This window comes from Balaenoptera acutorostrata, chromosome 1 (assembly GCF_949987535.1).
Source record: "Balaenoptera acutorostrata chromosome 1, mBalAcu1.1, whole genome shotgun sequence".
NCBI lineage: Eukaryota > Metazoa > Chordata > Mammalia > Artiodactyla > Balaenopteridae > Balaenoptera > Balaenoptera acutorostrata.
In genome coordinates, this window is record NC_080064.1 from 98,885,681 (window position 1) to 99,462,396 (window position 576,716).

At 44.8% G+C, this 576,716-nt stretch overlaps 4 protein-coding genes and 1 long non-coding RNA gene across 11 annotated transcripts; 3 read left to right on the plus strand and 2 right to left on the minus strand.

Moving 5' to 3' along the window:
* The first annotated feature begins 105,173 nt into the window (after nt 1-105,173).
* RAP1A (RAP1A, member of RAS oncogene family) lies at nt 105,174-183,058 on the plus strand. 4 transcript variants are annotated; one of them, XM_057547873.1, is made up of 8 exons: nt 105,174-105,308; nt 159,837-159,920; nt 163,174-163,242; nt 165,308-165,364; nt 168,399-168,539; nt 170,004-170,147; nt 175,842-175,957; nt 182,365-183,058. In XM_057547873.1, the coding sequence occupies exons 2-7, from the start codon at nt 159,864-159,866 to the stop codon at nt 175,926-175,928; spliced, it is 555 nt and encodes a 184-aa protein (XP_057403856.1). In that variant the 5' UTR covers nt 105,174-105,308; nt 159,837-159,863; the 3' UTR covers nt 175,929-175,957; nt 182,365-183,058. The 4 variants fall into 4 exon arrangements, with proteins under 4 accessions (XP_057403856.1, XP_057403876.1, XP_057403870.1 ...); XM_057547893.1 differs by having other exon boundaries at nt 105,237-105,308; nt 159,837-159,867; XM_057547887.1 differs by lacking the exon at nt 105,174-105,308 and adding an exon at nt 113,126-113,154 and having other exon boundaries at nt 159,837-159,867.
* Nucleotides 183,059-195,759: 12,701 nt separating this feature from the next.
* INKA2 (inka box actin regulator 2) lies at nt 195,760-207,985 on the minus strand. Its single transcript, XM_007169403.2, has 2 exons — nt 207,829-207,985; nt 195,760-197,012 (listed from the first exon to the last, which is right to left on the minus strand). Exons 1-2 carry the CDS (start codon nt 207,862-207,864, stop codon nt 196,182-196,184), a joined length of 867 nt encoding a protein of 288 aa, XP_007169465.1. The 5' UTR covers nt 207,865-207,985; the 3' UTR covers nt 195,760-196,181.
* A 13,255-nt stretch (nt 207,986-221,240) lies between these two features.
* Nucleotides 221,241-231,461, plus strand: DDX20 (DEAD-box helicase 20). 2 transcript variants are annotated; one of them, XM_007169402.3, is made up of 11 exons: nt 221,241-221,599; nt 222,341-222,435; nt 223,519-223,687; nt 224,284-224,398; nt 224,523-224,665; nt 224,796-224,934; nt 225,035-225,093; nt 226,001-226,083; nt 226,436-226,541; nt 226,681-226,782; nt 229,606-231,461. In XM_007169402.3, the coding sequence occupies exons 1-11, from the start codon at nt 221,299-221,301 to the stop codon at nt 230,766-230,768; spliced, it is 2,475 nt and encodes an 824-aa protein (XP_007169464.1). In that variant the 5' UTR covers nt 221,241-221,298; the 3' UTR covers nt 230,769-231,461. The 2 variants fall into 2 exon arrangements, with proteins under 2 accessions (XP_007169464.1, XP_057408216.1); XM_057552233.1 differs by lacking the exon at nt 221,241-221,599 and adding an exon at nt 221,861-221,879.
* An 8,453-nt stretch (nt 231,462-239,914) lies between these two features.
* KCND3 (potassium voltage-gated channel subfamily D member 3) lies at nt 239,915-469,123 on the minus strand. 3 transcript variants are annotated; one of them, XM_007169399.2, is made up of 8 exons: nt 468,320-469,121; nt 460,410-461,587; nt 257,511-257,673; nt 244,485-244,586; nt 244,080-244,169; nt 242,544-242,600; nt 241,093-241,340; nt 239,915-240,351 (listed from the first exon to the last, which is right to left on the minus strand). In XM_007169399.2, the coding sequence occupies exons 2-8, from the start codon at nt 461,513-461,515 to the stop codon at nt 240,150-240,152; spliced, it is 1,968 nt and encodes a 655-aa protein (XP_007169461.1). In that variant the 5' UTR covers nt 461,516-461,587; nt 468,320-469,121; the 3' UTR covers nt 239,915-240,149. The 3 variants fall into 3 exon arrangements, with proteins under 3 accessions (XP_007169461.1, XP_007169462.1, XP_007169463.1); XM_007169400.2 differs by lacking the exon at nt 468,320-469,121 and adding an exon at nt 467,486-467,924; XM_007169401.2 differs by lacking the exon at nt 242,544-242,600 and having other exon boundaries at nt 468,320-469,123.
* On the plus strand, nt 336,704-344,183 carry LOC130708233 (uncharacterized). The gene is made up of 3 exons (XR_009008343.1): nt 336,704-336,927; nt 338,258-338,404; nt 339,463-344,183. It is a non-coding gene; the product is annotated as an uncharacterized LOC130708233 (long non-coding RNA).
* Nucleotides 469,124-576,716: the final 107,593 nt, after the last annotated feature.

Here is a 576,716-nt window from a genome sequence, read left to right on the forward strand (position 1 = left end):
CCTGGGGCATTTCCTCTCTATGAATAAAGGAAGCCCTTCCTTTATATTTTCTGAGTAGACAGACCCCATCGATACTCAGGGGGCTGATCTGAGGGGTGAGGAGGAAGGCTTTCACAGCCACTTAGCATTTTGGCGTAAGATGGGGCCCTGAGTGTCCTTTTCATTCTAGACCGAACACCAAAGGGCAGCCAGGGAAAGAGGACAGAGAAACCAAGAGGAATGGTCCCCTTTCCCCATCCCCCAACCCCAGTCAACAGCCACTCTTAGTCAGGGAACTGCCCTCATCACCTCTGAGCCTCCTAACCCAGCCCCAGGTGCAAGTCCCTCTACAGCCTCCATGTTGCCCCCGCGATTAAGTCCAGACTCCTCGGAATGGCGTTGGAGACTCTCTGTGATGGGGTCTCCCAGCCCCTGCAGTCTCCTGTTGCCTGGTTCATCAGGAAACCATAAGTGCCCCTGGGCCACGTGTCCCGGGGCTCAGAGCGAGCTCTTTCACTTCCTCTCCCCTAAGCACATGCTCCTTTCTGGCTAGGAAAGCCCTTCTCCTGTGCATCCACCCAGAAAACAGGCACTTTTCCTTCCAGACACTTCTCAAACAGAACCTTGAAGAAAAATTTGCAGACCCCACCCGCCCCTGTCCCATGCTGGGTTTATATAATCCCTCCCCTGTTATTCTTTGAGCTCCTGGAAGGCAGGGATCTCCCCTTTTCATTCTGCATTTCTATCTCCTACCACAATGCCTGGCAGCTACTAGGTGCTCAGGATATTGACAAATGAATGAGTAGGAACCTCAGTGAACCAGGGGCATAAACTTAGCACTGGGAATAGAATACCAATCAGCTAGGACCTGTGAAGCACTTTCCATTATACCAGCTGCTGTGTTGAGCATTTTATACATCTGATCTCCTTCGATTCTCTCTGATGAAATAGATACTGTCATTACTGTTGAGGCTCAGAAGGGTTAAGTAACTTGCCCCCCGGGGTGCAGAGCTAGGAAGTGGCAGAGCTGGCATTCAAACCCAGGCTCCTGGCTTCGGTAAATGCATAAGCAAGTGAACAAGTTTTCACAAGTACAAGGTGTCCCTGGATTTGATGTTGCCACATTATCAACTAGAGGTTCTAAACCCAAGTCTGGAAAAGAAAGCGGCGACCAAGACTATGGGAACAAAACACAATTATAACCTAGGTCCAGCACCAACTCTGAGCGAGGAAGAGATGCAGGCACCAGAGAGACACTTGCACGAGCAGACCGCAAGAAGGGCTTGGGCCGCAAGGGGAGCTCTGTGCCAGAAAGAAAACCTTTTGTTGGACCAAGGTGCCCCCCACACAAAAAATTTAATAATAAAATAAATTATAAGTGAAACATGGCTCAGCAGATTTTCCCATCTAAAAGAAAGCCCATGTCTGTTTAGGTTCTACTGAAAAAACCTGAAAATCTGGAGGAGGGAAGGGTCTGGGAGGAACCATGAGCCTGAATCAGAGAAAAAGCAACTGGAGTCCTAGGGAAAGGCCTCTCGCGTCCCAAACCCTGGCCTGGAGCCACCGTGGGCTGAGGCAACTGGACTCAGATCAACCGCAAGGCCGCAACCTGGCCCTTGGGTTTCTGCTTAGTAGCCTAAGAGCCTGGCCAGAGATGGTTCATCTGATCCTTTGCAGCTTCTCAGAAAAGCCTGGGAAATCCCAGCACCCAGCCTGCAGTAACAACAAGAGGCAGTGTTAGCAGGGGCCCAAGGAAAGGACTCTGCAGCCCCAGAACCAGTGCAGGTGGCTGCTGAGACAGGATGTCAGGCAGGCGGAAGGTGCTGGCTTCTGCCAGGGGGCTGGCTCTCACTGACTCGACTGCTGCCTGCAGAGTTGCACAAAATCATTTTGCTCACTTCCTCTTGGCCCCATCGCCACTTCCCCAAAGATTTATATTTTTATAGAACTTGATGCTTGCTAGCCAGCAGCAGAGGCTTAGAAAGAACAAGTGATCAGAGTCACTCCAGGACCGTGGTCTGCTCTCACTCCCCCTCTGCCAGCCCCCCTTCCTTCTCTGCCTCTCAGTCAAGCCAGAGGGAGGAGGCTGGGCTGATCTGGAGCCACTGTCCCCAGGGGGCTTCCTACTAGGACTTCAGCTGTGACCAAGGAGCCAGGGACTCCCTATAGCCTGAGTTCAGGAGAGACTCATTAGAGCCAGTGTGATGGGGGAGGAGAGAGGTCAAGGTTCCTTCACTCTGAGCAACAGGAAATCCTGCCCAGCCAAGGGGAACTGTTCGTGGCACCTACGCCCCACCCACCAGACCCTCCACCCACACTGAGTGTGTCAGAAGGCCTCTGAGCTCTAGTGGAGAATCCAGAGAAGGGTTCAGCTAACTCTATTTGTTCCAGGTTCTAGGCACTTAGGAAGTGAGGAGGTGCTCCAACCACCGGAGTCGTAGCGGGTAAGAGGCTTTTATTCCTGTGTCCCTGGGGGGGCGCTATGTGCAGCAGTGACCACCAGGTGGCAGCACATTTCCACTGCCACTCAGGGTGCAGGCTGAGCAAGAAAATCCCTGAGAATTTAGCAGCACAGCCTCGGGGCACCACCTAGCCAGCCCCCTCAGATTGCGCAGAAAAGGAAAGAGAGAACTAAGGGGAAGGGAGACACAGAGAGATTGCCATCTGCCTAAATTCAATCCAATCCCAAAGAATATTCCTGGGTAGTACCAAATTCCATCCTCTTGACTCAAGGGGCTGAGAAGCAGTTTCTCCTTTCAAACCCGTGAGTGTTCCAGTAAAAACAATATTTGGTGTTCTTCATAGCGTGCAAAACTCCTCACACGGTCCACGTCAGTAAGTGAACACAACAACCCCGCAAGGTAGGTATCATTCGTCTCATGTCCCAGCAGAAGAAACTGAGGCAGAGAGACAGAGGGATCTACTCAAGGTGGCCCATCTGGTCAAAGGCAGTGTGAAGATGGAGCCATCCCTGGCCTCCTTGACTCGGGGGGCGGGGGGGGACAGAAACCCCCCGCGGAGGTCCCACCGGGATGTTTCGCTCCCTATGCCTATGTCACCAGGCCCTCCCTCGGCGCCTGCCAATCTCTGACCTGTCCTCTCCCTTCTATGGGCACAGGTCCCACTGGTCCATTTTCCCGGCCTTTGCTGGAGTGCTTCCTGTCTTTTGGTGCACATGAGTTCTCAAACCACCATGGGTCTCTTCGCAGTCCAGCCTCCTCTTCATCACAGCCCCAGGCTTCTGACCACCCATGCCGGGTAACTCCACAGTCCCCAGGGTGGCCAACTGTACACCCTGCTCTCAATCCCCACGCCCTTTGTCTATAAACACCAGAAGGTGTAGGAATGAACTCCGGATAGAGCAACTGCTGATCCTAAATGTTGCCAGCAGGACCATGGCCCGGGCCCTGCTTTTTACCTTCTACCTAACAAATGTGATGACACTCCCGCAGGGATTGGGTGGGAACGCCCCTGTTTTGAGGACATATGTGTCTTCCCTTCCTACTCCACAAGGTCTCTCATATTTATGATCATGAGAGCTGCATGATTGGATGCCAAGCAACCTGTGCCAGGCACTCTGCCAGGGGTTGTACACACATCATTCACAAGTCTACAGCAACCCTGCAAGTGAGTATTATTAGATCCATTTCACAGATGAGGAAACTAAGGCGTGGTAGCCAGTGAATGACTTGCTCTGGACAACACAGCCAGTAAATGGCAGAACTGGGCCCAAACCCCCATCTGTCTTGCCTTCAAAGCCCTGGCTCTTCTCAATGAACCCCATGAGGACAGTTACACATCAATTATGCCAAAACCCAAATTGTCATTTGGGCAGAAATTCTTCAGTGTCCTAATTGATAAGACTTGCTTCGGAGGTCAGGCCGGCTACTAGGGGCAGTGTGTTATTGGGCCAATTGTCTGCGTTCCAGCACCTGTCAAAGCTCAGCTCAGCAGGGGGTATCCTGGGCCTCGAGATCAGCCAGTCCCCTCCCCCTCCCCACTCTCTGCGTGCAACTCCTGCAGTGGGCCATATGAGACAATGGCGTCCTGGAACCATATTACTTTAGTTCCCTGCTGAGACGCGTTCCCAGATAACCTCAGCCTCTCTGCGTTTTATTAAAGGTAAATACAGAAAGCTGTCAGAGGAAGTATGTACTGCATTTCATCATGACCAAAGATACTATCTGCTGCTACGTTCCCTATAGAAAGTTTCTCAGGATACATTTCTCCGAGGAGTTTAGTGCCAGAAAAAAAAGAAAAAATAAAGTTGCTTTTCTCAATAAACTAGCCTGCTTTGTTGAACTGCTTAGTGGTAGAGCTTTGTATAATTTGGTTTCGTGTGGGCAGCCAAGAGGCTCCGCACTGGTGTTCTGTCTCAGTAACCACACTCTGCTGAGGTATCCCACGGCATCTATAGGCCCTGCGTCAGCCCTTGGCACCTGTTGTGTCAGGGATTCCATCGTGCCTTGTTCTTTTATGATGAACGGCTCCCATCCTTTTCTGGAAGTAGGCAAGGTGTAAATAATGAACACACAGAACTAACATTAGAAGGCCCGTTAGCGTTTATTCTGAAGGCAGGTCTGCTGGTTGATTATCCCATGTTCTTAAACAAAGATTCTTGTCACTCCCCCCATGACTTGGAGGTGAGGATTTTTCCCCGGACAAGTGATCCACAATCATATTTTAGATGATCAGTTTGGGCAAAAGAAAAAATATGTTGACACTGGAAATGTGCTCTGGGGTTCAGTGAGTCCTCTGAGGAAAGCTTTCAATACAATACTTGAAGCATCAGTATCCGGCAGGATCTAGTAAATGCTCCCTTAGGAATGATGCTGTATAGAGTAGGATATAATGATTCTCCAGGTGGAACTTATTTTTATTTATGTAACCCCACCCACTTCCACAAAGGATTGAAGTTACTACCAGGCTGAGTCAACAGCTTCCCCCTCTGTACTCCCACGTCATCTCACACATTCCTCTGTTTGAGCACTTATTACACCACTTTGTAGTTATTTATTTACATGACTGCTCCTCTCACTAGCTAGCAAACCCCAGTAGCTAGTAAACTCCTTAAGTAAACTCCATAAGAAATTATACCTTATTCATCTTTATATCTCCCTCCCTCTCCCCTTCTCCCAAAAGTACCAAGAGCCTGAAATAGTACCTGGCACATAAGAGACCTACAATAAATTCTCACTGAATGTGTGGTGTATTATTCTCAGGTCTCTCTGCTCCTCACCTTGCAAGAATGCTGACCATATGTCTCTACGTCCACCGAGGAGTCAGGAGGGATCTAGGAAGACCTCTTCCTCACCAAAAATAGCTTTTTGCATCTAACTTCAATTGCAAACCAGTACAGATAGAGAGCAACATTTTTCTGGTCAAAGTTTGGGTCTGGTCAAAGGCACCCTCAGGGAGAATGTCTGCTATTTACATTACAGTTTGTGGTTTCAGCATTTTTATATACAATAGCCTATTTCATTCTCTCATCTCTGTGATTTATCTAAAATGGAGCCCTTTACACATACACACACACATACACACACACACACACACGCACTCTCCATCATCTCACCCTGTTTATTTCCTGTGTTACCCCTTTCACAACCAGAGCTCTTCATCAGAGTTTATTCCTTTCCTCACTTGGCTTGTCACTGCTCTATCTGCAGGACCCAGAACCACCTCTGGTCCTGGCTAGCCCATTTAGTGTGACACATGATGTAATGGGGCTAAGAAGCCCCAGATCACTGGGTTTGGTATGGGGTTTCCAGAATATGAGGATTTGGGGTGGGAGGGAGCACCAGAGGAATCTGATGCCCAGAGTGGCTAGTTCAAGGTCAAACCTGGAGCAAGCAGCCAGGGTTCTTCGCTAGCAGAAAGGCTGGGAATCCACATGGCTGGGAATCCATAACGATGCGCTCCCCAGTTCCTGCATTTTCTTAGGATTGATTCTCTCAGTCTCTTGCTGGAGGGGCTCTATCCATGTTCTGCTTCTCTGGCTCCTTTGTCATTCTGGTCCCCCCTCTCTCTGAATCCCCAGTCAAAGCGCCTAGGACCCTCCCACCAAGTCTGTGGTTGATTTTTTCTTCTTTCATGGCTGCACTTGATCCTTGACCAGTCTGCCTGTCAACCCATGCGGATGGGTGCAGTGGTGGGTGCTAACGAGTTACACCTGGAGCACCCCGGCTGTGCCTAATGGATGTTCAGCTACAGTGAGATGCTTGACAGCGCGCACGTCCGTGCCTCTTCATCCAGGTGCCAGGCCCGCCCCGCTCCGCCCTCACCGACATGCCGCAGGGGAGAGATTACTGTCAGGCCCAGTCCTGTGCTGCAAGACACGCTCCTCTGTCTTCTTTAGACTCCGTTTCTAAATGGATGATGGTGGACAAATTGTTCATTCTGTGTCTTCATTTCCCCCTTGATAAATGACAAAGATAGCTGACCGAGGGCTGAGGGAAGCAACGTGGGCCCGGCAGCTGGCCCACGAACTTGCTCACCTCCCCCTCTGCCAGTGTGTGAGTGCCACAGGGGAGGGTCCTTGTTGCACGGTCAGGGCCACTCCAGCGCCCAGCCCACGGCTCCACCTAAGAGGTGCTTGATAAATATTGACTTAAAGGAAAATCATTTCACACCTACCACCCTCCCCAAAGCGTGAGATACAGGCTTTTTGGGAATCCAAGAGGAAGGACTCCCGAGATGCTGGTCTCTTCGGCACTGACTCTCCCAGTTTCTCAGTGGAGCGGCTCTACTCCTGTCCAAATCCCCCAGCAGGGCTCCCGGCTTCTGAAACAGGAAGTGTCCAAAGGAGATTTGGAGGAGGCAGTATCATCTTCCTCTCCCTTCTCCGCAGTTGCCAGGGGAACTTGCTTACCCCGTTCTGAGTGGTTTGTCAGCATTGGAGATGGCGCCCGCCTCCCCGGGGAAGCAGAAGCAGGTGACCTCGGTGGGTTCCCAACAGTCCCACCCATGACTCCTCTGTGAGCCTGGGGAAAGGCAGCTCGGATCTGAAGATGCTCAGTTCCAGACATGCCGCCTGCCAGGTCACTGGCCCCTAAGAGCCACTCTGGCCCCCGACGTGCCGCAGGTGACACTCTCCCAGCACCGGTCTCAAGAGCCACATTATCCCAAGCAATAATCCTAGTTTCCGTTTCTCATGTGTCATTCATTCTGGAGGGCCTGGCATATCACTCGACACTACTCACCACTGGGAAGGGCCCCCTCCTGCGCAGGGTGTAAAGGTTGCTGAATATTACAGCCAACTCCTGCCAAAACAGCTGCATGGCAAACCTGGGGGCACATGAGGCCCACAATGTAACTTGAATTACATCCATTTGTATTTGCTCTCAACCCTTAACACCAAACATCATCCAATCTTTCATTAACCCTGGAATCTTTCCTGATTTCAAAGCAACAAAGAAATAAGTTTGTTTTAGGTCAAGGGTTTAGGCTCAGAGGCGGGCTGTGGAGCCCGCTCCAGTCACTCCCGGCTTCCAAAATAGCATCTCATCCTGTCCTTGTCCCTCCAAGATGAGTCAACTGGCCTGCTCTGGCCAGTCCCAGTGGAAGGCTAGACCTCGCTTTAATGACCATGACTTCAGCTGGGGCAACAGAACTCTAGGTCACTGCAAGACAGTCCAACCCACGCCCCTTTGTCCCCCACCCCCGTGCCCCGCCCAGTGCCCATGACTAGAGTTTTTGATGTGATTCTGGAGTTGGCACACTCTCCCTTTCCTGCCAATAATGCTGGCTGTTGTTTCTGAGCAAATGGAACAAATGACCAACGTGAACTCCACGCAATCTATGAACTGGAAACATCTGCAGGGAGGCAAGGGCAGCTGCTGCCTAGGGTGGGACTGGGGGAGATGGAGGAGGGGTTTGCGAAGGAAGATGAAAGAACCTCAGGGAAGAGGGCAAAGGGCAAAGCCTCAGCAGAGAACCACAGAGAGGCACAGGGGCCTTGGTGTAATGGCCCAAGACTGCTGCAGGCCTCACAACTCCTCCCCGATTTTGCTTCCAAAGATGAACTCGGCTGCGTCTTGACCAAATGAACGGAGTATATGCATAGCCTTTTATAAATGCCATTTTAAATGTTAAATTCTATGTTAAAGCTGAAATGGATCTGAGAAAACAATAGGTCAAACTCCCCATTTCACAGGTGTTAAGAAAGCTTCAAAGACAGAATAGATGTGTAAGTTAGAGGCCAAGTCTAAACTAGTACCCAGCAGCACCACTGCCCCGCTGCAAGTGTGTGTGCAGTGTGGGCACACACGCACCCACACACACACACCCTATACCACACCACCTCCAAGTCAGGTGGATGAGGAAGGAAAAGAAAAAATAGCAAGTGGAGATCGCCTACTATGTGTCAGAAGCCACAGTAATACAGTGACAGCCACTAACCCTCCTGTGGGCGCCCTCCGGGCCTGGCACAATGCTTAGTGCTCTGTCACACGCTCTCCCTTGATCCCTGCCATGGCTCTATCGCAGAACACATCCTTTTCATCACATCTGCTCTTTGCAGTAGGGAAGTTGCGTTTAGAAAGGTTATGTAACTCAACAAGGTAGCACTGCTTGTAGACAGTAGAGCCAACATCCACCTGGGTCAGTCATCTGCCCAACCCCTGCCCCGGGCTGCTCGTTCAGTCCCGTTGCAACCTTGAGAGGCGGGTTTTGCCAGTCTCTGCAGATGAGAGACGGAGGTGAGCGGCTCGAATCTGGAATTCAACAGTAAGACAGCCCCAGGATCTGCTTTTCCCCTAAAGTGGGAACCTCTAGAGGGAAGGGCTAGTTCTTGACCCCAGACTCTAACCTGAAAAGGCCTTTCTGAGCATCGCAAGGGCTGGCTACTGGCACAGCTGGTGGGACACAGACTAGGTCACAGAGGCTGCCCAGCCAGGACTCCCACCGAGTAAGCCTGAGCCTCATTCCCTGGGTCTGGAAGAGGAAACACCAGTTTCCTAAACTGCCCCCTGCGGGTCCGCAGCCCTGCTTATTTGATGAAGGAAACACCAGCGGAGAGGAGTTTTCAGCCCCTGGATGTTGTGCGAGGAAGGGGCTGTGTGCTTCCTCATGGGAGCGGGTGACGCTGTCAGTCTCCCCCGCAGCAGATGACAAGGAAGGAGGTCCCTGCGAGGAACTAAAGGTGCCCTGCGCTGAGGCGATGGGCCGGGTCCTCACAGGCAGCTGAGCCCAACCGCAGGTCTGAGAACTGGAGGGAAGCAGGGACGAGGAGGTGGAGCTCTCGGGGGGGGGGCCTTGGTGGGGGGCAGTATTGGTTCCCAGGCACCCCCAGGGGGTCACTGCGCCGTCAGCTCAGCTCCGCTGCTCTAACGCGGGGGTGGAGGGAGTGGAACTCTGGCGCTGATTCATCCGCCACACAATTTGAGGATGCCGGTGGTACACCCGGCCGGACGTGCTCCTCTGGAAGTCTGCGAGCAAGGGACCCGCGAGGGGGTGTTCCCCGCACACCGCAGACCTGAGCCGCTCTCGTCAGCACAGCCCGGCCCAGAGAGGGACGCCCCCATTAGGATCAGGTCCAGCCGTGATACCCATGCTCTGCGGCGGGCGTGGGTACCCACCCACTTACACGCCCCAAGAGTCCCGGACCTGCAGCTTCCGCGATTCCCCCGAGGTGACTGATCTGGGGGCTGTGTCTCCCTCCCCAGCTCCCGTCAGCGGAGCCTGAGGCTGGGATTCCTCTGTCCTGTTGTAAGACGAGCCGGGCTTGGGCTCTGCCTGCCAGGACAGCGCCCTTGGCACGCGCCTTGGCACACAGCCCACCCTCACCTTCCGCGACCCTGCACACATCACCTGGGCTCGAGCTGGCCTAAGCAGGAAGGTGCACTCAGGGCCTCGGCGAGAGGAGAGCGAGAACCAGGGCCAAGAGGAAGTCACAAAGATCAGCTGAAAAACAACCCTCCTTGCCATGTCAGTCGTGAACATGAAGCCAAGTTCTGACAGCGGTGGCTCAGGGCAGTGTCAGAAAGGCCCAAAGCAAATCAGCAGACGCCCATCTGGGAGCACACCCTGTGTCCTTATCAGCCTTAGCAAGCCCCCGCCAAAACCCTGTCTCCTCAGAAACTTCCGCCCAGCCAGCAGCTGTTTCCTCTCCTATATTTAAACAGCCAGGCTAGCGAACTTGAGAGAGCATTGCTGCGGGGGGGAGGAACACAGCCTCCCATGGAACCCGCGGGCGAAGGATGACCCTGAGGCCTAGTGGCCTCTGCTTGGCTCCTCCCCTGCTTCTGCTGGGGGAGTGCGGCCCAGAGTTCCCAACAAGGCCTCGAGCAGCATGGTCTGTGCAGTGAAGCAGGGGGCCTGGAGGTCTGCCCAGACTGTTTTCTGGGTGCAAGCAGCTTGTGATGCCTTCCAATAGCGACGGGGTGAAGGGGACCCGCAGGAGAGCCAGAGATCCATGAAACACCTATTTCACAGCCCCAGCCCTGAGCAACGGTGGGTGCGACTCTTTAACACCGTTAGTCCTGGGGTACATTCAGGCCTCTTGGCTATTTTTAGGTGCCATTTCCACCCTTATCTAAACAGAGCTGTTTGTTTAGAGGAAGGCCACCGTTTTACCAGAGACCTTTTCCTGGTTCTGCCGGCTCCCCAGGCCCAGGCTATTGTGGTCTCATCTCACTAGACACACACACGCACACACACACACACACACACACACTGCACTAGCTTCATGAAACATTTAGTGAGAGGAGGGGCATTTCAGGAATCCTCTAGAAAATATCTCCTTGTGGCAGAAACTACCAACAGGGAGTAACCTATCGGCCCACATCCCTTCTTTCAGGCTGCCAAGCCTCGGCCATTACCAAGAAATGTTCTCCATGAGCAGCTTTACGCTGCTCTGCAAGGCAAGGAGGCGTTCCTGGACTTAGTAGTTGTCACTGGACAAGAGCAAGGACTGCTCCTGTCACTTGTGTCCTGCTCCCCTTGCCTCATCCCCCTATACCGCAAGCCCCTTGTCCCAGCTGGTACTAGAGACAGGGGTTTGGCTTTACCTTTTTCCTCCCTTCCTTAAACACAGAACACACCAACCAGCTGAATATTTTATATCCTGGAATCTACCCTGAGGTGGGCATTTCTGAATTTCAGCCCACAAAAGCATAGGCTAGAGTCCTACCTGGATTCAGAACCCTAGCTCTACCCCTTACGGCTGTGTGAGTCTGGGCAAGTTACTTTGTTTGGAGCCTCTTTCCACATCTGTAAAATAAGCCTGAAATAGGTTAATGAAAGCCATTTCAAAGAATTGTCAAGGGGATTCAATGAGATGATATTTATAAAGATCTGGCAACTTGCCCAGCAACACATACTGGGTCCTTAGCGGGTTGATGAACTTTCTATTGCTGTGTGAATTATCCATTTCTGTTTGGTTTGTGTTCCTCTTCATAGTTCATATAAAAAAAGTTCAGAGCTTCTGATTAAAATCAGTGCCCCTCTCAGCACTGGCTCCGTAACTACTCCCCTTGTAATAATAGAAAGTATGAATTGAGCAGCTGCTAAGCTGTGCAGACCCATCCTTTGTGTGTCTTAACACGTCTCTGTGAGGCAGGTATCACTGTTGTCCCCATTTTATAGATAAGTAGACTGAGGTTAAATGACTTGAGCAAGAATACACATGTAGTAAGTGGTAAAGCCAGGATTTGGATCCAAGCAGACTGGCTCCAGAGCCCCCACTTGGAACCTCTTTGCTACACCTGCATTAGCTGTTGAGTGGACTGCAGGTAGCACTGTTGGGGACTTTTCCAGAACCTAAGGCACACTTGCACAGTCCTTGCGTCCCCAGAATCTGGTTTTCAATTAACCACACTGAATTGATCGTTTGGTAACGATAGTACCACCGATTCAGCACCTGTTTTATGCCAGACACTTGCATACATTATCTCTCAACAAGGATTTCCCAACCTCAGCTCTATCGACATAATTCTTTACTGTGAGGAGCTCTCTGTGCATTGTAGGATGTTTAGCAGCATCCATGGCCTCTACCCACCAAGTGCCAATAGCACCCCCTCACCCCCAAGCCGTGAGTCGTGATGATCAAAAATGTCTCTAGATGTTATGAAATGTTCCCTGGGCGGGGGATGCTAAATCACTCCCAGTTGAGAGCTACTGCTCTAAATGGGAAGTCTGAAGTTCAGAGAGGTTAAGCAATTTTCCCAAGGCCACAAGACTGGCAGGTAGCAGAGATAGAATCTGAATCAAGGTGTGCCTGACACCAAAACCAGGTATTTGTCACTCTGTCATGCTCTCTCCTCATTCTAAATAAGGAAGGTGTGAACTCGATACTGAAATCTATTTGCCCAGAGGCAATAGCATCAATAAACTGATTCCCCACCCCGGAGAGTGTTCAGATTCTGAACTTACAACTTCTGGCTACTGCTTATCTGAGCAGACTCTAGATCTAGACTTTGGGAGCTAAATCAACTGAGACCTAGGCCACTCTGTCAAACCTGGAAATTTAAGCTCTTCTTTACAATCCTGTCTCTGCTATGTGTGCCATGAGCTTAGTTTGGACATCTACTGCACTGGTTCTTCTGGAACCATGGAAAGGCTGCGGTCTTGGGAAATAATAGCAACTCTTCCAGTAGCTTGTCCACAGCCACTTTCTAGAAACATGCTGAGGCCAGAATCACAACCCAAACTTCTGCCTGAGTTCCATCTTCTTTTGATTCCGAGTTCATTGATTAAAAGCTTCATGGACATATTGTCATACTGAGTGAAGTAAGTCAGACAGAGAAAGACAAATATCATATGATATCACTTATATGTGGAATCTAAAAATTATGGTACAAATGAACTTATTTACAAAACAGAAATAGTCACAGATGTAGAAAAAAAAAAACTTATGGTTACCTGGGGGGAAAGCGGGGGGGATAAATTGGGAGAATGGGATTGACATATACACACCACTATATATAAAATAGATAACTAATAAGGACCTACTGTATAGCACAGGGAACTCTACTCAATACTCTGTAATGACCTATATGGGAAAAGAAAAAAGAGAGGATATATGTATATGTACAACTGATTCACTTTCCTGTACACGTGAAACTAACACAACATTGTAAATCAACTATACTCCAATAAAAAATAAAATAAAATCTTCATGGCCATAAAATGGACTGAATTTGCACATTATACCACTTCCTGTGACATAAAACTGTGCGTAATTGAAGAGAGACTGCCAGGCACATGAATATAAAGTTGCATACGGGAACCTAAGTCACAGCAGGAATTGAACTACCCCAAGCTTAGATTTCTTTCATCACTTTTTATTCTCTGCTCCCCTCTCCTAGGTTTTTCTCTTCTTTGCTAAACCCTGTTGTGCACAGACAGCTACCGCTGTTAACGTACTAGATGTTAGGAAACAAGGAACCACTTTCCATATGGCCTTCTTCATGCACGGGCAAAAACAAAAACTAAAAGTGAATTCTGCAGGAAACTAAATAAGTTATCACAAAGAGTAGGTTCACTGCCAGAGCCTGCTAGCTTTCTTTTATGAGAGAAATGATAACTAATAGCAGCTGCTACCCATGTTGGTAAAGTCCAAAAGCCTTGGCAACCACAGTAACTGTGTGGTCGGTAGCTGCCATCTCACGGTTCCTCAAAAGCCCCCCATAGTGTTCCTTTTGCCTACAGTCATCACAGAAGAATTTTCATTATGAGCTCATAAGATCAACAATCTCCCGAACAAGTCAGTGGCAGATCATGGCAAAAGGGGGAGTGTAAGTCTCAGTTTCCAATGCAAGAATTTGAAAGATTAGGACTTCTACTTTAAGGTTCTATAATTTCTCAACCACATTAACAGAAAGGGAGATGAAAGTTAGTGGTCAAGACATAGAAACTGACTCAGAGAGGCTTGTCAGTGTAAGAGACTGTTTTGGACTCAAGCCATTCATTTTTCAAACATATTTTAAAGCCGTGTTTTTCAAACTACAGATCTCAATCCACTATAGAAGTATGAAATCAACTTTGTAGATCATGATCAGAGTATATTTTCAATTAAATGGAATGGAATGAAATGTATATATCAGATTACATTGAACATTGTAATTTCGTTTCAGTTATGTTTGAGTGTAAAGTGGATAGCAGTCAAAAATGAATTCCTTTGGTTTTACACCCTTACTGAAGTATAAGTAACATGCAAAAAACTTCACATACTTAATGTATGTAATTTGATAAATTTTTACACATATATACACCTGTGAAACCATCACCACAATCAAGGTAACATACCCATTGCTCCCCAAACTTTCCTCATGCCCTTTGGTAATCCCTCCTTCCACTTAACTACTGATCTGCTTTCTGTTACTATAGTTTGTACTTTGTGCAATAGAAAATTATATAAACTGGGTCATACAGTAAGTACGCACTCTTTTTTATCTGGCTTTTTTCAATCCGAGTAATTACTTTGAGATTTATGCATGTTGCTGTGTGCATCAGTGGTTCATTCATTGTCATTGCTGAGTAGGATTCCGTTGTGTAGCTCTATCACAATTTGCTTATGCATTCACCTGTTGGTGGACATCTGGATTGTTCCCAGTTTGGGACTATTACAAATAAAAGTGCCATGAACATTTACATACAAGTTTTTATGTGGACATAGTTTTTCTTGGGTAAATACCTGGTTATGGAATGAGTGAATCATATGGGAGATGTATATTTAGCCTCCTCAGAAACTTCCAAACCATTTTGTAAAATGATTTTACCATTTTACACTCCCACCAGTAATGAATGACAGTTCCAGTTCCACTACATGGATCTTTGCCAGGGCTTAGAAAGGTCAGTTGATTTAATTTTAGTCATTCTAGTGGTTATACAATAGTATCTCATTTAATTTGTGTATAGTGAAGTGACTATTAAATATTTTGCCCATTTTTAATTTGATTACTCATCTTCTTATGGAATTGTTAGAGTTCTTTGTATATTTTAGTTACAAGTCCTGTGTCAGATATATATTCTGCAAATATTTTCTCCCAGTCTCTAAAGACTAACTAACCATTCCATTGTTTTAACAGTGCCTTTTGAAGGACAAAAGATTTAATTTTGATTATTTATTTTTACTTGTATATCTAGTTTACTTATTTTGGGTTGTATAGTTTGTGCCTTTTTCATCATATTTAAGAAATCTTTGCCAAGCCCAAGGCCACTAAGACTTTCCCCTAGGTTTTCTCTTAGAAATTTTATAATTTTAGCCTCATATTCAAGTCTATGGTCTACTTCTTCTTTTTTAAGATTTTTTTTTTGATGTGGAACATTTTTAAGGTTTTTATTGAATTTGTTACAAAATCACTTCCATTTTATGTTTTGGTTTTTTTGTCCGTGAGGCATGTGGGATCTTAGCCCCCCAAGCGCACCCCCTGCATTAGAACGCAAAGTCTTAGCCACTGGACCATCAGGGAAGTCCCTATGATCCATTGCAAGTCGGTTTTTGTATAAGGTGTTAATAAGTGTTGAGGGTCATTTATTGCATATGGCTATCCAATTGTTACAGCACCATTTGCTGAAAAGCTTGTCCTTTTCCCATTCAGTTGCTTTGGCATCTTTCTTGAAAATCAATTGACCATTACGTGTGGGTCTATTTCTGGGCTCTATATTCTGTTCCATCAATCAATTCATCTATTCGTACACAAATACCATACCATCTTGATTGCTGTGGTTTTATAGTCAGTCTTGAAATTAAGTAGTGTTAGTACTCCAAATTTGTTCTTCTTTTTCAAAGTCGTTTTGACTAGTCTGGGTCTTTTGAATTTTCATATACATTTTAAAATCAGCTTTTCAATTTCTTCAAAAAAATCTCCAGGAATTTGATTAAGGTGGTGTAAAATTTGAGAGATCAGTTTGGGAGAGAATTGCCATCTCAACAACACAGAACCTTACAATGTATGAAGACAATGTATCTCTTCATTTCATTAGGTCTTCTTTAATTTCTTTCAGCAATGTTCTGTATCTTTCAGTGTTCAGATTTTACATAGTTTTCATCAAATTTATCCTCAAGTATTGTTTGTTGCTATTGCTGTTGCAAATGGTATTGTTTTTAAATTCAAATTTCTGATTGTTCATTACCAGAATAAAGAAGTACAATTAATTTTTGCATATTGAACTTATATAAGATTTTCTACATAGACAGTCATGTCATCTGCAAATAAAGACAATTTACTTCTTCTTTTCCAATCAGAATGTCTTTCATTTCTTTTCCTTGCCTTATTCCACTGGCTGGAAACTCCAATACAATGTTGTATAGAAATAGTGGGAGTGGCCATCCTTGCCTTGTTTCTGATCTTAGGAGAAAGACTTTAGTCTTCCAATATCATATTTGTTGTAGATTTTTCATAGTTGCCTTATATCAGATCGAGGAAGTTCCCTTCTATTCCTATCTTACTAAGAATTTATATCAGGGATAGTAGATTTTTGTCAAATATTTTTTATGCATCTATTGACATAATGATAAGATTTTTATTTTTTTAGTCTGTTAACCTATGAATTACAGATTGGGTTTTGAATTATAGATTGGGTTCTGGGATAAATCCCACTGGACATATATGTTATCTTTTTCATGTATTGTTCAATGCACTTTACTAAAATTATTAAGAATTTTTTTAATTAATTTCATGAAGGCTATTGGTCTATAGTTTCTTGTAGTGCATGTCTGATTTCAGTATCAAAACAGCACCAGTTTTGCAGACTCAGTTAGGAACTATTCTCTTCATTTTGCTGGAAAAGTTTTGATGAAATTGATGATATTTCATCCTTAAATATTTGATAAAATTTTCTCATGAAGTCATCTGGCCCAGTTTTCTTTATGGGAAGATTTTTTAAGTAGAAATAAAATTTATTTAGCTTTGGTAGTTTGTCTTTCAAAAATTTTTTTAAATTTCATCTAAATTGTTGAATATATCAGCAAAGTTATAAATAATTTCATGTATTCTTTTAATGTGTGTGGGACCTGTGGCAATGTCCCCTGTAACTCTGTCTTCTTTTTTCTTGATTAGTCGAACTAGAGGTTTGTCAATTTTATTGATATGTTTAAAGAACCAGCTTTTGTTTGATTGATTTTCTTGATTATTTTTCTGTTTTCTATTTCATCAATTTCTGCTGTTATTTTTATTATTTTCTTTCTTCTGCTTGCTTTGGGTTTAATTTAGTCTTCTTTTTCTAGTTTCTTAAGGTAGAAGCTGAGGTCATTGATTTGAGACCTTTCTTCTTTTCTAATAGAGGTGTTTCATTCTATAAATTTCCTTTTGAACACTGCTTTAGCTGTGTCTACAAATTTTGATGTTATATTTTTATTCTTATTTATTTCAATATACCTTCTAATTTACCTTTTGATTTCTTCTATTACATACATTATTTAGAAGTATGTTAATTTCTAAATATTTGGGGATTTTCCTAATATCTTTCTATTATTTATTTCTAATTTAATTCCATGTGGGCAGAAAACAGTTTGCATGATTTAAATTCTTTTGAGTTTATTGGGATTTGTTTTATGTTTTATTGGTAAATGTTCTATGTGTACTTGGAAAGAGTATGTATTCTATTGTTGTTGCATGGATAGTTCTATAAATGCCAATTAGGCCTACTTAATTAATGGTTGTTATTCAGTTTTTCTATATACTGGCTGACTTTCTATTTATTCTAGTAACTATTGAGTGAGGGGTGTTAAAAATTCCAACTATAATTGTAGATTTGTCTATTTCCTCTTTCAGTTCTATCAGTTTTGTTTCACGTATTTTGAAGTTCTATTATTAAGTGCATAAATGTTTAGGATTACTGTGTCCTCTTGATGAATTGACCCTTTTATCACTATGAAATAATTCTCTTTATCTCTAATAATATTCTCTGTTCTGAAATCTACTTTGTTTGATATTAATGGAGTCTCTTCAGCTTTCCTTTGATTAGTGTTTCCATGTTGTATTATTTTCCATCTTTTTACTTTTATCCGTTTTATCTTTATATTTAAAGTGGATTTCTTTGGAGGCAATATATAGTTCATTCTTGCTTTTGTATATAATCTGACAATCTCTGCCTTTTAATGAACATTTAATGTAATTATTGGTAAGGTTGGATTTAAATCTGCTATTTTGCTATATGTTTTCTATTTGTTCCATTGTTCTTGATTCCCTTTTTTCCTCTTTTTATGCCTTCTTTTGGACTATTTTTTAGAAAGTTCTTAAAAATAGGCTTTACTTTTTAGAACAGTTTTTAGTTCACAGCAAAATTGAGCAGGAAGTACAAACAGTTCACATATATCCCCTGCCCCACATATATACAGCCTCCACCATTATCAACAACCACAGTGTGGGGTGTTTTTGTAGTTGTTATTGTTACAATTTGTTATAATTGAAGAACCTACATTGACACATAATCATCACCCAAGTTCATACTTTACAATAGGGTTCACTCTTGGTGTTGTACATTCAGTGGGTTTTAACAAATGTATAACAATATGTATCTACCATTATAGTATCATACAAAATAGTTTCACTGCCTTAAAAATCCTTTGTGTTCTACCTATTAAGCTCCCCTCCCAACCCCTGGCAACCACTGATCTTTTTACTGTCTCCATAGCTTTGCCTTTTCCAGAATGTCATATGGTTGGAATTATAGTAGTCTTTTCAGATTTGCTTCTTTCACTTAGTAATATGCATTTTAGGTTCCTCCTTATCTTTTCATGGCTTGATAGCTCATTTATTTTTAGTGCTGAATAATATTCCATTATCTGGATGTACCAGAGTTTATTTATCCATTCATCTACTGAAATTCATCTTGGTTGCTTCCATGTTTTGGCAAATCTGAATAATGCTGCCATAAAAATCCATGTGTAGGTTATTGTGTAGACATAAGTTTTTCAACTCATCTGGGTAAACACCAAGGAACACAATAGCTGGATCATAGGGTAAGAGTATGTTTAGTTTTACAAGAAACTGCCAAACTGCATTTCAAAGGGACTGTACCATTTTACATTCCCACCAGCAATGAATGAGAATTTCTATTGCTCTACATCCTTCCCAGCATTTGGTGTTGTCAGTGTTTTAGATTTTGGCCATTCTGTTAGGTATGTAGTGGTACCTCATTGTTGTTTTAATTTGCATTTCCCTGATGACATATGATGTAGAACATATTTTCATATACTTATTTGAAAATCTGCATATTTTCTTTAGTGAGGTGTTTTTGCCCATTTTTAATCTCATTCTTACTGCTGAGTTTTGAGTTCTTTGTATATTTTTGTTAATAGTTCTTTAACAGAACTTTATCAGAATAGTTCTTTCTCCCAGTCTGTGGTTTGTCTTCTCATTCTCTTGACAGTGTCTTTTGCAGAGCAGAACCTTTTCAATTTAACAAGTCCAGCTTATGAATTATTTCTTTCATGGATTGTGCCTTTGTTATTGATTCTAAAAAGCTATCCACCACACCGAATGTCATCTAGATTTCCTCCTATGTTATCTTCTGGAAGTTTTATAATTTTGCATTTTACATTTAGGTCTATGAGCCACTTTGAGTTAATTTTTGCAAAGGGTATATGATCTATGTTTAGATTTACTTTTTGCGTGTGCGTGTCCAGTTGTTCTAGCACCATTTGTTGAAAAGACTGTCCTCTATTGTATTGCGTTTGCTCCTTTGTCAAAGATCAGTTGACTATATTTATGTAGGTCTTTTTCTGGTCTCTCTACCCTGTTCCATTGATCTATTCATCTGCTCTTTTGCTAATACCATGCTATCTATCTCAATTACTGTAGCTTTACAGTAAGTTAGGTAGTATGTCTTCCAACTTTGCTCTTCTTTTTCAATGTCATGTTGTCTATTCTGGGTTTTTGCATTTCCATATAAACTTTGGAATTAGAATGTTGACAAAAAACTTGCTGGGATTTTGATTGGAATTATGTTGAATCTACAGTCCTAAGTAGGAAGAACTGATATCTTGACAATACTGAGTCTTCCTATTCATGAACATGAAATATCTTTCCACTAATTTAGTTCTTTTTTTTATTTCTTTCATCAGAGTTTTTGTAGTTTTCCTCACATAAATCTTGCATATATTTTGTTAGATTTACTCTCAAGTATTTAATATTTTTAAGGTGCTAATGTAAATGATATTATGTTTTTAATTGCAAATTCTGTTTATTACTAATATATAGGAAAGCAATTGAGTTTTGTATATTGACCTTGTATCTTGCAACCTTCCTATAATTGTATATTAATTCCAGGAGCTTTTTGTTGATTCTTTGGAATTTTTTACATAGATAATCATTTCATCTTCAAAAATTGACAATTTTATTTCTTCCTTCCCAATCTGTATACCTTTTATTTCCTTTTGTCTTATTGCGTTAGCTAGGACTTCCAGTACAAGGTGGAAATGGAATAATGAAAGGGGGCATCATTGTCCTCTTTAATTATTAAAATTATAATTCTAATGATTCCATTTTATATCCTTTGTTAGCTCATTAGCTGTAACTCTTTGTTTTATTATTTTATAAAAAAGGTTTGCAATATACAGTCTGCCTTCAAATAATATGCAATTTAACACATACTATAAGGACCTTGAAACAATATATATCCAGTTAACCCCTTCCCGGACTTTGTGCTATTGCCATACATTTTACTTTTACATATGTCATAAACCTTTCAATACATTGTTATTATTTTTGCTTTGCAAAGTCAATTATTTTAAAGAGTTTTTTAATAATAAAAAAGTCTTGTATATTTACTTACATATTTACCATTTCTAGTGCTCATTGTCCCTTTGATTTCCATCTCATATCATTCTCCTTCTCCCTGTAGAAATCCCTTTAACATTTCTTGTGCAGGTCTGCTGGTAATGAATTCCTTCAGTTTTTGTATGCCTGGAAAAGCTATTTTTGAATTATCTGCAAAAGTTATTTTTGAAATTTTTTTTTGCTGGGTTTTGACAGATTTTCTTTTCTTTCCACATTATGAAGATGTTGCTCTATGGTCTTGTGTCTCACACTGTTCTTGACATGATGTCTTCTTTCATTCTTTGTTCCTCAATATGTAATGTGTCTTCTTTTTTTCCCTTTCTGGCAGCTTTTAAGATTTTATCTTTATCTCTGGTTTTGAGAAATTTGATTGTCTCTTAGTGTAATTATTCATGGTTTTTTTTTTTTTTTTAAATTTTATAGCTACTTTATTTATTTATTTATTTATTTTTGGCTGTGTTGGGTCTTCGGTTCGTGCGAGGGCTTTCTCTGGTTACGGCAAGTGGGGGCCACTCTTCATCGCGGTGCGGGGACCGCTCTTCATCGCGGTGCGCGGGCCTTTCACTATCGCGGCCCCTCCCGTTGCGGGGCACAGGCTCCAGATGCGCAGGCTCAGTAGCTGTGGCTCACGGGCCCAGTTGCTCCGTGGCATGTGGGATCTTCCCAGACCAGGGCTCGAACCCGTGTCCCCTGCATTAGCAGGCAGATTCTCAACCACTGCGCCACCAGGGAAGCCCATTCATGGTTTTTTTACATGGGATTCATTAAGCTTCTTGGGCCTATGGCATTATAGTAGTCATCAAATTTGGAAATTTTCAACCATTACTTCTTCAAACATTTTCACTCTTCATTCCTCTTTCCTCTCTCCTTCAGGGTCTCTATTTACGTGTACGTTGGGCTGCTTGAGGTTTTACCACAGCTTACTGATGTTCTTAGATTTTTTTAAATTCCTTTCTCTCAGTTTCATTTGGCATCATTTCTATTGCTAAGCCTTCAGATTTACTAATCTTTTATAGTGCAGTGTCTAATTTGTTAATCTCATCCAGTGTATTTTTCATATCAGATATTTTCATTTTCCTCACTAGAATTCTATTTGGGTCTTTTTAATATTTTCCACATCTCTACTTAACATTCTCAATCTTCGCCTTCTTGAACATATAGAATGTACTATAACTACTATTTTAAACTTTGTCTACTAATTCTATCATATGTGTTATTTCTGGGTCTGTTTCTTTTGACTTTATACCTCATTACTGGTCATGTTCCTGTTTCTTTACATACTAGGTAATTTTTTGATTGTGTACCAGGCCTTGTTAATTTTACCTTGTTAGTGCTAGATATTTTTGTCCTCCTCGAGCTTTGTTCTGGAGCACAGTTAAGTTACTTGGAAACAGTTTTATCCTCTCCAGGCTTGCTTTTAAACTTTGTTCAGTAAAACCAGAGATGCTTTTAGTCTAGGACTAGTTTTGTCCTATGCCGAGGCAGTATCTTTATAAGAATTCTAACCAAAACCCCATTAATTTGAAGATTTCCTCTCTGGCTAGAAGAAACATGAACTATTCTGGTCCTGTCCTCTCTCCTTTTGGGTGGTTTTCTCCAGCTTTAGGCAGTTTCCTCATATGCATGTGCTGACCAATATTCAGCCAAAGACTAGAGGGAGACCCTCTGCAGATCTCCAGAGCTTTCTCTCTGTGAAGCTCTCTCCTGTTCCATGCTCTCTTCTGCAGACTCTAGCCACCTTGCCCTCCCTAGGCTCCCACCTCTATCTCCTCAGTCACCACGCTCTGCCTGGCTTTCTCCTCCCTGCTTTGCAACTCAGACACTCTCCCAGAAATAAGCTGGGAGTAATTGTGGGGCTAACTTCATTTGTTTTCCCTCTCTTGGGAGCTTGATATTCAGTGTTCAAATATTGTTGTTTCATATATTTTGTTCAGTTTATTACTTATTTCTGGCAGAAAACTAAATCTGGTTCCTTTTACTTCATCTTGCCTGTAATTAAAAGTCTAACATGTATTTTTTTTTGTATGGGTTGTGGGGTGGGGAGAAGTGTAAAAAATGCTGTCTTTGAAGATACATTTCCATGAATAATGAAAATTCCATCCATTGCAGAGTTCAGTCATGCAAAGGTCAACCAGCTTTAGAAAATCACCTCTCTAACAGAATGCTCCCAAGTTGCCTTTGTAAAGGCACTCAGTAACTTGTATAAAGATTGAGAACTTAAATTCAAATAGTGTAAATAATCATTCAGATCATGTACAGGAGACAATGGGAAATCAACGCCAGCCCTAACAAACCACCCAGAACAACTTCACCATGAGGAGATACCATGAGCAGAGAAGCAACTCTCAGATGCCAGTTAGCCCTGAAAGATAATCAATGATTCTTCCTTGGAGACCTAGCCAAAAGTACTGGGACAGTAGTTCCTACCTCCCCTGTGGGCAGTGATGTGCTCAGAGAGCCAGCCATTGGCCTTGGAATGGGAGAGGGATGCACCAGCTTGGCTTATTCTACAGGCCTCTGAACACAATCAGAGCAAATCCTCCTTAGTGATAGAGTTATATCCTCATCAGAAATGAGGAACTTTGGGGATACAGTAACCCTCTTCTAGGACCTCATGGTATTTAGTAGCTGAGTAAATGTAGCTTCCAAAGATTCCATATGCAAGTGCCAGTCATACCTAGTAAGTTAGAGGAGAATCTGAGGTGTCAGGCAAGGTACAACTCTGCGTTTATGCTGCAGCTCTGTCAACCTGTTTATTAAGGAGCTACTTGATTAAAAAATAGTTTCTATTTGCACTTGAAAGAGCAATCTAGCATAATGCATAATGTACACATTTAATGTATAAATTTACCAGCTTTGGAGTTGAACAGACCTGGGTTCAAATCCCACCTCTGCCACAAATGAGTGGCCCTGGATAAGACTCTTAACTTCTCTGATGATCAGTTTCATCCACTTGTAAAATGGTGATAATATTCCCTATTGCAGCATTTTGTTGCGAGAAGTGTACAAGTATGATTCCTGGCATATAATATTCATTCAGTAAATATGGCTATAATTACAGTTATGGTAGCTATCTGGGGATGAAACAGGAAGAAAATAGGAAGGTGGGACCTCTTTATACTAGTCAAGATGAAAATATGCCATGCTCTAAGTAGAAGTCCATCTAAGCCTAGGGAAAAAAACTAAGAAAATCTCTTTTGTACTCCCCAAACTCTAAATTGTCAGAATTATCTCAAGTGAGGATGATTTTTCTTGGCCCTGACTGACAGTCCTTTAGAGGCTACCTTTTCCAGAGGCTCAGTCTTTCTAATGACAGTGCCCAACTCATGAGACCCTGGGAGCCACTCAGGGCTGAGCACTGCCTGTCCACTGTGCATCAGGAAGGCCCTGATATGAAAGGCAATAGCACGCTCCTTCCTCCAGAGACCTTGGCTCTAGCTCAAGGGTAAAGGTGGTGGAGCTGATAGCAGACCTGGCAAAGGAGCTGCTGGGGTCTGCTGGAACAGGGCCACCTCACAGAGGCCTGTCACCAGGCCAGCAAGGTGTCCCAGCAGCTGAAACCTGATCCCTTCCCTCTCACACTGGTGTGGTCTTGGGTGGCCCCGTTTACGTGAACTGCTCTGTAGAGGGGAGGATCAATCTGCATTTGCATTTTTCAGAGACTGGGAGCCCACTCCTGCTTTAAAACAGCAAACTTTCCTCTAAACCGGGACACTAGATCTCAGGATGGAGACAACTGCACTATGCTTGGAATTCTTCCCGGGACCCTCCGGACCATCCCCCAAAAGGACAGTTATTGGTTAACTTATAAAGTGTGTAAAATAGTTCATTTCTGTACATGGAGAAAACAGGTTTTTCCCTCTGCTGAGACCTTATATTTAGTGTGGATCATTAAAGTCGGCAGGGCTAGATGCCCAAGTTCCTTGTCACACTTCCATGCACTGATTTCCACTCCTTTCCCTTCTTTGTTGCTTCTACTGGCTCCTCAGTCACCTTTCTCCCTCTTCTCTCTTTTTTTCTCTTCAGTTTTTGTGTTTTTTTTTTAATTATTTATTTTTGGCTGTGTTGGGTCTTCGTTTCTGTGCGAGGGCTTTCTCTAGTTGCGGCGTGCGGGGGCCTCTCACTATCGCGGCCTCTCTTGTTGCGGAGCACAGGCTCCAGACGCGCAGGCTCAGTAGTTGTGGCTCACGGGCCCAGTTGCTCCGTGGCATGTGGGCTCTTCCCAGACCAGGGCTTGAACCCATATCCCCTGCATTGACAGGCAGATTCTCAACCACTGCGCCACCAGGGAAGCCCCCAGGTTTTTTTTTTTAATTGTAGTAAAATACACAACATAAAATTTACCGTCTTAAGTGCATTACCATTTTCAAGTGCGCAGGTCAACGGTGTTAAATACATTCACGTAGCTGTGCAACCACGACCACCATCCAATTCCAGAGCTCTTCATCTGGTAAAACAGAAACTCTATACCCATTAAAAAACAACTCCCGATTTCCTCTCCTGCCAGCCCCTGGCAGCCACCATTACACTTTCTGTCTCTATGAATTCGACTGCTCTAGGTACTTCATCTCTCCCCCTTCTCTTTAAGCCATATCCATACTCTTTCCTTTTTACTTATAAACCCAACCCAGTTCCCATTCTCTCCTCCTAAAAACAGAATTTTCTTAAATCTCTTCTCTTGACTAGGCTACTTCAAATTCAATGGTTGCCTGCAGCCCTTAAAGGATTTTTTAAACTTGTAAACAAATAATCAGATAGTTTAAGAATAATGCCCCAAAGTACAGCAGTGCGTATTATAAAAATAAAATGTCCTTTCTTGTCCCTCATCCAACCCCAAATTTCCACATGTCTTTGCTAACCATTGTTAACAGTTTGCTGTGTATTTGTCTAGAATTGTTCTCTGCTTCCATGGCATTTAAAGTACAGCATACTGGTTAATAGTAGACACTCTGGGGCCAGGATGCCTGGGTTTGAATCCTGACTTTGCCACTTAGCTGGGTGACCTTGCAAGTTACTTAACTTCTCCATACTTTGATTTCTTCATATAAAATTGAGCTAATATTAGTATCCATTTTATAGGATTGTTCTGAAGATTAAGTTAATAAATGTAGAGCACTTTGAATAATGCCTTGTGTATAATAAGCATTTTTATTATTGTTATTATGCATGTGTTTTTATCTTGGTTACGCAAATGGGAGTATACCATGCATATTGTTCTGCAAGCTTATTTCACCTAATGAACACACCAAGGGTAACTTTCAATGTTAATGCACCCTCATTCATTGTAATGACAGCACACCGTTCCACACTATGGTTGTAAGAGTTGGACTTGTTTTTAAATCCAGAGTACAAGAAACTATAGAGTACATGATAGCATGCCACAGAATATGTCCCAAGATGACAGTCTTGGGGTGTGGGGGATGACACATCAGAACTGGGGTTTGCTTTTGTCGGTGCTGAGCTCCTCAAGGGCAGGACTGATTTCCTTCTATGCTCAGAGAGCTGGTGTTTGCACCGTCTCACTCATAAAGGTTTGTCCTTCACAGTTGCTATTCTTTTTTTTTTTTTTAATATTTATTTATTTATTTTATTATTTTTTAAAATAAATTTATTTATTTATTTTTTGGCTGCATTGGGTCTTCGTTGCTGTGCACGGGCTTTTTCTAGTTGCAGTGAGCGGGGGCTACTCTTCGTTGCGGTGCACGGGCTTCTCATTGTCGTGACTTCTCTTGTTGCAGAGCATGGGCTCTAGGCACGCAGGCTTCAGTAGTTGTGGCATGTGGGCTCAGTAGTTGTGGCTTGCAGGCTCTAGAGCACAGGCTCAGTAGTTGCAGCACACGGGCTTAGTTGCTCTGCGGCATGTGGGATCTTCCCGGGCCAGGGCTAGAACCTGTGTCCCTTGCATTGGCAGGCAGATTCTTAACCACTGCGCCACCAGGGAAGCCCACAGTTGCTATTCTTATTGATCAAATCTTACAAGCGTGCCTCTCCAAACATGGTTTTCCAGCAGGCCCTTGGAAAGGAAGTCATCTCCTTCCCGCCCCTTCCCATGACCTGGAGTGGAAAGGACTGAGCCCTCAGGGAAACACTATGTATAACCTGGCAGGAAAGGAGCCTCTGAGAGTACATGAGTGATGTGAGTATAAAATAAATAAATTTTATTGTGAGTGTGTGTGCATGTGTGTGTGTGTGTGTGTGTGTGGTCTTGATGCCATGACTTCTTCCCTTCCTCTCCACCCCTATTGACTCTCCCATGACTTTCTGCTCATCTTATGTTGCAGAACCAGAGTATAAAGAAAATGAATAGTCAAAACTTGTATCTAGAATGAAAATACAACATAGCTGTCAGGAAACCAAGAGGCATGAGAGTTAGGGAAACACCCTGCTCACAGGAAATTAGTAAAATGTCCCACTCTAAGGACCACATTTGGGAGCCTGGCTCAGCTACCTATCAGCTTCATGATTTAACCTCTCTATGCCATGGCTTCCTCATTTTTTAAAGTGACAAAGACAATAATATCTATTCTATAGAGTCACTTTGAGGATTAAATGAATTAAATTCCTAAAATACCCCCACCAGGGTAAGCTCTGAATTTCAACTATTATTATCATTGTATCTAAATGTATTCTACTACCCCCATCTCTAAACCCCAGTTTCCTTTTGTGTCATCTCCTTAGGCTTCATCTGTTTAAAGAGAAATCACAGAAAAACTATCACAGAGGTTTAGCAGAAGAAATAATTTATCATTTTAGAAATGTTTCCCAAAGAGAGGGTCAGAGCCATTTCAAGGACCATCTGATTAGATCCCGTAAAGCAGTAGGCACAGAAATCCCTCCAGACTTTTTAAATCAGATGGGCATTTATGTAACACATTCCTGTACAGGGTAGTTTACAAAATTAAGCTAACACAGCAAAAGGACCCAGCACTGCAGGAACTTACCCACCTAAAATGGTCATCAGAGGCAGGGCAAATGTTCAGGTGAGTGGAAAGTGTTTAACGTTCCTTGCTTTACTGAAAGTCATTATTCACATATTCACTGAGGCCTCACGCTAATGAGAGCTGATAACTCCTGCTCATGATGTGCTTCTTGTTTTCTAGACTTTACAACATGGGACTGACTAGAATTTTATTCTCCAGACTAATGTGTCCTGTGGGGTATCTCCAAAAGAGGAGCATCAAAGGGGAATAAAAAAGATGCTGGCTGTTGAACTCTAGAAATCCAGCTGCCTTCTCCCAGCTTCTGGACACACAACAGCTTCATTGTGTATGGAGAAAAAAAATTGAACTGAAGCTTTCCTGCAAGCATTTTTGAACTTGGACCTTCAGTGCATAGATTAGCAGCCAGCTCCCAGCGAAGGCCCCCTCCTCTTCTCCCCTCTCCTTTCCATCTTTGTAAGAGAATTTAGTTCCATTTAAGTCCAGGGGACATGGCAAAAACAACACTCCAAACACCACTTCCATTTTTGGCAATGGGATCCTTCAAACAGTGAGAAATAGCCCTTCAGTTCGCAGGCCCTTTAGATTCTGTACCTCGTACACTAGTTTCCTCTGCTCACTTCAGAGGGAAGGGATGGATCTGAAGAGTTGAGGCTCATTTTCTGAGTTGTTTTTTAAGGAAAAAGATACCAGCAAAAAGAACAGTCCCTGATTCTTAGCACTGGAAGGATGTTAGCTAGCCACCAATCAACTCCTCATTTTGCAGATGAGGAAACTTAAGCCAAAGAGGTTAACAACCAGAGCAGCACTTTGAGAGGAAGCCCCAGGACAAGCCATCTTAGGACACCAGAGACACTGAAAGCCATGCCCTCATTTCCCCATTTACTTGCATTATTAACGTCCTATTAACACTTACTGATAAATTGTTATATACTGAGTCCTGTGCTCAGGAGAAGGAAGCAAAACTCTACCCTGCAGGAGTTTATAGTGATTAGTTCATTTTCTTTTCTTTGAATTCACTTCATCTCTCATATTTCTCATTCCTGTCAATGAAATAATAAACTATTCTTTTTGTCCCTTTGGTTCAAATTTTTAGAGTCATAGACATGTCTCGTGTTCACTCCTTTTTGATACACCAAGTGCTATTAATTATTCATGTAAATATTCCATCTTTCTCTCAACAGACATTCATCATCCCCTACCATGAGCCAACCACTGTCCCTGTCCACTGGGGTACATTCTTTTTCTCTCTGTTCCTTCTGCTATCACCTCAATCCCAGGCTTTATCAACTTCCAATTGACCGGTATTTACAAGAACTACCTGGCTGCCTCCAGGCCAACCTCTCTGTCTGCAACAGGTCAAGTCTGATGAATTTTCCTTGAATAGTCACTGGTCACATCGTGCTTCTGCTCCTCAGCCTACAATTGCTTGCTTCCTATTACCAATCAATTTGGGTCCAAATTCTTCCCCCTGGTTTTCAAATTTTCCTGCAATCACTTTATCTACCCAAATTTATTTCCCCTTTATTCTCACCTAACTATTCTTTACTTTAACTGGTGAGATTTCACTCATCCTTCAAGGCCTGGGGTCAGGTTTCATCTACTCTCTGAAAAGTTCCTCTTCCCCAGCATCATGGTATTCACTCCCTCTTAGACCTCCCTGGGCACTCACCTCTAGTACAAGACTGCTCAGATTGCTGTACAGTTATTTGTTCATCAGCTATCTCCTTACCTGGACTCTGAGCTCTTGGAACACAGAGACCATCCTTTTGATGTCCTATTCCAATGTCCAGCAGAGCATAGGTGCTCAATAAATGTCCTGCATGGAGTGAATGAATAGCTCCTAGCACAGCACTGAGTTCTCTGCAGGTGCTCAATGAAGACTTGCTGAGCACCTGAAGGTAACCTGACATCAGAGCTCAACATCCAGTGATGCAGGCAAGGATGTAAATAGCAATTGTGACACAAAACTATGCTCATAAAAGCATTGTTGCTAAAGGGAAACTTCCCTTTTTGGGTAACCTAGGCCAAAGAGACTCAAAGTCCAAGCAGCACTTTGAAAGTTATCCTCAGGGCAAACTGTCCTAGAACACCAGAGAGTTCTCCTTTCAAAGGGAAGCTTCTCTTTTGACACACGATTTTAAAGAATTAGAAAGAAGGGAGTCTGAACTCACTCGTAAATGCTAAGGAATAGAAATATTATATTTCCGAGGGAAACAATCTCCCTTCACCAAGCCTAAGGAAGACATATCTAATCTGGAATTAATACATTTTAAGAAAAAATTAAAACAGTATAGTTAGCAACATGAGACACATGGGAGCTATGATAACCAGGATGAAAATAGATGTGATCTTTTTTATTGAACCACTTTAATTACCATTTATTTATTCAAGAGGATGTTTATTCAAGAGGATGTTATCCCCATGCCTTTACTACCAGAACGGCCCTCTTACTATTTTCTTTAAATACTTTCCTTAAATACCTAAGCATTTAAAATTGTCAATGACTTGTTTGCTATTTATCAGCTCATATAGCATTTTCACAAATTTTAGAAGAATGATTGCGTCAGAAAATTGAACGTATTAGGATGATATCATAGATGATACCAGCCATTAAAAATACACTTCTCATGATATGCAGAAAACTGGAGCAATTTCACTGGAAAATATAATTTGTGCTTCTGGAATTAGCTCTTGTTACAGACATTATCAAATACATATTATGGACAAGATGCTGTGCAGAAAACCAAGCTGTACCTGAGCAACTCCTTGCTCTCAAGTTTACCAAATACAGGAGGAGGATTTGAGTTGGGAAGTTCATCACTCAACACCCTTCATGTGTCTACAGAAATTGCAAGGTCTTTCCATTACCAGGCTCATTGTTTAGACGCACCACATGTCTGTGTGTAACTAATGACTCTGAGAAGGCTGTGAGAAGGAGGCTCTCAGTGAGGATGTCTCTGTTTCATTGGGGCTGCTGAATCAATCTGCTCCCAGCATCTGACCCTGCATACTGGGCAGCACCTACTACTACTTCACATTTTGTCCTAAATGCACTGGCCCATTTTTGATCCCAGGAACCAAGTTCACTGGGTCTCGTTTGGGTTTAGAACCATATTGTCTACAAAATAATTGCAACATCTACAGTCAATGAAATGCATATTGAGAAACATTCTCAAGAATTAAAGAACTGAAGTTTCACAAAAACATTTTTCATTCTAAATGCACTGGAGAATAAAAAAGCTTCCCAGGACCTCTGGCATTCCTCCAGGAAAGGACTACCACACCACAGAGGAATTGGACTTGTGCCTAGTGGCCTTTGGACAGCCTGAAATTTATATATTTTTTCAAATAGATGCCCTGCATGGTGACCTGGCAGCAGGAGCATTTTCCCAGTCTATGATTCAGAAGCCATGTGATACTCATATTCCTCTGCAAGGGTCCATATATTCTACACCCTAGTGAGCCTGATCCTGAAGACCAACGCTTGAGGACTTCTCCCACTTGAGCCTCTCTTTGCCAATGGCAGAGCTAGCCCACTCTTAGCAGCAGGCCCTTGCCCTGAAGATACAAAATTCCCTTTGGTTCTGTTAAATTAATTTTAACAGATGTTATCTATGTGCCAAAAATTGTGTTTAGCCACTGGAAGTTAAACAAAAGAAGAAGATCTGGTCCCTGATCTTGAAGAGCTTATAGACAATTACTATACAATATAATGTCTTAACCAAACAACACAGACCAGATGGGGGTGGGGGACATTGGAATTCAGAAGAGAGAATCTTAGCCCAACATGGGGGCTTGGGAAATGCTTCTTGGAGAAGATGACATATAAGATGATATTCTTAAAGGAAGAATTAGGGGGTGTCAATCATAAAAAGGGAAGGGTGTTCTTGGCAGAAGAAACAGTATAAGCAGAAGTACAGAAGCATAAAGAGAATGGGCTGTACACGTAGTTAGGCACTAGTTAAGTAGTTATAAAAGAACTACAAGGTGGGGACAGAGGTGATACAAGGGAGAGTAGATTTATAGAAGATAGATAGGATACAGAGAACCTTGGGCAACATGCTAAAGAGTTTGGACTTTATTCAGTACATAAGGGATACCCATTGGTGAGTTTTGTTTTGCTTATGTAGGGAGTTGTTTGGGTGGATAGTATTTTTTAAATTTACCTTTTAATGTTTTATTATCAATAAAATTAGCATTCATTTTATTAAAAAAAAAAAACTAGGAACAACAAGCCCAAATAGCCAAAGCAATCTTGAAAAAAAAATTAAAATGTTGGAGATTTCACACTTCTTGATTTCAAAACTTAATACAAAGCTACAGTAATCAAAACAGTGTGGTACTGGCATAAAAACAGACATATAGATCAATGGGATGGAATGGAGAGCCAGCAATAAACCCTCACATACATGGTCAAATGAAAAGCTATAGAGACCATTCAATGAGGAAAGGACAGTATTTTCAGCAAATGGTGATGGGAAAAACTAGATAGTCACATACAAAAGAATTAAGTTGGACACTTACCCTACCCTATAAAACAAAAATTAACTCAAAATGAACCAAAGATTTAAACATAAGAACTAAAACTATAAAACTCTTAGAAGAAAACATAGGGGAAAGTTTCATGACATTGGATTTGGCAATGATTTCTTGAATATGACACAAAAGCATAGGCAATAAAAGAAAAAATGGCTAAATTGTACTACATCAAAATTTAAAACTTTTGTGCATCAAAGGACACTGTCAACAGAGTAAAAAGGCAACCCATGGAACTGGAGAAATTTTTGCAAATTATATAGCTGATAAGAGGTTTATATATAAATATATAAAGAAATCCTACAATTCAACAACATAAAAACAAACAACCAAATTAAAAAATGGGTAAACTGAGTTGAATAGACATTTCTCCAAAAAGATATACAAATGGTCAATAAACACATAAAAGGAGGCTCAACATCACTAATCATTAGGGAAATGCAAATCAAAACCACAGTGAGATACAACTTCATACCCAGTAGGATGGCTACTACCAAAACAAAACAAAACAAGCAAACAAATGAAGAGATCAGAAAATGACAAGTGTTGGTGAGGATACAGAGAAGTTAGAATCCTTGTGCACTGCTGCTGGGAATGTGAAAAACAGTATGGCAGTTCCTCAAAAGATTAAAAACAGAATTACCGTATCATCCAGCAGTTCCACTTCTGGGTATATCTCCAAAGGAATTGAAAGCAGAGACTCAAACAAATTTGTACCCTCATGTTCATAGCAGCATTGCTTACAACAGCCAGAAGATAGAAGCAACCCAAATGTCCATCAACAAATAAATGGATTAAAAAAATGCTGCATACGCAATATAATGGAATATTATTTAGCCTTTAAAAAAGGAAATTCTGATACATGCTACAACATGGCTGAAACTTGAGGATATTATGCTGAGTGAACTAAGCCATTCACAAAAGGACAAATACTGTATGATTTCACTGATGTGAAATATTGAGAGTAGTCAGTCAAATTCATAGAGATGGAAAGTAGAATGGTGGTTGCCAGGAGGTGGGCAGAGGGAGAAATGGGGAGTTAGTGTTGAAAGGATATGGAGTCTCAGTTTGGGAAGATGAAAAAAATTTGGAGATGGATGAGGGTAACAGTATGACAACAATGTAAATGTATTTAATGCTACTGAACTGCTACTTAAAATGGTTAATATAGTAAATTTTATGTTATTTAAATTTTACCACAGAAAAACCCCTAAGAACCCAGAAAGCAAGAAAGTTACTCATAAGCTTACACAATATTCCCAATCTCCAGTACCAATTATATATAACACTCTGGAGTAGTGAATGGGAGAATACATGATGTGGTTCGATTTGTGTTTGAGGTAGTTTCCTCCAACTGTAGAAAGAAGGATGGCTTTAAACAGGACAAAATGAAAGGCAGAGAGATTGGTTAGGTAGTGATAGAAATAAGGCAAAAGATAAGGAAGGCCTGAACTGGGGAAGTGATAGATCACTGCTATAGAGGAACAGACATTATTAGAAATATATTTAAGACCTGAAATGAGCAAGATTTGATGAGTGACCAATGATGAGGATGGAGAGGAAGACATCCAATTTCAGAAATTTCAGAAATTTAGTGAATAGGGCACCATTACTTAAGACTACATACACAGTAAAAAACAGAAAGTATAATTTAATTAATTTAAATTAAATTTAAATAACTTAACTAAAATGCAATATAATTTAATTAAATAATTTAAGTAATTTAACTAAAATGTAATATAATGTAAAATTTTTAATAATTTAACTAAAATGTAATATAATTTAATTAGAACTTTAAAAATTTAATTAAAAATTTAATAATTGGGAATGTGATTGTAGTGTTTGTATTTTGTTAACTTGGTTAAAATAACTATTTCCCAGAACTCTCTTCCCTGCATGTTTCTATTTAGGGTGGACCATAGGGACATTTTGCGTGAGCTTTGGAAGGTGGAAGGGAAGCAGAAGCCATAATGTTTGGATGCGCAAAAGGTTGGTGCAGGAGCAGGAGGCACTGATGGAGCTCATGCACTTTGTCTCTTATCTGGGGGCTCAGGAGGAGCTGGCACACTTTGTAACGGTGTTAAATATTTACCTGAATGAGGAGTCAAAAAAGTTGAAGGAAGATCCAGGAGGAGGTAGAGCAGCTGCAGGACTGGATGCTGCCCTGAGCCGAGGAGATGAGGGGCCCATAAAAAAGCCTGAGATGCGTAAGACCCCAGGAAAAGAGGCTGAGGAAATGCAGAGTCTCAAGACACTGGGAATGACTGCAATAAAACTGGGTCTGGCTGAGCCGGAGAAATTTGGTAAGTCAGAATTGAAAGAGACAGGAACATGGCCAGTGCCTTCAAAAGAAACATTTAAAGAGGAGAAGCAAGATGTGAATTTTTACGAGGTCTGTGTCACCAGAGCACAGTCATTCTACTAGCATTTCCTTCTTTTTTATTTTTTAATCTATTTTATTGAAGTATAGTTGATTTATAATGTGTTAATTTCTGCTGTACAGCAAAGTGATTCAGTTATACATATGTGTGTGTATATATAGGTATATATATATACATTCTTTTTCATATTCTTTGCCATTATGGTTTATCACAGGATATTGAATATAGTTCCCTGTGCTATACAGTAGGACCTTGTTGTTATCCATTCTACATATAATAGTTTGCATCTGCTGATCCTAAACTACCACTCCATCCCTCCCCCGGCCCTTTGCAACCACAAGATTGTTTTCTGTGTCTGAGTCTGTTTCTCTTTCATAGATAAGCTCATTTGTGTCATATTTTAGAGTCCACATATAAGTGATATGATATGGTATTTGTCTTTCTCTTTCTGACTTACTTCACTTAAGATAATCTCTAGGTCCATCCATGTTTCTGCAAATGGCATTATTTCATTCTTTTATGGCTGAGTAGTATTCCGTTGTGTGTGTGTGTGTGTGTGTGTGTGTGTGTGTGTGTGTGTGTGTATACCACCACTTCTTTATCCATTCATCTGTCAGTGGACATTTAGGTTGTTTCCATGTCTTGGCTATTGTAAATAGTGCTGCAATGAACATTGTAGGTTAGATACAGGAGAAATGGCTGTGAGGCTCCTTCCTTCCACAGGAGTGGAAAGGACCGTACTGGATGAGAGGTAGGAGCCCCAGGAAGCTGCCTGGTGTCTTCCATTTATCTGATGAAGTACTAGGCACAGTCATTGAGAAAGGAAGTTGAGGGCTGTGTAGAGAGTTTGAAGGGAGAAGTAAAGTTTGGGAACAGTCCCCCGAGGGTGGGAAAATTTTTTTTAAAGAAGTGCAATCTTCATGCAGCACCGTTATATGAATGCCCTTTCATATGTGATTTACAATGTGAAGGGAGCATTTCTCTTATGATCAGCTTAACAATATTGGGCATGTTTGACCACATCCAGACCAGTTCCTGGATCCAAAATTTATCATGAGTGGTTTTCTTTTCCAGTAACCATGGATAATGAAAGAACAAGAAAGAATTTCCCTGATCTCTAGCAGCTCTGAGAGCATACTTTTAAATTCCTAATTCTCTGAACACTCACACAGAAGAGCTAAACAGACCTGCATTGATTCACAGTATTGACTCCCACCATATTTTACCAAAGTATTACTTGCAGATTTCTGTTTATTTCACTCATTCCAGGAGACCTGCAACCATCCCTGCTGAAGTGCCAGATGAGTAACTTCGTATGTCTACTCCTTCACAAACTCAGTTTCCTCTTGATAAAAGAAAACATAAAAAATATAATTTGGGGGGCTTCCCTGGTGGCGCAGTGGTTGAGAATCTGCCTGCCAATGCAGGGGACACGGGTTCGAGCCCTCGTCTGGGAAGATCCCACATGCCACGGAGCAACTAAGCCCGTGCGCCACAACTACTGAGCCTGCGCGTCTGGAGCCTGTGCTCCGCAACAAGAGAGGCCGCGATAGTGAGAGGCCCGCGCACAGCGATGAAGAGTGGCCCCCGCTCGCCGCAACTAGAGAAAGCCCTCGCACAGAAACGAAGACGAAACAGAGCCAAAATTAAATAAATAAATAAATAAATTTATTTAAAAAAAAAAATATATATATATATATATAATTTGGAATGTGATGGGAAACTGAAATCAAAAGTCTATTTGCAGATTCCCCCTGTTGGGTTATAATATCTAGAACAATTCTAAAGAACTTATTTCTGCTAAATACACACACACAGCACAGGTTAAGAGTTCTTTGGTAACCCAACTGTGAAATGGAGTTTTTATGGGTATTTTCACTGTTGAACCAAAAAAGATCAAACTAAGTTTATTCTGTGTGAACTCAGGTGTACATATATTTTGAAGCGTACAATCAGAGAAGAACTTGATTTTGAAAGAAAAATCGACGAATTTCATTTCTGAGGAGATTCACTGCCCAGAGGGAAAAACTATATGTCTGGTCTCCCTGAATACTGTCTCCCATCCATTCAACACACGGCAACCAAAGTGACCTGAGAAATATAATTGGATAACATCACTCTTCTGCTTAAAACTCACAATGGAGAGTGTTCCCCAAAATGTTAGCACAATCACTTCTTGATGTGTCAATGCTTTGAGGAAATGAAAAGTGAATTTCCCTCTTTGAAAGACCAATCCCTACCTTGAAGAGGAGGAGGGAAAGAACCCTACTGCAAATTGGAAAGCTTCATATAAAAATAGAATTACCCTATTCTTATATTTGTTTTGCCAAACCAGAGTGAGCCATTTTTGAAGTTGGTGGGGGTTTGCTTGTTTTAGAGCACCAGGCCTTCTCAGAAAGAGATGGCAGATCATAGGCTATGATCTGCAAGGACAGGGTCCTTTTCTTGGAGAGGGCTTCATTCTCCCAATAGCTACTATATCCTATGCTGAAGATTCCCAAAGATTCCTAATTTCTGTTTTTTTTTTGTTTTAGTTTACGTTAGTTTTCTTTTTTGCCAGTAGTCATACTAATGGGTTTGAAGTGGAATAATGTCATCTTAACAATAATTTATTCCTAAGTATTTTATTCTTTTTGATGGTATCGTAAATGAATTTTTTTTTAATTTAATTTTTGGATTGCTTATTGCTAATGCATAGAAATTTTATCTTTCAACTTTGCTGAACTCATTTTCTAGTTCTAATAGTGTGTGTTTGCATGTGTATGTATTCTAAAGAAAACCTAAAGGGTTTTTTTATATTTAAATTGTACCCAAATCATGTCATCTGTAAATAAAGATACTTTTACTTCTTTCTTTCCAAATTCAACACCTTCTATTTCTTTTCTTTCCTAATTGCCCTGGCTAGAACTTCCAATAGAGTGTTGAGTAGGAGTAGTGAAAGTGGTCATTTTTGTCTTTTTCCTGATTTTAGGGGGAAAGATTTCAGTCTTTCACCATTAAGTCTGATGTTACCTGTGGATTTTTCATAGGTACCTTTTACCCAACTGAGGAATTTCCCTTCTATTTCTGATTTTGTTGACTGCTTTTTTTGTGAAAGAACGTTCGATTTTGTCAAACATTTTTTCTATGTCTATTAAAATGATCATTTTTGTTTACTTCATTGATTTTTGTATATCAAACCAATCTTTCATTTCTGGGATAATTTCTACTTGGTCATGATGTACAATATTTCTTTATGTGCTGCTGAGTTCAGTTTGCTAGTATTTTATTGAGGATTTTCACACCTATGTTTATAAGGGATATTGACCTGTAGTTTTCTTTTCTTTTGATGTCTTTGTCTGGTTTTGGTATCATGGTAATACTGTCCTCTTGAACAAGTTAGGAAGTCTCTGCTGCTTTTTATTTTTTGGAAGTGTTTGTATAGGATTGGTGCTAATTCTTTGAGCACTTGGTAGAAATAACCAGTGAAGCCATCTAGTACCAGGTTTTTCTTTATTGGAAGTTTTTTGATTGTTGACTCAATTTCTTTACTTTTTATAGGTCTGTTCAGATTTTCCATTTCTTCTTCAGTCAGTTTTGGTAGTTCACATGTTTCTAGAAATTTGTCCATTTCATCTGGGTTTTCTGATTTGTTGGCATATAATTGTTCATAGTATTCTCTTATAATTCTTTTCATTTTTCTCTAAGGTCAGTGGTAGACTGCCCACTTTCATTCCTGATTTTAGTAATTTGAGCCTTCTCTCCATTTTTCTGGTCAGTCTAGATCAGGGGTCCCCAGCCCCTGGGCCACATAGCAGGAGGTGAGCAGCAGGCGAGTGAGCAAAGCTTCATCTGCTGCTCCCATAGCTCCCCATTTCTCGCATTACCGCCTGAACCATCCCTCCCATCACTTGCATTACTGCTTGAAACATCTCCCACTCCCCCCAGTCCATGGAAAAATTGTCTTCCAAGAAACCGGTCCCTGGTGCCAAAAATGTTGGGGACCACTGGTCTAGATAAAGGTTTGCAATTTTGTTGCTCTTTTTAAAATACCAACTTTTGTTTTATTGATTTCCTCTATCATTTTTCTATTCTCTATTTCATTTATTTCCATTTTGATCTTTATTATTTCCTTCCTTGTTGATTTGGGCTTAGTTTGCCCTTCTCTAGTTTCTTCGTATGGAAGATTATGTTATTGACTTGAGATCTTTCTTCTTTTTTAATGAAGGTGTTTACAGCTATAAATTTCCCTCTGAGTATTTTTCCAACACTCTCTGTATCCCATAAGTTTTACTATGTTGTGTTTTCATTTTATCGCAAAGTATTTTCTAATCTCCCTTTTGATTTCTTCTTTCACCCATTGATTATTTGAGTGTATTTTCACATATTTGTGAATTTTCTAGATTTACTTCTGTTATTGATTTCTAATTTCACTTTATCATGGTACGAAAACATACTTTGTCTGATTTCAATCTTTTAAAATCTATTGAAATTTGCTTGTGGCCTAGCATATACTCTAACCTAGAGAATGTTCCATGTACACTTGAGAAGAATGTTTATTCTGCTGTTATTAGGTAGAGGGTTCTAGAGGTATCTACTAGGTATAGTTGGTTTATAGTGTTGTAAAGTCTTTTGCATCCTTAATGGACTTCAGTCTATTTGTTTTATACATTGTTGAAAGTGGGATATTAAAGTTTCCAGCTATTACTATAGAATTGTCTATTTCTCCCATCAGTCCTGTCAGCTTTGGTCAGTTCTGTTGTAAGATGCATACATGTTTGTAACCGTCATATCTTATTGAGGGGTTGATCCCTTTATCGTTATAAAATACCCTTCTTTGTTTCTGGTGACAATTTTTGTCTTAAAGTCTGATATATTTCTCTGATGTTAGAATAGCTATGCCAGCGCTCTTTTCATTACTGTTTATATGGAATGTCTTTTCCCATTCTTTTTTTTTACCCTACTTATGTTTTTAAATCTAAAGTGAGTCCCTTGTAGACAGCATGTACTTGGATCACGTTTTTTAAAAGTCCATTCTGCCAATCTCTCTGTTAATTGAGAGTTTAATCCATTAATTAATTAATTATATTTAATGTAATTTCCAGTGGAAATGACTCACTTCTGCCATTTTGTTATTATCTATGTCGTCTATATTTTTCTCAATTCCTCCATTACAACTTTCTTTTATGTTAAATAGTTACTTTCTAGGGTACCATTTTAATTCCCTATCATTTCTATTACTATATATTTTTCAGTTATTTTCTTAGTGGTTTGCCTGAGAATTACAATTAACATCTTAATTTATAGCAATCTAGTTCATATTAATACCAACTTAATTTTAATAATATACAGAATTTTGCTGCTATATAGCTCAGTTTCTCCCTCCCTTTATTCTGTAATTGTCACAAATTATACCTTTAAACATTGCTTGCCCATCAACATAGATTTATAATTATTGTTTTAGCTGTCTTTTAAATCATAGGAAAAAAGAGGAGTTACAAACAAATATCCATTAATACTATCTTTTATATTTATCTATGCAGTTACCATTACCAATGGATTTGAGTTACTGTCTAGTATCCTTTCATTTTAGCCTAAAGGATTCCCTTCAGCATCTCTTGTAGGGCAGGTTTGCTAGAAACAAACTCTCTCAGTTTTTGTTTATCTGAGAATATCTTAGTTTCTCCTTCATTTCTGAAGGATATTTTTGCTGAATATAGAATTTTTGGTTGACATGTTTTTTTCTTCAGCACTTAAATATATCTCCCCACCACCATCTGGCCTCTATGGTTTCTGATGAGAAGTTAGCTGTATGTGATGAATTGCTTCTTGTCCCTTTCAAGACTCTGTCTTGAGCTTTCAACAGTTTGATTATGATGTATCTTGGTGTGGATCTCTTTGAGTTTTTCCTTCTTGGAGTTTATTGAGCTCCATGGAGGTGTAGATTCATATTTTTCAGAAAATCTGGGAATTTTGGGACGTTATTTCCTCAATCATTTTTTTCTGCCCTTTTCTCGTTTCCTACAGGAACTTTCATTATGCATGTTTTAGTTCACTTAATGGTGTCACACAAATTTCCTAGGCTCTGCCATTTTTCTTCATTCTCTCCTCTTTCTGTTCCCGACATGATATAATTTCAATTAACCTATCTTCAAGTTGCTGATTCTTTCTTCTACTTCCTCAGACCTGTTGTTAAGTTCCTCTAGTGACTTTTTCATTTAAGTTATTGTACTCTTCAACTCCAGAATTTCTGTTTGGTTTATTTGTATAATCTCTACCTCCTTATTGATATTCTCTACTTGGTGAGGCATTGTTTTCATGCTCTTCTTTAGTATTTTACATATGGTTTCCTTTAAGTCTTTAAGCATGTTAAAATGGCTAATGTTAAGTCTTTGTCTAGGAAGACTAATACCTGGGCTTCCTCAGAAACACTTTCTATTGATTGCTTTTTTTCCTGTAATGGGCCATAATTTCTTGTTTTGGTTCATGCCTCATAATTTTTTATTGAAAACTCAACATTTTGGATATTACAATTTGGCAACTCTGAAATCAGATTCTACTCCCTCCACAGGCTTTGTTGTTGCTGCTTGCTGTAACTGTTGTTTGTTAATTGAATTCTCTGAACAAATTGTGTAAAGGCTGTATTCTTCGTCATGTGCAACCATTGAAATTTCTGATTTGTTAACTTAGTGGATAACTAATGATTGTACAGAGATTTCCTTAAGCACCTGGAACAACAACAACAACAACAACAAAACCTCCCAGTCTTTGCAGAGAGATTCTGTGTGTTTATTGTAGCATGCTTTCAACACTCAGCCAGGCAATTTACAACTCTGCCTTGACCTTCGCTTCCTGCTTGTTCAGGACAACTAGAGGTCAGAGCTTAGGAACTTCTTGGCCATTCTTGAGCATGGGAACAGCCCTGGGCCTTCTAGATTTCCAGAAATATGTCAGAACTTTGCAAAGCCCTTATTCCCTAGCCTTTCTTTCAAGGTATTTGATTAATCTATTGTTTACCCCAACTGTTATCCATTGCCTTAGCAGCAAAGGCTAAAACATTTGCCTCCAAGTGTTTTCAACAAATGACCCCAGGTAATGGCTTTAAGGCTAGGCAACTTCTGCATTAAGTGAGATAAGATATGCCTTTTGAGCTGGTCTTCTAGGGAGTCACCAGACAAATCAATCAAAGACAAATATTTCCAAGTGAGATTTATTCTACTCCCTCTGGCACTGGTACTAGAATACAGGTTGTTATTTTCAAGGCCACCACTGACCTGGGGGGCTGAGATGGGACAAGGGCAAGTTACAATGCCACAAAGCTTGTTGTTCTTACCAAGATCCAGCTTTTTTCCTGGAATACATGATCCATGAATTGCTGCAAGCATCTGGTTGGTTTCCAGAGTTCTGATAAAAAGTTTATTCTGACAGTTTTGCCAGGTTTTTGGTTGCTTTTATGAAGGGGTGGACTTTTGAAGTATCCCACTCCACCCTTGTCACTAAGATCAAAGCTCATCCCTTTTTATTCATCCTCTATATCCAGGAAATCAGCAAAGCCATTCCACTCTTCCTTTAAAACTCCCTTTTTTCTGTTTGTCCCAGTTACCACCACCACCAGGCAAGCATTGAAAGACAGTTTATCATAATAACTAAAAGCACAGATTCTGGAATCACATGTTGATGTTTGAATCCCATCTCTACCACTTCATACATGTATGACCTGAAGTAAGTTAATTAAAACTTTCTGTGCCTCAAGTTTACCATCTGTAAAATGGGGTAATAAAAGAACCTATTGTTAGGAAGATTAAATGAGTTAACACTTGTCAAGTGATTAGTTCTGGGCCTGGGATGTGATAAACACTAAAAAATTGTTACACACTAAATGCATTCAGCAAATATTTATTGACGGCCTGTTATATACTTATCTGTAGGACTATTACAGTGAACAAGACTAACAACAGTCAGTGTCTTATCCTGGGTTGCTATAACAAATTACCATAGATTGGGTGGCTTAAATAATAAACATTTATTTCTCACAGTGCTGGAGACTGGGAAGCCCAAGATCAAGGTGTCAGCAGATTCAGTGTCTGTCAAGGGCCTTCTTCCTGGTTTTCAGATGGCCTCCTTCTTGCTGTATCCTCACATGGCAGAGAGAGAGATCATCTTTCTGGTGTCTTTTCTTATAAGGGCACTAATCCATGCACGAGTGCTCTACTCTCATGACCTAATTACCTCCCAAATGTCCCACCTCTAAATATCATCACATGGGGATTAGAACTTCAACATATGAATTTGACGTGGACACAAACATTCAGTCCATAGCAACAGGTAAAATCCCTGCTCTCATGGAGAGCTTATATAAAATGCTGCAAATACTTCACACTCAGGTTGCTATTTTTCAGATTCCTTCTGATGGGAAACAATTTTTTGTGGGTTTCTCATGTTGTTTCCCATCTTGCAAGCAGAGGCACCGGTGGCCTTACTTTTGGACTATATCTCCCTCTAGAGCAGAGAACAGGTTTGTTTATTGTCTAGTATAATAAAGATGATGTCTCCCTCCAGGCAGAAATCAGGTAGATGTTCTTGTAGTCCATTATAAAAGATTTAGTTCATTAGGCTTGAGGTTATTCAGCTGTGATACAAACCCCTGGCACATAGAGCATTCATTCTACATCACTTCTGTGGGACTCTAGGAACAAAGAGGGTGGATGTGAAACTGAAACTCATGCTGCTTGCTATGCCGCGAATAATAAAGTCCTTTGTCTCTGCTCAGGAGCCTTGTGTCTTCTGCCAGCATCTATGCAACAGGCTAACTTTTTTTGCTTTCAGGTAGAGTAAAATGTCAGACCCATCATGGTTTTTGATAACTTCCATCTAGTATGCTATTACAAAGGTGCCTTCCTTAAACCTGAGTTCTACCTATTACACCTAAATTTTTTTATCTGACTTCCAGGCTCCTTATACCTATCCAACTGAATTGCCCATTTCTTCTTTAAGATCTTCTTCTTCATGGGCCAGGGTTTTCAGACATATATTATCATGCTCATTTCTACTTCTGACATTGGGTGCATATCTCCACCCCCCCCCCCACCCCGTCCCTTTTGGAATTTCTTCCTCATTCCCTTTTCTCCTACTTTGTTGATACGTATCCATTTCTCAAGACCTATTTCAAGTCCAAAAACTGGAAGAAAACTTCCCCATTGATTACTCTTTCTGAAAACATGTACAGTGATTAAGAACCCATACACATAACATTATCTTATATTGTTTTTTAATAGTTCCATATGGGGATGCATTGCTTCCTCATTCTGATTGTAAGCAGGAAGGAAGAGTGCTGGGCACAAAGAATAGTCTGAATATGATTGATTGGAGTGGTTAAGTGCATGTGCACTGAAGCCAGAGTTCCCAGATTCAAATATCTACCACTTATTGGCTGTGTGACCTTGGGCATATTACTTAACTTTCCTATGTCTCAGTTTCTTCATCTTTAAAATGGCAATGATGATGATAATAATAATACTTATCTCACAAACCTGTTGTAAGAATTAAAATAATACACCATACACCAAAGATAATAAAAACATAAGAAAGCATATACCAAAGATCAAGTTAAAAACATCACAGAATTTAGAGCTATGAGAACCTATGGATGTGTGTAGTATAAATACTGTAGAGGATTTCATATCTGAAAAGACTTGCTATGAATCTCTCAAAACCACCAGATAAAATATAACAAAAATCTTCTGTTTGGCAAGAAAATAAAGGAAATATTCAAAGGTCAAAGATGAAACCATTGCACAAATCTAGAGAAGAGGGTGAATGCTGAAGCTGGGGACTGTTCTAGAGCATTTGCTGATCCAAGATAATCTAGAGCATTTGTTTTAATGGCCACTTGGAGGCAGCACAGTAAGTCTCAAGTCCACATAAGTTCAAGAGTAACAGGAGAGACCCAAACATTTATTCAAGAGTTGCAAAGGACTATACACAAAGTAAATAATTAAAAGAGACACACACATACCCCTCAAAGGAATATAGTAAAACAAACAAACAAACAAACAAAAAACAATTAATATATCAGTCATGGCATTTGGTATAGGGTCAAAGGCAGCTTTGTGAATTTTTAAGCACATGTGAGATCTCAGATAAGTTGGGGCCTGAATTCAGATTTCCTTCATGTTCCAAAAAAACCCAAATCAAAAATTTAGTTCAAAGTAGTCCCAGATTGGTAGCACCCTAGCCTCTGGTAAAAGCAAACACAAATTGTCTCCACTCAGGTCTCTAAGAGTTCCCACAAAGCTCCAAAGAATGTTAGCTCACAATCAAAAATCACAAAATACATGAGTACACAAAATTCCCTGCATAAGAGACAGCAGAAACATGCAGGGAAAAAGTCACAAGCCAAGATTTTAAATATAAGTATTAATGGTTACAGAATATTAAATAAGTATGTATAGTATGTTTATAAGGTATGAGTATTAATTGAAAATATGAGCAAAGAATAAGAGACTATCAAAAATGACGAGACATATTTGGAAAAGAACAAAATAGAACTTCTAGAAAAAATTTTTTAAATGTAATAATTGAATTTAAAACTCAGTAGACAGGTTAAATAGTAGACTAACCCAGAAGAAGAATTAGTAAGTTGAAAAACAAAGCTGAAGAAATTAAACAGAATTAATATTACAAAGATAAAGGAAACTAAGATTAAGCATGAGTGTGTTTTGTGTTTGGTAATTGCAATCATTGTTGCTTTTGTTGTGGTCATCCACTTACAATGCTTGGTGTCAGTCTATTTATCTCTTGTAAAAATAAAATGCAGTGTGTGTGTGTGTGAAAAAAAAGAAAAAAAAAGAAGTAAATAAAGTGAATTGTGAACTCTCAAAAAAAAAAAAAAAAGAAATAAGAAACATGGAGGATGAGATGAGAAATCTGTCTATTTAGCTTTCCAAAAGAGAGACTAGAAATGAAAAAAGCAGAGGCAATATTTAAAGAGACAATGGTCTTTTCAACAAATAGTGTTTGGAAAACTGGATATTCACATGTAAAAAAAAAAAATGAAGTTTTATACCATATACAAAAATTTATTTAAAATGGATAAAAACCTAAATGGAAGCACTAAAAGTATAAAAATCTTAGGAGAAAATATAAGGAAAAACTTTCATGCCATTGGATTGGGCAATGATTTCTTAGATATGACAGCAAAACCATAGGTAACAGGGAATTCCCTGGCAGTCCAGTGGTTAGGACTCCAGGGTTAGGCTTCCATTGCAGGGGGCAAGGGTTTGATCCCTGGTTGGGGAACTAAGATCCCACAAGCTGCAGCCAAAAAAAAAAAAAAAAAAGACATAGGTAACAAAAGAAACAAAAATTGCACTATATCAAAACTTAAAACTTTTTGTGCATCAAAGGATACTACTAACAGAGTAAAAAGGCAACTCATGGAATGGGAGAAAATATTTGCAAGTCATATATTTAATAAGGAATTAATATCTAGAATAGATAAGGAACCTACAACTCAACAACAACAAAAAACCCAATTAGAAAATGGGCAAAGGGCTCAAATAGACATTTCTCCAAAGAAGATATACAAATGATCAAAAAGCACATGAGAAGATGCTCAATATCATTAATCATTAGGGAAATGCAAATCAAAACCACAATAAGAAACTATTTCACACCCACTAAGACGGCTATTATCAAAAAAAGAAAACCAAAACCAAACCAAACCAGGCAGAAAATAACAAGTATCGATGAGGATGTGGAGAAATTGGAACTTTTGTACACTGCTGGTAGGAATGTAATATGATACAGTCACTATGGAAAATAGTATGGTGGTTCCAAAAGATTAAAAATGGAATTATTATATGATACTTCTGGTTATATAGCCAAAAGAATTGAAAGCAGGGACTCAGATATTGGTATACCCATGTTCATAGCAGCATTATTCACAATAGCCCAAAGATGGAAATACAAGCTAACCTGGATGAATGGATAAACAGAATGTGGTATATTCATACCATGAAATATTATTCAGTCTTAGAAAGGAAAGACACGTACTATAATACCAACGAACCTTGAGGAAATTATGTTTAGTGAAATAACACAGTCATGAAAGGACAAATACTGTTTGATTCCAGTTACATAAGGTACCTAGAATACCGTAGTCAAATTCACAGAGACAGAAAGTAAAATGGTGATTGCCAGGGACTGGGTAAGGGAGAGTTAGTGTTTAATGAGTACAGAATTAAAGTTTTAGAAGATAAAAAAATGTTCCGGAGACAAATGGTGGTGATGGTGGTACAACAATATGAATGTACCTAATGCTGCTGAATTGTACACTTAAAAATGGTTAAAACAGTAAATTTTGTTATGTATATTTTACCACAATTTTTTAAAAACTTAAAAAAAGTTTAATGGCTGATAATTTTCCAGAAAGATAAAGGACAGAAGTGTTCAGCTTAAGAAATCACAGTGAATCCCTAGTAAAATAAATACATGTCTAGACACATTTGAGTAAAACCACAGATTAACAAAGAGAACATGTTAAGACCTGTCAAAGCGAAAAGATATCACCTACGGAGGAATGATATTGAGACTGACAACTGATTTCTCAACACCACAATGGAAGCCAGAATAGAGAAGTATAATGTCTTCCAAAAACTGAGATGAAAAATAATTCTACATAAAAATGTATACCTTATTTTTTTAATTTACAGAAATAAGTGGAAAATATACCCCATGTAATTTTGTACAGCATTTTAATTCCATGGGTTATGTGTCTGTCTCCTGCACCAGAATATGAGGTTAAAATCTGTGCCTTGTCTTTGATTCCTAAAACCTAGTACAGAGCTCATTAGTTTAAAAACTCTTCATTGTGTGGATAAATTAAACAAATAGCCAAACAAACAAACACAATGCTAATCATTTTTTGGTGATGTATAATAACACATCTACATTTGTGTCCATCAAAATTTCTGAACAAAAATCAAGATGCACGGTCTGGAAATAGAGCAGATGATTTGCAATTGGAAAATATCCTCGAAAATATGCTGCCTCATACGTATATCCCACAACCATTCCATCAACATCTCAGTACTAATGTTGCCAATATCCCTTCCTCGACCCAAACCCACTGTCATATTTCAAGTGAGATTTATCAGTTGTCAACCCAAGAAAATAAATTGCCTTAATATTACTGTTTAAGTCTCTGCCTGGGTCAGGAAGCCATAACCCTTTCAGTTTCTGTTGATAGACTGGCAGATTAAAACCAAAACTGGCCTTGAATTATTGTTTGCTTTCTTTGCTTCACTTCCAGTTCTCAGTTAAGTATTTTGAGAAAACCCAGTATTAGTATGTGCCAAGTGTTGTGCTGGTAACTATTGTTCAGAATATTGATTAGGCTCTTACTAGGTACTAGGTATCGCGTTTAGAACTTTAGATGCATTATCTCTTTCAATTCTCACAAAAACACTTTACAAATGATATTATTATAATGTCAATATTGTGGATGAGAAGACTAATGCTTTAACAGATTAAGCAACCCTACGCAAAGTCCTACACAGCAAGTAAGTAGCAAGGCCAAGATTTAAACCCAAGAGTAAATGACTCTGAAGTCTGTGTTGTCAGCACCAAGCAGCTTACAGTCTATCTGGGGATATAAGAAATTCACATATGAAATCAATGGAAAACAGTATTTGGTGAAATGCCACAGTATAGCTCCTTAAGTCACAAACTATGGTGGTTCTCCAAGCCAGACTGATATTTGTTTTTCTAAACCCTGAGGGACATTCAAGAGGAAAGGGCTGAATTTTATAACAAAATAAAAGTTTACAAGAGCCCTGAGTTATACACAATCAGGAAATTCAATGATTGAATGTGTAGTGTGGGCAGACAAGAAAACTCATGGGAAAATACCTACAGCGCTAAAAACTTGTATTTCTCAGCTTACAGAGCACTTTCATATATATCATGTCATGTCACCTTCACAACAACCCTGTGAAATACAAATTATCTCTCTTTCACAAGTGAGGACAAAGCATTGATTGAGTGGCTTGCCCCACGTCACTGAGTCGTGTTCCAAAGTGGTCAGTATGCAGACTCAGACCGAGATCTTTGCCTCCGGCTCTTATTTCTGTTCTGACTCGCTGCCACTCAGGACTCCGGCAGCCCAGCGTCGGTCTGACTGCTTTTCCCAGGATCTTTCCTACCTGGTCCCTTTCTGTCCCAAGCAACCTGCTGGAGTCCCTGCATCAGTCCAACTGATGGTGTCCCTTACCAACTGCCGTGGAGGCTTCCAACAGCTACATTCCACCCCTCCAACCCCTCTGCCTTTAGAGGATCAGGGGCCCCTTGTTCTGGGGACAGAGAACTGGACTTACTCATGAAGATTTTACCTCCTAAAACTCACAATTATCCTTTTTTCTCCTGCAGCAACTTTTGCACCATAAGTCAAAGAAAAGCTGAAATTTGGGTAACTTTCAAGCCATTTGGATATTTTAAAATTTGAAGTGGGAGAAATACTGAAATTTCTGGAACTCTGCTTCTGAGTGCTTACTACCTTTTCCATTTCCCTAAGCTCTCCTATGATAGATGGTCTAACCTTCTTGCAGTCAATAAATACTTAATGAGCACCTATTAGGTGCCAGGGACAGTTCTAGGTTCTGGAAAGACAGCATTGGACATCACAGAAAAGTGCCTACTCTCATGAAACTTGTCTTCTAGTAGTAATTAATAATCATAAGTAAATTATATAAGTAAATATAAGGTAAACAATTATAAGTAAATAATAATTAATTCTAGTATGGAGAGTCAGGTGGTGATGGGCGCCATGATGAAAAATAAAGTTAAGTGGTAGAAAATGACTGGCAGAATGGGGCTTATTTTCAAAAGGTTGGCCAGGGAAGGCAGCTGTAAAGAGGTACCTAAATGCAATGAGGGAGCAAGCAAAGTCGACAGGCTCTCCAGGGGAAGGGCTTTCCAGGCACAGAGAACATTTTGCTGAGGGCCTGAGGTTAGCACATAACACAGAGCATTCAAAGAATGATAAGGAGCTGGTGTGGCTACCACAGGGTGAACGAGGGGAGGGTGGTAAGAGACAAAGTCGAGCGCAAGTCAGGGACTAGATTTTGTAGTGCCTTGAAAGCCCAGAGGAGATTGCTGCTGTTCAGGTATTCAATCACCTTCAAACAAACTGAGCAACTATCTTAGCCAGGATTGTCCTGATGCTGAAAATACAAAGATGTGTAAGACAAAGTCCTAACTGTCAAGAAGGTTAGAGTCTAATGAAAAACAGAGACAAGTAAGCAGACAACTCTATCACAGTGTGATAAGCTCTATGATCCGGTTAACCACAAAATACTGTAGAAGCATGTGGGAGGGCACACAGTGCAGACTGGGCATGTCCAAGAAAGTGACGACAAAACCTGTGATGTCCATACGGTGGTCACCAGCCACGAGGGGTGATTAAGCACTTGAAATGTGACTAGTATGACTGAGGAACAGAACTTGTAATTTTCATGAGTTTAAAACTGAAGCAGTGTGAAATATTTTTCCATTAAACACAACTTTGTGGTTTTGGTAGGATTACATTCCTCTGCCATGGCATCACGTAAGATATTGTTGTGCTGTTGTGCTCATGTGCTTCTTACTTTTAAAAACATGGCTCCTAGAAATTTTATAATTAAATAAATAGGTGGCTCATGAAATATCTCGGTGGATAATACTAATCTAAACCGAAAGTGGAGGAGATGAGTCAGGGCAAAGTAGGAGGGAAGCCTCTAGGCAGAGCAGGCTGTGTGTGCCAAAGCCCAGACGGTGGAGCGAGCTCGGCACCTTCCAGGAATTACAAATAACTCAACGTGATGAGCCCTGAAATGCCAGCCAGGTGTGGGGAGACAGGAGGGAAAGGTAAACAGCAGCCAGGTCCTGAGGGCTTTGCATATAACACCACGGAATCTGAGCTTTATCTTGAGTAGAACAGGGAGCCATCAAGGGATTCGAGCATGCGAGCTGTGATCAGCCTGGAATTGCTGAAAAGTTCTCTCTGGCTGTCGTATGAAGGATGAATTGAAGAGGGCAAGAGCAGGAGGAAGACCAGTTAGTGCAATAACCAGGCGAGAGAGCACGGCAGTGACGCTGGAGGCAAAGAGAGAAGTGGGCCAACGTGAGACAGTAATGAGAGGTCAGGTTGGCTAGACTTTCCACTGAGTGGGTGTGAGGACTCCTGCCCTCTGAAGCCAGGCAGACAACTAAGCTCCTAAACGAACTCAGGGTGCGAGGGCTGCCCCACACGGCTGTGCTTCCCCTTTCTGTAAAGGCTCTGAGTAATAGTTGGTGGGAAGAAAACTCTCCTGGAATCATGCTTGGGCATATTATTCTGTCTTTAATTAATGATTTTTGGAAGTCAGTGTATTCCATGATGCCAGGCACACAGCTCCACTATTTTCGTTTCCTTTGATCAAAAGATGGCTTAGTAGACACAGATATAGAGAACAAACTGGTGGTTACCAGTGGGGAGGGGGAGGGGAGGGGAAATACAGAGGTAGGGGAGTGGGAGGTACAAACTATTGGGTGTAAGATAGGCTACAAGGATACAATATGGGGAATGTAGCCAATCTTTTGTAATAACTGTAAATGGAGTGTAACTTTTAAAAATTGCATTAAAATAAAAATTTAAATAATAATAATAAAAAGATGGCTTAGTGAAAAGATTATATCTCTCAAAAATAGCCTCAGGAAAGAGAAATGTATTTGAGGTGCATCCCTCCCCTCCAGGGGCAAACAGGGTAGGGAAGAAATGTTAAATATAGTAGAGAGCCAAACCCTACCTCAGCAACCCAGGGCCATACCCAGGTTTTATGGAGCCAGAATTTATACAGTTTCTGTTTTGTTTTGTTTTTGGAGGGAGGGTGGGATTAACAATCTCTTTAAGGAAAAGAATACCAAATTGTGACTTTGAAATTGCTTAGATAGGTCCTCATGCAAATGAGGGGCCCTGATGCTTAAGCTTCATTAGCTTCTCTGTATGTCTGCCTTGGTACCAACAGTTTTAGGAGACCATTTTGCTCATCCCGCAAACATTTATCAAATGTCTAAAGGTTAAGGGCACTGAGCAGGGTGCTGGGGACAGACATATGAATGGGATAAGATGTAGGCTGTCTCCGCAGGTGCTGTGGGTGCAGGGAAGAGGAGCCCCTGGCTCCCTGGAGGGCAGGCTGGCTGGGGTGGCTTCCTGACGGGGGGTGCATAATATTTTGTGTCCCGTGAAGCTGAAAAATCTGTCCACTGAAAGTAGAAGTGCCTGGAATGGCAAATCCGGTTCTTGCAAAAGTCTCATCACGGCCAAGATGAATGGCTTACTAATACCTTGAGATCCTCCCCAGGGTAAAATGACAACCCTGCTGGGGACTGAACTGTGTCCTCTCAAAATTCGTATGTTGAAGCCCTACCTCTCCTTTTGACTGTATTTGGAGACAGGGCCTTTAAGGAGGTAATTAACGTTAAATGAGGTCAAAAGAGTGGGGCCCTGAGCCAATAGGACTGTTATCCTTATAAGAAAAGGAAGAGATAGGTAGATCTCTCTCTCCTCTTTCCCTCTCTCCCTTCCTTTTTCCCCTCCCTCTCTCCTTCTCTTCCTTCCTTTCTCCCTGCCTCTGTCCCTGGCAAACCAGGAAGACAGGCCTCACTAGAAACCACATTTTCTGACACCTTGTTCTTGGACTTGTAGTCTCCAGAACTTGAAGAAAATATGTTTCTGTGGTTTAAGGCACTCAGCCTGTGGTATTTTGTTATGGCAGCTGTGCAGACAAGACAAACCTCCAGCGCAATGCGGTCAGTTTCTCACTACACCTGCCCCTGGGCAGAAGAGCCAGGAGCAGTGGGGCAGTTCGTGGCCTCCCTCCATATTTCCAGGGGAGACGCAAGAACTGTGGCTGGTGTCCCCTTATCTTCTTGGGCCCTCCTTCTTCCTGACACCTTAGTCCCACCAGCCTACTCTCCCTTGGAGTCATCGTCCCAAAGGTCACGTTCATAGTTAGCAAATGATTCTCTGCTCGTGGGTGAAGCAGCTAGCCTGATATGGCTGAATGAGTCCTGGTAATATTTAGAAAGAGCCTGGCTTGGCCACTGTCCTGAGTACAAGGCCCCAGAAAAATCAAGTCCTGTCTCTGAACTGTGAAATGAGGGGGATGGGCTAAATCATCCCTAAGCTCCCTTCTACCTCAGGGATTCTAGGATTCTAAACTTCTATCACTTTCAAGGGCCTCTGAGTACAGAAATGCTTCCAGGTCCCACAAGAAGGAATCTTTTTCTGAGATGGGGAGGTACTTCTGGCCAGGGAGCCTTCCCAGTGGTCTTCAAATCACCCTTGGGTGCACAGGTAACTGTACTACCTATTCAGAAGTCTTAGAGTCTCCTGCTTTTTAGCACTTTTGAAGCCACAAATGTATTGGAATTCAGAGGTTTCCCTGGCAGGTTCTGACTAGCAAGAAATATAAAAAGTTTTTTCCCAGCTACAGGAGGAGCCTCTGTGGTATTCCTTCCACTTGGAAAAAAATAAAAACAAAGCATAAAATGTCAGGGAAGAAACTGCTGAGTGCTGTGTCCTGAGCATGTGGTGCAAGGAAGCTTCTTAATTTCCCAAAGAACATGCAAAAGTTTGCCAACCTAAACTTCATTTTGGCTTGGGGACTCAAATGCTATATGAGCTAGCCATGCCTGGCACCCAGTTCTCACTGCCATGCCAGCGTTTCATCTGGTCAAAGTGGCAGACCCTCCCAGAAGCAGGGTCTGAAACCCAGGGTCTTTGAGGCCATGTGGAGGTGGGAACCACCTCTTGCTTCTTATAAACCTACAGCTTGTGCACCTTAGAATATTTATAAACTGAAATGATATTGAGGTTGAAAGAGACTTCAAGGTCAAATTAAGGAGACACAGCCATTCGCTTGTTGGGCACTTTCCAAAATGACTTTGAATTGTGCATTTTTTTCATGTGCATCCAAACTCCCAGTTGATAGTAAGCTCTGAATGACCATCTACTATTTTTGTGTCTCCTCGTTGGTACTCAGTATGTTCATTGCAAAGTATGTTTTCAGACATCAGAGGTGTGGGAGTTCTTCACATCAATGCTCCAATTCTCCAACACCAACAATTTGATTCAATTCTGACGCTAACTCTTGAAGTTCATGTCCCACACATCTGTCTCCACTTCAGACGCCAGACACAAATGAGGTGCCGGGGCTACTCACACCTCTGCTTGGCTAACTGCAAATTTGAGGGTTCCCACAACCACCCCCCTCAGGTTCCGTAATTGGCTAGAATGACTCATACAATTCAGGAAAACACTCTGCTTACCAATAAGGGATACTCAGAAACAGCCACATGGAAGAAATACATAAGGCAAAGTATGAGGTAGGAGGTGGGGGGTGCATGGAGTGTTTTATGTCCTTTCTGGCTACAGCACCCTCCCAGCTCATCAGTGTGTTCACCAACCTGGAAGCTCCCTGGGTCCCCTTGTTTTTGTAACCCGTCTCCAGGCCCCTCCCCTCCCTGAGGGTCAGAGGGGGAGGCTGAAAGTTTGGTCTTTCTGGTGACCAATCTCCATCTTGAAGCTGTCTAGGCATCCCACCCTGAGTCACTTCATTAGCAAAAACTCAGGTGTAATCAAAAGGGGCTCTTTATAAATAACAAAAGATGCTCCTATCAGGAAATTCCAAGGGTTTTAGCAACTCTGTGTCAGGAATCCGAGACAAAGACTAAACATATATTTTTTATTATACCACAATTGCACACATGTTCTTAGTGACACATGTGTCAGTTAACTCCTTGACTAACTTGGAGTACAAGAAGCATAATTAAGAACTAAATATGGCTAAGGAATCCCCTTTCCCTGAAATCAGAAAGTTTCTGGAGGACCCTTGTTTTTGTGACAGGCCATTCTGCCAGAATGTGTTGTGCCAGTTCCATACATCAACTTGAATTTGGTGAGAGAACAGATAAAACAGCATACGTTTTGGCCACGTTTGTTGTTGTTAAAAAGCTAAATTTTTTATTTAGGAGTTTCCAAAGATTTAACTAATTATGAGGCTCCCTGACTATTCCTTATTCCCTGACCCTTTCATTGAAGCCTTGAGCGCTAACAGGATGACAAAAAGCAAAGGCTGGTGTACAGTGCACTTGGCATCTCTGCCGCTGAGAAGCCTGCCATTTCCACAGGCAGGAGCTTCTCAGAAGCTGCATCTCAGAGACAGTGGGCAGTGGAAATGCCTCAGCACCAGGGAAGTACCAGAGCAGGTCAGCAGGGCTCTGCTGAAGTCATCAATACGCAGTAGGATTTGGCTGCCTTGCTCCTTTCTCCACATTCCAATGGCTCTAGCGTTACAGAGCACGGCAGGCTCCGTGCTCCCCAAGATGGCTGCTTGGTGCCCCCGCGGTTAGAGTCTCTCACCTGCTGTTACCTGAAACTGAGATTATCTAAGGGAGGACAGTTGGATATTTGGAACTCAGGAATCCCTGAATCCTCAGCTGAGGAACATCAAGAGATATCTTGTTCACCCACAGCGTTCATGCTTACTTCAAGAATAGCCGATGCTGGAGATGGTCCATTAACCCCTGATTCAGTTCCCATCTAGGGGGGGCAACAGGCTGACCTACTATTTCTGCCTCAGCAGTAGAGAGAACCCTGGGTGAAGCTGAAGTCTCATCGCCCCATTAGTCCATTTAGATTCTGAAATTGGGCTCGATTTATGTGATGTCTGCTCCTTCCTCATCCTCTGTCCTGTCAAAGCACAAGTGAGGAAACATTAAGGGGACCAACTATGTTGGTTTGCCTGGGACTGAAGTTCCCGGAACACAGGACTTTCAGTGCTAAGACCAGGAGAGCCCAAGTTCTAGGCAAACTGTGATGATGAGTTTGTCACCCTAGGAAATGGCCAGGACTGACCTCAAACAAATATAGTCCCAGAGGCTAGATTCAGAGCCTGGTTTTGTTTGCAAGGTTGTTATACTATTTTCTTGAATGTGGCAATAAATAATGGTGTGGAGTTACACAAAAATGATTCTCTATAGCAGTTGAGAGGGCAAGCATAGAGACTCCAGAATAAAAAATAATCCACAAAAATATAAGGTTTATGAGAGCAAGAGCCATGATTTCTGTATCCTTATCACTTACATAGGACATAGTAGATATCCAATATATATTTGCTAAATAAATGAGTAAACTCATGAGTAAACAAAAAGGTCCAGTTCTGGCTCTATCATTACTAGGTGTGTGGCATTAACCAAGTTAACAGACTTTTTTAAGCCTCTGTTTCTTCATCTATAAAATGGGGATGATAATAATTAGCCACTTTATAGTTGTTATGAGCTCAATTGTATCCCTTCATATATTGAAGTCCTAACTGCCAGTACCTCAGAACATAACGTTGTTTGGAGATAAGGTCTTTAAAGAGGTAATTAAGTTAAAATGAAGCCATTAGGATAGGGCCTAATCTAATCTGATTTATAAGAAGAGGAAGTTTGAATACACGGAGAGAGACACCAGACACGCACACACAGAGGAAAGACCATGTGAGGACACAGTAAGAAGACAGCCAAGGAGAGAGGTCTCAGTAGAAACCAAACCTGCTGGCACCTTGATCTTGGACTTCTAGCCTCCAGTACTGTGGAAAAATTAATTTCTGTTGTTTAAGCCACCCAGTCTATGGTACTTTGTTATAGCAACCCTAGCGACAATAATGATTAAAAGAATAATACACATAAATCACCTAGCACATGAATGCTCAGTAATATTTCTTGTTCTTATTACTATTTACTATTAATAAAAATACCTGGGACTTCCCTGGTGGCGCAGTGTTTAAGAATCTGCCTGCCAATGCAGGAGACACAGGTTCGAGCCTTGGTCCAGGAAGATCCCTCATGCCACGGAGCAACTAAGCCCGTGCGCCACACTACTATGCCTGCACTCTAGAGCCCGCAAGCCACAACTACTGAAGCCCGCAGGCCTAGAGCCCGTGCTCCGCAACAAGAGAAGCCACCGCAACAAGAAGCCCGTGCACCGCAACGAAGAGTAGCCCCCGCTTGCCGCAACTAGAGAGAAAGCCCGAAGATCCAACACAGCCAAAAATAAATAAATTTAAAAAAAAATTAGTTCCTTTAAAAAAAAAATCTTAAAAAAAAATATCTGTGCAGGGCACTGAAAAAATATATAGTATGTAGAAAACCATACAAAAAGGATCAGTAGAATTGTTGTCCACACTGGAGAATCTTGGGGGGGTGGACATAGAAAGCTGCCCCTGCCCTGCATAATGACCACTATGCTGGGATCACAGAAGAGTTTGTGTGTCAGTAAACAACATTCTAGCCCAGAGCTTCTCAGACTTTAAGGTGCATGTGAACCACCTGAGGATCTTGTGGGTCTAGGGTGGGGCCTGCAAGTCTGCATTTCTAATAAGCTTGGAGTGATTCTCAGCCTGCTGGTTGAAGACCACACCAGGCAACACTGAACAAACAGATTGTTTGGTCCCAAGTGAGGCAAGAGATAGATGGGCCCCTGGCCCCTGGGGATCCAGCCCCAAGCTGGAGTTTGTCCCCTGTAGGAGGGACAAGAGCAAGAGAGGAGCTGAGTCCTGCCCAGATAAGAGATAAAGAGACCACATATTTCTCATTCTCAAGGTCAAAGAGACCTTCCTGACTACACATGCACAGAAAGGCTCCTCAGAGGTCGAAAGGGAGGGAGCGTCACCCCATAGTAAGTGATGTCAACCTACCCATAGACCTCTTTGCTAGAATCCATCTTGGCTAAGACATATGCACACACATGGGAGGACTCTGCGATATACCAAATACGGATTCAGAACCAGGCAAAGCAAGATGATTGGCCAAAGGAAACCTGGGAGAAATGCCCCATAAAAGTGATTCAAACTACCACGAGGGCGCATCTCTCTCTCTCTGAGTCCACCCGTGTGAGTCTATTCACATGCACCCTTTTTCCTCGTAATAAACACTTTACTTGTTTCCCTACTTTCCACCTCTTTGTGGGAATTCATTTCTACAAAGCCGACAGGCCAGGGCCTTGTCACTGGCCGCTGGTCTAGTGGCTAGGATTCAGCGTGCTCACTGCTGCGGCCTGACTTCAACCTCTGGCCAGGGAACCGAGATCCTGCTTCAAGCCACTGCAGGCCGAGGCCACCCGAGATCACAAGGGGATATGAACTATTTGGATAGCCAAGACTAAAACCAAAATACATCGAGGGAGTAGGAAATACTTTCTAAACTGCATCCTATATCTACATATAATGATTAGAGTTCTCAGTACCATTTAAGTGAATGTATAACCCAGGGCCAGAGAGTGAAGGTGCTCAGGCAGGTGAGGTTATTTGGAGAATCCTTGGGGGAAGGAAGGAAGGCACTTGATTCCAGGGGAAATGAAAACTTTCTCTGTAGGAGAACCTCTCTGGACTAAAGCCACCTTAAATAGTCCACCTGAGGTCGTATTTGGTTCTTTATTTCCCTATCCAAATAAGGCCCGGAGTGGCATTTTGCTGCTCCTTTGAAGGGGTGAGGGGAGGAAGGCGTGGGTGCATTTCTGGCTCTGTTTGCCACCAGCTAGCTAATGTTTGGTTTCCTTATCTTTGGAGAGTATAATGGGTGCTGGTGCCAGCTTGGAGGCTACCTGATCTCAATCAGACTCTAAAGTCATTAACAAAGCTACCAGGAGGTAGGTCTCCACGTGAGCCTGCAGCCAGAGCTTTAGGAAGAGGGCCTGGGGAGGAGGACAAACAGACTCAACCTTGGGTTACTGGGTAACCTAAGATGAACATCTTTAGTAGAGCCCCCAAATCTGCATCATCAGGGCTTATTCCTCTAACTGTGCCCCAAGAAGCAATCCCTTCCAGGTACCTGACCACACACAGGTCAGATTTTCCTTGTCTTCTGAGTCCCCCTGAGACCCAGGAGTTTCCCTAGGGTAAGGAGATGTGGATCCAGCAACTTGAGGAAGCTTCTGTTTTTAATGTTTCTCTAGAGTTGGAGGTGGGAGGAGGGATTGAGAAGGAGCAGCAGGGATCTCAGCCCCTGGAAACTTGGATTAATCACCTGACATCTGGGTATTCATTTGCAGGAATCCAGGTTTCTTGTAGGGTAAGTGGTCAAAATGACCCCTGATGGCAATTTCCCCCTGAATAGATTTTTGAGGACTTCATTCAAATTGTAGAATCAAGTACATTATTGTGTTTAGATTAGGACCTTGGATTTTGGAAGCTGACCAGCTACTTGGTCAAGTCACTTAACTTCATTAAAGTCTCAATTCTTCATATTTACAAAATAATAGTACTTATTTCCAAGTAAATCACGGATTAAGTGAGAGATAAAGCACCTAAAGTGTTAGCTTTTATTATAATTTCTTCTTTCTTTACCCCGCTTAATCACATTCATTTCCATGATACCATCGCAAGCCCCATAAAGGCGTAGGAGCTGTGGCTTTCTTCCCTTCTCTCCTCCAATCCTAAAGTCTACTACAGTGCTTTTCAGTGAGATAAAATCTAAATAAGCATCTTCTATTAGCCAAACAAAAGACACAGTCCTTGCCCTTAAGGAGTAACACAGTCTCTTAGAGGGAAACAGAGGAGTCAACAAATAAATATAATCAAATATCCTAGGCGCCTTGACAAATGTCTAAATGGGCAAAGAGCAACGAAGCAGAGCATGTTTACTTTCAGCTTGGAGACTTAAGAGATAAGAAAAGGGTTCAGAAGCTTCCGGGTTGGTGAATGCGTGGAGATTTGGGGAGAGTAACACACTTGGAGAGGGTATGGAAGCACCTTGCCCTTTCCCCACACCTTGCCATATGCATCTCTTCCATCTGGCTGTTAATAAACTGGGCTCTCTCTCCTTTATAAGCACCTGATTGGCCCCAGAGTCTTGGCCGTTCATGTGCCTGGGCTCCGGCAGAAGCCACAGACAGTCCGAGTGAGCTGGGGCAAACTAAGGACTTATGCTCACTGCACAAACCGCCACCACCACAACGGTGTTTGTGAACCCATTACACTTTTTATTATCAACCTGCACTGATCAAGAATGAAATCAAGCTGGCCAGGACTTTCAGGGACAAGCTTATGCACCAGTATCTGTTGCAGCCCTGTGGAAAGGAGGGTCTAAGTCCAATCCCCTCTCTTTAACAAAAATAAAGGAAGGTATTGGAGTGTCCAGCCAGCCACATCAGAACTCCTAGAGAGGTTGATTGAGTGGAACTCAACAGACATGTGAACAACTATCAAAAGCAAGAAGGCACAGAACCACTATTGAAAATTAAGAAATGGAACCAATTTTGTCTAGCAGGCAAAATGACTCCAGTACCCAGATAAAATAAAGCTGAGGAGGATGCATGCTAAAAAAAAAAAAAAAAAAGGAGAGAAAAGGAAAGAAAAAAAGGAAAAAGCGTTCAGCAAGGATGTATTTGAACTGAGTTTTGAGAAAAGAGAATAGGTCGGGTGTCCAAGGATATGCTTCTAAGCGTCTAAGTGTGGACTTGTGTATGGATGTGGGATGGAAGGGGTGGGATGGAAGGGAAAGGATAGAGGGCATGGGTCAGCCACCAAGCGGAGGGAGATCCCTATGCAGAAACAGGCGACAGCCTGGCTTGTTCAGGGATCTGGAAGAGGTTTGGAGTTGCCAGAGTGTGTAATGGGGGAAAGGGAGGGTTGGTAGAGCATGAAATAAGGTTACATAACTAGGTCAAGGCCAAATCACAGCTCATCTTGTAAGTCATGCTTAGAGGTTTGGACTTGACCAAGGAGCAATGAACAGCCAATAAAAGCAAGTGGCATAATCAGTTGTCTGTATAAGAGTGTTTGTTTTAGCGAAACTTTTTTCTTTAGTTGCAAAAATAATTTCTTTTCAATGGGAAAAAAATTAGAGAACATGAGAAAAAAAAATCACTTATAATCTGACTACCCATACACAGCTCTTAATGTTCTAGAGAGTGTCTTCCAGAAGAAAATAACAGGGAAAGGGAGCTAACATGTACTGAGTACCTACTGTGTGCCAGGTGCTTTCTGGAAGTTATCTCATGTAATGTAATACTAAGGTTCCCTGCTCCATGCTGGCTAGAGATAGAGGGTTGGAAGAAGGGCCACTGAGGAACTGGCTCAGCCATGCATGACTAGGTTACCTAAGATGAACATCTTTACTGAAGTGCCCACCTAATATCTGCATCACCAGAGCCCAAAGTACACACTGTACTGCATTGGGCAGACGAGATGGGGCATGAGAGGGTAGGAGGAGAAGCAACTTTGGGAAGAGGAGATGAGGAGAATAAGTTCTCTTTGAGATGTCTGTGAGACCCACAGGAGAGAAATCTGGGCGGGAACCAAGCATTTTGGTAATCGATGCTTAAATGGGAACTAAAGCCTTGAGAATAGATGAACATGTGCCAGGGAGAGAGAAGAGAGAAGACCAAGAACAGAGGCCTGGGGAATGACAAAATTTAAGAGGCAGAGCAAACGAGACCCCACTAGGGTTTGTGAAAGAAGGTCAAAGAAGAACAGGAAAGAAAAACGTCCTGGAATTTATAGAGCATCTAATGTCACAGAGGCCAAGCAAGGTGGGCAGTGGAAAGATGACACAGGCTTTAGCCATTTATCAGCAGGAACTTGGCCAGAGCATCTCATGAAGGGGGTGGGGGAGCCTGAGTGCAGCAGGTGGAAGAATGAGTGGAAAGGGACCATGAGTGCAGATTATGCTTTTGGAGAGCTTGACTGTGAAGGGAGAGGACTTTTTGTTGGATTGATTTGTTTTGTTTTGAAAGACTGGAGAATAGAGCATATTTTTATGAGAGAAAGGTGCCAATAGAGGCTGAATACAGATCCTGGAGAGGAGGGATAGCCAAGGAAGCAAAGTTCTAGAGCAGTTTTCCTCAACCAAGAGCAGTCAATGTCTGGAGACATTTGGGGTTGTCACGTCCAGGTTGGGGAGTTGATACCAGCTTCTAGTTCATAGAGGCCAGGGTTGCTGCTCAACATCCCACAATGTACAGGACAACCCCCCATAAAACAAAGAATTATCTGGTCCAAATCTCAATAGTGTCAAAGTTGAGAAACCCTATTCTTTTTTTGTTGTTGTTTATTCATTTATTTATTTATTTATGGCGGCGTTGGGTCTTCGTTGCTGCTCACGGGCTTTCTCTAGTTGTGGCCAGCGGGGACTACTCTTCGTTGCGGTGCACGGGCTTCTCATTGCGGTGGCTTCTCTTGTTGCAGAGCACGGGCTCTAAGCGTAAGGGCTTCAGTAGTTGTGGCTCACAGGCTTAGTTGCTCTGTGGCACGGGGGATCTTCCCTGACCAGGGCTCGAACCCGTGTCGCCTGCATTGGCAGTCAGGTTCTTAACCACTGCACCACCAGGGAAGTCCAAGAAACCCTATTCTAAAAGGAGAAAAAGCATATTAAGAACACAAGCAGTAGGACAAGCTGCCATCTGATATCATCAAATAAATATTTATTGAATAAATAAATGAATTAAAAATTCCATCTGGAAGCCCTATAACTTAAACAGGGCATGAAGAATTTGAATACTATGTATCTCTGTGTACTCAGAGATAAGATACAGGCTCATACTCTAAGTTTTGAGTAAAATGATGCTGCCTAGAGAACCAAGGAAGGCTTAGAAGATGGGCATGGCAGAAGGACATTGACATTTATTGTCTGCTGTATGCCAAGCACTGTATATAGTTTTATGACTTAATATTTACTACACTCCAGTGAGTGAGGTAATAACTCCATTAACTACGGAGGAAACAGACTCACAGAGCTCAAGTTAACTTGTCCAAGGTCACCACTCTAGTAAAAAAGGGTACCAAGATTTAAACCCAGTTATGTCTCACTCTAAAGTCCAAGTTCTCTCCACCACGCTATGCTGTCTTCATGCTATAACCAAATCAAGTGACATCTTAGCCTTCAAGGATGAGCAGGACTTCAACAAAGAGAGGAGAAGAGAAGAATAGGAGCATTCCAGGTGTCGTGGAGCATGTGTAAAGGGCCTGTGGTGTGAAACAGCCTAGATGGTGAGGCCATGTGACTGAAATAAATGGAACACAGCCAGGGCAAGGGTGAAAACTGGCACAAGGGGTAGATGAGTAGTGTGGCCACCACACAGCTAAGTCATTTTCAGAAGTAGGCAGTTCTTAATTTTAGTCTTTCCTGATGCTATTCAACCAGCTAGAGCCTCCTCATTCTCTGTTTTACATGGTTTTCCTTTTTCCCAGTACTAAATTTTCCTTATTCCAAGCACAGGGGTATCTATATATTGGTTTAGTGTTTAGTAAATCTTTTCGTTTTCTGTGACAGCAAAAATGAACTATGCAACTTACAAATCCCTTGACTAGACACTCATTTTACAAGGAAAAATGATTTATAGATTAACTGGGGGAATTTTAGCACCTGTTAAACAGCAGTGGGTACACAATTGCCCAGAACGTAAAACCAAGGCTGTCAGGGAGCACCTCCATCTTGTTAACTGTAATGCCAGATAAATGTCATCCTCTGCTCAGGCTTTTTAATAGTTTCTTAAAAAATAAAAATAAGTACTCAGTTGTACTTCCTAAGGCATTTCCTGTTTACAGGGTGTGTGTTCTAGCAGCTGTGTTAGAAAGTGTGACCTAAGGGCTTTCGGATCAAATTATCCTTTGAAGCTACTAGATGCCAAGCTAGGGGATTACTCCCACCCAGGCCAGAGCCTGGTCTACTGGCCCCGATCCCAGCAGTGCTGGGTTCCTGGCTCCTACAGTCATATAGTCCTGTAATGACGGCAAGGGGATGAAGGGTGCGTGGAGGTCTGGAGTTTACTCTGTCTTCATGGAATGTATTATTTAATTGGAAAGGCAGGAAAAAAATGATATCACAAAGTATTTTTCAGAGATTCCTGTGTTTCCCAGTCACAGAGACGAGGTTTCGAGGCACAGGTCACTGCTGGTCCTCTAAACTCTCCCTCTCTCACCCACCCCCAATGTCTTTCCCTGCTCTGGAAAAGGGCAAAAGGGCAGTTTTTGTCCCAGGCTGCTGAACGCATGCCCAATTATTCTCTGGGACAATGAGTCCACTGGTGATAGGTAAATGTACATGCTTACAAAAAGAAAAAAATGGTGATAGGTAAATGTACATGCTTACAAAAAGAAAAAAAAATCCCTCTTTAAATAGTCAATTTAAACACATTTTTTACTTTTAGGCCACTAATTCACTAATTACCATTTCAGTAAAAAACACCTAGCCAGCCTGAAAGAAGTGAATCTCATTTCACACAGAAAGAGGTGAATTCATAAAGATGTTCATTGCAGCATTATTTACAATTGCAAAAACCTGAAAACACCCTAAATCTATAATCACAGAATAGGTTTAAAAAAAATGTATGATATATTCACAGTGAGATATTATACAACTATTAATAATTATACTTAAGAATGTTCATAACATAAGAAAATGCTTATATAATAATGTTGAAAAAGCAGTTGTTTACACAACTGGTATTTTAACTGAGAAAAACATGCATAGAGAAAGGATCGGGAAGCTTGGTCCAGTGCTTTGGATCCACTTCCATCCGTTCCTTTTTATTTTTTTTTTTTAATTTTTTTGATTTTTATTTATTTATTCATTGGCCTCACGGCATGCAGGATCTTAGTTCCCCAACCAGGGATCAAACCCATACCCCTGCACTGAAAGCATGGAGTCTTAACTACTGGACCTCCAGGGACGTTCCCACTTCCATCAGTTCTTCTAGTTGCTTGTTCAGACCCCAGCAGTCAAAGTGGTGAAGCAGATGGAGAGAAAGTATGCTTTTCAGGAAGCCATCAACATGCAGGAGATAAACTCAGCGTAGTTGACTTCTTAGCCACGTGGTGTGGGCCTTGCAAACTGATCAAGCTTTCCTTTCATTCCCTCTGTAAAAAGTAATCCAATGTCGTGTCCCTTGAACTTGACATAGATGTGGATGACTGTCAGATGTCACTTCAGACTGTGAAGTCAAATGCATGCCCACCTTCCAGTTGTTTAAAAGGGACCAAAGGTGGGTGAATTTTCTGGAGCTAATAAGGAAAAACTTGAAGCCACCATTAATGAATTAATCTAATCCTGTTTTCTAAAAATATAACCAGCCTTTGGCTGCTTACAACTTGTAAGGGTTTTATTTCCAAAAAAAGAAAGATCAGAAGGATGAATAGCAAGATACACTATGGATTGATTTTACTATGAAAAAAGGGCAAATCTTTCCTACATTGGAAAACTCTTAAAGATAAAAGGAGCCTCAAAGAGGGGAGGAGAGAGGAATAGGGTCTCTCCTACTGTCTCTACATCCTCCTAATGCCTTTAGAGCGACTCATTTATAAATAGGGAATAATTTATGACTGACTAGTGTGACTGGTGACCAGAATGCCATTATTTAGTAAGAATAGAAACAGTAGCAGCTATTAGAACCAAAACAAACAAACAAAACATTTTTTTTTGAGAATCTTATTTGGTTAAAGTACTCCAACTGCTGGCCATAAAATTCTCACCATAAGAGTCTGCAGTTGTCCACTGCAAAACTAGAAAGTTAAGTAACTTTCATCTTTATTTTCACACTCTGTACTATATTTTCTTACCCATATTAGGAACTGTGGATGGTAAACAACGAGCTGGCTTCTCTGACAGCATGGAGCTGAAGGAAGGGGAAGGAAGTGATAACTCTCTAGTTACTCCACGGTACTTTCATCAGTTGGGCAGGATGGATACCACCGCTGTTCTTGGTTTAATTGTGCCTTTCAAGTTTGGACACCTGCTTTCCTTAACTACCCCAGCTCCAGGGGAGGACTAACAGTAAGCAACTTAGTTTTTTAGGTACTGAAAACATATGTCACATCAAATAATAGATTGCTATCTAAATCTACTTTAAAACTACATTATATGTCTTGAAATTTTCTTGACAAAAAGAAAAAGGGACACTGAGATTGTGTGCTCTATAAAATAGTTAAACCATAAAACCAACAAGGCCAGTGATTAAGGGGATTAAATTGATACAGATGATGGGCATAAATTAGAAGCGTGTTGTCAAAGATTAGTAGTTATTAAACCTGTTTATCCTCGTTCCAATAGGGAAAAAAAAATAAAGCAATCATAGGGTTTTTAATGGAGATCTGGACCATTAAGCCATTATGTAATTTTTATCTTTTCTTGCTCCTTTGCCAGAAGACTCAGTAATATCCCCTGTAGTAAATAAATTTCCTCTGCCTCTAACAAGCTGTGTGGTGCAATCCCGGGCCAGCTACTTACCTCTTGAGACTCAGTTTCCTCATTTGGAAAGGAGGGAGTCGGTTCTTATAGGTCTGACATTCTATTTCTCTAAAACAAAATGTTTAGATAGTTCTAGGACATCTATTCTAAGACACATTTAATTTAAGACACATCATCATTTTGTGTTTCACTAAGAAAAAAAAAATCTTGCCAGCTAAACTCTGACACAATGCCGTAACCATAACCTTTGACCAGGAATCTGTCACACCAGGCTCTCATGACTTTGAAATATGGAACAATTCTCCCTGCCTTCAATTGTATTGCTTGGCTTATTCTAGGCAATTCTTTTGTGTATATACCAGTAACAAAACATAACACAATTTTATTTGCTTGTGGGTATTTTTTCTTTCATGGGTCCCATAAAACACTTGGTTCTTGTTTTTTGCAATAACATATGGAATTGTGGTAATTTCTCCAATGATAAATATCTGCTTCACTAATGTCAGATTCATGTCCCACTATTTTCATGCCTTCTGCGAATGCAATCACTTTTCATTTCAATGCCAAATGAAAGCGTAATTTTTTGTAATTTAAACGGCAACCAAGCTCAACATGTTATTACCAACAGTGTACTTAACTCAACCGAAGTACTGACAACATGAACAGCTATGAGTAAGTTTGAGCCTGGGCAGACCATGACAACTACATCATGGCTACAGCCCAGCTGACATCAGTGTAAGAAGTATCCCAATTGATTTCAGAGATATTAAAAAATTGGGAGGAGGGCGGGAAAAGTGTTTTTCAGAACTGATGAATTGAGATATGTCCTGTTCACCCCAGTGATGGGGATCTGGAACAGAGTAAATGTTCAATAAATATTGTTTGGTTGTTGAGAGATTGGAATGAAAGGAGGAATGAACAAACAAGTATCTAATTGGGAATGCTGCAAAGGCACCTCACTTACTGCCTTCTCTCAGATTGTTTTTTATTTGGTGGCAAACTACCACCACTGTATTATTCTCTGTACTTAAAATATATTTGCTTGAAATACATCATTAAAAGAGCTATATACTGGGCTTCCCTCGTGGTGCAGTGGTTGAGAATCCACCTGCCAAAGCAGGGGACACGGGTTCGAGCCCTGGTTCGGGAAGATCTCACATGCCATGGAGCAACTAAGCCCATGCGCCACAACTACTGAGCCTGTGCTCTAGAGCCCGTGAGCCACAACTACTGAGCCCATGTGCTACAACTACTGAAGCCCGTGCACCTAGATCCCATGCTCCACAACAAAAGAAGCCACTGCAACGAGAAGCTTGCACACCGCGACAAAGAGTAGCCCCTGCTCGCCACAACTAGAGAAAGCCCACACGCAGCAACGAAGACCCAACGCGGCCAAAAATAAATAAAATAAATAAATTTATTTTTTAAAAAAAGTTATATACTACCTTTAAGGAGTTGAAACCTTGTTACCATGTTAAATAAACAAATACTCAATATCAAGCCAAATATGATAATTTATAGTAATTTTTGCTCTGAATCACCAGAGCTGGCTGGTATCATGAATCTCCCAACCTTCACCTAGGACTTGGAATCTGGTTCACATTCTTTTTTTTTTCCCCTACCACCTCTTACATCTCTATCAAACTGTGAAACTCTAATGTTCACGTGGAAGACTCGTGTCACGTGATCTTACATGCCCTTGACTCCTCAATACCAGTGGCCTTGCCTTCCTATCCTCTCCAGCAGCCTCCTCCCAGCCCTCTTCTTCCTGATCCGTGTATTTCAACCATTCTATAACATTCTACCTATTCTATTCAATCTGTCATTCTTCTCAATAGCTCTTTCACCCTTCCTTTGTTTTTCCCAAACCCTCAAGATCTTCACTTTCAGCAAATCATCTTACTTTCCATCCTATGAGAAAATTAAAAGCCATCAGGTTGGAACTCCCTGAGCTCCCTCCCCAGAACCTAAAAACTAAAAACACTTATTCTACCCTTTCCTCCTTCTCTCCTGTTTCAGGGTGACTCCTTCTCCAGTTCAAGCCTAATCCCTCCATCTGGTCTCTGCCTCCCCCTCAGGAAACTCTTACTCTGTTAATCATCACTTTCATCTCATTTATTCTAAGCTTCCCCTTCACTTCATCTTTCCTGACAGCATATAAATATTTTAATCTCTTCTCTCTTAAAAAACAACTTTTACTCATCCACACACTCCTCTTTCCTAGCTCTAGCCTTTTCTGTTTCCTTCAAAGCCAAGTTTGTAAAGTCTACCTATTATTGTTGTCTGCACTTTCATCTCCTAGTCACTTGAAAGTCTACTGCAATCTGCAATCTGAGAAACATCCTTCCTATACCAATAAAATTGTTCTCTAAGCTTACCAGTGACTGCCATGTGGCCAACGGTATCTCACCTTACCTCTCTGCAGACATTAATACTATGGAATCTCCTTCCTTGACATTTCTTCCCCTTTGGTTTTTATGACACCATTCTCTCCTCCTTTTTCATATTTTCTCTGTTTTATTCTTTGATCAGACAGCAGAAGTCTCTGTCTTCAGCCTCTTGCTCTTCCGATCTACTGACGAAATCTCTTTGGTGGTCTTCTATCAAATACACTGCTTCAGCTTCCACATATGACCCTCAGCCCCAAATCTGTCCCAAATGCGTTCAACTCAAACTTCTCTCCACATTGATGATAACAGGTCTCAATTAAGCTCATCATCTTCTCCCATAAACCTGTTTCTCCTCCTGCCTCAGTGATGAGCGTCACCATCCCCACAGTTGTCAAGCCAGAAGTGGGGCCATCCCCTTGGACTCGTCCCTCCGTCATCTGCACATCTGATCAGTTACTTAGGCTTCTAGAGTCTGCATCCTAGCATCTGTTGATCCATTTCCAATGCATCTACTTTAATGAGGCCTTTGTCATCTGTCATTTGCATCATTATAGTGGTCGGCTAACTGCTTGTTCTCCAATCTACCTGCCACACGACTGCCAGAATAATCTTCCCAAAATGCAAATCAGATCACATTATTTCCCTGCTTAAATTACTTAGATGGCTCCCCAGGAGCTTTCAAGATAAAATTAAAACAGCTTAACAACTAATCCTTCTGGATGTGCCCCTGCCTACATCTCTGGCCCTTATTCAGCTAAATACCCTAATACTTTCTTTTTTCTGATCACACTTAACTATACGCACAGGATGTTTCATGTCCCTGAGCCTCCTCCTCAGATGCTCTCCTATGCTCTCCTCTTTGGTCCAGCTACCTAACTGCTGAACATCCTTCTTGAATATCTCTTCTTCCACTAAGCCTTCCTTAACTCCCTGATTAGCTGCTGCTCCTCTGTTCTACAAGACATCCTGTGCACACCTCTATCACCTCTATTGTCATTGCTGGTTTATATATGTCTTGTCCCAGAATTTATGCTCCAAGAAAATAAGGACCATGTGTTACTTGGCTTAGGCTGTTATAAATATTAGTAGAATGAATGAATGAACAAATGAATCACTGAGCCTTCATGTCTAAAAATAAGTGAATAAAAAGTTGTCTTACAGTATGGAGGTTCCTCAAAAAACTAAAAATAGAGCTGTCATATCATCCAGCAATCCCACTCCTGGGCATATATCCAAACAAAACTATAATTCTAAAATATACATGCACCCCTATGTTCATAGCAGCACTATTCACAATAGCCAAACCATGGAAACAACGTAAATGTCCATTGACAGATGAATGGATAAAGAAGATGTGGTACATATAGACAGTAAAGTACTACTCAGCCATAAAAAAGAATGAAATAATGCCATTTGCAGCAACATGGATGGACCTAGAGATTATCATACTAAGTGAAGTTAAGTCAGAAAGACAAAGACTTGTGGTTGCCTAAAGGGAGGTAGGTGGGAGAGGGATGGAGTGGGAGTTTGGGGTTAGCAGATGCAAACTATTATATGTGGAATGGATAAACAACAAGGTCCCAATGTATAGCACAGAGAACTATATTCAATATTCTATGATAAACCAATGGAAAAGAATATTTTAAAAAAGAAAGCATATATATGTATAACTGAATCACTTTGCTGTACAGCAGAAATTAACACGACATTGTAAATCAACTATATTTCAATTTTAAAAAGTTGTTTTATACTCAAGACAGAGGAGAAATTGTGGATAAGCTAAGTAGTGATAACAGTGAAAGAAGTATGAAAAAAAGCACTTCATGAAATTAGATATCTTTGTTTACTTGCATCTTTCTCTAAATGGTATTATTCTCTTAAATAAGTATATTAATACAGTTATTATTAATATTTTGGTGTCTTGCTGATATTCTAATTTTTAATTGGAAAAAAAAAAACCCAGTTCATTAGGAATATATCTTAAGCTGAACTCCCAAGGGAAATTCAAGTGGAGCCTAAGTACTTGAAACTCAGATCCAGGCACCACAGTATGCCTTAGGCAGTTTGGGTTTACTCAACCAACTCTTTCACTTGGCATTTAAATTTCTCCAAGATTTTATACCAATCCATCTTTCACCATTCTTCTGTACTCATCTTATATTCCAGTCAAAGTGAACTTCCAAACATACCCTGAAAATGCCCCACTTTTCTCCAGTGCTTTATTCCCTCTCTCTGCGCCTTTATTCCCTCCACCAAGAACCTCTTTGCTCCATTTCCAACTATTAAATATTACGTGCAACTTCATACATAAACACTTCTCTGATTTTTTTCTGGAGAGATTAATTCTCCTCTTTCAGGACTCTCATATCACTTTGTACCTCTCACCATATCCAGTCTTATTTTTTTACCTTTTGTGTAGCAAAAATTACTATACAGTTTCATATTTCATTTTATATTGAAGTTTTTGTTTATCCAACATTTTTCAACCCCTTAAAGACAGAGTATAATTCTCTTAATGACATATTTCAAGCAAATATATTTTAAGTACGGAGAAAAATATAAAGTTCTAACCACACTGATACACCTTAGTTCTAAATCACGCATTTTAACTGGTATATATTATTCTATTGCATAAATATTTCACAATCTATCTATTCTCTTACTTCCAATTTGTTGCCATTTTGAAATGATAAACACTTGGACATGATCTCTTGTGCATGTGTAAAAGAGTTTTCGTAGGATACCTTCCTGTGAATCCATTCTTATGAATGGAGAATTAGTTTTTATGCATCTTCAACTTTACCAGTTCCTGCCCTCACCACCCTGCAGTGCAGGCATTCTTTTGGGCACTGGAGATTATGCCTGTGAACAAAAAGAAGTCCCTGCCCTCATGGAACTTACATTCTGGGTGGGGGCAGAAGGTACAAATAGTAAGCTGTATGCATACAAACTCCCACATCCTCACCAACACTCAGACATTTTTTCTTAATTTTACTAATCTGATAGGTATAAAGTGATACCTGATTGTTTTAATAGATCTCCGATTACTAATACACTTGACCTTTTTTTTCTTATGTTTATTCACTACTTTTAGTGTTCCTTTTTGTGAAGCATCTGTTCATATCTCTTGCCCGTTTTCCCCTGTTGAGTTGCCTTATTCTTAATAATTTATGGGGCATATTTTTCATAATGTTAATTTGGGGGGTCTATGCATTATAAGTATATGCTGCTAGCTGCTGGCTTGACTTCTCACTTTGAGTCTTCTTGTTACAAAGAAGTTTCAGTTTTAATATAATGAAATTATCAGTCTGTACCTTTATGATTTGTGCTTTTTGTATCTTATTTTAAAAACAATGTCCTTTCCCAAGGTCATAAAAATATTCTTCCACATTTTCTTAAAATTTTAAGTTTGACTTTGACATTTAGGATTCTAATCCACCTAGAATTAATTTTTGTTCATGGTCTGAGGTAACCGTGTAATTTTATTTTATTTTTCTATGTAGAAACCAATTATCTTAGCTCCCATGCCTTGACTGATTTGTAACACCACACATTGGCCATACAGTAAGCTTCCATGTGTGTTTGGGACAGTTTCTGGGCTCTCCGTTCTGTTTCATTGGTTATTTGCCTATTCCCTGGTCAACCTCACACTATCTTCATTGTTATTGATTTAAATTGACTTGAAATATAGCAGCACAAATTCTCCCAATCTTGTTTTTCTTTGAAAATATGTTGTCTATGTATGGTCTTCTGAATGCTCTACTTTTTGAATTTAGGTTGAGCTTATCAACTGCCACTCAATAAATAAATAAATAAATAAATAAATAAATAAATAAAGCAAAACAACAGAACACTTGGAGATTTTGATTGGAATTGCACTCAACTTAAATTACCTTGTGAAGAATTGACATCTTTATTGAGTCTTCCTTTCACAAGATACAGTACCTCTCAGTAGTTGTTTAGGTATTATTTTATGTGTTCCAATATGGTTATATAACTATTTCCACAACTGTGTTACACATCTTTGGTTATATTCTTTTTTTTTTTTTTCCTAATTTTTTGCTGTTAGGAAACATCATCGTTGTTTTTATTATTACGGTTTCTAATTATTTGTTTCTCTTATATAAGAATACAGCTGATTTTTGCATTTTGATTTTGTATCTATGGGTTTTGCCGAAGTCTTTTATTTTAATAGTTTGTAGATTGCCTTGAATTTTTTTATATAATCACATTAATTGTGAATAACCGTTTGTTTCTTCCTATCAAATCCTTATACATTTAATTTCTTTTGATCTCATGGTTGCTTGCTGGGCCCTTCAGTACTCAGTTTAATAGAAGTAGTGATGATAAGCATCATTGTCTTATTCTTGACTTTAAAAGAAATGTTTCTAGAAAATTAATCATTAAGTATATTAAATGTGTTATTTGCTGTAAATTTTGGGTGGACACCCTTTATCAAGTTAAGGAAGGTCCTTCTATAATGCATTTGCTAAGAATTTTTACCGTGAATTAAATTTTATCAGATATTTTCTCTGCAGACATTGGGATAATTATTTTTTCTCCTTTCATATAGTAATGTAGTAATATATAAATATAATGAATTATATTGATAAATTTTCTAACGTTCTAGTATTGAATTCTGGGATAAACCCTAACAGATCATGAGTCTTAATTCTAATGCATTGCTGGATTTTATTTTTTACTATTTTGTTTAGGATTTTTACTTCTGTATTTATGAGGGATTGGTCTATAATTTCTTTTCCTATCTACCCTTGTCTGGTTTTGATATCAAAATTCTGTCAGCTTCATAAAATGATTTGTAGTCATTATTTCTTTTTGTTGTTGTTCTCTGAAATAGATTGTGCAAGATTATGGTTCTCTTTTTCTTAACTGTTTGTCAGAATTTGCCTGCAAACTCCTCTGGCCCTTGTGTATTTTGTTTTGTTTCTGTAGATAGATTTTAAACTACCAGTTCAACTTTTTTTTAATTAATTCTTTTAATGAAGTATAGTTGATGTACAATATTTTATAAGTTACAGGTGTACAATATAGCAATTCACAATTTTTAAAGGTTATACTCCACTTATAATTATTATAAAATATTGGCTATATTCCTCATGTTGTACAATATATCCTTGTAGCTTATTTTATTTTATTTATTTACTTATTTATTTAGTTGCTCTGGGTCTTAGTTGCAACAGGCAGGCTCCTTAGTTGTGGCAGGCGGACTCTTTAGTTGTGGCTCGCTGGCTCCTTAGTTGTGGCATGCAAACTCTTAGTTGTGGCATGCATGTATGATCTAGCTCCCTGACCAGGGATTGAACCCGGCCCCCTACCTTAGGAGTGTGGAGTCTTAACCACTGTGCCACCAGGGAAGTCCCTTATTTTATATATAATAGTTTGTACCTCCTAATTCCCTACCCATATATTGCCGCTTCCTCCTTCCCTCCCCCAACTGGTAACCACTAGCTTGTTCTCTATATCTGTGAGGCTGCTTCTTTTTTGTTATATTCACTAGTTTTTGTATTTTTTAAATTCCACATATAAGTGATATCATATAGTATTTTTCTTTCTCTATCTGTCTTAGTTCACTTACCATAATACTCTCTAAGTCTACCCATGTTGCTGCAAATGGCAAATTTTCATTTCTTTTATGGCTGAGTAGTATTCCATTGTCTATATATATACACCGCATCTTCTTTATCCATTCATCTGTTGATGGACACTTAGATTGCTTTCATACCTTGGCAATTGTAAATAATGCTTCTATGAACATTGGGGTGCATGTAGATTTTTTGAATTAGTGTTTTTGTTTTTTCCAGATAAATATACCCAGGAGTGGAATTTCTGGGTCATATGGAAGTTCTATTTTTAGTTTTTTAGTTTTTTGAGAAACCTCCAAACCTGTACCAATTTACATTCCGACCAACAGTATAAAAGGGTTCCCTTTTCTCCACATCCTCACCAACATTTGTTATTTGTGTTTTTGTTTTTTGTTTTTTGTTTTTTGTTTTTATTTTTGGCTGCATTGGGTCTTCATTGCTGCACGCAGGCTTTCTCTAGTTTTGACGAGAGGGGGCTACTCTTGGTTGCAGTGCGTGGGCTTCTCATTGTGGGGGCTTCTCTTGTTGTGGAGCATGGGCTCTAGGCATGCGGGCCTCGGTAGTTGTGACACACAGGCTCTAGAGTGCAGGCTCAGCAGTTGTGGCGCATGGGCCTAGTTGCTCCACGGCATGTGGGATCTTCCCGGACCAGGGCTCAAACCCGTGTTGCCTGCATTGGCAGGCAGGTTCTTAACCACTGCACCACCAGGGAAGCCCATATGTATTCTTTTTGATGAGAGCTCTTCTGATAGGTGTATGGTGATATCTCAGTGTGATTCTGATTTGCATTTCCCTGAAGATTAGTGATGCTGAGCATCTTTTCATGTGCCTGTTGGGCATCTGCATTTCCTCTTTGGAAAAATGTCTATTCAGTTCTTCCACCCATTTTTTAAATTAGGTTGTTTGTTTTTTTGATGTTGAGTTGTATGAGCTCTTTATATATGTTGGATATTAACCCCTTATCATTCATATCATTTGCAAATATTTTCTCCCATTCAGTAGGTTGTCTTTTCGTCTTGTCAATGGTTTCCTTTGCTGTGCAAAAGCTTTTAAATTTAATTAGGTCCCATTTGTTTATTTTTGCTTTTATTTCCTTTGCTTTAGGAGACAGATCCAAAAAAATATTGCTACAATTTATGCCAAAAAGTGTTCTGCCTGTGTTTTCCTCTAGAAGGTTTATGGTTTCTGGTCTTACATTTAGATCTTTAATCCATTTTGAGTTTATTTTTGTGTATGATGTTAGAGAATGTTCTAATTTCATTCTTTTACATGTAGCTGTGCAGTTTTCCCAACACCACTTATTGAAGAGACTGTCTTTTCTCCACTGTATATTCTTGCCCCCTTTGTTATAGATTAATTGACCATAAGTTTATGGGTTTATATCTGGGATCTCTATTCTGTTGCATTGATCTATGTGTCCATTTTTGTGCCAGTACCATAATGTTTTGATTACTGTAGCTTTGTAGTATAGTCTGAAGTCAGGGAGCATGAGTCCTCCAGCTCTGTTCTTCTTTCTCAAGACTGTTTTGGCTAGTCAGAGTCTTTTGTATTTCCATACAAATTTTAAAATTATTTGTTCTAGTTCTGTGAAAAATGGCATTTGTATTTTTATAGGGATTGCATTGAATCTGTAGATGGCCTTGGGTAGTATGGTCATTTTAACAATATTAATTCTTCCAATCCAAGAACAAGGTATATCTTTCCATCTCTTTGTGTCGTCTTCAATTTCCTTCATCAGTGTCTCATAGTTTTCTGAGTACAGGTCTTTTACCTCCTTAGGTAGGTTTATTTCTAGGTATTTTATTCTTTTTGATGTCATGGTAAATGGGATTGTTTCCTTAATTTCTCATTCTGATAGTTCATTTTAGTGTATAGAAATGCAAGAGATTTCTATATATTAATTTTGCATCCTGCAACTTTACCGAATTCATTGATGAGCTCTAGTAGTTTTCTGGTGGTGGTGTCTTTAGGATTTTTCTGTGTGTAGTATCATGGCATCTGCAAACGGTTACAGATTTACTTCTTCCTTTGGAAGGAATAAATCCAATTTGGATTCCTTTATTTCTTTTTCTTCTCTCATTGCTGTGGCTAGGATTTCCAATACTATGTTGAATAAAAGTGGCAAGAGTGGGCATCCTTGTCTTGTCCCTAATCTTAGAGGAAATGCTTTCAGCTTTTCACTGTTGAATATGATGTTAGCTGTGGGTTTATCATATATGGCCTTTATGATGTTGAGGCATGTTCCCTTATACCTACTTTCTGGAGAGTTTTTATCAAAAATGAATGTTGAATTTTGTCAAAAGCTTTTTCTACATCTATTGAGATAATCGTATGGTTTTTATTCTTTAGTTTGTTAATGTGGTGTATCACATTGACTGATTTGTGGATATTGAAAAATCCTTGCATCACTGGGATAAATCCCACTTGATCATGTTCTATGATCCTTTAAATATATTTTTGGATTCAGTTTGCTAGTATTTTGTTGAGGATTTTTGCATCTATGTTCGTCAGTGATATTGACCTATAATTTTCTTTTTTTGTGATATCTTTGTCTGATTTTGCTATCAGGGTGATGGTGACCTCATAGAAGGAATTCAGAAGTGTTCCTTCCTCTGCAATTTTTTGGAATAGTTGCAGAAAGATAGGTGTTAACTCTTCTCTAAATGTTTGGTAGAATTCATCTGTGAATCTATCTGGTCCTGAATTTTTGTTTGTTGGAAACTTTTAAATTATTGATCCAGTTTCATTACTGGTAATTGGTCTGTTCATATTTTCTATTTCTTCCTGGTTCAGTATTGGGAGATTGCACCTTTCTAAGAATTTGTCCATTTCTTCTAGGTTGTCCATTTTATTTAGTTGCTTGTAGTAGTCTCTTATGATCCTTTGTATTTCTATGGTGTCGGTTGTAACTTTGCCTCCTTCATTTCTGATTTTATTGATTTGGGCCCTTTCCCTTTTTTTTCTTGATGAGTTTGGCTAAAGGTTTATCAATTTTGTTTATTTTTTCAAAGAACCAGCTTTTAGTTTCATTGATCTTTTCTATTGTTTTCTTCATCTCTATTTCATTTATTTCTGCTCTCATCTTTATGATTTCTTTCCTTCTACTAACTTTGGGGTTTCTTTTTTCTTCTTTCTCTAGTTCCTTTAGGTGTAAGGTTAGGTTATTTATTTGAGATTTGTCTTATTTCCTGAGGTAAGCTTGTATCGCTATAAAATTCTGTCTCAGAACTGCTTTTGTTGTGTCCCATGGGTTTTGGATAGTTGTGTTTTCATTTTCATTTGTAAACTACCAATTCAACTTTTAAAAAATAGCTATAGCTGTCTAATTAGATTTTCTTTTTCTTCTTGAGTCAGTTTTTGTAAGTTCCTTTTCCTAGGGAACTGGCCATTTCATATAAGTTTTCAAATTTAGTTGCATGAAGTTTATAAAATTCTCTTATTTTTTAAAAATTCTATATATATGTAGTGATTTTCTCTATATATGTAGTGATTTTCTTTTTTAATCTGTGAATTTTATTAGTCTTTTCAAACCACTGGCTTTTTGTTTTCTTGATCATTTCTACTGAAACTTTGTTTTCTGTTTAATTAATTTCTCCTCTGCAGTAGTTCTTTTCATCTTTATTCTTTCTGTGTATTCTGTTGTCCCTTTTTCCAGTGTCCTGAGTTGGACACATGGCTCATTAATTTCTAGTTTTTCTTCTTTTCTAAATAAGCATTTTAAAGCTTTTGTGAATTTCTCTGCAGTTCTTACTGTATCACATAAGTTTTGAAATATATTTTATTATTTAGCTCTCTATACTATTTGGTTTTAGTTATGATTTTTTTCCTTTGGCCTATTCAGTTATGATTTATTCCTAGTGTTTTTTAGAAGAATCTTTAGATTTCCTAATTCATGGAAATAAGTAAATTTTTTAAAAAGTGAGTTTTAAAGTTAAGTTTTGTTTTGTTTTATAGATCAGAGAATGTGGTCTATGTGATTACTGATTTGTTGTTGTCTGGGCTAAGATGGTGGCATGGTGCCATTAGAGACCTAGATCCTTCTATCTTTCTGCTCCATCATCCCAATACGTGACTTCCATAATATACCTTTTTAAAATTTCTTACTGTTTCCAGGAAAATGGTTTTCATATAGCAGCTGTTAGGTACAATGATCTCATTTAACATACCATGCTGCATAAGAAGGAATTAACAGCCCAAACTCAATAATCAGGAGATTTGTCATGAGTCAGTCCTCCTTCTATCCTCATCAGCTTCTTTCTCTCAGACAGAGTTCAGAATCCTGTTCTGAAATTGCTCCATCTCATTCCCCGGCTCTGGACCTGAAGAGCTGCCTCCAACGTTAGGCATTTAGGAAATATTTGTCAAATTAAAGAATACATAGTTAGAAAGGAATGAATATCTCCCAGCATGTTAATCTTGCAAGTCCCAAACTAGGAATGGATGGCAAATGTCACAAGCAGTAATTCGATACACTTACTAAAGAGATTGGAACTAGAACAAGGCAGGCTTACAGTGCAAGAAGAAGCATCATGGACTGCACAATCTTGGGGGAACAATTTCAGGAAAATTAATTTTGAAACAACAATTTTCTGGGAGCCTCTGAAATATATATATTCATGAATTTTCTGGCTGACCTATCACATATAATTTTCCCATTGCTCACAACATAAGCAGTGTCTGTCTATTCAGGACAGCAGCAACTCCACACCAAATATTGCCCACAAAGCCAATCTAGATAGTTGAGCCAAAGGCACATGGTTATTGGGGAGTGGGAGACAAAGTTTAGGGCATTGTATTTTGTAGGTGGTGCTTGGCCGTCCTGTAACTGCACCCTTCCACCTTGCTTTGGCCAAGTCAACACAGCTTGGGTGTGGTTGCTCGTAAATATTCCCAAAGAGCAATGACGATTCTTTTGGATTCCTGAACACGCCACCTCCCTGTGGGAGAGCTCTGGGGTGTGTGTCCAGGACTCTCAATGAAGTTTTAATCAAAGCACTGCTTCCTCCCCGTTGTTGCTTTTGGAATGGCCTTGTTCTCTGAGTCCGAGTTTTGACAACAGCACCTCGCTGAATTTTTCCATAGCAGCTCTTGGAGTTTTGCCCGATCTCCTCCCATCTGCACACCCCCATTTCCTCTTTTCTCTGTTTTGGCTCTGTGTGGTTCTTCTCGGTAACGTGGCTGAAGAGTAATGAACCCAAAATACCTAAGCAACAAATGAGTCACCACACTCAACAGCAGAGTTCTGAAGATCAGCGGGTGTGTTGGGGGCTAAATAGCAGAAGAGGTGGCTGCCCAGAGAGAAAGGGAGAGGGAGAAAAACAGAAACAAAATGAACAAGTTGGCTGAGGTGGCTGACAGCAGCTGAGTGGGTGGAGGGGGCAGGGAACTTGGCTGGCTTGCAAAGGTGAGATCGGCACCGTGGCTTGTCACACCCTGGCTGACTCAAGCTAAGTGCAGCCCCCTCTGGACCGGCTAACACTGGACTGTCTAGTAAAACCAGGCTGGACAAGTCATCTGACTGCTGTCCTCCCTGGTTTACAAGTTCTGAGTCCTAGGGCTTGGAACTCTTTGTCCAGGTTGCTGCAAGTCTGCTTAATCAGGAACCCAGTGATATTGCTCCAGGGCCATTCCCTTTCTGGTCATAAGTTATCTGGGAGACAAGAGTCAAGACATAATTTAAATTGCTTCTTTGTACTTTTCAGTTTGTTGGGGTTTTTTAGAATGCATCATTTTCCCAAAATCTTATCTTGAAGCATAATAGTAGAGCTGGATGGCCAACTCAAATCCAAGGCTCCAGGCTGCACTGGGCGTGAACACTATGGGCAACTAAGGCTGTGACTCTGCTGAGAGATCCGGGGACATTGCCCCATCAGGATCAGCTTGGCTTAGAATCCACAGGGCATGTGTCCTGGAAGCTTAGGACAGGACTCCTACTTTTTCTACTTTTCTAAGTAAAAAAGGGAATGGAGTAAGCTGAGCCCTTGGAACATGTCTAATGGTCTGATTTCATGGGGATCTGCCTGGCCAGCCCACAGTCCTTCCCAAAGACTTTTAAACTGTCACAAGGAGCCAGAAGGAAAAGCCACATGTGCAAGGGACAAGGGCTAGGATGCAACTAGGACTGTTAATGTGTCATGGCTGCCAGGAGAATCTTTTTTTTTTTTTTTTTTTTTTTTTGGCTGCGTTGGGTCTTCCTTGATGCACGCAGGCTTTCTCTGGTTACGGTGAGCGGGGGCTACACTTCCCTGTGGTGCGCAGGCTTCTTATTGCGGTGGCTTCTCTTGTTGCGGAGCACAGGCTCTAGGTGCACGGGCTTCTGTAGTTGTGGCTCTCGGGCTCTAGAGCGCAGACTCAGTAGTTGTGGCGCACGGGCTTAGTTACTCCACGGCATGTGGGATCTTCCCGGACCAGGGCTCGCACCGCTGTTCCCTGCATTGGCAGGCGGATTCTTAACCACTGCGCCACCAGGGAAGCCCCAGGAGAATCTTTTGAAGAAAAAAAATATATAAAATGTTCCTTGAGATAGGCTGTCTCAGATCATGAGGATGACGGGGTTTGCTCACAAGCTGTTTGGAAGTTTGAGGACTACCTTAGAAAGAGAGGAAAACAACGTAAGCTGCTTTGGGTTTTTAAGTCTGCAGCCACTTTCCGCTCCACTTGACCCTGCACTGGGGGCTAGACTCAGCCTTTGGTTTCGTCTCCCGCAGACCCCGCCCCGACCCCACCCTGCAGAAGAGCACAAGCAGATGCCATGACTTGGGAAGAGCAAAGCTTGATCTTGAGAGGAAGTGGAGGACTTAACGCTAACAAGGCTGGACAGCTAGAAAGAGAACAATTACAGCCCCTGTGAAGAAAGACCAGAACCCAAGACCTGATCAAGGCAAACTATCTGATCCCTATTAAGTTCCTGAAAAGGGCTACCTCTGCTCAGTTCAACTCACCCTCAGCTGCGCCAACAGGTGAATTACTGAAAATCTTCTTTGGAAGTGATTTGTGAAAATCATCTCAGGGAAGTCCATATCCTTGGCCTCAGAAGTCTTCATTTCAAAATGAACAATATCATTTTCTTAAGATGACATAAGCAATTAAGCTTGTTATAAAAATAAAAGTAGAAACAAAAAAGCCAGCCATAAGTTCCCACTCTCAGAATGTTAACTTTTTAGTGTGTTTCCTTCCAGTCCTTTCATAGGCATTGGTCTGTTCCTTCACACTGTTGTTCTCATTCTGTATATAGAATTTTGTACACTACTTTTTGCTAAACATATCTTTTTCTGGTATCACCTGGAAAATATGTAACCATAATTATTAATGGTTGACATATAATCCATAGATTATGTTTTGGACATTATACGTGCTTCCAGTTTTTTTAAACTATGCCTGTATTTAATTAGTGTACAAAATTTGGAGATTTTCACATTAGCCCCATCACTTAGCCATGTGGTAAATCATAATAATATCCCAGTTGGTAACCCGAGGGCTTTGGGAGGAATCTATAGGACAGATAATCAGAGGGAGCTGCCAGTCAGTCTTCTTCGGGGATCTAGCCCCTCTTCAGCTGTAAGACTCATGGATTTCTGGTACAGGAGTCCTGAAGGACACAGAAATTGCTTAAGGCAATGTCACCGGCATCTAGCTGTGTATTTCCTGCCAAATGTGGCCCACAGTTCCATCTCCAGCCCCACATTTTCAAGCGTCCTGAAGATAACAGATAATATTTTCAGTGAGTGAAAAGAATAGTAAAATGAAGGACAGGGGCTACACTCTGTGTGACAAGGCTGAGGCTCTCCTTTTAAAACATTTATAAAGCATCTTCTTCTTCTTCTGATTTCCTAGTGGAGCATTTTGATTTCTTGTGGGCTTCCCTGGTTGGGTCACTTCCTGGAGAGATATGTTTTGAGCTGTAGAACTAGGGCAGCAGAAGCAGAAAGAGCTGGCACTAGTCAGGATAGGCAGAGTCAGCTATGGGTATAATTTATCATTTACCAAATAGCTCATAGTTGTATGGTTGTCTTTAAACATTTCATGCAAATGCTGTTTTCTTTCAAAGGCAAGTCCTGCATCATATAGAACACAGTTCCTGAGCATAGTGGAGGAGAATGTGCTTCATGCCAAGTACTTTTTAGTGATTATTTCATTTAAGAAACTCAACAATCCAGAGTCAAGTGCTCTTTTCCTTATTTCGTATATGAGGTCATTAGACCATAGAAAAGAAAAATAAGCCACCTAAGGGGACATGGCTAATAAATGTCTGAGTCAGGATTAGAACCCAGGGCTGATTTCAAAGCCTGTGGTCTTTGCCCTACATCATGCTGCCTCTCTTGTTTAGCCTTGCTTATCTTTTTTTTTTTTTTTAATATTTATTTATTTATTTTTGGCTGCGTTGGGTCTTTGTTGCTGTGCGCAGGCTTTCTCCAGTTGCGGCGAGCAGGGGCCACTCTTCGTTGCGTGGGTTTCTCGTTGCGGTGGCTTCTCTTGTTGCGGAGCACGGGCTCTAGGCACACGGGCTTCAGTAGTTGTGGCTCACGGGCTCAGCAATTGTGGCACGTGGGCTGTAGAGCACAGGCTCAGCAGTTGTGGCGCACGGGCGTAGTTGCTCCGTGGCACATGGGATCCTCCCAGACCAAGGCTTGAACCCATGTCCCCTACCTTGGCAGGCGGGTTCTTAACCACTGGGCCACCAGGGAAGCCCAGCCTTGCTTATCTATTGATAAACATGCTTGTAATTAAAAATGAGCTAATACTTATTGATTAAAGGTGGGGCTTTCTCTGAGATCCAGAAGTCATTCACAACATTCTCTTGAGAGACCCTAAGACTAGGGGTCCAACAGTGTATAAGGAGCTCTTTCATGGGGTGGTCTTAGAGACCCCATGGAGGTTCTGACAACAGAAGACCACAGGGAGCTTCCACTTCCCATTTTCTCCAAGGCCAGTCCTTGGGACATATTACAGAATAGAAACTATTGATTTACTGTGCTCTTTAATACCTGTGTAATAGAATGATTTTATCATAAGAAAAGTGCCTGTTTTCCCACTAGACTTGAATTTTGTGAAGTAGGGGACTATACTTATTTTCTTCATTGCTATATTCCCACCCTTAATGCAGTGCTTAGTCAATAATAGATGCTCAACAAAATTTGTTGAATGAATGAATGAAAATAATATCTAATCAAGTGTGGGCCAAAGGTGTAGGCTGGAGTTAAGGATGACTCATGATCAACTCCCCAGATATAGATGTGTTTCTCAGGGTGGTAGTCTAAACTGAGGTGGCCCAAATCAGGATTAGTCAGGAAGCCTGTGCAATCTGTTTCCATTTTTTAATATCCGTAATAAACTCTTGGTCACAAGCATGAGGCCATTTGACATGGGAAATGAAGTGTTTCCTTTTTTCCCCTTCCCTTCCATCGTGGACTGAAGATAAACCTTTTTTCCTTGTCTCCTTGATTCCTCAATCAAGTTGGATTTATACTAGGCTTACAAAGAGAATCCCTCCTACAGAGAGTGCTTACAGCATCTGGCTTGTTCCCTAAAGGGAAAAGTCAGGGTGAAAGTGTACATTAAGCCCACTTAATTAAGTGTGCATTAATACTAAGCAATTAATATTGTGCTCAAGAAACAAAAAGCAAGAGCATTACAAGTGGTTTTTGTCATAATCCTGTATCTCCCAAATGTGTAAACTCCAGGAAAGTCCAGATCCCCAGTAGGAACCCATCTGCTCTATTTCTAGTCTGATACTCTTCTGTTTATATTTGCTCATTTCTCTCACAGAGTGCCAGGAGAGAAAAAGTGATATTTAAAAAATTCATCTGCTAGTATTTATGCAAACACAATCCTCTCCAAGTGTGGGTTGAGCAATATGAGGAAAGCAGATGCAAATGCCTCCAACGGACCTCAATGAAACTGTAATAAAGAGAAGGGAGAAGTACGTATATCTACCTTATAAGATCTGAAAAGCAGAAGACAGAAACTGTCCTCTGACCAGCTGCACTTGACAGGGAGAAGTTCTGGGTCTTGAGCTCCAGATTTGGAGGCTTATTTTCATCTGTCAGTGAATCTGTTGGGCTTCTCCTGTGTACTAGCCAGTTAGGGAATTATAAAAGCTTAAGATTCCTGGTTAAGGATATAACAGTAAACAATTATAAAAGAGCATGTTACTGACCTGAGGAGAAAGGGGAAGAAACATTGGTTGAGCCTCAATTATCCGCTTAATTTTTTGCTGAGTGTTTCACGCACAGTATTTCAGTATTTAATTCTGACAGCTATCCTATGATACTGTCATCCTCGTCCTTCAGACCCAGCCTCACGGTGGCCGTATAACTTGTTCAGCATCATATAACTTAGGCTGTCTATTTTGAAAATCCATGCTTTTCCCCCTATATCATACATAAGGAGCTTCTAAGGCTTAAAATCCAATGTTATATGTGTTCGGAATCTAAATAGCTAACATCAGGGAGTTCCCTGGCAGTCTAGTGGTTAGGACTCGGCGCTTTCACTGCTGGGCCTGGGTTCAATCCCTGGTCGGGGAACTAAGATCCCACAAATCGAGTGGCGTGGCAAAATAATAAAAAAATAAAATATACAAATAGCTAACATTGGTTGAGTGTTTATGAGACGGGCAAAAGTTTAAGTTCTTTATATATGTTAACAGATTTAAACTTTGTAATCACTCTAGGAGGTGGATACTACTCTTATCTCATTTTAAGGATGGAGAAATTGAGTTTACGTATAAAAAAAGTTGTCCAAATCACAAGGAAATAGAAGATCCCAGTCTGGATCCCGAAGCTATGCATCTAAGCGCTACACCACACTGCCTCTCCTCTGAGGAGCGCTTTTAAACACATTCCAGAATCCCACCTCCCCTTCAGCCACCCCAAGCCTACATTGATTTAACAGGGACAATATTCAGTAAACACAGTACAGTAAGTCCTCCATACCCGCAGGTTCCACATTCAGGGATACAACCAACCGTGGATGGAAAATACTGAGGAAGAAACCAAACAAACAGAAAGTTCCAAAAAGCAAAAACGAGTTTGCAGCCCTGGCAACTATTTACATAGCATTTACATTGTACTAGGTATTAAGAAATCTAGAGATGACTTAAAGTATACAGGAGGAGGTGCATAGGTTTTACGCAAACATGACACCGTTTTATATACGGGACTGGAGCATCCCTGGAGTTTGGTATCCGTAGGGGGTCCTGGAACCAATCCCCTGTTGTTATTGAGGAAAGACTGTATTTCAATTCCTCTCAAAATCTCTCTTCTTGCAGCCCACATCCCAGGGTCCTTGCCTGGAGGTGTAATGCCTCAGGCAGGTCAGGACAGTCACTTGCAACAAGCTTGGAAAAAACGAATTGGATAATCTATTCTCTTTAGAAGTTCAAGAACCAAGCAGTTTAGAGTTTCCCCCTTAGTATAAAGAGAATACTCTTCTGCTTGCGATAAAGGTTAGCAGGCCTCCCCGTGCAGCCTGATGCTAGAAGGAGATGCAGTGGATGGCCGCACGCCAGGCCCGGGTCCCCCTGTCCTCTCCTCACCCTCCTCTCCAGGTCTGTGCCTGAAGAGAATGAAATAAATTAAAAGAACATCCAGGGCAGGAGAGCTGTTTCCCTTTCCTGTAAATGCCTTTGTTAAGGCACCATGTTTAAGAAGGCATAGCAATGTGGTGGAGGAGCCAGGGGCCTGGTCTCAGAAGCATGAGTACTACCATTTACAGAGAAGCAAGCAGGAGAGAAGAATCTGAAAGACAGAGCCTTAACCCAAAGACACAGAGTTAAGCCTAAAGAAAGTGTTTAAATAGTTGAATGATGAAGTTTTAAAACTTATGGAACTAAAATTAGTTTTTTTCCCTCTTGCTACCCAGCAAGTGGAGGCTCACAGGGATAGCAGAGTGACTTAGAGAAAAAAAGAGTGTGTTTTCTTTACACATCTGAGTGGAGTGAGTAGTTTTGCAATCCTGGTTTACACGGGAAAGGGGAGGCGGATATGAGTTTCAGGAGCCAGAATCAGAGCTGAGGCCGCTGCAGTCCCCCTCACTCCCTCTCCACAGCAGCAGGGGTGGGATCCCCAAGACCTTTCTTTGAAGACCTGTTCTCTCCGCAGTGAGGTCCACGTACTTATATTTAGACAACATGAGGACACGTTCATGAACCTCACCCACAATGTTCAGTGCAGGTAAACTGCCGACCTCTCTCTGCTGAGTCCCATGATGATGGCGGGATCTTTCATGTCCAAGGAGTGGGATGTCGGCCACTTTTTAATGCCTGTGGGTGTCCAGGACAATGACCACACCAGAGGGTGGTAACCCATAGCTGAGAAAGTAGATCCTCGTCTGCAGTCGCCCCTCATTCCCATCACATCAGGAAGATGCTGAAGACCAGCTGAGGAGAAGAAAAAAGAGCAGCCAAGCTCTGCAATGAAGGATGAGGAGCTGAACTCAGCAGGCTTCTCCAGCAGGTTAACATGAATGTGGGTAAAGGGACCTAGCACTTCATGTGGCAGAAGGTTGCTTTTCCTCTAGAAACAGAAAATGAGAAAAGACTCTTTTCCAAGTACAGAACCGACCCTTATCTATGTGCAATCTTCCCTGATGACAAGCAGCAAAAAGTGTAGTTGATAGCTGCCCAGGTTTGGAAGTTCAAATCCCAGCTGTGCCACTTCTTTCCTGTGTAACCTTGGGCACATTACTTAACCTCTCTGTGCCTTTCATCTGTCAAATGGAGAAAATAATAATACCTTCCTCAAAGGATTGTTGGAGGATTAGATAACATATATAAAGCCTAAAGAACAGTTCCTGGTACATAATAAGCCCTCAATAAATTTGGCTATAATTACTTTTATGACAAGGGTAAGAGCAGTATGATTTTGAAGGTCTTTCTAGGTATCCTTAAATTTACTGACAAGTGATTAAGGGTAAACTCTAATTGAATTTTTCAACAAAGTCATAGAGTCTCTCCCTCCATAGGCCAATCACCTTTTGCAAGGAACTGTACCCCACACCCTGGAAAGAAAGGTATTCATTCAATGAATCAGCCTTCAGCCAAACAGGATTTTGAAACAAGACTGACATCCTGACACTTCCTATCATTAAGGATGTTCTGATAACCATGTTATATAAGAAGACAGTACCCAACTACTGTCCTTTTCCTCCTATAGGCTGAGTTCAGGATCAACTCAGCCTTCATTCAAAATGGGCACTTCAGCATGAAAACAATACTCATGGAAAGAATGTGGAGTTAGGAAGTCCTGGGTCTTCCATTTTGGCCTCCTAGCTTCCTAACTGTGAGAGCCTAAGAGAGTTGTTTCTAAAAATGAAGATAATACCTACAGAGTAGGGTCTTGTGAGGGAGGATTAAATTAAATTAAAGTGACCAGTATAAAGAAGGCACTCAAATGTCAGTTCCTGCTTCCTCTTTCCCCCTTTCCTGCTGAGATACAGAGTTGGACTACTCTGTGGGAAGGGGGCATTCATCAAATGATGTGTCAGTTTATTTTTCTCCCACTTTTTTGAGGCAAGAGATCATGAAGATGGGAAGAAACAATCACCCATCAAGAAAAGATTGGTCTAATCTTTTCTACCCAGTGGAAATTGCCCATTTTTCTCCTCTAGCACTTTAGAACAATGATCAAAGTCCAGCTGATACTGAACGATCTAGCTACTCTAAGACCGCCTCGGTCAACCAAGAAGTAAGTGTCCTGTTGATCGCTGTTGAAGGTGGAAACAAATAAGGCCTCAAGCAAATCCACCCCAATATGGCCCCTTTCCAGAGTCTACAGGATGTATGCAACACCCAAAGGGGCAGGACAAGTGGCCACAGCGTTGAGATGCTTCATTATCAATGGAGGAGGTAGTGCAAGTTCTGCCAGCTTCTTATCAGAGTTCTAAGGACAAAGCTGAGTGTCCAGTCCAATCCCCTCTAGTTATACCAATTCATAGTCACAGAGCCCTTCTCTTCCCTGCTAACATCCATTCAAGCACCCAACCATCAAACTCACCAAGGCCTCGCCGTAATTCCCCACCCACTCTGTTTTCTTCAACTGCCAGAGAACTTTTCTAAGATGAAGCAGAGGCCAAGAATCTGGGGCCCCTTGGACAGGAGTCATCTTAGCTGCTGACACACACAAGTGCTGACATTGGAAAGTACCACTGCCGAACCAAAAAGCCACTTCCTAGAGATGGCGGAAGTCCTCAAGGCTTGGTTCCTGGAACACCACTGATGTGGTCCAGGAACTTGAAGCCTTCCATGCCTCAGTTTTCCAGCATGTGGGAAGGGTAATGACAACAAAGGAAAATTGCTACCTACTGCCCAAGTTGTCATCACTATAAGTTTGAATGACTCAACCGACTTCAGAATGCTGTGAAAAGCAATTATATTTACTGTGTTTTCTGAGATGAAAGGTGCCAGAATTAGGCAGAGCTGAGTCAAGCAGTAGGGTGTCAGCTGGGGTGCAGTGAAGATCTGACAGCATGTTCTCTTGGCTTGTAGGCTGAACTTTAATTTTTGCCATGGTAGAAATTTTTCGGTAACAATTATTTTATTTTTTCCTTTGTAAAATACTTTTACATTTCTCCTTCCAAGTCTGAGGCATGAAGAGTTGTGTTGGAATACAAAACCACTTCTCCCAGTTGAACTGCTCAGGACTGCAATTTAAAAACTAGTTGAACATCTTTTAGATTCTTCTTCATACCATGCCATGCAAAGGGGCTAGTATCTAGCTTTTTTTTTTTTTTTTCTCTTTCCAACTAAACAAGTAAAATTTCTAAGATTGAGAGTCTATGAGATCCTGCTCAGCTTCTGCCCTGACAGCTATCTTTGCCTCCCTCTACATTTTCAGATGAGCTTCATTTCGGACTCATTTTGGAAATGTAGACATTTATTTGCTCCTGGGCCACTTAGTCTTTGCCTCTCTGTTCAAATGTCAAGAGCACAAAAGGAAAAGATTGCAATGATCATGTGCAACTTGCCATCCCAAACCTCTGATGTAAGAGATGCAAAGCAGGCTAGAGTGGGCCTTGGCTTCTCTGACAGAAGAGCAGCCAGAAGAGGAGGAAGTGGAAAGAGGCCCCCGGGGCTGCGGTGGAGACTCTTATCAGCAAAGTCAGCACCTACAGGCTGACAGAGGTAGCAAACAGGTCTGTGCCTGGTGCCCCACCATGCAACTGCCCTATCAGGCCACATCAGGGGCTGTCGAGCCGAGTTTCTGCACACTGTCTGCAATCCTACATGCTGTCGGTAACACAGGCACCCTGTGAAGTCGACAGACAGTTTCTTGTGGAGCTGAACCCTCTGCCTCATTCTCATCTCCTACATGTGCCCCCTTCACCACCACACTTTGATCCAAATTCTTCTCAGGGTCCCTATTACATGCTGGTTCTACTTGAAATCAATCCCTGGTGTCCAGGATGTCCACAGTTTAGCTTATAGCCTTCAAAACAAAAGTGAAAAAAATAATCATCACTAAAATAAATAAAAATGAGTCTCCACTTTCTGACAACTTTGATTTTTTGATTTGTTTACCATGTGACAGTTTCTACCTACTTCCCATCTTACATCGACATTTGCCTTCTTTGGTGCCCTTTTCCTTCTTCCTCCCTTTGGGCCAACCCATTGACAACCATCCCACAAAATGGCTGGACGGTGAATTGCCTGTCTTACAAATTCATCCTCAAAACAATTGTTCAGTTAAAATACTCTTGGACCCTCCATCAAAAAAGATCAGCAATGCTCTTTGAAACGTCTAAGCCTGTCGCATGTCTGAACATACCTAGGGCCACGTTTCTCTCCATTTCTATGAGTCATCAACCTCTCTGACTCTCCGGTTTCCATACTGTTAGATTGCTTTGGGGTTAGTTGTGAGGTGAAGACCTACTGCAAAATTCAAGTTGGTAGTCATAATACTACACTGAACCTCAGACGGAAGATTGACATGGTTTCTTACCTGCCAGGAATAAGCAACCACAGGACTGAAGTGATTTTCAAGATTCAGGATTTGCTGAGTGGTCCTAATTGCTAACAGCCAACAGAGGAAGGGGATGCCCAAAACCAGCCAGCCTACCCTGTGGACTGTTGGGCACAGTCGTTCCACTAAGGATGGTGGTTTGCCCATTTTTGTGTTTTGCCATCATTTCGGCAGGATGAAAACCCCCAAGGGCTAATTTACCCCACTGACCGCCACTTAACAATTAAAAAACAAACAACAAAACTTAGGTTTGTTTATTGAGAAGAAAACCAAAGCTTTGGAGAGAAGACAGGGATAATGTCTTTGGATCCCCAGGGCCTAATGGTCTCAAAAGATATTTACTGAGGTAATTTGATTCCTGTGAGGGTTAATCATACATAATTTTCCAATCATTCCAGTCTTGAAACTACCCTTGGAAGGTAAATCTTTGTCTTAGAGTACAATCAGGTAATGGATTGTGGCCAGACTAATTTCTTAATTTTTATAAAACATGGTAAAGACGAGAGAAGCAGCAGGAGCCTGAGCCTCCCAAATGCTTAGAATTAATTGACTGCTCATTGATAATCTGTAAAAGATGTTTCTCTCTAAAACTTGGTCGGGGGAAGAAGGAGGGTCCGACGTGGTCACCAAGGTGGCCAGAAATCCAAATGCTATGACAGGCAAAATTCTTGGCATAAGAGAAAAGAAAATTGGGCAATAAGATTAGACTGTGTGTTTCTGAGGTCACGTCAGCAGTCTCCTGGGCCACGGCTTTTGCTTGCTCACAATGCAGTTTGCTCAAGCAGTGCAGCTGCGGGCAGCAGGGCTTTGGATACAAAGCCCTGGTGAGAGAAAATCAAAATAATCCCCATTAAGTTCCTATTATCTTAAAACTTAGAAACCCTAATGAGAGGCTTCCAGAGTGAGCAGAGCAGCAGGAGGGCACGTCTGATGCATGCTGTCTTCTTTGAGGATGTCACTGTCGCCATGGGCAAGCTGAGTGCCCACGTGCGTCAGAGCAGTTTCCCTGGAAGCAGCCAAGACTGATGGGGCACCCTAGGACTCAGAAGCCACGAGGAAGAGACAGAGAAGCAGCCCGGGAGTGACACTGGCGTCCCGAAGGAGACCCTGGGCCTGAGGGGTGACTATCTTTAACCCCGCATTTTGTTAGTTGCTCCTCAGAAGCTCTGAGCAGATTTCACTTTGAAGGTCCCAGACTCTTGTAAGTGTGGTGCTGCCTAAAGGCAGGTCAAATGCCCTGTGCAGGACTCCCTCACCTCTACGATTCTCAGACTGTGTTCTCATTACACTTCAGGTAGAGGAATCTCTTATGGTAAGAAGGAGAATGCTTATTCCCCCAGCAATGAGCAATTGTGGAAGCACTCCTCTCTAGACCCGGCAGATGGTTTTCAGTGTTTTCTGTCCAAACACTGCGTCCCCTCACCAGCTCTGCATTACATCTTGGCACTGCGCGGCCCACTAGTACCACATCATCTCTTGGTACTGAGCCAAGAGTGTGCCCGACAGCACTTAGCACCATACAGGGAGTCTATGGGGGCCCTCCAAGCTCCCTCCACCGCACTCCTACCGGAGCAGGGGAGGAGATTATCAGGCAGCAAGTCACAGTGTTGTTAGGTATTGTTATTATTACCCTGATGTGTAATAAATCTGCATGGTGCAATAAATTAAGGCAAGGATCTGTTCTCACTTTACACGCTGCCAATAGTTTTATTGTAACAGCTTGAAGACGTGCGTTTTCCTTTTTAGGCAGAGCAGAGGAAGCTGTGAAATTTGAAGAGAGAACAAAAGGATACTTGAATGTAGTTTGCAAGACAGGTATTGGACAAAAGGCAGCTCATCAGGACAGCCAGCATCTAACATTTCTGTGTTTAATGGTGTTGGGGAACTTTGATGCCTTACAATGCCCCAAGAATTCATTTGAATTCATTTTCATATCAGTAGATCTGCGTTCTGCAAAGCTGATCTCTCTACCAAGACTTACAGTGCTTTCTTTTGGTGATAAACCTGAGCTGATTGTAAGATCACACAAATTGGTTCTGGAACTCATTAAAGTCAGCAAATGAGCATTAGTGAGATAGTTGCATAGGCTGAAATTGTGATAATCTGTCCATTTTGGCAATTATGGCTCAAAGGGAGAAGTGGGGGTGAGAAACCATACGACTCCCAGCAGGAAGATTATAATGCATTTCAGGTGCCTGTCCAGTGATGCATATGCCCTGGCTTTTCTTCCTTTATACCATGCACCTCGGTTCTGCAAGAGACAAGGGAAGGGCTTGAGAAATGCTTCCCCTCTATCCTTTGCCAAGTTCAAAGCCCAGGCTGAGGCCTTTAATCATGTCCCCAGCATACCTGACGCTTAATGAATATTTTTTGTCAAGAGTGCTCCTCTTTGGTAGGAAATCTATTTCTATTCTTTGTTTTAGAATTTAGCCTTTACTTTTGAAATTCAAATTGTTAGTCATTCAAGATTTCTTAACCCTCTGGTTCCAGGGCCTTCCATTTATCTTTTTCTTCTGTTTCACTAGGCTCATAGGCTACTTTCCCCTAAACTAGGCATACTGGGTGCTGATGCTCTGTTTTATGTGCCATTGGATCCCCTGAATGTTTATTAAGCTCTTGAGTACATAGTTGATACTCAATATGTAAATGATAATTAACTGATTTTCAAAAGAGTCATATATGGCTCATTCTACAACTACCAGCTCTATTTCCCTAGTTTACCATCACCTCTGTATTACCCTGCAAAACTGTGCATTCCCCATGACCTTCCAGCCCAAAACAACTGACGCCCTTGGTAATCCCCTTAGCAAAACCCTAATATTCACCCCTTCAGTCCTCCTTAGAAAACACTACACTCCTTCGCTTGAATCTCATTTATTAGCAGCAAGCACTAAGACAGGAAATTTCATTCTCTGAGTTTGAGTAATGTCATGAATTCTATTTTTTTCTCTTATGCTTTCCCCCTAATACATTCTACCTCTGGTTAATCTGTGACAAGCCTAATCAGTATAAACTCTGGAAAAGCTGAGGTCATAATTTCTGAATCTGGTTTGAATTTGGGATTTGCTCCCCCAACTCAAAATTAATATTTTAAATGTACTAGAAGTGTGTTTTCCACTTTCTGGCCTCAAAGTTATGTTTTTTACACACAAAGTTTAGGATCTGGCTCAACTAATTATGAAAATGGAAAGGAAATTTCCAACTCCTTTTCTGGCCTTTCCTCTATCTCACCACTGCCTGCCACCAACACACACACACACACACACACACACACACACAAACATAAAAGTCACTGGAGATGGGAAAGATGGAGTACTTGCTTGAATTCCCCTTAGGTTGTATCACTGTTTGGAAATGATTGGTTCTCATCCAGAAGCAGACAGGGACAGAGTAAGGAGTTACTGTTTTAGCTTAGCCATATAAAGTAGCACATACCCCAGGCTTTAATCTTTCTGTAAGGCTGCTCTGGGATATGGTCTTCTTTCTAGTGAATAAGCAGATTCATGTTAACAAATATTTACCAAGTACTTATTTTGTTCCCAGTACTGTATTGTTCATTATATTATCTCATTTAACTTAATTCTTGCCCTTTAATGATATTTTCATTTCATAAATGAGGAAGCAAATGTTTAAAAATATTAGGTGGCTTTTGCTGAATGGTAGAACCAGAGTTTTGGATTCCAGGTCTACTGTTCTTCACATTTCACCATGTTTTCTCTTGTCTGATTTTTTAACTTTGTGCTAATAAAATCCTATGTGTAAGAAGTGGAACTCTCTGTATAAGGTAGTAGCTCTTAAGTAACATACAGAGCGTGGACATCTGTATGTTACTTAAGAGTATGTACCATTCTGATGAAACCCCATTCTAGAACTGGCATTGGCTTCTGGGTAAATGCCCATCTAGTAAATACTCAAGTAATACTTTATAAAGATTTACACAAATTTCTCACTGGAAATTTGGAGCTTAGGACATCTCCAAGACTGGGTCCAAGCGTTATGCATCAAGGGAAGGAACAGAAAGCCTGATGATACTGTAAGATGCTGGTTGTGTGTTCCTTTATGCCATAGATAATGGGTCTAAAAGTTGTATTAATTTGTTGTAAACAAAATTGAAAGTAGGATGAAAATAGGGGGAAAAAAATCTCTGCCTAAATTTGTTTTTAAAAAGGTACTTGAGGACTTCCCTGGTGGAGCAGTGGTTAGGAATCCGCCTGCCAATGCAGGGGACACAGGTTCGAGCCCTGGTCCAGGAAAATCCCACATGCCGTGGAGCAACAAAGCCCGTGCACCACAACTACTGAGCCCGCAAGCCACAACTACTGAGCCCACATGCCACAACTACTGATGCCTACGCACCTAGAGCCTGTGCTCCACAACAAGAGAAGCCACCACAGTGAGACGCCCGCGCACCGCAACGAAGAGTAGCCCTGCTAGCCGCAACTAGAGAAAGCCTGCGCATAGCAAGAAAGACCCAGCACAGCTATAAATAAATAAATAAATAAATAAATAAATAAATATTAAAAAAGGTACTTGAAATCATAATGTCAGGTTTTTGAAGATGTTTGGTTAGCAAATAACCATTTACCTTTCCTATACAGGCAACTAGTATTTTTTCAGTATTCACTATATGTTAGTTACCATTATAAATTTTGTGTATTATTCAATCTTCACAACAACTCTATGAGGTAAATGCTATCCTCATTTTACATATGCAGAAACTGAGGCTCCAACAGGTTAACTAATATGTCTAAGGTCACACAGTGGCAGGGTCAGAATTTGAAGTCACACTGTGTGACTCCAGAGCCTACATGTTTAATCACACTTAGGATTGCCAGATAAAATACAGGATGCCAAGTGAAATCTGAATTTCAGATAAACCCCAAGTATTGTGTGGAACATATTTATACTAAAAATATATTCATTGTTTATCTGAAATTCAGATTTAACTGGACATCTTGTATTTTTATTTGCTAAACCTAGCAACCCTAACCACACTATTCTGCCTTCTAAAAATGCATACATATGTCTATATCTATGCGGGTTGCTTAATTTGTGGTTTACATATGCTTGAGTTTTGTTACAGAATAGGAAATGATGTTAACTCATATCCACAAAGCTAGAGCAAGCCCTCTTGGATTCCTTTACCCTCCATTTATTGAAGGCTGGGTTGGTCTGGGGCCAGTCTTATCCTTGATAGGGCAGTTAAGTGCAAGCTTTTCTCTTCTGATAAGAGAAGACTTTGCTTACTGTTGGCACATTCTGGCCTCCTGCCTATATTGAGCTTCCTCTTCAGTGGCCAGAAGTTTTCTGCCTTGTGCTCATCCTTATCCAACTTCCTTGCTGCAGAAATCTTTGATTCTTTCTTGGAGTTTCAGAGCTGCATGGTTGACTAGCTGCTTCCTCCCAAATGACAATGTTCACAGAAAGAAATGGAAAAGAATGAGCTGGCTTAGCAGAAAGGGACCTGGCATATAAAGTCTGTTGTATAAAACATATAAATAGGCAATCTACACACCACCAAACAAACACTCATGTTTATCAGTGTGTGTACTCTCCACTCTAATGTACATCATGCAGGGACTTCCCTGTCGGTCCAGTGGTTAAGACTCCAAGCTTCCACTGCAGGGGGCACGGGTTTGATCCCTGGTCAGGGAACTAAGATCCCGCAGGCTGTGCGGCCAAAAAAAAAAAAGTTCTCCTTGGAAATAGAAACTGTTTTTAATGGCCACTTAGAAGACAAATATATTGTCCCTAGATCACACAATGCATTAAAAAAAATAAAGGACTTTTGAATTAGCTTATCTTTATTATCTTTCAATAATGTGGATAATTGAAAAGTGACCACCCATTTACAGGCTTGGATGGTTACAGAATTACTTCTATAGTCAAGATTTTTAAAATCTTTTAAACAGCATGAAATTTTATGAACTTAGAATAAAATAATAATGATAGATAATATTTATCATAACATAAAACCAACATTTTGCCATTATGTGCCAGGTTCTAAAAACAGTATTTTACATGCCTGATTGCTAAAATTTTTACCAAAACCCTATGATATTTTGTACTTTTATTAGTACGATATCACAAAAAAGAACACTGAGGGTGAAAGGAGTTAAGTAGTTTGCCCAAGGTGGCACAGTTGGTAAGTGGCTGAACCTGCATTTAAACCTATATAGAACTTCCCTGGTGACGCAGTGGTTAAGAATCCGCCTGCCAGCGCAGGAGACATGAATTCGAACCCTGGTCCTGGAAGATCCCACATGCCGCGGAGCAACTAAGCCCGTGCGCCGCAACTACTGAGCGTGCGCTCTAGGTCCCGTGAGCCACAACTACTGAGCCCACGTGCCACAACTACTGAAGCACGCACGCCTAGAGCCCATGCTCCGCAACAAGAGAAGCCACGGCAATGAGAAGACCGTGCACCGCAACAGAGTAGCTCCCGCTCGCGGCAACTAGGGAAAGCCCGCACGCAGCAACAAAGACCCAACGCAGCCAAAAAAGTAAAAAATAAAAAAGTAAGTTAGGCATTAAAAACAATAATAATAAAAAATTAAAAAATAAACCCATATAGTCTCACTCCAAAGACCATATGCTTAATTACTGAGCAATAATGCCTCCACAGCATAAGATCGGTAGATATAGCTTCTGTGGTGAAAAAGAAGTTTTAAAAAAATTTCCAATCTGCTGCTGACCCTTTCACTCTAAAGGCATGAAGTGCTTTCTTTCTGAAAAAGTAAAGAATATCCAGGCGGAAAAGAAGGTGGGTGGCAAATAGCCAAAGTGGTTAGTATTAATTTAGATGATTAAATTCCTAGAAACGCAACCTATCAAGACTGAATCATGAAGAAACAGAAAATCTGAACAGACCAATTACCAGTAATGAAATCAAATCAGTAATCAAAAGCCTCCAACAAGGGCTTCCCTGGTGGTGCAGTGGTTGAGAATCTGCCTGCCAATGCAGGGGACACGGGTTCGTGCCCCGGTCCGGGAGGATCCCACATGCCGCGGAGCAACTAGGCCCGTGAGCCACAACTACTGAGCCTGCGCGTCTGGAGCCTGTGCTCCGCAACAAGAGAGGCCGCGATAGTGAGAGGCCCGCGCACCGCGATGAAGAGTGGCCCCCGCTTGCTGCAACTGGAGAAAGCCCTCACACAGAAACGAAGACCCAGCACAGCCAAAAATAAATAAATAAATTAATAATAATAATAAAAAAAAGCCTCCAACAAACAAAAGTCCAGGACCAGATGGCTTCACTGGTGAATTCTACCAAACATTCATAGAAGAACCAATCCTTCAACAAAATAAAAAGGAAACCCATTGAATGGAAGAAAATATTTGCAAATTATATATCTGGTAAGGGGTTAATATCTAAAATATATAAAGAACTCAAACAACTGAATAGCAAAAAACCAACAACCTGAATAAAAAATGAGCAGAAGATCTGAATAGACATTTTTCCAAAGATATAGAGATGGCCAACACAAACATGAAAAGGTGTTCAACATCAGTAATTAAGCAAATCAAAACTACAATGAGCTATCACCTCACACCTGTTAGAATAGTTATTAAAGACAACAAATCACAAGTGTTGTGGAGAAAAGGGAACCCTCGTGCACAGTTGGTAGGGTTATAAATTGGTGAAGCCACTATGGAAAACGGTATGGAGGTTCCTCAAAAAATTAAAAATAGAACTACCATATGATCCAGCAATTCCACTTCTTGATATTTATCCAAAGAAAATGAAAAAACTAACTTGAAAAGATTTATGCACCCCCATGTTTGTTGCAGCATTATTTACAATAGCCAAGACATGGAAACATCCTAAGTGTCCACCAATGGATGAATCAATAAAGAAAATCTGGTGTATGTATATAAAATGGAATATTATTCAGCTATAAAAAGAAGGAAATCTTGCCATTTGTGACACGTGGATGGACCTCGAGGGCATTATGCTATGTGAAATATGTGAGAGAAAGGCAAATACTGTATGATCTCATACTTGGAATCTAAACAAACAAGCTCATAGATATCTAGAACAGATTGGTGATTGCCAGATGTGGGAGGTGGAGGAGGTGAGGGAAATGGGTGAAGGGGGTCAAAAGGTTAAAAAAATTAGATGTTGTCTGACTACTATACAGCTCATACCTCATGTGACTCACTATACAAGCTGGGCAACACCTGCACTGGTCTATGCCCTGCTCAAGTAGACAGGTCTACTGACCACTCACTTGTATGTCACAACAATATAAGTAGCCACAAAAGATTCTAAATGCTTACTCTCATTTTCTGTACTTAAGGTCAACTGGTGCTATAGTCTGAATGTTTGTGTCCACCCCTGCATTCATATGTTGAAATCCTAACTCCCAAAGATGATGGTATCAGGAGGTGGGCACCTGGGAGGTACTTATGTCATGAGGATAGAGCCCTCATGAATGGGATTAGTGCCCTTATAAAACACATGCCAGAGAGACCCCTAGCCCCTCTCACCAGGTGAGGACACAGCAAGAAGGTGCTGCTATGAATCAGAAAGAAGGCCCTAACCAGAACATGAGCATGCTGGCATTGTGATCTCAGTTTCAGCCTCCAGAACTGTGAGAAACATACTTCTGTTGTTTATAAGCTACCCAGTCTGTGATATTTTGTTATAGCAGCCCCAACGAACTACAACAATTGGTATTAAACAATTCTATGGTCCAGAACCCGTCTGTGGACCACACTTTGAACAGCACTAATATAGAAAAGATCAGCTTAGCACATAACTAATATGCAAATATTAGATACAAATATGCTAATGATTTAGATGGTTGGCTATACTCTTCCTCCCTCACCCACTGCCCCCCCTCACTCTCAACAACACGCGCGCACACACACACACACACACACACACTCCTGAAATATTTATTGAGAACCTACTATATGCCTGGTACTTTTCTAGGCTCTGGGAATACAGCAATGAACAAAACAGATCAAGTGCCTGTCCTCAGGGAACTTACGTTCTAATTCAACCAATGTTTTGACACCAAAAGATCTGGGTTCCAGCTCAAGATCTTGCCAGTTAACAGCTCTGTGCTTCTGTACAATTCATGTAATCCCCCTGAACAAGTTTTCCCTAGTGCAAAATAAGCCTGATACCTACCTTAATGACATTGTTGGTAGGATTAAATTAGGTACTGTGGAAACATTCTGAAAACTTTAAAGTTATATGCCAACGTCACGTCAGTTTTACCATGTGTCCTTCTTGAAGCCAGGGACCATATCTTTCCTGTCTTTGTATCCCGGGCAACAAGCATAACTGCTTGGCAAGTAACAAGCACTTGGTTAAGGTTTGCTGAATAAATAGATGTTAAGGTCCTATACATCTGAGTTATGTTTTTTGTGTAAAATGTTATAACTGCTCTTCAAATCCTTAAAACCACTGCACCAACAGGAAAAGTATATTTGGCACTGCAGAGCACGGCACATGTAATTCTATTCTCGGGTTACAGGTTTCTAAGAGTCCGAGGCCTAAAAATACATATTCTGAACATTTATTAGATGGAAACCTCTTTTTATGGATTTGTATCACCATCTGAACGCTTCTTAAACGTCCTTTCCATAAACTGACCCTAGGAGTAGCTATGCTGGTCCTGTCAGTTCTAAGCATGCCCTTGCTTGCTAGGGTTACGAGCTAGAACTGAGTTGTAAAAGTACCCTGCAAAAGTTGGGAAGCATTTGGAAGAAACTCTCAGCAAATGGTAACATGAAAAGAAATATAGTCAGGTTGCTTCTTTTCAAAAATTGGAATCTCATATTAGTTTTGTTTTTGTTTTTCATTTTAAGGTCAGTTTATTAAGTTCAATGATGAAAGCTATCAGAAGAATATTTTCCTGAAAATGATTTTTTCTTAGAAAAAGAGAAAGGAAAATTACCACCCTCTCAGCATAGCCACAGATGCTGCGGCAGTCAGAGCTCTCTGCGGATGGGGGCAGCCCATCAGTTGGTCAAGTCACTCTCAGGGTCGGCAGGATTGTAGTCTGGATCCCCCTCATCCTCCTCCAGATCCTGGAACAAAGAATCATCTAGGGCTTCCCTGGTGGCACAGTGGTTGAGAATCTGCCTGCTAATGCAGGGGACACGGGTTCGAGCCCTGGTCTGGGAAGATCCCACATGCCGCAGAGCGACTGGGCCCCTGAGCCACAACTACTGAGCCTGCGCGTCTGGAGCCTGTGCTCCGCAACAAGAGAGGCCGCGATAGTGAGAGGCCCGCGCACCGCGATGAAGAGTGGCCCCCGCTTGCCGCAACTAGAGAAAGCCCTCGCACAGAAACGAAGACCCAACACAGCCATAAATAAATAAACAAATAAATAAATAAAAATTAAAAAAAAAAGAAAATGTATTAAAAAAATAAATAAATAAAAGAATCATCTACCTCCACATTGTTTCTAGCACCCTCCAAGAACTGGATATCAGATGTGTCAAAATTACGCTGTTTCAAATGGCCGTTTCCCACTTTATTTTTTCCTGCTTGTTCTTCCTCTTTCATTCATTTCTTTTTAATTTCCAAGAATTCTGCATCAAACTTGGCCTTCCAACTTAACAAATTCTCAACTGTTAACAGGAGTACTTTTTGGCTTCTTCTGCTTCTTTTTCTTTTTGTTTCTCCCAGGGTATACAGACATTCTCTTTCAGGGTTAGAGATATTACTCTTAGAGGCAGAGAGAGGCACAAATGCTCTTGTAGAACTCAATTCAGTGGCTAGTTGAGGAGTACCTCATATATATAAGGTGCAAGACTGACACTGCAAGGGGCACTAACACAATTAGAACAGAGTGATCTGCAAGGAGGAATATTTCGTAACGGAAGTGCAATGAATATATAAAATACATGACAAGGCAACATATAAGTGCCACAGGTGAGGTAAAAACAGAAACTGTAGGGAATTCCCTGGCGGTCCAGTGGTTAGGACTCAGTGCTTTCTCTGCTGGGGTCCAGGTTCAATCCCTGGTCAGGGAACTAAGATCTCCACAAGCCGTGCAGTGCAGCCAAAAAAAAAAAAAACAAAACAAAACAAACAAAAAACCCCACAGAAACTGTATTTCAGAGGAGATGAAAAATCAGAAAAGTTTGCAGGGGGAATTCCCTGTCGGTCCAGTGGTTAAGACTCCACACTTCCACGGCAGGGGACGCGGGTGTGACCCCTGGTCCGGGAACCAAGATCCCACATGCCATGTGCGGCACCCACCCCCATCCTGCCAAAAAAGAAAAGTTTCCAGATATAAACTGCTTTGCGAGACAGGCCTTCAAGAATTTCAACAAATTTGGGGTCTAGAGGCAATTGTCTCTGTTCCAAGCAAAAAGACAATTTAGGCAAACGCGTTGACTGCTTTGTAAAAAGTTGGTAGAAATTATAGCAAGCAGTTCAATTTTGCTTGAGAACCAACTCTATATTATGTAAAGGGGCAGTGCAGGGTAAGGCTGGAAAAGGGGAATGGAGACATATAACTGGACAAATGCCAGATTAAGCAGTTTTACCTAATTTGACAGGGAAAATAATTTTTAAAATAGGGTGGAGTTGTGATCTGGCCACTGCTTTAGGGAGATGGTTCTGGAAAGAACACAAAATGTATTGAAGGGAAAGCAACTAAGCAGGAGACCAAATAGGAAACAACAAAAGTCTAGAGAAGAGGTAATCAGTACCTGACCTAGGGCAGTGGCAATGGTGATAGAGAGGAGGGGGCAGACGGAAGAGACGTTAGGTAGGAAAGGTCTATACGTGTCTCTCCAATATGGTAGCCCCCAGCCACATGTGGCTATTTAAATCTAACTTAAATACCCTAAAGTTAAATAAAATTTAAAATCTAGTTCCTCATTCAATGCTTGATAGCCACATGTGACTACTGTATTAAATATACAGCTAAAGAACATTACCATCACAGCAGAATGTTCTGTTGGACGGTGCTGATCGATACACTTTGAGGACCAGTTGGGTACAGGAATGGGGAAGATGGATTAAAGGTGGCCGAGCTTTGGTGGATGAGTAACTGAGAAAGACAGTGCCAAGAGCAGGAAAGGGGAAGTAAGGAGGAAAGATGTCGTTTAGTTTCTGTCAAACACCAGGCAGGACAAAGCATCTACACAAATGTTCAGGTGGGTAAAGCAGGGCATGAGTGGGCTCTCCCAAGCCTTGTAAAGCCACACGATTCCCCGTCCTCCAACTTCCCCTTCCCTGCAGTATTGAGTTGGCTTATCCCCTATTGGGCTCAGTTTCTCCCCAGCTAGGGCGGCTCCCTCAACCTTCCCCAGATCAGCGGCTCACAAGAACTGTGACAAGGCAGGAGCCCGAGAGCCTACTGTTTCCTCAGCTCCTAGGTGCCTGCCTGGATCCTCATTTCTCACAGATACTTTCGCTTCCTCTCTCCCAACCGCCTCACTCACCCTTCCCTATGCTCGATCCTTGGAAAGTCCCCTTGATCCCACTTATTTGCTTCCTCTTGAACTCTTCTCTCCTACAAGAACCACGAAACCATTGACCCCACCGCATTTTTACTTGCCCTCTCTTCTCTCTCAGCTTAGATTCTAAGGTTTATCACTATTACCACTCCCTGGCTTGTACCCCTCCCCCTCTAATGACTTTCATCAGCAAAACCCAGCCCTGGCCAAATCCACCTCTCCTTCAACCCCGCAAGCAAAGGAATGTGGCTGGATAAAAACCACACAACCTTGCTGAGTGGGCTCACTTTAGATACAGGACCACTGACTCAAGAGGGCCCTCAGCCTTGTCCATACTACACTTCTCCAGTAACTCTTCCACTCTGAGGGAATTCCTTCTCACCTTCTTCTATCTCCTTAAATAGCCAACAGCCCCTCCCCACTCACAGCTTTCTATTGCTTAGAATAAAAGAAGGCTTACAGCCCTAATCTACCTCATCAAACCCACTGAGGCAACTGCACAACAAAGAATATTCGGTGCAAACTGGGAAAAGGTGCACACAGACTGTGTGTGTGTGTGCATGCACGCGCGTGTGCGTGTGCGTGATGTGGAGGATTTGTTAAAAGGTACCACCTCTGCAGTTGGAGCAATTAGAAAAGGCGCCCCTTCCTCCAGGTTGATTTGGCCTCAAACTTGGTTGGCAGAATAGGGGCTGGATTTCAGCTCCCACCTGCCTCCCGCACGTCAGTGGCCTGAACAGGGCACCAAATGTACTACCTGACCTACCTGCATTTGCACCCACGGACTTTGCCTTCTCTCCAAAAAGAGTGTGTGAACATACTGTCCTTGCTCCTAACCAAGGCCAACTCCTCCACTTCTACGCTAGGTCTCATTGTTTCTCACCTACTGGAGGACAAGCTTTCTCCAGCTGTCTCCTCTTATCTTCTGCGTCATCACCTTTACCTCTCCAAAGGATCATTCCAGCATACCAACATAAGGAAACATCCCCCATCTTTAAAATACCTTCCCTTAATCCCAAGTACTCCTCTCTCTCTCCCTCGTTCTTTTTATTTTTTTTAGAATTGTTTTTTTTTTTAAATTTTATTTATTTATTTATCTATGGCTGTGTTGGGTCTTCGTTTCTCTGTGAGGGCTTTCTCTAGTTGCGGCGAGTGGGAGCCACCCTTCATCGCGGTGCGCGGGCCTCTCACTATCGCGGCCTCTCTTGTTGCGGAGCACAGGCTCCAGACGCGCAGGCTCAGCAATTGTGGCTCACGGGCCTAGTCGCTCCGTGGTATGTGGGATCTTCCCAGACCAGGGCTCGAACCCGTGTCCCCTGCATTGGCAGGCAGATTCTCAACCACTGCGCCACCCGGGAAGCCCTCTCCCTCGTTCTTTACAGCAAAGCTCCTCAAGAGCTGTTTAGACTTGCTATAAACACTTTCTCTTCCTCACCTCCCATCTCTTGTTCACACACCCTAATCAGACTTTCTGCCCAATGACTCCGTTGAAACTGCTTTCATCAAGGACATCAGCAACCTTCATCGGGTCAAATGCAGTGTTCAAACTCTCAGTCCTCATCTTACTTATTTCAACGGTATTTGATAAGACTGATCACTCCCACCTTCCTGAAACAATTCTCTTATCTTCCAACACTCCACCCTCTCCTGGTGTTCCTCCTACCTGGTAGCTCCTTCTCCTCGTCTACAGAATTTCCAAAGGTTGAAGTTCATCTTCCTCCTCTCCTCTAGCTACTCTCCCTCCTAAGTGATTTTACGTAGACCTAAGGCTTTAAAAAGCATCTATGTGCCGATGACTCCCAAATTCATATCTTCAGACTCATATATCCATCCAACTGTTTTACATCTCCACTTGCATGTAGAAAAAGCACCTTATGTAACATGTGCAAAACAGAATTCCTGATTTCCCCCACCTCAGATTTTTTCCTCTTTAAATCTTCCCCATCTCATTAAATAGTATCACCATTAACCTATCCTTTATGCTCTGAACCTAAGAATCATTCATGATTTTTTGTTCCTTCACACACTCTCTGCCAAATCCATTCCAAATCTAAATGTATCTGAATACATCCCGATACATCCCTTCTCACCCCTTCTCTGCTGCCATCCTAGTCCAAGCTACCATAATCAGCTTCCTTACTGGTCTCCCTGAGGACATCTGTGCTTCCCTGTTGTGTATTTTACACACATTAGCAGGAGTAACTTTTTCAAATGTGAATCAGATGCGGTCATTCCTCTGCTCACCCTCCCATGGCTTTCTCTTGCTCTTATTAACAGCCCATAAGGCTCCATAGTATCTGACCTCTTCCCCACCTCTCTCAGCCTAACTACTACTGCTCTCTGGCTAACTGACTACACTCAGCCATACTGGCCTTTTGTTGGTCCTGCAACATGCCAGGCTATTCCCACTTCTGAGTTTATGGCCGATGTTCTTTCAGCTTGGAAAGACCCCCCTACCCCTCCCCTCCCGAGGTATTTGCTAGGCTCATCCCTTCACATCATACATGTATGTGCTCAAAGGTCTCCTCTGAGGGGCAATACCTGGCCATCTATAAAGTCACCCCATTCCTGGCTTTATATTTCTTCACACCACATCACTTCCCGAAATTTTTGTTGTATCTCCTCTCTCCCACTAGAATGCAAGCTCCACGGGGCCTTTGCTTGCCAACGGCATTATTCCCTGCACCTAGGACAGTGCCTAGCACCTACTAGATGCTCAATTAGTACTTGTCAAATGGTTGCATTCCCTCCAAAATTCTATTCTGCTGAATCTTCGGACCCTTCCTCATTTCCTTTCCAGCCTCCCACACCACCACCCAGCGCAAGGCAAAGCCGCAACTCCGCGCTCCTTCCTCTGCGTTCTTAGCTCTTCCACCGCCTTCCAGCGCTGCCCCTTTAAGCGGGCTCCGGAAAGCCGCGGGGAAGGCGGGGCCGAAACCTCGCCGATACTGACTCGGAGGGGCGGGGCGGAACTAGGGGGCGGGGCCTGCGTGCTGCGTGCGTGCGCGTTCTGGAGGCGCCGCCGCCGCCGCTCTCGAGGCCGCCGCCGCCGCCGTCGCCGCGCAGAGCCGGAGCAGGAGCCACGGCCGAGAGGAGGGAGGAGGAGGAGGAGGAGGTGGAGGAGGCGCCGGACCGTGGGGGTGAGTGAGGGGCGGGGAGCCGGAGCCGGCCCCAGAGGGAGCAGGGGGCGCGGGTCGGCCGAGCCCGGTCTGAGGCGGCTCCTGTCGCCGGTCGGTCCCCTGGCTCCCCCTTCCTTCTCCGCGTTCCCTCGGTGTCCGGGGCGGCGGCCCGGGGGCCTGGCCGGCGGGAGGGGCCAGGGCTCGGGGAGGCCCGGCCGCTGCCGCCCGGGGCCAGAGCCAACCACGCCCGCGGACCGAGCCGGTCGACTGTGGTTGGGCCTGCGGGAGAGGGACGGGAGGGGCCCGGGCCGGGTGTGGGAGAGAAAGAGGACATTGTGTCCCCCACCCTCCAACTCCCCGAGGTGTCATGGCACAAGCCCATTTCCCTCGCCATCTCCCCGGACACAGTGCCCTCGCCCCTCGCTGCCTGAGAGAGGTAGAAGATGAGACATCGCTGCATTTTTCTTCTTGCTTGTCCCCAGACTAGGGTCAGATCTTCTTTCAAACCCAGCTCACCCTTTGGGGGGCACGCGTAGAGGGGGTTGCAGGGTTGGGTGAATTTTCTGTTCTCCCTCGGCTGCTTGGAGAGGTGCGGGTAGACGGGAGGGGTGTCCTTTCTGTGTTCACTTGTTAGGGTTCGGGGTCTCCCGTTCCTTCCTTCATTCCCCCAGTGCACAAGGCTGACATCTCTACACCCCACTCCACCTCTCAGCTCCTTTCCCGCCCTCTCTCCCCCACGTCTTCCGTAGCATGCCATGTGTTCGCCGTTTCAGCGTTGCCTTTCTTGGGTCTCTGTTTCTTCCCTGAATTTTGTTAGGGAAGAGGTCACCGTGTGATTCTTCTTGTCTTCCTTCAAACTGGGACTGGTAGGAGTGTCTTTTGCCCCCTCGTTCAGGAAGTTAAGGACAGTGTCTTCGGATAAATTGTGTAATTTACTGCTATGGGGGAAAGATGAGAGGAAGACATCAACTCACAGGGCTAAGAACCAGTATAGGGGACCTTATGGCCTCTTGGAAAAAGAACTAGCGTTGAGAAGTTAATGTATTCCGTTTTGGGAGGGAAGATCGTTTTGTCACTGCTTTGAAGGGAGGTGGCTATAAGAAGGAAGGGAATAACAGGGCAGGAGGTTATTGGGTCACAGTCGTACAGGTGGCCACAGTTTTTTGCTTCCTGGGTGTGAGATGATGATTTTTTCTGTTTTTATCACAGTAAAAGTGAAGGATCAGCTCTTAGTTTTAACGTGGGGCCCCTACCTTCAAAAGCATGCTGAAAGGGCAGTCTCAGAGGGATGCTGCTGGAAACAGGATTTGGAAACTTTATTTTGGTTTCCTGTCAGAGTGTGTGGGGGTGGGCACACGTGTGTGTAGTTTTTCTTTTCTTTGATGTAACTGATATCTGTGATATTTTGCCATAATAAGCACTAAATCAGGCCCTGAGCCTCTGTCTGTCTTTATTATGATTTCCTATAACACTTTCTGTTTGAAATTATATTTGTGTTGGTTGAAATTCTTTTTAGTCTGGTGTTTCAATGAATCTTGTTTACTCCGCATTTTCAATTATGTACTACAAAATATACTTAGGTGTAAGGTACTGAGGATCACACCGTGCCCACTGGCACATGGTAGGCACTTGGTATTTCTTGAATGAATTGTTTGATTACAAAGATGTGTCTAGGTTTTACATACCATCTATCTTTTTGAGAGGCAGCTCAAATTAGAAGATTACATTTCACTTCCAATATACAAAATAGTAATTATTAACCTTTTCTGGGCCACTGACACCTTTGAGAATATAGTGAAATATACGTATAGACTCTCTCCTCAGGAAAGAAGTAATAGACATTTATGCATAAAATTTCACATTCAGTTTCAGGGACCCTCTGAAACCAACCATGGGTGCTTGTCTTAAATGTAAACTGGAATCCTGAGTATTATTCAGTTCCATATTAAAACTGTTCAAGAGCCTTTGTTCACCTTCTGTGTGACCTCAGGAATGACAGTGTCTGCCCTTACAGACTAAACTTTGGGTCTCTGGGAACAAGATTTAAGAGTGATTGTTATTACAATTTTATGTGGAAAAGTTCTCATTAATAACTTTTACCAATAATTTTAAACTAGTAATTTTAAACAAACAGCTTTGAAGGAAATAAGATTGTTATAGTCACTTTTGACAGCTTAAAATCATAATCACGACTGACTTATGATTTTTATTGTGCAAACTCCTTAGCAATATGATCAGCACTTGAAAATGTTCATAGATCATTTTTCCTGTTCTCTTCCAAGCTTGTTTATATGCATGGTTTTTCACGTAGTTAATAATTACTGTACAACAATTATCAACATTCAGTAATAATCTAACAAGTGCTTTTTAAATGCCTATTGTGTGAATAAAACAAAGTGCTTGTTGTCATAGAGCTTATATACTAATCAGGAGAGATGGGCCATAACCAGATAAATATAGAATAAGTCATGATAAGAGGTATGCAGAAGAGTAAAGTAGGGTAAGAGGATAAAGAGAAACAGTAGCAAGGAAGGGCAGTCAGGGAAGACATGAGTGAGGGATATATGCTCTCTTGGGGAAGAAGGTTACAGGCAGAGAGGACTGTTAAGTGCAGAGATTGCTCAGTCTTTGCCTTGGCCTTTTGGAGAAGGCCAGCAAGCAAGAGGGAAAGTGTGAGAGCCTGAGGTTAGAGAAGTAGCCGAGGCCACTTTAAAGCCTTTTAGGCAATGGTCAGAACTTTGGATTTTACTTTGAATGAGATGGGAAACCACTGGAGGGTTTCGAGTAGAAGAGAGACCTGTTCTGACTTAATGTTTGTGGGAAATGTTCTGGCTGCTGTGTGGAAATCAACTTGGAGAGGGGGCTGGGAGTGGAAGCAGGAAGACCTTAGGAGGTTAATCTTCATTTTAAAACTTTTTCCGTGGTTGCAAAATAGTCCATCTACCTGCTCTTGGGCGTATAGGTAGTTTCCTTTTCCCCCTATTGAAAATAACAATGAAATGAACACTTGTGTATGCAACATTTTCTTTCTTTCTTTTCGAATATTTCCTTGGAATTGATTTCCAGAAGTACTGCTGAATCAAAGTATATAAATATACTTGTCTTCTTGGTGTGTCTATTAATTCCTTCAGAGAGTAGATTGTACTAGTTAAAAGTGACAGTTGTTGATCTTAAGTTTCATGCAGTGTCACTTGCATTGAATATTATTATTTAATACTTAAAAAATAATTTGAGTTATAAAAAAGAGACCTTTTAGATTGTTAGGTTGAATTTTCCAGTAGCTCACTTGAGTTCATTAGTTAGCTCACCTCTTTAACATTCAACAGCAGCGTGCTAACTGTTGGGGATACATAGTTGAATTAGAAAGGATCTCTGCCCTCAGGGAGTTTTACATTCTGTTGTAATTTGTAATCTGATAGTTAAATAACTTCAGATCTTGCCAGTGTTTACTGTTACTCAAGAACTTTGTTAGTATATGGTTGATGATCTTTTATATAGAATGGACATTCCAAACAAGCACCTAATTTTTCATATTGATAATTCTTTTTTTTTTTGCAAAGGGATTTTTAAATGGCATCTGCAATTTGTTTAATTTCTGTTTTATATGTCTTTAGAATCTTACATCTCTGATAGCCCCATGTTTTGTTCTTTGCAGTAAATTACGCAGCTAGTACTTAGTTGAGGACTTTCACAGTTGGAGTTTTAAATTGTTGTAATTCTTTATAAGTTATTCAAAACACAGAGACTGTTGTTTCTGTTAAATAAGGTCAGCACTGCATCTTTGAAATTTTATTTAGATTATAAAGGAGGATGATACCAGTCTGTTTTGATAGAATCATACCACTGGGCATCTACATGGCTTGATTTGGCATGAGCGGAAACTCCAAATCTATGAAGTGAGTGGGTTGAACTAATAGAGTTACCTGCAAGCACCTAGCACTGTGTCTGACACATGCTAGGGACTCAGCAAATGTTCATTGAACCTCGGATAACCTCTAAGCTCCCAGTTCTAAAATTCTCTTATTTTAGAAGGTCAATAAAAATATCTTGTATAAAGCATTTATATCTTAATGTTGTGGTGAGTTTAAAATTGTGAACATAAACTTACTTCCTCCTAATGTTCCTTTCAAATTGAACTCATCAGTTTTAAAAAGAGTTATGGCATATTGCCAAGTATTTTCTCCTCGTTCTGATGTCATATACTGCTGCATGACTTAATGCCAAATTCATATCTTATGGAAATGATTAATGTTAAAAATAAAGATATTTAAGCTTTCTTATGTTACTGAGACAGATGAAACATCCATTTTTTCCCCTTTTTTCTGTGTGTGAAATTTGAATCTATAAACTCACCATGATGTTCTGATCAGTTAAACAGTTCAACAGAGGACTATGCCATTCTGTCATTTTTGCTTGAAAATAGGCCTTTTAGAGGTAGAAGGTACAGGCATGCACCAATAAAAAAAGGAAATTGTGTATGATGATTAAGGTGGAGTTGAAATAAGAAATAGTATACTTTTATAAGTGGAATATATCAGGATTAAATATGTTCTATGAAATTAATTTCAATCATTAGACTAATGGCTTTTTTTTTTAAGTTCTGATGACTTACTTAGGCTATATAAATTTAGGTTAGATAAATCTGGAAAAGATTTCTTTGCATATCCAGTTTTCCCAGAGATAGAGATAAGTTTCCTATCTTCAGCGTATTTATTTAGTTCACATTGATAGAGAGTGGTTCAAAGTGTGGAATGGTAAAACTAACCAAATTTGGAATTAAATATGTAATTCTGTGTTTGGTTTCAGAATATATTTAAATTAGGCTATATCTCATGAGGATAAGAATGTACTAAACACATAACTGATAAAAGACACTGTTGGATTAATATAAACTTGAGTTGATTTACTTTAAATTCACAAGTATACATGTATACCTATAACACGCATGGTTGTTTGCAATGCTGTGTTGTACTCACTCATTTTGGTTGTAAAAAATAACTTTGCTTAGGCTAGAACTGTGGCTTAGTTATCAATGACAAAAGTGTAAAGTTGGAGAGACACAAAGAACTGGGTACAACTGTTTCTTTGGACAAAGCCCAAATGCTGCTTGTAAGATTCTAAGTTAGTAGTAGTAGGAATTCTCTCTTATTGCAGACTGAACATTTCAGATCTGTCAGATGTGTGATCCGGAGAGTAAATTCATTCACTCTGTTTTCAGTGATATTTTTAAATTCATTTATAAATAGGATCATTCTGTTCTAGACAAGTTGGCTGTTTTATAGGACATTAAGCAAGCAACCATAACATAATTATTTTAGCAGCTGACATTTAACACTAATCTTTGGGTTTTATGTAGTTTACAGTATCTATTCCAAATCACTGATGTCTTTTGAACTACCTTATTTATTTATTTATTTGGCTGAACCGGGTCTTAGTTGCAGCATGCGGGCTCTTTTAGTTGCAGCATGCAGGCTCTTAGTTGCGTCATGCGGGATCTAGTTCCCTGACCAGGGATTGAACCCGGACCCCCTGCATTGGGAGCTCACAGTCTTAACTACTGGACCACTAGGGAAGTCCCTGCACTACCTTTCTTTAAATTTATTTTTTAAATTTATTTATTTTTGGCTGCATTGGGTCTTTGTTACTGTGTGCAGGCTTTCTCTAGTTGTGGCGAGTGGGGGCTGCTCTTCATTGCGGTGCGCAGGCTTCCCATTGCGATGGCTTCTCTTGTTGCAGATCACAGGCTCTAGGCACGGGGGCTTCAGTAGCTGTGGCACGCGGGGTCAGTAGTTGTGGCTCGTGGGCTCTAGAACGCAGGCTCAGTAGTTGTGGCGCACGGGCTTAGTTGCTCCGTGGCATGTGGGATCTTCCCGGACCAGGGCTCGAACCTGTGTCCCCTCCATTGGCAAGCGGATTCTTAACCACTGAGCCACCAGGGAAGTCCCTGAACTACCTTTTATTTATTTATTTATTTTTAATACATTTATTTATTTATTTATTTTTGGCTGCGTTAGGTCTTCGTTGCTGTGGGTGAGATTTTTCTAGTTGCGGCGAGCGGGGGCTACTCTTCGTTGCGATGCGCGGGCTTTTCATTGCGGTGGCTTCTCGTTGCGGAGCACGGGCTCTAGGCGCCCGGTCTTCAGTAGTTGTGGCATGCGGGCTCAGTAGTTGTGGCGCATGGGTTTAGTTGCTCCGTGGCATGTGGGATCTTCCCGGACCAGGGTTTGAACCCGTGTCCCCTGCATTGGCAGGCGGATTCTTAACCACTGTGCCACCAGGGAAGCCCCCTGAACTACCTTTTAAATTCTAGCTGTGAAAATATTGCATAACTTGATTATTAGATTTCAGATTCAGTCATTGAACAGAAGTTTGGGTGACCCAGTATTTGGCAGTTTGACAGAAACTGAGATGTGAGTCTGTAGTTTCTACTCTAAGTAATATATAGTCTAGTAATTTATTTTGTTTCCCAGAACCTGACATATGTCTTTTAAATAAATGTTGTATTTTCATGGTTGAGTAAAAATAGAATGATACTCATTTTCTAAGTAAAATCTATGTGATATTTTAATTCTCTCTTAGTTGCTGAACAACTATTTCTGTGATCTTATTTTCTAACAGCTTTTTAGTATTAGAGCAAACCAGTTTCCCATTGGTTAAAGTGTAGTAAAATAAGAATTGCTTGCTCAACTGCCTATTTTACTTCCGTCAAAGGTCTTTTCTTTCCTTTTTTTTTTTTCCAAATTGCTTTTCTGCATATATGCCACATTGTAGGGAAGTTTTTTCCTGGTTCAGCTAACAGTTTTAATTCTATGTTTAATGTGAGAAGTTTTGGATTTTTTTTCTTTTGAAGAACAGCTTAATATTTTTTCTATACTGATTAAAATCAACCTGTGCCACTAAAGTTAACTATCCAATAGAACAGAAACATGCATATAGAGAAAATGCATTTGTGTGCGTTTTTAGTGAATGTTGTTGGTAGCTTGCCAGCTTTATTTTCAAGTTCCTCCCAGACCTGTGATGTGCTTATAAGGCAACAACAGTATATTTAGTTAATTTGCAAAACGAGAATAGTTTTTCTGGTTTTTCCATTTTGCATGTTTTGAGTTAGGATTAATTGGACATTTATTATTCTCAACAGGCATACGGTAAAACAGTTCGTTTAACTGTGGTGCTTTCTGTTGGAGCATTGGCTGACTTTTAGATAGTGAGCCTTGTGCAGTTTCATGAGTACTACTGAGTTTTGGATGACATTCTTTACACAATCTGAAAGTACCCCTGAGCCTAATAGAAGCTGGAAACAAAACAAATTGGATGTTTTCTTTGCAGTAGGAAGTGTAGTTTCTAGTACAAGAAATATGCCCTTGTTAGGTTCAGGACCATTTTCAGGGGTTATAACTGCTTAAACATTTTTTTCTTGTTTAAACTAATTCATGTTCCATTGTGGCAAATTTTGAAAAGAACATAAATGTAAAGAAGAAATTGAAGATTACCCGTAAACCTATCACCCAGAGATAATTTCTACTAACATTTTAATGTACATTTTTCTAGTTCTTTCCTCACGTGTACAGATTCTTTTAATTTTTAAAAAAATTGGAATTATATTTCTATACATACAGTTTCGCTCCTACTTTTTTCTCTGAACAGGGTACTGTTCTCCTAGTGTGGGACTCTTAGGTTGATCTTTATAATACTACTATTTTAAATAACACTGGGGCAAACATTTTTGTACATTTATCTTTGATTGCATCTCTGGTTTTTTTTTTCTTCCTTTAGGGTAGATTCCCAGAAGTGGGATAACTGGATCAGAGGGTGGTTACCCTGTGTATAAGAGTGTGTGTCTCACTGCACCTTCAATGGCATTGAGTAGGTCAGTTTTTACAATCTTTGCCAATTTGATAGATATCTGTTACAGTTCTTGGGTGGTAATCACAAAATCCTCATATTATTAATAATCTGTAAAACCATCAGAGTGTATGATTATTAATTTGCAGTCGTCTTTGAAAAAGTTGGTTGGAATGATTTTCTTTGAAAATATTTTAGGTAAAAGTAATCTTTGTAACAAAAAAGATATTCCTTGACATTACAATTTGAGTATTGTTCTTATATTGGAAAGAAATAGCATTTTAATCTTCTCCCTTTACTAAAATAACAAACATGAGAAAGCTTATTTTATAGTATGTAGTAAGTAGAACTATAATGTAAAACTAAATTATTTCAGATAGATGAGAGGGATAGTCACATGGTTCAGACTTAAAAAAAAAAAAAAAACCATGCAACTTAGTGTTTAGAGCAATGGCTGTAGAGTTAAGCACCCTGTGTTCAAATCCTTGCTTTGCCACTTACTAAGTATATCATTTGAAGCAACTTATTGAGTATACAATTTAAGGTAACCTACTAAATATATAATTTGATGTTTCTGAGCTTTGGGTTTCTCATCTTTAAAAGGAGAATAAATAATAATACCTACTTTATAGGATTGTTGAGAGGATTAGAAGTATTGTTTAAGACTGCTGAGCACATAGTAGGCGTTTAATAAAAGCTGGCAGTTGTTGGGTTTGGAAGTTTTGGGCCAGTTTTGTAGGGTGGGGCAGGACATATCTTTCATGTGTCCTTATTTACATAAATAAATGCAGAGATGCAAAGGGGCCTTGAGCAGTGGCAGCTGGAAGGGAGTGGTAGACATTCTTTGTGGTAGGAATGGCATGAGCCAAGATAGAAAGTTCAGGACAAGTTGGAGGACAGGAGGTTGATTTGACAGAAGCCTAGGCTTGTATAATTAGAAAATAATGGCAATAAGGGCATAGAGATTGATTGGGACTAGACTTTGGAAGTCATTGAATGCTAGGTTGAGAAGTATAGGCTTTATGTGGGAGCACAAGAAGTTTTGATATGAGGAAAATGATCCGATCAGAGCATTCATCTTTTGGAAGATGAATCTAGCTACAGAGTACAGAATGAATTGAGGAAGAAAGAGACTGAAGACAGGGAGACTGGTTTAAACACATAGGTAAGGCAAGATCTGAGGGTTTAACGGAAAACAAGAGGGAAGGTTTTGGGGGGAGTTGCTAGGAGTCACTGTTGTGAAGATCTCTGGATCTTCAAGTATACCCAGTTTGGAGATGAAGTTCAAAAGAAAGAGTCTGAGTCTATTGAATAGGTTACATGGAATTAGGTAACCTCTGAGAGAAGATAAGACTCAGTGTGTACACTTCGGTTGTTGCTACCTTTTTTAAAAAAATTGAAGGGTAAAAGATTCCTGTTTTTCATCAATAAAAATCATATGTTTATGCTATTTCTTTGACAAATGTATAGTCTCCTGTAGAAATTTACTTATCTAACATTTTGAGTTCTTAGTTAACAGGGAATCTCACTTTTAAATTTATTTATTTATTTATTTATTTATTTTTGGCTGTGTTGGGTCTTCGTTTCTGTGCGAGGGCTTTCTCTAGTTGCGGCAAGCCGGGGCCACTCTTCATCGCGGTGCGCGGGCCTCTCACTATCGCGGCCTCTCTTGTTGCGGAGCACAGGCTCCAGACGCGCAGGCTCAGTAGTTGTGGCTCACAGGCCTAGTTGCTCCGCGGCATGTGGGATCTTCCCAGACCAGGGCTCGAACCCGTGTCCCCTGCATTGGCAGGCAGAGTCTCAACCACTGCGCCATCAGGGAAGCCCGGGAATCTCACTTTTAGACATTGTATTTCTGAAGGTATTATCTTAAAATACCTCACTGTAAGGTGAAATTCTTCTCTGTGTGGTTTTTCCAGCTTTTGTGAATGCAACTGGACTTTAAAAACAAAAGTTTTGTGAGCAGAAGTGATGAAAAGTGAAATATAGACTTCTTGTTAACAGCTTAGAATGTTGAAGGCAGTGAGATATGGAGCAATAAAAAATAGGAAACTGAGGATGTGCTCTTTAGAAAAAATATCACTTTCAGTACTTCTCTCTTAATTTCTTAAGTAAAAAAAAAAAAAATGAGTTAGCAAATGCCATTCTTAGTCATTCTGGTACCTGGTTCTAGCTCCATGCTAATTGTACTTTCCACTTGGCTGAATAATATGTAAGCAAGTTAGCCTAAAGATTTATATTAATATTTCTTTTTGACTGATAAGTAAACGCACATGAGCTGTGAATTATCTGTCTTCCTTTTATGTTACCAGTTGAAAAAAGAAGCAACCCCCAATTTTTAAAAAGTAAATACAGGTTTGTGATACGTTCAAGGTGTTTGCATTTTTTAAACCATTGAGTTTTATACCTTTTTAATGTTTCTTTTAGTTTTCAAATATTTTCTAAACTCAGAAATAAAGTCTTTATTATTATTTTTATTCACATCTTTCCCCTTTAAAAGTATCCTTGAAAATATTTTTAAATTAATAAGCAAATGTAGCACATAGTATTGAGGATTGTATATGTGTTATTTTTTTTACAAACACTGTTTTTTTAATGTGAAACTGCAGAAGCCCAGATCTGGTCAACTGAGTGTTATTTCATTTCCTAGAGACCTCAGATATTCAAAACAGGGATTTAATGTCTCAAACTATGAGATTCCAGTTGAGTCTATTTGAATTGATTTGAAGATATTCCTGTTTATCAACAGAAATCAGAACTACAGTTCATTCCCTAGGACTGATCACTCTTACCCTTCCCTCCTTCTCCCCAAGCATAGCTGAGAACAGAATCTTCCCTGATTTGGGCCATGCTGGCACTGTCACTATGATGTCAGCTATAGCCTTCCCAGTCTGTACTTCTTACATTCTTCGAAGCCTACTTGCTTCTTGGCAGGAAAAATAAGTTATTAGATTGAGTGGCTAGCAGCTCATGGTATACTATTATAAGAAAATTCACAATTTTAAATGTCAGTTAGACCTCAATAAAGCTAAAATTAAAAAAAGAAAATTAATTCAATTTTTACATGAGGCGACATATGAGGTATGTGAAACATGAGTAGACTTTCATATTTTTCTATCCCAAAAGATTGAAATAAAAGAAAATAAAGCCCACTGGTTGAATAGATTATTGTGTACATTTTTCTTACTCTTTTTTCATTGAAAGAACATTTTTTCTTACTCCTTTTGAATAAGCAATTTTGAATGCTAAATGTAAGTTCTTGACTAAGAAATCAGAGTCCTCCCCCAAAATAAACTTAAGCAGTTTGGCTAGTTAGCCAACAAATATTTATTGAGTGATTATTGGGTACCTGGTGCTATTTTAGGAACTGAAGATAGGGCAGTGAATAGACTGCTCTCTGGAATTCTTTATACCTGTGGGTTTGGTGATTGTGGAGAGAAACAGTAAACAAACAAACAAGGGAACAGGTAATTTCAGAGGTCACAAATGCTATGAAGAAGCTGTAACAGGAAGAAATGATAGTGATGGAAGGGTTTAGAATGAGTGTTGAGGAAAAATTCCCTGATGATATTTAATCTGACACCTGAATGACAAAAAGCCAGACATGTGACGATCTGCAAGAAGAGTGAACCAGACAAGAGGGCCAGTTGGTGCAAAAGCCCTAAAGTGGGAAGCAGCTAGTCATGATTGAGAAGACCGTTGTGGTAAGCTGAGGGGAGACTGGTAGATGAAGTTGGCAAGGGACAAATCACAGAAGTCTATGGTGAAGGGTTTGGATTTTGTTCTTATAAATACAAAGGGAAGACGCAGGATATCACTACCTACCTTTTTGGATAAATATGTGTAACTTTTGAATTTGAAGATGGTGTTACTGATGATACTGGCTTAAAACAAATCTGTAGGGTAACCAGTAGTTTTCCCAGACATAGAAATCACTAATTTATGGTACATAAATTATGTTTTTCCAGGGGTCTGCAGAAATAGGAGTGAATTCTTTTTAGTGTTGCAAAGAGCCTAATGAAAATTGTGTTTGCTCTCAATAGATTTGTACAGGTGAAATATTATGTATATTTGCTTTGACTAATAATATATTGACTCAAATCTTTGAGGCTAATTACCACATTATCATTATCATACATTGTGGTGATTCGCAGGCTGTTAATGAAATAAAACATTGTGCTTACACCTCCGAAACCCAGCATTGAGTTTCATTAGTTTTTATGTCTGACAGTTTGAGAGTTCTAATTAGCCATTATAACTGATTAATAAAACGTGAGTGCATTTGATAGACAAAAGTCTTTAAAGACATGGAATCTGTGGAGAATAAAGGATTTTTCATAGTTAGGTTGAGAACCACAGATAAATGTCCCAATCTCTAGAGGGACTTATAGGGAAAAGGGAACTAGTATTTTTGGGTTGTAAGGTAAAGCCCTTACATCACATTTCATCTGCACAGCAAATCGGTGAAATAGGTATAGTTCATTTTTTGCAGATGATGAAAACCCATGGTAATTATATAATTTATGAAAATTCACAAACTTTTTTTAAAGTCTTTTTTTTTTTAATTTATTTTTGGCTGTGCCAGGTCTTCATTGCTGCGCACGGGCTTTCTCTAGTTGCGGCGAGCAGGAGCTACTCTTTGTTGCGGTGCGCGGGCTTCTCATTGCGGTGGCTTCTCTTATTGCGGAGCACGGGCTCTAGGCGCGCGGGCTTAAGTAGTTGCAACACGCAGGCTCAGTAGTAGAGGCACGCAGGCCCTAGAGTGCACAGGCTTCAGTAGTTGTGGCGCGCAGGTTCGATAGTTGTGGCGCACAGGCTTAGTTGCTCTGCGGCATGTGGGATCTTCCGGACGAGGGCTTGAACCCGTGTCCCCTGCGTTGGCAGGCGGATTCTTAACCACCGCGCCACCAGGGAGGTCCACAGACTCTTAATTGTAGAGGTTAATGCTGACTGCAAACTTTCAGAGGAAAGGACTACTGCAGTACAAAGCACAAAATAAATGATCAGTAAATATTTGTGTTTTGCTTGCATGCAAACATGAATGAATGAATGAGTGAATGAATGAATGAGTAGGTGATGACGGAAGACTGCCTCTATCCCTCTAATCTTTTCTTCAGTGCAACACACCCTTTTTCTTCTATTAGATGAGTCTCGAAAACTCTTCAGAAATAATTGACTTCACCTATCTTTTTTCTCTGCAAAATTCCTCCCCCCATGTAGCTTAAATTACTTAAAATAAATCACACAGTAAAAATTCTAAGGAGGGAAATAAAGACCAGAAACTCAGAAAGTATAATTTTCACTAAGATTTTAACTACCTGAGTAGTCCATAATGTTTTCAGCTTTAAAAGAAATCTGCTTTAGACCCTTGCATTCACATTCAAGATATCATCTTTTTTTGGTTCTGCTTGTATCTCTTAAATTGTTTATAATTGTTTAAAAATTTACTGTAGTTTTTTGAAATGAGGTGGCGGAACAACAGTAATCAAAATGTTTATGCAGCCAACATTAGTTGTCTACGTAATCTCAAACTGTTTCAGTGGGGGGGGAGTGTTTATTTCTGTCTTCTATTAGTACACCAGAGTGTGTGATTTATTGTTCAGAAATATGAACTGATAATTCTGGGGCATTTAATGGTTAGTAGGGTTAAAAACATACATAATGGGGATTTTTTTCTTTGACTGATGTTAATACTCAGGCAGAGTAGCAGTATGAGATCTCTCTAAACTTCATATTTATAAAGTTTCTAATCCTTCAAATGAATTAATATCTTTTTAAAATAAATATATTAATTTTTTTTTTTGGCTGCGTTGGGTCTTCGTTGCTGCACGTGGGCTTTCTCTAGTTGCGGCGAGCGGGGGCTACTCTTCATTGCAGTGTGCAGGCTTCTCATTGCGGTGGCTTCTCTTGTTGCGGAGCACGGGCTCTAGGCACGCGGGCTTCAGTAGTTGTGGCTCGCGGGCTCTAGAGCGCAGGCTCAGTAGTTGTGGCACACGGGCTTAGTTGCTCTGCGGCATGTGGGATCTTCCCAGACCAGGGCTCGAACCCGTGTTCCCTGCATTGGCAGGCAGATTCTTAACCACTGTGCCACCAGGGAAGGCCCCAAATGAATTAATATCCTAATAAATTAAGTTTAGAGTACTTTTAAATGAATATTTAATAGGAATGGATACCTAAGAGATGAAAGTAGTTGCAGATAATCAAGAGATCGAAAGAAACTATTTTAGTGGAAGGTTGCGAAAGGGAAAGGATTATAATACAGGATTTACCATAAGGAAATGGCTGACACATGGAAGTTGCTATGCTAGACTGTGAAAAGAAATTTATCTTCACCAAAAGAGAAATGAAATTGATGAAATGAGGGCTAAAAGGAGATAAATTAACATTGAAGGGTAGAAAAAACACTTTAGGTTAGATATGGTGGCCTAGAGGGACCTTCAGACAGGATATGATGAATCTCATCATTTGTGGCAGTATCACTACTTCATGAAGGATGGGATCTGTCTTGTTGATTTGTGTTCGAAGTACAATAAACCTAGACAGAATGAAGAGCGTTGTTTTTGTGAAGAAGGAACATATTTTTTAATTTGTCTCTAGTTGTCTGCGACTAAGGTTATAATATGACGGGTCTATAAAAGATAACTTTAGGTTATATTTGGTTCTTGGTATCCTCAAAGTGCTTTTTTTGTTTTTTGGGGTTTTGGGGGCTAGATTTCTGTATGACAGCTTACAACTGCTCAACTGTTTTATCCTGCTACTCTTTATTCTAATCATATAATCAGTTTAGTAATGACATACATAACCCCCTGGCATGAGATTTTCATGCTTCAGAAAATTGTTTTGCATATAAAGTACAAGTATCAATTTGCCCTGTTGATGTGTATATCTAAAAGTTGATGTGACACTTTTATAAATTTAATTATTTAAGAATATTAGATTAATTTAAGAAAAACCATGGGCAAGTCAGTTGGAAGGTGAATCTTATGTCTTCAGACCCACCTTTATTTGTTTAGATCTTCAGATATTAGGTTATTTTGATGTTGTGTCTTTTACATCCAGATGATAAGTCTGGAACTTAAAAAAAAGTTCCTGTGCCTTTTGAATATTGAGTTTCACACTTGGGACAAACTCCATTGTAAGACATTCTTTTGAATTTTAAATAAATGTTTGGTAACTTCTCACTAGTAGTCAAATGTCAATTTTTACTTTAAAATATGACAGCATTATAACTCAAGTACAGTTGAAACTGTGGGTAGGAGGGTTTTAGGTGATGTAGTCATTCTCTTATTTCCATTATGCTTTAGACTTGTACTACTGTCATCAATAGAACAAGCTTGAGATTGTGTCACCACTCAGTGCCATCTGCTTGTGTGTGTATGTAAGCAGTAGGCCTTAACACTGGATATAAAGAATCATTGCTTTGTGGTGTTCCAAACTGGCTCTGCTTAAGTTCAACTGTACTGTGTTGAGCTTGTGTCTATGTCACATTTTTGATCTTTTGCAGCTATAACATTTCCATAACCATGTATTTAATGTCTTCTGTGTGTTGATGTGCTGAAGATGGACATGTGAAGTTTTTTAGTAGTACGAAGAGAATGCCTATTTAATCAGTAAAATTTTTCAATGATTTTTTTTTTTAAAGCATTCAAATACTTGCAAAAGAGAGATGGCTCTATATGAAGGACCAACCATCCTCTCTCCACCTTGTGGTTAATTTTCACAGTATAAGAAACTATTTTTTTTAGTCCTATAAGCCAAAGTGTTTTGTAGAAAATCAATCATATAATTGCTTTTGTCTGCACCATTTAAAGAAATGCTCTATTGTTAAGAGAGAAAAAGTTGATTAACAGTGTTTATATAGTATGATTTCAATTCTTATTTTTTACAAGTTTCTATTCATATGTAGAATATAGGCAAAAAGGAAACATCAGTAGGATCAAAGTTGTTATCGTGAAGTTGGGATTACAGGTGATTTTTATTTTCCTTTTTAAATTTAAACTTTTTTCTGAATTTTATACACTGTTCATATATTTTATATTTAGAAAATGAAGGTTCTAAGATGAGTTCATTATAGAATATGAAATTAAATTTAATAAAGCTTTTAAAGATGAAGATTTTGGGGGGATAAAATGAGTTAAAGGCTTTACAGATGAATTAAACAAATGCATTCCTGAGATGGAATTACATATAATGATAAAATCTGTACTTTAAAGCAAAAACAAGCAAAATTAAGTTCGTTTTCTTGGTGTAGCAAGTGAGAGAAATGGGAAAAGTGTACTATTGATTTGATGACTTGGAAAACTTTTGTTTGATTCTTCTAACTCAGGTTTGCCTCAGTTACATTCATTTGTATACTGTTTTATAGGTAATGGTTTAATTACAAGATATAAATGTATTTATATAAATGATATGCCAAATCTCACATTGAATATTTGGTTATTTGATACTGTATTTGTCGTCAGCAGGCAAAACACTATGGAAGTTTGTATATAGTATCTACCAGCTGTTACTTCACCTCTTTATTTCCCAGTTGTTTTCATCTGTAAAATGGAAAAAGACATGTTTGAGGATTGAATAAGTATGCCTGGCGTACAAAAAGCACTTAAATATCATTGCTGCTGTTATTATTACTACCACCAAAAGTTGGCATCAATGTCTATAAGAAATTGGAGAAGATCACTAGGGACTGAAGCAACGTCTTAATCCTTTGTATCCATTTTGACTAACCCAGTGTATTCTCTTTTAGTTAAGTGGGACTACTACCTGTACACTTAGGTAGATTCATTATTTATGTACACAGTAAATCTTGGCATTTGTGGTTTAACGTTTTAAACCCAGAGTCTTTAACATGGGAGGTTTGTAATTTGGGGTAGGCAGAATTTTGTATCTTGCATATTTCAAGGCTGACATGCCAAACACGTTTATTAACTAGCGAATTGAATGTAGCTGACAGCATCCCAGTTATTATTACCTAACAGTGACTTCTGTTCCCTACTTGTTTAATTTTCATCATGGGATTAAAAACGTGTGTTTCTTTGTGAATGATGCCCTGAGAAGGCCAGTAGTTAATACTGAATTTTGCAGATTTAACTGAAGTGAGTTTATTTTAGTGGCAAAATTTATGAATTTTGCTTATTTCTTTTATATTCTTCACAGTGCCTTGTACCCAGTAGAGATAATGGATAATAGGGTGTGTTTGATAGTTTGTGAAGAAATTTGAATCTCCAGGTTCCTTAAAGGAAAGGGAGGAGGTTAGCAGGAATTCCTAGATTTCCGGGCTTTTAGGTTATTTTTATTTTTATCACTTAAGTACATAATTTAAAAAATTTCTTAGACCAGATTAAAATATATATCTGTCTGGATTTCATATTTCCATGGAGTGGTATGATGATATAAGTGTGCCTCATTTAATAAAAGCTACTAGTCCCATCCATAGATATGTTGATTTTATTATATCTGCAGTAGGGCCAAGGAATCTGTAGTTTACTCTGCCAGTGGATCCCAGATAATTCTGATGCAGTACTTTTTCAATTTTTTTCTCTATATGTTTTCATTTTAGTATTATTATTTTTTAAATCTGTATTGTATTTTTAAAGCCTTAGGACTATAGGAATAAACTTTATATTTAATAATGAAAATTAGGGCTTCCCTGGTGGCGCAGTGGTTGAGAATCTGCCTGCCAATGCAGGGGACACGGGTTTGAGCCCTGGTCTGGGAAGATCCCACATGCCGCGGAGTAACTACGCCCGTGAGCCACAACTACTGAGCCTGTGCGTCTGGAGCCTGTGCTCCGCAACAAGAGAGGCCGCGACAGTGAAAGGCCCGCGCACCGCGATGAAGAGTGGCCTCTGCTTGCCGCAACTAGAGAAAGCCCTCGCACAGAAACGAAGACCCAACACAGCCAAAAATAAATAAGTAAATAAATCCTAACAAAAGAATCAGAAAGAAACTATCATGCATGCATTGACAGCTCCTTATTTAAAAAAAAAAAAATGAAAATTAATGTTATGTCTTAACTTTTCGTTGTATGTCCCCTTTTAAGTAGTTCAATGTGCATATATTACTTATTCAGACCCAAGTAATACCAAGTTCATTGTAGAAAAAATGAGAGTACCAATGAGGCAGTTTCTTAGCCTTTTTATCATTATCACTTGCTCCCCTCACTCCAGTCTTTATATATTTTTCTAATCGTCCCCCTAATGAAATTTTAATACCACAGGTATCATACTGTATATTTGTTTATTTATTGTACATTAATCTGTGCTTTGTACACTAAAAGAGTTAAGATTTTTTTTACCCCCTTAGGAGCAATATTGCCCCGGTTGAGAATGAATACAATAAGCTAAAAGAAAAATCACTCTTAGTTTTACCTCCCAGTCTGTTAACATTTTGGTATACTTCTTGCCCAGTGGTTTTCAATGCATATCTATTTTCCTTCAGAAAATGAGATCGGATGCATAATAGTTCATGCTCCCTTTAAATAAAATATTGTGAAATTGTTGTGAAAATGAATATATTTTAATATTATATCTAATGGATAAATAATATCAATAGGTGTATTCTGTTATATGAATTTGCAATCATTTCAAAAAATTATTCCCTATAGTTTTTAATTTTTTTTTTTTTTGGTTGCACCGGGTCTTAGTTGCAACAGGTGGGCTCCTTAGTTAAGGCTCGAGGGCTCCTTAGTTGTGGCATGTGGGATCTAGTTCCCTGGCCAGGGATTGAACCTGGACCCCCTGCATCCGGAGTGCGGTCTTAACCACTGCGCCACCAGGGAAGTCCCTCAATTTTTTATTATAAAAACTCTGCTATGAATATCATTGTAGTTGAATTTTTCCAGGCATTCTAAATTATTTCCTTAGGATGAATTCCAAGAAGCAGAATTATTTTATTCTGTATATCTTAATATTTTTGATATGTATAATTTATCGAAAGTCCCTTTCCCCAAGGACAACCACTATTAATGTGAATATTTGTCCAGCTTTTTCCTGTGTATATTCTAACATAAGTAGTTTTATAAACTGTATCTATCTCTTTTTTTAATTTATTTTATTTTTAAAAATTTATTTATTTTTGGCTGCACCACACCACATGTGGGGTCCTAGTTCCCCCACCAGGGATTGAACCCGTGACCCCTGCATTGGAAGCACAGAGTCCCAACCACTAGACCACCAGGGAAGTCCCTATCTATCTTTTAAAAAAGAATAATAGACTGAACTTTAACTATGGCAAATTGCTTTTTTGCCCAAGGCATTTTGATCATCTTTTCATATCACTATATGTAATTTATCCCATTTCTTTTTAGCAATGTTCTACTGAACTGATGTACATTTATCCATTCTTTTATTGGAGGGCCTTTTGTTTCCTGGGGTATTTTTCTTTTTGTTTTTGGCATACATCTTTGTTTGCTTGTGTTTTTCTGTATCATAAATTCCCATTTATGGTGGAATTGCTGGTCATTTAAGAATTGGAATTGCATTATATGCTTGAGTCTCTTTTTAGGCTTTCACTTCTTTTTCATTCCTTTACATGCCTACTCTGATGTTGGTACTAGATTTTCATTACTGTACTTAATAGTGTTGTACTTGTATATCTGGAAATATAAAAAGTTCTGTTAAGTAGGCAGTTGTGCTTTTGTATATTTTTCAGATTACAAGTTACAGTTTAAGTTTGGCTAGGTTTTGTTTCTTTGTTTTTTAAAACACAAGTATTGATATATGTATTTTAACTAGATAAGAATAATACAAATTTTTGAGGATTGACATTTTTAGGCTTGAGAACTTTTAGTGCCTGGCAGTAATTCAGAACTCTAAAAGTACCTCTAAGTTGCAAAGTAGACAAACAAGTTGTTGAGCTGTGAGTTCTGTGGAAATACTTGGAACCACAACATTTCTGTCCAGTATGCCTTTTAATCTTTGGTTTTTTGATTGAAGTATCTTGGATATATACTCTCTCTGCTATCTAACTTTTATTCCTTTTAAAAGGAGATATATTCTCTCTCTCTTTGTACATTTTTGGTAATGTACTTATTTTAGATATCTCATAATATGCTGTTTCTGCTTATTTTTACAGAGTTCCTTTATATTATTGTCTTCAGAGTTATTCATACATTTTTCTGAGGCTTAGAGTTCATGAAGTTCAAAATATATGAGAATAGATCTATTAAACATTGCAGAAGAATTATGCTTTGGTTTTCTTTTTTTTTTTTAATAAATTTATTTTATTTATTTATTTTTGGTTGCGTTGGGTCTTTGTTGCTGCGCGTGGGCTTTCTTTAGTTGCAGCAAGTGGGGGCTACTCTTCCTTGTGGCACATGGGCTTCTCATTGCGGTGGCTTCTCTTGTTGCGGAGCATGGGCTCTAGGCATGCAGGCTTCAGTAGTTGTGGCACGCGGGCTCAGTAGTTGTGGCGCACGGGCTTAGTTGCTCCACGGCATGTGAGATCTTTCCGGACCAGGGCTTGAACCCGTGTCCCCTGCATTCGCAGGCAGATTCTTAACCACTGCGCCACCAGGGAAGCCCCTATACTTTGGTTTTCAAAGTAGAAGTGTTTTTAGGCTTTTTTTTTTAAGGCACTAATTTTTTTCTGAGACAGTTTCTCCTTTAAATTTAAATTTAACTGCTCACACCATTACTAAAATCTTTAAATGTTGATTCTGACCCTACTTACTATGATTCTATCTATGACCTAACTTTTTTCTTAAGACACACTTTTGTTTTTTAATTTTATTTATGTATTTATTTATTTGTTTTTGGCTGTACCACATGGCTTGTGAGATCTTAGTTCCCGGACCGGGGATTGAACCCGTGACCTTGGCAGTGAAAGCATGGAGTCCTAACCACTGGATTGCCAGGGAACTCCCTAAGACACACTTTTGAGTGAGACTTTCAAATGCTCTTAGTGTTCTGGAAGACTTAGTTTACCTTTGTAATGAAAAATCTCTCCTGAGAGTACTATGTTCACCCAGGTTAAAAACTAATCATAATAAATAGAATAAATGATAGTCAGTACCTAGGCAGTTCGGACAGGACTGTTTTCTAAGAGTAGTCTCTCTTGGAGTTGAGTCGTTACCACAGCTAGCTTAGGCTCATTGCGGAGGCTCACATTGCTTTGGGTCATGGTTCTTCATCTAGCCAAGTGAAAAACCAACCGTTTTCCCTTGTGGTATGGTCTTTCTTGCGAGTTATGTTTAAAAAATTGACATCGCAAATGTGATTTTTGTCTCTTGAGGCTTACCATTTAACCAGGTTTGAGATTTTATTCTTTGGTGCAAACTTTAACTTAAACACTTTGTGAATGTACACGAAGCTGAATCTTTTACTCAGACTCACAGTAGCAAGCAAATGACAAGCCATGCTTGAGCATTAACTCACTATGACTTTAGATGTTTGGCCGAGCCTGTGTGATTGCTTGGATACTGTCTTAACCACCCCCATTGCCTACTTTCTTTTCTGAAGCCTGAAGCCATATTAAACTTCAGATTCATTTAAGTGAATTGTCCATATAAGGAGGATATTTGATTTTAGCTAAACATAATGTGAGATCATTATAAATGATTATAGAAATTAGAATGTATAATAGACATTTGTGTTTGTACAACTTTGAAATATTTCCATTTTATTTTTTATTATTTAAAATATTTCCCCTCATGTTTAAGTATTCTGATAAATTAGTACCAGTAAAACTTCAGTTAGTAATAGCCATCTGGTGGAAAAGATTCTTTAATAGATTTGTTAGAATATACATCTCTGCTGCACATAAAGGTTGGGGAGAGTTTATGTCTTGTGCTCTGACAAAAAGTAAACTGCTTTCTAGGAAGGTATCAAGTAATTTTTACTAGCTCTTTATGTAATTATTTTGCTATTCAAAGTATAATTAAAGTAATCTTTGAACATCCTTTTAGCCATACTGTTTTTTAAAAATTAATTTTTAATTAAACAAGTAATACATTATAAAAAGAAATACATGTGACAAAAATACAGATTGAGTAAAAAATACAGATAAGGCAAAAATAATAGTTATCAGTTTACTATGTATCTTACAGAAATGTCTTGTGTAAACATATATACATGTATATGTAAAAATATTTAGTTTTGTTTTTATACCTGCTTTTTTTTTTTTTTTTAAAGTTTTTAGATGTAGAGTTGAGACATGAAGACTAGAAATGCACTTTACTAGCATGCTGTGGTACTAAATGAAAATTCCATTCTTGGAAGATAAGTTTGTCAAGTTTCCCCATCTCTACCTTTGCCCCTCCCCTCACCTGTCTTCTTTTCTTCTGATCACCACTCTCCTTGAAAGGAGAGAAATATACTGTGGTAGGTCTCAACCCAGGATTGGCTGTATATTAGAATTAACTGAGGAGTTTTAAGAAATATCCACATCACAGCTCCACCATCCAGATTCTTATTTAATTGATCATGATGAGGCAAGACATGTGGAAGGAGAACATGCTTTATCTTAGCCTTCATATAGAAGCTTGCCTGAGCTTCTGAGTTCAAGTATGGTTTGGGGGAGGCACTGATTGAATCCAGTGGGGCATCTTCCTGAGTTTTCTATCTTCAAGCAGGAAGATAGGCATAGGTCTTTGTCATCCCTCAAGTTCTCTGAGGAATACACTGCCACAAACTTCTTCATTTATTCCATTGTTGGTTCATCTACAAAGTTTGTAATACTTTAAGGAAAACCAACATCATTAATGCTGTGCAGATTAGATAGACAAGAAAATGAGTGATAAAGCAGTGTGATGTTGTGGTTAACCACACAGATGCTAGAGGCAAACAGCCTGGGTTGTAATCCTGGTTCTGTAATTTATGTCTGTTGCACTTGGGCAGGTTTGTTTTAACCTCTCTGCCTCATCTGTAAAATCAATATAATGGTCTCCACCTCATAAGAATGTTGTAAGGATTAAAAATATTAATATATGTAAAGTGTTCCAAACTGTTTTGTACATACATGGTGAGGATTCAAAGAATAATAGCTACAATTAATTTATTCCTTTTCTTGTATCCTCCTTTCTAACGTTTCCTCCCTTTTGTTACCCATTCGTCCTGAAGATAGGTTAATGCTTTTCTTTGATAAACTAGATTGGGGTCAGCAAACTTTTTTCAGTAAAGAGACAGATGATAAATATTTTAGGTTTTTAGGGTCATGTTGTCTGTGTTGCAATATTCAGTTCTACTGTTGTAGGGCAAAAGCAGCCATAGACTATATGTAAACAGATGTGCATGGCTGTGTCCACTTTATTTATGAACACTGATTGAATTTCATATAATTTTCACGTATCACATAGTACTGTTTTTCTTTTGATTTAAAAAAAATTATTTAAGAAAACCATTCTTAGTTTATAGGCCACACAAAAACAGGCAGTGGGCTGGATTTGGCCTATGGGTCATAGTTTGCTGATCCCTGAACTAGAGTAAAGGAACCAGAACATTCTGACAGCTGTTTTAGACACCCTTTCTTTCTTAAGGATGCCATCATTCTTTAATTTCCCTGTACTTTGGAGGAATCTAGAAAATTAGTTTTATTGCCAGTAGGTTTAGAATTTAAAAATTCTACTCACAGCTTTGATCTTAAACTATTAGCACGTGTGTCAAACAGTGAAATCTTTGTGGACTCTCTTTCTCAAACAGTGACATATATAACTGTACTGGGCTTTCTTTGGTTGCAAGCAACAGAAACAGACTTTGTCTTGTTCTCAGCACCAGTATGCAGCAGATGTTTTTATTAGTCAGGGTTCTCCAGAGAAACAGACCAGTAGGATTACAACGTGTGCGTGCGCACACACGTATTATACATATACACATATACATTTTGTGTGTGTGTGTAAAAATAAAGAGGTTTATTTCAAGGAATTGGCTTCTATGGTTGTGGGGGCTGGCAAGTCCAAATCTATAGGGCAGACCAGCTGGAAGCTTTGGCAGAAATTCTCTCGATGGAATTTCTTCTTTAGTGAAACCTCATTTTTGCCCTTACGGGCTTTCAGTTGGTTAAAGGAGGCCTCCTCACATTATTAGTAATCTCCTTTACTTGATGTTAACAACAGTTACATAATACCTTCACAGCAGCACCTAGATTAGTGTTTGTTTGAATAACTGGCTACTATAGCCTAACCAGGTTGACACATACAGCTAACCATCACATAGTTCAATAAATATTTTTCCAATAAAAGGATGAACAAATGGCTGAAATGGTTAATTTAAGCAGAAAAAAAGATATTTATATGATGGATGTTGAATAACAAAATTTACCTAAGAAAAAAGAATGCAGGCCTCAGGAAACCCCAAGAAGAACCAGGACAGTTTGCAGGGGTCAGGACCTAGGTAGCAGCAACGAACAGTGTCTTCAGTAGTGTACCATAGTCAGAATGAATCAACTCTAACCATTTTCCATCTTCACATCATTCTGCTCAAGATTCAGCATCATGAGAAATTCAGCCTAATTGGCTGGCTCAACATCCCTTGGTGTGATATCTCCCTTGCCTAGTGGTGGGTGGAACACTTTGATTGACGTTCCCACCAACACTGCTGTGCGGGAAACAGGTTATTTCCCCACAGAGTGTCAGGATAACCAAAAAGAGGAGGAAGGGATACTAGACATGCAAAAATAACCTTAAATGTGAGGAGGGACAACTTTATCCACTGAGTGGGACTTGAGGGGAAAAGATGATAGTGACTGGACTTGGTAAATTTATCAGTGAGGGGAGGGAATGAGAGAGGAGGTAGAGCAGAGATTGGTAAAAGGATTGATATGCGGTACTAAGGGCCCAGGTGAGATTTCATATCAGAAATTTGTAGTAGTGACATCACTTACATAATGGTATTTTCTCCAGCAATGAAGAGAGATTTTAAGATTCATTCATGGTTGATGTTACGGGCTGATTTGAGGGGAAAGAGGAATACATGACACACAGGGTGCTGGGCAAAGAATAACTCAGACAAAAATGGTGATGATGATAAAGAGCAAACACTTCTAGAGTCCTTACTCTGTGCTAGGCACAGTTATAAGTTTACTTTAAAGATACTAACTCATTTACTCAGAATAACCCTGTGAAGTAGGCACTGTTTTCCCCGTGTGAAACTGAGGCACAGAGAGGTTAAGACATTGCCTGATATGACAGTGCAAGTGTCAGAGCTGGACTTCAAACCCAGGAACTTAGGTTCAAAGTCTGTGCTTAGCTACTATTAGGTTACACTGATGATCACTCTTGGAGTCCAGGCTTAGGAGGGAAGGAAAAATGATAGTCTGTGAGATGACGAATGGGTCACAGTGTCAGAAGTTTCAGTGAAGTGGAAAAACTGCTGTGGGGGTTTCCTCAAAACACACACACACGCACACACGCGTATGATTATACCAGGCCAGGTATTGAAAAATAGGATATTTATTTAGACAGTTACCAATAATTCATAATGATGAGTAGCTTTTTTCATGAGTCATATTTAGACTGCACAATAGTTTTTGCTCCATTTTTGTGTGCTAATAGTAAGATATTCTTGTAAAAGTCAGCCTCTGTTTCCTTTTGTATGCTCTACCACCTAGTTTTGACAGAACCCTAGTAAATGACCAGATTTTTTCTACTCTTTCTCTTTCCTCTCATAACATTAACTTGGCAGACTTTTTCATTTTTGTCTGTTTGTATCCCCTAGTATACTTCTGCCTACTTAGTAGGGGAGCTCTGCCAGTTAGAGCTAGAGGTGTTTTTTTCTAATTTGGAAAGACAGCCTGTGTCTCTCTGTCTTTTAAGTTCTCGATGATATTTCCTTTTCTTTTTTTTTTTTTAGCTTGGTGCCCAATTTGTAAATAAATTTCAGCAAATGTAGACTTAGGGAATTAAAAAATGAATGCATCCCTTAGAGTGGAGCATCTTCTCAACACAGAACCAGTTTGCTTTTTTGAAAAGTGTTTGGCTTTTTCCAACAGTTTTTGTTACCTACAGACTATATAATTGATAAGTTAATCAAACCAAGCTTTGAGAAATGGGATTATAGTATTTTTTTCTTGTTAAATTTGGGTAACTGGTTTTATCTTCCTTTATCTTTCATTGTCTCATTTTTAGTAGATAAACATAATAGGTATTTGTGGCATTATGGACCATTGTAGTATTGTTTTTTTCTGTATCAATCTAGATAGTGAAGTAAGTTTGAGGTTTGCTCTGCTTGGTGTGCCTTACAGATTGATTCAGGCTAATATTTCAATTATTCGCTTCCAGCCAGTAAAAGGCATTGTTAGAAACAGGGCTCTAGATCTAAGATTGTAACTTCTAGAAAATTTAATTATAGATATTTAATTGTAGTGTCTCCCTTTGAACCCTGCCCCTCAAGGCTTTAGTAATACTTAAGGTGTCTCCGTATTCAGGTAGTTTTTGATTTGACTGTAAATACTTTCTCCCAGATAACAAGCTTAGTCCAGAGATAGGCCTCAAAGTTAGCCCTTTATATGCTTGTAGAGAGAATTTCAGTACTTATTTCTTATTGATTGATATCTTTTAGCTAATATGAAGTTATTTAAATTGTTTTTTTATTATACTATAACATAACAACAAAAGATTGTAGTAATTCATTTTTGAAGACCCTTGAGAATCATGTGAGTCCAAAAGTATTAGACTCAAACACAGTGTTAGGAGTTGGTGATTTCGTCGTTTATTTGTAAGTATCATTTTTCAAATTTCACAACTCTTATATGTTCTGACACTTTCATACATGACAAAGGATTAAGATAGGTCTAGATACTGAGAAATTTCTCCTTATCAATGTGAATGTGTACGGATGTTGTAGATAACATTATTAGTCTTTTAGTCTGTACTGTATTGAGAATTCTATTGTTCAGTGAAAATTGCTGGTATACTAAGTGTCGAGAACTAATTCTACATAGAAATTGCTGTATAATCATTATATTTTCAGGTATATGTAGCAAAGTCACTGTTCAGCTGTGATATAATTTCTGTTTACTTGTGGTATTTTGTGTGTGTGGTTGCTTAGAAATTTTATCATATATAATGGGAATATTTCTTTTTTTGACAATTTAAAGATTGTTCCCATACCCCTACATTTTGTTTTTGTAATTTTAGTTATTTTATTAAATGTTATTTCTTTGGCAGCTCTTTTAATATCCTTAAATATTTCCATGTTTGTGACCCTTCATCATTGCCCTTCAACATACTGATGTCAGGTGCAAGATTTGGGGTTTTTTTCCCCCCCCATGCTATGTTTTTTAGATAAAAGAAAAATAAAATTCATTCAGATATGACTTTTTTAAAAGTTTATCAGAATTAATAACTTAAAAAAAATTTGATCAGAATTGCATTTGCAAGGAGACTCTTGTAATGTATTGGTTTCTGCAAACATGCAGCCTCATTGTGTACCAGACCTTACATTGATGTACATAGAAGTAAAAATGGGCTTAGGGAAAGTGGAGGTAAAGTTAGTTGGTTATGCTGAGGGAAAGTGGATGGACCTGGGTTACAAATATTTCCTGGTGATCATTTCTGCCAACAGAATTTCAAATATTTAATGTACTCCTCCTCTGTAGCAAGTAATCTAGCGCATTTTCAACCACAGTGACTACAGATTTAAAGTCATTGGAATTGGGCTTTCTTAAAAGAATTCAGCCATTTTGAGGGAAAAAACTTACAGAAACAAGGCTTAATTTTGAACTTAAAAAAATTAGAAGCCAATGTTAGAATGAGTATGTGTAGGATATGTTATCTCAACCCTTCACCAATCACCTTATTTTGTTATGTGGTCTTTCGGTCATTAACTACTTTTTATCAATTTTGAGTACTTGGATATGGAAAGAAAATGAGTTCAAGTACACATTTGGAAGTTTTGCCTTTTTCTTGGATTTCGTTTTTGGTTTGCTTTTGCTATAGAAAATGAAGTCTGTTAAACACAGTTTATCTTACTTCAGGTTAAGAATGTGAGCGCTAGAGTCAGGTTGTCTGAATTCTAATCCCTGCTATGCAGATTACTGTGAGCTTTAGTAAAATATTTTTCTTAGCCTCACTTTCTTTAGCTATAATATGAGTAATAATAGTAGCCCTACTTTATGGTCATAAAAATCAAATGGTATGGTCTGTATAAAGTACTTAGCATGGAATATTATATATTATCATTGCTTTATTATTCCTTCTTTTCTGCTGATCAAAACTTTACTGCTGATTCTGGCTTCATCTTTGAGGTTACTGTTTGGTTCCCATTGAATTTTTAGCAGGCAGCTTGGTATTTAAAGGAATATTTAGTACATTATTCCTTTTAGCTAGAATAAGCTAAAGATGCAAAAGAATGAATGTTGTCTTAGATTCCTAATACTTGGGGAACTGGTCTGAATGCTTTTACGCACTTGGTTAACCTTTGTGCCACTCAGAATGTAAGACCAGTTTGTGCTGATTTCCATTCTTCTTTTAGAAAGACTTAAAAAAAAGAATCACCATAGTATTCATTGATGTCATTTGGACCGTTAGGAAAAATACTTGTTATACCTCTAAAGACCCAGAGAACTCTTGTTTATACTTATTTTAGTAGTGAAAACTTGGTTTTGGCTTAGAATTCTTCTAACAATATATGAGTCATATTATTTGTAAGGTGCTTTTTATAAAATTTTATAAACTTTGTCTCATTTGATCATCACAATTCTGTGGAAAAGGTAGGACAGATGGAATCACTCCTACTTTTAAAGATGAGAAATCTGGACTTGGAAGAAGTTCAGTGACTTCCAGAGATAAATAGCTAGTTGTCTGCTCTCTGATACATTAGTTTTCATTCTGTGTCCAAGAGTTTCTATGTAGAATCAATTCCTTCTTTGTGATCAACCTACGATTTCCAGAATGTAAAACTCAAATTGTTGAAATTACCAGATTTTCACATTTGCCAGAAGTATATACCTCTTGTTTTGTTTTGGTTTGTTTGCTCATTTGTTTTTTGGCCAGTAATCAAGTTAGAGGAACAGATATCAAGTTCTGCCATAGTATATTAGTATAATTTTAATGTTATTTGTAGCTTTAGGATTTAGAGGTAGTTGAGTCAGAAGTATGCCCTTAAAATACATTTGGTGCTAGAAAGTTAATTGCCTCTAAATATAATTTTGATTCAAAGGGCATTTATAAAAATTTTTTTTCTCTGATTCTTAGGATATTCATAGTCAAGCTGCCCAATTTCAAAAGAAAAATTATGTTTTACTTTTAGTACTCATTTTAAAAACTAGCATGCTTTATTTATATTGTGTAAATACCTATGGGAAGATACATATGTATTTTTTTAATTGGGGACATTCTTTGTGCAGGACGTTCAGTTCAAGTATTTTTAAAACCTCTGCTTTTGTATTTATAGGCTCTGTGCATATCACTGTGAAGGAATATAAAGTAGTCCTTACTTTGCTTTCAACGAAGTTGACATTGATAAGGAAGGCCAGGCTAATTATGAAACAATCTGAGTAGAGGTTGCCAAACTATAGTCTGAGGCCCATTTTTGTTTGGCCCTCAAGCTAAGAATGGCTTTTGCTTTTGTTGTTTAAAAAACAAACAAAAACCAGAGGAGAATATGTAACACAGACCATCCCTGGCCCTCAAAGCATAAAACATTACTGTCTGGCCCTTTACAGAAGAAGCTTGGTGACTATGAATTAGAGGAATATGTCACATAAAATAAAATATAACCAGAGACATTAGGGGATGCAAATCAAAACCACAGTGAGATACCATTTCACACCGACTAGAATAGTTGTAATCAAAAAACGGGCGATAGCAACTGTTGACAAGGATGTGGTGAGAATGTAAAATGGTACAGCCACTGTAGAAAACAGTTGGCAGTTCCTCAGTAAGTTAAACATAGAGTTACCGTATGACCCAAGCAATTCCCTTCTAGGTATACACCCAAGAGAATTGTAAACAGGTTCACAATTAAAACTTGTGCAATATGTTCATAACATTATTGGTCATAATAGCCAAAAAGTGGAAACAACTCAACTATCCATTGAATGGATAAACAAAATGTGGTATAGCCATATAGTGTAATATTCAGCCTTAAAAAGAAATGGAGTACTGGTACATGTTACAACATGGATGAACCTTGAAAAACATTATAAGTGAAAGAAGCCAGACACAAAAGGTCACATATTCTGTTACTTCATTTATAGATATAACTAGAGTAGTCAAATCCATAGAGACAGAAAGTAGATTAGTGGTTGCCCAAAGGCTAGGGGGAGGGGGAAATGGGAAAGTGACTGCTAATGGATATGGGGGTTTCTTTTTAGAGTGGTAAAAATGTTCTGGAAGTAGATAGTGGTGATTGTTGTACAACCTTGTGAATGTAATTTAAACCACTGAATTATATACTTTAAAATGGTAAATTTTATGGTATGTGAATTATATCTCAACAAAAGAAAATGTAACCAGAGACTAAGTAGTTTTTATAAAAGAAGTAATGAGAGGTCAGGTAAAGAAGGCTACAGGCATGAGTTAATGGCTATAACTTTGAAGTTGGGGCTTGAAATGCACCCTGAAGGGCTTGGAGGATTTGGATAGAAAAAGAGGAAGTGGGTATGGCATAACACCGTAAGGGGTATAAACCAAGGTATTTGTGTTACACAGAAGAGGAAGAAGTGGCTAGACTAAGAGGGAAAAAGACAAACTGAGTCTCTTGTTTTCATGGGGCTTCTAAACGTGCATATTTAACTGATTTGGGATCATGCTTTGTGCTGTCATTTTCATGGAATAAATTGTATATTCTTCTAGCCTGAGACAGACTTTTTTTTTTCCAGCCAGAAAGCAAGAGCCTAAGGGCTGTCTCCATGGTACTTTTAACAGGTTACTGTAAGGATTTTAGTTCCCAGTATATGTGTTGAAGAATTTGCCATCATCTTTTTTGTTTTGTTTTATTAAGTCATACAAAGTATCTATCTGATTTTTTTGTTGATATTCAGAACAAAAATCTTTGATAATACTGTTCCTTATGCTTGCCACTTTGCACTATAAAATTCATTCATGTGTATTGCCTCATTTAATCCTCTCACCACACCTATGAGATAAATGGTATCATTCCCATTTTAAAGATGAAAGAGGCCATATAATAGAGTGATTAGGAGCCAGGATGGAGGCACTGGAGTCAGAAAGCCTAGATTCAAATCCTGGTTCTGCCATTTACTAATTGTGTTTGAATTTTGATTAAGTTATTTAACCTCTCTAGGTTATATGTTTTCTCTTGTGTAAAGTGGTAATTATAATATCATAGAGTTGTATTTAAATAAGTGACAAAAGTAAAATTCCTAGAGTCATGCTTGGCACATAGTAAGCTCTCAAAAATACTGTTATTTATAGGTCATGAGAGTTGAATGAGGTTAAGAAGTCCAAAGTCTTCTAGCTGATAAGTGGTAGAGCCAGCACCTAATTACAGGTGTTCTAAATCCAAGTACCATTTTTCTAGTTGCTTTTACCAGATTTTATTATATACTTACTTATGTATTGCTCATACATTTATAAACCTTCATTTAAATGGAGACTAGAGGGCTTCCCTGGTGGCGCAGTGGTTGAGAATCTGCCTGCTAATGCAGGGGACACGGGTTCGAGCCCTGGTCTGGGAAGATCCCACATGCCACGGAGCAGCTGGGCCCGTGAGCCACAATTGCTGAGCCTGCGCGTCTGGAGCCTGTGCCCCGCGACGGGAGGGGCCGCGATAGAGAAAGGCCCGCGCACCGCGATGAAGGGCGGTCCCCGCACCGCGATGAAGAGTGGCCCCCGCTTGCCGCAACTGGAGAAAGCCCTCGCACGAACCGAAGACCCAACACAGCCAAAAATAAATAAATAAATAAATAAATAAATAAATAAGAAAATCCTTTAAAAAAAATAAATAAATAAATGGAGACTAGATAATAAACCAGATATTAATAGCACAAGAAATTTTCTAACTTCCTTACAACAGAACTTTAATCCCTAAACCCAGTCTTTTGCTTCAGTCCGCTGATACCCACTCCTTAGTAGTTATAAACCAAATTATGAAAAGGGAAAATGACAAAGGAAAATACAGATTTAACATAATTAACAACAATTAACTTGAATATGATAAAATAAACAATTAAAAGTAAATAACACCTGCAGGGAAAACTTACAGTAATCAAAAGGGTGACTGTCCTTAATTAATAAACATACTAGACTGATAGATAGGAATAATAACTTTTTTCAAAACAAATGAGAAAAGAATAGGCAGTTCGCAAAAGAAAAAAGATGTGACTGATAAGTATTTGGAAAACAGTTTAACCTCATCAGTTAAAGAAATTTAAACTAAAGCAGGGTAATATACCTTTGATGATACAATTAACAAAATAAGAACATTTAAATTGTAATAAGCAAATTTAAGTTGAAACTCTGTTATTGGGGATGTGGTAAAATGGGACCCACATATTCTTTTTTTTTTTGACCGTGTGGGATCTTAGTTCCCTGACCAGGGATTGAACCCATCCATACCCCCTGCAGTGGAAGCTCCGAGTCCTAACCACTGGACCACCAGGGAATTCCCGAGACCCACATATTCTTGATATGGGAATGTAAATTGATAAAACTATTAATCTCCATGAAGAACCTTCAAAAAGTTCCTAACCTTAAATCTAGTAATGATCCATCTGAAAATGTAACCCAAAGAAAAAATAATAATTCTGGATAAAAATGTATGCATAGATTCATTGCAGGGTTATCTATTATAGCAGAATGTTTGGACATATCCAACAAAAAGATAGTTAAATTATTGTACACTTATTGCAATATTATTTGATAAAGAGTTTTATTAAAAATTTCAATGACCTTGGAAAAAGATGATGAGATATCGTATGTTTGGGAGGTGGAAGGAAGAAGGATTCAAAATTGCAGCCCTGTACCCTCTAGTGTCAAGCAATAAATCTAGTCTTGAGAATACTTCATTGTGGACAAAGATTTACTAAGTAGCTCTTGAATGTTTGATGTACTGAACTTCTACCTACTGTGAAAATAGTATAAACAAAACCCCTTTTGAACCCAAATCCTCTTTCCCTTGTCTTAGTGACCACCCCATTTTTCTGTTCTTTAAGTTAACTCCTCAGAAAAAATCATCTAATACTATTTCCAGTTTGTCATCTCTCAGTCTTTCTTGAACCCGGTCAGTCTTTTGGCCCTAGGTTATTCCACTGAAATGAGTTCATCAAGTCTCCAGTGACCTCCAGTGGTCAGTTCTCAGTCTTCATCTTATTTGGCTTGTCAGCAGCATTAACAGTTGATCACTTCCTTTTCTTTGAAATGTCTTCTTCTCTTTGTTCCAAGAAACCACATATTTGGTTTTACCCTTACCTTGCTGGCTGCTGCGTCTGGTCTTCCTTTGCTGGCACCTCTACCTATGATTTACTTTAAGTTAGTATGGTGAATTACATTATTTTAATATTGTGATAAAATACACATAACAAAATTTACCATTGTAACCATTTTTAAGTGTACAGTTTAGTGGCATTAAGTACATTTACATTTTTGTGAAACTGTTAACACCATCCATCTCCAGAATTTTTTTTCATCTTCCCAAACTGAAACTCCATACCTGTTAAACGCTAACTCCCAATCTCCCCACCCCTGGCAACCACTATTCTACTTTCTGTGTATGAATTTAATTATTAACTACTGTAGGTACTTCATGAATGTGGAATCATACAGTATTTGTCCTTTTGTGACTGGCTTATTTCACTTACTATGTCCTCGAAGTTGATGCTTGTTGTAGCAGGTATCATAATTTCCATTTAAAGCTGAATAGTATTCCATTGTATGTACATACTACACTTTGTTTATCCATTCATCTGTTGATGGACACTTGGGTTGCTTCCACTTTTGGCCTATTGTGAATAATGCTGCTGTGAACATGGGTGTACTACAAATATGTGGTTGAATCCCTGCTTTCAGCTCTCTTGGGTATATACCCAGAAGTGGAATTGCTAGATTATATGGTAATCATATTTTTACTTTTTTGAGGAATTGCCATACGTTTTTCCACGTTCCCACCAGCAATGCACAAAGGTTCTAATTTTTCCACATCCTCACCAACACTTGTTATTTTCTGGTTTCTAAATTTGTTTTGTTTTGTTTTCTTTTGTTAATAGCCATCCTAATGGATGTAAAGTGGTATTTCATTGTGGTTTTGATTTACATTTCCCTAATGATTAGTGATGTTGAGTATCTTTTCATGTGCTTATTGGCCATTCGTGTATCTTCTTTGGAGAAGTGTCTATTCAAGTCCTTTGCTCATTTTGTTTGGGTTTTTTTTGTTGTCGTTGAGGTTTAGCAGTTCTTTATTCTGAATATTAACCCCTTATCAGATATGATTTACAAATATTTTCTCCCATTCCATCTGTTGCCATTTTACACCATTGGTTGTGTCCTTTGATGCACAGACGTTTTAAATTTTGATGTAGTCCAATCATCTATTTTTGCTTTTGTTGCCTGTACTTTTTTTTTTTTACATGAACAGTTTTTTTTTTTTAAGGAATTCCTTTATTTATTTATTTATTTATTTACATTTATTTATTTTTGGCTGTGTTGGGTCTTCGTTTCTGTGCAAGGGCTTTCTCTAATTGCGGCAAGCGGGGGCCACTCTTCATCGCGGTGCGCAGGCCTCTCACTATTGCTGCCTCTCTTGTTGCGGAGCACAGGCTCCAGACGCGCAGGCTCAGTAGTTGTGGCTCACGGGCCCAGCTGCTCCGCGTCATGTGGGATCCTCCCAGACCAGGGCTCGAACCCGTGTCTCCTACATTGGCAGGCAGATTCTCAACCACTGCGCCACCAGGGAAGCCCCCGTTGCCTGTACTTTTTATGTAACATCCAAGAAATCATTGCCAAATCCAATGTCATGAAACTTTTCCCTATGTTTTCTTCTAAGAGTTCTATAGTTTTGCTCTTACGTTTATGTCTTTGATCCATTTTGAATTAATTTTTGTATATAGCATAAGGTCAGGGTCCAACTTAATTCTTTTGCATGTGAATATCCAGTTTTCCCAATACCATATGTTGCAAAGACTGCCCTTTCCTCATTGAATGGTGTTAATACCCTTGTCAGAAATCATTTTACCATTTATGAAAAGGTTTATTTGTGGGCTCTTATTCAACAAATTTTGATATGGTGTGTTTATTTTCATTCTGTTGAAAATACTAATTTCCCTTTTGATTTTTTTCCTTGAATCAAGGATTATTTAGAGATATGTTATTATAGTTTCCAGATACTTGGGGATTTTCTTGATGTCTTTCTATTATTGATTCCAGTGTGATCAGAAAACATACTTGTATGATTTAAATTTCTTTAAATTTACTGAGACTTATTTATAGTCCAGATTATGGTCTATCTTTTTAAATGTTCCGTATGCCCTTAAAAATAATACATATTTTGTTGTTATTCATGAAGTATTGTAAAAGTATCAATTAGATCCAGTTGATTGGTGGTATTGTTCAGTTCAGCTATGTCCTTCCTGATTTTCTGCCTGCTGTCTCTATCAATTACTGATAAAGGGGTGTTGGAGTCTCTGGGTATAATGGTAGATTCATCAGTTTTTCCTTGTTGTTCATCTGTTTTCTTGTTGTTCTAGAGCTGGGCTATAGAGCGCAGGCTCAGTAATTGTAGCGCACTGGCTTAGTTGCTCTGTGGCATGTGGGATCTTCCCGGACCAGGGATCGAACCCGTGTCCCCTTCATTGGCAGGCGGATTCTTAACCACTGCACCACCAGGGAAGTCCCCAAAGTGCGTTTCTTGATCCACTCTGACAGTCTCTTTCTTTTAATTGGTGTATTTAGAGTTGATTTTTGACTAGCGATTTTTAATGTAGTTGGATTAATAGCTCCCATAGGTGTTACAGTTTTCTGTTCATTGCCCTTGTTTCCTTTTTGTCTTCTACGCTTTTTCTGCTACCTTCTGGTTTTAACTGAGCATTTTATATGACTTCATTTTTTCTCTTATTTTACCATATCAAGTATACTTTTTTGTTTTAGTGGTTGCACTTGAATTTGAAATATAAATTTACCACTAATCCAAGCCCAGTGTCATATAACACTATACCACTTCACAGATAATACAAGTACTTTATAACAGTTTCCAATTCCTAAAATCCCTTATAATGTGCTGTCATTCATTTTACTTATCCATAAACTATAATCATCTAATACATTATTGCTATTATTTCAAATTGTTGTCTGTTAGATCAATTAAGAATAAGAAAAATAAAACATTTTATTTTACCTTCATATATTAATATTTAGGTCTAAGTTTCTGACTTAAATCATTTCCCTTCTTTTAAAGAGCTTCTTTTAATATTTCTTGCAGAGCAGATCTATGGCAACAAATTCCACTGAATGTTTGTTTGAGAAAGTCTGTATTTCTCTGTCATTTGAAGGATAACTTTGCTGGATTTGCAGAATTATAGCTTGGTGAGGTTTTTTCTTTCAACAGTTAAATATTTCACTTCATTCTCTTATTTTTGTGTAATTTCTGAAGAGAAGTCTCAGGTAATTCTCATTCTTGCTCCTCTAGCAGTTCGGTGTTTTCTTTCCCCCTCCGGCTTCTTTCAATATTTGTCTTTGATTTTCTGCAGTTTGAATATATTCCTAGGTGTAGATTTTTTGATATTTATCCTGCTCAATGTTCTCTGTTTGGCGTCTGTCTTTATTATTTAGTAGCCTTTTTTCTTCCAACTCTTCACTCCTTTTGGCCCTATCTTTAAATATATCTGGAAGATAACTAGTTCTTACCACTTCCACTGCTACTGCTTTGGTCCATATTGCCATCTTTTGGGTTTCATTTGCCTTCAGATAGTTCTCCCTGCCTCTGCCCTTGACCTCCTCCTTCCTTTCACCACAAAACAGCTAGAGAGATCTGTCTAAAAGTTCAGTGAGAACATATCATCCTTTGATCAGAACTGTCCAGTGAGTTCCCATCTCATACCAAGTAAAAGCCAAAGTCCTTACTATGACCTAAAAGCCATCTTTAAGCTGTCTGTTTCATCACTTACCTTACCTCCTACTAATCATCTCATTACTTCCCTCCAATTAGCGTGCCATCCTTTCTCTTTATAGAAGTGACCAGACATCTCAAGGCTTTTCGATTTCCCTTAGATGTCTGCATGACTCTGTTCTCTTACCATTGCCTTTAGGTCTTTACTTGAATATCACTTTGTTTCAAACTACAAATCTTCCTGCCCTATGAACTCACTATACCCCCTTTCCTGCTTTACTTTTCTCCAGAACACTTTACCAACTGACCTGTGTCTGGCAGGAGAGAGCATGGCACAGTGGAGAAAGTGGAATAAAGCCAGTTTGGCTGGAGCATTGAGAAAGAGAGGGAGAAGAACATTGTGAAAGGAAGCTAGAGTGGGAATTAGGGACCAAACTGTGCAGACTCTTGTAGGCCATGTTAACATTGTTTGGCTTTATCCTTAAGGGTAGTGGCAAATCACTGAAGTATCTTAACTGGAGGGATTTGGGAAGAGGGTCCCTATCATGATTAAATATGTATTTTTATAAAGATTATTCTAGCTTCACTATGGAAAAAAGATTGGGGGGTTGAAGGGAATTAGATGTGAAGGGACCCGATGAGAGGCTATTGCAGTGATCTAGGTATAAACTTATGATAGCTTAGTCTACTGGGGGGGTTGATGGCCATCCAAAAAAGAATGTTTGGAACTGATTCTTACCAAGAAATCCATTTATAACATATGTGGTCAGCAATTCATAACTCTTAATTGCTAAATTAATATCTCCCATTTATAGAATCTCCATTTAGTTCCATTATGAGAAAATAAAAATCTCTCACCCAGTGTTATTCTTCTTGAAAATAAATCCTAGAAATTCTATAAATCAATAGTCACATTTTTTGTGTGTGTATTTCTTAGCATTAGGCACAGAATCCAAGATCCCTGATTAAGTTTAATTCTCATTTAATGGCCAGTTTTTAGACCTGATCAAATTGATTTGTCTCATGAAAGCAAGCTTTAAATAATTTTCTTATTATGTTTTTCTGACCTCCTCTCATCTCAAATATTAAGAACTTGATTAGGACTAAGGTTGTCCTGAACAGGATATTTTAAAGACAAAGGTGTCTGTGCCTGTATTATTTCTTGTCACAAAGCCAGTAATCTCTGGCAACAGGAACCTTCAGAGTTTTTGAGAATCAGAAACTCATGACTATCTGGCCATGCTAAGATAGATTTGAAGTTCGTAAAGCAAACAGGTTAATAAACTAGGGTCCTAGCAGTAGTTTTCTAATGTGGCAGTGTTTTCATCAAACCAAAATGTTGATCCTCTGTTTTCACTTTAGGAGGGGAAAGCATTTAACTTCTCCCATGTTTTAAGCATTTTATAGGTACCTAAAATATGTTATATTGTTTAATTATCAGGAACCAGTGAGGTATCTTAATCCAGCTTTGTTTCATTAATAAGGAAATTACATATTAACAAATAACTTACCCAGGCTCACACAGGGATCCAGATATGCCAGGGGTTCCTTTCGATCAGGGGTTGTTAGTTTGGGTTCCTTGGTCTCCACTTCTCCCTATGTGTTTACGGTTTTTAAAGAACTGATGACCCTTCAATTCAATCAGGTTCAGAATCAATAAATTTTATTATGCTGCCTCCTGATTTGGGGTTCCTAATCTGACAGTACTATCCACTCTTGTCTTACATTACCTTTCCACAATTCTTCTCAAAATATTGATACTAGTAACACTGTAGTTACAGTAGTAAAGCAGTGATAGTAGTAGTAGTTGTTCTTTAGCCAGGCACTGTGCTAAGAGCTATGTATGCATTATCTCACTTGGTGTTCACAACAAAGTTGCTGAACTGTGTCCCTTACTTTAAGACTAACCCTCTCTATGTCTCAAGCCCCAGCCTCATTTCTTGCCCTCCTAACTGGACTTCCTGCTCCAGTTTCTCATTCCCTTTGTTCCTACATCCACAGTTCTCATAAAAGTTTGTGGGGGGTTTTTCTTTTTTTTTCCCTCAGATTATCTATTCAAAAACCTTAGGTGACTTTCCTCCTCTGATAGGAAAGTTTCAAGTTCTTTGGCTATCATACAGGGACTTTGGTAGCTTGCTAGCCTGCTTACTGTTTAAACCACATCTGTACTCATTCCTTTCCCCCAAGCTTTCACTGTAAATGCTCAAGCCACCTAGACTTTTTTTAATAGTTTTTTTTTTTTAAATTAGACTTTTCATTCTCTTGAATCTGTGCGTTTTTTCCATGGAATTCCATGTCTGTAATACTCCTACCCCACTCCCCTTCCTCTGCCTGACCTTCAAGAAATGTATGTAAGGCATATGGTGAAAAATCTCCCTTCTTTCCTTGTCCCCTCATTCCTCAGTTTCCTTCCAAAGGTATTCTATGTGTATTCAAGTTTCTATGCACATATATGAGTAGAGGCAAGTTAGCATGTTAGAGTGTGAACTCAGGAACCAGGCTGCGGAAGTTTGAATTGTGGATTCTCTTCCTAGATGTGTGGTTTGGGCAAATTACTAGTACCTACCTCATAAGATTTTTGTGAGGATTTCTCACAGCAGTGCCTGGCATGTGGTAAGCTCTCAGTAAATGTATGCTATTAATATTGTTGTTATTGTTATATAACAAAGCATAATACATTGAAAGAGAATGGCATTTAATATCAGGATAGGTTTGAGTATAGCCGCCTAGTTACTTTGCCCCTAAGTCATTTAACTCAAGTTAAACCTTGGATGGTTTCCTTATCTTTATAGTGGGGGAAATCATATACAGTTTTGATTTTGGTGAACTAAAAAATATAAAGGAAAGAGCTTTATCAGCTGTACCTGATAAAATGCTATATAGAGGTTAGTTGCTATTGGTCACATCATTTTGCTTTTCCTTCCAGGAAAGATCTCAGCATTTCAGTTGGTTATAAGAAGTGACGTAGTCTTTAAGAATAAAGATTTCAGAAATTTGTGACAGGTATGCTGTTTTGCTTTAGAAATTATTTTAAATTTATACTTTTTCATTAGCTATGGCTTGCTTTAGTGTTAGTCTTAAATTTTAAAATTATGATTATATAATTTATGTGGCAATGCCCTTAAGGGAATAAAGTTAGAGTAAATACCTCTTTTTATGGAAATGTATACATCAGGATTCTAGAATTGATATACTTAGCATAAATTAGTAAACTTAATTTAGTAAGCCTTATCTTTTAAGGAAAAAAAATATTTTTGTCAACATAGAAAGTATTAGTCACAGCCTATAAAATTTTCTTCATGGTTTACAAATGTTTTATTTGCCTGCGATGATAAAGATTGCTAAAGAATATTCATCTTACTAAGTAGATTGTACTACATATAAAAAGCAGTCTGCTTTGATGTAGTTTTTGATGATTTACTCTGTTGCTATAAAAGAATAGGTGTTTTTTTTTTTTACAACTCATGGAGCACATGTCCTGCTCAAAGGCACAGAGTAAGGAATACTTTTGAATAATGTGATAGTCTCCCGTCTTCTATTTAATAGAGGCATTCCCAATATTCAGCGTTTAGGAGGAAAAGTTGTAGACAGAGGTTAGTAAGTGGTAGAGCAGGATTCTAGTCAGGCAGTATGGATCCTAAGTTCAGGCTTTTAAACATTTCACTATAATGCTGTGAGAAAGAGAATGAGACTATGAACAATTACCAATAGCTTTGACAAAAAAATAAAAGAACTTCTGGAAATGAAAAATATAAATAAAAATTTTTTAATTCAATAGATTAGAATTCATGAACTGGAAGATGACCTGAAAAATAAATTAACCAAAATAAAGAGACACAGATGGACAACATGTAAGAGAAGAAATGAGAATTAGAAAATTGGGGCAGAAATTGCTAGATTTCCTTGATTTCTTTCTCCTTTTAAGCAATAACTGTATTAGTTGGATGCTTTGCTGTCCAGCTACAGCTTCCATTTCACTGCCTTTCTGATAGTGAGATTTGACTCTATGTCAAAGTTTCAGCAATTTGGATGCAAGTGGAAGTTATGTGTGCATAGGTTTTAGCCTTACGGTTTATGCCTATAAGAGGAATGAGATACTCCATTTCCCACCTCCTTCTTCCTTCCCATAGACTGGAATGTAGACACAGTGATGAACTATTTTTAGCTAGGTGGAAGAGGGCAATAACTGTAAGGATGACAGAGCAGCAACAAGATGTAAGAGCTTAGCTCTCTCAGACTGCTAAGCTGCCAAACCAGCCCTGGACTGTCCCTTTCTACTGTCATGTGAGAGAGAAAAAAAAACTTGAATTTTGTTCAGGCCATTGTAGAGTCTCTTATTGCATCAGCCTAGTCTTGTATTAGTCTTAACTAATACAAGAAGAGCATGAGAAAATCTAACAGTTATCAAAGCAGAATATGGATGTGAAGAAAAGTCAAGTAGAAATAATATTTGAGGAGTTTATAATTGAGAATTTCTAAAATTGCAAATGGCACAAATTCAAGAAGTCAGATCCTAAACAGGAGAGAAAAAAACTAAACCTAAACACTTCATAGTTAAATTTGCATATAATCAGGGACCTTAAAAATAGCCAGAGGGATGGGCTTCTGGTGGCGCAGTGGTTAAGAATCCGCCTGTCAATGCAGGGGACACGGGTTCAAGCCCTGGTCAGGGAAGATCCCACATGCTGCGGAGCAACTAAGCCCGTGCGCCACAACTACTGAGCCTGTGCTCTAGAGCCCACGAGCCACAACTACGGAAGCCCGTGCTCCTAGAGCCCGTGCTCTGCAACAGGAGAAGCCACCGCAGTGAGAAGCCCGTGCACCGCAATGAGAAGCCCGCGCACCGCAACGAAGAGTAGCCCCCACTCGCCGCAAATAGAGAAAGCCTGCGCACAGCAACAAAGACCCAACACAGCCAAAAATTAAATGAATAAAATAAATAAATAAATAAATAGCCAGAGGGAGAAGACAGATTACCTTCAAAAGATCTATTAGACCGGTTTATTGAAAGGAAAAATTGAAACTTGAAACCAGAAGAAAAGAATAACTACAGTGTGCTGAGAAGAAATAACTATTAAAGCTAAAATACCTTTCAAGAGTGTAGTTACATAAAGTTTTCAGAAAAATTAAAACAGAGATTTTTATCTCCAGTAGAATATCATTAAGACAAATTCAGAAAGATACACTTTAGGTAGAAGGAAAAAGATCCCTGATGGAGGGTCTGAGATATTTGTTGGAAAAGAAGAAAGGCTGAAAATTAACGAGCCAGGAATTCAATCTAAATTAGAAACAGGACAGAATAAAAAAAGGAAGGAAATTATAGACATAAAAGTAGAAATAAAGAAATAAAAAACAAGTGAACAATGAAGGATCAACAAAGCTGAAGTTGATTCTTAGAAAAAGACTAATAGAGTTAACAAACCTGGTAAGATTGATCAAAAGAGAGAGAGAAGCCATAATAAACAATAAGTATGAAAAAGGAGATGTAACTACAGATGCTACAGAGATTATTATAAAAGAAAAATGTACTCACTAATACATTTTTTAAGGAATAATTTCAAATGGTAGATTATTGCATGAGTTATCATAATAGTATAATAAGCCTTTCAAGACCACTTGTCAAATTTGCCAAAAATTTTTACTCCTGAAAAAGTAAGATGGTTGGATTAAATATTTTAATCCTTTACCTGAATTCTTAGAGAATGTCAAGGGTACAATGAATGGGATAACTGCCTCAGTCATAATTTACTGAAGGTTTTAGTAAAAATTTGGGGATAATTGATGGGTCAGTGTCTTCTAAAGCGGTAGAATTTGTGTTCCTTTTTTGATACATAAGAAGTAAGGAAGTGTCATTTAGTAAGGAAATGTAAGAACCTAAGAAACTGTGGAAACCTTGTGCTTTTAAAAGTTTTTTTTTTTTTTTAAGTTTTGGATACTTGTACCAAAAAGTGATGGCACAATACTGAAAATGATCTATAATTTAGTGTTTTCTTTTCTTTCCTTCTCTTTAAGAAAAATATTGTCACCAGCCCAATCGTTTTTTTTTTTGTTTTTGTTTTTGAATTATTTATTTATTTATTTATTTTTAGCTGTGTTGGGTCTTCGTTTCTGTGCGAGGGCTTTCTCTAGTTGCGGCGAGCGGGGGCCACTCTTCATCGCAGTGCGCGGGCCTCTCACTATCGCAGCCTCTCGTTGCGGAGCACAGGCTCCAGACGCGCAGGCTCAGTAGTTGTGGCTCACAGGCCTAGTTGCTCCACGGCATGTGGGATCTTCCCAGACCAGGGCTCGAACCTGTGTCCCCTGCATTGGCAGGCAGATTCTCAACCACTGCGCCACCAGGGAAGCCCCAGCTCAATAGTTCATATTCACACTGTTCTATTGATTTAAACAGTGTGCTTAGAGAAGATGTTGACTTATGGGGACAAGTGCCGTATTTTCTGGAGGAGCAATAGAAATAGTAGTGGTGACCTCTGTGGATAGGCACTCTGAAGCACACCAGTACATAAGAAAGTCCTAGGCTGACAGACATCTGCGGGCCTGGAGAGCAGCTGGTACAGATTACAGCAAGCTCCAGGAAGGAATTTTTTTGCGGGGTGGGGGGTGGGAAGAAGGGAATGAAATTCATAGATTGTCTGGCAGGTTTGGTTGGAAAATATGTTGGTAGACAATTCCAGAATAAACACAAGTTATACGAAAAAGGAAATGTAATCTTAATATATTACTTTGCTATGTGTTATTTAAGAGAGCTAAAATTCTCATCTACCGTAAGAGCAATATGTAAAACTAAAAACCAAGAGATAGGAGTATAAATATCTTATTTAGAAGTATGGCGAACACTCAAAGAAAGAGCTAGAAGTTTGAAGTAGGTTAAGGGGATATAGTTACTGCTCTTTTTTGTTATAAGCCTTTACGTAATGCCTGCTAGTAGTACTAATTAGCATATATTACTTTTAGTTTAAGAGAGTGTAAGACCTAAAGCTTTTGCGTAAGAGACAGAATGATTACAGAATTTGAAACTATCATCTGAAAAATGAAATAGGACTGCTTATTGAAAAAGAAGATATGGCGGGTGGAATAACTGTCTTCAAATATTTGAAGGAGCATAGACTGGAAGAGGAATTCTCTTTTTTCTGTTTGGCATCAGAGACAGAGACCCAGTAAGTGGCCACTACAAAGAAACAGCAATGTAAAGAACGTTCTAACAATTAGGTTATCCAGAAATGGAATGGACTGTTTTGTGAGCATAGAATTCAAAGGGTTAGATGACCATATCTGGAGATGTTTTTAGAGTGAATTGCCACAAAAGAAACACTTACTATGGTTCAGGCATTCTGTTGTTAAATAGTGACTTCAGTATTTAAAACTAGAAAAGACAAAACCAGCTATTCATTTAACATGTTATAAGATTTGCTCATGTAAATTAAATGTATTGTTTTCTAAGTTTGTCATCATAGTCTTCATAGAATAAGCTTTTATCATTTGTGGTTTGCAAAATTAGGATTTAGGAAGATTTCTTTTTATTGGGACTACTGATCTATTTTGTCTTATTCCTATTATCTCCTCTTTACCTTTTCTTTCCTGTTGTTTATTTTTCATATTCTGACTCTGGTTGAATTGGTCAAGTTTTCTTTGCTCGTTTTTCCTCTAGTGATTTTTAAGTTATATGATTAGGTGTTGACATTACATTTTTCACATGTTTAGATTTATATTTTTTTAATGTATAGAAAAAGAGAGATTCAGTATCTTTATCCTTTTCCCAAGAAGAGAAAACCTTTAACATGCCTTTCTTCCTATCTCCTCCCAAACAAAAAGGTGGAGATAATCAGAGTTTTATTTCCAGATTTTTGTACATATTTTACAGTGATAATTAGATAACTATAATTTTTACTGATTTATTTGCTTGGCATATTTCTTGTTCTTACACCTTTCTGTTTCTTGAATCATTTTCCTTTTTTGTGTTGGAGTACCAACTCCAGTAATTTTTTTTTTTAAACATCTTTATTGGAGTATAATTGCTTTACAATGGTGTGTTAGTTTCTGCTGTATCACAAAGTGAATCAGCTATATGTATACATATATCCCCATATCCCCTCCCTCTTGTGTCTCCCTCCCACCCTCCCTATCCCACCCCTCTAGGTGGTCACAGAGCAGAGCTGATCTCCCTGTGCTATGCGGCTGCTTCCCACTAGCTCTCTGTTTTACATTTGGTAGTGTATATATATATGTCCATGCCACTCTCTCACTTTGTCACAGCTTACCCTTCCCCCTCCCCATATCCTCAAGTCCATTCTCTACATCTGCGTCTTTATTCCTGTACTGCCCCTAGGTTCTTCAGAACCTTTTTTTTTTTTTTTTAGAGTCCATATATATGTGTTAGCATATGGTATTTGTTTTTCTCTTTCTAGTAATTTTTGATATGTATTTTTATTATTTAGTTCTAATTGTTTACTTTCCATCTTGATTTCTTCTTTGACCCATGTATTATTTAGAATTATGTTGTTTAACTTACAAACATTTTGAGATTATGTAGTTATATTTTTGTATTGGTTCCGAGTTTAATTGTATTATAGTTAGAATGTACGCTTTATATGATTTTCAGTCCTTTTAAATTTGTTGAGACCTGATTTACGGCCCAGCATTGTCTGTTCTAGTAAATGATCCATGTGCAATTTGGAAAAATGTGTAATTTGCAGTTGTTGGGTGTGGTGTTCTATATATGTCTATTGGAGTAAGTTGATTTGTTATTTGGTCAAATCTTCTATATATCCTTACCGATTTTTATCTTCCTTTTCTATCAGATACTGAGTTATGTTAAAATCTAATCATGATTGTGTATTTGACTAGTTGTTCCTTTAGTTCTGTCAACTTCTGCTATATGTATTTTGTCTTGTATTTTAATTTTTCCTATTGAACATTTACTAACGTAATTAGTGATATTTGGATTATCCATTATTTTCAATTTGTCCATCTGTTCTTTGTTCCTTCCTTTTTTTCCTTTATTCCTTCTGTTTTTAGTTATCAAACCATTCAAAATGTAGTGGCTTAAAACAGTAACCTTGTGTTATCGCCCATAGTTTCTTGAGTATGGAATTAAGGAGTGGCTCAGCTAGGTAGATCTGGCCTAAGGTCTCTCCTCTGGGTGTTGCAGTCAAATGGTGGCTGTCTGGGATCATCTTCATTCACAGGTCCAGGAGGACTCACAACTGGGGTTCCTTCAGCAACTTTGTCCCATCTCTGTGGTCTCTCCAGAGTGGCAGCTTCAGGGCAGCCTTACAGCCTGGGCCCAAAGGCATGGCTGCAAAGAGGAAGATCCAGGAGGAAATTCTGGCAACCTTTCTAGCTTCAGAAGTCAGACAACACCACTTTTGCTGTATTTTATTAAATCTGCCCATATTCAAGGGGAGAGGAATATGTTTTTCTCTAGAAGTTTTTTAGGATGAGATTTATCCTTCTTACCTCTTTCACACTTTCCATCTCCCCATCCTTTTGTTCTGCTCTGTTTGGGTGGGTTCAGTATATTGGTTCACTAACCTGCTTTTTTCAGCTATATCCATTTTTCTCTTCAGCCCATCTACTGAATTTTTTCTGATGCTCATATTTTTATTTTCTAGGTCTCCAAAGTGTCTTTTACGTAGATTTAATAACTTCACAGGTTTCTTTAAGAATATTACATTTATTTTACAGCGTTTTATAGGCCCTCTTAACTCTGTTTTCTTTGGTTTTTGTTCTTCTGTTTGTTGAATTTATTGCCTCTGTCAAGTTGTTTTCCTCAAATCTGTGATTAATTGTCTGCTCTTTTTGAGAATCCCCACTGGCCTCTTCTATTTACAGGAGCTTATTACCTTCTTTCATTTGGGAAAGGGTAGGAAGTGCTGTTGGGCTGAGTATACCTGGTTTTAGAGTGTGAAGACTAATATATAAACTTCATTTATAAGTACATTATGTCTGATCACTTTATCCCCATATACATCCTCTCCCCAAAATACTAATCTTGAGAAGAATAAGAGGAGAAGGTATCAAGGAAGATATTCTCTCAATGAGATAATGTGATTTTCTGTTACAAACACAGTTGATGTTGCGTTATGATGTACTATGAGGAGTGTTGTTCTTTATTTTAGAAACTTAAGTCTTACCATCATTTCCATATTTATTCACCACCATCCCCACCCATCCCCAACATGTTGTGGTCAGTTGTCACATTTAAAATATTCACAGCTTCTATAAATATTTAAATATAACCAACAGTATAACTGCTTGTTAAGCTTCAGTGTTCCTTAATGTAAAAAATTTTTTCTCCAAAATTTCTTGTCACAACTAAATTTCCTTTAATGAATTTTGTTGCATAGGTTCAGTTGTGCAGGAGAAACTATTTCATCTTTTAAATAGTTTAAATATTTAAAAACAGAAACAACAAAGTTGGGGTCTATTTGCATCACAAGGAAATCAAGTTATGTTATTTTATGAAATTTAGAAGTAGTTTTGCTGAAGTTCGAAGAGTGAAAAAAATGTTATAACTTGGGCCATAGTGTTAGGGATTCAAGATTGACTTAAAATGTAAACATAGTGTAATGTTTATTCTTGTCCTCCTTATTTGTCAGGGAATCTTAACCAGAGTGAGAAATTTTCTGGTGCTGTGTTGGGAGTGCACGGCACAAGAGATTTCCATAAAAAGGCATGGGATTTGCTTGGAAGAACATAGTAGTTTTCTAACTTGGCAGTAATGAGTTAGAACTAACCCCCTTTAAAAAGAAAATATTAATCTACATTATTCCTCATTGGGTATTTGTATGTGTTTTCTTATCTGAGTTATATTATTCTTGTATCTGCATTTGTGCATATGTATATACATTTATAATCCATGGTACTTGTTAGGTGTAAAGAAAATAATTTTCTATGCATACAGTATGTATGAAAAATGACTTTGGAAGTCGACTCTCTTACCCCTCGAGTTGAGGAACAGGGGACAAATATTTTGTTCTTACAGAGTACCCAAAATAATTTGGCAATGTCTGAGTGCTTTTCCCCGAATTCTGTTGCCCTAGGAGGCAATTTGGGGAGCATAAATGAGCCTTACTATATTAGGATTCCCTCTCGAAAGGTACACATTTTTGGAGGAGAAAGGTGATGAATTCACATCTCGTTAAAATGACAGCAATCCCCAGACTAAGAATCACTGGGGGCCTCGAAAGGGGGTTACGGATATGGGGATCTGTCTGGTTGAAATACATGCTCTTGTGTTTAACAGCTTTTTTTTCCCCATAGAAATGAAAGAATTATTTGATACAGATAGAGGTATAGGATTACTAGTATCCAGCACAAACCTCTCCTACCTCACTTTTTCCTCAGGTTTCCTGTCCATCTATGTAGCAAAATGTAGTTGTTTCTCAGCGCTCAGTTCTTAGCTTTCTTCTGTTTCCACTGAATAAATACATTCTCTTTGGTTGATCTCATCTGCTACTATGGTTTCAACTACAACCATCTGCTATGATTTCAACTACTACCATCTTTTATAACATCAACTCCTAAGTCGTACCAACCCATTGGTTTCTACTGAGCTTCCAGACTTGGATTTTTAAATATCTATCAGATGTATCTATCAGATATCTACCTGCTTTTGCCATAGGAATCTCACACTTAATTTTTGGCAGAAAGCATTAACTTTCTTTTTAAACCTTCTTTTTATATTTCCAGTCTTAATTGGAGGTATGCCACCAGCCACCTAATTTGCCCAAGGTAGATATCTAAGAGTTATCCTTGACTGTTCTTCATTCCCCTTAATAATAACCTCTAGTCAGCTACGGAGTCTTTTGTCAGTTTTACCTTCAGTAAACCACTGCCCCCTCTTCAGCCCTAGTGCTACTATACAGGCCTGTGTCATTTTCCACCTGAGCTATTACAGTAGCTTCCTAACTGTTCTCCCTGCCCCTCTAGTCTCTCTTTCCTTCAGTCTATTTTATATACTGTTATCAGTTATCTTTCCAGAATATATATATATAACTTTAAAAAAAATCATTGTTCCCAATTCATCACACCACCATCACCCCACTCCCCCTGCCACTTTCCCCCCTTGGTATCCATACGTTTGTTCTCTACATCTGTGATGATGAATTGGGAGATTGGGATTGACATATATACACTAATATGTATAAAATAGATAACTAATAAGAACCTGCTGTTTAAAAAAATAAATAAAATAAAATTCAAATATTAAAAAAAGGAAAGTAATAAAACTTGACTTTTACAAAAAGAAATCATTGTTTACTCCTCATTGCTTACTAGATAAAAAGTAAACTCCTTAATGTGGCAAATGCCTTTGCAAGCATAACCCAGTCTCCATATCCGGCTTCATTTTCCATACCTTACTTTTAAACCCTGTGATTTACCCATGCTGAGCTATGTGGTATTCCCTAAATCTTCTGTATTTAATAATTTGGAGAATTTACTCAAGCTGTTCCTCTGCTTAGCATGCCCTTTCCTACACACCTATAACATTCCTCTTCAGTTTTTCACTTATCTTTTATGTAACTTCCATTAAAAAGCTATCCTGTATTTATTTATAAGTTTATTTCTTATTGGATGCTATTGTAAATGGTATTTTAAAAATTTTATTTCCAGTTCTTTTCCAGTATATGGAAATACAATTGCTTTTTTTGGTATCAGTCTTTTATCCTGAAGCCACTTATTAGTCTGGTAGCTTTTTTGTATATTCCTTAGGATTTTCTACATACAGGATCATGTCATCTATGAAAAAAGTTTCACTTCTTCCTTTTGCATAGGCTAGAACCTACTATACATAGCTTAGTACAGTGTTGAACAGAAGCGGTAAGAGTGGTCATATTGGTAGAAGAAAAAGAAAAACCATGTAATATCAATAGATGCAGGAGAAGTATTTGAAAAAAATCTAACATCCATTCCTGAGAACCTATATAAACAAAAGCTCTTAAGAGTGTAAAGAAGACCTGAAACCAAAAAGTTTGAGAATAGTCTGACTAGAGTAACCTAAAATGCTAACTGCTTAGAATACGTAGGGATTCATAATTTAGGGTCCCCAGCACTTGTATAGCGGGGGGGTGGGGGGTGGAGATACATCTTGATTGATTGATTGATTGGCTTGGCCAAAAAGTTTGTTCGTTGTTTTCCATAAGATGGCTCTAGTAGCGCTTAGTTGTCTTTAACTTCATTTGAAACAATTTTGTTAGATTGTATTGTGACAACTGTCATATCAACGTGCATTTTTAAAAAAGACATCAAAATTGGTGAATTTTTGTGTAGCCATTTTAATATTGAAGATAGAAGGAAAACAACATTTTTGGCATATTATGCTTTATTATTTGAAGAAAGGTAAAAACGCAACTGAAACGCAAAAAAAGATTTGTGCAGTATATGGAGAAGGTGCTGTGATCAAACGTGTCAAAAGTGGTTTGTGACGTTTTGTGCTGGAGATTTCTCGCTGGACGATGCTACACGGTCAGGTAGGCCAGTTGAAGTTGATAGCGATCGAATCAAGACATTAATTGAGAACAGTCAATGTTATAACACGTGAGAGATAGCCAACATACTCAAAATATCCAAATCAAGTGTTAAAAATCATTTGCACCAGCTTGGTTATGTTAATCGCTTTGATGTTTGGGTTCCACATAAGTTGAGCGAAAAAAACCTTCTTGACGGTATTTATTTCCGCATGTGATTCTCTACTTAAACGTAACGAAAACGTTCCGTTATTTAAAACAAATTGTGACGGGCAATGAAAAGTGGATACTGTACAATAATGTGGAACAGAAGAGATTGCGGGGCAAGCGAAATGAACCACCACCAACCACACCAAAGGCTGGTCTTCATCCAAAGAAGGTGATGTTGGGTATATGGTGGGATTGGAAGGGAGTCCTCTATTATGAGCTCCTTCCGGAAAGCCAGAGGATTAATTCCCACAAGAACTGCTCCCAGTTAAATCAAATGAAAGCAGCACTCGACAATAAGCATCCGGAATTAATCAACAGAAAACGCATTATCTTCCATCAGGATAACGCAAGACCGCATGTTTCTTTGATGACCAGGCAAAAACTGTTACAGCTCAGCTGGGAAGTTACGATTCATCCGCTATATTCACCAGACATTGCACCTTCACATTTCCATTTATTTCGGTCTTTACAGAATTCTCTTAATGGAAAAAATTTCAATTCCCTGGAAGACTGTAATAGGTACCTGGAACAGTTCTTTGCTCAAAAAGATAAAAAGTTTTGGGAAGATGGAATTACGAAGTTGCCTGAAAAATGGCAAAAGGTAGTGAAACAAAACAGTGAATACATTCATTGTTCAATAAAGTTCTTGGTGAAAATGAAAAATGTGTCTTTTATTTTTACCTGAAAACCGAAGGAACTTTTTGGCCAACCCTGTATTTATTGGCCCGGCCTCACAGCTTGTGGGATGTGCCCCCTGCACTGGAAGTGCTGAGTCCCAACCCCAGGACCGCCAGGGAATTCCCAAGATACTTTTTTTTTAACTAACCTCTAAATGAAATTGAGTATTTGTTTCTATTTTGAATGCAGGCAACATACCACAGTGGTAATATAAGCACCAACTGTGACTTTGTCATCAATAAATGTTACTTTTAACTTTTCCTGTATTTGTTTGTTTCTTGAGGGCAACATATAATTAGGTCTTGCCTTTGAATTTGAATGTTGGATATTAGAATAGATGATTTAACATTTAATGTAATGATGTGGTTGCCTTTTAATTCTATCCTATTTGTTTTGTATTTCTCCCATCTTTTCTTTGTTCTTTTCTGCTCGTTTGTATTTTTCCTGCTATTTTGTGGATGAGTTGATTTTTGTTTTTTTTTTAGTATTCCACTTTATCTCAGCTACTGGCTTATTAGCTATGCCTCTTCTCCCCCATCCCCCCCCCCACCCCCGTGGTTGCTTTAGGATATACAGTATACATCTTTAACATATAATTATTTACCTTCAAATAATATACTACTCCAGATATAACGTAAGAACCTTGAACATTATACTTCCAGTTCCCTTCCCTTTCTTGTGCTGTTATTGTAATATATTTTACTTCTACATATGTTGTAAACCCGGTGGTACATTGTTATTTTTGCTTTAAGAGGCCAAAAAAGTCTTGTAGATTTACTCTCACCATTTCTGGTACTTTTTATTTCTTTAGTAATGTCATTTCTTTTTGTTTTTCTTTTTTAAAATTTATTTATTTATTTATTTATGGCTGCATTGGGTGTTTGTTGCTGCACACGGGCTTTCTCTAGTTGTGGAACGTGGGGGCTACTCTTCGTTGTGTACTGACTTCTCATTGCGGTGGCTTCTCTTGTTGCAGAGCACAGGCTCTAGGCACGCGGCCTTCAGTAGTTGTGGCACACAGGCTCAGTAGTTGTGGTGCACGGGCTTAGTTGCTTCACGGCATGTGGGATCTTCCTGGACCAGGGCTCGAACCCGTGTCCCCTGCATAGGCAGGTGGATTCTTAACCACTGTGCCACCAGGGAAGCCCCAGTTGTCATTTCTTTATGTAGATCCACATTTCCATTGTTATCATTTTCTTCCACCTGAAGAATTTTTTTGCTTTTTTAAAGTGCAGGCTGGTGAACTTTTTTCTTCCCCCAGCTTTTCTTTCTTTTTTTGGATCTGAAAAAAAAATTATTTCACTTTCATTTTTGAAGGATATATTCATTGTATTTAGCATTCTAGGTTGACCATATTTTTCTTTAAGCATTTGGAAGATGTATTTTCTTCTGTCTTGCATAGCTTCTTGAGAAAGTCTACATATTTTCTTAACTTTGTTTCTCTGTAGCTAAACTTTTTCCTTTGGCTTCTTGTAAGATTTTCTCTCTTTGACAGCTTTTCAGGAATTTGATTATTGTGCCTTGTGCTTTTCTTTGTATTTATACTAAGGAGAGGGCTCATTGAGTTTCTTGGATCTGTGGATTTATAGTTTTTATCAAATTTTGAAAGTATTTTATTATTTATTTTATTATTCAAACCGCCCCCACCCCATTCCAGTTACACACATATACTTGATAGCTGTGGTTTTCCTCTTCTTTCTTCTTTTATTCTTCTTCTTCCTTTTCTTTTCTCTCTCCCTCCCCTTCCATCTCCCCACTCTTTACCCTCCTCCTCATCAACTTTTTTCTATCTTCATCTCAGTTCCTCTGAAATTTCCTTCTGCAATATTTAATATAATGTTAATCCCATCTGGTTATATTTCCATTTCAGATACTGTTTTTGAACACTAGAAGTTCATTTTGGTTCTTTTATGTCTACTGTTTCTCTCCTCATATTTTCCTTAAATCCTTGAGCGTATTTATCATAGTAGTTTTAGAGTCCTCATTGGCTAATTCCATTATCTCACTTCTGGGACTGTTTCAGTTGACTCATTCCACCCTAGTTTCAGGTCATATTTTCTTTCTTTCTCACGTGTCTATTAATTTTTATTGGATGCTGTGGACGTTGAAAATTTTATATTGTTGAATGGTGGAATTTTTTTTTTCTTTAAAAAAATCTTGGACTTGCTCTGACAGGCAGTTGTTATCTGTGGATTGACTCAGTCCTTTTGAGGCTTATTTTTAAGCCTTTTTAGGAAGCATGTAGAGTACTTTTTACTCTAGGGTTTGTTTACTCCTGTACTAAGTATGAATATTCTGGGGTTTCAAGTGAATTGCCTATTTTTCAACAAAGAAGACTCTTCTGGTCAGAATGTCAATATTTCCCAGCACTCTGGGAATTGCTCAGCTTACAGATTCCTATTTATTCTTTGCCTTACCTCATGGAGTTTCATCCTGCGTGCCTGGCTTAGTGTTTGGCCGCAGACTCAGGTGGACCCCTGTGCAAATTTCTGGAGTTTTCTGTGCATAACTCTCACTTCTCTGGTAACTTCTCTGCTTGAGTTTTTTCTCCCTGCATCACAATCTGAAAGAACCTCTAGGCAGAAAGCCAGGGCAGGTGTAGGTCTCACTTCATTTCCTTCCCATCTCTCAGAGATCCCAGTGCTATACTGCTTATTGTCCAATGACGTCTGCAAACAGTTGTTTCACATATTTTGTTTGGTGTTTTAGCTGTTTATTGTGGGATGGAAAGTTCATTCCTATTTACACCATCATGGCCATTGGAAATTCTTTTGTATCTTTTTAAGATAATCATGGAGATAAAAAATAAAGTTTATATTTCTTCCCCCCCATCCCAGCAATTTGGGCGTTATGAAGTAAACCAGCAGTACCTACCTACAGAGTTTTAACAATTTCATCTACATTTTCCCATTTGTATCATAATAATATTTGAGGTAACAGTTTATGTGGTTCACCAATAATACAATAATGAGCAAAACAGTATAGAATTACATATGATATTTTAAGCAGATAAAATAGCATTTTCATTATATTAAAGCTCATGAGTGAACTTTTCAAAAAAGTATGTAAGTTGAAGTGATAGCTTCGTAAAGAGTCGGGCTCGTGATTATAGTTATAACTACTAGTTTTATTCATCTTATTTTCTGATCAAATACAAAGTAACATGAACAGGCTAATGATTGATGACTAGTCAAAGATAATCTGTAATGAATTAAAATGCCTGGCAGTGGTCCTATAAATTTATATTAAAATATACATGGTTTTGTTGTATAGCCTCTGTCTTCCTCTTGATAGTTTTAAGGGAAAAAACAAAAACAAAATCTCATGTTATTTTACGTAACAGTTTTACATTCTTAGGCTATTCTTAGCATGTTTATTAATCTTTGTTTTTTTGTTTTTGTTTTTTTTTCCAGATTGTCAGTGTTTAAAAAGACCACATCATGCGTGAGTACAAGCTAGTGGTCCTTGGTTCAGGAGGCGTGGGGAAGTCTGCTCTGGTAAGTTAGCCACCTAACTATAATTAATTAACATAATACAAGAAGAACGGTGATATTTTCTTGCTTTACAACTTCTAGTCACTCAAGAGAAAAGGTAGCGGTATTTTTTATATGCCTAATATCTGGCCTACCAGGGTACAAGGACTCATTCAGTAACCATGAATGTGTAGTTTTATAATGGTGGCTCATTCATTCTTTGATTTATCAAATATTTATTGGCTACCTGTTTTATGTTAAGCACTAGTGTTTGTGATTCAAAGAGGAATAAAATTGTTTTCACTGTTAAGGAACTTACATTCTAGTGTGGGAGACTGATTATTACAAGTACCAGTGGAGTAAGTCCTACCCTACCCCCATCCCAGACTTAAGTGGAATAAAGGTCATTTTTTTGTACACATGCTGTATTTATTTAGTAAGTGTTCATTGAGCTTCTACAATGTCAGACTCTAAAGTTACAACAGTGAACAAAAACAGTCACAGTCTCCCTCACAGAGCTTACATTATAGTGGGGGAGATGTAATAAATACACAATTAATCAAAGAACTACTTGATTATAATTGTGAGAGAGGTACTTTGAAAGAAAAGTATATATTGTTAAGAGACTCCTATGACAAGGGAACCTAAATTAGCATTTGAACAACTGAGAAGGGTCACAGTTGCTGGGATAGGAGTGAACTGGGAAGAAAGTAGAGGGAAATGAGGTGAGAGATAAGCAGGGGCCAGATCATGACTTGAAGACCATGTAAGAACTTGGAATTTATTCCTAATGACAATGAGAAGCTGTTGAGGGTAGGGTTTTTGGAGGGTGGTGGTGGTGACAGAACTGGATATATGTTTTAAAGAGAGCACTTTGTTCTATAAAGAGTAATTTAGAAGACAGGCAGAGAAGATGTGGGAAACAAGTTGGGAGTTAATGCAATACACCACATTATTTTTTTGGAAGCTTATATTAGCAGTGAAGAAGAGAAAAGTAGATGTTTTGAGAGTTAAATAGGAGGTAGAATTGACAATTAACTTAGTGCTGGATTGATATGGGGACTAGGAGAGAAGGAGCTGTTGAGGGTGACTCCCAAATTTCACAGTTGAGCTACTGATTTTATGAATGGACCATTAAAGAAGTAGAAGGAAAGCACTGGAGAATGAGCAGATTTGAGAGTGAAAATCAAGAGTCATGTCAAATGTCATGTGCTTGTGAGATGTTCGAGTAAATACATCAAATAAAGAATCAGATCCTCAAGATAATAGCTTAAAAGAGAGACTTGTGGTATGATTTGGGTTGCCATGAATATATCTATGGTATTTATTTCATGGGAATTACGTTACTGTTAGGAGTGTAATTTAGTACCTATGTGGTGAATGTTTGCGAGTATCTGTTATTTTATTATTATTATTATTTTTTATTTGTTAACATCTTTATTAAAGTATAATTGCTTTACAATGGTGTGTCAGTTTCTGCTTTATAACAAAGTGAATCAGTTATGCATATACATATATCCCCATATCTCTTCCCTCTTGGTATCTGTTATTTTAAATGCATGTAACTTTCAATTCAGCAAGTCCCTTTCTGGAAATGTATCCCACACATAAGTTCACATATACAAAATGACATGGTCAAGAATGTCTATTACAACATTCTCTACAGTGGCAAGAGTTTGGAAACAACCTAAATGTCTACCAGTAGGGGCTAAATAACTTTTTAATACGTATTTTGAGTAGAATACTATAAACCATTAAAAAGAATGCAGCAGCTCTGTATATACTGATAATTAACGATATCTAAGCTGTATTACTTAGGAGGAAAAAGATACCAAGCAGTGTAGAGTACCATATGTGTTTTATAAGAAAGGAAGAAGGAGGGGGGAGATATTATAAAAGAACAGAGGCTATTTTTGCAAGGTTCAATAAGCTACAGATAACATGTCAATTACTTCCTTGGGAGTGGAATTGGAAAAGGTGGTAAATAGAATTAGTTACCATTACATATGTTTTTGTGTCTTTTGCATTTTGTCCTATGTCCATGAATTACCTTTTAAAAATAAATAAATTAATTAAAAATCCCTAGGAATTAACGAGGTTGTCTAGGGAGAGACTAGAGAGAGAAGAGAACTCAGGACTGGGCTCTGAGTACCTCTCAACCTTTAAAGAGTAGGTAGGATTGGAGGATCCAGCATAGAAGAATGTATCTTGTACTTGAATGTAAATAGTGTACCTTTACTTGACTGCTCAGAAGTCGTAGCAGAGTAGCTGGATGTGATAAAAGCAGCTTCAGTAAGGTGATGATGCCATAACCATCCTAGGGTGGGTTGAAGAGTAAATGAGAGCTGAGGAAATGGAACCACCATTATAGATAGTTGAAGAAGTTTACTATATTCAAATTAATCTATTTAATTCAAGCTAAAATAGTGTATAAAATATTCCTCTGGCTAATTGAAGTGTGAATGACCTCAGTCCACATTCTTACCCTTGCTTTTAGGCAGTGATGTACCAGACCCCGTTCTAAAGCTATCTAGGAAATATTTCACAACCATCTTCTGTACTTCTTTTCATTTACTGAATGGTAAAATACCTAGTTTCCCGTCTTTGCTTATAGAAATTGTAGAGATAAAAGTAGATGATCTGAAAAAGATGAGTAGGTGATGTTTCCTTGTGCAAAGAGTAAGGCTTTGGAATCAGGAAGGCATATGTTTGAATCTCAGCTGGCAAATCAGAAAAATACCTACTTCTGGGGTGAATATGAAATTTGAATGTGATTATAAATTTAATAAACTCGAAAAATTTTAATTCCCTCTTCTGTTTTCCCCCACAATTAGAAAGACTGTTTCAAGACTTTTTAAAATTTACAACCTTTTGTCTCTCTCCTTTGAGGGTATGAGATAAAGCTTGCTATAGATACATGGAGGGATAATAGGAGTTTTAATACTGATGAATTTTCACATTTTAGTAAATTAGAATCCATGTCCTTATTTGTATCTTCATTGTATTTTAAAACTTAATATAATAATTATTTTAACAGTGTAATGTCAGCAGCAGCATTGCTTACAGTTTTTAACATGACCACCTTTCATAAGTGTACTCTTAATTATGAATGTATCCTTATATTGAAAAATAATGACACTTCACATTTGCATGTTTACCCAGAGTTTTCATATAATTACATTTAACCTTTACCACTTTGCTAAGTTAAGTAACATTTAAGAAGGGCTGATTTTTCTTTTAAGTCCTTAACTTTTGTCTGCTTTTTTTAAATTTCTAGACAGTTCAATTTGTTCAGGGAATTTTTGTTGAAAAATATGACCCAACGATAGAAGATTCCTACAGAAAGGTAAAATATGAAACTTTTATACACATGCTTACAGGTAGTTTCTTATGACTTTAAAACTTGATCCATGGAATTGCTTTTTTGAAAATAGTTTTGAGAAATGATACAGATGTTCTGTATTTGTTTTTAAAAGTTTCACCAAGACAAAATACTTTTCGTAGAACACTGCTTATTAGCTATAGAGAACTCCATGTTCTGTTACTGATTAGTAATCTGTTCTTTAATGTACACATTTTCCTGGTGGGAATTCTTTTAATGTAGAAAAATTGCATATAAATAGGTATATTTTTGATTACTCTTTGTGAACTAAAATTAAGAACACTTTATGCTTGAAGTTATACAGTAACTGAAAGTTATTTTTGTTTAGTTGTATAATAACTTTAAAAATATTTCATCTTTAAACTGTAAAAGGTTAAAGAGTTGGATTCTGTATAATACTATAAGGGTGGATACATGACATTGTACATTTGTCCCAACCCATAGAAAGTGTAACACCAAGAGTAAAACTGCTAACTGTGGACTTTGCATGATAATGATGTGTTGATACAGGAAGGTTCATTGATTCTCACAAATGTACCGCTCTGATGCAGGATGCTGATAGTCGGGGAGGCTAGCAGGGAGCAGGAAAAGGGTGTATGGGAACTCCGTACTTTCTGTTCGTGTTGCTGTGAACCAAAAGCTGCTTTCTAAAAAATAAAGCTTATTTAAAAGGAAAAAAAAATTTAATAGTTGGTCTTGACAAAAAATACTATTTTATTTAACTATAAGACTAGCTAGAATTGTGGAGAATTTTCATGATTTTATTTCCCAGGTATGTTATGGGGGGGAAGAGACAGTGTTGTAAGAAAGCCTAGTAACCAACGATATACTCCACTGCCCCCCAAAAAGATTAACCTTCCTTTCAACAAATAAGAAAGGATTGCTTTGGTAGATGTTTTAGAATTTACCTTTAAATAGTGCTATAACTTTTGCTGAATTAAGTTCATCAAGCCTACTGGCAGAGCAGTTTCATTATCTGTAAATTGGAAACAAAATTGTGATATATATTGAGAAACTACAGACCGAATTCATTGTTCATTGAACATGCCCATTCACAGATTGCGCAGGTTATTATCACATTTGCCCCATAAGTGGTAGACAGTGAGTTTGTAGATCCACCTGTGGTGCTCCTCATCAATTCCTGATCTGACACAGAAGCAGAGTTTAAAATAGTCCTTAGGTTAATAGGTTTATTTTTAGAAGACCATGTTGCATTACTGAAATTTCCCCCAAATAAGTTGCTGGTTAAAGCTTTAACTACAAACGGAGATCTGTACCTTGAATGCTGAAGCACTTTTCTTAATCCCTTCTTTATTAAAAATTTTCCTTACAGCTAATAGTTGATACTTTCTTTAGGCCAACCTTCTCTTCTATAAAGCCCTGGGAAAGTAGAATTCAGTATATGAAATTTCACCTTATACACACAGCTTTTCCAAAGAAGTACCTTTTTTTAAAGTCTTGAGAACTATATGGGTTCAGTGTTATTGTGTTCCCTTTATCTCTTAAATTAAAAATTTCCTTTGTATTAAATTTGGGGCATATTTTAGTAAAACTTTGACAACTTGAATCTGGTAAGTTGGCAAAGTTTTCTTTACCCCCAGATATTGGCTGTGTTTTGAGCTGCTTAATACTTTTGTGCTTTGTTTTGAAGATAATATAAATATACATACTTTATACATTTTTTCCCCTGTTAGAACTATACCTGTTTGTTGCAGTTTTTCTTAAATTGCAGAATATGACCATTGGCTTCTAATAATAACAAAAATCATTACTCAAGAGTTCATAGTGGTCAGAAAAATATCTAAACTCAGGATTAACAGTCCCAGCTTCTGTATTATTAATAGAATGTGTTTGAGACCTCCTGTTCTTTACTGTAGTACCAAGTTGGTCTCCACCAATACAGCAAACTGCTAGAGAAAGGCTTTGTAGTTGTTAATAAGGACTTTGAGTGAAGAGGTGGGAGGAAAACAGACTGACATTTTGATGTTACTTTTTCATCCCCCTCCACCCCCCACCCCGACCCTAACAGCAAGTTGAAGTAGACTGCCAACAGTGTATGCTCGAAATCCTGGATACAGCAGGAACAGTAAGGATGTTTTCTCTTTTTTTTCTGGCGGGGGGGACAGATTTTCATTTGTGAACAGTTTTTGGTCACCTGAATGATTCCTGTGAGTAAAAGCATTTGTTCTGATTAAGAACGTTAAGTCTCTAAATGTAGGGCTTCTTAAATTTTCTTATGTGCGTGAAACTATCTATGATGTACTTAATGCCCACATATCACTATTAAATTGTATGTTGCATTCACCTACAGAATCTGTGTATTGAGTTTCTTTTCCCTGTATTGAGGTAAGGATTATGCTCTTAGTGCTTTAAACAAACAAACAAAAGGAAAGTATTTTAAATACAGAATTTTAGTTAAAATAGATATTTCTCTGGGTTTAAATAAGACTCTTTTTTTTTTTTTTTAATTTGTTGTATTTATTTATTTATTTATTTATTTATGGCTGTGTTGGGTCTTCGTTTCTGTGCAAGGGCTTTCTCTAGTTGCGGCAAGCGGGGGCCACTCTTCATCGCGGTGTGCAGGCCTCTCACTGTCGCGGCCTCTCTTGTTGTGGAGCACAGGCTCCAGACGCACAGGCTCAGTAGTTGTGGCTCACGGGCCTAGTTGCTCCGCGGCATGTGGGATCCTCCCAGACCAGGGCTCGAACCCGTGTCCCCTGCATTGGCAGGCAGATTCTCAACCACTGCGCCACCAGGGAAGCCCCAAGACTAACTCTTGACACCATGGTCATTCATTTATTTAAAAAACTTTTTTTGCTTTTTAATAGTATTTTAACATCTCAAGGGACTGGTGACAGATACGTGTGTCCTGACAAAAATCTTTAGGATTATTTTGAGCCTCATTTTTCACATGCTTAAATGAGTATAATGACGTTTAGTACATTATAGGGTGCTGATAATGATCAAATGAGATAGTGATTATAAATCACTTGGCACAAAATGTCTTTTATATAGTATGAGCTCTGTGTATTTGCTTTTATTTTCATTGTCTTCATTTGTCATCACCTTTTTAGTTGTTTAATTAATTAATGATGGTTTTATTCTGCCACAATTATACTACCACAAAAAATGCACACATTAAATGACTTTCTTTTCTTTTTTTTTTCTCCATATACATAGCCTTTACCTATTAGGCAATTCCTAGCTTTAAAATGGAGGGTATTCTTAAATGTTTTAAGTTGTTTTAAAATTCAGCACAAATATTCCCACTATAATTTTATAAATGGTGAGAAAGCTTCAGATCAAAAAAACTTAAGCATACTGGAGCAATTAGAGTACGAATTATACCATATTTTTCTATTCTGTGGGAAAATGGATCTTGATTCCAACAGGAAGCTTTGGATCACTGGAACTCCTTCTTTCTTATATCAGCTGAATTGAGATCTCCCCCTCTTGCCACTTCTCCCAACCCCCAAATTTCCTAGCTTCTGAATCAGCAATAATTCTTTGTTCCCAAAGACCCCAACAGTTAAAAAAAAAAAATACTTTCTATTTCTTCCTTTCACAGACTCCACAAGTGTGAGGGCATTGTTTCTTCCTCCTCTTGTCCAAATTAAGAAAATTTTCCCCTTCTGCAGAGATCTTTCACTTGTGCTCTCAAATATCTTGTATTTCTACCATCCTAGCACTCAGCATGCTGTGTTGTAATTTTCTGTTTACTTGTCTGTCCCCAGTGCCTTGCATAACGTTTGGAAAGTAGTTGATGCTCTTTGATCTTGTTCTAGATCACTCCTTACTCCTTGAGGATTTTTGCTTACTTTCTCCAACACTGCTTTAGTCCGAATTCTTGGTGATTTTAGTATCCAAATAGAATTTTTACGGGTAATATAGATGATCCAGTAGCTTGGCCTCTCAGTTCCTTGACCTCTACCCTGCTTCAGTCATTCATGCCCGTGGTCTTTACCCTAGACTATATGATTACCAGTAACATAATACCATCTTAAATCTCATTTTCAAGTGTCCTACTCTCTACTAACCATCTCTTGTTTCTCCATCTCACTTCCTTTCATACCCTTCAACCTGACTGTAATCTGCAGTCTGTTAAATCTAACATCTTTGATTATCCCTCATATCCTCAACCCCCTCTTTACACAGCTTCAAGTCCATGGTCTCTCATTCATAATCAATCCCTCGGATATATCCTCAACTTCCTTGACTTTTCAGCAACCTTTGACTCAGTAGATCATTATCCTTATCTGTAAAAATTTTATTCATTTGACTTCTAGGAAACAGCACTTGCTTGGTTTTCTCCCTGTATGATTCGTTACTCCTAAATCTCCTTTCCTGATTTGTCTTCATTTCCCCAACCTCTTAATGTTGGAGGGCCTCAGGGTTCAGTACTTGGACTTCTTTTTTCCAAAAACCCTACCTTGGACATCATCTTTTGTAGCACCAAAATAATTAAAATCTGTATATAAAAGGGAACTAGATACAGTTTTTCTAAATCACACACACAGAAACAAATTAAAGTGGTTAAGATTTCCCTTCTAATTCTATAGTTGTTTCTAGTCATGTACGGAGGGGACAGGAACATTCATCTCAAATTTTCCAGAAACCATGTATCACGTCTTATGTTTCCTCTCATGATAACATGTAATAAAGAATTCAGGGCTTCCCTGGTGGCGCAGTGGTTAAGAATCCACCTGCCAATGCAGGGGACACAGGTTCGAGCCCTGGTCCGGGAAGATCCCACATGCCACGGAGCAACTAAGCCTGTGCGCTACAACTACTGAGCCTGCTCTCTAGAGCCCGCGAGCCACAACTACTGAGCCTGCGTGCTGCAACTACTGAAGCCCGCGTGCCTAGAGCCCATGCTCCGCAACAAGAGAAGCCACCGCAATGAGAAGCCTGTGCACCGCAACGAAGAGCAGCCCCCACTCGCAACTAAAGAAAGCCTGCGTGCAACAACAAAGACCCAGTGCAGCCAAAAAAATAAATAAATACATACATACATACATAAAAAAAAAAAATTCAGTAGCTCACTTGTGATTATTCTGATTTAAACTGTTTCAATATACATTTAAGAAGTCATATTTATCATTGCATATTTTTTATTATAGGAGCAATTTACAGCGATGAGGGATTTGTATATGAAGAATGGCCAAGGGTTTGCACTAGTATATTCTATTACAGCTCAGTCCACGTTTAATGACTTACAAGACCTGAGAGAACAGATTTTACGGGTTAAGGACACAGAAGATGTAAGTATTTCTCTCTCTATATAGCATACTGCCATCTCTCTGTGGCCAAATAAAAAGTGTCCATTTTCTCTATCAGTAGAGGATTTAGAGGGTATTTACCATGCGCCTAAGAGCCCTGGTGACCAAAAACATTTTTCAGCTTTCTAAATTTACCTACAGATAATATGCTGAGATGGTTAGAAAAGAAGGACACGTTTGTAAAGTTCTTCTTTCTCTACTGCACTTATGACCTACATGGTGCTATGTGGGTCATAAGTGCAGTGGAGAAAGAAGAATCAAAGAGTACTTGGTAGAAGAAGGGGGACTCCAGTTGGGCTTGGAAAGTTGGTGGCTGTGTCAGAAACAGTGTTCAGAGAACATTATCAAGAACCGTAATGCTATGTTCCTATTTCTAAAATTCTGTTGGTACAGTTTTTACTTAGTTTTTTCCTTTGAATTATGTTAAAGATTTTAATTAACTTGCATTTTTATATTTTTTAATTTTGTTTTTGTTTTAGAATTCTTTTTTTAATGTTAATTTTTTATTGTGATAAAATATACTGTTTTAGAATTCTTGTCTTATTTGATGAATAGCATCGTTGTTGTGCCTTTTTGCAAAGATTAAATGTATATTTTACGTTTGTCTCAGTTTTGAGCTACAGAAAGTTCCTTTTCAAAAGTTGTATAAATTAGGATATAAAATTTCATTTGTACCTTCTTTTCTGTTTTTGTGTGTTCTCTCTCATTATTAATGGGAACATGGGCACCTGCTTAGGACCTCAACTTTGGGTAATACTGTAGGCGGGAGGAATTTGCACCATATGACTCATGACCAACCATAACCTAATGAATAGTTCTCTTTCTTCCCATGACTAATTCATCTAAGAGAGTTCTCTTTTCATAGGCAATTACATGCAAATCACTGAACTCTGGTAATGTTAATCTCTTTATCCCGTGTAATAAACTAAAGATTGAGTTGTAGATGAAGACATAGCTACTCAGTGGCTGTATTTTTATTCTTACTTTTCCTTAATATCTCACTTAAACTAGTCTTCAGATCTAGATGTCAGTTGTAGAAGTAAAACTTATTAACGTGTTGGTCTTGCCACTACTGTTGGCATTTTTTGGTCCTGTGAGATGAGGCACTTAAAACACACCAAGACAATGAGTATTGCAGGAGGTTCCTTTTCCTTCAGATTTTTCTACTTGGAGTTCAGCCATTAGCATTAGTCCACCTGAGAATTTTGGGATTATAGTCTTAAAATAATTTAGCAGATCAATGTTGTAGAATCTCGTCCATATTTTTTCTGTCTCTTCCCCCTCCATTTTCCCCCCAACACACATACATACACCTTTTTTTAAGCACTTGATGAAGATTATAGTCCTAACTAACACATTTCAGTTGGTGGCTGGTAGTTGCTTACTTATAAAAGGCTGAGTAACAAGTATGTTAGGGCTTATTATATGATTTTTTCCTTCCCGCAGGTTCCAATGATTTTGGTTGGTAATAAATGTGACCTGGAAGATGAGCGAGTAGTTGGCAAAGAACAGGGTCAGAATTTAGCAAGACAGTGGTGTAACTGTGCCTTTTTAGAATCTTCTGCAAAGTCGAAGATCAACGTTAATGAGGTAAACTACAGCTGCTAGGCAGCACAAATAAGTGCCTTTTTAGTTTCCTTTCTTTGAAGTTAACAGCCAAAAACATTTTTTTAAAAAGAAAAAATGGTGTTCTTTTAAGTAGTCTTTATCAATTTATGGAAAACACTAAGTAATTCCTAGAAACCACATTCCTTCTCTTATATGAAATCACTTTGATGGCTGTGATGAGGACACTTATATTTACCTTGTTGGCAAAGAGGTAGTTTAAGTTAAAGAATATGTTTTTTAAAGTCCTGCTAAGCCTCTAAATGATAAGCCAGAAAGTGGTGTGTGAAAATTGTCACATCACCCTTGTATTATAACAATTACCTATGCAGATGTGTGTAAAAAGGTTGTAAAGTCAAGGAGAAAAATACAAAAATCAAAGTAGTTACTGTAATGAACTTACGTTGTACAGAAAGATATCATGGAATTTGGTGTTTTGAGTCCTGCTTCCCTTTGGTGCATGACTCAAAGGGAAGAATCTGTGTGAGTGTGGGTGGATACAGAACTATAATTCACTCGGTCTTTTAGGCCTGATACAGCAGGTGCACAAGGCTTTTTTTGTCCGTGACTTAACTACTCCACTGTCCTGAGAACATAGCTGGGGACAGGAATGCTTAACAGGTAAGCTTGCCTGCCTAGATGTAAAGGGCCAATAGTTTACTGGATCCCTAAAAGATTAGTGCAATCCCCAACTGCGACCGCTACATCCAAGCAAAATCTTAAGAGGTTCCTTTGCTTTTGTTAATTTTAACATAAGGCTTTTTTTTTTCCTTAAAAAAAAAAAAAAAAAGCAGAGTAGGCTTCTTTCCTTTCCCAGTAGTACAAAAGTCTTCATTTGCCAGTGTGCTTGCCATTTGTAGCATCACAGGTAATCAGTCAGAGTTCAGCACACTTACAACATAGATGGCAGTTTAAGACTGGTTTAGGTTATCAGAGCCTCTGGTGTGTTTTTGCTTACTATTCCTCTCTGGCCTTTGGTTCTTTTGGTCACCTTTCCTTGACTGATATTATGGTTGTAGACTATTATCTGACTTTTTAAATGACCAAATTACTTTAAAAGTGTGGCACGAGGGGCTTCCCTGGTGGCGCAGTGGTTGAGAATCCGCCTGCCAATGCAGGGGACACGGGTTCGAGCCCTGGTCTGGGAAGATCCCACATGCCACGGAGCACCTAGGCCCGTGAGCCACAACTACTGAGCCTGCGCGTCTGGAGCCTGTGCTCCGCAACGAGAGAGGCCGCGACAGTGAGAGGCCCGCGCACCGCGATGAAGAGTGGTCCCCGCTTGCCACAATTAGAGAAAGCCCTCGCACAGAAATGAAGACCCAACACGGCCATAAATAAATAAATAAATAAATAAAAGAATGTGAATTTCTAAAAAAAAAAAAAAAAAGTGTGGCACGAAAAAAATTTAAGCTTGCGGGACTTCACTGGTGGCGAGGTGGTTAAGAATCCGCCTGCCAATACAGGGGACACGGGTTCATGCCCCAGTCTGGGAAGATCTCACATGCTGCGGAGCAACTGAGCCCACACCCTAGAGCCCGTGCTCCACAGCAAGGAGAGGCCACCGGAATGAGAAGCCTGCGCACCACAACGGAGACCCAACGCAGCCATAAATAAATAAATAAGTTTTACAAATAATAAGTCAAAGCTTGCCTTTCAGGTAAAACCAGTTTTAATAAATACATAAAAATAAGAAATTCATAAATTTTATTTATTCAGCAAATACTCATTGTGTGCCTGTGTGCCTGGCGCTGTGTTAGGCACCAGGGTAACAGTCATTTAGACAGACACTACTCTTGCCCTCAAGAAGTTTACATCCTAATGGGGAACAAAGTCCTGCTGAGATCTTCACCAACGGTTATTTCTAATTCACTGCCAAGTAAATGAAAGGAAGTATGAAATGCTTCCAGTTTCAACTTTCTCTGTTGTGGAATTACAGTTTCATAGATGTTATTCTGAAAAACATGGCTGATCATAAAATGTTAATTTTTGGTTTAGTCTCCCCCCCACCACCACCAAAAAAGAAAAGAGAGAGAGAGAACTTTGAGGTAAAACACATAAACACATGAGGTAAAACAATGAGCTTGGCTAGGGGAGTAGTAGTGCATGGTCACCATCTGCAGGATGATTGGCCTTAGAGATCTAGTTCCTGCTGTCCTGTGATCACCCTCACTGGTACCCGACCACCAAGTCCATAGGGCTCAGCCGAGGTTGAGTTGGGCCAGGGTCCAGTGAGCACAGTGGACAGGAGGTATTCCTTGCCTTTCAAGCATTACCTGTTTGTGGGAACTTACATGCTACTAAATCTCCCTCCTCTGGGTTTCAGTTTCCCATGCAGCAGAGGTACTTTTTCACAGTAGCCTCATTGAAATCAACCATTGACATGAAGGTTTATAAAACAAAAATAGAAAAAAATACAACAAAATGAAATACATTAGCTATTTAAGGTTCTTTACTCTTTTGGAAAACATACAAACTTTATGCTAGAAATTCTTGAAAGTGTAATAATTTCCTTCTTTTAATATTTCTCGGGCTTCCCTGGTGGCGCAGTGGTTGAGAATCTGCCTGCTAATGCAGGGGACACGGGTTCTAGCCCTGGTCTGGGGGGATCCCACATGCCACGGAGCAGCTGGGCCCGTGAGCCACAACTACTGAGCCTGCGCGTCTGGAGCCTGTGCCCCGCAACGGGAGGGGCCGCGATGGTGAGAGGCCCGCGCACCGCGATGAAGAGCGGTCCCTGCACCGCGATGAAGAGTGGCCCCCGCTTGCCGTAACTAGAGAAAGCCCTCGCAGGAACCGAAGACCCAACACAGCCAAAAATAAAGAAATAAATAAATAAAGTAGCTATAAAAAATTAAAAAAAAAAAAAATATTTCTCTCTTGATAGCCTAATAATCCAACTACGGAGTTTTGGGGGTAGTTAATAGTTCCTCAGACAGCTAATGCCTTGAAAATATGTGTGTGGTTTCTGAGTGCCTGAAGATAGAGGGATCATACTTTCACACGATTGAACTCTTGGACTCAAGTTTGAAATCATACAGGGACATCCTGCTTAACTAAATTGCCCTCTAATTCTCTACTATCTATATCAGAGAATATATAATATATAATTTTTTTTTAAAAACTTTTGGGACTTCCCTGGAGGTCCAGTGGGTAAGACTGCATGCTCCCAATGCAGGGGGCCCAGGTTTGGTCCCTGGTCGGGGAACCAGATCCCGCATGCACACCGCAAGTAAGAAGTCCGCATGCCTCAACTAAAAAAAAAAAAAAAAAATCCCACATGCTGCAACAAAGATCCCATGTGCCGCAGCTAAGACCCGGCACAGCCAAAATAAATAAATAAGTAATAAATAAATAAATATTTTTTAAAAAGTAAAAAAACTCATCATTTTTGTTGTGTTTTGAAAGTAGTACATAGTTGTATCAGAATCACATCAGTCTTAATCAAGAATTAATTGTTCTTTGCTGATGCTGGAATAATAATTGGAATCAAAACATCCCAATTAAGGAATGATAGAGGGATTGAGAAATTATTCTGTGTTCCCTTTAGACTTTTCTGTAGTTCAGAAGGATGAGGAAGAACCTAGGCTGAGTGCTTTCAGCATATCTAACCAAATAACTATAGTTCGAACTTGCCCTCATCACTGCTGCTGTGAGGTAGGCACCGTTTGCCAAGGAAATCCTTAAGGGTAATACCACAAAACCAGTTACCATTTTGTTTTGTACCAGAAACCCATGGCTACCATGAAGAAATGTGCTGTTTTGATTAATTTACTATTTTAGTTTATCCTTTTGTTATTTTTCACTTATAGATTATGCACTGAGGCTGGGGAACTAATGAGATTTTGTTTATGGCTTATGAATATTAAGTTCTTGAAGGGCTTTGGAGTTGTGAAACAGAAACTACCATTTTGTTCATAAACTCTTATGTTTTCAACTTTCTTAGAAATAAGATAATAGAATTAAATGGTTTAAAGAAAATGGGAGAGTGGGTAGGATGGACCAGAAAGAAAAGAATATAAATGAATCAATAGCTTTGGGATAAATCATTTGGTAGTGGTCCCCCCTTCAACAATTAATTTAGGCTTATAATCTTAGGAACATTATTTTTTTAATTGAAGTATGGTTTGCTGTACAATATTATATGTTATAGGTGTACAGTGTAGTGATTCATAATTTTTAAAGGTTATATTCCATTTACAGTTATTATAAAATATTGCCTATATTCCCCATGTTGTACAGTATATCTTGTAGCTTATCTTATACCTAATAGTTTGTACCTCTTAACCCCTACCCCTATATTGCCCCTCCCCCCTTCCTCTCCCCACTGGTAACCACTAGTTTGTTCTCTCTATTTGTGAGTCTGCTTCTTTTTTGTTATATTCACTAGTTTGTTGTATTTTTTAGATTGCACATATAAATGATATCACACAATATTTGTCTTTCTCTGTCTGACTTATTTCACTTAGCATAATGCTTTCTAAGTCCATCCGTGTTGCTGCAAATGGGAAAATTTCATTCTTCTTTATAGTTATAGCAGAGTAGTATTCCATTGTATATATACACCCCATCGTCTTTATCCATTCATCTGTTGATGGACACTTCCATATCTTGGCAGTTGCAAATAATGTTGCTATGAACATTGGGGTGCATGTATCTTTTTTTTTAATATTTATTTATTTATTTACTTCTTTACTTACTTACGTACTTGGCTGCGCCAGGTCTTAGTTGTGGCACTCAGGATCTTTTTTTTTAGTTGCGGCATGCAGACCTCTTAGTTGCAGCACACATGTGGGTCTAGTTCCCTGACTAGGGATCGAACCCAGGCCTCCTGAATTGGGAGCATGGAGTGTTACCCACTGGACCACCAGGGAAGTCCCATGGGGTGCATGTATCTTTTTAAATTAGTGTTTTTGGGGTTTTTTTGGATATATACCCAGGAGTGGAATTGCTGGGTCATATGGTAGCTCTATTTTTAGTTTTCTTGAGAAACCTCCATACTGTTTTCCACAGTGGCTGCACCAATTTACATTCCCACTGACAGTGTAGGAGGGTTCCCTTTTCTTCACATCTTCATCAACATTTGTTATTTGTGTTCTTTTTGATAATTGCCATTCTAACAGGTGTGAGGTGATATCTCATTGCGGTTTTGATTTGCATTTCCCTGATGATGAGCGATGTTGAGCATCTTTTTATGTGCCTGTTGGCCACCTGCATTTCTTCTTTGGAAAAATGTACATTTGGGAAAATGTTACTAACTGGTGAATATGGGTGAAGAAAATACATAAGTTCTTGGTACCTGCAACTTTTCTGTAAGTTTGAAGTTTTTAAAAAATAAAGCAAGTATAAAGATATAAGTGAAGCATTAACTATTCTCTTAATAATTAGGTTTTTGAAGCACCGAAGATTCCACTTCACTATCTTATTTTTTTCACTACTAATTCTTTTTATTAATTTGTTATTGAATATCTCTAAGAGCAAGTGTATTTCCCTCATTGTAAGTAGGTAAGTTGTGCTTTACCCTGACTGAAAATCAGCTGAGGCTTCTAAGAAACCTGCTGTTAAAGCAGCAAAATACAGATCCAAGAGCAGAATAATATTTCACAGAATCAAGATTGTTTTGTGGAACAAGGTCTCAAACATTGGTTGAATAAGTACCTTTTTCTTGTTTTTATTTAGATATTTTATGACCTGGTCAGACAGATAAATAGAAAAACACCAGTGGAAAAGAAGAAGCCTAAAAAGAAATCATGTCTGCTGCTTTAGACCCACAATAAGCAGCAGCTCTGAGCCAGGTAAGATGCTAAAAGCAGAGCAAATACCTTTCTCATCCTCTTATTTTGGGCTTTCCCCAACATTAACCACTTCCCATTTCACCTCTTAGGGTATTTCCAGGCTTCTGTAATTTGTAAATGTTTTACATAACTTATAGATATGTTCATCTACTGGGTAATTTTTCTCTTTCTCCATGAGATTCTAAGCTGTCTGAGGGAGGGCAAGGATCATGTGTGTTTTGCTCACCAGTACATCCCCAGTGCCTGGTACAGAATGGGTGATCAAAAAATAGTGGTTGAATGAATAGAAAGCCTTCCACGGTCACACTGAAATTCATGCTGAATTGAAGTGGAACAGTGGTTTATCTGAAAAAAAAAATTTTTTTTGATGAAATATTTCAAAGTGAGCACACTCATATATATCAGTAATAGTCATTCCTCCTCAGATGTAATCCCAGCCCTGATTCCTGACACAATGGATTAGTTTTGCCTCTCTTTGAACTTAACAGAAACAAAAACACTTAATGTGTTATTTTATGTGTGGCTTCTTTCACTCAAAAATGTTTTTGAGGGCTTCCCTGGTGGCACAGTGGTTGAGAATCTGCCTGCCAATGCAGAGGACACAGGTTCGAGCCCTGGTCTGGGAAGATCCCTCATGCTGCGGAGCAACTGGGCCCGTGAGCCACAATTACTGAGCCTGCGCGTCTGGAGCCTGTGCTCCACAACAAGAGAGGCCGCAATAGTGAGAGGCCCGCGCACCGCGATGAAGAGTGGCCCCCGCTTGCCACAACTAGAGAAAGCCCTCGCACAGAAACGAAGACCCAACACAGCCAAAAATAAATAAAATTTTTTAAAAAATTAAAAAAAAAAACAGATAACAGCTGTAACTCACGCTTGTAGCTGTAACAAAATACATTTTAAAAAAATGTTTTTGAGAATAATCCTTTTTGCATACAGCAGTAGTTTATTTTTATTGTATGACTATACTAGCAATATATTTATGTATTCTGCTGTTGATGGACATTTGGGTACTTTTCAGGAACAAGTATGGTGCCTGTGCACTTTCTATTTTTTCTTTTTTTTTTTTTTTTTGAGATGATCATATGGTTTTTATTCTTCAATTTGTTAATATGGTGTATCACATTGATTGATTTGTGTATATTGAAGAATCCTTGCATCCCTGGGATAAATCCTACTTGATCATGGAGTATGATCCTTCTAATGTGTTGTTGGATTCTGTTTGCTAGTATTTTGTTGAGGATTTTTGCATCTGTATTCATCAGTGATATTGGTCTGTAATTTTCTTTTTTTGTAGTATCTTTGTCTGGTTTTGGTATCAGGGTGATGGTGGCCTCATAGAATGAGTTTGGGAGTGTTCCTTCCTCTGCAATTTTTTGGAAGAGTTTGAGAAGGATGGGTGTTAGCTCTTCTCTAAATGTTTGATAGAATTCACCTGTGAAGCCAGCTGGTCCTGGGCTTTTGTTTGTTGGAAGATTTTTAATCACAGTTTCAATTTCATTACTTGTGATTGGTCTGTTCATATTTTCTATTTCTCCCTGGCTCAGTCTTGGAAGGTTATACCTTTCTAAGAATTTGTCCAGTTCTTCCAGGTTGTCCATTTTATTGGCATAGAGTTGCTTGTAGTAGTCTCTTAGGATGCTTTGTATTTCTGTGGTGTCTGTTGTAACTTCTCCTTTTTCATTTCTAATTTTATAGATTTGAGTCCTCTCCCTCTTTTTCTTGAAGAGTCTGGCTAATGGTTTATCAATTTTGTTTAGCTTCTCAAAGAACCAGCTTTTAGTTTTATTGATCTTTGCTATTGTTTTCTTTGTTTCTATTTCATTTATTTCTGCTCTGATCTTTATGATTTCTTTCCTTCTGCTAACTTTGGGTTCTGTTTGTTCTTCTTTCTCTAGTTCCTTTAGGTGTAAGGTTAGATAGGTGTAAGGTTAGATTGTTTATTTAAGAGTTTTCTTGTTTCTTGAGGTAGGCTTGTATAGCTATAAACTTCCCTCTTAGAACTGCTTTTGCTGCATCCCATAGGTTTTGGATCTTCGTGTTTTCATTATCATTCGTCTTTAGGTACTTTTTGATTTCCTCTTTGACTTCTTCAGTGATCTCTTGGTTATTTAGTAACGTATTGTTTAGCCTCCATGTGTTTGTGTTTTTTATGTTTTTTTTCCCTGTAATTCGATTTCTAATCTCATAGCATTGTGGTCAGAAAAGATGCTTGATATGATTTCAATTTTCTTAAATTTACTGAGGCTTGATTTGTGACCCAGGATGTGATCTACCCTGGAGAACGTTCCGTGCGCACTTGAGAAGAAAGTGTAATCTGCTGTTTTCAGATGGAATGTCCTATAAATATCAATTAAATCTCTCTGGTCTATTGTGTCATTTAAAGCTTCTGTTTCCTTATTAATTTTCTGTTTGGATGATCTGTCCATTGGTGTAAGTGAGGTGTTAAAGTCCCCCACTATTATTGTGTTACTGTCAATTTCCTCCTTTATAGCTGTTAGCAGTTGCCTTATTTATTGAGGTGCTCTGTTGGGTGCATATATATTTATAATTGTTATAGATTCTTCTTGGATTGATCCCTTGATCATTATGTAGTGTCCTTCCTTGTCTCTTGTAACATTCTTTATTTTAAAGTCTATTTTATCTGATAATGAGTGTTGCTACTCCAGCTTTCTTTCGATTTCCACTTGCATGGAATATCTTTTCCCATCCCCTCACTTTCAGTCTGTATGTGTCCCTAGGTCTGAAGTGGGTCTCTTGTAGACAGCATATATATGGGTCTTGTTTTTATATCCATTCAGTAAGCGTGTGTCTTTTGGCTGGAGCATTTAATCCATTCACGTTTAAGGTAATTATCAATATGTATGTTCCTATGACCATTTTCTTAATTGTTTTGGGTTTGTTTTTGTAGGTCCTTTTCTTGTGTTTCCCACTTAGAGAAGTTCCTTTAGCATTTGTTGTAGAGCTGGTTTGGTGGTGCTGAATTCTCTTAGCTTTTGCTTCTCTGTAAAGTTTTTCATTTCTCCATCAAATCTGAATGAGATGCTTGCCGGGTAGAGTAATCTTGGTTGTAGGTTCTTCCCTTTCATCACTTTAAGTATATCATGCTACTCCCTTCTGGCTTGTAGAGTTTCTGCTGAGAAGTCAGCTGTTAACCTTATGGGAGTTCCCTTGTACGTTATTTGTCATTTTTCCCTTGCTGCTTTCAATAATTTTTCTTTGTCTTTAATTTTTGCCAATTTGATTACTATGTGTCTCGGCATGTTTCTCCTTGGGTTTATCCTATATGGGAGTCGCTGTGCTTCCTGGACTTGGTTGGCTATTTCCTTTCCCATGTTAGGGAAGTTTTCGACTATAATCTCTTCAAATATTTTCTCTGGTCCTTTCTCTCTCTCTTCTCCTTCTGGGACCCCTATAAAGTGAATGTTGTTGCATTTAATGTTGTCCCAGAGGTCTCTTAGGCTGTCTTCATTTCTTTTCATTCTTTTTTCTTTAGTCTGTTTCTCAGCAGTGAATTCCACCATTCTGTCTTCCAGGTCACTTATCCATTCTTCTGCCTCAGTTATTCTGCTATTGATTCCTTCTAGTGTAGTTGTCATTTCAGTTATTGTATTGTCCATCTGTTTGTTTGTTCTTTAATTCTTCTAGGTCTTTGTTAAACATTTCTTGCATCTTCTCGATCTTTGCCTCCGTTCTTTTTCCGAGGTCCTGGATCATCTTCACTATCATTATTCTGAATTCTTTTTCTGGAAGGTTGCCTATCTCTACTTCATTTAGTTGTTTTTCTGGGGTTTTATCTTATTCCTTCATCTGGTACATAGCCCTCTGCCTATTCATCTTGTCTATCTTTCTGTGAATGTGGTTTTTGTTCCACAGGCTTCAGGATTGTAGTTCTTCTTGCTTCTGCTGTCTGTCCTGTGGTAGATGAAGCTCCTGTGCACCATCTTGTACAAGTCTTTATGCACATGTGCATGCATTTCTGTTCGGTGTGTGTATGTGTGTGTGTAAATGAAATGGCCAGACTGTACACTATATATATGGTAGCTTTGGTGGATACTGCTAAGAAATTTTTCCAAGTAGTTGTACCAGTTTACACATCAACTAGCAGTTTACGAGTTCCACATCCTCCCCAAATTTAGTATTGTCAGTCTTTGTAACTTGAGCCATTCTGCTGGATGTGTGGTGGTATGTCAGTGTAGTTTTAGAAGTCCTTTCCTCTCAGGTGTGGGTTGACTTCTTTCACATGTTTCTTCTGTAGGTCTGTAGGTAGTAGTCGACTTTAAGTACCACTTAAGTTTTCATTAAGTGAACCCATTGGAGAGAAATTAGTGGCCGCATTGAAGCTGCCTATCACGTAAGCAACCAGGCTGTGTGGGACCATTTGTTTGTTTTCCTTTAATTATATATTTAAATCCCCTGAACATTTTCTACTTATGTTCATCAACTCTATAAACATTACCATAAAAGAATACTTTCATGGAGTGGATTTATGATGTAATTTGATGCTAATTATGGGACTGTTACTAAACTGGGTCCCCTTAGAGGAAAGTTGGTTGTGCTAAAACTCTTGTAAGTCTCTTGGGTCTGTTTAGTAGATTACATCTTCTAGAGCACCAAATTAACTAATATGTGCTTCCTTAGAGATATGAATGAATCTCTCTTAGGGGAAACAACTGAGTAATTGTACCCCTTTTTGAAATGAAGTAAAGGGAAAACAGACAGAAAGGAGTAAAGGTCACAGATTGCCTCTGGTAGTGAGATTTCGGAAAAACAACTTCTGGCCAAATGCTTGCTTAGGCTTTTAGTGAAATCTTGAGTCAGTAACTATAAATCATCAGCTCCTTGAAGATGATTATTGTTAAAGTTGATGGTATTTTGTGTTTGTTTAGGTAAGGGTACAAAGGTAGAAAAACTGAGAACTCCAGTTCCTGTTCTGAAATGTATTTAACTCTTCTATAGTTAGTTGTCTGGCTCTTTTTTTTTTATTTTTTTTTATTTTTGGCTGCTTTGGTTCTTTGTTGCTGTGCACGGCTTTCTCTAGTTGCGGCAAGCGGGGACTACTCTTCGTTGCGGTGTGCAGGCTTCTCATTGCGGTGGCTTCTCTCGTTGTGGAGCATGGGCTCTAGGCGCGTGGGCTTCAGTAGTTGTGGCACATGGGCTCAGTAGTTGTGGCTCGCAGGCTCTAGAGTGCGGGCTCAGTAGCTGTGGCTCACGGGCTTAGTTGCTCCGCGGCATGTGGGATCTTCCCGGACCAGGGCTCAAACCCGTGTCCCCTGCATTGGCAGGCGGATTCTCAACCACTGCACCACCAGGGAAGCCCGACTGGCTCATTTTTATCATTATCTTAGCTGACCCTCGTTTAATTTCCAGTTCTCAGAAAATGTCCTTTTAGCTTATGTTTAAAGGAAGAGGTGCCATCTCCTGGCCTATTGGGAAAATTCATTCACGTACACCGTACAGTGTACTGCTGTGAGTTTTACCTTAGAGGAGAGAAATCTTGACCTAAATCTAGAAATAAGACTTTCATCCTGGTTGCATAAATTCTTAGGCTCTGATAGGTAATTCAGCTTACAGTATATTTAATGTTACCTGAGATCTCTGTGCATATTTGATAATACCAAATAATAGGTCACTTAGTAATCAGAATACTTTGCAGAGCATTTTGCTGTGATTATAGACTTGAAGTGCAATGTTGATCCCATTTAAAAAGTACTGAGATATGGAATAAATTTAAGTAGCAACTATAAATGTTTTTAGTAAGAGTATGTGAACCTTAAGGGCAGCTTACCTAGCCTTAGCCGTTAGGCAAAATCATACTGAAACATGTTAGTCTCTTTCTAATATGTCCTACTTTTGAAAACTGAGGAAAGAAATTCATCTTCAGGAAATTATTCCTTTAACCTAATTCTTTTCTGCTGAGCAGTAAACCTAACTTTGAGTCTTCTGCCCTTGAAAATGGGCATCAGCTCTTTCTGTATCATTTCTTCTTGTCCTAGCCTGAATTGGAATAGGTAACTCTATTATAAATAATCATAAAATGGTTGAATAAAGAATTTCCATTGGGAAGTTGATGCAGGCATGAGTTGTTTCCTTAGTGGAAAAGGAACCTCTAAAAATAAGATGATAATAGGGTAGAAATGAAATAATCACTGTTTTCCTCTTTACTGACAGGACTGCCAGATACATATGAAACACTAAGTACAATAAAACTTTTTTAAACATTTTTAAAGGGAGTTTAAAATAGCCTTGTTACTATATGTTTAATATAATTTAGTTATCTAATAATGGTCAGCCAAAATCATTATTTCTCTCTGTATTGTTAGATATCTACTTATTTACTATCATCTTCTGACATAAAGGTTAACCATATATATCAGTATATATATATCTGTATCTATTCAATGTTCTAGATTACAGGAATGAAGAACTGTTGCCTAATTGGAAAGTGCCAGCATTCCAGACTTCAAAAAATAAATCTGAAGAGGCTTCTCCTGTTTTATATATTATGTGAAGAATTTAGATCTTATATTGGTTTGCACAAGTTCCCTGGAGAAAAGAATTGCTCTGTGTATATCTCTTGGAAAATAAGACAATAGTATTTCTCCTTTGCAATAGCAGTTATAACAGATGTGAAAATAAATATACTTGACTCTAATATGATTATACAAAAGAGCATGGATGCATTTCAAATGTTAGATATTGCTACTATAATCAAATGATTTCATATTGACCTTTTTATCATGTTTCCTCCCTGTCAAGCACTAAAAAGTTGAACCATTATACTTTATATCTGTAATGATATAGATTATGAAAATTTGCCCTCAGACTCATTGCAGCAGATAACTTTTTTGAGTCATTGACTTCATTTTATATTTAAAAAATTATGAAATATCATTCTGTCATTATATTCTAATTAAAATTGTTTGTGCATAATGCTTTGGAAAAATGGGTCTTTTATAGAGAAAAAAACTGGGATAACTGATTTCTATGGCTTTCAAAGCTAAAATATATAATATACTAAACCAACTCTAATATTGCTTCTTGTGTTTTACTGTCAGATTAAATTACAGCTTTTATGGATGATTAAATTTTAGTACATTTTCATTTGGTTTGTGTGTTTTTGTTATTGTTTATAGATTTAAGGCCTTTATTTTATAATGATCACGTTGTTTTAAATGCAGCAGTAGCTCCTTCCTGGCTGGTACCTGCAGAACACTTGGCTTTAAATCCCTAAGTAAATGGTGATTTCTCTACAAACAGACCTCGCACTTTCTGTTCTATATATATTTATTCCTATTATACAGTAAAATACATCAGACTACATACAATAGTTTTGTATATTCTCTCTTGATCTTAAAGATTGTATCTTATTGAATAAAATATCCCACTGTGTATTATTTTTATATGTAAAAAGATAAGTTTAATACTGTATCAGGGTTTAACTTTTACTACTTCAAATCTTCCACAGGTTGTAATTTCAAGGGAATCATTTTGCCATTGTTAATTTGTTGAGTATAAGTCCACCAATGAAATGTTATGTAAATATTTTCAAGTTTGCTTTATAATAGATCGAAGAATCTAAGAGAAGTGGGTAAAAGTGAAAAAGCATATAAAGGATGTGTCAGTTGCTTTTTCTTCAACTGTATATGAAGTAGTATAGTGGTAGTCATATGGAAAAGATTGCTAAGTTAAATTTTTAGCTGGCTATATAGTGGTGCTTTTCCTTTCCTTCCCAGTTTTTTTTTTTCTATATTTTACAAAAAGTGGGGCTTAAGTAGGACATGGACCTAGGGTGTGATATGACTTATGTACACCATAGAGGTAGAGCAAAACAGCTTGTTAGCCACTTAAGTGCTAGAGAGGGAAAGAAACAAGCTTAGGAAACCCTGTGCCTTGTCCCTGAATGTTGAGGAGGAGACCAGTCCTAGAAAGTCTAAATCATTGCTCAGGGATCTAGATGCTGTCTCGTTGCAACTAGGTGTGAAGTAGTGTTCATGCCTTGTTGAGACTTCCTAGGAGTGTGGTCAGCCCCATCAGTTACTAAATTGAAATTTAAAGATCAGATTTCAAATGTAAGCTCTGACCAACCTGAGAAAATGTTAAAATATTGTAAAAAAAAAAATTTGGAAATTGTATTCTTTTAAGTTTCTAATAAACTTAGTTACCTAATACTTACCTTCTACTGATTCAGTTATACATATGTCTGGGACTGAGGGGCCAAAAATCTCATAAATGCAATAAATTTTTAAAAATAATAATAAGTGAAGCATTAGGGCCAGTCTGTCCAGGTCAGTGTAGCATATTTTAAGGTCCTCTAAAGTCATTCTGCTTTGAAACTCACCTCTCAAACATTCCTTTGGACTTAAAATCATAGATAAACATCTCATAAGCGAGCAAACATTTCTAAATATTACCTGTTACATAGATTGTGTTGTTATTTTCCAGATTAAGTAGGAATTATTTTAAATAAGAATAACTCCCAAGTTACAGTCTGCTTGACTAGTAGCATAAACTCGATGTCCTCTGTTTTAGGACATGGTAGGAAAAGATGACAGGTACTGGATTTCTTTGTTACGTCTTACACAGTCTACTTGGGATAAAGGTCGAACTGTGAAGAAAAATGCCCTTGTGGCACACAGCAGTGTGCAGAGCAGGACCAGCTGAAATCAGAGACATGCATTGCTATCTCAAAGAAGTCTGCCATTGCTGAGCAAGGTGGAAAGGTATCCTGTCAGAAAGTGAGATAGGTGTGCTTTTATATTGTCCCTATGTGAAGTCCTTAGTCTTGGTTCCAGGGGGGAGGGTGCCTGAAAATACGATGTATTTTTATAGCAGAAAAATCAAAAAATCCTCAAGGTTATTATATGAATCTCATATGGTGAATATTCAAGAACTGACACCATATTAGTATTTATGGCTATTTAAAGTATATTAACTTTGGTTATATGAGTAATATCTAATTTAAAGGAGGCTTGATGTCACAGTCGATAGTTTGCTTTTTTCCACTAGAATACGAACAACTCATTATGGCTTAATAGTGTCCCCAAACAATCTTAGTTCTAGAAACTAAGTTAATACATAATCTATAATTTTACCCTCCACCAGGGGGAGCTTCAGTATCAGTTAACACTTCTACCATTGAATTAAAAGTATATATTCAAGCCATCTATTCTATAAATACTGTGTGCCTCACAAAGAGGTGTGAAGGCCTTCCCTCAAGAGTTTGCAATTTAATTGGGCAGAGAAGATATAAGAAATTCGTCAAAGATATGAATAGCATTGTAATTCATTGAACTGTGGCCACAGGGCACATTCTCTTAGGAATGTTTAGAGAGAGATGGATATTGGTGTTTTTTTTCTCTTCCCCTACAACGTTGAACTAACCAGTATTTGGCAGCTTGTTTTGCCATCATAGCTGGCTGCCTTTTACTCCTTGGTGAAACAGTGTGCGTCTTTGGAGTTAGAATGTACTTGGAAGAAGTTAATCCTTGGGAAGATACTGATCTTTATTACCAACTTTATTAAAATAGGTTACTTGGTCTGATGCTATTTTTCTCCACATATGAACATTCTGCATTTTCTGGACCTGCCCAATTTCAAATATTTTGCCTCATTATCTTCACAGGTACACATATATTTGTCAGTTCATGTATCCGATTTTTGTTTTCAGGACTGAGGGACAGAAAGATACAAAGATTACCTCAGTATTTTCCTTTGTAAGCAATCATAGTAGAATGTTAGAGGGCGTAAAATACACTCATAAATATGTGTGTAGTGAAACCAAAGTGTGAAGAAATTGTCAGGTATTCGGAGGAGGAAAATAACTTGTAAAATTATTTTGTTTTATTTGGGTCTTGTACTTATTTAAGGTGCTACTTCAATGTGTGTTAAAATAGCCCCTCTTGACTCAGCTCCAAACTTAAAAGGGCAGAGTGGCTTGGGTGCTTGTCCAGGATCTGGAAAGAGCCCATCTTGCCTGGAAGGAAATGAATGTGAGCTTTGAGGCAGTCTAACCACCCAGCTTTTAGCATTTCTATTCCCCCAAAATGTAAAAGAATGCAAGTTATTCTTAAAAATGTAGCATAGACATTGCATTGAACATGGATTTTTCTTACTATAACTTCATCTTGGGTTTGTTGAATGTGTTGAATGTGTAGTGCACTTATTTAATGCCATATCTTGCTTAAATATTCTTGTTGAGAACAGCTGGAGACTTTGAACTGGGTGCCTAGTTCTGTTTTCTGGGAGGCAACATGGATTCTGTTTTGCAGACATCAGCAAGAGCTTTAAAAGTGAATTGGGGATGCAAGTTCTTTGGCTTGTTAAGAAGCTTCCTGTGGTTCTGGGCCCAAGGTGTGACATACATTTCCTGCTAATCGCTTCTCTTAAGAAGCATGGGCTTGGCTGTTCATTTTGAGGAAAAACCTTAATAAACCTTCCCATTTTAAGCAGTGATGTGACTCTTATTTTGAGCTCTTGTTTTCAGTGCATTTTTTTAAGCTTAACCAAATGCAAGTTCTTGTGCCTACTTTTAACCATGTAAAAGTTCTTGTAGGGCTTACAAAGCAGAACAAGGCATGATCCTTACAGACCTACCAGCAAATATTTATTGTGCCTCTACTGTATGCCAGGTGCTGATCTGCATGTTGGGGCTATATCAGGGAATAATACAAACCAAAATCCCTTCATCGCTTCCCTCGTGGAGTTTCTGGCAGGTGGCAAAAGCTGTGTGTGTGTGTGTGTGTGTGTGTGTGTGTGTGTGTGTGTGTGTGTGTGTGTGATGAGTACTATGGAGAAGAGTTAAGCAGTGTAAAGGGGCAGGGGTGCTGGGCAGAGGGAATGTGGTGGTAGTGGGTCACAGGTTTAGGTTTCACTGAAGTTGCTCTTGCATAAATATTTGAAATATGTAGCCCATACAGCTGCCTGGGGGAAAGCACAGCCTTCCATGCAGTGGGAAGGATCTGCAGATGCCATAAGGTGGACATATGCCTGGTGCGTTGCAGGATCAGCGAGGAGGCCAATGTGGCTGGAGCAGAGGGAGCAAGGAGGAGAGGAACAGGAGATAACAGAGAGGTAGTGGGATGGGGGAGGACACGTTTCCTTCTGCATTTACTGAGTGGAATCCATGAAAGAGCTTTCGGCAGAGGATAAAACGTGGTCTGACTCGGCCTACCATAAGGAATACTATTTGAGAATAGCCTATAGAGGGCCCAGGATGGAAGCAGAGAGACCAGTTAGGATACTGAATAATCAAGTATGAAAGTGGAGCCAACAGGAAATGCTGACACATGGAGAGAGAGAGAGTGTGTGTGTGTGTGTGTGTGTGTGTGAGAGAGAGAGAGAGAGTCAAAGATGACTCCAAGATTTTTGGCCAGTAAGGTAGTGAAGATTATGAAGGAGCGGGTTTGGAAGGGGAAGAGGGAGGGAGTCAGGAGTTCGATTATGAACATACTAAGTGTGAGAAGTGTGTCACATTCTAGAGTTGTACGATAGGTGGTTGGATATGAGTCTGGAATTCAGAGGAAGAGGTCTGGACAGGAGACTTACATTTAATATTTAAGAGCATGAAGCTGAATAGGATCACTAGGGTCAAGTATAGACAGAAGCGATCCAAGGATCCTGTCATGAGGTTGGGAGATGAAGAAGAATTAGCAAAGGAGAACACGGAGGTCACTGGTGACCTTGATGGGCTGTCGGTGGAGTGGTAGGGGACAGTGTCTGGAGTAGGTGTAGGAGAAAATGGAAAGAAAGACAGTGGCGATGTCAGGCATGGATTCCTGTTGAGCTGGATGAAACAGTGCATGTTTGTGTGCTAATAGGAGTGGTCCACTGAGGAGGCTTGTAAGGCAAGAAGCTGACCCAGATAGGAGCATGGCTGGGTATAGTGGCAGAAGGCAAACAGTATGTGGTATAGAAACTGGTAGGTTACAAAGAACTAATAAAAGGTACCATAAAAAAGTTTTAAGCAGAGTAGCATGAGACAGAAGAGACAGATGCTTTCTGTTCTGGGAGATCTGAAATGCTTCCAGAGAGGGGAGTTGAACCAGGCTTTAAAGGGTGGAATTTTCAACAGGTGTTCCAGGCAGATTGCAGGAAAAAGCAAGTGCAGAAAACAGGAATCAGGAGTGATCTAGTTTCAGTTGGTATTTATGTGGAGAGAAGGAGCTGCAGCCGTATCATGACAGGCCTTGTAACAAGAAGTCAGCAACTAGTAGGTTGAGCTAAGCAAATAACAAGCGCATAGCATCATCTGGGTGAGACTTGGAGAGGACAGGGATGGGGGGATTTCAGAAGTGAAGGGGATTGGCAATTACGAGGTTATAAGGCCTACTCCCCACGGATTCTAGTGGTCTTCCCAGGCTTCATATCACACTTCATTTTCCCTCTTTCTCTAATGACGATGATCTCTGAGGCTTATAGTTGTGATCATTCCCAAACAAAAGCTCCATTTCGAAGGGAACCAGCATTAACACTTTGGCACTCAAAGATGTTAGGGAGGATTGAAGAGAAAAGTCTTTTTTTTTGCTCTGTATTCCTCTGCTTCACTTGACATAATTCTCCCCTCAGACCCTTAGGTACCTACAGGGTGGGTAATTAGTTCCGACCTTCACACCCTCCCAAGTTTTCCTTTCTTTACTGTTACTTCACAGCAGGAGACAGCAGCCCCTCTGGCCCTTCAGACCCTTCCTTTCCCTGGGGATCTACCATTTTGATTAAGAAGGCTCTTTTTCTTAATCCACTCCTGTTGGGTAGGTGCCAACTTTCCCACCAAGACCCCATCATTCAGGCCTTCCCTTGGGGGTGAAAGCAAAGCCACAAGCCACACTTCTGTAGCCCCTGTCTCCCTTGCCCTTTGCATCACTAGTATCTCTCTAGTTGGGTGGGTTGGGGAGTTTGAAGGAGCCACCGGCGTTAAGGGGTGCTAAGCATGCAGTCTTCCCATTATGGAGAGTAGGACTCGGAATTGTGGGACTAGGCACTGGGCCCTGCCTGCCTTCCCTGGGAGGGGATACATTTAATGGAGAAGTTTAAAGAAGATATTTGATCCCTATGTTCCCTGTAGGGTCCCGAAGCCAAGACCAGGAGCTTTGGAATTCTTCGGGCCTTTGAAATCACTGATACAGTCCCTAACCCCTTATTTTCTGGAATATAAATTGACTTATTTGAACAGATGCTTGGAACCTCAGATCAGGGATTCTAACACCTGCTTGAGTCAGTCTGCCCGGTGCTCCCTGTGATAAGGAGCAAGCTCCCTAGGCCCGTCCCTAGGCAGTGCACGTAGGAGGCTTTGAGTGACTACTGGGTGGCCGCCCGGGATGAAGTTACCAGCCTTGGCACTTCTGCTTGAGGAGCAGAGTCTATGCAGGGATTTCAGTTGCTGTACTTAAACACCATCTGGAGGGACCTCTGTTGGCTGCTTCTTGCTTTTAGAAAACTTTTTATGCCTGATACCCTCCCCTTTCCCACCACTTCTACACAAACGACTGATACGCATGCTGCCTTGCTGGGAGACAATGTCTGGAGTGTGGCCAGTAGTGGGGCTGGAGGGAGGGAAGGCGCTGAGCACCCAACTCTCAACTTCCTTCCCCCTTGCCCCACCCTGACCCTCCACAATCACAATGGGGGAAGGAGAATCTAGCAGACTCGATGTCCCCAGCAGGGGCGGGGATCCCTGGCAAAGCAGGTTAAGAAAAACTCCTGCGGTAGGGTAAGTCTGGGGCCAGATGTTGTTGCCAGAAAGGACAAGGAGATGAGCCAGGTCAGGACGACCTGTTGAGAGGGAGCAAGGAGAAGGGGATAAAGCTTGGAGGCTGGGGTAAAAGCGATGTCCTCCAGGATGGAAAGAGGGAGCCACTGGGATTGAGCAGGCATGGAAGAGAAGTGGCTGCGGTCATCTGCAGGAAGGACCTGAGCTCTGGGCAGCAGGATGACAGCGTGCCAGGGGCAGGGAGCTGGGGGGGAGGGGGAGGGCCAGGGCTCCTCAGACAGCCCGTGTTACGGTAGAATTGGCCTGGAAAGCTAGGGTGGAGACGCCAAAGCAACAGGCCAGGGACAGAGGGCACCACACAACAGCTTGGGGAGGGGGCTCAGGACGGGGAGTTTACTCTCTTGAAAGTGATGTTGGCCGCAGCTCCCCTCTCCTGGGGAGTGGACTGAGGAGTGGAGTGAGAAGTGGGCCTGGGGAGGCAGCTGAGGGGCCTTGACTGCCGGTCTTGCCTAAGGCAGGAGATGCAGGAGCTGGGCTCAGCAGAGGGCTCACTCAGGAGCGGAGGTCACGTCGAGAGCCCTGTGCTCCGTGGTGCTGGAGATACAGGAGTGGTGGGAGAGGAGTTGCTAGGGTGACTTACAAAGTAAGTCCTGTGGTTGGGTACAGGCACAGATAAAGCCCCTGGGGAGGGCTTCGCAGAGGAGATGCCCTTTAAACTGCAGAGTGAAAGGTGCGTAACAGGTCAGCCAGTCAGAGGCAGTGGGGAAATAGCAGTGCCAAGACCTAGAGGCATAAAAACCCCAAGCTTGGATCAAAGTGCTCACCTCCCTGGAGCGTCAAGTGGTGGGGAGTGGGAAGTGCCCAGAAATAAGGCTGAGAAAGTCCACTGGGGTCTGTTGGGAAGGACTGGGCCTCCAGACACCCACGGAAGACAGGCCAAATGAGGATGAAGTCACAGGATCTTCAAGACACTTCCTTCGCCTCCTCTGTCCTCCCAGAGCCCAGGCAGCATTTCCTTGCAGCTGCGGGCTCCAGCCTCCGGTCAGCAGGGGGAGGTGAGGAAGGGGCCTGAGGGGGAGGCACAGGAGGAAAGGGAAAGCAGCCAGGGGAGTAACATGTGCAGAGCGGGGGAAACAGGAAAACAAAACCTGATTCTTCCCTTGGATGGGGGCATCTCCCCCGAAAACCAGGTAGCATCTGCTGTGCCTGAACCCTCCTCCCGCCCCCCGGCCAGTGGGAGGAACTAGGGGGCAGGGCGGAGAGCCCAGAGCTGGGTCGCGGTGGTGGGCTTCTGCCGGAGGTGCAGAGCACGCGGGAGGGCGTTTTTGGCAGTGATTCCTATGTCCCCGGAACAGGGCGGCTGTCTTGAGGGATGGGTCCAGAGGGGCGTACAGGGAATGGATTCAGCGGAGTGGGAGCCAGGGAGCGGGAGCGCGGCAGCTGTGGCCTGAGACCTGGTGGAGAGTCAGAGGTCCTGCTCCCTCCCGGACCCAGGGCCCAGCCTGGCCAAGATGCAGGGAAAAGACAGAGTGTGAGGTGCAGTCATGGCTCCCTGCCAGATTATTTTTGCCCCAAGTGCTGTGTTGAGGAATAGGTGCCCGAGAAGGGCTCCCTCCCTCTTTGTTCCTTGGAGGCCTCTCTCTGACCAGTAACACAAAGATGCTTTCAGAGAGCGATGGGGGTGAGAGTGTGGGGTGGGGACACTTAGAGGGGCGAGAAGAAAGAGGAGGGCTCCAGTGGGGGACAAGAATGTAAACTTTGTTTTAGGGACATGGGCAAGACTGACTGAATTGTGCTGCCCTCGCGTGCATGTGTGTGTGTGCGCGCATGCTAGGATTCGGGGCTGTACCTCTGGGGCCGGGAGGTGGTGGGTGGAGGGATGTGTCAGGACTGATAGAAGGGCACAGGGAGAGGAGCAGGAAATAAGTCCTCTGTCAACCTCAGAGGGAACCTGGGAAAGAGGTTTCATCATCCTGTTTGTTTTAAGGGTCGGGTAGAGGAGGCAAAGGGGAAGCAGGGGACATCCTAGTAATAGTACGAAAGAGGTGACTGCAGTCTGAGGGAGGTCCTGTGCGCCTGCTCTGTACCCCCAGGTTCTGCTAGGCCCTTCTAGGCCTTCGCCCTTCCCCTGGGCACCAGCCTGAGCCTCTCATGACGGGCAGGATTCACGAAGCCTCCCTCCCTCCCTGTCCAGAGGGAGTGGATTCTCGGAGGGCAGCCACAAGCACCTTTAGGCCATTAACCCCCCAGGTGGCTGGGGAAGGGAGGGGAGGAGAGCTGGGGGGCCTGGCAGGGACTAGCAACGAAGGCCTTAAAGAGCAGAGACAGCGCAGATGGGGGCCTGACTCCTCAAAACCATCAGAACTTGGCTCGTCCACCTCTCTAGTCCTTGCCAGGAATGCGCTGGCCCTGAGGGTTTACTGTGAGGGAGCGCCAGGGTGCAGGCAGAGGTGGGAGTGCTCCCTAGAGCACATCCTCAGGCAGTGGGGGGTCTTCAGGCACCATTCCTGAGCTCAGCCTATGCTGCTGCCCCTCCGTACCCAGCCCCCTACACACGTGCACACACATATCCTTCCACGGAAAAGTGTAAATTGTTTGCCATTTGGCAAATAGCCCATCCGGGTAATATTTTTACAATGTACAAAAACATGTTCACACTTATTGTCTTCTCTGATCCTTGTTACAATTCTGTGAGGTAATAGGGCCAGAAGAGGAGACCAAGGCTCTGAGAAAGCTGTTTTTGATCTTTCAGTGTTTTTTGCCCTGGGTCACTTGGTCCGCGCCTGAAGTGACGGTCGCTCATCTGATACATGCTGAGCTTCTGCTGGGTTCTAGAGCCCAAGGTGCCTCATGTCCTTCACATCTCACAGCAGCCCTGCGTTTTCGCCGTTTCACACCAAGAACAATGAGGCTCAGGGAGGTTAAGCCACCCACTCAAGCTTACACAGTGACGGGCAAGTGGGTCTCCTATCCCGTTTGACTCCGGAATCCAGTGCCCGTGCCTGGGTACCGGCAGAAGTGCCGTGACTGCCCTGGCTGGGGAAGGCACCTGGCGGGCACTGAAAGCCAGATACCCGCCGAGAGACAAGCTGTGCTTCTGCTTTATGGAGGCCCTGTAGGAAGTGTTGCTGTGACTCGGGAAAGATGGAGGTGCCCCGCTTGCCACAGGGCTCTGCGGAACAGGGGCACGTGGCGGAGACAGGTCTCTGGTCCTCGGGGCAAGTTTGAGTTCGGATCTCCACCTGAGGGGTGGTGCAGCGGAAGTGCATGAGGAAGAGGGGCCCTCTGGGAAAGAGGGGTCCCAGGGCTGAAGGGATGGGAAGAGAAAGGAAGGGGACTAGGCAGTCCCTCCGGCCACAGGGACTCTTCTAGCTCCTGCTTGTGGCCAGGGATCATCTACAGACATACTCTGGTCTCAGGGCCACAGAGAAGCAGGTGGGGTCCTGAGCAGATGCCTGAGCCAATCAGGGAACCCCGGTACCTGCCAGGGAAGTGGGCCAGGTGTGAGGTGGACCCCATGCCAGGGAGGGTATTAAATGAGCTTCCAGCTTATTTGCATGTCCTAATTAACCATAAAATGAGCCCCAGGGGCAGCATTAAGCTGTCAATTTCTCTCCACTTCCTTCCACTACTTCCCCTCACACATGGCTCCCCCCCGCTACATTCCTGTATCACTTAGTCCCCACGCATTCCCATTCACCTCTCCCCTCAGCGTCAGTAAAATACAGTCTCCATCATTTTCCCGGCAGGGTCCCAAAAGGGGACGGAGAAGGAAAAATAATGGGGGTGGGGGGACACAGATGAATCGGCCCTAATCTTTAATCAGCAAAGCACGGGACGGGGCACTACATCAGCCCTGTCAAGACCCGAGCAAAATTCCGCCACTGGCAGCCAGCATTCCATTTACTCTCCATGCGTGGATAATGCGGGGTGGATGGGTTTTGTTGTTGTTCCTCTTGACTTGGCTTTGGAGTAAATATGGACAGTTTGTGGGGCGGTGTGAAAAGCACAAGACTGCAAGTCAGCTGGAACTATTTCAATCCCAGCTCTGGCACTGGGACCCCCGGCAAGTTGCTAAGCTTCTCTGAGCCTCTCCATGTGAAATAGGAGTAGCAGCAGCCATTTCCAGAATGCGGTAAGACGGAAATAAGAGCACGAAGAAGGCAGTGCCCAACACCTGTGAGTTTTGTGGCAGCATATGTCACTAATTGTTTTGTTCTGGCCCAAGTTACAGTGAGTTTTCATTCCCTTGGATCCCTTCTGGCTAACCTTTGGGTTAAGAGTTTCTTCTTTCTTCCTACTGGACCCCTTGAGTCAGGAACTGGGTCCTTGTCATTGCTCTGTTCTTAGTTCCTATCACGATGCCTGGCACTGGGAAGTGTTCAGAAAGGTTTGTTCAGTTGGTCTGAATCGCAGTGACAGGTCCACAAAACTGATGCGTCACAGATGAATGGCCAAGAGGTGACCTGGTTTCCTGTAGGATCATTCCTGACTCGGAGCTGGTGCCTTCTTGAATAACTGCTGGATAGCTTCTCCCCCACCCAGCAGCCCACGGCCCCCTCCTCTCCGGACTCAGCAATTCAGTAGGTGGAATCTTCACACACACACGTTCTACACGTGTGCACACACACACATCACCTCCACCACCCAAGGCAGCCACAGCCAGTGGGCCTTCACCCAGGATGGATTTCAGATTTCTGTGGGGAGACAGGAAGGATGGCCAGGGGCTTCCTCCTCCAGAAAGGGCTAGCTCGGTTGGTAAACTCCAGGGAGACACGAGGAAAGAACAGGCTTTGGAGCCAGACATCCCTCTGTTTCAAATCCTAGTTCTTTCATTTGCTAGTAACCTCATATGGACAGCTTACATGACCCCTAAGAGCCTCCACTGAATTACCAGGTATTAACAATACCTTCTAGGGTCATTTTGAAGTTTGAAAGACATGTGCACTCTGCCTGGCAAATAGCCAGCACGCGCGCGCGCGCGCGCGCACACACACACACACACACACACACACACACACACACAAATTAAGCACCTTTCCTCTTGTAGCTTCTGCCACCAAAAACTACACATCTACCATTTGACTGCGTGGGAATTTGAGCTAGAGCTAGAGCTGTGGGGCTGTTCACTCTAAGCCCCCTCCCTCCATCTCTGCCCCCAGGGGTCCAGGATGCAGGAAGAGCCTTTCTTGTTATTTTTTCCTCTACAATTTGGTATTAAATGCTCTGAGGGCAGGAAGGCGTCTTGCCTCTAATTGCAGCTGTCACTCCCCATCAGGCAGAGGGGAGTTCAGCCAGGAGGAGGCGAGGGATGAGAAAGGGAGTGCCCTCCTGGTCAGGCTCGGCCCAAACAGGGACCCACATTGTCTTTTCCCAGCCAGTGGGCGTTCCCTGCCAGGGTGGGAGGGACAGGCAGGCGGGCTCTGGATCTGGCAGCGTTGCTCTCCAGGCCACGTGCCCAGCACGGCTCTAGGTGTAGCCACGGGTGCCGGAACTGAGCTGCTGCCCCTCCACCCTGGGTCGTCCTGGATGAGGTGGGAAGATGAGGCCAAAGGCATTTTAAAATGAGTGCATATTTCTTCTTGGCTCACCGTGCCTCACTGGTGAATTTACATGTTCTTGTGCCCTGGGTGGAGGTTCTGAGCTGGAGACAGGGTGTTGGGGAAGGCGTGTGTGTGATTCCAGGGCCCGGCGTCTGTTCTTCAGTCAGCCCCTGCCTGCGGCCTGTACTTGGACAGGGAGCACATCCAGGCTCGCTTCCTCATCTGGAAAATGGGGAGAATACCTGCCTTTCTTGCCCATTTACGAAGGAGATAGATAATGGATATGAAAAGGCTGTCAGACGTTTAACGTGCTATACAAATAGTAGCTTTCCTTTCCTGCGCTTCTGGAAAGGCTTGGGGCTTCCCCAAGCACTCCTTATACACCACTCCTTATTCAGCCGTTTCTCAGGGTCCAGGGATGGGCTGAAATCTCAAGGGCAACAGAAGGGGGTGGGAATTTGCCTCTCTGCTCCCACTCCCAGGAGGGCCAGGCTTTACTACCTGTGCCTGGAGCAGCACTTTGCCAAGGAAGCAAACAGTTATGAGGCTGGGGACACGAGAAACAAGGTCTTTATTGGCGGCATCTCTGGGGAACCTGCGGCCCCAGTGCCCAATCTATGCAGAATGTTACACTGAGGTCTTTGGGGGCAGTGAAGGAATGTCAGAAGGATTTCCTGGTCTTCTACCCCTGCCCCTCTCCTGCTGTCACCTCCAGCCCCAAAGCAGCACACACACACATTCTCTCTCTCTCTCTGTCCAGGAACTCTCGCCTCCCCCACCAGCCAGCCCCTAGCACAGCCTCGCCCAACTACAGGCCTGTCAGCTCTGCTCCAGACCCTCTGCTTCTTCTCCCTCCCTTCTCGGTGGAAGGGACTTGGAGTTAGGCTTTTGAAAGCCATACCACCCGGCCTCTTTCCCAGGGGCCCAGCACTGGGACCTGGCCCTTTTGGGTCAGTCAAATTTCTATCTCTAGGATTCAGACCCAAACCGCTGTGTTAACATCAAAGCCAGAGGGTGAGGATTCCAGGGCCTTGGGGCAGCTGGTGGAAGGATTCTCCCCTCGTCTGGGCTCCGAGGCACCTGGGAAGGGGCAATGTCCAGAGCCCTTGGAATGGCCCCGCTTCTTGCCCTTCTGCAAGCGTCCGGCTCTGGGCTCAGAGGCCGTGGGTGTCACCCATCCTGGCTTCTCCTTCAGCAGCCGGTCACGGTCAGGCCGCACACTACGCAAGAACTTCCTAAAGATGTTTGCTGTTAGGGCAAACCTGCGGCCCAGCTCCCGTGGCTGGCCCCTCCCTCCTTTGGGGGCTCCTGCCTCCCGGGTCTCACCCTTCTCCAGTTCCGGCAAGTCCAGCCAGTTGCCCACCAGGTCCGCAAAAACGTTGTCACCTAACACCAGAGGCTGTCGATTCCGGCCCCGGGACATCAGCGTGGAGGTCCAGTCATCCGGTTCCACCAGCTCTGGCCCCCGCTGGGCACAGCTTTGGTGCTCTGGCAGCCGTGTCCTGGGCGGGGGAGCCAGATCCCTCCCACACACACTCCTAGGCGATGGAAGCTTGGCGCTGCTGCCCAGAGAGGGTTGGCTGGAGGGGAAGCAGCCCGCAGGCCTGGCAGGACCGCTGCCACCCTCCCACTGAGGGGGCTCGAGCTGCGTCCGGGGGCTTTCAGGGCAGCCTGGGGCAGGACTCCCTCCAGAGATCTCCAGCTGCTCCAGTGCTGTCTGCACCTGCAGGAGCTTCAGTTCTTGCAGCGCCCCCATCATGCAGTTCATCTGATCCTGCAAGCCATCGCCCACTTCCTTCATGGACATCTGCAGGGGAGAGAGCACAGGGCCTGTGAGCCAGGGGGAAGGGCTGTTCCCCAAACACACACCTCCAGGGTCATTCCAGCCTGCCACTGACCCCACCTCTGTACAGCCTAGTACAGTGCAGGTCAGGGCTGGGAGAGGAGGAATTTTGACACGGATATGGCTGGATAAAGGAAATACTATTAATGGCAGCTGACTTGCTAAGACAAGCACCGTCCTAAGCTACATGTATGTATACATACATGCATATGTATAAATTAATCTATATTTAATCTCCCCAACTACTCTATGAGGTAGTATTATTGTTCCTATTTTACAGATGAGGAAACTGAGGCACGTAAGTAACTTGCTCAAGATTACATAGATAGTAAGAGGTGGCGCTGAGATCAGTCTGACGGTGCGGAAAGTTCCGGTGGCCATGTGTGTCCTTTGTGTCTGTGCCCTCTTCTTCTCCTGAGCCTCCCTGAGATGAGGATGATGAGGACAGTAACAATTTGTGAGCAGTTACCGTGTAACAGGAGTTGAGCTAAGTATTCTGTGCACATCATCTCATTTCATCTTTATGTAAACCCTAGGAGGTTGGTATTATAATTCTCATGTTAACATATGCGTTAACCACGGTGAGGGTGAAGTAACTTGCCTGAGGTCACACAGCTCACGTCACTGGGACTCAAACACAGGACATCTTACTCCAAATGCTAGAGTCCCAACCACCAAGCACTGCCTCAGGATGGCTGGGCAGTGGAGGAGGGTTGAGAGGGACGTTAGGGAAGGGGAGGAGCTCAGATTCCCTAAGAGAAAGGGAGGGTAGGCCTGGGGTTTCCTTTCACTGCTGTTCACATCTGGCAGGTCAGGAGACAGATAAGGAGCCACGAGGCTCCTGTTTGCTGAGACCCCTGCCCAGCTCTGCCCAGCCCTTCTCTCCCTTCCAGACACCTGTCCCCCCTCAGCTGCTCTCAAACTTGGCTCCAGTGCTCTTCCTGCCTTCTTGGCCCAACTGGCTCCGCTGTCCTAGCCAAGAGTGGGGACACTGGGGGCCAGTTCCCCAGCCCCTCTGTGGGTGTCTAAGGCCCGAGTCCCAGGTGCCAGCTGGAAGGGGCTAAGAGATTGACTTGGGTGAGGGCCGAGTTTGGAGGCTGGGCAGGGGATGCTTCGTCTGATAACATTCACGAGGTTCCCGTCCCCGGGCCCAAGCTGCCTTGGTTCCGCCAGCTCCCTCCCCAGATCTGCTCATGTTACAATGGCAAACCTCAGGCAAGGGGACCATCTGTTTCTTAAGCCCCCCAGAGACCCACCGGGATCATCTTACCTCCCAGCCTTGTCCTAACGCACAGAGCTAAGCCCACAGGGTGGAGGGGTGGAGGGCCTGGGAGGGCAGGCGCAGAGGCTCTGCAGCGCTGTGCTGGCAGCTGACCCTCTCAGGCTTTAGGGTCACACCGTGCCCTACCAACTCGGGCTTTGGTGGGGGTTAGGGGCCAGCCCAGGCTCTCCTGAGCCAGCAGTGCTAACAGACAGTGGAGGACTGACTGTCCCTGAGGGCAAGGAAGCCGTTGCTGAGTGTAGGATTGCCCACACTCTTCACCTCCCCCAAGAAAGAGCAAGAAGAAGCGGTGGTTCGGGGCCTGACAGCCTGGGGTTTGCCAGGCTGCTGGGCAAGCACGCTCCATTTGAGTGGCAGCAGCAGCAGCAGGAGACACAGCCTGTGGGGTGGCCACGCTTGCTGACGGCCCCCTGCTCTGGCCTCTTTGGCTTCTACCTTCCTGACCCCTTCCTTTTGGAGGCAGCTCAGCCACAACTGGAAGACCCAGAGCAGAGTCAGGAGACTCTGAGCCCCAGACCAAACTCCTCAAGGTCCCTTCCCGGCAAACTGCTGCACTGACTCTCCTATTTCTGCCCCCTGCCTCATACCACTCACCCCAACCTGGAACCTCAGGGTCATATTTGGCTTTCCCACCCCACTGCCCGTTCCTGTCCCCAGATGCTGCACATCTGCCCTTCTCCCCCCTGCAACGCTGCAGAAGCCTCCTTGCAGGCCACCAAATCAGTCTTCCCGACACACACCTCCGACCCTGTCACTCGCCACTCAGAAGCATAATCTACTCCCATATTACACCCCACGCTCCCATCAGAACCTCTTCTGTGATACTTAAAACGCTCTTCCCTGCCGTCCTGCTACTCACAGCTCCTCTGTGCCTTTAAGTGCTGGGTCACTGATGAAACATTCATTGAGCATCTACTTCTTGGGGGCAGGGACTGAGATTTGCACATCACTGTGTTGCCCCAGAGCCCAGCTAGCACCTCTGCACTTACTACATAGCCATAAAACATACACGGAGTACCGCTGAGCACCCCAAATTGCTTGCTGCCCTCAGTAAGTCACCAGCCAGGGAGAAAGGGTCAGGAACGTTTCTAAAGGTTTCATTTCACCAAGAGGCACAGAGTCGGAGCTTGCCAGCTTCCTTCCAGAAGGCTAAACACAGTCCAGGTCAGAGGCGGTGGGAGGAATGAAATGACCCCATTCAATCCCTTCCAGTATGGAAAAATCCTTAAGAAATAATGCCAACATTTTGTACCTTTTTAAAGTGAGAACGAATGTGTGGGTGTGTATGAATTCAGGGATGCCCATTAAACAGAGGCCCCATTTAAGTAAATAAGAGCTGAAACTGCAGCCCTATGGAAAACGATACTGCACTGGTTAAGATCTTGGGCTCTGGAGACAAACGGAACAGGGTTCAAATCCCAGCTCTGCCATGTAATAGCTGTGTGATCTGAGCAAGCTATTTAAATTGTTTTTTAATTTCTCCATTCTTGCTTTTTTTGGCCGCCCTGCACGGCTTGCGGGGTCTTAGCTCCCCCACCAGGGATTGAATCTGGGCCACTGCAGTGAACGTGCCGCATCCTACGAACCACTAGACCGCCAGGGAACTCCAATTTCTTCATTCTTTCTTTCTTTCTTTCTTTATTTTTTAATATATATTTTTTTAAGACTTTTTTCTTTTTCTTTTTAAACTTTGGGTTTATTTATTTATTTATGGCTGTGTTGGGTCTTTGTTTCCGTGCGAGGGCTTTCTCTAGTTGCGGCAAGCGGCGGCCACTCTTCATCACGGTGCGCGGGCCTCTCATTATCACGGCCTCTCTTGTTGCGGAGCACAGGCTCCAGACGCGCAGGCTCAGTAGTTGTGGCTCACGGGCCTAGTTGCTCCGCGGCACGTGGGAGCTTCCCAGACCAGGGCTCAAACCCGTGTCCCCTGCATTGGCAGGCAGATTCTCAACCACTGCGCCACCAGGGAAAACCTCTCCATTCTTTAAAATGGGAATAAGAGTTCCTGCCTGGTCCAACTTTGGACAGACGAGACGAGGTAATGTGTGTTTACACGTGGCCTACAGGTGAATTTTGGCTGTTATCTTAAGACTTCCTGAGAACTTCCAGAACATTTCTTCCTCAGTGAACCTGAACACGCAGTAGTGATAGGATTCCATTCACCTGTCGGGTCTGACTGAGGAGAAACATCTCGTCTGGTCCCTTTTCCCACCCTGGCCCCGCACAGAGGAAAGAAAGGGAAGCCTCGCATCCTCCTGCCCACGGTCCAGCCAGATTCGGTCAGCCGGCCACAGAGCTCTGACCTTGGAGGGCAAGAAGGCAGCCGTGAGGGGGCTGAGGATGGAAGAAGGAAGCCCGAGTGTGGGAAACAGGGAGGCCAGGGAGTGGGGAGGCAGGAGCATCTGCTGGGGCCTGATGGAGAAGCGAGCTGCCTTTCCCAGCCCCGGGGGAGTGATGTCACCCAAGGAGAAAGAGCCAGAGGGCAGGCTGCTGTCTTCCCCAGAGCGTGGGACCTGCTCAGATCCCAAGGTTTCTCTTGCTGAGAGGGAGAAGAGAGAGCAATGTGGGGTGGGCACAAAGGAGAGGCGCCAAATCTGAGAAAATCCCGAGCTAGAAAGGAACACTAAATCCCATGCTGTAGGTGATGAGTTCCTCTCTGGCCTCCCAGAGCCTCAGGACGGCGCCAAGTCACACCCAACTTGCCCTCAGGGCTCAGGTGGAAAAGTCACAAGAAGGCCTAATTAGTTCTGATTAGTTTGAGTGGGAATGGCTCTAACAGGCACTGCCCTCTTTCTCCACCCCAGCTCACACACACTCACACACGCTTGTACACACGTGCACACACACGCACAGAGCTAGCCTGCTCCACCGCCAAGCACAACACCCGTGATAAGCGTATCCTAGAGACGGCTGTGCGAATCCCTTCTGAGAAAGGGCTCACCACCCTCCTTGCATCCACACCACCCCACAGTCCATCTCCCACGCCCAGCATCTTCTGGGCCTCCAAATGTCTCATTCTAAAAATTTTCTTCCTGGCAAACTTTAGTCTCTCCCACTGCAGTCTAAACCAGCCCCTGGCTTCCTCCCTGTGGTAGCGCTGGACGCCCCACCGGGCACCCTCCTAGGGTTTGTAAAGAGCCCCATGCTGTCCTGTGGAGACCTGGCCCACTCCAGCTGACTAACTCGCCACTCCCCATGGGGCAGATTCACCAACCTTTTGTGCTCCGGATTCTGACTGTGAAATGATAACCCCTCACACGTGTGTAGCACTCGCTCTGTCTTCTACATGACCTTGTCGGATCCCCACAATTGCTCCGGGAGGCTGATGAGGCAGTTGGAGTTAATCCCACTTAATGGATTAGGAAGCTAGGGAGCTGAGAGGTTTGTTTTCTCCCTCAGTGTTTTCTAAACACGCTTCCCTAGACTTTCCTTCATGATTTCACCATATCTATATATCGCCTAGTCTCCTACATAATACTCTACTTAAATCTGTTTATATAAATAAATGGATTTATATGGAAACTTATATGAAATGTATATCACTTGCCATAAACAGATGGTAACGCTTCCTATCTATCTATTGAAAACTAAGTTTTTCACCTGAGTATCACCTGATGTCATGTTGAGCACCTCCAGTGGAAACACGGATCTATTGCCTGAGGTTCCGAGGCGGGTTAGTGGCAGGACTGGGACCCCATGCCTGGCCCTCTTACTCCAGGCCAGTGAGCTTTCCATGTCATCATAATCCCTGACTCTTCAGCCTCATGGGATTGTTGTGAGAAGAAACCAGGATAGTCAGTGGGACGTGCGAGGGCAATTATCATCACATAGGGAGGAAGAACATGAAGTCTTGGAGGGACTCCAAGACCCAATTCAGTTCACTTCCACTGAAGGTGTTTCTTCACTGACTCATCTGAAGGGGGAAGATGCTGCTGGGAAGCCAAACCCCACCATCCTGGCCCTGAGTCCTCCGCTGGGTGGTGAGGGCTCAGCTGCCCATGGACAGCGCCCCTTCATGGCACTCGCTGGGCCCTTTGTGGTTTGGGAGGAGTAAGGATGGGAAAATGTGACACCAGCATCCTCGGCAACCTTCCCAAGCCCTCTCCTAGGCCCCTGACTGATCCCACAGCTGTGCCCTCCATCCATCCATCTCACGCCCTCTCCCAGCTCAGCCAGAATCCTTTGACACAGGCTCCAGTTTTGCCCATGGACCTGGCAGTGTGCCCTGCCTCGCTCCCCCCCACCCCCATTACTCACAAGATCCCCACACAGTTCCTTTCAGCCCCTCTGGAAGCTAGAAGGAGGTTCAGGGCCGGAAATGGGAAAAGCCCAGCTTTTGCCAAGTGGCCCATTCTCCAGCTCCGTGAATAGGGACCTTCACAGCCCCCTGCTCTTGGCTGGAACTCTCAACAGGAAGGTAAGGTAGAAACTGTGCCAAGAGCCGGAGGAGGGAGGAGGGTAAAGAAAGGAGGAAGTGTGAAATGGATGAGCCCACTCTCCCAACTGAACAATCTACTGGGGGCCATGTGCTTGGGCAAGAGGCAGACAGACGGAGAGAGGGGCCCAGTCTCGGCCCTGCAGGGAGCTTGCCTCTCAGCCTCACCTCTCCCCTGTCCAACTTTAGCCCCTCTCCAATGCAGCCAGTCAACCAAGTTCCTTGGGCATCCAAGGGACCTCAAAGAGTTACCTTCTTTTTCTCCTTTGTGATTCAGGCCTTCATACTCTCGTGTGTGGACTCTTGTAATAACCTTCTACCTCATCTTCCTGCCTCAATTCCCTCCCTCCCCCCATCTCCACCCCCTACCACCTCCTAGATCCCAGGGCACGTCTCTAACCACGCTGCTCTGCAATGCATATGGAAAAGGTCAGACTCTTTAGCATGGCATTCAACCCCACCCACACCTTCTGCTCTCAACAGCTCTTTCGGCACTGTTGCCCACTCTTTTTCTGCATATAGCCTATGTTCTAGCCATAATCCAGTGAGTCTTCAAATGTCCCCTCTAGACAGTCTTCAAACACCCCCATTACTTCCATCTCTGCACGTTTTGGTCATGTTGTTTCATCATCTGCCTGAAATGCTCTTTTTCTCCTGTTCCCGTCCTTATTTATCCCTCGAGGTGTGGTTCAAATGCTACCACTTCCATGAAACCTTCCCTGATCCCCTAGCTGGAGGTAATTCCTCCCTCTCAGAGCACTGAAATGTGTGCCTCTCATCTAGTATGTATCCTCCAGTTTCTATACAAGACATTTGCATGCATATACTGGCTAAGAGTGTGAGATCTGCAGTCAGACTGGCTGGGGTTTGAATCGTAGCTCTGCCACTTATCAGCTCTATACCTTGGCCAAGTCACTTAACCTCCCCATGTCTCATTTATAAAATGGGAATAATGGAAGTACAACTTCTTAGTGTTGCTTTGGCAATTGACTTGATACCTGAGATATCTGACATATCAATAACTGTTAACATCAATATATATTGTTATTATTATCACTCCTATTAAACTCTAAGTTCCCTGAAGGCAGGATCAGTGTCTGTTTATATTTGTAACCACAGTGCTAGTGCCTGGCAAAGTGCTTTAAACATAGTATGAACTCACTAAGTGTGTTCTGTGAATGAATGACACATGCACACCAGTCTGATCAGTTCATCACTGTGAGTTTACCAAGAGTAAACATGAGTTTACAACACATCAGGTACTGTGTTATGTGCTAGGGACATACAGCTGGGGAGGCACTTGACATAATCTTCACAGTAGCTGTATAAAGTAGGTATTTTTAAAACCCCATTTTACAGATGAGAAAGCTAAGGCACAGAGACGTCAAATAATCTGCCAGGGTCACACAGAGCCAGGTTTTGAGTTCAAGTTGGCCTGACCCCAAATCCTGTGCTCCATGCTCTTCCCACTGACTACAGCACCCCACATTGTCGAAGCCAAAGTCCTCTTCACTCTAGCTCTAAACATCAAGGGACACCACATTATGAGATCCTTTGCAGAAGCTTTTTTCTGCCTCAGGAAACTTGCTCTTTTGCCCCAAGAGCTGAAGGCTGTTCCTAATGTATCTCCTCTATCACCTTCTTATCTCCTCCTTATTTTGCCTTTATGCTCTGGTCCTCCTCCATGTACCAGAATCTCCTGAACTTGTGGCCACTAGTGGCTAGATAATTGCCTTCTAGGAACACCAAGTTGTTCTAGAAGGACCTTCCCCAGCCTGAGAGATGTCTCTCTGCTGCTTCACCATGCCTCAGCTAGGATCGACATTAAAGGAGCTGGTTCCTTCAACCTCCTCCTCCTCCAGGAAGCCTTCCCACCCCGGCTGTACTTTACTCAGCCTTTATGCACTCTGTTTGCTCTACACTGATCTGAACTCATGAGCAACACCCTGTGAGCATCTTACATCTGCTTCCTCTGTGTGCCTATGTCTACCCCAGTTGTTGGAAGCCCTCAAGGGAGCAGTGTATAAGGAACAGCTGGTCCCAAGGCCTGTGTTCAGGCAGGGACCCTCTTTGGCTGCTGGAGGGGGGAGAGATATATGCCCTACCGAGTAGTTGCAGCCCTGACCCCCTCGTCCTTATGAAGAAGTGTGTCAGCTGCTGCTACTCTCCTGCTACATTTCAGCCCTGAAACCAGATCCCTGTCCTCTTCCAAACAGGGGAGAAGGGCCAGTTCTCCAGACATCAACCTAATTGAGCCAGGATCCCCCAATTCTCAGCCTCCCTTCAGGGCTCACTTGTTACAATGCAAATTTTCTGCTTCAGGAAATTGGGAAATTCTGCTACTTTGGTTTTCAAGATCAGACTCTACTTGTCTAGATTTTCTGGGCCAAGGGCAGGACCAGGAGGCAGGAGAGGAGTGCACAACACCCTCGACAAAGATAATTTCACAACTTCTGAATGTTTCTTTTTCTAGCAGCTTTAACCCACAGTGTCTGTAGGACGTATGCTTCTTGAAGGGAATTTAACGGCATAAATGAATGTAGAACTTGACTAGTATTACATGAGTGCCATTCCCGGGCACACACTAACTTAGGGCAAAGCCAAGCAACACAGTCTTCCTGGGTGGCAGGGAAGATTCTGTCTGGGATGAACACACACACACACACTTTAAGCTCATGACACATACTGACTATAAGCCTTTCCCACCGCATTGCAGACCCAGGGGATAAACAAGCCAACACCTTCCTAACCCAGGCACAACCAAGCTGTGTTGAATTCAAACCCCAAAGTCCTTAGAGGAGCCAAAAGGCTGAGCCTGAGCTAACTCAGCTCCACTTTCTCCTTCCCTCCATTGGGAAAACAGAGTCACTGAGATTTGGCTCGGCTACCTAAGCACTGGGCTGAGGTGTCAGGGAGTGAACAAGACTCTAATAGCTCTGCCTGTCACTCTGCTCTGTCTCCTTTCTGGGCAGACTGGCACTGGGGAGGGGGCGGAACACCATGGGTGGAGGGAGGGTGCAGAGCTCTCCCATCTGAGTGTCATTCTGGGCCCCAGGCCAGGCATTTGGCTTCCTCTCCAAGAGAGTCAAAGGCTGAAGCTGCTCAGACAAAGGGCCAAATGAAAGCTAATGGGGAGCTGGGTGACTTCAGCCTCTCCCCTTCCTCCTTCCGGGGACTGGGGCTCAAGTCCTTGGCAGGAGAGCGTGCAAATCAAGACCTGGAGCTCAGCTCCGTGCAGATTCCTATTGCCTTTTTTATTCTCCTGGCGTCCACAGACTGTCTCCCCCCCCTCACCACCTCCCACCTAAGGTGCTGTAAAAAATGCAAATCAGTAGGATTTTAAAATTCAAGCCCGTGCCAGGAACACCCACAAACCCTCTATTAAGGCAGATCCTGAGGTGGGTGGTGTGGTCCCAGATTCCAAGCAAAAAAAAGAGGATTCTGTTAGATTCTTTTCGCAACATGGCCCTTGGACTTCAGACATTATCTGTGGTAACCTTGACCTTTCTTTCTGGTATTGGACAAGTGAATGGGACAAGTCAGAATCATGTGTGGGCTGGGGCCAGCCATCCCAAACTGACATGGAAAGCATGAGAAAATGAGTATGGGAAAGGACATGATGGAGACTCTTCTGTCCCTCATCTAAGAAGCATTCCTCTGGGTAACGTTCCCATCTGAGTGTCACCACCAAAAGGGCTTGGGGAGGAAGTCCCAGAGAAGTGACCATTGACCTGAGAAGGCAGGCCCCGGAGTGGGACAGACAGAAAGAGTGCCTGGGCCACTTGACCAGGAAGCATCAATGAGAACACCTGCTACTACAAGCTCCCCCTCCCCCCAAGCTGGCCCCTGTTAAGGCTGCCAAGTTCCCTCCCCAGCGGGAAGAGTGGAGAGTTTGCAGGCAGGAGTGGGAGAGGCTGTCACGGAATCTGGAGAGCCATGGGCTGGCACTTTTTAGATCCAGGTCTGCTGTTGTCAGCCTGGGTGCCCCTGGCCCTGAAAAGTAAGAAGAAAGAGGGGAGAAAAGTGAGCCCGAAAAGAGGTCGACTCCAAGAGAAACAAACTAAAAGGGACAAAAAGAGGCAGAGGCAAAGCCCCAGGAGAACCTGGTTGACAGAGACGGCTGTGGCGGCCCAGGTGGGGGACGTGCATAATATCTGTCTGAATTCTGGTGGTGGACAGAACAAGAGAGGTGGCAGGTGGGAGGGGGAGGGATATTAAGTCAGTGAGAAGCAATGCGCCTCCCACAACAGAGTTTCGGCAGGCGCCGCTCTCCCAACTTGGGCGATTTCCACGCCCCACCGCCCACCCCCCCCGACCCCCAGACTGTGCCACTTCTCCTGGCCCCCGCATCCCGGCCTCTGCACGCTCCCTCCTCGTTCCCCCAGCCCAGACCCCTGACATCTGGCTGGGCCTCCGCACTCCCGCTCGCGAGCTGCCAGGCGGCGCCCGTCCTCCCGCGCCGGACCCGCCCCCGCCGGTCCAGCTGCCAGCCCCCTCCCCGCTGGCAGGCAAGTCCGGGCAGACAGCCGGCAGGGCCTGCCCCTGCAGCCGCGCCAGCCCTGCCAAGCCCGGCCGCCACGGCTGGGGGGGTGGGGGGGTGCCCGGAGGTGCCAGTTCCCCTCGAGCGAGCAGTCCCTGGCCGACCTCCTGCCCCGGGCAGGGTTGGGGCCACGCACCCTCCTCCCGGCGCCCCGCGCAGCCCCAGCTGCCCGGCAGCCGCGTCCCGCTCTTTCCGTGCGGGCGCGCGCGTCCCACCGCGTCTCGGGTGCTCCCTCTTTGCTCCCTCGGGTCTCTGGGCACATTTCGTTCTGGGCTTGCTTGGCTCTCTCCGTCTCTCTCACTCGTTCGTGCCTGCCTCCCTCTCATACAAGTCACTGCTCCAAGTTTCCTCGGGGCCCCTTTCCCTCAGGACAGGCCCTGTCCCCCGCCTGCTCGCCGTGTGCCCTCCTCTCCTCTCTGGGTCTCCGCCCCGCGCGCGTCGCGGTCCCGGGGTCCGGGCGGAGGCCAGGTACCCGTCGTGGCGGAGCAGCCCTCCCAGCCCCCGGCGCCCGCTCCGCTCTTACCAGCTCCTGTTTGAGGCGGCGCAAATAGCAGTCCATTTCCCCGGCCGGCTCCCGGCCCCAGCGCTCCGCGCCTCTCGCAGCGCCGAGCCGAGCCTCCGCTCCCAGGTCCGGACTTGGAGCCGCTTCTCTGCTACTCGCGGCGCGCAGTCCGTGCTGGGGGCGGAGGGAAAAGTGGGACAGCCTATGAGAATGCAGGAGGGATGCCTTCAGCCAATGAGAAGAACGCACGGGGGGCGCGGGCTGGGCTGCAGTGGGTGGGCCCTGGAGAGGGTGTGTGCACCAGGCGAGGGCCTCCGCTCCTGGGGGGCTGACATGGGGGACTCCTACCTGGTCCTGTCCGGTGTGGCGGCGGGTATCGTGACGCCAGGCTGTACCGACGTCCCCCAACAAAGCACGTGACCCCCAGAGAGAGCCCCGTCTAACGGATGGGCACTGGGTAGCGGTCTCGGAAGAAGCTGAGTGCCTCAGTGTCAACACTGTTTCCCAAACTCCGATCAGAAAAGGAACACCCTCCACCCCAAATGCCGCTCGGCAGCTCTTTTTAATTCTGAAGTGTTAAAAAAAGTGGACTCTGGAAGTGTGGGTCTACCTCACCTTCCGGTCTACTCCTCACCCCTGGAGCGGAGGAGCCGCCGCTCGGTCCGTTCACGTATTTAACACGAAGCAATGGAGGCTCTGCTGTACTCCCTGCAGGGTTATAGGTCTCCGGTTACTGAACAAGACAGGCTAGGTCTCTGGTCTCAAGAACGTACAAGGGGCGGCGGAAGGGAAGGGGATAAGACAGACAGGTAAGAAAATAAAAATTAGACAGCATAATTTCAGGTAATGATTCTTCATGAAAACATAAAATAGGGTAATGGGATGGGGGCTACCTTCAATAGGGTGGGCAGGGGTGGAGGAGCCGGCCTTTCTCTCTCCCAGTACTCCGGCGGCGTCAGTTATCCTAATTCTTGCTCTGGCCACTTGCGAAGCTCTCTGTAAGGTCGGGGGAGGGAGAGAGGACTCAAAGATGCTAACATTCTATTCAGCAGACGCGGCCCATGCCCCGGAGGTGTGCGAGCTCCAGCCAGGCCCTGGACGATGGACCCGAGAGGGCCCGCAGGCCTGCCCGGGCGCTCCTCCCAGCCGAACCCAGGACCCCCAGCGCCGGCCTCCGCGTGCGTCGGGGCTGCGGTTCCCACCCGGTGCCCAGGCTCCCTGCAACACGGCCTGGCCCGCGGGGGGGCGGTGTTGCGGGGCCCGAGAGTAATTAGCGCAATTAGCGACTTGTTGTTTCAAGGTAATTAACGAGGGAAAGTTTGCCCCAGGCAGAATTTAGAGATCTCCGAATGAGACATCCGTGAAGACGCGAGAGAAGGGGCAAAGAAAGAAGGCAGAAACTTCGGCCATTCCGATCCGTGTCAGCAAAGAGCGCCACCTGTGTTTACCATGGAGAGGTGAGAGCGAAGGAGGGAGGGAGGATGAAAATGAACGTCTTCAGAAATGAAGACTTTGCAGAGTCCAGTCGGATGGCCTCCACTTAGCCCAGGGTTCTCAATTTTAGTGGACCTTGCCTAAGGCTCTCGGCCTAGCCCTGACTGCCCCCTTTGGATGAAGCTGGGCAGCGGTAGCCGCTATAGAGAAAAGGAAAATGCACATAGGTGGGTCAGAACCCAGTCCGAAGCCTGTGACTCGGTGGCCGCTCGCCAACTCAGGTGGCCTCGCTCCCTTCGAGATCGCGTCACAGGATCCCGCGTGGGTCAGAAAAGCCGACGGCCGCGGGATGGAGCTGAGAATCTGCTCCCGCGTTTCCAACGCCCGCTGGGAGAGCCCGAAAATGCATTTCCTGCTGCTCTCCCAGGCCGGCCACCGCCCGTGGCGAGTCCGGCCCTCTGGTCCACTCAGCGTTGCAGAGCCCGGCCCCCGGCTTCCTGGCAGTTGTGAATCGAGATCCCCAAGGGGCCCCTTTGGGTAGGACACGAGGAGAGTTCAGAGTGGGAGCCATTCCCAAGGATGGGGCTGAGGTCTCCAGCCCAGGTGAACCAGTTTTTGAGTTGAATCCTCTGGGACTGCCCGTTAACATATAGTTCACGGAGGAAGCTTGATGCGGGGAGAAACACCACAAAAGAGCTCCTCAACCCGGAGGGCCGGTGCTTTGCTGTCCAGCACCCAACAGCAGTGGCGGGTATAGGAGGCACTGAGTCTGCGGGTGTGTGGTTGAAATAGTATTGGGAGTCAAGTTTCAGGCCTAATTTTCTCCATGCCTGCGAGCTCAAGGACTGGAATCCTCTTGGAAGTTAGTAGGAGAGCAGCTATGGTTAAAACTCCCAGAGATGCAGGCTGATGTCTTCACAAGAATTTAGGACCGGGTGATTAGGCCTTCTAGAGTATTGACAACACGGTATGACCTTGCACAGATGCTTTCCTTTTACTGGCCTCAGTTTCCCTTGCTATAGTTTAAACCTATGTGAATCTTAACACTTTTTTTTTTTTTTAAGTTGTGGCTAGATTTTTTTTTACATTAATTAATTATTAATTAATTTTTGGCTGTGTTGGGTCTTAATTTCTGTGCGAGGGCTTTCTCCAGTTGCGGCGAGCGGGGGCCACTCCTCATCGCGGTGCGTGGGCCTCTCACTATCGCGGCCTCTCTTGTTGCGGAGCACAGGCTCCAGACGCGCAGGCTCAGTAGTTGTGGCTCACGGGCCTAGCCGCTCCGCGGCATGTGGGATCTTCCCAGACCAGGGCTCGAACCCGTGTCCCCTGCACCGGCAGGTGGACTCCCAACCACCACACCACCAGGGAAGCCCTTAACACTTTTATATGCCTTACAAAACTCTATTTAGACAGTGATCTGTGAAGTAGTCAGGACAAGGGGAATCCATCTTAGAGATGAAGAATATATTGTTAGCAAAGCCAAAGACTGCATTCTATCCACTTTTAAGGTCAAGGATATGGCAAGAAAAAAAACTGATGACCATAATCTCAGTGCAGTGCTCGAAAGAGACAGGTCCCAGCCAAGTCAGAAGTGCTATTACCGTGTGGTTCCCACAGGACTTTGGAGGACAATTACTGTCAAACTCTGGAGTGCTTTTATGATGCTGGGCCACTGCAGCTTTCTTGCTCCCCTGCCTCTGAGAAGGCCAACATTACACCAGGGTGTGTGGAGCCCTCCCTCTTACCTGGTTTCTGAAGAGATAGCTCTGTCTTCCACCGTTTCTTTTTCTTAAGTGGTAGAGAATAAAGCCTGTTGCCATGGTTGTATAAACAGGGATAAATATTCTTGGGCTGAGGATGGGGGTGGGGGTTAGGGGATGATTCATTTTTGCTGAAGAGGAGTCAAATGGTTCATCCTCCTCCCTCCTGCCCCGCAACACTCAGCCTGGGGGGAAGATGAGATTACCTCATTTGAAAGTAAAGAATAAATCAAAGGTCTTGAGATTGGATGTGAACTTACTTTCTCAAAGCTGTCTAGAGCTGGAGTGGAACCCTCAGAAGCATCTCAGCTTTGCCCCTTGCTGGTGGGGATAAGTGTATTGTGGGGACTTTTCTTGAGGTGCAGCTCCTGGAAATGGGGCCTAAAGGTGTCAGACTCTTGTGGTTTGCCCAATCTAGTCAGGGAAGGTGGTCCCCTCTGCCCTACTGCCAGATCCTGAAGGTCCTGGCACTGATGACTGAGCTCAAAGGGAGAGGCAGAACCAGTTGTATCCCAACAGAACTCAGATCCTAAACTAAACAATGGAAACACTGCCATTCTCCTGGCTCCAGATCCTATGGTTCCCACCTGGACATCCCAACCCACCAAGTCCTAGCCTGCTCTGGATGAGGCACCCCTGGCTAAGGCAATGACCATCTCATCTCCACTGGCAACAGAAGATCTGAGGAGCTCATCCTGATAACCTGATGTGAGGAGAGAGATACGTGGCCACACACAGTCTGGAAACCTCATCATAACATCACCCTCCCAAGGGTGGGTCAGTGTACCCATTGCCCTCATGCCGCCCCCCCCCCGTGGCTGCCAACAGCCATTATCCCAGTCCCCGTCCCCGCTCCCCCCACACCTCCCGAGCATCAACAGGAAAGGCTGACCCTAGAGATAAACACGTGCTGTTGGAATGTGTTCAGATATCACTGCAGAGCTGCTTCTCTCCAGGCAGAGGACCTCTCCTGGCAGGCAGGCCCAGAGGTGCTGAGCAGAGACTGCGTGTCTGGTGTGAAACACTGGGATGGTGGGGGAGGAATTGGACAGAAGCCTAACTCTTCTTAGAATAATCTAACTCTCAGCTTTCATGATATCTTCCTCTGTCCACCTTAGACGGAGGCCTGGGCTCCTCAATCCCAACACGAGGAGAGACAGCAGAGAGACAAAGTGGTCTACATGTTGGGAGCCCTCTCGGTTCCAAAAGAAAGATTCCCTTTGGTGTTTAAGGGAAAACTCTTCTGACAGGGTGGTGGAATCAAAGACTCAGTCATAGGAAGCTCGTTAGCTTTTGGTGTCCTCATATGTAGAGTATCATTCTCCTCACTTTCAGATAGAGCAACTGAGGTCCAAAGAGATGGGTCTGAAAGGTGATATAATAAAGTCTCCCTGTTTCCAAGGTAACCTCTTTCTACTGCCCTCCTCTGCGGAAAGCAGCAGGCATGTGGATTACTGAGATGATGAGCCATTGAAGGAGAGAGTCCCAGCACTTCCCCATCCGCAGAATGGCCAACACTCTTGCATACTGTGTTAACTTAGACGCCACACTCACAGCCGTCACTTCTTTACAAAGTCCCTGGGCTGCAAGACCAGTTATGCAGGTGCTAAAACTTTTTGGAGAGGGACAGAAGGAAGGTGTTGGAGGAAGCAGTAGCAGGATAGTAGTCTGAGAAAACTTCATGAATGAATGGATTATTTCACCTGAACAATTCAGAGGAATTGTAAGTGCAAAATTAGACTAGTCTGAAGAATGAGCAGTTAGTCTATGGGCTGCTACCAACCCCTATTTGGAATTATTTGCAGCTATGGGCCTGTGCTTATGGTGCCTAAGCGATGGTCTCATTGCTACTGGGAAGTAAACATCTCCATTTTGCAAACATTTGCTGGAAAAGCAAATATTTTTCAACTGCAAAGAACACCTGAAGAATGTCAGGGCACAGCTAGGGGATATACTCATGGAATTTGTGCACATTAATGCTGGTTGATGCAAACTGCACTGAGAAGGAAAGTGACTTGCTCCCTGCACTCCCCTGGGGATATCCTGCCACATCTGCCTCCCTGGAGGCCCAGCACTGACTTCCCTGTAACATCACCATGGCCTGCAACTCAGGGCAAAAGCTGATTTTATTACACACTATTTGGTCATCTCCACCAGCTTCTGGTATCTGTAAGCAAGTACCAGGCATTGGCAGCCTGCCAGGGGGAGACTTGTCAGCAAGAGAGAAAGAAGGCTACCTGCTTCTCCCACTGAGGCCACAGGGTAAGTAGAAAAAGAGGTCAGTTTCAGGTTTGGCTTCCTGTGCATATTTGCTTCCACCAGGCTGGCTCCTAAGCCTCTTCTTGGTCTTTTGCAGGTGCCAGAGAACTGTCCTTACCCTGATCAGACACCGGCCCTCTCTGATCATGACCCTGAGGGGAGCCAGTGCTGAGGGTGACAGCTGCTTCTGTGAGGGCTTCTGCTTGACCAGAGCCCTGGGGTTCTGTGGGGTGTGAGTGGGGTGGGCAGTGACATGCAGCAGCAGCAGTCTGTACCAAGAGACAGCGTCCGGTTCCCAGAGCGGAGAGGCAATGACGCCAAGAAACACCGCCATCATTTAACAAATGATGATGCACATTGCCGAACAGGAGCTGAACACGCAAAGGAGTTTGGGTTTTTTACTGCCCTCCCTCCTCCCTGCATTTGGACAGGTTTTCTCTGCTGAGATTATTCCTCATGAATCATCATCCATAGAAAGTGACTGAGGCAATGGAGAGTGAATAATGAATCCCCCAAATGGTCTTTTGTGTCTCTGCCTGGAGGGTTTTGGAAATAACTTGCATTTTAATCTCTCTGACTTAGAATCATAGAATTTGGGAGCTGTAAAGGACCTTACAGATAATCAGGGAATTGTGACCTCATGGAGAGACTAGAAGTCAAGCTCTGTGGGTCTGAACCTCCAGTCTGTCACTGAAAATAGAGCTAGCTAACATTTATTGAAGGCTTTCCTTGTGTCAGGCACTCATCTGTTCTTCCCAGACCCTCGGAGGCAGGGCTCCTATTGCCTCTGTTCTGCAGATGAGGAAGGGGATGAGGAGCCAGAACTCCCCTCGGTTCACACAGAGGCTCTGGCTTCAGAACCCATGCCTTCTGTCACTCCAAGGCCTCACCATGTGGACTTGAACAAGTAATTTAACCTCGTTGTGTCTCAGTTTTCTCCTCTGTGATCTCTAAGTCTGACAGTCTACATTTCACACCCAAGCGTATGACTTTACAAGTTAGGAGAGTGCAGCCCTGGGTGATTTGCCCTAAGTCACCCAGGTTGCTAATGGCAGAATCAGCAAAGGAACTCAGATCCAGTGATCTTCCCTCCCCTGTCCCTCCCACCCTTCCCCTACTCCCCGCCAAGACCTCTTTCCCCTCCATCACACTTTGGTAGGTGTTTCTAGAGGAATCCAACTCCTTGCCTTAGAGATCTCTTCTATGATTTCAGATCGATGGGTTGGACATGTTGGGTTTGGGTGCAGCCAGTCACAACACCAACGGTGAGTTCAGGAAGCTGGTGATATTTATCCAAGTACCTTCGACCTATCTGCCTGCCTGCTCTTTTTCAGGTCAAGAGTGGTGATGAAAGCCATGAGGGAAGAGCATGGCAATGCCATGTCTGGTGTGGCCCATACATACTCTCCCCTGGTGGGTGCTGTTTCCAGTTGTTTGTCCTCATCAAGCAAATGTTACCACCTTGTGCCGGCTCTCTCTCTCAGCTTCCTTCATGGTGGCAGTGGTTGAAAGTCTGCTCCTCTCTCCCCTTCCCTCTGTCCTTTGTTCTCCCTGTCCCAGGTTCTGATCATTAATTGGCGTGTGATGAGTGTGCCTTGGAGGAGGTAGGGGTCAACAGGGTCTCCAGTAATCACTATGCACCGTCTTTGCCAGCCTCCCCATCCCAGTGTCTTCCCTACGGAAAATAGATTGGAAAAGGGTGGAGGTGTCAATAAACAAATCATTGGAGTGCATGGAAAGTGAGAACAAGGGAATCCTGGGTGAGGCATTACTCTATTCACAACGGCACTGGGTACCCATGCATGTGTGTGAGTGTGTGTGTGGCTCACACACTCTGAAATGAGCTCTCACCCACTGGTGAGTGGAAAATTAGCTTTGGCAGGTGAGGAACTGGGTGACAGGTGAGGAAGCCAGCAGGGTATCGGTGTTATCTGTCTCCTATTGCTGTTTGCTGGTGTTGCTAACAATATCTCACCCACCCCCTTCCCCTCCCCTAACTTGTAATTAGGTGGAGTGGAAATGACTCGGGAGGGCTTGGGCAGGTGGGAGAGTGATATGAGTACATTAGAATGGCCTCGTGACCTTTAGAAGCCAGCCGTGTGCTTTGCAGGTAGGCTGCCCCAAGCCAGGTGGGAACTGGCATTTTCCTGATGGCCCACGAAACAAGCTGTGTGGTTTACATTTCTCTGGTGGGTGGGAGAAGAGATGGCAGTCCAGGGACTAAGTCCTGGGAAATTCCGCCATATGGCATAAGTTGGAGGTGAAGTGAGCCAGGACGGGCAGGTGGGAGACCTGGGGGTCTTAGACTGGCTCTGCTGCCCATCTCTGCCTGCTAGTTGGCCCTGTAATCCCCCTGTGCCAGGTGCACCCTTCCCCGGGCCCCTTTCCTCACTGTAAAGTGAGGAAAATAATCTCACTGCTACCTGCCTGTTGTGAAGGTAAAGTGTAAAGGCCCTTTGAAATGTCAAGAACACTGTCATTGGACAGTGCCAAGGGAATTTGCAGCGCCTACTGAGAGGCGGCAGTCTGCCTCTGCGTCACTTTCATAGCCTGTGCTCAGACAGGTACTTAGGCATCTCACATCCATAAATCTCATCTCCCATCTATAGTCGGCAAATAAGGGAAAGGGCAGGCCGCTGCTCTGCTACCATCTGATCTTCCTCCCAGCCCCAGCTCCTGGCCTCCTCTGCCTCCACTGCAGGTGATGATCCCTCTGTGCTCCCTCATCTGCTCCCGGCCTGTCAGTTTAATTTAACAAGGTTGCGGGAGAGGTTTGATTTAATCAAACCAGTTGCTGTATCCATTCTGCTCAGAGGTCCCTCAGTGTCACCACTGAGGCTCAGATTAGACAGTGACAATTACTTCTTCTTCCCTGGCTTTGCCTCCCCCTCCCTTTCTCTCCCTGCAGGGAACACGGAGGCAGATCAGTCTCCTGGGACCTAAGAATAGATGCGGGAGGATCATAGGAGGGAAGCAGACTGGCCTCAGAAAGCCCCTCTCGTGTGCCTTACATGGCCTTGTTTAAGTCTGAGCAACCGCCTGAGGGATGAGGGGAGCAGCAAATGTGAGCAGAGCTGCCTGGAGAGGCTCAGGGCTGCCTGAGGACGGAGCTGTACCATCATCAGTGCCATCATGGATGGCCTCAGAGAGAAAACCAAGCCCCCTTGCTGTCGGGAAACTGGGTGGAGGGCGGGCCGAGGAGGTAAGGTACGCTATGCTCTGCACGCTCCAGACCACAAGAACTTATTTCCAGTTTCTCAGCCTGGATTCTGGGGTCTCCAGAGCCGGGAGACAACAATAGCAAAAAGGTGAGGCTCCATCCATCTGAGTCTCTGTGGCTCTGTTCTCGGCATGAAAGCAGCAGGGACAGGAGGAGGCTGTGTGGATGTGGGTAACTATGGTGCTGGGGGGAGGCAGGTAACGGTGGTGTGTGTGGGGAGGGGGGGTGTGTATATGAGTGTCTGTGGCTGGGGAGCCAGGCAGGGGGGTCTCTGGTGCAGATAGGTCAGGTTTAGGGACTTTAGAATTCCAGACCAAATCTCTCTTGCCACTTAACTCTTTCCTTTCCCTCCTTCTCCAGGAAGTGGGTGCTCGGCACCTCTTGTTCTCTTGCGCAGCTCACAGGAGAGAAACAAAGTCCTCTTGAAGGGGAGCCCTCTCTTGGGGTGATGGAAATCTTTCCTTTTGCTCATTTGTGTCACATTCTTCCATCAGGCCGGGCAACTGACAGGTGCACCCTTCCCCGGGCCCCTTTCAGAGTCCCCTCCCTGCCATTTGTGTCTCACCCAAATAACCAGCAGACACCACCATCCGCAGGAGCTGCATATGATTAGCAGAAACCCTTCCTGACAGCTCCAAAGAGAAGCCCTCAAATGCGTATTCTATTGAGTGCATCTCATTGCTGCTGACAGCCGCTTTATCAATTAAATTCCACATTCCCAGTCTTCAGAGACGCCACAAACCTCCCTACCTAATAAATCACAGGCCCCCAGTTATTGTTAAATGTCCCATCAGTCTCTAATAAACTCCCTGCCAACAGGGGCAGGTTATTTATTATGCTGCCTGGACAAGAATGAATTGGGCCCCATTCTCAGAAGAAGAGCAAACGTGACGCCTTCCTCCCTAAAGACTGAGGCTGTGGTATTAAATGGGGCAATTAATCAACCGGGGCCTTGGGCAGAGGGGAGTCTGGTCTAGAGAGAGCGAGGATGGCCTGGGGTCCTTTACTGAAAGCCAGCTAAGCAAGTCCCCATGGTGGGAGGTGGCCGCGCAGAGTATAGGAACCTGGGCCTTTGCTGCTTCTTCCCCTCTCCTCATTCCTGTTTGAAAAGGTACTGAAGACATAGTCACCCCATAGGCCAAGGGGCACATATGAAAATAGTTATTCTCCACGTTGAAAGGTAGCTGCATAGGACTGGGCAGGGATGTGAAAAATTCTGTCCAGAAGGCCAGATATTGTTACTTAATAAACTTGATATAACTTAAGTTTATTGATGGCGCTAGTCCACTGAGCAGATGAACTGAAGAATATAGGAGGGAATGTTCCCCTTGCCTGGGAGAGAGAACTAGGAAACATGTGCTCAGTCACTGTTTGCTGGCTAAGCAGCGCACAGGTTAAGCACTGACACTCAGAAAGCAGTGGACAACATCCAAAAGACCCAGGGGTTGTTAGGTGTGAGAAGCAGCGTATAAAGTGGGCCTTGCAGTTACTACCTCATATTAGATCCCAAACTGAGATGATGCTCGATGCTCTGCAAGTTACAATCCAAACTCCTCAGCTTTGTCATTGATCAAGCCCTAGTCTATATTTCCAATTGTATTTCTCTCTATTGCTACATAACACTATCCTCCTTTGGGCGAGCATAACACATTAATTTTATATTCCTTATGGTGGCAGACAAGGTCCTCCATACTATGGGACCAATATATCTCTGCAACCTTGTTTCCTGGTAAGTGCTGCCATACTTACCTCCATTCATGCTAAAGCTCATACCTTACCGTAACTACTATGGTTTCTCACGCTTCCACGCCTTTGCACAAACTGTTCCTTTTGCCCAGAATATCTTTCTAACTTGTCTGCCTGGTGAGCTTTCCTTCCACCCCCGCTGCCTGATGAACTCCACATCTATCCTTCAGGATCAGCTCAGAAAATCACCCCCCAGTGCTTCAAGGGACTTGAGCTTTGTCTCCTGGTGCAGCTATCTTGGCAGAAGTGCTAGACTCCAGGGATTAGGAAAAGAGTGACCTGAGCATGGAGGTTTTCTTATAGTTCCATGCATGCTTTAAACCACTTTGATTTGGGATGGGGAGAGAAGGGCATAGAGAAGAAAGCTATTGGTCTCTGAATACCAAAAGCTGTTTTTCTCAATTTTTCAGATGTTCTCACGCTCTCCCACATGACAGCCACACTTTGAGCAGCTAAGGCCCTGAAAAATGTCAGTACTGCATGTAATTTTACACCACCTTGTGCTACTTGCATATTTCCTCCTTGGTCAGAGCTTTCTGTTTGCATGTATCTTTCTTCTTTAGGGCACGTGCTCTGCTTATTTTGTCCCAGTTTTGTATCTCCAGCATCTGGCTGATGCGTATTAGGCGTTTAGAAGATTTCTGTTGAAAGAATGAATAAAGAGATGTTTGCAGATTGAATGCAAATAATAAGGTTGCCTACCCTTTGTTGCTTTGAGGATCAAACGAGAAAAAGTGACTATAAAAATCTTAGTGCCTTCCCTTCTTTCCATATATTCCCACAGATCCTCACATTCGTTGGGGGGGCACCTTATGTCTATGTTTTTGTTTACATTATTTTCCTTTCCTCTGGGTGCAGAAACTTCCATTGTGAAATCATTGCCTGGGACCATTTGAACCTGAAAATCCATTCCGAGTCTACCTTTTACTCCTACTTCTTCAATTCACAGGAATCCTTCCCCCCTCTAGCTTCCAGGTACATAGGTGAGGAAAGATTTTCCAAGTAGACAGAACAGCATACAAAGAGGCTGGGGTCCCATTGTGATTTTATCCTGAAGGAGGCCAGCAGGCAGACAACAGTCCAACTGGTTTCTGCGTATGTTACTCTCATACCTTACCTGGTTATTAAATGGTCTCTTACCTTTACATCTTATTTTTATGGCACTAAAAATTACGACCAACAGCATTATTACAGTTTGTAACTACTGAGGAAAAAAATTGTATTGATTTGTTTTTAGCTATAGCAATATAATTTATGCCTAGTAACATAACTGCAATATTTGGGCAGGGGAACCATTCAGGAGGTTGTTGTGATAGTTAGGACCTAAAAGGTCCTAAAATAGGACCCTTAAAAGGGACCTAAAATAGGACAGATGCTATGGAGACTGGAGAAGAAATATGGATGAGATATTTGGAAACAAAATTACTTGCCCTCAAGTAATTGTTAGAAAGAGGAGGGACTTTCCTGGCGGTCCAGTGGTTAGGACTCAGTGCTTTCACTGTCTGCCATGGCCCCGGGTTCAATCCCTGGTCAATCCAAATCCCCCCCCCAAAAAAAGAAAGGGGTGAGGGATAATGGAAGGTGGAGTCAAGAATAATTAATTCCCAGGTTTGGGATTTAGGGATTAGGTGGATGAAAGAGGTGGGGTACTAAGAGGAAGTCTGGAACCTTTACTGCCCACTCCCAACAGGCCCCCTTCTTTCATATGAACAGTTGACATTTTCTCAATGTTTTGTAAATTTATAAGAAAAATGCATCTGAGAATCCCTTTCCAGTGGGATTACCTTGCCAAAGTCCTCCTACCTCTTTTGGAATCTGAATCATCACCGTGTGTGTGTGTGTGTGTGTGTGTGTGTGTGTGTGTGTGTAGGGAAGTGTGAGGCTGGTGAGAGATAACGACCAGAATTATGATATAATCTTTAGATTTGTAATTGTGAATAATATTAGGTTCCAAAAATACTTACATTTGGAGTTATGACTCAGAATTTGTTATAGGAGCTCATTTATTCAATAAATATTGAGCACTTACTCTGTGTCAGATTGTTTTTTCCGATTAGGGATACTGCAGAGAACAAAAGAGAATAGGTCCCTGTCCTCATAGAGTGGGGGAGACAGACAATAAACATATGATTTCATCTAGTGATAAGTACCATGAAGAAAAATAAAGCAGAACAAGGGAATAGAGAGCGATGGGAAAGGCGGTGGAGCTGCCAGGATGGGGGAGCTATCTCAGATAGAGTGTTCAGGAAAGTCCTCTTTGGAAAGGTGGTATTTGAGCAGAGACCTAAAATAAAGTGGTAAAGACTGTTGTTATCCATGAGATGGTGGTGGGGAGGGATAGGAGCAACACACAGAAAACGTTAAATTTGAGCTATTAGACATAAAGTGGAGGTGCTGAGAAGGGAGATGGATGTACAAGTCTGGAGTTCAGAGGAAGGTCGGAGGTGTAGATACTAATGTGGGAGTTGTCAGTCCAGTTGCTGGTTCCAATTCGATTTGCTTTTATCAGAGCTCAGCGTGTGCCAGGTACTGTGCTAGGGGCTGGGAACGCAGAGATGAAAGCACACAGATATATACCAGGCAACGTGGTCAATCCTAAATCTCGCTGTACTTCGGGCGCTCTCTGCGAGCACAGGAGGAGGCAGCGAGCTGGGGCGGGACACGGTGGGGAGCCGGAGGAGTTGACCGCCGAGCCGAAGCCAGAAGGCTGGGACCGTGACGCACTGGGCTCTTCACAAAGGCAGCATTGTGAGGTCGGCAACGCGGGCGCAGGGCGGGGCAGTGCTCCCACCGTGAGCGCGCGGCGTCCTCTGCAGGCCGTAGGCGGCGACACACCGGTAGCCTCAGATTTCCTCCCCTCCCTTTTCCCGCCTTCCTCAGGCCACGTTTTTTTGTTGTTATAGCTGTTTCCGAGTCTTTCTTAAGTCTCCGACTTCCGTCCCTTACCCCTCCTCTTCGAGGCCGGGAGTGTCAGTGTCTTCGCAGGAAGACTGCCAATAAAGTTTTTCCTCTTCTTGTTCTCAGGCTCTCCGCCTCGCCCCAAGTACCGCGAGATCCGGCGGCGCGGCTAGCATGGCGGCGGCACTTGAAGCCCCGGCGGCCTTAAAGACTATGGAGAGCACTATGCCTGCGGAGCGCGTGGCCGCGCAGTTCGCGGCCCCGGAGCCAGCGCCCCGGCCAGTGCGGAGTCTGCGGACGGCTCATGACATCAGCGGCCCGCGGACCCGCACCGGGGACGTGCTGCTGGCGGAGCCGGGGGACTTCGAGTCGCTGCTGCTGTCGCGGCCGGTGCTGGAGGGGCTGCAGGCGGTTGGCTTCGAGCGGCCGTCGCCCGTGCAGCTCAAGGCCATACCGCTGGGGCGGTGCGGACTCGGTGAGGGCTGGGGCCCTGGAGGGACCGGAAGGGCCGGAGGAGGGGGCGGCGGCGGCCAAGTCCGTGGCGAGGGCCGGGAAGGGCCCAGAGCGGCCGTCTTGCAGGGCTCGGCCCGGGGCAAGACGCCGCACGCACGCGAGCGTCAGTTTCCTCCTCTGTCAAACGGAGGCGCAGTATTGAATTTGGAGATAGTTGAGGTCCATTCCACGCTGTCAGGTGGTTCTACGTTTGGGAATATAAACGGCAGGAAAGATCTCAGATGAGATCAGCCTGGATTAGGGTAGGCCCTAAATCCAGTGGCAAGAGTCCTTATAAGAGAAGGGAGAAAGGCAGAGAACAAAGCCATGTGAAAATGGAGGCAGAGATTGGAGTTACACAGCTCCAAGCCAAGAAATGTCTCAGCCGTCAGAAGCTGGAAGAGACAGGAAGGATTGTACCATAGAGCCTTAGGAGGGAATGTGGCCCGGCTGATACCTTGATTTCATATTTCTGGCCTCCAAAACTTTGAGAAAATAAATTTCTGCTTTCTAAGCCAAAAAAAGAAAGAGAAATGGTGTAGGTTCAGGGAGGAGGCCTGTTTCTGGATATGGCCACATGTTTGTTTTAGAGTTAACTTAAAAACGAAAGTGGTTAAGGATGTGATCTCTGGAGACCGGTCTAGTTCCGGGATTTCATGTTGGTACCTAAGCTTCTTCAGTCAGTCCTGGCTAATGATAATTTTTTTTTTTTTTTCCTCCTCAGATTTAATTGTTCAAGCTAAGTCTGGCACTGGGAAAACCTGTGTATTCTCCACCATTGCTTTGGACTCTCTTGTTCTTGAAAACCTAAGTACCCAGGTGAGTTTAGCTCAGAGGACCCAAAGGAGGGTATGTTATGTGGATTTACTACAGGTCAGATGAAATACCAGTAGCTCCTCAGAGGTAGAAGTGAATGATTGTGTTAAGACATATGAAAAGTATACAAGTAAAGTAGACCTTAAGGCTGTTGAGTGGTGTTGGTGTGGTTGGTGACCAAATACACATTATTAGTGTTAGAAGTTTAGAGATTTCTATTATTACTGCGTGTTAAATAAAATAAGTCTGCCATGTGTGTCAATTTTGTCATTACTTGAGAATACAGATAGGGATTCTTTATTCTTTTTTTAAAAATTTTATTTATTTATTTATTTATGGCTGTGTTGGGTCTTCGTTTCTGTGCGAGGGCTTTTTCTAGTTGCGGCAAGCGGGGGCCACTCTTCATCGCGGTGCGCGGGCCTCTCACTTATCGCGGCCTCTCTTGTTGCGGAGCACAGGCTCCAGACGCGCAGGCTCAGTAATTGTGGCTTACGGGCCCAGTTGCTCCGCGGCATGTGGGATCTTCCCAGACCAGGGCTCGAACCCGTGTCCCCTGCATTGGCAGGCAGATTCTCAACCACTGTGCCACCAGGGCAGCCCTCTTTATTCATTTATTTGCCCACTAAATTGTGGTGAGGTTTAGCGTTTGACCTGATTCATGGTAATGAGGTGTTTGGCTATTGTAGGTAACTGCATGTGGTACTTACAGTGAATGTATTATACTGATCTCCCATCTTCTGGGTTCTCTCAGAGTAGGTCTAAGAGGGCCTTACCCAAATTAACAGGAGGTTTGGGTTTGGAGATCATTTCTTCAGCAAAGATTTGTTATGTTTAAACAGTATGCCAGGCATTGGGGATATAAAGATGAATCAGGTATGATCCTCATAGTCTTACTTTGTGGTTTAGTAGTTACAGCAGGCTGTATTTCAAGTTCTCAGTCATGTATATCTGATGATGACTCTTCAACAGTGTTTTTTAACCCAGATACTCATATCTGGGTTAAAAAACACTGTAAAGCTTTTTGAGTCCTGCCTTATGTATTTATTCTACCGACTTGTTAAAGGTATATTTTATGTTTCTTTTTAGATTTTGATCTTGGCTCCTACAAGAGAAATTGCTGTACAGATACATTCTGTTATCACAGCCATTGGAATAAAAATGGAAGGCTTAGAGTGTCATGTGTTTATCGGAGGGACTCCATTATCACAAGACAAAACCAGACTTAAAAAGTGTCATATTGCTGTTGGTTCTCCTGGTAAGATATCAATGCCTGTTAATAACTGGGGCTTTTAAGTAACTGAACACTTCTATATAACAATAAGAATATGGCAATCTTTGATAATTATGGTAATTATTTTGAGGATTAAAAATGAAGAGCATTAGATTAGTGAGATATAAACACATGACTGGATTACCAACAGAATTTATGAAATTTCTGTTTATAAGGATGTTTAAGAACAAGTATGGGATAGGCTTCTGAGAAGAAGAGGAATGAAATGATTTCAGAAAGCCCTTCCAAGCCATGGATTGGGATTATTCTTTGCTTCCGTATTAGTCCTTCGGTCATGAATCACTCAGGATCATAATCTAGCATTCAGTGCCTTACAAGTCTTTTGACAGGAAGTGTTTATTTTCCATACGTATTGGTGATGAAATGTGAGGGAAAAAATAATGGACTTAGGGAAGATCAGAACTCAAGATTTCTAATTTGTGGTTTAGTGTGTAAAGAATAATGAGGGTTGGGTCAGGAAAGTCAGCAATTCAACCTGTAAGTAGAATAACAACATTGGCTGAAATTTACACAGATTTGGTGCATATGAATATTTGAATATGTTTTTTTCTGGACTTTAGGCAGAATTAAACAACTGATAGAACTTGACTACTTGAATCCAGGCAGTATACGTCTCTTTATTCTTGATGAAGCAGATAAGCTTTTAGAAGAAGGCAGCTTCCAGGAGCAAATAAAGTAAGAAAAATAACTAACTTGACTATTAAAATGGTGCCCCAAAGTATCTATCTTTTGCTTTTCTAGGTGGTGATTATCATCTGAATAGTTTCCATGGTGTGTGTGTTTTTCTTCTATTTTGCAGTTGGATTTATTCTTCCTTGCCTGCTAGTAAACAGATGTTGGCAGTGTCAGCTACTTACCCTGAATTTTTGGCTAATGCTTTGACAAAGTACATGAGAGAGCCCACTTTTGTAAGACTAAATTCCAGTGATCCGAGTCTCATAGGTGTGTACAGATATTGGATATTTAGTGGGTTTGTTTGTGATATTCTGGAGCTTTCCTTTGCTAAGTTGGCTTTTGCTTTCATATTTGCTATAGAAAATATGTTCATTTTAACAGAGAGTCTTCTTTGTAGGTTTGAAGCAGTACTACAAAGTTGTCAGTTCATACCCTTTGGCCCATAAGATTTTTGAGGAAAAGACTCAGCATTTACAAGAATTGTTCAGCAAAATTCCATTTAATCAAGCCTTAGTCTTTTCTAATTTACACAGCAGGTAATGTACCTTAAAAAGTCATCTGGGGAACTTGTGAAATAAAAGGATAGGTGTGGGGCAGTATTTGTAAAGTTATAACCCTTTGTGTTATTTTTGATAGAGCACAACACTTGGCTGATATCCTTTCTTCTAAAGGCTTTCCTGCAGAGTGCATTTCAGGTAAGTTCATCTCTTAACTTTAATCTTTGTTTAGTATCCTGACTTGAAGCTTCTCCAAGGTCAGGAGGAAGAGATACCATTTCCTGAGTTGTCTTGTGAGTGTGAGGTTACACTGAGTCTTCAGAGTAAAAGGAATTTCAGGTTTATTTTTCACTGGGATTTGTCTTTTTAAGAAGTAACATGGTATATACTAAAAAACTAGAAGACTGGAGTTATATCCACAAAGAACTTAATAACTTTACAAAATAGAGTCTGTCTTTGTTATCTTAAGATAATCATTGTAAAAAATGCAAAGAATTGCTAACTAAATTGACTTTTACAGTCTTGTGGAAGGCAAAACTGATTCATTTTTGACACAAAGCTAAATTATTACTGTTGACCTAGGAATGAAAGATTTAAAGGAATTTTTGATAAGTGAGATCCTTTTTAGAGTTTTGATTGCTATGTCAGCTTAGTTTTTAACCTGTTAGCATAAGCTCATTTAGTCGTGGTATATCATGAGATACTGGGGAGGCCGTTTTCTCATGGACCAGTATTTGGATGATAGATCACACTTCAACACCAAATTGGTAAACAGCTGGTTAAAGCAATTTTATTTTCCTAAGAATTGTTAAACCTCATATGGCACTTTGTAGATATAATGTTATATCTACAGGCATAGCCTAGTCACCATTTAAAATTGAATTTCGAGTTGATTGCCTAACCATATTTTAGAAGATTCTGACTTTAGGTCTTTTTTTTTTTTTTTTTCCCTGACTTGAGTTCTTAACCTAGATTTGCATATAAGGACAGAATTAACTTTGGTTGTTAAAGTGTTAAGACTGGCAATTATGATTTCTGATCTTTGTGGATTTGATAAATGTATGTTCACTTGTTTTTATATGACTTTCTTTCTGGGTCTTTTTAGGCAACATGAATCAGAATCAGCGTCTTGATGCTATGGCTAAACTGAAGCAGTTTCATTGCAGAGTCCTCGTTTCCACAGATTTGGTAAATTTCCTGTTCAGTTTGGGTGACTAATCCATCTGGACATAAGTTCTGTTATCAAATATACAGATTTCATCTATTATTTTAAGTGGGTGTATCTGACAAGAATACCAGAAGATAATTGTCTTTCCAGTGCTGGGGAATATGCTTTCTTCCTAAAATTGTCTTTTATATTTTTATCTTTATTGTTGAAATTAGTCATTAGAAATGAATTTTCTTTTCCTTTGCTCCTGATTATCCTCCTTGCTCTTAAATATCCTCCTATTCTTAATTTGGCTCTTGGTTATACTGAATAATATAGTGCGCCATGCAATGGCTAATGCGAACAAACAATTGTTCTCTTCTTCAATTCAAGACTTCCCGTGGAATTGATGCTGAGAACGTGAATCTGGTTGTAAACCTGGATGTACCATTGGATTGGGAGACATATATGCATCGGATTGGCAGAGCTGGCCGTTTTGGTAAAAAAAAAAAAAAAAAAAGGAAAGAAAAAAGTTTGGGTTCTTTCTTTAAGGGGAGGAAGCTATAACGTGACAGGTGGACTTGAAGTGTCATTTATCTGGAATTGATTTACTACTTAACATTCCTTCTGTGCTTTAGGTACTTTGGGACTGACAGTGACCTACTGCTGTAGGGGAGAAGAAGAAAATATGGTGATGAAAATTGCCCAGAAATGTAAGACCAACCTTCTGCCTTTACCAGGTATATTTTGTCTATTTCATTTTGCTGTCAAAATAATAATGATAGGCCTAATAAAAATAATAGCTAACATAGAGTACTTATGATGTGTTGGATACTGTTCTAAGTATATATGTTAACTCATTTAATTCTCACCACAATTACATGAGGTATGTGCTATTATTATCTACCTTTTGTAGATGAGGATATTGAGGCATAGGTTAAATATTTGCCTAAGGTCTTACAGCTAATAAGTAGTAGGGAGAAGATTGCAAGCTAACTAATGACACATGAAAAATGAAAAATATTTTCCTACTGTATTAACTCCATATTTTACTTTGTAGCCCTGCAATTTGATTTTATTCTTTTATATCAAGGGATGTATTTTACCTCTTATGTTGCTATGAAGGTAATTCTTGCCATATTCTCCTTTGTCACCATGGGGAAGGAATAGTATCTTTAATGTGAACACTATTCTGAAAATGTTGAAGTGTTTTCTTTTGATTTTAATGAATCATTTATCAAGCTGCTTTTTTTTTTTAATTTATTTATTTTTGGCTGTGTTGGGTCTTTGTTGGGTCTTCGTTGCTGCGCGCGGGCTTTCTCTAGTTGCAGCGAGCAGGGGCTACTCTTCGTTGTGGTGCGCGGGCCTCTCATTGCAGTGGCTTCTCTTGTTACGGAACACGGGCTGTAGGCACGCGGGCTTCAGTAGTTGTGACACGTGGGCTCAGTAGTTGTGGCTCCTGGAAGTCCCCACCCAGGAGTCTTTTAGGGTTTCTAAAAAAGTTTTCAAGAGATAATTAATAGTTTCAAACATGCATTGTTTCCAAGACAGCAGTTTTAAAAAGCAGCTTGGGGCTTCCCTGGTGGTGCAGTGGTTAGGAATCCACCTGCCAGTGCAGGGGACACGGGTTCGATCCCTGGTCCCGGAAGATCCCACGTGCCGCAGAGCAACTAAGCCCATGTACCACAACTAATGAGCCTGCGCTCTAGAGCCCATGAGCCACAACTACTGAAGCCCACGAGCCTAGAGCCCATGCTCCACAATAAGAGAAGCCACTGCAATGAGAAGCCCGTGCGCCATAATGAAGAGTAGCCCCCGCTCACCGCAACTAGAGAAAGCCCGCGCGCAGCAACGAAGACCCAATGCAGCCAATCAATCAATCGATCAATCAATAAACAAACTTATTAAAAAAAAAAAAAAACCTCCTGGGTGGAAATATGGTTTATTTGCTATACAACTGACCCTTGAACAACAATGGGGGGGTTAGAGGCGCCGAGCCTCCACGCAGCATAAATCCCTATATAGCTTATAGTCAGCCCTCCATATCTGCCTTTCCGCATCCGCTGATTCAGCCAACAGCAGATTGGTTAGTACTGTTGTACGTATTGGAAAAAATCTGCGTATAACTGGACCTGCACAGTTCATACCCGCAGTTCAAACCCGTGTTATTCAAAGGTCAACTGTATATGTTAATGTATGCATGTTAGTGTGTGTATATATGCGTTGTATAGATACATAAATGTATACTTATATAGTGTATACATGACCTTTTAGAAGATGGACTATGTAGTTATTGAATAAATATAACAATGAATATTTTACCAATTTATATTTAACTCCTTTAGTGATTTTTACAAAGCTAGATGAAGCACAGGTTTGGGAGTACTGTGGATTTTAGTAGTTTTGGCTTTGTGATAACTCATTTTCACAGATTTTTTAAATTGCTCTAAGCTTATGTCCTGATTTACAAAATATTTGTTTTTAGAGTAGATGGTCTTTAGGTTCTCTATCAGTTCTAAGACTATATTTTGTTAATTCTCTCTACGTATAAGTCTATTGGTGATCTTTGTAGTTATAAATAATGGAAAAAATAAATTGAAAAAATGACATTTATAGTGTTAGATCTATACTGGACTAGGCACTTGTGTGACAACAGACTGTTCAGGTGAGTTGCCTGGAGCAGGATTAGGAGAGAAAGTGGCCTGAATGATAGGTCTCCGCAAGCAAGGGATGTTACCTTAGTAGGAATCCAAGTTTAGTTAGAGGGTCTCTTCAGTGAAGGATCAAGAGCCCCAGCTGAAGAATCCAGATCTGAGGGAATGAGTAGTGGGTGCACATACATGGAACACCACTAGCAGCAACAGACAGGTGAGGTCTTTGTAAAGCAGGGCCTCTGTGTACTTAGTCTGCCTAAGATGAAAATTGGTCACACTTTGGAAAGATCTGGGTGCAGGTGGAAGCAAATTGTCACGCCTGGATGGGATAGGAAATTTAGAGAGTTAGAGCCAGCAAATTTTTTTAAACTTACAAGTGCCAGTGGTACCACAGATCTTTTCACAGTCACCTGGCTTTTTTCCCCTTGGAGTTTTTTTTTCTCCACTGTTGAGGGCAGTGATTTCTCCCTGGTAGAATATAGGGTGGCAGATTTACTTCGGTACAGAGTTGCAGTTGTAGTATTTCCCAGTTGGTAAGCTTTGGGGAGCACAATCCATTTTCTAATATCTTGTTTTGCTGTTATCAGTAGTGAGATAATGGGGAGGAGTTGGGGAGAGGGAGACGGGGAAAGATGGGAGAATTGCTGTAGAGGCATACCTCACTCCTAGAATAAGCTCTTTTCGAGTGAGGGGGTATGGGATGGGTCTTTTATATTTTTGGGCAAATTTCCTTACTGCAAGTTTTGCTTAGGTCTTTTAAAATACTAATATATTAAGCTTCTTAGTATAGTGTTAGTATATTTTGTTGCTTACTCTTATTTGACCGTGGAAAGCTTTATTAATCCATTCAGAAAATGCTGGTCTAGAACAGCTCGAGAATTTAATACTTTTTTTATTCCTTTTATGTAGATCCTATTCCTCCTGGTCTGATGGAAGAATGTTTGGATTGGGATGTGGAGGTTGAAGCTGCCATGCATGCATATGGCTTAGCAAGTATACCTACACAGACCCTAAAACAAATTCAAAAAATAGAGAGCACCTTTCAAACTCAGAAAGCTCATGGTAGCCACATGGCTTCATCTAGAAATACTTCTGTATCTGCACTATCAGTCAAATCAAAAAATAATACCAAACAAAAGCTTCCTGTGAAAAGCCACTCAGAGTGTGGAATTGTAGAAAAAGCCATGTCACCAAAAGAACTGGGCTGTGCCGTACAATTGGAAGAGCAAATGAAGAATTCTATTCAGACCTCTGTTGAAAACTCTACTAACAGTCAGCACCAAGTCAAAGAAGCTTCTGTGTCACTCCCCAAAATTCCTTGTCTGTCTTCCTTTAAAACCCATCTGCCATGTACTTTGACTTTTGCAGAATTGGTGGAGGATTATGAACACTATATTAAAGAGGGGTTAGAGAAACCTGTGGAAATCATCAGACACTACACAGGTCCTGGGGATCAGACTGTGAATCCTCAAAATGGTTTTGTGAGAAATAGAATTACTGAAGAGAGAGTGCAGATATTGACAAGTAGTAGCCAATCTGGAGACTCTGAGAGTGACAGTGATTCTTACAGTTCAAGGACTTCTTCACAGAGCAAAGGAAGTAAGTCATACTTGGAAGGTTCTTCTGATACTCAGCTGAAAGACTTGGAATCTATTCCTGTGGGTGGCCATATCTCTTTGGAACAACCTCTGAATGGAAATGACACCCCTCGTCTAGTAGAGTATCAGGAATCACCTGAAATCCAAATAAAGGCAAGGCATAAAGAGGGAGCTAACCATAACCAGAGAGCTAAGCAGAGCCGGAGAAACCTTCCCAGGCGGTCTTCCTATCGATTGCAGACAGAACCCCAGGAAGATTTTTGGTATGACCACCATAGGGAAACACATCCGAGTTTTTCTAATACCTATCAGGACTATGAGGAGTACTGGAAGGCTTACTACAGGGCGTGGCAGGAATACTATGCTGCTGCTTCTCAGCCATATTATTGGAATGCTCAGAGCCATCCAAATTGGATGGCAGCCTATCACATGAATACCATTTATCTACAAGAAATGATGCGTGGCAACCAGTGATTATAGGCTGTACGGCACACCATCTGGGAATATCAACAAGTGATACCTTTGGATTGCCATCCTCCTTGACCTGTAGTAGAGTGGCATATAGTGGCATTTTTGAGGAACTGGAGAAGTTTCGAGGCTTTCCACTGGGACACATCTAGTTTTCAGATTGTTTTGACCTAAATCAACCTGATTCAGGTCAGGTGAATTATCTTCTTTAAAGAAACTTCCTGGATGAGATTCTTGAAAGAAAATTTGGGGGACATAGAGCTAAAGGTCCCAGGGTGCCACTTTCTATAAGCCATTCCAAAAAGAAACACTTAAAAAGACTTATACCACTGCTTACTTAAAAGAAATAAAAACAGTTGAGATTTGAAAAATAATGCAAGTTTATGCTGTGGAGTTCTTTCCAAAAGTCTTGGGCTACATTTCCATAGAGGTGTGTTCTTGCAGAAATTTGTAGCATGGTAGATCAGAAAGCCCCCTCTCCTTTTAGGTTTAGGCAGGAAGGAATAAACATTGCTTCAGACTTTCCCGAAGGTCCTTGATTTGATGCTGTTTGCTTCCAGTAAAAATATTTATTACAAGTAAAAATAGAAACTTAGCCAAGTGTGTTGACATGTTTATTGTTCGTCTTTTGAATATCTTTTGTCTTTAGAATTGTGGAAGCTGTGTTTTTGATGTGCATTAAATAGCTAAGGATCATCAGTGACTGTCTTGTTTTTGTTTCTCAGGAAAAGGAACAGCTCTTAATCTTTGTTGATTTTTGGATCGTTTTATGAATCTGATGAAAGCTATAGATTTGTCCCAGAAAATTTCTCATTCTATAAACAAGAATTGTATATGTAATTTCAAAGGGTTCATAGACCCTTTGAAGCCCATCTGTGGAACCCAGGTTAAGAACTGCCCTACTCTGCTGGTAGGCTAAGGGAAGTTTCTAGCATTTTTCTGAGATGCTGTATCTGTAAATTATGATTTAGATAAATTAATTGGAAGTTACATATTCTTTAATTTCTTCTCTGTAGCAGTTCTTTTATGAATATACGATTGGTTCCCAAACTTCTCTGTGAACGGATTTGTGGTGAGAGAACCGAGTATGAATAGAGATATGTATTTACTTTTTAAAAGGGAAGGGAAGCTCTCCTTTCCTGTGTGCATACTTGTCTAGGCAATATAAACACTTTCTCCCACGGCTGTCAGCAAACATCCACAGCCATTGTCATTTACTGTCTGACACTCACATAACACAGCCCTAAACTGTTTAACTTAGATTCCTGTCATTTGGGTTGGGCAATGATATGCTTTATTTATATGTATCAGTACTGTACATGTATTGCCAAGTTAGAGTGAATTAATTAACACTGTAAATAGCAAATCCATAATTAGGTCCAGAATGTCATTAAAAAGACTTTAATTACATGTTTAAATAAGATCTTGTCACTGCTATATAATTGAACTTCCCTCTTTTTTTTTTCTACCCTTTCCCCCACAATATAGCCAAGTTCACAGTTTGTCATTGCTAGGGGATTTTAATCAGGATACTCCTGCATCTTAATTAGAGGTGAGGGTACCCATTAGTCTTGAAATTAATTGGATTCTCTTGTGATCGCTTTTTTTTTTTAATAGAAAAATAAGCTGGAGGTAAGCATATACAGAACATGAAAATCTGTTTCATTTTTCATAAGCATTTGCTAGGAAAATTTCAGCAGTTACCTTCCCAAATACGGGATGTAGTTATTGTGGCTGTGGAAGGAATCTGCTGGCATTTGTGTGTTACTGTGTTTGTGTGGAATTTTAATTTGGAATTGTCATGCTAGGTGCATATCCCCTTAATCTGTTGGGGACTATAGATAGGTTTTAGGCAAATTCACTTGAGAATGTTTTGTTTTGTAGTAGAAGGAGCAATTGTCTTGGTTGACTCTGTTACTACCTATTTTTTACTTTGTACTAGTCATTTAACCTCTCGGGGTCCAATTTTCTCATCAATAAAAGGAGGCAGTTGGACTAGATCTTTAGGGTCCCTTCTAGTTCTAAGATTTAACTAATACATGATTAGTAAGAGAAGATAATTTCTAGTTAGAGAAAAGAATAATCTTTTCATGAGTATAGAGAGCCTTTATACCTTCACTTAATTTGGATGAGGGCTAGTGTGAATTGGTTTAATGTCTGAATTCTAGAATACTAAATCAATACACATTACAGCTGTTCAAGTTAGGCTTTAACTTAAATTAGGCTAGCAGTATTAACATGTGGAGAAATGTTTGAGAAACCTGTTGCTTTGGATAATTCTGAATTAGAGGATACAAGTTATTTTGGGTAATTAAAAGTAGTATTTTCTAAAGTAGCTTAAGTATTGCAATAATAATTGCTAACCTTTTAAACATAACCTAACCTTAAAAAAAAAAAAGGTTTAAAGGTAAACTTCAGCCCCTGAATACTAAAAATAATTGAACAGAAATTATAGTAGTTACACATCAACTCATGAGACAAGGGAGTAGTTTGAAGTTTTAGGGTTCTTTTTCTCCCCCAAATATAAATAAACCTATGTTAATCTTAAAAGATAAAATTATATTTTTGATAGTCATAGCTGACACTGGAACTCTATGACAAGGTTATTCTCTTATTTTGGCAGAATATATTTATTGTTTTGTGCCTCTGTGAACAAGCACATATATCCCAGTTAACATTTAGTGCTTTTTAATGAAAAAGCACGTATTGCTCACCACGTCTGGTTTCCAGTTACTTTGCTCCAGATTATTTGAGCTGTGAATCTGTAGTGACACCTAGTGGGTGATAAGGATATGAACATTAGTGATTGAAATGAATTTCACAGCCAACTTCTAGGGCCTTCTGGCATCACGCATTGGCCTTAACCTTCCATTTCTATTTCAGTTTTCATCTGTTGGAATCTGGTTGTTGTGGGGAAATCAAAAGAATCCCCGTTGTTCTTGCCACATTACGGTGAAATATGAAAATGCCTTTTGCTCTCACTACCTAAACCAGAATTATTAAGGTTAGAACAGATCTTCAGGATATCTAATCCAATCCTCTCTTTTTTTTTTTTTTTAATTAATTTATTTATTTTTGGCTGTGTTGGGTCTTCGTTTCTGTGCGAGGGCTTTCTCCAGTTGCGGCAAGCGGGGGCCACTCTTCATCGCGGTGCACGGGCCTCTCACCGTCATGGCCTCTCCCGTTGCGGGGCACAGGCTCCAGACGCGCAGGCTCAGTAGTTGTGGCTCACGGGCCTAGCCGCTCTGCGGCATGTGGGATCTTCCGAGACCAGGGCTCGAACCCGTGTCCCCTGCATTAGCAGGCAGATTCTCAACCACTGCGCCGCCAGGGAAGCCTCCAATCCCCTCATTTTTAAGAGGAGGAAACAAACTGAAGCCAAGAGAGAGAAGAGACTGATGTGAAGCCATATAAGTAAGTGATAGAACCTAAGGGCCTCTGTCATCTGATTTCCAAGCTTTCTGCTATACCCTGTATAGCATTTAATTTTGAGTTTTTAGTTTGAGACATTGGTTTAGATGAAGGAGTGTATATTCAGTGTATTCTCAGCAGAACCAGTGCAGATTAAAAACATATTTTCTTTCAGTAATACAGGGCTGTGTCTCAAAATAGAGCTGTTGGCAAATGCAATCAAATGCTTTCCCTGTTAGTGAACATCCATGACTAAAGCATACAAGCAGGCAAGAACCGTCTCAGATGTCATAGAGGAGTTGCTTGCATTGAGGGAGGGCAGGGAAGGGAAGATGAGACTAGACCTTAAGTACCCTTCTGAGATTCTGTAAGTCTTCTGGCAAGGAAGAAAGTCTCTGTTCAAATATATGGAATCTTAAAAAAAAAAAGGTAGTGATAAACCTAGTGGCAGGGCAGGAATAAAGACAGACATAGAGAATGGATTTGAGGACACGGGGAGGGGGAAGGGTAAGCTGGGATGAAGTGAGATAGTGGCATGGACACATATACACTACCAAATGTAAAATAAATAGCTAGTGGGAAGCAGATGCATAGCACAGGGAGATCAGCTCGGTGCTTTGTGACCACCTAGAGGGGTAGGATAGGGAGGGTGGGAGGGAGACGCAAGAGGGAGGAGATACGGGGATACATGTATATGTATAGCTGATTCACCTTGTTATACAGCAGAAACTAACACACCTCGTAAAGCAATTATACTCCAATAAAGATGTTTAAAAAAAAAAAAAACTTCCCCCAAAGCAAAATTACCCTATTTTCTAATGTATAGCAGGAGAACTGGTATTAAAATAAACAATCGTAATCATGTTAGGGTTTGCGGCACATAGTTTGTTTAATCCAGATTGGATACATCAGGTACAGCAGTGGCACATGACTCAATACTGTAAATGATATACATTTTAACATATGCACTACAGTTTCAAAAGAAGACGACAGGAAACTCAAGAGTTTTTTTTTTCCCCATAGAAAGTTTTCACATGTTTATCTTCCTGCAGTTTTGTACAGTATTTCTTCTTTGCCATTGTGATGTTGGTAAGCAAAGCCCATTTATTATATGAAAATAGAAAAGAACACACTTGATGTTTTTCACGATAACATTAATGGGGGAGGGTGACCTCTAAGGAAAACATTACATTGGAATGTCTGATTATCAAAAATATACCATCCCTCCCACCACCCAGGTTTGTAAAATAGTCTGTTGGTCCAAGGAGCCCCCCAGGACTTGGGTCAGTGCCCTACACTGGTTAGTGTGACATCATCCAGTGTAGTTAAGTAACCTGCTAAGATAAATTCATTCCCACACTTGATGAGAAAAACATAGAACATTCTGAGTAGAAAACAAGACTCAAAAGGAACCCCTTTAAAGCTGTTTCTTTTTCTGATCCACTTTCTCTTAGTTCTAATGATGCTCTTCATGATGCTCTTTGGGCTCCAAGGGTGATGGGTCATAACAACGCCTTTCCTTCAATCATTTTAAAGCGTTGCAAATGCTGAGATTTCATAAGGACATCAGAAAGGGAAAATAAAAGTCTTTTTGGTTCCTGTTTGTCATGGTTACCATGCCAACTAGATTAGAAGGGAAACAAATATTGCCTTAGATTAACAGCATTAGGATCTTTCTGCCTTGTAGTTACCTGGTAATTGAAATGAGGGAACCTGGATCACTAGAATTCATTAATAACCTAAACATCTAGGTTTAGATAAATTTCAACCACTACCTCTGCAAAGTTAAAAAAAAAAAGATAAGGAAAAAAATCTAGGTACATCTTTCAATGTACTTTCCCTGCCAATATTCTAACAAGTGACATGATCCCAAACTGCAGGAATCATAGTTTGAAAACTGGGTTAAGTCCTCAACATATCCACAAGTTGACTTTTTTGTTAATTGTCGATCAGCATTAACTATCCACTTTAATTTCTGTTCAAATTATTTTTCTTAATTTCACTTTTCTACTTGCTGACTTTATACTCCTGTATGACTGTAGACTCATGTGTTCAACTATCATTGAGACTATCTAGTCTTTTGAACAGGATTCTATGCAGTTAGTCTTGAGCTTGACACTAGTTATGAAAAGAGGAGATGAAGGAGAAATAGTACAGAGTTTGCTTCTGGAGGTCCTGGTTCAGGGTTTTGAGTATAATGCTTCCTCTCCCTAATCACCAGCCTTGAAATCCAGATATTAAAATATATAAGCAATCCTCAGAGTAATGCAACATGATGTAGAGGAAGAAGTCCCGGGACAAGATGTCTAAGCCCTGGATTGCAAACATAGTTCTGCCACTAACTTGCCATGTGAACTTGAATGTCACTCAGCTTCTTTCTGCCTGTTTTCTTCTCTGTGAATCAAGGATTTAGGTACTTGATCTACTACCACCAGAGGTTGTGGAAAGGATTAAAAGGACTATAGAAGGTATGCTTTAAAATGTTGTCCTAGCCCACTCTTCATCGAGGAGAGACAGCATTTGACTGAAAAAACCTGACTATTCACTTACTCACCTATTTTTGACAGAATTGATAGTCCATAGCTAGTTATATCTAGTGGATGGTGGTTTCCAAAGTATGGTTTGTATTAGTACAGTCAGTGGTTTCCAAGGGCTGTGTCCAAGTAATAATTGACATTCACATAAGACTATGTCTCTAGTTATAGCAAGTAATCTCTGATGGGTCTTCTCTGAAGCATCGTTGCTCTGAGAGGCAGTGGGTGAAGGGAAAAGCATTAGACTAATAGACAAGGGACTTGGGTTCTGGTCCCAGTCCTGTCATTAAATAACTGCGTGACCTTGAGTAGGTCACTTAATTTCTCTGGGCCTCAGCCTTCTATACTGTAAAATGACTTAGATATTCTTTAATCTCTTCTAGTTCTGATTCACTCTATTCCATGTTTTCTAAGTTTCCATTCATTTCAATGTAGCTTATTGGTTGGTTGGTTGGTTGGTTGGTTTTTAACCCTCCCTAATGTTGAGTAGGATTGAATGGGATAGGTAGTTTTGTAAATCTTCTATTATGCTGAAGTGGTTCATGAACTATGAAAGCTCGAGTCATTTCACCAGAAAACCATTGCCCCCTGAAAACCCTGGTAATATCCTGGTTCTTCAGTCACTGGCCAATGAGTTAGACATTCAACTGATTTGGCACACTTTGGATCTTCTTTTTACTTACAAATGCCCTTTAGCAGTGTAGTCTTGCTCTATTCTGTTGTGTAGATGAGCCATTTTCTGGTGTGAACTGGGTCTCTCATCTTTGGCTAAGGCTACATTGGGGGATGGAGATGAAGGGGTTAGTCTAATAATGGTGGTTTAGGAACTGGCGTAATGTGGGATTTGGAAATGAAATTGAAGAAATACAAAACATTCAGTTCATTAGAGTCAAAAAAATGGGAAATTATTTGGGACATGATTTTTTAAATTTCATTAATGTTTGTGGGAACCACTAGTAAGCTCCCCTGGTGCACTACCAAACAGGTCCTGGGCTGGAGCAGTCATTATTCTAACTCTGTGATGACCTGTTCTTAAACACAGGCAGTTCGTATGTGTGTGTAACCATGTTCCTATTTACCTCTTTATCCTTTACCCCCATTCAGTTCCTATGATATATACTTAGAAACTTAAACCTTGTTTAACTTTGTTCCATTACCCATTCTTTCAAAAGAAAAATTCCTTTTCTAGTCCTTTGCCTGCCCTCTAAATGGAGTCCAGCCCGGTCCTCTGCCTTCCCTAATGAGATATGTGGATGACGTGAATGGGATTAAGTATGCAAGTGTGTTTAGGTTGTTGTGTGTTTGTGTGTACACACGTATTCCTCTGTAATTGTAAAGCTTTTCTGCCTACTTTACACCATAAGCTCAGAGGGCCAGACCACCCCATTCTCGGGTTAGGGGGAAATCCTTGAGGCCAGACCCAGAGAAGGGACGCAGTCAGTGGTCAGTGAGGATAGCGTAGAGGAGAAGGCTCTGTCTCCTCTGCGCTTCTGCTCACATTCTGGTTAGGTGCCACCTCACAACCCTTTGACTTTCTCCTTCTACAGGGTCAGTAGAGCTGGGGTCATAGGGAAGCCCATTGAAGGTGTCATTAGGTTCCCAGCTAGTGAAACTCTTCTGGATGGTTGAGGTGGGCAGAAAAATTCTTGGCCTACCATTAAACAGCTAACCACTAAGCTGTTGAATGGATAAAGAGTTCCCAAGGAGCTCCTGTGTCTCAGAGTCCAGGCTAGAGAGACTGCAATAGGGTAGCTGGAGACTGGGCAAGGCGGAAAGGGACTGGTCACTAACCCCGAGGCCCACCTGCTCTGCTTAAAAGCAGTGAAAATTGATTGGATTCCAGAAATGCTGTTCCCAGCCCCATCAGGATGCAAACCACTTGCACAGAAATGTGTCCAGGTTTTCCAAAAATAATATTCACTTCCTCACTTGCAGGGAGGTGATCAGGCTTCTCCCCCATTTCAATTATCTTCAGGGACATCAGGCCTGAAGACTCTTCAGATCTCAAGGCATCATTCAGACCAGATAAGAATCATCTATATTCTCTTACTTGATTTCACGCTTTGGAGCATCCTTCGTGAGGCACACAGCCTTAACCTTCTGCAGCCTCCGTGGGAGTTGCCTCAGGTGTGAGATAAGTTAGAAGCTTGGTCCCCGTACCGCTGCCTTCTCTGCGGGAAACTGCTCATGGGGCCTCTTGTCAGAGCTCTGGATGGGCTTTATGGTGGGTCCTGAAAGAAGGGTACAGAGCAAGGTGCCACAGGGGCTGACTGCAGCTGGGAGCCCTGGGTTCTTCTGTTCTCTCTTCACTGGCACCCAGTGGCATTGCCTGTGCCTCTCAGGTGCTGGCTATTTCCTTTTCCAAGATCCCAGTGAGATAAATCTGGTCATTTCCTTTCTTCCCCAGAAATGGAAACTTCAAACAACACCAGTGGTTCCAACCACAAGGGAAGCACTCTGTTCTTTAAGGTGGACTTCTCTCATCCCTAAATGCCCATTTTTGCTTTATTCTTTTCTCTTCCACCACTGCATTCACGTCCTTGGCACGAGTCTGCAGGTGCTTGGCAGTGGAGAAGGCTTTACTAACATGTCTCAGGATCACTGGGGTCCATGTGGAGACAGATGGCTGGACACAGAGAAAAACAGCCAGGGGGTGAAGCAGAGAGGTACAGAGACAAAGGAGACAGGGGCAGACAGAGGGTGAGTGTTGCTGTGTGGTCACGTGGCAGCTCTGTGCAGGTCAGCTGGGCAGTGGGGCCCAGGCTCAGTCGACCTCACCTACCTGGGGGAACGGAGAGAGAACTCAGCAGTAACTGACTTCTTAGCCTAAAAGCTTTTGCTATAAAAGGAGAAAAAAAAAAAAAAACAAACCCCCTCACAAAATGCATTGTTTTGGTTCAAAGGTATTGGGTCCATGGAGAAAAACATTTCACAAAACTCCGTTGGTGTTTTTGTTTTCCACCTTTTCCCATGAATAAATATTATCCATTAAGAGCCTTGAAAAAGGTGCTTAAATACACAGTGTTATATTTTCTTCCTGTTTTGCATGTGACAACTCGGCCTCTGTGCTGCTCTTGGTCTTGTATTTTCCTCACTGGGGTCTCCAGAAACAATGGTTATTTGGTCTGAGGCTCCCCCCTCCGGGCCCTGTCCTGGCTCACAGCTTATGCCCGCACAGTCCCATCCCTACCCCACCCGCCCTCCCTTTCCTCTGGCCCCCGTGAGATGCAGTGGCACAGGGCTATGTCCACGCTAGCAGCAGTGAACCTCAGGTGCCCCTTTGCTGCCTCTTTCTCCTTCCAGGCACAGGTTTCAGTGTTGGGGGTGCAACAGGGTGGGCAGAAATAGTGGGGGAGGGGGAGGGAGTGGTCACAGTGGCCACCCACCAACATGCCAGCCCCCTTCACTCCCACTACCCGCACTGGCCCTCTGTCCAGTGGTTTTACAAGGCGGAGACCTTGACAACATTGCTGGCTATGGCAGGAATGTTCGTGTTGGAGCCTGGGCTGGCAGGGGGTGGCCGACCTTCCCCCTCTGGGGTTAGCGCTGGGGGAGTAGGAATGCTGATGATGGCTGTGGTGATCTGGGATGTTTTGCAGTTTGGTCTCAGTCCGTCGTCTGCTTTCAAATTAAGGCTGGAACGACTGGGATAAAAAAAAAAGTGAGTTGATGATGGTTCGTCTTGCTAATGTCCCAAAGCTTCCTTGATCCTCTCTCTACCTGTCTAGCTCACAGTAACCGGGAGGTGATTTGGGTGTCCCTCCATCTCTGCTTTTGGTAACTGGCCTGTAATTATCCATTCTGATTATTATTCCTAAACTACCCCGAATTGCAAAAGTCATGTATACTGGGCTTTGGAATTCAGAGTATACGTTTTTCCCTCCAGTGGATTTTTTTCCTATCACTTGTGGCATTTGATTTTGGTTTCCCTGAATTCCTTGCCACTCATTGGAGGTAGTGGGAAGTGGCCTACATATAAGTAGAGAGTCAGTCTGTGATTCAAAATCAGCCTGGGATAAGCCGAAATTTCGTATTATTTCACAATTGTGAAAATTATTGTCTTGAGAAAACAGTCCATTCTTTGCACTAGGGTAAGTCATTTACGGATTTTTGTTGTTGTTGTTGTTCTTATTTTTTCTGGTATCTAACCCCACACTGGGCCTACACCTGCTATAGTATCCTCCAAAGCATATGAGGGGCCTTTGGGTTAACTTGCAAGGATGAGAAGGAAGGTGGGGGGAGGAAGGTGAGGTGAGGGGCTCATGCATTAGATAAGGGGGAGAGAAGGCTGAGGACCCCCAGGGGTCTCCTAATGCTGAGAGCCTTTCACTCTGTGAAGGGAGCGTCTCAGGCCTTAGGGAGTGATGGGGATGGGAGCCACCCACCTGGTAGTGAGGGAGGGCTGCTCGCTGCCCTGGATGTGGATGGTGCTGAGCTCTTGCATGCTGCGCAGGCGGGTGGCCGGCAGGTTGGAATTGGGCAGGTGTGTGGTTTTCTTACTACGACGGGAGCAGCAGGTGGTCGTGAGGCCCGGGTGGCTGGACAGTGAGGGACTCCGGGTGGATGGGTAGTTCTGCATTGAACTCTCCATGCAGTTCTGCTCAAACATCTGTTCATCTATAAACTCGTGGTTCTGTGGGAGGCAGAGGGAGAAGAGGTAGGAGAAGGAGATAGGAAAGAGGAGGAGGGGGATGAGCCCCCGTACTCTGTATAGCTGCCTGTCTCTGTTCTGGGCCTTGGGAGAAGGGCTCCCAGCTGCCTGGAGCACAGATAAGCATTCAGGACATGGGGGATATCCCACAGGCATCAAATGAAGGAAGGAAGAGATTCCCATTGACAGCCCTGGTCATCAGACTGGAGGGCGCAGACTGCGGTTGTGAAATCATGATGTGATATTCACTTCATCTACAGCTTTGGCTGAAGGGATACGGAGGACATGGAGGGACTTAGTGGCATCCTCAGAGCGAGAAGCAAAGACTTAAGTGACTTTGCAGGCTTTGACAGGATCTTCTGGTGGGGGGTGGGGTGCAGGGAGCGGCAGGTAAGGAGTCACTAACTATGGGTAGTGGGTACGCTGGGTTGTCTTTTCTGGATTTATTGGGTGAGATCCTTATGAATCCTGGGCAAGTGTGAGACATAAGTTTTTAAAGGCACTGGATTATTCACAGTACTGGGAGAGCTTTGCTCTTGAAGGCCAATGCGGTCACACACTCAGGGTTATGATTTCTTTTGATTACTCATTTTTTTCCACCTGGTTATGGGGTATGGCTCCTTAATATACCTAAAGGCACAGGATTCCCTAAGTCAAGTGTAAGCATGGGAAGGGGATGGTAACAGACTCCTGATGGAGGCCACCAGGATGGGGTGGAGTGGAGCCCAGGATAACTAAAATATGGCTGTTTAGCCAAGGTGACTAAACATCTATGCCATGAATGGTCTGGCCAAGGCTGCCGGAGTGAGGAGAAAGTCTGAAGAGAAGTAGCATGAGAACAGAGTTGAGAGAGAGACCAGCCCTGACAGCCAATACCAGGAGTCCCCATAGAGCTGGGCGGGTGGCACAGACAGATGTGGCACATGGACACTTACAAGGTACCAACATTGGTGCCATGTTCCACCACCCCTCCAAGCCCCTGGGGAGGTCAAAAAAGGGAATCAGAAAGGCACAAAAAAAACTGGAAGCCTGAGCTGGTACTGGGTGTGACAGCAGAGGTAGGATAAACCCAAGAAGAATCAACAGCACATGCAGAGAGCCAGACCAGGGGGTAAGAAGAGGAGACTCTACAGACTCAGAAGAATCAGAGAGAAAAACATCAATTGAAATTTTAAAAAGTTATACCTTGATGGTGGAGGTTCGTACAGATAACAGGGGATCATCCACAAGATAGGACAACCCCTACAGGACAACATGCCAACAGAAGATAAAAACACCATTGATTGTACATTCCAGCATTCCCAGGCTCAGTTTTGACATTCGATCTCTCAATCCCAGCATTCCACCCTTCCAGTCCGACATTCCATCCCTTACTCCCAGCATTCTTCCTTCTTTGTCCCAACATTCCACCCCTTGAGTCCAACATTCCTCACCTAAAATCCAGCATTCCATCTCTTTAATCCCATTATCCCCACAATCCGACATTCTTTCCTTCAAATTCAGCATTCCACCCCTTCAATGCCAACATTCCATCACTTCAAACCCAAATATTTTCACCCATATCCTTTCAACTTACACATTCCACCCAGCACATGCAACTTGGAAAGGGCAGTTGGGTCCAGGCCTATTTCTTTGGCAAGCTCTGAGTCTTTGAGAGAAATTCTAGATACGCCTATATGGTTCTTGACACTAAGAAACATTGGATAAGTCTTGGAAACTAGGGTTTTCAGAGTACCTTCCCACATTGGAAGCCCTCACTGGGTTCAGCTGCCATCCACAGTGTCCACAGTTGTCCATACTAAGAGTCACCTAACATCTACTTCCCCCACATCTGGGAGGCCAGGACATGGAACACTGAGAATTAGAAAGTTCCTTCCTTAGTGTGCTGAGCCCTGACCATAGGCTTTTTGGGGAAGGAGGTCCTAGAAAAGAACAAGAAGGAGTTTCTCTTTGTCTCTCTTTGGTTGTACAGCCTAACTTCTCCTCCCTCCCTACTATTCCTAACACATTTTGCCAAGGCTCCAGGGTTGACCCCACTGCCCTTCCTTTCAGTCTGTTGGTGAGGCACAAGCATCATTCCACATTCCAGCTGGGGCACCCTAAGCCATGACTCATTTTTAGCAATCAGCCTTTCAGAATCTGAATTCCCTGGGAATTGCAGGGTGACTGAGATGGGGTGGTCCTGGTAAAATCCCTGGCTACAGAAATATATGCACTGCCTCGTTCATTGACTCTCTCCTGTTCCAAGTGGAATGGAAGGAGAAAAGGGACCCACAAATTGCATCAACCTAGCCCCAGGGATAGGACAAAAGCTGACATTCTTCTCTGCTGTCCTGCAGTAATCTAGTATAAATTCAGCCCTAGCTTTGAAGAGGGATGCCCATCAGAACTGAGAAACTGATAGGCAGAGACCTTAGGCCTCAGTAACTTAGAAATGGGCTGTGAGGACAGATGTAGGGTGTGTGTGGAAAGACTGGGGGAATGGCCTCCTCTGTGCTGCGGGCTTCCTGACCCTGGCGACTTTGCCCCACTCCTTGGGGTCTTCCTCCTGAGGGCTGATAGAGACCTCATCGCTACTCTTTGGATCTAAGGGGACAAACTTTGACTTCTGAAGCCTGGGGTGAGGACGTGAGGACAGAGTTCTCACTCTGTAAGTTCTGACCTCAGAAAAGGGTCAGGGGTCAGGGGTGAGAAGGGAGGTGGCGCTGGGCTGGGACTCACAGTGGTTTTTTCCAGGCAGTGCAGCAGGTGATGGTGCTGGCTCTCGATGAGTGAGGTGGTCTTGCCCATGTGCTCTTCTTCCGGGTTGCCCTAGGAGGAAAAGAGGAGACACTGAGTATAAAGCTGGTGGCTCTCCTTCCCTCCATCTCCTTCATTTCTCCACAGAAGGGAGGGGGGACTGGAAAAATCTGGATGAACCAAATTTTAGGGTCACCCTAGACGATGCTAGCCTTTGGCTGGGAGCCCTTGAGATAAAGGGGGTTTAGGGGTGATGATGATAACGCTATGGAAGACGTATGTGGAGAGTGGCTGCTACCTGGGGAAAGTTTGGGGCTTTGGGGTGGGAGCGCTGATGCCCTCCATCCTCCCCTCCATCTCCCCACCCCAAGTCCCCCAGGCACCTACCATCAGCTCCAGCGCCTCGTTGAGGAGTCCATTGCGCTTGCTGTGCAGGTAGGCATTGGAGCTCCCTGTTTTGGCCACACGGATCCTGGCAAGGCGGGCCTTCTGTGATTGGCAGAGAGAATAAAAGAGTGAGGGAGTCTGAGAGACAAAAAGACAGTGAGCCTGGCCAAGCCAGCGACAGTGGGCTGTCCCAGCGAGGTTGGGTTCCCAGGTGATGTCTGATGAAGGGGAGGAAGCTGCTTCTTCCCCCCCGCAGGGATCTCTGTTTATAGACCTGGGACTGGCTCAGAGAGGCTGTGACCCCCCTGTACAGAGTGAGCATGGTCATGGTCAGAGTGCCTAGGGGTTTCCACTTGTCTCTCCAGCCTGGGTGTGATCCTGGCCAGGGGAATATCACTCATCAAATTCCTCCCTCCTTCCTCAAATTTCATGACCTTTATCCATTCTACTGAATGCACTTGGGTATTTCTCATCTCAGACTGCAAGTTCTTTAAAGGAGCCCATATTATAGCTCTCCTGATTCTCTCCTACGGTCCAGTGCAATTCCCTGAATACAGCAGGTGCCCAAATACCAGTTAATTATAAGAAAAGTAAGGAGTGTGTATATGTGCCCCTCAACTCCTTCCCCTCTTTCTATTTTTTCCTTAGCATTCATTACTAAGGTAGTATATGTTTTACATATTTATCTTGCTACTGTCTCTCTTTCCCCACAGGAATGTAAACTCCTTGAGGGCAGTGGTTTTTGTTTTGTTCACTGATATATCCCCAGTGCTTAGTAACCTGTAAATCAACAGAAGAATTTACAATTGCATGTCTGTCTTCGGGATGTGTCTATACATGTATATTTTGCTGTGCATGTCTGTGGGAACGAGTGTAGGTGCACGTGCATGTGACAAGGGGCCCAATGTGGGTGTGAGAGAGGAGAGGATGGAGCACATTTCCATACACCACCCTGGATTTAGCTGCGGCGACTGAGAATCTCCCAGCTCCATCCTTGGAAGCCTTCGGCAGTATCCTGTGCGAGGGTCGCATGGTACCTCAACCACGCGAGCTCATTTCTCTTGCTTGCAGAGGCAGTGGGAGAGGCCGGACACACTGCACAGGCTGACTTCTCTTCTCCTTCCTAATAACCATAATCAGTGTCACCATGACAGCAGCACAGCCACAGTGTGAGGCCTAAGAGGAAAGAGGCTCTGGGAGGGAGGGAGAAGGGATGGGTAGAGGGCTTCCTGCTGGCTTAAAAAAAATGCAGCTTCACGTTTGGGCTCTTGTGGATCTAGACCCAGCTGCAGGAAGAAGAGCCCACAAGTCCTCACAAACCTATTCTGGGGCAGAGGGGTCCTTCCTTCTGCCTCTGGGAAAATCCACATTTAACTTCAGCATGGACTCTGAACAGAGGAGTCCTTGGAAAATTGTGGCAATTTTCATTTCTTGTCACCTTCTCCCCAGCATGGGGAAGTGTCCCCTCCAAGTGTCCTGCTGGGCTGGCTCATCTGCTAAAAGGAGGCCAAGGACTTGGATTTAGGCTGTCAACAGAAGCACAAAGAACACACGATAGCTATTGTTCCCTGGGAAGTCCCCCTGTGACCACTGTGTCCTTGCAGGGACAATTCAACGACCTCCCCTGGTTTCTAAATATGGCAAAGAGGGCAGCACTTGAGCCTAGAAGATCTGCCTGTAAAACTGGGGAAGAACTCTCCTCTAGACGGAGAATAAAAAGAGGAAGCAGGGAGAGAAAGGATGGTAAGTAAGCCCTACCATTCTTCTTCTCTCTGAGCAAAGAACATGCATTCCAGGTGCAAGACAGTTCTCCTTCCTGGGGATCCTGCTCCAGCCCTCCCCTCAGCTCAATGTCTACATTCAAGAAAGTTCGTCATCATTTGAGGATGTGGCTATTATTGCTTTGAGTGAGTACTGGGTGTTGAGAGCTGCATATGGAAATCCAGTTGTGTCAAGCTCATTTTAGCCTTATATAATTTGATTGCACCACTTACAGCCAGACCATTCTTGTATCTGGGGTCTGTCTTCATTACTTTCTAGACATGAAAGATTCTCCTGCTCTCCTTTGTGGCACTCCTTTTAATCTTATCTTACCCTGGGCGCTATTAGAGCAACAGATTGTCATAACAAATGCACTATATTGTTTAATCATTTCCCACATAGGATAAAGAGGTTTGCAATGTATTTATAGAACCATACCCAGCGTATGTAATTTGGTGAGGACTTTTGGCTTGACTTTGAGCTCCTGAGGGCCAGAGCCTGTGACTTATGCATAGTTTTATCTTCAGCACCTAGCACAGAGCTTCGCACTGAGTATTTGCTCAAGCAAGGCTTGTGATGGCACAGGAAAGAAGATGATCCTACACAGTCGGTCAGAAATCCATGTTAATAAAGTCATTGTGATGGGCTCAGTCCTTGTGTGGACTGGCCAGCCTCCTTCTCTTCCTTGAACATGAATACAGTGTAAGAGTTCGAAGAATGTAGGGATCATCTAGGCTATTTTAAAGACAAGGAAATGGAGGATGTGAGAGGAAGTGACTTATCCAGGGCAAGATTTCAGCTCAGGTCTTCCAACCTCCCAATGCTGCTTCCATAACACCCCTCTCCTCCTTCCCTGAATTTCAACTCCACTCAGACAAGTTTTTAACTTGATGAGCAAAGCCCAGGAAGTTGCATTTTCAACAGCTGTAGACATTCCAGGGCTGAAGGAGAGGTTTGGATGGAGGATTCTGCCACCCTGGGCACAGTTCCAGGTTCAGGCTAATAAGCTCAAGAATTTTGTCAGCCCCAAGAAGGGTTTCATGATGAAGCACTTCCTAGCTATCTGGCTGGCAGGTGCCCTTGGACCATGAGTATTGACATCTCTACCCTGGGAGAGGCAGAAGAAGGAAAAAGAGGGAGAAATGGAAAAGCCAAAAGAGAACATGGGCAATTGCACTCTTAGGTATTTATCCCAGAGAAATGAAAACTTATGTTCACACTAAAACCTGCACATGGCTGTTAACAGCAACTTTATTTATAATAACCCGATGTCCCTCAACAGGCAAACTGTTAATCATAACTGGGATGCATCCATACCAGGGAATACTGTTCAGAAAGGAAAAGGAATGGACTATTGATACACATGACTTAGATGAATATCCAGGAATTACATGAAATGGAAAAAGCCAATCTCCAAACGATGCCTACTGTATAAGCCCATTGATATACCATTAAACAACATGAAAACGTTTTATAAAGGGAGGACAGATAAATAGTTGCCAGAGGTTACAGACGGGGTAGAGGTAGAGTGAGGGGGGTGTGGTTATAAAAGATATAGTGGGAGGGACCCTTATGGTGTTGGAACTGTGCAGTACCTTGACTGAGATGGGGGATGTGAACCTGCATAGGTGATAAAACTGTATAAAACTTCACACACACACACACACACACACACACACACACACGTACAAGTAAAACTGGGGGAGTCTGAATAGGATTGGTGGATTGCAGAAATGTCCATACGCTGGATATGAAATTTTGTAACTACATGTGAATCTACAATTATTCCAATAAAGTTTCCATTAAAAATGTTCCCCTCTCTCTGTCCACTGCTAGACCTCCTTACTTGATCTCCAGTTCACTTGGCTTAGAAAACCCAGTCTCTGTAGCAAAGAGCCATGGAATTATTTCAGTAATAATCCCAAGCAAATCAGTCACAATGGGAAAGGATGACAACTTTTGGAGCCTTTCCTTTCCACCTGAGGCACGTGGGCTGGAGTTTACCTTCACAGCTCCTGAGTATGTGGTCTGGGCTGAGAACTGTCATCAGCTCCCCTAACCCCCTTCCTGTCCCATCTCTCCATTCCCCACTAAGTTCCCCAACCTGCCTTCCTTGCCTCGCTGTGACAGACCCAGTGCTGGAAGCAGGCAGTATTCCTGTGTTCTTTTTCTTTTCCTCTCACAAGAAGCCTAAGGTGAAAGAGGCAGAGCTGAGCCTACCGTGAGGAGAGACAGTATCCAGAGGAGGTGAAAACACTGCAAATATTTACTCTGATTTCAAGGGAGAGCAAAGAGGGAGAGGGAGGAGGGTGAGAAGGGAGGCAGAAGGGAGGGAGTCTCATCCTGAGGGGCTAGAGGGAGGAAGAAGCCTAAGCTGATTCTTTCTGGATCTTAATCACACAGGATGAGCTTTGTAAAGTTCTGCAGAGAAATGGTCCCTGTCGTATTCTTTGCGGGGGCAAAACGACAGCAGATGAGATGCTCTAAGAAGTAGGTAAGGGTGTGAGCCCGGAGGGGAAGGGAGTGCAGGAGTGGCTGAAGCACAGTTTGAGTGGGGCTCTTGTGGGCTAGTGTGTGAGCTGAGGACACCTTGGATCCTCAATGCTCTTCAAAAACCCTGTGTCATGTCATGGCTATTGTAAATAGAGCTGCAATGAACATTGTGGTGTATGACTCTTTTTGAATTATGGTTTTCTCCGGGTATATGCCCAGTAGTGGGATTGCTGGGTCGTATGGTAGTTCTATTTTTAGTTTTTTAAGGAACCTCCATACTGTTCTGCACAGTGGCTGTATCAATTTACATTCCCACCCACAGTGCAAGAGGGTTCCCTTTTCTCCACACCCTCTCCAGAGTGAAGTAAGTCAGAAAGAGAAAAACAAATACCGTATGCTAACACATACATATAGAATCTAAAAAAAAAAAAAAAAAAAAAAATAGGGTTCTGAAGAGCCTAGGGGCAGCACAGGAATAAAGACGCAGACATAGAGAATGGACTTGAGGACACGGGGAGGGGGAAGGGTAAGCTGGGATGAAGTGAGAGAGTGGCATGGACATATATACACTGCCAAATGTAAAATAGATAGCTAGTGGGAAGCAGCCACATAGCACAGGGAGATCAGCTCGGTGCCTTGTGTCCACCTGGAGCGGTGGGATAGGGAGGGTGGGAGGGAGACACAAGAGAGAGGGGATGTGGGGATATATGTATACGTATAGCTGATTCACTTTGTTATACAGCAGAAACTAACACACCATCGCAAAGCAATTATACTCCAATAAAGATGTTAAAAAAAAACAAAAACAAAAACAAACCCTGTGTCAGCCCTTGCCCAGTGCTGGGGGGTGGGGGGAGGGGGAGATTGAGGTTGCTATAGGACCCCTGACCCTTCAGGGCTTTAGGCTCCTTGATTTGGAAAGGAGATCCCAGTTTCTCCCTGCCCCTTTCTTTAGGACAGCATAATGAATTTAGATATTGTTCACATTTGCCAGCTGACTTGAACGGGGAAAGAGATAAGACTCCTATTTCTGAGCTGGCTAGCAGGGGATGGGGGTGGGGAAGCCTTGACCTTGGGTGAAGAGGTAGGAAATGGTTCTGGAGGGGATGGAGAGGACAGCAGATCAATCCAAGGCAGGCTGACAACATTAAAAACCCAGGTCAAGATAAGTCAAAATACATTTCCACACAGGCGGAGGGAGACAGCAGGGCAAGGAGGAGGTGACAAAGGCACACAAAAGGGGAGATGCTGGAAGTGGGGACCAACTGGATTTATTATATAACTATGTGATATATATATTATATTATTAAGTATTGTTACATGTAAATTATTATACATTTCAGAGCTAACTTTCATGAACTTTGAGACTTTGTTTCCGTCAGCATACACAGATTTGTTCTGAAATCCTGGATTCCTCTGATATGTCATGGAAACCCTGCCACTTGGGAGTTATCCCTGCAAATGGAAGGTCAGGAGAGAGGATCATGTGGTGAGGAAGTAACCCAGCTGCAATGCATAGGGCCTGGAACATAGTTGGTGCTCAGTAAATGTGTGTGGAATGAATGAATAAAAGAAAGAATAAAATAAGGACATAATGTTTCAGGCCTTCATAAGCGACTCTTTCAGGTCCCCCTGTCCATTGTACCCAGAAAGGCTTTGACCGTACCCCATGGAGGTTGAGATCCTGCTGAAGGGGGAGTATTTCAGCCCAGAACAGAAGAGAAAGGAAAGCAGGGCCCTGAACCAAGATGGCGGAGTAGAAGGATGTGCTCTCATTCCCTCTTGTGAGAACACCAGAATCACAAATAGCTGCTGGACAATCACCGACAGGAGGACACTGGAACTCACCAAAAAAGATACCCCACATCCAGACAAAGGAGAAGCCACAATGAGTTGGTAGGAGGGGTGCAATCATAGTAAAATCAAATCCCATAACTGCTGGGTGGGTGACTCACAGACTGGAGAACACTTATACCACAGAAGTCCACCCACTGGAGTGAAGGTTCTGAGCCCAACGTCAGGCTTCCCAACCTGGGGGTCCAGCAACGGGAGGAGGAATTCCTAGAGAATCAGACTTTGAAGGCTAGTGGGATTTGATTGCAGGACTTTGACAGGACTGGGGGAAACAGAGACTCCACTCTTGGAGGGCACACACAAAGTAGTGTGCGCATCGGGACCCAGGGGAAGCAGCAGTGATCCCAGGGGAGACTGAACCAGACCAGCTAGTGTTGGAGGGTCTCCTGCAGAGTCAGGGGGTGGATGTGGCTCACCGTGGGGACAAGGAAACTGGCAGCAGAAGTACCGGGAAGTACTCCTTTGCATGAGCCCTCCCAGAGTCTGCCATTAGCCCCATCAAAGAGCCCAGGTAGGCTCCAGTGTTGGGTTGCCTCGGGCCAAGCAACCAACAGGGAGGGAACACAGCCCCACCCATGAGCAGTCAAGCAGATTAAAGTTTTACTGAGCTCTGCCCACCAGAGCAACAGTCAGCTCTACCCACCACCAGTCCCTCCCATCAGGAAACTTGCACAAGCCTCTTAGATAGCCACATCCACCAGAGGGCAGACAGCAGAAGCAAGAAGAACTACAATCCTGCAGCCTGTGGAACAAAAACCACATTCACAGAAAGATAGACAAGATGAAAAGGCAGAGGACTATGTACCAGATGAAGGAACAAGATAAAACCCCAGAAAAAAAACTAAATGAAGTGGAGATAGGCAAACTTCCAGAAAAAGAATTCAGAATAATGATAGTGAAGATGATCCAGGACCTCGGAAAAAGAACGGAGGCAAAGATCGAGAAGATGCAAGAAATGTTTAACAAAGACCTAGAAGAATTAAAGAACAAAGAAACAGAGATGAACAATACAATAACTGAAATGAAAACTACACTAGAAGGAATCAATAGCAGAATAACTGAGGCAGAAGAACAGATAAGTGACCTGGAAGACAGAATGGTGGAATTCACTGCTGTGGAACAGAATAAAGAAAAAAGAATGAAAAGAAATGAAGCCTAAGAGACCTCTGGGACAACATTAAATGCAACAACATTCGCTTTATAGGGGTCCCAGAAGGAGAAGAGAGAGAGAAAGGACCAGAGAAAATATTTGAAGAGATTATAGTCGAAAATTTCCATAACATGGGAAAGGAAATAGCCACGCAGTCTAGGAAGTGCAAAGTGTCCCATACAGGATAAACCCAAGGAGAAACATGCCGAACACATAGTAATCAAATTGGCAAAAATTAAAGACAAAGAAAAATTATTGAAAGCAGCAAGGGAAAAACGACAAATAACGTACAAGGGAACTCCCATAAGGTTAACAGCTGATTTCTCACCAGAAACTCTACAAGCCAGAAGGGAGTGGCATGATATACTCAAAGTGATGAAAGGGAAGAACCTACAACCAAGATTACTCTACCCGACAAGGATCTCATTCAGATTCGATGGAGAAATCAAAAGCTTTGCAGACAAGCGAAAGCTAAGAGAATTCAGCACCACCAAACCAGCTCTACAACAAATGCTAAAGGAACTTCTCTAAGTGGGAAACACAAGAAAAGAAAAGGACCTACAAAAACAAACCCAAAACAATTAAGAAAATGGTCATAGGAACATACATATCGATAATTACCTTAAACGTGAATGGATTAAATGCTCCAACCAAAAGACACAGGCTTGCTGAATGGATACAAAAACAAGACCCATATATAGGCTGTCTACAAGAGACCCACTTCAGACCTAGGGACACATACAGACTGAAAGTGAGGGGATGGAAAAAGATATTCCATGCAAATGGAAATCAAAATAAAGCTGGAGTAACAATACTCATATCAGATAAAATAGACTTTAAAATAAAGAATGTTACAAGAGACAAGGAAAGACACTACATAATGATCAAGGGATCAATCCAAGAAGAATCTATAACAATTATAAATATATATGCACCCAACATAGGAGCACCTCAGTACATAAGGCAACTGCTAACAGGTATAAAAGAGGAAATCGACAGTAACACAATAAGAGTGGGGGACTTTAACACCTCACTTACACCAATGGACAGATCATCCAAAATGAAAATAAATAAGGAAACAGAAGCTTTAAATGACACAATAGACCAGGTAGATTTAATTGATATTTATAGGACATTCCATCCAAAAACAGCAGATTACACTTTCTTCTCAAGTGTGCACAGAACATTCTCCAGGATAGATCACATCTTGGGTCACAAATCAAGCCTCAGTAAATTTAAGAAAATTGAAATCATATCAAGCATCTTTTCTGACCACAGCACTATGAGATTAGAAATCAATTACATGGAAAAAAATGTAAAAAACACAAACACATGGAGGCTAAACAATACGTTACTAAATAACCAAGAGATCCCTGAAGAAATCAAAAAATACCTAGAGACAAATTACAATGAAAACACGATGACCCAAAACCTATGGGATGCAGCAAAAGCAGTTCTAAGAGGGAAGTTTATAGCAATACAAGCCTACCTCAAGAAACAAGAAAAATCTCAAATAAACAATCTAACCTTACACCTGAAGGAACTAGAGAAAGAAGAACAAACAGAACCCAAAGTTAGCAGAAGGAAAGAAATCATAAAGATCAGAGCAGAAATAAATGAAATAGGAACAAAGAAAACAATAGCAAAGATCAATAAAACTAATGCTGGTTCTTTGAGAACATAAACAAAATTGATAAACCATTAGCCAGACTCTTCAAGAAAAAGAGGGAGAGGACTCAAATCAATAAAATTAGAAATGGAAACGGAGAAGTTACAACAGAAAGCGCAGAAATACATAGCATCCTAAGAGACTACTACAAGCAACTCTATGCCAATAAAATGGACAACCTGGAAGAAACGGACAAATTCTTAGAAAGCTATAACCTTCCAAGACTGAACCAGGAAGAAATAGAAAATATGAACAGACCACTCACAAGTAATGAAATTGAAACTGTGATTAAAAATCTTCCAACAAACAAAATTCCAGGACCAGACGGCTTCACAGGTGAATTCTATCAAACATTTAGAGAAGAGCTAACACCCATCCTTCTCAAACTCTTCCAAAAAATTGCAGAGGAAGGAACACTTCCAAACTCATTCTATGAGGCCACCATCACCCTGATACCAAAACCAGACAAAGATACTACAAAAAAAAAAAAATTACAGACCAATATCACTGATGAATATAGATGCAAAAATCCTCAACAAAATACTAGCAAACAGAATCCAACAACACATTAGAAGGATCATACACCATGATCAAGTGGGATTTATCCCAGGGATGCAAGGATTCTTCAATATACGCAAATCAACCAATGTGATCCACCAAATTAACAAACTGAAGAATAAAAACCATATGATCATCTCAATGGATGCAAAAAAGCTTTTGACAAAATTCAACACCCATTTATGATAAAAACTCTCCAGAAAGTGGGCATAGAGGGAACCTACCTCAACATAATAAAGGCCATATATGACAAACCCACAGCAAACATCATTCTAAACGGTGAAAAACTGAAAGCATTTCCTCTAAGATCAGGAACGAGACAAGGATGTCCACTCTCACCACTATTATTCAACATAGTTTTGGAAGTCCTAGCCACGGCAATCAGAGAAGAAAAAGAAATAAAAGGAATACAAATTGGAAAAGAAGAAGTAAAACTGTCACTGTTTGTGGATGACATGATACTATACATAGACAATCCTAAAACTGCCACCAGAAAACTGCTAGAGCTAATTAATGAATATGGTAAAGTTGCAGGATACAAAATTAATGCACAGAAATCTCTTGCATTCCTATACACTAATGATGAAAAATCTGAAAGAGAAATTAAGGAAACACTCCCATTTACCACTGCAACAAAAAGAATAAAATACCTAGGAATAAACCTACCTAAGGAGACAAAAGACTTGTATGCAGAAAACTATAAGATATTGATGAAAGAAATTAAAGTTGATACCAACAGATGGAGAGATACACCATGTTCTTGGATTGGAAGAATCAATATTGTGAAAATGACTATATTACTCAAAGCAATCTACAGATTCAATGCAATCCCTATCAAATTACCAATGCCATTTTTTATGGAACTAGAACAAAAAAATCTTAAAATTTGTATGGAGACACAAAAGACCCCGAATAGCCAAAGCAGTCTTGAGGGAAAAACACGGAGCTGGAGGAATCAGACTCCCTGACTTCAGACTATACTACAAAGCTACAGTAATCAAGACAATATGGTACTGGCACAAAAACAGAAACATAGATCAATGGAACAAGATAGAAAGCCCAGAGATAAACCCACGCACCTATGGTCAACTAATCTATGACAAAGGAGGCAAGGATATGCAATGGAGAAAAGACAGTCTCTTCAATAAGTGGTGCTGGGAAAACTGGACAGCTACATCTAAAAGAATGAAATTAGAACACTCCCTAACACTATACACAAAAATAAACTCAAAATGGATTCGAGACCTAAATGTAAGACCGGACACTGTAAAACCCTTAGAGGAAAACATAGGAAGAACACTCTTTGACATAAATCACAGCAAGATCTGTTTTGATCCACCTCTTAGATTAATGGAAATAAAAACAAAAATAAACAAATGGGACCTGAGGAAACTTAAAAGCTTTTGCACAGCAAAGGAAACCATAAACAAGACAAAAAGACAACCCTCAGAATGGGAGAAAATATTTGCAAATGAATCAACGGACAAAGGATTAGTCTCCAAAATATATACAGCTCATGCAGCTCAATATTAAAAATATAAACAACCCAATCCAAAGATGGGCAGAAGACCTAAATAGACTTTTCTCCAAAGAAGACATACAGATGGCCAAGAAGCACATGAAAAGCTGCTCAACATCACTAATTATTAGAGAAATGCAAATCAAAACTACAATGAGGTACCACCTCACACCAGTTAGAATGGGCATCATCAGAAAATCTACAAACAACAAATGCTGGAGAGGGTGTGGAGAAAAGGGGAACCTCTTGCACTGTTGGTGGGAATGTAAATTGATATAGCCACTATGGAGAACAGTATGGAGGTTCCTTAAAAAACTAAAAATAGGGACTTCCCTGGTGGTGCAGTGGTTGGGAATCTGCCTGCCAATGCAGGAGACATGGGTTCGAGCCCTGGTCCAGAAAGATCCCACATGCCGCAGAGCAGCGAAGTCCGCGTGCCACAACTACTGAGCCCGCTGCCTGGAGCCCGTGCTCCGCGGCAAGAGAGGCCACCTTAATGAGAGGCCTGCACTCGGCAACGAAGAGTAGTCCCCTCTCGCGCAACTAGAGAGAGCCCGCACGCAGCAACGGAGACCCGAAAATAAATAAATAAGTATTTAAAAAAAAAAAAAAAAAAACTAAAAATAAAATTACCATATGACTCAGCAATCCCACTACTGGGCATATACCCAGAGAAAAGCATAATTCAAAAAGACACGTGCACCCCAATGTTCATTGCAGCACTATGTACAATAGCCAGGTCATGGAAGCAACCTAAATGCCCATCGACAGACGAATGGATAAAGAAGATGTGGTACATATATACAATGGAATATTACTCAGCCATAAAAAGGAATGAAAGTGGGTCATTTGTTGAGATGTGGATGGATCTAGAGACTGTCATACAGAGTGAAGTAAGTCAGAAAGAGAAAAACAAATATCGTATATTAATGCATATATGTGGAACCTAGAAAAGTGGTACAGATGAACCAGTTTGCAGGGCAGAAATTGAGACACAGATGTAGAGAACAAACATATGGACACCAAGGGGGGAAAGCGGCTGGGGTGGGGGGGATGGTGGTGGTGTGATGAATTGGGAGATTGGGATTGACATGTATACACTGATGTGTATAACATTGATGACTAATAAGAACCTACTGTATAAAAAAATAAATAAAATAAAATTCAAAAATTTAAAGAAAAAAATAAAGCTGCATACTTAAAAAAAAAAAAAAAAGAAGAAAAAGGAAAAGCTGCCCCCTGGGTCCAAGAACCTTCACCAGCCAGATGCCCTAAAAATGCAGAGAAATGATATTTGGCTGAGAGGGTGAGGTGTTCTGGGTGGAAGGTGGCGGCCAGTCATGAAAGGAGGCTTCTGTCTTGGCACCAAAGCCTTCAGACATCTTTCGTCATCCTGTGGTGAGAGGGCGCTCACCCTGCCCTGCCTTCCTAAGCCGTGTTCACTGGACATCACTGAAAACTTTTCCAGGACCCATGGTTAATCTCCTGACCGTCAACTGCAGTTCCATGCCTTATCCTACAATACCATGAAGTGACTAAAGCCCGCTGTGCCGTTTGTCCCTGAACTCAATGGCCTCAGAATGTTCTCCTTTCAGAGTATTCATTTTTTTTTTAAGCAAATTTATTTTTGTCACTTTGTTTTGTATAGGCTATTACAGAGTACTGAAAAGCAATTATGTTCCCCAGTAAGCTCTTGGCTGGGAAAGGGAAGAGTCCAGGCACTACCCAGAGTTGATGGCTGAGATCTTGGAAGAGGAGCCAGGGCCCAAGGAAACTGCACAGAATATCTTCCGAAAGGGAGAACATCAGCTTGTGGATAATTGAGGGTTTGCTGCCTTGTGCAGCTGTCTGGGGCTGGAATGCAGGATGCTGGTAGGTAGGAAGGCACCTGGCGCTGCTTTACCTTCCAAAGCCAGAGGCCATCTGCGCAGCGATTCTCCCAGGAGCTCCTTGTGACGGCGACACAAGGCCAAGAGCACCCTCTCTGGTGCTGCCTGCCCCCTTCCCGGGTCTGAGGCTTACCTTTTGTGCCCTGCGTTTATCAGCTCTCTGATTCTGGTGGTAAATCCGGCTGAAGTTGGAAACGATCACAGGGACCGGCAGGGCAATGACAAGGACACCGCTCAGGGAACAGATGGAGCCGAAGATCTTCCCTGCAATCGTCTTGGGCACCATATCTCCATATCTGAGAGACAGAAAGAGAAATGGGTGTAAGGAAGAAGGGCCATTTGGGAAACAAGTCAGGCTTCCCTGCCAATTATTCACTCCTTCACTCAACAATTGTTTAGAGTGCCTACTGTGTGTCAGGTACTGTGATATGACCCGGGAGTGAACAAAATAGACAAGATCCTTATGTTCACGGAGCCAACATCCTACCAGGGGAAGACCATAAAGTGAATATAAAAACATTGTGACTTCTGGCTATTTCTATGATGAGAACAGAGATGGGTGCTGTGCCGGGTTGGGGGAGTGTGGTCAGGAAAGGCCTCTCGGAGGAGGTAACATTTAAGCTAAGATCTGAAGGGAAAGAATCCAGCCAGGCAACACCCTTGGGGAAGAGCGTGCCAGGCAGTGGGAACAGAAAGGACGGAGGCCCTGAGGTAGGAAGGGGCTCGGCTTGTTCTAGGAACAGTGAAAGGGCTAGCGGGGCTGGCGCACAGGGCGGGTGGCGGGTTCTACAAGAGGAAACTGAGGTGGCAGGTGGGGGGCCAGACCATGCGGGGTCTAGCGGGCCACGACGAGGAGTGTGGGTTTCATCCAAGTGCAAAGAAGAGCCATGGATGATTTTGAAGCAGAAGAAGAACACAATTTCATTTTTGATAACAAAAACGATGAATAATAAACCGCCTTCTATTCATGTGGAGATTTATAATTTCCAAAACACTTTTATACGTTTGCCTCACAGAAGCTTCATGAACCCCGTGAGCTTGGAACCCCGATCCCCATCGTACAGATGCAGGAACCGGGGCTCAGAGACATGAAGTGGGTTGTCCACGTTTGGCTACGCCTGGGAGTAAAACACACACCTCTTGCTCTCATCTCCTTTCTACTAGCCACGCTGTCTTAGAGGGGACCATGAGCTCCAAAACGCAGCCCCTGAAGCCGTGAAGCCACTTTGGGACAGTGCCGGCTACTCTCAGAGCTCAGAGAAACCTCACACCTTGGCAGCTGCCCCCTGGGACCAACCTGCCTTGGCTCCTGCCAGCCCCAGGCAAGCAGGCCAGAGCCTCTCTCCTCCAATCAATAAGATGTGCTCCACAGCGGTTAAGTGTTTAGCCTCTTCTTTATTGACATAATTTAAAGGCCAAGTTAAGAAAAGAGCCCTGATGACTCCTTTGGCCAAAGCCAGAAACACCATCTCCCCCGTCTCTGTGCCCTCTGGGTGTCTGGAGCAGAAACTGGCTTAGGGTGACCAGGAATTGTTGCTACTGAAATTGTCAGGCTTCAAGTCACTTGTCCTCGGGGGCCCAGGTGTCCTGGGGTCCAGAGAGGCTGTGGAAAGGGATGGGGGAGCCATTTCAGAACTATGAAGTCCTCACCTCCTAACACTAAGGGCTTTGTGGAGGATGTGCAGTGATTGACACATACTTGGCGAGTGGATGAATGATCTCATTTAAGCCTCTCAACACCCTATGAAGTTGGCTCCTGTTTTGAGGACCATCTTCCTTCTCCTTGTGTCCAGGCCCTTTGTTCTGGCTCAAGCTGTCTCAGTCATGCCACTGACAGCAAGGCCTGCGAGAGCTCCTTCTGGGAACTTTGATGCTAGGTTTGCCTTCTCTGCCATGATACTCAGGAGTGGCTTCCAGTGAAGTGGTCGAGAATTTGGCTTCCGAAGTTGGACAATATGGATTCAAGACTCACCCAGCTCCACCCTAAAATAACTGTGTGACCTTTAGGCCTCAGTTTCTTTGTCTCAAAAATGAAGATAATAAGAGTAACCTAGGTCATAATCCTATTGTGACGTATACAGCTCTACAAACAATAAATACTATTACTTTTACCTAGACAGTCTGAAAACCATGGTCTCTGTTGCCGAGAAGCTGATTATTCCAAGTTCAAATCATCCCAGTGATGAAGAAAAGGGGGCTGCCCTGGAAGTGAGTCATGTTAGCTGGGGTTTTCAGATGACATGATTGAAAGGTGGACATTGGGTACATGACCATGGGTGAAAACAAAGTGTGGCGGGAGTATGTAAGAATAGCGTCAGGACGGCTACATTTCAGTGACTGAGGTGGTGAAAAATGCTAAGGACAACAGTAATGTTGTTTCATCCACTGGAAGGAAAGCTGTGCCTACTGCTAGGCAGATGGTCTGTTGGAAACAGATGACAGAGAGAAAGCTGAACAACGCAACTCCCATGCACTCTCTGCCTTCTCCACCAAGAAGAACATGCTTTATCTTGGGAAGGCCAGGACAAATGTGGAAAAACAAAGATCCAGAGCTTAAGATAGGGGAGGGGAGAGCAGGTGAGTGGCCAGCTGTCTTCAGTGGATTCCCATCACAGGCCCACCTGGATCCTACCCCAGGAGATAGGAGGAATGTGCAGATGGCGTTATAGAACCACTTCCCATGATGGCTGAGAAATTATGATGCAGCAGAGAGATACCAGGAGACTAGAGATGGAAAACTACTGTATCAATATATTTAAAGAAAAGGAAAGGAGGTCTGAGGAACCACAGACCAGCAGGCTTGGCCTCCATCAATTCTGCCATCCAGTTGCGGGCAGAATTTGAGAGTGGAGTATTAAGCAGACAGCGTGCGAACACTTGGAAAATAAGCTGCACTGGTTCATTAAACACACATCTTGCCAGATGACCCTTATTTCCTGTTTTGAGAGGGTTAGCTGGCTGGAGGATCAGGAGACCGCTACAGACCTACTGCATCATTGTTGCAGCAAGGTGTGTTCTTGCCCCCGTTCTCTGTACCCTGGACAAGCTGGAGGAATGTGGAGGGGACAGCAGTGTGGCTGGCAGGGGCTGAACAGCCATCTGGAGTCTTCTGGCCCTTCTCAAAGATAAACAACAATGGTCCCAGGACAGCAAAGGAAGTTCCTGGTTTTCATGTTACAAGGGTCTCCTTCAATGAAAGAGTAAATGAGCAAACGAAATAAAGAAGGGCTCTAAAGTTAGGTCTCCAGTGGTGCATTCCAGAATTTTTTTAACAACTCATGTAAGGCCAGAAGGAGGCAGTGTGGCCTAATGATTGAGAGAGGAATCAGCTCTGGGTTGAACCCGAGCCCGTTACTTACTAAATAGTTAAGTGTCCTTAGGGAAGTTATGTAACCTGAGCCTCTACCAATATAAATGGGTTTTACAAACCTAACTTACAAGGTCGTTGTGATAATTAATGAGATAATTCAGAAGCACCACTTGATGCTGTATCTGGGTAAATGTAAATTCTCTATAAAAATAGCCAGTGTGGTAGGCATCGATTGTTTTGTCTGCTAATAACCTACCCCCTCCTAGGAACTGAAACCCTCCCCTCCCCATTATGACATAAACTCTGTCCAGAGGAGCTGGGTCTCAGAGGAACTGCCATATTCTTACAAGCCTTCCCAGATGCCCCTGCTCCCAATGGTCACAGGCAGTAAATTCAGAACAGGCATCTGACTCAAGCTGGGTCAATGAGTTCTTTCCTGCATTCATTTTTAAACAGCTTTATGGAGATAAAATTTAAATACCATAAAATGCATCCACTTAAATCGTACAAGTCAATGTTTTTAGTTTATTTACAAAGTTGTGTTACCATCACCAGAGTCTAATTTTAGAGTATTGTCATCACCCCCAGTAGAAACCTAGCACCCATCAGCAGTCAGTGACCATTGTACACCTCACCCTTCAGCCCTAGGCAACCACTAATCTACTTTCTGTCTCTATGGATTTCCTTCTTTTGGACATTTAATATAAATGGAATCATACAGTATGTGGCCTCTTATGCCTGACTTCCTTCACTTAGCATAATGTGCTAAGGGTTCAAGGTTCGCCCATGTTGTAGCATGTATCAGTACTTCATTCCTTTCTTATGGCTGACTAATATCTCATCGTATGGATAGACCACATTTTGTTTACTCATTCATCAGTTGAGAGACATTTGGATTGTTTCTACTTTTTGGCTATTATGAGTAAACTCTACTATGAAAATTTGTGTACAAGTTTTGGTGGGGATAGATGTTTTCATTTCTCTGGGACTCATGTGGTAACTCTTATGTTTACCAGTTTGAGGAACTGGTGAACTGTTTTCTAAAGTGGCTGTGTCACTTTACAATCCCACTAGCTATAAATTAGGGTTCCAATTTCTCCATATCTTCACCAACACTTGTTACCATTTGTCTTTTCATCCTAGCTGTCCTAGTGGGTGTGACATGGTATCTCATTGTGTTGTTTTTTTTTAACACGTGTTTAAAAATTGAAGTATAGTTAATTTAGTATGTTGTGTTAATTTCAGGTGTACAGCAAAGTGATTCAGTTATATATATAATATATATTATATATAATATGTATATTCTTTTTCAGATTCTTTTCCCTTAAAGGTTATTACAAGACATTGAATATAGTTCCCTGTGCTATATAGTAGGTCCTTGTTGTTTATCTATTTTATATATAGTAGCGTGGATCTAATCCCAAATCCCTAAGTTGTCTCTCTCCCTCCCACCTCCACTATCCCCTTTGGTAATCATAAGTTTGTTGTCTATGTCTGTGAGTCTATTTCTGTTTTGTTAATAAGTTCTTTTGTATCATTTTTTTTAGATGCTACATATAAGTGACATCATATGATATTTGTCTTTGTCTGTCTTACTTCACTTAATATGATAATTTCTAGGTCCATCAGTGTTGCTGCAAATGGCATTATTTCATTCATTTTTATGGCTGAGTAATATTCCATTGTATATATATATACCACATCTTCTTTACCCATTCATCTGTTAATGGACATTTAGGTTGCTTCCATGTCTTGGCTATTGTGAATAGTGACTGGGGTTCATGTATCTTTTTGAATTAGAGTTTTCTCCAGATATATGCCCAGGAGTGGAATTGCAGGATCATATGGCAACTCTATTTTGAATTTCTCATTGTGGGTTTGATTTGCATTTACACTGTTGGCTAATGATGTCGGTCAATTTTTTTCTCCTCCCCTGGATTTTTACCCTTGAGATCAGATCAATCTCTTTCTTTCTTTCTTTTTTAAAATTAATTTATTTATTTAATTTATTTTTTGGCTGCATTGGGTCTTCGTTGCTGGGCGCGGGCTTTCCCTAGTTGTGGAGAGCGGGGGCTACTCTTCGTTGCGGTGTGCAGGCTTCTCATTGCGGTAGCTTCTCTTGTTGCAGAGCACGGGCTCTAGGCTTTCAGGCTTCAGTATTTGTGGCATGTGAGCTCAGTAGTTGTTGCTCACGGGCTCTAGAGTGCAGGTTCAGAAGTTGTGGTGCATGGGCTTAGTTGCTCCGTGGCATGTGAGATCTTCCCGGACCAGGGCTTGAACCCATGTTGCCTGCATTGGCAGGTGGATTCTTAACCACTGCGCCACCAGGGAAGTCCCCATCTCTTTCACAGAAGTGGAAACTGCAACTAATAAAGCTCTGGAGCTGTTGGCAGCCATGCTTTCTGCCATGGGGAAAAGCCAGATTGTAGTTAGAAAGGGAGCAGGCTGACAGTAGAAAGAGATGAGAGGTGAAAAGGGAAATCTGATGGACGTTCGAGTTCCTGTCCTAATTCTTACTGATGACCAGCTTTACTTTTGGCTTTCCTGTGGCTTGGTTGTGCGAGCCTTCTTTTGACTCTGCATACTAACAAATTATTGCTTTTGTTTAACCTTCTTCCATTTGGTTCCTATGACAATGGCAATGATGATAATGATGGTGATGATGGTGATGATGCTGGTGATGATGAGGTTATGACTGATTATTTTTAATCAAGCTCTTCAAATCTCTAAATGACAGCACTACTATGAATTGACGTCTTTTGAAGTCAAAAGGATTTTTAACAGGTTGTAATCGTGGGTGAAATCAACCAGATTAATTTTAACAAAGATAAATGACAACACCAGCATTTTGATTCAAATAATCAATGACTTGTATAGCTGATGAGAGAGACCAGCTTAAAAGCTATTCAAGTTAAAAATCACTGGGGGGAATTAAGTTTAACATAGCCACCAGTGTAACGTAGCTGCTAAAGACCTCATGTCGCCTTAGGCTGGACTGCTAGGAGTACATTGTCCAGAAAAAGGGAGAGGGTGTTCAGACTGTGCTCCTTGGTGCAGACCACTTCTAGGCTGCTGTGTGGAGTTCTGGGCACTACGTATTGTATAGGATATGATTAACTGGGTCATGTCCAGAGAAGGGAGGGTGGGAGGGTTTATTGTCTGGAAATCCTCTCATAGGGGAAACGATCAAAGGGACAGGATCGTTTGGCCTAAGAAAAGGGGATGGAGAATGGAAGGATGAAAGGGAACAATGTACTGGAGACTGTGCTAGGAACTTTGGCATCACTGGGTCTCACAAAAGCCCGTCAAGTGGGGCTGAGGAGCCGGTCCTGAGAGGACAGTGACTTGTTCAAGGTCCTCAAGTAGTAAGAGGCAGAACTGAATGGGTTAAAACCCAGGTCAGTCTGTTTCCATTGTCCTACTCTGTCCCTCACATCCTGCTTCTCCAGGGGAGAGGGTGGTCATGGGAGAGGGTGGTCATGGGGAAGGGTGGCCATGGGAGAGGGCTCAGAGGAGTCAGCTGGCGCTCACCCCCTTCTCAGCATCTCTGCCCACTCTGTGGTAGCAGTACAGCATAGCGGTTAAGAGTGCGGATTCTGGGCAGCAGACTATCTGGGGCAAGTCCTGGTTCTACCACTTGTTAGCTGGGTGACTCTTGTGCAAGTTACTTCTTTGTCCTCAGTTTCCTGGGACTGATAAAATAATAGTACCTACATCACAGAGTTGTTGTGAGGGATCAGATGAGTTACCATTTGTGAAAGGCTCAATTCTGGCACATATTAAAAACTTATTATAAATGTTTATTAAATAAATCCTAGGCCCAGACCACCGTCGTTTCTCGACTGGACTTCTGCAAAAGCCCCTTAACCAGACACGTCACTTGCACTTTTGTTTCCCTTTAATTCACAAAGAACCATAGTCTTAGAGTGCAAATCCAAGCACGTCATTCCCTTGCTCAAATCACTTCAATAAATGTTGGTCGAATGTGTGAGTTAATGAAGAAAACATACCTTTTCGTAATGTTTTTGCAAAGACTAAATTCCTGTTACACGGTAAACGCTCATTAGACAGCAGCTGTTAGGGTCGTAATGACTGCGATGGGCAGTGCCCTTTGTCCCACGGCCCCTCCTGGGCCCACCTGGGCAGGAACACCGAGGTGCTGGAGCTGACAGTGATTTTCTAAGTCCTCGTGGCCTCTGTGGCCTATTTTCTCCGTGGAATTTTGAGGAAGGAAAGGGGTGAGGAAAGAAAAAACAGAAAATGTCGTGGCCTAGAAAAAACATTTTTTAAGCCATAGCCTTATTTCCTTTCTGTCTTCCTCGTTTCAGGCAAATAAGGACTCCCGTCCCCCACCTCCCATCCTGGCTCTGAGGGTGGAGAAGCGTAAGGGACAAGAAAGCCTCTCCTGGAGGTGACATGCCATGCATAGGGGAGCTGTGGGGTGCTCAGCCCAGACCTAGGGCTCACACGCCGCCCTTAGCTGGGGCCAGCGTGGAGCCAGCTGTCTGCTCCTGACTGGGTGGGGCTCAGGGGTTCCCTGCTTCTCTCCCAGCACATCCTCGATAACCCGCAGTGATGTCTGGGCTGTGGCAAGAGCAGGGAAGCTCACCCTCCTAATATGGAAGGCTAATTAATTTGTATTAGGGCTTAGGGATAATTAAACTTTTTATCTGAACTTAAGCTGCACAAACCACCGGCCTTGTACAATTAATTGCTGCCTTCATTCCCTCCTCCAGGGGCTGAGAGATAAGTGCAAGCCAAGCTCCCCCCCCCCCCGCACCGTCTGATTCTGTCTTCCTCTCAGGTAGGGGTAAGGCTGCCCAGCTGGTGGGGAGTGCATTCTTTACTGGAGGCCCGGCCACCGCCCATTCGGGGTCCAGCTGCTGGGAGCTCTGGCACAGAGGCACGTCCTTGATGAGTTTCTGCAGGGAGGAGGTCTCCGCCTCACTGCTACACTCACTTCTACACCCACCTTCTCCACTGAGATGCCCCTGAACTTGGCTTCTGCCTCTGCTCCTAGACCCTCCGGTGCTGGAGATGCAGATGAGGATGAGAGCTGTCCTCGTGGCTGGGGTCAGGGTGAGGAGGGGAGTTAGGGCACCACGGCGGTTCCAGGTACTCAGACCCCGGTGGCTGCCTCCTTGTCTGGGGGCAAAGGACAATGGGAGACCACCCCGGAGGACACAGAAGCCACCAGCCTGGCTGATAAGTTCACCCCGCGAGGAACATCTGGTCGGCCCCTTTTCACGTCCAAATCCCCTCCCACAGAGCAGCACTGCTGTAATCTTTTTTTTTTTTTTTGAGCTCTTAAATCATGTCAGGTACTGCAAATACATGATCTCCTTTGTTCCTCCCAGCAACCCTAAGCAATAGATGCGATGATTACCTTCATTTTACAGGTGAGGAAACTGAGGCACAGAGTAATTAAGTAACTTGGCCAGCCAGCTGCAGAACCGGGACATGGATCAAGCCTCTCAGATTTCAAAGTCCCTACACACACTCCTAGTTACGACGGCCCAAAGCCAGGGTCCCTGAGGAGCCAACATGGTGGGCAGCAGTCTGGTTAAAGAGCAAGGGGGTACTTCAGAGGTGTCTGGATCTAGGGCAGCCGCCTAACCATACCCCTGCGCTGCTGCTTCTCGAGGAGGGGGACTTGGGAAATGAAATGAAAGCCCCGTATTACTCCTCCTTCCTACAACACGTCCCTCCTCCCCCGAAATAAAACCACCACACCTCTGATCACCACCCTACAGCTAGGCACTCTCCTGGGCTCACCTGCAAAGTGAGCCCCAGCAGCAAGCCAGGAGCCAGAGGATGGGTTGGCATTTTGGAACCTTGAGGTTCCTCTGAAGATCTTGGGGGGTGGACCCAGAGAGGAGAGCTGAGGCTCAGAGCAGGGGAATTTATTAACAATCACAGCGACAGTTCAGTAATAGTTTATTTTTACTTAGCATCAATATGTGCCGTTCAATCTTCATAACAGTCTTATGAGGTATAATTAGCCCCCTTTTTGAGATGAGGAAACCGAAGTTCAGAGAAGTTAACATGCTCAAGATCATCAGCCATGGGCTTCCCTGGTGGCGCAGTCGTTGAGAGTCTGCCTGCCAATGCAGGGGACACGGGTTCGAGCCCTGGTCTGGGAAGATCCCACATGCCGCGGAGCAACTGGGCCCGTCAGCCACAATTACTGAGCCTGCGCGTCTGGAGCCTGTGCTCCGCAACAAGAGAGGTCGCAATGGTGGGGGGCCCGCGCACCGCGATGAAGAGTGGCCCCCGCTTGCCGCAACTGGAGAAAGCCCTAGCACAGAAACGAAGACCCAACACAGCCATAAATAAATAAATAAATAAAAATTAAAAAAAAAATTCCTTTAAGATCATCAGCCAATCCAAGCCAGTATTCCAAATTGGGCTTGTCTGACTGCAGAGCACCGTCTTTCTATGCCCTACTGCAGGAGGAGAGAGACGAGCCAGAGGACTTGGCTAGTCCACAGGAGAAAACAGCTTCAGGAAAATGGAGACACTTTCAAAGTGGTGTGAGCCCAGACACCCTGCTGGGAAGCTCTCAGGTGCTAAGGGAGGAGTTCTGGGTTCTGCCAGCAGAGAATCCTGGGCAAGGGGCATGTGTGACCTCTCCAGGACTTTGCTGTGGTTGGCCTGCCCTCAGGGGCACAGCCGGTCACAGCTGCAGGCTCTTGGCCACTGGGAGTCTGTGGCGATAACCTCCTTATTTTGCCACCTCAGTAGCATTTGTGCTGGGTGACAAAGCTGTTCTTCTAATCCAGCCTTCTCAAACTTTAGTGTGCATCGGAATTGCGTGGAAGGCTTGTTAAAACATAGACTGCTAGGCCCCAGCCTCAGACTTCTGATTGTGGAGGTCTGGAGAAGACCTGAGAATCTGCATTCTAACCAAGTTCCTAAGTGACACTGATGCTGGTGATCCGGGACCACACTTTGAGGACCACTGCTCTCAACCATCCTCTCTCCGGAGGTCGCAGATCTTCAGACGCACAGAATGTCAGAGCCAGAAAATGGTGGCAGCAACCAGACTCAGACCAGTCACTGCACCTATGAGGAAACTGAGAGCCCAAGGTCATAAATCAGTTGAGAGCCGGCCTGATCACTGGAGGAATGCCCTGCCCATCGTGTGTACTCCACACACACCAACCTGCATGGGCCCACAGCTTCTATCCCATCCCTCTGGATTGATTGATTCATCAGACCCCTGCTGGGTGTCTGCCTTGTGTCTGTCACTCTGCTAGGTGCTGGGGATACAAAGCCAGATAGACATGTCCCTTGCCCTTAAGGAGCTTATGATCTCATAGGGAAGACAGACAAGTAAATCATGATGATGGTTCAGTGTCCTTACACTACAGGAAGGTTGTATACAGGGTCCTGTGTGAGCACTAAGGAGGGACCTCTAAATCAAGCTGGAGGGTGGTCAGAGGACCTCCCAGAGGCAGTGGCACAGGCCAGTTTCCTGAACCGTAAAGCAGTAGGGCTTGCCTTCTATAAGGAATTACTGGAACTATAAGGAATTACTGGCTGGGTGAAGATGAGGAGATTAGGCTGGAGAGGTGGTCACATGAACTTTCTCCTGGGTTAATCTGAGGAATCTGAACTTTCTCCTAAAGTAAGAGGATTAAATATTCATCTTTGAAAGAGCACTCTGAAGCAGAGTGGAGGATGGGTTGGATGGGGATGAAGGGAAGCCAGTTAAGAGGCTACTGCACCAGTCCAGGCAGGAAATAATAATGCCAGAACCAAGGCAATGGCAGTGGGGATGGGACAGAGGAGATAGACACGGATCATTTAGGAAGCAGAACCTGGGGGACTTGGTAACTGACTCAGTGTGAGGGTGGAGGGAAGGGAGGGACCCCGGGGGGCACTCAGGCTTGGAGGATGGGGCAAACCCTGTGTACATCTCAGCCAAGCTCCCACCCTCCCTTGCTCCTGCTGTCTACACTCTGCACACTGAACTTATCTCTGCTCCCGGAGGCATCAGGCTCCTCCTTGACTTCTAGCCTTTAGCCAGGCCCTTCTCTCTCCTGGGAACTCTTTCTCTTTCCCAGGCAACAGCTACCCATCTTTCCAGATGCTGTTCAAATGTCACCTCCCTCAGGCTCTCGAGTTTCACTCATTCCTGTGTCTTTCCATCTCCATCAGACCCCTTACTCCTTTATGCCTTGCTATACCTCTCGAAATGGCTGTTTTTGCCATTGGCAAAAGTGCAATCTGAGCACAGGGCTCTCTATCTCTGCATCCCCGGGGCCTGGCATGTTGCAATGTGCACAATTGGGACTCAACACTCAGAGTGAATAAGAGAGAAAGCAGCAACTCTGGTATGTGTTCCATGGACGGTAGGGGCCTCCAGGACTGACTCCTGGGATCAGACTGCAGGCTCCAGGAGGGCGGAGGCTGTACCCTCCGTACCCGGAACCGTGCCTGGCACATGGTGGGCACTCAGGGTATTTGCTGAATGAGTGGATGAACTATGAACAGATTAGCAGTGGAACTGCTGACCCCAGCGGATCAGACCATCAGGGAGCCCTTCGGCTGCAAAACATCTAAATCCTGAACAGAATACACTTTTTGAGGCATTGTTGAGTTCACTCGAAGTAGGGGAAATGTAATTTACCCCTAATAAAAAGGAACAAACCACAAGGGAACATCACAGCTGGCAGGAGGGTGCAGTAAACAGAGGGAGGAACACTGTTGCTCTGAGGGCATGTGCCGACGACAGGCCGGTGACCTGCGACCCGTCACTGGGAAACTGAACTTTGGCCCAATGGCGAAAAGGAACTTTCTCCGAGTTTTCCACTTAAGCCAGGCCCAGCACATGGGCTGAAGTGCTCCCAAGATGGTAGTACTACCTAGCTTATGGGCAAACCCGATTTAAATCCTGTCTGGAGCAAAACACCTTTAACTGGGGCCTTCAGGATTCCTACAGATTAAAATCATGTAAATATGAATTTGCTTAAAAAAATCACAAGGAAGCAAGCAACCATGAGTGAGAGTAACAGAAAAAAAAACAAACAGTAGATTTAGACCCCTCCCCCGCCCCAACCAAAGAACTTCAGATACTGGAATTGTTAGATGCAGAAGAGTTACATATGGAAATTTTTTTTTTTTTTCAAAATAAAGGATGGAATCACAAAGATGAACTACAATAGACCAGTATCAGGAACCACCAGGCAGATATGAAAAAGAATCAAATGGAGCTTCTAGAACTGAAAGAGTGAAATGCTAAAATTAACTATGACTGAACATAGTGCCTTAAACCGACTGGTTATCCCTAATGAGTCCAGCTTCTGGAGTAGACCTCGTCTCCTCTACCTAATCCTTAAGCACCCCCATGTTGTCACTTGGTCCAAATAGTCCTCCTAGCTGAGTCTATTCCTATCATGACCAGTAGGAGGACAGAAGGGACCAAGGAGCAGCCTGAAGCAGCCATGTCACCAAAGAGGTGATCGCTGTAGTCACATCACGGTGCTGAGTGAAGCTTGATTCCTGTAAAGACACCATCCCTTAAGCTCACACGGCTCCCGGGAAAGAGACACTAACACGGATGAAAATACAGAGGATAAGCAGACAGCAAACCGATGTTATAACTAGACAGCCACCTTCGTATAAAAACCAGGGAAGGAGATGTAATCACGTTCACTACTGGTCTCCTGTCAACGGGAAAATATTCAAATGAAAATCGGAATTTGGTTATTTCTGGTGGCATTTCCTAAATACCCAGTCAGTGGTTCCCTGCTCTCTGAGTGGGCTTGCTCCGAGCGTGTTCTGCAAGGACATTTATCCTTTGGAAGGAAGAAGTCGAGGGACCACCCTGCCCTGACTGGATCCAGCTCTGGGGACGAGCCTCGTCAGACCTGGAGGGGGGCCCGTGCCCTGACTCAGGGCGCCCATGGGCCGGGAGTCACCTTGGCACAGTCAAAGTACTAGCCCCAATCTTGACGGGCACGCTTTTCTGGAAATAAGGCCTTGCTCATCCATTCTCCGCAGTCTCAGCGCCCCAGAGACTTGTCCCTGTCTACCCTCTCTGCACCCTTGGGAGCAGAGGTTGACAAGAAAGAGTAGCACATGCATCTCGTCAAACCACAGTGCTCCCTCAGAGACCCTGTCCCGCGGGCCTGTACCATCTGCTTCTCCTTCTCCACCCGGCCATCAAACAGCCTTTCTTCACGGGGCGGCTTCTCGGCCTTCTGCCACCCCGGGCTGGCAAGCGTTTCTCAGGAGGGGTGAGCTGTCTCCCCTACAAAGGGGACCCCTAGCGCAATAAGCTTTGGTTGGCACCAGGGTCGGTCTGACCTTGGGAGGAAGGGGGAAGGGCCACAAAGTGCACAGCAGAGGTGGGGGTGTGGCCAGGTCGGACGCCAGATGGCACTCCCAAAGGGCATGAGCATTGAGGTCAAAGTCCACGGAGGTGATGCAGCACCAGGATACAGAAGCTGGGGTGGGGTCGCGGAAAAGCAGACAAATTCCTGTGCACAGAGTGTTTATGGCTGTGCAGACCTTCTCTGAAGGTCCAGTCTTGTCTCTGCCAGCACACCTCTGATTCTTTCTCCTGTAGCTCCGGCTGGCATGGTGGCAGGGGAAGGAGTGGGCAAGAGGCAAGGACCTCAGTGCTGAGAGGAATCTTAGCCCCAGGCCAGGACAGATTGAGGTGCTGAGTGATTTGGCCGCTTGACCCTGTATGCGGTCACGAGGCATCCCTACTCATCACAGCGCTCTGCCCTCCACGGCCCATCGGGTAAATCCAGTCTATTCCAACTGTCCTTCCCAAGTCTTTTCTGACCCTCCGCCCCCCCACCCTGTACTGTCTAGTGCCACCCTCCCTCATCTTGTGTGTTCTCCCTTCCCCTCCTCACCCATCCCCACCCTCTAAGTGCCAGAAGACATTCTCTCTCTCCCATTAAGCCTTATCTGAACTGCACATCTTTCTGCTCATTAGATGGGAAACTCCATGACAGCAGGCCTGGCACGGTGCTGGGCATATAGTAGGTGCCTCACAAACCTAACATCACCATCTTGAAGGTAGGGTTTTACTTCTGTGTTACTGCAGCACTTCTGCCATAGCGGACACACAGTGGGCTGTTCAAAGGTACTTTTGAGGGTGGTGGACTAAATTCAGTCATCATTCTTTAGGCAGGTTTCCCCTTGAGCCTGTACCAGGACTAAATTCCTGGGTCCCCAAGACACTTAACTATTACCTCTAAGCTCATCTCAGGCACTTGAAATCCTGCTCCAGGGCCTGAGGCCAATTTCATTTTCCTCTGAGCTATGGAAAACCCAGAAGCATCCTTCTGCATCTTATATGCTGCCAGCCCTGGGCTCAGAGCTTCTGGGTTTGGTCTGGTTCAGCTCGGTGCGTTCGCTGAGCCTTGATCATCCCCCTGCAGGGTTTCTTTTGCTTTGGAAGGTGGAAATGAGCCACGGGCTGGACTCTGCCTCACCTGACCCCACCCGAAGCCGGCTGGGGAAGGAAACAGCGAGGGGGCTGCTGCCACGGCCCTCGTCAGGCACCTGGCCTCGGACGCCTGCCTGGAGGGGCCTGGAGCCTGGCCCCTGTGGCCTCGATCTTTAATCTCTGGGTCTCTGAGCCTCTGCCTCTCTCTCTGTGTGTCTTACGCTCGCTTCTGTGAGAGGTCTCTGAGGTGTGACACCCCAGAACAGCACTCCTACAGTACACACCGGCCCATTTGCTCTCTGCCCCCAAACCCCACACCTCCATGTAAGCTGGTGACAGAAGGGGCTTTGCCTGCCTGGGTCACCTCCGCTTCGTCAGTGTTTAGTAAGCACGTTGCCTGCCAGGTAGTAGGGTTCATTACGTGTTTTTATGGAGAAATGGACGTTTAGCTGATTCTCTTTCAGTCTCTACCTCTTTTGGATCCTCATGTCCAAGCTGTTCCAGCCAGTCTTTTCTGGGCTGAGATCTGCTAGGATCAGTAAAGATAGTTTTGAAATGATTAGAGGTGGTCCTTAGGGCAGCTGGTTGTGTGTGTGTGTGTGTGTGTGTGTGTGTGTAAAATAGCATTCCCCACATACACCAAACCCCAAATAGACATATCACTTCCTCCTCATCCCATCAGAGAACTCCTCTGACATTCACAAGCATGCACACACTCACACCAGGTCAGAGATGGAAGAAACCTTAAAAACCATCTGTTTCATGCATACTGAAATATTTATGGGTGAGATGACACATATCTGGAATGTGCTTTAAAATACTCCAGGAAAAAAGGGCGAGTGAGGAGAAAAAAGATAAAGCCAGGTAGGTAGGTGCATGAAGTTTCAGTTACCACTCTCTCCCTTTTTGTATACTCTTGGACTTTTCCAGAATAAAAAGCTGAGGGTAGAGGGGGGAACCGACTAAGTTAAAAGAAGAACCATCGACTTCAAGCCCCTCATTTTCAGAGTCACCTGAAACCACTGCTCATTTTTCACATGACAACCAGCCCTGCAAAATCCCTTGTTGCTTATTTAATGTTTCATTTGTGTGAGGCTCATGTTGGCAACTAGATTCTTGCTTCTTGAGGGCAGGGCTGTGTCCTTTGCTATTTTGTATCATCCTATAGAGCTTAAAATAGGGCTGCGCATATGGGAAAGTACTCAATGAATACTCGGTTGGAGGAGCTGCCTGGCCCTTGCCCCTTGGACCAAGGTCTCCTTCCATATCCCCACGTCCATGGCATTTCACTCCTTCTCCACCCTCACCCCATTCCCAGCTCCTCTCTGGCTTTTACCAAGGTGACAGGGGATGCTTTGGTCAAGGGCGGCCCCGTTTCCTTGTTAATCAGAGCCTGCCTTCAGCCCTGGCAGCATGCTCTTCTCGTTGTCAATATCTAATTTTTTTTTAAATATTTATTTATTTGGTTGCACTGGGTCTTAGCTGCGGCAGGTGGGCTCCTTAGTTGTGTCTCACGGGCTCCTTAGTTGTGGCATGCTAACTCTTAGTTGCAGCATGCATGTGGGATCTAGTTCCCTGACCAGGGATCGAACCCAGGCCCTCTGCATTAGGGGCGCAGAGTCTTATCCACTGCGCCACCTGGGAAGTCGCCTAATTTAATGAAATCTAAATGGAGGAAGGCAGGTGGGCTTGGGGGTTGCTCAAAGGCTGGCAGGGCCCGTCTCCCAGGCGCCCCCAAATTCCCACGTGACCACACATATTACGTTGTAACCAGGCCTCTGTACTCTGAGCTCTCCTTTGTAACATTTCTGCCCTCTGCCCTTCAGTTAACCTCCAGAGCTGCGGGCCCGATGTGACTACTGCGTGCGGGGAAGGGAACACGCCAGGTCAGTCCCACGGCTCCGCGCGGCCTCCACGACACCGGCAGCCTCTGCGGGAAACACAACTGCAGCTCCAAGGGAAGGTGACGTAACGTGACTAACTCTAACGTATGAATGCTTAGTATGCGCTAGGCACTGGCCCAAGTAAATTTCAAGTATTTGTCTATTTAATTCTCCCAACAACCCCAGGAGACAGGATCTATGATTATCCCCATTTTGCAGACTAGGAAACTAAGGCTCAGAGAGGTTGAGTAATAATCCCCAACCATTTAAGTAATAAACAGTCGAGCTAGTGTTTGAGCCCAGGTGGTTTCCCTCCAGAGCCTACGCTCTTGACCACAACCTTTCAGCGAGGGAAGGAGGCTGGGCCCAGAACAATCAGGCACAGCTGTCCAGGCTGAGAAGCTCCCCCGTCCTCCCTTCCCCCACCTCCCTGCACCGAGCTGCCCCCTTGGCCCTCCAGGGCCCTGTGCACATGGCTGGCTGGCGGGTGAGCCTGCTGCAGGGGGACGGTGTATCCAAGTAAGGGCAGAGGGCTTCTTGGCTACCAAGCAGAACCAGTGGCATGAGGAAAGGGCGGCCTGAGCTGACAGGCAGGGCTTATTTATGTGCTTTCTCTTCATCACAGGGCCCCTTTAAAAATGACTCAATCGACTGTTAATCTTGGTGAAACATCAACCCCAACGGGGAGAAAAAGAGTTAGAAAGTCTGCAAGAGGAGAAGGTGTATGTCTCAGCCTCAGTCCACTGGAGAGGGGACACGTGGGGACACTGCAGGAGCACATTTTCCAGGTCCCGACAAAGATTCACGGCCACTACCTGGGTGCACACCCAGCTCCAGGCTCAGTCCCCTCTGCCCTCCTCCCTGCCCTCCCCGGTCCACCCTCACTGGCTCCCAGCTGGTGGGGTCCCCACTGAGCCCACATACCTGTGTGTGTTCATGAGCCTCCTGTGTGGATGGTGTGACAATTAAGCTGAGAAATATTGCCGAGTGAAAAAGGAAAGTCCTGGAGGGGCATAAATGCCCCCCCCCCAAATCCTGCCACCCCCTTTAAAGAGCTTGGTTCAGCAGAGGCCCTAAACTTTAGGGAAGAAGTAAACTTTGCTTGAGAGCAAGATCAGAACCAAGAGGGTAGGGATGTGGAGGGCTGGAGCCTGCTGTTTGCTTGCCTGGGGGAAAGTGCCCGAAGAAAATTCCCCTGCTGCCACAGTCAGAGATGTGGTGACCGGCTTGTGGGGGAAAAGGAATTCCAGAATGTGTTTGTTTTCCTAAACTCAGAGGTCCGGGACCAAGGTGTTCCAGAGGGGCTGCGGGGTGGCTTCCCGGTGGCAGGAAGAAGACAAGGAGGGCAGGAAGAGAAGAGAGGAGTGTGAGTTAGCAAGCCCTGTGTAGTTCCCGTCAGGTCAAGCAGAATCCTAAAGCCCCGGGCTGGCCCTCCTCCCAGGCCCTTCCACCGAGTGGCAATCTCGGGGCTCCCACTGGGCACTCCGCTCTGTGGAGCACATCTGCTCCAACCTGGGCTCCCAGCTGCTGGGGCCCTCCCCTGCCCTCTGGACACTCCAGCTCCAGTGGGGAGCATCTGTGTCCCCAGGATCAGGGCCACTCGAGGAGCCACATCTGTTTCAACAGGGACTCCCGCCCCAGCGGAGGGCACCTGCACAGCCTGGCCTGCCCTTTGCCTTTGAGAATTTTTCTTTTGACACAGAAGCTCCGCTCTGTGGATGTATCTGCTCCTGAAACTCACTGCCCAGGTCACCCATTTTCCTCTGACTCCTTGAGCAGGCCTTTCACGGACACTTTATTTATTTATTCATTAAAAGGTATATTTTTTTATTTTATTATTTCCCCAGGGATATTTACACTCTAGCCGGAGTACACACCTTTCTGAGACAAGAATCTCTAAGTATGAAATATCGGGCATTGATGAGTAAGGGAAGTCCCAGAGTCTCCCAAATTGTACCACCCCCTTGGTGGCTTTAAAAGATTTTTTTTTTTTTAATTTTTATTTATTTATTTATTTATTTATTTATGGCTGTGTTGGGTCTTCGTTTCTGTGCGAGGGCTTTCTCTAGTTGCGGCAAGTGGGGGCCACTCTTCATCGCCGCGCGCGGGCCTCTCACTATCGCGGCCTCTCTTGTTGTGGAGCACAGGCTCCAGACGCGCAGGCTCAGCAATTGTGGCTCACAGGCCTAGTCGCTCTGCGAGCATGTGGGATCTTCCCAGATCAGGGCTCGAACCCGTGTCCCCTGCATTGGCAGGCAGATTCTCAACCACTGAGCCACCAGGGAAGCCCAGATTTTTTTTTTTTTTGATGTGGACCATTTTTAAGTCTTTATTGAATTTGTTACAATATTGCTTCTGTTTTATGTTTTGGTTTGTTGGCCGTGAGGCATGTGGGATCTTAGTCTGACCAGGGATCGAACCCGCACCTGCTGCACTAGAAGGCGAAATCTTAACCACTGGACCACCAGGGAAGTCCCTCACAGACAATTTAAATAGCTTCCTGCTCCTCTTTCCATTTCTAAGCATGGTATAGTGGGAAAACAAAGGGCTTTGGGCTTAGAACAGTCTTGATTCAACCCTCGAGTCCTCCACTTGGGGACCACTGACTTAAGCAAAGTTTCTAACACTCACTTTCTCATCTGTAAAATGGGAATATTCATATCTACTCACCTCGCTGAATCATTGTAAGGAAAAATGAGAGAAGGACATCTACTTGCAGTAATGAAAAGCTAAGCAATTTGAATAAACTCTTCTGCTGAGGACAAATAAAAAGCTGGATGAAATACAACAACATTTTCTTAGGATCATCAAAGAGGTAACAACATAATGAAGAATCATTGGGCCATAATCTCTGAGGAAGTGAGAGCTCAGACAGGTATAGCCCAGTATACTCTTGCTTTTGAAAAATAAATTAATCCAGAAGTAACAGTGACAAAAAGGATCTCTGGGGACTTCCCTGGTGGTGCAGTGGTTAAGAATCCGCCCGCCAATGCAGGGGACACAGGTTCGAGCCCTGGCCCGGGAACGTCCCACATGCTGCGGAGCAACTAAGCCTGTGCGCCACAACTACTGAGCCTGCGCTCTAGAGCCCACAAGCCACAACTACTGAGCCCACGTGCCACAACTACTGAAGCCCGCGCCTAGAGCCCATGCTCCACAACAAGAGAAGCCACCACAATGAGAAGCCCGTGCACCGCAACGAAGAGTAGTCCCTGCTCACCGCAACTAGAGAAAGCCCGCGCACAGCAATGAAGACCCAACGCAGCCGAAATAAATAAATAAATAAATAAATAAATAAATAAATGTTCCTTTAAAAAAAAAGAACACTGGGCTTTAAAAAAAAATAAAGGATCTCTGATTTTTGCAGTTCCCACCCCCGTCCCAGAGTGGGAGGCATGAATAAATACTCTCCACCTCTCTCAGAGTTGGGATCCTGAAGGGCTCTACCCTCAGGGTAAAGATGAACTGGAAGTAAACATTCCCTCTCATGGATGTGCAGCCTTGAATTCTGGCTAAGGAATTCAGATGAAGGTAGTCCTGTACTGGCAGCATTCCCAGGTGTCTGGCAAAAGCTCACTAAGCAAACTAAAATCCTCTCTGGAGGAAAAATACTATCACCCTAAATCTCAGATTATTCCTTCAAACACTGTTCAGATACATTGATTAGCAGAGAGTTAAAGATGACCAAGTACACAAGGAAAGAAAACACTATGAATGAGAACTAGAAGAAACAACAGATAACAAAGAGATTCACAAATGCTTGACATATTGGAATTATCACCCTCAGACAGCTATGCTTACAATTCAAAGAAATAAAAGGCAAGATTGAAAATTTTGTAAGGGAATGGAAACTAAAAAGTGATCTTGTTATTTTGAAGAAAGCCAAATAGAAATTCTAGAACTAAAAAAAACACAACAACCAAAACGAAGTACTTGATGGATGGATTTGCATGTATATTAAACACAGCTGAAGAGAAAATTAGTGCACTGCAAGTTGGAAGGAACTATCCAGAATGTAGCCCATAGAAACACATGAGAAAGTACACGTGCCTTGTTGAATGCCTCACATATAAAAGTGGGAATTCAATAAATGTTATTTTCATCCCTTTTCCTCTTTCAGGTACAAAAAAATATTTCTTGTTTCAGGAAACCTTTTCTGTCTTTTTTTTTTTAACATCTTTATTGGAGTATAATTGCTTTACAATGGTGTGTTAGTTTCTGCTTTATAACAAAGTGAATCAGCTATACATATACATATATCCCCATATCTCCTCCCTCTTGCGTCTCCCTCCCACCCTCCCTATCCCACCCCTCTAGGTGGTCACAAAGCACCGAGCTGATCTCCCTGTGCTATGCGTCTGCTTCCCACTAGCTATTTATTTTACATTTGGTAGTGTATATGTGTCCATGCCACTCTCTCACTTCGTCCCAGCTTACCCTTCCCCCTCCCCGTGTCCTCAAGTCCATTCTCTACATCTGCGTTCTTTATTCCTGTCCTGCCCCTAGGTTCTTCAGAACCATTTTTTCTTTTTTAGATTCCATATATATGTGTTAGCATACGGTATTTGTTTTTCTCTTTCTGACTTACTTCACTCTGTATGACAGACTCTAGGTCCATCTTCCTCACTACAAATAACTCAATTTTGTTTCTTTTTATGTCTGGGTAATATTCCATTGTATATTATGTGCCATGACACATCTTCTTTATCCATTCATCTGTTGATGGACACTTAGGTTGCTTCCATGTCCTGGCTATTGTAAATAGAGCTGCCATGAACATTGTGGTACATGACTCTTTTTGAATTATGGTTTTCTCAGGGTATATGCCCAGTAGTGGGATTTCTGGGTCGTATGGTAGTTCTACTTTTAGTTTTTTAAGGAACCTCCATACTGTTCTCCATAGTGGTTGTATCAATTTACATTCCCACCAACAGTGCAAGAGGGTTCGCTTTTCTCCACACCCTCTCCAGCATTTATTGTTCGTAGATTTTTTGATGATGGCCATTCTGACAGGTGTGAGGTGATACCTCATTGTAGTTTTGATTTGCATTTCTCTAATGATTAGTGATGTTGAGCATCCTTTCATGTGTTTGTTGGCAATCTGTACATCTTCTTTGGAGAAATGTCTATTTAGGTCTTCTGCCCATTTTTGGATTTGGTTGTTTGTTTTTTGATATTGAGCTGCATGAGCTGCTTGTAAATTTTGGAGATTAATCCTTTGTCAGTTGCTTCATTTGCAAATATTTTCTCCCATTCTGAGGGTTGTCTTTTCATCTTGTTTATGTTTTCCTTTGCTGTGCAAAAGCTTTTGCTTCATTAGGTCCCATCTGTTTATTTTTGTTTTTTATTCCCATTACTCTAGCAGGTGGGTCAAAAAGGATCTTGCTGTGATTTATGTCATAGAGTGTTCTGCCTATGTTTTCCTCTAAGAGTTTTATAGTGTCTGGTCTTACATTTAGGTCTTTAATCCATTTTGAGTTTATTTTTGTGTATGGTGTTAGGGAGTGTTCTAATTTCATTCTTTTACATGTAGCTGTCCAGTTTCCCCAGCCTCACTTATTGAAGAGGCTGTCTTTTCTCCACTCTCTATTCTTGCCTCCTTTATCAAAAATAAGGTGACCATATGTGCGTGGGTTTATCTCTGGGCTTTCTATCCTGTTTCATTGATCTATGTTTCTGTTTTTGTGCCAGTACCATACTGTCTTGATTACTGTAGCTTTGTAGTATAGTCTGAAGTCTGGAAGCCTGATTCCTCTAGCTCCGTTTTTCTTTCTCAAGATTGCTTTGGCTATTCAGGGTCTTTTGTGTTTCCATACAAATTGTGAAATTTTTTGTTCTAGTTCTGTGAAAAATGACATTGGTAGTTTGATAGGGATTGCATTGAATCTGTAGATTGCTTTGGGTAGTGTAGTCATTCTCACAATGGTGATTCTTCCAACCCAGCTTTGTCGTATAGTCTGAAGTCAGGGAGTCTGATTCCTCCAGCTCCATTTTTTCCCCTCAAGACTGCTTTGGCTATTTGGAGTCTTTTGTGTCTCCATACACATTTTAAGATTTTTTGTTCTAGTTCCATAAAAAATGCCATTGATAATTTGATAGGGATTGCACTGAATCTGTAGATTGCTTTGGGTAGTATAGTCATTTTCACAATATTGATTCTTCCAATCCAAGAACATGGTATATCTCTCCATCTGTTTATATCATCTTTAATTTATTTCATCAGTATCTTATAGTTTTCTGCATACAGGTTTTTTGTCTCCTTAGGTAGGTTTATTCCTAGGTATTTTATTCTTTTTGTTGCAATGGTAAATGGGAGTGTTTCCTTAATTTCTCCTTCAGATTTTTCATCATTAGTGTATAGGAATGCAAGAGATTTCTGTGCATTAATTTTGTATCCTGCTACTTTATGAAATTCATTGATTAGCTCTAGTAGTTTTCTGGTAGCATCTTTAGGATTCTCTATGTATAGTATCATGTCATCTGCAAACAGTGACAGGTTTACTTCTTCTTTTCCAATTTGGATTCTTTTTATTTCTTTTTCTTCTCTGATTGCCATAGCTGGGACTTCCAAAACTATGTTGAATAATAGTGGTGAGAGTGGACAACCTTGTCTTGCTCCTGATCTTAGAGGAAATTGTTTCAGTTTTTCACCATTGAGAAAGATGTTGGCTGTGGGTTTGTCATATATGGCCTTTATTATGTTGAGGTAAGTTCCCTCTATGCCTACTTTCTGGAAGTTTTTATCATAAATGGGTGTTGAATTTTGTCGAAAGCTTTTTCTGCATCTATTGAGATGATCATATGGTTTTTCTCCTTCAATTTGTTAATATGGTTTATCACATTAATTGATTTGCATGTATTGAAGAATCCTTGCATTCCTGGGATAAACCCCACTTGATACTGATGCATGATCCTTTTAATGTGTTGTTGGATTCTGTTTGCTAATATTTTGTTGACGATTTTTGCATCTATGTTCATCAGTGATATTGGCCTGTAATTTTCTTTCTTTGTGACATCTTTGTCTTGTTTTGGTGTCAGGGTGATGGTGGCCTTGTAGAATGAGTTTGGGAGTGTTCCTCCCTCTGCTGTATTTTGGAAGAGTTTGAGAAGGATGGGTGTTAGCTCTTCTCTAATTGTTTGATAGAATTCACCTGTGAAGCCATCTGGTCCTGGACTTTTGTTTGTTGGAAGATGTTTAATCACAGTTTCAATTTCAGTGCTTGTGATTGGTCTGTTTATATTTTCTATTTCTTCCTGGTTCAGTCTCAGAAGATTGTGCTTTTCTGAGAATTTTTCCATTACTTCCAGGTTGCCCATTTTATTGGCATAGAGTTGCTTGTAGTAATCCCTCATGATTCGTTTTATATCTGTGGTGTCAGTTGTTACTTATTCTTTTTCATTTCTAATTCTATTGATTTGAGTCTTCTCCCTTTTTTTCTTGATGAGTCTGGCTAATGGTTTATCAACTTTGTTTATCTTCTCAAAGAACCAGCATTAGTTTTATTGATCTTTGCTATTGTTTCCTTAATTTCTTTTTCATTTCTTTCTGCTCTGATCTTTATGATTTCTTTCCTTCTGCTAACTTTGGGGTTTCTTTGTTATTCTTTCTCTACTTCCTTAGGTGTAAGGTTAGGTTGTTTATTTGAGATCTTTCTTGTTTCTTGAGGTAGGATTGTATTGCTATAAACTTCCCTTTTAGAACTGCTTATGCTGCATCCCATAGGTTTGGTTTGTCATGTTTTCATTGTCATTGTTTCTAGGTATTTTTTGATTTCCTCTTTGATTTTTTCAGTGATCTCTTGGTTATTTAGTAGTGTATTGTTTAGCCTCCATGTGTTTGTGTTTTTTCATGTAATTGATATCTAGTCTCATAGTGTTGTGGTCAGAAAAGATACTTGATATGATTTCAATTTTCTTAAATTTACCAAGGCTTGACTTGTGACCCAAGATGTGATCTATCCTGGAGAATATTCCATGAGCACTTGAGATGAAAGTGTATTGTGTGGGTTTTGGATGGAATATCCTCTAAATATCAATTAAGTCCATCTTGTTTAATGTATCATTTAAAGCTTGTGTTTCCTTATTTATTTTCATTTTGGATGAGCTGTCCATTGGTGAAAGTGGGCTGTTAAAGTCCCCTACTGTGATTGTTTACTGTCATTTTCCCAGTTTATGGCTGTTAGCATTTGCCTTATGTATTGAGGTGCTCCTATGTTGGGTGCATAAATATTTACAATTGTTATATCTTCTTCTTGGATTGATCCCTTGATCATTATTTAGTATCCTTCTTTGTCTCTTGTAATAGTCTATTTCAAAGTCTATTTTGTCTGATATGAGAATTGCTACTCCACATTTCCTTTGATTTCCATTTGCATGGAATATCTTTTTCCATCCCCTCACTTTCAGTCTGTATGTGTCCCTAGGTCTGAAGTGGGTCTCTTGTTGACAGCATATATATGGGTCTTGTTTTTGTATCCATTCAGCCAGTCTATGTATTTTGGTTGGAGCTTTTAATCCATTTATATTTAAGGTGGTTATGGATACGTATGTTCCTATTACCATTTTCTTAATTGTTTTGGGTTTGTTACTGTAGGTCTTTTCCTTCTCTTGTGTTTCCTGCCTAGAGAAGTTCCTTTAGCATTTGTTGTAAAGCTTGTTTGGTGGTGCTGAATTCTCTTAGCTTTTGCTTGTCTGTAAAGCTTTAATTTCTCCATCGAATCTGAATGAGTTCCTTGTTGGGTAGAGTAATCTTGGTTGTAGGTTTTTTCCTTTTATCACTTTAAATATGTCCTGCCACTCCCTTCTGGCTTGCAGAATTTCTGCTGATAGATCAGCTGTTAACCTTATGGGGATTCCCTTGTATGTTATTTGTTGCTTTTTCCTTATTGCTTTTAATATTTTTTCTTTGATTTAATTTTTGATAGTTTGATTAATATGTGTCTTGGCATGTTTCTCCTTGGATATTTCCTGTATGGGACTCTCTGCTCTTCCTGGACTTGATTGACTATTTCCTTTCCCATATTAGGGAAGTTTTCAACTATAATCTCTTCAAATATTTCCTCAGTCCCTTTCTTTTTCTCTTCTTCTCCTGGGACCCCTATAATTTGAATGTTGGTGCATTTAATGCTGTCCCAGAGGTCTCTGAGACTGTCCTCAATTCTTTTCATTCTTTTTTCTTTATTCTGCTCTGCAGTAGTTATTTCCACTATTTTATCTTCCAGGTCACTTATCCATTCTTCTGTGTCAGTTATTCTGCTATTGATTCCTTCTAGAGAATTTTTAATTTCATTTATTGTGTTCTTCATCATTATTTGTTTGCTCTTTAGTTCTTCTAGGTCCTTGTTAAAGTTTTCTTTTCTTTTTTCCATTTTATTTCCAAGATTTTGGATCATCTTTACTATCATTACTCTGAATTCTTCTTCAGGTCAACTGCCTATTTCCTCTTCATTTGTTAGGTCTGGTGGGTTTTTACCTTGCTCCTTCATCTGCTGTGTGTTTCTCTGTCTTCTCATTTTGTTTAACTTACTGTGTTTGGGGTCTCCTTTTCGCAGGCTGCATGTTCGTAGTTCCTGTTCTTTTTGGTGTCTGCCCAGTGGCTATGGTTGGTTCAGTGGGTTGTGTTGGCTTCCTGGTGGAGGGGACTGGTGCCTGTGTTATGGTGGATGAGGCTGGACCTTGTCTTTCTGGTGGGCAGGACCACATCTGGTGGTGTGTTTTGGGTGTCTGTGACCTTATTATGATTTTAGGCAGCCTCTCTGCTAATGGGTGGGTTTGTGTTCCTGTCTTGCAAGTTGTTTGGCATAGGGTGTCCAGCACTGGAGCTTGCTGGTTGTTGAGTGGAGCTGGGTCTTAGTGTTGGGATGGACATCTCTGGGAGACCTTTCACCGTTTGATATTACTTGGAGCCAGGAGGTCTCTGGTGGACTAATGTCCTGAACTTGGCTCTCCCACCTCAGAGGCACAGGTCTGACCCCTGGCTAGAGCACCAAGACCCTGTCAGCTACACGGCCAGGTACGTGGGGATTTTCTTGCCTTTTGGGAAGTCTGAGTTCTTCTGCCAGTGTTCAGTAGGTGTTCTGTAAGAGTTGTTCCACATGTAGATGTATTTCTGATATATTTGTGGGGAGGAAGGTGATCTCCACGTCTTACCCTTTCACCATCTTGAAGGTCTCCAGGAAACCTTTTCTGATTCATTTGACCTGACATCCATCACCCCATTATTCTGAATTTTCTCAGCATCTTTGTACTTGTTTATTCAAATTGACAAGAACTCATTTCTTGAGATCAATGAGTATAAGAACTAAGTGACACCCAAAACTTATGTCCCTTGGTCCAATGTTCCTGGTCCACAAACCTCTTCTGCTTCTTTGCCATGATGCTGTATGAATACAAGGGCTTCCTTATTAGAGGTACTGCTCCAAGGAAAAGGAGTCAGTTGAATTCCAGAGTATGATCTGCTTCCTGACCCTGTTCCCCAATCAATGCTGTGTCAAGGCACCTGCTGACTCAAGAGCAGCCATTAATGCTCCCAGGTTCAGGGTCAACAGGGAATATGCACAGGGTCTCTTGGGCCCCTCTTTCCTCTTCCAGCATAGCTTCTGGTCTAAGTTCATTCTGGAAATTCCAGTGAGCAAAGTCAGTGAGTGGGAGTGGCTATAGGTTGCCATTAATAAGACCAACAAAATCACCAGCCCTAAAGAGGACCTTGTCAACTCTGCAAGCAATATTTCTGTTCTGCAGCCCCTGGCTTTCAGGGAACTTTGAAAATCACAAGTGGGCCTTTCCAGAGATGCCTCCTGCATGTTGACTTAAAGTGGCTGCTCTTCACTGGAGCAACAGGGACAGAGATGCCTTGAATAACCCCAAACCTCAAGGCACAACCATATAGAACTCAGGCAGAAGCAGGGCCAAAGTCCTGTCTCCCCCTCAACAGGCTGTAACATAAGGGAGCAGGACTGGAAAGTCTCTGGGAGAGAAAGACAAGAGGGAGGCTTTGGGGGCTTGGCCGCTGGGCTATGCTGGGTTTGAGGGAGGTTGGTGGAGGAGCTATGCAGGGGCCTTGGGGTGGGAGGCTAGGGAAGTGCCTGGAGAAAGGAGAAACATTGTGCTTTGATTAGTAATAGTCCAAGGGGACTACAGAATCCAATGCCTTGGCCTCACCTGTTCTGTTTCAACAGCAGGAAATTATTTTTCTTGAGTTAGAAAAAATTGTGTCACACTTCCTCTATGTGGTGTGTGTGTGGGGTGTGTGTGTGTGCTGCACACACATGTACTGACCTACTCATTTGACCAAGGGTTCTCCGGGAAGAAGGGCCCATGTCTCAGTTAAAACAATATTGATTGATGGCCTGTGTGTGTCAGGCACTGAGCTGAGTGCTGGGAACTCAAAAATGATCAAGACAGGGTCCCTGCCCTGCACTTGGGTTGTTTATAGGCTCCAGGGAGACACAGGCACTCTAGATGGTGCCTTGCTGTGCGCAGCCTGCTCTAGGGCTCTCTTTATTCACTGATTGGTATCTGGTCCAGCCAAAATGCTTTTTCAAGCCCCTCCTGGGCTCCAAAGGCAGCACCGGAAATTTCAAGCAAGAAGTCGCTTCCTGGTTCAGCATCACCCAGTGTCGACAGGATATTACTGAGATCGAGGATGGGTGAGCTGCCTGGGCTCTTGTCTGCCTTTCTGCCCTGGATCATGGAGCAGGAGATAACCCAGAGGTCAGCATGGGAGGGGCCTCCTGAATTGATTCGTGGCTCTGTCTTGAATAAACTGGGTGAATGGTGTGTCTATAGCTCCCCCGTCTAGCTTTTATTTCCTACTTCTGATTCAAGGTTGGGTTCGGTGCCTGGACTCAGTGACTGTTTAGTCTCTTCCCGTTCTCTGTCCAAAATGGGCTTTACCTTGCTGGCGGAGGGCAGCCCCCTCATGCTGAGACCAAACAAACACCTTGAAAGGAGCAGCTCCTTGTTGCCCTGAGACCCATGGGGGCCAGAGGAAGAAGCTGTGCTCTGGGGCTCCACCACCCACTTTGCCCAAAGGCTGCACCCAGTGGTCCACACTGGGCACAGGCTGACATGCCCTGAGTTTCTCTCCAAGCATCCATCCTGGCTGGAGAGAAAGCAGGTGTTTGAGAACTGTCCCTTCTCTTCTCACTGATGATCTACAGCCAATTAGCTGTGCCCAGGAAGGTGGAAAAATGCCTCTTTCCAGCCTCAGAGCTAACAGCAAATCCAATGTTTCTTGCAGACATCTCTGTGAAAGGCAAGGTTGGGGTAACCCCCCCAGGACCCTGGGAGCTGCTTTGTGGCTGTCAGCCCAAGGATTTAATAACAGAAAAGGCAAAGGAACACTCCACTGAGTAGCTTAAAAAAAATAGTGAAACTTGGCCATATCTTTTCCAGACTGTGTCTGGGTTTTGTGTGTGTGTGTGTGTGTGTGCAAAAAGCAGGGACTCTCCCTGGGTCTAACAAATTGGGGTCTTTGCTGTGATGGGGTTTGGCAGCTGTAAAAGCAAGCAAGCTAATGACGGGGGCTAAAATAATTGGTCTCAGTATGTGCTCTCCCTCCAGCCTGCACCTGCATGGGCCTCAGGCAGGCTGACACACACCTTCCTGACACCACAATCAATATTCAATTTAAGCAGATTTTATCTGTATAAAACTGTCACGTCAGAAGAGAGGGCCTCTGGACAGCATAATTCATGGGGGAAGTGGTCCTGGTTCTCTCACTGTTCTGTGACTTGTATTTCAGCACGTCCTCTTCCTCTCTGTGCTTTACTTTTCCTCCTTTGCTCAATAAGTTGGTGACCCTTGTGTTGCCTGTACACAGGAAATAAAGAGGATTCATGCTCACGGAGTGGGACAACGATGTGCTAGATTCAGGGCCACGTGTTTTATACACCTTGTTCCATTGCCAACGTTATGGTGAGGATCAAAGGGGTAAGAGATGTCAAGGACTTTGGACAAAACCAGAAAATGCTATACAAACACGGGAGCCAATATATTTTTCCTGTTTGCTGCCTTGACCCAGGCAACCCTGACTGTACCTGGCATATAATAGGTGCTCAGGAAACATGCTGAATGAAAGAACCCTGGTTTATCTGGGAGGTGTCCATCTTTGCCTTATCTGTATACTGGGTTCAGCTAAGGGGGACTGACTGAGTGAGGGGAGATGGAAGGATGGGAGGGTGAACAGATCCTCAGGGTTCGGGTATGTGTTTCTAGGTCCCTGGGTAAATGCCATAATGGAACTCCCGAGTCAAATGCACTCTTAGGACCACCCTCTTTGGGGACTGACGTGCCTCTGTCCGCTCCATTAGCCCCCAGCAGTCAGTTTTGGATGCAGAGGACTAAAGCTTGATTGTTTTTAGAAATCATTCGGCTCTGTTAAGGTATGACTAAAGTTTCTATTTTAAAATTCCCCTGGAGAGACATTTCTCACCGGGAATAGGTAACACTGGCATTTTTCCTTGAGAGTTTGGGGTCTAGAGAATTTGAACTTGGACACCTCTTTTCCTTTCTCCCCGCTGCCTGCCTCCCGGGCCCAGCACAGAGGGATTCCAAGAGACTGAGAGGCAGTGCAGTGCAGCGTGGTGATTAAGAACAGGCAGGAATGGCTCTGGCTGTTACCTGCAGTGTCACTTGGGCCAGTCTCTTTGAGTTTCGGTCTCCTCATCTGACAACTGGGTATGATGCTAATTCCTGGGCAGGGTGATGTTCCTGCAGTGCTGGCGCCTGGTAAATGCTCCCTGAGCAGGGCTGTGCTGGCTGGGGAGGGCAGAGGAGGGCAGAGGATGTCAGGACCGGCTCCCTGGCTCTGCTGGGAGCGCTGGGGGAGCTGGTTTTCACACCCCTAAGGTCAGCTACTTAGCTGGTTTTGTCCCTACGCACATCCTGCAGCGGGCATTCTGGAAAATGCAGAAGTGACATTGGGGTCCCTGGGCACCCACCACTGCCCCACATGGAGCTGCCAGAGGGCTTAAGTGCTGAGGGTCTGGGTTCAGGAGCCATCAGACCGCAATGTGGCTTTCCTCCAGGGTGAGCCGGGGCAGGATCCCTGCATGAAATAGGCCAGCTATAAAAAAAACAGTAGTGCACATTTATTGAGTGCTTACTGTATACTAGCACTGTGCCAGCACTTTCTCCCCTTGGACATTTTACATTTTAATCTGCACAAGGGCTCAGTGAAGTAGGCTTTCTTATCATCCCCATTTCACAGGTGTTGAAACTAGGACTCATTTAACAACTTCACTGAGGTCACCCAGCTCGTAAGCAGTAGAACCAGGTCTCAAACCCGGTCCTGCTTCACACCAGTGTCTGAACCAACCCCCCCCCCCCCCCCCACAACACGCTGGTTGCACAGGCTGGCAGGAGGCGAGCCTGATACCCTGCGGAACACACGCCTGCACTCCCACCCTTCGGATTTCTCTGGCTTGGCCTCTGGGGCATTCAGACACGTGTTCTCGCAGCATCTTCTGCCCCTCAGGCCCCACCAGGACAGGGCCTGCCATCTAGATCCATGGAGGCAGGGGCACCTGGTTCAGGTTCCCAGGTGAAGAAGCGGGGAGGAGAGGGTGGCCCCCCAGTCCGGTGAAGTAACCTCAGGCTCCTGGGAATCCGGCTGGAGAAGAGCAGGGGTGCTCAGCTGCAGGCCCGCCAGGTGGGAGTGCCCTCTGCATGGGGTAGGTGTGGGGAAGTGGTCACACCGGGTCCCAGGGGGTCCCCAGACCACCCTCTGCATCCTAGCAAGGATGAGAAGCCAGCAGTTCTGATGCCAGCCGTATCAGACTACAGTCTCTCAAATTAATGCACAATCCAATTTAGTTTCCCTTTAGGAAATTACGTATTTTTAAAAAATACATGAAGAGTCAGAAAGGAGCCATGGCAACGATGAAGCTGAGCATCAGAGCCGAGGCCATGGCTTTTTTCCCTCCGCTGGGGCACCTGATCTTCCGGGACAGAACCTCTCGACTGTCTTCACATCATGGCACAATGCAAAGCGGTAGTATTTGTCCAGGTCACTGGGGTCAGCAGGGGCGGCTGTCTGTAGCTGGGGTGAGCAGCCCACAAGGGCAGAGGGGCCCATGTCTCACACACCTGCACCAGGTGAGGGGGCTCTGTTCAGGGCGTCTCCCCCAGCCAGGTGCTGCCTCTGTAGCTGGGTCAAAGGGTGCAGATGGGTTCAGCTGACACTGACTAGGACCTGTTAGGATTCACCCACCAGAATCCTGTGGCAGCTGGGATTCCTCTCCCACTTTACAGATGAGGAAACTGAGGCTCAGAGGCATTTGATGACTTGCTCCAGGTAACAGTAACAGTATTTGGTGAGTGCTTATGCTTTATCAGGCTCTGTGCTGAATGCCTGGTACACGTCATCTCCCTCTGTTGAGGGGCCCTACCCCACCTCCATGCTGGTGAGCTGAGCTTTTACAGAATTTGCTGAATGTACCAGTCACTCATCAAATGAAGAGCACCGATGATGTGCTGGGCCCTGGGGTAGGTCTCCAGTATGGAGATAAACAAAGGAAATGGGTCTGCCCTTGGGGAGTCCACTATCTGAGACAGATCTGTAGCCACGTGACACTAATAGGCACTTATCCATGCTTGCCACATGCCAGGCGTTGTCTAGATGCTGGGCACAGAAAGATGGAGCAGTAAGCATGGTGTTCACCCTGGGAAGGTGCTGACTAGCGGAAGAGCCCGACCTATCACCTGATCCATTATGCTGCAGCAGGGTAATTTCCAAAATAAAGGTCCCACAAACCGAAATGGGGCCTGGAGGTAGCAACCTCCACATTGGAGAGCACTGCAGATTCCACACTGTGATAAGAGAAAACAATTTATTGGGCCTCCACTAAGAACATCCATGGGAACAAGACATGAGTATGTCTTGAGGACAAGAATTGTGTCTGACTTGATGGAGCCTGAGTTCTGCACACAGCGGGTGCTGCATGAGGGATTAGCTGAGTAATGAGTAATTGAGGTGCTTCTGTCATCTTCTTATTTTCTTATCTCTCCGATTAATCTGGCTTTACCAAATGCTCAGAGCAGAGAACTTATTACTAGAGAAACCCCTATTGCCAGGATAAAGATCTGCTTTGGGAGCTGGGAGGTATTGCCAGAGAACAGATGCTAGCATCCAGGCCCCCATTTCTTTGGATGTCCTCCGGGTGGAGGGGACCCAGGCCCAGTTGCCAAGATGCTGGCTGACTTTCCCCCTGTGTTTATCTACCTCTGCAGCCCGCGGCTTTGCTGTCTAAGCCACGTGCGTATGTATCTTCTCTGCCTGAGTCCCTAGGATGTGTCTGCTCAGCCATATGAGGAAGGCCCAGTGCCCTAGTATTTTATCAAATAGTGTAGTACCTGACTATATTTGTACCCTGACTCATGTGGTGCTTTTATTCCAAAGAACACAAAGCAACGGGTAGACTTTTGGTCAGTTTAGCTTCCTCCTGCTTCTGAGAGGAACAATCAATTTTCTCTCTTTGGCAGAAGGGGCCGCTGAGGCCCAGGGATGCATCTGAACCCTCAGGGCCTTGGTGGCAGAACCGGGACTAGAGTCTGAGGGGGTGGGGTGTCCAGACTGCATTCAGGCAAACGGTCCTGCCCTCGGTGTGCCACCTCCAGCTCTCTGTGGGCCAAGCTGACTTTCAGACCAGCCCCTTGGCACCTTGGTAAATTTCAGTCACCAAATAGCACAGTGATGTCCCCTCTCTTCCCTCCTTTCCCCTCTTTCCCTCCCCTTCCTCCCTCTTCTCTTTTTGGTCAGTCATTCTGATCAATTCATAAGCTCCATTCTTCAGAGAGTTCCGACAGAAGGTGGGAAGAAATTTCTGGGCTCTCCTGAATATTGGCACACAGAAAAATCTTCCTCTCTGGAATATTGCCCAGCTCCCCCTCTCCTGCCAGCCATGCCTCCCAGGACCCAAAGAGAAAGCGAGGGGAAACAAGGGAGGCTGGGGTTATAGTGGAAATAATAGCAGCTCACCTTCCTGTGTTTTCATGAATGATCTCCCTTAATCCTCACGACAGTCTATGAGGCAGGTATTATCATACTCCCATTCTATAGATGAAGAAGCTGAGGCAGAGAGAGCTTGAATGACTTGTCCCAGCCCCATAGCTCAGCAGGGTGGGGCTAGGATATGAACCCACGCACCCGGCCCCAGAGCCTGCACTTGGCCGCTGCTGCCTCCCCGGGAAGGGGGTGAGTCCAAGTGCTCCAGCCTCTCTCCTGAGGACACCCTTTGGGTGCCGTCTCCAGCTGTCTGCCGGCCACGCCGACCCTGAGGAGGGTTTCCCACATGCCCTCCTGTTAGCACTCAGCCTCCTCCCTCTCTCTCGGGCATATGTGTCTTATTCATGGAACATGTCAGGTTGAAAAGGGCCACCCCCAGACCTGGTGTGCCCTCAAGAACTTGGGGAAGAGAAGGATGATCGGAGTGGAATTAACTCAGATCCTATTGTTTCTTCCAATAAAGCCCCACATGCGCTCATATAGAGGTTCATCCCTTCATTCCACACAAACATTTGCAGAACCTGAAGAGTGACTTGGGCTCTTTGCTAGTGACTGCAGGACAGAGAAGAGGCTGGCATGGCTCCCCAGGACGTTATCACCTCATGGGTCTTCGCCAGCGTCCAAACATGCCCACCTTTACACCCCAAACTGAGGACAGACAAGGGGAACTCTGGGCGGGAGGGCTTCCATTGTACCTTCATTGGTTCAGGTACTAGTGTCCACAATTCTACGTCATAGAAATTATTAGCCCCGTTTTACAGATGAGGAAACAAAGACTTAAAAGCAAAAGGCCAAGTAACTGGCCCCAACTCATACAACTACCCACTTGGTAACACTGAACCTGAGCCTGAAAGATTCCAAAGCTTGCAATCTTCCCTCTTCACCTCCCTGTCTCTCTCATACAAGGTGATAATAACCATACATCAACTACATGCACTCACACTTACAAACGTACAAATGGAAGCATCTGGTCTCCGAGATGCTCGTGCAGCCTGCAAAGTGTCTCTCTCTCATACACACACACACACACACACACACACACACACACACACACACACACACACACGGTGCATGCCCCATGCCCACGTGCACAGTTCATGCACAAATCAATGTTTTTTTCCTAACTTTTGAATGTTGTGAACACTACAACTAGTCAATAAGCACACAGAAAAATATCCAACCTCACTATATACTAAAAAATGTGAATTAAGGCAGCAAGGAAGTACTGTCATTTTAGCCCATCAAATTAGCAAAAGTTAGAAAAAACAAATGAGAAAATAGTCCTGATGAGGATGCATTGAAATGGGCACTTTCATATACCGCTGATTGGTACAACTCTTTTGGAAAATGACTTGGCAGTATCCATCAAGAGATGTAAAAGTGTCCAAGACCATTGGTCCAATAATTTCATCTGAGCGTCATTCAGAAGTAAATGCATAAAAATGTTCAACTCAGCATCGTTCATCATAGCACAAACTTGATACTGACCCAATGACTTACACTAGGGGGTTAGCCCATTAAGCTAGGCAAAGGGAACAAAGGAAACCATACGTAAAAATACAGAAATGTTAAGAGTGGTTGGGTTTCAGTGATCAGAAGTTATGGTTACTTTCTTCCTCCTACTCTATCCATCATCTTTCTTCTCAGGCAGAGAGAGGTGGAGTGACTCCAGTGGCTGAAAGGCCGACGGAAGGTCAGGGAGAAACAGCCTGACGTTTTAGCAGGAAGGGGTTTTCACCATTCTGGGGCCTCCTCTGCTTTTCTCCTACTGATTTATCAAATATGCAAAGGCCAGGTTTTTCACATCCCTTAGAGACTGGGCTAAGACCCCAGGGGAACGGGACTGATGTTCTCCAAACTTCCTGGGTGCAGGTGAGAATGTGTATTGTCCCCCTAAGTTTGCCTTCCAGCTCCAAGCCCCGGGCTGGCTGTTCCAAACAGCCGCCTCGCTCCCTCCCCTGGGTCTGCAGGGCAGGTCTGGGCCTCGCTCTCTGCAGAGCCTTCCAGGCTCGCACGGGCTGGTGCACAGGCCTCAGGCTCTGTCCCATTTTGAGGAGGTCCCGGGGCAGGCCCCTGAGATGCCGGGCCCAGGGGGTGGCCCAGCCCCACACCTCAGCTCCTGCAAAGAAGACCCAAGGAAAGAGTCCCCTGCCTTATTTTTCCTCTCATCTCTGTGAGGCCCAACTCCAGAGGAGAAGCAACTTCCGGTTCCATTTGAACCCAGACAGGCTTTCTTTGCTTCCAGGAGAGCTCACACATCCCCATGTGGCCATACGTGTGCACACACAGCCTCTCACTTGCACACATTCACAAGTGTGCACACACAGATACACACACACACACACACCCTCCACCTTCGTGTGCTTAGATTCTGCCTGGATGGTGGATGTGAAAAGTGTCCCGCAGGTCTCACCTCTGATGATCCAAGAGGAAAAAAGGTACAGCAGAGCTGGAATTCAGATTAGAGATATGAAACAAACAAAAAAAAATCCCCAAGCCCAACCAGGAAAAGAAGCTCATTAACGTCTCTGTTCCCCTCCTCTTTAAGCAAGAGCGCACTCATAAATATTCACAGAATTCTAAAGTAAGACCGAGGTGAAAGTTAATGGGCAACAATTAAGCTGGCTCACAGCTCTTGAGCAGCCTGACGGGGCTCTGGTCTCCCCAAAGCCGCTGGAGATCAGGCAAACTGCTGGTCTCCCAGCAGGGCAGGAGAGGGGACGGGGCTGGGGCAGAGGCCGTCCCCACTGCCACCTCCAGGTGCCCTTGTGAAAGCAGCTCACCTGAAGGCCCTGCCAGTGTCTTCTTAGTCTGAGAGCACCCGACCTGTGGGAAGGTCTTAGAGATCGCAGAACGTCCATCACTGGCCACCCTATCTGTTCCTTTTTTGAAATTTCAGCTTTATTGAGGTATAAGTGACAAAATTGTAAGATATTTAAAGTGTATATCATGATGATTTGATATACATATACACTGTGAAAGGATTCCCCCCATCTAGTTAATTAACATATTCATTACCTCATCTATTTATCTTTTCTTTTTTAGTGAGAACATTTGAATTCTACTCTCTTGGCAAATTTCAATTGTACAATACAGTGTTACCAACTACAGTCACCATGTTCTATATTCCATCCTCAGACCTCATTTACTTTACAACTGAAAGTTTGTACCCTTTTACCAACCTCTCCCTATTTCCCCCACCCCACAACCTGGCAACCACCATTCTACTCTCTGTTTCTTTGAGGTTTTTTTTTTTTTTTTAGATTCCACTTGTAAGTGATACCATGCAGGACTTGTCTTTCTCTGTCTGGCTTATTTCACTCGGCCAGCCAGCTCATAATGAGGTAACCAGAGTGGGTGTGTGACCTGTCTAAGGTGGCCACTCCAAGCTGTGACTGAGTCCCCAGGCATTTTTTACAACCCACCTTCAGCCTTTAGCCAGGACAAGGAAAGCTCTCACCTCCCACGGGGATCTCTTCTGGGTTCCGCCCTGATCTCTCCCTGCTCCAGGGCTTTCTGATTCTGCACACTGCAGCCAGATTAATTTTCTTAAATGCAGGTTTAATTGCCTCACTCCTTCCAGAAAACATTCATGGGCTCCCCACTGACTATGAATTAAGTGCAAACTCCTCATGTTCTGTGGTCCAAATGCTCCTTCACAACCTTAATTACCATTACTCTTCATTCATTTCCCAGTGTTCCAGCCAAATGAACTTGGAGCTCTTCTTCAAACATGCTTTATACTTTCCTGTTTCCAAGGCTTGTTTGTGTAGCTCCTATTTCCTGGATTTCCCTCCCCTGCAGGTTGCACTACCATAATCCTAGCCATCTTTCCCAGGCCTGTTTCATATCCTCTCTTCTATGAAACTAATCCTGTTTCCCACAGTCTGATCTAGTCTCCCTCCAGGGTATTTTGCTTGAACCTCTCCTATGCTACAGTTGCCTACGTCTCTGCAGTTCAGCTAATAATAATACTGATAATAATTGTTATAACAATATTGTTACTGTTTACTGAGTGCCTCCCATGTGCCAGTTGCCTTGCACATGTTATATCTTGCAAGGTAAATACTGTTATCCCATTTTACAGTTGAGTACACTGAGGCTCTGGGAGGGTAAGAAGACCAACTCTAACTGGCTCTAAAGTTTTTGCTCTATCTTTTTTGCTACACTGTTTCACTCTTACTGTTGGAAGCTCCCTGGGTTGAATTGTGTCTTCCTAATATATACAAGTCCTAACCCCTGGAACCTGTGAATATGCCCTTATTTGGAAGAGGGTCTTTGTGGATGTAATCCACTTGATGAACTTAATCAACTTAAGATGGGAACATACTCCATTGGAGTGGCCCTTAATCCAATGACTGGTGTCCTTAGAAGAAGAGAGGGAGATGTGGACACACACAGAGGGAAGATGGTCATGTAAAGATGGAGGCAGAGATTGCAGTAACGCAGCTACAAGTCAAGGACTGCCAGCAACTGGAGAAGCCAGTAGAGAAGTAGGGAGCAGGTTCTCCCTCAGAGCCTCTGAAAAGGAACAGCTTGCTGACACCTTGATTTCTGACTTCCAGCCTCCAGAACTGCGAGAGAATACCTTTCTGTTGTCCTAAGCACCGAGTTGGTGGTACTTTGTTACAGCAGCCCTAAGAAATGAATACCTTCCCCAAGGGCAGGATCTGTTTACCCTCCTCATTGTCCTTTTAGACTGGCATTCTGTCTTCCTGTGGCAGGTGCCCAGGAAGGCCTATGGAGTGGAATGGAGATTTCCCCTCTCTGTCTGCAGAGGTCCCAGGGCTGGGAACAGATTCAGCATTTCATTGACGGGTGTTAGAGGTCCGGAGAGGTCAGTTACCTTACAGCTAGCTGGCAGTGGAGCTGCTCCCGGACAGGAGCTCTGGGTCTCATCAGCTAGGCAACGTGGCACCTGGTGTGACTTGTCTCCAAGTGTGAGGTCAGCCCAGCTCAGGGCCTGAAAGTGCATATGGGTTTCTTTGATGCCCTCATCTATGGGCCATTTAAAATGTCCTGGGTCCATGGTGGTGCTGGAGAGAGGACTCGGGGAGGCCTGGTTACCTGTCTGCTCAGGAAGCCCAGCTTGGCCAGCTCTGGTCCTGGGCCTCAGGGTCATTCTGGGATTCAGGTTTTCCAGGGGGCAGCCTGAAGGCTGTGGGGCCCAGGACACCTGGAGGCACCCAATGGCAAGCCAACTGGAAGTCCAGCCAGCGTCCTCTCCTCTTGCAGTGCCGGCGGTCAGGTACCCCAGGTGCCCCCTCACCCTGGGCTCCTGTGATCTCTATTAGCAGACAGTGGGCTTCTGGGTGGGGGACGGGGAGCAGTCACTGGGCCAGGGAGCATCCTGTAGCCCCACTGCTGTTCGGAAGGGGGATGGTGAGCACAGCTGGCTCTGAGGGGTGCGTGTGTGCTGAGGTCACAGAAGGCAGGAAGTGGGCTTCATCTCCTGTGTTGTTTACCCCACCCTCCGGAACTGTGAGTGGTGGGAGTTCAGATTCTTTTCAGGAATTGTAAGCAACACTCTGAGATTTCCTCCGCTAAGACCTCGTTTCTCTGTGCCCTTGACAAGGTGCCATGATGGATGGTATTTCTACTCCCTTCTTTGTGTGTCTTCTTTTTCTTCATCTTCTTCTTTTTTTTTTTTTTTGGTATTAAAAATCATATTCTCTTTATTCTAAGATTTATATGATTTTTACATTTTAATATTTCTGAAATAGTGTCATGGCCTAAAATTAAGGCATAATTTTTTGTTGTTATGTAAGCATTTTTCTTATTGGAGTAAAATATAAATAACATAAAATTCACCATTTTGACCATTTTTAGGTGTGTACAGTTCAGTGGCATTAAATGCATTTATACTGTGCAACCAGCAGCACCATCCATCTCCAGAACTTTCTAGTCTTCCCAAACTGAGACTTTATGTCTATTAAACACTAATTCCCCATTCGGCCCTGCCCCCAGTCCCTGGCAACCACCATTCCACTTTCTGTCTCTATGAATCTGACTACTCTAAGTACCTCATATGAGTGGAATCCTACAGTATTTGTCCTTCTGTGATTGGCTTATTTCACTTGGCATAATGTCCTCAAGATTCATCAATACTGCAGCATGTGCCAGTATTTCCTGCCTTTTTAGGGCTGAATAGAACTAACTGCTGAACAATCATTGACAGGAAGACACTGGAACTCACCAAAAAAGATACCCCACATCCAAAAACAAAGGAGAAGCCACAATGAGACGTTACGAGGGGCACAATCACAATAAAATCAAATCCCATAACCACTGGGTGGGTGACTCACAAACTGGAGAACAATTATACCACAAAAGTCCACCCACTGGAGTGAAGGCTCTGAGCCCCACATCAGGCTTCCCAACCTAGGGGTCCGGCAATGGGAGGAGGAATTCCCAGAGAGTCAGACTTTGAAGGCTAGCAGGATTTGATTGCAGGACTTTGACAGGATTGGGGGAAACAGAGACTCCACTCTTGGAGGGCACACACAAAGTAGTGTGCGCATCGGGACCCGGGGGAAGGAGCAGTGACCCCATAGGAGACTGAACCAGACCTACCTGCTAGTGTTGGAGGGTCTCCTGCAGAGGCGGGGGATGACTTTGGCTCACCGTGAGGACAAGGACACTGACAGTGGAAGTTCTGGGAAGTACTCCTTGGCGTGAGCCCTCCCAGAGTCCACCATTAGCCCCACCAAAGAGCCAGGTAGCCTCCAGTGCTGGGTCGCCTCAAGCCAAACAACCAACAGGGAGGGAACTCAGTCCCACCCATCAGCAGACAAGCGAATTAAAGTTTTACTGACCTCTGCCCACTAGAGTAACAGCCAGCTCTACCCACCACCAGTCCCTCCCATCAGGAAACTTGCACAAGTCTCTTAGATAGCCTCATCCGCAGATAGCAGAAGCAAGAAGAACTACAATTCTGCAGCCTGTGGAATGAAAACCACGTTCACAGAAAGACAGACAAAATGAAGATGCAGAGGACTATGTATCAGAAGAAGGAACAAGATAAAACCCCAGAAAAAAAATTAAATGAAGTGGAAATAGGCAACCTTCCAGAAAAAGAATTCAGAATAATGATAGTGAAGATGATCCAGGACCTCAGAAAAAGAATGGAGGCAAAGATGGAGAAGATGCAAGAAATGTTTAACAAAAACCTAGAATAATTAAAGAACAAGCACCTAGAATATTTAAAGGACAAACAAACAGAGATGAACAATACAATAACTGAAATGAAAACTACACTAGAAGGAATCAATAGCAGAATAACTGAGGCAGAAGAACGGAGAAGTGACCTGGAAGAGAGAATGGTGGAATTCACTGCTGTGGAACAGAATAAAGAAAAAAGAATGAAAAGAAATGAAGACAGCCTAAGAGATCTCTGGAACGACGTTAAATGCACCAACATTCTCATTATAGGGGTCCCAGAAGGAGAAGGGAGAGAGAAAGGACCCGAGAAAATATTTGAAGAGATTATAGTTGAAAACTTCCCTAACATGGGAAAGGAAATAGCCACCCAAGTCCAGGAAGCACAGAGAGTCCCAGGCAGGATAAACCCAAGGAGAAACAAGCCGAGACACATAGTAATCAAATTGACAAAAATTAAAGACAAAGAAAAATTATTAAAAGCAACAAGGGAAAAATGGCAAATAACATACAAGGGAACTCCCATAAGGTTAACAGCTGATTTCTCAGCAGAAACTCTAAAAGCCAGAAGGGAGTGGCATGACATACTTAAAGTGATGAAAGGGAAGGACCTACAACCAAGATTACTCTACCTGGAAAGGATCTCATTCAGATTCGATGGAGAAATCAAAAGCTTTACAGACAAGCAAAAGCTAAGAGAATTCAGCACCACCAAACCAGCTCTACAACAAATGCTAAAGGAACTTCTCTAAGGGGAAACACAAGAGAAGAAAAGGACCTACAAAAACAAACCCAAAGCAATTAAGAAAATGGCCATAGGAACATACATATCGATAATTACCTTAAATGTGAATGGATTAAATGCTCCAAGCAAAAGACACAGGCTTGCTGAATGGATACAAAAACAAGACCCATATATATGCTGTCTACAAGAGACCCACTTCAGACCTAGGGGCACATACAGACTGAAAGTGAGGGGATGGAAAAAGATATTCCATGCAAATGGAAACCAAAATAAAGCTGAAGTAGCAATATTCATATAAGATAAAATAGGCTTTAAAATAAAGAATGTTACAAGAGGCAAGGAAGAACACTACATAATGATCAAGGGATCAATCCAAGAAGATATAACAATTATAAATATATATGCACCCAACATAGGAGCACCTCAATGCATAAAGCAAATGTTAACAGCTATAAAAGAGGAAATCGACAGAAACACAATATTAGTGGGGGACTTTAACACCTCACTTACACCAATGGACAGATCATCCAAAATGAAAATTAATAAGGAAACACAAGCTTTAAATGACACAATAGACCAGAGAGATTTAATTGATATTTATAGGACATTCCATCTGAAAACAGCAGATTACACTTTCTTCTCAAGTGCACATGGAACATTCTCCAGGGTAGATCACATCTTGGGTCACAAATCAAGCCTCAGTAAATTTAAGAAAATTGAAATCATATCAAGCATCTTTTCCTACCACAATGCTATGAGATTAGAAATAAATTACAGGGGAAAAAACATAAAAAACACAACCACATGGAGGCTAAACAATATGTTACTAAATAACCAAGAGATCACTGAAGAAATCAAAGAGGAAATCAAAAATTGCCTAGAGACAAATGACAATGAAAACATGACAATCCAAAACCTATGGGATGCAGCAAAAGCAGTTCTAAGAGGGAAGTTTATAGCAATACAAGCCTACCTCAAGAAACAAGAAAAGTCTCAAGTAAACAATCTAACCTTACACCTAAGGAACTAGAGAAAGAAGACAAAGAAAACCCAAAGTTAGCAGAAGGAAAGAAATCATAAAGATCAGATCAGAAATAAATGAAATAGAAACAAAGAAAACAATAGCAAAGATCAATAAAACTAAAAGCTGGTTCTTTGAGATGATAAACAAAATTGATAAATCATTAGCCAGACTCATCAAGAAAAAGAGGGAGAGGACTCAAATCCATAAAATCAGAAATGAAAAAGGAGAAGTTACAACAGACACCGCAGAAATACAAAGCATCCTAAGAGACTACTACAAGCAACTCTATGCCAATAAAATGGACAACCTGGAAGAAATGGACAAATTCTTAGAAAGGCATAACCTTCCAAGACTGAACCAGGAAGAAATAGAAAATATGAACAGACCAATCACAAGTAATGAAATTGAAACTGTGATTAAAAATCTTCCAACAAACAAAAGCCCAGGACCAGATGGCTTCACAGGTGAATTCTATCAAACATTTAGAGAAGAGCTAACACCCATCCTTCTCAAACTCTTCCAGAAAATTGCAGAGGAAGGAACACTCCCAGACTCATTCTACGAGGCCACCATCATCCTGATATCAAAACCAGACAAAGATACTACAAAAAAAAAAAAAAAGAAAATTACAGACCAATATCACCAATGAACATAGATGCAAAAATCCTCAACAAAATACTAGCAAACAGAATCCCACAACACATTAAAAGGATCCTACACCAGGATCAGGTGGGATTTATCCCAAGGATGCAAGGATTCTTCAATACATGCAAATTACCCAATGTGATACACCAAATTAACAAACTGAAGAGTAAAAACCATATGATCATCTCAATAGATGCAAAAAAGCTTTTGACAAAATTCAACACCCATTTATGATAAAAACTCTCCAGAAAGTGGGCAGAGAGGGAACCTACCTCAACATAATAAAGGCCATATATGACAAACCCACAGCAAACATCATTCTCAATGGTGAAAAACTGAAAGCATTTCCTCTAAGATCAGGAACAGGATGAGGATATCCACTCTTGCCACTATTATTCAACATAGTTTTGGAAGTCCTAGCCATGGCAATCAGCGAAGAAAAAGAAATAAAAGGAATACAAATTGGAACAGAAGAAGTAAAACTGTCAGTGTTTGCAGATGATATGATACTATACATAGAGAATCCTACTAATGCCACCAGATAATTACTAGAGCTGATCAATGAATTTGGTAAGGTTGCAGGATACAAAATTAATGCACAGAAATTCCTTGCGTTCCTATACACTAACAACAAAAGATCAGAAAGAGAAATTAAGGAAACACTCCCATTTACCACTGCAACAAAAAGAATAAAATACCTAGGAATAAACCTACCTAAGGAGGTAAAAGACCTGTACTCAGAAAACTATAAGACACTGATGAAAGAAATCAAAGATTACATCAACAGATGGAGAGATATACCATGTTCTTGGATTGGAAGAATCAATATTGTGAAAATGACTATACTACCCAAAGCAATCTACAGATTCAATGCAATCTCTATCAAATTACCAGTTCCATTTTTTATGGAACTAGAACAAAAAAATCTTAAAATTTGTATGGAGACACAAAAGACCCCAAATAGCCAAAGTAATCTTGAGGAAAAAAAACAGAGCTGGAGGAATCAGACTCCCTGACTTCAGACTATACTACAAAGCTACAGTAATCAAGACAATATGGTACTGGCATAAAAACAGAAATATAGATCAGTGGAAGGGGATAGAAAGCCCAGAGGTAAACCCATGCACCTATGGCCAACTAATCTATGACAAAGGAGGCAAGATATGCAATGGAGAAAAGACAGTCTCTTCAATAAGTGGTACTGGTAAAACTGGACAGCTACATGTAAAAGAATGAAATTAGAACACTCCCTAACACCGTGCACAAAAATAAACTCAAAATGGATTAAAGACCTAAATGTAAGACCAGACACTACAAAACTCTTAGAGGAAACCATAGGAAGAACACTCCTTGACATAAATCACAGCAAGATCTTTTCTGACCCACCTCCTAGAGTAATGGAAATTAAAACAAAATAAACAAATGGGACCTAATGAAACTTAAAAGCTTTTGCACAGCAAAGGAAACTATAAAGAAGACAAAAAGAAAGCCTTCAGAATGGGAGAAAATATTTGCAAAAGAATCAACAAAGATTAATCTCCAAAATATATAAACAGCTCATGCAGCTCAATATTAAAAAAAAACAACCCAATCAAAAAATGGGCAGAAGAGCTAAATAGACATTTCTCCAAAGAAGACATACAGATGGCCAAGAAGCACATGAAAAGCTGCTCAACATCACTAATTATTACAGAAATGCAAACCAAAACTACAACGAGGTATCTCCTCACACTGGTTAGAATGGGCATCATCAGAAAATCTACAAACAATAAATGCTGGAGAGGGTTTGGAGAAAAGGGAACCCTCTTGTACTGTTGGTGGGAATGTAAATTGATACAGCCACTATGGAGAACAGTATGGAGGTTCCTTAAAAAATGAAAAATCCCACTACTGGGCATATAACCAGAGAAAACCATAATTCAAAAAGACACTTGCATCCCAATATGCATTGCAGCACTATTTACAATAGACAGGTCATGGAAGCAACCTAAATGCCCATCAACAGATGAATAGATAAAGAAGATGTGGTACATATATACAATGGAATATTACTCAGCCATAAAAAGAAAAGAAATTGGGACATTTGTAGAGACGTGGATGGACCTAGAGACTGTGAAACAGAGTGAAGTAAGTCAGAAAGAGAAAAACAAATATCGTATATTAACGCATATATGTGGAATCTAGAAATATGGTACAGATGAACCGGTTTGCAAGGCAGAAAAAGAGACGCAGATGTAGAGAACAAACGTATGGACACCAAGGGGGGAGAGCGGGGGCGGGGTGGTGTGGTGGGATGAATTGGGAGATTGGGATTGGCGTCTATACACTAATATGTATAAAATAGATAACTAATAAGAACCTGCGGTATAAATAAAATTAAATTAAAAAAAAGGCTGAATAATATTCCATTGTAGGTGTGTACAGCATTTTGTCTACCCATTCATCTGTGGGTGGATATTTGGGTTGCTTCCACCTTTTGGCTGTTGTGAATAATGCTGCTATGAGTAGGGTGTACAAATATTTGTATGAGTCCCCGCTTCCAATTCTTTTGAGTATATACCCAGAAATGGAATTGCTGGATCATATGGAAGTCTATGTTGAATTTTTTTGTAGAAGCAATTCTCTTTATAATCAGAAATAGGGATATGAGAAGTGGGGAAGGGAAAAGAACTAACATCTCTTGAATGCACTTTGTGCTAAGAATTCCATGTCATCTTTTCTAAACTTCACAACAAGCCTATGAGTGAGGTACCATTTCCATTTTATAGACGGGAAAGCCAGGACACAAGGTCATATGGTTTACAAGTGTGGAGCCCCAATCTGCACCCAGACTCGGTGGCTGAGCTGTGGGTGGAATCACAGAAGCCGGGGGTCTTACTGCTCCATGGTCTCTCCACTTTCTCCTCAGTACTGCCAAGGGGGCTGCTGGGGAGGTGATGAACTTCCCTCAAAGGTCCCAAAGAGTGTCCGGTGGGGTGGGGGGAGCTCGGCAGGGTAATTGAGGTTGTTGGAGGAATCCCTGTTCTAAACAAGCAGTGGTGTGTGTGTCATCCTTCAGGTATTTTCTTATCTACATCTCCCAGTTTCTTTCAATGATTTCTCACATGTGACAGTGGCCGAAGTCCCCACTGTCCCTCCTATTCTCCCTCCATTGAACCTACTCTGGTCACCAGCACAACATGGCCTGCGTGTCACATCATCCCAGCCTGCAGATCAGGCCTGATGGTTCTAAGGTATCTAGGGATGGAGCTCATTTAAAGACTGAACTACTCTCTCTCTTTGCTCCTATTTTGAGCTTTGGTTCTCTTTTTAATGGTGCTGGTTTTACGCTTTCCAATCTGAAGAACATTTTCCTTGATGGGAAAAGCAAAAGAAAAATAGGAGCTGAATAATGCATTTCATTGGGGGGTGCATTTTGCCCTACAAAGCTCTTCGTGACTAGCAGCTCATTTGGTCCTCCTGTGCGACCCTGACAGCGAAGTGGGGCAGTGTTATTACCCAGTCAGCGAGGCTGAATGACTCACACAAGGTCCCTCAGCTAGTTAGCAGCCCAGGCAAGACCGGGAGGTACCAACCTATGGCCAGAGATCTTAGGGGAAATTGACTACACAAGCACAAATAATCCCAATCAGGAGGCATCTAAAGCCACTAATGTGGCCACGCTGGGGACTCTTGGACAAATTCACATTTGAAAACCAAAACCGAAAATAAAAGAAAAAGACTGCTTTAGTTGTCAATAGAGAAAGCCTAGCACTGGGGAGCAGCATGGCTCCCAGAGAAGGATGTGGAAGATGCTGGCTTTTTAGGAAAAAGTGCAGAGGCAAAGTAAAAACTTTTTTAGTTGTGCTGATAGCATGATCGGATGCCCTCCCCAACTCGAAGAAAAAATAAAGATCAACAACAAACATAACAAAACCAAACAAGAAATACTATCACAGCAAGGAACAAGACAGGGTAAATCTACTGCTTAGAGGAAAGTGGAGAAATACTGACCTAGAAGAGACAGCTCCTTGGGAGGCAGGAGAGCATGGGGGGAGAGTTCCTAGCTGAAGGGGGTGGGAGTGTAGGGGAAGTGGGGCGTGTTCAGGCTTGGGCTGCCGTTGGCCAGCTGGGTGACTCACAGCAAGCTGCCCCGCTTTCCTGCCCCCTCATGCTCCAGATGCCCAAGTGTTTACTACACTTCACTCCTCCTTCTCCTGCCCTGGCCATTCTGCCTTGTCCACACACCACCTGCGTTACTAAATGCCAGCCAGATGCTGTTGCCTGCTTAAAGTACGGAGCCCACAGCTTGCTCATGCTCTGTTAGGAAGAGAGATTCGCAATGCTGATCTAACAAGGCTAATCCAAGTCATCAAACTAGGACTTTCTCCTTGGTATAATTGGAAAATGGAAAGAAAATTGAAAAGAAAAAGCTCAAAAAGATAATTCCGCATCCATATACCACCTAAATTGCCTCAAGCTTCATTTAGAGTCATTTTGAGGACCCCCAGTGGTCCAGGGGCCACACAACGGGAAGCAGTACACTACACTGGGGATCACTGAAGTCCCAATACTCTTAGGATTTTTTGACCCATAGGTCTGTGGTCCAGGATCCTCTTCACTTTCTACACAACAGCCCATTTTGCTCAGTTTTTCCTGTTAACTCTGTACACGCTTCCTCGCGGTGTACATGTTCTTGAGAGAACACAGTACCAGTTCCTCCAGTGGATCACAGCACTTCCCACAAGCCAGACCCACCTGAAGCTAAGGTGACATCGGCCACATGATCGCACTCGTCTGTTGGATTTGTCTTTAATTATGCAACTTTCTTCTAGTCTTTTTGTACCTTCTGAACTTTTAAATAACGTTTCTTTTTTTTTCCATATTAAAAGTAATGCATGGCCATTGTGGAAAATCTAATCACCAAGCAGAAATGCAGAAAGAACTAATCGTCCATTGTTCCAACACCCAAAGATACCATCATTAGTATTTTGTTTTCTACCAGTCTTTGTTGCTGTTGTTTTAAAAATCATAGTTGTTAACATAATATCTGTGCAAACTTGTCTCCTGCATTTTCCCATACCACCATGAACTCATCATAAACATCATTCTACATGGTTGCATTTCAATTACTTCTAATTTTTGCTTGTACAAATAACACTATTAATAACAAGACTTCTGAACTAGAGCTATTTCCATAAGATAGATCTAAGGAGTGACTCTCCTGGGTACCATATCCCACCTGCTATATTCGAATGGGACTATTTGCTGCCCTCTTACCAGTTTTGGTTATTCATTAAAAAAATAGAAATCTTTGCAAATGTACAAGGCAAAAGTAGCTATCTTGTTGTCTGAATTTTCATTTTGATTCCTAGTAAGATTGAAGAATTTCCATCTTTTGGAAAGCTGGCTTTCTTTCTTCTTTAGTGAATTATCACATCTTTGGCTCACGTCCCCATTGTGCCTTAGGGGTTTTATTATTGATTTGTGTGAGCTCTTTATATATTAAAGATATTAACCATTTATCCAATATTTGCTGCAAATGTATTTTTCCCAGTTTGACTTTTTTTTTAAAGCGAGCTAATTTTTTTAAAAATAAATTTGTTTATTTATTTATTCACTTCTGGCTGCCTTGGGCCTTCACTGCTGCACACAGACTTTCTCTAGTTGTGGCAAGCGGGGTTACTCTTTGTTGCAGCACGCAGGCTTCTCACTGTGGTGGCTTCTCTTGTTGCAGAGCACAGGCTCTAGCTGCGAGGGCTTCAGTAGTTGTGGCACGCAGGCTCAGTAGTTGTGGCTCGTGGGCTCTAGAGAGCAGGCTCAGTAGTTGTGGCGCACGGGTCCGGCTGCTCAGTGGCATGTGGGATCTTCCCGGACCAGGGATTGAATCCATGTCCCCTGCACTGGCAGGTGGACTCTTAACCACTGTGCCACCAGGGAAGTCCCTCCCACTTTGACTTTTAAACTCTAGGTTCATTAGAGGTTTCTCATGTAGCTACATCGATTTCTTTAGATAACCTATTTTCTTCCTTGTTGGAATTATACGTGATTTTTATTGTTCTAATTACATTTTAAGAGTCTCTCTCTCCTTGTGAGCTCTGTTTTCTTTTAGCAGCCATGGGACCATAATAACTTTACTTCTAATTTCAAAGTCTAGGATAGTGTCTGCTGTCATCCAGCACGCTCATCCGCTGCATGCACAACCCTCCCCCCCAACCCCATCCCTTATTAGGGACATATAGAGACATTTGGGTCTCAGGCCCTCAGGTGTGATTCAGGGTTTTCACTCTATTGTTAATGCTTGTCTGAGTCAGAAGGTTGCTCACGGGGGGTGGTTATTATGTTCATGAATTCGTGGTTCCTGAAAGGTTCTTAAGGCTGAAGAATTCATTCAGGGTTTTCGTAGGACAGTGGCATCTCAGAGCAAAATCCTTATTCATGGGAGACATGGACTTTCTATAATAATAATAATAATGACAGCTAACACTGAATGATCACTTCAAATAGGCCAATCATTATTCTAAGCGCTTCACATGAATTACCTGGTTTAATCTCCAACAACTCTATGAGGCTGGCACTATTATTATTGCCAGTTTTCAGATGAGAAAACTAAGGCACAGAGCAGTTGAGTAATTTGCCCAAACGTGTAGCAGAATGGGAAGATGTGCACGTAGTGTGCGTTCCTAAGAGAGCAGACGTGCATGCAGATGACAGTGTGAATTTCCCTGAGTGGAGTGGGAGAGAAGTGAGGCAAGAAGTGGGAAGCGCCAGGAGGAAAGGGAAGGCAGCAGGGGCTGTGCTGGCAGGGAGGAAACGGAGTGAGAGCTCACTGCGTCCTGTGACCCCCACTGCACTCCTTGACCCTCCGTAGGTTCACTCTTCAGGAACCCGTCTTGCACAGGAATCACAGTACTCCCCAGGGGCCCCAGGACACTGAGCGGGCAGAATTTCGATACCTGCTGACATTGCAAGTCAAGTACTGGGATTCCTAAGTCCAATGAGGGCCGGGGACAGATAATCACAGTGGCAATAGCTAACTTGCAGTGAGCACTTAGAACATGCCAAGCACTGAGCTAAGAACTATACATGCATTTGCTTATGCACTCCTGATACCAATCCTATGAAGCTGGAGCTATTATTATACCCATTTTATATATGAGGAAACTGAGGCTCAGAGAGATTACAAAACTCTAATTGGCAGAGCCTGCATGGCTCCAAAGCCTAAAAGCCATGGCTCTATATATTGTCTCCACTCCCCTCTGCCACCCTCTTCCCGAGGTAGGTGGCACTGGTACCATCTAGCTCCTCCCTCCCTCCTGCTCTGGACACCCTGATGATCAGCCAGGGTTGTACAGAGGAAGAAGAAATGGAGCTCCACAGAATCCAGCAGGGGACCTTGCCATTCTTTCTCTAGAGCCCTGGGATAGAGAGCAAGTAAGAAATAAGATTTGCAGGGACTTCCCTGGTGGTCCAGTGGTTAAGACTTCACCTTCCAATGCAGGGGGTATGGGTTCGATCCCTGGTTGGGGAGCTAAGATCTCACATGCCTCGTGGCCAAAAAACCAAACCATAAAACAGAAGCAATATTGTAACGAATTCAATAAAGACTTTCAAAATGGTACACATCAAAAAAAATCTTAAAAAAACGTAGAAGATTTGCAGTTTCTAGGTTGTTCTATTCCATCTCCTTCCCCTTCTGCTCAGGGGCACTGGAAGCGGCTCCTTTAAAGGAGCAGAGTGGAGCCTGAGGCTCGTCCCTCCACCCCTCTGCCACAAGCAGCGTGTCCCCATGGGGCACATCTGGGCATGGAAAGCCCAGTGACCATGGTTGCAGCCACATTCACTGGGTCAGGGCTGTGTCTGGGGCCGGCAGCAAGATGTGACAAAGGCTTTTTCCTTCCCTTACAGAGCTTGGCATTCACACAATGTTCTGTGGCTTTGTGAACAAAGACGGGACCCAGCTTTTCCTTCCATGTACCTGCGGCTGTCTCATAATAATTGTCTCGCTTTATGGGCTTCTGTCTCAGCTTTTAGCTTGTTACTGCTCTTGTTTGAATAGACAAAGAAAGGTGCGCTTATACTCTTCAGCTCCATCTCCTATTAATCACAATGCGAAGTCTCTATCCTGGCTGGGCCAGCTCTCTCACAATCTCCTCAAGCAACAAATGTCATCTGTGTGCCTCAGGTGCTGTCCGCGGCTGCCTGGATAAGCCCTCTGGTTGGAATGCTCGGAGGTATTTATTTAGGTCCCGAGAACGCTCAGTAATCCCCAGTTCCTAGGTCTGTCCTGAGAGGATAGATCATCACTGTTACCCCTGGGTGAGCCCTGAGATCTCTTAGGCACCACAAACCTGGTGGGCTGGGGTCCGAAGGGAGCCCACTCACAGACTCTGCTCAGCTTTCCGTCCTCTCGTCTGGACACTTGGCTTTGCTCTTTGCTGTTCTCAGGCCCCTTCACCACACCAGCCGCTGCTGGGGTCTTTCTCTGAACAAATGAGGCACCTGGAACTAAGGCACTACCTCCCAGCTGCCCTTCAGTTTCGTGATGCTTACAGCCCTCTGCAGCCTTGCTCATACCCCAGATAGTATTCCCTTTGGCCTTGATGCTGGGTCCACTGGCTGGTGGAGCCAATTCCCTAGCCCTGGTGCTTGGCAGTGTTTCTTCAGCATTAAACCCATTAGGTTGAGGTCTCAGCATTCATTCAGGAACCACCCCAGGAACCAAGGCGAAAAAGACAAATCAGCATATTTCCTGCTGTCATGTGGCTTCCACTTTAGTGGGGAGAAAGTCATGTGAACAAATAGTTGCACAACCGTGTTATGAGTACTAGAACACAGCCATGGTGAGGCAGATTGGAAACTAAGGGAGAAGGTAACCAACTATGTCTGATGGTATGTGGTTGTGTGTCATCAGAGGTGGAGTGGGAGGGAAGACCTGAAATGAAAGAGGACGCTTGAGCAGGTCTTGAAGGATGAGTAGGAATTCTCTAGTAGGACAAGCTTCTGATGAGCGTGGGAGGGGGCAATGCAATTGGGCTTTCCAGATGGAACAGAGTGGAAGAGTAAAGAAGCAATTTAGGGGTGCAGAGGGTAAGCGAGGGAGAGCCGGGCAGATCATGAAGCCATGGTAGGTGCGGGCTGAGCAAGAGGGAGCTTCTGAGAATGACAAGGTCATCAGCGTCATTAATGAAGAGAACAGTCTTCAGGGGTGGGGAGACGACATAGCTGCCTTGAGACATGTGAAATTTGAGGCAGGTGGCAGGAACAGGTGGATATGCTGGTGTCCCTTGGCTGTCTTCTCTCCTAGATTTGAGCACCGTCCCCAGGTGACATTATCCGTTCACCACCGGAATAAGCGACAACACTTACATCTCAATCCCAATCGAGTCCTCCATTCTGAGATCAGGCCCATATAATCCAACATCTCACTGGACATCTCCACCTGAATGACCCCCCTCTCCCAGGCACCTCAGACTCAGCATGCCGCGAACCGAGCTGATTATCCAAAGCCAAATGCTTCTCCTCGTGGATGCACCATCTCAGGGGCAGTGCATCCCACGGCCTGAGTTAGCACGCGGAGCACCATCCTAGCCTCTCCCCACAGGAACACGGCTTAGCACGTCCTTAATGCCGCTCCTGCTGGCTAATGCTCCCTCCCCCATCTCTACTGCCGCTCCCCTGGTCCCCATCATCTCTTCCGACTACCGACTAGCATTATAACTGTCTGCACTCTTCTCCCCTCAGTCTAATTCTCTACCAGACCATCCTCTATTGCCAGCAGGGTGGATCTCGGTTTTATATTTATTTATTTTCTGCTTCCCGACTAGAATATAAGCTCCATGAAGGCAGAAACCTTCTCTGTTCACTGTTATCCCCAGTGCCTGGCACACAATAGGAGTTCAATAAATATCAGTTGAACAAATGAATAAATGAACCTAAGAATGCAAATCTCATCCCATCACTCCCCTGCTTAAGACCTTGTATGGTTCCTTAGAGCCCTCAAGATACAAGCCAGCTTCCTTGCTCAGGTCTGGCCCTAGCTCGGTTCTTAAGCCTCTGGTACTCATGCATGACTCTTAGTATCTGCCTACGTTCCAGCTATGACCACCTCCCTGCAGTTCCTGGAGCGTCTCTGAAGCCAGCAATTTTCAAAGTATGGTCTGCAGAGCCCTGGGAGTCTTGAGAACCTTTCAAAGAGTCAGTGAATATGGGTAAAGGTCCATTCAGAGTGCAAGAATGACCAATAGATTTTTGTGTCAACGTGGTATGGAAAAGTACATTGTACGGTTCAGATTCCACAATGCAACTAACCCACTACTTGTGTTCTGGTGTGGTATCAAAAAAATATCCACCATTACCTGACAAGGCTATCAAAATACTTCTTGCCTTTCCAACTCCTTATCTGTGTGACAGGGCTGGGACTAAAGTGAGGCAAGTGTAGTTCCTAGAATGCCAAATTTAAGGAGGCCCACACTCTCAGGGCCAACCCTGTGATGGCATGACCCTGAGTGAGGGTGCTTCCTTAAATTTTGTGTCCTAAGTGCCTTGCTTGTCCCACCTCAGTCATGGCCTTGCTGTGTAGGTCTGGGTTTTCTTCAGATACCTCAGCTAAAACCACACAGAACAACAGATTGAAAGCAGATGTAGATGTGAGAATCCAGCTGTTTTCTATTAAGCCAGACTTTAAAGAGATTTTGCAAAAGTATAAAATAACGCTATTCTTCTCACTAGTTTTATTCCAGAAAATATAGTTATTTTTATAACATTACGTTAACATGCAATGGATTTATTTTAAAATAAATTAATAAATACATATTTTTAAATACTCAGAAAATTCCACAGTTGTAATTTCTAATACCACACACATCTCACAAAAATAAAGCTATTTAGGGTCCTCAGTAATTTTTCTGAGATCAGAAAGGTTGAGAACTGCTCTGTTAAACTAGAAGATGTGGGAAAACGCTCTTTTTATGTTAAAAGTAAACATGGTTTGCACGAATTTTATAATTAAATAGGACTTCAGACAAATTGAAGTAGATCAATTCAGGCAGCACCCCTGCTGGCCTCAAGGTTTGCAATCCTTTTTTTTTTTTTTTTTTTTAATGTGGGCTGTGCTAACTCCCCTTTTCATCCTCAGAGAAGAAGGAAAGTGATGGGGTAAGTTTCTCCCTTATGCCAGGTGGAAATCTCTTGCCCCAATTCACTCATACTTCCTCATTTTTGCTCATCCTGTACATTGCCTGCCGCCCATTGTATTTTTCCCTTCAAGGTACAACTCAGGTCTCACCTACTCCAGGATGTCACTGGCTGCCATAGTCCCAATGTTCCCAAATGTGTGTCGGCAGATCTGTGCTAGGCTGGCCCCATGAGGATCACCTGGGAAGCAATTAAAAACCATAAGTCCAGCCCACTCCCAGAGATACTGATTCACAGGCTCCAGGGATAAGTATTTTTTAAAATTCTCTGTAGGAGACCCCTGTAGCCAGGGATGGGAACCACTGAGTATGTAAGTGGCACTATCTCAAAGTTCTTCCTTCAACAAGGCTGTAATCTCCAGGAGTGCAGGGGTCAGAGTGTCTCCTCCCTTTATATCCCCAGAACAATGAGCACACAGCTGTGCACAGAGCTCAGGGTATGGCGACGGAATCCCACTGAGCCGGGATTGTCAACACAGTGACTACACCCCTCTAACCTCACCTCCTATCCTAAAGCCCACACCGCTGGTCTCCCCTTCCTCGGGAGGTATCAGGGAACCAAAGGCACAGACTCAGCAAGCTCTACCTTCATGCACACAGGCTCTATACCTCCCTGGCTAATGGTCAAGGGCCCACGACAAGCAAATGTAGTCTCAAGCATGCGCATGTGCAAAGCACACAGATGTAAAGAGGTTTTTAACTCTGAGACTAGCCTGGGATGCTGAGTGACAATGCAGCTCGGATCTGGCAATTCTTTTTTTGTTCTTTTTCCGGAGACTTTCTAAGCTCCAGAAAAGCTTCCAGGGAGGGTTTTGTCAATCAAAGGTAACATTAATGCAATTCTCCAATCACCTCTTCTATAATTTTATATCTCTCCACTCTCTGAACCCTTTTCCTCTTTTCTGAAAATGTCTCCAAACTTATTTCCCTTCCCTAAAGGTTAGGGCAGCTATAACTATTTCCAAGATCACTGCTGGGAAAGGTGACCTTGGAGGGGTTCTCAAGATCTGCTTTATTTAGACTCACAAGTAAAGATGTCCCAAGATGTCCCAAGTAAAGACATTCCCAAGATGTCTTCATAACTAAAAACAGCCACTCTGTTCCCCATGGTTGCTGTGAAGGCTAACGGGCTTTTGTATTTCTATGGGAGCCATCTCTCTTCCCTCCTCCAGCTCACCACCAGCAAACAGACATCATACTGGGTCCAGAAAATAATTAAAGTTTCAGGGGCAGGTGGGAGGCAAGAGGGGAGAGAGCCAGGAAAGCAGTAGGACCAAACATTGGCAGGGTTGTCAAATTGGCCTTGGTCCCTGGTTCCTGGTGACAGCTGAGCTTCCACATTCACTCATTTTTATGGAGATTGAGAAGAAATGGAGGCTTCACTTTTTGCCAGCTTTGACACTTCTCTGCTTTGCACATTAAGAGCCTCGCCATTTGACACCAGGTCTGATCCATCCGCTGCTCCATGGAGGGGTCAAGCAAACTTGCTGGAGATACTAAAGCCCAATTACGGTGCCCAATTTACACTTGGATCTTAACAGATGCTGGAAACCTTTTAGACTCTGGGATGATTAGTGCAGACCTTTCCCTTGCTTGCAAGCAGCTTGGAACACTTGCACCTGTTTTGTTGGCATCCAACACATCCTTAATAAGTGGCCTTCCCCAAGGTGGCCCAGAGGGGCAGTCAAAGCCTCAATGACAAGGAGCCTGAGGCCCAGAAAAGAAAGGTGACTTGCCTGAAATTATTCCTCAAGCCTGTAACAAGTCCTCAGTTCCTTAGGAATCATGCTCAAAATAAGAAATTCAGACAGGTTGAGACAAGAGCAGCAAGCCAGCCAGAATTTTTTGGATGAGGACGAGAACAAATTAAGGGGACCGTTGTCCAAATGTTGGTGGTGCTGATTTCTGGCATAATTACTCTGCCTTCTGCTGCCCATACACGAAGGCCAGGAGTCTAAAACAGAGTCTCTTAGTGTCACTTTCTTTATCAGTTTCTTAATCCAGGGGAACATTTCCCCAAATATAGAGCTGATAAATGGTATATACATAGGTGTTCAGGGAAGGTGGTGGTGAGCAGTGGTAGCTGAAAACCTTTAAGAACAAACTAATCTGACTAAGCTGAAACAGAAAGAGTGAAGAAAACCCGACAAGAAGTGGCACCGATCAGGGCTTATCTCAGGAGGGAAATGGACTGTCCAGGGTATGGGTGAAGGGCCCAGACACACAGGCTAGGAGTGGGAAGAAGACTGGTTACCCACAGATGCATCCTTGACAACATAGGAACTACGGCTCTGAGTTATTTGAGATGGCCACTTGGGTGGGTCTAATTCCACTTATCTACTCTGCCATTTCACATGGGATCAGATCAAGAATTTAAGCCATGAAGGGGTTTAGGTATCTTCATCCAGCTCTCTCCCTGTTTCTGTGACCACCTGAAAGTCAGAAAAGAGGAAAAGGCCTGGGGAACAAAAGTAGCTACTGATGCCCACTGGAACTTGGAGAGACCATTCCTTTGGAGAGACCATTCCTATGGGGAGCAGATATCTTTAAATACCCCAACAGAAGTGAGTTCTGGTCCTGGAGCTCAGACTCAAATTTATTGCTCCTTCTGTTAAAAAGAGCTTGAAAAACAAAACCCAAGAGGTTAAAACCAGAACTTGAGACTTACCAAACTTAAAGATTTTCCCCCAGCTTTACATACTCATCTCGGTTCTTTCTGGCTAAGTTGTCATGATCCTCAGTTTCTGCTCTCTCTACTGACGGAGAACATAATCTGAAGCTTGGAAAAGAACTTAGAGATCTTCTCATCCAATCTTTCAGGCAAAGCAGAACCCCTCAACAGCAACCTTGACGGGAGGCCATCCAGACTTTGAACTCTGGCCACAAGGAAGAACTTGATGACTTTTCCATGCAATCAGATTATCAGAGACCCCAACCGTGAGAGAGTCTTTCTCAAGATGGAGCCAAAATCTGCTTCCCTCTAACTTGCATACCTGGGTCCTAATTCTGCTTTCTGAGGATACACAGAGGAAGTTTATTATATCTTTTATATGACAACTCTGCAGGTATTTGAAGAAAACCAGCAGACCCCTCTGCATCTTCCTTCAACTTCCCCAGCAGGACGTGGCTCGGGCCCCCCACCAGCCAGATTGCCCAACTGTGGACATGCTTTAGTCTGTCAATATCTTTCTTAAAATGTGAGGCCTTGTTCTGAGTACAGATAATTCGACTCATCTGCATCCAGTGGGTTCGAACCACTTTGGAGGGACAGACGGCAACCTGGATCCCAGTGGCTTGGAGGGTTCTCAGTCCATCTAAGAGTTAAGCTAGAGCTGTTTTTTGGAGAAACTCTAGGTTGATCATCCTCCAAAGCAACCCGCAGAGGTGGAGGCCATGCTGGCAGGAGGTCTGGCAGGGAATCGGCCAAGTCCGGTGGGAGGTTAACTCCTGACCTTTGGGCACTCTGCATTCACATCTTTGGTTTGGCCCCTCCTGGGAGCGGTGGTGGGGGACTGTGTGTGTGGGTGATCCATTTTAGTTGTTGATTTTATCAGAAAATATGTGTCTGTGTCATTTTATGTAAATCCAGATCCATCTGTCACTGTCTATTGTACCTCCAGGCAGTGTAAAAAAAATTTTTTTAATACATTGTTGTTTTTCTCCAAAGGCGTGTGGTAACATCTTTAGAAATCTCTGGTGATAAGGAAATTTTGGCATAAGGCATGGCTTCAGGCCCTGAAAGGTGTTGAAATTCACATGTGTGGATGCTGGACAAGACTTCTGGTCATCTGAGACATGTGACAAGTCAACAGGAATCCCGAGGGACCAAGTCACTCATACTCCCTCTGCTGTGTTCCTGTCACCCTGCTGCTTCTGAGACAGGGCACTGCCTGTTTGCGCCTCTTGCCTTCTACCTTTTTTCTTTCTAATCCATAGTTACTGCTGGGTAGTTCTGTAGTGACTTCCTATCTCTCTCACCAATCCAATTCCCCTCTTTCCCAGTAATCTGACACCCTCTGGGCTCTGATTTTACCTGGAACCTCCTTGACTGTTCAGAGTGCCACAAAAATTGGTTCTAAAGTGTCTGGGATAGATTATGATTCTCAATCTGCCCTCCATTGACGTGGACTCCATTGCTGTTCTCGACTTGGCTGCCATCAAAGTGGCTCTTCCCCACTGACCCCACCCCCCCAACCCAGAGCCTCCAAGGGCAGTGACCATTCCACCTGACAGGCCCTATGGATGGGGTACTCAGAACACGACCACTTCCCCAGAGCTGCTGGAGGGGCAGATTACCATAGCAGCCACCACTGGCTAAATGCTGACTGTATGCTGACCCATTCGTGCACGCAATCCCACAGCAACCCTGTGAGGTTCATACGATGATCTCCATTTTACAGAATAGGACACTGAGGTTCACAGAATTCGGGTAAATTTCCAAAGCCTGTGCATTCTCTAAAGTCCAGCCCCTGCTTCTCCGTGAGCTCATGACATCAGACTCCGTCCCTGAAGAGAAGTCTGTGTCCTTGATTTGCCCCTGATGGCTCTGCAGTTGAAAAAGGGAAACATTTCAAACAGCATTTTCTTGTGCTTTCCCCACCCCTTGTGAACCAGCACAGTAGGAAATATACAAATGTCTAGGTATCAAGGTAGTTTTAATAACAACACATGCTTATTAACAACAGTTTCGTTTTTTTCAGTGCACTTCCATATTTATTAACTTATTGATCCTCTCAGTCTCCCTGCAAGATTGACCAAAAGGTGTCCTTATCTGTATTTTGGGGATAAGGAAGCAAAAATCCAGACAGGCTTTGGGACTTACTCAGGGCTTCGGTAAATGAATGACGAAGATTATCACTTCTACATGCTGGCTCTCTCTCTGAATTGAAGCAATAGCTCCCGGGTCCAGTCTTTTCTCCAAGGTAAACATCATGAGTTCCCCATGACTCCCTCATCTAATGCTATTCTCTGAGATGCTGAAGACCCCTTTGAAATAGGATTTACTCTAAAAAATAAGGTGCGGGGCCCATGCTGACCCCATCAGACCCTTTGCCCATAAAGATCCACTTCCTAAGTAGTTATCATGGGCCAGGGGCTTTGCGCCACCCAATGGCTCTATCAGGTCATTACCGTTATTTGCCCACTTTGCAGATGAGGAAACCAAGAACTGGAGAGGTTAAATGACTTGACTAGGTTAGGCAGAGCCTGGGCTTGAACCCAGGAAGTCTGGGCTTCAAGTTGAGACTCCTCATGTGGTCTGAGCAGTGGAATCCCTCCAGGATGCCTGACCTGAAGGCTGGGATGCTGTTGGAGTAGCAGAGGATTACTCTTCGTTCCACAACCACGTTGCCCAGTGCCATGCATTGAGATTTGGTCCATTAAAAGACTGAGACGTCTTTCCTATAAGTTGTATTTAATTTGGATGTCCCCCAAGACACACTTACATAATAAGTCATTTTTATGCTAAACGCAGGAGTTTATACTCATATCCACTATGTATTTTAAATAAACTTAAAAATTTTTGGAATAGTTTTAGATGTATAGAAAAATGGTGAAGTTAGTACAGAGAGTGTCCATATATTCACATCCAGTTTCCTCTATTGTTAGCATCTCACATGTTAATATGGTAGATAGTCCCATGATTAATGAATCATTATTGATATGTTATTATCTAAAGTCCACACTGCACTCAGATATCCTTAGTTTTTACTTAGGATCCCATCTAGGATACCACATTACATTTAGTTCTCAAGTCTCCTTAGGCTCCTCTAGACCATGAAAATTTCTTAGAATTCCTTTGTTTTTGACAATCTTGACAGTTTTGAAGAGTACTGTCCAGGTATTTTGTAGAATGTCCCTCAATTGGGATTTGCCTACTATTTTTCTCATAATGAGATTCGGGCTATAGGCTTTTGGGAGGAAGACCACAGAGGTAAAGTGTCATTCTCATCACATCACGTCAAGGTACCCTATCATGCTGTCAACGTGACTTATCGCTGTTGCTGTTGACCTTGATCACCTGGTTGAGGTAGTGTTTGCCAGGTTTCTCTGCTGTAAAGTTAAAGTTATTTTCCCCACCCCCTTCCTACTGTACTTTTGGAAGGAGGTCACCATGCACAGCCGACACTGAAGGAGTGGAGATTTATGTCCCACCTCCTTGAAGGCAGAGTATCTGCAGAAACTACTTGCTATTCTTCTGCATGTCTCCATTACATTTTTTGTGCTTTTATTTTTATTTATTTATTTATTTTTATTGAAGTATAGTTGATTTACAGTGTTGTGTTAGTTTCAGGTGCACAGCAAAATGATTCAGTATATATATATATATATATATATATATATATATATATATATATATATACATACACACATATATATACACATGTATATTCTTTTTCAGATTCTTTTCCATTATAGGTTATTACAAGATATTGAATATAGTTCCCTGTGCTAAGTAAATCCTTGTTGCCTATATATTTTATATATAGTGGTGTATATCTATTAATCCCAAACTCCTAATTTATTCCTCCCTCCCCCCTTCCCCTTTGGTAACCAAAAGTTTGTTTTCTATGTCTGTGAGTCTATTTCTGTTTTGTAAATTAAGTTCATTTTTATCATTTTTTTAGATCCCACATATAAGTGATGTCATTGGATACTTGCCTTTGTCTGACTTATTTCACTTAGTATAATAATCTCTAAGTCCATCCATGTTGTTGAAAACGCCATTATTTCATCCTTTTTATGGCTGAGTAATATTCCATTGTATATATATACACCACATCTTCTTTACCCATTCATCTGTTGATGAACTTTTAGGCTGCTTCCACATCTTGGTTAATGTAAATAGTGCTGCTGTGAACACTGGGGTGCATGTATCTTTTTGAACTAGAGTTTTTGTCTTTTCCAGATATATGCCCAGGAGTGGGATTGCTGCATCATAGGGTAACTCTATTTTTAGTTTTCCATTACATTTTATTCAGTGTAAGCTCATCATCTCAGGTGGTGGAGATCTCTTTGGATCCTGGTACCATACCCATCTGGTAATTTGACTTCCCCTGTAGGTGGTATCTATGTATCTATTAGCATTATTTTTGGATCACTTGTACAAACATTGAACAGACCACTTTTTAAGAGATTCTCTTGACACTTGGGGAGAACAACTGGCATAGTAGGGGGACTTTGTTTTTTGGCCATGCCTTGCAGTATGCGGAATCTTAGTTCCCCAACCAGGGATTGAACCCGTGCCCCCTGCATTGGGAGTGTGGAGACTTAACCACTGGACCACCAGCAAGTCCTGAGGGGGGACATTTTTGAAGTCATATCATTGCACTATTGTTCAGATCACATTATCCGTTTTATCCTCAATGTGATAAGGAGCAACTTCATTAAATGTTTTACTGAAATCAAACTATATGACAATCGTCTTCCTCTGATAGTCTAGAAAAAACGCCTACTAAAAAAATCATTTTAATTTCGCATGATTTATTTATGGTAATCCCATGCTGGCTCCTGGGTCTCTATTTCTTTCCTCAGTGCACACAAACAACCCACTTACCATGTTATCTTTGTAGAATATCATCAGTTTGATATCAGGCTGATCAATCCAGAACTTCTAGAATCTTGATTTTAGAAAAGTGAGCTAAGCCCAGTCTTTGAGCATCTTCTCTGTTCTATGTGGTTCTTCAACAATTACCAGCAACGTTTCTGCCATGGTATCTTCAAATTATTTCAGTCCCTGGACATCGAGCATCTGGGTCTGGAGTCTTGGCCTGATTTAAGGATGATAGATGCTCTTCCTGACACATAGATCAAAAATTGTTCCCTTTGGTGACGAAGATGGAAGCAAAACAAGAGGTAGGCAGTTCTATTTTTCTCTCTTCTCCAGGGATCACGCAGGCATATGTGTTGTATTCCTTTCCTGCCCTTCCGTGCTAGCCCGATTCCCTTTGGTGAGGTATTTCTTTCCAACAAAGTTAATATGACATCATCTTCCCCAAGGAGCAGTCCTTTATCTTGTTCATTTTCCTGCTTCAGGCATTACTTAAAAATAACAAAACCCACTAAAAGCTCATCTTCATTGAAGGGTTTGATAGTCAGAAAAGGAGAGCAAGGGCATTACAAGCAGAGAATAATGATAATAATAATGATGGTAAAGATGTATTGAACCAAATCTGCCTGGCACCAGGCCAAGTGCTTAACGGGTATTATCGTATTTATTAGTTATCATAAGCCTTTGGGAATAGATATCACCCCCACTTTACAGATAAGGAGACAGAGGCTTGGTGAGGTTAAAGGGCTTGTCCAAGGTCACAAAGCTGAGATTTAAACGAGGTGGGTCTGATTCCGGAACCCTTGCTCTTGGCACAATAACTACAGAAATATCCAAAGTGTCTTTGTATTGAGCAGATTTTTAAAAATGATTTATTCTGAGCTTAGACTTCCCTACACAGCTCTTGCAGGGTGCAGGGCCCTCTGGTACCCTTCCTTGTTATGCAGCCCTCCCACCTTCCAACGTGCCCTACACTCTTGCCAAGCCAGAACTCCTCAGAAGTATTCTCTGCATTTTCATTGGTTCCTGTATGTTAGACCTTTTTTTTTTTTTAAAGAATAGTCATCGCAGAGATATTTTTAATAGTTAAAAACTAGAAATCACCAAAACGATCAATTTAATAATCTTACATAAGTAGATCTTAACACGAGGTCTCCATCGTCTCTTAAAGTTATACACAAAATGGTGTATAGAAGTGTTTTCTTTTTTTTTCTTCTGTGAGAAAGGTCTATAGTTTTCATTAGATTCTCAGAGTGACTTATTATCCATCCCTTCATTCAAAAATGTATGTCATTGCTTTTGATGTCTCTCTTTTTTCTTAAAGATAGTTTGTGACTGTAATACAGACATTCCATTTTTATAATCTCCCCAACCATCCTAAGCTGTGTTCCCTTTGGCATCCCTGGCCACGGAACTGAACTGACTGATCCATTGCACTCCCTAGACACGCCCTTTATAAAACCTCAGGCTTATGCTGGAAAACGCCAGTGTTCCCTTCCCCGGGAATCCATCGTGCTGAGATGGCGCGGCCATCTCCTCCAGGTTCCCATCCCTGTACTTTTTGTTCACCAAACAAATAATTCCTCAACTACAATGTGCCAGGCACTGTTCTAGGCAGAGGGGACAAAACAAAGTCCTTGTCCCTGGGGAACTGGTACTCTTCACAGCAACAAATAAATCTTTTCTGTGGACCACAGTTCAGTCTAGACTCAGTTCCCCTATTTGCCTGTTCTACCTTTCAAGGGATAAAATTATTAGCAAGTCAAGTAAAAAATTTATCAGCTCTTCTGCCTTTAGCAGAATGATATTCGCAGTCATCTAATTAGTCAGAAGCACCATCACTATTTCTTTCTGTCCTGTGCTATTGGAGAATCGTGCCAGGTTCGCATCTGGCAGGGAGTTAGTGGCCTATTCCCACTGAAATCCTCACCTGGGCTGCCCCCTCTGGCTCACAGGTTTCAGATATGCAGGTACCTTCCTGGCACGTAGTGTTTCCTTCTCCCCGTGTTGTCACAGCTTACCTTGCTCTACACTCCAGGCATGAGTTCCATCCAACAGGTTGCAGGGCCTCTAGACTACAAGTGAACTCATTTCCCCACTCTGTGTGTTACTACATAGATATCAGAGAAGTTCCTTGCTCCTGACTCTTCAGCCGCCACTTCCTGGGGCTTCCTGCGCCCCTCTTCCAGAAAAGTTCTTCTTTCTCTAGAATCGGTGTGCTCAACTTCCTCTCCATGCAACTTTGGGCAGGTTAAATTCTCTGAGGTTTCTCCATTTCTATAGCAAGGATGATAATACTTATCTCATGGGGCTGACGTGAAGCGTGAGTGAGACAGTGGTAAGCAGCTATGGTGCCAGTGGCAAAATGAGGCCCCTACGTACGGGCACAATGCATGTCGGCTCCCTTGCTGGTCTGGATCTGTCATGCCTGACTTCCTTCAGGGTATTTGGCCCTTTCTGGGCATTTTACTCCCTCTACTTTCACTTTAAAGCCTTATTTCAGTGTCTGTTTGTTTGGGACTCTCTTTAGGAGAGAAGAAAGAATGGAGAAGTATACCCTAAAATGGTCAGGGTGGCAGTGGGTTATGCCCAATGTGCCCTGGGAGTCAGGGGATAACTCTTGGCTCAGATATGCCATTTCCAACAGTTCCTGATTCCCAGCCCCTGGGTCTAGGCCAGCGCACCTTGGGGCTTTGCACTGTGGAAACACATCCGGAGAGAGGGAGGGCAGCTGGGAAGTGAAGCACCTGAGAGGCTACAGAGGCATCAGTCTGGGTCCCAAATGCCAGCCAGGAAGGGGCCCAGGTATCCTGGGTTCAAGATTGCTCCCACTAAGCTGGGCACTCACAGGGGACTCGGGGCTCGGCAGAACTCCAGGCAGAAGTGCCATGGTGAGGGTGAGCCAGTGCTGAGCTCCAATTAGGCCTCAGCTGTCCAGACCCTCCACCCGCCCCCAGTAGCCCTCCCTGGCCAGATGACTGCCTGTCCTTTGGTTCAGTTGCCCCATTTTAGTGTCCCTCTGAGGGGTAGTTTTGGGGACAGGAGGGACTCTACAGATGCTAGGGACCAAGAGTGGGAAACCGGGTACCATTGTCCATGGACAGAGGTCCAGCAAGGCTCTGACCAGGGAGCAAATGCCACTGAGAGTTGTTCAGGCTGCAAAAAACCCAGCTGAGTCTGGAAAAAAGATTTCAGCCTAGGCCTGGACAACAAGACAGCAGGAGCAGAAAGTGATTCCACGAAGGGTCTTCACTCTGGACAGTAACATCAGGGGCTCCATGGAGCAGCCAGTTAAAGCCGCAAATCTCTGCCAAGATGAGCGACAGCTGCCTCCATCTGTAGGACCGGGTCTGTCTGGCAGGTGTCCTCGCAATTCAGTCGTATGCAGGGGCTGAGCACATGTGGCAGACCCAATGAACCAAGGGGAATTGCCAGAGAAGAGAAAAAGTGGGGAGAAACTGCAAGCCCTGGGATTCAGCTCAGGAAGAAGAAATGCCAGGTCTCCCAGCCCCATGCCCCAACTCCTCTGCTTTTGGTCCTTGGATCCTGGCAGCTCCTGTGATCAGTTATGGGCTAGAGAACAACAGTATCACATCTTGAGGGCAAAGATTATGTTATGTTCATTTCTGGCATCCTTAGCATCTTTACAGGCATGCGGTCCACCCGAGGCTGAGTGAGTGAATAAAGGATGCTCTTTATTACACTGTTTGTGTTGAGCTCAACTGGGAGCCTCTCTATTGCTTTCATTGTCCTTTACCCTCCGAGTTACAGATTTGCTCCCAGTCCTACAGGAAGCTCAAGCTGAGCTCAGAAAAATGCTAGCTGGGGTCTGGGGAGGGTTCTGTTCTGCAGAGTCAGAACAGCGCCTAGAGTTTGGGGTTACCAGAGCAAGGCCCTTGGAGGCCCTGCCAGAGCCCTGGGCACAGGACTGACCACTGTGGTGCCCATAGACTCCAGTTCCATTGGAAGTCCCACTGTGTGGATTTCCTGGCCTGGAAAATGTGGACACGGAGAGGGCTGTGTTTCCCGGGCTTTTCCTCATGAGTGGCAGGAGAGGGCACGGCCCGCCCCATCCCCCCACTAAGGCCAGATGGTGTAGGCCCCAAGCCCTCTGCTTTCATGAAGTGGGGCAGGGCTCAGGGGCCCACAAGGGGGCTAAAAATAAAGCCAGTCTGTTTCTGCTCCCTCGGTGGGAGTCTGGGTGGCCACTGGGGTTGGATGAGCTGTGGTCCTCCTGCCTTGGTGACATCTTGCTTCATTTCGCCCTCGGGAGCCAGTGAAGCACCTTCTGCCCTGCATTTCAGGGTTCTCTGATCAAGCCATTGGTGCCAGGCTGGGAAGCAAGGAAGAAGGCAGCGATGGGGACAAAATGAGTCCCATTGAAAAACTAGAACCATGGTTGCAAAAAACCAAGGCCCCTCACGTTTGATGCTGTGTTTCTCCCCACACCGTGTCACCACTGCTCCTTTGGCTACACACTGCTGTATTAGAGTTACTGAAAACCCAAGAGTTACCTGGGAGGTCAGGTAGCAATCATTTCATGTTGGCATAAAATGATTGTGGGGCAGGTCTCACACTCTCAGGGACTACAGCTGACTCTGAGAATGACAGCAAACACCCCTTCCTCCCCTTTCTCCACCTTCCGGTCCCCCATATGGCCCCTGAGAGGGGAGCAACCTGCACACATAGGCTGGGCAGGCGCTTCTCAGGGACAGGAAGAGGCAATGTTCAGAGCAAGAAACACGGGCACAGGTGGAAGCATCTCTCAGGATGGGAGCAAGGCATTCATTCATTCATTCATTCATTCATTCATTCTCAACCAGGCAACATTTTTAAACGACCTATTAACTAAGCCAGGTGGGTAGGAAAATGGGACGAAGGCAAATTGGGCACAGATTCTGCCTTCACGTTCACCATATCCCTGCAGACCTCTCTGAAAAGAGATGCTCATTTTTCCAGGAGGTGGGGACCCCTTGCCTTGTAACTGATGCCACTTCGAGATTATTCCTCTCTTTTCTGTTGTCAGATTTTTAAAAAAGCATCCTGCTTCTTTGATGCTAGCTACACACTTCTTCCATCCTTTCGTTGGTCTCTGTCATTTATCAACTTTCTGCTCACTGAAAACCATGGCATCGACTCTCACTCCAGTCCAAGCCCTGCCAGCATCCCAGGTGCCCACAGGACCCACGTGGACACCTCAACAATAGTGCTCCTCCCAGCCCCTAGCTGTCCTCTATCTGCCCACAGGAAACACTTGTTTCATTCCCCACACAGCTGTCTCACATGATCACCCTTTCTTCAAGCCTCCTTACCCCATTTCTTCCCTTCATAGGAGGTCTTGCCTCCAATGGCCCAGAGAAAACGGTGCCAGCTGCCCACTCGGCTGGTAAGTTATCCGTATCCTTATCTCTCCCCTCATCTCACGATAGAAGGCAGCCCTCCTCCTGCCAGAGCTAATCCTGCCGGTACGCCCAGCACCTCATCCCCTCCTGCCTACTCAAGGACTTTGTTCCATCAGTCATGCCTTTATCTGACGACTGCTTCAACCTCTCCATCTCTACTGGTCTCTCCCGAGTTCAAGGCTCTTCTCCCTAAAGACAAACACACCTTTCCTGACCCTGCACCCCGCTGTGACATTGTCCCTTTCCTTTGCAGCCCAGCTTCTTAAAAGCGGTCCACACATGTGCCCTCCATATCTTTGTCTTCCATTCACGCTATAATCCTTGCCATCTATGGTGAAACACGCCCACCAAGACCACCCATGGCCTCCACAGCTAAATCCAGCAGGCGTTCTTCCTCTCTGAACTGCCCGGCCTTGCTGTAGCATCTGTCACTGTTGAAAACACCCTCTTTGTTGAAATTCAATTCTCCCTTGGCTTCTGGAAAATAATTCTCGCCTGGTTTTTCTCCTGCCTTTCTTATCATGCCTCGGATGCCTTCCCGGGTTCCTCTCTCCGCCAGCAACTTAAAGGCTGGTGCTCGCAGGGTTTTCTGGATGCTTGTCTCCTACTCCATCCCCTCCTGGTGAGGTGCGGATGAGGCCAAGGTTGGAATCCTCAGCCCAAATCTTCCTTGCACGCTAGACGTGGCATGCCCAGCTACCTACATGGTATCTCCTCACCTCTGACACGTGAAACCCAGCATATCCCAAACAGGCCTCGCCACCTCTGTGTCTTCCCCCGCTGCATGTCCTCTTGTTCTCAAGCTCAAGGAATGCTTCTGTTCCAGTGACCGACGCCAGAGACCGAGTCATTCCTGACTCGTTACTGCTTACTATTGCCTTATATATTAACTAACTCTATGTAATGCTCACAACCACCCTGGGAGGTGATGCCATTATGATACTTCATTCAGAGACAAAGAAAGTGAGATATGGAGAGATTAAATAATTTACCCAAGGTCGTGTAGTTAATAAGTGGCCGACCTGGGATTTGAACCCAGAGAGCCTGGTGGCAGAGTTCATGCCCTTACCCGCTAACCCCATGGCCTCTCTGTAACCAAAGTCTGTGGATTCTACTTCCTTATTAATCCAACATCACGTCCACCTGGACCACTGCATCCTAAAGGTCTGGTTGGCCTCGGGCTTATTCCCTATAATTCAGGCCCCAGTGGGTCTCCACATCCTTCAGGATAAAATCCGAGTCCTTGAGTGCAGGCTAGCAAAGCCCTGTTTTCACTTCTCCAGGACCCACACGCTAGAATTATGGTGACCATGTAATTTATCATCCTAACTGGGGTTGTCTGAGAGGGAACAGGGACTATTTATAATTAAGCTGGGCCAACAGGTGTAAACCGGGACAGTCCCAGGCAAACTAGAATATATGGTCACCCTAACTATCAACCACTTAGATGGAAATATTTTCTGTTCTCTGAACACACTGTGTTCTTTCATCTCTGGGCCTCAGAACACACAGTTCCCTCTACCAGAAAAAGGCCATTTATCCTCTTTCAGGAGCTCTTCCCCGATGTCACCTCTCCAGGTTATGTAAGGCAGCTTTCCTCCGTGTGCCCATCATAACTCTCTGCTGCTGTCGCTGCCGCCGGTAAAAGAATGGGAGCCAGTGTTACCTGGGGTGAGGAGTCGGGTGGGGAACACAGTAGCACAGTGGTTAAGCATCTGGGCAAGGGAGCCGGACAGCCGGGGGTCGAATCTCAGCTCACAGCGCGACCCCTATCAAGTTATCGAGCCTCTCCACAGCTCCGTCCCCTCAGGAGGCGCTCATGAGGCTTGTAGGAGACAGTGCACAGGAAATCTGCCCCGTACGTAGTAAGCGCCCACTGAGCACGGCTACTATTGCTTACTGAGCATTTGCTGTGTGCCAGGCGTGGGTGAGCGCTTCACCTGCGGCATCTCCTGAGCTGCCTGTCACAACGGTTTTGTGAAGTAGGTATTGTTAACATCTTAATTTTACAACCGGGAAAACTGAGTCTTAAAGAAGTTCCTCGCCCGAGGTAATAAAGCAGGTCTGGCAAGTGCTGGCCTCCAGGTTTGTACCCAGGCTCTCTGAACCCGCAGCACAGGTGGTACCTGTGCTTTCCTTACTAGACTGACTGTGAGCCACCTGAGGGCAGAGGTGGGACCTGTGGCCCCTGGATCCTCAGCCCAGGCAAGGTGCCTGGCCCAGTCCCGTAAGTGTTTCCTGAAGGGAGGAGCGCACTTACAGGTGACCAGGAGAAGGCGTGATCCTGCCGAAAGTAAACACCAAGGGTGAGGCGTGTAGTCAGGGAGACGGGGCCAAGGGGCCAGAAGAGCTGAGGTGGGAAGGATGCCTTCCACCTGGTGATGGAGCGGCACGGGGCCATCTTCTCATGGGATTTGGGTTTTATATCTCAGAGGCAGAGAGAAGAGACCCCTCTGTCTCTCCTTTCCTCTAAGAATTTAGGTTTTAAAAATATATTTCTTCCGAGTAGGGAGGAAAAGAGTGTATAAGTGTGTTTGTGTGTGTATTTGTGTTCTGCTGCAATTTGGGCTCCTCTGTGCCTCTCATCCAAGGTAAAAACTGCCAAAAGAAAATAAAACTCCTTCAACCATTTCCATCTTCTTTTCTTGGAAAAAGCTGCAGGAAGGCAGCCCAGAACACCATGGGTCTTAGATGAGCATAGACAGTAATTCAGCAACAATGAAGATGTGTGTGGGTGTGTGTGTGTGTGTGTGCGCGTGTGTAGTGGGTGATCCAGGTGGAGGTTGGCATATCAGTCCCCGTTCCTGAAGCTAAGCAGCAGCAAATTAACAAAAAATATTCCTGCCAGGCCCCACACTGCTAAAGAGTAAACATAATTATCCTTAATCAATATAGGCCCTTCAGCACTAGCTAATGGCTGTCCTGGGCTTAACTGTTTGCACGTAGCAGTTGGGGAGGGGCACGAGTGGGAGAGTCCTCCCGCTTCCCTCTAGCAGGGCAGGGTGTCCTGGAGCTGTGGGCAGGCCCCCCAGGGCCCGTGGAGGGAAAGTGGAGGTAGAGAGAGGCCAGGAGAAGCTCACGTGCTTCGCCCCGGATGCACTGAGCTGCTGGCATGGCGTGGCGTCCCCACGGCCCTGCTCTGCCTTGAGAGTCCTTGGCCAGCCCTCCTCCCTCCCGTGATGCCCTCCTCAGGCCCCGCGAGGCCGAGGCACCAGGGGCCAGCAGCTGCCCTGCTCCGTCCGACACCCCTCACGTGCCGCATGAGGGTGCAGGTTACAGACTCAGGCACTCCTGGCCTCGAGCAGTCCGGTCCTCTGTGACTGCGTCTCCTGGCAGAGGACACTGCCGGGGGTAGGGGGCTACGTCTATGGGTCCTTGGCAGGCAGAAGCTGTCTGAGTCTCAGCACCGAGGTCACAGCTCGGGCAGGCGCAGTCTGCCCAGTAGACTGCTGAGGTTCCTGACCCGGGGCCCCGGGCGCCCTCAGAGGGGTGCAGCTGTGGGTGGGAGTAGTGGTCCAGTGGAAACTTCGCAGAGTAAGGACTTTGCGAGTTGCCTGCTTCTCCCTGCCAAAAGAAAATAAAACTCCTTCAACCATTTCCACCTTCTTTTCTTGGAAAAAGCTGCAGGAAGGCAGCCCAAAACACCATGGGTCTTAGATGAGCATAGACAGTAATTCAGCAACAATGAAGATGTGTGTGTGTGTGTGTGTGTGTGTATTTCCCTGTGAGAAATAGGCTCACACACTCTCAGACCCAACCCAGAGGCTTCAAGAACCCTGGCTTCCGTTCCCTGGGCGCTGCACCAGCCCAGGAGGCCTGCACCCAAACTGCCACATATGCTCGGTCACCAGGTGTGGCCCTGGGACCGGCCTGGCATCCCCTTCTTAGTTCTGAGAACGTGTGGGGGGATTACTGTGCCTCTCTTGCCCCAGCTTCCGTCTGTAAGACATGGATAATGAGTCCTACCTGGTGGGGCGAGGGTGAGAATGAGATGAGGGAAACACGTGTACGCGTACAATGATGCCAGGGACACAGGAAGTACTCCCCACGGGAGGTGCTGGCTGTCCCGTCCGGAGAGGCTGCCCGTGGCTCTCCCGCACGCTCCTTCCTGTTCCCTGAGTCGAGTCTCCAGTGCTGGTCTGCACCCCTCGCTCCGTCTCCTTCCCCCCTCTCCACTCCCTGCCCACCCCCTCACCCTCGCCTCTCCAGGCTCCCTGCTTCTCTGCAGAGGCCGTAGGAAGGACAGACACACACTTGCGCTCCTGCCTGTGTCTATTCCTGGCCAGGCGCAGGCGGTCCTCGGAGACTGACGTCCTATTGATCGGGTCAGAACACCGTCTAGACGGGGCAAACCTCCTGAAGTGGACGCTTGCTACAATAGCACCAAAAACTCCTCGATGACTCTCGACACGTACTTCCCCTGCCCTTGGCGGGGGCCGAGCAGAAGACTAAGGATGTGAGCTGGCGAGTCACCTGCTGTGCTGCACACACGCAGCACGCAGCCTCCAGCTGCCAGTGTGTGTGCGTGTGTGTGTGTGTGTGTGTGTGTGTGTGTGTGTGTGTGTGTGAAGTGGCGGGGCGAGCAGTGAGCACCTGGCCCAGGGCCCCCATCCCAGCCTGTCTTTCTCCCATCACCCCTGATGGGGGGCTTCTGCTCCTTGAGGACTCATGGTACCCACTTCTCAGCAAGGAACCCCTGGCTTTAGGCCTGGCGAGGAGCCCCTGAGACCCTCTCCTCTCGCGCGTAGTGCCATCTGTAAGGGCAGTCCAGGCCAAGCTCTGGGAACTATCCTATCCCTATAGGCGGGGCAGTGGAGGAGTCCAAGGTAAACCACTTAGGAGCTCAGCCTCAAGGCCATGGGTTCCACTGTGCGGCTCATGGCCGGGCGGCAGCTATCTGCGTGCTGCAGCTGCGGGAAGTGGGGTGGGTGGGAGGAGGCACTTTTTCTCATTCATAAGAAGATGCCATTTAGCCTGGTTGGGCCCTGCTCAACCCAGAGGCTCTCTGTTGGCTCTCCTCAGAGCTTGGTGGCCTGCTTCCTTGCTTGGACTCATTTCTTCTGTGACTAAGCTCCTTCTTTGGTCCCTCTGTCCGTTCTTTTAGGGACCAGATTTCCTATCGGGTGCTCCAGCCTCCTCACTACAGGATTCCTGACCCTGCCCCAGTCTCCTCATCCTGGGCCTTCCTATTTTCCATCAGACCTGGCTTGTAGCTGTCATCAGAACTTCCTGGCTGATTGCACTTGCCTTGTTGAAGGCCAACGAGAGTCCACCTTCTCTCCTAGGGAACCCACCCATTACCCCCTGTAACTCGTTGGCCATCTTATCATGTTCCTTCCTGCTCAATCTTAGCGCCTTTTCCTCTTGTCCTTTTCTTTATGGGGCTGGAAAGTATCTGATTCTCCTCCAATCAATCCCTGCCCAAGACTGTCATCTCTCCTGGTCCGGTCCTAACAGGCTTTGCATGGACTTTCAAATCCCCTGGCACCCTCAGTTGGCCTGTTCCCTGCTCCCTGATTAGGGAAGCCCAAATTGCCTGAGTGCTAAGAATAGCATCTTCATCAGTGACTAAACAACCTGACAGACAGCAACCCGCACTCTCCCCTGCCCAGTGTGCTTGGGGACACGTCCCCTGGGCTTCTGCTCCCTCGGGAATCCTTGGAGGCTGCAGCACTATCTTGGGACCCCTTGCAGCCAATTCACAGGCATCACTTCTCCTTGGAACATACCCCTCCTTGTGAAAGGGAGGATAACCAAGGGAGGAAGACGTGATCAGTGGGTCTCATCCCAACCACTCTGGGGAGCTTAAAATGCACAGGCCCTGGGTCACAGCCTGGGTGCCCAGATTCTGACGTGGCTGGTTCAGTCACTGGCCACTGGGAGCCACTGCACCAGGTGACTTTTCCATGTTTGTTTTCAAATAATAGGAAGCCCAGGGATGCGAAAATGACCAGTGACGTCTCTGGGGGCAGAAGAAGGCTGGCTCCATGTTCAAATGCCCCCATGACACATCCATGTAAGGCTCAAGCCACAGTCACTAAGACTGAACTGCGTGTATTTCTCACATGCAAAGAAGCCTGCATGGGGTTTATTCTCCATGATAGTCATCTAGTCTTCAATGTTGGGATGCCTGTGTTATCTCTCATTTGTATTACTGTTGAGCTCTTATATTGTCCACTGTTTATGTCCTTATAATCATCCCCACTGACTTTATAACCTGCCACTTTTAACTTGGAAACTCCTAATCACTCTTCAAAACCCAACTTGTACATAACCATTCCTAGAAAGTCTTCCCTGAGCTGCTATTCCCTCCACTCCACATAAGTAATTGTCCCTTTGTCTCTATACCTTGAAAAGAATCTTCTCATGATGGACATATTCCATTGACTTATAATGTATTTTTAAAAAATTCACCCCTATTGGTAATTTATGAATAATGGAAAAATTAAATAGGCTATTATTTTACCTATGCTGTACAAAATTTCAATTCATACCCCCTTGCATACCCAATCTTGAGCATAGCACGTATTTTGTTGTTGTTGTTGTTTCATTTGTCAAGTTTCATTTATTCTTCATAGTGCCTTGAAAAATAGGTTCTTTTATCCCCAGTTTACAGATAAGGAAATTGAGGTTCTGATGGGAAAAAACACAAAAAAGATTTGCCCGAAATCACACAGCTATGGGGCACCAGAATTGGGATTTTGTTTGTCTGTTTCCCTCTAAAACAGGATAGCGATGGTGTCTAATAATCTTTGTATCTTGAGCCTAGTACAGGCTCTGGTATACAGTAGGTGCTCAGTAAATGCTTGTTGAGTAAATGAATGCAATGTGAGTCTTCCCACCTGGAGTGCAGGCTCTTTGAGTCTAGGAACCATACATCTTCTACAAGCCAGCATAATGCTTAGTGCAGAAGTATACACATATCTCTCTGGAACAAAGGAAATGTTATTGCTCTGGTTCTGCCCCCAAACTCATCTGTACTCAATGAAAATCTCAACAATCTCATCACCGACTCCTGGCATTATTTTAGTCGCTCCCTTCTCTGTGTTCAAACCTCTGTAAACACGCCTGCATTATGGTATTTATCCCCCTGTATTGCGACCATTTGTTTACATATCTGTCTTCCCCACTAGACATGAGCTCCTTGGGGACTAAATGTGTTTCTCATTTTTCTTTATACTGCCTCTCCCAGCACCTAGCAGGGCGTCTGGCACTGCGGATGCTCAGTGCCTGCATACAGAGTGAATCACCACCGTGAGGGGGGCTGTAGCTGTGGAACCAAGAGTGGCTCCCAGCTTGCTGGAGACCCTGGAATGAGACTGATATGGCTCTGGAGCCTCACAGGACAGCCTTGCCAAGAGCCACTGCTCCTAGCTGAGGGCAGTAAAGTGCGAGGGAAGTTTAGAAAGATGGCCAGTTCCTTGGTTTGGCTCTTGTCCCTGCCCCTAAGTCCCCAAGAGCACCTGATCCATCAGTCTTTATAGCTGTCGCGTCTGGATAAGTGACTATTTGTGGAGGCCAGGGAACGTGGGCCCAGGCTCAGGTTTCCATCCTGGAGGATTAATGGAGCATCCCTTTGTCCTCTTCCCATTGGAACTATCTCATGCTCAATATTAATCAGGTGCCCACTCTGTCTGAGTCCCTGTTCCAGGTGCTGAAAGCACTTCTGGAAAGGAAGCCTGAGTGGTCAGTGGCTGTCATAGATGGAGGAAGGCTGGCAGGGAGAAGATGGGGTGAGGGCTAGACCAGCAAGGAAAGTCCAGGAACAATAAATTTCAGATGCCAGAAAAACAGCTTCAACACCTGCAGGGCAGCCCAAAGCTCTCGGCGAGGCTGCTGGGAGCCCTTCCTGGGAGCTGGCAAGGACGGGGCCGCGCTCGCTCCGCACTGGGCGTCCAGCCTCTGCTTCCAGCCTGGTGCTGGGCTTTGCCCTCAGCACCTCGCTTTAGGGTAATCATTTTAATAGATATGAGCTGTGGGCCTCTTGCCTGCGAGTGAAACTGAAATCGAATCCATAATCCAGACAGAGGGGAGTGCAGCTGCGGCGGGTTAATTACGCTCGCGCCGAGCATATGGCGGGCGGCGCACCTCCAGACCAGCAGGCGGAGAGCGCTCTCCGGGACGCAGTTAGCTCCTGCGCATGCATAAAAAATGAGCCGGCGCCTCCGAAGGAAAAATAAAATCGCTTAAGTCATAACCTCAAACCAGTGTGATGACAATCACTGAGTCGCGCCACTTAGGTTTAAGCAACGTTTGTTCATCCGCTCCCACACAGGTGGGCTTGCCTGCGGTGGTTCTCTGTCCACCTGCGTCCTGCCCTGCGCTGCCTCCGTTTCCGCGGCCTCTGCTCTCCCAAGGCATCCTTTCCTTCCCCAAGTCCTAGGAAACACATCACTTAACTCGGGTCCTCCAGGGGGATTCGATGAGTAGAGCATGATTCTTGGGACGACCGTAACAGCATGAATGTGCTGAGTGTGACACTTAACATGTATTACCTACTAATCCTCCCAGCAATGCTATGAGGTAGGTAATATTAACCCCACTTTTCAGATGGGGAAATTGAGGCTTAGGAAGTGAAATAAGCTGTCAAGACCATCCGCTCGGCCTGACCCAAGTGCTTGCCATTCTGCTCGGTGATGGACTTGGAAGAACCAGGCTTGAATCTCAGCAGCCACACTTCAGGCAAGTCATTTCATCTTTCCTCTCTGGAAAAGTGTGATAATAAAACTTACCTTCAGGGTTGTTCTGATGTGGGGATTAAAGGAAATCATGTATGTGAAAGCGATAGGCAGGAAGCCTCAATCAAGGTCTGGTGGGCAGGAATGCATAGTGATTAGGAGCCCGGCAGCAAGAATCAGTGCTCTGGGCTGGGAGGTGCGGGGGATGAATTTCTTCTCCGTTTCTTTCTAAATTATCCTCACTTCCTTCACGGCTTTGCTCAAATGGGTCCGTGTCCAGCGGGGCCTTTCCTGACCGCCTGAATTTGAGTTACAGCTCCCACCACGGACACTCTATTACCTCATTCTCTGCTGTATTTTTCTCATAACACTTGCCACTTTTTCACATACTACACTTTATATTGTGTTTATTCCCGTCTCCCCTACCCCTGTTCCCCACTAGAGTGCAAGCTCCATGAGGGCAGGGGTGTTTTATCTGTTTTGCTCATTGTTGTATTCCCAGCACCAAGAACAGTGCCTGACACTTAGTAGGGGCTCAATAAATATTTGGTGAATGAATGAACAAATGATTAAATTCAATAATCCTCAGTTTCCTCATCTGTAAACTACCACCCTGTTAAGTTTCTGTGAGGATTACCTGACATAGCTTCTAGAGTGCTTACCACAGAGCTTGACATTTGGTACCTGCTCCAGACATGATGGTTATGAGAGATAAGACTATTTTCTGTTCACCACGGTAACGTTAGTGCTCAAGAGAGCAATTGGTACAAGATAGATGTTCACTAAACATCTGTTGAATGGATTCTTATTGTTTGAAAGTTCTTTGAATCTGAAAAAATATAGGAGGTCTGTTAGAGCATGAGGTCCCCTGACGTCCCCTACACGAAAGGACAGCTTATGGCTCCCAGAGGCTCATAGCTGAGGATGGGGTATTGCTCAGAGCATGGCCACTTGCCAGAGCAGGCACCAGGAAGCTGACTCTATTTGGGAACCTTGTTGGCTGGGGGCAGGGTTGCCAGATAAAATACAGGACGCCCAGTTAAATGTGAATGTCAGATAAACACAGATAATTTTTTCGTATAGGTATGTCCCATGCGATATTTGGGACACACTTGTACTGAAAATAATTATGCATAGTCCTTTATTTTCATTTGCTAAATCTGGCATCCTTAGCTGGAGGATGTGTTTTCGAGGCCCCCTGAGAAGATGGAGGTATCAGGAAGATTCCCCTCGGCCACAACCATATCTCCTCCTAGGCTGTGTCTGGAGTGCTTAGGTAGGAGCTTTATGAGCTCAGAGGCAGAGAGAGAGGCAGGAGAAGGGGCCAGAGGGGCATGGAAAGGGTGAGACACTGACCTCTGCTGCTGGGCAGAGGCCGGTTCTCTGGGGAGTGGGTGTGAAAGGGTGAGAATACAGGGATCTCCCTTGGGACACAGACATCCCTGCTCTTAGCTGCTGTTGGCGACGAAAACGCCTCCCCCATCTGCAAATGCCTCCACCCGTTAATCTCAGACTAGGTGTCTCCTCCACTTCACAGATGAGGGAATTAAGGCCTCGAGCCTCCAGAAGCACTGCCTATGTTAGCCAGCTAGTTAGCTGCTGAGCTGTGCTCGGACCCTGGCCTCGTGATGCTGGCCTCCTGTCTGAGAAGGGGTGAAACTACATCACACTGCCTAGTTTGTGCCATGACTGAGCTCTGAAGCACCTGGAGAATCCCACCGACATTTCTCAGGAGCCTGTTATGTACCCAACACCATGTCATAAGCAGAGTTGGGTGCTTGCAACTCCGTGGCGGGGTCAGTCCTAAAGCTGTGGTTCCCACCCCACTGTGCCGAGTGTCCACACTGGCCTGGCGGGCCACTCGCATTACCTCTGGGGGCCACTGTGTGAAGCTGAGGTCCTTAGGCCCATGGGGGAAGGCAGGCTGAGGTCAAACCCAGACTGAAACCTCAGAACCAGAGATACAGCCCACCACTGCCTCCCCCTCGTCCACCACTGTGTTCTGGGGTTCCAAGGCCGGGGCTGCTCCTCATCCTTCGGGGCCCCAGGATGTCCGATTGGGCAGTCTCCAGACCTCCCCAGTCCACTCCCTCCCTCTCATCAGGGCAAGTCCACCGGTCTCCCTCCCGAGGGTTAGAGTTCCTTCCTGGTGCCTGCTAGCCAAAAGCGAACTAATCTCACCCACCCTGCCAGGGTCAGAGAGGCATGTTCTAGCAAGTGAGACCCAGGGGTGACTCTAATCACCAGCCTGTAATTACTTTTCACACCAGAGCTGCATCTCGACGATACTCTTTGAGCAAAGAGTCTGTGTCTTACGCTAATGATCACATACCAGGCAAGTGAGGGAGAGCCGAGGAGGGATCATACAAGATCAAGGAGGCTGTCTGGACCGTCTTCCAGACTGCTGGAATCTGGGGAAGCTTTGGGGTACGTATCCCTGTGGAATGAGCCAGAGTCAGCATCCTTCTATCCAGCTGGCTCCAGGAGGACCATACATCCCACCTTAGACCTTTCCTGACCTCCTTCCACACCCCGACTGCTGATAGATGACACGCTCAAATGAGGGTGACCGGGAAGGTCGCTAAAGGTTCTCCCTACAGAGGCGTGGGCTGGGTCTGCCGAAACCATGGAGGATAGCACAGTATAGCCAGAGCAAGTAAAGCAGGGCTGTTACCAACTGAAGGGATGAAGGGAGAAAGTGGTACCAACACCGGGAAAGAGAGGCATGTAGAAAGGGCCCCCTTGAGAGGAGCTCTGGCTTTCAGTTGTGACCTGCAGAGGACATCTCCACTTTACTCTCCTCCTTCTCTCCAAGCTGTTGCCAGGACTCCCCGTTGGCAAACCCAGCCGGAAGCAGAGAGCAGGGAGGAGAGGATGGAAGCAGATGGAGGGAGACTGCTGTCCCACCCCCTCAGGAAGAATAACTAAGGAGATGTTTCTTCACTCTCCACACCACCCAGGAGGAGAAACCGGAGGGGCAGGGCAGAGGGTGTCTGTTCCCCACCTTAGAGTCTGTGAGGGCACTGATGTGGTGTGGGTAGATGCGTTTAGAAGTTTCAGGAAAAGGAACACACAAGTTGCTCTCAGAAGCCTCAGGACCTTGAACTGTGTGTGTGACCTTGGTGAAGTCACTTACCTTCTTCGACTCTGCATCTTACCTGTAAAGTATAATACTGACCACCCAGGCCTGTTGTGAGGTTTACACAGGATAACGTGAGAGAAAACTCTCAGTGCAGTGCAGGCCTATAGTAGGTGTACAATAAGCATAACTGAATCTAAATATCTGCGGAAGGTTGCCTGATGACTGTGCTTCTCCTCCATTCCCAGGCCTCCTGCCTGTCATCTCTCCCAGCCTCCCTCCGTGCCGACCCGCCTCGCACGTGTGGATCCCGAGGCTCTGCCCAGCCTGGGGTCAGCTCCAGGAAGCTGGCTGCCAGCCCCACCTGCCAGTTTCCACGGCGACACTCGCCAGCACTGAGCCTGCCGCAGCATCCGTCCCTGTTTGGTTGTGAGTGTTGGCTCCATGCCCCAAGGGACTGCACTGTGCTGCTGTGCACAGAGGTGAGCAGGAAGGGGCAGGGGACCAGGCTGGGGCACAGGAGGGAGGGGAGATCCTCCCTGCAGGCTCCGGTCCCCAGTACTCTGGGTGGGCAGCTAGGCAGGGCGGGAAGAGAGGGGAGGGCCCCCCCTGCCTGGGAGAAACCAGCAGCTGCCTGTCTACCTTGTTAACTGGAGCACAATTAAGGCAGTTAGGAGTCAGAGGATGTCTCATGTTTATTCATGTACGTTTCACACACTGTCTTTCTGTGTCGGTCACAGTTCCAGGGGCGCTTTGTGGTCACTCCTCTTTCTTTAACTTTCTCTGCCTCCACCTAGTTCCTGGGCAAGCATCCTGTGCCTGCTCTCATCAACTCATTTACAAACTGTAAATGAACATCTGTATAATGTCTTACAGTTTACAAAGCACTTTCCGCATCCATTACTCCGTGTAAGTCTCACAGCAGCCCTGCACAGTTTCTGTTATTACCATCATCCCCGTTTTACAGATGCTCCGCCCTGCCTGGGGCTCCACGCCCCCAGCAGAGGCCAGAGGCAGTCTGCTGACACAGCCCTGGGTCTCCATGGGGTCTCTGGAGGCACCCAGGAGGAGAAGAGAGCCGACTGCACTATTCTTCACCTGCTCACTGGGTGCCTTGGCCGGTTTAGCTCACCCAGGTAGTGCAGATGTGAGACGAAGTGTTCCTGTGGGCTGATGCGGGGACCGCCATCCTCCCCTCTCCTGGCTGAGCTCCGGGGGCTCCTTTGCCAACCGTGCAGCAGGGAAAAGTAAATACCCATCACTTATTGCGGGGGTGGGGGTGGTGGTGGGGGGATGCGGCAACCCTCCGCTGGCTGAACAGTGTGGTAATTGTTGCCGCCTCAGCAAACCTACACCTCTGACAGCTGCTTGGACCCGGGCTCCGGGGCACTCCAGCTGCCTTCTCTGCTCTGCTCCATTCAGGGTGCCCAGAGCATGACCCCTTTCTCAGGGGAAGGGCCGCCCCGGCTCCAGGGGAACTCACTTGTCCACACGTGCCTTTTCTAGAAGGCTGTCTCTGACCACCCTATCTAAAGAGTCCCTCCCTGACTCCCCATCTTCTCACACGGTTTTTCTTAACAGCACATATTCACCCTGACAATCTAGGACTTTCATTTCTTTACTCTCTGTTGCTCCCACTAGAATACAAGTTTCTTGAGGGAAGAGTACTAACTATTAGGTGACTGAATATGTAAATGAATGAAAGAACTATACTGGACCTTTGGGAAGGTTCAGTTCATATTTATGAGCACCTACTATGCACCAGGCACTTTTATTTGGGTTATTTTTTTTTTAATCTTTTGATTCTTACAGTGATGCCAGGAGATCGTTTTTGGTACCCCTGTTTTGGAGATAAGGAAACTGATGATCAGAAGGGCTCCATGACTTGCCCAGGGTCACACTCCGGCTGCCCTGGTCCTCATCACAGCAAAAAGCACCATCGAACACGCTGCTGCCCAAGTTAGTGAACCAGAGTCACACCTCCTTCACCTCCTCACCCCTCCCCACCCCACCACACACATACAAACAATCATCAAGTCTTGTCAACTCCACCATTGGAATATTTCTTGACTCCATCTAATCCTTTCTCCCTTGCTGTTTGCCCAGGCCAACCCACCATCATTTCTCAGGGCTGCCTTACCTTGACGCTTCAAGGTCTCAGTTTTTTTCCCTGTAAAATGGGGGTAAGTTCAACCACCTCTGAGCCAAAGTCCCTCCAAAGGCCTCCCAAGTAGGATGACTAACTGTCTTAGTTTATGTCCTGTTTTATGATATCTGTGGGCCCTTTGCCTTCATAGGCTTTGACCTTGGCTTCTTCCTCCATTAAAAAAAAAAAATTGAAAACTAAAAATTATCCTTTACATTGGTATATAAAGACAAATACAATTCAGGCTGGATTTATTATTATATATTCATTACCGTTATATTCTTTTTTTCTCCTGATTTAAAAAAATTAAAATTAAAACATTTTCATGGGCCCCTAAAAGTATGGTGTGCCCTAGGCACTGTGTCTGTTGTGCCTTATGGATAGGTTGGTACTGTTGGTTTTAGCACCAAAAGTCCCACATCACAGGAAACCCCTCAGTCCTGGGCAAATTGGGACCGTTGATCACTCTACCATGAGGCCCACCATGATCCGGTTCTCCATTGCCTCTCTGACCTCAGTGTCTACTTCCTTGGCTAGTTCTACTCCAGACATACTGGCTCCTCTGCTGGTCCTTGATCAAACTGGGCATACTCCTGCCTCAGGGCCTTTGCACTTACCCCTCCCTCTGCCTGACATAAACATTTGGCTAACTTCATTAATATCTGTGCTCAAGTGTCACCTTGTCAGGGTAGCCCTCTGTGACCACCAGGGCAGTCGCCCTCTCATGGTCTCCCTTCCTCCCTCCTACTCATGTCCACTTTTTTCTCCACACAGCAGCCAGAGTGACCTTTCAATAAGGAAAATTGATCATGTCTGTCTCCTGACCAAAAAAAAAAAAAAAAAAATGTTTCTTGGTTCTCATTGCATTTAGAAGATCCAAACTCCCTCGCCTGACCTACAAGACCCTGAGGAGCTGAAGCTACACTCCAGGCTTCTGCGGGGAGACATTCCAGTCAGGAGCTGTAGTGCTGACCCTTTTGAAGTTCTTCTCCCAAGGCCCTCCCAGTGCACGGCCTGTGCTGATCGCCTTGTAAGAAGCTCTCCGGGGCACCTGACCCTCAGCATTACCTCATCTGAGAAGAGAGGAGACCTCAGTGTGTCAAGGGAAGGCTCGGGATTGGTGCAGATGGGAAGGAAATAGATGGATAGGATGACTCCAAGAGGCTTGGCAAGTCTGGGGTATTACTCTCTCCCCAGCCCAGCTAGAATCTCTGGGGAGATGCTGAAGGACACTGGGCCCCACTTGGCAAGGGAAGCAGGACGAGGATTTTGCTTGGAAATTTTCACCTTCTTTTACTTCTGGTCATTGTTTGAGGCTGGACAGTGCTTTCCAGAAGCCACAGAATAGGGAATTTACAGGCTACAGTTAGGAAGCCTTGTGCCTTCCCTACATGCTGCATGCTACAATTTCCCTCCTCCGTGGAAATGGAGAACCTGGAGATCCTCCCACCACAAAGCCCTTTGTGCTCGTGAGAGCTGAGCCCTGTGAAAACAATACAAATGCATATTTATCAAGCCTTTATCGTGTACCAACCATCCTCAATGCTTTAATGCCTAAAGTAATTTATTGTTCACGATAGTCCTTGGAGAGGGTATTATTTGATGAGATGAGGGTTTGGAGCTCCTATCTCCCTGACCCTGCTCTGCCAGGGTGGCAGGAGGTGTGGGAAAGCCTTTCCCCACCTCTAACCCCTTTTGGAGCTGAAGTCTCTGCATTCCCCAGGAAAGCACCCTAAAGACAATCAGGGGCAATCCTGCGGAGACCACCTCTTTGGTGCTATTCTGCTATAGATACAGCTGGAGTTGACACAAGTTCCACAATCTTAGGTATGACCGACAGTAGCTATCAGAATGGTGCCTGGAATATGGTGGGCATTTTAAAAAATATGCGGTGAATAAGTGAATTTATTGAGCATCTACTTAGTGTCAGTGCTCGAGAAGATAATTTGCACACCTTGTCTCATTTAAGCCACACACAAACCCCTAAGTAGCTATTGTGAATTCTATTTAACAGATGAGGAAATAGCAGCTCAGAGAGAATAAGTAGCTTAACCGAGGCCAAACAACTAATAAATGTTGAAGCTGAGATTTGTCCCTAGGACTGTTTGACTTGCCTCTAACAGCTTAGGTGCTTGATTAATACTTGTTAGGCGGCAAATGAAAACTGGGCCACTGACAGCTCTGCCTGGGATAAAAACACCAACATCGTGCATCCAGCCCCTTGGGAAGATGCGTTCTGGCGGTGGGAGAGGATCTGGAACATGGCTACTGCTTGGTTTCTTAGCTTTCCCCACCCCCAGCCCCCTGGCTTTCAATTTAGCCCTATCCACTCTGCTAATGGATGACCCACGCTCCCAACTTCCCCCCAAGCCCTGCCTAAGCTGCAGCTGTGAAATCGTAGTGACAGATCCGGTTTAGTTCCCAGGATGAGCCCGTGATTATGTCTGCCTCAGCAGGGAGGTGACCGCTTCTCCATCCTTGCCCTGTGACAAATGAGCTCTCGTTCTCATTCAGGTAATTCCGACACACCACCTCCTCCATCAAGCCTTCCTGGCTTGACTAAATGTTGGCTGTCAGCTGACAGAAGTCCTTCCATCCACCCAGAGAAAGCTTTGGACCCAGATTTCAGCCAGAGTCTGTCCCTGTCTTCTTGGATTATTGACGGGACATCTCTGTGAGGGTTTAGCTCCCAGCAAGGAAGTCTCCCTATTGATCCCGAGGGAAGCCCTCTTTCAAGCAGGAGCTGTCTGGCAGAGCCTAATTCACCAGCTCCCATTTCCAAAGGGCCTCATGGGGTAAACCCAGTAGTCGAGGGTGTTTTGTACGAAGTGAAGGGGCAGAAGGGAGCAGGGAGGAGAGAGAGAGAGACAGAGAGAGAAAGAATTTGGGGCGTAAAAGCTTCCTTTAAAAGGAGGCAGGGAACGTTTCCTAGGGGACGTTCTGCTGAGGGTCACTGGATAAACCAAAACAACCAGAGTCTGCACCCCGGGTTCCAATGAAGATGTGCTGTAACTCCAGCCTCAGAGATTTCGGCACACGGAGGAACTTTATGTTTAGATTTTGGGATTCTTCCAGACTTCAGCTGTGAAAATCCCTTTCCCTCCCTCAGTGCAGTCTCAGGAACTTGGAATAAAGAGTTTTTGAGATCACGTTAAAAGCCTACTCATTTTACAGATTAGAAAACCGAGGCCCCAAGTGTTGCTTCAGGCCCGCAGCGGGTCCCTCCCTGTAGGCAGCTCACGCCTCCCCATGTTCATGGAGGGAGGCTGGCGGCAGGAAGGGGCCTTGGGGCCAGGACAGAACACTTCGTGCCTCTCATTCCTCCCCTGTCCTCTCCTTTCCCGCTTCCTGAGGCAGTATTTCCAGGCTGGCAGAGCAGGGTGGGGTGCAGAGAAGGCTCTGCAGGGAAGGGGGGCCTGCAGGGCCAGGGTAGACACCAGTGACAAGAGCAATTTATTTCCTGGGCACACAGATTAGACGGCAACTGAGAAATTCTCCCTCTGCCATCCATCAGCTGGCCACCTCCAGCGGCCTCCGTGGGGTCAGGATATTTGTCTTGACTGCACTGCTCTGCCACTTTACTTGTGCTCCCGTGGCTCAAGCCATACCAGAGACCCCCAAACCAGCAGAAGGAATCAAACCCAAAGCTTGTTCACAAAGCTAGTACCTTATACACTGCACCTGTCTGCTCCCACCCTGGGCTGCACAGACTCCCCGAAGGACATGATGTATTTCCTCAGGGCCTGCAGGGAACAAGGGGCTTCTCTTAGTGCACTGCACTGGATGGGAAGGGAGTAGCCCCTGGAGACTCTGCCCAGGTGTCTGGGCTCATTGGGATTTTCCCAGCCTGCTTTGACAAGAGGGTGTTGGATGAAAGTACTGTTAGCTGAAGGGGTTGGCAAACTTTTCCTATAAAGGGCCAGACAGTGAATATTTTAAGCTTGCAGACCATAAGGCCTCTGTCACAACCTCTCAGCTCTGCCACTGTAGTGCAAAAGCAGCCACAGACAATATATAAATAAATCAAGTAGCCGCATTCCAATAAAACTTTATTTATAAAAAACAGGTGACTGGCCATATGCAAATGTCTCAAACTCTTAGGAATTTGGAGAGCCTTCCCCTTCTTAGGAAGACATATCAACTAATAATTATCATGATAAATTTTACAATGAAAAGCTGGAAATCAAGAAATGAGGCCACTGGGGTTTACCCTAAATTCTAATACAGGGAACCTATGCATTGTCTCACCAAGTCTGAGAAACCAATGGGTCTGCTTTTTCGTGGATTTGGGGCTATTATCTCTTGCAACATCTTTAATCAGTGTTGGACAGGAGTGTGTAGGAGTTCAGAGAACAGGCTCTGCAGTCTATCGATCCTTATTCTACTACTAACTGTATGACCTTAACCTCACTTGTCTCAGTTTCCTCTTCTGTACAATGGGGACAATAGCAATTTACCCTCGCAGGATCATGGTGGAGCTGAATGAGTTATTACAGGTAATGCGCTATGCCTGGCTCATGGTCAGTCCTCAGATGTTGCCAGATGCTAGAACTGATCCAGATCCGTCACTAAACACTGCCCGGGGCTGGCTAATCTTCGGTGATGTGAGAGGTTGAGGTGCGAGGACACTGTCCCTGTTAGACGGGCAATAGGTGACCATCCTCAGCCAGGTACCTTGGCATTGGGCATTGGGATTTCTCTTTTGCCTTTGCCTATTTTTATTAGAATAGAATTATAACAAGGAGAAGGAGAAAAAGGACATGGAAACTACATTTATTGAGTTGCTACACTGGGCTGGGCAGGGTTAAGTGCTTTACACATTTTATTTCATAAAATCCACACAATAACCCTGTGAGGTAGACATTTGTGTCCTTGCTTTATAGACAAAGAAATTAAGTCTCAGAAAGGTTATGTGACGTGGTCAAGGTCACGCAGACTGCCTAATTACAAGTTCATTCTTTCATCAAATATTGCTTTTTCAGCAACTATATGTCAGACAGACATAATTTGTGAAACAGAGACAGATAAAACCAGCTCATGGTCGAGATGGGGGAGATGAGAATTTAAATCAATTATTAAGGTGGATTTGATTACAAAGGAAAGTTTGGGGAACCAGAAAGTCTTCACCAAGGAGGAGGTACTCAAACTGAGTCTTGAAGGATGAATGGGAGTCTACTGGGAGGGCAAGGAGAAATAACATCATATGCAAACACACAGGCATTAAGTAACATGGTTCTTTGGAGAACAGACATTCATTGCTCTGGAGGGTTGCCGGGGCAAGCAGTGGGCAAAGAGGTTGGAGAGGCAGGTCCCAAGGGGTTTAGGGAAGCCCTTGTGGGTCATGAGGAAGAGTTTGAACTTGGTCTGCATGCAATGTGGGGGGCATCTAAAGGGTTTTAAGCAGGGCAGCAACAGAACCAAATTATGTTTTAGAAATAAATAATGAAGGTTGGTCTGGAAGGTGAATGGGGCAGGAAACAGGAAGACCCTCTGAAAGACAACCAAAATAATCCAGGGGAAAAATGATGAGGGGGTTAGCTAAAAAGTGGCAGTGTGTCTAGGGGGGGATAAGTCTGGTTTGGAAGATATTGAGGAGGTGAGGTTGTTGGGGTTCGATGATGATTGAAATTAGGGGTGAGGTGGGGAAGAAAGAATGGAGTCTAGGGTGATTTGGAGCCGTGGGTGATGAGAGGAATGGGTACAACCTTGACTGCTCTGGGGAACCGAAGGAAAGAAGGACTTTACAGAAAGAGGCCCACTTTAGACAAGCTGAGGATGGGTAGCGTGGGAGTTAGTTGTGGTGGAGGGTGTGGGTGTCGGACGGCTGGACTGGGGGGGGAAGAGGACACGCATTCTTCTTTCAGTGCCATGCGGGACTCACTGATAAGAGCTGAGAAACAGCACTTTCTTCAGGCCCAGATAACCAACTTTAGGGGCTCAGTGGAGGGCACCTCAAAGTTTCTGTGGGGTATTCTCCACCTGTTGCTTTCGGGAAGGGTCTTTTAGTGGGAGAAACCACAGGTGGGAATCCTCCTTTCTTAGGAAACTGGTTTGGTGTAGACAACTTTCTTTTTTTCTTTTTCACTTGTTTGTATTTCAGTAAAATGTAAATTCTGTTGTCATGGTAGGACCCAGTTATCTGGCTTTTTAAGGGTTTAGCAAAGATGAACAAATGGAGACCTTCCTTGTTGCCAGAGTTCCTTTTATGTAGTTTGAAAGTATTTGCCTAACTCTCCCCATCCCCCCAGGCCCAAATCCTCCTTGGCTGCTGCAGCATTCGCCTCCGCTAGGACAGCTCTCGGGACCATGGGAGGCATCTCAGGAGGAAATCCTGACTCAGCAAGTTCAGGCAGTTGCCCAAACCATGACCTTCAGAATGACTCACTGTCGTCACCAGCCCTGACCTCAGAGAAGGGCTCATCAGGAGAAAGGGCAAGGATTTTCCAAGGAGTAATAGAATAGTGTGCATGTTTGTCTGTGTGTTTGTGGGGAGGAGAGGGGAAAAGGGAAGGGAAAGCAGAGAAAGACGTAGGAGACAAATATGGTCAGAGAGAATGCTCACATGCAATAGAAGCACAATGTGAAATTGTAGACAGATAGGGAGTGGTGAAAAGGGGAGAAAATAGGGGACAGGAAGTAGGAGAAATAGGAGACAGATATGGGGTGGTAGTGATGATGTGTCAGGGACAGCCAGAAATTCAACAACCCTCTTGGTCTTAAAGTGCCCTCATCTTGATCTTAAAGCGTCCTTGGCCACGGTGCTGAATTCTAAGTTCCTAACATGTAGACACCAGTGAACCATGCTATGACTTTAAGCTGTTATAGACACAAATTCCTTATTACAGGAATAATAAACTCAATTTGTTATTGAGTTCCCACTGTATGCCAGATACTCTGCCCCTTGCTTTCATACATATTATCTCATTTAATCACATAATAACTTCCTAGCACAATAATTCAAAGAACTGCTAAAGTCTTGCTTTAAGCTATTCAAACCAAACCATAGTTGGGAGTGGGTACTGATTAAGAATATCTTACTTTGTTATAAGGACCTTGAAGAAAGGCAAGGGAGGAAGGGAGAGAGCTGGTCCCTGGTTTCTGGTTACATTTCAGTGATAACCAAAGGGGTCAGGGTTACACAAAGAGAGCCAACGTGGGTTTTGTCAAGGATGTGTCCCACTAGAACACTGCCTGTCTGTGCTAAAAATGACAGGGTCCTAGGGAATTGTAGGTGCTATTGTAAATGAGTATCTTTAAAATAACATAGAAATGATGTATCCAAAAAAGATTCTTTCATAGTAGAGATTCTAGCAGCTCTGACCCATTCTAATTATGTTGCTATTATTCAAAAGAGTTTTGGGCTCTTTTCTTGGAGGTTTTCTAAAGACATTATTTATATGTTTTCAACTGTAAAAATTCTTCATTTTGTGGGTGCAAATTATCTTTTGAATAAAATACTTTTGACCGTTTTATTTTTGTTTAAAAATTTTAAAATAGATTTTATCTTTTAGAGCAGTTTTAGGTTCATGGCAAAATTGAGAGGATACCATTTTATTTTTCTATGTTGTTTCTCTAATTTTGTTTGTTTCTTTAAACACACACACACACACACACACACTGTGGCTGAGAAGCTGAGCAATGCTATTTCTTGTCATATTGAAAAGCAGAACTTGCTAAAGTATTAGTTTTTGAGACTTACTTCTCCCTCTGCCGGAGTAATATGCACCTCTAAGAGCAAAAGATCTTTAAAAAAAACTCAAAGAACAGATTTGCCAGTGACAGCATTGCAGGCACCTTGATAAAGGTGAATAGGAGAATTCTGGATATTTTGTAAGGAACTTTGAAGAAAACCCTTCTGAGCAGAGTGCAGACCTTAGCACTGTAACAGACACTGTTTTAGTGGTAAGAGCACAGGCTATGGTGAAAGACAGACCTCGGTTTCAATTCTGGCTCCAACATAACACAAGCTGTGTAACCTTGAGGAAGCTGCTCATTGTTCTGTGCCCCGGAGCCTCGTGTGTCAAATGGGGACAATCCCAGCATCCACCTCACTGGGCTGTTACAAGATCTTCACGAGTAAGGTCCCTAAAGCACTTAGCAGAGTGCCTGGTGCAGGAAGCTCTCTGTAAGTCGTCGTCGCTCTTATTATTTTAAGTGGCTGATTATAATAACAGCTCTCATTTACTGAGCACTCACTATAAGCCAAACATTCTGCTAAAGTGCTTAATGCACATTATTTTATTTAAACTTTGCAATAACCCGTTGAGGGTCATTCCTACTTTACAGTTGAGGAGACTGAGGCCAGGGAACTTAGGTGGTTTTATTCCAGAGTCAAACATATTAAGCAGGGAGCCAGGATTTAAACCCAGGATTCCTTGACCACAAAGCCCATGCTCTTAAGCCCTATGTTGGTCCCATAAGCGAGCCATTCACCCGCAGGCCCTTGCACAGCCGGGATACCCACTGTACCTGACTGAAATCAGAACCCTCCTTTCCCCCTTTCCTTTTCCTTATTATATTCTTTCCTCTCAAAAAAGTCTGCTTAGCATTCATAGAGTGCAGGCCTTTTAAAGTGAGCTCATGAGACACAGAAATATCCAAGCTGTTAGAATGATCAGACAGAAATAGAATTTCTAGAGCCCCTGGCCCAGCCCTTAGGACTCCTAACCTTCATTCCAAAATTGTCCATCAGCCTACTCTCTCCTTTTGTCCCAGCCACACCTCACCCTCTTCCATCCGCAGTGTCACTACAGGATCTTGAATGAGTTGGGGCTATGGCCACATTACGTATACTAGTCCACATATTCTTCCAGGGATGTTGTAGTCCCTGTTTACAGACTGAAAACAGAGAAATAGAAGCTAAGATGAAAAATGAACGAGGATCATTGAGTGGTCAGGAGGCAGAGATGGGACCAGACCTTGAATTTTACAAAGCCAAGTCTTATCCTGACCGCTCTTAGATCTCTTTCACCCTGGTCCATAATCTGCCCGATGGTTCTTGTGAGGGTCTGCCTGCACACAACATTGGCAGTGAACAGAGAGTTCAAAGCTCAAGGCTCTAAGCAACGTATGGCCTTATGTGCTCAGCCAGGAAGGAAGAGAGGAGTGTAAACAACACAGTGAACATCCACCATGTGCCGGACCCTTTGCCAGGCAGTTCCACGTATATCATGTCATAATACCGCAGGGAGGTAGTGATAGCCTGCTCTTAGAGATGAGAAAACTGGAATTCCTGGAGATTAACCTACAGCCAGTAACTGATGGATTTAGGTTTGGAATTCACATCTGACGAAGTCTGTACTTTTTTTTTTTTTTTGAAACTTTCTCCCCAAAGAATGAAAACATACACACACACACACACACACACACACAGAGTCAGGCACTGAAATAAAGTGCTTGTATCAAATCAACATCAAGGATAACTGTATAATATGTGTTATTGGGGCAAGTAGGATGAGAAGCAAAGGAATTAACCGAGATACATACTGGCAGAATAATAACAGGTAAAAATTTTGAGCACTTGCTATGTGTTAAGCCCTATTCTAAGTGCTTTCTATGTGTTAGCTATGTAAACCTCACAAAGATCCTATGAAGGAGGTATGATGGTTATTCTCATTTTAAACATGAGAAAACTGAAGCAGAGAAGATAAGCCATTTGGTCAAGGTTACCGAACTGGCAAAGAGTTGTGCCAGTGATTTACCTACTGCTACACCTTCAGCCATTTCCTCTTCTCTATTCTAAGCTGGACTCCATGGCCTCCCTTGATAACTGGCTTGCTATGAGGCTTACTGATGGCAGGCGTTTAGAAGGAGACTGGAAAGCAGGAGGAAAGGAGGAGGGGACTTATTTCCTGATTTTTCCTGCTCCTGTTAGTGTAGCCTTAGCAGTGGCTCTTGGCTCCAGTCACTAGCTCTTTTGGGTATTTCAGAACCAGCCTTTATTGCTCCCTTGGGGACCAGCAGCAGCCAGCGGGCACCCTCAACTCAGAGGTTTGAACACCAGCTCTTCTGAGCTCCAGGTTCTGGTAACTCTTCCCTCTTGCCTTCCCAGTCCTAGAGATGGCAGCTGTTTCTTGCCTTCATGATCTCTGGGTCACTTCAGTGTTCCCTTTTTGTTCTTCCAGCTCTCCCACCAACTCCCTGTATTAAATCTACTCTGTTTGAAATACCTAGGGTGGCTTACTTTTTTCTGACTGGACCCTGACTACGATAGTACTTGGATCTGTAGCTTGTTTCCAGAGCATGTTCTCTTAACCTCTAGTGTCTTACCTGCCTCTTGGTAGCTGTGGGAATTTCAAACCCCAGCTGGCAGGATCACAGAAGTCACTTTCATGATGTCATATTTTTTACCAGATGTTAAATTCACTTCTCAGAAACAAACATTTACAAATTCCTAGCAGACCATGGTCACAGGCTTCACTGTGAAGATTCTCAGCTATGGGAATCCTGGTTGAGGGGCCCTGGGCATGGTGGACACTGAGAACTGCCAGCCTGATTTCAACTCCCCTCATTCTGATGCTGGGCACTAATGTCATCCTGCCAGAGTCAGACTGAGATGGAATTAAGAGGAGAGATGGCCACTTTGACACTGAAGGAAATGACTGGGGATAATAAAAGCTTATGGTTTTAATTAGAGGGCCAGCTGGTGTCAGTACCATTTTGAAGACATGGGTATCAGGCATTCAAAGCCTCACTACTTGGAGAGCTTTCAGCTAGGGCACCTTGTTAAGAGGGCTTTGATCAGGGGACGGGGCGGGGAGGGGCACCACATCCAAGATTTGGAATGGCAGTCGTGTAAGCCAATGATTATGGTGCTACAGGGTCTCTTGTGTAAGATGGTACACAGAATTGCACTTAGTGAAAGAAAAAAAAAGGACACAAAAAGAGGAAAGAGGTGGCCTCTATCCAACCACTTAACCATCCATCCAATCATCAATGCACCAATTTATTCATTCATTTAACAAACATCTATTGGGCTACTATCCTATGCAAAGTGTATGTGGGATGAGAGACAGAGGTGAGTCAGATGTGGATCCCATCCTGAAGGAATATAACCTCCAGTAGGGGAGAGCAGAAGAAGAAAAGGTACCATCTAGCAGGAGTAACTGTGGCTTCACGAAGGAAGTAACAACTGAGATGGGGAGGAAAGTGCGGGGCACATGTGAGCATGTTGAGAAATCTGGTAGGTTATATAGTGAAGGTTTTGTGAAGAGATGTCATGGCAGCAAGATCAGAAAGAGAGCTGAGACTATATCATAAAAGGCTTTGGATCTCGACTTTGTTCTGTCGGTAGTAGGGAGGAACTGAATGTTTTAAAGCAGGATATGAGATGATGAAAATCGGTTCATAGAAGAGTATTCTAGAAGCACAGTGTAAAAGGGACTGTGATTGAGACACCAGTTGAGAAGTTGTCATGATGGTCAAGGCACTGAAGACATAATGAAGGAGTGAATCGTAGGAGAGGCAGAGAAAATACAGGCAAGGAAATGGAGTTCAGAGCAAGATGGTAACCCACTTGGTAGGACCTGGCAAGAGGTGGGGAGGAGTCAAGCTTGGGTGGTGAAGAGGACAACTGTGTCACTAAGAGAAACAGGGAGCATGAAAGAAAGACCAATGTGAAAGGTGTCAGTCTATGAGTTTGGCTCCGAACACACTGAGTTTGAGGGTTTGGAGGAAATTAAGGCTGAGAGGTCCAGCACATAGTTGGAAAAGATGGACAGCATGGAGTTCAGGAGAGAAGGTGGGGATGGATGGGAAATCAGTTGGAGTACCATCTGCCTTCACCAAGGTTAGCAGAGGAAGCTCTGAAATTGGACATGATCTCCTAAGGACAGAGTATTGAGAAAGAGCAAAAAAAGAGCCATTCTTGAGTAAAACCTAAGTTTGTAAAGTGGAAGGAAGGAGGAATCGAAGGATCGATGGCCAGAAGAGCAGAAGGGCGACAGTAGAGAGCGGCTGGAAAGAAGCACAAGGAGGGAGGGTGCAGCGTTAGGGAAAGGAGAATAGAACGCCAAATGCTCCCAAAAGCCAGGAGAGGAGGAACAGGAAAAGGCCACTGGACTTGTCGGGAGGCGGTGGGGGTGGGTGGGGGGGGGTGGGGGGTGGTGCTGAGAAGTGATCAGTGATGATCAGGGGAGTGAGCTGGGTAGAGTGGTGAAAGCAAGAGCTAGATTACAAAGAGCCAGAAATAGTCATCCTATAAACACTAGTAAAAACAACGAAACCTTGCATTTGATGCTTACTAAGGGCCAAGCACTTTCTAAACACTTTACATGAATGAATTCATTTAATCTTCACAACTACTCCATGAGGTGAGTACTATTTTTACCTCCCACTTTACAGACAAGGGAACCGGGGCACTGAAGAAAATAAGAAGAAAGGAAAAGACTGTAGATCTCCAAAGTGCAGAACCCCAGTCTTGCAAGAAGCACTGCATAAAAGGGCTCTGAGGTTAAGTAAATTTGGCATTTCCTCTTTTAGGAATGCAGATGAGTATATTAAAGACTGAGAAGCCCTGCACTGAAGAAACTGGTTTAGTTTTGTGAAATCCAATGTTTTCTAGATTTACTTGACCTATAAACCTTTTACCATTACCATTCTATGGGATGATGTTCTACAAGGCACACTTTGGGAAATGCTGGTGTGAAGAGTCTTTTATAACGTTATGGACAGAAACTCTAGGAGACTGTGGAGTCCTGTTCTTCTTTTTTGAGAGGGAAGGGTGTTTGTTTTTTATGATTGATAGGGGAGCAAAATTTTAGGGTGAGCTAAAGGAAGTGAGGGTGAGAGATAATGGGAAACAAGGAATCAGTGTTGGGCAATAAATCAACAACACATTTATAGAGCTTTGAGCTGGGATTCTTGGGAAAGAGACCACAAGAGAGCACATTATGACCAACTACACTTCAGAAAATTGGCCTGTCCACTCCCATGGACCCACTGAGCACGCTCACCAGCTTCATATGGGGAGATGCTCTTATAGTTTCAGGGAGCAATCAGATGATTCTGAATCCTCTTCCCCATTCATTGTTTCATTAATTCATTCAAAAAATACAGACTGGACTTCCTCTGGGCCAGGAGCAGTGTTAGGCATTGCTCTTCCTCTGATGCTATCTCTTCCCAACTCTCAGCTCTTGGGTCTGCAGCCTGGATTTTGGTCCTGCCTCTGAGCCTTTGGACTTGAAGCTGTGCTTGGTTTTCCCATAGTCTCTGGCTTATCCCTCTTTGGGTCCCAGTGTCCCATGAAGCTTCAGGTAAGAACGCTGATCCAGTCCTGGGCCATCCATCCCTGACACTGTCCCCTTGTGCAGTGTCCCAGCTTGCCCTGCCTCGAACTGTCCCTGCCCTCTGCTGTGTGCGTTAGGGGGTGGGCTACGGGTGCAAAGGATGAGAGCACTCAGATAAGAATAGACCCTGTCTTCAAGGAGACACAAGCCTAGCCAGGGCAGAGGTGGCAATGCTCTCCTAAGGAGGGCCTGCCAGTAGCGTATAAAGCAGGCATGCATGATATGACAGGTGGCAGCAATCACTGGATAAAGACTTCTGGAAGAAAGCATCTTAAACCAGTGGCCCCACTTGGGGGCAGGGGATTGTGGGCAGAAGGAAGTTTGGCTTGGAAATTCTGCTTTATGAATAAGAAACTGCCTGTTTGGGCTAGATCCATTCCACAGGGAAAAAAAACGCTGCTCCCTCCACCTGGGAAGACAGACTAAGTGTATTTTAATGTGCAGCTGCAGCCCTAGCCTGGGGCCCCCATCAGGCCCAGGGCATCTGGCTGGAGAGGTCTCTTTTAAACAGATGCTTATTATGGACTTGTTCTGAGCACCTACCATGTCTTGTCTTTCCCAGTTGCCAAATGCCCATTTCCAAGTTATTGAAATTCACTGGGAAGTATGGTTAACATGAGAATATAGATTAGCCCCCTTGCCACTGATGCAAAGCTGCCTGCTTGGCAGTCTCTGGTACTCAAGATTCATGAAATATCTGGCAGGAGCAGGGGAAAATGGAGAATGACTGGACAGGGGTGGGGATGGGAGGGTAAGTTTAATTCTTGAGCTACTAATGAATCTGATTGCAGCCAACACTCAATTATACCCAGGTGGATTACACACTGGGCAAGTTGTCTGTAGAAAATGTTAAATCCCTTGAGAGTTTTGTCATTGCTCCACACACCCAAAAAGCTTCTAAGCAGCCTGACCCAGCCATTAATTGGTGTGCACTCACAGCCAGCCAACTCATTTCCATATTGTTTGAAGCAAAACATAATTAGGAAGGCAAACACGCTGTAAGATATGTACACTGTCCATATATCATATCGCACATTTGAAGTCAAACAACAGTGAGTTTTCGGTTATCGTCGCTTTGAGTTAATCACCCCACTGCCCTCCCCGCTCCGTCAGCGTGAACCAATGAGGAAGAGCTGCAGGCCACAAGGCTGTTTTAACAAACATCTGAGAACATACACATTCAAGTGTGTTGTTCTTTCAAAAACGTCACCTTGGGACTGAGTTGCTGCCTTACTTAAGACACTTCTGGAAGTTCTTTTTCTGGGAGGGGAATTGCCTTTGCAGCTCCTTGCCCATTCTTTAAAGTGTCTGTCTTCTACCGAGGGGGCAGATCTCCGTCTTGGGAGGGCAGGACTGATTTTTAGTGACAGCAGAAAGTATTCTGGAGCGAGGTGTAGTGAGTCAATTACAATCTTATAGTTCTTATAAAGATTTGTTTTCCCACTTCCTTTTTTTTTTCCTCCGGGGAAGTAGAAGTAGTTTAAGGTGAACTTTGCATCTGTGAGCATATTGCCTAAGCAAGGGGTGAACTCGACAGTGTTCCCCTGAGCCAAATGAGCATGAGAAACCACCCCTCCCCCCAACAATGACACAGGGACCTTCTCTTCTCCTGAGCACACAGCCCTCAGCCAGGCGCCCGATGACAGCCACGCGGCACAGCACCACCTAACTAGTCCCCAGGGCCTCTCCTTCTCGAGCTGCTGAAACGCTGGCTTCAAACATCTTGCTCCAGGCCAGCTTCCCTCGCCAGGCAACCAACTCCTCACCCACCGCCCAGGGCCACTCATCAGCCTGTGCCAGGAAAGGCAAATTCACGTGAATGTCAATGTCCAAGGTAATCAGGAGGATGAAACCATGGCAACAGCCTCCAGAGAATGAACCAAATGTCCTGAGGAGACATTCTGATTCCAGAGGGGCAATGTGGGCTTGCAGTGACCTGGGGCTGGATACCTTTCCAAAGGAAAGCATTGAAGCTGTCCCAGGAGATGTGGCTATAATGCACAGGTCCCCAAGGGGACCTCTTAAGGGAGATCAAGCCTCCTAGTTGAATTTAGGACTTCTGATATATTGGTTAAAAAAATAAATTCAAGGGCTTCCCTGGTGGCGCAGTGGTTGAAAATCCACCTGCCAATGCAGGGGACACGGGTTCGATCCTTGGTCCGGGAAGATCCCACATGCCGCGGAGCAACTAAGCCCGTGTGCCACAACTACTGAGCCTGCATGCTGCAACTACTGAAGTCCGCGTGCCTAGAGCCCATGCTCTGCGACAAGAGAAGCCACCGCAATGAGAAGCCCGCGCACCGCAATGAAGATTATCCCCTGCTCGCCGCAACTAGAGAAAGCCCGTGAGCAGCAAGGAAGACCCAACGCAGCCAAAGATAAATAAAATAAATAAATATATTTTTTAAAAAACCTAAAAAAAAATTCAAATGTTTATGTTTGTAGTCAGAGAGAGTGCTAGGCCAGGTGAGAGGAGGTGAACCGTCTTGGGGTGACTATATGCTTGTAAGTCTGTTTTTAATTTGTCAAGTGAGAGACCCCCTAGATCCATCATCAGGTCTCTAGCAAGGCAGGTGAGCTGCTCCCAAGACCCTGTTCCATATCCCTTCACCTTTTAAATATCTAGATTGTAGGTGCTACTTTAGGGACTGGCCATTCTGTGCCAGTGAAAGAGTGAGGTTTCCAGGAATGAAAATTCAGAAAGCCAGACCCCAAGGGGAGGGGAGCCCACAGATCAGGGAGAATTCTCCATGGAAGCTACAGCCCCTGCTGTATTGCTTCCAGGGATCCACAAACTTTGCCAGCACCAGTCCCTGGAGATTATCCCTGACACCAGGGAGCAGTGAATTCTGGGGCTGTCCCTAGCTTCTCCTCCCTCAGGGATGCTCTACAACCAGCTACAACAATTTCCACGTCTTCATTCCCTGGACACGGAGCCTCCAGATTCAGAGAAACTAGAATCCCATTCTTTCCTCTAAGGAAAACCATTAGACCTGCACTTAGCAACCACCAGGAGGGTATTTTTAGCTCTCTGGCAGAAGGGTAATGTACAAAATGTAATCATCTTGGCCTTGAAATTCCTTACAGCCCCATTCAACATGAAATTGTGGCTGATGGATGCTCATGGAGGGAGCAGAGAAACAGGGCCGGCGGGCTTGTCTGCTGTTCGCCTTCTCTGTTCAGGATGTTGGTACCAGAGGTGGCGGAAAAGCTCAGGAACACACAGACTCAGGCAATTCACTATTCAACCGGCAGGGAAACTAGCCCCCAAGTGTCTGGTTCTTCCTTAGGTCAAATTGATAGCCCATGAGCTAAATCCACTAAGCTGACATTTCCAAGTGCACCAGTTGTCCTTCCCCTGACTTGTTCTGTGCCCTTGGACAAGTCCCTTCACCAGTCTGGGCCTCAGTTTCCATACCTGTAAAATGGTCATTTTCAGCTAGGACATTCCATAATTCCAGGAGCCACTACATGGAATTGATTCAAGGCAAGCTGCTTGAGTGGGCAGAGGTCCAAAGCAATCACACCGTGTATTTGCTGAGTGCCTATGGAGTATTCCACACTGCTTCTCTGGCCCTGGCCCAGTGTGTGGCTAATCCATCTCGTAGGCCCTCTTTAGATAGATTTTAATCCCACGATGCAACCCCACCCTATCTGGCACCTCTGCCTCCAGGCTACCTGCCCTGATTTTACCTGGAAGAGCCCCAGGAACTCTGAGTGGATTTTAATACCAGCTCTAGCAAAACAAAACCAAGCGGGTTCAATCTGCTCCAGAACACCCACTGGACTTATTCTGAGGTCAAAGGAGGTGATTTTTGGAATTGTTACTATTTTCAGACAACCTAGGGGTAGAGAAAGAGAGTTTGTTCTCCCTCTTCCGACCATGCTCTTCCAAAGGCAGAAGAGGCAAGAAAAGGGGAGGAAGAGGGAAGTGGATCTGGAGCTGTGTGTCCTGCCTGGAAGTCGGGGAAGAGATAAAGATGAGGAGAGCCATTCCCTGGTCCTGACTCCCCCAGCAAGCCTGGCTCCCAAGGCTCCTTGCCATCTTTCTGTCTCCAGGTAGTATGGCTCCACATCTACATGGACTGATTGGGATCCTGTCTCATTCAAATGCGTTTAGAAAAGCACCTACTGTGTGCCAGGCAGTGTGCTCAGCTGACAAGTTGTCTTTGTTTAGAGTATTACCAATCTCTAGTGGAGATCTAGAGAAGAGGTTTCCCTAAATCTCAGCTTTGCCTATATCCAAAAAATGCTTGAAACTGCATCAAACCAGTGTCCCTAACACTTTCAGCTCTTGTACACCTACGTGCACACACTGGAGAAGTGGGGGTGGAGCCTGGGGATGGGGAAGCAGGGAGAAGACTCTTCGAGTTGCCTGCAGGAGGGGGTTAGACCATTCGCTTCTGACATGATCATAACCATTGAGGAAGGGCCAAGAAGACTGCAGGGCTTCAGGGCTGGGAGGGGCATGGAGGAAGTGGGGAACCATGAGGAAGACATGGATGTAGTTCTACCTTGTGTATCAGAGATCCACAGCCATTCTTCAATTATCCACACCAGGAGAGAAGCGTGATAATGGAGGATCTTATGGATTATCCCCAAACTCACTAAGCCCATGGCTGTTGACCCTCAGCCTCATGACGTGTAGTGGAGCAGTGGGAAAGAGTTCTTGACCTTTAAGAATTAGAGTAAGTTCATTCTCCCAGGGCACACATTTAGCTGTGCAGGGAGCCAGCCTAGAACTTTAAATTTGTTGTGGATATTCCACTAGGAGAAAACTGATTCTCCAAATCTCAGGAAGCAAAAGGAGGCTGATGGGTATTAATAATAGCTAACATGTACTGGGGCCCTACCTAGAGCCAGGCTTTATTTTTAATTGAAGTATAGCTGATTGACAGTGTTGTGTTAGTTTCTGGTGTACAGCAAAGTGATTCAATTACATATATATATATATATATATATATATATATATATATACACACACACACACACACAGACACACACATACATTCTTTTTCAGCTTCTTTTCCATTATAGTTTATTACAAGATACTGAATATACTTCCCTGTGCTCTACAGTAGGTCCTTGTTGTTTACCTCTTTTGTATATAGTAGTTTGTATCTGCTAATCCCAAACTCCTTATTTATCCCTCCCCGCCTTTCATCTTTGGTAACCATAAGTTTGTTTACTGTGAGTCTGTTTTTGTTTTGTATGTAAGTTCATTTGTTTCATTTTTTTTTTTTTTTTTAGATTCCACATATAAGTGATATCATACGATATTTACCTTTCTCTGTCTGACTTACTTCACTTAGTATGACAATCTCTAGGGCCATCCACGTTGCTGCAAAAAAGCCAGGCATTTTTAAAGCCATATATATATTCATCTATAAATAGATGAATTCATCTAATCCTCACAAAAACAATCTTATGGAGTGGGTGTTATTATTCTCTTTTTTTTTGTTTCAAGTGAGGAAGCTGAGGCATGGGAAGGTTAAGTGACTTGCCCAAGGTCACCCAGCTGGTAGATGGAGGATGAGGTACACCGGGGACCAAAGCCCCCACGTGAACCTCAGTGCAACCTCGCCTCTGGGTTACTGGAAAGGGAAGTCTGTACTCATCTCCACTAGCCTGTTGCCACTGCCGGCTTTCAGACTAGCAGGCAGAGAAGCATGTACGTGAAACCTCTTCATGCCTCTCTGCCGAATCCCACTTCCAAGAGTGTGAAATGAGCTTCCCTCCTGCCAGCCACAATATGGCCTTATTATTCCTAATAAGATACGAGGCTTGCTAGTCGGCATGAGCTCAGATGCTGAGCAAAGGGGAGATACAGGGACTCTGCTTCCACTCTACCATCTGCCCATCCAGGGTGCCTGGGTCTGAGGCCCAAGGTCACAGACAAGACAGGACCCATGTGTGGACCTCTCTCCCCATCCCTGGCTTCTCTGCTCCATTTCTCTGGTCGTATGGGGTCCTGGGAGGAAACGAAGGGGGTAAGGAGTGAAGAGAGCCACTCCCATTGTCAAGTATTGGTACTTTAACCTGCACAGTTGGTTGCCAAAGGCCACGGATGTAGGAGGCCAGCAGAAAGGGCAGCCCCAATAGTGGAGCTACTAGCGTGTTCTAAGCACTCTCCCCACATTCCCGCCTCCTAGAACAATAGTTGGAGGGCAAGGGGTAGAGAATGCAGAGGTGCTGTGATGGCTACTTTTGTGTGTCGATTTGACTGGGCCATGGGGTGCCCAGATATTTGGTCAAACGCTCTTCTGGGTAAGTCTGTGGGGTGTCCTTGGTTGAGATTAATATGTGGTTGGTAGACTGAGAAAAGCACATTGCCCTCCCTGATTTGGGTGGGCCTCATCCAATCAGCTGAAGACCTGAATAGAAGCAAAAGTCGACCCTTCCACAAATTATGGGGAAACTCCTGCCTGATGGCTTGAGCTGGGACATGGGTCTTTTTCAGCTTTTGGACTCCAACTGAAACATCAGCTCTACTACTTGAACTTGTACCATTGGCTCTCCTGGTCCTTGGGCCTCTGGACTCATACTGGAACTACACATCGGCTCTCCTGTGTCTCCAGCTCATCAGCTGCAGTCTTGGGACTTCTCAGCCTCTATAATTGTGTAAGCCAATTCCTTATACGGAATATGTATCTCCTATTGGTTCTGTTTCTCTGGAGAACCCTGACTATACCAGCACCATAAATATTCACTGGTGGGGACCTGGTTTGGAATGTGGTGGGCTGGGTTTCTTCCTGTGAGGGAGGGTTCTGAGTCAATGCATTTGCATGCTGGCCTCTCAACTTCCAGGGGATACTCTAACAGCCCCTGAAATGCCACCTTGAATAGGAAACTCAGCATGAAGGCACTTCTCTGGCCAAATATTCTTAGATATGGCCTGTTTTTCATAGCTTGAAATTAAAGTCCATATGCAGAGCTTTTCATTCTTCCCCAGCTCTGTATGTGCTACAGGGCTGAAAAGAACCATGTGGTGTGAGAGTTTGAACATGCTTTATCTCAGTCTTGCAAAGAGAATCTTGCTTGTGTGTCCAGATGCAAGTATTGTCTTGGGAAGACAATGATTGAATTCAAGGGGGTTGTCTTTTCCAGTTTCCTGCCTCCAAAAGGAAGGGCTCTCATCTAGACGTGTGGTCTCTGCAGTTCTTCAAGGTCTCCGAGGAAGGTACCACCATAAGCTTCACCACTCATTCCAGTGTTGATTCATCCAGAAGATTTCAAATACTTTGATTCCAAGAGAGGTCAATGTTTCTGCAATGCAGACCCAAGGAGGTGAATCTGGGGGCATGCTGGCGAGGCAGGGTATAGTGAAGGGTCACCACTTATGCTGGAGCTAAATTCTCTGGGTCAATCACAGCTCTGACGTTACCGCCTATGAGATCTTGGGCGAGTTATTTAACCTCTTTGTACCTCAGTTTCCTCATCTGAAACCTGGGATGATGATAGTGGCAACCACTTAAGGCTGTTGTGAGGATTAAATGAACTAATATATACATATACATATATATATATATATATATGTAGGTGTGTATATGTAACTTTCAGTAAATTAGCTGCCTGTAGTAGCACTGTATACATTTTAGCTATTATTAGACGTTTATAGGTTGGTGCAATAATTTACCCTTCATTGTATCCCCCTCTAAGCCTAGAACTTGCCCAGTATTCAAAGAATCATACATATGACAGTAATATAGGAAGATGCTAAACTTTCTGATTTTAGACATTATCCATTGCCAGGACCTCAGCTCAGCCTAGACTCAGCAGAGCGATACTTGAGACAAGGCCTGGATCAAGCTTATCTATTCTCACCAGGTTAAATATTGGCAACCACTACTGCAGAAGGTACAACTAAGGACGTGGGGGCCGAAGAGCGTTTGCCAGCCTGGGTGGAATCTACCCAGGGCAGCTTTGGGGTCTGAGGTGAGACCCTGTGGCCTCAGGCTCACCCAGCTAATGTCTTGGGTGGATGGAGGGGTGCCTATCTCCTCTGGGGAATGGATTGGGAGAGAGGTGCTCAGAATGGTGACAAAGTTTTGAAGTTTCCTGCTGGGACTTCTTTGCTAGTGCCAAAGAAATACGGTGTAGGAGCACAATGTCTTAAGTAATAAAGGAGGAGGAGAAAAAAAATAATCCAGAGAGAAATCAGCTTATGGTTCATTTAAACCTTATTGAAATTTCTACTGCGGAAACATTTAAATATCATAGTTACTGCCGTGTGTCTTCGCTCCTGCTATTCCCGGGTGGATGTTTCGTTGCACATTTGGTTGGGGAGCAGAAAAATAAAGCTGCTTGGAAATTGCTTTCCCACTGCTAGGTAATTACAACAGGTTTGTATTCCAAACGTAAAGAACTGTTATTTTTTTAATAAAGGGAGCTCTTGGTTGGTCTCAGCCTCCGGCTGTACTGGTCCTTTACTCCCACATCCTCTGTTGCATCCTTCACTTGGCCTCCTCTCTCTCTTGCCTTTCCCCTAAGAGGCAGCTGGAAGCAGCTCTCCAGCTGCCGGCTCCTCTGTCTCCCAGCCCGGGAGCCCTGCGCGTCACTGTTTAGAGAAAGAAAGGGCCCCTCCAGGTCTCTGTCAAGAACATTAAATATTTAGCCTGACTCCATCCAGACCATCAACCATAGTCCTTTCCTACCCAAAGTGACACATTTCCCCATCTCCATCCCATCTTTTTTTTAATACTAAGCAAGCGATCTGGGATTAACTCCGGCATTTGTCAGCTCTGTCTGAGCACAGGCGTGAGCTCATCGGCTCTCCCACCAGACAGAGCAGAGAAAGTGCCTTTTGTGCTCTCAGATGCACAGTTCAGCCGGGCAGCCAAGTGAGCACCTGCCCAAGGCTGTGGTGGCTCAAGTCCCCACCAGCTGCCCCCACGTGGCTTCTCTCATCCGCTTTCTCAGTTTTAACTCCAGGTCGGCTTCCCTTTCATCTGACATGTTTCTTTCTTTCCTAACCCCCTCTGACTCTGGCTACTTGTGCTGGGAAAACAAATTCTCTTTATGCCATCACCTCCGACGTCACAGAGGGGAGAAACGGTGCGGGCAGGCTCTACACCTCAGGTGACACAGTGGCAGTCCAGAGTGGCCTCCACGGCAGGGCAGAGGGCAGGGCCTCAGAGGTCAGCCCATCGTCCTGCAGCTGTGGGGCTCCGAGTGCCCCCTTCCCCTTTCTGGGCCTCAGTTTCCCTCTCTGGAAAATAAGAGAGGTAGACTAGATATCTTTGCATCCCTTTGAACTATAATACCCCACGATTTGACATTTCAGTCTTATCCATTTCGATCCACTCTCTGCTGTTTTGCCTTATCCATGCCCACATGTCCTCCCCTGAGCCTCAACTTCCACGGCTGGAGCCAGACAGAAGCGCTGTGCTAGCCTCGAGTTGCCTGGCTTCGAGGGGCAAGTGTCTGTTAATTACAGGTTTATTCCAGGGAGAGGAGGAGCCTGAGGACCGCCACTGGTGCCCTGGCGGACTGAAGGACTAGGAATGGAGAGCCGGTAGCTTCGGAGCGAGGCAGGTGGATGGCCTCTTCAGGACAGACGAGGTGTGCTTTGGAGCCCGTTCTGACCTTTGGGGAAGCCACTTAGCCTCTCTGAGCTTTGGTTTTCCACATCGGTTTAATGGGATGGCATTATCCATGCCCCCAATTTAGAAGCATCAATGAGGAAATGAAAGAAAAGAAGTTCTTTGGGAAGGAAAAGAAGCCAGAGGACCAATGGCGAAATCGAGGCATGGGGAGCTCCACACGTGTCTGGAAGAAGCGACCAGCATTCCACACCGGAGTGAGGCAGGGCCTCCTGCATCCGGTTTGCAGCTCACTGGGCCTCTCCGTGCCGCAGCCCGGAACGCTGGGGCAGAGCACTGCGGGGTCCAGGGCCAAGGAGGAGCCCGGAAGCGAAGGTATGTTGTCCGCTCTGGGTCTGCAGTGTGCGTGGGGATGACAGTGCGGGAAGGAGCCCAGGCCGGGCCCCAGGCCGAAGCTGCCCTGAGGCTGGTTTCTGAGGTGTGGCCGGCGAGGGGTGGGGGGATGGGAGGAGAGCAGCGGCTGTGCTGGGGGCGGACAAAGGGAGAAGACAAAGATTATTTTAAACCTGTATTAATCACTGCTCCAAACAGGGACTGGGGGTGGGAGCGGCAGCTGTCACAGGGAGAATGGTGAGGGCGGTGGAAGAGTGTCCGGTGGGGAGGGGCCAGAACTCTGCACTCCCCCCAGGACCTCGGCCCAGCCCAGCTGTAAGCCTGGGGCTTTGCTGAATCTCGGGGGCTTGCTCCAGAGTCCAAAGTAAAGACATGGGAAAAAGTAAACTGCAGCCCAGCTTTCTGGGCCAACTGGTCTCCCTGCCTCTATGCACCCTCCTCGCCAGCCTACCTTACACATCGTTGCCCAGAGTTAGCCTAAAACTCTGTCCTGTCACTCTCCAAAGCTGGGAATGGCTTCCTGGTGTCCAAACAACTGGCTTCCTCCTTGACCTGGTATACAAGGCCCTTGAGGACTGGCCCATCCAGACATTCCAGCCCCAAGATCAAGCCCCGAGCCACAGGTACAACAGTGATGGTCCATTAAGCACTTACCACGTGCCTGGCACTGAGCTAAATGCTTTTGTATGTTACTCACTGAACACTCACATCGACCTTGCAGGTTATTTTTTACAGATGAAGAAACTGAGGCTTAGAGAGCTTACATGACTTGATCAAGGTCTGTCTGATACCCCAAGCTTATGTTCTTAACTTCCTGGAGAGTTTCACAAATATTCATGAGTCCCTTCTTAGCTCAGCTCTTATCTCACCTTGAGAGGTCCTCTTGGTCCTTTTTGCCCTTACAAACGTCCTCCTCGTTCCTCAGGGCTTGGCTCAAATACCGTCTATTTCAAGAAGTCTTCTAGGTTAAAACTCAACCATGGATTCAACGAGCATCTGAGCAGTTTAGGTAGGTCCTATTATATCCATTTTTTTAGATTAAAAAACAGAAGCTTAGAGAAATGAAGCAAAGCATCCATGTTTACACAGCTACTGAGTGACAGAGGAGGGATTCAAAGCCAGGTCTTCCAGTGGTCCCAAGTTCAGTGTTCTTCACAACACTTTCAGTGATATCAATGGCTCTTCCTTTATGTGTCCAGTCCTTTTTGCCATTTTTTAGTGCTTATCAGATTCTGCCTGTCGCATATCTGTACTAGGATATTAGAGTGTTTAATAGTAACTACAATATTGGCTTCTTACTAGGTGCACAAGGCATTTCAGATGCTTATTCTCATTTTGTTTTTATGACCATGAGACAGCTATTGCTATCTCCATTCTTACAGAGGAGAAACTGACACTTCAAGGCATTAAGGACTATGTCTAATTAACACAATCTCACTATCTCTGTGGGATTCGGATGCAGATCTGTTCCAAGTTCTTGTTTTGCACTACACAGGCATCAGTTCTTCAGGAGCTGGGTCCATGATTTCTTCATCCCTGAATGGATAGGGCCCTAACAGCATTTTGGATACAGTAGGAGCTCAGTGAATGTGGAGATGGATCATTCCTGGCTGGCAGCCCTGCTGGACACCAACAACACCGTTAATGCCTCAGCTTAATCCTCGTTAGACTTAGTCCTCTAAAGAGGTGTGGGAAATTGTTTTATTTATTTATTTTTCCATTTGTCAAGGTTTTTGAGTTGTTCTTTTGGGGACACTGATACCTCCCTAAGTGGGAAATGGGCACATTTAAAGAGGGAAAGACATTTCCATATGACTTCCTAACTTTCCATAGATTCTGTACCATTCCTGGCTGGGGCAAGAGGCATGGAGGGTGAGAAGGCAGAACTGAAGTCATCGCTAGGAACGTGAGCAGTCCTGGGGAACCAGACAGCAATCACTAGAGAGGAAACTCCTACACTGAGATATCTCCATGGAACAGGGCATCCCTGGAGGAACTTCCTGCCCATGAGAGGAGCAGTCCCCCAAATCTGGGGACTCTCTACATGAGACTGGAGAGTCTAGGTGACTTTTCATTCAATCAGAGGATTCTCTCTTGCCAAAAATAAATTTATGTTAATGTAACTTTTGGAAAGTGGTGATTATTAAGAACCAACAAGGATTTATCAAAACCAAGAGATGTCAAATCAATCTTCAAAATTTTTTTTTTTTTAATTTTGGTAATGTTCTAGATTAGGGTTTCTCAACTTTGACATATAGACCTGACAATTCTTTGCTGTGTGTGTGGGTAGGGGGAAGGGGATTGACCTGTCCATTTTAGGATGTTTAGCTGCATCCTGGCCTCTACCCACTGGATGACAGTAGAAGGCCCTTCTCCCCCAGTTCACACATTTGGTCGTGCCAACCAAGAATGTCTCCAGACATTGCCACATGTCCCCTAGGGAAAAATCTTCCCTAGTTAAGAACCACTGTTCTAGACTGATAAATCAGGAAGCTTCTATATACCCAGTTCTTTAGTGAGGCATTGGATATATTTGTGCACATTCCTTGAGAAGAAGGAGGAGAAAATGGGTTGAGAATCAGCCTAGTTAGTTGTGCCACTGGAAGACTGTGCATGGCAGTGTTGATTTATGAATGGGCATCAGCTTCGGGCACGTCCATGATGACAGGCTTCCGGACTCCACACCTTTCTATCAACAGCTCAGATAAAGACATCGATGACATGCTTACTTTGTGTACAGATGTCCCAAGTCTGGTAGATATGACATTATGTCAGATGAAGGACTGAAGATTCAAAAGGATCCCAGACATTGTCAGGTGAAAAAACCAAGCTTTAGAGCAGTGTGTTCCATGTGCTTCTGTTTGTGTAAAAAGCAGGTGAAATATAAGAACCAATATTGGTACTGGCTTGTAGCTGCATAAAGAAACCCCAGAAGGAAACATAAGAAACTAAGAATGTGCTCACTATCTATGTGGGGAGAAAGAAGTTTGGGCAGATGGGGTGGCCTGGGAACTTTTCACAGTTTACCTTGTTATATTTTTTGATATTTAAATATGGAAGTGTATTATCTATTCAAATAATGAAATTAAAAATAGAACTTCAACCTACAGTAGGGGTCAAAATAAATACAATGCAAGTGAACAGACACAATGTCCATCCTGCATTAGTTCAAAAATTAATGTGGCTAGTATAGTCATTTTCACAGTATTGATTCTTCCAATTCAAGAACATGGTATATCTCTCCATCTGTTTGTATCATCTTTAATTTCTTTCATCAGTGTCTTATAGTTTTCTGCATACAGGTCTTTTGTCTCCCTAGGTAGGTTTATTCCTAGGTATTTTATTCTTTTTGTTGCAGTGGTAAATGGGAGTGTTTCCTTAATTTCTCTTTCAGGTTTTTCATCATTAGCTTATAGGAATGCAAGAGATTTCTGTGCATTAATTTTGTATCCTGCAACTTTACCAAATTCATTGATTAGCTCTAGTAGTTTTCTGGTGACATCTTTAGGATTCTCTATGTATAGTATCATGTCATCTGCAAACAGTGACAGTTTTACTTCTTCTTTTCCAATTTGTATTCCTTTTATTTCTTTTTCTTCTCTGATTGCCGTGGCTAGGACTTCCAAAACTATGTTGAGTAATAGTGGCAAGAGTGGACATCCTTGTCTTGTTCCTGATCTTAGAGGAAATGCTTTCAGTTTTTCACCATTGAGAATGATGTTTGCTGTAGGTTTGTCCTATATGGCCTTTACTATGTTGAGGTAGGTTCCCTCTATGCCCACTTTCTGGAGAGTTTTTTATCATAAATGGGGGTTGAATTTTTTCAAAAGCTTTTTCTGCATCTATTGAGATGATCATATGGTTTTTCTCCTTCAATTTGTTAATATGGTGTATCACATTGATTGATTTGCATATATTGAAGAATCCTTGCATCCCTGGGATAAATCCCACTTGATCATGGTATATGATCCTTTTAATGTGTTGTTGGATTCTGTTTGCTAGTATTTGGGCAACCTAAATGCCCATCGGCAGATGAATGGATAAAGAAGATGTGGTACATATATACAATGGAATATTACTCAACTATAAAAAGGAACGAAATTGGGTCATTTGTAGAGACGTGGATGGATCTAGAGACTGTCATACAGAGTGAAGTAAGTCAGAAGGAGAAAAACAAATATCGTATATTAATGCATATCTGTGGAACCTAGAAAAATGGTACAGGTAAACTGGTTTGCAGGGCAGAAATAGAGACACATATGTAGAGAACAAACGTACAGACACCAAAGGGGGAAAGTGGCAGGGCGGGGGGTTGGTGTGGTGTGATGAATTGGGAGATTGGGATTGACATATATACACTAATATGTATAAAATGGATAACTGATAAGAACCTGCTGTATAAAAAAATAAATAAAATTATAAAATTCAGAAAAAAAATTAATGTGGCAAGTATGATGAGTGCGGGCTTGAGAGGTTCATGTGAAAATCATGAGTTTTTAGTTGGTCACAGGTCGCCAAGTCAACCAATCAACGAAGAGACACACCAACATACACTAATAAGGCTTTAACTGTTTACGGCATCCAGGTCAAGGGCAATACAGTCCCATTTGCACCCTTGGCAGGTCAGGACAAATTTGTAGTCATACCTTCACTTCTATACGGTGTATTTTTGGAAGAGCATTGACAAGTGTGTACAAAGGACAGTGACCCAGATGGCAAGGGGTCTGGAAAGCATGAAAAAATATGAGGAATAGGTGATGAAGCTAAGGATACCTAAATTGGAGAAAAGATTCAGAAGGAACATGAAAGCTGTCTTCAAACATTTGAAGGGTTATCCCATGCAAGAGGGATTAGGTGCCCTTTGTGTAGCTCCAGACCGCAGAACCAGGGCTTCTTCAATTTATTGGGAGGCCATTTCAGTTCAGAACGTGCAAAGGGGGCCTTGTGAGTTAATAATAAAATAGCTAACGCTTACTGAGCATGTACAAAGCATCACCCCGTGATAAGCACTTTCCCCGCATTACACAACACCCTGACAAAGATTTTTTTTTGTTGTCATTTTAACAAAGGAGAAAACTGACAGGTTAAGTAAATGTGCCTCATGTGACACAACCAGTAGATGGTGGATCACTGTGACCCCCGACACACGTATTATTGACCGCTAAGCCTACTACCTAAGGGTAGTGAGCTGTCCATCACGACCAGCATTCAAAAGAGATGTAAACGCTGCCGGGGCATGGTGCTGTAAGGATTCCTGCAGCGTTTAGCAGAAGCCTGTTCCATGCCTAATGAACTACAGTCCACTAAGAAGAAAGTTCTGCACGTGTGAGAAAGCCAGGGATGGGGAGGCATGTGGGGAGAGAGGCCAGCAGGCTCCTGTTCACATCTGTCTGGGGGGGGTTTTAGTGGGGGTGATGTCAGTTAGGAGTCAGAGGTAAGAGCCAAGGAGAAACACTCCCTGGGCACTAAAAGAGCTGGTTCTTCTGTGCAAGGAGGCCGGGAAGCACTTATCAAACATGAGTTATTACGCTTTCCGTTTTACAAGGCCCCTTCACGGACATGAGGCCATTGCAGTATTCCACAACTCTCTATGAAAATACCCTTCTGGAAGGTGGGTGTGAGGAGGGTTGGGAAGGCTGTCTCCAGAGACAGAAGGGGAGAATGACAAAAATAGAGAACACAATATAGTGGTGGTCATGCTAGAGAAGGAATTAGAGAGGAAGGGGAGAGAGGAGAGAAAAAAAATACATCTTCCCAACCTCATCTGGGGCGCAGCCAGACCTGCTTGCTGCCTTCAAGTACTTAATATTTCCAACTGAAACAAAACCCCCAAAGACAAAGGACTGCTCAAGTGCTCTGTGATTTCTCTATCATGGAGTAGCGGGGGTGAACATTCACTGGCTGGGAAAAGGAAGAGCCAGCAAGGAAGCCAGATTTAAAATCGGCCGAATCAAAGCAAATAAACCAGAGGCTGGTGCTAAGTTTTATAAAGTTATCCGACATGCTGGCTGTAAAAGAGAAAGATGGGTAGGACTTAAATCTGACAAGGAATCACTTTGGAGTGCCAGGGATGGAAAATTCATGGTCAGTGGGAAGGAGCTGCAAAGAAGGATTTGTAATTTGGAGGGAGCTTTCCCAGAGAACCAACCTCATGCCTTAGACCCAACTGCAGGATAACTCTGGTGAAAGGGGAAAAATCTCAGGTCCTGGCAAAGGCCGTGGGCTACCAGACAAGCCAACGCAGTGCAGCTGAGATAAGGTCACCCCTGGTAGGTGGACCAGAGCTTTGGCAAAGAAAGCAGAGGAGCTGGGAAGGCAGGGGCTGACCGTAGGCTCTGCTCAGATTACATACCAAGGTCATGGATGGAAATCCTAAATGTACAGTTAGGAGGGAAGGGATGCAGGAATTCCCAGTGGACCTGGTGAGAGGAGGCAGAGCACTGCCCCCCAAAGGCCAGAGGCCAAGAGAAGAAGCAGAATGGGGGGAGGGTGATGATGACGGGAGAGGAAGGGGAGGATTCGGATGGAGAGGAAAACAGAAAGAGAGGTTGTGCAAAAGAAAGATGGAATGCAGGAGGGCAAAGATTAGAGAGAGACAGAGGCAATGGACACACAGAGAGAAAAACACAGACAATGAGGCAGAGACCCAGATAGAGAGAAGCTCAAAGCCACAGACAGAAACCTGTGCAGGGGCTACAGAGAGACGGGACAAGGGAGAAGCAGAAGAGAAAGAGGGCAAACACACATTTAGAGAAAGAAGAGAAGCAACCAGCAGACAGACCGAAGAACCCTGGGGGCTGCAGGCGGCAGGACCCAAGCCCGTCCGCTGTCTCAGGTCCCATCGCACCCCATTTCCCATCACTGGTTGGCAGCAGCCTTGCTGGCAGGGGCCTCTTCTCTGGTTGTGTCTGCGAGGGAAGCGGGAGGCGTGCAGAGGTCAGTTTATCACTCTTTAGACCAGGGCTGTGTGTTTATCTCCATGTAACAGGTCTGTCTGGGTAAACGGAGGCAATGTGTCTGCTGTGCTGGAGTTTGCTGGGCCGTGCTTAGCGCCCTGCTCCTCCACCAGGGCCACAAGCGTCACCCCACACAGGAACGGGGGTCTGCTCGGAAGTGTGGGGCAGATGCCGCAGCCTTGCCAGTGGGTCTGCCCCGTGGACAGACTGACGGTCTAGCAGGGAGTGAGGACACAGCAGGCCCCTGGCAACCATTGGTCCCCAGCCTGGAAGGCCTTCATCCAGATCATCACTGAATAGGTGTCTACAGAGCATGGTTCTGTCAGGTTCTGTCCTAGTGGCTTCGAATATCCCTGAACAAGGCAAAGATTCCCGCTGTCCTGGAGCTCACATTGCAGTGAGGGGAGGTTTACCTGCATAAGTAAAGCTTAGCATATGTTAGAAGGTGAAAAGTTCTATGGAGGAAGAAACAGAGCAGAGGAAGAGGAAGTGGGGAGCCTGGGGAAGTCAGGGCAGGTTCCATCCAAAAGGTGACTCTGAGGGAGTTGGCCGTGAGGGCACCTGGGGGGTGAGCATTTCAGGTGATGGAAAGAGCCAAGGGCAAAGTCCTAAGGTGGGAGTGTTCCTGAGAAGTTGAGGGACAGCAAACAGAATGGCGGGTATGGAGGGTCCCAGAAGGGGAGCAATATGAACTCCGAGAGGCTATGGGCACTGGATCGTAGAAGGTCTTTTGGAGGACACCATAAAGGCTTTGCCTCTGGATGAAATGGGAAGCCATCAGAGGATTGTGAGCAGAGGAAAACATGCTCTGACTTAAGTCTTAAAAGGGTTGCATTGGCCACTGGGATGAGAGTAGATAAGGGGTCAGGGATGCAAGTGGGGGACCAGCTAGGAAGACATTATGTAATCCAGAGATGATGGTGGCATGCGCCGGCACGGCGGGAGGGGAGATGGTGAGAAGTGGTCAGGTCCCGTGTGGGCTCGAAGGAAGAAGAGTCGGCAAGATTTCTTGACAGATGGAATGTGGGGTGTGAGATAAACAGAGGAGTCAAGGAGGATGCTAAGGCTTTTGGCTTGAGCACCTGCAAGGATGGAGATTTCCATCAACAAAGATACATTGGTGGAGCAGGTTTGGGGAGGGAGGGGGGAAGAAATCAGTTCAGTTGGACAGGTTGAATTTGAATTATCTATTATATACCTGAGTGGAGATGTGAAGAACTCAGGTGGATAAATAAGCCCGGAGCTAGGGAAAAGGTATGCACTGGAATTATAAATACGGGAGCCTTAGCATGTAGTTTTTAAAGCCAGGAGATTAGATGAGATGACCAGAGAGTGAATATAGATGGAGAAATGGACGAAGGACCCAGCTGTGGGCTCTCCCAAATCCACAGGTTAGGGAGAAGAGAAGCAGGCAAAGGAGACTGATAGGGAGTGAAGCAAGGTGGGAGGACCAGGCGGCGGTGGGGTCCAAGAAGCCTGGAGAAGAAACTGTGAGAAGGAGAAGAGTGACCAACTGTGTTAAATACTGTTGTCTCCAGACGTCAGGAAAGATGAAGGGTGAGAAATGACCATGGGATCTAGCAACATGGAGGTCACGGGTGACCCAGACAGGAAGAGTTTCAAGAGAGTGGGGCTTGAGAATCCCGAGTGAGGTGGGTTTCAGGGGATGGGACACAGGGGGTGTGTAGCAGAGTGATTAAGAGCACAGATCTGGGCCCCAGCCTCCCAGGGTTCAAGTCCCAGCTCTGCCTCTTTTTGGCTGTGTGACTTTAGGCAAATTATTTAACCTCTCTTTGCCTCCATTTCCTAACCTGAGACCACCTACTTCAAAGGGCTGTTAGGAGGGTTAAATCAGTTAGTGTTTGTACAGTGCCAGGCACAGGGGCAGCACAATGAATGTTTATCAAGTTAAAAGGAAAAGAAAAAAGAGAATGGGAAGAGATGAATCAGAACATTCCTTCAGGGAGTTTTGCTGCAAAGAGAAGCAAAGAAATGGAGAGGGTTTGCTAGCAGGGAGGTGGAGGGAGGAAAGGAAGGTATTTTTAAGAAGGAAGAAATAACAGGATGTCAATGCCGATGAGAATGGTCCATTAGAGAGGAGAATTCAGTGATTCAGAAGAAAGAGGGGAGACTTGCTGGAGGGATGTTCTGCAGGAGGGATGGGACCGAGCGTCCAAATGCATCAACTCCACGTGGCACCCCTCACCTCCCTGGAGGCACCCCCACCGACACTTCCTCAGGGACCATTCCTGACTAATCTGCTCAGGACCGCATCCCCAACACTCCCTGCCCCCTTCTCTGCTTTACTGTTCCCCATCACATTGGTCACCATCTAACTTATTAGTTCGGTTACTTCTCCTGTTTTGCCTGTCCCTCAGCTAGTGTGTAAGCTCCCTGAATGCAGGTAGTCTTGTCTGTCTTGTTGACAGTTGTATCTCCAGAGCCTAGAACAGTGCCTGGTACAGAGCAAGCGCTCAATAAATATTTGCTGAAGAAACAGATGAATTGGTACCAGTATTTCGGGAGCTCCTTACCCATCAGGGAAGAGAATACACTCCCTTCTTCATTTATTTTACACATACTTTCTGAACATCTACTACATTCTGGGAATTGTATTAGGTTCTAGGGAATCAGAAGTGAATCAAACGCCCGCCTTGCCCACACTGAGTCAGCTTTCTTGTGCATGTGCATGGGTGTGTGTGGGTGTATGTTGGGGGAGCCTAAGAAATAAAAGGCCATTCCAAAGCTGTGTGAGAAGCCTTACGAGAGAGGGATGTCCAGGCTCCCGCCGCCTTGGGCATGTGAGACAGGAAAAGCTTCCTGGACAAGGGGCTTCAAACCGGAAGTATGAACCAGAGTCAGCAAAGTGGGACAAAGGGGGTGGGGTCCAGTGTTTCAGGTGGAGGAGAAACATCCACCAGCAAGGGTCTGGCAGTGGGAATGAGTGTCCAAAGCTCGTCTCAGCCCTCATGCCCTTCATGAAGCTCACCTGGCCCCCTGACTCCCCTCTGCTCCCACCCTGACAGCACCTGTTGTATCATTTCTTGGGCATTGCTCCAACCTGTGAGCCTACCATCCAAGGTGTGAGTCTCAGGACCTCAGGCAGATGGTTTGCCTTTGGAGGGAAGGGCCATGGTGCCTATAGCAACAGTTTATACATAGGAAGAGCTCTGGAGTCATTTGCTCACAAAAGAATTCCCGAGGGCCTACCACATGCCAGGCACTGTTCTGGGCACTTGGGATGCAGCTGTGAGCGGGATAGACCAGGTCCTGCTTCCTGGAACTTACATTGTATTTGGGAAGATTACACAGTAAATAAATAAACAAGCATGTAAGTGAATGATAATAGAGTACCACAAAGAGAATAACAGTGGGTAGTGGGCGGGGGATCCTCTACACTGTCATCAGGAAAGGTGTCTCTGACATTTAAGCCAAGACTGAATGATAATTATCTACTGAACCAACTACTGAATAGAAGCAGAACAGGCAGGAGGGCCTTCTGAAAACCACATTCTAGGGAGGTATGGATTTGAATCAGGGAGCCCACAGGTTGAGAGGATATGGCAAAGTATCCTCTAAAATCAAAGAAGACTTCCTGGAGGAGGTGAGTTTTACTCAGGACTTAGCGTGAGTGGTGAGCATTAGATCTGCAAACGTGATGGGACAGCTTGACTTTTGGCCGAAATGATGGCCGAAAAGGAGGGTTCTGTGTCAACAGATGCTTGGTGAGTAGCTGCTCCAGGCCGAGCTGGCTGAGGACAGGAAGATGGTGAAAGAAGGCAGCCCCAGACCTCTGGGGGCTCACAGTCCTGCTCAAAGACAGGCAGACAAATAAATAATTACTGTGCAGTGTGATGAGGGCTGTGACAGGCAGGCAAGTACAGGGAGGACCTGGACATGCGAGGTGTTTGGAGCCTGCAGCTCAGGCGAGGGGGCAGGGCAGACCAGCTAGGTCTAAGCCCCCATCACTGGCCTCTGCCATCAGCCTTCTCACTCAGCACCCGGGTCCCTCTTGCTGCCCACAGTCCATCCTTCACACATCCATCAGAGTTAGCTTTTCAAGCGTAAACCAGATCACATCACCCACTGCTTCAAACCCTCCAAAGGCTTTCCATAACACCTAAAATGTGTTCCAAATCTTCCCTTGGCCTAGGGTGAGTGAGGGCCCGTGCTCGGTGGCTGGCTGCCTCCCAACGGCCCAGCTTGTTCACTGCCTGCCCCCGCACCAGCCATACACCTGCCCCCCGCCTCTCAGATATGCCAAGACTGTTCTGATACTGGCCTTTGCTGGGCTGTATGTTCACTTTCCACCTGGAAGCTTCTTCCCTGGATCTTTGCAGAGCGACGTCCTGTGCCTCAGGGCCCCAGCCCTCAGCTGGGGCATCTGGATACTAAAGCTGTCTCCCTCACCCTACCCTGTTCCATCTCCTCCACCACACTCTGTTTGAGGTCGTCTTAGTCATTTGTGTGTTTACCTGTTTACACGTTTTTGTATGTTCCCCTCCCTCTACCTACCTACCTGTCACCAGAATGCAGGGGCAGGAAATAGGCCTCATTTATGGCTCTGCCCCCAGACGCCAGCACAGTAGCTGGCACGTAGTAAACACTGACTGACTCTCTTCCCGGGGGCTAAAGATGGCAGGAATGAATGTTACCAGACTGGGCGGCACGGTGGCAACGTGGGAAGCTCCCAGTTGGGTTTGGTGGAGGTCCTGGCAAAGGGCTGGCCCGGGGTCACCAGGCCAGGAGCCACCTGGCCTGAGAGTGTGGGGAGGGAAACGCTCTCTGGCTGAGACTGAGCCTGCAGGGCAGGGCTCTGGGCCTGGTCCCGCCAGACCTTCCTGAGGGTTTCTTTCTCCTAAACAATTCCCAGAAGCTCCTCCTCCAAAACACAGCAGAGCAGCTGAGCCTGCACAGGCCATGGGGGGCCTTGGAGACCTCAGTTCATGATGTGTTCCTTGACAAAGAGGCACAGCAGCTGGTGGGGGGGCGGAGAGGAAGGAAAGGTGGGAGAAGAAGGGGGGAGGGAGAGGAGGAAAAGGGGGGAGGGAGAGGAGGAAGAAGGGGGGAGGGAGAGGAGGAGGAAGGAGGGAAGGAGGGGGAGGAGGGGGGAGAAGGAGAAGGAAGAAAAAGAGGGGGGGATGGGAGGACGGGGAGAAAGGGGGAGGAGCATGAGGGAGGATTCTGCCTCAGCTGTGAGACGGGCTGTAGACCAGGCTGCCTGTGGGCTTCTCTGCCTTTCCTTTGAGGGTCACGGCAGCTGGGAGGACACACCTTTGACCTTCCCTTGGCCTCATAGAGCAAAGTCCACACCAAATGGGGAGGTGGGAGAAGGGGTAATAAAAATTTTTTAAGTTTTTTAAAGTTGGAAGAACAAATTATTTGGAGATGAAGCAAAAAATATCTGTGACACACCAAGCACTGTTTTAATGACAGCCCGTGTGGGAGGACAGTTTAGTCATATTTTTCATTTTCTCTTCCCCGGGGAGCGGCGTTCCAGCGATCAGGCCCTGATATCAAATTGGCATGTTCCCTAAATCAGTCACCTCCCCTCCTGGATTATTCAGCAGTTCGATGAGTCAGGGGGCTGTGGCGTAACCCCTTTTCCATATGCTCAGGATGTGCTAGCTGTCCTCCTTGGGGGGCGGCTGAATGGGGAGCAGGCCGGGCCGGTGGGTGGGCAGGAAGCTTGGGAAGAGAACCTGCCAGCTCCCCCACCCCACCCCGCACCTCCTGAGAACCCCCAGGGGTGAGGATGTGACTGGTCCCCCACCTGGGGTCACAGCAATGCTGAAAAAGGATTTCTTCGAAGGCAGCTTGGTTAAGTGCCAGGAGGAAGGAGTTCAGGAAACAGAGCTGCCATCCCCTCAGGCACGAGCACTTCCAGGACGATAGATAAAAATAAGGAGGATCATTTTAAGTGACTGCCACCGGGCTGTGAGTGCTGACTGCAGGCAACATGCCTCCCGTGTCTCGGTCCTCCTCACCACAGCCCTGGAGACAGATGCTTCCACCCCCAGGACCCGGGGGAGACAGGAGGCAGAGGGACTTCTCCAAGAGCGTAGCTGCTCCTTGTCAGGGCAGAGCTTGAACCCAGATCTGCGGGAGTCCGGAGTCCAGCTGCTTTGCCTGCACAGCGGGGTGGTCAAGAGCTCACTCCTCCTCTGAGTGGGATGTGGGGAAAGTCCATGACAGGGACACCAGAAGGGGACCTGTTCCCAGAAGATCTCCACTCTCTCCAGCTACTATTTTATTTTTAATTCCGTTCACTTAATACCACGCGAACATATTCCCTGGAAATCAGGGGGCAGCAGACGTTCGTTCTTCCTTGTTTTACACATGGGGAAACTGAGGCCCGGAATGAGGAGGTGAGTGGGCCTGGTTCTGACAGAAACTGTACAGTGCCACCTGGACCCGACGCAGCTGGGCTGGAGTCCTACCTCTTACCTACTAGCTGTCTGGAAAATATCTCATTACTGAAATATTTGACCTCCATTTCCCTCATCTGTACAGTGGGAGTAAGGAGATCCACCTCAGAGGCCGGCTGAGAGGTTCAATGGGCTAAATAAAGTATGTGTAAACGGCTTTGTAAACTCTAAGTGTCACACCAGATGGGAGGCAGCACCCTTCTCCCTCCTGGGAATCATCATCAAACCCTGGCTCCCGGCATGGGCTCTCAGACTGCCTGGGTTCCAGTACTGGCTCTTTCATTTATAAGCTGTGAAATCTTGGACAAGTTACTTAACCCCTCTGTGCCTCAGTCTCACCATCTGTAAAGCGGGCATGCTTTCAGCAGCTTCCTTATGGGTTGTTATAGGACGTCAATGCATTAACACGTGTCAGTGGTAAGAGAATTCTGACACACAGTGAGGTCTAGTAACTACTCTTATTACCCTCATCACCACACTGCTACTATGACCAGACTACGCTCCACGAGGAGGGGCAGGTCTGTCTCATCTACTGTTTCATCCCCAAAGCCAAGCACGCTGGCAGGCCCACGGCAGGAGCTCCATGCACACCGGTTAAGTGAAAGCATGAAGGCATGCGCACAGCATCGGCCTTTCTTCGTTCTTTGACCTGGGAGACTTTATTAAGTCCTTGCCAGCGTCTGGTATTTGTGGAGTTTCCTTGGACCTCCACCTTCTCAGCTGTGACGATCAAACAGCTCCACTGCACGGAAGCCCCCAGCACTAGGGCCTGGCTGCCTGTTCCCTTGTGGTCCTCACAGCCTAGACAGGTGATTTGCTCTCTCCTTATTCTCCTCACCCCAGAACACTGCTGACCCCGAGTCCCTGGCAGGGTGCCTGGACGTCAGTCCCAAATGTCCTTTTGGACTTTGCCCCTGCTTCTGAGGCTTCCTCCTCTGTAGTGGTGGGAGTCCCTTGGTGCTACACGTGGGGCAGTCGGGCACACAGACCTCATGTGTGTGTGTACAGGAGGGTGGGTGTGTGGTGGGTGGCTTGTGTACGTGCCTCTGTGAATGTGAGGGCCTATCTGGGAGCAGAGGGGTGGGAGAGGGTGCGGCCAGGTACAGGTGGGCCCGCAGATGTGGAATCACGTGGGGCTGGGCACGCAGGTCTGGGAGGTGTGCACTGGGATGGGACAAAGGCAGATGGGCCCATGTGTAGGTGTCTGGGTCCGTCATCTATATGTAGGTGAGGGAGGTCAGATGTAGGTGCATGCTTGTGGGTTTAGGTATATATACGGAGAGGAGGGGACAGGAGTGAAAAAGGCGTTGGGTCCTGGTCCCCAGAACCAGGTCTCAAGACAGAGAAATGCACCTAGTATTTTATTTCCATAAGGAATATGAAGGATGGATAAATACAGGTGAGCTGTAAAGGAGAAAACACTTTTTGTTTCCAAATATGCCTTAGACTGCCAAATACTTTGGGACATCAGAGGTCTCCCATCTCCAGATGCAGCCCTCCTTCCATGAAACATAATCTTTCTCCGGACCCAGCCTCATCAGTCCTTGGGCATCCTTAGGAGATCAGCCGAGAAACAGGACCGCCTGGGTTGTTATCCCAGCCCCGTGCTTTACCTGTGGCCCTAGGCGTCTTTTTTACCCTCCCTGGCTCTGTTTCCTCATCTGTTAAATAGGATCCACAATAGCACTCCTCAGGGGTTTGTGAGGATGAATAAATTAATCCATGTGGAGTGCTTAGACAGTGAAGGACCCTAGTTGTTTTAACTCTTATTTTCTTGGTCTTTACCTTGATTATACCCCTGGGGTGGGAAATAAAAATGAATTTTAAAAAGCCCAGCCACCTGCTCCGAGAAGCCTTCCTTGAATCCACCAGCAGGGTTAATTGCTCCTTCAGTGGCTTTCTCACAGCTCAAAGCCAGCCCCTCCACGTGCCTGGCACATAGGAAGTACGTGAAAAGTGTGGCTATTATTATGACTGCTGTCTGACATTGGCTACACAGGATCGCAGTTGGGGAGTGTGTGGCCCGCTACCCTGGGAGACTGTGAGCTTCCTGAGGGCCAGGACTGGGCCTCTGGGGACAGGCACAAGGTGACTTTCAGTAAGAGAACTGAGTGGCACTGTGAACAGTACATGTGTTGTGTACGCAGTTATTTACTGAGTGTGGGGCTTTAACCGTAAACAAAGCACAGGCCTTGCCCTCCAGGAGCTCAGAGTCCCAGGGGAGGGGCCAAAAGGGGACAGACAGGGAAAGAGCAGAAGTCACACGGTGTGGGGCTGGGGACAGCTTTGCAGAGGAAGCAGGTCCAAGCTGAGGCCACAGGAGCGGAGAGCAGGAAGCACAGGCTGGGGTAGGGACGGGCTCCAGGCCTCCCAGGAGACACAGCCCCCCTCGTGCCACCACAACAGCCTCCAACCCTCGGGGCTGCGGGGCCATCGCCAGCCGGATATAGCGATGCCCTGGCTCCTCGGATGAGCACCCGGACTTGCCTGGGGCTCCACACCGTCTCCGCCTCTCCCTTCTCTGTAGTCACACCGGTGCCAGAAGGGGTGGCACAATCAGTGTCTCCCTCCTGGTAGCTGTGGCAGGGGTGCTCTCTTTTCCCCTCTCCGAGCCTCCCAGCACTGGGGGCTGAGTGCTCCGTTCTCATCCCAAACGGCATCTAGCTGCTGACTTGCCCCACAGAGGTCAGCATCAAACCTTTGTTCAGTCTCTCCCCTGCTCTTGGCCCAATCCCCAGCTTATCACTGCTCCAACAACTACGCCACTGAGCCCTGCCTGCCCCATCTGTAGAAGAGGGGTACCCCTTCTTGTGAGGATGAAATAAAGCATGAGGATAAAGGCCAAAGTCTAGTCCGCAGGAAGCCCTCTGCAAATGTTAGCCCCTTTCCCTTCCATCCTTTACCTCCCTTCCTTACTTTCTGACCAACATCCATTTGAAAAGGCCTTTATGTTCTGTTTCTTGGCCTGAGGCTGGGACTGGGGTCGGGGAGGACCGGGTGGCACAGTGGGTCCACCATGGCAGGAGATTGAACTCCATTAGCTGTACCGACCTGGGAAGGGTGTGGGCACACACGTGCACGTGTGAGTGTAGGGTGGTGGCAAAAGGGAACAGAGAAACTGGAAGAGCTGGACACTCCCATGGGAGCCACCTGCCCACGTGGGTGTATGTGTGAGTGGGCACTTAGGAGTGGGCGTGCCCTGGGGATGAGGAGGAGAAGGAGTGCTTACAAAGGAGAGTCTGGGACTCCTTCACAGCCTCCATAGGAGTCCCAGGGGGACCCACCACATGCATTCAATGCCTCCCAGGGACACTGTCCAGTGTGGCCTGGAGCAGGGAATGATGAGGGCCACCAGCAGTGCTTCTGGTCACCTCACCCATGCCTCCTCTGAGTCTCTCCCCAGAGACCCCCCCACCCCCACCCAAGCCTTCACTTCCCTCCCCCAGGCCTTCTCCCGTTTGTCTGGGTCACCTCTGGCAGGAAAGAGAAACTCTTTATGTCCCCTTGAAAGCCCGATGATGTTGTGCCCAGAGGAGGGTGCCGGGACATCTCCCCAACACCTTCACCCCTCCCCACCCCAGAGAGCATTTCAGGGACTCCTGGCAAGTGCTTTTACCAGCTAAACATCCATTTGCATAAGGCGATGTCAGTTCCCAGAGGAACCAGACAGCAACCTCCATCCTGCAAAGGGCTACAAACTTGAGTTTCTACCAGGGGCCTCATTCCCCTGACGCAGTGAAGGAAAAAGGTGATTTAGACGCAGTTTTGCCACTTATGAGCCTGGTGATCGCAGGCAAGTCACTGAGAGTCCCTGAATCCATATCCTCATCTGTAAAATGGGGAAAATAAAACCATGCTTATCTTGTACACCACTGGATGCCCAGTGCCTTGCAAACAGTGAACGTTCAAAAAGTACTGGCCGAATAGATGAATAAATGAATATAGAAGGATTGTTATTGGTATTAAATGAGATGAGGGAAGTAAAGCATTTATCACAGCGATGTCACCTATTAAGCATGCGATATAAGGTAGTTACTATTGTTAGCTATTATCCAGGAGCCAAATCTTATCATTCAGTCAGACTGGTTCCCAGAGCTAATATAAAATCAGGTAATTAAAGCTAAACAGTGACATGCCCCAAAGAATCTAAGCAGTTGCCCCTGGAGTCCAAAGGGTGATATGTTGTATTCCAACCCATTTATTTTAACAAGTTTATACTGAGCCCAGAATGGGTGAGATCCTTTGCAAGATACAGAATTAAGTCAAGCTCCCCTCATCCAGGAGTTACTTTCTGGTTGGAGAGGCAAGATCAACACTCATTAGCATAACTGCGTTCCAGCTTGAGCCAAAGACTCAGCCTGCATTCTAAAGGCCAGGGCCAAACTTTATTTCTACCACAAATATTCATAGCTCACTTGCTATGCAGCGGCAGGCCCCTAGCTAGGCACTGGGGACACTGAAATAAATACACTGAATTAGAGGAGCAGCTCCCAGACTAGGGTATGAGATCTAATAGAAATAGGTCAGGACAATAAATGCTAAACCAGAGCACAGAACTTCTGTGTGTGTGTGTGTGTGTAGCGGGGGGAGAGGGGGGAGATGCGCATTCCCAATACTTCCAGGGAAATCTTGGGAGACATGCTTATGCAGACCTAGGCCAAACCTCCTGCCTGGGGCCCCAAAGCCCCAGCCTGAGCTCATCTTGATTGGAGGCTGGAGAACCAGGCTCTCCATCCAGGCACCCCCTTTGGACCCTGAGAGCAGCACCTCCCACTATTGCCCTTACCCCTCGGGTTCCCAGGGGTTCTGTGCCCTTCGAGAACCCCAGAGTATCAGCACCGTAAGGGAACTTAGAGACCATCCAAATGAAGGTGGAGCCCCACAGAAGATGAGGACCCCAAACCACTCCATTGGGCAGTGACAAAGCATAGTAAGATTCCACGTGTCCTGGTGCCCTGGCCAGTGCTTGAGTTTCTAAAGCACTAAGATGCTTGAGGATTCAGAATCTCCCAGAGTCCCCGCCTAGCCTTACTCAGGAGCCTGAGGTGTCCCGTGGCACCTGTCAGGTGCAGCAGGTGACGGAGGAGTGGCACTGCCCCCAGTGCCTCGCCAGTGCCCCTGAGGCAGGCATGGGGCACACATTAGCAGTGAGGTGGAGGCTGGTCCCAGAGCGGGCCCGGGCCTCTGGGTATCTAATACGTGGGCACTTTGTACTGCAAGTAAATGAATCTAGGGTGCAGGGAATAAAGGGGTGGAGGAAAGAGCAGATGAGGGGCGAGGGACTTAATAAAACATCTGTTTCCAACAGCACCTGCCCTGCGCTTCGACGGGGCCCTGCAGCAACTGAGGACAATTTGGTGGGAGAAAAGCCACCATGGGACAAAGGTTAAGTATGGACAGGAGACAATAAAGTGTGGCTAAACTTCACAGCTCCTGGGCAGGACCCTGGACCTAGAACTGCGCTCCTGTTCAGACACAAGCTGACTGCACTCCTCTCCGCCTCTCCCCTGCTTTGTAATTACAGCAGTCTGTGGGTGTGCCTGCCTGTGCTCACCGAGCAGCAGGGTGATGGCTCCCGAAGGCAGGGCCATGTGTAATTCACGGCTAGTGGTTCAGAGCTCGGGGGCCAGCAGATCCTCTGGACTCAAGCCTGAGGTTTGCCAGCTGCTTTCCTGTGTTGTGCCCCTGGGTGAGTTTAACCTCTCTGATCCTTAGTTTTCTCATCTGCAAGATGGGGTTAACACTTCAAGGATGTCGTGAGGCATAAATGAAAGGCACTGGTGTCAAGCACCTAATACAGTGCCTGGACTATACTAGCGCTCAGCAGATAATATAATTATTTTCATATAATCTTCACATATTCCCCTACTTATTTTCAACGCACTTCAGAGAGTAGCATAGTGCTTCCCTACGGTGCTCAATAAATTTGTTAAAGATACATATTTACTTGTATACACAGATAAGGATTCATAATAAATATATTCACATATATGTATAAATGCTTATACACATACATAAGTACAGGCTATAGAAGCTCAGAAACAGACCCTGAAGGTCAGAAGGAATTCTTCCACGCAGTATGCTTTGGGGCTCGGCTGGGCTGTCTGGAGAGGAAGATGGGACCCTTTCTCTTTGACTTTGGATTGTGACATACACTCAGCGTGGTTCACTGTCCCTGGGAGTCTGCTGGCCATCAGATCAGGGTGAGCAGAAGGGAAGTGCTAGTTTCTGTGGCCTTCCTTGGTGCCTACTTATTACCACCAGGTAAGAGTTAGGGCAGGAAAAGCTGAGTAGGTAGTAGATGGGAAGGGGAGGGCCATGCAACATTCAACATGAATGTAGTGGGGGAGGAAAGATATTCCAAACATCCCAGCTCACTTAAAGCCCAGCTGCCTGGAGACGGCACCCATTCAGTGCATCCCTGGCCAACTGTGGTTCAGGCCTCTGAAGGCCCTTCTCTCCAAGGCTCAGAGTGACAGAGTGAAGATTCCAAGATTCCAGAGTGAAGATTCACTTCTGCCAAGTGAAGAAGCCATCGATTTCCGATCTGTCTTTTAACTTGCTCATTAAGCAGTAGGGTCATTTGTAAATAACTTGAACAATGATAATGAACTTGGCATGGAACTCTTCACCTCGCATCACTAACGTCCCTGAAGATGCCAGGTTGGCTAGATACTCCCCACACAAGACTGGCTGGGAAAGGCACAAGGCCCAAGCCAGGTGGGTCTCCTGCCTTTAGTCCCCGTTCCCCAGACCCCCCGACTGCTCCTCCCACAGGCCCTGAACCTGTTCACATTATGCTCATTTGCACTAGCCTCTGTCCTCTGGGTCTGTTCTCTAGTCTCCTTTTCATTCCTGTGTTCCTGGGGGCTCAGGGACCTCAGGAGACCAGAGAGAGCCTCAATCTTTCTTGTGCTTATCTCCCTACAAGGCCCCGGGCTGAGGGAGCTCAATCCAGGCCACTGAATGGGCCACGGCCTGAGCAGCCGAAGCAAAGTGAGGGACATGCAATTACCTGGTGAATTCAGGCAAATAAAAATTTGTCAGCGCTCTGGCTCCCCTGGTGTGCTGCCTTCCTTTCATGCGTCTTGGAGGGCTTTGGAGGAGAGAGGGGGAGCTTAGAGCAAATCCCCAGGTCATCAGGCCATTAACTGGAATTTCCAATGACCCAAGTCTCTCCTGTGCCCCCTCCCAAACAAGAGCCCCTCCAAAGGGTCATGATCTAAGGCCCTGGGCAAATACTCAATTGCTATGCCTCTGCTCTGGGCAGCATCTCAGGGGCCAAACTGCTCAGCAATCCAAAGAATCCTGTTCTCCGAAGCTCCTGTTCCAACGCCTGCCCCGGCCAGCCCCCCTCCACGTCCAGTAGGTCCGGGGACGGAGCTGTGGATGGCTGGGCGGAGGAGATGTTCAGGGGCAGTTTCCCTCATTGCTCTAAATCAGCTTAGCTTTGTTGTTCTCTTCCCTCTTGATTTCCTTTTTACTTATTTTTTAAAAACCCTCTCAATGGGCAAAACACAGCCCCCCACAGAGTGTGCCTAACTGAGGAAGGTTAAACCTTCCCGTGCTGGATTGGAAGTCAGCCTCTTTCGAAGCTGTCCGCCGGGAGGTACCACTGTGGGAGCTAAATATAGAAAGGGCTCCCTCCTCCCCCAGCCTCCCTCATCCTCTGTGGGCAGCGGCACAGGCGAGAATCGATGCTGTGCTTGGCCGCTGCAGGCTGCGTGACAGCCGCCGCTGCTTAGAGACCCTTATCTGCACCTGCCGCCGCCGCGCAGTGGCTCTGATAGAGCCTGGACACACTGGGGACAGGAAGTCACCATGGCGACCTCGCACAGCCTGGGTGGGGGGCGGGGCTTGGCTGTGGAAGGCAGACTCGGGACCCACGCTCGGCCCGACCTCGTGGCCTTGTCCCTCTGCCCTGGCCACATAGGCTGGCGGTTTTCTGTCCGGGCCACCTGCGGAGAGGGCTGCCCTACTGGCGACAGAGGGGAAGCAGACAGCATTGTCCATGCGGAAGCCCACGGCTTCTCAGGGACCCCTGCCGCATGCCTCCCCAGAACGCCGAGAATGGACGAATCAGTCCCGGCTCGTTGGGGCCTTTCATGCTAAACTAGCCCAAATGACTGATTTAGAAGCTGCATGGTCTCATGCTTTCAGTGGAGTTCTGAGGCAGGCGCGCTCCAGAGCAGGCCCGGGCCTTCCTTCTCCCCATCCACGCGCTCGGATTAAGCATCTGTGGCTGCATGGCGCTGGGGGCTGGGGGCTATACCCGAAGAGACACGGAGCAGGACACACCAACGTAGAAACCCATACCCAGGACGCTCAGGCAGCAGGAAAATCCTAAAAACAGCAGTAGCATTCATACCAGCATCTCCGCTGATCATCGCAACCCTGTGAAGTATTGCTATAAGTCTATTTGACGCGAGGACGGAGGGGATTGGTGCCTTTCAGAAGGACTCCCAGTAGCGACAGAACGGACACACTGGAGTTTTCGTGCTCCAGTACTAGGTAAAGACACCCCGTGGTACCTGTGAGCCCGCAGCATGAGAGACACCGGGGGACATCCTTCAATGCAGACTCCTGGGCCTCCCCCTGACCTAGAGATCCTGCGTCAGGAGGCACAGGGAGTGTGAATCAGTCCCCAGGTGATTGTGGAGTACAGCCCGCTGGGAGTCACACGGGCAACTGGCACAGCTTCAAGAGCCCCAGTCTCGAGTCAGATTCCAGGTCTGTTGAAAGGAACAGTAGTGCCCTGGCCTCGGCCCAGGCCCTTCAATTCGAATCACTCATGGCGGGGCCGGGGCGTCACCCACTTCGGAAAGCTCCCTGGCCGGTGCTAATGAACAGCCAGGGCAGGGAACTGTTTTTGAGGCCCGTTGGTTTTACAGATGAGGACCCCAGAGCCCTGGTGTGAGTTGTCGGCAGTCGTTACTAGATGGGTAGAGAACCAGGAGAAACAGGTGTCTCTGCATTCCAAGCTCTGTGTTCTTGGGGCTGTGAGCCCAGAAGTGGCCGTGGGAGTCCCGTACTCAAGTGGCCGTGCCTGGGGAGGATGCTACTTTTCCTTTCCTAGACTCATCAGTTTGAAAAAAGAGCTATCAAGCTAGACAAGCAGGTGGTGACAGACACGAAGTCCCTGCTCTGAAGTGCCCGTGGGGCTCAGGAGCCCACCCTCTCAGTTCCTCTGGCCCAGCACCTGTGATGGTGCGCACACCTAAATACCTGTGTTGCTCGCCCTGCCTGGGACCCGGCACAACATCTCACCCAGCAGGCATCCCGCCGTGCAGTAAGGCCTGCGCACAGTACCGCTCTGGAAGAGGGAGCTGTCCAGACCGCTCTGGAAGAGGGAGCTTCAGCCTCTCTCACCTTACCCGACTTAGTGTCGGCATCCCTTATTTGGCGGTTGGTCATTTGCTTGTGGCTTGTGACACCCGGCATATCACTGTATTTTTTTTTTAAAAACCCAAACAGGGGCTTCCCTGGTGGCGCAGTGGTTGAGAATCTGCCTGCTAATGCAGGGGACACGGGTTCGAGCCCTGGTCTGGGAAGATCCCACATGCCGCGGAGCAACTAGGCCCGTAAGCCACAACTGCTGAGCCTGCGCGTCTGGAGCTTGTGCTCCGCAACAAGAGAGGCCGCGATGGTGGGAGGCCCGCGCACCGTGATGAAGAGTGGCCCCCGCTTGCCACAAATAGAGAAAGCCCTCGCACAGAAACGAAGACCCAACACAGCCAAAAATAAATAAATAAATAAATTAATAAATAAATTAATTAATTAAATAAAAACCCGAACAAACATAACTCTTTTCCTGTCTTAGGGAACCAAATTTGGTTTGTGAATGTGGCCCCAGCCTTGACCTGGTTCTCTCTCAGGATGCTGCTTCCTGCACCTTGCTTCTCTGCTCTGCCCCGGGCTCAGGGACAGCCCCTCAATCCGAGCTGTTGGGCTTGGGGCATTGGATCCTGCTGGTCATTCCTTCCTTCCTTATTCCAGATCTGCCTGTGCTCAGGGCATCCACTCCTTAACCCGGTCTGACCAAGGCTATCAAGATGGATCCAAAGGGAACTAGAGAATCGGCTGCCTACTTAACTGCTGGGCCGTTGGAAGCTGTGCTTCCAAAGCTTCCCACGTGCCCCCAACTCTGCCACACTCTCTAACAGCCCCAAAGCTTGTCGCCCCACCCCCCACCCATGACCTCTTTCTTCCCTCTGAACTCCTGCTTCCACTGGCCCACCGACTGAAACACCCCACTCCCCACTCCTGGCTAACACCTCCCTGTCCTTCAGGGCAGTTTAGGCTCATCTATGGGGTGACTTCCCTGACCTCGTACCCTCTCTGCTCTCCACCCCCCCACCCCACACTGGCTCCTGTTCCCTAGTGTTCAGCCATCTGTCATGGTACCCACCACATAGGGCACAAGTGGTCAGTAAAGACTGATGAACTGAACTTTTCTCCACAAGGGAAGAGACTTGTCACTGGGGTGTGCTGGGGAAGTCCCAGATGTCGTTCTCAGACCCAGAAGACCTAGAAGACGGCATCTCCTTTATGCATGTGCAAAGTAACAAACAAAACACACATGAAAAGGCCCTTTGGTTCAGCATGCTGGGGTTCTCCTTTCTGGTTGTTGGGCTTAGAAGAAAAAGGATCCTATGTCCTATGGTTGGCAGCCTTTAAGATGGCCCCCAGTGATCCCTGCCTCCTGGTATTCACACCTTGTGTACCTCCTTTGTGCATGGGCTAGACTTCATGACTTGCTTCTACCTAAGAGAATGTGGCAGAAGTGATGGGATCTCACTTCCAAGATATAGAAAGACTGTGGTGTCCATCTTGGGCTCTCTCCATCTCTTAGATCATTTGTCCTGGGGGAAATCAGCAGCCATGTCCAGAGGCAGGCCACATGGTGAGGGACTGAGATGGGCCAGTAACCGCCAGAGTCAGACTTCAGATGCCTGCAGCTCTGGCTGACATCTTGACTGTCACCCCGTGAGTCCTGGAGCTAGAGGCACCCAACTAAGCCATACCTGGATCCTCAGCCCACAGAGCATGTGAGATAATAGCTGTTTGTTGTTCTAAGTAGCTAAGTTTTGGGGTCCTTTGATCTGCCACAGTAGATAACCAGTACATGTATTCCTCCAATGTGCACATATGCATGGGCACAGCAAGGGTAAGCGACACCCAACGGGGCTCAGGGCAGGCCAGTGGACCGGGGGGCAGTGGCGGGCGGGAGAGCTTCGGATCCCTGCCCTCTCAGGTCCCAGAGCTCAGATGCCGGGCCCTGATGAAGACAAGCAAGCGGAGGTGTTCTGTCCACCTTGCTCACATGCTAGCTCCTCTACCCACCTCACTAACCATTCTAGCACTCACTGGATTCTGCCCCTCTGTAATGTCTCCAGCACACACTGCCTGTCTTTGCATTTCATGGTCATTCTACTTAAAATTCACTCATTCATTTATTCCGCACATAGAATACCTACCATGGACTGTGCACTGCGCACGGTGCAGGGGATGCTGGAGCTCACAGAGCACGCGGCACTGGCTTACCTGCACTGTTTCTTTTCCCTCGGCAGTTGACACTCTCCTCCCTCAAGGGTAAAGCACCTTGAGGCAGGATGCTCTCTCTGCACTTTCAAACTCTCCACAGCCACCCAGCCCAGTTCAGCACTCTGCAAATATTTGATGATTCAGGAGGAGAAAATGAAGAATTGCCTGCCACAGGCATTTGAAAGGTATATGTTTGTGTGAGATGGGACAGAAGAATGGATGGTTGAGAGTTTTAAGGTCTTGTTCCTTTAGAATAATAGATCAAGGTTTGACTGACATTTATTTAGCACCAATTGCATGTGTGGAAAGCAGCGGCTAGGCACTCTCTGACATATTAGCTTATTTAATCCTCACAAATATTTGCCTGTGAGGCAAATATAATTCCCATTTTACTAATGAGTAAATCAAGGCTCAGGGAGGTAAGATAACTTGTTCACATTGCACAGTAAAATTAACAGCTACCACTCATGGCGTGTCCCTAGTTAGCTCATCTATCCTCTTTCAGCCCAGACTGACACAAGGAAGTATTAGGTTAACTTGCCCAAGTTTACACTGGTAAGCTGGTAAGTGTCAGAGCCAGGGATGGAACCTGGGAGTTAGACTCTAGAACACTTACTCTTAACCACACTAAAGGTCGCAGCAGAACTGAAACTCCAAGTTAGGTCTTCTGGCTCTGAGTCCAGCTCCCATCGTCCCCAATGTCCCGTCTCCCATTTGCTCTTTCCTGCCTCCTGCCCAGGCTCCCCAGCGCCCACCCAACTTCAGCTCGCTCCCTTCTTCCAGTGACTCTCTGATTTGACAGTGGTTTTGCTTGAGTCTTTGACTTAATTCAACACTTTTTTTTTTTTTTTTTGCCTCAAAAATAAAGAAATCAGAGGTCTTCTCCTATGTGATGGAAATGCCACCCATTGCTTTCCCAGCTTTTTGGAGGTTGTGCTGTTGTGTGTGCAGAAAAGGAAAGGAAGCAGGGAAGACAAGAAAGGAATTTTTTAAAAAACTAGAGCAACAAGGAGTTTCTCATCCCTGAGGTGAAGTTTTGGTTCAAAATGAATCTAAAGCACTGGTCCTATGCCTTTTTTGGGTAAGACTCTGTCAGTAGGCAAATAATGTGACCTGGCAAGTAATAAAGTTTCCGCAGGCATCAGGTGGGGACTGAGCGTTCAGAAGGCAGGCTCCTCAATTCTGAGTTAACTTCTTTTTTCCTGGGCACAAGCAGGTCTTTCTCTTATCTTCTCCACAGCCCCACACACGCTCTTTCATGCAAGTCAACATTCCTGCCCCACAATAGGCGTGATTGCTTCCCATTATGTTGTCATGGCAACATCCATTGCCATCTGGGGGTGGGGAGGTGGCAGTGGAAACAAATGACTGGCCAATCAAGCTTTCCAGGAAAGTCTCATAATGACACACTGTCATTGCCAACTGCGGGAGCCTCGCGGGAAAAGGTTAGTGTACGAGGACCCAATTGATGGGGCACGGTGCTGGACCCCCTCCCTATCGACTGAGGCACGTTGCGGTCCATGTTAATGTGTATTTGCCGATTGATGGATTATTGATCAGTGTGAGAAGGGAGATAGAACTAGCGAACAGTACTGAGAAAAGCAAAAGGCCCTTCAATGTAACTGTCCCGTGTTTGTATGAAAAATACATGGAGGCAAAATCTTTTCTGCGCCAAGGTGCGTGGAAGATTACAGAACCTTACTGACACCATGGTCACTGCCAACCACCACCACCAGCCCCAGAAGGAAAAGGAAAAGTCCTATTGTCAAGACCTCCAAAGACGAGAGTGGGTGAAGCGCTGGCTCCGGTAACAGACACACCGCTTTGAAGGATTTGCCAGTGAGCAGCTGTGTGGCCTCTCTGCTGTTAACATCTCTCAGCCTTGTTTTCTCCTTTACCAGATGGGGAGAAACAGAGTCGTTGTGAGGATTAAATGCGGTAATGCAGGGCTAAGTACCCAATACATGTTAGCCATTGTTTTTATGAGTACTCACAGATGCTCAGTGCCGTCAAAGATGCGGCCACTGCAAGCGTCTCCCGTCTCTCTACCTTAGGTTCTAGGTTCTGGTGAATAAGCACAGCAGGATGAATTTTCAGTGACCCACGAACCACAGCCATAGCTTTTCACTAGGCTAGCCTTTCAAAGAAGCTTCCAAAACCTCTTTAGCCCCCTAGGGGGGAGAGAGCCATTGTCATTTTCTCCTGGGAAGAGAGGAGGCTGACAGCTTGGCGTTCCTCTTTAGAATGATTGTTGACTTCACACCATCAACTGAAGAGTTCCTTTAACCCCACCTTGGGAAGGTCTATGACAAGGAACGGACCTTGCCTTAAGGGTGAAGCACGGCCTCCTCCATGGGTGCTGCTGCTAGGGCTCGTAGGAAACCTCTCAAGCCTCAGATCAAGAAGTCTCCAGCTCATACTCCTGTCCCAATGCCCAGTGCCCAACACTGAGCCCCTGGAGCTTTCTCATCAAGACTGGCAAAGACAGCCAGCCGGAGGAGGCAGCTGAGGTCGACTGGAGCAATTAATCCTAAAGGTTACTGGAGCCTGTCCTGCCGGGGAGCAGGAATCCAATTACCCACAGTGACAGCAGCTCGGTCCCCGGGGAGACACTCGTCTGCAGGGCAGACCGACAACCTGCCCACTTGAAAACTTCCTGACGAGCAGTCTCCCGCCCCTTCCGCTTCCTCCATATGCCCCAGCTGGGCACAGACCTCAGCTGACCAGGACACCACCCAGGCCCCAGTGCTGGGGTTATGGAGCAAAAGAGTGAATTCTAGGAGGTTGGATCAGGGCCAGCTTAGAGGTCTTCTGAGAAGAACCCATTTCTCCTGTAGAAACAAAGACCAGAAAAACTGGTCATTTTTCCAGGCTGAGCCAGACTTTTATGACACAACAAAAGCAAAAGCAGGAGGGAGAGAGAGGGAGAGAGATAATCTAAATGAGTTTATTTGGCCATAAAATAAATATGCAAAATTATGCGGATGTAGAAATGGGCATATAATTTTCAATCAATTGCTCTGCCGTCATGCGAAACAGACCTACAGTCTGGGTAAGGGGACCACTGAGAGAGAATTCTGGCTCTCTTTCTTCCACTTTCCCAAAAAATGTAGGGTAAGGAATAGGGTATTTGGAGGAAGGTATGCTATGCCAGCTGAACTTCTTTTCTCTTTATGTGGCCTAACTCAGACCAAGATGGACTCCTACTTGTCCAGGATTTCCACGCTGGACAACAGCGAAAAAGAGGTCAATTCTTGTGCATGGCCACCACTGGGGAAAGGAACTTGATTTTTTAAAATGCAGATTGGCTTTCTGGCTTGAAAGTGCATGATTACAATGATATGTTTCAATGCAGAAAGCAGACAGAAGATTTGAGCAGCAGCTGCTGCTTACACACAGGAGTATATGCAAGGTGCATGCAAGGGTAGGTGAAGAAGCATTTACTGAGGCTTGGAGACCTCAGGACATGATCATCAGCACGGCCCATTCAGGTGGTATTACATAAACACAACCTGGGTATATTATAAGAGAAAGTAACTTCTCTCTCCTTCCTGGGAAATGCTTCATTCAGTCCCAGATTGGTCAATCAATTATTCATTTTATTTAACAGCATCTACTGAGTTACCAACACTGTGTGCCAGGTGCTGTGCTAGGTGCTTAGTACACAGCAGTGAACAAGACAGGCAAGGTCCTTGACCCCCAAGGAGCTGATAGTTTAGTGGAGACTGCTGACCAGGACTCAAATCTGGACTCTGCCACCTAAGAATAATGTTATCTTGGGCAAGTTGTTAAATATCTCTGTGCCTCAGTTTCCTTATCTTTTTTTAAATTTAATTTTTATTTTATATTGGAGTATAGCTGATTTACAACGTTGTGTTAGTTTCAGGTATGCAGCAAAGTGATTTGGTTATACATATACATATATCCATTCTTTTCCCATATTGGTTATTACAGAGCACTGAGTAGCGTTTCCTGTGCTATACAGTAGGTCCTTGCTGTGATTATCTATTTTATGTATAGTAGTGTGTATATGTTAATCCCGAACTCCTAATTTATCCCTTCCCTCCACCTTTCCCCTTTGGTAACCATAGTCCTTATCTTTAAAATAAGCATAATGAAGTTACATACTGCCACTTGTGCTTCCAGCCATGATACAGTAACAGCGACTGGATTTACCTTCCTGTTTTAAACAACTAGAAAATCATATAAACTATATGAAGCAAATAATTCCAGACATTGGACAACAAGCAGTACAGGATTCCCTGAGAGAAAGGAACCAAATGGGGGCGGGGAGAGGGCTACAATTTCCCCACCTTACTGCCTGAACTCAGTTCCTAGGCTGCAGCACAGGAATGGGAACCCAAACAGAGGTTAGCCTCTTAGACTCCGAGGAGACTGAGGCAGCTAGAATGTTCAGAGCAGAATATCAGAAAGAGTTCTGGAGAGCTGAAAAGGATCCTCTTAAATCTTTGGCTAAATACTAATTTGCACATGCAAGGAATGAAACTCCATAAGGCTGGGGAAAGAACCATCATGAAGAATCAGGCCAAACAATTTCCAGAGCTAAATGGGGCTGGGTAGTGTTCACGTTCCCATAAGCCAGAGTAAACAGACCTTATAATAAATGCACAAGGTGTCAGGTAGGGTCCTGACAGAAAGTAGTGAGCTCCAGACTCATCCTAAGAGAGCTTAAAAAACAAGCCTTGGAAGGGTCAAACTGATCCCAAGTAACTAAACTTTATGCCAGAACAAAGTCCAACACTATTTAAAGGAATGCAAACAGAAAAAAAAATCATCACCCAACAAAGTAAAGTCCACAATGTTTGGCATCTAATTAAACAAACAAACAAAAAAAACCCAAGGCAACCAAAAAGGCAGAAAAAATGACCAATAACCAGGAGAAAAACTGATCAGTAGAAAATGACTCAGAAATGACAGAGATGATGAAATAGTATAGAAGAATATTAAAACTACTCTAACAAAATACTACATATGCTTAGGAATGTATAAGAAAATATGAATGTGTTGAGGATAGAATTGGAAGATTTAAAAATGACCCAAATGAAAGTTCTAGAAATGAAAACATACAATACTGAAATGAAAAATATAATTAATGATATTAACAGCCAACCAGACACATCAGAAAGTCAGTGAATTTGAAGATACAGAAACAAGAAAATATCCAAAATAAAGCAAAGAGAGAAAAAGGACTGAAAAAAAAATGAACATAGCATCAGTGACCTATAGGACAGCATCAAGTGACCTAACATATGCGTAAATGGAATCCCTCCAAAAAGAAAGGGAGCACAGAAAAAATATTTGAAGAAATGGTTAAAAATTTTCAAAATTTCATGAAACCTATAAACCCACAGATCCAAGAGGCTCACTGAACTCAAAGCAGAGTAAATGTAAAAAACCAATAAACAAACAAAAAAACTACACCAAGGCACAGCATAAGCAAATTGCTAAAAACCAGTGATAAAGAGAAAACCCTAAAAGCAGCCAATGGAAAAAGGACATTATACACAGAAGAACAAAGGCAAAGTGGCAGACCTCTTGTCATAAAGATGCAAACCAGAAGACAGTGACAGCTGTAAGCACTGAAAGGAAAAACTGTCAACCTAGAATTCTATATTCAGCAAAAATATCTTTCAAAAATGAAAGCAGAATACTTTTTCAGATTAAAGCTGAGATAATTCATTGCCAGCAGTCCTGCCTATAAGAAATGTTAAAGGAAGCTCCCCAGGATAAAAGAAAATGATACTAGATGGAAATCTGGATCTGCCCAAGGGAATGAAAAGCACTGAGAATAGTAGATATGTGAGTAAATTGAAATACATTTTTACTCATTTTGAAATCTCTTTAAAAATATTGACTGTTTAGAGCAAACATTTTTCACTTTATTATGGGGTTTATATAATGTAGAAATAAAATGTATGGCAATGATATCACAAAGGACAAGAATCAGAAAATAGAATACATAGCCATAAAATTCTTTACACTATATGTGAAGTGGTATATTATTTGAAGATAGACTTTGATACGTTAAAATCAATAAAATATATTTATATTTACAATAAAATACATTGTAAATCATAGAGCAATCACTAAAAATAAAACAGAGATATGGCTAGTAAGCCAACAATGGAGATGAAATGGAATCATAAAAATACTCAATTAATACATAATAAGGCAGAGAAAGAAGAAAACAGAAACCAAGTACCGATGGGACAATTAGAAAATAAATAGCAAGACAGTAGATTTAAATTCAACCAAATCAATAATTAAATTAAATAAAAAGGATCTACAAACTTTGATTAAAAAGCAGAGATTGTCATATTGGATTTAAAAAAGTGAGACATAACTGTATGCTATCTATAAGAAACAAACTTTAAATACGAAGACACAGGTAGGTTAAAGGTAAAAGGATAGAAAAAGATATACCAAGCAAACACTGATCAAAACAAACTGGGGTGATGACATCACCCAAAGTAGACTTTAGAACAAGGACTCTTACCAGAGATAAAGAGGGATACTTTATAATGATAAAGGAGTAAACTCATCAAAAGGATATAACAACCCTAAATGTATATGTACCTATTAATAGAGCTTCAAAATATATGATATAAGCAAACCTTAATATGTAAAAGGAGAAATAGACAAATCCACAACTATAATTGGAAGTTCAAACATTCTTTTCTCAGCCATTGATAGAAAAAATAGACACAATCAGTAGGGATATAAAACACTCAATCTCATCAACCTTCTTGACCTGACATAATTAGAACACTCCACCCAACAACAGCACAATATACACTGCCTTCAGGTGCATATAAATAACTTACCAAGATAGACCATATTCTGGGCCACAAAACAAGTCTCAGTATATTGTAATGGATTGAAATCATATAAAGTCTTTTCTTTGGCCATAATAGAATTAAACTAGAAACTTTAAAAAAGATATCTGAAAAATCTTCAAATATTAGGAGATTAAACAGTGCACTTCTAAATAACCCATAGGCCAAAGAAAAAAAATCACAAGGGAAATTAGAAAATTTTAAACTGAATAAAAATGAACACAACATACCAAACTTAGTGGTATGTAGTAGCTAAAGCAGTGCTTAAAGGAAAATTTATAGCATTAAATGTTTATACTAAAAAAAAAAAGAGAAAAGTCTCAAATCAATAATCTAAGTTTCCACGTAAGAAACTAGGGAACAAAAGACAATTAAAACTATAGTAAGCAGAAGGAAAGAAACAAAAAAGAAAAGAACATAAATCAAAATACAAAACAAAAGCAAAAATAGATTCAATGAAACCAAAAGCTCTTTCTTTACAAAGATGAATATAATTGAAAAACTATCATTCCGATCAAGAAAAAAAAAAGAAATCACCAATATCAGGCACAAAAGATTGAACTTTACTACAGATTCTATACACTTCAAAAAGATAATATTATAAATGACTTCATGCCAAAAAATTCAAAAATTTAGATGAAATGGAGAAATTCCTTGAAAGACATCAACTATCAAACTCCCAAAATTTGCTCAAAAAGAAACAGATAACCTGAATAGCCTTATATCTATTAAATAAATTGAATTCTTAGTTTAAAATATTTCCACAAATAAAATTTCAGGTACAGATGGCTTCACTGATAAATTCTACCAAACATTTAGGAAAGAAATAATATCAATTCTACACAAACTCTTCAGTGTATAATTCACCATATCAATATAGAAAAAGGAAGCCCATATGATCATCTCAATAGATACATAAAGAACTTTTAACATAATATAATACCAACTTATGATTTTTAAAAAACTCTCAGCAGATGTCCTCAACTGGAAAAAAGGCATCTATAAAAAACCTACAGTAACCTCATACCTATCGGTGAAAAGACCAGATCCTGGTCTTAATGTGGAAGACTGGATGTCCTTAGACTGGTAACAAGGCAAGGATGTCTGCTTTCACCATTTCTATTCAACATTTCATTCAGCGTTGTACTGAAAGTCCGAGCTGGTACAATAAGGCAAGAACAAGAAACATAAAAGCATCTAGACTGGAAATGAAGAAGCAACACTGTCTTTATTCACAGACTGCACACTCATCTACATAAAAGTACCCACTTCCTAGAGAAGTTGTCATGATTGAGTTAATTCATGCAGAGTGCTTAGAATAGCTCCTGGCACCTAAGAAATGCTCAGTAAATGTTCACTGTTATTGTTAATTCAAACGATGACAGAGCAGAACTGAGGCCATGTGATGGGGTCTAGCCTGGTTGGAGGAGGGGTTGTGAGAAAATGCCTGCTTGCCTCTGAGGCAGCAGACGCTCACACAGCTGGAGGGCTGGGGAGGTCCCTGCAGGAGAGGGAAAAAAGGAGCCCTCCTACTGGTATTCCTCTTCATAAAGGCCTCTGGGATACAAAGTCTTATATATCCTTTAATGACCTTGGGAAGGGACAGGGCAGGTGAATTCTCTTCATCCGAAGGATGAGGGAGCTAAGGTGGAGAAAGCACAGACCCAGACCACTGGACCTACCACAGTACCATCCTTCCTTCCTGTCTGACAGGTCACCACACAGGGTGCTTTCTGCGGCTGCAGAGGGGTCTGAATGTTGACAAGCTTGGGTGGGCACATTTATGAGAAGGCTGGCCTGGGAAGCAAGTGGGCCTTAATATGGTATGGTGGGCTGAGGCCCCAGGAATGAGGGGCCTTGAGGATAGTTTTCCCTGCTTTTGTGAGGTTGTCCTACTCTGAACAGTTGGCAGGTTCTCACAAGGAGGCTCAAAAAATATCCCAATCCAATCATGACATGTAATCAGCGCTCAGTAAATGTTTACTTAGAGACTCTGACCGGACAGGAGCCCGGACGAGATACAAGTGGCTTGGATATGACAAAATTATCATGCACCAGGAAACCACTTTGTAAACTGTAAAGTGCTGTGCAAATGCTGATGTCGATGTTAGCAACTGTCTGAGAAGACGAAGAGAACAAAAACGAAGACCTGAGTAAACTGTCATTTGGGTGAGTGTGGGAGTAGAGCTGGGAAGAGATTTGGAACCATTGAGAAATATAGGGTTCAAAGAGCGTGTTGTAAAAGGAATGATGGGAATGGGGCTTGGGGAGAGAAGAAGCTTCCTTGGCATCTCTTGGGGTCTTACAGACACTGTACTCAGTGTTGGGCAGACTGAGATAAGAGACACAGCCCTCACCACTGAAGAGCGTGTGGCCTTACAGGGTAGGGGGACAGGCGTGCAACACTTTGCATACATGACAGTAAGTGCTGGGGCCTGCACGGTGCTGGGGAGCGGGGTGCGGGGAGCACAGGAACTCTGGGAGGGGCCGAGGGAAGCTGCTCCTGAGATCAGGGAAGAGTGGAGACAGAAAGAGTCATTTTACTAGGAAACTGGGGGGCTGAATGGAGCCCAGGCAAAAACGAAACAAAAACAGAAACTTAAGCTCCCTTGCTGCCAAAAGGTACTAATGGGAGGTACTTTTGCAGGCGGCAGGCAGTGAATGACAAACCGGGAAACACAACTAGCGAGGGGGGAACAGGTTTATCAGAGCCCTGAGATTATTCTTCTGTGTATGGGTTACACCCTCAAGATTTTGCCACCTAATGTTAAAATGGTTTCTGCATTTTAAGTGGCTGCGTGTGTAGAAGGCACTGCAGGGGAGAGGCAGCTGCAGGGTGAAAAGGGAAGTTGTGCAAGGTAGCAGAGATGATAAATCAAATGGGAGCACCTAGTGTTGAGCAGTACTAGCCTCAGAGCCTGAGCTCAGGGAATCATTGGACCATAAGGCCCCATTCATTCATTAATTCATTCAGTAAAAATCTCTTGAGCCCCCACTAAGTGCCAGGCACTGTTCCAGATGCAGGGGAGGGAGCAGCAAACAAAACAGTTTCCTTGCCCTCAATATGCTTACATTCTAGCTGGGGGAGACAGACAGTAGATGAGTATACGAATAATGAATAAGATAAATGTAAGTAATGATAGGTGCTATGAATGAGGTAAAAGAGGGTAATGGGACCAAATAGAGGCTGATGGTGGGCTCACAGCTGGGTGGTGTTCAGGGAAGGCCTCTCCAAGGACATGATATTTGCCTGAATGATGGACAAGACCTGAATGATGAGAAGAGGCAGTCCTGTGAAGATCTGGGGGAAACAGAAGCAACGACCAGTGCAAAGGTCCTGAGGCAAGAATGAGATTGGCATGTGCAAGGACAGGAAAGAGGCCAGAGGGGCTAAAGCCTTGAGGACAAGGAGGCGTGGTAGGGGATGGGTTAGGAGAGAAGACAGGGGTCTCATCAGATAAGGTCTGGAAAGCCACTGTAAAGGTTTGGATTTTATTCTAAGCGTCTCATTTTTTCACTCACCAAAGTGGTTCTAATCCTGATTAGACGATGTCCCTGCAGCAGGCTGGGCAAATTTACACATTATCAAATAAAAAGTCCCACAATTTAAAGTTCTTCTAGTCAAACCTATGCTGGAGTCCCCTCAACCACAGTCTTATGAAAGGATTAACCCAGCCAAGCTGGTGCCCTCTCCCTCCTGAGATGGCATCTTTGGACTGTTAGGACATGATTTGAAACAAGTGCCACTCTTTTCTCTGGACCCTAGGCAGTGTCTGAATGAATGACACTGTCCTTGAAGGAGCCAGCCTAGAGGGAGGGCGATGGAGAATATTCCAAGGTTCCAGTTAGGAGCTCAGGTTGGTGCTGTACCATCATCCCCCCTCTCTGCTTCCTACTCCTCCTGGGGAATAGGGAACCAAGGACAGCTTTGCCCCCAGGCCACTGGACCAGTGCCTAACTGATGCCCTGGGGAGGATGAGGGAGCAGAGGACCCCACCGCCCCTGACAGCTGGGAGCCAAACTGAGGCCTCCACTCCCTGCCGATGTACCATCTGGGAAAGGTCACCCGGACCCTGGACTCACAACCGTGGGCAAAAAACAACCCTGTGAAAGGGCAGTGTGTGCAGCCGCGTGGGCACGATCCTCACGTGCGTCCTGACTGGGGTGGGGTGGGTGGGCAGCGGGGCGGGTGCGGGGCAAGGAGAGGTCGTCTTCCCACCGCCCGACCTCACACATTCCTTCAGCATCTCTGGGAAATGATCACACTCTCCACGCCGAAGAAACACAGTCAACAGATTCTGGTTTCCTAGATACGCCAGTGGCTTCTAAAAATAGCCAGGCAATGACAAAGCAAATTGGCATATGGACTGCAAATAATTCCAGTACCAGCTTGCTTGGCAGCACTTGAGCCTACCCGTGCTGGGCGCTCCCTCCTCTTCCCTCTCCTGTTTCTGAAACAGTCTCTGGTTGCTGAACACCCTAGCCCATGTGTGAGCTGGAGGGGCCACTGGAGCCCCTAGAGTGGGTCCTGCTCAGGGCTGGTGCGTTCTGCTGGGTTCCTCCTACTTCAGTCACGTACACCTGTGCCCTCTACCACGTTGCACTCACACGGAAGGTCCACTCCGTTGCCACCCGCAGCTGTGTGTGTGCCCTGACCCCTTCCCGGGCAGCAGTCCACTTCCCTCTTTGTGACCGCATGCAGCTGCCCTGGCTTTCCTGCCCTGGGGCTCCTCCCTGGGGGAAAGGTCACAGTCCAGACACTTCTCACTTTGACCCCATCCCTCTTCTGGCCCCAGGAAGGAGACTGTAAAGCATCTTCCTATCTAAGCTCCTTCATTCCTCAAACCCTGCATGTTGGTGATGCTGACTCGGTGCCAGGTTCTGCGCTGGCATACCCAGCAGTGGGGATTCCAGGAGGGAAAAGACAGGATCCATGCCCCCAGGAGCAAGGAAAACGAACACGACTAAGCTCCTGCTCTGTGCCACTCTGCTTAAGTGCTATTCACAAGTTGTCTCATTTATTTCTCATTCAGCCTCTATAATGACCCCACAGTGTAAGGAGTCTTATCTCTTATCATCTTTTTATCACTATTCTTATTCTTTTTTTTTCTTTAAACCCAGATTTATAGAATTGCCATTACATGATGCTATCTTTTTTTTTTTAATTTTATTTAATTTTATTTATTTATTTTTGTCTGTGTTGGGTCTTCGTTTCTGTGCGAGGGCTTTCTCTAGTTGCGGCAAGCGGGGGCCACTCTTCATCGCGGTGTGCAGGCCTTACACTATCACGGCCTCTCTTGTTGCGGAGCACAGGCTCCAGACGCACAGGCTCAGTAGTTGTGGCTCACGGGCCTAGTTGCTCCGTGGCATGTGGGATCTTCCCAGACCAGGGCTTGAACCCGTGTCCCCTGCATTAGCAGGCAGCTTCTCAACCACTGCGCCACCAGGGAAGCCCACTATTCTTATTCTTAACTCTGTGAACCAATTGAAGAAAGAAGCTCAGATGGGTTGAGTAACTTGCCCAAGGCTACAGCTAAAAAAAGTTTCCCTGGAATTTGCTTTTATTTTTTATTGTTTAAATGTTTTTAAGATCTATTTTATATTCCAGCCCTATGGCATAAAGGCCTTCATACCTGCCATTAAACCACAGCATATCTTCAAGCAGATCAAAGGAGCTCAGTGAGGGCCAGGCAGTTAACAGACCCAATCTCACCTGGTTCCAGAGGCTCTGACAAAAAAACCATTTACAGGGGTGAGGGCAGGATTACCGGGACCAAAAAGGGCTGCTGAGGTACCGGGGGACTAGCAATGGCCAGAGGCTGTCACTATTGCCAGGCCCAAGGGACAGAGGACAAGCATGGAGAGCTGAGCCAGGGAGGAGGGGCTGCCGGGCACGTGCACTAATTGTGGAGTGGTACCCAGAGCAGCGAGGAAGCGGAGGAACTACCCCAGCCTCTCTGTCCTCCCACCTGCAGTAACTCACCTGGATGCCACATGTCAAGGGAGCACTGGGGATGCAGCCCAGGGCACAGGGCAGGCCGCAAAGCATACAAATGGATCTGCAGGGAACAAACAGAATGACCTGTTCATGAAAGAACAAACTTATCCTTGATGCTCAGGGCTCATTAAGCCAGAGCGCAGATAAGGCAGGGAAGTTAGGGGTTGCGTGGACTAAAAGGAGACGAATGAAGAGAAGGATAAACAGGAGAGCTGGGAAACATGAGCTCTCATCCGGAGCTCTTTGGACAAAACCCTTCATTTTGCAAATGACTTAAAAATTATTTTAAAAATCATTTGACTGCAAAAACTACCATTTAACCCACAGTTTATGCCTGGATCTTATTTATTGTTTATTTATTTATTTATTTATGCATCTCTGTATCCCTTGGGCCTAGCACAGTCTCTGTTATTTAGCTTGTTGAATGAGTGAAAGATCTTTCCCCATACATCCCCTTGTCGTTTGGTTTTGAAAATACAACCTCTACCCATGGGGAGTGCAGCACTCAACGCACGCATACAAACCTAGTCAATTACAAAGGAATGAACTCTTGATAATTCAGAGTTCTCATCAACTGACTGTTAACATAAATCACCCAGGACTTTACATGCATTATCTCATGTAGTCCTCCCAACAGCACAGTGAAATAGGCCATTTTACAGGTGAAGAAACTCAGGCAAGGAGAGTGTGCGGGTCCTGCACCTTTTGGTCCTCAGATCCATGCCTTGCATTCCCTCATAAGCTACATTTCTTGGGTTCCTGCACCAACTGGTTTCCAGCTGGATTCAGCCAAAGGGAGGCCCTGGCAGAAAACTGGAGGGTGAGAGGAAGCCAGAGTCAGGGTATTTCTCTCTTCTTTCTCTGCTGTGTGTGACGTCTCCCTCCAGACAGGGCACCATAATTTCACCTTCTGCTCAGTGATGCCAAGGGAGGACCTCCTGTGACACAGCCTCCCCCTAAGAGGGGTGGCTTCCTGCTAATCTCTGGTTACCTCCCCACCCCCAGTCTGGCTCTTCACGCTTCATCACCTGGTCACCAATTCCCTGCATTAAATTCCCCCACTGTTTCCCTTGTTTGAACTTGGGCTTTGATAATCCAGGTGTAGAACGCTGCCCAAGGCCACACAGGTAGGAGATGGCACAGTTACAATTCAAGCCCCAGTTTCTGAATAAAGTGCTCCTAACCACCCACATCTGCCACATCTTAATTCAGAACTCACTTTAGTCCTAACTTCTCACTACACTGAAGTCCAGAGAGAGTGAGTGACTTGCCCAAGGTAACACAGCTAGTTAATGGCAGAGCGAAGGTTGAGAGGAGTACATGTCTCCCAACTGTTCCCAGTGATGTTTTCCCTCTACAGCACCATCAACCCCCTAATGTGTCTGAGGCCTTGGATAGGAGGAGTTACTGCTTATTTTCAGAGCTGACTTTTCCTTCTCGCATAAGAGCTGAAAGAGCATACTGGCCTCTCCTCTCCCAGAGCTGTTAGGAAGATCAATAGGAAAAACCAGTGCTCTGAGCTCCCGGGGAGATAACGTAGATGCCTAAATATAAGGTTTTATGGTGGTAATGATAGCAGGAAAGTGCTGTGGGTAAACAATGATTTAAAACAATTCTAAGTTACTGCAACAGTCATGGGTGTTCTGTTCACAAGGCAGCTGAAAAACTCACTCTGTAGACATTTCTGTCTCCAACTATTTGTTGCCTTGAAGCCCAAGGGTGCGTCTAAGCAGCCCTAATTTGTTGGAGATGAACACAGAGGAGGTGATGACATTACGAAGCCATGGCCACAGGCAGCATCTTTAATTCATGAGCAGGGTGGCATTGGCAGGAGGAAAGGAAGAACTGCCTTGAGTCTCTGCCTTGAGGTCAGGTAAAATTGAGATTCCAGCCAGTTCCAGCACAGCTAAGTGGTTTTCAGTTTGTGTTTTGAGGAGAGGTGATATGGTGCTGGTCATGGTTGGGAGAGGAGAGATTCTTCTGATGAACCAGCCCCCCATGTGCTAAGAGCGTAGCTGAAGATCCCCCGGCAGTTACTCCTGTACTTCTATTCATTCATCCAACAAATGTTTACTGAGTATATGTAGAACACTACTAATAGTGAGTTCTTCTGAGTCAGAAAGATTACTGGCTATGTGACTTTGGCAAAGACACTTAACCTCTCTGTGCCTTTAAAGGGGGATCGTAACAGCATTTATCTCATAAGTCGTTAGGAGCATTAGTTAAGTTGGAACATACAAGGGCTCAGAACAGTATCCGGCATATAGGAAGGATCTGCTAGATACATTTTGGCTCTGAAGTCAGATCTGGCTGTAAGTCCTATTTTTAGCTGTTAGTAGCTATGTGACTGCAGGCAAGTTACCTGACCTCTCTGAGCTACAAATTTCTCATCTATAGAGAAGCACAATCCCTGTTTTATATGGAAGTTGTGAAGATTCAATGAGATAGTGATGTAAAGTATCCAATCAATGTTTATCGAGTGTCTCCTCTGCAAGAAATAGAAACAGAAATAATGGACCTGGCCTTTAAGGCCTATGTCTGGGGATAAGCCAGGCACACACACTCAGATCTGATCATCCCTACAAACTCCAAACGGACCCTGGACCAAAAGTCAACAGGCCTGGTTCTGTCCTGGCTCTGCCCACACTAGCTGAGTGACCACGTTCAAATTGCCTGACCTCTCAACCTCACCAGCAGGATAAGGGGTTGGAATGTACGGCCTCTAGGGCCCCTTCCAGCTCAACTATCCCAAGAGTCAAGGCACCTTCTCCAGGACTCCCTTAGACCTCTGGCCCAGTCCCAGTCTCGAGAATCAACGTGGTAGAGTGGAGAGGGTGGGCTCACGCAGGTAGATGAGGGTGCATGAAAGTCTAGCCCGGCGTCAAACACCCAGCGTGCGTTCCAAGGTGGTTTCCTGTCTGCTTCCTGGCCCAGCACAGGCATCACCGTCTGATTCCACAATAAAGGGCTGAGTCCTTTAAAGCTAGGATGAGCCCCCAGATCGTTCCATATTCCTCCTCCTTTCTGTGCCCCGCTTACCCAAACCGCCTTCCTCTGGTCCTCCGACAAGCTCCAGGTGGCCGTCCCACTGAGGCTTCCAGGCCAGGACCTGGATGTAGAGTTGGCCCTCAGCTGGGATCCAACCCGGGCTGGCGGGAGGAAGGGGAGTGAGCGCCAGCCTCAGAGGACCGAGTGTGTGTGTATGTGTGTGGTGTATGTGTGTGTGTGACCTTTCCACTTTCATCTCCAGGATTCTAATCTCTGGCGTTATAACACCTGGGTCAACATCTTGGAAATATATTTCTGTATCTCCAGTGAAGGAGGCGGCACGTGTTTCTGTGTCAATGAAAAACCAGTGGGGGGCCTTAATACCTCCTTGGAAGCGCCAAGCCCCTCAGTAGAGATGCAGGGCTTGTTGCACAGGTGGGTACCTGCCCCTTCTTACTTTGCTCCTCCTGAAGGCAGTGGGGGGGGCAGAAGTGCTGCTATGAGCACCACTGGCCAGAGGCAGCTGGTCAGAGGTGTGGGAGGCTGCCAGGCAGATGCCCAGGGTTTGGGATTTCAAACCATGGAGGGATTCACGAGCTGTCACTTGGGCAAGGGACGTTCCCGTAGGCAAGGACCACCAGCACAGCCCTAAGCAGGCTTCCCTTGGCAGGTGAGTGGTCACAGGAAGTGGCTCCCGGCCACGGAGGGCTGTGCATCCCATCGCCCTCCCTCTCTTCCTCCTTCCCATTCCACAAATAGTCACCGAGCCCCAAGTGCCAGGCAGTGACCGTGGGGCTGCAGAAACAGAGGTGAATAATGCAAGCTGTCCCTCTGCAGAGCTGACAGCCTAGAAGAGATGATTATGGACATATAAACAAATAATTAAAATAACGCGTGCTAAGTGCTATAATAAAGCAATAAACGTGGTGCTCAGGGAGCATGGAAGATTTCGGGGAATATTAGACTCTGCAGATCACTCACTTAAGAGAGGCAGAGACCAGGGTTCAATCAGGCCTGAACAGATTGTTCAAAAGCATTTCCAGTTCACACTTCAGCACCAGAGTTTTTCTTTTCTGCCTGTTAACATGTGCTTAGGAAACCAAGCCTCTGGCTGGAAGCTCAGCTCTGGGGCTGCTGCCCAGTGGCCCAGCCATCCCAGCAGAGCAGCCGAGGGCCCTTGTGCTTAGAAAATGCCTCCCTGTGAGGACTTTGCCAACCTGGAGGGTCAGGGCAAGGATGCCCTTGGACCGTCTTAGTTTAGGAGGAAAAGTTGGGGCTGCCACAGCTCTGGGCTATTTCGGGACACGATGTACTTGAGAAATAACAGGCTGACCTGTCTTCCCTCCAGACACAGGCTCCCTTGCACCTGACTCTTTAATTTCCCTCGAGGAAAAAACGTATTGCTTCTGGCTATGACCCGGAGAGGGACCGCAGCACGCTCCTTCCTGACCGCTGCCTCCTACTGGCAGAGGAGCCAGACCTGACACGCAGATGCACTTGGTACCTGAACACTTCTGAGGCAGAGATGAGTGGAGCCTCTTGAAACCGAGGCCTTCACTGATCTTGTCTCCACATCCTGGGCTACCCCACATGTCCAGGGGCCAGCATGCAAAGTTCAGGTGATGCTTCAGACTTCACATCAAATGCCCCCTTGATTCTGTAGTTGGCCGACTGGTGGGGGAATTGGGTGGAGCAAGGAAGGCACTGGCCAGCCTCACTCCTCCCTTCCAGGGCTGCCCACGCCCCTTGCCACTGGCATAGCCTGGCATTCAGCACCTCCAGTATGTGTACCCGCATCATGCCCGATACCGAGACATGCGGAACAAGAGCAGTTGCAAACAGGGTCTCTGCCCTGGCAGTGCTGATCGGTTTCTCTGGGGGATGAAGTCGTCTCTCCCTTCACAGTGGCAGGCTTCGAACCGGGGGTATGAGTGATGTTCTGGTGCTGAGAGGGAGAGGCAAGAGGACCCAGATGATCCAGAGGGGGTGCTGTCAGCCGCAGTCCAGAGACAGGATCGCAGCCCCGGGTCCTGCCTGTGTAAGGGGCCCCCATCAGAGAAAACCCCAGCTAAGCCACACCTCCCCTGCCTGGGCTCACCCCACACTCCACAAACAGGTCAGCTGGCTATGCCACCAGCAGGAGGGGCTGGGCACCAGGAAGTCGTGACTACATTTCTTGATAATAACAGCTGGCACATGCCATGTTTACTGTGCGGGGCACAGTGCTAAGTGCTTTTACAGGGGTTAACTCATTCAGTGCTCACACAGCAGTATGACAGGTTACTATTACTACCCCTACTGCACAGGCGAGGCACTGAGAGGCTCTAAGGCTTGCTCAAGGTCACACAGCCAGTAAGCAGATGGGCCAGGATTTAAATCCCAGGAGTATGAATTTAGACCCTGTGTTCTTACCCACTATAGTACTCACTCAAATTCTGCATTTAACAGTGGGGGGATCACAGTGGGTTTTTTTACTAGCAGTTTTAGTGGTGGACAGGGTCTGGCTCTGGAGTCAGACGCAAGCAGACCTGGGTTCTAACTGTGTGAACTTTGGAAGGTGACGAAACGTCTCTGGGCCTCAGTTTCTCCATCTGCAAAAGGGATAGGAACACCTGCCTTAAAGGAAGTAAAAATGTAATAACGCACTTAGCACAGGGCCTTTCACCAGTAAACACTCCCCAAAAGTCAACAATTATCATTTTACAAATGTGTTTTCTTAGATTGACAAAGGTGACCTGCCCAATACTTAATTACAAGCTATGTGACCTTGGGCAGGTCACTTGGCACTGGTTTTCAGTCTGTAAGACACTGGAACAGTATAATGCATTCCCTAGCAAACCCAGGCTGGGCGGTGGGGAGAAAGAGGCTTCTGGCTGGCCTGGGATTTAAAGCATCCTCACAGAAAATCCACATAGTAAACATACACACACACACTTATGCAGATGCATAAAGATTGCGGCCTTTCCACTGTTTTTAGCCAATTTGGTTCCAACGCCCACACTCGGCTCTTTTTAATCCCTTGCCCTGCTCATTTCTCTCCATAGCACTTAGCACTAAGTGACACAGTGCGTATTTTATTCACGTTTATGAACCACCACCCCCACCCCCCCTCCTATACTGTAAGCTCCAAGAGGGCAGGGACCTTGCCTGTCTTGTTCCCTGCTGGATTGCTAGCTCCTGGGATAGGGCCTGGCACGTGGTGCTTGGTAATGTAAATGTGTGCTCAGTGAAGGGAAGGATGAATGCGAGGCGTGCAACTCCCTGTCCTTTCTCTCCTCCAAGGGCCCCATGTGTCAGAACTGCTCACCTCTCTGCCACTAAGTTGCAGGGAAGACACCCATATTTACAGAAAAGTACAGAAAAATCGCTAATAAATGGCTTTATTTAGCTCTGACGGTGCACCCTGCCCTGGGCTGAGCACTTTACATGTATTAACTACTTTAACTCATTTAATCTGTATCACAGTTTGTCTCCAGTTTACAGGGCAGAAAAGCAAGGCACAGGACAGCTAATTGCACAGGGAATGAAGCCCACAAGGTTTAGCTTCATAACCCACACTCCTAACCGCTTTGCCCTTGGGCCTCCCAAAGTTTCACTGCTAGCCTCCTCTCTTCTTCTCCCCCAGCCCCAATTTCCCTTTCTTCCCATTACTTCTCAGTTGCAAACATCTCACCCAAAGGCATGTCTAAGCACACATTCATTCATTCAACAGATGTGTTGGAAGCGCCAGGTATTGTTTTAGGCACTGACTCTCCTAATAGAGAAAGGAGTCCCTTCCCACCTGGGCACCCAGAAAGTCCCAGGGGCAATGAGTTGTGCTCTTTCTTCGCTTGTCACAAGTCCAGGGTTTGAAGAGTGCTTGGCTAAGTGGTTTGTCAGAGCCTAATATTGGAACCTGGGGCAGGTAGGGGTGGCTGATGGGGTTTGGCCCAGATATGACCTGAAAAGGAACCAGCCCTCCCATTTGGGATAAAAGGATGGGGCCTGGGCATTCTTCCTCCATCCTATCCTCTTCCCCAGCCCTAGTATCTTCCCTCCTCCCAGCTGATCACAAAAAATGCCTTCTTTGCCTAATTGTTATATATACTAATTATTTTCATTTATATGCCTAGCTTACCATTTATGCCTAATTATTGTGCAGCTCTGAAACAATTATGCATACCATTAACAATGTATCAGGGTAACTTTGCACTGAATTTTATCTAATGTCAGTACGGAATGGTTCACGTGCAACTAATCTCCACAGTTTGTGGTTCCCATAGCAGAAAGTTCCCTAAAGTGAGTTGGGGCGGGGAGAACATTAGGGTGGGTCCCACTGCTCTGTGATGGTGCATAAGAACAATAACAAGAGTAGCAGGAGAAGTAGTACTTGTAACAGTTACAATTTATTGAGCCATTATGTGCCAGACATCAGACAATGTTAGCACCTGATACACATTGTATCATTTAAACTTCAAGGCCTTCCTATTTTTTTTTTTTTTGCTCTTTCTATATGTTTTTATTCAATGTATATTTTATTGTAAAACATATATGCTAATATAAAAAATACAAAAAATGCTAATTTGTAACCTACCAATTTTGTAGGGGGTGACCTTCTCTACGAAAAATCAGTGAATTATAAGATTTTTAGCTCCTTTTCAAGTCATTGGATCCTTTTGTTTCTCTATTTCTTAGAATTTTTTTTAATTCTTTTCTTTTTAATGTCTGAAACATTTATATTAACATATTTCCATACAAATAACCCAAAGAAAGTTTAGTATTAGTTGTTTATTTTTGTTTGTTTGTTTGTTTGTACTGCAGGTTCTTATCCGTCATCAATTTTATACACATCAGTGTATACATGTCAATCCCAATCGCCCAATTCAGCACACCACCATCCCCACCCCACTGCGGTTTTCCCCCCTTGGTGGCCTTCCTATTTTTAAAGATGAGGCAAGTAATACATTCAAGGTCACATATCTGGGAACTGGCAGGTCTGGGTTCAAAACCAGACGTGCGTGGTCCAGAGCCTGACCCTTTTACCACCTCACAGGTGCCTGTCCCCTGGAAAGGTCCAGGGAGAGCCCTGGGGAGACCTGGGAGGCCAACCCACTCCCCTCATTCTCCCGAAGAGAAAACTGAGGCCAGAGTGGGTAAGTGGCTTGGCCAGCCAGGCTAGACCTGGACAAGAGTTCTCCCGGCGCTTGGCTTTCCCTCTGCTGCTCTAGGAGGAAGCTGTCCTGGGAACAGAATCCGCATCCCTGAATTCCTCTCATCACTTGGGGCTGACGCAGGCAGCGATGCGCGCCCCACCGCTGGATCATCACCCCGCTGAGGAACAGCGTTCGTTTGCTCTGATTCTTAAGAGCTGACCTGTTTTAGGAAGTGTTCCCTTTGGAAGATGCCTGGTCTCTTCCCCTTCCATCCTTTCTTTTCTAAACGTGCATCTCCCTTCATTCCATTTATCTTTCCTCAAAGGCAACAAATAGCATTTAGCGAGTTACTGAATGGGCTGGTTATTACACTAAGTGCTCTACATCTCTTTTCCTATTTAATTGTCACAGTACCTCTCTGGGATAGAAACTATCATGATCTCCCTATTTTCCAGCTAAGGACTCTGAGGCCCAGAGAGGTTAAGTGATGTGCTCAAAGTCACACAGCTGGCAATGTCAGTGCACAGATCCGGGGCTAGGTGTATCCGATTCCAAAGCCTCCCCTCTTAGGTCAACACACAGCATAATCTTTCTTTTTAAAAAATTGTTTTATTGAAGTATAGTTGATTTCACTTAATCTCTCTTAATATCAACCTGCTGGCTGCCAGGCTGGCATTGCATTTTTCTTTGCTAGGAAGCCAAAGCAAACAGCCAAGTATTTGGAGCCCAAAGAGAGGCCCTGCTTGCACTTCCGCTCCTGGAAGTTTCCTCCTCCCAGACACCTGCATGGCTCACTCCCTCACTACCTACTAATTACTGCTTCCTCTCAAGGGGTCTTTCCTGCCTGCCACATGGGAAAACTACCAGACGCCTACGCCTACCAGGCTCTGCCCTCTAAGTCTACTTAACTTTCCTTCATCCAGCTCTGATAACCACCTGACAATGGATTCTTTTTTTTTTTTTTTGGTTTATATATCTCTAGGTTATCAACCCCCGCTAGAATATAAGCTCCATGAAGGTAAGAACTTTATTCTACTTTGTTCATGATTAGAATAGTGCCTGTCACATAGGAGCTTAAAAAATATCTGTTAACTGAATGAATGGCCCAGAGGGAGGGGGCTATGATGCCCTGGAAGGAGAAGGGGCCCCAGAATGAGGCTCACCTCCTGCCCCTGAGGCTCAGCGGGCTGGGATCTCCCTGCCCTTAAAGGTCTCCAGGACAGCTCCACGCTAAGTGCCTTCTCTCCTTTGCACAGACACACGGAATCGTCAGTGCCTAACGCTCAGCCTCCACAGAGAGAAGCCGTAGTGAAGCGGCACGCAAGCAGGGCACCGCGCTGTGGGGTCCACTCCTGTATGGCTAGAGAAGGCATCGCACAATTGGTTTGGGGACAAATTCACCACCCTGACTGCACCTGTGGAAGTTGAGGTTAAGATGAGTTCTCACTGTCTGGATACCATGTGCAGACATGGAGCAGGAAGCCCCCAGGCGGAGCGGGCAGCAGGCAGGGGCCAGCCGGGAATGACATCTCAGAAGAGGGGCTGAGTCTAGCTCACAGGCCCCCCCAAGTGTCCTGGCCCCAGGGCTCAGGGCAGTCCCACATAGACCTCATAATGCTCCCTTCACAACTCTTCCTGGGAGCAATGTCACAGTGGGCTATGGAATGTGGGGCGTGGCAGCTTTCCCTCCCTGGCTTCCAGTGTGTGGGAAAAGGCCACACAGCCTGGGGCCAGGGGAGGAAAGCTCCGCTTGCGGACGGGACTGTTTCAGAGGAGAGATAACAAGCCTGTGATGGCGTCAGGGTTAACAGAGCCTCCTGCAAACTTGGAATCCAACAGGCTCCCGGCAGCTGCATTAAAATCTAAACAGTCTTTCCTGTGGATTTTTCCGATTAATGCAAATTTGTTTTGCTTTGCAAATTGAAAATCAGTTGCAAGCACCTGGTGTAAGAATTCCAGCAGGGAGTAGAGAACGCTGAGAGGAAGCCAGCCGGTCCCCAACCTTGCCCACCTCTGGTTCCTGGGCAGCCAGGCCTCCTCCACTGTGCTGGGTTCCACCCCCCACCTCCTCAGTAAAGGGCTCTCACGAAGCAAGACTCACTGCACCCCAGTGGTTTCCAGATGCTGGGACTCCCAGGCTTCTTTCTTTCGTCAACAATGGAGGGTGATAGGTACAATCAGGGAAGTCATTCAAGCCCACTGTAAGAAGCCTGCCTTGGCATCTCCTGGGGTTGGGGAGGCGGGATGCCATCACATGATACCATAGTGGCATTATTTCGTCTTTCAGCAAAGGACCTGGCAGGTGCCTTGGAGATGCACGTCCTGGTTGAAATCGTTCATGTCTAGTGCTTGTCCCAACTGCATGGCCACTTGGCTCTGAGCAAGCGTCTCCTCCCACCAGCACCAGAAAGCAGAGGGAACTACTGGGGGCTCCCAGGGAAAGCAGGGTGACAAGGAAGATGCTGCTAGCATCCCACAGCTGCCTCTCTCTGCAGAACTGGGCCCATCCTGCTTATGCCTGGCTACCTGTCAGAGCCATGCTAAGCAGACAGGAATACCCCTTTCCCGCCTGTCCCCTCCTCCACCAGCCGCGCATTGTTCATTCAGCTCCGAGATAAGTCGGGAGGGAGGGCAGTTATGAACGGGCCCCATTATGCTCCCCCTTCCTCTGCTACGCAATTTAAAGGCAGGAGACAGAGAGAAATGCTCTGGAAATCCAAATTAAAATGTATTCCTGCAGCAATCCCGCACCCAATTAAAGTAACCCAGAGCCTATTGTCCTTTGCTAAATTTAGAAAATGCTCAGGTGTGTCTGATCCTACTCTGCACAGATATTTTTAATACAGATTTAATCATATTTTGGGTTAGGAGAAGAAGCTAATTAGGTAGGCAGATTTAGAAAGGCTGCCGGAATGCGGGACAAAGAGAGGTGATCTGATGCGATTTGATGTTTTTTTTTTTTTAAACAGTAAGTTGTATTGGGCTTGGGTTTTGGATTCACAGCAAATAGGCTTGAAAACCGAGGTGACAACGAACAGAAAATCTCCCCGTGTTAGTAGTCGATGATTCCTGGGGCTGGAGGGGACCCTGAAAGAAGGTCTCGTCCACTTTCTAACTCCACTGACTGCTGGACCCAAACCCACCAGGGGCAGAGGGCCTTCACTGTTTAACAGGGCACCTAAACTGGCATTCTCCATCCTTGGACGGGAAGCGTTCACTCAGGTCTCTCTGCAGGAAGGCACTCGGTGCCAGCGGCTCGGTGAGTGCTGGTGGCATGGATAACTGAATCAGTGACCAAGCAGATGAACCTTGAAACCTGCCAGCCCCAGACCTGGGCGAGGGGCTTCAGGCTCCTGCCCACGCTGTCCCTGGGGCCCTGGCCTACCTATTCTGGTTCTCGGGTGTCAGCTGAGTCTCCACCCTCACCCAGTAAATTGATCTCTACAAAGCATCACTGACTGTGCCCAAGTGTAACAAAGAACTGAGTCTTGGCTTGACTCCGTGCTGAATCATCATGCGATCGAGTAAATGATGCAAAAACTCCTCTGAACCTCAATTTCTCCACCAGCAACATGAGGATTCAGGTCTCTCCCTTCATTTATTAGGATGACAAAGGCCCGGCAAAACCTGCCATGCTGGACGTGTCAGGGAGAGGGCCACGGCAGGGCACACACACAGGCAAGAAAGGTCATGACACTATGGGTTTGTTTTGTTTTAACCAAAGTGTGAGTGTGTTGGGGGGAGTGGCCTCCTCATCCAGGGCCCACCCCCACCCCTGTCTTTGTGGTGAAGGAGGCTGAGCCCAGCATATTGTTACTGAGTTTTCCAGCTTCCTCCTGAACATACTGCCAAGTTAAAAGTCTGGGACGAAGTGAGAGAGTGGCATGGACATATATGTAAAATAGATAGCACAAATGTAAAATAGCTAGCTAGTGGGAAGCAGCCACATAGCACAGGGAGATCAGCTCGGTGCTTTGTGACCACCTAGAGGGGTGGGATAGGGAGGGTGGGAGGGAGACGCAAGAGAGAAGAGATATGGGGATATATGTGTACATATAGCTGATTCACTTTGTTATACAGCAGAAACTAACACACCATTGTAAAGCAATTATACTCCAGTAAAGATGTTTAAAAAAAAAAAAAAAAGGCAAAGCACAAGACTATCTACAGTGTGCCACCCCTCATGTAAGGAAGAAAGGGATGGAACAAGGTACACAGGTGTCTTGTCCATTGGTGCGGAAGGAATACAGACACTTAGGCTGGTTACCTACCAGAGGTGGATGAGAAAGGGGGGGAAGAAGGGGGATGGGAACGGGGAGCAGAGGTGAGGAGGGAGGGGCACTTCTCTGAGGATAACTTTCCATTTGGCTCTGACTCCTGGAGCTTTAGTAATGCTTCGCAGAGCCTTCACACACTCCCAAATACACAAGCAGCCCAACAGGATGTGGAGGGACCCCCCCCACCCCCGCCACTGGCCAAAACCCACAGAGTTCCTCCTAAATACAGACTCTCTTCCTCAAGGAATGGGTCTCACAGAAAGGAGAGCCTATTATTTTCTCAGTGTAGCAGCTGAAAGCAAAGATTCTAGAGGTTAGGTTCAAATTCCAGCTATACCACTCATAGGCAGTGTGACTTTGAACAAGTCACTTAACCTCTCTGGACTTCAGTTTCCTCATCTGTAAAATGGGGTAAGATGGTAACTACCTCGCATAATTGTTATGAGGAGTGTACGCATTAGTACGAGACAAGGGCTGAGGACAGTGCTTGGTACAGGGCTGTGTAATTGCTTGCTATTATGATTATCACAGTTTCGGGGCTTGACGGTTAGGGGCAGTCGCAGTGACCCATCTTCTGCCTTATGGGATAAGGGCTCCCTTCTTCCCCTAGAACATCTCTCAAGCATTGTGAATGGGCCAGCCTGACACGGATCTTCCAGTGGCAGGTTTACTGCGGTGGCAGGACCGCTGCGCTCTGAATCGCTGCTCTGAGACTACAGCCCTTTCCTGTTGCTGTTGTAACTAATTAGCAGAGACTCACTGGTTTTAACAACACAACTGTATCACCTTCCAGTTCTGGAGGAAAGAGGTCTGAAATGGGTCTCACTGGGCTAAAATCCTTGGCTTACAGTCCCTTCCTCCCCTTCAAAGGCAGCAACAGAGGGTAAGTCCTCATATGGCATCCCTCCGACCTCTTCTTCTGCCTCCCTCTTCCATTTTTAAGGACCCTTGCTATTACCTTGGACCTACCTGGATAACCCTGGACACTCTCCCTTTCTTAAGGTCAGCTGATTAACAACTGCTGTAAATCCCATCTGCTGCCTTAATTTGCTCTGCAACGTATTCACAGGTTCTGGGGATTAGGACATGGACATCATTGGGCCATTGTTTTGTCTACGGCAAGGACCAACTCCTGATCTGCTTCACCCTCTTCACTTGTGCTCAGGGCTTGGTCTCTTGGGTTTGTTTTTGTTTTTTCACCATTTTAACCATTTTTTTTTGGCTGTGTTGGGTCTTCATTTCTGTGCGAGGGCTTTCTCTAGATGCAGCCAGCGGGGGCCACTCTTCATCGTGGTGCGCGTGCCTCTCACTATCGCGGCCTCTCTTGTTGCGGAGCACGGGCTCCAGACGTGCAGGCTCAGCAGTTGTGGCTCACGGGCCCAGTTGCTCCGCGGCATGTGGCATTCTCCCACACCAGGGCTCAAACCCGTGTCCCCTGCATTGGCAGGCAGATTCTCAACCACTGCGCCACCAGGGAAGCCCTTAACCATTTTTAAGTGTACAGTTCAGTGGCAGTAAGTACATCCACATGGTTGTACAACCATCACCACCATCCATTCTCCAGAACATTTTTCTTCTTGCAAAACTGAAACTCTATATCCATTAAACAATAACTGCCTACCATTCTACTTTTCGTCTCTATGAATCTGACAACTTTAGGTACTGACTTATTTCATTTAGCGCACGTCCTCAAAGTTCATCTATGTTGTCGCATGTTGGTCTCTTGGTTTTGTGACAATGCCATGCTCCTGGTTCCACTCATCCACCGCAATGTTGGCCCGGCAGGAGGTCCCCATCAGGAGTGGCATTTCAGGCTAAAAGTTTGCAAACAGGTGGCCTAGAGATTTAAAAAGAACACAGTGCAGTGTGGTGTGATGGTGTTGATGTAGTTCACAGTGCTGCTCTGGGGTCACTGGGCACTGCGCTCCAATCGATGCCCAGCTATTCATTGGCTACATGACTTCCAATCACCAGCCAGCACTCATGGAGCACCTATGATGTGCCAGTCATCGTGGAGACACATGGGGCACAGACGCTGCCCAGCACAGTGCCAACCACATAGTAAGTGCTCATTAAATGCTAGTTCAAAAAGGGGGTTGAGGTAGGGGCAGAGTCGAGTGGAGAACCCCTAGGGTTCCACATGAGCTTTCCATTAGGAGCCTCAGGGAGCTGTTTTTCAGGAGCTCTGAATCCTGGCAGAAGAGCATACACAAAATTACAGCAGTGTTTCCTAAGACGTCAGGAGAGGCTGCTCTGGGGATGAACCTTTAAAGGTAGGCCAGGAAGCAGGATCAAGTCAAGAGTGACATGCATGTGGGAAAGGAGGCAGGGAGGCCAAGTTTCACCTTTTAAAGCTGATGGGCTTTCCCAATCCTGGTTTGTTTTTTTAAAATCTCCTCCTCCAGGAAGCCTTCCAGGATTAAACCCACAGAACTCTAGTAACTTTTACTAGACTTCCCCTCCATATAGCAAGAGGCAGCTGCCCTGACCACCCAAGACTAAGGAGCCCCAGTTCCAAAAAACACAGTCAACAATGACAGTTATCATGTCATTGGAGAGGTGTGGATCACCCAAATCTCTTTCTGTTTGGCTCTGATGTTTATGATGCATGTATGATTTTTTACAGGCAGATTTACCCTTTTGATTATACACTTCTGAATGCAGCTACTAAGATGAATTTTTATTCTGGACCACGCTCCCCTGGGCATGTGGGGAGCTGGTCAGGACCAAATAGGCTAAGGAATATCCTCCCACGGCAGTGGAGAGTTAGCAACACCAGCGTCAAAGGGAGGAGGGAGAACAGGTTCTGAGGTCAAGGCTGCCCTGGCTGGTCCTGGAAGCTGGCTGGTGCGGACTAGCCAGGTGGCCCTGGGTGGGACGAGAGTAGGTGGAAAGTTCCTCCGTCTCTGCTCACTTCCCTCCCTGCCACTCAGAGAGACCGACAAGGCTGGGGAGCTGTGAGAACAGTGTGGTGGTGCCCTGGACCACTTTCCCCAGGTGGAATCATCTTTTGTCCTGGTGAGAACATGCTATAATCACAGCTATCTTTCCAAGTAACCAGTGCTTTCCAGCCCTGTAATTGGGCCACTGCTGGGGAGAGAGGACAATTTGGAAGTGACTCGAGGAACACAAGAGGGAGGGCTATTTTCCCGGCGTTGCAAGGCTGACTCCCACCCATCCCGCATGACTCCCCAGCCCCCAAGCCCATTCCATCCATCTCTGGCCTGGTGAGGGGCATCTGAGTCAAAGGCTTGGCCCAAGCACATTTTATGTTCCTTAAAAGCCATGGACTGCCAAGGGATCAGGACAGCTGATGACCAACAATATCAGGGAAACCAGAGCTGGGAGACCCTGCCCACAGCAAGGAACTTCAGCCTTGGGCATGGGAGGCCTGGACAGACCTGGTGAACGCAATTGTCTAAACCACAGGGAGTCTGTAAATTAATCCCAGCCTGCTACCCTACCAGACTTGTGTGTGATCTGGAAATGCCAATATCATTCTTAGAAAGAAAGAAAAAGGAATGTAAATCTGCCAAAAAGTGAGCACGTGTGTGTGTGTGTGTATGAGCATGTGTGTATGCATGCATGTGTGCATGAACGTGTGTGTGTGTGTGTGTGTGTGTGTGTGTGCCTGCCCTGGGCCTGTGTGTGAACACTGCAGGCAAGGATGCAGATGGATACATGGGCTCTGGACTCAGAGTCTGTGTCCTTGTTTGGTCACCTTTGATGACCTTGGTTCATCAACGTTGATGAACTTGGGCAAGTGCCTCAACCTGCTATACCTTAGCTTCCTCATCCATAGGATGCAGATACTAATAGTATATAACACATGCAACTGTTTATTAAATGAGTTAATATGTAGAGAACACATAATGCTTGGTATATGAGTTTCACTCAATAACTGTTAGCTACTCTTCTTATTTTTGTGTATTTATCCAGGTCAGCTGGCTGAAAAAGGTCACCTCTTCTTGACTTCAAATCGAGGTAAGCAGGAAGCCCTGAAGGTCACCAGACTTAAACCAAATCCATCCATACGTTCAGTATGTATTTAATACAGAGCATGTACACAAGACCTGTGCCTTTAGGTCAATTCTCAAGTGCACAAGAAGGACCTTCATTGAAATGCCATCCCTAGAGTCCATGTCAATGGGACCCTTTTATACATTCAACCACCTTATAACAAGGTCCTTCAGATACATCATCAGCCAAAACCTTTAAAACTGGTCCAACCGACCCATCTCATGCTCTCCACGGCTTGACTACAGATAGATGGTTGAGTCGATTGTAGAGCCCACAGCTTTAGCTTTTGGATTATTTGTGCAACCACCTGTTTCCCTCACTCCCAGATAATTGAATTGCCTGTTTTCACTCATTTATGTAGAGAGATATCTACATAAATGAAATCATTTTAATACCTTCTTCTTATTTGGCTGTAATTGCTCAGAGAGAGAAAAACATGTCCTTTTCCTCCTGGGAGATGCAAATCTTTAGTATGATAGGTACAATGAGCAGAGGATTTTGGTGATACAGTTGGTGATAATAATAATGAAATACTAAATAATAATTACATCGGCAACAATACTAATGATGATAATGACGAAGCTGGGACAGCCTGTGTCTTTTGCTGGACACTTACATATGCCAGGCACTAGACTCCATCCTTCACTGGCATTAGCTCATCTAATTTGGGCACAGGAGCAGAACTGCCTCTTTGCTGCAAACTGAGCAAACTTTGCAAGCGGGCAAACTGCCCGTTCAGATGTGTGCAAGAGGTGTGTCCAGAAGCCCTGGCTGCAGATCCAGAGAGCATATCCTCCTGGAATCCCAGCCTCATTCCAATCCACGGGGAGAACGGTGAGCCTGCCCTTGGCATGGAACACCCCCAATCCACTTTTCAATCATCCAGACACACACGTGCCCCCTATCTAATTATCCCAACAAATGTGCTAAAGGAAAATAAACGCTGCAAGACTGTCTTATAAAAATAGCAAAATGCACAGCAAAGGCCTTCTCTGTATAATTCATGCAGGAAACATGGAAACAACTTATCCTGATAAAACTGTGCTTTCTGTGAATTTGCTGATTATACACACACACACACATGCATGCTCGCACGCATGCACAAACTGCCTCTGTATGGCTTGTATTTTGATAAGGAGATGAGGAGAGCCCAAGTCTGAAGGCTAGCTGTGCCCTGGGGGAGCTGTCAGCTGAGGACTGGGAACCTGAGTGGCTCGACTGGAGACCACTTTCTGGCAGCCTGGGCTTGTCTTCCGGTTCAGACTGTTCAGCTCCATAATCTTTAGCAAGTCGCTGTTAACATGCCCATATCTGGGGAGCAAAGGGGTCACAGAGAGGCGTAAGAGTCCCATGGAGGAAGCAGACCCCTGAACAGATAAAAACAGGACCAGGTAGGCATGATCGTGATGCTGAACTGGTGGATCAGGTGGGCTCCCTGGAGGAGGGGTCTGAGTCTTGAAGGATGAGCATGGTGGCCAGGGTAGGAGAGTGAGGGTGGCATTCTTGGTAGAGGGAACAGCCAGAGCAAAGGCCCTGGGCACCAGGAAATGGAGGGTGGACCGTTTAGTTTGGCAACACCAAGGCACACAGTAGGGCAGGCACGAGCTGGGGCTGGAGCACTAAGAGGCAGCCAGAAAGGAAGGGAAGGCCCCGGCCACCTTGCCAAGTGACATTACCACTTGGCCACTGCCTAAGGTCTGCTCAAGTGTCACCTACACAAGGAGACCTTCCTTACTCCCTGCCTCGACTAAATTAGAGCCCTCGCCAGCACTCTCGGCCCTCCTTCCCTTTCCATCATGGTGCTTCTAGCTCCAACTGGAATTATAGAATTATCCTGTGATTTGGGGTCACTGTCTCCCCGACTAGACACTGTGGGTCTTCTCTTCACGCAGTGCCTTGCACTGTTCCTGGTACATATGAGTCACTCAATAAATGCTTACTAAATGAATGAATGGCTAATGAATGGCTCTCATTAACTCATCGTGGGATGGCTGGGAGGGGGCGAAACTGGAGACCAGCTGGAAGGCTAGTGGAATAACTTTGCCTGAAAGATGATAAGGGTCTGAAGCACGTCACCCTGGTGGGAAGGCAGAAGAGCAGGCCGGCGTTGCTGGATCTAGGTGTGGGGGGAGGGAGAAGTTGTCTGGATAAGTCCCAGGTTGGGCTTACTTCCTGGATAGGACAGGTGCTGGGCCATCTGCCGAGGTGAGGAAGAAGGGAGAAGGAGCAGGTCTGGGGGAGAGAAGGGGTGGGATGAGTACATCACCGCCACGGTGAGCTTGAGTTTCCAGACGTTCAGGGCATCCCTTTCCTGGAAGCAGACCCTCTGACCCCTCTGACCCCTCTGGCGCCCCCTCCTCTGGCAGCATTAGCTTCCACGCTGACCCTGCTGAAGCCAGACCAGCCCCTGTGCTTTTCTATTCCACCAGCCCCACCCGGGGTCACCAGACTCCCCGAGGGAAGGCGGGTGCAGGCCTGGCCGACAGAGACTGCTGGTCTTAACAGGAGGCTGAAAAGGATGTCGGCTGTATAAGTGGAGTTCAAGCGGACTCCCTGGACAGGCCAGCTGGCGGTTCCACACTGGGGCTCATCCCTTTTAGGAACTTTCTCCTTCATTATAACCAGTCTGTGCCTAGAGGCAGGAGACGGGAGTGACAGTGCAACCATCTGAGGGACACGGCAAGAGGCAACAGCAGGGCAGGGATCCAGCTTTATTCCCAGGAATAGTCAAGGAGGAGGGGATTGGCTTCGAAAACCTGGGGTGCGGCTCCCAGCCTGGAAATGGGTCAGTCAGACTCGTCTTCCATGCCCTGGGTCGGCCTGAACACACACACACACACACACACGCACGCACGCACGCGCGCGCGCGCAGCAGAGGAGCTGCAATGGAGGGCTGGACGGGGTCTAGAGTAACCGCCCTGACCCCACCCAGCCTGCTCGTCCCGCCAAGTCAGTCTTTCTGAAGTTCCACAGTTGACCATGCCACTCTCCTACTCAGCAACCTTCAGTGGCTCCTCATTGCCTTTGGGATGAAGCTGAAGTCCAAAGCCCAGGGTTCAAAGACCCCTTTAGTCTGACCTCAACCCACCTTCCCAACATTTCTACTCACTCTCTCCCTCCCCGCATGAGGGCACTTCGCGGCAGCCCAGACGGTCTCCTCGCTGACTTGGGGTCTCAGAGAAAGACAGAATCGTGGACAGTTAGGGCAAGGCCCAGAGAAGGTAAGTGATTTGCCTCAGGCCAGGGTCAGAGCCGAGTCTAAGGATGCTCGTTCATTCATTTATTCAACGTGTACTAAATGCCCCTTCCCTGCCAGACGCTATTCTGGTTCACGTAAGAATGTGGAACCCACCTTCAGTCACTGATTTAGCAAATGTTTATTAGGCACCTTCTATGTGCCAGGCCGGGCGCAAGATGCAACAGCAAACAAAACGGAGAAGTCCTGCATCCTTGGAGAGTTGGGGAGCTACACAATCAATAAAGCTATATGACAGGCGGTGATGAGTGCTGTGAAAAAGAACACCGAAGGGAAGGGGACCGAAAGCGATGGCAGAGAGGCACATTTCATTGTGGATGCTAACGGAAGTGGGTGTCTGAGCGGAAACCTGAAAGAAGTGCGGCTCCCCTGGAGGAAGAGCGGTTCAGGGAGAGGGAGCAGCAACCACAAAGGCCCTGAGGCAGCAGAAGCTCGGTGAATTGGGAGGCAGGCGGGAAGTGGAGAATAACGCCGCCAGCGACCGCAGAGAAGAGTGGAGTCCTCCAGCCAAGGTAAGGACTTCGGCGCTTACTCTAAGTGAGATGAGGCTCTGAGCAGTGGAGGGATGTGAGCGGACTTGGGTGAAGGAGGGAAGAGTCAGACAGACACGTGCAGAGTGACAAGAGCACAGCAGCACTGGGACAGGCTCAAGGACGTTTCCCCAACTAGCTTCCCAACGCAGGATGGTCAGGTGTTTAGGCAAGAGAAGTGTGTGTGTGTGCGTGTGTGTGTGTGTGTGTGTATGTTTAGTAGGGGAGAAGGAAAGGAGAAGAGAATAGTAGTGAAAAATAATACCCAAGATTTATTAAGGACTCAGTATGTGCCAGGAACCGTGTTAAGTATTAATTCATCTAATATTCCATTCCCCCATTTTACAGATGACAAAATGGAGGCAAAGGGAGATGAATTTGTTCCAGCCCATGCTACTAGTAATGATTGAGTGGCACATAAACCCAGGCAGTCTGGCTATAGAGCCTGCGTTTCTAACCACCACATGATGTCACAGAGCAGAAAGTGTTCCAGGTGGAAATGAGAGGGGCAAGGTGAGTAGGGGGGATGGATGCTGGTCAGGCATCTGGAGCAAGGAGGCCTCTGGCACTTTCCCTTCCTTCGAACAGCATCCTAGAGTTAAGGAAGCCCAGGCCAGGGCAGGGTCAGATGTGCTGTGTGTAGGTGTGTGAGGTCACATCTCAGCCCCAGGGGGCTTAGAGCCTGAAGGGGCTCCCAGCTGCACCTACACCTTAATTGCCTTTAGATCTTGACTACTTAAAGTGTGGCCCCCAAACATGCAGAATTGGCATCACCAGGGAGCTCACCAGAAAAGCAGAACCTCAGGCCCTTGCCCAGACCTCCTGATTCACAATCCGCATTTCAGCAAGATCCTCAGGAGATTTCTTGTAGACCCATTAAAATTTGTGAAGCCCTCCTCTGGTCTCAGGCCAAACATGATTTCAAGAAATCCTGCTCTGATGGTCCCCCACCCCACAAGATCTCAACCTACAATTTTATTCTCTCAAAGCAGCTTCAAATCCTCCTTCATAGCACTGACCACATTGTCATTCAATTGTTCTCAAAGTTGCTGTACATCGTAATTATCTGGGGAGAGTGAAATACTCAGAGGGTCAGCTGCCCCCCTGGACAATGAGATCAGAACTGAGGTAGTAGGTTTTTTAATGTCCCCTCACCCCCAATGTCTCAGTGTTTCCATCGTACGATCAAGTCTTTGAACCCTTGATGTAACCAAATACTTCATGTCTCTCTCCTTTGAGAAAAGTCCCAGGAGAGCAGGGATTACATCTGCCCCGTTTACTGCTGTTCTCAGCTTCTAGAACAGTACCTGGCACAAAGGAGGTGCTCAATGAAAACTTCTCAAAGGAAAGCAGGAAGGAGGAGGGGGAGGAGGAGGGAAGGGTATCCTCATCTGACAAACTTATCTCGGAAGAGCAGCAGCTGCCGCTATTTCTGGGATAAAGGAAGAGCAGAGTCGCTGCCCAGATGCTGACCAACTTCACTCATAACACCCGACCATGTGTCACCGCTTCTCACTCACTACAGGCGCCCAGGAAAGCAAATAGCTCGGCTGGGTGTCGGCTCTGCCTCTCACCAGAGGGAGCGGTTAACGATGAAGACTGTCAGTGTGGAGAAGGGGAGAGGAGGCCTGGTGCCTGCTGTCTGTGGGGTTCCCTTCGAGGCCCCTTCTGTCCCAACCACTCCTGCACACAGTGGTGTGACACAGGTCCTCTACGTAAGATGACTTGAGATGCACCTGGGCCCAAACCCTCAACCCAGCTCCCAAGGGCTGGGATCCTGGCTCCAGATTCACTCAGGTTTCTGCATGGAAACAAATCAGGACCTTGTTTAACACCAGAGTACACATCGCTTTTCCTCTCCCGCTAAAGCTAACTTCTCTCCATCCCTTCTGGAGAGGTTCATGTAATAGCGTGTGAAATGAAATGTCAACAAGAATTAGAACAAATGGCATCGTAATCCCCAGCAGATGACAGGCAGCCAGGGGCAGACTATCTCTGACAGCCCGAGCCGGAGGGAGCCAACCTGGGAGACCCCAACCCCAGCTCCGGAAACGGGGACCTCTAGGCAACCCTCTCCCTGCCTGCAAGTGGAATATGGTCTTTGAGTTCTGACAGCAGAACAGAAACTGCCTTTGACATAGGTAGCAGATTTCCTCTGACACACAATTAGCAATGACAAGTGTTCCCCGGGGTGGGACCCAAAAGCTCCATCAGTCAGCCCATCAGGGGTCATGTGGATGGGGGGTCGTCCTGACCAGAGCCTCGACCTACTACCAGGAATCATCAGCTCACCTTGCCTGGCATTGGCCTGATGCTCTTCACAAGCCCGTGCATCTGTCGGCTCATCTGCCCTGGGGGCTCGGAAGTGTGAGAGAAAAATGCCTCTGCCCTCTGCCCACCTGGACCACAGAGGGCAAAAGCCAGGCTCACTTAACTTGATCATGGAAACAATGAATGTTGATTGGATGCTTACCACAAGTTGGATCCTAGGCTAAGAATGTTATGTGCATTATTCTTTTTAATCTGCTCATTCATTCAAACACATATTTATTGAGTGTCTGCTATGCGGCAGGCACTGTTCTAGGCACAGCAGAGAAAGAACAGACACAAATAGCAGCAAAGTGTTATGGGGGGCGATGGTGGACCCATGCCCAGTGCAGTGGGGACACCAAGGATGAAGGGAATGGTGATGTATATGTGTGAGAGAGAAATGGTGGGGAGTCTTGGGGAGGGTCCAGAAGGGCTCCCAAACCCCTGGTGTGAGATGGTGTTCAGGTGGTGGACGGGGGAAGGTGTTCCAGACAGAAACTGAACAGGGCAGACAGCCACCATTCCATATATCCCATGGCACTGAGCCCAGGGCTGGGAGCAGGTTGGTGCTCTCCGTGGTACTTGCCATGTAAACAAGATGGGAGAGATGCTGTCTGCATCCTTCTTGCCTTCATTGGAAGAAGGCAGCCAGACTCTTCTTGACGACCGGTAGAGGTCCCCAGTCCAGGCCTGCTGGGACTCACCCTCCAGTCTCCAGGACCCTCTGGTTTAGCGCGTGCCTGTTTCCTCCTTATCTAGCTTCCTTGTAATACTCCTCCATAGCCTGGTAGATCATTATTAAATACCAAGAAGTGAGAATTCAGAAGGTTATGCTGCTCTTCGTATTTGTAAAGGGCTTATCCACACCCTGGCAGAGCTGTTCTTTGTCCCTGCACCCCACCCTGCACGGGAAACAAGTCACGGGGTCCCCAGTGGACAGGCAAGGCCGAGGAGACAGCTGTTTACTGGCAGATGCATAATTTACTTAACCAATCGATAACAAATACGTAAGATAGGACTGTATGAGTCAGGAACTCTGTTAGGCTCCGTGGATACAATGAAATTGAGGACAAGTCCCTTTCTCCCAGAGGCACTGAGGCTGTATTGCAGATAAGTGACATGACTTGCCCAATTTCTGTGTTCTGGATAACCATTCAATCATTTGTTAATTCATTCAACATGTGAGTGATTGCCATGTGTCATGAGCTGTTCTAGGTGCTGGGGATTCAGCAGTGAAAAAAACAAGGTTCCTGCCCTCATGGAGCTTACATTCCAGCAGGGGAGACAAGCAATGCATAAACAAAACATTTGTCCAACACTTTAAAGTTTATAACACACTTTCTCCAACATCATCCCAGTTCTTGCTTCAGTCCTGTGATAACTGTATTTTTGTTATTCTCATTTAATAGATGAAGAAATGAAGACTCAGAGAGGTTAAGTGACTCACCCTAAATCACACAGCTAATAATCAGTGAGACCAGGACTCAAACCCCAGCTTTCAGACACATGAGATCATGTGTTCTTTAGGCAATACTCTGGCAGGACAATGGTGTTACCAGAAGAGCTAAAGGGAGAAGGGGTATTTATAGTGGGGGGCTTTCCTTCATCTATCTGGGACTTCCAAGGAGGATACTGATGTCTGGAAAAACTCTGCTTATTCTCATAATGGCTGACAAATGACCTATGGTAGACCAGATGTCTAAGAAATCACAGGGACCTGTGAAATCCTGGGCTGGAATAATACTTGCTGTTTGATTAGTTTTTTGTTTATTTGCTTGTATTATTTTGTTATGACAATCCTTGTTTTGTATACGATGACATTTCTCCAGTGAAGACTGTGTATGTATGTATGGGAGAGGCAGGTAAGCAGACAGGGAGAAGTGAGGAAAGACAGAGGGTAATGGCCTGACCTCCAAGGAACCTTGTTCAGCCACCACTCACTCCTTCCACTAACATCGAGCAAGTTCCCAGTGTGCCCTGGTGTCGAGAAAGCACGAGGCAAGGCTTGTCCACCTGCTCTGCGGAGGCGGCCCACCAGGCCCGCTGTACCCATGGGCTTGCCTGTGCCCCTGCCACATGTCTGGTGGCCGAGCAGCTGCCCTCAGACACCTGCTGAGGTGAGGGCAGTTGAGGGCAGAGGCTGAGGGCACCTGCTCAGCCTCTACAGAAAGATCTAGTTCAAGGCACTGGCCTGGTGCTGGGCATGGGGCTCCCACGCCAGAGATGAGTGCTGTTCCCATCTGTAAATGGCTCCAGCTTCTGGAAAAGCAGCCACAGACGAGAGCTTAGCAGCAAACAGATCACTCCCCACCGAGCCTGTGATTCACCAGGGCAGAGAGCCAGCCTCCCAGGGGCAGGGAGGCAGCAGCCCTGGGAGGTGCCAGGGAGGGGCACGGAGCTCTGGCCCACACTTAAGGATAGAATTTATTTCTTCTCCTCTGCATAGCCTGTCGGGCTATTCTGCTAGTTCTTCCACTTATTTTATTTTTCTTCCCCAGGGTCGGAGAGAGTTTCCATCCCAGCTGTGCAGGGCATTTCCCCAGAGAGGCTTAAAGAACCTCAGACCAATTAGCTGGAAGTCTGTAACCAGGGTCTTTTTTACTCTCCCTTCTCAGCAAGCAGACTTCTCCCCTCTGGGAATGGGCCTCCCTACGGCAGGTCCAGGTTTACTGCGCATGCAGGAGACAGGAAGCGTGGGGTGTGAGGAAGGGAAAGGGGGAAGAGATGAGGGAAAGGGCTTCTGGAAGGCAAGAGGAGGAGGAGAGGAGCAAACAGAGAAGAAAGGCAAGTACACGTGGAGAAGAAAACAAAAAGGAGAAGGGTTTGTGCTATTCCGGTGATCTGTGCCTTGGGGCCTTGATGTCATATTGCAATGTAGGCAGAAAATCACAACAAGCATTTCTGAGCCTCATTCTGGGCATCTAGCACTGTGGGAGACGCACAAGTGTGAAGCACAGCCTACACCCCAGAGGGGTTTATGTTCAGGCGGAAGGGTCGGTCTGAGCATTGCTTGTTCAAGGTCCAACTTGATACAAATAAAAACGCTTTCATCGGGAAGCTGGAAAATCTGGTGACAGTCAGAACTGGAGTCACCATCGCTCACACTGGGGTGAGTCTGGGCCTGCACAGCGGGGTGAGTCTGGACCAGCAGTGGACCTCCCTGTGCCTCAGTTTCCCTTCTGTAAAATGGAGATGATACATGTCTTGATGCCCTTACATGGCCATGGGGCCCCTCAAAGGAGACCCTGTGGGTGAAAATAAATTCTAAAGTAAATTCTAAAGCTGGACTGAAATGCAGGAAACACAGAGCAGTCAAGGTCTGGATACTGAGGCACTGAGGCCACTCAGAGGGTGGTCAGAGTTCTGGGGACCAGAGCACTGGGCTGGGCTGGGAAAGAGAAACGACCAGTTTTAGAAGAGAAAAGGGAGGCTGGTGAAGGCAGGGGAGAGGACACCAGATGAAAGGCATGAGGTGGGAATATATTTGTATTTGTGTGGCAATTAACAAATAGTTCTCTGTTTGGTTCTTTTGTTTGCTCTCTCTGCCCTCCTTCTCCCACCCTGGCAATTTTATGTGACTCCTTCTGCCTTGAATAGGCTCCTATCCTCCTACCCTTCTTTTTGATGAACTTTTCCTAATATTTCAGGTTTTTTTAAGATGTCATTCCCCAAAAAGGTCTTCCTGATTCCCAAGGATGGGTGCTCCAATATACATTAAGTTAGTGTTTAGTTCTAAACATTTTTACTATGACCCAAAATAAGAAATATATTTTACATTACCAGACACGCACACATATCAATATATAAAATGGAAACAAAGTTTAAAAGAAACATTTTCTCCTCATTATGGCTGTGATCCCATAATATCATTCTGTCATATTTTTCTTCTGCTCTATTTAATTTTTTAAAAAATGCTGGTTGTGACCCACTAAGTTAATTTCATGACCCACTAATGGGCTGGTCACCCGCTGTTTGACAACACTGCCTTCCTCCTTCTCTCCCGGACCGCATCAATGCCCTGGATCACCATGCACATCTGCAGCCCCCGCCTGACTGCAAACCCCCCCGAGGACAGGCATTTCCTCATGCTCTCTCCTGGACCCAGCTGCAGCTCCATGCCTGATGCCCAGGAGGTGCTTTAAAAACACTGAATGGATTAGTTATTGAATGGAGGGATATCTGGCTGGAGCAGAAGAGAATAAAATAAGAGTGGAACAGAATGAGGGCCTTGAAAAGTGGGCAGATGAAGGTGAGTTTTAAGAGAACATGTGAGGGCAGCAGGGCAGCAGTCCCAGGCTGGAGAGGAGGAGGGCACTGGCTGCAGGGGCCACGAGGAAGGGCCCATCCTTGCAGCCATTTGAAGGGAGATGTGACAAGGCTTTAAGGCAGAGAGCTCTAGGGGTGGCAGAGAAGAAGCGGCAAAGAGGACCCCAAGTCTCTAAGCCTGGAGGCAAGATGCCTTGTGATAGCTGTCCTGCCCGATCACTACAGCTTAGTAAAGACCCACAGTCACAGCTTATGTTTCTTGACCACCTACCATGCGCAGGCACTGTACCAGATGCTTTGCGTACACCCGCTATTTACAACCACAAACCCGCCCAAGGTCACACAGCTGGTGAGTGGCGCAGCCAGGACTCAAGTGGGATCAGTCCGAGTCCACGGTGCATACGCTTTCCCGTGCACCACCTCGTCCACACCCCAGTTCTCACCTCTGCCTCCTGTTCATCAGTTTCTATGGCTGACGCGGTCTAGGAGCCCTTGATTTCTTTAAAATTGGGAATCACGTGTAATCAGGAGGGGAGTAGATAGGTGTATGGCGGAGGGTTGGATGGGTGAGGTGTGGTGGAGATGGTCTCTGTGTTGACCACCTTAAGTGTGTGGGAACGTCCAAGGGATGAGAGCAGGGCATTCATACATTCATTCTTTCACTCTTTCAACAAACATTTATTGAGTGCCTACTATGTGCCAGGCACTGTCCAAGGTGCTAAAGGTACAATGGAGAATGAAGTTCCTGCCCTTGTGGAGTTCACATTCTAGAGAAGCGGGGAGCCAGATGATTATCAAATAGATAGAGAAAATTGTGCCAGGAGACAATGGGTGCTGAGAGACAGGTGAAGCAGGGTTGGAATTAGGCCACTGTCAACAGGGCAGTCTGGGGAGTTCTCTTGAGGAGGTGACATTTGAACAGAGACCCAGGGAAAAGCTCCACAGGAACATCCACAGTTGCAGGGAGGGAAGATGAAGAAGCAACAGCAAGGAGAGTCGAAGAAAACCCATGAAAGAGCAGGGGAGCCTCCAGAAAGACGGCAGGGGGTTTGGTAGAGAGGAGAGAAGGTTTCGGGACCCAGGAACAGCAGGGAAGACATGAGTGTCCTCAGTGAAACACTGAGATTATTGACAAAACACTGCCAAGCCAGTGCTGCAATCGGCCAGGGCACACCTGCATCCGGGCCCACAGCCCTGGCCCTGGGAATCGTGGGATCTTCCAGGAGCATGCCTGGTCCATCCGCAGGGCACAGCCACTGTCTCCAGCCTCTGGGAGTCGGGCACAGGGGTCAGGGGTCACGGCGAGGAGGAGAGAGCTGTTCTCAGCCTGAACTGGGGCATCACTGCCCTCTTGAAGCCCCTTAGGAGGAGCTGCTTGTGGTGTGTCTGGGAATCTCTGCTTTCAGAAGGGTCCCACCCCACCCTTGCAAGGGCAGGGCTGACTTTGAAGCCTCTTCCACAAACCTGGGTGTCCTCTCCCCCTTCCTCTGCCTCTCACTCTCCCATGTAGGGTCTAAGAAGAGGAGAAGGAATCCCTGGGGCTGGCCAACAGGGTGGCTCATCCTACCCGAGCCCATGCTTCACCATCTCGCATCAGAGTTTGCAGCTCCTGGCATCCCGATAAGGGTAAGACGTTTCTGGAGCTTGGCTACCATTTCCTTGCCTTCCTTCTCCCCTCACAGCCAAGGTGGCTGGAAAAGGAGGGAACATCCCACTTGGCTTCTCCCACTCACACGTCCCTCCTTCCCAGAGGGAGATGCTGAATGCAGGATCGAAGCCTGCCCGAGGCCATGCTTAATGCTAAGAGAGAACCCAGAAACTTCCATGCTTGCCTCCTTTTCTTGGCAACCAGTGCCTCCTAACCACCCTCAGGAGGGTTGAAAGGCCAGAGGGAGAGAGACAGACAGACAGACAGGGACACAGAGACAGAGAGAGAAGTCTGGTTCCCTCCCCTCAGCTCTTCTTTTAGGAGATCCTCCCCTTAAGCCATGTTCCAATGAAAAAGAAAATAATAACAATAGCAACAAGAGCACTTTACTGAGCACTTACTACATTCCAGGCATTATTCTAAATGCTTTATAGGAACAAGCTCATTAAATCCTTAGGAAACCTGATAAGGTACCCTATCCCCACTGTACACAAGAGGGAACTGAGGCACAGAGAGGCTAATTAACTTACTCAAATCTGGTGTAACAGTATGGTGGACTTCTTTAATCTCGGCTTCAGATGAAACTCTACATCTCCAGTGAAGTGCAAGACGAGCATGCAGGATCCAAGCGTCCACCCACCCCGGCCCTCAGTGGGTCAGGGAGAGTAAGAACAATGGGGCTGTTGAAGATGGAAGAGGGGCGCTGAAGAGCGGAGGTGGTGTACTCTGCCTGCTCCCCGGTCAGGTCAAGCCAAGAGTGAGGGGCTTGAAGGGAACCTCTCAGGGAGTTTTACGTGGGTCCTCTGAACTTGGGAGACACGGAACACTGGCGTCTAATTCATGCCTGAATAATCTACAGGGAAAGTGATGGATGTGCTCACTGGTAGCTTGGACCGTGGAGCAAAGGAAAGTGGCCTCACAGGTATCCCAGGTTTCCAGGCAAAGGAGCACTTCCTGTGGTCGGGGGTGGACACCAGCAGGGAGAGAGCCTGCCTAGAGGGCGGTGGGCCCCGCAGGGACGTGGTGGGGCCCCCAACGCTCGGTGTTGAGAAAGGAGTTGAGCGCCCATCAGGGAGAGGGCATCACGTACAAGAGGGGAACTGAGGGTGCTTCCTAGTGACTGGGTGGGGCAAGGGTCTCCAAAGAACCTTGAAAGTGCTCCCCAGGCGAGAAAAGTCAGCTTTATACATCTGCTGGGCCCAAAGAACTCATAAGAACTTCCATGCCCAGCCCTCCGGACCTCCCTTTCCAACTGCCCTAACCTGGGAAAAGAGAAGGAGAGGACCCAGGAGGGAGTTTCCTCTGCCCCCCAGACCCACTGTCTACCCTTTCCTGGCTCCAGCTGGAGGCCTACCTCTGTGGACTGAATCAGCAGGCTCCGTGCCTTCCAGCAGGAGGCACTGTGGGCTAACAAGCCTGGAGGTTGCCAGTGCCTCTGCTCTGCTCATCGGTGCCCCTCCCCTCGGGTGGCCCTATCCATATGGCTCCTTCTCTTGGTTCCAGTAACTTCTCCTTCCCCTGGCACCTGCAGGCCCTGCCGACACCTTTGGAAATAGTCCCTTTATGAAACTCCCCTCAACTTTCCTGCTTTTGAGAGCCTGTCAGACCTGGACTGACAGAAGGGAAAGAGAAAAAAGCCAGTCACATCCACCACCCTATTTCTACCAGCGGCACTGAGATCGGGGACGGGAGGTGACGTCACTGGGTGGGCTTTAAAGTTGTGATGATTGGACTGGGCTGGACACAGTAATGATGGAACTGAGGCGGTTTGTGTTACCTAAACATGACCTGGAAAGTCATGGGATCTGGCCCAGATTTCATCCAGGGCAGCAGAAGAATCAGCTCCACTGAATAAATTCACAGGGACAGTGGAGACAAAGTAAAGCTGCTTTCTCATCACACCGGGGGTCGCACTTGGTCAAGGCCCAGCTATTCTCACAAGCGCTGGAGCTGGGAATTCCAGCCCAGGCGGTCCGTCTCCAGAACCTGTGTCCTAACTCCTGTACAGTTTCCTGCAGGGCTGGTCCTCGTAGATGTGAGAATTTCTTTAATTTTCAATGATTGTCCCACGCAGGAGACCTAGACATCTCCAGCTCCTTCCTTCAGAATTCCATCCCTCGCTTCTGGATTTCTAATCTAAGCCCATCTTTTGGGGGCATTTCCTTTGGTTTCTCTAGGGAGGAAACTGACCTTTGAGCCAAAGGCTTTGAGCCAAAGTACTTGTATAGAGTGTTTGTGAGATGGACCCTCCTCCTCTCCCACAGCTTAACACCAGCAGTTCTGCCTTTGATGTCAAGCTGGAGAGCAGTGTCTGGCGGTGGCCCTGGGGTTATCCTCAGCTTGGTCAAGATGCTCCTGAATGATTTGAATGCCAGCTTTCACAACTCCAGGCCTTTCTTCCCTCTACCTAGACTCTCTATATTCCCTTCATGTCCTGTTGTGACCCTCCAGGGCCTTCCCTAAATACCATCCACTCCAGGAATCCTCCATGGCATCCGGGGAAGCGTAACTCACCCCCTCCTCTGTGATCTCCTCTGCAGGATCTCAGCCATACTTCTATTACCACTCTCACACTGTGTCGCAACGATCCGTCTACACACTCGTCTCCCTCACTAGGCAGTGAGCAGCTCAACAGAAAGTTCATCTGTATTTCACAGGTTTCACATCTTCAGTGCCCAGCATGAGGTCTGACATGTGAAGGCTCAATAAAGGTTTTGAGAATAAATGAATGAATGAATCAGTGAGCAAATGAATTCCTTTAGCTTTTGAATCAAATGAACTAAACAGCCAATGTTTATTAAACACCCTCTACATGGCCATCACTGTGCTAGGCACTGGGGGAGGTCACCTCAAGGATAAAGGAACCATTTCTGCCCTTGAGAAACAATCTGGCCAGGGAGACAAAGGTAATTAACACACACATAGTAGTAGCGTGGTAGTAACAGCAACTAGCACTTACGGAGTGCTTGCCCTGTGCCAGGCTCTTCTAAGTGAGTCACCAGGTGGTAACTCATCTTAACCCTCATAATCACCCTATGAAGAAGGTGCTGTTATTATCTCTAATTTATGGATGAGGAAACTATAGCTTATAGCCCCCTCCCCTCCACCAGCTAGGAGGGGCCATACTGAGTTCCACACGTGTAGGACAGACTGCAAAGGTTGCAGGAATAAAGGGAAGAGGGAGATGCTTGTGGGCAGGGGTAGTCAGGGGACGCTTTGAGGGAGACGCAGGATCTGAGCTGAGTCATGAATCCCCATCCCCCAAACCTTTTCTCCCACCCTGCCGGGGTCCAGGACCCTCATCCCCATGCATCTGGAGCCCTGGGGCAGACCACTGAATGTTAGATGACTTTGTGAGGGCACTGATATCATTAGCACTCCTGGGGCGTCCGCTGCCCCAGCTCCTGCCAGGCGCCTCCCCAGTTTTGGAGCCCGAGGGGGCAGGAACCCACAGCAGCTGCTGATTAATTTCCACTGACAAGAGGTTGCGTCTTCGGCAAGCACGGTATTAAATAGCTCCTTTTGATCATAATTAAGTTTCTCTCCAGCTGATGCTATAAATAGCCATGCCCTATTGATTGGAGGGTCTGGGCTGTGAGCTCAGCATCCTCCGGGAGCCTTTCCAGGCTTGGCCTGGGCTCTCGAGTCCCACTTTTCTCTTCCTGACACGCAGCATTCCTAAATTCAAGGGCAGGTGCAGCCAGACACCAGGCTTGGGTTCGGCTCATTTTTTCAACCCTCCTCCACCCTCCACTGCCATTCCAGCTGAAGCCAGGGTTGACTCACTGGGTTACTTGGCTTCCTAGACAGAGACCTCAGTGAGCAGGACACCTGGCGTCTCCTCCTGGCCCCTCAGGACCTGGGCTTTCCCCTCTCTCAGCAATGGGGACAATATCCCTGGCCCTCTCTGCCCTGCCTGGACACCTCCCTATTATACCAACAGGGAAACTGAGGCCCAGACAAGTGAAGATCCCACTCAAAGTCTATAGAGGAAAAATAAACTCACAACTAGGTTGTCTCTTCCTCCTTCTCTTCTTAAAATAAAACCAATCTTGTTTTTCTGTACTCAATGCAATGTCTAAGAGGAGATGAGAAGAGGGGCTTAGGGCCTTCAAATCCCAGGGTCACAATAGTGAGGGAGGGAGGCATCCAGAACAAAGCAAACTGATTACGATGCCGACCAACATATAGTGGTGAAAAAAGTGCCAGTGGGGCTTCCCTGGTGGCGCAGTGGTTGAGAATCTGCCTGCCAATGCAGGGGACACGGGTTCGAGCCCTGGTCCGGGAAGATCCCACATGCCATGGAGCAACTAAGCCCATGCACCACAACTACTGAGCCTGTGCTCTAGAGCCCACAAGCCACAACTACTGAGCCCACATGCCTCAACTACTGAAGCCTGTGTGCCTAGAGCCCATGCTCCGCAACAAGAGAAGCCACCGCAATGAGAAGCCTGCGCACCACAACGAAGAGTAGCCCCTGCTCACCGCAACTAGAGAAAGGCTGTGCACAGCAATGAAGACACAACGCAGCCAAAAATAAATAAATAAAATAAATACATTTTTTAAAAAAAGTGCCAGTGGAACTCTCTCCTTCTCCCCAACTAGATGCCCACCGGAGTCACTTCCCAGAAAGCAACAAGGTTTGCTAAACACACACATAGTGCTGCTGCCTAGCCTTGTTTTGCTCTGCCCCACTCTAGGGACATAATGGGCTGGGGATGAGATAGTACGGTAGAGAGGAAAGGTCTGGCTGAAATTGCCAGGATTTTCATGATCCCACCTCTGCCACCAACTAGTGCTATGGTCATCTATAAAATAAGTGGGTAGAATGAAATGACCTTTCAACTCCCAGTTCTTTTTTTTCTTACTTTTTATTTTACATTGGAGTACAGTTGATTAACAATGTTGTGATAGTTTCAGGTGTACAGCAAAGTGATTCAGTTATACATGTACATGTATCTATTCTTTTTCAAATTCTTTTCTCATTTATATTGTTACATAATATTGAGCAGAGTTCCCTGTGCTATACAGTAGGTCCTTGTTGGTTATCCATTTTAAATATTGCAGTGTGTACATGTCAGTTCTATAAAGTATAATTCTAAGTACAAAAAGGGTATGTACACATATGCACCAGGAAAGGAGCGTGGGAGAGCTGATGCTAAGTTTTCATTTTAAAGCAAGATGTTGCTTAGGCCCCCAAAGAGAGCATCTGCAGAGGGCCAGTGCTGGTGTCAGGCTCCTGTCCTCCACTCTTTACGGCAAACCACAGCTCTTGGACCAAATCTGTTCCATCTCCTGTTTTTATAAATAAAATTGGAACACAACCATGCTCATTCATTTACCTATTGTCTATGGCTGCTTTTGTGCTACAACAGCAGAGCTGAGCAGCTGGAACAGAGAAAGTATGGCTCACAAAGCCTAAAATATTTATTTTCTGGCTCTTTACAAAATAAGTTTGTCGATTTCTGCTAGGGCATGTCAGTGAGTGGGGAGGAGGAAGAAAAGGACTCGCTCAGTGGAGGTCAGGAATACAAACCTGGGGAGATCCTGGGCAGTGCAGGCTGCCTACTCCCCACTGTCCTGCGAATCAGGTTTTAGCAGGGGACATGGATAAGGACCCTTGAGTCCCTGGGGGCTCTGCCCAGTGACCTGGCAGCCTGGAGATAGGCTGTCCCCAAACCACCCAACACACATGCACACAGAGATACCCAGTTGTGCAGGTGCGTGCGCACGCGTACACACCTGCACACACACACACACATGTGGCTGGGGTAGCTAGGTTGGGGCAGAGAGATACTTTCATCCTGAGCGTGTGACAGAGAGAGGGTCCTAATCCATCTTGTATACAGGCATCCAACCTGACCACCAGGCTGTGCTCATCCCTGCCAGCGTCCCATGGCTAATCTGCTCCAGAAACCTCTCCAATCCCCTGCAGAGCCCCGAGCTGAGGCTGGAGTAGGAGAGAGACTGGGGCCTAATCAGCAGTGCCCAGGAGCAGAGCCGTTCCCTGGGAAGAGTGGGAAAAGTTGGTCACCAACAAACAGAGCAGACTGGAGGCCCTGCGAGCTTCACTTAGCAATATGACGTATGAACAGAGCAGCGAGCTGCCAGGGAACTGGGGAGCAGGAAGCGGCTGGAGGGAGGGCACAGAGACATTGAGTAGAATCAGCACTGATGAAATAAAAACACACTGCCGGTTAGCCTGCACTCTCTGTGCTCCCCAAAACGGTCCAGGCTTGGGCTGCTCAGCTGCTCAGAAAAATGCTCCCCATTCTTCTCTACCCTCTGGAGCTGGCAGGCCCCCTCTGTCCAGCCCTGTCCTGGCGGCCAGCATTTCACAGCAGCCCTTGATCTCCACCCCAGAGCCTCTAGCATCCATCTGGCAGGCTGTGGGGGGCTTTGATGGTCTTCTCTTCCTCAACATGAAGCTGATCTGGTTTTTCAGGGTGATGGCAGGGAAACAAAATCTCCCGATTGGTTCTCACACGCGGCCGCCCGAGGCAATATGCTGCGTTCTCCAGCTCTGCCATTATGCATCTTGCTTGTAATTGCTTTAGAATGACACTCATCAGGTTCTATTTTATCACCCAATGACAGACCCATAGAGGGGAAGGGAAACACACTCACACACACACACTCATAGATGAAGCCAGACTGCATAACGGTGAGGCAGAGTGATTGCTCTGAAATTCCAAGAGCTAGAATCTGTCCTCTTGCCTAAATAGAGAATGTGTTGCATTCGCTGTGATTGCTTTCGCGTATCAAAGCGAGGTGAGGCAACCAGTGGTGGACTGCCTGGCCCATGCTTCTAGAAGCACCTTCCTATGCTCACCCGGCTCCCTCTAAACTTTCCACAAAACCCTCAACCTTCTCGGCTATAATTACCCAAGGGATGAAAATTTCTTTCCAGGAGCAAAAGGCAACTATAAACAGAGAGGGAGAGATAGTTATCCCTCTGTATTTAAACACTCCACCTCGAGCACCCTAAAGTGAACAGCCCTCCGTTCCTGCCACCCTGGGTCTTCCTGTGACTCCCATTGCTCCAGGAGGCTCACCCCATCCACCACTTCCCACCCTCAGCAGGTGGGGCCTCCGTCATTCCTAAAGGTCACAAGGGTGGGAAGCTCCCAGGGGCCTCCGAAAACTGAGCTGCAGACATGCTAACTTCACTTACTGACTCCTGCTTCCTGGGGCCAGTGGGGGTGGGAATATCTGTATTCTCTCCCTGCCCACTGCTGGGAAGGTGGGTAAACCCAAGAGACCAGCAGCTGTGACAAACGAACCAGAGCATCTTCTGTGCCAACACTGTCCCTAGCAGGTGCTCTGCGGCAGGTACGAAGTAGAACACTGAGAGCCCTGAGGGGTAGAAATGGTTGGGTGTGAGGTCCCCGTGGTCAAAGGGTCTCACAGTCCTAGCAACGTCTCCCTTACCCACCTTGGACCAAACCCCTCCATGCCCCACTGCTGGGACCTGCATCCTCTTCCCGAGCTGGCTTCTCAGCAGACCCCAAACAAATCCTCCAGTACCCTGCAGTCCATAGCTATTTAGGGCTTAAAATCTGGGCCCAGAGAAAATAAAGAAAATATCCCAAAGCCAAAGATCCTTTCTTGCTAAGGATGCTGATCTTCAGAGTGCTTGAAAAAGCCCCACTTAGCAACCTTGAAGGGGATAGTTCATGGCCCTCAGTTACCTTCCAAACAGAGAAAGAGGATCCTCCATGGCGTGGGGACACTACAGGAGGCAAAGACCAGCCAAGGTTATGCACTGCTTCCTCCCCTCCCCAGAGGACTGGTCAGAACATGGACCTCTGTGGTTCCCTCCCCTAGCCCAGAAAGTTGCCAAGTAGAAACACTGGAAGATCCTTGGGGAAACCTGGGGCCAGAGGTGGGGTTGGGGAGAAATCCTATGTTGATCCCCCCAGGCTGAGACAGGGGGAGAAGCTTGAAGCATCAATGCTACAGTCACATATGCAAAACTGTCTCAACTCTAGGGGAGACACGGGCTCTCAAACCCCTTCTCATACGAAGATGGGAAAGAGCTTACATCCCTGGGGACGGATGGGGAGAGAACAGAACAGACTGTTTCCAGAGCACTTTCCCATCAGCACTCATCTCTCTATTTCTTAATGAGGAGCCCGAGGGGAGCCTGGGGCCTCAGCGGTGGAGCAGGTTAGTGAGTGATTGGGGGAACCCCATCCAAACTCCTTCTTCCCACTCAAGGGAAGCCCCCCAGGTCATGCCTTGCCTCCCCCTTCCTGCCAGAGTAATGGGGCGTTAGCCTGGGAGCCTGGGGAGAGGGCACAGATAAGGCAGCCTGGACTCTGTGCCTTGTCCTGGGGAGGAGGGAGGTGCTTTGGAGGGCGGTGCTCGCTCTGCCCGGGGACCTGGGCTACAGCCCGGCCTACTGTGCTGCTTCCTGGCCCACCTGCCAGGGGCCGGCAGCCAGGATCTCGGCTGGCCACAGAGGGCCTGTCCACCTGCACTCGTCACGCACACAGTGGGCGTCCTCAGCTGCCCCTCCAAAAGCAAACACTGACGCCAGCGAGGCCATTGTACTCCCAGCAGCCCTGTCACCCCCATCAGACTCAGCTGGCACAATGTTTCCTAGTCTTTGTTGAATGTGTCCAATTTCCTGACCAACTCCCTGATAAATAATCATTTCCTCGTTCACTCCAGGCAGCTCCAAGCGAGGGAAGGGCAGAGGCTGCCTTGATGGGGAGGCTCTTTCTTTTGTTTCGTTGGTGTCTGAGAGCCAGGGTTGAACTCTGCTTAGAGCAGGGGGCACGGGCTGCTCTGCAAAGGCCTGTCTCATCCTCAGCAGCGGCCAGTAGTCGCCGAGCTCCCTCCTTGCTGCCGCCTTGGGCACCTCCTCTGCATCTTCTCTCCCCCTCCCTTATGCTGAAACTCTGCATCTCGGCATGGAGACCAGACAAGAATCTGCTAGGGTGCTGATCTAGGGAAATGGGTATTTGAAGGGAAGTCAGAGGGAGACACTAAAGACCTCATGGCATGAAGGGAAGGGCATCAGCCAGGAAAGAAAGTGATCCGGGTTCCAGGCCCCCTTTGGCTGCTGTTTGGCCGATACTGGGGCTGTGATCTCAGCTTCCTTGTTTCTAAGACACTGGGGTCCACAGAGCCCTCCTTGCCTGTGTGAGTGGTGCCCACAGAGCCGAACCCTTGGGCAGCTACAGTCCCATTTCTATTCTCCCTGCAGCTTCTGCCCTGAGTTTCCCTGGCTAGAGTTGCTGGCGTACCATCTGGTATTCCTGGGCGAGCCAAGCGCTGTTTACCAGTGACAGCTCTGTTCATCTGGCCATCCCTTCCCAGGAGCAAGTGCAAAAGAGCCCCTCCAAGCCCTGGTGATGGTTAACACTGGGCACTTACACATGCCAGGCACTGACTTAGGTACTGCATAAATGTCATTGATTTTCAACCTCACAGCAATCCTCATTTGCCAAAACAAGACATTGAGGTTCACAGGCAGATTTCTGTTTGGTCACGCCCTAAGAAAGTGTCCGAGCTGGGGACACATTCAACAAAGACCAGGAAACATCATGCCAGCTGAGCCTGATGGGGGTGACAGGGCTGCTGAGAGCACAAAGGCCTCGCTGGTGTCGGGCCCAGCTGGGACCCCGACGGCCCCAGGTGGAGAGAGGTGAAACTAAGGACGCTAAAGTAGAGTTTCCCAGACTGGGGGCCACGGTACACAGGTGGGAAAGAATGGGTTACCTGCACGCAGGCAGGTGCAGATCTCCTCAGCCCCCAGGGCGGTCAGGTGACGTTGGGGGGAGCAGAGCCCCTGGTGAGTAACCTCCTTTCTGAAGCAGCCTGGCCAGCCCCAGTGGAGCAAGGTCAAAGGCACGGCCAGGTGACCACACTGGGAAGAACAGATCTAAAGGAAAAGAATCTAAAACCTGGAGGAAGGAAGGAGGCACAAATTGAGAGGGGCTTTTCTGAGACAGAATTGAAGATTATATTGTCAAAATTCTAGCTGTTGATCACAGCTAACTGCTGAACAATCATTGACAGGAAGACACAGGAACTCACCAAAAAAGATACCCCACATCCAAAGACAAAGGAGAAGCCACAATGAGATGGTAGGAGGGGCGCAATCACAATAAAATCAAATCTCATAACTGCTGGGTGGGTGACTCACAAACTGGAGAACACTTATACCACAGAAGTCCACCCACTGGAGTGAAGGTTCTGAGTCCCACATCAGGCTTCCCACGAGGAGTCCCACATCGGCAATGGGAGGAGGAATTCCTAGAGAATCAGACTTTGAAGGCTAGCAGGATTTGACTGCAGGACTTCGACAGGACTGGGGGAAACAGAGACTCCACTCTTGGAGGGCACACACAAAGTAGTGTGAGCATTGGGACCCAGGGGAAGGAGCAGTGACCCCATAGGAGACTGAACCAGACCTACTTGCTAATGTTGGAGGGTCTCCTGCAGAGCGGGGCCAGGGGGGTGGCTGTGTCTCACCGTGAGGACAAGGACACTGGCAGGAGAAGTACTGGGAAGTACTTCTTGGTGTGAGCCATCCCAGAGTCTGTCATTAGCCCCACCAAAGAGCCCGGGTAGGCTCCAATGTTGGGTCGCCACAGGCCAAACAACCAACAGGAAGGGAACCCAGCCACAACCATCAAAAGACAAGTGGATTAAAGTTTTACTGAGCTCTGCCCACCAGAGCAACAGCCAGCTCTACCCACCACCAGTCGCTCCCATCAGGAAACTTGCACAAGCCTCTTAGATAGCCTCATCCACCAGAGGGCAGACAGCAGAAGCAAGAACTACAATCCTGCAGCCTGTGGAACTAAAACCACATTCACAGAAAGATAGACGAGATGAAAAGGCAGAGGGCTATGTACCAGATGAAGGAACAAGATAAAACCCCAGAAAAACAACCAAATGAAGTGGAGATAGGCAAACTTCCAGAAAAAGTATTCAGAATAATGATAGTGAAGATGATCCAGGACCTCGGAAAAAGAATGGAGGCAAAGATCGAGAAGATGCAAGAAATGTTTAACAAAGTCCTAGAAGAATTAAAGAACAAACAAACAGAGATGAACAATACAATAACTGAAATGAAAACTACACTAGAAAGAATCAATAGCAGAATAACTGAGGCAGAAGAACGGATAAGTGACCTGGAAGACAGAATGGTGGAATTCACTGCTGTGGAAAAGAATAAAGAAAAAAGAATGAAAAGAAATGAAGACAGCCTAAGAGACCTCTGGGACAACATTAAATGCAACAACATTTGCATTATAGGGGTCCCAAAAGGAGAAGAGAGAGAGAGAAAGGACCCGAGAAAATATTTGAAGAGATTATAGTTGAAAACTTCCCTAACATAGGAAAGGAAATAGCCACCCATGTCCAGGAAGCACAGAGAGTCCCATACAGGATAAATCCAAGGAGAAACACGCCAAGACACATAGTAATCAAATTGGCAAAAATTGAAGACACAGAAAAATTATTGAAAGCAGCAAGGGAAAAACGACAAATAACATACAAGGGAACTCCCATAAGGTTAACAGTTGATATCTTGGCAGAAACTCTACAAGTCAGAAGGGAGTGGCATGACATATTTAAAGTGATGAAAGGGAAGAACCTACAACCAAGATTACTCTACTGGGCAAGGATCTCATTTAGATTTGATGGAGAAATCAAAGCTTTACAGACAAGCAAAAACTAAGAGAATTCAGCACCACTAAACCAGCTCTACAACAAATGCTAAAGGAACTTCTCTAAGTGGGAAACACAAGAGAAGAAAAGGACCTACAAAAACAAACCCAAAACAATTAAGAAAATGGTCATAGGAACATACATATCGATAATTACCTTAAACGTGAATGAATTAAATGTTCCAACCAAAAGACACAGGCTCGCTAAATGGATACAAGAACAAGACCCATATATATGCTGTCTACAAGAGACCCACTTCAGACCTAGGGACACATACAGACTGAAAGTGAGGGGATGGAAAAAGATATACCATGCAAATGGAAATCAAAAGAAAGCTGGAGTAGCAATACTCATATCAGATAAAGTAGACTTTAAAATAAATAATGTTACAAGAGACAAGGAAGGACACGGCATAATGATCAAGGGATCAATCCAGGAAGAAGACATAATAATTATAAATATATATGCACCCAACATAGGAGCACCCCAATACATAAGGCAATGGCTAATAGCTATAAAAGAGGAAATCGACAGTAACACAATGATAGTGGGGCACTTTAACACCTCACTTACACCAATGGACAGATCATCCAAACAGAAAATTAACACAAGCTTTAAATGATACAATAGACCAGATAGATTTAATTGATATTTATAGGACATTCCATCCAAAAACAGCAGATTACACTTTTTTCTCAAGTGCACATGGAACATTCTCCAGGATAGATCACATCTTGGGTCACAAATCAAGGCTTAGTAAATTTAGGAAAATTGAAATCACATCAAGCATCTTTTCTGACCACAACGCTATGAGATTAGAAATTAATTACAGGGAAAAAAACGTAAAAAACACAAACACATGGAGGCTAAGCAATACATTACTAAATAACCAAGAGATCACTGAAGAAATCAAAGAGGAAATCAAAAAATACTTAGAGACAAATGACAATGAAAACACGATGATCCAAAACCTATGGGATGCAGCAAAAGCAGTTCTAAGAGGGAAGTTTATAGCAATACAATCCTACCTCAAGAAACAACAAACATCTGAAATAAACAATCTAACCTTACACCTAAAGGAACTAGAGAAAGAAGAACAAAGAAAACCCAAAGTTAGTAGAAGGAAAGATATCATAAAGATCAGAGCAGAAATAAATGAAATAGAAACAAAGAAAACAATAGCAAAGATCAATAAAACGAAAAGCTGGTTCTTTGAGAAGATAAACAAAATTGATAAACCTTTAGCCAGACTCATCAAGAAACAGAGGGAGAGAACTCAAATCAATAAAATTAGAAATGAAGAAGGAGAAGTTACAACAGACACCACAGAAATACAAAGTATTCTAAGAGACTACTACAAGCAGCTCTATGCCACTAAAATGGACAACCTGGAAGAAATGGACAAATTCTTAGAAAGGTGTAACCTTCCAAGACTGAACCAGGAAGAAATAGAAAATATAAACAGAGCAGTCACAAGTAATGAATTGAAATTGTGATTAAAAATCTTCCAACAAACAAAGGTCCAGGACCAGATGGCTTCACAGGTGAATTCTATCAAACATTTAGAGAGGAGCTAACACCCATCCTTCTCAAACTCTTCCAAAAAATTGCAGAGGAAGGAACACTCCCAAACTCATTCCATGAGGCCACCGTCACCCTGATACCAAAACCAGACAAAGATACTACAAAAAAAGAAAATTACAGACCAATATCCCTCATGAATATAGATGCAAAAATCCTCAACAAAATACTAGCAAACAGAATCCAACAACACATTAAAAGGATGATACACCAGGATCAAGTGGGATTTATCCCAGGGATGCAAGGATTCTTCAATATATGCAAATCAATCAATATGGTGATACACCATATTAACAAATTGAAGAAGAAAAACCATATGATCATCTCAATAGATGCAGAAAAAGCTTTTGACAAAATTCAACACCCATTAATGATAAAAACTTCCAGAAAGTGGGCAGAGAGGGAAACTACCTCAACATAATAAAGGCCATGTATGACAAACCCACAGCAAACATCATTCTCAATGGTGAAGAACTGAATGCACTTCCTCTAAGATCAGGAACAAGACAAGGATGTCCACTCTCACTACTATTACTCAACATAATTTTGGAAGATCTAGCCACGGCAATCAGAGAAGAAAAAGAAATAAAAGGAATACAAATTGGAAAAGAAGAAGTAAAACTGTCACTGTTTGCAGATGACATGATACTATACATAGAGAATCCTAAAGATGCCACCAGAAAACTACTAGAGCTAATCCATGAATTTGGTAAAGTTGCAGGATACAAAATTAATGCACAGAAATCTCTCGCATTCCTATACACTAATGATGAAAAATCTGAAAGAGAAATTAAGGAAACACTCCCATTTACCACTGCAACAAAAAGAATAAAATACCCTAGGAATAAGCCTACCTAGGGAGACCAAAGACCTGTATGCAGAAAACTATAAGACACTGATGAAAGAAATTAAAGATGATACAAACAGATGGAGAGATACACCATGTTCTTGGATTGGAAGAATCAATATTGTGAAAATGACTATACTACCCAAAGCAATCTACAGATTCAATGCAATCCCTATCAAATTACCAATGGCATTTTTTAGAGAACTAGAACAAAAAATCTTAAAATTTGTATGGAGACACAAAAGACCCTGAACAGCCAAAGCAGTCTTGAGGGATAAAAACGGAGCTGGAGGAATCAGACTCCCTGACTTCAGACTATACTACAAAGCTACAGTAATCAAGACAATATGGTACTGGCACAAAAACAGAAATATAGATCAATGGAACAGGATAGAAAGCCCAGAGATAAACCCACACACATATGGTCAACTCATCTATGACAAAGGAGGTAAGGATATACAATGGAGAAATGACAGTCTCTTCAATAAGTGGTGCTGGGAAAATGGGACAGCTACATGTAAAAGAATGAAATTAGAACACTCCCTAACACCATACACAAAAATAAACTCAAAATGGATTAAAGACCTAAATGTACACCAGACACTATCAAACTCTTAGATGAAAACATAGGAAGAACACTCTTTGACATAAATCACAGCAAGATCTTTTTTGATCCACCTCCTAGAGAAATGGAAATAAAAACAAAAATAAACAATGGCACCTAATGAAACTTAAAAGCTTTTGCAAAACAAAGGAAACTACAAACAAGACGAAAAGACAACCCTCAGAATGGGAGAAACTATTTGCAAATGAATCAACGGACAAAGGATTAATCTCCAAAATATATAAACAGCTCATGCAGCTCAATATTAAAAAAACAAACAACCCAATCCAAAAATGGGCAGAAGACCTAAATAGGCATTTCTCCAAAGAAGATATACAGATGGCCAAGAAGCACATGAAAAGCTGTTCAACATCACTAATTATTAGAGAAATGCAAATCAAAACTTCAGTGAGGTATCACCTCACACTGGTTAGAATGGGCATCATCTGAAAATCTACAAACAACGAATGCTGGAGAGGGTGTGGAGAAAAGGGAACCCTCTTGCACTGTAGGTGGGAATGTAAATTGATACAGCCACTATGGAGAACAGTATGGAGGTTCCTTAAAAAACTAAAAGTAGAATTACCATATGACCCAGCAATCCCACTACTGGGCATATACCCAGAGAAAACCATAATTCAAAAAGAAACATGCACCCTGATATTAATTGTAGCACTATTTACAATAGCCAGGACATGGAAGCAACCTAAATGCCCATCGAGAGACAAATGGATAAAGAAGATGTGGTACATATATACAATGAAATATTACTCAGCCATAAAGGAATGAAATTGGGTCATTTGTAGAGACGTGGATGGATCTAGAGACTATCATACAGAGTGAAGTAAGTCAGAAAGAGAAAAACAAATATCGTATATTAACACATATATGTGGAACCTAGAAAAATGGTACAGATGAACCAGTTTTCAGGGCAGAAATTGACACAGAGATGTAGAGAGCAAATGTATGGACACCAAGGGGGGAAAGTGGCAGGGGGGTGGTGATGGTGGTGTGATGAACTGGGAGATTGGGATTGACATATATACACTCATATGTATAAAATGGATAACTAATGAGAACCTGATGTATAGAAAAATAAATTAAATTAAATTTAAAAAAAAATCTAGCTGTCATTAGGAGGTGGACACAAGGCTAGGATTGAAAACAGGACGGACTCTTGCTCTTGCAAAGCTGGGAAAAGTCCCACCCCATCCCTGATTCTCTGGGATGGGGTGGGACTGCCACTACTGAGAGAGGAACCCCCCGTGCCAAGTCCTGGAGACGGCTGCTTCCTTCACATTTCCGCCCATCGCCCAAAGTGCATGGGCCTTAACTCTGCCGAGGAGCATAATTATAGGTGCCATTGCAGTCCGTCTGATTCATTTTCTGTGCCTGGTGACCATGCCTGGTGAGCTTTTCATCACCCCGAAAACAGGCACACACGGTCAGCACAACAGGAACATTTGTTGAATGAATAAAGGAAATGGGCAATAGCGGATTCAAACTGGCATCTGCAGTTGGAGGCTTGTGTTCCCCACTGCCCCCAACACATTTCTGTGTAAACAGAACTATAAATCCAAGGACTGCTGACTCGCTCTGGTTCAGGTTTAATTTTAAACAAACGGGTCTCTGGTCTCTGGTTTAATTTTAAATAATTAACATGAAGAAAAAAGATTTTAAACTCGTTTTTTTTTACAATGAAAATATATATACCTATGTGAAGACACAACCCTCCCCCTTTAAAATAAAGTTACCCTTATAACTTAAGTTTCATTCAATAATGCTGCCATACCAATGAGAGGCACTCACATCAATGGGCATAAGGAAGTTTTATAGATGCTGCTTGAAAGATGACACGATTTTTTTTCTTTGCATGTTTGATGTATTTCACTATTTTTTAAAGTTAATGATCAAATGTCTTCACTATTATATGAGGTCCCCAGGGTAGTCAAATTCATTGAGACAAGAACTCCATCAATTGTCTCTGGATTTCTCCAGGTACAGAGTTGCTTTTTGGGGAAAAGCTGTGGGTGGGTGAAGGCCTCATCTAAGGACCAGAAGCCCCAGTCCTGGTCCAGGACGATGCTTCTGATGTGTGGGAAAGGGTCACCTTTCAGCAGGCAAACTTTCTAAAAATGGAGGGATTCTGGACGGCAAACAGAGAACAAGGACCTGGAGGTTCCCCCATGTCTACAATCGCCCAGGGTTACACTGAGAACTCCCTCCTCCCTCCCCACCCCTCACTGCCAGCAGGCTTTCAGGCACACAAGCGTGCGCTCACACACACACATACACACACACACACATACAGCATGAGCATAGAGCCTGTTTCTGAGTCTCTCCTCCAACTTTCACTGTTTGCCTGGAATGCTTTCCCTTTCCAGCCCTCCAAGCCAACTTTCTCACGTGATCTACACACTCCTGGAAGTTCTATCTCTTCTGTGATATCTCCAGGTCAAACAGATCTGATGATCCCCTTGGCTCTGCCCTATCCGGATAGGAACTGTCCCAGAGCTACAGACCCCACCCCAAGTTTGAGCACATCCTCTCTCACTACATGCTGTGACACACACAACCCCTGCACCTGACTCGCTGTCCAGTCCTTCAGGTTGCTTGAGCCACACGTGTGTGGGTGCTTCTCACTCTGTCTGAGAGAACGGGCAGGACGTGAAGGGACAGCAATGGGCCAGAACCTGACAGCTGAGCCCCTTCTGTGTCCCTGGCACTCTGCTGGGAGCTGGGACCGGGACCACGGCACTTAACTCTGAGGAGCAAGGGCTGCCTATGCTTTCAGATGGTGGTGACAGAAGTGAGGAAGCCTCCCTAGGAGAAGACCCACTAACCTGGTCCATTTCCACCCAACTTCCCTTCAGGGCCAGCACCCTGCCGCCGGTCGGCCCTTCCATCCTCGTCCTCTCTGCATGTCGGAAAGCCAGCCAGTGAGATGCCCACAGCTGGAGAAAGCCCACAGGCTCACCCTCTCCCCAGCCCTCTGTGATCATTTAATGGTTGGTTTCATTCAAATAACTCAAAGTAATGTAAGCCACGCTGCCCACACGGATGCTAATAGCAATACTGAGATTCCCCTGCATTCCTCTGGGGAACTCATATTATAAAATAATGGGAGTGGAGAAGGGAAGGACCATTTACAGGCCAACGGGATAACAGGGAAGAAAGAAGTTGGGGATGGGGGTGGGGCACGTAGGAAACCAGCCCCTGGTGGAGTGTCAGTAGGGATGGGGTGGTGGGAGACCAGAGCAGGTATGGGGACTCTATCTGCCCCAGAACCTGCCCATGCATGCTGTGCAGGCTCTCCAAGGGGCTGGTGAGAAGCTGGCTCATCCAGGAAGCCTCCAGCCCTCCCCAAGGGCTCGGATCTGCCAGGGCTGTGCCTGAGCCATCCTAAGTCTGTGCCAGGACAGATGGCCCAGGGTCTTCTTGCCACCAAGTTCCCTAGTGGCTTCCTTGATCATAATTATACTTGCCTTCCAGAACGATTTCCTAACAGAATCTTCTGGGTTCTCAAAAGCCCTCATCATTTTGGGGCATAGAGGAAGTAGTCTTGGGTTTAATACACAGAGGAGGGTTGCGATCACTGACCCTCACCAAAACGGAATGCGCACCAGTCAAAAGGGTAAACTCCCATCCCTGAATGTTCAGGCAGGTTCGTTGCCATCTGCTGGGGAGGCTGTTGAAGGGAATCCAGCTCTGAAGAGGGACAGCAAACTAGGATTCGTGGGGCTTACGTAGCTCTCTGACGTCCCAGGGTTAATGTCTTATACCTCCCCCTCATTCAGCTTATCGAGCCTATCCAGGGATCTGAATTCACGATTCCCTGCTCTCTCTAAACACAATGCTGTGTGACCAAGGGCGGCTGACCTGGACCTGTGCTTCTCATCAGGAACCCTGGAGCCCTCTGGGGGAGTCTCCAAGCAGAACCTCCCAGGTCCCTCTGCAGACTTGCATTTCTGGTGGTCACTCTGGCCAAGGACTCTTTTCACTTCGCCCTCTTTGGAGATGAAGAAATGGAAATGGGAAGGTCCCCAGCGCCCTAGCATCTCGGGGCTGGTTCTCCGGGCTGTGGATCATCCAGGCCACTGGGCTAACGATCAGTTTTCCTTTGATTTGGGAGAGACTGACAGCTTGTGAAACTGGTTAGGAGGTGAGAACTCACTAAATCCAACCCTTCATCATTGAGAAGAGGAGGCTGAGGACCAGAGGGAGGAAGTGACTTACCCAAGATCACACAGCCTGCTGAAGCTGGCCCCAAAACCCACATCTCCTGACTCCTAGCTCAGTGGTCGTCCCATTGTTCTATAGAGCCCAATCCCAGCAGAAGGGTCCAGTTAACCCACGTGAACCAGCATAAACACCTAAATCAGAGCCTGGACACAGCAGCCTCTGCTCCTCAGATGAGAAGCTGACCTTATATGGAAATATTAAGAAAGTCAAACACAGTATGTGGAGTTGGTGGTGGGTATAACTCTTCATCATCTCTCTCTAAGCCCTGCTCAAACTCAGAGCCTGCTCGTCAGGCTGCAGGAAAATGTTTTATTAATCAACACAATGGCCTTTTGCCAGCCTGGAGAGACGCTTCTTCTGGAGAGGGGAGGGGGCTTTGGCTCAGAAGACAGAGATGCAAGCCCTCAGGTACAGAAATCTCAGGAAAACGTCTAGCAGCTTCTGGAGGCAGAAGAGAAACAGGCCGGGGAGGAAGGGAAAAAAGAAAAAAAATAACAAATGTAGGGTCACATATGGCAAACTGCTCTTCTCTGTCTCTGGTGCAGAGAAGGCATGAAAAAGGCTGAAGGAGTGCAACACCACAACATCAGACGAGCCAGCAGAGGGGGGAGGGAGGGTCAGAGATGACAAAGGAAGAGTCACACCTGGTACTGTGATTCCTCAGGGTCGGCGGGGGCGAGGGAGCGCCCATGACCCCCCAGGGATGATGGGCCCCCGGAGGCTCCTCACCCGATCCCCCACCTGCCCCAGCTCCCGGCCACAGACCACTGCGAGGGGCCTGGAGGACAGGGCAGACTGCGCTCTGTCACGGGGTTCTGACAGGCTCCCCTAACAGCGCTGCTTCCCTCCATTCCAAAACCGTGAGGACTGGACGCCAGCTCCCTGCTGCGCTGAGCTGTGATCTCTCTAGTGGGCTGCAGAGGCGGCCAGCTGAAAGGCTGAGTTATGCCCCAAGGTCTGCGGTGGGAGAGAGGGAATGCTGCCAACTTCCAGACGTAGGACGTGGGCAACAAAGGCACCAGGGACCAGAATCTCCACAGAGAGGGAGGTGGCATGAGACTTTTAGACTTTTATTCTGAGATATTTACATAGGAAATTTACACAGTATGCATATTTACAACTTTCCCTCTCCCTTACATATTTCTTCTTTTGCACAGACTCTGCTGCAACACTAAAATTTCCCACCTCCTTCTTTTTTTGTCTTCCCTCCTTTCCACCAGTATGCTCCTTGCCTGTTGATGAACTCACCCCCTGCCCGTGCATGCGCTCTTCCTGTCTCTGTTGGTTCAGACCAGCCTGGACCCCCTCGATCCCGCTGGCCCCATCTCTGCGACTCTGATCTCTCCTTCGTCACCATCCTGTGTCCACTCTTCACCCTTATGACCTTTGCCAACAGGCCCGAGGGTCTTTGGTGCTGGCACATTAGGAGGTTGGGGACGCTGTGTCTTCCTCCCGCTGCCCAAGACAGAGCCTGGGGAGGGAGAGGTCTCAAACGCCTCTCCGATGGGAATCTGGGTGGTTAGTGATAGGTTAAGAGCAGACGCTGGTCAGAGCAGCTCAGGTCTGAAACCCAGCTTCTCCGTTCACCAGAGAGCAGGCTTCGATTTTCTCAGGGACAGAACACAGATAACAGTAATCTCGCTCTCCTGCGGTTAAGGGGAGGTTATCAGGAGGGTTAAATGAGGAAGCCCATGTAAATGACTTACAGTTAGCACCATACCTGGAACATCATAAAAGCTTGATAATATTAGCTATGATTATTGTTGTTGTTGTTGATGATGAGGGACAGTGGTCTCTCACGTGTCAGGGTGAATCTGTTGCTACTCATTTCCGTCTCCTCACCTTCTGGATAACAACCCTAAAGAGACTCAAACACAGCTCCTGAATCATCATTTCTGTCCTGGGGCCAGCCTCTCACCGATTCCTAATCAACTGTGGACGGAGCTTTCACTTCAGGAGAGGCTAGAGTCACTGCTCCTCTACCCTCGTGTTGGGACCCCTCATCTCTCCCTGGGGTCAGGCTGATGGCCTCATTCTTTCTCCCCTTACCAGGCTCATTTCTTTTTTTCCTGGCTTTTACTTCAATGTTTCATTCTCACTTTATACATTCATTTGACTATTGTTTGCTGCTCCTACTAGAATGCCAGCCTCTGAGAATTTGCCTGTTGTGTTCATGAATACATCCTCAGCCCCAGCACACTGCCTGGCACGTGGAGACTCACAATATTTGTTCAATAAATGATCAAATGAAGGAACACATTGAACTTTTCCACTACAAGCTTCCAAGGACCAGCTGAAATGCCACCTCCTCCAAGAAGCCTTCCCTGGTTCCTGCCTCCTCCACCTTTCCCTCACACTTTTCTGCCCTTTACTCATACCTCTCACCTTGTTGAACCCAGAAATATAGCTCTGTGTGCGCACAAGTCACCCCTGTTACTAGACTGAAGCTTCTTATGAGGCAGCGGACTCCGAAGGAGTCAGAAGACCTTGGTTTGAATCTAGTAATGCTACTATACCGTGGGAGCTCGGGCCAGTGGCCTACACTCTCAACGTCTCAGTCTTCTCATATATAGGAAGGGAACCTAACGCCCGCCTCCTAGGATTTAGTCCTCGTCCCCTTTCTTTCTTTGTAGCCCCTCCTGGCAACCAGGACTATGCCGTGCTCACAAACACAGCCCAATGCAAATTTGCTGAATTACTGAACCATCGCTTTCCCCGGGTGCTTACCGAGGGCCCAAGAGAGATGTCTCCAAGAGGCGGCAGGCCAGAGGGCACCCCCAGGGACGCCAGGAGGGCGTCTGATGTTTCTCTCTAAGAAGAAGGAGGGAATGGGTGGGACAAGCAGTGTCTGCAGTGCCTGGAGACTCCGCCCGGGGGCCTGGCACTACAAGGCCAGACAGTGTCACCCACGGAGGCTGCACCACTCGGAGTCAGCAGCCCCCTTGGCCAGGCAAGGGATGTTTGTTGGTCTGTGACCATTTAGACCCCATTTCCCACCCACATGCCAATGTTAAGGATCCTGTTCTTATTATTTTTTAGCAAAGCACGTAAACCAATTTTGATTTCCTGGGTCGGTGCTGTTTATTTAATTATCATGGTAGGAGACTAAAAAGAAAACCTTGTTTTACTCAGGAAACCAATATGACCTTTTAGCTCCAGCAGAAACCCGGTGTGAAAGGGAACTTCCACGGGCCAAAGAGAGAGGCTGAATGGAAGCACCGGCAAAGCTGCTCACAGGTGCACCACCACTCCTAAAGGGGGCAGGTGCCAGAGAAGCAGGGCCTGGGGCAGGAAGTGTTCCCCAGGCCCTCTCCTCTTCCTTCCTTTCATGTTTTCCTGGGCAATCTCATCCATTTTTCCTGCTTCAGCTGATGATTTCGAAACCTGCTGCTTTAGCCCCCTTCTTCCTGCTCAGCCTCAGATCCACATTTCCACCTGCCTGCTGGCCACTTCAAGGACACTCAGGGTTACCTGCAAACACCACAGACCCACAGGCAAGCTCATTGTCTCTGCCTTGCCCTTGACCTCCTGCCCACCTGTTCCTCCTAAATGTTTGCCAACTCCTTATTTCTACTTGTCCAGTCTTACGGTTCCAGAGTTACTTTGGACTTCACCTTCTCCTGGGTGTCTTTCTCTCCTTTTCCACCGTGACTGTCCTAGGTCAGGCCTTCTTTACCTCTTCCCTGGATCCGTCTCCTGGCTGACAGCACCCTGTCCAAGGGCTCCTTTCTAACGTTCATCAAGAAGACAGCTGCTGGATAAACCGTCCTAATCAATGTGACGCCTTTAGTGGTTCCCTAATGCCTACCAAATAAATCCTTTAGCCTAATATTTTAGATCCTCTGTGCCTTCAGCAAACCTTTTATTCCTGCTTATCTCTAGCCATGCTCCTCACATACCCTAAACACTAGCAAACCAGCACATTAGTTAAGCTCGCTAAGCACCATGTCCTTTTGCAATTTACTTGGAATTCCCATTTCCACATATCAAAATTCTGCCCACTGCTGTCAGTCCAGCTGAAACTTCACCTTTCCATGAAGCCAATCATTTGTTCATCAACAAATACTTATTAAGCTTTTCTTCTGTGCCGAACACTTCTTGATCATTTCAACGCATGCCTCATTCTCTCCTGTACAGTCAGAAACATACTCCAATCCCCTGCTGTACTGTAAACTTCTTGGGAACAGTGCCCCTCGGTCTCATTTATTTTGGTATCCTCAACACTGCCTAATAGGGTGCTTCACAGATACTAGGTGCTCAGTAATGTTTGTTGAACTGAATCGAGATTTATGCTGTCCATGGTTTTGATATCATTCAGTTTACCTGAATCCTCCTGAGGTTTTTTTTTTTTTTCTCCTGTTTAAATATGTGTGACCAGGAAGAAGTAAAAATAAACTAATGATACTTCTCAGCAGCTATAAGCCTGTAATTATGGTTAACTCTCAGTTATCCATCCCGTTGGAAAAACAGCGTTGGAGAGAATCCCACACCAGAATCATAAAAACATGATTTCCATCAGTCTTTGACAAGTACTGTATGATTTTTAAGGAACTGATTTGCCTTTTTAATTTTGTTTGGCTGATCGGGTTGCTAGTTGCGTTTACAGCCTCTCAATAACTGGCTGGGTAACAGGGATGGAAGGGGAGATGGAGGACTGTGCTGGTGGGAGGAATCTGGTCCAGAAGGAAATATCCGCTCTATACAACCTTGAAGGCAAGACTGGACGATTAGGGCATCACAGGAACTTGGGGTTTGTCAGCATGGCCCGGGGTTTGGCCAGTTTCTTTCAGATGATTGCAAGGGTAGGGATGTCCCAGCCCCCTAACAGCCCACTCTGGGTCCAGAGTTGGATTTTGTTTAAAGATGATGACAAAGTGCCCCCGGGACTGAGTAAGGTTCTGGGATGGAGGGAGGGCTGTGTTTCCAGTCTTGCTGGTAATAGGAGGGTGGCTTGCTGTGCCACGGGGAACCACTGTATGCAAATCAAAGAAAATGAGATTTGCAATTTTGCATTGATAGCTAGATAATGTAGGGGGGAAAGTTCCCCTCTTCTCCTTCTGAAGCAAACAAATATCAAATGTGGTGATTCAGCAGCTGCATCAGTTGGGGAAAATTGATGCACATTTCACGTGTCAGGGAGCTGAATCCCAGAGAATGGAGCCAGCCTCCCAGAAAATGGTTTCTTTATATAGTTCCATCCATTTATTGTTTGATTGGACTTTCTGTATATTAAATTCAAGCTGTTCTGCCGCTCATGGGCATTATGATGTGTTGGCTCGGTGGGAAATAATGAAGGTGATGGGATTTTACGGCATCGCATTACAAAGGAGGCGTCCCCAGCCCCATGCACTTCTCCATCAACTAGCTTGTGTGTGAGGTGGCACTTATATTAAAACGATTTTTCTGATTCAGTTTAATGACACTCATTCGAGTCCTGACACCCGGAATATGATTACATGAGCCAGATGCAATCTCCCTCTATCCAGCCATGGTCAGCAAAGGCTGAGTTATCTTCCCTCCCCAGCAGGCCCCTTCCCACCAACCCATCATTTGCATCGAGCTGGGTGGAGAGAGCTGGGGCTGGGGAGAAGAGGCCTACGTTCTGGTCTGAGAAAAGCAGTCTGGACAGAGGCAGGAGCACTGGCCTTGACCTGGAGGCCACAGTACGTGAGCCTTTTGGTCGAGAACTATGGGTTCTTGAAGGCATTGTGGTAACTCCTTCCTCCTCGTCACAAACAAGTCCCCATTCAAAGTTGGTTTGAATTCACTACTATACACTCCTTCCAAAAGAGATTGCTAAGGGCCTGGTCCCCACTTCCCAGGAAAGAAAAACTGACTTGGTCATCACAAAGGATGAACTCCTAAGATGTGACTAGAGTGTCAGCTTCCTGGAGGAGACCACCTGTCTGAGGACAGGGCATGGGGGGACTCACAGAGAAGTCTCTGCTCCTCTCCTTGCCCGGGAGTAGCTCCCGGCCATGAGGGCATGTGGCCAAGAGCCCTGCGTGGCTTGGGACAGGCGCTCCCACCTGGGTGAGAGAGACAAAAATCCCCATGTAGTTACCAAGGGGTTCTGCCCCTCCCCTGGGGAGACAGAGGGCCAGGATGCCTTTTATTTACACTATTTTCAGGCAGAATAATTGCTGCTCCTCAGGAAGAATCATGTTTGTGTTTATGGGTACGTTTAAAGAGGGAAACGCAAACAAAACCAAACAGAGAGAGAGAGAGATTGATTTTGAGAGATTCCGGAAGAGAGCTGTGAAATGGGCATCAGCGTGGAAATCCCTTTCCGAAAATCGCAGCAATTTGAACTGTTGGATCAGAAGAGCAATCTAATGTGGTGACTCTGGTGTGAAGAATGTCAAAGCTCACATCCCACCCGTGGGAATTCACCTCTCCCTCCTCCGTAGCCCTGAAGCCCTCCGCTTGCCCCTCTGTGCCAGCAGCTACCATAGCTGCTGACTCTGAGACTGGCCTCTCCCTTTCAGTTTCTGAGCCAAGATCGTCCCCGCATGGAGGTGCCCAGCCCTTGGCAGGTGCTAGGGAAATTCTGCCTGGGTTGAAGACAACCTCAATCAGGTGCAGATGCTGCCACTGACTGCCAGTTCAGCCCAGCCCTGCTCTCAGCTGGCCATCCAGCTCGGCCTATGGGGCTTGTCCGTTCTGTGCCAGAGTCTGGTAGCTATCCTGCAGGCCCTTGAGGCCGCTTCTTGTGAAATGTTTCTCCCAGCGGTGGAGGTCTTTAGGAACATGTCTTCAGGCCAGTTCTCTGCCATGGCAGCTGGTGAAGCTTTCAGCTGGCAGGCTGACAGCAGGACCAGCATGTGTGTCGTGTGGCCTCTACCTTCAAATTCATGCGGAATCTCTCCCTTCTCCCCTCTCCACTGCCACCACCACCCTAGATCCCAGCCACCATCATCTCCTGCCTGGATTATTGTGGTAGCTTCTCCCATACAATATATTCACTACCCAGGACCCAGAGGGATCCTTTTAAGACATGAGTCAGGTCTACTCAAAACTCTCCAGAGGCTTCCCATTCTAAGCAGATTAGTGAAAGGCAAAGGGCCAAGTCCTTGAGGTGATCATAAGGGCCCTGCATGAGCTGCTTCCCGCTACCTGCTCTTGGGGCTGGACCATAAGCGCCTTCTTGCCCTTCCAAGAATAGTGCACCAAGGTCCCTCCTGCCTAATGGCCTTTGCATTTGCTGTTCCGTCTGCCTGGAATGCTCTTCCCCAAGAAACCCACATTCCTTCAGGTCTCTGCTCAAACGTAACCTTATCTGAGAGGCCTATCTTAACCTTCTCATCTAAAATAGCAACTCTCCCTTGCTCTACCCCGTCTCACACTCAGCACCCCCAATTTCTCACATCATGCTTTATTTTTCTCTGCAGCATGAATTGCTGCCTGATAGGACACATGTATGTATGTATGTATTTTTCTATTTACTGTCTGTTTTCCTTCACTAGAATGTAAGCTCCACTGGATCAGGGGTTGTTTTCTTTGATGCTGTATCCCCAGAGCCTAGTAGCTACTCAAATATCTGTTGAATAAATAATCGAATGGAGGGATACTTCATGGGTAGGGGGGCTTATTTATGGCTCTCTTTGTGCTCCTCCCTGCCCCAGAGTCTGCAGTGGGAAGCCTGGCCAAGTAGCCAATAGTGAAAGACAAAGGCTTCAACTTCCCTTGCAAGAAAGCCCCAACTCTGTTAGGCTGACCTCAGGACCAGAGAATGCCCTGCTTGGTCTCCCCATCTCCACCCACCCACAAATATCCTGTCGGACATGACCATATAACCAACATTCAGATAGCACTTTCATTGGTTCTCACAATGGGCAGGAGATGGTTAACAAGTGAGAAGTCTGAAGATGGGTAAGCTGGGGTACAAACCTGTTTGGCTGAACAGATATATATGGAGGCCTAATACATATCAGACCCTGTGCTAGGCATGGATCATACCACGATCTTTGGAATAGAGACCTGCCCTTGAGGAGCTCATATCCTGGGGGAAAGACACATAAACAAATAAAGTTAATAAAATGTGGCAACTGGCAAGACAGAGGTATGCAGGGGCTGCAGTGGGAGGCGGGAGGAGGGGCACGGAGCTCCTGGAGGGCTGGGAAGGTCTCCTGGAGGAGACGATGTGGGCTGTCTCAAAGGGTGACGGGGGTTAGCCAGACACAGAGCAGAGTGAAGGGTAGTCTCTGGGTGACGGGAGGAGTGTGAGTAAAAGCCTCTTTTCTGACCTTGGTCTACTGCTCTTCCCACCCTCTCTTGTTTTGGTTCAAAGGAAGAGAACTGAGTCTCATTCAATTCATTTTGTCTGTACCTTATGTAGGGCTGACATACCATCATAGTGCCTGTGTATTCTCAGAGCCTACCATGCTGCCCGGTACACAGTAGGCACCCAGTAAATGTTGAATGAATGAATGATTCCTTGTTGGGATGCAGGTTTCTACTCTTAGGAATTTCAGCACCAGAAAACTGTTGGTTAAGAAATGTCAAACCGGGCTTCCCTGGTGGCGCAGTGGTTAGGAATCTGCCTGCCAATGCAGGGCACATGGGCTCGTGCCCTGGTCTGGGAAGATCCCACATGCCGCGGAGCGGTCGGGCCCGTGAGCCACAACTACTGAGCTTGCGCGTCTGGAGCCTGTGCTCCGCAACGGGAGGGGCCGCGACAGTGAAAAGCCCGCGCACCGCGATGAAGAGTGGCCCCCGCTCTCCGCAACTGGAGAAAGCCCTTGCACAGAAACGAAGACCCAACACAGCCAAAAATAAATTAATTAATTAATTTTTTTTTTTTTTTTTAAAGTCAAACCAAGAAAAGACCCTGAGGTCATTTATTCCCAGTAAGTGCACTCTGATCAAATCTCCCTGGGCAGGGACCCACCACAGTCAAAGGTGGCCACCGTTTGGCCAGTGTCCCACACCAAGGCATTTGGAAGGTGGGAGGAGGGTTGGTGGGCCCCCCAGAGGCAGCGAATGATGGTGCAGCCAGAATTTCAGGAATTGAAGGGTTAACAAAACCACACCTCTGGTTGTCTCCACTGGGGGAGCCTGATCAAGTACCCCATTCTGTGGAGTGCCTGTGCTGCTCTCCAAGGCCGGGCTCCCAGTCTCCGGAAACCTCAGGCAGGACCCTTCCGGGATTATGCTTTAAAGGGAAATGCAAATCATCTGGAGGCTGCTTTTGCTTGGAAGAAGTAAAAATCGATTCTGTTTTCGTTAAAGTGATTTTTGGACACTGTCAAAAGCTCTCTCATCTCAGGACACGGCGTGAAGACAGGCTGCCAGTCTCAATTACATAGCCAAGCCAACCAGGCAGCAGCGGGCCACCTCATCAGGAGCGACGCTGCTCCTCTGTTCCCTGCCCTTCCCGTGTCGAACGCCCCCTCCCTAAGATATCCAAGAGCAGCCCCACCCCATCCAGGCCTGGAGCTGGTCCTCCGTGGCCCTGCGGATGCTTGCTCACAAAGCTTTCCTCCCCTCTTCCCCATGCCCCACGTGAGCTTCACCCACGGACTGGCCCAGGCAGTCCGCCCAATGGTGATGTCAAGCAAAGTCAAATAAAATGAAGAGGGAAAACCTGCTTTGAAAAAGTCTGTGACATATAATACATTCCCAAACTCGATGTGCTGGTCTTATTTAATATTGGGAGTTCTGTATTATCCCTTCCCTCTGTTAACTGAGATAACTGAGGATTTATTTTATTTACAGCATCCATTATGAGCACGGAAATTAATCCTTTAATGGTGAATGTGGGAGCTCAGCTGTTAAGGGGGCACAAGGGAACCCTGGGCTGGGCACAGGTGTCTTTCCCACCAGCAAAGGAGGTGGCAAAGGAAAGCCATCCTCAAGCGTTGGTGGCAGCTGGGCTGTTATTGTCCTGTGTGCTTCAGGTATTTTGAGAAATTAAATAAATGGGAATAATTGGCCCCAGGAGATCCCTCCCTGGAGGACACCTGAAACTCATCAGCGGATCCTGGGAAAGCAGGCAGAGATGGCAACCAGAGCCAGGAAGAGCGAACTCCTTCACTCGGCACGTCAGCCCTCGGCCAGTCAGTCAGCCCTGCTCTGCGAAGGAACTCAAGACAGTCTCTCCAGACTGGAAATAGGAAGCAAGGGAAGGTTTGGGCAGGGAGGGTCTGGAGACTGGAAGAACTAGGAGTCTGCTGGGAATTGTTGGAAGCAACCGGACAGAACATGGAACGTGGCAGAACACTGGCCCTTGGTATCGCACAGTCACTTGGGGCTTAAATGCCAGTGAAGAGAAAGCAAAAGACAGCCTTTCTGGAATGGTCGAACAAGCTTACAACTAGCCAGTGAATGAGCTCAGGACAGAAACCAGCCGAGGAGAGGAAAGGTTTCCAGGGTCTGGTGGGTAAGACCTCCAATAAGTGCAAGAAGACCCACACAATGCGGCAGAGCACACCAGTCAGCGGGGACCACACACCGCGTGAAGGCTGCCGTCCTCTCTCCCTGGGGCCAGGGCTGGGGCAGACACAAATCTTGGGTCCACCTTAGAGAGAGGACAGGCGGGTCTGGAAGGGACTGAGAACCGTATCAGACCAAGCAAATGGAAAAGGAGCCCCATTCGCATTGCCCCATCCATTTAAAAGTGTTTTTTGCCAAACACCTGCTGTGTATAGCTGAGCAGTGAGCCTGGCGATGGTTCCCACTGCCAACTCAGGTCAAAGTCAAAGCAGCCCAATCCAGCATTGGGCGACACCAGCCAGGGTGGAAGGGAAGAAAAAGCCGGCTTTCCCGTTACTTAACTGAGGTTAAGGAAGATATAACTAAAAGGCTTCTTTTCTTGTTCTTGCCCGTGAGTCTTTCCTCGCCGAGGCTAGACGTCTTGATGCACGGGGAAGGGAAGGGTGAGGAGTCCACAGTGCCCACAGTCAGGGGGAGCATGCTTCTTCCCACGCAGGTATCCTGCCCTTCCTCTTTGTCTCACTCTCTGGCAGAGTCTTCTTGCTTTGCCCCTCCCGCATTCCCAAAAATAAATGTGAAGCCATGACTGTCCACCCCCTGACACTGGACTCGACCTTGATTCTACAGAGTGAAGGCTAAAGGAAATCACTGGTCTCCCCAATGACAGTAAAACACTGGATTTTGCCATGAAAGCAGCCATTAACTTCCAAGGCAGAACTTAAACTGGCCAGAAGGAAATGTTTTATTTATAAATTCCCTGTGTGCCTAGTGAGGTGTCTGTAGTACTCACTGCACTGATGCTTTCTTTCTTCAATAGTGATATGACTAGAATAGACTATGACACCCTGAGGCCATAATAAAAAAAATAACTCTGAAGGGCTGATTTCCACCTACGGGTCCTGATGGTACGGAAACAAGTAGAGGGGGGAATGAGAAGAGAAAGGGTCCTGGAGACAGCCAGACTGGTATTTGCAAAGCAGCACTGCCCCTTAGCAGCTATGTGACTACAGGTATTCACTTAACCTCTCTGAGCCTCGGCTGCTGCATCTTCAGAGTTGTATAGAATCTTTCCTACCCTGCAAGGCTATTGCGAAGACTTGAAGAGATAACATATGCAAAGTGCTCAGCACACTGCTGACACATAGTAGACACACATAGGCTGTTATACTAATAAAAAGTAACGGGCAGGTGGTCCCTGAAGTTTCCACTGATCTCCTCTGAAACGGTCCCACTGTAACTCTGACCCCATCCGTCTGTCCTGTTTTCTCCCCATGGTGGTCCTGAGGCATCACTCTGGTGTCATGAGTCCCACCAAGGGGCACTTGAGGGCACTGGACAGTCAGAGCCATGTCAGAGCGCAGCCATGGAGGTCCTGGCCATGGGAGCGGTCCCTTTCAGGAAAGCGAAGGGATGGTCAGGTTAGCACAGAAGCAGCAAATGTGCTTCCTTCTCCATGACACATGGCCAGCTCTCCAGCCCATTTTAATCCCTAAATATTCCACTGTGCCAGGAAGCCACATCCACCCGCTGAGCCAAGAGAGGCAAGGTCAAAGGACCAGACTTTCTTGCCCATCTGGGTGGGAGCAGCTATTTGGAGCCTGCGTGTGTGTTGGAAAGGGAGGAAGGGGCAGGGTGGCCTCTGTCAGACGGACAGAGGTGAATGGAATGCCCCCATCGTGGACAGTGACACCCCTCGCCCTCCCCCTTGCTACTCCCTCCCATGTGGCAGAATGACAAATGTAATCATTTTAAAAGGTCCCATCACCTGCTCAGTCATTCCCAATAAGCACGTGCGGCGCTATGGAAAAACCGATACCAGTGTCACAGGGTTTCAGCCAGGAAAAAAAAAATTGAATCACCAGAACGCCACGAACCGAATTGTCAAACACCAAATAAAAAGCTTCATGAATTCTCCATCAGCAATATAACGCTTCCTGGCCTAAGCAAATATAGACCCAGCATATGAATCGTGAAGGGATTCTGCATTAGCCTCAATGAGTTGCAATGGCTGAAGCAGCAACCCCTAAGAAATACACGTCTCCGTAAAGCTGCCTTCATTGGCCCTAATCCTGTTAGGGTGAAGATTGTAATCTGCTTCCTCACCCCCCATCCTCTGATGGAAATCTTCACATCCCAGTACCGCAAATACATTTTGGTGACCTCAGCTGCAGAGGGGACCTCGGGGAGATGGAAGAGACAGAGTCACCTGTGACCTCGCTGAGCGCCTCTCCCTCCCTCTGATGATATTGCTGCCACTGTGTCTGACCACATGATCCATTCAGAACATCTCACAATCGCCAGGAAGGCCGCATCATTCCATCACAAAGTCAGGCTGAAAAAGCAAGACTGCTGTTCCTTCAGTGAGAAAAAACAAATCAGGTGCCCCACTTTGCAGAAAACCCAAGTTCAGAGTCCCTTAGAGAAAGTCTGTTCAGAGCTACTGAACCCTTGAGCATCTGTGGCAGCAGAGAAGAAAAGTAAGGCAAAAGAGAAAACAGCCTGCAAATACACGACAAAGGAGAAATGCAGGAAGGATCCAAAGAGTGTTCTAGGTGTCTTCTGCTAATGGAAATCTGTACCCTCCTGACAACACTCGCTGAACTTCTCACTGTCTTCTTCCTTCCTGCTACGCTGTTTTTCTCCTCAAGGCAGCCCTTTCAAGCACAGATGCATATAAGCATGCAGCAATCACCACTCACCTCTCCCTCACCACACACACATACACAGAAGGCATGGCTGAAAAAAATAAATGGTGATTTAATTTTCCGTGTTTTGTAAAATACATGCCCCCCCAAAAGAAAACTCAACTCCGAGACTTCTGTCCTCCCCAAGCAAATCATTCATGTGCCTTCCTCTTCTGATGAGGGGCTTCCCTTGCTCCTACAACTTGGAGAAGCGACTCCATCCTCCTCTGCCCAATCCTGATACCATCCAAAGCGTCATCGTCAATCCAACCTCCGCCCTTCTCCAGTCCAACAGAGCAGGACTTACCCCAGTGTGGTCATGGTGACGATGGTGTACCAAAAAGAGGCCGGGATGCTCGTGAACTTGCTGGCGGAGGAGCCCTTCTCAGCATAAAACATCACAGTGGCAAAGATGATGATGGCCATGGTGAGGGAGAAGAGGAGGAAGCCGAGCTCAGAGGCACAGCTCTTCAGGGTGTAGCCCAGGATCCGCAAGCCCTGGGAGTGGCGGGAGAACTTGAAGATCCTGAAGACGCGGAAGACCCGAAGCGTGACGAAGGCGCCCGACACGTCCTCATTGTTGGTCATTACCAGGCCGATGTAGTAGGGCATGATGGCCACCACGTCGATGATACTCATCACGCTGCGGATGAAGCGGTAGCGGCTGGGCGCCGCGAACAGCCGGAGGAGGTACTCCACCGTGAAGATCATGACGCAGGCGGTGTCCAGACAAAAGAAGGCCACCGAGTAGCGCTCGCCACACGGCAGCTCCTTGCTCCCCGGCACCGTGCCACACGGCACCGTCTCCACCACGTTGGTGATGACCGACACGGCAATGAAGAAGCCAGTCACGTAGTAGAAGACCAAGGCCAGCGTGCTGGTGTGAGGGTTCTCGAAGGCCCGCCACATGGTCTGGCGGAAGCTGAGGGAGGGCATGGACTCCTGGTTGTTCTCCGAGTCGTTGTCGTCCATGAGCCGCTCGGCGTTCTCCCTCTTGCGGTCCTTGTACTCCTCGTAACAGCAGTCGCCAATGATCTCGGGCAGGATGCCATAGAAAGCCAGCTCGTCGTCGTAGGCGGAGATGCACTCGTAGCGCGGGTAGTGCAGCTTGCCTGTGCGGTAGAAGTTGAGGACGCAGCGGAACACTTCTGGGTCCCGGTCGAAGAAGTACTCCTTGGTGTCCTCGTTGAAGAAGAACTCCTTCTCCGTGCTGCCCAGCAGTGTGTCCGGGTAGCGCTCCAGCGTGGTCCGCCACGTCTGGAACCTCCGCCCGCTCACGTTGAGAACGATCAGTTCATCCTGCCGCTTGTTCTTGTCTGCCGGGGCGAGGGGCATGGGGCAGTTGGCCACCGGCATCCACCCAATGGCCGCAGCCCGCGCGAAAGGCAGCCAGGCTGCGACTCCGGCCGCCATGGTGACTCCAGCTCTTGGGCGGCCACTGCTCCGCCACCCCGCACACCAGCTTGAGAGTTAGTTCAGCGACCCCTGGAGACAGGAAGAGAGAGCGGAGAACCAGTGAGTCCCTGATTGGCCCCCCGGTGGGAAATGGGACACAGGGAAGGGTCATTGGTAAGTGAAAGAGCAACAGTCTGGAAGGCAAATTAATGGAACTGAAGTCACCACCAAAGAGAGGGGACTTGATTCTTTCCCCTCCCTTCACCGGGAGAGCACCTAGCACCCACCGGGCCGTGCAGCAGTGTGGGATCACCAGAATTTGTTGACTGCCTGACAAACTGTCAAGTTCCAAGAGGGCTCAGGAGCATTTGGAGGGAAAGCGTCTTTAGCAGAAAGATCTGGAAAGACGTGGGTAATAATCAGCTCCGAAAGGTTATGGCATTATTACGAATTTAAATTGGGAGAGGGTAAATGAGTTCTCATTAAATGAATTTAAAAGTGGGATAAACATGCTAATTTTTATTTCTCTCTTCACCCACTAGGGTAATCAGGAATGGCATGTGGATGAGGGAGATCAGGTAAACACATTCTTTCCACTCTTCATGGGTGAGGAGGCTGGGGCTGCCCAGGTCTGGACAATTCTCTGAGATGGCAGGTGACCACAGTAGACCCAGGATTTGGTGGAGTTCTTTCCCCGAGTCCCATGGAGAAGGCTGACTCTGGTGGAGGGCTACTCTGGGACATCCAGCAACCTCGTGTCTAATCACGCCCTCAGAGCCATAATAGAAAGATGTGGCAGAAGCTGTGAAGCTGGGGTTCCTCCCCCACCTTGCAAAGGACTCTTGGATTCTTGGTTCACCTGCCTTCCATGCATTGTCCCTCTCCCTCCCAGAGGAAGCTGATCCACGCTTATTGCCATCTCCAGACTCCTCGCCTCCCGTCTCCATCTGCCCACCATCCATAACTCCCTCGGGTTATATAACAATACTCTTTCCCAAGCCAGCCTCTTTCACCTGGCCTCTCTCCACCCTCAGAGATTCCCCCAGGGCTGGGCCACCTCGGCCCTTCACTCACTGCTCTCTGAGCCACGCTGAGTACACACTTCCCCATCACCTGCGTGGATGGAGGGAACAGTGGCGCGGAGAATTATATTTGGCTTTGGGAAACAGATTTACCTTCCCAAATCTGGCTTTTTAAAGATGATAGTGAAATGACTCTGCAATCCCAAATGTATACCATCTGTGGGGAGACATGTGGTGACACAGAAACACGCGTAACAGCAACAGGAAATTGTTTGGGGTTGACACTCATTTTCTCAAATCCTAAACTGATCACACAGAACCAATCCAGACTCAGAATTATTTGGACCCTCTGGAATTCAGCTGGTTTAAAGAAATGAGGCAGAGGGTGAGTCTTGTAATGGGATTTGATCTTCATCTTTTCTTGTAACTCTGCTTGCTTCTCCTGACTCCCAACTCTTCTAGGTTTTCCAGATCTCTACCCCCTCTCATTCCTGAGCCACCACGGACTTTCCCACCTGGATGCCTCTGAAACTGGACAGGTGTCAGCTGAGTCTACCTCCCTGCAAAAAAGCTGCTCTCCACCTTTTGTTCACAGCATTCCTAACCCCGGGCCTGTCGCCTTGGCCATCTTCTTCACTGCTCCACCCAAAGAGGTGCCAAAAATGAGACAGGAGCTCTACTGCCCTCATTAAGGCCTCACTTCCTTCAGGCCTCCTTCCCACTGGCCTGCTTGTCTCTCATCTCCCCCCCTCCCCGACCCTGTTTCTCCTGTTCCCAGTAAATCCATTCTGCTCAGGGTAATCTCCCTAAGCAAGATTTCCCCACAGCCTACAAAATCAAGTCCGAACTCTTTGGCGGCATTCTGGCATTTCCATAAACGGATCCTGGTTTATCATTCCAGCCCCATGTCCCACGCACCCATCCTAGACCACAGACGGGCTCATGCGCAGCCCTTGTGGGTTCTGTCTGTGGGCACTCTTCCTTTCTGTTGGGAATATCCTTCCCCTTCACCCAGCCCTCCTGTTACAATACCACCTGTGCCTCACTCTCTCTGTGATGCGCCTTCCTCTCCCCACTCTGAAATTCTCTCCTCCTCTGGGCTCTCGGCACTTTGTTTGCCCCTCTTCCCTAGCACCTATCACCCTCTCGCCTGGATTACAGACACTCTCTGAGTGTCTTATTAATCATCATGGCCAACAATAATTGAGCACTGACTCTATGCCAGGCACTGCACTGTCTCCTGTGGATCATCTCATGTACTCCTCACAGCAACCCCAGCAAGAAGTCTGAAATTCAGCAGTCTGCCAGCTGGAAAGGGGCAGAATGGGGATCCCACCTCGGGCAGTCTGACCCCACGCCACATGCCCTAAGGTGCTGTGCTACACTGCTTCTCAAGGTCTTCCTGTAAGAAGAACAGTAGCTGATGTTTACTGAGGGCTGACTGCCAGCCAGCACAGTACTGCATGCTTACATGGACCACCTCAATCCACCCCACCAACACCCCTAGGGGGCAGACACCACTGTCGTCCCCATTTTGCAGGTGAGAAAGATGAAGTATGAGGAGGTATAACTGGCTAAAGGATGTAATAATTAAGCAGAGAGATTTAAACCCAGGCAGTTTCAACGTGGGGTTTGAGGGTATAGCCATGTCTCTTCCCTGCTTTCCCCATCCCACACTAAGCTCCTTAAGGGTAAAGCCCATGATACCTCAACATTTACATGACAACTCAGGAGGTACTGTAGTCAGTGCTCAACCTACTGATGGTAGGTGGGAACCCAGATTATATAGATGTCGTTTGCAGTCCATCGATTTTACTCTATGCCGTGCCTATCAGGGGTTTTCAAGGGTGGGCATTCTCTCTGCAAACACTCAGTAAACTCTGAAGATAGATCTGAATAAAATGAACCCAATTTAAGTGCCTCTGACTCCCTGTGGCTCTCAGTGGAGTTTTCCCAAGGAGCCAATCTCTACCTCAGTTTCCCCCTCTTCATGCTAAGGAGCATATTCACAGGTCCCTCTGCTTCCTCATAAAGGGAGGTTGATTCAGGTGTCACAGTAGGCATCAGGAATGACAATGACATTCCTCTAAATGTCACCACTCAGAGAAGAGTAAAACAGCGCAGGCCTGATGAGTTCTTGATTACGGGAACTGAGGAAAGAACAGGGGGATCATTCATCCACGGCAGTGAGTAATCCGCATGCCACTGATGCTGCTGATAGAAGACTTGGGAACACATCCTGTGCATTTTATATCTTTCTTCAAGAAATTTACCCTTATAGCTCCCTGTATTTCCTTTAGGTTACTAGGAGAATTTGTAGTCCCTAAGCACACACTTAGCTAGCTTTTCTAAGGAGCAAGGGAAGTTTGGGAAGCAAGCCTACAATTTAAACATTGGTGACAAGATAATTCCAATTCAGATTTAGCCAACATTTACTGATCACTGACCGTGCAGTGGGCACTGGTTTAAGCACTTTTACAGCAACAGTTAATTAATCCCACAAAAATCCTATGACAGGGGCATTTATGCTGACAAGTTTCAGAAAAGGAGCTGAGACTCCTTCAAGGTGACTGTGCTCCATGTATATGGGAGTTGACAATTTTCCAATAGGCCACCGATCAGCTCACTGCAACATGGCTTTCTTGACCTAGGTATCGTCAGATACTGATGTCCCCATGGAAGAGAGCAGGATGTATACTCCCCTCACCCTGTCCCCAGGCAGCAGAAAGCATGGGATCTGGATGCCCTGCACTCCAGTTCCAATTCTCTCCTGAACTTGTGGAAGCAAGCCACCATTACCCTCCGGGCCTCACAACCCTCATCTGTCAAATGTGATAACTGGACAAGAAAGTGACAAGGAGATCTTTAGCTCAAATAATCCTTGATTCTACTGGATCCAGGACATCAAGCCTGTAGCTCAGGTCTCGCTGAGACCTCTCCATGGCAGTCGCCCCTGCAAAGCAGGAAGTAGAGCATCTGGGTTTGTTGCTGTGGGGACAGAGTTAGTCTGAGCCTCCTTTTAGAGGGCAGTTCTGGGAATGCCTGATGAGGCTAGTGCCCAGAAAAGGGCACACAACCTGCATTGCTTAGAACTCAAGGCAATCAAAGGCCCAGTTCATCCACAGAACCCCTGGCCACCCCCCTGGAGGGTAAAGAGGGCCAGGCTCCAGACCCTGGGCCCTGGACCTCTGACTCTTAACATTCCCGCTTTATCCCAGAATGGAGCTCAGAAAGGCAGGAACTTGAGGGGTTCCAGTGGCAAAGAGTAAGAGACCACTGAGCCAAGAGGTACCCTGCAGCACCCTGCTTGGGCCAGATATGCAGCTGTACACCCTGAGAGGGTGGTGCCCAGTGCTGTTTCACCCTGACTCCCAAGCCTCACTGCCTGCCACCTTCCTCTACCAAGCTGAGCCCCATCACCTTACGCTCTCCACCCCATGCCAATCTCCTCTTCTCCAAGGGCCCTGGGTATTTTACCAACTGCTCTCAGATGAATAATTGAGAGCTGGGGTAGGAAGAACAGTCCCTCTCTATCTATCATAAAAGCCTCTGGTCCCAAGGCCAAACTTTGACGCCATGCATTAATCCAGGACAATCTTCCAAAAGAAGGCCAGGCAAGAGCTAGGCTGTCTCCAGAGCTTCGAGCCCTGTTCCCCTGGTAAAAGGTACCAAAAAGGGAGGAATTACCCCCATTGCTACTTTCTGTGTGAGTGTGTATGTGTGTGCGTGTGTGTGTGTGAGTTTTGAAGGGGAGGAAAAGTGTCCCCACCAGATACCATGCCTACGGCCAGACCAGCCATACCCTCCACACAAACCCTGTCGGCATGACCCGGCTCAAGCAGGGCTTCTCCAAGGCCATCACCACAGCGCTCACCCCCTGATGGGCACCAACACTTCCTGGAGCCGACCTGGGTATGAATTCCTGCAACAGGCACAACAGTGCGGCCCCATTTCCAGCCAATGGCACTGCACAGGCCTCAAATGCCAAGGTTTTACTAGGACGTGGACGCCTTACAAATGAAAAATCTGAAGCTATTTTTGTTTTTGGCAGAAGAGTTTGACAGTGGGAAAGATGGGGGTGGGGGGAGGATGGGGAAGAGACATTTAAAACAGGTGAGTGCTGAAATGACACAGGCAAAAAAAAAAAAAAAAAAAAAAAATCCTGGAAAAGGGAAACATATTCGCCTGCTGTAAAAAGGCAGCCCTGTTAACCAACTTCTCTGGAGGAGGTAGAGGGTCAAACGTGGGCAAAGTGACAAGGCAGCCTGTCCTGGGGATCGACACCTAACCTGAGCACAGGCACAAGGCAACAAAAATGTCATGTCACCAAGGTCTGCCCTTCAGTGACCTCGGCAGAGAGCTGGGTGTGGAGAGGCTCTGGAAACTTTTACTTTCCACGATTTTACGACACATCGCTCAGCCCAGAATAGGGCCGGTCTGGGGGAGGAGAAGGTCCTGACAACCCAGGGGGCATTCTCCTGTGCCCACAGGGTTTGCATAAGCAGGCATGAAACTGACAGGGTTCCAAGCTGGGGATCTTGGGGTACAGGCCTGGGACACACACAGAGCTCCCCTTCTCTGGCACTGCCACTCCTAGGCTGGCCAGGGCACTTTCCTGAACTCTTGTTTTTTCCTCCAGCCTCTTCAACAGCGAAAGGGAACAAGCCACTAATCTTTCTTCCTCTGGGGGTCCCTTGTGTACTTGCATTTTATTGCATTCAAGTAGAGACAAGGAAAAATAAACACATCTATTCCCACCCCTGTGCCAACATGTCCACATGGGGAAAGATACACATGTTTTGCACTGAATTCGTGCTGGCCCAGGCTCCCTTTCTACAGACATTAAATATCCAGGTTCCCTTGAAGTAATGGTACAAAAAAGCGCAAACCTAACCATCACTGTACATTCATGCAAAATACACCATGCACCACACAGCAACCAGGTCTTAAATAGATCGCATTGTACCTAGGATCGCGAGAAAGTTCAGGCACCCTCTCCTAAGAGATACAACCGAGCCTTCTCTTGGCTATCAGATTCCAGGTCCGGAACCTCAGCCTGTTGCTGACATATCACGGCTGCCCAGGATAAAAGCAGAACATCTTGTACTCGATTCAAATGTCAACACTAAGCAAGTGCAGGAATTTAGTTGATTCCAGGTAACTTCTCTGCCCAGTCCCTTCAGCGCCTCATCCCCAGTGTAAACATCTCGCAAAGTGAGTCTTTCGGAACGGCCTCCCCCGGGCCGCGTTGGCCCACGGTGTCACTCAGAGATCTTCCCCGAGCTCGCAGGGTGGAAGCGGCGTCGGACAGGACCAGATGTGCGGGCCCCCAGCCTCTGGTAGGCACACCGCCGGATCGCCCGGCTGGAGAACTTTCTGAAGCGCCCCAAACTGCTCCCTGCTTCCACCCTCAGCCATTTCTCTCCTTCTCCCCTCACAAGGAGCGGGGGACAGAGCGATCCGTCGCCACCTGCCGCCGGATCCAGTGGCGCTGCCTCTGGCACCCCCGAGGGAAGGCAGGCCAATGGAAGGAGGGCAGAGGTTCACAACCCCACCTCCAAACCTCACAGCGCCTAGCTGCCCCGGAGGTGGCTCCGCAGCCCAAGGGAACCGACGCCCCCGGGCCGGCTGCCTGCTCCCCCACGGCGCCAGCCCCACCCCCAATCCTTCCGGCGCCCCAGCGCCCACCCACCCGGGTGCAGGAGTGGGAGGGTGCCGCGTGGGCAGCCGGAGCAACAGGCGTGGGAGCAGCGCTCCTCGCACTTCCTGGCTCCTGAAGGCTCGGTCGCGTCCCTCTTACCTTCGGCGAAGCGAGCCCCGGGCCCCGCACCCCGCGCCTCGCGCGCGCGAGGAAGCTGAGGCCGGGAGCCGGGGGCCGCGGAGGCGCCGAGCACCCAGCAGCGCGGGGAAGCGCCCAGCAGCCGCGGGTCGCGCCGCTCCTCCTCGCCGGCGAAGTCTCTCTCGCTCCCTCCCTGGCTCGGTCCGTTCGTGCGTCTGTCTGTCCGTGGGGCCCTCCCTCCGCCGCCGCCGCCGCTCCAGCCCCGGCTCGGCAGCGCGTTCCCTCCCCGCCTCGCCGCTCCGCTCTCGGGCTCGCGGGCTCGCGGGCTCCCTCGCTCGCGCCCTGCCCCCGCCGCTGCTGGCGCCGCGCGGAGAGGAGCCCGGCGGGCCACCGGCTGCCTGGCGAGGTCCCTCTCCCGAAGGGGGAGGTGGTGGGGGCGCGGCGCGGGCGGGGCGGAGAGGAGAGTCCGGGGGAGGCGGCGAGGCTGCGCCCTCGTCTCCCTACCGATTCCCGGCGGCCGAGCGGCTCCAGGCCGGGCTCGAGAGCTCGGGGCCGCCAGGCAGCGAAGGGAGAGATGAGGACCCGGAGGCTCGCCGCGGGAGGGTGCCCAGGGCGAGGGCGTGCTAGGGGGAGTGACTCCCCGTGAGAGGGTGTGTGTGTGTGTGCGTGTGTGTGTGTGTGTAGAGGGGCGCGCGCGTGAGCGAGGGTGGGGGGCAGGGAGACGAGGCAGAGCCTGGTGCGTCTCCCCAGGCCAGTGGAGGAATCCTAGGGTGTGCCTGGAGGTGGTGGAGTGTGCCGACGCGGGTGTGAGCGCGTGTGCCCGCGAGGGTGGGCCGGGGGTGAGCGTGGCAAGGTGAGCGCGGCCTGGGGGTGGGGGCGGAGCGGGGAGTAGGCGTGAGTGTGAGCTCGGGGGCGTGTGTGCTGGGGACCCGGGGAGAGGTGGAAGGGAGCTCCAGTGTGTGTGCGCGTGGGGTGTGTGTGGACCCAGCTGGGTGTCTCTCACCGACTGTCCACGAGACACCAGCACTTGCTTGCGGCCGAGCCCTGCCACCTGGGGAGGTGGAGCCCGACACCGCGCAAGCTTCGTGGCTCGCCGCGGCTCTGAGCTCCGTGGCCGGAGCTGGAGAGGTCTCGGGGGGACACACAATGCCCTTGCCCCATGTAAGAGCCGCTTTCCTTCCAGAGCGCGAGGGGCACGACCCGAAGGTAGGGATTTGCCCTCTTATCCTTCCACGTGTACTCAGTACCCAGACCCAAAAGTCTGGTCTTGGGAGCGTGAACTCTCAACCCAAGTCCGCCCAGTCCCTCGGTCCCTCTCCGAAACCCATGGATTCCCACTGCCCGATGCCTTGGCCCAGGATGGGGAGCCGGCAGTCGGCACGTGCCCAGAGGGCCGGGCGGATGGAGCCCTGGAGCATCCGGAGAGAGTGGTATACGGCCCAGACTCCTACACTCTCTGCCAATGTGCGCAGAGGGTTCAGTCCCCGCGAACCTTGCCAATCCACGTGGCTCCAGCTTTCCCTGTGCCCGGAATCCAGAGATCTCGGCCTGGGTACCCGGAATCGCCTGGCGCTCCGGAGGCGAGGCGGCTCTGTGCCTCAGCAGGGACCGGAACGCAGGGCTTGAGCGACCACAGTTCTGGGTGTAAGACAGAGACCGAGGGAAAAGCAAAGTGTGCGGTGAAGGGGAGGGTGTTCTTGAAGGGGGCTGGGAAAGAACATCTCCGAGTCCAAACGGGGCTTCTGGCTTGTGAGAACCCTTGGCCCTTTTCTAGATTAAGGGGTGGGGGTGAGTCACTGTGGCCTGATCCCCAGTGGGCCCCTGGCAACTCGGAGCCCCTCATTCACCCACTCTCCCCAAAACCCCCTTCAGCTTGTCGTTCTGAAAGGTGTACACTGGCCCTTCAAGAGCTGGGCCTGGGCTCTATTAGCATTTGCCAGGAGTCCCGGAGAGGTGTGGGATTTGCATACTGATTTGCATACAGTAATAATGATTAACAACAGTGCCGCTCCCTGGCAGACAGGGGAAGAATTCAGGGAAGGCCTTGGCACTGCTCCCACCTCCCTCCTCCCATCCCTCGGGGAAGAGCTAATTTTCTCACTACTGCTCTGACCCCTGGGAGTTCCCCAGACTCTGGGTGGGCAGGTCCACGGAAGGGCAGTTTCCTTCAGCCCTCCACCCCCATGTCCAAATTGGGAGAGTTAAAACCCGGTACTTTATTTCTGCCCAGGTTTGAACTCTTGTGCATTCCCATCTTTGTTTTGCATCTTGCGGGTAGCTCAAGGGCTGAGTCTGCCCCAAAGCTTGGAGGTTTCCGGGAACAGTTAGATTGGGGGCATCGTCCTCCTCCAGAGAGGTATACTTACGGGACAATTGTGCTCTCTCTTGTGCCTGGTCAGCCCTGTTTGAAGACAGGGCATTGATTCCGAATCCCCCTCCCCCTCCCCCAACACACACACACACCTGGCCCCATTCCTCCCAGGCTCACATCTCATTATTTAAGTAAAGTAGCTATAGACTATACTCTCCTTTCTGTTGAGAAGATCTAGAAGGAAAATATGAAAGACTTAAATTTCTAGTTTAGGCCAGTGTGGTTTTTATTTACCATCTCTTCTCACAACCAGGTGACCTGGAAAATAAGAGAGAGAGCAAGTGATGGGCAGAAGGGAGGCCCCTTGACTCTGGCGGCTGAAGGAACCACTGCCTGGAGATACTGCCCTCCCATGGGCTCCCTGCCCTCCACTGCATCTTTCCAGCACTGCCTGGCCTCGCCTTTCCCCTCTCTGCCTCTGGCCTGGCCTGGCCAGGATTCTCAATTGCTTTTCCCCCATGACACGGCCGCTTTTCCTTTAACTCTCAGCTTCTATTTAAAAAGCTAATTTGGGAGCTTGTCGATGCTCCCAATTCAGATATTTTAAATAGGAACTGAAAGTTAGGAGCTGCCAGGGCACTAGAATTCCTTCCTTTGCCACCAGTACAGCTAAGGCATTTGTTTAGTCAACCTGCTGGCCCTGGCCGTGTGTGTGTTGGAGAGAGAGAGAGAGAGAGAGAGAGAGAGAGAGAGAGAGAGAGAGAGAGAGAGAAGAGAGAGAGGGAGAGAGAGGGAGAGAGAGAGTGCGCGCACGTGAGCTCAGGGTGTATTTCAGGCTATCTTTTCTATTTAAAGATGGTGCTCCTATGGATGACTGTGCTCTGCGTGTGTGTCCTTTCCAAGCTGTGCACACATGAGGATTCTTCTTAAGTCCCGTGGCTCTGGCCGCTATTTGCAGAGCTTGTCACCGTGTGCACCGTGGGGGTAAGAGGTAGCCCAATGCCAAGTCCGCAGCCTCCAAGTTTGCTGACTTGCCGGGGCTGGTGTGTCTGTTCCGGGATTTCCCAGGGCTGCTCCGCTCAGGCTCGCTCTTAGAAGCTGTGCCTCAGAGTGTCCATAAGGGTTGCTCCTACCCTCACTGCTTGTGGCTAGACTACTTCACCGATTTGCCCCATGATGAGGCAGGAATTTGGAGGGTGGGACTGCACCTCTGAGGGTTGCCGGCTTTCTATATTCAGGGTGCTGTGGATCTTGGAGGTAAAACACAGACTTTTAAGTCAGACTGCCTGGGTTTGAACCTGCCTCTGTTATTTACTAGCTGTGTGATCTTGGGGAAGCTACTTAACCTCTCTGTGCCTTGATTTCCTCATCTCTAAAATAGCAATAAATAGTACTATCTACATTATAGGGTCAGGTGAAGATAAATAATTATCACGGGTAAAGCACTTAGAACGGTGCCCGGAACATAGGAAGTACAATATAACTGTTGGTTGTTGTTGCTGTTTAAGGCAGGAGTGGTGCCAACAGGAAGTGTCAAGAAATCTGCCTGGAGAGGAAGGTAGAACTGCTGGACCGGACACACAGACACAGGAAGACACACACCTCCGTGCATATAATAATAACGATGCCAGGCCACAGCCCAGGATGGGTCAAGTTCACCTGGTTGAGGTAGTTGACTCCCAGCCCCAAATAGGGAGACCTCTGATGAGGAATAGAGGAAGAACCACAGGAATGGGAATAAGGAAGGGGATGGATCATGTCAGAAGCCCATGGGGCATTTCCCGGGGGAAATTTTATGCTGGAGAAGTAAGTAAGTACCCTAGATACTCATAAGGATGCAGCCTCCCTTATTTACCTAACTATATAAAGCAAAGCTTTATGAAAGCAGAGCTGCAGTGAGGGACTTAGTAGGGGCAGCCCTTCATTCTGAGTCTCCCTTGGGCTTGGGGTCCTCTGGCTTTGATTCTGCCATTGCCTCCTACCCCTTATTCCCACAGCTGGGCATATGAGCATTTACTCCGTGGCCATCAGAGTTTATTTTGCCTCAGTCCCTGAGCAGCTAATCAAGGTACAGAGAGGTTAAGTGGCTTCCTCAAGGTCCCACAGCTGGGGATTCAGGAAGCCACTAACAGGAGGGGGAGTTCTAAAGGACCAAGCATAGGAAGGCTGTCCAAGGGATCCAAAGCAGCATTGCAAGACCTTGGATTGTATCAGGCTTAACATATCAGCGTTAAGTTGAGGAGCCGCCATATTCTGGACTCCTTGCTAGTTCTCCAATAATCCGGTACCGTAGATATTATAGCCATTTTATAGATGGGAAAACTGAAGGTGCTTGATGCATCTCAGGCCGCACACCTAGCGTGAAGCTCTGAACCCTCCCTCTTGCCACTCCCCAGACTGCTGCATTTTTGCTCTTCTGAGAGCAGAGTGGCCCCCTCAGTCAGATAGAGGGTCTGCCCTAAGAGGACGCCCTTGACCTGGCTCTGTTGGCCTCTTCCATCGTGTCCTCTGTAGGTTGGGTATGGGGTAGGGGCTCAGTGTGTCCAGGCTAGGGTTGTACCCTCTGAGTTTTCTTCAGGGTGAAATCTTCCTGAGGAACGCCAAAGGCTGGTGATACCTTGGCTTTCTCTCGTTTTCCGAGGTGAGGTGGGTGGTGGTGGCATAAATGCTGAGGAGTTTCGCCCAGTCTCAGAACGCCAGGGCTTCACCTGTGGGTATCAGCCCAGATTGCCCAGCTTGGCCAGGCCAGGATGTACTGTCAACACTGGTGGGCCTGATGGCTGAACTCCTACAACCATCGATGCTTCTGGTCCTTCCTGAGGGAGTGGAGGAAGCCTCACTCCCTGCAGCACTAACCCCATTTGGGAGGCCAGCAGTTGCCTGGATGGTCATCGCATTAGCCAAGATGCTTAGACCAGTGATGGCAAATGAGAAGTCGTCAAAGTTGGCTCGACAAGTCATTCCTTCCAGGGGACCAGCTCCAACCCAGGCAGATCGTGGTGGGGCATAGCCCGGCGGGGAGGGCTTCTGCTCATCAGGACCTCCCTCAGAGGGAGATGCTAGGCGAAGGAAGAGGAAGGTAGGGGAGAAGAAAAGCAAATATGAGAAGGGGACACAGGCACTGGAAGGAAAAAACTACTACTCATCTGTTCAGTTTCTTGCTGGTGACAATTTGGAGGAGGTTTGGTAGAGGCTGAGGGTGCAGATCATAGGTGCAGGGACTGTTCTCTTCTTCCCTGGTGGCTCCTTTTGCTTGTGTGCTGATGTTTCCCACAGTTCTGTCCTTCGTCTTCTCTGCATCTCCATCTGCCCATTTCCCTGGAGAGTTGGCAGGAGCCCATGGTTTCAAGCTCATTCAGGTGCTGACCGTTGCTTCCTGAGCTCTCCCTGACCCCTAACTATCTACTGTGCATCTCCATCCTTGTACACAGGCACCCCTCTGCTTCATTTCACCACTCCCCTTCAACCTTCTGCAAAAGATCGTTTCCTCTAAAAAACCCTGTTCTGATCCTGTCATCTCCTGCTCTTCCTTTCTGGTCTTACCTTCTTCTGCTCACACTCATTTTGCTTTCCAGCACGCAGCTCTTTTCTCTGCTACTTGACCAAATCACATCTTTTCACGCTCTCGTGCCTTTGTACATGCTGTACTGTTTTCCACAAATGCCCTCCACCACTTCCTATTTCCTACTGTCTTCCTAGCAAACGTCCACTCAGCCCCAGACCTTCAATACCCAGCCCAAAGGTCACATAAGACGTATTGGTAAATTTCAGCTCCACACCTCAGGAGGAACTAAGCATTCCCCATTTGGGCTCCCACAGTCCTTCCTGCATACTTCAAATATAGTTCTTATTATCTTATTACCTTGGTTGTTTGCACGGTGGCCTCCCTCTCTGACTTTAAGCTGTTTAAGGAAGGAACACATCTTAGCCATCTCTGAATGTGCTAGCTCAGTGCTTGGCACATTGCAGATGCTCAAGAACTTTGCATTAGGAATTTATTTTAACTTTCATTCCCATGGCTCCCTTGATTGTGTGTAACTGAGAATATGAGATAAATTTGTCAACTGCTCAGTCTCCAGATTCTATCTGATTGAGCTGAAGTACTGTCATGACGACAGAGAGAAAGCATGAGGGTGTTCAATTTTTGACTGGTCCTAGATGAAAAGAGCCCCAAAGCCCCCCTCTTCAGGCCTTTTCGGATCTACAAAGAGAACCTCAGTCGATGCTGCCTGCAGAGACCAGGCCAGTGTTCTGCTCTTGAACCAGATTGGTTTTTAGGGAAGTCTTTTCTTTCCTTTCTGGAAGAATGTCAATCACATCCCTAGAATATCACCACCTTGGGAACAGCCAAGATACCATCAGTTGGAAATGTACCTGGGTTGCCTGTAGCTGTAACTGTGCTCACCATAAAACTCGGCGAGAAGGTTTGTCAAAAACCCGTTAGCCAGGGCTTCCCTGATGGTGCAGTGGTTAAGAATCCGCCTGCCAATGCAGGGGACACAGGTTCGATCCCTGGTCCAGGAAGATACCGCATGCCACAGAGCAACTAAGCCCATGCACCACAGCTACTGAAGCCCGCGTACCTAGAGCCCGTGCTCCGCAACAAGAGAAGCCACCGCAATGAGAAGCCCGCGCACTGCAACGAAGAGTAGCCCCCACTTGCCGCAACTAGAGAAAGCCTCCGTGCACAGCAGCGAAGACCCAACGCAGCCAATAAATAAATAAGTTTAAAAAAAACCCGATAGCCAAAACCTAGGCTTGGCACAAAGAGATGCCAAGACCAAAGCTTGCTAAACTTTTAAGTATAAAATTGTGTGTAAACCACATCAGGAAACCTATGACAGTGGAGGTGAGAACATGGGCTCAGGATAGATCTGGCTTCAAATCTTGGCTCTAATTTACAAGCTGTGTGACCTTGGGCAAGCTACTTTACTTCTCTGACCCTCAGTTACCTCACCTGTAAAATGGATTATAGTGATCATCTTGACTCACAGCATTCATGAGGATTGAGTTCGATAATTCATATAACATGTTTCATATGCATTTATAAGTAAAGTATTGGCTGTTATCATAATCTTGTAATTGACTTACACATGTTTGAAACTAGAGCTTTTAAGTCTAAGGCACAGCTCTCTCCAGTGCTTGTTTGTGAAGACGTTCAGACAGGTCACTCAAGTTCTTTCCATGTGGTTATTCTTCATACCAAGACCCCAGGAAATGTGTGAAATCAGAGAAATTTGTCTCTAGACACTTTTTTCTATTGGCTCCTCCTTCCATTCTGTGGCCCCCCATTTCTTCAGCCTTGTGTTTCAAGTGTCTATTTCTCTCCATTCCCTCCTCACCAGCAAGAACTGATAAATCATTTAAACTAATGTGTAAGTGACTATCCTGTCCAGAGATACAGTATTCACATTTTAACAGGATAATGAAAGCCAAAGTCATGAAATAGAGTGAGTGGGATTTGAGGCTCCATCCAAGTAACGGGGTATGTTTTGGGGGGACAGGAGGCTTCCCAACTCCACAGAATCACTGACCATTCATAAAACTGGCCGTTGCTAAGCAACCAGGTGGGCTGTTTCTGAATTTTGCAGCTAGAAAATAAAATCTCTAGCCTTTGCAAGTGTTCTGATGAGGGGATCTGTATACCAGTTTTTTATACCAACCTCTTCTTGGTAAACAGACACAGTTCATGAGTGCCAAAGCCCTTGCAGCTCTGCACATCTATGATACTCAGGCTCAAGTTCATTTCTTCTTCAGAGCTCAAGGCTGGGGCTGGGTGTTTCTGCCTCACTGGGTTTGTGGGAGACCCAGGTGCAAAACTGTTCATTGCTTTGATGAGTCAACAAGTAAATAAACACAGTCCAGCTACTGTCCCCATACTGCAAGGTCATAAGAGGTTTCTGGATTTCTCTGCAAAGCCTGTTAAAGAAGGATCTTCATGGCCCTTAAAATGTTCTTCATTATGACAAATTTCAGACATACACAAAAGAAGAGAGAATTGTATAATATACCCCCCATGAACCCACCACTTAGCTTTGATAATTACCAACTCAAGGCCAATCACTTTTTATCTATACCCCTACTCATCACCACTCCTTAATAATTTTGAAGCAACTTCCAGATGTCATGTAGTTCCACCTGTAAATATTTCAGTAATTGCACCCTCCTATGGCCATCAAAATCCATCTCTCCAGGGGATAAGATCTCTTCCTCCTACCCCCATGATGCTAAGATCGTTTGGCCAGTACTTGCATCTGTGTCTGAGGGGTAGTCCTTGGGTTTGACAAGCACAAGGGCTTACTGAATTCTCTCCAAAGTCTGACCTGCTCCTTGGGGAGAAAGGAGCATGCATAAAATGCCTTGCAGTGATGCTTCCATGTGCAGGCTTTTTGGTGTCAGCAGAGCTGCTGCCCAATAACTAAAATGAGACCCAAACTGAGAGGCAAGAATTATAGCCATGAATCCCAACTGGATTTAACATTTTTCACATGCATTATTTCATTTTGCCTTCACCAATTCTTACTTTACTCTCATCTTACAGATAAGAAAACTAAGGCCTAAGGTCACACAGCTAGTAGGTACCTGTGGCAGAGACTGACTAGATGCTAATCAAATTCAGTTCCTCTTTTTCATAGGCATAGCTACCTTACATTTCCCAGGATCCCTTGAAGTTAGGTTTGGCTGTGTAACTAAGTTCTGGCCAAGGTAGTCTAAGTCAGACCCATAAAAAACATCCAGAGCAATCCTACATGCGCTCTTTCTTTCTCCACCCACTGGCTGAATGCAGAGAATGTTAAGGACCTAGAGGAGGGTGGAGCCACAAGAAGGAAGGATCTTGGGTCTCTGGATGACTGTGTGGAGTAGAGAGCCTTCCTAGCCTTAATTTGTCTATGAAATGAGTGAAAAAAAATAAACTTGTATTATGTTAAGCCACTGAACCTTGGGTTTGTATGTTAAAGTAGTAAGCCTACCCTGACCGATACAGTGGCACAGACAGGATTTAAACATTAAGTCTGACTATGCCAGCATTCAAGGCCCTGAGTTCTACCACACACTGTCCCCGGACACAGGAAACAAGACTTGCTTACAAGAATTCTCTCACGTGCTCAGCGTCTGGTAGAACTGTCTACAAGGATCTCACATCGTAGATCTGTGCTAATATGGTAGCCATTAACCATGTGGGGCTATTTAAATTAAAACTAAAATTAATTAAAATTTAAAAATCTGTTTTTTCATTGTATTGGTCCCATTTCAAGTGCTCCACGGCCACATGTAACTAATGGCTACCACACTGGACAGTACAGATAGAGAAGATTTCCATCGTCACAGAAAGTTCTGGTCTTAGATAGACCCAGCTTTCACAATGCCTCTCTCCCCAGACCCCTACAGAAAAGCTAGGGGTGCTGCTCATGAGAGGACAGAGTGTGGTCTAGCCAGAAATCAGGTTTCCTCAGGAATGACAGGAATGACTTCTCCCCTCACCCAGACCTTGGGCGTTTGCTCCTGCCTCCCCCAGTTAACCCACCAGCTAAATCTGTGACCCTCCTGTACTCACTGGTAACATGCTTTGACTTCCTCAAACAGGATGAGCCCTGCCTGTCTCATTGGACTGTGTCTTCTGAGTCACCCCAGCACCCGTGCCGCTGCTGAGCGTCAGACACCAGGAGACTAGCAGGCGACCCAGGGATGTGCTTCTTGGCCTAGGCTAAGGATAGGCAGGGAGTTTTCCAGAAATAGAAGCCCAACCAAGGAGGCCAGTTCTTCAATCCATTTTCCGCACAGCCGTCAGAGTGATTTTTTTCCCAACACAAGTCCAAACGTGTTGCCCTTTGGTTGAAATCCTTCTAGGAATTCCCATTGCCCTCTGAATTAAGCAGACATACCTTCATCTGTCTGATGTTGTTGTCGAGTCCTCGTGTCTTCTGCTTTTCCACTTTCTGCTCCTGGACCCCTTGCACTTGTATTCCCGCTGCTTTGGAAGTGAGACAGCTCTCTAAACCCCAGAGGGTTTGCTCAGACTATTCCTTCCGCGGGAACTCTATCCTGCTTCCCCACCTATGCTTAGCTGAGCCTATGTGGAGGGCTAAGCTTGGAAACACTTCTCCCTGGAGGCCTTACCTGCCCCCTGGCCTGGAACAGTCTTCCCCTGTCTCTCTCCCTTGGCCAACCCTCCCCTCCCCCCCGCCCCCGACCAGCTATAGAACCTCCCACCTTTCCAAGTCTTCCCTGGGGAACAGGAAGGTGATGCTTTAGGAATCAAAAGCAGAGACTGTCTTGCAGAGGTTTTCCCCAAGAGACTGACCCTTCTGAATCCCTCTGAATTATGAGTCTTGGTCCTTCCCTTCCCTCAGCGCGCGCACGCACGCACACACACAGGTTTTCCCTCCATTTAATTCCTCTGCAGAGTCACCAGGGAGGCAAGGGGAGTCCTATAAATCTCTCACAAGCTGCAATGCCCGGAAACCTCTGCTCCTTGACCCCAACTAACGACTCAGAACAAATGACACTAAATCCATGGGACATGCCCCACCCCTCCCCCACCTGTCATGGTCTCATCGTCTGGAAGGGGACCCTGATATACTGACTAAGGTGTGGCAGTTACAATCCAAGCTGGTGCCAAGATGCACCGTGGGTCTTCCCTTCACTGGATTATTTTTATGGGGATTAGAGCAGATAGAAGCAGTGGCCTCCAACTCCTGAGACGTCACGATAAATCGCCATAGCGGCTCTTCTATGGCTCATAACTAGTAAATCAAATTTATTGAACAATACATTTACTGCAAATTTAAGAAGTTATTCTTCCATTTTTTAAGTGTATGTGTTAAATCCTGCCCAGAGTCATAAAGAATGGAGGCGGGCGGGCTCAGGGTGAAAAAAAAAACAAAAAACAAAACACACACACACACACACACACACACACACACACACACACACACGCTTTAAAAAATTACAAAATTCCTTGTCCTTTGTTGACCAAAGAGTGAATACCCTTTCTTCCTGGGACACTTCTCCCATCCAGACCGACTGGAATCCCCAGAGTGGTAAGCTGTCAACATTGCATGCCTGCCTCAGTTTTGCCATCCAGGTTCAGTATTAGCCGGCTCTCTCTTTGCTACAAATTCTTGACATGGGCAAAATAGGAAACACAGGACAGCCTTCTTAGTGGGTTACAGTGCTGCTTTCAGCGGTGGGATGGTGTTGAGGGAAGTGAGGAGATGCGAGTTACGGACTGGTTTTCCCTAGGAAATTCCTTTTACTTCCCATTCCACCCACGTCAAATGTTAATGAGTTGAGTTGAACTCCCAACTCAAGGTGCAATCTTGCCCAGGACACATGGGGTGAGTGTGCTTATCTGCACCCCCGTCCCACCTAAGTATTAAGAGGGGAGCCCTAGCCCAGAGCTTGGCATTCAACAGACATTTTAATTGAACTGATAGATCTTCATCCACTAACATGAGTTCAACAATCACTTCAATTTTTTTAAATTGGAATATAATTGCTTTACAATGTTGTGTTAGTTTCTGCTGTACAAATGAAGTGAATCAGCTATATTTATATATATATCCCCTCCCTCTTGGACCTCCCTCCTCCCCCCGCCATCCCACCCATCTGGGTCATCACAGAGCACCGAGCTGAGCTTCCTGTGCTTTATAGCAGGTTCCCACTAGCTATCTATTTTACACATGGCAGTGTATATATGTCAATCCTAATGTCCCAGTTTGTCCCAGCTCCCCTTCCCCTCGGTGTCCACATGTTCATTCTCTACATCTGCATCTCTATTCTTGCCCTGGAAATAGGTTTATCTGTACCATTTTTCTAGATTCCACAAAGATAAGTTAATATACGATATTTGTTTTTCTCTTTCTGACTTACTTCACTCTGTATGACAGACTCTAGGTCCATCAACAACTCTACAAATGACCCAATTTCGTTCCTTTTTATGGCTGAGTAATATTCCACTGTATATATATACCATATCTTCTTTATCCATTCATCTGTCTTTGGACATTTAGGTTGTTTCCATGTCCTGGCTATTGTAAATAGTGCTGCAATGAACATTGGGGTACATGGGTCCTTTTGAATTATGGCTTTCTTAAGGTATATTCCCAGTAGTGGGATTGGTGGGTCATATGGTAGTTCCATTTTTAGTTTTTTAAGGAACCTCCATACTGTTCTCCATAGTGGCTATGTCAATTTACATTCCTACCAACAGTGCAAGAGAGTTCCCTTTTCTCCACACCCTCTCTAGCATTTATTGTTTATAGATTTTTTGATGATGGCCATTGTGACTGGTGTGAGGTGATACCTCACTATAGTTTTGATTTGCATTTCTCTAATAATTAGTGATGTTGAACATCTTTTCATGTGCCTCTTGGCCATCTGTATATCTTCTTTGGAGAGATGTCTATTTAGGTCTTCTGCCCATTTTTTGATTGGGTTGTTTGGTTTTTTGATATTGAGTTGCATGTGCTGCTTGCATATTTTGGAGATTAATCCTTTGTCACTTGCTTCATTTGTAAATATTTTCTCCCGTTCTGAGGGTTGTCTTTTCATCTTATTTATGATTTCCTTTGCTGTGCAAAAGATTTTAAGTTTCATTAGGCCCTATTTGTTTATTTTTGGTTTTATTTTCATTACTCTAGGAGGTGGGTCAAAAAAGAGCTTGCTGTGGTTTATGTCAAAGAGTGTTTTTCCTATGTTTTCCTCTATGGGTTTTATAGTGTCTGGTCTTACATTTAGGTCTTTAATCCATTTTGAGTTTGTTTTTGTGTATGGTGTTAGGAAGCATTCTAATTTCATTCTTTCACATGTAGCTGTCAAGTTTTCCAGCACCACTTATTGAAGAGGTTGTCTTTTCTCCATTGTATATTCTTGCCTCCTTTGTCATAGATTAGGTGACCATAGGTGCATGGGTTTATCTCTGGGCTTTCTATCCTTTACAATTGATCTAGATTTCTGTTTCTGTGCCAGTACCATACTGTCTTGATTACTCTAGCTTTGTAGATAGTTTGAAGTCAAGGACAACTGACACAGCGGAAAAGATTACTACAAGCAACTATATGCCAATAAAATGGAAAACCTGGAAGAAGTGGACAAATTCTTGGAAAGGTACAATTTTCCAAGACTGAACCAGGAAGAATTAGAAAATATAAACAGACCAATCACAAGTAATGAATTTGAAACTGTAATTAAAAATCTTCCAACAAACAAAAGTCCAAGACCAGATGGCTTCACAGGCAAATTCTATCAAACATATAGAGAAGAGCTAACACCCATCCTTCTCAAACTCTTCCAAAAAATTGCAAAGGGAGGAACACTCACAAATTCGTTCTACAAGGCCACCATCACCCTGATACCAAAACCAGACAAAGATATCACAAAAAAAGAAAATGACAGACCAATAGCAATGATGAACATAGACGCAAAGATCCTCAACAAAATGCTAGCAAACAGAATCCAACAGCACATTAAAAGGATCATACAACATGATCAAGTGGGATTTATCCCAGGAATGCAAGGATTCTTCAATAAACAGAAATCAATGTGATACACCATATCAACAAATTAAAGAATAAAAACCATATGATCATCTCAATAGATGCAGAAAAAGCTTTTGACAAAATTCAACACCCATTTATGATAAAAACTCTCCAGAAAATGAGCATAGAGGGAACCAACCTCAACATAATAAAGACCATATACAACAAACCCACAGCAACCATCATTCTCAATGGTGAAAAACTGAATGCATTTCCTCTAAGATCAGGAACAAGACAAGCATATCCACTCTCACCACTCATTCAACATAGTTTTGGAAGTCTTAGCCACAGCAATCAGAAGAAAAAGAAATAAAAGGAATACAAATTGGAAAAGAAGAAATAAAACTGTCACTGTTTGCAGATGACATGATACTATACATAGAAAATCCTAAAGATGCCACCAGAAAACTACTAGAGCTAATCAATGAATTTGGTAAAGTTGAAGGATACAAAATTAATTAATGCGCAGAAATCTCTTACATTCCTATACATTAACAACAAAAGATCAGAAAGAGAAATTAATGAAACAATTCCATTTACCATCGCAACAAAAAGAATAAAATACCTAGGAATAAACCTACCTAAGGAGGCAAAAGACCTGTACTCAGAAAACTATAAGACACTGATGAAAGAAATCAAAGATGACACAAACAGATGGAGAGATATACCATGTTCTTGGATTGGAAGAATCAATATTGGAAAATGACTATACTACTCAAAGCCATCTACGGATTCAATGCAATACCTATCGAATTACCAATGGCATTCTTCACAGAATTAGAACAAAAAATTTTACAATTTGTGTGGAAACACAAAAGACCCGAATAGCCAAAGCAATCTTGAGAAAGAAAAACGGAGCTGGAGGAATCAGGCTCCACACTCACTTCATCTAACACGTACTAATTACTGTCTGGGCATATGGTGGTGAGCAAAATAGGCACATTCTCTATCTTCTCAGAGCTCAAGGTTTAAAGAGAAAGATGAACAGTGGGTGTGAGCTCTGCACTCATATTTAGGCTTACTAAACCTCATGTGGGGATCACTGAAGCCTGAGGGGTGAAGAGAAGCTAGATTTACAAACTCTCAAAACAATCTCATGCGATAGGTCTATTATTATTCCCATTTCTCAGATGAAGAACTGGAGATGAGCATCACAAACTTGCCTAGTGAGAGAGCTAGTACGTGGTGTGACAGGGATGTGCACGGAGAGCTAGGGAAGCAGTTGGTCCAGCCTGAGGGGTCAGAGAAGATGCTTTGGAGGAGATGACATCTGAGCTGAGTCTGGAAAGAGGACAAGGAATCAGCCAAATGACCGAAAGAAAGAAGCAAACACCAGGCAGCAAAGACACCAGGATGTGAACAAGCTCAGTTGTGCCTAGAATGTGAGGACAGAGGCAGGACAAAGCAGAGCCTGAGGCTGGGAAGCCAAGCCAACGAGCTGGACTCTATCCGGCAGGCTGCAGGGAGCCGGCGAAGGGCTCCTGGCAGAGGCATGGTGCAGTCAGATCTATGTTAGAAAAATCTACTCTGGCCTAGCAGTGTGGAGGATGGATTTAAGGAAGACCAGATGGGAAGCAGGGGGACCAATTCACTGGCAATTACAGTATTCTAGGAGAGAGATGATGAGGGCCTCGGCTAGGGCAGCAGTGGATGGATGGAGAAGAGGGGGCATGAGAGAAATATGCTGGAGGTAAAAATTATCAGGACTCTGATTGGTTGGATGTGGAGCAGCAAAAGAGGGTCCCAGAACAGGCTGTGCTGCCTGGCCGGATTACTGTGCCAGTCTGGGGCAGGGGAATGCAAAGCAGAACCGGTTGAGGGTGTAGGTGCAGCCCTTCCTGGAGGGAGAGGGAGGTCAGAGTTCTCTCTCAGGGTCCTTTCCAGACAGAGCTGTTTGTGCCGGGCTGGAGGAAGCTGACAACTGGGGCCATTGAAGACCTTCGAGCAATACAGACCCTAAGAAACAGGCTGGGGTTTCCCCAAAAGAAGCTCAACAACTCCTTTGGTTGTAGGGGAATTAATTTTCAGAATAAGGCTGAACGAAGCCCAGCACAGCAGGCCACAGAACTGCTGATCTCTTGAGAGATAAGAGGAGAGATGAACTCTTGGGTCTCATCTCCTGGCATACTTCTTTCCACCCCCTTATCGTTTCCTAACACGCATGCACGCAAAACACACACACACACACACACACACACACACACACGTGCGCTTTATCATCCCTCAACTTCTCACCTCCCCCAGACACACCAGGCCCTTTCACACTCCCTCTTTGCACCTGCTGTTCTCTCTGCCTGCGGAGTCCTTCCTCCTTCTCCACTGGGCGAAATGTATTCCTCCTTCCAGCCCAATCCAGATGCCAGTCCTCTCTGATGCTCAGCCGCTCTGCCCTGAGCAAGCTCACCACACTTCCCCTGTCCAGCAGCACCTCCTGGTATGTTTCTTGGAGGTCTTTCTTCACCACCAAGCTGAACTCCTGAGTCTTATTCATCTTGGCTTCCCGAGGTCTGACCGTCGCCAGTGCTCAAAAATGCTTGTGGAATGAATGGGCACATCCCTGGAGGTGAACTAGACACGCCTTCCCCAGCCGGGTCCCAGATTCTTTGCATCACTGAAGAGGACCATCTCTGCCCTCTGGACACATGGGAAATGAAGTCCATGCACACATGCGGTGAGGGGCCTAAAGGCAGTGCCTACATCTGCCCTCAGCTATTTGTGAACAGGTCTGCTATTTCTCTGAAATCGGCCTTTATTTTTATTCCTGTTTTATAGATGAGGGTTCCACCTTCAGGCAAGGCAACACTTCTTTTGGGCTAAAGATCACAGACTTGTTTAACATCTTTGGGGCAAAATGAGTAGGTGAATGAGACCGTCTGTGGTTCTGTCCTTACCGAGATTCTCCAGGCTGACCGCAACTGGCTGACCACAGCTAATGGGCCCAGATAAATTCCCCAGAGAGCAAGGCCTTTGGTCATTTGCCAGGCAGCCCGTACAATCCCTCTGGGTTTCTTTTTTTTTTTTTTTTTTTTTTTAATGAAGCTTTTATTTATTTATTTATTTATGGCTGTTGCTGTGCGAGGGCTTTCTCCAGTTGCGGCAAGCGGGGGCCACTCTTCATCGCGGTGCGCGGGCCTCTCACTATCGCGGCCTCTCTTGTTGCGGAGCACAGGCTCCAGACGCGCAGGCTCAGTAATTGTGGCTCATGGGCCCAGTTGCTCCGTGGCATGTGGGATCTTCCCAGACCAGGGCTCGAACCCGTGTACCCTGCATTGGCAGGCAGATTCTCAACCACTGCGCCACCAGGGAAGCCCTCCCTCTGGGTTTCTGATGGCTTTTGGAGCAAGGGGGAACTAACCACTATGACCCAGCTTGTCCGCCTCCTGGAAATCTTCTCTCCCTGCCTCAGGCTGGTGCCTCGAACTGGCAAAGTGCTCGTAGCAAGAAAATAGACAAGGGCCAGGAGGGACTGGAGTTGTCACCATCACCATCATCATGAAATTGATAACAATGGCAATGACACAGTGACAACAAACTCTTACCTGGTGTTTAATATGTGCTACACACTGTGCTAACACTTCATAAGCATTGTTGTTTTTTAGTCCTTATAGCATTCCTGTGAGCAGCTGCTGTCGTCCCCATTTATCAGATGAAAAGAACAAGGCACAGAAAAAAGTTCAGCAATTTGCTCAAGATCATTAGCTGAGCTGGGACTTAAAACCAAATAGTCTGACTCCAGAGCTCCTACTCTTAAATCTTCCTCTGCAGAGAAGTACAGACGTCCGGCTGGCACCCTGCCCATCCATGGAAGGACACAGTAGGAAATGAGAGGCCTGCAGAAGGCCAGCACCTGCTCACTCCTCTAACCACACACCCCTTCCAGGTCTCTCCAGCTCCCAGCAGGGATGAATGCCTGCTCCTTGGCAGGTTAGAGCTCTGAGGAGTCCCAGAAAGTGCAGGTGAATGGGGGGTGTTGGGTAGATGAGCTGGGGTGCCGCTTCCCCCCAACCCTGGCCCCTGGTCTCGCAAGCACTGGCCTTTGGATTGCTGCCTGTCTTGGATGCTTGGATCACTGCTGTCTAGAGCCTAATCTCCATTCTGGTGGTTTTGGTTGCTATGGTAATTGAATTCACTTAAAGTTGTCTCCAAGCTAGTCTGTCTACCTCTTTCTGCCTGTAGCCTGGAAGGGCACGAGCCCAGGGCTGAGGCCAAGAACGAGGAGGGCTTGGTGGCCTGGGAACCTGTGTGTTTTTCCTGATCCAGAGGTCCTCCTCAGAGGTGAACGGAGGAGAGAATCTTGGGAAAATGTTCTTTTCAAGTCTCTCTCCATCTTCCTCTTTGCTACCTCACTCATTTCTGCATAAATACTCTGGAATTAGACAGGCTGCAAAGGCAGGAGCTGGCAACCCTGGGGGTGGGGGGAGGAAGGACTCTGAGAGCATCTTCTGTTCCTCCGCTTTTTATTACTCATTCAACAAACACTTCCTGAGCGCTGACTGTATTCTAGGCACTGCTGCTTGTCTCTGGGCATGGGGGTCTTTCTGGGTGTAGCTCAAAATCCAGAGTCACGGGAAATGCCCCCTGACAGCACATTTCCATGTGGCTACCACTCTGAGATTTCAGAAGAACGGCCAGCCAGGTCAGGATTGTGGGAAATACTCATTTCCTCCTTTCTCTGCTGGAGGGAGTTCATCAGACTGAGCTGAAAGCAGAATGGGACCATCCCTAGGTGGAACCTGAGGGGTAAATGGTGCTCATTTTCTCCACCATTCTCATGCAGGAGAAATTTTGACATAGAAGATAAATGACAAGGGCAGGAACCAATGTCACAGAGCTGCCTGGGGAGTGTGTGGAAATGACAGACCCTGCCTGTGACCCCTCCATTCTGCTTGGATGATAGGGGTGTGGGGCAAAAAGGTTACAGTGGATGATGTGTGATCGTGTGTTTGCAGGTCTCAGTCTTTTAAGTAATAGCTGGATCAAGCAAGCAAAGCAAATATTTATGTAGCTCCAACTATGTGCCGGGAATCATGCTCTGGACTGGAAAGACGATGCTGACTGAGGCACAGCAGAGACTTCTGAGGGAAGGATCACAGTCCAAGGAGGATGACAAATGAGCAATGCAAAGGGTGCAGCTATCAGAAGTTCAAGAGTAATGTGCTCTGGAGTCCAGAGCAGGGGGAAGAGGGAAGGGGTTTCTGGGAAGAGTGCACACAAGGTGGGTGCGTTGAGTTGCAAGTTTAAGGGTGAGAAGAAGCTCTGGAGACGGAAAGTCATTCCGTGCAAAGACGAGAGCATGAGCAAATGCACAGAGGTGTGAAAATGAGCAGTGTCTAGTGGTGGGAGTGCAGGCTGAGCTGGGAGAGCAGCAGGGAGCCCAGCAGGAGGAGCCGGATGATGGAAAGCCCAGTCAGGTTGCATCCTGTAGGCCAGGAGGGACCATCATGGTGAGACTTGTGTTCTAGCAAAACAGCTCTGGCAGCAGTGAGAAGGGAGGGTAGAAGTGGGAGCTGGTGGGGGGTGGAGCCTGAACTGGGCTGTTGAACTAGCCATGGAGACAGACCCAGCCAAGAAGGGGGAGCAGCAGAGCCTGTGGGCCCCAGTGACTGATTGGTTGGGGGTGTGTGTCGGAGGGAGGGGCAAGTGCTAAAGGAAATGGAAGAGTCAGAGATGTCTCTGTGTATAGAGTCGGGTAGGGAATAGACTGAAATAAGGAACCCAAGACATCAGTTTGGAGGAGCTCTGCCTGGGATGAGTGGGTAAGGTGTTTGGTAGAGTGAAGGTCAATGCCTGATAGGCAAAAGGAAGTATATTTCTAGCACTTGGGAGAGAGCTACTCTTTAGAAATGTGCATGTGGGAATCATCAGCTCGGAGGTGACAGCTGAAGTTGTGAGGGAAGACGACATTACTCAGGGAGAAGGCGCAGAGCGGCGGGGACGTGAGAGCAGGTCAACACAGCTCGCAGGAGCGCGGTCAGAGGCAGGGCAGCGGTATCCTTCGGGACGGCGGGGGAGTGACCTGGAGTCCACGGCTGGTGGAAGGCAAGTACACAGATGACGTGGGTTTCAGAGAACATGCTGCTGAGAGAAAGCTGTGGAAAGTTGGTCTAGAGCAGTGGCTCTCAAACTTGAGTGTGGCGCAGAGGGCTGGTTAAAACAGGGATCGCTGGGCTCCACCCCCAGGGTTTCTAATTCACTAGGTCTGAGGTCTGAGCCCCGGGAATTTGCATTTCTAACAGGATCTGAAAAGCAAATTGCTGCTGCTGGTCTGGGGACCACACTTTGAGAACCATGGAATCTCTGGTCTAGATTGATAAACCTACGCTTGAGAAGGTTCAAATGCAAATTCATCCACTCTTGATCATGGCCCCAGTTGGACAGGAGGAGAAACAGAGCTTTGGTTAAAGAGCAGAGGTGGAGGCAAAAGTGGAGAATGTCAGGAAGCTCCTTGGAAATGGGATGGACGTCACTGAGGACACAGGGATGGGAAAGAGGAGGGAAACTAGAGGACTGACCAAAGAAGGGCAGGCCAAGGAAGGCTCGGGGTATGATGACACAGAGGAGGGTGGCCTGAGGGACCACAACTGTAGCCAAGACCATGGGTCACACGAAGGGGACGAATTAGGCAGAGAGGAGTATGGGGATTAGAACAAGCCTCGGGGATTTGTTTGGAGTCCTGGCCAAAGTCTAGTCTCCCTCCTAGAAAGCCTCATCCCTCTCCCCCATCCCTCCCTTCTAACCTTCCAGAGTCATTGCCAGCCTCCGGACCCCAGGCTTTCCTAAGCAGAACAGCAGCAGCTGCCTTATGCCCAGAGTCATCTCCCATGAGGGCTGCTCTGAGGACAAGAGTACCTGGTGCTTTTTTTCATTTTCCTTCCAAGATCTCAGACCAAGACCCTGAGATACTACAAGGAAGCTCCTGACCTCAATGCTAGGCACCCCCCCGGGGCTGACCCATCCTGCCAAGGGACATACAGAACTGAAGTCTTATTTTCTATCAGTGGAGCAAGTCCATAAAGAAAATCCCATTCAACGGTGTCCAGGAGAATATTTCCAAGATAGACGAGACACCATGGGCAGTATTTAATTATGAGCAGGCAGAGCAAATAGGAGGGATGCAATAAAAATGCTAATCAGGGAGGAAAAAAACAGGCTTCATTTTCCTCAAGAAGAGACTACAGCTCATCTTCTCCCTCCACTCCCAGATCCCAGATGAGTGGCCGGGTGCTGATGGTGAGACTTGGTGACAGGTGAATCTGTTTTAGCCGCAGTCCGCCCTCTTCCCGCTTCTATGGTTCCGGCCTCCCAGCTCCTAGAAGATCCTGTCCAGAGGGAGGGAGACTGGCTTTCCTTGTAAGCACACGGCTTCCCCTTTGGGGGGCGGGGGGCGGGCAGAGAATTTGGAAAGTGAATGAAGTTATTATTCAGGGCTCAGTTCTGTGTCCCAGGGAGCACTTCAGGTAGGGATCCTCTCCGCTGCTGCTTCTGGTAGCACATCCTGACTCTGCATGAGAAGGGAGCAAGTCTGGAGACCTGCCCCGAGACCAGCCTGAATGCAATGTGCTGGGTGAGTCTCTGGCCTGGAAGTCAACCCACCTCAGAGCCACTTAGGAAGAGACCGGGGACACTCAGCTAGGCCCCAAGGCCTCCTGTTCCCCATGTCGCTCCACATGGCTGAGCTCAACTTTGGAATACGGTTCAGGATTTTGCAGGCCAATCTTGCTGTGACTTTGCAGCCCATGCTGGCTGACTTCTTGTGTAGCTGGATCCCTTGGATCAGGTGTCATTCCTTGCTAGCTCTCTCAACTTCCACACTGCTGCCAGAGATAGATTTATATCTCTCATTTCCCTTAGTCCCTGGGATGCTTGGGCCCTAGGCCTCACGTTGGTTTGAGGTAAAACTTCTGCAGAGGTGCAGCCTGGAGGATCTTGATTCAGCCCAGGCCCTTGCCCTAGGCTGGCCTCTTCTGTTTACTGGTGTCACCAGTCACCCTGGCTGGTGTCCATGCAATTTACTGCTCTTTTGATTAGTCTCTCCTTAAGCTCTTCCCAACATCACCAGGATGGAATTAGCCTGAAGATTGTCAGGTATCTCATCTGTATCATCTCTCCCCACCCTCCACCCCACAGGGAGACAGCTCAGCTCCTAGCTATTGACTCTCCCTAGAAACATGTCTGTTAGATAGAAAGTTTATATGCCAGCTCACTCACCTGCTCTGGGAGCTCAGACAAGTTACTTAACTCTTCCATTTCCTCATCCAACAAATGGAGATAACAACATTACCTTCCTCAAATTTGTTACAAGAATTCAATGCAAATACATACAAAGAGCTTAGAAGAGTGCCTGCCATGTAATAAGCACTCAGACAGTTATCATTATCGTCATCATCATTGCTGTGATATTTATTATTAAGATCAATGATTATCTTACTTGCCTATATGTCCAGGTACTTGATAGAAGGTCTGGCATGAATAAACATTCACGAATCATTGGATCAATGAATGAATGTTCTTTTAAGTTAATTCTTCCAAAGATATTACCCTTGCCAGGAAAATTTCAGTTTAAAGAGAGGATCTGCGCATTGATGACCACGATTAACATGTAAATGGCTATTGGTGTGATTCCAGGCGTCCCTGGGGAAGGGATTTAGAGTCAATGGTTCTTTTCACTGTCCTTCATGTGTCTGATCATAGTCAGACAGTCAGTTACCAGAAATATAGCTAGTTCTGGTCAGTAGCTCACAGTCACCTTGCCTCAGGTGGAATCTCCCTCCTAACTCTAAAAGCAATAAAACCTTAGAAAGAGAACCAGCAACAAGATAAAGGAGACAAAGGAAACCCTTCCAGCCACAGAAACAATATGTCCTGGGTCCTTCCTGAGCTCCAGGTTGCCATAACCTGTGTATGTGTTGAGGCTATAAAGCCCATATGGGTTTGTTCACTATGAGATAGGAAGGAGAGAGTTGCAGCCCAGCTGACCTCAGACCCTGGTACGCTGGGACTCCTAGACTCTGGTCCTAGACCCTCCTGGGAGAGCCTTGCCCCTTCTATATATAACTCACCAGAGTTCTGGTAACGGAGAGTAGAAATATTTTACCTAAATGTTACTGGAAGGCTGTGCTGTGAATCTGCCGTGCGTGATCAGCACAAGATCTTGGTTGGAAAACAGATCCATTTCAAATTCAGAGGCGAGGGGTCAACCAGGCTTGGGAGCAAGAGTACCACCATATGCTTCTCACAACAGTTGCGTGAGTTGGTTGGGACCTTTATTCATTTTTCATTCTTTTGATATTCTTTAAAAATATTTTTTATTATTTATTTTCACATGGTTCAAAATTCAAAAGGTCCTAAAGTCTATACAGTGGAAAGCCCCTCCCCTCCGTCCATAGTCATCCACATTCCTCCCCTGGTACAACCAATGGTCACCAGTTCTCTGAAGAACCTTCAGAGAAAAGATTCTCTGAAAAACCAGAGGTATTTTACACACAGACAAGCAAATGCACATGTATAATCTCCCTCCTTTACACAAATGGAAAGCTTGCTTTACACACTGTTAAGCCCATAGCATTTTTTTTTCATTTAATAATATATTTTGGAGATTACTTAATATCAGTATATATTAGACTTACATCATTCTTTTTGTGGCTGCATAGTATTCTATTCTATAAATTAATTTATTTTACAAGCCCATTTAAGTCTTTCCAATCTTTAATTTTAAAAATAATGCTGGAATGAATAACCTGTGGGAAAGTATATCTGTAAGATATATGTGAGTATATCTTAAGATAAGTTTCTAGAAGATGAATTGTTTGGTCAAAGGCTTTATCCATTTGTAAATTTGATAGTTATTGACAAATTGCTTTTCATAGATAGCCCGTTTTTTTTAGAGGTGACAAAACTGGAGCTTAAAGAGAATAGGTGACTTAACTAAAGTCATATAGATTGTAAATAAAACAACGGAGATGAGAACAATGGTTTTTTGGTTCTTGGTCCAAGACTCTCTGGGCCCATGAGCCCAGAGAAATCAGGAACATCTAAGAAACATCAGACTCCTGAACTATAATAAAATCCACAACTTCACATATTGTACATTAAACATTGTGGATTCAGCTTCGAGAAAGCCACAGTTCCTATCTTCAAGGAACCAGCAGTCTAGAAGGAGATAGAAACAAGTAAAGAAGCTCTTTTGGTTTAGGCATATGAAATAAGGACAAGATGTAAGGCAATACCATGAGAACATGGGAAGAGCCCCTGATCAGCTTTGGCTTCCTGGAAGAGGAGACATTCAAGGTGAGCTTAAATAATCTAAAAATGTCCTCAGTAATATTAATTATGACATCCTTCTTCTTCAACCGTCACTATTTCCCGTCCCAAACTTTTCGTCAAAGTGATTTATGAGTAGCAAATGAATTGCTTACTGAAAGCATGATATAGTTGGAATAACAATAAAGGCTACTGTAAACTGAGTTCCCACTGTGTGCCAGACACTGTGCTTTCTGGCTCAGCCATTAACTAACCACAGGCCCTGGGGCAGGTGACATCTCCCAGGTGTGCATTAGTGCCCACATCTCTAAAATACAATGGTTCATCAAATGATCCCTAGCTCCCCACCGTTCTGAAGTGCTATGGCTCTAAGATCGATAAAACCTCTGCTGGGGAATGATGGATGAGGAAGTATCCGGGAGTGCGGGACTAGGGCAAAGGGGTGAAAGGACTGGCGAGTTCTCAAATTGGTAAATCAGCCTTGGGAAATCTGATTTTGAGAGAAGATGCTACACATGTCAGATTAATAATAATACTGACGACCCCTTACTATTCTACTTTTCCACGGTGACTTTATATGCTATTTCATGCGCTCTTCAGCACAATGTTGTGAGGGAAGGAGTCGGGGAGGTGCGAGTCTCTGCTGGAGGAGAGGAAACTGAGGCCAGGCAAGGGAGGCTCCTCAGCTCACGTCCCAGGGTGGGGTAGTGGTGCAGCCTGGGCTAGAACTTGCTCAGTCTTCTGTCCTGACACCTAACTGGTTCTATGCTGTGATTCCATATGGAAGGTAAAATTCTGGTTGGAATTGGTCCAAAGTCTGCATGACCCCCAGGAGCCTGAACTTGAATGGCCTTTCAAGGTGCTGTCCCACCTCCCTCACCACCCTCCCAGCATCCACGCTCTTTCCCTGGTCACTGGAACCAGACCTTTATTTCCACAGAATGAGCCTAACGAGTGGTTTTGGTGACTTGGCGCCAGTTGAGCTGGCTGCTCGGCCTTTGACTCAGCTGTGGTGGGACTTCTGCCCAGTTTGAGCTCCAGTCTCGACTCTCATGATACCCTACCCCGCCCCTAGGTCTTCTGGGCCTGGGCCCTGCCTTGCTCTTCCGGGTCCTTCCTCTCTGGGAGTCCAGCCCTGTCCTAGAGCCCTGCCTAAGGCTGAGATCCCAGCACTTCCAGCCTGAACCATCACACATCGCCTGTTTCTAGGTCCTCTCTGCTGTGCTCTGTTCAACTAGAAACCATCCGCTGGACCTCTCTGATGCCAAGCACCAGTTAGGATGGCTGTCTAGCTCCTATGGCATCTTTTCCAAATAATTCTCTGCCTGCTGGGCTGCCCCCTCCTGTAGCCGACAGCTAGGTTTGCCCCTAAGCTGCTCACCCACAATGAATATGTCCCAATTTCAAGCCCAGTCTGAGTGATCCGGTAATGTGTTGGTCCACAGGCTCTGAACTCTGTTTTGACAGACCTCCCCCTGCCCCCCACCCAGCATCAAAGCTGGAAGCTGATGAGCTGGGTAACCCCGAGGCAACTTGCTATCTGACCCTTTCCGGGGGCCTATTGCCCCATTTATGAAAGTGCCCCCTAGGTTCCCTTTCCTTGTAGGTATGAATAAGAACACAGCCATTTAGGACCCCCTGGGGGAAGGCTCTGTCTGAAAACAGACGTGATTACTATTTCCATCACCTTTATAATCCTTTAATCACACATTTGCAGCAGGGAGCCTGGGCAGGGTAAGTCCATTTATATAAACAGCAGGAAAAATGAGGCTCTGTGCTCTATGCCAACCTTGCTTAGTGGAAACGTAAGAATCACTGGCCTTTCGTGAGCAGAAAAATAAACAATCCAGGTATTTTATCCCCAGACAGCTCACATCCGAGCTGCTGGCACCTGTGCTTACATTGTGAAGGCTTTGACAGAGATATATCACCTCTCCAGGACCAGTGGGGATGCTGGCTTGAGCTCTCAGCTTGGTCAGTGGGTTAGATGGCATGGAAGGAGGCTCTCTGGGCAGCTGGCTGTCCCTAAACAAGGAATCTCCCATACCTCTGGCCCTTGGGTCCTGGAAGTTTTAATCTGGAAGCCTGCCCCTATCATGAATGTCATTAGGAGTCTAAGGGAGTTCCTGAAACTATTGCTTGGAATGGGTCCCTAATAGATAGAAGGTTGTTTCTCTCTTTTGAGATAGTGGGAGGATGGGACAAATGGTACTAGGGCCCTAGAAGGGGATGGGGAACATCCAGGGCTTCTCCATTGAAGCTGAGGCTTTTGACTAGTGGTCCAGAGACCGAGAGAGGCCTTGGTGATTGTGCAGTGGCCTTCCACTCCGAGAAGGCCATCAGCCTGGGAAACATACCCTGATGCTCTCAATGTTATAATTCCTCAAGTAAAGGTCAGTCTTTCCCTCCAGGGAATTAGTCTACTTGTATATAAGAATCTCTTTTCTGGTTTAATGGGACAGTATTATTTGCTATTGCTGTATAAAAGACTATTCCAAAACTCAGCGGTGTACAATAGTAAGCGATTGTTTAGCTCATAGATGTGTGGGACGCCTGCAGTCAGCTGATCTTGGCCAGACTTGGCTGGGCAGTTGGGATTCAACTCTGCAACATGTATCTCTCATTCTCCTTCTTGGGCCAGTGGAGATGGCAGAGGCGCCTGAAGGTCAGTAGAACCATGCAATGCCTCTGAAAACCTAGGCTCAGACCTGGCACATTGCCACATGGCCAAAGACAAGGTTAAGTAGTGGTGAAACATACTCCACTTCTTCATGGGAAGAACTGCAAAGTCACCTGAATAGAGAGGGGCTAGTGACCCAGCCTGCATAAACCCAGCCAGATGCCAGAATTGTGCTCTGGCCCTTGGAGCTCTTGCAGATGTCTCCTTCTCCCTATCTCAGGGTGGGTTCAGAGCCTTCAGCCTGGGATTTGGGGGATGGATGAGATGATACGGGACCCTCTGAAGGAGGACCTAGTCAGCCCAGAGTAACTTAGCCCCCTGACTCCGTCTGCATCTTCCCCTGGGTGGAATGTGGGCACATAGCGATTGGAAAGACAAAGTCTGCACTGAACCAAATGATTAATTTCATGAGGTTATGTCCTCATGAGTTGTAGTTTTCACATCTGATATTTTTTCCTGGGAAAATAAAGAGGCCGAAGGAACACACAGCAAGGAGTAGAAAATGGAAAGCACTATGATTTCAGGTCATATGTTCCACGTGACTTAGTTACTAAATGGGAAGCGGGAACCAGAGAGGTGAATAATGCTGGGCCCACCCTCAACCAGATACCAGCGCAGGGAGCAGAAATCTTGTAAATGATCTGAACACTGATTTCACTGAACCTTGATAAAAGAGTTGGTTTTGCCAAGACCCTGGACTCTTCAAGCCAACAGGTCCAAAACACAAACTGTTAATTTTCCACCAGCACAGAGTGGCTATGGACTGGCAATGGCGACAGCAGCTCTCATGGCTTTCCAAAAATCTGTCTATGAAACTTTCCCTTTCCAGCCCTGCAACCCTCCCCATCCCCCAAATTAAATAGGCCCTGTTGTTTTCTTCCCTGCCATAAAGTATATTATTTCATGGTGTCTCATTTACGAGAGGTTACCAAAAGAAAGCTAAATTGGGATTTTATTCAGCTGCTGATGACTCTTCCCTATTACCCTAGCTCATTTTCAGTGGCATTTCAACACTTTGGAAATGAATTACCTCTACCATTTCTGGCATAAAGAAAAGAAGGTTTAAATTAATTTTCAGCAAGGGATACTATTGGTCCAGGCAACTTCCCTCCCACTGTGTTAACATCAATGTCTTGTCTCGTTAAATGCCGATAAACAAGTGTAACATTCTAATACACCACAAATTGGGTTATTGACACTTCCGGCAGGCTGTTCACTTCTTCCCATATCCCCTGCTTTATATAGACATATGGTGGTTATACAAAATGGGGGCTCTAATAGAACCTCAGAATGAGGTTAGCAAACTGGCTGCTCTTTTTTGCTGTGTCTAACTTTCATCTAATAATAAATTGTATTTATTTGGCTTCTCCACCCTCTGGGGTTCATCTGGGGCACATGTGTTTGTGGCTTCTCCACAATGGGGTAGGCACCCCCCCCTTCCCAGTCCTCCCCAGCTTTCTCAAGGAACGGCCCCACTGGCTATTGCCTTGGGCAATCCTCACCATATCAGCAAATCAGACCACTGAGGACAAAACTGCCAGTAGCCCTTTAACCTGCCCACTATGTGTGTTGCTGGGACCCTGAGAATCTCAGGACACAAGAGAGAAGGTGATGTCCTATATAATGTCCCACCATGGATGGCCAGCCTGCCAGGCGGGAAGATGACTGAATGGCCAGTCACCATTCAACAGGTTCTTCTTATTAGAGGACAAGGCAAGCGAAATTGTCCTTAACCCACAGCAAAAGAACCTTAGCTGAAAGATAAGGAAGAATTGCATGAAATTGAAGATGGCTATGACTATGGCCAATGGCCGGGATGTGGCACGTGGTCAAGGCCACCAGGGATTTCCTGCTTGACCCCTCCTTGAGATCCCAAGAACAGAGCAGACAACAACCTGCTCACCTGGGCTAGGCTCAGGTGTCCCCAGAGGTGGGAGCATGGATAAGATGACTCATCCTTTTGATGTGAGGGTTCCGTAGTTTTTCTGGTTTTCGAAATCAAACACTATATTTCAAGTTCATATTGCTATGAGTTTACATAGGAAAGGTCTTCTCTTTGAAATTTTCCCATGGACATAGCAGTGTTATCAGTGATCAGTAGAATCAACAATAGGAAAGGGATGTGAAAATAGCAGTGCACAGTGCTGACCTCCTGAGAGACAGCTTTCCAGCCTGTGTCCAAACCTGACCCTCATGCCACACAGCTGGGAAAGGCGGTCCACACTCTTCCAGCTCTTCTCAAAGGCATGGAATGCAATGAGACAGGAAATTGTGTTTAGTGTATGTGAATGTGTGTGTGTCCACATGTCAGGCACTGAATGTAGAGGAGGCTGGGGGTGGGGTGGGATTGGGGAAAGAGCTGAGTAGAGGACAACGATTGACCCACTCAAGGTAACTTTGTCATGGCTTCTTTTACAGTTCTCCTTTGCAGGGTCTTCCTCAGTGTTGGAAGGTTCCAGGGACCCCTCTCTTCTCCAATCTACCCGCACTCTGTAGGTGATCTCCTCTAGTCTTCTGGCTCTAAATATCTGACAACTATTACCTTGTTTTCCTTTCCTTCCAGACCTCTTCCCTGAACTCTCAGTGATGTCTAATGGAGATCGCACACTTCAGCTGTCCCCAAACTCCTGATTTCTCCCGCTAAACCTGCTCCTCCTACCGTTTCTCCATCTTGGTGAGTGGCAGCTCCATTCTGCCACATACCCTGACCAAAACCCTTGGTGTCCTCTTCGCTCCCTCTCTCTTTTAATTTACAGTTTTTTAAAATTAATTTATTTTTGGCTGTGTTGGGTCTTCGTTTCTGTGCGAGGGCTTTCTCTAGTTGCGGCAAGCGGGGGCCACTCTTCGTCGCGGTGCGCGGGCCTCTCACTATCGCGGCCTCTCTTGTTGCGGAGCACAGGCTCCAGACGTGCAGGCTCAGTCGTTGTGGCTCACGGGCCCAGTTGCTCCGCGGCATGTGGGATCTTCCCAGACCAGGGCTCGAACCCGTGTCCCCTGCATTGGCAGGCAGACTCTCAACCACTGCGCCACCAGGGAAGCCCCTCCCTCTTGCTTTTATACCCCACATCCAATCCATCATCGAATATTATTGGCTCTACCTTATTGGTTCCAGCCTATAACCAGAACCCAACACTTCTCAGGACCTCAGTCCCTCTATCCTGGTCCCATGGCCTCTCTGGCCTCGTCCCCTTGCTTGGGTACCTTCTTCTGGCTGTTCTGGCCTCCTTGCTTTTCCTCAGGTCTGCTAGACACAGTCTTACCTTAAGGCCTTTGCAATTGCTATTCCCTCTGCCAGGAATGCTTTTCCCCTGATATAAGGTTCACCCCCTCTACTCTTTTAGGCCTTTTCACTAAAGCCTTCTCTGACCACCTCCTATACAGCATTGTACCTCTACCCCCAGAACTGACACTCCATATATCTTCTTTTCCATGTTTATCAACATTATATTTTACTTATACATTTGTCTGTCTGCTCCACTAAATAATATAAGTTCCATTAGAGCAGTTTTTTTTTTTTTGGAGGGGGTCTCCTTGTTCATTGCTACCTCCCAGCATATAACAGAATCGTAATAGCTAAGAATGAATGAATATGCAAATGAGTGAGTGTCATCATCCCTCTGAATCCCAGCTGGAACCTCAGGTAAACGCTGTGGTGGGGTGGGGGGATAGTCCGAGAGAGGGGACGTGTTCCCTTCTGTCACAGCTGGCCCCTCAGTCCAGAATACTCCTCTCTCTTGTCACCTAACTCCAACTCATCCTTGAGGGGTCAACTTAAATATCACTTCTTCAGCCTAGGGGACTAAATTAGGCTCCTCGCTAAATGCTTCTATATTTCCAGTATTTCTTTTTGCAGCACTTTGCATGCTCAGAATCTTGCCATAAATTATTCATAGCTGTTGTTTAATGTCTGCTTTCTCCATGAGACTGTGAGTATCACCAGGCGGGAATTGCACTAGTCTTTGCTCCCAGCTGGGTCCTGGCATGCAGCACATGGCTTGGCACACGTGTGTGCTCTGTTAGTGACAGTCGACAATTGAGAGATATGGGATTTAAAATGTTCAATTAAAGCTTGAAGACACAGTGAGGCCTCCTCATGGTGTCACAGGGTAGGATCTCACAAATAGTTATATGAATATTTAAGTGAGAGATGGACACCTTTCCAGGGAGGGGCCACGGTCAGGCTCACCTGAGTTGTGAAAGGTAGCCAGGGTGTGTGTTTGACTCCTTGTCCCTCTGATTGGGCCACTCATTGTCATATTTTGGGTTTGGTTTGCAAACCCAGCCCTCAAGAGCCCCTCTGACTGTTTGCCCACAGTCAGTATGAGGAGGAATGCTTTGCTTAAGACCTTGACCTCGGCCTTCATGCTGTCAGGCAGCCCATTAAGGGTGTTAACTGAGGGGGAAATGAATTCATTTTCCACTCAATTAAAAATACACACAATTTTAGAGCCAGAGGAGACTGTTTAATCCTGTGGTCTCATGTCACAGAAGAGAAAACTGAGGCTTGGAGAGTAGAAATGACTTGTCTGAGGTCTCACAAATAATTAATGACAGAAAGTAGCTAAAAACCCAGAAATGTGACGTCAAGTGCTCTTCTACTACGCCACAATTATGCTTCTTTCTTCCTCCCCTGAAATAAAACTTCTTTTTTAAAAAAGCTTAACAATAACATTAAGAAATGAGAGTGTCTTAAAAAGTAAACTGTTTTTTTTTTTCACTGCATTGGGTCTCCATTGCTGCACGCAGGCTTTCTCTAGTTGCGGTGAGCGGGGGCCTTTCATTGTGGTGGCTTCTCTTGATGTGGAGCACAAGGCTCTAGGGGTGCGGGCTTCAGTAGTTGTGGCTCGCGGGCTCTAGAGTGCAGGCTCAATAGTTGTGGCGCACGGGCTTAGTCGCTCCGCAGCATGTGGGATCTTCTTGGACCAGGGATCGAACCCGTGTCCCCTGCATTGGCAGGTGGAATCTTAACCACTGCGCCACCAGGGAAGCCCCAAAAAGTAAACTTTTAAACTTTAAACTAGTACTTCAAAAACATACTAGTAAACTAAGTACAATGTATTACCTTTATTAATGCTTAACTATGTATTTTCATCTAACCTGATTTCTTTCCCTCAAGCTTGAGTAAAAGCTTTCTTTCTGCTCACCCTGACTCATTATTTCTCAGTCACAATTCCAGACTGGGTCCAAGATTGCTGTGTCCATTCAAGTTTCCGGCTTAAGACATTTCTCAGGCGTGAGCAGATTATTCCTCTACTGGGCTGATGAAGCACTTACATGAATCTTGTTCTCTAGTCTGTCTCTTCCTCCTTCCTCCTTCTCCATCTCCCTTCCTGTCCCCTCTCCCCTCCCTGCCTTTCTCTCTCTGCCTCCCCTCCCCCTGTTCTCCTCTCCCTCTTCCCCTGCTTCTCTCCTCCCTCTCCTAATGCTATTGTTCTGCTGAGAACCTGTGATTCCCATTCCTCCAAAATTTCTACTTGCTCCATTAACACTTCCATTACAGATACATTTGCTTGAAATTTGCTGGTAATTTGAATATAACCGATAAGTTTTCTTGATGACTTCCTTGAAGCTGCACCTCAAACTTGGTTTAGATGCCATTGGCTAATAGTTATTGCTCAAGAGAGTAAAAACAATGGGAAACATCCTGTGTGCCTATTGGGCAGTGACAGTCAGAGTTGGGAAACACAGACTTGGTGAGTTGATGACCAGGTCTGTATGTGATACCACTTCTGCTGCTCCACTACTAGCCCTTGGTCCAAGCCACCACCATCTCTTGCCTGGATTACTGCAGTAGCGTCCTTACTGGTAACCCTCCTACCCTTGTCTCCATCCCCTACAATCTGTTCTCAAAAAGGCAGCCAAGGTGATCTATTTAGATGGAAATGTAGTCCTGTCACTCCTCAGCCCAAGCTCTGGAATGGCTCCCATCCTTCAGCCTGATGGACCCCCTTCTCCCTTTGTTAATTCTGATTTTTTTCTATTGCTCTTTACTTCTGCCCTCACCCTCTGTGCTCCACCCACACCAGCCTACTTGCTCTCCCTCAAATACATCAGACACCCCAGCTTTAAAGCCTTTCTATTGGCTGTTCCACACGATAAGCCTTGGCTCAGGTCATGTTTTCTCTATGGGGACTGACTAGCATGGACTCCATGTGATACACCACCTGCCCCTGCCCTGTACTTCCCCCCCCCTTAACCTGGCCCACTTAGTTTGTTTATTCACAACACTTACCACCCTCTTATGTTCTATACAATCTACATATTTGTGATGTTTATTGTTTATTGTCTATCTTCCCAGCTAGGATGTCAGTTCTCTGAGGGTAGGGATCTATTTTGTTCCCTTTTGTTCCCAGGCACCCTAGAACAGTGCCTGGAACAGAACAGGCACCCAAGAAATACCTGTTGAACAGAACTGCTCATTTGCTAAGATACTACTAGTACTTAGTAGCCAACACTTTTTGAGAACTTATTCTGTGCTAGGCATTGTTCTAAAGCTTTGTAGATGTAACTCATTTAATAGACAGTAAGTGACTGTTTTGATCCCCTCTAAGCTGTGAAATGCTACTTTCTGGTTTTGCAAGTGATTCTCAACCAGGTGAAACTTGGTCCTGGACAAGGTGAGGGGGGAGGGGCTAAAAGGAGACGGGAGGGTACGTACAGTTGGAAACTGATTGAGTACACCAATTTTTTTAATAATACAAATTACAGAAATAAGATTTGAAATAGTCTACTCTGCTAGTTGGGCTAGGATGGGAGGAAAAAGCAAACAGAATGAGAAAGAATGACAGGCGGCTTGAATGAAAAAGAAGTCCCCAGGTGCAGCATTCATACTACAGGTAAACAGAAGCCCAAAGGTCAAGAGGATTGGCAAGATGCAACTGATTTTTTTGTGATGCTCAGAGTTAAAAACAAATGTAAGCTTATACCAGAATATGACTTTTAAAGATACATTTGTAATCTGAGCTCCCAGAGCCTCTCAAGCCCGTGGGTCCAAGTGCTCTCTCCTTCAAGAAACAGCTCGGCTCTCTCAGGCTCACTGGGGGACCTCAGCCCCTGTGGCTTCCTACTGCCCGGTATTGCTGGAGTCTCTCAGAGTTGCTGGCTTTTTTCTTGAATGGAGTGGGGTGGGGAGAACCCTCACACACTCACGATTAATTCGGTCACCCAGGCTCTGCTGTTCACATAGACCAGCGCCTTCCAGAGATGGCTGTTGGGCACTTGAAACGCAGCCAATTCCAACTGAGGTGCACTGAGCACAACATACACACTGCATTTCAAACACTTAGTACATAAAGTGTAAAGTATCTCAGTAATATCTTTTTCTCACTGATTACATGTTGAAATTATCATATTTTGGAGATACAGAGTTAAATTAATTACAACTAAATTGTAAACTAACTATAAATTAATTTCACCTTTTTTTGTTGTTTGTTTTAGTTTTTTAACTGTAGTTACTAGAAAACTTAACATTATCTCTCTGGTTCACACTTGTGTCTGGTGTTGTACTGCTACTGGACAGCACCACCATGGGTGTGGCCGTTTCTCCTGGGCGCCTCTGGGTCAGGGCTCACGTTTGCCACCGTGCCCATCTCCATACTGCTGAATGTCACTGTCACTGCTGCTGGACGGGATCTCTACTCCTCCGGTAGGTCCTGTAACGTCTACCAGATGGGACCACCAACCTTCTGCAGTGCCCCCAACCTCCACCCTGCGGCGGCCTCCACCTTGAGTCCTCAAGGTCTTAAAGTGGCCCAGTGCCCTGTAACAAGGTGGGAGGGTGTCTCCCCTCCCTTTTGGTGTTCCTATTAAAAGACCCCAAAGCTGTTTGTGCTCTAGTATCAAAGAGTGCATTGAAAGCTTTTTCTCTTTTTATTTCTGCCATTTCTGCAGGAAAACATGGAGGTGCGCCAGGGTCAGATTTTTACTTTGTTTTGTTTTCTATATATTATTTCCTTTTTGTTTTGTTTTATTTTTTAACCTTTAAAATCTGCTTACTGAGGTATAATTTACATACAGTAAAAGGTAACCATTTTAAGTATGTAGTTCAAAGGGTCTTGACAAATGACAAACCTATGTGATACCACCCTAATTATGATATAGGATTTCTCCTTCACTCCAAAAAGTTCCCTTGTGCCAGGGGCAGATTAGAGGCCTAGCTAAAAAGCTGGATTCAGAAATGTACCTTCTTTTTTTTTTAATTTTATTTATTTATTTATTTATTTATGGCTGTGTTGGGTCTTCGTTTCTGTGCGAGGGCTTTCTCTAGTTGCGGCAAGTGGGGGCTACTCTTCATTGAGGTGCGCGGGCCTCTCACTGTCGCGGCCTCTCTTGTTGCGGAGCACAGGCTCCAGACGTGCAGGCTCAGCAATTGTGGCTTACGGGCCTAGTCACTCCGCGGCATGTGGGATCTTCCCAGACCAGGGCTCGAACCCGCGTCCCCCGCATTGGCAGTCAGATTCTCAACCACTGCACCACCAGGGAAGCCCCAGAAATGTACCTTCTTATAACATTGTCAGGTATCACCTGTCAGGCCCCACTCTCTCTTCCTAGGGGGAGGATTTTCCCAAGAGACTCATCCCATCCTCATTTGTTCAGGGCAGGAGATTTCAGCAGTTCCCCAGACTCAAATCTAGGCCCAGCACAAGCCCCTGCAACATGCAGACTGAAGGGTTTTTGTCTTGTGTTGTTTTTGGTTTTGTTCAGTGAAACATAAAATGACTTCACCACATGGATCAACTTAAAGAAATGGTGAGGCAATAGTTGGTAGATTTGAGGGAGAGCAGTAACAAGTCAGGGCCCCAAGGGGTCTGGCCCCTGCAGGCATCTTCACTCTTAGCTCACACTATTTTCTCCTCCTTCCCTCCACTCCGGCCACACTGGATCTAACTCCAGTTTTTCAACCACATCAGGTGGTTGCTTCCTCGGGGCCTTTGCACAGGCCACTCCCACTGGCTGGAGAGCTCTCTGCCCTCTCTGCATACAGACTCCTTTTCATCCTTCACACCTCAGTTTCAAGCCCACCACCTCACAGAGGACTTCTCAGACCACCCACTCTAAAAGTAGACCCCTCATGTTATTCATTTTCTTTAGAGCCTTTATCCCAGTTTATTACATACTCATTTACTTGTTTTCATGTTTAATATCTGTCTCCCACATTAGACTGGGAGATTTATGGAAGTAGAAACTGTTCTGTATTATATTGTATTGTTTGCTTACAATTATTCCTTCTTTTCCTGCACTTGCCATGGCTAAACTGTGAATAGGGTATGTTTCCATACCTCACTAATTTTCAACTTGGCCCTGACTCACTTTGGCTAATGGTGTGTCAGTGGAAATAAAGTACACTATGTCTCACCAGGGGCTTTAAATGTGCTTGCGTGGTTTGGCTTGATTTCTTGGGGCTACTTTTCCCTGTCGTGAGGAGAGCTTCCCTATGTAGCTGTTGTTTTTCTTCCCGAGACCTGGAATAAGGACCTGTGAAGCAGACCTGAACCCAGCCCTGAACCCTGAAGAAAAGCTTTCCCAGCCAACCTTTAGCTCTTTGAGCAAGAGAAACAAATGCTTCTTGTTGAGAGCCACTGATATTTTGGGGTACTTTCTTACATAGCATTATTGCAATAATAGCTGACTATTGCATGACCTACTGTATAAAACGCACATAATAAGTATTTGTTAAATGCATGGAAGAAACATTTTCCTTTAAAAAATCAAAAGGTAGAGAATGTAAAGAGTATCTTAGGGACCTTGGAAGCTCATATCCAAGAAGAAAGGAAGGGGTGGACTAAGGCATAGGAGGAAAGAAGAACCCAAAGATTCACTGGGGCAAATCTCAGGATAAAACTTTGTGGCCCATGGAAGAACTCTGGAGACACACAAGCAAGTAAGGTGTCCTAACCAAAGTTCTAGCCAGAGAAGATATTTTTGGAAGATATTTTGGAAGGTAGAATATTGACTACAGCTGAGCCCGGAATCAAGATTTAGGCATGGAGTCTTGGAAAGCACAGAACTATGAAACAGAGGTGGAGATCTAATCCAGCAGAGAAGGGCAACTTGCCTACAGTCAGCTGTGAGGGGCTAGAACAGACACAACTTTCCACATCTTTTTTTTGCTCTGGTGCCCTTTCCACTACTTTATGTTGAATCTAATGAAGTTTGATGAGGGAAAAGAGGAAAAGGGGCCTGTGTGGGATAACATGTCAGTTCAAATGAAGATCAGGATTGAGGGCGATCACCTTGTTTCACTCCCAACAATGTCTCCAGAGGAGAGGGCTGTGGGCCTGCAATAAGGACTGGAGCAAGGGTCCCCTGTGGCTTGAATCCTAAATCACCTCTTTGAAACAAGACAAGTTACTGAGGTTCCTCCAAAGACTCCATTGCATTGATTCAAAACCCAAATATGGTCAGATTTTTAGGAAAGCAAGTGTTCTGCCCCTATAATCCCATTCTGCCCACACCGCCCCAGCTCCCAAACAGCATGCAGGCTGGGTTCAGGGCATTTCATTAATGTAGCCCAGAGACATTCCTCTTTCCAGAGGCAGATCCTCCCTTCTGCAGGCAGTGTGTTGCCAGGCAGGGATGCAGGGAGGAACGTGCTTCATCTGTAAGAGAAGTTTCTTCCATCAGCTGCTCCGCTGCTCTCCTTAGCACCTTGGCAGCCTGTCTGGCTGCACACTGGATATGCCTGTTCACCAGCAACCTTGTCAGATGTTCCCAGGAAAGGCTGTGGCTAAGGGGAGTGAAAAACATAAATATTTTGTCACTTTGCTAGGCTTTGCAGAGCCTGGGATCCCAAGGGGCCCACCAATGGCTTCAAATTAAGCTCTTCCCATTTCCATCCTCTCCCTGTTAACTCCTCACCCTCCTCCTCCCACCCTGACACATTCCCCTCGTCAGAGGCTTGGAGAGAGAACACATTGATGGTGAGTATCAGATTTCCTACAACCATTTCAGCAGTTTTTACCCAACTTTTAGGCATTTTTCTCCAGAGAGAATTCTATTGTCAAGAAGACTCCATCCAGTGTGAGAGGCCAAGACAGTGCCCAGGTCATGCTATTGAACAGGAGCCTTCCATCATCATATTTTGGGTTCTGGTCTCATAACTGCAGATGGAGGAGAGTGGAATGGGTCAAAGTCTAGAATCAGATCCACCCACTGAGGTGGGGAAGACCTGGAAGGAACAAAATCAGAGGCTCGAGGTCCTGTCAAGTAGGTTGAATGTTGATGTCTACAGGAAGTTAGAGTCAGCTTAGGAAAACTGGGTCTTATGTGTCTCACCTCCTACCATGTCTGCACATCTCATCCTGGATGGAGTTTCAGGCTGGAAGCATAACACCCTGGGAGACAGAGCTAAGTTTTCACAAACCAGGCTGAGTGGGACACTTGGTTTCTGCCAGTGGAACCTAAAGTCCAGGGATCAGCATCTACCCCTGCCCCATGCCTAGTCCCTTTGCAGTGCTTGGAAGGAATGTGTCCACTTCATGCCTCATGGTCCACTGATGGGACCAGTGACTGGGAGCAAGATGGCACTGACCAGGGAACAGCTTAGTCTGTGAGGGGGCGCTGCTCTTTTCTGTGGTGATAGTAGGGATTGGGGAAGGAGGCACAGAAAGATTAGGCTGAGAAGAAGTGGGAAGTAGTGACGTGAATATCTGGGCACTCTGTCTCCTGGTTGGTCATTTTCCTGGGCGGTGGTGTGGACATGGCCACATTTTGCCAAGGAGGCAATGAGCATCCCCCAAGCCTGGGCAGATGATGAACCACCTCTCTCTCTCTCTCTCTCTCTCTCTCTCTCTCTCTCTCATAATTGCTGGGCTTCCTGCTACAGGCAAGAGGGAGATGTTCTTTACAGGGTATAGTCCCACTGCATTATGACAGTAGGGCTAATTCTTGGTGGGGTTTCAGTGTTTGGCACTCAAGAAACTGAAACAGAGCAGCCAGAGGTGGAAAAACACCACAGCTGAATACAGTTTGAAGGACAGTGAAAAAAGACCTTGGCCCCAAATCAGATTGTACCTGATCTAAAATTAAAAGTGACTTAAGCCTTAACATCCGAGAAGATTGGCAGATAATGGTTGTGAGGGTGGGGAGAGAGATTGCTTTTCTTTTCACTTTGTGGCTGGGAGCAGACCTTTCCAAGATTTCTCTGGACAGGATTTATTTACTGTCTTAAAAAAAAAAAAAAAACTTTGCACTTTGCATGAAGATTTGCAAATGCCAGGCACACGGCATGCCGGGTGCCCAGCCAAACCTCTTGTGGTTAGCCTTGAAATGAGATCATTTCACAGTAAGAAGGAGGTCAGGTTGCAAAGAGGGAAATTCATTTGGCTGCATCAATATGTAGGCTGCAGCAAAACCACAGAACAAAATTGTGTTGCCCTGCCATAGCTGCAAACCCTGGACACAAACCTGAACTCCTAAAGTACCTACTCCCGTGTCCTGCAAGTCCTCCTATATGCTTCTTTCATCTTGCCAGCCTCTTCCTAGAATATGATTGGAATTCCATTTTGCAAGGCAAATGAATCATAAGAAACTTCCTAGCTCATGCAGTTCAATATCAAAAAAACAAAACAACCAATCCCCAAATGGGCAGAAGCCCTAAATACACATTTCTCCAAAGAAGATATACAGATTGCCAACAAACACATGAGAGGATGCTCAACATCATTAACCATTAGAGAGATGCAAATCAAAACTACAGTGAGGTATCACCTCACACAGGTCAGAATGGCCATCATCAAAAAATCTACAAATAATAAATGCTGGAGAGGGTGTGGAGAAAAGGGAACCCTCTTGCACTGTTGGTGGGAATGTAAATTGATACAGCCACTATGGAGAACAGTATGGAGGTTCCTTAAAAAACTAAAAATAGAACTACCATACGACCCAGCAATCCCACTACTGGGCATATACCCTGAGAAAACCATAACTCAAAAAGAGTCATGTACCACAGTGTTCATTGCAGCACTATTTACAATAGCCAGGACATGGAAGCAACCTAAGTGTCCATCGACAGATGAATGGATAAAGAAGATGTGGCACATATATACAATGGAATATTACTCAGCCATAAAAAGAAATGAAATTGAGTTATTTGTAGTGAGGTGGATGGACATAGAGTCTGTCATACAGAGTGAAGTAAGTCAGAAAGAGAAAAACAAATATGGTATGCTAACACATATATATGGAATCTAAAAGAAAAAAAATTGTTCTGCTGAACCTAGGGACAGGACAGGAATAAAGACGCAGATGTAGAGAGTGGACTTAAGGACACAGAGAGTTGGGAGGGTAGGCTGGGACGAAGTGAGAGAGTGGCATGGACATATATGCACTGCCAAATGTAAAATAGATAGCTAGTGGGAAGCAGCCTCACAGCACAGGGAGATCAGCTCGGTGCACTGTGACCACTTAGAGGGGTGGGATAGGGAGGGTGGGAGAGAAAAGCAAGAGGGAAGGAATATGGGGATATAAGTATATGTATAGCTAATTCACTTTGTTATACAGCAGAAACTAACACCACAGTGTAAAGCAATTATACTCCAATAAAGATGTTAACAAAAAAAAAAGAAAAGAAATTTCCCAAAGTATCTAATACACTTTTCCGAATTCAGAATATATGCATCTGAGAGGGTCACACCTTCCTTTCCTAAATTATCTTCGATTTGTCCAACCAATGTGATAAAAAGAGGGATCTTCCTTTGCCAACCAAACTATCAGAGGAGCCTTGTCCACCCCTGCCTCTCAAGTTGATTCAATCAGGAGTTATTGAGTACCTACCCTGTGCCTAGGGAAGAGCCGAGTGACCCAGGAGGCACAAAAGCACATTTGACCAGTTCTCTGACCTAAATACATTTGGATCCTTGTTGGAAAGACAAATAGATATGACACGATTTGAGAGCAATGCAAGATTGCTCATGAAAATGAGTGGGAATCTAACTGAACCAGTGCCTCAGTGGGACATGAGGCAGCTGAAATAGGGAAAGGGCTCTGAGGCCAGGGTTGTTGAGGAGACTCAATGAAGAGGAAGGACTTAGGGATGGATCATTTCCTTTCCATCTCCAACTACACTGATCTCTGTTTTGTCTCTGATGAAATTCTACCATGTATCACATCAATGGAATAACACAATCGAACTTTGGGCTTCCTGAGGTATACCAGAAGCTCTGCTGATGCAGATTAAAATGCCTAGGCTCTTGGTCCTCCATAAAGCAAAGTCAGTGAGGGCCACTCTTGCAGAGGCCAGAGAACTAAACTTAACACCACACTGGGTAAAGGGGCTCTGTTGGGCATCTGACAGCCCAGGGATTAGGTGTCAGATGATACTTAGCTTGGAGTAACATACTTAAGTTCTCTGAATCTCACTTTCTCAACTGTAAAATGGTGATAATAATAGCACACATTTCCTAGGGCTGTTGTGAAGATTAAACAAAGTATTTTACATGCATGAGGAAAATGAGCATCTGACATACAGAAGGTGCTCAATAGCTCTTCACTATTTTTATTCCTTTTCCTTCTGGGTTTCCAAAACATTAATCCTTCTAGGAACAGAGTGTCCTAGTGTTATATATAAGCCATAATAAACAAACAAACAAATAGGATATCAGCGCTTATAGACAGTACATACCTCTTGATGGTCACCCCAGACCAGTTGGCTTCCTTATTCATGTGGATTCTGCCTAGGGGATCAATTTCTGGCTCTTTCTCTAGAGAGGAAAGAGGTACTTGACTCCCTCCATTTGTTCACCCCTATTTGTCAATTCTGGCCTTTTAACGGAAAGGGCACTTGAAATAACCACAAAGTATATTCCCCTTCCCTTTGTTCATTTGTTTGTTTGTTTGGAAGCAAAAATAGAAGAGACAAGCTTGGAGCACATTTCAGATCCATAAAAGACAAATTAATTATCCCCAAGCAGAAGCTGACCTTTAGCTGGCCCCAGCTCCAGTGCCTCGGCCACAGCTGCACCTGCTTTGAAGATGACAATATCCACTTGCTAAATACTAATAATTAGTCACCAAAGCAGGATGAAGAATGCAGAGCAAAGTGAACCTGCAATTACTGTACTCGTGTGCATCCCCTGCACCCTTGGAGGGCCAATTACCCCAGCACATTACCATAATTGGACTGACATGTTAACAGCATCCTCCATTCTTTGAAAGTGTCACTGTTTCCCTTTCCTGTCCCTCACACCCACCTAGCCCATGGACCATCTGCCCTGTGCCCTATGGCTAAGGCTGGCTGAAGATGTCTAAGCTGTATATCTTCTGAGGGTGCACAGGGTTTACCAGATGGCCCGTGTGCAGGCCCAGCATATGCACAGAGGATGCTGGGATGAAGGTCACGGCTACCCCCACCCCCAACTTCTCCCTCCCTCAGCTCCACCTCTATGTCTTATGGAAAGAAGGCAACATGCCAGTGGTTCCATTGACCAATAGTGAAATGTTCCATTCCCCACCTCCCCCGGAGTTCCAGTTCTTCTTGGGGGCCAACTGTGCCACTTACACTCTACTCAGCAGTGGCCTGCGTCTTGGGAGACTGAGGTGGGTGGCCTGACTACAGGGGTCCAGGCTGCTCAAGAAAGGATGCTCCCAAACTCAAAGCATTAAGCAAGGACGGCTATCCATGGAGCTGTGCCCCTGAAAGTGAGAAGTGGGGGGCCTTTGGCTCTGAAGGGGCAGTGGAAGAGCTTGGATGGGGGCAGGTTGGGGAAGCAGAGGCTCAGCCTACACGTTGCTCTGAGGGAGCTGAGCTGGTGGCAGGCACTCCTCCCTCCAGTGGCCTTCACCCCGGCCCCTGTTGCCTTGACACCATTTTATGAGGTGATCTGTGTCGTATCGATTGAGAGAAGGCTGCTGAACACCAGCACCCACTTTGTGTTGGCAAGGAAGCAGGCTTTTACCGCTGACCTTTTCAAAGCAAAAATCCATTTTTTAATTTTTTTTTTTTTTTTTTGGTGACTTCTTCCCTCTCCTTTCCATCTGATTTCTTTCCCTATTGAGCAACAAGAGACTTTTTCTTACAAGTCACTGCAACTTTCCAAAGGAAGAAGACTTGGTTTCTGGCTGTGCTCCCATACCATGGGGAGCTCAGCCATTGGGAATGTGTCTGGGCCTCTCCTGCCCTAGCTTCTGCTCAAAGAGTTCTAACAAGGAAGGGGCTGGGGGCGGGGGGGGGCAGCAATATTGGCTCAGGGAGGGAGCTGAGCCAGTTGAGATGCCAGGACTGGGAAGAGGGGTGTGATGGGAAGGAACCCTGCATCTACCATCCTTCCCAGGGCCTCTGGGTTGCACAGATCCAGGGGGTATCTTTTGCACTGCATGTGGCGTGAATGGTGCCTCCCAGAAGTCCATAGAAGACACAGCAAATGGTGCCCCTGGAGTTGGACAATGCGGTGGCCCTGATTATCGTAACACACATACACACACCCACACATACACACAAACACACACACACATAGGCCCTGTGCCTCTGCTTTCTCCTGGAGCTGCTCTGGACCTTACGGGCCCAGGCTCTCTGCATTTCATGCCTGAAATGGTCCACAGAGACAGCTTCTGCTCTAATAAGCACCACAACATACCCTTCCCAACCCCATCGTAAGCACATACACGGTGTACTCCCTGGTTACTTCTGCCATCACAGTACCGCTGCTGGGATGTACCAGGATTCCAGAATGATGGCACTAGAGAATATTAGTGGATACTCCACAGTATCCAGTGGACATTACTTTGTTCTATTAGTGGATATTACTATGTTACTATAGTATGTTACTGTACTCCATAGGGGGTGATATCCCTTTAGTGGATGAATTGAATCGTTGTTCAATCTCCTGAACTCTAAAATGCAGTGAAAGGAAAATGGGGATTTATTCTTGACTCATCAGATGTCTTGCCCTTGCTATTTGCATTAGTCACTCACACACAGAGACTCAGACAGAAAGCCACACACATAGGCTCAAAATACGACAAAAATAGCCATCAGCACAGAAAGCCATGCAGCAGCCATAGGTGCACACACATTCCCAACGACAGTCGGCCCCTGTGCACAGATGAACCCATGGCACAGACTTGTGTAGTACCAGAAAGCACACACTATGTAACACAAAACACATCCATATGGAAATCAACACATACAAGCCAAAAGTCTAAAAGGTAGCTCCACAGACCCATCCGAATGGACAATGTTTTGTGCTGTAAATGTGACCTGCAATGTACCAGAATAATTTCAGGACCACAGCCTTGGGGCCAGGCTCTGTGGTAGGCATTCCTTCCTGGGTGGCCGGCCCTTTTACGGCTTGAAATATGCAGGGCCAGTTGAATGCTTTGGTAGGTGATTTACAGACTTTGCCTGACTCCCCACAGGGCCCCTGTTCCTATCTGCCCATCACATTCCCTGGAAGAGGTCAAGAGTTTCAGTATCTCCCTGTGAACGGCTGCACACAGCTGTGAGCTCCAGAGGTGAGGGATTCCAGGCAGTATAGTATTTTCTGGATTTCTCAGAAAGGAGCTGGGCCCAGGCACTCTGATTCTGTTCCCAGATAAGGAAGGTAGAGTTCAGATTCTGGCTGTAGAAGGTAATGCTTTACAGTGGAAAGGGAGATGTGCTTGGAACTGAGGCATCAAGGTTGGAGGGGAAGAGACAGCTGTGTGTCTCCAAGTGGGATCTGACATCACTGAGCCTAATTGCTTTGCCTCTAGCTTAATCCTGAGTTGGCCTTAGCAGCAACAGACTCTTAAGATGGGTCCCAGAGAGCTACTGGAGGGCCCTTTGGATGTGACCAGCCCAGCCTGAAGCTGGGACCAGTGTGACCTTTGGTCATGTGACAATGAGGGAGAAATGGGAGACTTAGGGCAGAGAGAGGTCCCACAGCTGTTATGTTTTAAATCTCCGAACGTATCTGTGCTTAGATATCAGTTGTTTAGTCTGAAGTGAAGTGAAACTAGGCTCCGGAATGGTGGTAAAACCCCTGGGCAGGAGGGAGAGGCAGGGGGAAGACTCCCAGAGAACAGCCAGAGCCCAGTGGAGGCTCAGGAATCCTTCCCCAGGGTGGAGAATGTGCGCTACCTCCCCAGCTCCCCGAGAACATCCACCACACGGAAAGGCTGCTTTAGGGAGACAAATGATCCCCATTAATTCCATCAGGTAATGAGCCAGTGGGTGTCATCATTAATTATACTAATTAAAACACACTGGCCTTTGAGGTTGGCACACACTTTCATGCCACCCCCAACGTTTCACTTCACTCTTTCTCTGCCTGGGGTGACTGCTTGGCTATATAGGCCCCTGACATCCTGTGGAAAGAAACCACAGGCCCAGCCACCTAACCTGAAGCATTCATCTTCCACCTCTTTCATTCACTAATTCATTCAGCAAACAAGCAGTGAGCACCTAAGTGCACTAGGTGCTGGGGATACAGAAACAGGACCTGGGACTTTCCATCAAATCAAAGAGACAGACAAGGAAGCAACAGACACAAACTACTGAGTAGACTCTTACGTGTATTTTACGGTTCATAAAGCATCTTCACAAAGCTCATCTCTTTTAACCTTCAAACCCCAAGGAGGAAGGTGACACCATCTTGCCCATTTTGCAGGTAAGAAAAACAAGGTTGAGAGCCATTATATGGTTTGATGCCAAGGAGAGCAGGGCTGGGACTTGAATTCATGCCTTTGACTCCAGATTCTCTCCCTTTCCAGCCCAGGAAAGCAGAAGAAGCTGGCGGTAGCTAATTCTGACTGGCGGTTTCAGAGAAGGCCTCTCCAAGGGAGTTACAGTTGAATTGCGCTTTAGTAGACGAGCGGGTTGAATTGGTGGAAGAGAGGAAAGGGCATTTCAGCATGAAGGTATGGCATTAACAAGGCCCAGATGGGAGGTGCACAGAATAGTGCACGCTCGGCCGCATCTGGCAGGCTGTGTTGCAGGTACACAGAGAAACGCAATAGGGCAGAAGGGAGGTGAATTTAAAACATCCTAAAATTTCAAAAGGCAAAAGAGTGATTCTGGGATATTTCTTTGAGGCCAAACGGAAAATCAGGGTGGGTTTAGAAAAGACCAGAGGAGAGTTTATCTCCACCTCTGTCACGCTCTCAGGGCTGCAGGCAACAGGGCAGGGTTTCATTGTTCAGCTCTTTTTCCATCATCCACTTTTTCATTCCACACTCTGTTTTCCCATAAGCTAAATATGCCTTCCCCTGTCTAAACACTTGGTTCCAGAGCCCTCTCTCTCTGCTGAGTGACCTGTCTTCTCCATCTCCCCTGCGTGGGGTTTTGGCCCAGCTCTTGACTGTGTCTGTTCTGCCTCATCGGCTGTCTGCCAGCACGGCCCCTGTAGCCCCTTGGTACAAAAAGACCTCTTGCCTTGCTCAGCTGAGGAGGGGGGCAGAGGGAGGGACAGAGACAGAGAGGGTGTGGTGGGTGTGTGTGCTTGTGTGTGTGTGTTTGCAGCACAACATTCACTGTTTCAAGAAGCAGCCTTTCTATGTGATTGTCCCCCAAACTTCGGTCCCTTCCCCTACAGCACCCTTTTGCCTCCTGGCTTCTTGGGAGAGCTGGACAATGGGCTGTCCTACCCTCTGCACTCTCACCCACAGATGTGTCTCACTCAGAGAGGAGAGCACCTAGTAGGCTCAAGACGTGGTTATTGAGTAAATCAGGATTTCAGGCACCGGAGTGCCGGTTTAACAGGGCAGGCTATGTAACAAAGGCACACGAACGGGGTCCTGATGATCCCATGCTGGGGAATTCGTATTTAACGGTGCCTCAGAGCCTCTTGGAATCACTTCTTCTCACCCTCAGCCAGCACTGCCACCAGATGCGCATCTGCTTAATTACAATTCATGAGGTGCTCGCCTATTAATACAGCCGAATTAATCCGGTCACGCCACCCTGCGATGCGAGCAGGAAGGCAGAGCCCATTGGCCACTTCGGCAGCAGCCCTGAGCAGAAAGAGGTTAAAAGAGACCAAGCCCCAGATCTGGCCTCCCTCCACCAGGGGGCTGTGGAAGCAGCTTCCCTTCAGAGCATCCAAAACTCAGAGGCTGGTGGGTTCTGTGCCAGGCTGGCGCTTGATACTGACCCCGTCCCCTGCACGCACTGCTTCCTGTTGTTGTGCCCTATCTGCCTTCCTCAGGGACGCGGAAGCTTCTTTGAGGATGGGGTTGTGCTTATTGATCTTTAGAACCATCCAGCTCTCCCCCTCTCCCTCCCACCCCTGCCCTCCAGCTCAGGTTTAGGATTGGTTTTGTGCACAGGCGCATGTGCAAGTGTGGCTGGGGGCAGTTGAGAGTGAGGGGGAATCACCTTCCTGAACATGCTTCAGTGGGAAGCAGGGTGGGATGGTGGAGAGAGCACCAGCTTTGAAGCCAGTGGATCTCAACCGTAGGCCCAGCATTGCCAGTTCCTATGGTGTGGCTTTGGACAAGTTCCTTAACTGTTCTGTGCCTGCCTCAAGGTCGTCCTTTGTAAAGTGAGGATAGCAGCGTCTGTATTATATGTAACTGTGAGGATTAAATAAAGTAATGTTTTCCAAGAAATATATATATATATATATATTGTTGAATATATATATAGAGAGAGAAAATTCTACTGTCCTAAGTATTCAGTTGAATGAATTTTCATACATTGAGCACACTTCCGCAAATAGCATCCAGAGTAAGAAACAAAGCATCTGGAAGAAATTGCTTGGGCTCTCTGTAAGTAAAGAAACTTCTGTGAAGGGTGTTTGGAAAATATTATCACACATGTCATAGATACTTAGCGATTATTACCATTGCTGCTATTATTATCCCTCCCTCATTTCCAATCACCCTGATTCTACCACCACCACCACAACCTCCATCCGCAAACACCCCAGCACCCCAGTGGTACCATCTACTGCCATTATATCGACCTGCCCCTCCAGCAAAGTTGGCGCTGTTGGATTGAGTGCTGCAGACAAGGGGAGTGAAACTCAGGTCTCTGCCCAGGGACCAGGCATTCTGGTAGTCTCTCAGTGCTCTGGGGGAGTGATTTACAGACTTCTGGAACTGGAAGAAGCCTGGAGGTCATCACATCTGAGCTCTTCCTGGTGTGTGAGTGATACCCTGGTTTTGCAAAACAAGCCTGGAGCTTCAGCCTGATCTGTGCATAATCCTGGGATACCCCTAGAATCATCAAACTTTAGAACTTGGAAAGCACTTTAAGGGTTATTTAGAGTCCCAGACCCTCATTTGAGAGATGAAAGACCTGAGACTCAGAGAGGGCAGAGACTTGCCCCAAATCACACAGCGGATAATGATAGAGAAAACAACAGAAGCCAGATCTCTGGACCCTGTACTCGGGCTCTTCCCACTTCACTCTGATCATAGGGCCTTGGAGGGGGTCACATGAAAGAGTTAGAAGACCTGCAGTTTGATGCCCCAAGCTGGTGTGGGGTCCATTTCCCTTGTTCTGACAGAGGGATTTACAGCAGGAGCAGATTTAGCCGTGCAGCGGGTTTAGGAGTCAGAGGAGGGTATCACTCTCTAGCACCACACACAATGAAAGGGGGACCCCTTCCATCAGTCACCTGCTAATTACCCAGAGCCTAGTGATGAATGGGCTGTGATCAGAAGGGTCTTCCAGGCAGAACCATGAAACCCAGTAGCCAGCAGACATGATGGCAATGGGAAGAGCCTCTGTGGGAACACAGACAACCCTGGGGCCGATGGTTCCTGCTCGGACTGGCTGGTCCATTGGGCTCTGAAGACACGGGACAGCTTCTGATCCCATTCAGCAGAATAGTGGGGTGAGGTGAGGGGTTCCCTGTTTCTTTATCTTTGAATTTCAGAAGAGCAAACCAGAAAGGGACTTCTTAGGCCTGAAATTACACCAACAAAGTCCAGTCATTCTTTTGGATTCAGAGAGCTTTTTGGTTTTGAAGGCCTGTGGAAAGGGGGCCATGTGGGAGAGAGCCCCAGCATGGTGCGTGTGTTCTGAGGTGAGAGAGAGTTGGGTCTGATGTAAGAAGGGGCTTCCTCCTGTGAGGGTTGCCCAGGGAAGGTGACCCCATCGCTGAAGGTGCTCACGGGCAGGCTGCATGACAGCTCCACAAAGGTGTTGAAGAGGCAATCCAGCTTTGGATAAGTGATCGATCTTCTGTACCTTAAAATTCTCTCGCCATTGGGATCCTGAGTCCGTGTGCGATCGGACTGACCCAGGCACACACACGCGTGGGATCTCAGGGCTGATGAAACCTCAGTGGCCACGTGAGCCGAACACCATCCATCAGGGGAACGTCCTCCACAGCCCTGCACCATCTCCATCCGCTTCCATCTGCCAGACTGGGCTCCATTCCCTGTGGGATCACTTACAAAGCAAGCATTCAAAAGTGTGCGCTGACCCAATGACTCTGGATAGCCCACTGAACCTCACTGAACCTCGGTTTCTTCATCTATAAAAATGGAGGGAAATAGCATCTACCTTCAGGATCCTCAGGCTAGACTGAGATGTCTGAACCCATCTGGCACTTGGTGGACACTCAGTATCAAGGTCCCTCCTTCTTTCCTCCCTTCCTTTCCATGGTCCCCCTTTCCCCTCCTTTTGCAGCCTGTTTCACAACTTGTCACTGCACTTTGGGTTGTTGCTTACTTGTTTATCATCCAACATCCCCCCTTGACCGTGAGCTCCCAGAGGGCTGCGTTGTCCTCACTACCTTTACATAATAAGTACTACATAAGTATGAGTTGAGTAGACTCATGAACCAGCCTCCCAGACTTCAGGAAGCCCATCACTACTGAGGCTGCCCTGTTGGCTGCTGGACTGGTCTCCCCACCAGAAGGTTGTGCCTTGGGGCAAAAAGAATCTGCCCTGAGTCTCCTCCTTTTAGATCCCTGCTCTGACCCCTCTGATCCTTCTTCCCGAGCCCAGAGAACTAGTCCATTTCTACCGACACAAAAGAGACTTTCTGATGGTTGGTGGTTATCTGAATTCTCCCAAATCTTCTTTCCTCTGAGCAAATTTTAGGCTCCTCACCACCACCCCCTTCCGCCACCCCAACTCTACCTCTGCCTCTCTTTTGTCACTTATTTCTATAGCTTTAACCAGCAAGTGCCCACAGGCTTCTCTTGACTGCATGTGGTCATTGCCAAGGGTTTACTCATTTCTTAAAAATAGCTTGGGCTTTGGCATTACATCAATCTGTACCCTCCCTACTGCAAAAAAAGCCACCAAGGACAAAGTCTACTGATGACCCTGATGCCCATATATATCTGTTTTCAAAAGAGTTTTCTGTTTGACCTTTCAAGCAGAAAGGTCATATCTGTGATCATATTTGGAAAACTATAAAGCCCTGTGCAAATGGAAAAGGTTTATCTCAACCTTCAGGCTGACATTTGCAGCCTTTGAGACATGCTAGGGGAGTGTAGTTGTTAGTTCAACTCAGAAAAAAGAAGTTCTAAATACAACCTCTGAATCAGGGCAGACTGCCTGGAGGAGGAGATAATAATTGGGGCAGAATGCCTGGTCGCATGTGAAGTGAGCTGTTTGAGTTTTACAATAGCTAATAGAGTCCTGTGTTTGGAAAAGCTTCTGCTTCATGCCAAGTGGTTGGAATTCACTTATTGCTCAATAAATCCCTCTGAAGGGCCTCACGAATTAATACAGTGATGATATTTCTGCCTTTTCTACATACATGAATTCAGTAATAACTGTAATTATTATAAAGTTATAATAAAACATGATGTGTTATGCTGTTAATTCAATTGCAATAAGGATGAAGTATGAGGACACCCTTATCATTTTTCCCCCTTAATTATGGAACAATTCCCCAGGCTGAAAAGCAGGAGAAAGAGGCCTCATTTTGCTTTGGTGGGGCTTCCCTCTCAGTGTCTTTATCTGGTTTAGGTGGTTCCAGGCTTCCACTCTGATGGAGCAGGGGGAGTGAGCAAGTCTCTGCAACGTCGCTCCCACCACTTACATAGATTGAATTAGAGATCTAGTGGGGAGATGGATCCCCCCACACCCTTTATCCACACCCACTCCATCTACCCTTTGGAACCACCAGTCCTTTGCCTCCCCAGCCATAGTTGATTGGACTAGAGGTGGATAACTGAACCTAAGGGACCAAATATTAGGACTGAGACTGAAGGGGCTGGTTTTGGGTTCTGGAAATGGAGTATCCTGCAAGGGCAAGGCTGGGGCAACCACTTTCTGCCATGGTGGTACTGAAGCAGAGTGTGCAGGGCTACAGAGAGAAGAGAACTTATTCATCCTGAGAGCCTCCAGAGCAACCCTAGGGGCTGATTCTGCAGGTCCTAGTTCCTTTCCTGGATCTCAGTTGTACTTAACTTTAGCTGGCATAAGTTACACCTGCATCATTCCAACAAATTCCCTTTTATCATTTTATGTAGTTTTGAGCGAGTTTCTAGTTTTGCATCCAAACAAGTCTCAAGACCTTACTGAAAGCTCCTTGAGGAAAGGAGCCCTTTGTATCGTATTCATCATTGTTTTTCTGATACCCTGAACAGTGCTTGGCACATAGAAACCTCCTCAGTAAAATTTTTGAAATGAATGAATGTATGATGAGTGAATGAATGGAAAACACTAGAACCTTGACCTAGTCAGGGACCATCTTCCCAAAGTAGGCCCAATTTGTCCCAGTTGGACTTAGGCTATTGCTCCTCCTTTAACCCTAAGAAAGGGCAATTTCACCATAGATACTCCTTCCAAGAGGGTATCCTTTGGGTTGAGCACTCTGGACCAGTGACAGGGAGTTTTACCTTGGGAGCCCTAAGCCCATGGCTCTAGCCTATAGAACAGACCCTTTCCCTCTGAAGCACGTGTCTAGCACAGGATGAGAGTCCTCAGCCCAAAAGCAGAGGATGGGGAGAGGATTCAGAGGTCCTTTAGTCTATTATCCTGCCTTTGAGGCAGATCTGCCCCTGAGAGCATCACAGCCCAAGAGACCATGCTTCATTCATTTGCTCCATGTGAACATTAAGCACCACTCGGGCAGGTGCCAGCCCCCTGCCAGGGGTACAGAGGGGCACCTGTCAGACACAAACCCTGCCCTCAGGGAACTTAGAATCTACTAGAGGAGAGTCTAGACCTTTCCCCGCCTCCAAAATCTCTGGAGAATGGGCTTCTGAGCTGGTTGTGCTTGCCCTTCCAGTCAGTTGTAATGCCCTCCTCTTGCTGCAGATTAGGCTGCAGGCTGGGAGCCTGGAGGCTAAGGCGGGAGCCCAGAGCAGGCCTCTCCCTCCATGAGCTGCTCTCAGCTTCTCCTGCTCCATGTTCTACAGCCTCCATGCTTTTGACTTTCCCTCAACCGGGGAACTTTCTATTCATCAGCCTCTCATGCTCTGAGCGACATGATCGGATGGCCGGTGTCAGCCAGTTGGAGAAAGTCAGGGCCCTGGAGCTGTTCTTCTGAAGGCATGTGAGGACATCAAACAGGAAACCGTGTCAACTCCCCTTGATGGGAGGAGGGCAGGGAAGAGACTTTCTCTGGGTGATGGATTGTCTCCGTGCTGCTGAGGGTATACAAAGTGATAATGCTCTTGTTCCTCCCTCCCTGTGTTACATAGCTCTCAGCGCCTGGAGGAATCCTTTATTGGGCCCAAGTTGTGTATCAACAATGCTTCTCAAAGCAAGGGAGGGGAACCCAGTAAATCAGCCTCTTGTCTAGAGTGGAGAATAAGAATGGAGAGTGAAGACTGGGAGAAAGGTCCCCGGGGGTCCTGATGATAAGTAGAACCCAGCTGACCTCTCTCCCACCTCCTGTGGTCCTCAGACCTGTTCTTCACCATCCCCCTGATGTTGGCCATAGACTGTCCCCTATTTCCCCAGCCCACCCGTCTCCCACCATAGCATCTCCCTAGCCAGCCCTGGTAAGGCCATTCCTGCTACTCTGTCACCAGCCCCAATTCTCTTGCCATCTTACCTTTCCTGCCCATCCCCTCCCTGGTCCCCTCCAACTGTGAGACAATGGAGCATCAAGATTTTCCCACTTCTGCTCCCAATCTTCTGAAAATTGCTAGAGAAAAACCTCGCGTCTATGCTGACAAGCTCTGTTGTGAGTCAGGGTTTTCCACCTTCAGCTGGCTTGGATGGCTACTTGGCAGTACTTTGGCAAGGAGCATGTTGGCAGCTTTAGACCTTCAACACCCTTTTCTTCTTTGACAATCCTTCTTTCTAGCTTGGGGCCCTTTATGGCTACATTCGTCCTCCACCACTTTGAGTCCAGCAACTTTCCTGGGTTCAGGAGACCCCAAGCCCTGTCCACCTCTGATTGGACCAAGGATACCTGTCCAAAGTTGAGAACCAATTAGATTCCACCTCCTGAAAATTAGGAGCCAGGACACAGAGACTCTGATTAGTCCACGGTGGACTCCAGGGCTAAACAATTGCAGAGCAGCAGAGAGAGCCAGAGAGAGGCAGGTGCACAGAGAGAAGTAGAGACAGGACTCCGTGTGGCCCTGGAGAGATGGTGAGCGCCTCCCCAAGAGGCCAAGCTGTCTTTCCTGGCCTGTTTACCTCCCACTAAATCCCCACTTGTGCTTAAGCTACTCTGAATAGTTAGTTACCTGTCCTGAACAAGTGCATTTGCTGACCAGGACTCAGCAAGAGACCTCACCTCCTACCTCTCTAAGGAGGCCGAGACCGTCAAAAGCAAACTTCCCCTGATTTCAACCCTTGGGCCTCAAAGCACATCTGTCTATCCCGCACACAGTCCCGCTGCCCTCCAGTTCGGAGAAGGATGGGCCTGACTCTTTTCCAGGCTTATCCCCACGCACTGGCTTCCATTCCCTCCTGCCTCTGTAATAGTAATAGTTAGAGCTATATTAATAGTAATAGTAATAATAACAGTTTCCTGCTCTTTTGTCACTACACCTCTGGCTCCTCCCCAAAAACCTGTTCACATGTTAAATATCTTTCACCCTAAAAATCAAAACACCATTCTTTGACCCTGCTTTTCTCCCAAGCCACCAACTCATGGCCTTCCTTTCCTTTTGTCTTAAAGGAAAGGTAGCCTGGTACAGTGAAAAGAGCACAAGACTGAGAGTCAAGAAATGAGTTTTCACCAGGTGTTAGAGCTGAGTGACATTTAACAAGTTTCTTAACCCCTCTGAGCTTGTCTCTTCCAGCAGAAAAATGGTGAGGATGAAAATCTTACTCACTCTGCAGGCTTATTGTGAGGATGGGTTAATTTATGTGGGTAAAAAGTACCTAACACATTCTCCAGCACTTTGTAGCTGCTCAATTAATGTTCAATCGGAAGAGTAATTTATCTTATTATGTCTACTTTTTACCTTCCATCCAACCTTCAATTATTTACAATCTGCCTACCCTGTCCCCGGCCTATTGTTTTGTCACTACCGTCATTGAGGTCACCAGTGACCTCTTATTTGCTGTCTCCAGTGCACTTTCTTTCCTGTTCAATGCTACTTGCCCCTCTGCAGCAGCTGCGTTTTACTGTCCCTGCCTCCTTCTCCCGGCTTTCCTCCCCTGGCTTCCCCCGTGGCACTGCTGACCACCGTGGATCAGACTTTCTTAGCTGGTTCCTCTTCTCCCTGCCCTAGGTCTGCATGATCGCCTCTCTTCTCAGCTCTTCCAGGGACCCCACCTCCCTTCACTGCCTCACGTGTCACTAAGATGAAGGAGCACTGGTCTTACCTCTAGCCCTCCCTCCTGCTCAGAGTTCCCCTCTAAGCATCCCTTTCTCCCCTCTGCCACCCAAAGCTGCTTCCTTTTCCACGCCTCCGGCCTCGGCAGTCATCAGGTAAGCCACCACTCAAACCAGAAAAACCAGTGTTCATCTTCTACTTCTCCCCTCAGCCCCAGTCAGCCACCTTCTATCTGAGTCCTGTAAAATATTTTTCAAATCTATTTCCTTTTCCATGGCCCATGCCATTGTCTAGTCGAGCTGTCATTGGATTTTACCAAAACTCCTGCTGGGCCCTCCAGCAGGTCTCCCAGGCTCCAGTCTCTCTTCACTCAATCCCAGCTCAACAGGGCTCTCTGTGTTTTTTTTTTTTTTTTTTTTTAGAAATTCACGTTCTTTTTTATTTATTTATTTATTTATTTATGTATGACTGTGTTGAGTCTTCGTTTCTGTGCGAGGGCTTTCTCTAGTTGTGGCAAGTGGGGACCACTCTTCATCGCGGTGCGCGGGCCTCTCACTATCGTGGCCTCTCTTGTTGCGGAGCACAGGCTCCTGACGCGCAGGCTCAGTAGTTGTGGCTCACGGGCCCAGTTGCTCCGTGGCATGTGGGATCTTCCCAGACCAGGGCTCGAACCCGTGTCCCCTGCATTGGCAGGCAGACCCTCAACCACTGCGCCACCAGGGAAGCCCAGGGCTCTCTGTTTTTGTCTCAGAACACGTCCTTCAACACACACGCACGCGTGCACATGCACACACACACACACACACACACACATACACACTGAAGTAGCTGTCAGGAACTCTGGATCCAACCTATTTTTCCAGCCCCATTTTCCTGCAGTCCCGCTGATGCATCTCACCTGCCAGCCACCATGGAGATTTTTCTCACCTCCGCAGCTTTGTCTATGTTGTTTCTTGGACTAGCATGTTTTCCCCCGTCTTTTACATCCAGAAATAACCGATTCATCTTCAAGCCTCTACTCACAGGTCCCCTGTACTGGGGAGCCCTCTACAACCCCTCCATCTACAGTCTCACGTAGGGGAACGCTGGGTGCGCACCTGGTACCCTGGAGTCTCTGTCTCCTCTACCTGGAAGCTTTTGCCCCTGCTCTTCACTAGGGCAGTTCCTTCTCTGGCGTCAATCCACACGTCCCAGCCGTCCTACTCACAGTAGATCCCCAGCCCCACTCAGTTCCCCCTGTGGTCACTCTCTATCACACAGCCTTGTTTATTTCTTTTCTTGCACTTATTATAAATCCCGACGATCTTATGTGGCTGGTTAGGCTCTCTGGGAAGCACACTCGGAGATGGAGTTCAGTGTGCGGGATGTGTAATGAAGAGGGCCCTTGGGATCAACAGCAGTGGAAGGGGCCGGGGGTTGGAGGAGGCAAGCAGGAGGCAGCGGAGGGAGAGGTCGATCTTCACACCATACTGATGATCTCCTTGGCTGACCCCACAGGAAGCCATGAAGATAAGACCTCCTGCAGCTGGGCTGAAATGGCTGGGCTTTTCTGCCCAACTCCATCAGTCATTGGCTGGGGCCACTCTCAGAAGAGGATGACCCCGGCAAGGCAGCTCTCTGCACGTAGAAACGGGTCTCCCAGTTTCTACATAGCCTTGACTCACTTCTGCATTTTGTCCAAAACTTTAAAAAAACTTTTGGAGCTAAGAATGGAGCTAAGAATAGACATAAAAGTACAAAGAAACCCCCTAATTTGGGGAATAATTAAAACTGTGGTTTCCTTTTTCCGCCATTGTTTGCCGCTCTCAGCTCCAGGGCTTTCTTTCAAGTTGGTCGATCCCCACTGGCTTCCTCTCTGGCCTCCGGCCAAGGCGGAGAGAAGACAAAAAGGACCTGGGAGTCCCTCCAGCTTACTGCCCCTCGGGCCTGGCCCTGGAGCCTGACTCCCGCTCCTTTCTCTAACTCGGGCAGTTGGAGTCCAGGTTTAAGAGGAGAGCAGCAGAGGGGGAGGACGCAGGCCAGGGCCTCCGAGAGGATGGAGAGCTAAAGCCCTGGCCCCATGGAATGCTCCCTTTTCTCCCCCCACTGCTGGCAGATGGAGTCAATAAGGATTAAACTCTGAGTGGTTCCAGTGCTTATTGGAAAAAGGAGGGTGGAGAAAATCCTCTTTTCTTCCACCCCACCTTCAAAGCTGATGAGAAATCAGCAAAGCCAAGTCCAGGAGCGCTCAACCATCTTCCTCCCTTCACATGTCTGTGGCACGCCCTGCCTCTCCTTTAAAATCTGTACTTGGGGGCTTCCCTGGTGGCGCAGTGGTTGGGAATCTGCCTGCCAATGCAGGGGACACGGGTTCGAGCCCTGGTCTGGGAAGATCCCACATGCCGCGGAGCAACTAGGCCCGTGAGCCACAATTACTGAGCCTGCGCGTCTGGAGCCTGTGCTCCGCAACAAGAGAGGCCGCGATAATGAGGGGCCCGCGCACCGCGATGAAGACTGTCCCCCGCTCGCTGCAACTAGAGAAAGCCCTCACACAGAAACGAAGACCCAACACAGCCATAAATAAATAAATAAATAAACCCAAAGTTAAAAAAAAAAAAAAAGTTAAAAAAAAAAAATCTGTACTTGTAAGTGCCTCGCAACGTCTTTCTGGTTTCTTCCCAGGCCTCATCTCACCCTGAAACCTCCAGAGGAGTGTGTCAGATGCTGTCCCAAGGGACAAGATCACAGGCAGGTGTCTTCTCAAGTCCTGGGCAGGAGGAGGGTAGAGGCTGAGTGTGGGGCAGGACTATGGCAAGGGACAGGATAAGCTGACAGCCTCACGTGGAAACTTGCATGGCCCTGGGCCGACCTGCTCTGACCACCCTGCTCATCTGTGGCCCCTACATGAATCCTATACACACACAGACACACACACACATGCACACCACAGAGGCACCTCCAAAAACATTGATGAGTAGTGTAGTTTTTCCCCAAAGATTTGATGGGGAGACAGAGGGGATTACATGGCGTGTGATATGCAAAAACTTCCCAGGCATCCTCCTTTCCCCTCCCTCTGCTCCTTCCCCAGATCTCCTCTCCCTGCAGAGCTCCTTCATCTCTCCCTTGCTCACTTTTATCTACATTCAAACCTCTCTTCTAACGGCTCCCTTCAGCCCCACAGACCTCCAGTCCCTTTCACACACAAACCTCTCTAAATCAGCTTTGCTGCCCCACGCAGCGAGGCCAAAGGGAGTCAAAGAGAAGACGATACCCAGAGCCAGGTACATGACCTTGAGGCCCGCAGAGGGCAGTGTCCTGGCATTTGCGGGGGCCCCCTAAGCCCTAGATCAGAGTGCCTCCGCCCACTCCTGACTGCTCACCAGGGCTCCAGCTTCTTCATCCGGGAAAGATCCTGAGACTTAGAATCAGAGATGGAGATTTGAGTCTCAGCTCCACTTCTTCCTCACCGTGGGATCTGGGGTAGCCAAAGGTACTGGGGGTGTTTCACCTTTTATTCCCACTGAGTTAGTCTCAGGAGCCAGCGAGGGACAAGTGATGATCCTGCAGATGCCTGCAGGAGTTGGGGGCCGCCAGAGTAGGCATGACGGGGTAGACAAAACTTCTGCCAAGGATTCTGCTGTGCAGGAAGAGCCAGATGGTGAAGGTGGGGTGGGACAGGGACAGGGAGGCCACTGGAATAGATGGGGGAGCGGGTCACACCTGATCTCATCTCAGCAGCCGTACAGGGACCATGGCAGGGCTTTTCCCTGGAGGCTTTCTCTGCAAGAGGGAGATAGCTGGATTAGCCTTGGGCTTGTCAGCCCAGCTCCTGACTCGAATACCAATGAGGGCGGAAGAAAACTCTCCTTCAGGCTTTTCCTCCCCTGTGGCCCCAGCACACGCCTGGGCACCTTTGAGCTAATACACCCGAGGGCTTGGGGCTCTGCTGATTTGCGCTGTGTGCACCTGCTCGACACGGCCCAAGGTTGCTCACTCTTGCATGAGAGTTCTCACTCCCACATGGACACTCCTTGGTGGCAAGATCATCTTCCCCATCAGACCAGGAGATCCCAGAGGACAGATGGGAGGAGGGAGTGCTGGGTGGAGGGCAGCTCTGTGCGGGGTGCCTCTTCCCAGACCCCGGAGCCCAGCCCTCACGGTGCATCACTGGGTCTACAGGTCTCTAGGACAATAAATGTTCATCCGGGTCTGAAGGAGGCTGTAGGAAAGGGCCTATTCTGGGAGCTGGGAGCAACTCTCCCTGGTTGCTGCCTGTGCCTCTGTCCCCTTTCATGATGTTACCCCAGGGCCATGTGGCTTGTCCCTCGCCTCCTCTTCAAACTCACTCCAAGTAAAGAGTCTGTGTCAACAAATAGTAAGCCTTATACATCTTTTTTGGGGGGGGGGAAAAAGTGAATGAAAGGCCATCACTAGCAAATAGTGTGAAGTGGCTGTGTTTCCCCTCCCAGGGATGTTTGCCTCTGGGCCTGCTCTCTCCCTGTGGGCAAAGGACGTGGTCCTAAGGAAAGGAATTCCAGGTTTCAATGATAGGAAGGTGTTGGGAGGAAGAAAGTTTCCTCCACCCTTCTAGGTCCTTCTGGCTGGTCTAAGAATTGAATTGATATGAGATGGATTAACAGGAGAAAACCAAACAAAAGTTTAATAACATGTACACAAGGGAGAGACCCAGGAAAACTGAGTGACTCACCAAAATGGCTGAAATCCTCACCTTAAATACCATCTTCAGCTAAAGACAAAAAGGATGCTGGGGTTAGTGGTTTGGGACTTCAGGATGGGGAAGGCAAGTGGGGATGGAACACCAAATGTTCAGTAAATAAATGTTCTCTGGGCCCTGCAGAGACAATGGAACACAGAGAGGAATTCTAACAAACAGACTTTGCTACGTTCCTCCTTGTCTACACACCTAGTTCATGCTACTGTAGACCCTTGAACAATGAGGGGGGTTAGGGGTGCTGATCCTCCTTGCAGTAGAAAGTCCTCATATAACTTAGAGTCAGCCCTCCCCATCTGTGTTTCCTCCGTGTCAGTGGTTCCGCATCCTTGAATTCAACCAACCGTGAATTATGTCATACTGTAGTGTTTACTATTGAAAAAAGTCTGCATACAAGTGAGCCCACACAGTTCAAACCTGTGTTGTTCAAGGGTCAATTGTATAGTTATCTCTGGTGATAGCTCCCTTTCTGGAACCTGTCCTCTATCCAAATTCTTTTAGGCAGTTAAGAGGAAGATCAAAGGTTCTTCTTGAGCCTTTTCAGCCTTGATTGTTTACAGCTCAAAATAATCTGCATGCCAAAGAGACACATTTTGGAGTGGTAAATATTGCTCCCCTACAAAGGCAAAGTAAATTTTTCGTTAGGGGTAGCTATCATTCCTGTGCCCTACCCGAGAATAGGTATAGCTATATACCTACAACAGCTAAGCTGGCCATGGTGGGAAATACACTCTGGAGATCAGCAGAAAGTGCCAGACGAGGAAGAGGGGGCTTAACAGACTGCTTAAAAATCTAGGTGACAAAGCTTGGAGGTAAATGTTGTAGGAGAAGGAGTATAGGACGGGTTTAAACCTGATTTCTAGTCCCAGCTGAGCCTCTCTGTGGGTCTGAATTTCTCATTTTTAAAAACAGAAAAAAAAAAAAAGGAAGATCTTTTAGATTGCTTTCCATACCTAACACTCTATGGCAGCATAGAAGGGAAGCTGAGGCCATCTGGGATGGGCAGGGATCCGTGGGGCTTTGTCAGGGATGTAACAGAACCTTTCCTGGAGCAGTACCCAGCCCACAGAGGACCAGGGGTGGGTATCTAGAGGCTCAGGAACCCAGCTCACCCTTCCTGGCTCAGCATGAGCCAGGCCAGTGTGGACCAGGGCAACTCCACACACAAGTCCCTCTTGAGGGCTTCCAAGAAGAAGGACGAGGCAGCGTGAATCCAATCCCCACCCGGCTCCCCTCTTGTACGTTTCCTCCTTTCAGCAGTTCCATGGTTAAGGATCTGGAAACGTCATCTTATACAATTCCTTTTAGAGGAAATTGAAGAAAGGTGACAAGAATCAGAACAGTGGTCACCCATTCAATGACGGAAGAGGTCCTGAGAAGTCTGCTATGCTGCTGGAGATATTCTATATCTTGATCTGGGTGGTGGTTACACAAGTGTATACATATATCAAAATGCATCAAGCTGTTCATTAAGATCTGTGTATTTTACTGTATGTAAATTATACCTCAATTTTAAAAAAAAAATCTATAACAGAAGAGAGAAGAAGCAGTTCCAGGCCAGGGAGAGCAGTGCCAGAAACAGAGAAAAGTAGGGGCAGAGTTGGAAATGAGTAGCCACAAAGAAGAGCTGGACCAATAAGAGGAACGGACCAGAGGTAGCAGGCACTGGAAGGTCAGAGAGAGAGCAACAGGGAAAGAGCAGGAAAGGAGGGCAAGATAGAAGAGGGAGTATAGCAGCCAGCGTTGGTGGCCGGGGGGCGGGGAGGGAGTGGCAGCTTGGCTAGAGATGTCAGTCGACCTCAAGATCCTTGAAACCACCCCTTCGTCCTTTTAAGGACTGAGAGTTCTAGGGTGCACTGGCATATCTGGGGGATGAGCTGAGACACGAGTCGTGCAACAGGTTTTGCCAGGCTGCAGGACTAATGTTTGTGGGCACACAGGGTGACAGGGGTGGGGATAGGTCCTTTGCCATCCCTACAACTAGACAATCCTGAGACTCACGCTCTTGCAGAAATTCTGAGCTGAAGAGGGAAGGGCTTCTCATTGACTTTTCTGGCTTCCACTCCTGGGAAGAATCAAGCTCATCTAACATTTAGAGTTTGCAGACGGCTGAACCGTGACGTGCGCCACTTAGAACAGGGCCGACATTGATGTACAGTGTTAATATTAAGCTCTAAGTGGCTTCTGTATGTTATCCAAGAATGAGGAATAAAACTGAGCAAATTCATTTCTTCTTTTGAAAAATGGGCGGTTTTTAAAAAATGATGATTCAGAGCTCAAAGTCATAGAATGGATTTGAGAAGATGAATCTCCTTGAGGGGAATCCCTGGGGACCCTGGACAGCATCCTCTGCTCTCCCACCCCATCTGGCCCCTGAGCACAGCCAAACTTGGGGCTCCAGCCAGGCCCCCTCCATTTTCCATTTTACCCACTGGCTAAGAACGAGGGCTGTGGAGTCAGTCTGCCTGGATTAGAATTCCCTCTCCATTACTTACTAGGACTTTAATACTTCAGTTTTCTCATCTGTAAAATGGGGATGATAATTGTATCTACCTCTTAAAGTTATTCTGAGGATTAAATGGTTTAATATATGTAATGTAATTAGACAAACACATGCCCGGGATGTTTTTAATGCGCAATAAATGTTGTTGTTATGATTATTACCATTATCCCTGAGCATGCATATTCTCCACTGGCCTGGCCTTCTTTGCTCCTATAGACCCACAGCCTGGGGTCTCTTTCATCACCTCCCTGGGAAAATGTTTCCCATCTCTTGGGGCTCAGTTTGAGTCCAGATGACTACACAGTCTCTCTCTCTCTCTCCTCACCCTCTAATAGTGTAAAAAATTGAGTAGGTTCAGCACAACCTAGACCTTTTATAGAATGTCTTATATCCTGCTCTTTTTTTATCTCCCCGAATACACACTAAACTCCGTGAGGGCAGGGCCTGGGTGTCATTTACATCAGCAGTCCCCAACCTTTTTGGCACCAGGGACCGGTTTCGTGGAAGACAATTTTTCCCCCGATGTAGGGGGTTGGTTCAGGTGGTAATGCAAGAGACAGGGAGCGACGGGGAGCGACGGGGAGCGACGGGGAGCAAGAGACAGGGAGCGACGGGGAGCGACGGGGAGCAATGGGGAGCGGCAGATGAAGCTTTGCCCACTGCTCACCTCCTGCTGTGTGGCCTGGTTCCTAGCAGGCCGAGGACCGGTACCAGTCCGTGGCCCGGGGGTTGAGGACCCCTGATTTACATGGTATCTAGCCCCATGCAGGGCACTCCCTGAACTGAGGCATTTGCTGCTTTTGCTGTCTTCTCTCTCAGGTGGTCCATTGATAGAACTCCCAGCCACAGCTGGAAACTCCAAACCAAAGCTCCTAGTGGTTCCCAGTGCAGGCATACACTGTAGACAGGAATCCACTGTGCAAAAACCGGGCACGGGGAGCCCTTTCAAGAAAGGGAGTATATTTCCCTTCCTATGCTGCCCAGACTTCTCCCCTAGACTCTGCCTGCTACATGTCTCTATTTGGACGGCGTCTAAGCATAGCATATCCAAAACAGATCTCCTGATATTCCTACTTTAACCTGATCTCCTGTATTCCTCTCCAGCTCCATAAAGAACAGCTCTACCCTTCCAGTTGTTCAGGCCCCAAATCCTGAAGCCATTCTGGACCTCTCCCTTTTTTTCACAACCCACATTGAATCTATCATCCACCCTGTTACATCCACCCTCAAAATACCCAACCACTTCCCATAGTGATGTGCTGAGAGCTGATTGTTAAATATTCATGCAATTTTTTAACCGGCTGTTAAGTCATAAGTAATCTGAGGTCAGCCATGGTGGGAAGAGTTACACCACGGAAATCGGCCAATTTTAAAAATCAGAGCTTTTATTTTTTACTTTTTCTGGAGAGCTGGTTTCCAACAGTTCACTGAAGTGAACTCCTCACCCGATTAATACTCCCCCATGTTCCAAGCCTCCATCATCTCTCATCTGTATCATTGAGATAGCCTCCTATCTGGTCTTCCTGCTCTCACTCTTGCTGCCCTTCAGTGTACCCTCAAACAGTAATCCTTTTAAACTCCAAATAATGTTATGTCTAGGCTGTGCTTGAAACTCTCCAATGGTTTCCCATCTCACTCAACGTGGAACCCTGTGTTTTAACCGAGGCTTACAAGGCTCTAGGTATCTGATCCTCCACCATCTCTCTGATCTCACATCTACCACTCTCTCACTTCATACCAGCCATATAGATCTGTTTGATGATCCTCAGACATGCCCAGCATTACTCTGCCTCAGGGCATTTGCACTTGCTGTTCCTTCTGCCTAGTAAGCTCTTATCCTAGATGAGCTCATGGTTTTCTTGCTCATTGTCTTCAGTTCTCTCTGTATGAGAGAAAGATCAGCATGATTACCTGTGAAAATCAGCTTCCCCTCACTCTGCCATTACTCTCCATCCCCCTTATACTCCATTTTTGACTATGTCTATCAATCACCACTAGAAACATTACATATTTATTTGTCTAAGTTGCTATTGTTACCTCCTCACCACCACCCCAGCTAGAATACATGCTTCACAAGGACAGAGACCTAGTTTTGTTCACTTATGCACCCTTAGTGCCTAGAACAATGTCTGGCACATAGTAGGTGCTCAATAAATACATGTTGGATGAATTATGCTGTCCACATCCTCAGTCCCTGGGCAAAGGGATCATGACGGCAAGGTGGAGCAACCGCCACTACTGGACAGATGGTCCCCCTTGGTCCTCCAATTCCCTGAGCATCTCACTGCTATCAGGAAAAAGGACACTTAGCTGAGCAAATACCACTCAACGTGCTAAGATCCCTGATGAGAATGAATCCCTTGATAAAACAAAAATTTAAGGTATAAGTTTGAAACCAGTCTGAACACAAGATATTCTACCAGTGTTTATGAGACAGTGTTTTCATAAGACAAACTAGAATTTCAGGCTGAACTATAAGAAACCATAGGTTTTTACGTTCCACTGCTATGGGCCATGTGAAAAGAAAGTACAAATATGAATGCATACATACGTGTGTGTGTGTGTGTGTGTGAATATGTGTGATGGTTAATTTTATGTGTCAGTTTGACTGGGCCATGGGGTGTCAAGATATTTACTTAAACATAATTCTGGGTGTGACTGTGAGGGTGCTTTTGGATGAGATTAACATGTTATTGGTAAACTGAGTAAAGCAGATTGCTCTCCTAATGTGGGGGGGGGGGCCTCATCCAAGCAGTTGAAGGCCTGAATAGACCAAGAAGGCTGATTCTCCCTCAAGTAAGTTGAAACTTTTCCTGCCTGAATGTTTAAGCTGGGACATCAGTCTTTTCCTGCCTTCAGACTCCAACTGAAGCATTGGCTTTCCTTGGGTCTCAAGTCTGCCAGCCTTCAAACTGGAACTACACCATTGACTCCCTAGGTCCCAGCTTGCTGACTGCAGATCTGGGGACTTGTCAGCCTCCATGACGGAGTGAGCCAATTCCTCATGTTAAATAAATAAATAAGCACACACATCCTATTTGTTCTGTTTCTCTGGAGAACCCTGACTAATATAATGTGTGTGTGTGTGTGTGTGTGTGTGTGTGTGTGTGTGTGTGTATTTTATAAATACAGTTGACCCTTCAACAATGTGCAGTCGAAAACCCACACATAACTTTTGACTCTCCAAAAACTTTACTAATAACCTACTGTTGACTGGAAGCCCTACTGATAATATAAACAATTGATTAACACATATTTTGTGTGTTTTATATACTATATACTGCATTCTTACAATAAAGTAAGCTAGAGAAGAGAAAATGTTATTAAGAAAGGTATAGAGAGTGGACCTTCAAAATGGCAGAGGAGTAAGACATGGAAATCACCTGCCTCCCCACAAATACATCAAAAATACATCTACATGTGGAACAACTCCTACAGAACACCTACTGAACGCTGGCAGAAGACCTCAGACTTCCCAAAGGCAAGAAAATCCCCACGTACCTGGGTAGGGCAAAAGAAAAAAGAAAAAACAGAGACAAAAGAATAGGGAAGGGACCTGCACCAGTGGGAGGGAGCTGTGAAGGAGGAAAGGTTTCCACATACTAGGAAGCCCCTTCACTGGTGGAGATGGGGGTTGGGCCAGGGGGAAGCTTCGGAGCCACGGAGGAGAGGGCAGCAACAGGGGTGCAGAGGGCAAAGTGGAGAGATTCCCACACAGAGAATCAGTGCCGACCAGCACTCACCAGCCTGAGAGGCTTGTCTGCTCACCCGCCGGGATGGGCGGGGACTGGGAGCTGAGACTCGGGCTTTGGAGGTCGGATCGCAGGGAGAGGACTGGGGTTGGCTGCATGAACACAGCCTGAAGGGGGCTAGTGCACCACGGCTACCTGGGAGGGAGTCTGGGGAAAAGTCTGGACCTGCAGAAGAATCAGGAGACCATTATTTTGGGGTGCATGAGGAGAGGAGATTCAGAGCATCACGTAAACGAGCTCCAGAGACAGGTGCGAGCCGTGGCTATCAGCACAGACCCCAGAGACGGGCATGAAATGCTAAGGCTGCTGCTGGAGCCACCAAGAAGCCTGTGTGCAAGCACAGGTCACTATCCACACCACCCCTCCTGGGAGCCTGTGCAGCCCGCTACTGCCAGGGTCCCGTGATCCAGGGACAACTTCGCCGGGAGAACGCACGGCGCGCCTCAGGCTGTTGCAACGTCATGCTGGCCTCTGCTGCCACAGGCTCACCCTGCATCCGTACCCCTCCCTCCCCCCGGCCTGAGTGAGCCAGAGCCCCCGAAGCAGCTGCTCCTTTAACCCCGTCCTGTCTGAGCAAAGAACAGACGCCCTCAGGAGACCTACACCCAGAAGCGGGGCCAAATCCAAAGCTGAACCCCAGGAGCTGTACGAACAAAGAAGAGAAAGGGAAATTTCTCCGTGTAGGCTCAGGAGCAGCGGATTAAATCTCCACAGTCAACTTGATGTACCCTGCATCTGTGGAATACCTGAAGAGACAACAAACCATCCCAAAATTGAGGCAGAGGACTGTGGGAGCAACTGTAGACTTGGGGTTTGCTGTATGCAACTGACTAGTTTCTGATTTTTATCTTTATCTTAGTTTTCAGCACTTGTTATCATTGGTGGATTTGTTTATTGGTTTGGTTGCTCTCTTCTTTTTTTTAAAATACCTTTTTAATTTTTTATTTTAATAACTTTATTTTATTTTATTGTTTTCTTTCTTTCTTTTTTTTTCTCCCTTTTCTTCTGAGCCATGTGGCTGACAGGGTCTTGGTGCTCTGGCTGGGTGTCAGGCCTGAGCCTCTGAGGTGGGAGAGCCAAGTTCAAGACATTGGACCACCAGAGACCTCCCGGCCCCATGTAATATCAATTGGCAAGCGCTCTCCCAGAGATCTCCGTCTCAACGCTAAGACCCAACTCCACTCAACAACCAGCAAAATCCAGTGCTGGACACCCCATGCCAAACAACTAGCACGACAGGAACACAACCCCACCCATTAGCAGAGAGACTGCTTAAAATCACAATAAGTTCACAGACACCCCAAAACACACCACTGGACTCGGTCCTGCCCATCAGAAAAACAAGATCTAGGCTCATCCACCAGGACACAGGCACCAGTTCCCTCCACCAGGAAGCCAACACAAGTCACTGAACCAACCTTACCCACTGGGGGCAGACACCAAAAACAATGGGAACGACGAACCTGCAGCCTGCAAAAAGGAGACTCCAAACACAGCAAGTTAAGCAAAATGAGAAGACAGAAATACACAGTAGATGAAGGAGCAAGATAAAAACCCACCAGACCAAACAAATGAAGAGGCAGTCTACCTGAAAAAGAATCCAGGGTAATGATAGTAAAGATGATCCATAATCTTGGAAATAGAATGGAGAAAATAAAAGAAATGTTTACCAAGGACCTAGAGGAATTAAACAGCAAACAACGATGAACAACACAATAAATGAAATTAAAAATTCCCTAGAAGGAATCAATAGCAGAATAACTGAGACAGAAGAACGGATAAGTGGCCTGGAAGATAAAATAGTGGAAATAACTACCACAGAGCAGAAAAAAGAAAAAACAATGAAAAGAATTGAGGACACTCTTAGAGACCTCTGGGACAACATTAAATGCACCAACATTCGAATTATAGGGGCCCCAGAAAAAGAAGAGAAAAAGAAAGGGACTGAGAAAATATTTGAAGAGATTATAGTTGAAAACTTCCCTAATATGGAAACAAAAGAGTCAATCAAGTCCAGGAAGCACAGAGAGTCCCTACACGATAAATCCAAGGAGAAACATGCCAAGACACATATTAATCAAACTATCAAAAATTAAATACAAAGAAAAAATATTAAAAGCAACAAGTAACATACAAGGGAATCCCCATAAGGTTAACAGCTGATCTTTCAGCAGAAGCTCTGCAAGCTAGAAGAGAGTGGCAGGACATATTTAAAGTGATGAAAGGGGGCTTCCCTCGTGGTGCAGTGGTTAAGAATCTGCCTGCCTATGCAGGGGACATGGGTTTGAGCCCAGGTCCAGGAAGATCCCCCATGCCGCAGAGCAACTAAGTTCGTGTGCCACAACTACTGAGCCTGCACTCCAGAGCCCACAAGCCACAACTACTGAGCCAGCGTGCTGCAACTACTGAAGCCCGCACACCTAGAGCCCGTGCTCCGCAACAAAGAAGCCACCACAATGACAAGCCCGCACACCACAAAAAAGAGTAGCCCCTGCTCGCAGCACCTAGAGAAAGCCCACGCACAGCAATGAAGACCAAAAACAGCCAAAAATAAATAAATTAATTAATTAATTTAAAAAAAATAAAGTGATGAAAGGGAAAAACCTACAACCAAGATTACTCTACCTGGCAAGGATCTCATTCAGACTCAACAGAGAAATTAAAACCTTTACAGACAAGCAAAAGTTAAGAGAATTCAGCACCACCAAACCAGCTTTACAACAAATGCTAAAGGAACTTCTCTAGGCAGGAAACACAAGAATAGGAAAAGACTTACAATAACAAACCCAAAACAATTAAGAAAATGATAATAGGAACATACATATAGATAACTACCTTAAATGTAAATGGATTAAATGCTCCAACAAAAAGACATAGACTGGCTGAATGGATACAAAAAAAAGACCTGTATATATGCTGTCTACAAGAGACCCACTCCAGACCTAGGGACACATTCAGACTGAAAGTGAGAGGATGGAAAAAGATATTCTATGGAAATGGAAATCAAAAGAAAGCTGGAGTAGCTATACTCATATCAGAAAAAATAGACTTTAAAGTAAAGACTATTACAAGAGACAAAGAAGGACACTACATAATGATCAAGGGATCAATCCAAGAAGAAGATATAACAATTGTAAATATTTCTGCACCCAAGATACATACAATACATAAGGCAAATGCTAACAGCCATAAAAGGGGAAATCAACAGTAACACAATAATACTAGGGGACTTTAACACCCCACTTTTACCAATGGACAGATCATCCAAAATGAAAATAAATAAGGAAACACAAGCTTTAAATGACACATTATGCGGCTGCTTCCCACTAGCAGGGAGATCAGCTCGGTGCTTTGTGACCACCTAGAGGGGTGGGATAGGGAGGGTGGGAGGGAGGGAGATGCAAGAGGGAAGAGATATGGGAACATATGTATATGTATAACTGATTCACTTTGTTATAAAGCAGAAACTAACACACCATTGTAAAGCAATTATACTCCAATAAAGATGTTAAAAAAAAAAGATTACAAAAAAAAATGACACATTAAACAAGATGGACTTAATTGATATTTATAGGACATTCCATCCAAAAAAAAAAATAGAATACACTTTCATCTCAAATGCTCATGGAACATTCTCCAGGATAGATCATATCTTGGGTCACAAATCAAGCCTTGGTAAATTTAAGAAAATTGAAATCACATCAAGTATCTTTTCTGACCACAACACTATGAGACTAGATATCAATTACAGGGGAAAAAATGTAAAAATACAAACACCTGGAGGCTAAACAATATGCTACTAAATAACCAAGAGATCACTGAAGAAATCAAAGAGGAAATCAAAAAATACCGAGAAACAAATGACAATGAGAACACGATGACCCAAAACTTATGGGATGCAGCAAAAGCCATTCTAAGAGGGAAGTTTACAGCAATACAATCCTACCTTAAGAAACAAGAAACATCTCAAATAAACAACCTAACCTTATACCTAAAACAATTAGAGAAAGAAGAACAAAAAAACCCCAAAGTTAGCAGAAGGAAAGATATCATAAAGATCAAATCAGAAATAAATGAAAAAGAAATGAAGGAAACAATAGCACAGATCAATAAAACTAAAAGCTGGTTCTTTGAGGAGATAAACAAAATTGATAAACCATTAGCCAGAGTCATCAAGAAAAAAAGGGAGAAGACTCAGATCAACAGAATTAGAAATGAAAAAGGAGAAGTAACAACTGACACTGCAGAAATACAAAGGATCATGGGAGATTACTACAAGCAACTCTATGCCAATAAAATGGACAACCTGGAAGAAATGGACAAATTCTTAGAAAAGCACAACCTTCCGAGACTGAATCAGGGAGAAATAGAATATATAAACAGACCAATCACAAGCACTGAAATTGAAACTGTGATTAAAAATCTTCCAACAAACAAAAGTCCAGGACCAGATGGCTTCACAGGTGAATTCTATCAAACATTTAGAGAAGAGCTAACACCTATCCTTCTCAAACTCTTCCAAAATATAGCAGAGAGAGGAACACTCCCAGACCCATCCTACAAGGCCACCATCACCCTGATACCAAAACCAGACAAAGATCTCACAAAAAAAGGAAAATTACAAACCAATATCACTGATGAACATAGATGCAAAACTCCTCAACAAAATACTAGCAAACAGAATCCAACAGCACATTAAACAGATCATACACCATGATCAAGTGGGATTTATCCCAGGACTGCAAGGATTCTTCAATGTACGCAAATCAATCAATGTGATACACCATATTAACGAATTGAAGAATAAAAACCATATGATCATCTCAATAGATGCCGAAAAAGCTTTTGACAAAATTCAACACCCATTTATGATAAAAACTCTCCAGAAAGCAGGCCTAGAGGGAACTTACCTCAACATAATAAAGGCCTTATATGACAAACCTACAGCCAGCATCATTCTCAATGATGAAAAACTGAAAGCATTTCCACTAAGATCAGGAACAAGACAAGGTGTTCACTCTCACCACTATTATTCAACATAGTTTTGGTAGTTTTAGCCACAGCAATCAGAGACGAAAAAGAAATAAAAGGAATGCAAATTGGAAAAGAAGAAGTAAAACTGTCACTGCTTGCAGATGACATGATACTATAGATAGAGAATCCTAAAGATGCTACCAGAAAACTACTAGAGCTAATCAATGAATTTGGTAAAGTAGCAGGATACAAAGTCAATGCCCAGAAATGTCTTGCATTCCTATACACTAATGATGAAAAAACTGAAAGAGAAATTAAGGAAACACTCCCATTTACCATTGCAACAAAAAGAATAAAATACCTAGGAATAAACCTACCTAAGGAGACAAAAGACCTGTATGCAGAAAACTATAAGACTCTGATGAAAGAAATTAAATATGATACAACAGATGGAGAGATATACCATGTTCTTGGATTGGAAGAATCAACATTGTGAAAATGACTATACTACCCAAAGCAATCTACAAATTCAGGGCAATCCCTATCAAACTACCAATGGCATTTTTCACAGAACTAGAACAAAAAATTTCGCAATTTGTATGGAAACACAAAAGACCCCAAATAGGCAAAGCAATCTTGAGAAAGAAAAACGGAGCTGGAGGAATCTGGCTCCTTGACTTCAGACTATACTACAAAGCTACAGTAATCAAGACAGTATGGTACTGGCACAGAAACAGAAATATAGATCAATGGAACAGGATAGAAAGCCCAGAGATAAACCCACGCACATATGGTCACCTTATCTTTGATAAAGGAGGCAAGAATATACAGTGGAGAAAAGACAGCCTCTTCACTAAGTGGGGCTGGGGAAACTGGACAGCTACATCTAAAAGAATGAAATTAGAACACTTCCTAACACCATACACAAAAATAAACTGATAATGGATTAAAGACCTAAATGTAAGGCCAGACACTGTAAAAGTCTTAGAGGAAAACATACGCAGAACACTCTATGACATAAATCACAGCAAGATCCTTTTGACCCACCTCCTAGAGTAATGGAAATAAAAACACAAATAAACAAATGGGACCTAATGAAACTTCAAAACTTTTGCACAGCAAAGAAATCATAAATAAGATGAAAAGACAACCCTCAGAATAGGAGAAAATATTTACAAATGAAGCAACTGACAAAGGATTAATCTCCAAATTTTACAAGCAGCTCATTCAGCTCAATATCAAAAAAAAAAACAAAAACAACTCAATCCAAAAATGGGCAGAAGACCTAAACAGACATTTCTCCAAAGAAGATATACAGATTGCTAGCAAACACATGAAAGGATGCTCAACATCACTAATCATTAGAGAAATGCAAATCAAAAGCACAGTGAGGTATCACCTCACACCAGTCAGAATGGCCATCGTCAAAAAATCTACAAACAATAAATGCTGGAGAGGGTGTGAAGAAAAGGGAAACCTCTTGCACTGTTGTTGGGAATGTAAATTGATACAGCCATTATGGAGAACAGTATGGAGATTCCTTAAAAAACTAAAAATAGAACTATCATATGACCCAGCAATCCCACTACTGGGCATATACGCAGAGAAAACCATAATTCAAAAAGACACATGCACCCCAATGTTCATTGCAGCACTATTTACAATAGCCAGGACATGGAAGCAACCTAAGTGTTCAACGACAGATGAATGCATAAAGAAGATGTGGCACATATATACAATGGAATATTACTCAGCCATAAAAAGAAATGAAACTGAGTTATTTGTAGTGAGGTGGATGGACCTAGAGTCTGTCATACAGAGTGAAGTAAGTCAGAAAGAGAAAAACAAATACCGTATGCTAACACATATATATGGAATCTAAAAAAAAAAAAATGGTTCTGAAGAACCTAGGGGCAGGACACAAATAAAGACGCAGACGTAGAGAATGGACTTGAGGACACGGGGAGGGGGAGGGGTAAGATGGGACGAAGTGAGAGAGTGACATGGACATATGTACACTACCAAATGTAAAATAAATAGCTGGTGGGAAGCAGCCGCATAGCACAGGGAGATCAGCTTGGCACTTTGTGTCCACCTAGAGGGGTTGGATAGGGAGGATGGGAAGGAGGCGCAAGAGGGAGGGGATATGGGGATATATATGTATACGTATAGCTGATTCACTTTGTTATACAGCAGAAACTGACACGACATTGTGAAGCAATTATACTCCAATAAAGATGTTAAAAAAAAAGAAAGGAATAGAAAATACATTTACAGTACTGTACTGTATTTATTGATACAATAATTTTACGTCAACTGTTTAAAAAGCTGAATTATCTGTACCTCATTAATATTATCTCACATGACACAAAATGCTGTATATGTTATACATATTACTAATACTAGACATTAAAAATGAAAAGAGAATGTGAAAAAGAAATTCTTATTTATTTACAGGTAAGACAATTCATGCATTGATAATAAAGAAGCTGAGATATAATTGCTTTAGTGTGATCAATAAAATTGCTTCACGGTAGCCTAGCATCTACACTAATGAATGAATAGATATAAAATTTTCATGGCATACAGTATTACAGTCATATTCATAAAACAGTATTGAAAACATTGTTACATCATTTTTTTAAAAAACCACTTACCTGTGATGATAAGCTGATGTTCAGTCTCTCCAATCATGAGAGAGAGATACTGCATGGTAATGTAATTCTTTGAAAGCAAAGTTATAAAACTGTAAGAAAACTAGCATTGTTAATTTATATTAAATATCATTCACTTATGTCTATGTAAGCTGAGGCTATCCACTTCAATACAAGTCTTGTACATGATGTTCTACACATCTATTTTTAATGTTTATTGAACAAAATTAGCATATAAGTGGACCCGCACAGTTCAAACCCATTTTGTTCAAGGGTCAGTTGTATATATTTGTGGGGCTATGGCTGATAGCTGGGGGGGTATTTGTGGGTAGGCAGAAGTTATGACTTTCTTAATGTAAGAGCCTTTCTTTAGACAGAAGAAGTGAAATAAGGCATAGTCATTCACTTTTTTGAGGTCCTTTTGTCGACCAGCAGCTTTCCTGCTGCCTAGGACAGGAATGCAGGAAGCAGGAGAGTTGGGAGTGGGCTCCAGGGTGACACGTTCTTCCTGGAGGTCCTGGTCCCTTCTCTAGAGTCCAAGCCATCTTGATTCACGAGACACAGAGTGTGGCGGCAGGGCATGGCGAGGAGAAAGGAATGGCCCTTTTTCTGATCATGCCAGCTTTACAGGGCGAGAGTCCATAGGCCGAGGGAAAGAAGAATGAGCAGCACAGAATGCATTCCTTCACTGACTCTCACACAAGGGGAGCAGCTCTGCCCATGGATTCTCTAGCTCAGACAAAGTCACGCCATCCCAAAGTCGCTGAAGATGGAAACCTCAGAGGCATCTTTCACTCTGCTTCACCCTGCCCCATTCTCTGTCACCACGTCCCAGCCATATCATCACTTCCTTCTCATCACAGAGTCACGGGAAAGAGATAACTGTGCTTAGCTTGGGAAGAGGAACTGGTAAGAGGGGCCGAGGAAGAAAAATACTTTTATTTCAGAGCTTTCTATACTGTTTGATTTTCTAAACTTTTGCTAAACTACTCATCTTGGATGTCAATGGACATGAAAAAGATAATCAAAATAAGTGTGTAAACACACACAATGTATTTATATAATCAATTGTGTATATTAACTACCTCCTTTGTAGTGTTCCCTGGTAGGGTCCCCATCACTTTTTGCTTCCTGACTGGTCTACTTTTCTACAAGCCTCTCCCTACCAACCAATGCTGCACACTGCTGCTACAGTTACCTCTCACAGACACTATTTTATGTGATTCTGGGTCATTTTTTTAATATAATACAAGGAGATGACTATCAAACGTGAAATTGCCTAGCTTGGTGCCAGCTGCTTAGGAAGTACTCAATGAATGCTGGTTTCCTTTTTAAATTTATAGTTCTTCAGAGGGTCTCCACTGATCAAAGAGCAAAGTGCCCCACTTCTTAGCCGGTGCCCCAGGATGCTCTGCTGGCCCGGTTTCCACTGGGCACACTGCATTCAGGCCATACAGCAAAGCTCTGGGATTCCTCCACACCTACCGATTTCTCACCTGCCCTTTTATGGCTACAGAAATCCTGCCTGGCCCTTTAGGGACCATCTTAAATGCCACCTCTTCCAGGAAGCTTTCCAAGAGCACCTTCCTCTGTACTGCCACGGGACTTGCTGGTTCTATTTTTTCCTTGTTAAAAATGTGTCACATTTGGAAATCATGTATTGATAGCTTTTGAAATGCTTCCTCCATCCCCAGCTTCTCATGTCTCTCATTCATTTGCAATTTATTAATTAATTCATTAATCTTTTATTGAGTGTCTATCGTGTGCCAGGCACTGTACTGGACACCAAGGGGAGAGTGATAAGCAAATCAGAGGCAAGTCTCCTCCCACTGTAGTCAGGGAGGCTATTGAGGGTCAGAGGGGTCTCTCTGGGAGCTGAGAGCTGAGCAGAGACATGGATGAAGTGAGTGATTAGCCATGGCACTGTATGGGGAAAGAGTGTCCCAGGCAGGAGAGTCCTGCAGAGGGAAGGAGCTGGCATGTTTAAAGAACAGCAGGAAGCCAGTGTGACAAGACTTGAGCAGGTGAGAGGGAGCCTGTAGAAGATGGGGCTGGAGATGTGGTCAGGACCAGGTCGTGGGAGAGCAGTGTCATGACCTGGTTTTCATTTTTAAACATCACCTGGGGTTCTGAGTGTAGAAGAGACTATAGGAGCTGGAGGACCAAGAATGGAATCGGAAGAATCAATAGGGAGACAGGTAAGAAATGATGGAGCTTTGTACCGGAGTGGAACTGGCAATGGTAGATTTGAGGAATCCTTTGGAAGGAGCCCAACAAGACTTGCTTGTGAATTGGCTGTGAGGAAAAGAGAGAAATTAAAGAATACCTCTATATTTTTTTTACCAGAACAGTGATATCATTTAATGAGATGAGGACAAAGAGATGAAATAGGAAGGAGTTCAAGATGGGCACTGGGGTAAGAGTTTCATTTTGGGCACATCAACTTTGAGAAGTCTATTAGACACCCAAGAGGAAATGTTGAGAAGGGAATTGAATATTTAAGTCTGGTTTTCAAAGAGAGATCTAGGCTGGTCGATTCAACTGATTAAGTAAAAATGTAAAAATAAACACAAGTCCCTATCATTCATTCAATAAACATTTATTGAGCACATACTATTAGGTTGAGCCATATGAAATATCATCTTTGTATGTCGAGGTGATCCAATATCAGCCAACTTCATATAGTTCAAGCTATCCAAAGTGCCATGCCAAGCGAGGGCTGTGAAGGATAAAGATGTATTGGGAAATAGCATTTTTATGTAAATCAATTTTTAACAGTTTCGTTGAGGTATAATTGATTTGCAAAGACCTGCACATATTTAATGTGTATGATTTTACAAATCTGGACATATGCAAACACCCATGATACCATCACCACCGTCAAGGTAACAGACATAAGCAACACCTCCCAAAGTTTCCCTGTGTCCCTTTGGTTGTTTTTCTTTGTTTGTTGTAAGGACACTCAACATGAGATCTATCCTCTTAACACATTTTGAAGTGCACGTTACCGTACTGTTAACTACAGGCACTATGTTGTACAGCAGATCTCTGGAACTTGTTCCTCTAGCAAAACTGGAACTTTATACTCCTTGGACAACTCCCCATTTCTATCCCCACCCCCACCTCTGGCAACCACTGTCATATTCTCTTCCTCTATGACTGACTATTTTAGATACCTCTACCTAAGTGAAATCATGCAGTATTTGTTCCTCTGTGACTAGCTGATTCACTTAGCATAATGTCCTGCAGGTTCATCCATGCTGTTATAAAAGGCAGGATTTTCTTCCTTTTTTAAGGCTGAATGATAGTCCCTCATGTGTATACACCGCATTTTCTTTATCTATCCATTTGTCAGTGGATACTTGCGTTGTTTCCTTGTCTTGCTATAGTGAATAGCGCTGCAATGAACACGGGGGGAGTGCAGCCACCTCTTCAAGATCCTGATTTCAGTTCTTTTGAATATATACCGAAGCGGGATTGCTGGATCTTACGGTAGTTCTATTTTTAATTTTTTGAGGGATCTCCATACTGTTTTTCATAGCTGCTCCACCATTTCACACTGCCATCAACAGTATACAAGAGTTCCAATCTCTCCCTACAACCTCCAACACTTGTTATCTTCTACTTTTTAAATAATAGCCATCCTAACAGGTGTGAGATGATATCACATTGTAGTTTTGATTTGTGTTTCCCTGCTAATTCTTGGCATTGAGTATCTTTTCATATATTTGTTGGCATTTATATGTCTTCTTTAGAGAAATGTCTGTTAAAGTCCTTTGCCCGCTTTTTAATCACATTATTTGTGTTTGCTATCGAGTTGTAGGAGTTCCTTGTATATTTGGGAGGCTAACCCCTTATCAGATATATGGTTTGCAAATATTTTCTCTCATTCTGTAGGTTGCCTTTTCATCCTGTTGATTGTTTCCTTGGCTACACAGAGACTTTTTAGTTTGATGTCATCCCATTTGTCTATTTTTCGTACTGTTGCCTATGCTTTTGGTATAAACCTAGTAATAATAACAATCACTTATTTAGCAGTTATTATGTCCAGGCACTGTAATAAGCAACTTGTATATATTAAATCATTTAATTATCACAACTTTATGAGGTAAATACTCATTATTTCTGGAAAAGAGAAAAATAATTCACTTAACCAAATTGTATTGGGTTAAAGATGGCTACAAATTAATTACCAGTCACCCTATGGAAAGATAGAGTCTATTCCCCACCACCACCCTACCCAAAGCCTGTGAATGGCTTTGACCAATAGAATGAGCTGCAATGGTAATCTCTGAGGCCAGGCTTTAAGAGATCTGGGGTTTTCACTTTTGACCTCTTGGAGCATTCCCTCATGGAAGCCAACTGCCTTGGTAGAATTCCAACCACCCTGAGATCACCAGGCTGTGAGGAAACCCAAGCTCACCACCTGTAGAAAGAGATACCCCTGGAGGAGCACTGAGTTGCCAGACATACGAGTAAATTTTTCTGGGAATTTCTGACTCAGCTTAGCTACTGGCTAAACTACTTAGTATATAACCTCAGCCAATACTTCCCAGAAGAAAATAACCACCAAGCTGAACCCTTCCCAAATTCTTATCCATAGAATTATAAGCAAATAAAATAGCAGCTATTTGAAGCCATTAATTTTAGGGTAGTTTTCTCTGTAGCAATAGGTAACCAGAAAACAACCAGGAAGTAGCTGAGCTGGGATTTAAATCCAGGCTGTTTCCACAATCTATGCTCTTAACCACTATACTATACTACCCCTCTAATGAATGGGATACATATAATAAGCACCCATTAAGTGATTACACTCTAAAGTCTAGGGGATTTCCCCCCAGGATAACCTTGACACACATCTGGTCAAATAACTATTCTTATCTACCAGATACATTTGGAACAAGTTTATACACCAATGTATGCCTAAACCCACCTAACCTCACCACTGAAACTATAAAGTATCTAATTGTATCTTGTCATTAATATTCAGTGAGAAGTGGTTAGCGTATTTGTTTTCTATTGCTGCATGACAAATTACCACAAACTGAGTGATGTATACAAATATATGTAACATATGATAGTGTACATATATCACTCAGTTTGTGATAATTTGTTATGCAGTCAAGGTATCAGCTGGGCTGTGTTCCTTTCTGAAGCTGGGAGCCTCTTCCAAGCTCATGAGATAGACAGATTTCAGGGCGTTGCAGATGTAATACGGAAGTCCCTGTTTTCTTTCTAGCTGTCATCTGAGACCGGCTCTCAGCTCCTAGATGCTGCCCACGGTTCCTTGCCATATGGCCCTCTCACAGCCTCTCACAATGGTGGCTTCCTTCCTCAAGGGCAGCAGAGGAGTACTTCACTGCAGTCTGTTAAGATGAAGTTTTATATATGTAGTGATGTAATCTCAGGAGTGACATCCAGCACCTTTGCCATATTAAAGTGGCTAGAAGCAGGTCACACATCTTGCTCGCACTCAAGGGGAGGGGGCTGTGCAAGTGCGTAACTCCCTGGGGATCCCCTTAGGGTATTACTGCTACAGTTAGCTTTCTTGGCTCCCTTTCATGATTTTCATGCTAACATCCATTACCTGCATTCAGTATTCTGCACAACTCATGGATGCCAAGATTGTGTGATGAAAAAATAAAACCAAAACAAGTGAAGCAGACGATCTATACAGTGGAAGAGGTGACAAACACAAACTAACGCCACACACTCTAGGACTTGATGGTTAGCATGCTGGTGTCATGGTCTCTTCTGTTATGGGGTGGAATGAATCAGAGATCCTGGTTTTAGTTTGGTTCAGCCATTTACAGATTGTGCAACATAGTCGTTAACCTTTGAGACAATTTTTTGTCTCCTTATCTATGAAATAGGTTTAGGTGACATAGTGTATATAAAAGGACTTTGTAAACAGTAAAGTTTTTAAAGCTGTGCAAGCTCAAGTACTAGACAAGTTTAAAGGCACAGTCAGCCCTTCTCATTTTCCCTTCCTTTATCCTTGTCCCTTCCCTTCGCAGCACAGAACAGTCAGAGGTGGGCCTGCCACATGGTGGTTAGGGTGGAAGCAGAGAGATAGGGCAGCATGAAGAGGCATCTTGGGCAGTGTCCCCTCAGTATGCAAGGATGTGAAGTAATAATGTAGGTTGGGTATGAGTAGCAGGCACAAGAGATGGTCAGCATATTTGGGAGATGGGATCCATTTAGCAAATAAGTAAATTGATTGCGTGCATAAGTGCATATATTAAGAATAATGAGAACCAGGTTTCTCACTTTTGGAGATGGCACTAAAAACATGTAAAGGGAGGAGGCTAGAATAAACTAGCTTTCGATTGGAATTAGAATGAGTATGAACTCATGTTTTTTATATACAAATACACAAATAGTTATGGACGTGTGTGTATGTGTGTGTGTGTATAGCAGCAATGAGCACATCACATAGTCAGATCTTTAGTGGTGTCTAAATACCGTCCACCACTAAGAGGAATCAGTACTCTTTAGAGAAACTATTGATTCTAGGCTGGGACAGAAGTACAAGATGATCCTGCAGCATATTTTGTGCCAGAGAGTGAAGAGATGCTCAAAGAGTGATTGGAACACATAAAAAGGACACAGGAATCAGCCCACTGGCTAATTCTGGGACAATTCCAGCATCAGAACAATTAATAATAGTAAGAGATACAACCCATTGAGCAACATAGGAGTCTGTAAGTCCACACAGATATAAATGAATAATAAACAAACAAACAAACACACAAGAGAGAAGGAAAAACTCTTTGAAGTATAATGCCAAATAAGTGAGGATGGGATCACGGACATAGGAAATCACCATTTGGCAACCTCCATAATGTTTGATTCAGACGGGAGTCATCAATGGAGGCTATAGCTGGTGGGCAGAGGTCAAATGAGGAACAGAATATTGACATCATACGTAATACTATTGAATTGCAAAGGGAAAAATGGTGACTTTAAGGTGGAGAACTTGGCAACATGACCAGAGAGTCAACCAGTCTCGAGACACATGGACATCGTGTGCCCCACTATGTAATGCACTGAAAAAAGCATGGTGTCACTTCCGCAATATTCCTGCCGGGAAATTCTGACCTGACTCTGCCAGAAAGAAACATCAAATCACTTAGGTGGGATATCCTAGAGAATGTAAAGCCTGTACTTTAAAATCATCGAGGACATGAAAGCCAGGAAGCCTGAGGAACTGTCCCAGGTAGGGGAGACTGAAGAGAAATGACAACCAAATGCACTGCCTGCTCCTTGATGGCAACCTGGACCTGGAGGCAGAGCGTCATTGTCGGGACAGTTGGGGAAATCGGAATTGAGTCTGGGAACTGGGTGGTGATGTTGTATCGATGCTGATTTTCTAATTTGCAAGGCTGTATGGTGGTCATGTGGAGAATGTCCTGGGTTTTGGGAAATACACGCTGAGGTTTTTAAGAACAATAGGACATCCTGTCTCCAGCTCAGTTTCAAGTGATTTGGAAAAACACTAGTGAGAATGGGTATAGATAAACCTAAATAAATCAGCATGCCATAAATCAGGGAGTGGGGCAGGAACAAATGCAGTGAAGCGTTAACGATGGAATCTGGGTGAAGGTGTATGATACAGGAATTCATTCTGCTGTACTTACAGCTTTGCAGTAAGTTTGAAATTATTTCAAAACAAATCTTTTTTTTTTTACTTGTTCTTATTTAATATATGAAGAAGTGAATTCAAATATACCAATGACATCACTTTTGTATGAAGGGCTAGTTTTTTGGGTTTTTTAACATCTTTATTGGAGTATAATTGCTTTACAATGCTGTGTTAGTTTCTGCTGTATAACAAAGTGAATCAGCTATACATATACATATATCCCCATATTTCCTCCCTCTTGCGTCTCCCTCCCACCCTCCTTATCCCACCCCTCTAGGTGGTCACAAAGCACTGAGCTGATCTCCCTGTGCCATGCAGCTGCTTCCCACTAGCTAGCTGTTTTACATTTAGGAGTGTATATATGTCCCTACCACTCTCTCACTTCGTCCCAGCTTACCCTTCCCCCTCCCCATGTCCTCAAGTCCATTCTCTATGTCTGCATCTTTATTCCTGTGCTGCCCCTAGGTTCTAACAAATCATTTTTTAATGCAGGGGAAAAGAGTTACCTAATCATCCTTCCTCCCCAAAGCAATTTCAGCTCCTCGAGAAGTCTCTGTCTTCAAAGTCTGTTGTTTCCCTTGGCACGGCTCCAGGCACACAGGGAGTCCGTGACATCGACCTGTGGGCAGGCAGGCCGTGGCATAAACACACAGCCTTTGCAGGGTTCGCGCTCTCCCACTTTACAAGTTTTCATGGAATGAATCGGATGCAACATGACTGATGAATGAGGGATTGCAATTGCCTTCACAAACCACTATCGGTTTTACCTTGATTGCCATCGGGAGCAATCATCCTGAGTGAGGGAAGGAATCGGTGGTGAGCAGGGCAGAATCGCAGAACTGTTCTGTCTCAGCGGCTAGCTAGTCTGCCGGCCTTGGAGACGTTTGCTGACTTTCTGTGGTTGACAACCAGGCTGCCATTCACTTGGGTGGTCTGGATAGAATCTTGCTGATTTGGGTCAGATTGTGCATGTTGTTCAGGATTCGGTGACGTTTAAGTTTGGTGCTGTCAGTTTTGATCAGCCAGTGTATTATTTTTGGTTTTCAGTTAAGAAAATATACACTTAGAGCTATAAAAGCACCTTTCTTATTGAAATTCCTGCAGAAATAATTCTGTTATACAAGTCTGAAATTCTCTGTCTTCTCATCCTTTTGTCTCTTTGAAATAATTGTTTATGCAACACAATTTTTGGGTGTTTCTTTTCTAAAGACTGTAGTGTTAGGTTGGAACATTCTGAAATCGCAGACAGAGTTGGAGGGGGACTTGGAGGTTGTCTAGTGCACAGTATCTGATCCAGACTTTAGACTGACTTCTACACCGTGGGACGCAAGGGGTGCAGCTAAGGAGAAAAGAGTGGGCAGAAAGAGGACTCAAGCCACAGGTACCTCTCCCGCCCAGAAGGAATGGGGCACAAGGCAGCAAAAATTTGTCTTTCTCAACTATAGGCAGGAGTTAGAAAGCACTGATCCTCTCAAATCTCCCAGGCCCATGCAGGGATTCTACCAGCACAACCAGAATGGGGTCCCAGCCTCTGCATAAACCCCTCCAGTGATAGGGGTCTTGGCACCTCCCTAAAAGCTCCGGCTGAAGCCCTCTAAATCTAACACTCCACTGAGGTCATGGTGTCCGCTCCTTCCCTCCCCTCCTCACCCTGGTACCTCTCCTTGTCTTCCACTTCTCTGCAGACCCACCAGACTAGGCCAGATTTAGAGACACGTTCTGAGGCAGCCCCATGGGATGGGAGAGGCCCCCAGTTGCCCCTCAAAGGGTGCCGTGGCTGTCGCTTGCCTCTAGTCTCTTTGACAGCTTCGTGCTCTGTGCTATAAATAAATGATTTTGAATGCTTATCTGCTTCCCTCTGTCTGCTTTTCGGGTTATTTTTGGGTGACAGGCCTCCTCTGTGTTAGGTGGCGGCCACACCGTGGCATTATTGAAGACCATGCCCACCTCATCAGAAGCAAACAAGGCCAGCAAGTGAGTATTGGAGGCTGGGGCAGGTGGCAGGGGGTGCGGGCTTGTCCTGAGATTCAGAGCTGTGCTCATGTCCACCTGCTGAAGCGTCCCAGATGGACCACAGGCCCCCATACCGTCCAAGCTACCCTGCACAGAGAATCCTGAACTCGGGTCCTCTCCTCTCATCTAACTCTACATCCACAGACACCATTCTCTTGAAACAACCACCATGAAATGTGCAAAGGAGCCTAGAGCAGGAGTCGGGACCCTGGGGCTCCTCTCCAGACCTGCAACTTCCTGGTTGGGTGGCTTTGAGTGACTCAGTACTTCTCAGCACCTCAGTTTTTTTTAATCCATAAAATGGGACTGCTGACCATTGCCCTGCCTGGTTAGAGGGCTGGAATGTGGGTTTTCATCTCCCGCTTCTGAGGGCAGCTTTGGCTGCTGAGGTCCCAAAAACACGGCCAGGACTCAGACCACTCCCCTCTCCCTGGGAGGCCCTTGGTGGCCCGCAGTCAGGATCTCAGGGACATTTCTAGTTTGGCAAGCTCGGCTGTATTCTTTTGACCTCAAGTGTCCATGAAAAAAACTCAAAAAAAGAAACCCTGATTTACTAAGGCCTCACTTAAGATCAAAATTCAGAGGAGTCTTGAGATGACAGCTCATGCTAACAGAAATGCCCTCCTCCAATACCGCCCTTCCTTCCAGACTCCCCAGGCCTGCTCCTCTGCCTAAAGACTTCCCTACTCCCTTGCCATTTTCTCCAGGGGACCCTCCTCAGCCCCTTCCTCCTTCTCAAAGACACTCTTGCCTCCGCCTCCAGGCCTGCCCCCTCAACCCCTCCCCACCTCCATCAGAGCATGGTCTCTCCCTCAAATGCTTGCATTTCTTCCCCCATGTTGTTTAGGCCTCCATCGCCTATAGCCAGAGCTTAACCCTGATGACACTTTGTCCTTTAGTCTCTGGTCCGAGGCATCACCTGCATTTATTATGGTTTTCTGGGTCTAAGGAGAGAGAATTTATTCACCCACTCCAGTGGTTTCCGTAAAGCACAGCACCAAGGTGTTTGAATACTTTAGGAAAGTGCCATCGACCTCAAGAACCATCCCTTCCTATTTTCAGGGGTTTGTTCTACCTGTGTCTTTCCCTGCCAGGTCATGTTCCCCATGGCACTTGGTTGGGCTTCGGCCCCAGGCCTTCGAAGCCTGAGCACTGGTTTCCCTTCAGGGTCCTGCATTGAGCCCATGGCTGCTGCTGCCCCCATAGCGTGGCCGTGGGGTTCCCTGGCAGGACTCCCTGTTCCCAGCCAGCCGTGGCTCTTCGCCCCTCTGTCACCGGCTCTTGCCCCACCTTCCCTGCCCCTCTGCCCCATCACTCCAGCCCAGTTCATTATTCGGACCTTTTCCGCTTTTCACCCTCCACTGATTCACAGCGGGTTCCAATTAATTTTAAATGGTCACCAGTTTTCCTCGAGCCTCAGGCAATAATGGAGATTTAGGTCTAAATTAAAATTTGCTAATTTAGAAACATTTGCCCACAAATCGCTGCTGAAGCGCTATCCCTTGGCAGGCCTGCCTCTTAGCGCCGTCCCCTCGCAGTCTCTGGAGTGGTTTTCAACCCAGGTGATTTTGCCCCTCAGGGGACAAAAGTCTGGGCGCAGTTTTGGTTGTTATTACTTGGGAAGGGAAGTGCAACTGGCATTAGTGTGTAGAGGCCAGGGATGCTGCTAGACATCCTAAAATACACAGGACAGTCCCCAAGAAAAAAGAATTATCTGGCCCAAAATATCCAAATGCTGAGGCTAAGAAACCCTGGATATAGAACATGTCTAGGCTTCTCCTCCAGAAACCTTTCCTTGCACAGCCCTGCATTCTCTAGAGCAGGCCTTAAAGCTTTCATTTCTCCAGATCTAGAAACTTAGAAACGCAAAATGATCTCCTTAGATATTCCAGATCTGTTTTCTTTGGCCCTATAGTTTGTTTTAATGCATTCAAATTCAAAATTGGGAGATTTTGCAAGAAAAATTTGGATTTACAGCTTGTCCTGAAAACTGGAGGATGCGTTAACACTGGCCCCCAAATCCTCAATGGTGACATTTAGTGGGAGCTGAGCAGCAGTTCCCATAGCCCTTCACATGGGCCATTACTTGGTCAGTTTACCTGAGTTTTCAACACACCTTGAGCGCCAGTGGCCACTTATTATCATGCTTGCTCTGCTGTTTTCTTTTATAGCAGAGAAACACTTCCATCCCACACCTCAACCAGAAGTGGGGAAGCAGAAGATAGACTGAGTGGCACTCAGAGCCTTCACTCATTTTTATTACCCACTTCGCTTGTGGGCATTTGACCGTGCAAACCCTGCTCCAGATGGACTCCTGCCGGGACAAGTGACTGGACCATTTGACGCTGGAGTCCCTCCCCCAGACTCATGAGACAAGGTGAGGTGGGTGGAAGGTAACTCTTGTGCTCTTTTCCTAGATCCAAGTTTCCTGCTGGGAGATGGGGCTCCTGAGGATTGGGATTCTCCATGGATCCACATCAAATGCTCCACATCGAACAGCAAAGGAAAGAGGTAAGGAGCAGCCCTCAATCACATAAGCCAAGGCAGCCTGGTCCCCATCCCATCTTCTAACACAGGGCTGCTGAGCTATGGCCCGCAGGCTAACACAGACTTGCTGCCTGTTTTATAAATAAAGTTTTATTGGTACTTTTACCCATTGTCTGTGGCTACTTTCTTGCTACACTGGCAGAGCTGAGTAGTTGTGACAGAGGCAACCGGGTCCACAAAGTCTAAAATATTTATTGTCTGGTCCTTCACAGAATAAGTTTGCAGACCCCATCCTGACACAGCAGTACCTCCCGTTTGTATTCACTTTGCAATTTACAAAGCACTTTTTAAATCCTCCCAACAATCCCATGATATGGGCAGGGCAAGGATTGTCAAAGGTACAAATAAAATTTTTGAGCAATGGTTGGGTACTCAGTGCTGAGCTCTGCTCTTTCACATGCATTTCCTCACAACAGTCTTGTGAAGTCATTTTAACTTTACAGAAGATGCAACAGAAGCTCAGAGAGGTTAGGTGACAGGTCCAAGGTCACCCTCGAGTCCGTCCGGCTCCATGCCGGGCATCTCTGTTCTCTAGCTTGCTCTGACATAGCAGTCGTGACCCTCTGTGTACTGTGCAGGTGGTTCCCACCATGGCACTCCCAGGGAACCACCTGCACAATCGCTGGAGCTGCGGCCTTCACTCTCCCACTGCCCACACTGGCGAGTCACCTAGGAGTAGAGAACTGTTGGATTAAGGCCAGTTCACTGTAGTTCAGTCTTTTCTCTCTCCCCAACTTGCCAAAGGTTGAACCGCTCAGTGGACTACTGGGCAAATTCCCCTTGAACCTGACAGCTACCCATTCTGAACTAGTGCTGCCAAGTGGAAACAGATGCTGTGAACACCAAGCCAAGCTCCCTCCTAAGCATGACTGCAGGTGATGCCAGGATGAAACAGCCAGAGACCTGGGGGTGGTTAAAAAGGAGGGCAAAGGGAGGGGCCTGAGTTGAAAGGAGCACAGCCCAATGGCCACGGAGGGGACGAGGGCCAAGGAATCAGGGCAAATGGAAAGCAACCGTGTGTTTCATTACAAGCTGCCCGGCAGCCTGTGAAGGGTAATAGATGCAAAGCTTCAAGGAGCTGTAATCCGGCTGGATAGCACAGGACACATGGAAGCTACACACCTCGGTGGAGTAATTTATGCCACATTAACTCCGTGCACTTGGGCCTCCATGAGCAACGGTGTGTGTCTTGGCATCTGTGTTTTGTGTGAGCAGGCAGGGCTGGCCAAACCCACGGGACCAGTAGATGGTTTCATGCGTGGGAAATGATGTCAGGTACCAGGAGGAAGTGCTGACCCCCAAAACATCTGGACCTGCCGTGGAACCTGATGTCCTTCTATTTCAGATTCATATTCTGCCTGGTACAGTAACTGGCACCTGGTAGATGCTCGGTAAATGTTAACTTGAACCCACCATTTCACCTAGTTGTGAAATTGTATATAGTTATACGTATGTATACAGATATCTACATACATATATGTGTATGTAGATATTCTACTAAATGTAAAGTCAAATACAAATGTTATCTATTTTTTCCGTTATCATTATCAATGTATTCAGTAAAAATCCAGAGCCTACTGCATTAATTGCTTTCCTCTCAAATTGCAAGAATAGGTTGGTGTGAGGGGAAAACAGTAAACAGGCCAGGCTGATAAGTGCAACAGCCTCAAATTGTGTGGTTGTGAGAGAGGAGGCTGGCAAGGTGAGGTGGGGACAATGGATGGGAGTGTTGGACGCCAGGCGGGGGAATTTGGACTTGATCTCATGGGCATTCAGTAGGGGTTGTAGCTACTTAAGCACAAATGACAAAAGTGAGGGTTTGAGAAGGTTAGTCAGGCGTTGACATGAGGGAGTTTGCAGGAAGGGGGTCTAGTTGGGAGGCAGATGTCATTGGGCGTGACCACGGTCACTACCTAAAAGCCCAGCCAATCCTGAGCACTTGTGGTGGGTTCCCTACAAAGCAGGTTGGGCACTATCTCACGGAATCCTCCCAGCAACCTATGAGATAGGTTTTACTGTCCCCATTTGTTGGATAAGAAAACTGAGGCTTCAAGCTCTGGGGTTGCAGAGGTACTATGAAGTGACAGCAGGTCGGGAGGGCCGGAGATACCTGGCAGGGCTCCGTGGTGAGGTATGTAAGAGACATTGCAGAGGCGGGGTGCTGGGACTGTCCAGCTCAAGGGCCAGGAGAGTGAGAGAATGGCGGGGCCAGTCCTGAGCTCTGGGCCTCAGGACCCTTTTGGAGGACAGACAGAGCCACTTGCCCTCCCCAGTGGGAGGCTGCAACCTCCCAGAGTCCACAATGGCTTCAACGATTGAGTCAGGCTATCTGAGGAAACACTGTGCCCAGTGAGGTTGTGATCCAGTGACACAGCAGGTCATCTCCTTTCTTACTGACTGGTACCAAGGCCATGAGCTGCCCTTCAGCCCAAGGTTCTCTTTGCCTTTTGAAGATTGTGTAAACCCACTCCCACCCCCTCTCCTACAACACATTTTTTACCACTAAGTTTTGATACCGTGATGACCAAGGTGTGGTGAGACGCCTCCTTGCTTCCAGAGACGAATTCCCCACAACCCCCTTCTGTCTGGCGAGATGCCAGCCCTTTGCTCACTGGGCCTGGAGAGCCCAACATGATATAAACCAAAATAAAATGAAACAGCTTCATTATCTGCCAAAGAAAGATGATTAAACTGGTCTACTTTGTGTCCTGACGGGCTGTCTCTAAACTGTGTGTCCAATATTGGGTAAGTCCAATATCTGGATTAGAATAACAGTATGAACTGTCCGTGGGTTAATTCGTTTCTTAGAAAGTTTATTCATTTCTCCTCTTCCCCTTCTGAAGGCATAGGACATTTCATACTGAGTCAAAACGCTCAGCTTCTATTCCATGTGGCCAGAATATAACATCATCAACTTGATAACCCATCACAGCCAGTGAGCAGTTAGGTGGGGTCCCCTCCTTCTGCAGCCTTCTCACTGACACTCTCAGTGGAGCCTCCACCAGGCGTGGCCGATCCCCCTTCAGTGAGCCTGGTCTATAGCTGCTTCCCCTGGCTCCTGGGAGAGGTTGGAAGGATATGACAACGAGCTAACTCTTCCCTTTCCTACGCCCATCCACATCTATCAGTGTCTTCAGGGCTTGACAAGGCACTCACCACACCCAGGAAGCCACCCTGGATTAGCTGCACATCCCTTCTCATCACAAAGCTGGTACAAACCCCTTCCCTGGCCACAGTCCAACAACAGGCTTTTGAAACCCTCTAAGTCCGGCCTGGAGAGGAGCATGGCTTTTTGCTTTCTGAGATCAGAAGTACTCAGATATGTGTATAGTTTGTTTCTTTTTTTTTTTTGGTTTGTTTGCTTGACTATTAAGGTTATCCTTTTTAATTGTTTTTGAGCCACGTGGTAGGTGTGTTTTCCTTCACCAACTGTATCATCAATTCTTTTCAGGCAAGAACCACGCTTAATCACCTTCAGCTCCCAATACCCCGTAACATACTCAGCACCCAGTTGAGTAGGTGGGTGCTCAAAAGCGCTCGCCAGCCCACGACACTCGGCAGCATCCTGTGCAGGTCCGGGGCGCGGCTCCAGAGCAGGCCGCTGGGGGCAAATGCCAGCTCTGTCCCTGCTCAGCTATGTGAATTGGTCAACTCATTTCACCCCTTTGTTGCCTCCCTTTGCATGTCTGTAAAGTGGAGATGACGATGCCGACCTCCTTGGGTCCTTGTGAGGATTACACGGGTTACAACTCATAAAGTACCTGGAAGAGGACCCGATGCCTAGTAACGCTGAATACATGCTTACGGAGATCTGGGAAGCCTGCAAGCACACAGCACCCGGCTCCCCGACCCTGGGCCTCTGCCTTCCTTCTGAACGTCCCACATCTGGCTTGGCCAGTGAAGGGAAGAGTCTGGAGGGGACACAGAGTGAGCAGAGCAGAGCCCCCCGCCATGGCTCACATATTTCTCCCCCTTCCCAGCACAGAGAAGGGGACTTCATTCACAGACCCAGGAATAAGGCCAGGAGAGTTCGAGGGACCTCTGACTTGTTCCCAGACTCCCAGCTAAGCCTGGAAACCTCCCACCTGATCACTGGTGTTTACATTTCTATTCTTCCCTTCTCTCTGTGCTCCTGAAACCGATCAGTTCTTCTCCCCAAAGGCCACCCCTGCCAGGGCCTCCGAAAACCTCATTAACTAAAAAGAAAAGAACCATGACTCAGCAATGGTGGCCTTGGAACCTGATTGAAATTCCCGACAGATATTTCTTGCAAAAACATTTCTCTTTATATAACAATTTAATCAGGACGAGGTGTGATAAGCAGGAAGGCAGCCATTAAGCAAGGCTGTTAATGCAGCAGGATGGTCTCCTGCTGATGCATGTGGCATAGGCGTGGCCGTTCGTTAGAAATTAAAGCGGAACCGAAATCCATTTGCTGCCTGGTGGCGGGGAGCGCTGTTGTCACAGCTTAACACAGCTATCTCCCGTGAGCTGTGAGGCCGACATATGTCAAGCAGCCTCCAGCTGTAATTCCCAGTAGGAGCACTTGCATAGGCTTTCTCCATGGCCCTGGACAGTTGACCTCAGAGACACCTGATTTTCCTGGGGCCACAGGTTGGAGGCGGCAGGAAGAAGTAGTGGAGAGGTGATAGGGAGAAGGGGCAGGTAAGGAAGAGGGAGACAAACCTCTTCAGAGGATGAAAGAAAAGACTGTGCTTCTGAAAAGAAGGTGAGCTCTTCCTGCCCCCTTGTGCTTGAGATAACTTTCCACCTAATGATGCCACTGTGGTCTCTCTTGCATCAAGGCCTCCCTAGTACTTCTTCTCCATGTGCTTTTTATGTCATTGTTATCATAAAGGCAAGGTGAAGTCAACAGAAGGAGAGGGACACGGCTCCGTCAGACCTCAGGAGCAGGAATTGCCAGTTCAGGGACTTATCGGTGGGCTGTTACCTAGAAGGGGGACACGCTGATCGAGCTTGAGGGCAGGGCCTTGGTCTGTTCTAACATGGGTGCTCACGCCTGGCATAAACATAGGCGTCCTGGTACTCAGGCTCCATTGTGTCTTGAGCACATTCCCTGCCTTAAAAAATACAGCAGGTGGCTCATTTGTCTTTGTCTCACTAGTCACTGGAATAATGCTGAGCACATAGTTGGTGTCCTACAAAGGTTCATTTTGTGGTTAAATGAATGAGCAAATGAACCAAGTAGAATTTTCAGTGTTGGTTATTTTCTCTCCATAAGATTCCTCTCTCTTCTAAGCACCACCCTAGGGTTCTCTCAAATACTCAGAGCCTCTAATACATTTAAAATCCAATTTGACCAAATCTGCCCATCTCTCCTCCTGAGCACAATCAGATTTATATGTAACTTTTTAGAGCAGTCCTGTTTCATAAAGTAATAGGTTCTTGTGCTTAAGTTCTTGATGGCATCTCAACATTTAGAAGCATAGGCAGCTCGTCACCCATCTGCATCTCCAGGTTGCTGCAGGAGAGAGAGAGGCAGTACATTTTCTTAGGATTCCCTCCCAAGTGCCGGGGTGCTAACTGGAGGGCAGACTTTTCCAACAATTACCCAAAACCAGACTTCATCACTGAGTTTCCTGAGCTTTGGTACAGGGCCAAGAAGCCTCCAGGAGCAAAAGCGAAAAACAGAAAGGGAAGGCTGTCAGTACCATTCTCCCTGCTGAAGAATCAAATGTCCATCTTAAGAGTCTATTAGGATAGGACCCACTCACTAAACCAGATGCAACTGTATCCTTTGCAGACGACAATTCATTAGTCTAAATGGGTCTGAATGTCATCCACATCCAAGGATTCACCAGACAATATATTACAACACAAAGCTGGAAGAAAAAAAAAATACAACTTATAAGACCAAATAACATTCTATTCATGATATTAAAGTTTTCTCCAGGTTTCCAAAATGCAGAACAAGGGCCAATGGCAGCAGGTGCAAACCCAGAGAGAGCTGTCTGGTAGATTTTGCATTGTGTGTGGGTTTGGGCTTGCCTGTGTGCTGTGTGCTGCTCCCCAGGGGTCATGGTGCTGAGCCCCGAGTGACGGCCCAGTCATAGTTCTGGCTCTTGAAGAGGTGTTGAGCATCAGAGAAGAGCCAGATCTAAAGAGCCACGGAACAAGAGAGAGTGGCCCCTGACATGCAAGGCCCAGGTAGTGAACTGGGGGCAGCTTGGAGCACTTGTAGCTGGAAGATCAGGCGCTCTGAGGAAGAGACGGCCTTTGGTCCTGGTCTTTACTGTCTGGCCTCTGGGTGCATCTATTCACCTGTAGGCTGCTCCACAGAGCACGGGAGTCAGAGAAACAGGGGCTGGGGCTGCAGCTCCGTGTCTAGGGGCTGCTCTGGGCTCAGTTACACCCCCCCTACTGCCCTGCCCTCCCCAAGACCATCTCTGGCTTCCATCCTAGAAGCCTGCCCCTCACGCATGTCGACCTTCCAACTGCTTCTAGACTCAACCTCTGGTTCCCTTGGAAGAAACCATATAGCAGGAGGCCTCTTGGGGGCTCACAACTGGGAGCGTGGTATTATTCTCAAATGATGTTTCATCCACTTACACCATATGTGTATATTATGTAATAGGTTTGACAAAGCACATACACCCATCGAATTATTTTATTTCCCATCATACTTTATATCACATCTTAAATGAGATAACATAGGCCAAAATATGTTTGTTTGGTTTTATTTTTCTTTGGATTTTTAGAGCATTGTGTGCTGTAGAAATTAACATTTCTAAACTGCTGAAATGTTCTTTATCAAAGGTAGGTGAGGTCTGGACATGCTGGATAAACATTCTTCTACTGTATCTGTTTTTTGGCTGAGACCGTTGCAAATACTCTAGAAGATGTTACCTCCTAGTTATACCTGGTCAGAGCCTTTCAATCAGGCCCAGCTACTGGAGAATGTGGTCCAGGTGTGTTTAAAGATGGTTGGGTTTAGATATACAGCATTAACAGGACATTGCTAGAGAAGGGATGGGGGGTTGTGTTAGTCTAGGTCTCCTGAGATTAAAGGTGGAAGGATTTTGTTAGGGAAAATGCTTATATGAAAGAAAGCCATGGTGATAGTGGAGTGAGCTGGGGAGAGCTGTCAGATGGGGATGTAATCTGACCTCAAGAGAATGAGAGAGAGAGAGAGAGTCCACCTGGTCAGGTGGACTGCCAAGCAGTCTAAGGATGGTTTGTCAAAGCCACTGGGGAGTCCTTGAGCCGAAGCCACTGATAAAGGAGTCACCTGTCTCCGGGCAATGGGTCTGCCTCAGTATCTCTGCTGGGCTTGGCCCCTGGGCAGGAGCGGCCTGTGGGCAACGTGCCTGGATGCAAAGTTGGCTATAGATTTCAGAGCGCAGCTGCTGGGCACCCGGCAGCTACTTCCCTGTGGTGGGAGGTCTGGGAGGTCCTCGAGGCAGGAAGTAGGTCTGAAGGAGATGGGGCTGGAAGTCAGAGGGCAGGACCCTTGGCAGCCCCTTTTCCAGGTGTAGGAAATCCTCAACCCCAGGGACTCTTAGGAGACCCAGACAGTCCTCTGTGCCCTCCTGATCCCAAATGCCCTTCCACAAGAAGGCCTTCAGAACCCACATTGGTGTTTACTTCACCTTAAGATGGTTTGCTCTATTGAATGGAAGTGCCCTTGGGAGGGGTAGCAGATTAAACCCTCCAATCAGCTAATCCTCAAGGTTAAATAACCATCTAGATCTCTTCCTGATTCCAAGGAAGAGCAGAACAAACAAACCTGGGCCTGGGCCCCAGAGGGGAGAGGTATTGCTCAGTGTTCCCCACTTGACCATTTCACCCCAGGTAGATCCTACCCTGACACACCTCACACGACCACCCTGGCAGGCCTCCTGGAGGGAGAAGGAGAGGTGATGTAATGGCTGGCTGTTTTCTTTCTTTTCCGAGAGCCCAAAGTCCCTTGTCCCCCACTGATGTCCAGGTCTGAAAGTGAAGGGTGATTTAGGTGGCAAGTCCAATATACCCTCTCCAGAGGTCCAATATACCCTCTCCAGAACCCAGAGAGATCTTTTTAAAAGCCCCTTGGGTCATTGTCACACTTTGGGATCCAAACATCCTCAGTGGCTTCTCAGTGCTCTTAGGACCAAATCTCACATTTCTAGCATGGCCTACAAGGCTTTCCTGGCCTGATCCCTCCCTACTGCTCTGGCGTTCTTTCTCTCGGCATTCTCTGCCTTGCTCTCTGTGCTCCACCCACGCTGTCCCTATGGCTTCTCCACTGTGCTGTTCCAGCACATGCGGCTTGCCTGCTAGACTGTCAGCTGCATAAAGACAGAGGCTGTAAATCAATTGTTCTCTGGTGCCTAACAAAATGCTGGCCCCTAATACATGCTCAGTAGAAGTTCATTGAGTAAATGGAAAGTGAGATTGCTGAGAGATGAGGCTGAAGCTTCATGTAGGATCAGACTTCTCTCAACTTCCACTTCCAGCAGTATGAGCTCCTGAATAAATCTCCCAGTGAAAACAACATCAAAACCTGGATAAATTATATAAGAGCACTTTACTATTGTGAATTGCTGAACTAGTTTTTAAAAAATGAGGATTCTGCAGGTCACTTTGGCCAAAACCAAAGAGAAAGTCACCATCCTGGGAGGGCAGCAAGAGCCTAAGCCAGAATATCTGCCACCCCCTGGGGACTCTAAACTTCTGTCTTGGTGGCTGCTGAGGACTCAGCAATCAGGAGATACAGCCTAGGGCTCTCGCACCGTGAGCAATCTACCTAGAAAGACTGCATAAAAGTGAGACCACAAAGGGCTATAGCCTAAGTGAATGAATGAATGAAAATTAAGACCATTCCATGGTCTTTCTCTTCCAAACCCAAAACTCCAGGTTAAACATGAAAAAAAAAAAACATCAGACAAATCCCAATAGAGGAGCATTCTACAAAATACCTGACCAGTACTCTTCAAAAAGGTTAAGATCATCGAAAACAAGGAAAATCTGAGAAACCATCACAGACAAAGGAGGCTAAAGAGACATTGATGACTAAATGTAATATGGTATCCTGGATGAGATCCTAGAACAGAAAAAGGACAATAGGTAAAAACTAAGATAATATAAATAAAACATGAACTTTAGTTAATAATAATCTATCAATATTGGTTCATTAATTTTGGCAAATGTCCCTACCATACAAATATGTTAACAAAAAGGGAAAATGGGTACAGGGTATATGAGAACTCTCTGTATTGTTTTTGAAACTATTCTGTAAATATAAAACTATTTTAAAATAAAAATTATTTAAAAATAAAATAAACCCGCTATACGGAAGAGAAAAGTAAGGAGACTTGTAAGTCTTAACTTAATGTTGATAAGAGGGAAAAATTTCTCCCCTGAGATTCATAACTATTCATTTGAGTCCGTGGTCCAAATCTTTAGGCAGAAATTTAAATTTCAAATGTCATTGGCTTGGTATAGCTCACAAGTGCCTGGCAGATACCAACACAAATTTTCTCTGGAAGAATGTAATTTCACTTGAGGCTTCAGAACTTCCCCAGATGAAGTTTCAAGGAACATGAAATTTTCATCAAATATTATAAAACACACAAGGAAACAGAGCACTGTGAGTGAAATCCAGCATAAACAACAGATAGCAGAGTCAGAACTTGAAATATTTCAGACTTTAGCATTATCTGACATGGAATATAAAATAAGTGTGTTTGAATGGATACATGTATATGCATGGCTGAGTCCCTTTGCTGTGCACCTGAAACTCTCACAACATTGTTAATTGGCTATACTACAATATAAAATAAAAAGCTTTAAAAATAAAATAAAATAAGTGTATTTACCGTGATTTCCTTGGAGACCCTATAATAGAGAATTGGCATCTGATGAATCATCTTAAAGTCACCGACTTCCTCCCTCCTGGAGCTTGTCTTGGGAGTTCACTATTCCACACCAATGCACTAAGGATTGCATGGCCTTTGCAGGATGCAGGGCAGATATCAGAGCTATCAACCTTACAGTGGGCAGACTTAAGTGCTTAGAAAGCTTCTTGAGAAAGGTGCCTGGTGCACCCCCAGCTCTCTCTGACCCTGGCTGGTGAAGGAGTGACAGGTGTGACAGCTGACCACTGGATCTTTTTCCATGCCTGCACAAGCTGGCTGATCCTTTGGCACCCAGAAGTATTTAATGGATCCTTTGGCAGCTGAGCCAAAGCAGGAAAACAGCAGTTCTTGAGTCTCTTCACTCTCAGTGTTTTTTTTGCTTTTATTTTTTTTTTAAACCCTGTACCAGGAAAAGCAATGAGGAAGAAGTCACCATCCAAAGAGCATGAGTGTGTATATTAAACAGAGAGCCTCTCTGGAGGCCCAAGGTCAATAATGACTCATTTGAACTCTCTGAAGAGACAATTTGTCAGGAAGAGGAAGTAATTCCCCCAAACAAAAAGAAAATGGAAACCAAAATCTCAAAGCCAAGAGCCTTGCAGTTTATACGGACTGGAGAGGAGAGAATTGTTCTCACCAGGGGCAGGCCCAGCAGGTGTCATCCTGGGCAGTTAACCGGTATCCCCTCCCCCCCCATCAGCACTCATTCCTGTTACAAATCACTGCAGAATTCATTAAAGTATTTTAAAACCAGTGGAGAAAATTTGGCCATATGTTTAGATTAGCCATGCACATGCACCAAGAAATAAATTAATTAAATAAAAGTAGGGTGGAGTAGAGAACAAAACAACAAAATTAACTGAGCTTTGAGTGAGTGTCTAATAAACTTGACATTTTTAACAGGCACGTTGAAATTTCCCCCATGTGCTGGTGACAATGATAATAACTGAATGCGTAAGAGATAAAAATCTATTAAAAATAGTGACAGCAACTAAAGCTGTTGAGAGTCTTAAAATTCAGATTTCTGTTTCAAATTCAGGGTCTGTGGCCCCCTCCTTGCTCTGCTTACTGCAGCCTTCCCTCTGGTGAGGCTATGATGGGAGCTCTGGGCACATGCTGGGAAGAGCCCACCAAATCCCTCTGCTGGGGTCTGGGCCACAGGGCCCACAGATGTCAGGATCCTGTAGAGGCAGGCCCTTTTAGTTTTAGGGTGCCCTTTCTGTAGGAAAATCAGTGACCCTGTTTGTGAGGTACAGAAGTGGTCACATAGCGCTTCCTCCTTGTAGCCTGGGGGACATACTGCCTTCTCGTGCCCGCTCCCCACCCCAGCCTAGAACCTAGGAATAAAAAGTCCTTTTTTAAAAATTAGAGGTGAAATTCACATAACATAAGATTAACCATTTTAAAGTGTACATTTCAGTGGCATTCAGTACATTCACAATGTTGTGCAACCACCTGCTACATTAAGTTCCGGAATGTGTTTTATGACCCCAAAAGAAAACCTTGTACCCATTAAGCAGTCCCTCCTCATTCTCTCCTCCCCCTATCCCCTGGCAATGACCAATGTGTATTCTATCTCTATGGATTTACCTACTCTGAATATTTCATATAAGTGGAATCATACAATATATAATCTTTCATATCTGACTTCTTTCACTTAGCATAATGTTTTCAAGGTTCACCCACATTATAACATGGATCAGAACTTCATTCCTTTTTATGCCTAAGTAATGTTTCATTGTATGGCTAGACCACATTTTATTTATCCATTCATCTTTTTATGGGTAGAAGTTCCTTTTGGGAGGTGTCCTGGGCTCACACTCAATAAGTGGTCAGGAGATTATAAACATAATTTAGTGCCAAATATAAAATAACAACAATCCAATCATAAATCTTGATTCAGAGTATGTTAGAACTCTAGCTCTTTAAGTTTAGGAAAGGATTCTTGGGTTGTTGGATGGATGGATAGATGAATGGATGGATGGATGGAAGGATGGCTAGAAGAATGGATGGATGGGTAGGTGGATGGGTGGATGGATTGATGGATGGAGGATGGATGGATGGATGATGGATGGGTGGGTGGATGGATGATGGATGGATGTGTACGCGAATAGGTGGATGCATTTATTAAACGTATCCAAACTTAAAGTTCAGAAACCCAGTCTCCAGCTCCATCTTTTCACAGGATAGTTCTATGACATACAAATCACTTCGTCTCCATGGGCCTTCATCTTCTCTCAAGAGGAGCTAGACCATTAGACCAGAGAGTTTCTTGTGATTCCAGGAGATCCCCCTCCTCAATACTCTCTCAGGATAGAGGGGAATCCTGGCTGACTGTGCTGAATTAGAGGTAATATTACACAGAGCCCGAAAAATAGACAAGCTGATTTACAGATAGATTCACCTGACCTGGGTATTCTATTATTACTTTTCAATCTGAGTTGAGTTCATCAAGGACTTTCTTTTTGATCTCATTAAGTCCCTCATCCTCTCATAACTACTTCCTACTACACCCCAGACCTTCCTTACTCATTTCCATACAATGTCCTCTAGTCATCCTTCCCTGGTTGTCTCTACTATAAGTTGTATTTTTCCAAATTTATGATTTTCTTCCTTTGGTGGAGCAATTGAACTCACAAGGCTAGACTCCTGAGCTGAGAGGCCCGACATTCTAACAGGCTGCATTTCCCAGCGGGCCAGCACAGGTCCCAGAGCTGACTGTTAGCGGAGGCTGTTCTCCCCACCCAATTACCACCAACATCATGTGCTTGTGGGTTATTTTATCAACAAATTTGTGTTCAGCAAGTTGCTTTGGGAAACAAAAAGTGATTTGTTGGTATCGATATCCTGAAAATAAAGTGTGAGCCAAGCTGAAAAATACAAGAGGTAGCGGGAGGGGGAGGGCCATCAGGAGAAATAGAAAAGATTCTTTTCATGAAAAGTGAGGAGTAAGCTTCTTGCCTTACCCTGGGAGAGGAGTCCGGGTGGTGCTGAAGCAAGAGGACAAGGCCACTAGTGCTGGACTTAGCCCCCCTGAGTCTGATGTCCATCTCCTGGCGTGGGGAAAAGAATCTCTGAGTGTCTACCCACTGCTTTCTCCTTAATAATGAAGATTAAAAACAGCAATTAACTTAGGCCCGGTAATCTGACCCATTAGTATGCATCTTCCACAGATCAGAGGGTGGTTTTGCAGTGCCCTGAGCTGGCCTCATGCATCACCCTGACAGCAACAAGCTGGGGGTGGTCATTGCTTTTGCTTCAGAGAATTTTCTTGGCAATGCTCCTCCCTGTGGCCTGCAGATTGGCTCCTTGAAGGATGCTCACTGGGGCGACTGCCTGGGAGACTGTCCAGGATAGAGTGGCTCTGCTGGGCCATGACACCACCCAGTCGCTGTGGTCAGTTGGGTACAGAGGCAGTCCCTTTGCTTAAGGATCAGAGCTGCCTGGATTGGCCAGGTCTGAGTCCACCAGCTCAAGTCTATGTACTGTTCCGAGCCTAGGATTTCTCATCTTTTAATTTGAATAATCTCATTTGCCTTCTGTGGTTGAAAAACTATGTGGAATCAGCCAACATAATGTTGGACACATGTAAATGTTTAATAAATGTGTTTCTTCCTCATAGTTAATTGCAAATCCAGAAATCTCTTCCCAGGGAAGTGGCTCCTCTGAGACAGCCAGGTGTCATCTGGGTCACCACCCTGTCTTGGGTACCCAAGGAGGGGAGGGGAGACAGAGCAGCAGACTGTCTGGAGAGGCAGGAGAGGGAGCGCTGGGGACCCGGGGCGAGCAGCAGGTTTGTAGTGGGAGAGAAGCGTCTTCCCGTCCCTATACAGTGTAACATGCTTACCTGTCCCGTCCTAGAGGATCACTATGTGATCTTCTAATCACTTTGAGTGGCTTCAAGTCAGTGTGTTCCTCCTTCTCCCAGAGGAAGGAAGGTGCCTTGCTCTCATCATGGTTGTAGCAGAATTTGTATTCTGTTGAATGATCTTCAGCCTCTATGGAAAAGCAGTTATGGAGTAAGGGGTCTTTCCAAGAGCCTTAGAAATCATACCAAGAAGACAGTTTCCTAAGTACCTGCGGTCACAGCCAGCCAGGTGTGTGAGCTGTAAGGTAGTGTTAGCAAGCAGATATGAAGAGCAGGCATACAGCCGCAGTGCCTGGATATTTTTGCCTGGTTCAACAAGGGTCTCAGCCCCTCACCCCTCCTAACCTGACAACCTATCTCAACTGGAGAACTGACCCAGGCTTCCCACAAAGACTGGAGGATGTGCAGATCTCTGAAAACGTCTCAGATGCCATCAGAGATTAGGGTCCTAACCCCAGTGGCAGCTTGCTTGGTGAATCTGAGAGAGAAAATCTGATTTGGCATAAGAAGACCTGGGTGGACAAGCTGTGTGACTTTGGGCTCATCGCTTTACCTCTCTGGGCTGCTTCCTCCTTTCTAAAATGAGAGAATTAGTTTGGCTCATCCTTGAGGCATCTTGTGAATTCAGAGAACCTATGATTACTTTGAGGGTGTTTGTCCTTGAAGTATCAACTTCTGGTACAATCTTCTCAAGCTGGTACAGATCAGTTACCGTTACCCACAAATTGCCACCAGTTATTGTAGTGAAAGAGATGGGTCCAAGAGTTAGGAATTTCATTCATTTATTCAGCAATTATTTATTGAGCATTTACTAGATGCCAGACACTCCCCTAGACATAACAAAAAAGATGAAATCTTTGCCCACACAGAGCTCACAGTCTAATTGGGGAGAGTGAAAATAAACAAATAAACAAGTAAATTTTTTTTTTAGTCCAAAGACACATTTTATTTTACTTTATTTTATTTTATGACAGGCTCTCAGTAATTGTTGAGTGAATACATAATTTAGGGAACCACATGATGAAGTCCTCTGGAATCAAGGGAAACATCAGCCTCAGTGATGAAGATGAAGAAAATCCCTAGTGTCTGGAGCGGGGTGCAGTTTGGGGAACAGTGACAGCCAGGGGCTGTCTTTAATGGCTCAAAACAAGTGGTCATTTAGAAAAATAAACTTGGATCTTTGTGAAATGACTCATCTTCCCTTAGGCTAAAGAAACAGGCCTGCTTTAGCTGGGTTGTGATGGCAGGGGCATTCAGCTTTACTTGTTTACCCTCTGTGGAGGGTGGTGGTAGCCTCAGGGCTTTTTTGTGTGAGTGGTCAGTGAAGACCTCACTGACAAGGAGACATTTGAGAAGACTTGAAAGAAAGAGGGAGCAGATTTATAGGAAGAAACTAGGTAAGGAAGAAAGGTAAAAAGAGAAGTCCAAATTGTCTTGGTCAGCTGTACTTCAGGCAAGCAGCTTTCCTGTCTTCTTTAGGGGGTAAAGCAAGTTTTAGCTCTAGCTCAAAATTCACTCTATTAACTGAAAAGGATCCTTATCTGATCCTTATTATTCCTTCTTCTCCCCCCACCCCTACCCCAAGCCTGGCTCTGGAGTCAACCTAACCTGAATCAGAAGGCAAACCCTGTCACCTCCTATCAGACAGTCTGACCTTGAACAAGTGACTTAGCTATTCCAAGCCATGTTCTCCCATCAGGCTAATAAGGAAATGAATGCCTGCTTCCTAGGGCTGTTGAGACGACTAGATGAGCTAATGCATTTTAGGTTTCTGGAGTCTGTGCCCTCCTTTCTTTCTTCTCAGGCAGGGAGCTCTCCTGGGTCTCCAAAGTCCTCAGAGAAGGTGAATTCCTACATTAGAGGTCCCTCAACCCGGGGTCTCGCTTTCTCCCTATACCCACAGATTTTCTAATGGACTAAGCTACTGTGCTCTACCTTCAGCCTGAAATTCTATCCTCCCCTCTCTGGCAGCAACCCCACGGTGCTGGGCGACTTCCCCTGCAAGGAGAAACTGGGCTGAGCTCCTGCAAAGAGCTGAGCTGGGCAGAGCCACCTGGAAGCTCAGGGCAGGAGGGCACTTGGACTTCAACTCAGCTGTGACCACCCCGCAGCTCACTAGAGCTCCGTGGCTAGGGATGGGCTCTGGAGATGATTACAAATTTGATAGTACAAGGAGCAGTTTAAAGTTTTATTTTACAAAACAGAATAAATTAAAAATGCATTAGGAATGAGGCCCTTACTTAACTACAGGGTGTGCTAATGCGCTTGGAGCCTGTGTTCCCTCCTCCTTTAAGCTCTTAATGATTGAGTTTTAATGTATTTTATTTCTTGAAAAACAATCCCACAAGCACTCAGTACAGTCAGAAAAACATTTCTAAAATCATTAGACCGCTACCCGGTAAATATTCATCACAACCACAGCTCCCACCTGCTTGCAAGCAGACATTGATTTTTTTCCCTTGCCTTGTTTTGCTCTCTCTTGCTTTTCATTTCTCTTCTATTCCCCTTTCTCTCCACCTCCTCTGCCCATACCCCCCGCCCCAGATCCTCACTGAAAGCTGAAGCAAGGCTAGGTAGGGCTGTCTCTGAAGACATGTATTTTCAAAGGGAGCAGAAGAGTCTCTGTCAATATTTAGTCTGATAGGAACCACCTCCCAGCCTGTGATTTCTGGTGGGCAAGTGGCCCTGGTGCCCTGAGGCTCCAATCCCATCCCTCAGCTGATGTCAGCACTGCATGATCACACAGTAGGAAAATTATTACTTTGGCCATTCAGACATCTGGAATCCAGTTCTAGCCCTGCTAATGTCATCTTGTGACCTTGGGCAAGTCACCTCAGTGCTTTAACCCTTAGAATCGGCAACTCTAAAATAACAAACTGGGCAAACTGTTCCTCAGTTTATGCTTTCTGATCTTTTTAGCTGAAGAACTAGATTTCAGTCTCACTTGGCCACTTACTAGCTTTGTAACCATGGGCAAGTTGCTTAACCTTTTTTAAAAAGAACTTCATTTTTCTCATTTAAAAAAATTATGTATATGTGTATAAATATTTATTTGAAAAGAGGGTACTGAAACTGAAAATATATAAGATATATAAAACACCCAGCAGAGTGCCCAGCATATGTTAGGGCTCAACAAAATCAGTTTTCTCTTACCTGCTCCTGTAGCCATACTTGTCCTCTTGCCAAGCACACAGGAGCTGAGTTTGGTATGCTGGGGAGAGTTGGAGAACACAGATGTCTTGGAGCAGCAGAAGGGTGGTCACAGAATGGGAGGAGGGGGATGAAGACAAACTGTCCACTTGGTGTTTTCGCCTAGTCTGGGCCCTTGTGCCCAGAGTCTGGAGGTGATGGGAATGGTTGAGCCTCTTCTGATGAATATACTAACAGAAGAAAGAGTCTTCTCACAGATGAGAGTCACCAAGCCCCCACCTTATTCCATGCACACTCCAGCTGCATCCATATGTTTTAAAGCTGTTTTTTATTTGTATACCTATATTTTACAAAGGGATTTAGCATATATTGCCTCATTTGATCTCCAAAATCTTCTGTAGTGGATAAGAGTTGTTATGATGTCCTCAATTTACAGATAAGTAAACTGAAGTCCTTGAGGTTTACCCCAAGGTCACAATGGTAGTCAGTGGCAGAGCCAGATCACACCTCCAGATCCACCAATTCCACATCCATAGGCATTAACCAAATTTTTATTTACTTGCAGCTCTTCAGGGACACGATTATGACAGTGAGACAGATCAGCACAAACATCATGCCAAATTGGGTGCATTCTTAAATATTCTGTGTATAGTAACTAACACTGCAGAGGGAATTGAGATTGCTGATAGTCTCTTCATCCTTGCCAGCTGCTATCAAGAGGGATTATAAGTTCCCAGAGTTCAGCCAAGCTCCCAGCTAAGTGAGAAATCCTAGGGTGAGAGGCTGTGACCCTATTCTGAATTCTATATTTCTTTCTCTCCATGGTCTATGAATATAGATATAGCATACTGTTTCTTTTTTAAAGGTTTGTAGAGAGCTTATGACATGCCAGGCCCTGTGATAAGGATTTATCATACATTATCTCCATTCTACAAGGTAGAGAACATCAAAACCACTCTACAAGGTAGGCAACATCATTCTCATTTCATACAGGCATGCTTCAAAGTGATTTTATAGGTCACACAGTTAATGAGGCATTTACAGCCAGCTCCGCCCTTGCCTTCCTCTACTATAGAGATTAGAAAACTAAAATACCATCTTTCACTTTCTCTTGCAGTAAGAGAGTCTGCTCAAAAAGATGTAGGTCAAAGTTCCTGGGTGAATCTATGGAAACATTTTTTTTAAGAGACAGACTTATCTACCATGCCCCTCACATATATTCTTCCTGCCTGGAACATGGATATGAAGGCTGGAGCTGCAGCACCCATATTGCAACCCCAAGGATGAAAACCATGTGATAAGGAGCCATATCAGGAAGAAAAAAGGAACCTGGGCCTTATATGACATTCTTGAGCCCTGCCTCATCAGCCCTGCACTGCCTACCTCTAGACTTATGTGAGGAAAAATGAACCCCCTGGTTAGCTCATGACTGTTTTGTTTTCTCTTGCTTGGAGCCATACCCAACCCTAAGTGATCCCTATATGGGTTATGGAAATCAAACTAAAGATGATAAGACTCTATACCCAAGTTTTTAATTGCTATTATGTCTGTCTCTTGTCCAAATCCTACTGTGTTCCTAGTAGAAGAAGACAAAGCATTGGTGTTGAGTAAATAGAAAGAAAAGATTACCCCGAAGATCTAGTACCTGTGTCATTCCTCCCACTCTCTTTCACCCCTAACACACCTGTGACTAACACAATACTAACCAATGATTCAGATATCTTAAGGGCCTTTTCCTACTCCCTACTCCCCCCTCCTCCAGGAAGTATGGGTCTCCCCACAGATAACATGAATGCTACTTCTGCAGCTTAATAACATCCTGTCCCAGGGACAAGAGAAAGGGTGGAAATTCAGGAACTCAGTTCCCTCCTTTAATTAAACTGTGATTGGAAGGTAATACATCTATCCTGCTGACTCTTCAGAAAATCAAGTGATAATCAAATACAGGGTCACTAATCCTTTGTGCATACATAGTGACTGCTGCTATTTTCAGCACCTTGGAAAGTACTTATATTTTTCTGGCTCTTCAAGGACCTTGACACAATGCAAGGGGCTCCTGGATCTTTTTCTGATAACTTTTGGCATAGCCTAACTTTTACTCTATTCCTGGAAAGAGGAGAGCACCTGGGGCCTGAGTCTAGTGCATTGGCATCCTAGGGATTTGCTCAACCTGCAAAGGAGAAGGGGAGATTCCCCTGTCCTGCTTCCAGCCAGCCACTACTGTCATAAGGCAAATTTCAGTACTGGTGCAGTGCACCACTGTCAGAGCAGGTAGGGACGAATGAGAACACTGAGAACAGTGTCTGGCATATGTAGGGGCTCAATATTATTGTTGAATAAACAAATAAACTCTGTATATCAATCTACCAGTAGTAATAGTACTTATATCCTATGAGAACTAAATAAGATAAAGCTTTTAAAGTGCTTAATAAAATGCCAACATATAAGATGTGTTTAATAACTGTTAGTTATAATCCTAAGAAAATTATACAAAATGTGAACAAAGATGTTCATTATAGCATTGCTTATAATATAAAAATACTGTATTATAAAAATATGGCCTGTTCAGGATCTCTTTCCATGTATTTTAATATCAGTATCCCCTTTCTCTTTGTCATTTTGGTACTGTAAGTCAAAGTCCCTCACCTGCCCTCCCGTCCTTGCTGTGTTTGATCATATGAAACCAAGTGAAGTCAATCAGATTCTATATCCTAGGAATCAGAATCTTGAGTTGAGTGATACATGAATTGAAAGTAGTTGGGTCTGAGTCATAGTACTGGCAGTACCCTAAAAAGGTATCTCCATTTGTTTCTGCTCTCCAGATCCCTGAAGCTTCCCAGCATCTAAACTAATTTCCTATGATCTAGTTGTTCAACTCTTTGATGTTATATATTACTCAGTAACTTTTTAGATTAATTAGCCAGAGTTAGTTTCTGTTGCTTACAACTAAGAATGCTCATAAATTCTGTGGTCTACCAGTAAATTATGTGGCCAGGGCTATAACCTTAATCTCCTCATTCCAAATATATGTGTGTGTGTGCACACACACACACACACACGTTGATCATTGAACAACACGGGGGTGAGAGGCAGGGGGGTTTAGGTATGCAGATACTCCTTACAGTCGAAAATCCATGCATAACTTATAGTCAGTCCTCCTTATATGCAGTTCCTTGGAATCTGTGGTTCTACATTGCAGATTCAACCAACCGCAAATCCTGTAGTACTGTAGTATTTACTATAGAAAAAAGAATCCATGTATAAGTGGACCTGCACAGTTCAAGCCTGTGTTATTCAAGTATCAACTATATATATACATACACTCATACACACACACACACACACACACACACACACACATATACACACAACTTAAATGTTTTAAGTATGTGGTAATCTATAAAATGGAATGAAACACAGCCATAAAAAGATGTTTACAAAGTGCCGTTGTAATGATAGGATGGTACTGATTGAGAACTTTACCTTGGGAATAGTGCAGTTTAAATCAGAGACAGAAAACTGTTGAAAACAAAATAATTAAATATTATAGGGGCTGAGTTTAAAGGAGATCTGATCCTTAATCTTGAGACTCCCCATACTGACAGAACTGACAAAAGTTGAACTGATTTGGTAGCTTTTTATCATGGAAAAATAAAATAGAGTCACCTTTTTTAAGGAGTATAGTTTGTCAAGAGAGTTTATCCACTCTTTACCTCCCCATGGAAGAAGAGATGGAGAAAATGTAACTTATCACCACCTTCAAGCTAAAAGAGGGGGTCCCAAGAGAATGGTTTATAACTATTGGGGGCATATCCAAGAAGGAGGGCCTGAGGTCTCAATCCTAGGTTCTGCCATAGCTGGGAGGGGAACACTGAGGGTGGGGTTGATGGGGGAGTATTGTGGTATTGCCAAGTGATGAGGGGAAAAGAACTACCTCCTTGAGTGCCCTCCAGATATTTCCTATGCTCAAAGGCCCACAAAGTAGGGCCATGGAAGGTGTGTGAACATGGTAGGTATGCTGAGCTTGGAGGCAAAAGGGGTACCATGGGGATAGACCCCTCATAGGAATGTTGGGTTCCCTGCTCATCTATACTGACCAGATGACAAAGAGCTGGAATAGTGGTGATGACCAGTAGGAAGGGGCAGCAACTTGCCAAAGGCAGTCACATAGGAAGATTTTTTTCCTTTTTCTCCCCTGCATATATCTCTATGCAGGAGGGGTAAGGACAGAGAAGAGAGAGGGGATATATGGGAAGGAACAGACTATGCTCTCTGCCCCTCTGTGCTATCCTTTCCAGTACACACTGCACATCTAGCCAGTCCCTTGGGGATAGGAGTTTTGAATCAATCAAATATGAGATTGAAATTTTTAATGTGAAATATTAGGCTTAATAATGGAAATTAAACAGTTTTAATAACCAAATGTGACTGAAAGTTATGGAGTCAGATCAAGCTGTCGTCAAGGCTGCCTTCTCCCCAGTGGGAGAAGAAAATTTGACATAGCATGGTAGTAACAATTATTGGAAAAGTTAAAATATTCCAGGTTTATACCCTGATGAATTTGAGGCTTTATAATCAAACTGGTTACATTCATAATATAATATAAATTGCAAAAATCAGGATATAAAACTATACATGTGATATGCCTCTATTTTGTAAAATATACAAATGGATTAAAGGAAATACACCAGAATGTTCTGGGTAGATGGAATGATGAGTAATTTTAATTTTCTTCTTCATGTCTTTCTTTAATTCCAAAATTTCCTCAGTGGGCATATATCAATACATTGCTTATATAATCAGGAAAAAAATACACAAAAAACTTTACTTCACTGTGTGCGTGTCCTTCTCCAAGTTCCCCCCTTTTGGTGCAGCTTCCCCCATCATTTTTGGCTGCTCTAGTGCTAGAGTCTCCCTCAATAACAGAGACAAGTAATATTTGAGGGCAAAGTAAAGTTTCAATATAACCAAGATTCTCTTTCAAATGTTGATTTTAGTGTTTGGTGAAATTTTTATCTGAGGAATGCTGAATCACAACATCCCAGGAGCTGGACCCAGACCTCAGAGCTCCACGGTCTTTCCACTGGAGTCTCTGAAAATTTTAAAGGAATCGTGCTCTCAGGCGCAACTGATTCTTATGTCAACTACAATTGGTTTTCCTAGGGCCAGAGTAGCAGAATAGCAAGTGCTTGTAGTACAACATGAGCAGCTTGGTGGGATTTTCCTACATACATAATCCCCATGGTGCCAACTCCAATTTCTCATCCTTTGGTGAAGTATGCATGGAACAAGGTTAGAGATATGGGACTTTTCCAAGACACAGTTGTTTACCTGAAGATGAAGCTTGAATAAAACAGTCTACACAAAGACACTGTCCCAACACCTGCATTATAGGCATCCAGAGGTGCTCAGGAACAATTAAAGGGCCAGAGTCTTCCAAAGCCACTGGCTTCAATGAGGAGACAGAAGAAAAGGGTGCTCATGAGGGTTTTAGAGAAAGCAATAAAATAAGACGATGTTTATGCTAACAAAGAATTGTATTTGTTTCCGTGTATTTATGCTATATTACATCCATTTTCCATTAACAAAGAACAGTGAAGAAGGAAAACTAGCAAGATGACAGAGAGAGGAATCTTCAAAGATTCTGATCATTGCTGAGCTCTCACCCCAGAAAAGTGCCTGGGAGCTCTGCCCTAGTTCTGGAAGATTTGGGAGGTCAGAACAAGAGCAGGATAAAGGAAGGACAAGTGGTCACAGTGGCTGGGTCTTCATGTTAACAGTTGGGATGTGAGTGACCCCAGTGACCTCCATTTGCCCCATCACAGGTAGGAGCCACTGTTCCAGGCAAAATCAGCCATAAACATAGTTAGAAGAGATGCTCATATGTTAAGAAAAGTTTTGGTTCCCAGAACTGTATCCTGCTTCTGAATGTCCAATCCTTCTAACAGAGATCAAGGCCTACAATTAAAAAGGAAGTCGTTCTGTAACCATGTCCCCTAGAGCGTAAACACAGTTCCTTAGACTTACATTAAGGCGCAAATGACTATCGTAATTTCAGATCCTATATCGAAAGTGAGTTTTCATGGCAAGTGAAAGGTAGAGATCAGGAGGTAGCATCCTGAAGGAGAGAAAAGAATCTAGCTGCCAAAAAAAGAAAAAGAGTGAGAGAGGGTAACAAAGTCAAACTAACTTCACCCTCTGGCTTGGGATTGGTGACATTTTCCAGGAGGATACAGAATGCCCCCTAACCCTTTGGGAAGGAAATCAATATAAATTGAGATATCCTCTGGTTGTGCCAAATAAATTTCTCAGTGTTCAAAATAGATTTGATCTTTAGAAAGAGCCTCCACTAGGAATAGGAGATCTGTGAAAGCCAGGGA

Coding starts and splice junctions, on each gene's coding strand:
- RAP1A (XM_057547873.1), top strand. CDS start 159,864: ATGCGTGAGTACAAGCTAGTGGTCCTTGGTTCAGGAGGCGTGGGGAAG. Junction 159,921..163,173: donor GCGTGGGGAAGTCTGCTCTG/GTAAGTTAGCCA, acceptor TTAAATTTCTAG/ACAGTTCAATTTGTTCAGGG. Junction 168,540..170,003: donor GGGTTAAGGACACAGAAGAT/GTAAGTATTTCT, acceptor TCCTTCCCGCAG/GTTCCAATGATTTTGGTTGG.
- INKA2 (XM_007169403.2), bottom strand. CDS start 207,864: ATGGACTGCTATTTGCGCCGCCTCAAACAGGAGCTG. Junction 197,013..207,828: donor GCCGCCTCAAACAGGAGCTG/GTAAGAGCGGAG, acceptor TCTCCCCTGCAG/ATGTCCATGAAGGAAGTGGG.
- DDX20 (XM_007169402.3), top strand. CDS start 221,299: ATGGCGGCGGCACTTGAAGCCCCGGCGGCCTTAAAGACTATGGAGAGC. Junction 223,688..224,283: donor TATTGCTGTTGGTTCTCCTG/GTAAGATATCAA, acceptor TCTGGACTTTAG/GCAGAATTAAACAACTGATA. Junction 224,935..225,034: donor TTTTCTAATTTACACAGCAG/GTAATGTACCTT, acceptor TATTTTTGATAG/AGCACAACACTTGGCTGATA.
- KCND3 (XM_007169399.2), bottom strand. CDS start 461,515: ATGGCGGCCGGAGTCGCAGCCTGGCTGCCTTTCGCGCGGGCTGCGGCC. Junction 241,341..242,543: donor TACGAACCTCCACCATCAAG/GTATAACTTTTT, acceptor TGCCTCCCACAG/AACCACGAGTTTATAGATGA. Junction 240,352..241,092: donor CAGCCCTCCCTCACTACCAG/GTGGGTGGCTCC, acceptor TTTTTATCCCAG/TCGTTCCAGCCTTAATTTGA.